This window comes from Gopherus evgoodei, chromosome 5 (assembly GCF_007399415.2).
Source record: "Gopherus evgoodei ecotype Sinaloan lineage chromosome 5, rGopEvg1_v1.p, whole genome shotgun sequence".
NCBI classification, from domain to species: domain Eukaryota; kingdom Metazoa; phylum Chordata; order Testudines; family Testudinidae; genus Gopherus; species Gopherus evgoodei.
Genome location: NC_044326.1, coordinates 14820753 through 15397468, shown reverse-complemented (window position 1 = coordinate 15397468; position 576716 = coordinate 14820753). Strand labels below are relative to the sequence as shown.

General features: G+C 43.6%; 2 protein-coding genes and 2 long non-coding RNA genes across 6 annotated transcripts; 1 reads left to right on the top strand and 3 right to left on the bottom strand.

Moving 5' to 3' along the window:
* Positions 1-47320: 47320 nt before the first annotated feature.
* On the bottom strand, positions 47321-77858 carry LOC115652345. 2 transcript variants are annotated; one of them, XR_004000606.1, is made up of 3 exons: positions 77757-77858; positions 50929-51164; positions 47321-47600 (listed from the first exon to the last, which is right to left on the bottom strand). It is a non-coding gene; the product is annotated as an uncharacterized LOC115652345 (long non-coding RNA). The 2 variants fall into 2 exon arrangements; XR_004000607.1 differs by lacking the exon at positions 77757-77858 and adding an exon at positions 67960-68082.
* A 69640-nt stretch (positions 77859-147498) lies between these two features.
* FGFRL1 (fibroblast growth factor receptor like 1) lies at positions 147499-394901 on the bottom strand. Its single transcript, XM_030564103.1, has 7 exons — positions 394212-394901; positions 392119-392228; positions 269482-269754; positions 166875-166955; positions 159983-160267; positions 153934-154287; positions 147499-149547 (listed from the first exon to the last, which is right to left on the bottom strand). The coding sequence occupies exons 2-7, from the start codon at positions 392177-392179 to the stop codon at positions 149138-149140; spliced, it is 1464 nt and encodes a 487-aa protein (XP_030419963.1). The 5' UTR covers positions 392180-392228; positions 394212-394901; the 3' UTR covers positions 147499-149137.
* On the bottom strand, positions 378876-384173 carry LOC115652274. Its single transcript, XR_004000594.1, has 2 exons — positions 384051-384173; positions 378876-379106 (listed from the first exon to the last, which is right to left on the bottom strand). It is a non-coding gene; the product is annotated as an uncharacterized LOC115652274 (long non-coding RNA).
* A 148054-nt stretch (positions 394902-542955) lies between the features above and the next one.
* Positions 542956-576023, top strand: ATOH8 (atonal bHLH transcription factor 8). 2 transcript variants are annotated; one of them, XM_030565568.1, is made up of 3 exons: positions 542956-543842; positions 559916-560107; positions 574681-576023. In XM_030565568.1, the coding sequence occupies exons 1-3, from the start codon at positions 543252-543254 to the stop codon at positions 574684-574686; spliced, it is 789 nt and encodes a 262-aa protein (XP_030421428.1). In that variant the 5' UTR covers positions 542956-543251; the 3' UTR covers positions 574687-576023. The 2 variants fall into 2 exon arrangements, with proteins under 2 accessions (XP_030421428.1, XP_030421427.1); XM_030565567.1 differs by lacking the exon at positions 574681-576023 and adding an exon at positions 565752-565888.
* Positions 576024-576716: the final 693 nt, after the last annotated feature.

The window sequence follows — 576716 nt, the reverse complement described above, 5'->3', positions numbered from 1 at the left end:
TCTGAAGAAAAGACATTGAGAGAAGTTTTCTTTCTTTGGTCTAGTTTTGGAGGATGAACAGTAAAAGGGCTAAGGACAATGCTGAGATTAGGCAACTGTTGTTTTAGCTCAGTGGCAGACTTTAAAGCTTTGGCTGGAAGCCCAGCTACAGGACCAGATGTTTTGGTCTTGTGTTTCCTTTGCAATGGTAAATAATGGGAAAGGAGCTTTGTAAATGAAATGGAGACTCTGTTGGTTTAATTTGTTTGTCATTTCATCATTACTCATATCATCAGAAAATATCACTGCCAGAAGTTCAGACCAGCAGAATAGAAGTTCATAAGGGAGCTGCTAATGGAATCTGTTTTTTCACAGGTGCACTCAAGTTTTGTTTTCACTTCTCAGATGTTATCTTCAGTAACTTGCACTCTGAGAAATCGGCATGAATTGTAACAATTCACCAATGCCAGATACTTTACTGGGAATGCTTTTGTTGTGGTGTAATGTTATTTAAAAATGCTTTCCCTTTGATGAGCCTGGATATCAGATTCCATTTAGATTTTTACTTATCAATAATGTGTGACACCCTGGGCTACACTGTGTGATTTGCACACAGCCTTGGGTTGAATGTGTTGCAGAGCTGTACTATCCCAGCAGAGGATTGTGCCATTTAGCACTTTTCCTCTGGAAGTCACCAGAAAATAACATTGTGTGGAAAAACCAACATTTTTCACTCTGTGTTCAAATAATTCTTTCCTGGTATTTAAACGGTTAACACAGTCTGCAACAGAAAGCTTATTAATGCACTGAACATCTTCCATAAAGTTCCTTAACAATAGATCTCTTGGTATAATGAAGTACGACATGCAGTACGTTCAAATTTATTATTCTTTAAATGCCTCCAAATACAGAAATAGTAAATATGGCTGAAAACTGAGTAAAAATCTGGTTGTACAAAAGCAGAATGACACTTTGCCTCTGAACACTGTCTAGATTATGTTTAGCATGACATATTGAACTTCATAGACTATAAGGCCAGAAGGCACCATTATGATCATCTAGTCCAGCATTTCTCAAATGTGGCCTCTGTGGCTGCATGAGGCCACCAGGGGTTTTTCCTGCGCCAACAACAGCCTCTTGGGCAGAGATGGGGAGGAGGCAAACCAGCGGCCCCTCCCTGCTGCAGCCAGGGACAGGCTTCAGTTCCCTCCTCCTCTCCTCCACCCCACCCCACCCCAGCTTCAGCTGCAGGGCTCCAATGGTGGGCTCCAGGCTTCATACACACACACACCCCTCCACACCACTCTTCAGCAGGGTGGACCTTATCAGGCGCTGTGATCAAGAGTCAAGGAGCGGGATGAGCCTGCGGTGCAAGGCCATGGAAGGAAGCACAGGGTAATTTGGGGGGAGAAGCAGCAGGGCCCAGGGGACGATGGGAAACCCGGGGGAGGCTGTGGGGGCCAGGGGCACCAAAATAAAACTGTACATTATTTTTATTATTGAGTCTGAAAAAAAAAACAAAAAAACAAAACCCCTACATAATTAAATTACAATGGTTTGGACTTGTATATGTGCATATTTATTTGTTTTTCCTAAAGTTAATTAAGTATTTTAGGAAAATTTGTCAGAGTGCCCACCAGCAAGAATTGGTGGCCACACTCTGAGGTCACCAAAATTTTTGTTGTGAGAAACCCTGATCCAGTCTGACCTCCTGCATAACACTGGGCATAGAATTTCACCCACTAGTTCCTGAATTTATCCATATCTGGTGGTTGAACTAGGCGCCAATTTTATGAGTAAAGACTAAGTGATGGAGAATTAATCTTATATGTAGCTACATTCCCAATTATTAATACCCTTAGTACTAAAAACTTGTGCCTGTATTTCTATGTAGCTTCATCTCCCAGCTATTGCTCCTTGCAGTGTCAGGGATTCATGGGAATCAATAACCCAAAATGAAACACACTATCCCTTCTAAATTTCAACGGAAATCTATAAAATAATTCACACACCCTGTGAAAAGGGATGGAACAGTCATTTCTAATGAGGGGGAAAAGGGAGGCAATCCTCCAGTGGGCAAAACTCACAGCATTTTCTCCCCTCCAAGATTCGTCCCATGGGTTTTTCTCTCTAAAGGGAGCAAGCGCTCCATCACCAACCTGCCTCCCTTACCAGAGCTGCCCAGAAGATGACAATTTTGTTTCATGACCATTTTTGAGATTTTGAAACTTGCTTTCCTTTTGCATTGGAACGAAACCAAACCCTTTCAAATGTCTGAATGAAAGAGAATTGTCAAAATGTCTGTTTTCTGATTGAAAAGCTCAGGTTCTCTCTCTCACACCCTGGTCAGAAGTTTCCTGAGAGCCCTAGACCTCAAAAACCTTCCCAACCAACACCTTGTCAAAACTGCTATATCTCTGTCAAATATTTTAACTTCAGCAAAATACCTTATTGTGATGAAATTTCACTCTGTCTAAAATATTCCAATCAGCTCTATCCCCTACTTTATCCTGCAGTGAAATCATGGTTCTCTGTTTATGATGCCATAGTCCAGTATGTCATAAATAATGACATGAGTATGGGATGTGATTGTCAGAAATTCATTGTTAATGAGTGTCATAGAGTGGACTGAGCCTTTTAAGAGGAAACTGGTCTAGTGCACCTGTGCTTCGTTAACAGCCTCTTGATGGGGGCTGATAGAGACAGCTGGTCTCTATTGATGCATCCATTTTGCAAAATGGGCAGGTACAAGGTTGAATCACTCATCCAGGAGCATATCTACATTGTCAGATGAGCTAGTAGCTTGGGATCTTGCATGTTTCCTAATATAATGTGGACAATAGGGAAGGCTGGGTATATCTGTGTGCCTGGAAACATGAAGAGACTGCAGTGTAGACACCCTACAAAAAGCCAGAGGAGGCTGTAGTGATCTGAGGCTCCTGTAGGAAACCCTTGACCAGCTGGAAGAGTTGGGGCCTGGAAGCCGGAGCCAGAGGAAGATGTAGTGAGACTGCGGACAATGAGCGAGGGCAGCTTGTGGAACAAAGGCCCTGAGACCCCAGGTGAGTTGCTCCAGGTAGGAAGGGCTGGGAGTTGTCTGCTAAAACAAATATCAGAGGGGTAGCCATGTTAGTCTGGATCTGTAAAAAGCAACAAAGGGTCATGCGTCTGATGAAGTGGGAAACGAAAGCTTATGCTCCAATACAGCTGTTAGTCTAGAAGGTGCCACAGGACTCTTCGTTGCTTTTTGCTAAAACAAAGCAGACACTGAGATGTCAGACAAGTTTCCATGCAGGTAGGCCTGGGAAGATCCTAAGACAGTACCTCAGGGAGGAGGGGTTTTGCCCAGCATAAGGTTGGGGGAAGAGTCTTTTCTGTTTATTTTGAACTTTATGCCCATAAAGCCAGACTCTAGGAAGGGATCTTATGGAGCGGAGAGAAAAGCTTTTTGTGAGTGATCAGAGTCCAAGCCCTCGTCCAGACTAACCCGTGGCATCGGCGGGTTAAAATCGATTGCTCGGGGATCGATATATCGCGTCTAGTCTGGACGCGGTGTATCGATCCCCGAGCGCGCTTACATCGATTCCGGAACTCCATCAATCCGAACGGAGTTCCGGAATCGACACGGAGAGCCGCGGACATCGATGCGGCGCCGTCCAGACTGGTGAGTACCTCGATTTTAGAAATTCGACTTCAGCTACGTTATTCTCGTAGCTGAAGTTGCGTATCTAAAATCGATTTTAATTCCTAGTCTGGACGTGGCCCAAGAGAGGAAAGTGAACCAGGGTGCTGCAGAGCCAACTTTCCCCACCAGGGGGAGCTCAGGCGGCATCTAACTCTTTTACAAACGGCCAGAGTCATCCCTGGTGTAACACTGAAATCAACAGAGTTGGAAACAAGGTGAATTTGGCCATATAATTTCACTGAAAGGTCAAGCAGGACTAGGAGAAAAGATGGAGTGTGATATGGGAGTGAGGAGAAGGAGGGAAACTACTGTAGTTTTAAACTATTTGTTTAAACTGCATCAATCCAGAAGACAAAGCTTCCCATGTTGTTTTTAAAAGTCCAGTTAAATTGTATTTTCTGCTTTGGTTAGTGTAATGGTATACACTTGCTTTCATATCTTTATCTATTTTGTACTTTCATTGAGAATGAACAGTAAGTCTTAAAATACAGCAGATTATATGGAAGGCCAAACCTTTGTGGAGTACTGTGTTGTAACAGAATCAATAATTAATTAAATAAGTATGTACTTCCAACGATAGTTAACACAGTTGATAATATCCTAAAAGTTTGACTCGGAATATACAAATACTACAATCTTAAAATCGCAGGAATAAAATACCGTATTACAGATCTGAAAGGAATAAAATGCTGTAAATGAAAACCAGAAAAGAAAGTTTAACATAAGGATATATGAACTTGCCCATAGCCATGTACTGGCAAATGTTAACCATTGCAATATGATAGTCTGTCATCTCTGATCCTGATACAGTGTAGCATCTTAGGTGTCTTACTTTAAGGTACATTTTGACTAGGGCCTATTGTATGGTTGATATGAAGCACGGGATTTTTCAAAAACACTCAGTATTGCCCTAGTGCTGCCTTTGTAAAACTTTCATTAACTCTTGTGGAAGCAGAGCCAAGCTGACACAGAACGCTTTTGAAAATCCCACTGGCTGTTTAGTTCCTGCACATATTTAGTGACAACTGGTATTTAGCAAGATGGAATATTGCAGATGAGTATAACCATTAGGGGTCTTGGAGCTTCCTAATTCATGTAAAATAGGAATGTACGTTCAGATCAAGTGCTGTAGATACCCTGTGTGTGAGAGGACGTTTGAACCTGCAGTCTATATCAGGGCCACCCAGAGGATTCAGGAGGCCTGGAGCAGGGCCGGGTCTTCAGCAGCACTTCAGCGGCGGGTCCTTCACTAGCTCCGAGTCTTCCACTGCACTGAAGGACCCACCGCCGAAGTGCCGCCGAAAATCTGGAGTGGTTTGTAGGGCCCCTGTGGGGCCCATGGCCTGGGGCAAATTACCCCACTTGCTGCCCCCTGCCCCCCTGCGCCCCCTCCCCCACCCCGGGTGGCCTTGGTCTATATAACATTTACAGAAGTGGTTTTTATTTACTGATTATATTCATCTCAGCCCTGCATATATTGCGTGTTTCCTTAAACCTGGATCCCACATTGGAATTTGCTAGCAAGGGTTCTTGTGCCCATTTATCAATTTCAGAGGTACACACAATTGATGCCGGGGCCTATGCTAGTGCATGATTAGGAGTTTTACTTGAAAGTTACAAAGATAATGTAAGCTATGCAGCTAATTTACCTTTGGCTTTTTTAAGGTTTTTTTCCCGTTTCTTTGTAACACTAACTCCCATTCTTGAAAGGGAGCTAGAGTTGCACCAAACTAGTAATACATCAGAACTGAATTGACCAACTCTTCTCTCTGTTTGGCCCTTTTGTACCCAGGGATGAGGCCTGCCATATCTTTATCTGATTCCTAGACTATTGACTCTAAATGATGGTATTTCTGAAATAAGAGCATGCAGTGTGGTCACTTAACATTGGCTGTCACCTGGATATTTTGAGAAGTACGCATTTAAGTATGCATTTAAGGTGCAACCAGTAAAGAGAGAGACATAATATGGCATTAAGTCACAACAGTACAAGCATGCTCTGTGTGCATGGTGAGACTTAGACACGAAGCTGAATGCATTCAAGTAAGAAGTGTAACCATGCACGTGCTGGAATAGCTACTGCTAGCAAAGTGTGGATTAGTAATTCTAATTTTCACTTAAAACCAAACATTTCTGAGTGAAAGATAAGGAATGTTATGCTGTGTATCCTTTCGTTAGAAAAAGGGTTTCCTAATAAAAGGGTATGAAAATTATTTCTTACTAAAACAATAAGAAAAAAGTTTGTGTGAAGATTGTTTCTCTGCAATTTTGAATGTAGTTATTCTTTTTTCATTATTCTCCCCCACCCAGTGATTTATTTAAACTAGTTTTGTTTGCTTTTGTTAACAATCATTTAACTCAAAAACATTTCAAATAGTTTGGAGAAGAGGCCTCCTTGTTAAATTTTTATATCCTGGTCTTTCAATTAAGGGCTGAGACCACTCTTTCCTATAGGTCTCTGGAACTCCAAGGAGCTCTTCAGCAAAACTTGGGAAAACAAGACTTCACATTCTTGATGAAGCAGGGAACAAACAACAAAAATATTCTTTAGGCATTTCCAACTAAGAAAAAAGGCCATAGATTCCCTCCTCCACTTGGTCTTTCAGCAGAGTCAATTAGTCTTTAGTAAGACAAATGCCCAGAAACTTCCCAGAGTTTCTATAACTGGGAAAATGTTTCTTATATTCAAAAATAGCTCAGAAGGCTAATTTACTACCTCTAAAGCTATTTGTGTCCTGGCTGGCAAATTAAATACTGAGTTTTTCTTCTTGATGTAATCTGAAACACCCAGAGACTCAGACTTTATAATGGAAACACTAGCAAGCCTTTAACTACAGTGGCCCTGAGACCTCTCCAGCGATTTAACTACAGCTACAAGCCACTAACTACTGCTTCACTGACACACCAGCAATTATACCTAATGTATGTATCATCACTATGGTATAACTACAGCATTGTACACTGGTACACGTTGCCATTCCTACAGTTTTATGGCCAGTTACTGTATCTGAGACTGCAGCTTCATATGAGGTCCCAGAAAGCCGCTGTGGCGAGAAGGGCTGATGCAATCCTTGGATGTGTAAACGGGAGTAGGCATAGGGAGGTGATTTTTACCTATGTTTACAGCTTTGATTCTGAGGCCAGTTGGTGTCCACATTTTAATCAGAATGTTTAATAATTGGTGAGGGAGCAGAAAAGAGAGACAGATCTGATTTGAGGGCTGGAGACAATACCTTACGATGAAAAAGCTCAGTCTGCTTAGTGTATCCAAACTAACATTGAAGATGACTGAATTAGTGTAAAGTATCTTCACTAAAGGGCTCCTCAGTTTAGCAGAGAAAGGCATAACAAGAAGCAATGGCTCTTGAAGTCTTCAAATGAAGACTAGATGCCTTTCTGGAAGATATATATTACCGAAAAACAAATTAGTGGGCTCAATAAAGGGGTGACTATGATTTGTGTTATACAGGAAGTCAGACTTGATAATTTAATCGTCCCTTCTGGCCTGAAAACCTGTGAATGAAAGGCAAATGGGAATTTGTCTTCCTTTTGAACTATTTACTTAGTTCATGTAATGCTGACTTCCATTCACAGGTGCTGGCCTAATGTAATGCAGATGCCAGGTACAGACTCTGTGTGTTTGCACATATTTGAACAGTTGCACAGGTATTCTACTGTATTTAGTTCAGGATTAATACAATAAATGGAAGAGGAGAGTTTTCTATCTGGGGATGAAGTTTAATTTTAAAAAAAAGTTCAGTGGATGATCAGATAAACTTCAAGGGCCAGGCCTCTTATTTTTAATTTATTTCTTTGTTGAAGTTGGCCGGGGGTGTCATAACTGTCCTACTCAGATCTGAACCTTAGAGTTCAGAACATAAGAAGCTAGCATAAAACCTCCAAACTTAATTACCAGCTTGGATCTGATATCGCTGCCACCAGCCAGAATTCCAGTGTCTGGCTCACTCTGGTCTCCCCAAAACCTTCCCTGGGGAACCCCCAAGACTCAGATGCCCTGAGTCTCACCACAAAGGGAAATAACCCACTTTCCTTCTCCCTCTTTCCCTCCAGGTGTTCCCTCCCTAGGTTCCTGGAGAGATATACAGATTCAAGCTCCTTGAATCTAAACAAAGGGATTCCACCTTCTTTACCTCCTCCCAGATTTCCCCACCCTGGGTACTCTAGGGGATTCCCTGCTTCAAGTCCTTGAAACACAAGTACCGAGAGATCAAATCTCTCTCCCCCCTCTCCCAGAGGGTATGCAAAGTCAGGCTTAGTAAATCTAACACAAAGAGATTTTCCCCCTCCCTTCGTTTCTTAGCCTTAACCAGTGAAAAACACTCAAACAGGTCTTAAAAAGAAAGCTTTATATAAAAAGAAAGAAAAAGGACATAAAATTGGTCTCTGTATCAAGGTGACAATATACAGGGTCAATTGCTTAAAGGAAAAAATGAATAAACAGCCTTATCCAAAAAGAATACAATTTAACACATTCCAGCAACTACACACATGTAAATACAAAAAAACAATATAAACCTATTGTCTTACTATCCTTGTACTTACAACTTGGAAACAGAAGATTAGAAAGCCTGGAGATTCCTGTGGTCACTCTCAGAGCCCAGAAAGAGAACAGACCAAGAACAAAGGACCCACACCCAAACTTCCCTCCACCCAGATTTGAAAAAGTCTTGTTTCCTGATTGGTCCTCTGGTCAGGTGTTTGGTTCCCTTTGTTAACCCTTTACAGGTAAAAGAACATTAATCCTTAGCTATTTGTTTATGACAGGGGGGAGAGAGGATTATATCTCATGATCATAGTTCCGGGTATAGAGACCCCTACGATGAGTGAAGCAAAATAGAAATCCCCATTGATTATTTCATAAAAAAGAGCATTTTCTTTCTCTTACTGTACAGAAACTGAAAATTTCTGTCTGTAGATATATTGAAGGGAGAGGATGAAAGTTTTCCTCTAGTGCACCTTAAGATCCAATACTCAAAAATGGGGCAGAGGGCAGCCTAGTCTGTCTATTAAAACACTGACAGAACTAAACAAAGCTGTATTTTGGACACGTGCTGCTAGAGAACTAACCAGAGAAATCGGCAGGGTAATGAAACAGACACTGATCTGACTGCTGTATATGAATAGTGATAAACTACGCCACTGTAAGAAATTAGCCAGGAGGTAGTTTGTGCTTTGGAAAAGTATGTTACAATTAAGAATTTGCACTCTCTTTGGAAACATGGTGCGTGTTTAATGCCATGCACAGGAGACTGAGAATTCACCGCATGCCGTGCGTCTGGGGAGACCTATTTTCAAATTGCAAGCAAGGAATGTTTGGAAAACTGGCACACTTCTCTGACTTTCTTTCAGCAAGAAAAAATAATTAAAGAGAACTTTCCTAAATGACAAAATAAGCAATATTCAGCAGACTTCTGTCTAGTATTTTCCATATACCAGTAGGTTATCAGAGGAAATTTACTGACTTTGGATTAATATCGTTATTTAGTGTTTGTGTTATGGTTGTACATATAGAAGTTCTAGACAAGGTTATGGTTCCATTGTGCTAGGCACTGTGCAGCCATACACTGAGACAGTCCCTACTCGGAAGAGTTTGCCATTTAAATAGACAAGACAAAGGATGGGAGCAAAGTATTATTCTCATTTTAAAGATAGGTGACTGAGGCATAGAGAGGTGAAGGGCCAGATCCTTAAAGATATTTGCTATAGCTGCCTAAATATCTTTGAGGAGCTGGGCTAAGTGACTTGCCCAAAGTCTGTAGCAGAATTAGGAATCTAACTCAATTTGCCCAGTCACAGTTCAGTGCTGTAACTGCAAGACAATCCTGTCTGTACTGAAGTACAGTATAGATCTAGCTGGCCCAATTTCCCCATGTCACTTGGCTGTATTGACATGACAGCAAAGATTGGAGGAGATCTAGAGAGAAACAACAAAGCGGAGTTAGGGTTTGGTGGACTGACCTACAATAAGATTGCAAAAAGGGTAAAATACCTAATTATTGTGGCCCACGAGGAGGCCAGTCCTGCAAACCAGTACTGACCTGACCAGTCATTAAAAGTTCTACTGAAGTCATTTGGACTATTTACCTGTATGTGAACTTGCAGGATCATGACCCACACTTTCAAAGTGGTCTCAACCCAGCTTCTAAATTTGCACTTACAATTTTATGCACATAATTTTTTCCAGGCAAACATAATGTGTGCAAATCAGGTGTGATTTACACAAGGAAATTCCGTGTGTGTGTGTGTGTGTGTGTGTGTGTGTGTAGATTGAGGGACTACTTTTTAAAATGTGGCGCCAGGGCCGGTGCAACCATTTAGGCGAACTAGGCGGTTGCCTAGGGCGCCAAGATTTGAGGGCGCCAAAAAGCGGGGCCCTCAAAAAAATTTTTAAATGGTTGCAGCCGCTGCTGCTGGAGAGGCAGTCTGAGCTGCCCGCGGCAGCAGCTACCTACAGCCGGCAGCCCAGGGCGCCCCTGGGGTCAGTGTGCAGACGCTGCAGCCTGGCAGCCCAGGGCGCCCCCGTCAGGGAGCCGCCGCGGCAGCCCGGCAGCCCAGGGCGCCCTCTGGGGTCAGGTCGCCGGCGCGGCAGCCCGGCAGCCCAGGGCGCCCCCAGGGTCAGGGAGCCACTGGCAGCTCAGCAGCCCAGGGCGCCCCCCGGGTCAGGGAGCCGCTGCAGCAGCCCGGCAGCCTGGGGTCCTTAGCTGGTCCCTGCTCCTGCTCCCCTTGTGCCTGGACAGCTGGAGAGAACAGCAGCCTGCAGAGCTGAGCTGCCCCAGTGCCCCCAGGCACCCCCCTGACCCCATCTCCCCCACAGACCTGACCCCCAGCTCCGAGACCAGTCCCTCTGAGCTGGAAACCCCCTGACCTCGTCCCCCTCAACAGCCCTGACCCCCAGCTCTGAGCCCAGCCCCTCTGAGCTAGACACCCCCCTGACCCTATCTCCCCACATCCCTGAGCCCAGCCCCTGTGAGCTGGGCACCCCTGAACCCAGAGCCCAGTTCCCACCCAGCCGTGAGCAACAAACAGCACCACCCCCAGGCAATGACAGCCCATTGGTACCAACTATCACAATCACCCAGCAATTGCCCATTATGTAATTGCAAATGGATACAGACCATTACAGCTTTTAATGTTTTTAAATAATGTATTTAGTTTATTTTCAAATTATTACAAATTAATTTTTGAGTGTATTTCACTAGTTATTTTTTACATTTCCTAATACATGTTACTATAGTATTGCAAATGTTTTATGGAAGGGGCCCCCGATTTTGCTTTGCCCAAGCCCCCCTGAGTCCTCTGAACGGCCCTGTCTGAGTTTTAAGCCCTGCTGCTGTGTTTTGCCTGCAACAGGCAGGCCTAAGCCTGTGAGTGACCCCCATAGTAGCTGCCTGAAGAAGTGCTTGGGGGAATCATGCAGAAGGAGCGTGATATTTGTTTGAGTTCTCTCCTCATGGAGGCTGTGCTCCACTTGGTGCAGGACAGCAGTCTAAGCAGGACTCTAGTCCAGCACCTTGCCTCAGTTTGTAGATTTGTAGTGCACCCATCACCGGCTCAGTCTGGCACCACTACCCCTCACCAGTGCCGAAGAAGCAGTCAAAAAAATTGGATGGACTGGTTAGGTTAGTTGTCATGCTGTTGCTTGGCCAGTGTAGAGACCACTGAATGCATAATATTCCTCTGTGATGTTCTGTCCTGAGCACAATTGGCATGTTATGAGGTAGTGCCTGTGAGGGACAGGTGTCTGTTTATGTATTCAGCCATCATGTCTTAGGTCTTCTGCGGGGGGAGCTTCTCCATCCTGCTTTCATTGGTGACATCTGTGATGCTCTGGTAGACATCTATGAAGACAATACTCTGACAGGATCATCTGGCAATACATCACGATTTGATGCAAAGGCTCTTACAAAAGCCATTTCTAGTTTCAAGTTTCTTGTTTCTCTTGTTTTGTGGTATGACATATTGTTTGAGATCAACATAACTAGCAAACAACTTCAGGCAAAAGAGTTTGATATATTATGATGCCATTAATCAACTTGGAGAAACCAAGAAGTTTCTTGTGGGCCGCAGAAGTGACGCAGCCTTTGAGAAAACATTGGTAGATGCAGGTGAACTTGCGGAGGAGTTGGATGTACCGGCACTTTTTGAACCAGATCCAATCCGTATTAGAAAGAAGAGGAAGCAGTTCACATATGAAGCAGATGACGAACCTATTTATGATCCGAAAGAAAAATTCAAAGTGAACTTTTACTTTGCAGTCATTGACACAGCAATACATTCGGTTGAAGAAAGATTCACATTGATGCAGCAAATTAGTTCAGTATTTGGCTTCATATATGATCTTTACAGTTTGCAAAATAAAACGCCAAAGCAAATTATGGAACATTGCTTGAATCTGGAGAAAGCTTTGCAACATGGTGAATCCAAGGATATTGATGCCTTTGACTTGTGCAGTGAATTGCAAGCTATTGCAAGACGAGTCCAAAGGAGTTCATCACCCCAAGATGTATTGAACTTCATATGGGAAAATAAGCTGATAGATAGTGTCCCTAACACAGTTATTGCTCTTCGCATCCTCTTGACTCTCCCAGTTTCTGTGGCCAGTGGTGAGCAAAGCTTCTCGAAGCTCAAGTTGATAAAAACATATATGCGAACATCAATGTTGCAACAAAGACTTGTTGGACTATCTACCTTGTCAATAGAACATGACATTGCTCACAACATTGACTTGGAGGAACTTGTTTCTAAATTTGCTAAACTTAAAGTGTGGAAACATAAATTCTAAATTATAACATGTTACTCTGTGACCGTGTATTGTGTATAATGTATGTGTTTTGGGGGGTGGGGGGGGCGCAAGATGGAATTTTCGCCTAGGGCGCAAAATATCCTTGCACCGGCCCTGTGTGGTGCTGTATGTATAGCTGGAGTGAAGGATCACTATAGCATTGATATGATAACCATCTGCAAATACAGGAAGGGTGTCAATGTTAAAGTCTAGATTCTACCCACAGATGCCTGCACAGTGCTCCCATTGACTTCTTGTACAGTAATATAAAACTGTATGTGTTAAATGTGTGGGGAATGATTTTCTGTGGATTGATACGACACAAGATGAGGAAGTGAACTATTGGCACATAGTTAGAACTGACTGAATCCCATGGAAATTCAGAGATGGTTTTTATTACAAATTTGAATCAGGGTTAAGCACAGACATAGATTCTGAGCAAAGAGAAAACTGAGGTCTTAGCAATAGCATCATTGTTTGGGTCCTGAAGATGTTCTGGCTTATGTTCTGTTTTCATTGATGCGTCCCTAGGGACAGTAATAACATTAAACTGGGGCAAGTTCTTGCTGTTCAGATTTAGGTAGCCTATACCTTAATATTATGACATCTTGCTACATACCTATGTAGATAGGTGTGCTCAGACCCCTAAATTGTATCACTCTTCAGTGAATATTAAATATTTTCATTATTTTTAACTATAGGCTTGTCTGTGGCTCTCGTCACTGTAGTATCTATGCACCTGAAAAGTGACACAGGAAGTCTGTCAGAGCCAGGAACAGAATCCGGCTCTCTGGAGTTGTAGTCCGATGTCTTAGGGTATGTCTACACAGCAAAATATCCTTGCAGCAGCGACTCTCAGAGCCCGGGTCAACAGACTGACTCAGGATTGTGCTTCAGGGCTGCAAATAGCGCTGCAGACATTTGGGCTCAAGCTGGATCACAGGCTCCAAGATCCTCCACTGAGTTTCAGAGCCCCCAGGCTCCAGCCCGAGTGCAAACATCTACACTGCTAGTTTTAGCCTGGCAGCATGAGTCCCATGAGCCTGAATCAGTTGACTCAGGCTCTTCAGACTTAGTGGAGTTGTTTGTTTGTTTCCCTTTGGCTGCATAGGCCTCCTCTGAAGCCCCAACTCAGTATGGTAATTAACACATTGCTAATTTTAAGCTCAAAAGTAGTCCCATTGACTTCGATGGGGCTTGAAGTTAGGCAGGTCTTTAAACACCTTACTGAACTGTGGCCTTATCCACATTGTTAATTAGTTTAAACACTGCATCACTCTAACACAGAGAAATTGCAACAGAACTGTTTTCTGCTGGAATTTGCAGTTCTGCTGAATTCTAAATACTTCACAAAATCAGGTCAATTTTGCCCAAATTTCATTTTGGAAGTAATTCAGAACTAAATAGTTCTGTCAATATCAAGACAGCTCACTCTGACATTTTTGGAACAAAATATTTTGATTTCTTTTTCATTTTTAAACATTGTCTTTCTAAATATTTTTTTATTTCATATTCTATTATAATATAAAAAGGGTCAAATAGAAGTGAAAGGATTTTGTCAAAACAAAATGTTTTGATTGACCCAAAATGATTTTTTTTCATAATTCTTCACCAACAATTTCAAAATTCTCAGTTTTTGTTACAATTCAGAATGAAGACAGATTTCGAAATCTCAAAATCCTTCATGAATGAGAACTTCCTTTTCCACACAGTTCTATTATAAAATAATGTAGTGAAAACACTAGTCAGTTTTCTGCTGCCACCCAACAGCTCACTGTATCTAGCAATATGCAAACTTTGTTCAGGTCACATCAAATCCATGTAGCCTGGCGGTTAATTGGTTCGACACTGGAAATTATTTATGAAAAATAAAATTGTGTAAGGGCTGGTAGGTTTGGGGATTTTTTTCTTTTGTTTTCTTTAGATATTTTTCTCCCAGTAGTTAATATTCTACAGAAACCCTGTTTCATGTGCACTGGAAAAAATCTATATAAATATTTTATTAGATTACAAATAGGGCAAGGTCACTAATATTTTTCCTCTAGAAATGGGGTTTCCTTTGTTCCCAAGACCTTGTTGTAAAATTTGTTTTGATCCCATTGACAATAATAAAAAATAGCAATTTTTAAATAATTATTGACAGTACTGGCGAAGGAACAAAATGCAGGTGCCCTCTTATTTTCCAGTCTCTAGCTGTCCAAGAACAAGGCTTCCTATGGGTGACTTGCTCTGGTTAGTATCAGAGCACTTCACAAAACACTGACAAACCTGCAGGCTTTAATCAATCGAAGTAGGTGAATGGAAAATGACTTGAGGTTTGCACATCTGTAGACTTCAAACCAGCTAGGAGCTTTTTAAACAGTAGTAGTCTTTAATTTAACCTGGTTTTTTCGAAGTGTGTTACATGTCCAAACCTGCTACTGGGCTCCTAGCCCAGCTGGTGCCCACATGACACCATTATAAAAATGGATGAATTTTGAGTTAAATTACAAATGGATTCCTAATTTGTTTCCCTTTTATTCTTTTAAAGTATTTTGACATAAGGGAGATAGAGCACCATGCCTACTTTTAATATATGTTATGAGTGCTCACAGGTTGTTACAATACACTAGCACTCGCCTTACTTTATAAAGAAAACCAGATCTAAGGGCAAGATAGGTTTGGGCTTTGCATGTGTGCAAGGGAGGGGACAGCACAGGGGCCACTCTCTGCACTCTCTGCACTTTGATGATCACAGTGACTGCTCCCCCAGATACTCCCAGGCGTACAAACTAGCTCGAAAGGGCAGGGAAGAGGCTGGCCCTCACCCTGGCCCCTTCCCTACTGAGGAAAGCAGATTGCACCATCCTAATAGATGGTACAGAGCATGCACTCCCCTGTGTGCCAGAGCAGAACTGCCCTTGAAGCTGTGTGAGGGTTTGCACGGTCCCAGGGGTGTAGGCCCCTGTTGTACAGTCTGTCCCAAATAATCATGGGGGGGAAGAAGGGGGTTGGAAAGCAGAGGGCGATGCAATTGCTGTACTAGAGATGTCCGCCATGCCAGTACAAATGTACTGTTTAAATAGTAACGGACCTTAGCCATTGTCTTCCATACCAACTGTGGGGTCATCCTTGATCCTCCGCTTCTCTTACTTCCATTTTCTATGGCTGTCTACTGCCAGCTCCATACTATGTATGTCACTGCCTCAAATCCCCTTCTGCTGGGCTAATGAGGCCCTAATACATAGCTGTCAAAATTACAGCACTCTCAATGGCCTCCACATATTTCCAGAACTCAGCATTTGCAAAATGGTGCTGCCTGCTTTCTCAAAGAAGCACAACAACATTATCGGTAGCTTCAAACAACTCAGCTGCCTCCTTGTTCATTGTGGGATCTAGTTAGAATACGATCTCTTTTTAAAACGTTCACCACTCGTGGAAAATAGGATTTAGCCTGTGTGCGTGAGAGCAGCGTTCTGCAAAAACTTAACCTTGTGGTGGCTGCTACAACGTCCCCATTTACCACAGTTACTGCAGTTTGGTGTCTAAAGTATTGCAGTTTCCACCATGCTCACATCAGGAAGTAAGTGCAATAACTGTTGGTAGATGTTGACCTGTCTCAGGGTGAGCTGGCCCTTTAAGGGAGTTGGGACTCTGTCTTACCTGTGCCAGAGTTAGCCCAACTTCCCAGGTGAAGGGACTGAGTATACAGGTCATGTGATAGGGTGAGCATGTGACTAAGAGCCAGGCCTGCTGGGAGTTTATAGGGGCAGCCTGTCTGGTTCAGAGAGGACTCTAGGAAGGTAGAGGGGGAACTGTGCGAAAGAGTGGAGGAGTAGCCAGGAAAGTGCCGTGAGGGGGCCTGGCCTGGGTGGAAAGGAAGGGGCCTTGGGAAGAAATGTCTGGGCAGTTACCTCTATGATGAGGACAGCTTAATTAGTTATGGCCCCAAGGCTAGAAACCTGTAGAAGTAGGTGGGTGTATTTCACTTAGATTAGATGTTTTCCTGCCTCATGTCACCCAAGGCAACTCAGTGCTCCCACCACTGTCTCGCTAGGGCCATGTTGTTTGCTCCACTATAACCATAAAGGCACAGCCCCTTGGTTAGTATATTTATAGCAACCTGTACCATGTATGGGGTTCCCTTATCTGCTGCCTGAGGGATGTGTCTGGTAGGCCGGGGGCACCAGGGTTCCTGCCTGTGCTGCCCCCTTGAAGGGTGGTACAGCCAGCTCTGTCATCAAAAGCAAGAAAGGATTGGTTAGTGCCCACGGGAAGGGCAGGGCTCTTGTGGAAGAGGGCAGACCTTGGAGGAAAAGCATTGCCTGACAAGAGTCTGGTGCGCTAAACTGTGTCAATGTTTCCTTTGGACTCTTCACTCCAGAAGAGCTGAGCTCTGTGGCTTGGCTGGAGGGGTAAGTCACTTCCTGGTGGTATAGCACTGAAGCTCCTGTATAAGAGCAGCACATCAGCTTATAAGCCTGTGAGTGACTGCTGAGAGGGAAAACAGGTGGTGATCGTCTGGGTGCCAGACCAGGTAAGTGCTGGATATGACTTTGTAGTGACTGCAGAGCAGTCTATAAACTGGGGATGAAAGAGGTGTGAACTGCAGTAAACTGAACAGCCCCTAGCTAGCTCTGCCTTACCCAAGAGGCACGCCTCAGAATTCCAGCCATCACTTTTATGTTGTCACTTTTCAGAGCAAAACCTGCAAAACTAGGAGCTGATTTTCTGAGTGTTTAGATGCCTGCAGCTCACACTAACTGCAACTGGCTTAACTCTCTGGAGAGCAGGTTTAACTAATGCACTTGACCCTTGAAATTCTTAGAGCAGGATTGGCTGTTGTTGTTTTTTTCTAAAGGATATGCTCTAGCAATTATTATGAGGAAGCTGGAACAGGAAGTCAGACTAGATAAGCACAATGGTCCCTTCGGGCCTTAGAATCTATGAATCCAAAATCTTAAAGAAATTCAGTACAGTAGTTTCAAACTTGAATGGCTTTGTAGATCTCATTGAGGTCTGAAATCAACCCATCTGAAGACTATTATTGTAGCCTGCTACATATATGAATATATAAGAAATTCCAGTTTGCATTTCAGTGCATGTCCTTAAAATCGTGCCAGTTACTGTTTTTGCCATTATTTGTGATATTACGGTATTCCCTTTACAATTGTGAGAACTCCCCAAGTAGAGTGTGATCCTTGCGTGAACTTGCCCAATACACACAAATCACATCTAAATGAAACATTTTCGAAGAGGCAGCAGAAGTATTTTTAAAAGGAGAACTAAATAGTGTATGCTATATTGACTTCACACTGGCGGAGAGTGTTTTGGGCTAAGCTGTGCAGCTGGGTGTGTTCACTTGTCTTTATAAAGACCCCGGGGACAGTCAAAGTTCACTTGGCACTTGCTTCAAGTACTGGCATAATCAACATCACCTAGGATCAGAAACTGAGACGTTCAGGGGGCTCCACAAGGGGAGGAGTGGCAGGGACATCTGAAGACAGAATCAAAGAAAACCTTCATCGAATCTGACTTCTAATGGCATAGTTCATAGTTGCATTGTTAGTTGAATTTCTTTGTGCTCTGCGCAGCACAGCTAGCGGGTTGGTAAAAGGAGCTCTTTGTGTTTTACGTGGGAGAGCATTGCAGGAGGGTTGTTTTTGGAGGCTGTCCAGCGAGGGGAGAAGGGAGTGGAAATTAAAGAAATCCTGAAAATGAACGATGCAGCCATCCTAAAAGGTCAAACATTTGGGGCAACATCAGTTTCATTCAGCCATGCAAATGCACCCAGGCAGTAGTGCTGCCAGGGCTGACGAGTCACTTTCATGGGCCACTGGACTGGCTTTTCCCCCAGAAACATCAGCACATCCTGGGCCATGGTTAGAAGCTGATTAGCGCTAAGATCATTCTGCCTGCCTGGTCCAGTCTCTGACTAAGGGAGTTAATCAGGACTTGGGTGTCATGCTTTGCTTGGCAAAGGAAGAGCTTCATGGAATGATCAGAGGTCATCCATACAGTATAGACATTTCAACAGCCCCTGTCCTGAGTGGAGAAGACCAACAAGAACACACAGAACCAGAACCAACGCTCTGCTTTGGCTGCTGATCAATCTTGGGTTCAGCTCAACGTTCCAGTCCTTATCTTCAGTGCCCATATTGGACTGATCCACTTAGCAGAATGGCTGTTAAAACTAATTCCCATGTATGGATCATTGAAGTGGTTGCTGTGTTAGCTTCAGTGTTATTTCAACTGTAACAATGTGTAAATGTTGTTTAATCTTCCCTTTTTGGGGTGAATTTGTTGTTGCCTATTCTAATTGCTATAGCTCCAAGAGTTCTTGTAGCTTCTCAAGTCCTTCAGGTCTAAAACAGCATAAGGAACTCCCTTCTCTGGAGTACTTTGCCATGAGAAGAGAAGATACTCTTTCCTTTTAATCAGCACTCTGTGAGGTGAGCCACTGCAGATAGGAGAAAATAAACCAAAGCCACCTGAGGGGACATAGACTAGGAGACGATTACCTCATGAGAAGCTGCCAAATCAGACTGGGAGCCCAGACTAAAGGTAGCAAAATCAGATTAGGGATTGGCCAGGAAGAAACCATGCTAGACTGGGATAATTATACGTCTCTTTTCCACCATCTCAGCAAGCAAGAGGGTGCCTGGATTACTTTGGCCAACAAAGACTTTGCTAGCTCTTGGCAAGCTGATAAAAAATGCCACCACTTTCCAGCAGCACTTGATTTTTCATCAGTGCCATAAGAAGATTAAGGTGGATTTTAAATACACATTGTTTGGGCACTGCAGGATATGCTGATATTTTTCTGGAACATTTAAAGGAGACAAAACTTGCCATGAAAAGAATTCCATCTCATGCAAGAGAAAGAGCCCATCCTGAAATTCCACATGAAGCTCAAAGCTTCAACTCGGAAGGTTAGAAACTCCTGTTATAAATGCAGGAGAAACATTACCCTGAGAAGAGCGTTTTTGATAGCCCTTTATTAAAGGATAAGAGTTGGAGGCTAGATCATGCAACATACTGAGCCCTCCTGTGAGAGGCTGAAGCTGGTGGAAGTTGAGGGCTGTAGGAACTGCAAGGGGGGGGGGGGAATTGGTGAAACTTTTTTCAGTTAAAATCATGTACCATCAAAACCAAAACTTAGATACATTTTTTGTGCAATTTTCACAAAAGTCTTGTTGAAGACATCTTGGGTCCAAGATGGGATTTCTAGTCAAAATGACATGTCATCCCGCACCACCCCAGAATAGTTGATAATCCAGTGATGAGGGGACTCACCTGCAGATGTGGGAGATTCAAGTCCCTGCTCTACCTGACTGGGAGCAGGGTTTTGAATGTGAGTCTCCCGCATCCCAGGTGAGTTGTTCCCTAATCCCCTGGCTACTGGCACTTCTGTAGTGGGTTGGTCTGTCACGCCTTTTTGTGACATTTCAAAAGGTCTCATTTTTGTTCTGCATCAGAACAAATTTTGAAATGTCAATTTTTTTTCCAAAACAGACTTGATTTCTGGCCAGACTTATTCAGAACCCATAAGCATCCTAATCACCTGGCCAGAACAAGCCCTACAGGAGCAAACAGATTCTAGTATTTAAACTACTTCCACGATCTAAAGAAAGCTATTTTGCTCAACATCTTCTCTTCTAGACTGGACTCCCTGCTGTTCCGTGATCTAAAGGAACACTTCACTCTAGATGAAAAATTACTGTTTCAAGCTCCAGCTGGATAAGGCAAATGGAATGCTGGCAGGAAAAGGGGACGCATCTGGAGAAACAGGCAAGAAATATCACCTTGGCCTCTGAGGCATCTTTGCCTTCAAATATCAAAGTAATATGGAACCTTGCAGTCATAAGGGACTCTTCACCTATTCAAGGAAGACCAGGTAGTAGTAGTGTCCAAAAGCTCTTGGAAGTTCGAGACTATGCCTCCTTATCTGAGATATGGGCCTAACGACACTTGCCACTTTAGTCTGAACCAGTCTCATCCACAGACTTTGGAAGTTTCACCAGCTCCTATGCTAAGTGGAGCGGAACAGCAAGAACACACAGAACCAATATTCTGTGCTTTATTTTGGCTGCTGATCAATCCTGAGTTCAGTTCAAAGTTCCAATCCTTATCTTCAAATTCCTTAATGGACTGATCCACTTAGCACAATGGTTGTTAAAACTAAAAGGGGGAAGGATTGGGACCTTTCCCCTCCCTGACTTAGGTAAGCAATATGCATAACTTTCCCCTCCTGGGCTGATGCAGTGAGAGCTACTTCTAAAACCACCTCTTCTCTTTTCCATGGCAGCTGCATCTAAAGGAAAACTAGTCCCATGGAAGGCAACTACCAGAGAACAGGCTTAGACCAATTCTTACAACCTTCTGATCATGACACAAGACTTCTGTCTTTTGTCAGGCAACTCCATTAGCTGAATGGTCAAATTATAAATCAGTCTTTATATAGTGGCTTTTGTTTCCTAATCTTAACATCTCCTGTTAATGTTCATGAACTGCTTAAGTATCAGTCAGTAAAATGGTCACTGTTTGAGTTAACAAATATAGTGCCATCCAGATGAGGACATTTTCTTATCTAGAGTAGAAAACAACAGTGGGTATTGTATTAATTTAGATGAAATAAAGGAGCCCAAAGTGTTCAAATAACCCAGTCACTGTCCAGCATTAAAGAGTGTTAAATAGTTTGTTTGGTATACAGAGACCTCAGCCTGCTTATTTTTACCATGGCAAACACACCATTAAATATCTTTCACCCTTTTTTTAACAATACAGAAAAGAACGAAAAACAACTAAAGCAGTTGAAATGTAAAGCATCAAAAAAGGCTTTCATTTTAACAACACCACTTCTTCCCTTTTCCTTTAGCTAGAAAGAGTTTTTGAAGGAAGCTCCCCACCTCTCTTAGATGGTAACAAAATTGGTGATAACTGACCTTTTGGGGTAAAAGAGAAGACGTTAGATGAGATGCTCTAGAGCTGCTGTTGTTTAAAGTTCAATCCCATTTCATCCCAGGCGGTGGTTGGGATTCAGAAAGAGCTGGTAGACGTGGCAATGTCATCTGGGTCCCTCTCTCTATCCCAGTCTGGTCAGGGCAACCCTTAGGACTAGGACAAAAAAGGTCCAGGTTCTCAGGAGATAGTGGCAGCCGTTATGGTAAAACTCTCTCCAGTAGCCTCTGTCTGTTCTTCTGTTTTTTCCTTCCTAAATTTGTTTCTTTAAGGACCGAAATAGGGAGTGATGGGAGAAATAGCCCATTCCCTCACTATTTTTTCCACCAATTATACCTAATATCCAACACACTTATTTTGGTACATGAATTGCCAGTTCTACTTTTTTTTTTTTTTTTTTTTTTTAACCAGTCATGTTTTCAGCATAGTCCTTGAATTATATCAACAAGGCCTGTTTTTTCCTTTGGACTAACTTTTAGTCTTTCTGTCTGGTTCTCTTGTGCCTGTTTATAACATTCATTACTGAAAGCAACTTGACCTACAACATTGTTTTAGGTTATTGTAACCTCTTATAATACATAAGATTGTATACTTTTTACAATTAAACTTTTAGGCTCAATTATCACAACAGTACATATTGACTGTGTAATGTCATTTATTGTCTTATCATTTTACAGATGGAGAAAGCACTCTTCAGTTTTGGAATAGGCATTTAATCTGGAATTTGTTAATTTGGGGGCACAATTCCATGTATAGAAACCAAATTCTACTCATTACATTTTGGAATATAAAACTACAGATTTCTACTTCCATGAAAAACAAATTTCCAGATCTAGCATTTTCTATTACTTTGAAGTCCTTTCTTTATTCCCACAAAGAGCTTTAATTTTCAGTCATGGTTATCCTTAAAAAAAATGTTGGTTTTTGAGACCTTGTGAAGGATATGGTACTGGTAACATTCCGGCTGGAATGCTAATGGCATTAGCTAGTGAAGGCAAAATATCTCCTATTCCACCCCCTCACTTCCTCTCAGCTTCAACTGTATTTAATACAGTGTCTGCCTTTTACTTCTAGGATTGAGTTTAATGGTGAATTTTAGGTAAACTTTTCCAGCATTATGTTCCATTGGAAACAAGTCTTGGAAAGCTCGCCGATTCCCAGCAGCAGTTTGATTTAGCAATATGTGTGACTGCCTGTGTTAAGTCTGGTCAGTAATAATCTTACATTTCAAGCATCTGTCTTCCAAAAGGATTCCCAAATATTTTTTAAAACCCCCCTCAAATCTTGAATCTCAATGAACAAGGGGCATAAATCCACCCCAAAAGAGCAGAAACGTGTGAAAATGAAAGCTGCATACAAATAGGATATGCTTGGTTTCTGGCTGATGATAGACTGGGCTGTCATAAGGTATTAGGGTCATGGGTGTGACATGAAGGAATCACCTCAGACCAGCCAACAGCAACATTGCTGTTCCTTCATTTCAAATTTAGGGCCATTTCACTTCTACTTCTCCCACCCCTGTGGAAAAACTGACAGGGAGAGAGAAGCCAGGAACATCTGAAATGACCATTGCAGTTTACAACTAATTGCCTCCTCATGGGGGGAGTGACTTAGTTACATGAGAGGCAGGAGGCATCGCCTCCAACTGTACAGGTGCTGGGTATTGGCTGGGAAAGGACTCCACAGCCACAGGAGTATAAGAAGACTGGTCTGTTTTATGCTGTTCTTCTGGGGCTTCCCTTTTGAAGGGCTCCTTTTAGGTGTTATGGTGCCATTGGCCAGCCACATCTCACTGAAGGGGACACAAGCTTTAGGGCAGAAGATAGTGCTGCTATCAGTGCCAATCCCGTCCATGATATCCATTGCCTCCAGAGGGGAGAATAATCCTACACTAACAGCTCTCCGCCTGGTTCTCTCCTCGCTGGCCACCTCGAGGGGCATCTGTGGATTGGACTTGGGGTGGGGGCCATCTGTGGAGGTGACCCTTTTCTAGGGGTGTTCTGCTAAGTCTGCCTCAAAACTGCTTGCTTTAGGGAAAGTGAAACTGACTTTCATTGAACTGACTAGTCACAGAGCAGTTGGCTTGTTTAAGCTTTGCAGGGCAGGGACTTTCTCCTATACATTTGGAAAGTCTCCAGCACCATCACTGCCATCATACTAATAATTAAAGCTACAGAAGGGAGAGCAACATTTCTGCAGCTTTGGAATACTTTGCAATGGTCCAGTTAAAGCAAAGTGAGCAACCCGGCATTGCTCTCCAAAGATCCTTGATAGTATTTTCTAATACCAGTACGTTTTCCACTTAATTTCTCTCAGGTGCGTTCAGATCTCTGGAGGAAGCAGGAAGCTTCCTTTATAATAGGCTGCTACACAAGAGCATATGGATTGCTTAAAAAAACTTTTCATATTTTTCTTAAATATTTGATATATTTTCTTTCTGAGGAAATTCTGTTTCTGGTTATGCCAACTCAGGGGAGGAAAAATGTACTCTGTGGAAATAATGTCTTTTCCTCTTTCAAGAAAAATTAAGGTCTAGAGGTATGTCATTTTGAATTATGCAGTTTAAATTCCCCCGGGCAACATTTTACAGGGGAAAAACATTGCCAGTTGCCAGTTCTCAGCCTTGCAATGTCTTTATTGACTCAATGTATTACCATATTTCTGTTCTTTTCAAAATAAAACTTTCCATAAGTGAAGCTAACCCCTCACTTTCACCAGTACAGTTTGTGCTGCTCAGATCTACCAAATCAAATTTCTTTTACAGATAGGAGTCAAAAGTCATGTGTAATCTTTCTCTGTATCTTATTAAAGGTTCTTTCTCCTGTTAACTGTCTCCTCAACAGAGCCATGAATTGCAGCCCCTTGAGTTTTAGATGTGTACATTTATTTCAGTGGAGTAGTTCTATTTTCTCTGGTGTCTAAAAGGTGGCAATTAATATTAAACTGAATGTTCATATTTGATTTTGGGTTAGCACAGAAATCTGTTTTAAACGCACCAGTGACCAGATTGTGTGAAGGGTGGTATTTGGCACAGATATAAATTAACTTCAAAGTCTTTCCTCCTGTGAATTCCACTTGGTATTTCCTCACTGTGACACCGCAGATACCATGGATTGCATGTGCAAATGAGACTTGGACTTGCAATATCATGGGATATTGTCTATGAATTTCCATGGCTTTGAGGGAATGGCCGCAATAGAAAGAACCAGTTAAGACTCACAAAGGAGGAAAGAATTTTTGAAAGTTTATTGCTCAAATTCCCTTTCCTGCTTAGCAGGTGCACACAGCATAGGACACTCTACTTTTTGTTCCTTTGGGCTTTTACTGAAGGTGGACAGGTATCTTTCTACAGGCTGGTAATAGGCAAAATATACAGAAGTCTGGTGGTCTATGGGAGTCCTAACAAGATCTCACACATACAATTTTAATTGTAAATTAACTGGAGAATTGTGCTTCTTGGCTAGCCTTAGGTTGAAGGTCCAGTTGTGCCTTGAAGCTGCAGCGGGCGTAGAGCTGTGCCACTGCAGAAGAAGCTCCTAGGGGCATTGACTCTCTAGCAAGCAAACTGAGAGCACTGGCAGGCTACTGCCCGTCTGAAGTGCACTGCCTTCTGAGCCTGACATGGATCTGCCTCCTTCCCAGCCCTCCAAGCCCCTTCCGGGCTGGCTAGCAGTGCTAGGCAGAAGCAGTTCCCACAGAATAGGAGAAAGAACTGCAGTTCAGCTTAGCAACTGTGGAAGGCACAAGCTCCATCTAACTTCCCCTCTCCTGCAGCAGCTGCTCAGGAGGTGGACAGACTCTGGCCTGAAATATTCTGTGGGGGAAGGGATGGGGAAACGGTCCTGGTTGAACGTAGATATTTAACACAAATCTTCTCCCCCTGGGGTGCTCACTCACTGCACACCCTTAATGAACCCCTGCTCTGAAATATCCGGGCCTCTCAGATAGGATAGGATAGTGCTACCTGCCCAATGGCTCCATGCTGTTCTAGAAGAAGTTTGATAATCATATGTGTGATGGCTATCTTTTAGATGACCCACACCCAAGATCTAGCTCAAAATGTGAGATAAAGAGGCATAGCTCCTTAGCTGGGGCTGTAACAGACTCTCATCATCTGATGATTAGGCACAGGATGGGACCAGGGCCACATACTAACCTAGTGGGTTACATAAGCCCTGTCTGTAATAATAATTTAAGACAAACAAAGACCCAAGACTGTGGCCCAGTGGTGGATTACAACTGAATCTAGAGGCATTGGTATGCACCACATCGATCAGGCCCATTTCCTGCCCCAAGTGCAAAACCTTTCATGGAAGTTGTCAGCAGTTCTGAGCTCTGAATCTTCCCTTGAAAATGTGCTGCAAAATCCTTCCTGGACTTCCACAGGGGAGGAAGCTGAAAACCCTCTGGGATGGGAATCTCGTCTCCTCCTGGTTCAGTTTTGCATACAGAAAGCCCCTTCCTTCAGAAGTCTAGCTACTCCCCCACTGTCTCCTGCTGGCAGCTGCTACCTAATGCCTGTGAATATCTACTTTGCATGATGATAGCTTTCAGAGTGGTGTCCGTGTTAGTCTGTATCAGCAAAAACAACGAGGAGTCCTTGTGGCACCTTAGATATTAAATTTATTTGGGCATAAGCTTTCATGGGCTAGAATCCACTTGATCAGATGCATGAAGTGGAAAATACAGGAGCAGGTATGAATACATGAAAGGATGGGAGTTGTCTTACCAGGTATGAGGCCAGTCTAACGAGACAATTCACTTAACAGCAGGATACCAAGGGACGAAAGATAACTTTTGTAGTGGTAAGAGAGTGGTCCATTTTAGACAGTTGACAAGAAGAAGTGAGTAACAGTAGGGGGAAATTAGTATTGGGGAAAATAGATTTAGGTTTTGTAATGACTGACTGATCTCACACTTGGTAAGGCAACTCCCATCCTTTCATGTATTTATACCTGTTCCTGTATTCTCCACTTCATGCATCTGATGAAGTGGGTTTTAGCCCACAAAAGCTTATGGCCAAATAAATGTGTTAGTCTCTAAGGTGCCACAAGGACTCCTGGCTGTTGAGGTGGAAGGTGGGGTTTGGGGTTGCTGGGTGGGTTTTTTTTGTTTGTTTTTTGAATAGCTACTGTCTCTCTCACACACCTGAGTGAGAGGATAGCAAGTATTGCTGGAGATGGATGGGGACAGAGATGGATAACATGGGCAGCCAGTACACACCCAAGCTTGAAGAGGGAAGGCTTGCCAGGATAAAGAGCCTAGGGAAGGGGCTGAGCTGAGGAGATGATGGGTAGTAAAAATCAGGGGACGCTCTGGTCAAACCCAGGGTGAGAGGTGACAGTCTGGGAAGGAGATGCTACGAAGGTAAGGGAGGTGGGAAAGAGAGAACACATGGGATATGAGGAGGAATCTTGTGAGACTAAAGCTGGGAAGGGAGAGAAAGAAGACTATTTCTGGGTTGAGAGGTGTGGGTGTGATATAGAGAGGCCAGAGGGCATGTGTAGGGGAAGGTTGAACCAGGAGGAAGTCTCTCTCTGGGGTTGGGAGGAAGAATCCTTAGGTGAGACCTCTAAAGTGGGGATACTGAGCCTTTAGAGAGTATGAAGGGTCCTACATCGAATAGAGCTGTATGGTGCTTTTTGGGGACAGCCCATAGTAAGAGGAAGCGTGGAGCCACCCAACCACTGGCAGAGCACTGGGAGGCATTCTCAGTCCCAGTGCGTGCTCATCTGATGGGGTTCCCAGGCAGGCTCATAGACTCTCATAGACTCTAGGACTGGAAGGGACCTCGAGAGGTCATCGAGTCCAGTCCCCTGCTCTCATGGCAGGACCAAATACTGTCTAGACTATCCCTGATAGACATTTATCTAACCTACTCTTAAATATCTCCAGAGATGGAAATTCCACAACTTCCCTAGGCAATCTATTCCAGTGTTTAACTACCCTGACAGTTAGAAACTTTTTCCTAATGTCCAACCTAAATCTCCCTTGCTGCAGTTTAAGCCCATTGCTTCTTGTTCTATCATTGGAGGCTAAAGTGAACAAGTTTTCTCCCTCCTCCTGATGACACCCTTTTAGATACCTGAAAACTGCTATCATGTCCCCTTTCAGTCTTCTCTTTTCCAAACTAAACAAACCCAATTCCTTCAGCCTTCCTTCATAGATCATGTTCTCAAGACCTTTAATCATTCTTGTTGCTCTTCTCTGGACCCTCTCCAATTTCTCCATCTTTCTTGAAATGCGGTGCCCAGAACTGGACACAATACTCCAGTTGAGGCCTAACCAGCGCAGAGTAAAGCGGAAGAATGACTTCTCGTGTCTTGTTTATAACACACCTGTTAATGCATCCCAGAATCATGTTTGCTTTTTTTGCAACAGTATCACACTGTTGACTCATACTAAGCTTGTGGTCTACTATGACCCCTAGATCTCTTTCTCCCATACTCCTTCCTAGACAGTCTCTTCCCATTCTGTATGTGTGAAACTGATTGTTCCTTCCTAAGTGGAGCACTTTGCATTTATCTTTATTGAACTTCATCCGGTTTACCTCAGACCATTTCTCCAATTTGTCCAGATCATTTTGAATTTTGATCCTGTCCTCCAAAGCAGTTGCAATCCCTCCCAGTTTGGTATCGTCCGCAAACTTAATAAGCGTACTTTCTATGCCAACATCTAAATCGTTGATGAAGATATTGAACAGAGCCGGTCCCAAAACAGACCCCTGCAGAACCCCACTTGTTATACCTTTCCACCAGGATTGGGAGCCATTAATAACTACTCTCTGAGTATGGTTATCCAGCCAGTTATGCACCCACCTTATAGTAGCCCCATCTAAATTGTACTCTCCTAGTTTATCTATAAGAATATCATGCGAGACAGTATCAAATGCCTTACTAAAGTCTATGTATATCACATCCACCGCTTCTCCCTTATCCACAAGGCTCGTTATCCTATCAAAGAATGCTATCAGATTAGTCTGACACGATTTTTTCTTTACAAATCCATGCTGGCTATTCCCTATCACCTTACCATCTTCCAAGTGTTTGCAGATGATTTCTTTAATTACCTGCTCCATTATCTTCCCAGGCACAGAAGTTAAACTAACTGGTCTGTAGTTTCCTGGGTTGTTTTTATTTCCCTTTTTATAGATGGGCACTATATTTGCCCCCTTCCAGTCTTCTGGAATCTCCCGTGTCTCCCATGATTTCCCAAAGATAATAGCTAGAGGCTCAGATACCTCCTCTATGAACTCCTTGAGTATTCTAGGGTGCATTTCATCAGGCCCTGGTGACTTGCAGGCATCTAACTTTTCTAAGTGATTTTTTACTTGCTCTTTCCTTATTTTCTCTTCTAAACCTACCCTCTTCCCGTAAGCATTCACTATATTAGACATTCCTTCAGACTTCTCAGTGAAGACCGAAACAAAGAAGTCATTAAGCATCTCTACCATTTCCAAGTCTCCCGTTACTGTTTCCCTCTCCTCACTGAGCAGTGGGCCTACCCTGTCCTTGGTCTTCCTCTTGCTTCTAATGTATTGATAAAAAGTCTTCTTGTTTCCCTTTATTCCCATAGCTAGTTTGAGCTCATTTTGTGCCTTTGCCGTTCTAATCTTGCCTCTGCATTCCTGTGTTATTTGCCTATATTCGTCCTTTTTAATCTGACCTAGTTTCCATTTTTTATATCGCTCCTTTTTATTTTGTAGGTCACGCAAGATCTCATGGTTAAGCCAAGGTGGTCTTTTGCCACATTTTCTATCTTTCCTAACCATTGGAATAGCTTGCTTTTGGGCCCTTAATAGTGTCCCTTTGAAAAACTGCCAACTCTCCTCAGTTGTTTTTCCTCTCAGTCTTGATTCCCATGGGACCTTACCTTTCAGCTCTCTGAGCTTACCAAAATCGGCCTTCCTGAAATCCATTGTCTCTATTTTGCTATACTCCCTTCTACCCTTCTTTAGAATTGCAAACTCTATGATTTCATGATCACTTTCACCCAAGCTTCCTTCTACTTTCAAATTCTCAACGAGTTCCTCCCTATTTGTTAATATCAAGTCTAGAACAGCTTCCCCTCTAGTAGCTTTTTCAACTTTCTGAGGCAGGATGTTTGTGCCTGTTACTGCACCACCTTTAATAGTGTGTAGCCAGTTCCCACTCTCGTCAACCAGTGCTGCCCCACAGGCCGGTGCAGAGGAGGACTGAGGCAGGACCAGAGCTTTGCTTCCCCCTGACCCTCTGGTAAAGGCACAGCACCCACAGGAGAGTAGGGACAGCTTTGTGTTAGGATGCATTCATTGCACCCTTGGAACCTTTCTTTCCATTCACTCTGCAGTGTGTGCAGATGCATAGCTGAGCGAAGATAATTTACTTCTGCAGGCTTTGGCAGGTAATAGCAGGGCTTTTTACAACAGCAAACTCTAAAATGTGTTTGCTGAATGCTAAGAACAAAGGCAACCCATTACTGTGAGATTTCCAGTGAAAAATGTAAGTCTGGGGCCTTTGAGAGTGTGCGCATGAGCAATTTCGTTGAATAAAATTGACTTTTGCAAGCTGCCAAAGGTAATAGGGTGGGTTTCCAGAAAACGTCAATTGAGTTTCCTTGACAGCAAGAATAAATGTAATTATTACTATGAAGTATTGCACTGGGATCCAGCTGTGACTGTTGCTTAGGGAAATGGCAGTGAGTCATTCCTGAGGAAATCAATTTGAATGAGGTTAGGATTTTATAAAGTGACACATTGGTACTTATCATTTAGTCAAGGAAATCCATAGTCACTTTTTAGATTCCTTTTTATAACAACATTTGGGTCAGTATTGTGCTGTGTGAACGCTTATCCAGAAAAGAAACAGCCATCCATGTTTTGTCCTGAGTCAATCAGTATACAAATGCTCTCATGCTAACTTAATAAATAAAGTTATAACAATAAATATGGCACTGGCATGGCTGGGCCTGTCTGTTCTGCACAGCACCTAAATCATGCTCCTGGGAGCTATCAAAACTACTATACTATGAGGCATACAATGCAAAAATTAGTAATCTTACAACCTTATCCTGTGTAATTCTCTCTCTTGTTTCCATCTCCTTGCCTATTATCTTCTCTCCCTTGGCTGTGTCATGTTCTAGCTAGCCTAGGGTGCTAGATTAGGTAACCGATTCTGCAAACCTTACTCAGTGTGAATAGTCCCATTGCAGTACTCTCTGTTTAGAATGAGATGAGCACCATTGCCAGAACTGCAGCATGTATAAATATCCCATTCTAAGGTTGTGCCCGACACTGTCTCTTACTAGTTCTGATCACTTGCAGGCCCTCTGGCATTAGCACAAGGCTGCAGTGTTTGGGTCACAAATATTGCTGGGGAATAGTTATTTAAAAAACCTCTTTCTTTCTATTGTTTATCTAAACTTCTAAGGGAACTTTTCGGAAAGATTCTGGGTTTGTAAATAATTATTTTCTGTGCAAACCCAAATTTCACCAGACAATATCCTCTTTTTTACTTTCCTGTAGGGGTAAAGCCTATGGGAAGGGAACAAAGTCATGCAGACTCAGTGAGGTGAACCTCACAGAACTTCCTTGACTGCTCACCTCAGAAGATGGGCTTGAGGAGCCATTAAGGAAGAAGAAGACAGTGTCTGAACACTTGAGATTCAGGGACTCTGTGTGTATGAGGGAGAGGGTGCAGATGTTACTGTTGGGTAGGAAGCTGGCTCTTCGGTGATGGCGAGCACCCCACTTCTTCATGGCAGCAAGGCCGCAGTGTGGGTCTCCCTCTCCAAATGCATTGCAAAGCAGGATTTAATAGTGTCTAGAGCTTTATTAACTAATGAATGAACTAATATTGCCTCTGCTCAGAGAGGACCATACCCCAGAATACACCTGTTCTTCTCACCCCTGGCCTTCTCTTCAGAGCTAAGGAGCCCCAAACACTTGGGCTTGACACAGAGGTGATTTCTGTGAACTCAAGAGGGAGCAGAGAGCATGCTGTAGAACCACTGCACCCCATTTCCACATCTCACAATGAAAACCATGTGACTTAGGTGCAAAATGTCTTTGTGAATCTGGGCCTAAGTGGCTGCTGGGAGTCCTGGTGTATCATGGTTCTGGGAACACCATATCCACAAAGCCCCTGCAGAATACCCCACAAGGGATGTAAAGGTGTTCAGGCTTGAGTGGGAGTTACAGGTTTTCTCCCAGCCATCCTAACTTGGGTTGGATGGCTGGGAGAAAACCTGAATGTGCTCAGGATCCTGCACTTTATTCTCTAGAAAAGACAACATGCTACTCATAGACCAATTTTGACCTTTGATCACAAGAAATATGTGTTCACGTGTGATTAGTAAGAGAGCAGATACTGATGCGCTATACAACTCAATTCCAGGCACAAATACTCCTGTAACATATTCTGACCCAGGATCACAGAAAAAGGAGCAGGGGCTTTGAATTTTTTTTTTTAAACCTTGCATATATGTAATGAAAAAGTTACAAAGCCAAATGAGTTGTCAGCCTGGCTCATTGAGAAAAAGAAACAGAAAAGATGACTCTGGTGGAAATGCAAAAAAAACTTGCCATAGCTCATAATCTCATTCAGATATCAACAAATGTCTAGCATTTCGCACCCCCACACGCTCCCCAAAGGTCATACAACGGTAAAGCTACTATGCATAACAGGGTGGCATTTGGGAGAGTCTCCTTTTATAGGGATGTGCCATCTCTTCAGTAATAAGAAAGAGGAAACTGAACAGGAACTACAGGATCACAGAAACATCATGGCATCGGAAGCAGTTAAAAGACCCTTTGAATGCTACCTGCTGCCTGGGATGGAACTTGGTGTTTAAGTGTAAGCAGAAACCTGAATTGTCCAATATTCTCTTCAGAGGGCGGTTGCACTGCTACTGAAGCATCCATGGCATTGGACAAGGAAAATTGTCCTCCGTTTCAGTGTCACAACTGTATGCAGTATGATTACCATGTCTGTAGCAACCTGAATGTATCTCATGATTTACAAGCTCTGGACAGAGTGATCTCCTCTGAACTGGACCCTGTTGACTTGAAGATAGAGTCAAATTCTGTTCTGTTTGAGTTGCAACTGCTTAACACCAGATTTCACCTTGGCCCAATGACTTACTAAGGAAGTCCATGGAGCTGCATCATCACAACTGAAGACAGACCTGACCTAAAGTTTCTGTGCAGTTTTTCCACTTTCTCTGAATTTTCACCTTCTCTGCAATGCAACATTCTGTTTCTGAATGGTACTATTAGACCTACCGAAGGAGCTAAAAAAGGAATGGTACAGATAAGCCCTTTTCTATGTGTTGGAGCTGAAGTGCAAAAGTTAATAAGGCCTGATCTTTCAGATGCTGTGTTCTTAACTCCCATTGTCTCCTGTTTCAAAATCTCAAAGGACAAGTGGAGTCATAGAAGCACAGAAATGTAGGGCTGGAAGGGACCTTGAGAAGTCAAGTCTGTTCACCTGCCCTGAGTTCGGACCAAGTAAACCTAGACCATCCCCGACAGGTATATGTCAAATCTCTTCTTAAAAATCTCCAGAGATGGGGATTCCACAGCCTCTCTTAGAAGCCTATTTTAGAGCTTAACTAACTTTTATAGTTGGAAAGTTTTCCCTACTATCTAACCAAATTCTCTCATGCTGGGGAATAAGCCCATTATTTCTTGATCTACCTCCAGTGGACATGCAGAACAATTGATCGCCCTCCTAACATATTTAAAGACCGTTATCAGGACACCTCTCAGGTGTCTTTTCTCAAGCCTGAACATACCCAGTTTTTCCTCATAGGTCAGGTTTTCTAAGCCTTTTATCATTTATGTTGTTCTCTTCTGAACTCTCTCCAATTTGTCCACATTTTTCCTAAAGTGTGGCACACAGACTTATACACAGTGCTCTAGTTGGGGCCTCAGCAGTGCCACATAGGGTGGAATAATTGCCTCCAGTGTCTTACATATAGCACTCCTGTTAAAATATCCCAGAATATTAGCCTTTTTAGCAACTGCCTCACATTGTTCAGTCATTAAATTTGTGATCCACTATACTTCTAGATCCTTTTCAGAAGTACTACCACATAGGCAATTATTCCCCATTTTGTGTTTGTGCATTTGACTTTACTTTCTAAATTTAATACTTTGCACTTACTTTAATTGAATTTCATCTTGTTGATTTCAGACCAATTCTCCAATGTGTCATGGTCATTTTGAATTCTAATCCTGTCTTCTAAAGTGCTTGCAACTCCTCCCAGCTTGGTGCCATCCTCAGATTTTATAAGCATATTATCCAGGCCATTAATGAAAATACTGAATCACACTCGACCCAGGACTCACTCCGGTGATGGGGTGTGCATCCCAAACAGGCCTTAAAGGGATCAATTAAAGTACCTGGCTGTGCCTGGAGGGAGAGCCAGGCCTCCTTGAACAAGAAGTCCAGCTGGAGAGGAGCCGGCTGGATTATAAAGCCAGGAAGTTTGCAGCAGAAAGGGGCTGTAGGGAGAGAGTGCATTCCCTCTCTGGGAGCAACGCGGAAGAGAAGTGAAAACCCAAGAAGGAGAATAAGCCCCAGGCTTCTAGTCCTGGAAGAAGGGTCCACCCCAGATGAGTTGTGGGGAAAGGAACCTGAGTAGGAAGAAGCCCAGGGAAAGGGCAGCAAGGGGTAGGACAGTGCAGATCTTAACTGCTTGATATAGGGTCCCTGGGATGGAACTCTGTGGTGGAGGGAAGGAGGGCTGGGCTCCCCTAGCACCCACTGGGACGTGGCACAGGAGCACCTACTGGACAGCTGGTCTGGAGATACCCTGGAAGGGGAGTAATACATAGTGACCTGGCCAGAAGGCTGAGTCCTGAAGAGGGGGAGAGAGAGGTTAGCTCCTTGGTAACCAACTGAAGAGGGTATTAGACCAGCCAAAAGCTGATTTCCCCAGAGCAGCCACAAGGAGGCGTCACCTGATGAAAGTGAACCCTTTCACAGACACCCACTAGATATGGCCTCCCAGTTTGACAGTGAACCATTAATAAGTACTCTTTGAGTATGATCAACCAATTGTGCATCCACCTTATATGACAACCCTCCCTTCGGTCTGGTGTAACCTGGCTAATCAGTAAAACTTGCATTTCAGGGGGCACCAAGAAGTATCTCCAATAAAATACAGCCCCTAGATACTCTGGGGCTGAGGACCTCAGGATAACCCTAAACTGCACGGATGATAGATGGCTGGGTAAGACAAGAAGATTGCTGATAAATTCAGATCATTTTTCCAATTTTTTCTCCTAAGACATTTTCGCATAGTTTGGAGAGGAAGCCAATACATCCCCACCCTTTTAGGCTCCATATGAGAATGAGACAAAGTAAAGAAGTAGACTTAACTTCCAAGTGCTAAGTGTGCATTAATTTCAGCCCCTCAGGACAGCCCCCTTTAAATTGCTCTTGACAGAAAGGAATTTGAGACATTGTACACTGATAAATAAGTACTTAACTCTCTCCTTAAATGCAGTGGTTTTCCTTAGTTAAGAAAACCCTGACTCTCTCACTTGATTTATATCTTAATATGTTAAGGAAGGTGGTAGTGATATGTGTTTTATTCCTGTACTTGGAAATCTAAAAGGTTTTAAATATATCCTGACAAGTATGCTCATAAATTGTGTCTAAAGCAGACATTTTGGAGAATAGGATATGGAATTAATGTTCTTCAGAATTCCAAAGCACATTGATCAAAAATGCTTTCTGAACTTGGCACAATTCTGAACAGATTTCTTTTGAACCTGCATGTATGGTAAATGGATCATGTGTCAAATTGTCTCCAGCATAAAGGCACATTTCAGGTTGAGTTTGCACTACAGTCCACTGCAAACTATTCCTGTTATTTCATCTGAATGAGTGCAGGGGCTTAAAGTTCAAAATGTGCTTGAGTATGAGCCTCTTAATTATTATCTTTCACAGTCAATATGGTGTGCTAAATGCAAAGAAATCTGCAGTTTTTAATGAACTTGCATAGATTTCCTAGAAGATAGGAAGCTAATCTTGAGGTGAGGGCTCAAGAGGCAGCATAGTCTAATGAATAAAATACTAGGTTGGGACTCAGAAGACCTGGGTCCTATTCATTGACTTGCAGGGTGGCCTTGGGCCAACCACCTCTTCTGTGTGCCTCTGTTTCTCTTCCTGCCATATGCCTGACTTCTCCACGTAGCCTCTTTGGGGAGGGACAATCTCTTACTGTGTGTTTGTACAATTCCTAGCACAATGGGACACCCATCTTGATTGAAGCCTGTAGAGGCTATTGTAATATAAATAGTTTACCCTTTCTAGCTTGAGAGATTAGCCAATATTCGGGGCTTTGTTGGTGGGTTCTATTAGAGTGAGAAATCGATGATGGAGTTAAATATTTATTTGATCCAATCCTGTTTAAGTACAAAGAATGTATATGGGTGCTGTTTTCCTGAACAGAGTAGGAATCAAACAGGAAACAGTTTTCAAGCTCACTTTTCGCAGCCTCTCTTCACCCAGCCCTCTGCCCATAAAGCTCTCTTGGCTTTCTCTCAGGGCGCTTCTCTTGCCTTCTAGCATTCTGCTGCTTTCTGCCTTTCTTTGGCTACTTCTGACTCACACCGACTTCCATCAAACAATCCCCAGCCCCTGAATTTGCATTCAGTTCCCAGGGAAACCTTTCAGCCCTTACTCCACCCTTGCCATGGTATTCTATTATTTGGACAGTGGTTTCAATTGTTTCAGCTATCACTAAATGAAGGGGCATTTAACCACTCCCTTAAGATAGTTATCATGCCCACTGGCTTAAATAAGGTTTGGCACTGCCAGTAGCTCAAAGATGCCCTTCCCAACCCCAGTATAACAACAAAAATGACTGGGACACAGGTGGTTGAGTTCTACTCCAGACTTTCCAACAGACGCTTGTATGACTTGATGATTTAACCTCGCTGTTCCTTGATTTCCCATTCTGTAGAACTCAGATAAGTTTACCAACCTTCATATATATGCTGAATCTAAATGCATCAGTGTTTGTTAAGCACTTTTAGATCCTTGCATTGAAATCCATATAGAATTGCAAAATGATATTATAAACTAAACATCAAAGAGAGCACCCAGGGGCAAAGGTTTATAATTAGGTGCACAATTGCCCTTTGTCCTAAGACTGGAGGAGACAAACCACAACCTTCGGAACTGTCAAACTCTCTCGCTGTAATGACATTTCTGGGCTCTGCTGTTGGGGAGCCTAAAGCTCTGTGTAGGGTCCCATTAGTGGTATGCTGCCAGTGGTTCCTAGGTTTCTGGGATTGAGGTGGTTGAACTCTGAATATCTCCCCTCCCTATTTAACCTATTGTGTTCTATTTTATATGCATGGGAGAGACCTGCAACTACCCAGAAAGGACACTACCAAAAAGATTGTTCATACCATTTTAGCAGGCAGCTGGCAAACAGTGAAATTTCAGACACACTGGGAAAAACTAGTAAATAATGTGAAAATTACTCCAGATTTATACTTACTGAAAACCCAAAATAGAGTATCCAATAGTGGGTGACATCTGAGAGCAACTCACCCAGAAGTGTCTTAACTCTGAAAATGGGTAGAAAATATTGCCTAGCCATGTGCCTAGCAGCAGTGATTAAAGTGGTGTGTGTGTGTTCGGGGAGGTGTGGAGAGGGTCTCATCTCTCTCATATCTGTCTATTACCTGCCCAGCAATTAATTCTTCCCCAACCCTCAAATTAGTCTCATCCCTACCCTGACCTGTTCTGCCTCCCCCCAACCTCACCTCTGCAGCTCCTGGGGTTCTTCATACCCCTCTCTCAAGTCTGGGGGGCAGCAACAGGGTCTCCTTGCCCCACTTCCCTGGCGGGGTGTTGCAGGGAGAAGGAAAGGGAAGGATCTGAGGAGTCATTCCTGTTGCTCATGGGAAGGAGAGGAGAGAGCAGGTCTAACCTGAGTTGCTGGTGTCTTTCTGCTCCTTTCTCCCCCCTACCTTGCTGTGAGAATAGCGTTGGGTGGCAGAGGAGTAGGAAGGGACCTCAGCCTGTTTCCTACAGCAGCTCTACTTAGGAGGTGGACAAGTGAGGGAAGTGGCCAGGAAGATGGGGTTTTCCCCAGGTGGGACTGAAATGTGTGCCGAGTGATCTAGCTTGTGTCTTGGAAATCTAACCTCCTGGATCTGTGACCCTTTAAACACCACCTAGCAGAGAGACAACCTGTGTCAAACTACCATTCCAACCCCCCACCCCGGCCTATGTCTTTGGATCTCTGTATATGGGTACCTTTCATCCCGAGCATTTGCAACCTAGGAGTGGGGCAAGGTGGTGGGAGGCCAGTCCTAGTGTTGGTCAAATTGCCAAGTATTAGCTGTTGATCCACAGTCTGTCTACACTGGTCTGTGCACTCTGTTCGGTGGGTCTGGTTAATATCTTAACTGAGCATGAATAGTGCAGCTATCTCCTCAAGGTATGCTCTGGGCCCCTGGTCATTAGAGCAGATATCTAACTTTAACAAAGTTAAAAACAGATGAGACCATTAGATCTGTATGTCACAAGCCATTAATTGTCACCCAGTTATCCCTGTATGGAGCCCAATATGCAATATATGTTCTCTTTCCCCCCTCCAATCCCATGTGTTACCAGGCCAGATCAACACTTTGTTAAGCCTCCTTTTCCCAGAACTCCTGTACTGAGCTCACCTGGTCTAGCTTAATGTTCACTTTGTTTCTTGGCCTTGTGTTGGGCTTCTATCTCCTGCTATTTCCCTGAAGATATGAAGGAGAGATCAGTCAAACGAGTCAGTCTCTCTCTCTCTCTCTCTCGACCTCAAAACTCTACCAAGTCTGGCTGCTTCTCCCCACGCTCAGAAGCGAGGGGAGAGTGAAGACAGGCTGTCCTCGATCTCTGAGGAGAAACTGATGTTTGCCTCCAAACTTCTGCACAACTCTGCTCTCACCTGTATCTCTCTGCTTTAATTTCTTAATTCCTACCCTGTGCCCCTTTCACTCTCCTAATTAAGCCCAACTTTTGACCTCTTTTTGTCTGCCTTTTCTGCTATCTTCTTGCCTTCTTCCATGTTGCTGTGTATGCCTGGGCCACTGTTGCAGTGAACTGGAAGCTCACCCTCTCTCTTCACCTTCCTCCTCAAAACTCAGTAATTTAAACCCTGCATGCACTAACCCACCCATCTGTTTTACTAAAGTGGGTGGGAAGGGAATGCTCTAAAATTGACACACACTCCCTCTGGGTTTCCTTGTGGATTTGGGGTTGTCTTTTTGCTTAGACCGTAACCTCCTTACACCAGAGACTGTCATCTTCTGTGTCTTGTGGTGCTTGCACACATGACTAACAATAATAGATACCTTAGACTGGATATTTCCTGATTGTTTACCGAAACTGTTGGGAGAGATAAGTTTTTACTCTCTCTCTTCCCATCCATTTTCTTGAGTCAGAAATTTGTTCCAAATTCACTTGCACGAGACCTTTCCCAAGTTGCCTGGACATGTGTAAACATCAGTATTTTTTCGTCTTTTAGTGACACTTGACATCCCCTGGAATATAGACAAGTTTTCCTAATTTCTCAGACCTGAATATTCTTGGGCATAAATTACACTGATTCTCAACGCTTACCAAATATTAGTAATTGAAAGAACGTTGGCATTTTAAAAATGGTGTTTAGATGCCGAGAGAAACCTGGCAGAACATTTCAGTGCTACCTTTCCAAAAGTTTTCAAGATATTCTTGGCTTGCTGCACATTACATAACAGAGCCATTAAACACGGAGTATCTTTAGAAAGAAAGGCAGGGATTATTGTCAAATCTCAGTAATGAATTAACTGAGGCTGATGAGATACATTTTGCAGAAAGAATGAACCAAGTCTTTTCTAGAAAAAGGACCACTATCAGGGCTGCTTTGGGAATGGCAACACTTTTTAAGATAAGTAAAAATAAATGTGGTCCTATATTTTTTCTCTTGTAACAATTTCTTGTTTCAGAACAAAGAAATGTTGTTTACATTTTGGCATATATGCTTTTCATGGGCACCCCGCAGACATTTTTCACATGGTAAGCACATCTGAACCTCTCTCACTTAAACTGAAAATGTGACGGAGGCACCGCCGGGCCAAGTTTCAATGAGTGGTGTTGTGATCACAGCGTCATTCATGTTTGGGAGCCCTCTCAATGGGGGGCGCTGGGGCAAATTTCCCCTTTTGCCCCTACCCATATGTAATGTGCGTACGGCTGCAGGCACCACTGCTGCTCTTGTTGACCAAACCCAGCCCCAGAACCAACTTCCGGGGCACTCCGCTTGATACCAGCTGCCAACTAGACATCAAGCCATTGATCACTATGTATAGGATGAATGGAGAACCACTGCAGAAGGTCCCTTATCAGATGGGGAGAGCAGCATGTCAGAAAAGAGCTTGTCGCTTTTCCACTCATAACTGCACTTAAATGACACCATGCATTTTAGGTCACAACCAAAGTAAGATGGTGCAACAATTTGGTTAGTTTGAGTACACATCTTGGTGAGTAAAAAATGTTGTGGTTTTTTTCATATTTATATTTAGACAGCTCACTACTGAAAGCTTTCCAAACAGAAGATCTCTGGGCACTAGAATAGTTTTACACTGTAACTTTGTGAAAGATTCCCATTGATATCTATGGCAGCTCTGCCCAAGAAACAATGGCAGAAGAACAGGGCCTTAACATCCTGCCTTGTACTCATATTTCAGACCAAATTCTGCAACTGTGCAGTGGGATTTTTGGTTGCACAAGGAATGCAGAATCAAGTGAGCCCATTTCCGGCCCTTTGCAGAGCGTTCACAATCTTCCTTAATGTCAGAGTTCAGTAAAAACTGGGGAATGTTTTCCCAAATCGCTTATATGACTTCCCATTACACTCTTGAAATTCCTGGAGATTTTTCATGTACTTATAATCCCAAAATATTGCGAGTGAAGTCCATAATGAACCATGGGTGAAATCCTGCCCAAATGGAAATTGGTGGCAAAACTCCCACTGACATCAGTGGGGCCAGGATTTCACACCAGGCTCATTGACTGTTGGAACAGATTGCCAAGGAATGTGGAGGACTCTCCATCACATGGAGTCTCTAAACCAAGACTGAGAGGTGTTTTAGTTCAGCAACAAGTTATTGGACTTAATTTAGGAATCATTGGGTAAAATTTTCTGTCCTGTGTTTTACAGAAAGCCAGACTAGATGATGATAATTCCATCTCACCTTAAAATCTATGAATACATGACTGAGCTCTTCCTCCATCCTGGAAAGCTGTGAATCTGGAAAAGATTTGGAGGACCTGGTGGATAATCATCTCCAAGTGTAGCTCTTAGTGCAATACTGTAGACAAAAGGGATTATGTGATCCTTGGAGGCATAAACAAGGTATCTCCAGTAGCAGTAGAAAGGTTATTTTACCTCTGTATTTGGTGCCGGTAAGACTGCTACTGGGATACTATGTCCAGTTCTGGTGTCCACAATTCAAGATGGATGTTGATAAATTGAAGAGGGTTCAGAGAAGAACCAGAAGAATGATTAAAGGATTAATAAACATGCCCTATAGTGATAGAATTACAGAGCTCAATCTATTTACCTTAAAAGAGAACCTTAAGGGAATGACTTGATTAGTCTGTACGTACTTACATGGACAACAAGTATTTGATAATTAGCTCTTCATAGGTATAACACTATCCAATGGCTGGAAGCTGAAGCTAGACAAATTCAGATGGAAAATAAGACATAAATGAGGATAATGAACCATTGGAACAGTTTACCAAGGGTCATGATTGATTCTCCATCACTGGCAATTTTTTAAATAAAGCTTGGATTTAAAAAACTGTATGCTCTAGTTCAGTGTTTCCCAAAATTGGGACGCTGCTTGTGTAGGGAAAGCCCCTGGTGGGCCGGGCCAGTTTGTTTACCTGCTGCGTCTGGAGGTCCAGCCAATCACGGCTCCCACTGGCTGTGGTTTGCTGCTCCAGCCAATGGCGGCCAGTATGTCCCTCGGCCCACGCCACTTCCAGCAGCTCCCATTGGCCTGAAGCAGCAAACCACGACCAGTGAGAGCCGCAATCGGCCAGACCTGCACACGCGGCTGGTAAACAAAGCGGCCCGACCCGCCAGGGGCTTTCCCTACACAAGCAGTGTCCCAAGTTTGAAAAACACTGAACTAGTTCAAAGTCCTTGGGGAAAGTCCTATGGCCCGTGTCAAAAATGATATCAAACTAGATGATTACGGTGGCCTCTTCTGGCCTTAGTATGCAGGAATCTAAATAGCTCATCCATTTTTTTAAAAGATTTCCTTTTTCTTCATCAGAAAGATTTTACACCTTTTTTGTTCCCATTCTCTTGTTGGAAGACAAATCCAAGACCAGGGACATTTCTGAATGCTGAATTAAAATTCGTTCTTCAACTCTGCTGCTCAACCTGAAATCATGTATGGGTGTCTCCCTTCCCTGCCCCACATTTGACTCCATGACACTTGTTGTGAGAGGGAGTAGAAGAAACTTCTCTGATAAACGGCTGGTATGTTTGGTGCTTGTGCATCGTTTCTAATGGCCATGTGTAGCAGGTTTCACTCCACTGGGACGCCTCCTTGTGGGTGAGTCTGGGGATCAGCTCTCTTTTGGTCTGGTGCCCCTTTCCATCACTTGCTCGCCCTGCAGCTCTTCTTGCTCATTAGGACTCGGGGTGCTCTCTCTTCGTGACTCAGCCCAATGGCCACGTAACTGTACAGTTTTCCCCTTCTGGGGTATCAAAATCCATTATTCATTTCAGTCCCTGGCTTTCCCACAGTTGTGGCCTATCAGGTTAATTGGCCCCTTCTGATCCACCCTCACCCCTTCAGGGCTCTGGTGTAAGGTGAACACCCCATCGTGCCTTGCAAAACGCCATGTTATAAACCAGACGTATTGAGATGCTTTCTTAACTTCAGAGATGCTATTCTGGGCCAGCACTGATATAACGTGTAACAACCTTGAAGGCTGGGGGAGGGGAGAATGTTGTACATTGGAGTGTGAATCACATCTGATGTGTGTTGAAAAGTCTAAAGATTTTTATAAACGCATTTAAAAAATTCATAGCTGGTCTGTAAACATGAGTATATAAAGGGAACAAAAGACAGAGTAGAGGCCTAGTTTTCCCTCAAGGTCAGATTTATTAAGTGTAAATAAATCCCAGAAAAACTCTGTCTGAAGACTCTAAAAGCAACAGTGCTAAATCTTAAATACTTTCTGCAAGGTTGACATAATATGTGTAAATATTATTTTAAAGGTTTCATGTCTTGTTTTGTACAGTAGTGAAAATATCCTTCCAGGATTTAGGTTTTCCACTAATTTCTTTCATATTAAATACGAGTGGGCTGGAAAACTGCTGATCAGATCTTTTTACAAGCATTATCATAAGGCAGTTTAAATGGATACAGAAAGGGGTCGGGTTTGGCGAGGAGGGGTGGGAAGTGCATGTGTTTTCCAAGACTGAAATGTTATGTGGGAGACTGATGTTCTTGTGACACAAGAGTTTTGCAATGAGGCCAAAACAATAATAAATACTACAAAAATATGTCATCCAAATTAAATACTGTGTGATCAAGGGAAACTGGAGAGGTTGCAACTTAAGTTCAAAGTCTCACACGCAAGGTATCTCAAAAGTTAAGGAAATGGCTTGAAAAACAATTTTTTGCTGCTACTTGTGTTGCGCAGACATGAAGTTCAGTGGAAATGTCTTAAGTATTTTCCTTCCATAAGCTCCCATGACTGGCTCAGGTAACAACCCCTGGAAGTCATGTACCTCTGCGGTAAAGTGGGAGCTGGACTCAGATCCACCCTTTCCCCTGTCCAAGGGCCCCTGGAGTCCAACAGGCAGCAGAACTGATACCGTATCATTGGGCAGGAGAGCAGGCTATTGAGAGCAGGGCCGGCTCCAGGCACCAGCAGGGAAGCACATGCCTGGGGAGGCAAATGCTAAGGGGCGGCATTCCATCCATTCTTGGGGCAGCACAGTCCAGGTGGCTTCTTTTTTTTTTTGGCTCGGGGTGGCAAAAATGGTAGAGCTGGCCCTGATTGAGAGCTAGCACAAGGCAGGGGGGGTGGTCTGCTAGTAATGGTAAGCTTTACCTGCAGCCACCACCCTGAGGGCCTCTGCAGGCTACCACATTATGTTTATGGTAATTAACTGTATAATTGTCTTAATTACTCTATGACAATGTGTAGTCCCTGGACAATTTTTTTTGTCAAATGCCCAAATTTATATGAATGCAATCTTAAGGTTACACAGCTGAAATCTGAAAAAGACAATAAATACCTAAGTTAAGACTCAACAGCAGTGCTAACTTGGCTGTGTTGCACATCATACCTATGATGGAACACAGTGTATGGTAGAAATAGTACTACATTTTATCCAGAAAAACAGGCACGGAAGATACCCATGTGCAATAGGGCCAAGTTAATGGTCCTGTTAGAACCTGAACTTCAGCATTTTCTGACCATTTATTTATTTTGTGAATATACCTGCAAAATCTCACCATTATAGTAACATATCTGATTTGCATTTAATTGCTCTCATCCAGAAAAAAGTTGAATTAACATAGTCATCATGCATTTAATTTGATTGCTTTTTAAAAAGAGAAAAAGGAACTTACCTGTGGTTATCTGCAGTGTTGTTATAGCTGTGCTTGTCTACCAACAGAAGTTGGTCCCATAAAAGATATTCTCTCACCTACCTTGTCTGTCTACTTAGCTGTGGTTAGACATTTGCTAGCATTGTGCCCCCATTCATTTTCAAAGTGCATTCCTCAATGGAAGTGAATTGGGTGGAAGAAGGCTGTGTTCCCATCTTTGCTATTTATTGTGTTTGGCTGGAGAAAGCTTTCTATCAGTTTACATTATTATGGCAGTATCATTGCTAATCAGAAAGAGGGAAACTAGGCACTTGATCCTGATGTTGTTACTCACTTAGGAACTTTATTCAAAGGAATTGTTCTACTGAAGAGTTTATTCATATGTATTCACCAAATAATTTGGACAAATCATTTTCAGCTATCCATTCTTTGTAGTAATTGATTGGTCAACTCACACAGTATTGCTTTTGTTCTATCTCTGGATGAACAAAACTTTTAAAACTAGAGGCTTAATGGATTCAAACATTTAAAAAAAACCCTTCTGGTACATAATTTTGGACAAATAATCATTAGTGCTATAATCTGAAAGAGTTTCACAAACATGGCATGTCTGACTAATCACAACACGACCCCACAAAATAATAGTGAACTGAATGCAGCAGTTGTATTTATAAAGGCCCTGACTCAGGACAGAACTCAAGTACATACTTATGTAGTCCTGGAAACAGGATGGAATTAAGTATTTAATTAGGTGATTTCCTAAATCAGGGACAAAAATATTTGTGAATCAGTTATTTGACCAGCTCCACTTTGGGATAATTTAACATTGTGAATGAACTAGACACCATATGTTGCTCTAACAGTGTCCACATGTAAACATTCTTTATGTGCTGCTTGAGCATCCTCTGCATCTGGCCAGAGTTTATTACTTGTCAATTTTTATAAAATTATATGGTTCTATGTTATACAGGGCTGGAAGGGACCTTGAGAAGTCACAGAGTCCAACCATGTCAACTTGGAGCCATCAGTTTGGCCAGTATACTGCCAACAAGCCATAGGTGGTCTCCACTTAGACAGGTGAAAAATGGTTATGAGTGTAATGACTGTTATGTCCATCATGTATTGGAGCATCTGTTACTTAGGGTGGTGATTTATTTTAGGAGTTAATAAAAGATGAGCTGTATCTGGAATGGTTAAAGTGGAAAAAGTATGTTCTCCAGCAGGGAAGGTGGAGAGCACAATGTAGAGGAGATTTTGATTGCCTTGCAACTTTGGTTAAACATCACAGAGATAAGCAAACTGACTCATATCTGTGTTGAACAAAGTGACACTTTACCCTTCTGTTTCCCTTTCATCCAAGCCTCTTTCCAATATAAATGAGTTTAACCTCACCCCTCACCCTATGAGATAGGTGAGAATAAGCTTTGCAAATAGGGAAATGAAGTGACTTGCTCGGTGTCACACAGCTGAAGGATTGGAACCCTGCCACTCAGTTCCTAAACTGTGGGCACAAGACCCTCTCTCAGCAAAGGACCACCCATGTATTCAACCAAAGCCCACATTGACGAGCCGGTCATACCTTGCCCATTCAGAGGCATTTAACCTTCCTCTGAAATGTTCAGCTCCCCTCTAAATTGTGTTTAACTTTTCAAGTGGAATTCATATTTCCAGAATAAACTGGATTGACAATGTTAGAGGATGAAGTCCACCACTTAGCCACATCACACACCTTAAAGGAGAACATAAAATCTGCCAGTTGCATTAGAAATCATACTCTAGGAAGTTTATGGTTTATTCCTGACTATACTTGATTCCAACTCTGCCTTCTTTGATAAATACAAAATTAAGAGATGGTCTGAGCTACAGTTTAACTCCAGGCTGCAAATATCCTGCAAAGTTCAGAGGTGTGCTGCTCCAGGCATTCAGTTCAATGCATTAAAAAGACGGGGCCAGCCATGGAGTTCACATCTAGATTAGGACTCTTGAAGCTGAGGTTTTGGTTTGGGCCCATCTCTATCTGTTTTATTTTCACCCCACACAAAAAAGGGAACTGAAACTTTGCAGTGAAATATACTCAATTTATGAGTGCATGTGTTACTCCTGGGGGAATTCTGCACCACTACACATGCACAGAATTCATGTCCACCACAGATTTTTTTTTCTCTGCAGAAAATACATTCTGCTGGTGTGATGCTGCAGTTACACCTTTTTCCCACCAGGGACTGCTGTGGTGCCAGAACCGGGGGCAGCTGGCTCACTGGCAGTAGCAGCCAGCAGCCACTAGGGAGGAAGAGAGGCTGCATTCCTCACAGCAACATGCTCGTGGGGCCCCGTGAGGAGGCATGGGATATGGGGGGACACAGAGCAGGGCACACAGGGCTTCTGGGGCGGGGTCACATAGGCTACGTCTACACTACAGGATAAATTCGAATTAGCTTATACCGATTTTATAAAACAGATATTATAAAATCAATTGTGTGCGTCCACAGTAGGCACATTAATTCGGTGGTGTGCGTCCATGGTCCGAGGCTAGCGTCGATTTCTGGAGCGGTGCACTGTGGGTAGCTACTGTAAAATAATGAGGCCAATAACATCGATTTGCGTCCACACTAACCCTAATCCGATATAGTAATATCGATTTTAGCGTTACTACTCTCGTTTTGTAGGAGTAAAGAGCCCTTTAAATCAATATAAAGAGCAGTGTAGTGTGGACGGGTGCAGCATTAAATCGATTTAACGATGTTAAAATCGGTTTAATAGCGTAGTGTAGACCAGGCCTTAGACTATGGTTCAGAAAGGCTAGTTGTGGGGGAGAGACTGGGGCAGGGGCTGAATTGGAGTAGGGGTGCAGGACCACATGGGCACAGGGGGTGGGTGCAGGGACACATGGGGATGGGGCAGATGTGCCCGACTGAATGAAGGAGGCTAGGAGTCAGCCAGGTCCGCATGTAGAGGGCTCCCCAACTCCCTAACAATCTCTCCCACCGAAAAAACTTGTTCCATACCTACCCCACCCACACCCACCAACACTTCAGGTTTGCTCTCATGCTCCTTCCCAGCAGTTACTTCCCTCTGTCTCAGCTCCTCCATTACCCCTGATTTCTCCCAAGCCTTTGGACTGCTGCTGACTGTGTAGGAAAAGCATTTCTGTATTGTAGTTTAAATGAATTATTACTTAAAGTTTTGTATTAATATGCCAAGTAAGGAATCTATTTGTCAAAAACATTTTCTGAATCTTTTCTGTGATTGTTACAGACATACTTGCTGAGAGGTATTTTGAAATAAATGACCCAAATAATTGAAACCGGCATGATTTTATTGTGTTGTTTTGACAAATAAAATATGCAGAAAGTTGCAAAATTTTAAAATTTGTGCGCAGAATTCCCCCAGAAGTTACAATCTGTATGTTAAGTGAGTTTGCTTAATTTAGGCAGAACGATTTAAAAAGAATAACAAATGCAGCCTTAAGTCTCTCTCATGTCCAGTACCTTCCACTCAAATGTCCTCTGCAGCCAGATTCTGCGCCCTGTCCATTTTGTGTATTCCAGCAATGTTTCTTCACTGAATTAACAGCAGCTCTGAAGGGAAAGACATTTATTATTAGAGCTCTGTGTGTCATTATTTTAAGCCTGTTTCTTTTATAAAATGGGCTTACAACAGTGGATTCCATGTAAAACTCAACATTGCTTACTTTGCTATTGTAGCCTTGTGTTATCTCCTGGTTTTTGCATAAGACAGTTCCATTATCTTATTTCTCAAATGCCCCTTATTTCAAGGGGGTGCATTCATTTTAGTCCCAACATTGCCTATATTCCACCTGAATTTAGTGTCCCCCCCCCCTCAGTTTTACTGTTGATAATAACTTCCATCAGAAATAAACAAGCATGAGAGTGCGGTTACTGGAATAGTAACTTATCCTAAAGGAATCAATCCATGCAGTATTGTGATTCCTGTAGTAATAAAATATCTTTGTCCCTCATCTGGGCCTTGGGAAATGAAGAGGTATGGACCAAGTGAGTTAAGATATCTTTGGCAGTGACTGCTAAACATTTAATGACGTGCTGTACTTTCACCTCAGTACAGACTGTGAGAGAGGAGATTTTCCTTTTGTTCTTTCCTGATTCGTTCTCATAATAGGAGTTATTTAAGCCAAAAGTATCTGTTTGTGCTGTGTTTGGACAAACATCTCTCAAGATTATGGGCCAGACTCTGCTCTCAATTGCACCAGTGCAAATCTGGAGTAATTTAACTGGTTTCACTGGAGTTACTCTGGATTTACACAGTGTAACTGAGATCAGAATCTGGCCCACTGTTCTTCACACCCATTATTTTCAATTCCAGAGCTTATTTGTATTTAATTAATAATAAAATTAGGAAATGAAACATCTGGGAAACAATGTGTCCACCCAGTAGATGTTGCTCATTGGCCCTTATTTCTTTCCCAAGATAGTTAAAACAAATATTTTGGTGCTGGTGACATCTTGACATGTTTGTGTTTAGCCTACCAGGTCAACCCAAATCTTTTGTGTTCTCAGTGATCCATGAGGAGAGATGTTTTGAGTCACAGATTATTTGGCCTATTCCCAGTACGGAGTACAACTTAAAGTTCCTTAGCAGCATGAATTTCATAACAATGATATAACCCAACAGCAGGTCCTGTGACCTGCCAACATAGTTGTCACTCACCGGGAATTTCTGCCATTAAAACAAAATATTTGTGAGCTTGTGGGGAAATAGGAGTTGCTCCATGGACCTGTGTTTTTTAAGTGGCAACAGCATTGCAATGCCTGTTCTGATTGGATTATGCATAGGTCCATAATACCTGATCCTGAGAGGTGCTAGGAGCCATTACTGCCTCTTTAACATCACTAGGAAGTAAGTAGTTTTACTGTTTCATGTGTATCGGCTCCTGTTTCAGCATAGCGCTTTAAAGCTAGGCAAGACATTCTCCCTTCCCTGATACTAACTGTGCAGTGACAGGTCAGACTGTAGGCTAGGCCCACAGCTAGTATCAATTGGCATAGCTTCATTTCAAGTCAGTTGTGTACGGCTATATAGCAACAAGGAGTAGAGTCGAGTAACCACTGTTGACAAGAGACTTTATCAGCGGCAGACTCATGCACACACCCATCTGTGCCCTCCCACTCAGGACAGACCGCATTTCATCTGTTCCCTCCTTCACTGCTTCTCTTCCACAGCAGAACTACTCCACCTGCTCTAATCTCACCAGCTACAAATACTCTGCTCCCTTTACCCTCCCACTGCCTCCCCACTCCAGAATCAGCTTCCCCATGCTGAATCTCCCTCCATCACCACCTCTGCTCCCTCCCACTGCCTTCTTCCTCATGCAGAAAACTCTTATGAACTATCTTTTTTCCCCTCCCTCCCTCCCTCCAGTGCAGAAATGCTCCTTCCTGCTGCCTTTTTGCTACTGCCCTCCTTGATCACGCTTTGGAGTAGCAACCCAAGAGAAATGGCAGGAGCTCCATCACTTAGGCATTTAGAACTAGCCTGAACAAAACATTACATGTATGCCTACAGCAGGGAGCCATTGGCATGGAGCTGGATTAGATAATAGAAAAGTCCCACTTACCTTCTGCATTATCAGCCTCTCCTCTGACACAGCATTATCTCAGGACACTTCAACCTTGCCTTAGTACTTTTCTTCCCATTATGCTTTGGAGACCCGCCCTCCGCCTGCCCCCTCCCCGCCCCCCGTCTGTCTCTCTCACACACACACATACACAACTGCATGCCTCTCTGCTTCTGGCTCCAAAAAAACATTGCCCAACGCAGCTCCTTTTCTCACATACATAGAGCAATAGAATCACAGAAATGTAGGGCAGGAAGGGATCACAAGAGGTCATCTAGTCCAGCCCCTTGCAATGAGGCAGGGCCAAGTAAACCTAGACCATCCCTGACACGTGTTTGTCTAACCTGTTCTTAAAAACCTCCAAAGACAAGGAATACCTTGGCAGCCTATTCCAGTGCTTCTGCTACTTCTAGTTAGGTTAGATATTAGGAAAAGCTTTCTAAATGTCACTGCTGCACATTATTAAGCTGATAACTTCATGTCCCACCTTCAGTGGACATGGAGAACACTTGATCACTATCCTCTTTATAACAGCCTGCAACGTATCTGAAGATTGTCAGGTCCCACTACCTGTAGTCTTCATTCTCAAGACTAAACATTCCTAGTGTTTTTAACCTTCCCTCATAGGTCGAGTTTTCTAAAGCTTTTATCATTTGAATAGTTCTCTTCTGGACTCTCCAATTTGTGGAGTGTGGCAGGCAAAGTGCCGCATCTGAAACTGGACACAATGCTCCAGCTGAGGCCTCACCAGGGCTAAGTAGAGTAGGACAATTATATCCTTTGTCTTACATACACTTGTGCCTTTTTTTTGCAACTGTATCACATTCACTCGTATTCGATTTGTGATCCACTATGACTCCCAGATCCTTTTCTGCAATACTATTGCCTAGCCAATTGTATTTATGCTTTTTTTGTTTTTCTTTCTAAGTGTAGTACTTGGCACATGTCTATACTGAATTTCATCTTGTTGATTTCAGACCAGTTCTCCTGTTTGTTAAGGTGATTTTGAATTATAATATTGTCCTCCAAATTGCTTGCAGTCCCTCCCAGTTTGATATCATTCACAAATTTTGTAACCATACTTTGCACTCTACTATTCAAGTCATTAATGAAACTATTGAATCGTACTGGAATCTGGACAGATCCCTGGGGGATCCCACTAGATATGTCCTTCCAGTATGACAATGAACCGTTCACAACTACTCTTTGAATATGATCTTTCAAGCAGTTTTAGCACGCACTTCATAGTAATTTCATCTAGACTACATTTCCCTAGGTTGTTTTTTTTAATTAGAATGTCAGGTCATATTTACCTGTGCTGGCTTTTTCCTTCCTGCCCTGTACTGGAAATGACAGCAATTCCCTTCTGACTTTGATGCAAAATTAACCCCATAGATGTTGGAAAGACCATCTCAGCACATGAACTGGCTTGATCACATCCACCACAGCACATGAGAAGTAGGTCCCAAAGCTACAGTCGGCTGAGGAAAATGTTGATGGAACCATATTCTGTAGGAATATTGCAGTTCTCTTTGGCTGAAATTTCATTCTGGAAGGGAAAAGGGAAGAAGCTCCAACAACATCAAAAAAGTCTCATTTTATTCCTGTTGAAATGAAACACTTTGATTTTTCTCTTTGGAAGTGACTTTTTGTTTAGAACTTTTTTTTAAATTTTGATTTATATTATAATATATAAAATAAAATGGTCAATATTAAAAAGAAACATTATGACTGATTCCAAATTATTTTATATTTTTTAATTTCTTTCACAGTGAATTTTGAAGTTTTTAAGTTTCACTCTGAACTGAAATGAAAGCTAATTTCACAATCCTCTGCCAAACAGAATTTCCATTCTGAGCACAACTCTAGACTCAGCTAAATAATGCTAAGAGCATCCATGGTAGCTCTGTGCACTGCCCCTGCCCCGAGGGCTGCCTCCACAGCTCCCATTGGCCAGGAACTGCAGCCAATGGGAGCTGCGAGGGCAGTGCCTGTGAGCAGAGGAGCAGCAAGGACATGTCACCACTTCTGGGGAGCTGCCCAAGGTGAGCGCTGTCCAGATCCAGCACCCCGGACTCCCTCCTGCACCCCAAACCCCTGCTCTGGTCCCTCTCCCACACCCAAACTCCCTCCTAGAGCCCATGCCCCAGCCCCCTCCCGCACCTAAACTGCCTCTTAATTAACCAGAATTTTTGACTTGCTGGCACCTGCCCCCCATTCCTCCAACATGATGGATAACAAAGCTTTTACTGTATATACATCTAGGAACAAAGAATGTAGGCCATGCTTACATGATGGGGGACTCTATCCTGGGAAGCAGTGTCTCTGAAAAAGATTTGGGGTGATAGTGGATAATCATCTGAACATGAATTCCCAGTGTGACACTGACCAAAATGGCTAATTCAGTCCTCGGATCCATAAACAGGGGAATCTTGAGTGGAAGTAGAGGGGTTATTTTACCATATTCAGCACTGATGTTACCACTGTTAAATACTGTGGCCGGTTCTGGTTCCCACAGTTCAGAAGGATGCTGATAAGAGGGTTTGGAGACGAGCAATGTGAATGATGAAAGGCTAGAAAACATGCCATATAGTGATAGATTGAGCTCCGTGAGTCTCTTTATCTAACAAAAGAGAAAGTAAAGGGGTGACTTAATTGTAATCTGTACTGACTTACATGGGCCACAAATACTTGATAATGGGCTCTTCAGCAGTAAAACATGAACCAGTGGCTGGAAGTTGAGGCTAGACAATTTTAGACTGGAAATAAGGCATACATTTTTAACAGTGAGAGTAATTAACCCTTGGAACAATTTACCAAGGGTCATGGTGGACTGTCAATCTTCAAATGAAGCTGGGATATCTTTCTAAAAACTATGCTCTGTTCAAACAGGAATTACTTTGGGAAAGTTCTAGGGCCTGTGTTATACAGGATGTCACACTAGATCAGGGGTTCTCAATTTGCATTGCATCATGACCCCCTTTTGACAACAACAATTACTACATGACCCCAGGAGGAGGTACCAAAGCCTGAGCCCCACTGTCCCAGCCTGGGGGAGCCAAAACCTGAGCCCCATTGCCCTGGTGGGTGGGGGGTCCCCAAAGCCCAAGGGTTTCAGCCCTAGGAGGAGGGGCCTATAACCTGAGCTCTGCCACCTAGAGCTGAAGCCACTGGGCTTTGGCCCCAGATGGTGGGGCTCGGGCTTTGGTCCTGGGCCCCAGCATGTCTAACCCCAGCCCTAGGGACCCAACCCACAGTTTGAGAACCCCTGCACTAGATGATCACAATGGTCCCTCCTGGCCTTGGAATCTATTAATTTTGTTTGTTTTTGTTTATGTTAATAAAAAATGTAAAGGAAACAAAAAGTCTTCATGAAAGCCATGTTTTGATTCTCAGATTTATTTCACCAGGTTATACTGTAGGGCTACATGGGATATATTTTCCAGACTGCAAATGAGGACAACCATAAACCATTTTCATTAACATTAAAGAGAAGTGTGTCTAGTTCCCCATGTGCTGTAGCAGTAAATTAATTCCTTAATACTAACATTACTGAAATATTGCCTTGTCATCCTTATCACCAAGGCCTTACGTTAAGCACAGAAAAAGTTGAGGAAATCCTCAGAATTTCCAATTTCCTTACAATTAAGAAGCAAGTATTGTTTGGCCATCCTGACAAGAAGAGGTAATTGTGCACCAGCTCTTACATTAGGCTGCATTACTGAGCAGTTTTAATTATAAGCACATGGATATAAATGAAGATAATTATAATTAAAACTTGCAGTACTCCTACTGGGGTTTATGTGATACAAATGAGTCAGAGGGGGTCAGTGTTTTAGTGTGAACGCTAACTGGCACATAGAGGATCTGAGTCAAAATCAGATTTGTTGTATATTTTATTTCATGAATCAAGCTCTTGTTAAGAACAAAAATAAATTGTGGTATGTGAGCAGAATTCGGCCCACTCCTGTAAGGAGCCAATTACCCTCTGAGACAGCCCTTTATTTTGCAAAAATGGAGAGTGCATGACACCTCCCTGGAGATGCTCAGCATCTTGCAGGATTGGGCCTAGCAGTAGTTCTAACTAGTGGTATTCCTTTGGGAATGACAGAATGGGATTAAGAGAGCAGCATTGCCTAGGTGTGTGTGGTCTCTCCACTTGGTTTTTGAAATTGCAACTCATTTTCTCCAGCCAATATAGGCATACAACCCTTAATATAGCAAAACAGGTTCGCTAATGTTGGGGAGGGTAAATGGCAAATAATTGGAACAAAACCCCTATTGGAAAGAGAGCAGCTAGAGTGGGGAGAACATGACAATGCACTTGGACAGATTCACAGATGCTTCTTGAAGCTGCATTTTTCTCTCAGAGCAGCCTCAGTATAATTCATGGCTGGCAAGAGGGGATGTCATTATGCTAAATGTGCTAGCCAGGTCTTTTTTAGCATTTACTCTAATATTTTTGGTTTAACCTACCAGATTTCATAGAGTCCAATAGAATGTATGAGCTATACAAACATTTAGCAGTTCTTAAACCAGCTCACTGAAAACGCAGGCAGGAGGGTGGAATCACAGAATATCACAGTTGGAAGGGACCTCAGGAGGTCATCTAGTCCAAACCAGCTGCTTAAAGCAGAACCACTCCCCAGACAGATTTTTACCACAGATCCCTAAATGGCCCCCTTAAGGATTGAACTCATAACCATGGGATTAGCAGGCCAATGCTAGTGTACACACAATTCCCCCACTTTCCCACTCTTCCTTCACATACAGGGACTCCACCTACATGATGGTGTTATCCAGTGGGAAATGAATTTATTATAACTCTTTGCTGGCTTCACTTGCATTTTGCCCATTAATCTATCTCCTCCAGGACTGATCATCTAACCTCTCAAGTGGCTTTGGATACCTGCCATTGAATAAACAAACTGCCACATGAATGTCTCCCTTGCAAGTCTACTCTGCCTCAAGGTCCAATAAAGGCAAAACTAAGTCCTGAGCCATTGACTGCTTTTGTTTATACATAAAAATGCCACGGCTTTACATTCAGATAGCCTATGCCCTTTACCATTACCAAAAGGAACAATCTCAGATTCCCTATGAGATTCAACACCAACTTCTAGCCATGCTAGTGGAAGCAGGGTCTGAATGAATGCTTTCCTGACAGCTAGCTGGGAAGGGGAGAGATGTTGGGTGTTTTTATGTAAATACAGTTTGCTCTTGCTCAGATATCCAGCAGATAGAGCAGTGTCAAAGTGATCAACTTTGGCTGGTGTTGGGTAAAAATCACTTTAGTGCTGAATGCAGGGGTAGTGAAATGCTGTTACCAAAATGTTGTAATTATTGTAGGACCAGAGGAAAGCAGGACTGTGCTTAACCTGTCCCAAATGAGCGAGGGGCTTGAATGCCAGAGCCCTGTGGAAAGGGGTGGGGGGAACAGATGATCTAACCAGGAGAAGTTTGGCCACTCCCTGGGAGTCCACAAACTGGTTTGACCTGTTTCTCCCAACTGTTCAAAGAAGAGCTAAATAGACTTCATTAGGAGCCTCTTTTATTATTTTAAAGCTTGATCACCAAGAGCTAAAATCACTTGAGATGGGGCAGTGTTTCTGCCCAGCCTGCAAAGAGCTGAAAATTACTAGGAGACTGACATGCAGAGGTCACAGCAGAGAGGTGGGTGACAGCGGAAGGTGACTGACAGTTGGCTAGTGAATGAGTGGCCAGTAGGGCAGCTGGTGGAGAGGCTCATCAGGTAACTAGCAGGGTGGCTTGCAGAGAGGGGCAGCGGACAAGTGCCCAAGCAGAGGAGCAAGTAAGGTGCTTCCTTACCTTGATCCAGGGTGGGCGGTGATCTCTGCACATGCATCTTTTGAACTCTGAGTATGCACTGATCAACGACAGCAACTATGATGAGGATGCCAAGAAGGGTCGGGCATGCTAAAGGGACTTTTGGGTTGCTGGACTTAAGAACCTGAGGGGAAAAGGACACTGTCCACCCTCAAGTAAGTTGGGTCTTTTGCTCATAGTTTATATTTATGAACCTTGTTTGTGGTGTTTTCCCAAATTAATGCCAAGTTACTTCTCTCCTTTTATTAAAAGTTTCTTTTCTCCACTCAGGCTCTGTGCTTGCGAGTAGGGAAGTATTGCCTCTCAGAGGTGCTCAGGAGTGGTGTGTAATTTTCCCAGGTTACTGGGTGGGGGCTCGAGCCATCTCTGTGTTGTATCAAATGGAAAGGAACCCCAAGATATTGAACCCAGTCCTAGTTGCTACTGGCGTCACCTGGCAGAAGGCTTACACTAGCTCTGATATTATCAGAATTTAACATTGTAATATTTTAATTTTCAGAAAAAGCAATTTCCCTGTCCCTCCTCTCTTGCCCCCAGGATCTGTGCTGTTAGACCTAGGGCTATTACGGCACTTTGATTTATAAGCAATGGGATATGAAAAATAGTCCTAATTTTAAAAAATATCCTAAAATATTTTTTTCTGTAGCATATCATGCATATAAAGAATGCATGATGAAGTGTTATGACATTTTATTGGCACACTTAATCTGCATTGCTTACTCATGACATTACCACTTGTGAGTCACGTGCCTACCCCAAACTTTCTGATAAAAACCTCTATGCCACCCCAGCACATATTCCATATACGTGCTTAATACGTGTATGTGTTTAACATTTGCTTTGTGCAGCATAAAAACATTTAGCACATAAAAACACTAATGCCTAGTGAATTGTAATAAAACATACAGATACTTTAATAGTATTTTTGAAAACAGAGATAAATGGATATTTGTTCTAAATTACGATATACAAACAAGGTACAGAGAGACAAAGAGTCCTGTGGCACCTTATAGACTAACAGAAGTTTTGGAGCATATACTCTTGTGGGTGAATACCCACTTCATCAGATGCAGATCCAGACTAACATGGCTACTCCTTTGATACTAGACAAAGTACAGAATCCCTGGATGTTGCCACCTTGGATCTCATTTTAAAAACTACAGCTCCTTTGAAAATTCTCATATAATGAAATATTTAAGCTGTAAAATCTTCAGGATAAGGACTTGTTTTGTTTTTAGCTTTCTACAAGGCTGAGCACAGTCTTAGATCTAAAAAAATACTTATCTTTAAAAAGCTAGGCTGAATGGGTATTTCTATGCTGAAAAGAGGAAGGCTCGTCCCATGGTTAGAGCCTGCACCTTAGAAGGCCCAGGTTCAATTCCCTGCTTTACCACAGATTTCCTTTGAGCAAATCATTTAGACTCTCTCTGCTTTAGTTCCCCCTCTGTCAAACTGGAATAATAACTAGTGGACAGGATATTGTGAGGTAAAGACTGTGAGACACTCAGATACTATGTTAAATGGGCCTCCTGTGTACCTCAGATAGGACTCTAGTTTTCATACTGGAGGTTATTTCTGAGGGGACATTTGTGTTTAAGAAATGAAGATTTATGCCATGCACAATATTCCTGATACAAAAAGAGAACCCATTTATGCTGGTGTCACTGGTGTTAGTGAAGTTCTAGAGTAGAATCACATGAAAGACACCCACGTTGTGTCGATGAAATGCAATGTGAAAATGGAAAATATGGTTATGCCAAGTTTCTCTCTCTTTTCGATCCTGCACCATTGATCTCAGTGGAAGTAAATGCCTAATTAAGTTGTTCCATGAAGAGAAAAACAAGAAGGATTTCCTTTTAGAAGACTGCAGTAGTGTATATTTGTAGAGTGGAATTTGCAATAGTCTGCAATGTTGGCCAACTGCCCAATGCGAAAACTCCCATTCTTTTCAATGGGAGTGAAACAAAGCCACTGCTAAACACTTTCGAGAATCCCATTTTTAAGACTAAAAGTTTCTGCCCAGTCTTCAGAATCCCATGGGACATCTTCCTGTGTCCGGGGCTACTGATGATCCATCATCTGCAGTCATGGAGAACTCCAGGTGTAACAGAAACCATGTGGTGTAGGACATGTGAGGGAGGCCCATCTGTGTCTGGGGCTGTACCTTCTGCATGCTAGGAACATGTCTTTCCCATATCCTTTTGTAGCATGGATAAGGAGAAAGAGCTGGGAGGCTTTTGATAGGAATTAGTAGGGGAAGTAGAAATGAGTGGCAACCTAGGCAGCAGTGACCATGAGATGGCTGAGTTCAGGATCCTGACAAAAGGAAGAAAGGAGAGCAGCAGAATACAGGCCCTGGACTTCAGAAAAACAGACTTAGACTCCCTTAAGGAACTGATGGGCAGGATCCCTTGGAAGCTAATATGAGGAGGCAAGGAGTCCAGGAGACTGGGCTGTATTTTAAAGAAGCCTTATTGAGGGTGCATCCTGAAGTGCAGAAAGAATAGCAAATATGGCAGGCGACCAGCTTGGATTAACAGTGAAATTTTCAGTGAGCTTAAACTCAAAAAGGAAGTTTACAAGAACTGCAAATTTGGACAAGTGACTAGGGAGAAGTGTAAAAATATTGCTAGAGCATGCAGGGATGTAATCAGGAAGGCCAAGGCACAATTGGAGTTGCAGCTAGCAAGGGATATGAAGGGTAACAAGAAGGGTTTCTACAGGTATGTTAGCAACAAGAAAAAGGTCAGGGAAAGTGTTACTGAATGGAGGAGGCGACATAGTGACAGCTGATGTGGAAAAAGCTGAAGTACTCAATGCTTTTTTTGCCTCAGTCTTCACAGACAAGGTCAGCTCCCAGACTGCTGCACTGGGAGAGAAGGTGAGCAGCCCTCAGTAGTGAAAGAACAGGTTAAGAACTGTTTAGAAAAGCTAGACGTGCACAAGTCCATGGGTTCAGATCTAATGCATCCAAGGGTGCTGAGGGAGTTGGCTGATGCGACTGCAGAGCCATTGGCCATTAGCTTTGAAAATTCATGGCGATCTGGGGAGGTCCTGGATGATTGGAAAAAATTCATGGCGATTTGGGGAGGTCCTGGATGATTGGAAAATTCATGGCGATCTGGGGAGGTCCTGGATGATTGGCTGATGCGATTGCAGAGCCATTAGCTTTGAAAATTCATGGCGATCTGGGGAGGTCCTGGATGCTCATATTTTGAAAAGAGAAGAAAGAGAACCTGGGGAACTATAGACTGGTGAGCCTCACTTCAATCCCTGGCAAAATCAAGGAGCAGATCATCAAGAAATCCATTTTGAAGCACTTGGAGGAGAGGAAGGTTATAAGGAACAGTCAACCTGGATTCACCAAGGGCAAGTCATGCCTGACCAACCTGATTGCCTTCTATGATGAGATAACTGGCTCTGTGGATATGGGGAAAGCGGTGGATGTGATATATCTTAACATTAGCAAAGCTTTTGATAACGTCTTCCACAGTATTCTTGCCAGCAAGTTAAAAAAGTACGGATTGGAGGAATGGACTATAAGGTGGATAGAAAGCTGGCTAGATTGTTGGGCTCAATGGATAGTGATCAGTGGCTCGATGTCTAATTGGCAGCTGGTATCAAGCGGAGTGCCCCAGGGGTCTTTCCTGGACCGATTTTGTTCAACATCTTTACCAATGATCTGGATGATGGGATTAATTGCACTCTCAGCAAGTTTGCAGATGACACTAAACTGTGGGGAGAGAGAGGTATGCTGGGAGGGTAGGGATAGGGTCCAGAGTGACCTAGACAAATTAGAGGATTGGGCCAAAAGAAATCTTATGAGGTTCAACAAGGACAAGTGCAGAGTCCTGCACTTAGGAAGGAAGAATCCCAGGCACTGCTACAGGCTGGGGACCAACTGGCTAAGCAGCAGTTCTGCAGAAAAGGACCTGGTGATTAGAGTGGACGAGAAGCTGGATATGAGTCAGCAATGTGTCCTTGTAGCCAAGAAGGCTAATGGTATATTGGGCTGTATTAGTAGGAGCATTGCCAGCATATCGAGGGAAGTGATTATTTACTTCTATTCGGCACTGGTGAGGCCACACCTGGAGTATTGCATCCAGTTTTGGTCCCCCTACTGCAGAAGGGATGTGGACAAATTGGAGAGAGTCCATGGGAGTGCAACAGAAATGATTAGGGAGCTGGGGCACAAGATTTACAAGAAGAGACTGAGGGAACTGGAGTTGTTTAGTCTGCAGAAGAGAAGAATGAGGGGGGAATTGATAGCAGCCTTCAACTACCTGAAGTGGGGGGTGGGTTCCAAAGAGGATGGAGCTAGGCTGTTCCTAGTGGTGGCAGATAACAGAACAAGAAGCAACAGTCTCAAGTTGCAGTGGGGGAAGTTTAGGTTGGATATTAGGAAACACTATTTCACTAAGAGGGTGATGAAGCACTGGAATGGGTTACCTAGGGAGGTGGTGGAATCTCCTTCCTTAGAGGTTTTTAAGGTCAGTCTTGACAGATCCCTAGCTGGGATGATTTAATTGGTGTTGGTCCTGCTTTCAGCAGGGGGTTGAACTAGATGACCTCCTGAGGTCTCTTCCAATCCTAATCTTCTATGATTAAGCTGGGCTGCTGGTCAGTACAGTGTGGGGCTGGTGATGTAGCCACAGGAATGCAGCAGCAGCAGCAACCACCCTGCTGCTCTGCTACTATTCCAGTGCCCCTGCCAAGAACTTCCTGTACCAACCCCAGCTACTAGACTTGGGGGTGGGACAGTGGGGTCTGAGGAAGAGCCCTCTGTGACTGTTCACCTTTTGAAATTCATATGATCATAGCAATTTTGGCATCAGCTATTTCTTTGTACCAGAGGATACTTACCTAGCCAGAGCCTTAAATGTTAGATGGCCTCTAGCATTGGGAAAAAACAGCTGTTTCTAATCGAGACATGATTTGCATGATTCAGACATGATTTGTGTGAATTATGTGCCTGATTCTATTCTCTCACCAGTGCAGCTCTGTTAATGGCAATGGAATGACTCCCAATTCACATTAGCACAGCAGGGCTGGAAACATACATACAGAGAGATTTCTTTGAATTTCTGGAATTTTTCATAGGATTCTTCACACACACAAATATTTTGCACATTAGCGATACTTGCATATACAGTTTCACTCTAGTTTTGCTGTGCCCTTAGTCCTTTTACATCTTCAAAGTGCTGTACAAACATTGGGCTTAATTTATGCCCACTGACGCCAGGGGATGCAAATTACAAGCTGTCTGTGCCAGCAGGGGCCTAGAAATCCTGTGCGCCAGCAACACGGATTCATACCAGGCAAGGACAGGTGCTGTTTGCACAACTGGTCTCCCCAGGGGTTTCCACTGGGGAGTGCAACTCAATAGGATTCCCCAGTGGCCAAGATTGCCTAGGGGATAAACAGGACAACCTGTTCCCTGGCTGTCTTGGTCTCATCCTTCCATGGCCAGTTCTATTTCTTCTTGGGGGCCCTTGAAACTGCCAGTTGTAATCTCTGGACAAATTTCCAGCCACTGAGTACGTGCTGAAAAAATCTAGGATATCTGCACTGGTGAATCAAGCCCTTTGACTAAATCCTCACACTCCTCTTAAAAGTAGCAAAGAAATTGCCATACTAGATCAGACTCAGAGTGTTTCCTAGTATCCAGGGCCAGCTCCAGGTTTTCTGCCGCCCCCAGCGGCAGGGGAAAACAAAAAAAAGCTGATCAGCGGCACTTCGGCGGCAGCTCAATCGCGCTGCTCCATTCTTCAGCGGGTCCTTCATTCCTGTCTTCCTGTTCAGCAGCAGCTCAAAGAGGAAGAGAGGGACTGAGGGACCCGCTGCCGAATTCCCGCCAAAGACCCGGACATGCCACTCCAATAGCAGACATAGTGCCGACCCTTTGTATTGGCCGCCCCAAGCACCTGCTTCCTTAGCTGGTGCCTGGAGCCAGCCCTGCCAGTACCCTCTCTGTCAGTGACAGTGGCAAGTACTAGCTGCTTCCAAAGAAGGCGTAAGACAGCCCCTGCAAGGCAATCAGTCTCCTCCTAGCCCCCAGGAGTTAGCAGTTGACTGAACTCCTGAAGCATGAGGATTTAATCCCTTCCAAAACTTTGTTATTTTTAGTATTTACTGTTATAACTGCATAGTCTTTATTATCCTTATTAATGTCCGTTCAAGTGCTGGTTGAAAGTTGGGATTTCCATTCCATGAGAAATTCTGACATCTCAAAATTGGTTTTCTTTCCAGGTCAGGACAAAGCCAATACATTTCCCATTAATCAAAAATGCAGTCGGTAAATAAATCATTGTTTTGGGTCAGTCAAAATGTTCCATTTCAATACAATCAAAATGTTTTTTTCTGATTTTTTCCCATTTTTTCCTTTTATAATTTATAACATAGAATAACATTTTCAGAATGAAAAATTGTTTTGACCCTTATCAAAAAATTTCTCCCTTCCCTCCCAAATTAACACGTTCCCCCAGAAAATTTTATTGTGAGGAAATGATGCTTCCTGACAAAAAAAATGTTAAGGTGGAAATTTTTTGACCAATTTTAGTCCATTCCTTCTTTGAATCCTCTCAATTCTTGCTCTCAATGGGTATGTCTATATTACAGTTGGACGTCCTCAACTGGCCCGTACCAGCTGACTTGAGCTCAGGCTAAGGGGCTGTTTAACTGCAGTGTAGATTTTCAGGCTTGGGTTGTAGCCCAGGCTCTGGAACTCTCTCACTTCACATGGTCCTAGACACTGGGCTGTAGCCTGAGCCCAACCATCTATACTGCATTTAAACAGACTCCTTACCCAAGCCCAAGTCAGCTGGCACAGGCCTGCTGCGGGTGTCTAATTGTAGTGAAGACATACTCAATGACATCCAGTGATCATGAATTCCGCAGTCTAAGTAGGGATTCTTAATAGGTTGCTTTGCCAGGGTAACCATGGTAGAGCCAGTATACTGCCATGGAGAGTTCACTTCTCTCCGACTTGATAGCTGCAGCACAGTAAATCTTTTATGCAGCCATAATGAGTGGTAAGTATTTTTACAGATCAGAAAACTGAGACACAACTGGTTACGGCCAATATGATCTCACTTGGGTGCCTAAATTTGTGCCCCTACATTGGAAAATTAGGCTTCAATTCCCATGCTTAGTTCACTGTCACACTGACCCTATGAGCCAGATGACCATGAAAGCCTCCAAAACAATATTTTTGCAATGCTCTTTCTACACAAAATGACGTAATTAATGGACATTTTTCAGAAATGGGTTTGACCTGTCTGCCCAAGACTACCACCATGATGATCACAGATAGGTGCTGCTGTTGGAGAAACTTTTGAGAAACTGAAGAACTGGCAGGAAAAATACAGGCATATTGCATCAGGTGTTTTGAGATTGTTGCAAAATATCATCGACTTTCAATATCCTCAATGATATAACATATTTAATGCAATGAAGAATACACTATTATATTTTAGTGGAAACATCTCTTTTTCCCTTATAATTCAAATTTCAAAAATTGTACATATTATACGTTTACAAGAGTATCTCCCTGTCATGCCAACTCGTCATGCTAATGCACTTCCCATTGACACAATTATTCATGTCCGCTGCCAGTACAGGTCAGATATGATGCCATTGGTATAAATACAGGTGAAAAACAGTCTATTAGATCTTTTGTCAGGACTGCATCTTCAAATGCTGAATAAAAGATGAAAAGGTAGAGCACGTGGGGATGAAAAAAATAGACCTATGAACCTTGTGCCCCAAAATGTTGTCAGGCTTATCTAGAGGCTGCTGGTGCTCTGAGACCACTGTCTATCATGCTTATCAATATGCCTTACTGTTTTCTTGTACTCCCCTATCGATTGTATCTTGTCTTATACTTGAATGGTTAGCTCATTGGGGCAGGGACCATCTTTTTGTTTGGTATTTTACACCACCTACTCCTGGGGGTATAACGAGTGCTTCTAGGTGCCACAATAAGACAAATGAATAATAATCTGGCTAGCACAGCTATGATGTGACTGAGGAAAACAGTTACTAAACTTTTCAGATGTAAAGCATCGGGTGAAAATATTGCATGAAGGGCTTAACTTGCCCAGAAGCGCCTATCGCATAGACACTATTTACGGTAAATAATGAAAGATCAGAAGGCTCGGGGTCATATTCTCTAGTATACGGTGCGATATTTGTGCTGTTCAGGCAGCTCAAAGGGAATGGAAACTTACTGCACGTCCCCTGATTTGCATTCCCCTGGCATGTGAGGCATCCCCAGTGGGTGTATAGCAGAGATAGCTGTCTCCTACGCCAGTGGTTCTCAACCAAGGGTACATGTACTCCTGGGGGTATTCAGAGGGCTTCCAGCGGATACATCAACCCATCTAGATATTTGCCTAGTTTTACAACAGGTTACATAAAAAGCACTAGCAAACTTAGCACAAACTAAAATTTCACACAATGACTTGTTTCTACTGCTCTATGTACTATACACTGAAATGTAAGTACAATATTTATATTCCAATTGATTTATTTTATAATTATATGGTAAAATGAGAAAGTAAGCAATTTTTCAGTAACAGTGTGCTGTGACACTTCTGTATTTTTATGTCTGATTTTGTAAGCAAGTAGTTTTTAGTGAGGTGAAACTTGGGGGTACGCAAGACAAATCAGACTCCTAGTCTGGAAAGGTTGAGAGCCCATCCCAGAGCCCATCACCCCAGGAGGAGCCCTCACCGCCTTCCACACCCCAACCTCTTGCCCCCACCCAGTGAAAATTAGCGAGTGAGCAAGAGTGGGAGAGGGGATGAAGTGAGCAGGGCCTTGGAGAAGGGGTAGGGCAGGGATGGAGTCTCAGGGCAGAAGCAAGGCAAGGTTCGGTTTTCTGCAATCAGAAAGCTTGAAACCCTAATTAACCACTCAGCATTTCACAATTTCTTGTTAAACAATAGAATGTCTTATACAGTTAGGGTTTGATTCTGCACCCACTGAAGTCAATGGCAAAGGTCCCAATGAATTTATGGTGCAGAATCAGGCCCCTCCTGTATGAAAAAAAATGCTTCTCTAGTTTTCCTCTCTCTATTAGAGACACAATTCCACTATAGGTACACATGGGAGATATAATATACTACTAGATCACATCAGAGGCTATAATCCACATTATATATTTCCCTGAAATGCCTTTCAGCTAGGGTTACATATGACTATCTATTATATACCCAACCCAACTGAACAAAGATGAAATATTTTATTTGGCACAGTGCAATGAGAATGCAATTCAGAAGCCGTCGCTCCATTCAGCTTTCTGGCCTGCACCAAGTGCATTCCCTCTCCTCGGCGCTGAAAGATGGACAATTGTCCACTCCATTCTAATGGGAGACTTGCTAAGTATAAAACAGCTGCCTCCACCAGGTTTTCTTAACTACTGTAAATTCAGTGGCATGTATCAGCATCAGGCAATGGGGTTATGTTCTATGTTTGTGAATAGATACTCAGGCACAGAACATAGGCACTATGTATGGTCCTTTCAAAGTCAAAAAGGAAGTTTTCCCCATACCATTATCAATTTAGTCATAATAATCTAACTGGTGTGACTCCTACCCTGGACTCAGTCTGCTGGTCCCGAGCACATGATTGTGCTAAACTTCAGTTTTGTCTCATTTCTAGCATGTGTGTGAAACTTTCCTTTGTGACAATCACCTAAGAGCTCAACTCCTTCAAATACTGAATGTTTGATGGGCCAGTTGAGTTGACTTAATGACTATTGTCACTTATTCTGGTGTATGTCCAAAGCTGAGGACATTTCAGTTTAAAACGTGTGGGTTTTGGGTTGTTTTTTTTGGGAGGGGGTTCTTATTTTTATTATAATACTTTAATGATTTGATGAATCATGTACATTTGTCCTGCACTGATTTTCTTAAAGTGAGCTATAAAGTACAGCAGGCAAATAACATTTTTATTACTAAAAGTTTAAAAAGAAAGTCTGTTTCTGGGAGCCTGTCCTGAGCTCTGCATATAAAAATAAAGAAAAAGATACCAGCTAGGAAATAGCAATTGAAATTGGTGGCTGACAAAGGTTCAATTGCCTCACTTAAAAGCCTTACTGCAGTAATTGAATATTTGTACTGAAATCTGAGGAGTTTTCAAATGAAAACAACAATACCAGATTATGCCAGCTGGAGGTATGTTAGACAACTGAAAAAACTGAAACAAGAGGTTTTAAAAATAAATAAAGGAAAAGGCAAAATCCGAGCTTGGTCAGTGAACTATTTTTGACATCATTTGATATAGGGAAATCAACATAGATCATTTTGAATGTGGTTCTAATTACTCTTTGGAAGGTGTAAGTTTCCTTTTCTTGATTCCATCATGAACAAATGTAACTTGCTGGTAGTCCAGCCTCTTTCGCACCTTAAAGGTCATAACAGTTGCTAGAGCTTCCGTAGCATAGGTCCACTTTGTCCATATTGCCTGGCTCTACTGCCCATCTGTTTTCAATTATCTTCTCCTCTGAAACTCTTCAGGCTACATTTTTTAAAAAAAAGATGCTCCTCATCTTTCATTCACAAATCTGCATCTGGGAAGATACTGAGACAGCAAACAATCGGGTATTGTTACTGTGGGTCAGACCTTTCTCTTGCTGACATCTGTGGAGCCTCAATGAAGTCAGCGGAGTCACATGGGCTTAGTAGAGTACATTTTGGCTCTTTGTGTGCCAACTCCTTTTCCTTGCACAGCTTAAGCTCACGTTTGCCAAACTCTAGGGGCCTGCTTCATCAAACCATTATTTCCATGTTCGTTGGAGAGCAAGGGTTTGCAGGACTGGGCCACAGACCTTCATTTTAAAATTGTTTCTTTTCCTCTCTCTTTTATGATTATTTCTTATGTCCCAGCTGTGTATTCAGCACAGAACAGGGCTAACACTAAGATGGTCCTTGCCCCAGGGAGCTTACAGTCTAACAAGATAGATGCAGAGAAGATAGGGAGGCTTTTCACTGACTTCGGTGAGCTGTGGCTCAGCCCTATGGTACACTTGAAAGCCCAGATAAGGGACTCCATTCTGTATGTTCTCTCCCTGTCCGTCTTTGCTCCATGCTTGCTAGATGGTCAGTCTGCTAAAGTCTCACTTCCTTGTTAGGAGGCATATAATATGCTTCTTTCTTGTTCTCTTGTGAAACTCAGTGTTCCCAACATAGTGGTGCCATTTGACATTACATATCCCTCCGAAACACCTGCTATCAAATGCATCAAATCTTTTCTTGTCAGCTTGCGTAATGCCCCAGGTCTTTGCGGCATCGAGCAAAACTGATACCACACAGCTGTTGCAGAGTCTTATTTTTTGTTTTGCGGACATGTTGCTACCCCATACTTTGCCCTTGAATTTGTTTACATTGATCTTCACCTTGTATCAATTGCACTTAAAATGATACCAAATAAAATCCCCAAAAATTGGTCCAAAGCCCCTGTAATGGAAATAATACATCCTACAAAACGTTAGCACTCCTAGGGGCCTGGTATTAGAGAGAGAGGAGACAGAAAACCAAATAAGCATTTTTCTTGATAAGCCAGAAAAGCGTTATTGTGCCAAAAACGTACTTGCCAATTCCTAATGAAGATTTCAATTTTAGTTGCTTTCAGAATAATCATGTACATTTAGAAATATTCATTGAGAAGCTGACAGCTTTTTTATCTTGTTCAGATTTGACTCATAGTCATCAAACTAGTTTTCTGTGGCCAATCAGAAAAGCCAAAAAAGCAGTCAGAGGACAATATTTTTTTTACATCCATCATGAAGGATCCATTTTGTTTAGAAGAGCAAGTTCAGTATTTTAGAAAAAAATGTAATGAGATCATGTGTCAAAATTTAAAAGGAAAAGAAGTCAGAAGCTAAAAGCATAAGAGATGTATATACCTGCATTCCTCTGTCAGGATGTTGCTGATGGTTGTATTCATTTATTCATGTCCATCGCAGTGTTTGTGTTTTTCATGACAAACGTAAACAATGTAAAAGAAAACTGACTGGCTGAGAATGATGCTTGCAATATTTAAATTAATCTTTCCTTGATTGATTATTGTTATTATTTATTATATTATTGTTTGTTTGCTTCTGTGTGTTGTGGAGTAGTGAGAACTCTTTTAATAAGGGTAACATTTAACATACAATGTAAAGAAAAAAGTTACTGGAATTAGTGTCTAATTTACAGTAAAATTTAAGTTTAAGAAAAGAGTGTGATGTACAACGTATATACATGTGGGTGTGCGTGTACTCGATAAAAGTGGTCTATTAAGCAATACAAACTTTACACATTAGCAATATGAGCATTTTATGTATATATTAATAATTTTATTTAAAATAAGGATAATCTATCTTGGACTCTTTTTAATTGATTACTTAGGAAGACAATTTTGTCAACTCTAAAGCTCTGATCCTCCAACGACTTATTTACGTACCTAACTTTCAGTACGTGAGTGGTCTTAACAAGTTCAATAGGAGTACTCACATATTTATGTTGAACATGGGTATCATATGTTAGCTCTGTTAGGGATGATCAGGATTTTCAGTTTGCAGTCTCACTATTTTGGCAATTAACCTGGGTTTTGATAAACATTTCTGGTGCGGTAGAATAAATTCTGTCTTCACAGATCCCTAGGGGGAATATACCAGTTAATTTTGTCCATTGATATTTTAATCTTTTTTTAATCAAAAGTTGTCCTTATGATAATTTTGAAAATTCAGAGATATTTTTATAAGTATGGTAAATAAAGAGAGCACTTGACAGAAAAGCATATCTATTATTTCTGCAACAGATAAGTCTTTAAAAATTGCCCAGTGAATGCTGTCTTTGCAATGCCTGTTACAGATGCTCCATTTATTATCATCCCATTAATATACATTTTAAAGTCAATGTTCTGTCCCTAAAAACACATTTAAAAAGTTATAGATCCAGCTGGGAGCCATTAAGAGCAAACTGGATCTTGAACTGGATTCTGATGCAATTAAATATTTAGTCATGCAAATAATTCATATTAACAGGAATAGAAACCCAGTATTTTAAAGTTCATTCTTCGATGTGCGCTTGAGGCCAGAGAAGAGAAGTCGAATCATAACTTTTGAAGTGAAATCGTGGCCCCACTGAAATCAATGGTAGTGTTGTCATTGACTTCAGCAGGGTCAGGATTTTACTCTTGAGTTCTGTTCCCAGTTTGTGATGTCAAGGATTACTCTTGTGAATACAGATGGTTGAGTTTTCCATCAGAAAAAGCCATTTCAACTAAACCAAAATTTTTCTCAACATTTCTGATGAAATTTCATTTTGGAACAAAAAATGGACAGAACAGTTTCCAAAATTAAGAATTGAAAGTTTGAGTATTTCATTCTGAAATTACTTTTATTTCAAAATCTACTTTATCTTATACAAAATGGTCAAAAATTAAATGGACCATTCTGAGTGACCCAAAATGAACTGTTCCTTCTCGCAGCCATGAAAATTTTGGATTTTCATACCTATGTAAGGTGAAACATTATTTTCAAAATCTCAAATTACCACAGAATGGGTCAGATGCAATAGCTTTAAAGCAAAAACAAAACAAACACATAATCCAAGAGTAATTTAAAAATATGTTATGTTAATGATAGAAATTTAGATTTTTATGGGTACATTTCTTTCCCATCATTTATTTTCCTTTCCTCTTCTTCCCCTCTCTCCCCAATTCTATCTGGTAATGAAAAGTGCAAAAGTATGCAGTTTTAAAATGGAGATCTAAGCAGTTAGAATGGCTGTTTTAGTGTATCATACTTTATAGTAGTCCTGACAGTCCAAAACTTTGAGAACAGAATCGATCCCCAGAATTGCAACTGCTTTAACACTAAAATATGAAAGATACAGTGGACCAGATCTTGATTTCAATGAACTACTCACCTGAGTAAGGACTGCAAGATCTAGCCCAGATCCTGTATTCACACACACACACACACACACAAAAACTATGCTTAATATTTTTAAAAAGCAATATTCATTTTTCAGCTGTATTATGTGATATAAATATTCTTTAGCAGCATGAAATCCTGTGTCGATTAGATAGTTGAAGTCTGCTTCAATAGGATTTATTCTGACCCCTACAGTAGCACAGTAATGAGACAGAACATTTTAAAAGCTTTAAAATGTGATCTGGATATTGTACGGAATGTGCAATTTTTATAGCAACAATGACCTCAGATGTAGGTGCTTATTAACTGTCTTTTCTGCCAAAACCGTGTCAAGTGAACCAAAAAGAGCCCAGCTGACAGTGAACATACATTTGTCTGAGATCATTATTTCTGGGCAGGGAGACAACAAAGTCTTGTCAGTGGAGTTGCCTGGGCTATATAGTACAAGCATCAAGCGCAGTAAAACATAAATGATTTAACTAGCACCATTAGTAAAGCGCAATGTGATCTTGCTTTGCTTTAAGTGAAACCTCATTTTCAAGTGCATTTAAATGTGGCCAGAAGTTTTGACTGCAACTGGCTTCGAATCAGAAAAGTTAGATGGGGCAGCACCAGATACTTTGTGCAGTGCAGATGAAGGAAATAGATTATACTGGCGTATAGAAAGCCCTAGAACATCCAAGCAAGATTTAGGGTCTCATTGTAACACATAGTGACAGGCAGTCCCTGCCCTCAAGAGCTCTCATTTAAACAAAGAGGGAGAGGAGACCGAGAGATTAAGTGTCTTGCCCCAGGTCACTGACAGGGTTGTGAATAGAACCCAGATCTCCTGACTTGACGCGCATGCTCTGCCCACTGGACCATGCTACCGTGTTTGGTGAAGAGAGATAACTAAATACCTGTGTATGTAGAAGTGACTTTAAGAACCATTTTATCAATGAGCAGAAGGGGCTGGGCAGGAAGAATTGTGGCTCAAGGAGCCCAATTCTGTGTCATGTTGATCACCCACCAAAGTTCAGGACTTTGCAGAAGGGATTCAGCACTGCTCAGGATCAAAACGTTGTGTCCATTGCAAATCCTTTGGCATGAGATAAGATGAAGTCTATGGATGTGTCTGCACAGCAAACAGATAGTGTGACTGCAGCATGTTTAGGCCTACCCACACTAGCTCTGATCTGTCTAGATCAACCACAGCTCAAGTAACAACAGCAGTCTAGTGAGGTGGCCTGGGCGAGGTGCTCAGATATGCACCCCGTCTCCTGGGCAGGGTTCTATCCAGGAGGCTAGCCTACGCGGCTTTCCCTGCTGCCGTGTTACTCGAGCTAGCTTGGATGTAGCTAGATCAAAGCAACCTCGGGTATGCACACATGTGCTGCACTCACACCTCCTGATTGCGCTATAGACGTACTCTGTGAAATATTTTTTGGCAAGAAATAAAACGCCATTTGCACGAGGGATATGACAGACATCTCCACGGGCAGCCCACAACAAGGGCAGTGTCTAGGGCCGGCAATGCAATCAGTGATGCTCCCTTGGGGTTGAGTTTGACCAGTAAAGCTGGCTAGTTGAATCACTGCCTGTCTCTCCATGTGAGCTCATGGGAATTATCTTCAGTGGAGGCCCTGCAGCCAACAGCGCCTGGTTCAACAGCTGCCAGCAGGGAATTTTCTGGGAGGGGTCCTTGGCTCTGAACTCATCCCCCCACCTTAGTTTCAAACAGTCCAGATTTGTTGTTCTTTAGGTTTTGCTGAAAGACCTATCTATTTCCTAGGCCCTTCTGGGAGGAGTAGGTTGAGGGAAATGGGGGTAGTCAGCAGTGGCTAATATGCCTATGAGGGGTTAGAACAGTGGTGGGCAACCTGCGGCCCACAGACTGCATGTGGCCCATCAGGGTAATCTGATTGTGGGCTGCAAGACATTTTGCTAATGTTGACTCTCTGCAGGCTCGGCCCCCTGCAGCTCCCACTGGCTGTGGTTTGCTATTCCTGACCAATGAGATCTGCGAGAAGCAACAGCTAGCATGTCCCTGAGGCCTGCCGCTTCCCACATCTCCCATTGGCTGAGATTGGTGAACTGCAGCCACTAGGAACTGCGAGTAGCTGACCTACGGATGGTCAACGTCAACAAAATGTCTCACGGCCCGCCAGCGGATTACCAGTAGGTTGCCCACCACTGGGTTAGAGGAGCAAAGAGTCCTGTGGCATCTTATAGACTAACAGACGTTTTGGAGCATGAGCTTTCATGGGTGAATACCCACTTCGTCAGATGCATGGGTTAGAGGGTTATTTTACGATATCAGTGCAGTCCCATGTGAAATGGCTTTGGGCAGTAATGTCCTTTGTATTAAGGATAGTTATCCTTAGGTGCTATCTTAGTGCTTGCATTAGGACTCTTAATAAGTCTAAATAAAATAAAATCTGTAAATATGCCACTGCTATAAAGATTCTGATCTTAACTTCATTTCTTCCTGTCTCAATAGGATCAGAGCCAGGATTCAGATAGGCTTTAGCAGCAAAAGGAAAAGAATCCTCCTCCGCTCCCAAACCCCTCCAACCCATGTTTTGCAATCTGTTATAACTAATATAGCACTAGGAGTGATATCCCTTTTGTGGAATTTGTACATGGGGTCCCAGAGAGAGTGCTGCCCTGAAACATCCATTCATGGGGGTGGGACGGGTGGGGGGGGGGAATGTTGTAAAGAAATGATAAAGCAATCAGTCTCCATTTTTAATTGTGGAAGGAGGAATAGTGGCGATTTAAGAACAGGAAAAATTACTGATTGATTTAAAGGCATGTCTATCACTGTAGCATCTCACAAGCATTAATGAATTTACCTTCACAAAACCTTGATATCATTAACTCCATTTTACAGGTGGTGAACTGAGGAAGAGTGAGGTTAAGTGAGTTGTGCAACATCACATACGGTTACGCTGTAAATCAAACTATGCAGGCATGAAGGGTCATAAAGGGTGTGTGTGTTTTATTCTCCTTTATGTTCCTTCACTGCTCCCACCACTGTCCTCTCCTCACTGTAAGAAGACAGGCAGGGAGAGAGGCAGGAGTAGCAGAGTTTTGGTAATACTCCATCCCAAAGACACCAGCCAGCAGAGTTAAACCAGCACGGTGGTAGAGGTGGGGGGGTGTCATAACATTTCTTCCCAGATCTGGACCTTAGCGTCCAAAATATGGGTGTTAGCATGAAAACCTCCAAGCTTAGTTACCAGCTTGGACCTGGTAATTGCTGCCACCAGCCAGGAATTATACAGTGCCTAGCTCACTGTGGTCTCCCCAAAACCTTCCCTGGGGGACCCCAAGACTCAGATGCCTTGAATCTTACAACAAAGGGAAATAACCCCCTTCCCTTGTTTCCTTGTTACTTCCTCCCAGGCTCCCCTCCCTGGATGACCCTAGGAGACTCCCTGCTTCCAGTCCTGGAAACACAAGTACCGAGAGATCTAATCTCTCTTCCCCCTCACCCAGAGGGTATGCAAAGTCAGGCTTAGTAAATCTAACACAAAGAGATTTTCCCCCTGACTTCTTCCTCCCACCAATTCCCTGGTGAGTTGCAGACTCAATTCCCTGGAGTTCCCGCTAAAGAAAAAACTCCAACAGGTCTTAAAAAGAAAGCTTTATATAAAAAGAAAAAAAAAGGACATTAAAAATAGTCTTTGTATAAAGGTGACAATATACAGGGTCAGTTGCTTAAGAAAAAAAGTGAATAAACAGCCTTATCCAAAAAGAATACAATTTAACACATTCCAGCAACTACACACATGTAAATACAAAAAACCAATATAAACCTATTGTCTTACTATCCTTGTACTTACAACTTGGAAACAGAAGATTAGAAAACCTGGAGATAGAAAAATCACTCTCAGAGCCGAGAGGGTACAGACCCAAGACAAAGGACTCACACCCAAAACTTCCCTCCACCCAGATTTGAAAAAGTCTTGTTTCCTGATTGGTCCTCTGGTCAGGTATTTGGTTCCCTGTGTTAACCCTTTAGAGGTAAAGAACATTAACCCTTAGCTATCTGTTTATGACAGGGGGTAGAGGGTAAAGAATGGCAAATGATTACTGGAAGGGACCAGGAACAGATCTAAAGGAAAGGAATTCAATGCAAGCACAGTTCTGAAAAGCAATGGGCAGGGAGGGGCTGGAGGGAAGATGGAGCAAATATGTTCTTGGAGTTTGACTCTACAAAGCTTACTCAGACCTATTAGCAACAGTTAATGTCCCATTTCGAGGCCCTGGCTTTAAAAGCAGAAGGGGAATCATTGACTCAAAGACCAAATAACTTTCAAAAGTCAGTTTTACTGCATGCCCCAGTCAAATATACCAGAGGTGTGTGTTAGCATAGTGTATGCTCAGCATCTGATCAACACCACTTTCTTTTATCCAAATGGTCAGGGGAAGTCCAAAAGTTTTGGTTAACCATGCATTTTGGCTAAAAAGGATGTGATTAACTAACATAGCCTTACATTGGGGGACACTGTGGTTTCAGATAAAGATTTTTGGGATAAAAGGAATTTGGATAACTGGAATTATAGTGTATACAAATTAATGAAGAGTACAGGGAAGTTAAATCAGGTGCTACTAGTTAACCTCTCAGTACAAGAATAGGGAACTTTCTAGGAAACCAAAAAGTAAAAAAAACCTTAAAAAAAAAAGATAGAAGGAAAGACTATTTTAAAAAACCAAAACATGTAATTAACCAATAGAACTCATTGCCGCAAGAAATTTCTCATGCTAGGAGTTTAGAAAAATTCATAAAAGGCTTGAACATTGATTTGGATAATGAGACAATAGATAAAATAGCAATAAAGGATATAGACACTCATGCTTCAGGCCACAAACCAACCATTACCTGACCCAAGTAAGAAGACATTTTGTCATGTGGGCAAGTTATTTCAAAATTGTCTGTTATGGGCTTTCTGGCCACATTCTCTGAAGCATTTGGTATAGGCCACTATGGAAGCCAGCATGCCAGACTAGATGGGCCCTGGCATGATCCATCAGAATGGACATTGCTACAGTATGTTCCTACTTTTACAGTGTGTTAATGCAAAGGGAGCAGCTGAGAGGAAAATAAAAAAGGTAATTAATCAAGCCTAATATTTAGTTGGTCCTGCTTTGAGCAGGGGGTTGGACTAGCTGACCTACTGAGGTCCCTTCCAACCCTGATATTCTATGATTCTAGGAATAATATAAATGAAGTGTGCTTATAAACCTAGATATGTGGTGACCTTCTGTAGACTTCATTGAGACAGATCTGAAGCATGTTGCAACAATACGAAAACTACGGCCTGAAGGTAGAAGTCACTCTTCTTAGCAACTGGAGGAGGCTACATGTATTGGGTTAGCAAGCAAAGCGTAGCAGTAATAAAGGGCCAGATCCTCAGATGGTGTAAACTGGAGAATGGCGCTAAGCTGATTTACATTGGGGTTCTGGGCCAATATATGCTACAGATAAAAAAAAATTAAACATTGCAAACACTGGTTGTAGGGCAAGAACATAACTGGGAATGGTGCATCCTTCTCCCCTGCTCCTTTTTGTCCATATGCTGTCTAATTAGGTTGTGAGCTCTTCGTGGCCAGGACCCATCTTACCAAATACCCTACAATACCACTTTGGGGCACTGTATAACCAACAAATAATACTAAGTTAACACTGGGTGGCTTAAAAAGGACCTGCTCCTGAAGTGAAAAGTATTGTTGAAGGTTGGTGTTCTCAATGGTGATGCAGCTCTTTTTCATGAACATTCAATGGCAGGGTTCAAATTCAGTTGCCCGAACTGGTGGCCAAGGAAAAAAAGCACTTTCATTAAGTCTGAGATCCCATCATGACAGGACTCAACACTGATCTGATTTGAGTAAATGTGACTCACTAATATTCTACAAAATACAGTGTCTCACTTATTGGGTGAGTACCCTTAACTCTGCTCTGTTACTCAGTCTCTCCACTCACCCCTTCTTATGGCACTTTAGCAGGTGAAAGCTGAATAAACTGGCTGGAAAAAAAGGATTCTTCAACCTTCCCCACATTCTAGAACTACCTAATTTAACATTTTAAACTGAAAACCACTATTTCCCCTCTCCTCCTTCTCTCCCTCCCCCCACCCATAAAAGTGACTATGGTAATAGCAGGCACCGCTGAGTTAATGAATAACATGTTTTTGGAAATACTATTTTGAGCCTTTGATGCGTCATGTCATGCTAATCAGCAGTCGTTGTTCCGGTACTTTTCCCTCTGTTCACTGCTTTGTATGAAAATCATGTATGTAGTTTACTGAAGAAAATGCTGCACTGTCACTGTTTGTAGCACAGTGTGTTAATAAATGCATTTGAATAGCTTGCTTTGCCTTTCCTTCTTTGAAACCAAAGACAGTTGAGCCCAGATTCTCAAAGGATTTAGATGCCTCACTTCCACCAATTTTAATTGGAGTTAGGCACCTAAGTATCTTTGAGGACCTAGGCCTAATTACCAATTTTTTTGATGACCAGCTAAAGCAGTGAACTTCTTGGATGCACCAACTCAGTGGGCAAGGTTTTAAAAAATGACTAGCAATTTGGGGTGCCACCATTTTGGGGGGGGATCTGAAACTTGAGAGGCCTGATTTTTCAGAAGGTGCTGAGTACTTGCCCTCTGAATAGCTGGATCCCTTAAAGTGTAACGTGTTGGTCATCCCGAATCACAGGTCACTTTTCCAAATCTCAGCTTTGGGGTCTACCAAACTGCATGCATCACTCAAGACACACAATTACAAACACACATTTAAACAGAGACCTAAATTAAAGTATCTTCTGATAAGTACCCAAAATCACTAGTTACCTTTGAAAAGCATGACCTTTATTCGGGAGCTCAAAACTGGCACTGATAGATGCAGTTACCAGTTTTATAAAAGAAAACATAGATGAGAATGGCAACAATACCGTCATCATCATCAGTGATGGACTAGCAACAAAAGAAAATGTCTGTTTCTGTGCTTTGTAGTTTCCACAGCTACATGGAGTTTTTGGTGAATCTCCCTTATGCCCTTCTTTCACCTCTGATCACATTTTCATTTTTTAATATTTTTATGCCCAAGTTTCATGTACAGAGACCATGCAGTCATTTAACTACTTGATCTCTTTGTGAAAATGCTTAGTTGTGAAAGCTGTGTGCACAAGAGCTGGGCTTGCGAAGATCCTCCCACATTTTTAGAAACTGGTTGAGACGCTTTTGGAAGCGTACTTCAAGGTGCTCAGTTCTTTATAACAACCGTAGCTGGAGGATGGTCTTATGATAATGTAAAACTAGAAATATTTGCCCACTTGACACTGAGACCATGATGCTAAATTCATGTGCTGATGAGCAGGACTACAGAAACAAATGTTCATTCACTGAGTCTGATAATCAAAGATATACAATGAATATAATATTGCTTCCAAATTAATGTGGAAAATAGACACCAAGGAAAATTACTAAAATAGAGTCATATCAAGCTTTCTTTAAGCAAGTCATTGTAAGAAGTATATTACATGTTAATAACAATCATTCAATTGCAAAGAGACTCATGTTTATGAAAGCACATTCCTTTATATCACTGCATCTCAGAAATGTCATTATGCTAATGTTAAGATTTGTGTACAATTCATTTCACATTTAATTAACTGTATGTTTATTTCATCTTGGAGGTTATTATTTTAAACTATAATATTGGCATTCTTCATAAACCTGTCACTAAACAATGTGAGCACTGACTATTGTTTATTTGCAGATACATACAATCACTCTCTAATACGTTTTAAACAAACTGTTTTCTTCCCAGTACCAAAAAAACATTTATTTATTCTGACACAATGAGCAGAGGATAGTGGGTCAGGAAGACTAAAGTTAACTGCCTGAAGTCACAAACATCTGCTATCTATTTCAATTGTGCTGTGGACTAACCACAAAATCCTCTCCTGTAAAGAATAGAAATATTTCCCCTGTGCAATGTCATATTTTAGAATTCTTCTCTTCTGAATCAGTGTCAGACCTGATTAAAGTACTATGAAGTCTATGTTTTCATGTCTGCATATCCTTAAAAATATTGAATACCTAATGTTACAATCAGCGTGTTACCTAAGGATTTGCATATGGTGAGAGGAGATGACTTCAGAGTATTGGTGTTACCACTAAATTCAAAATAATCTTAAATCTTTAATACCCTGTAATGTTCCTGGCAAATAAACATAACAGATTAGTGTGTCTCTAAATATTCAGGCAAATATGTATATTAGCATGCATACATATAACCACACACATATAGATACAGATAGATGTATTTAGTAAGCATTATATACAAACTATCTAAATGTGAATAGAAAATGTTGCTAATCAAATACTTGCATGAGTTGTATATGGATCTTCTAAATGTCTGTGCTTCTTGGGGAAACCAAATGATCTCTTTTTTACAGATAGTAAGATCAAAGCACTCCATTTAGATACTCCAGCTGTCTCTCTCACCGGCATTTGACATGCAACCAATCCATTTGAATTCTGGGGGCATGTAAACATTTTAACCCTTGGCAGTGGTATCTGAAAAACATGCTAGCCATAAATGGGCACTGACTGAGTGGGCCAAATTCACAACTGGGGTCTCTCTTCTGAAGGCTGTGGAGTCACACCAGCCAGTAAGTTTGGCTAAATGATTCCATTTGAAGCGATTTGCTAAAATGCCGCTAGCAGAGTGTTTTCAGATTTGATTCCAGAGGGCTCAACTGATTGGCAATGGAACAGAGAGCCGCTAACCTCTAGGCTGCAGCTGCAGCTCAAGCTAGTAGTGACTAAAAATGGTGATTGCCCAATTGCTGTGTGATGAGCGAAGTACAAGGAAGGCAGTGCTATACGTTCAGCTCCCAGTGGACAGAAAATCCAGCATTGCAATTGGCACCTGTTTTGGCAATTTCTTCAAAGTGGTCGGAGAGCTGATTACAAAGACGAGACAACCTTCTCACCTCTACACTAGATCAGGGTTGAGGCACCTTGGCAGGGAAGCTTGCACTGTTGCTGCTTTTGATAGGCCTAGTCTGTGGATGACTGATACAGCCTCCACAGCTAGAGCTCTGGTGCTGTTCATGAGCACTCAGTTCTCACAAATGTGAGACATTGCCATTGGGCTACATTCACAATGGTTCTAATGTGCCTAACTGCCTCTTAAGTCCAATATTTGGTGCCACTCATATTCTCAAAATCACATCTCAGCTGCCACCTACTCCTGGAAGCACCTAAATCACCATGAGTGCCTAAGTCTTGATACTCTTCCACAGTTGCTGTGAGCCCTCACTCATGCCTGAACCCAGGAAGGATTCTCAGACTCGGCATTCCCCAGTCTATTTCACCTCCAGCCCTGGAGCACCCATGAATTTGGTGCTTATGTCTGCAGAGGCCTATCCAGTAACTGTGCTCAAAGCACAACTGACCCAAATGAAAACCAGCCAGGGGTGAGCAGGTTGGGAATTCTTGGGGCTGTCCTGCATACCCCAGAATACCCAGTGACTAGGGCACTCGGATGGGTTGTGGGCGGCCCATGTTTCAATCCCTACTCTGCCTGATTTGGAGCAGGGACGTGAGCCAAGGTCTCCCACATTAGTGTGCTAACCACCAGGCTACTGGGTATTCTGGAGTAGATCTTTCTCAACTTCTGCTATAGAAGCTGTTCCTCTTTGTATAAATGGAGCAGTGACTTGAACCTGACTTTCCTACATGCCAGGGGAATGCCCCTAAGCAGTAGGCTAGAGCATCTAACTCTTGCTTTTTTTTTTCTTTTCTTTGGCCTAATTAATATTTAATTATTTATACAAAGTGGAACAACGCCAACAGGAGAGATTGAGAGAGACTTACTCACTGTTGTGGGACTACATACCCCCTGGTTTCCGAAAGGCACCAGAAGCTGAAGTGCCCAAATACCGCAGAGAAGGCGATTCTTGCAGTATTCCCAGGCCAGTGGATGCTTGTGAGAGAAGTCAGACTTGTAAGATTTCTAACCTAATTTCCTGTGACACTGGGCCAGATTCATATCTGCATTATTCTAGCTTTACTCTAGCATAACACAGCAGAATGTGGCTATGGAATTTGGCTGAATGGCCATATATGTATATATCTGAAATGAACCTGAAGTATTTGGCTATTTCTGGCATGCAAATTAATCATGCGACAGTTTTATGCTCATGCAAGAGATGTGAAAATTGCAATTAATAATGATACTTTGTAGGGAAATCTTTGTAGTCATAGATGTTCAGCACTTGCTGTATTGTCTCCCATAGGAAGACATAAAAGTGCATCACAAACTTTAATTGTCACAAACACTCCTGGGAGGTAGTTAAGTATTATCCCTACTTGATGGATGGGGAAACTGAGACACAGAGAGAGAGAGAGCGGTTAAGAGATTTATCCAAAGTCAAAATCAGAACTAGCTTTTTGGACTTCCAGAACGATGTTCAGACTGTTTAGATCATGCCACTTCCTCAACTATTAAACTCGTGTGTATTCAAAAACTACACTCAATGCTGAATCATTAACATGTATCCCAAAGAGAATCAACTTCAATCAACTTTTGGTATATTTGAATATTTTAAAGGCAACAACAGCTTCTGATAACTATAAATAAAGCTATTACTGCTATTGTAAGCAGCAGTGAATGTATTTGCATTCAAAATCTATCATCAGCATTAGCAAAAGTATTTTATACTGACAAATGGTCTTATGAAATGTGATCTAAGGAACATAGTGAATGGGTATACGTGTAAAATAATGCTAACATCTGAAGTTGTTCTAGCTACTATGTTTTAAAAATTACAGCTATAAATGTGACTTGCTAGATGTATGGATTTAAAACAAACTTACTATTCTTTTAAAAATTACATTTATATATAACTATCTGATTACAGCATTTGCGAGTCTGAAGAATTTTTTTTCCCACAATATTGACATAAGTTGGGTGTTATTTATTGACTATTTATCTCAACAATTATTTCTGCTACCATATGATGTTGTTGAAAATCATATTGAACTCAGCAAAGAAGAATTTCCTATTACTCTAGTAGATGAATGTATTAAAAAATCAAAAAAACAAAAAAACCCACCTTCGTTGAAATTCTCTGGTTACTATTTGGTTGACTATAGTGTTTGTAGTCAAGAAATCAGCATGTCGTCTCTGAAAATAGTACTATAAAATAATTGCTCTCTAGCCAGAAAGAATGAAATGTAAATCTCAAGTGTACCAGTCACGTAGTTCAAAATCAGTTGCTGATATGGATCTCTGGTCACAATTCTAATTGACTGAGTGCACAGAAGTACTCTGCAAAATAACATAAAAAGCTTCTGAAATGTATGAATTGTAATTAGTAGATACTAGCTGTAATATAGACTTAAATGTTTGTATGAACCATGCTATCTGAAACTGTGGAAATAATTGAATTTGCTGAATTAAGGCAAAACTCTTACATTTTCCCTCTACATTTACTGAGTCTCAAAGAATAATGACTATTCAAATGAAGCCATTAACAATCAGTATAGAAATTGGGCTGCAGAATTATTATTTTTTAAGTATTTATGACTTAAAGTAAAAAGGGAATTTAGATCTGAATTGGTGTTAAGGTTGGCTTTTGATTTGCTGGCAGCAAAAGGGAGATGAATTCTGGAGAGATGATTCCACAAATTAACATGCCTCTGAAATACAATTTCTCTGATGGGGCTGTGAGCTTGTTTTCCTGTTACCTATTTCAAAGGTAATTAAATTAAATGTTACTCTGCTTACCTACTTAGCCTGTAAGCTCAAATCTAATTCCCCAGATCGCCTTGAGACATTTTTTCATCTGTTGCCTTGAAAATCAGAATAACAGCAGAGAGGGAGCAAGGAAAGCATGTTAAAAATGCCTTGTAGTAACTAAGAGTACAATCATCTCACCAATTTGTTGTCACAATTACTTAGAAATGAGTCATTTCACCTTAAGTGTATGCTATTATTGCACATGGCAGAGGGTGGACTATCATCTTATGAGAGGAAAAATTCGTACCATAAATTAGTCACATTAAGCCTAATGAGATTCTGTGTTCTATTTAGGCAGTCCCATATTATCCACTTTCGGAGAATGAGGTGCTTTATAAAAAAATCCACACATTTCATCAACCCAAGAAAACAAGCCCCATCACTGATACAGCATTAAGAGCTCATAAATTCTCCAAAGTCACTGTTTTGTTCCTGTTTTTCTCTATTGTTTTGTTTTTGTTTTGAATACAGAAAGGAGATAAGTGAGGTAAGGCAAGGAGAAGCAATACCTCCTTATAAAACTTTGGCAACGTCTAGTTTATGGGAAAAGACAAGTGTAATTTGGGACAGCAGATTTGTATTAAAATGTGACCCTCTACAATTGGAATGCTCATAATGGGTGGCAGTTGAAAGATCTGTTTTATAACCCTGTCACTTCTTTAACAGCCTTGCATGCAATAATTTCTGCATTCAATTTCCTGTACATGTGTATGACATCTTGCCCAGGGGAACTGGGTTCCCCTACAACCTTGCTTCTATTCCTGAGCACTTGCAATTTCTAGCTATTGGACAAAAAAGAAAAAGGCCCATTAAAAATAACACTTACTGTATTTATTAAACAGTGAACAAGTTTGCATTCTTTGCTCCCACCTGAACAGAAAAGGTCAGAGCCTACTCACTACAAAGTTCAATGCTGTAGTTCCAAGGGCAAAAGAACAAGCCGTTGCTACCAGTGAAAGCTGGCCCCAGTGTTAGCCCTCTGATCTGGAGGAAGCAAAATAATTTATTCCTGTTTTCCACCTTGGAATGTATCCCCCTAAATTGGAAAGAGGCACTCCGAAATGGAAGGGTTAACACTGCTTGTTGTCATGGCAGAAAATGGGGAAAAGTCACAGCTTTGTCCAGTCATTGTTTTAGTTTTTTTAAAAGTGCCATGGAATTTAATTCATATTCAGTTGTCTGTCATTGGAAATTATGACAAAATCCTTTACTTCATAATGAAAAGTGTTTTAAATGCTTTTGATAATTGACACTCCCTGGTCTATTGTTTTGGGGCATGATGTAGGAGTCACTGGATGAAAGTCTATGGTCTGTGGTATGCAGGAGGTCAGAGTAGATGGTCATAATGGTCCTTTCTGGGCTTAAAATCCAACTAGAGGTGAGGGGGGATTAAATGCAAATGTATATCTGTATATAAAAGTTGTACATATTTAAGGGTATCCCTTGGTCTCCTAGGGCCCCAATCCTGTCAAGACTTACACTCATGCTTTGGCAGACACATATTCCCATTGACTTCAGTAGAACTATTCACATGTATAAAGTTAAGCATGTGAGTAAGTCTTTGCAGAATCAGGGCTTTAGAAGATAAATGTCATACAGAGACCATAGACTTGTGTAAGCCGCCTTTTATTCAGTGATCAGACTTCTGCCCAAATTTAAGGTGAGAGTCTTTCTTGTTTTGTTCTTCTACTACTCTAACCTGTCACGTAGACTTAAAGTATCTTTTCCCTCCCTGCTCTCTTTGTGCGTAGAGACCATAACAGCAACTGCATTAAACATGTTCTTGGGAAGACAGGGTGGTCTTGTGGTTGCATTATGGACCTGGGACTCAGCTCTGGGTTCAGTTTCCAGTTCTGTGGCAGATATCTGCTGTGACATAGGCCAAGACACAATCTCTCTGTGCTATAGTTCCCCATCTGTACAATGTGCATAATAGTAACAATAATGCCTTTCACCTGCCCTTTGTTTGGCTTCTCCACTTAGACTGTAAGTTGTTTGGGGGTAAGGATTGTCCCTTACTTGTCTATGTAGTACAGTACCTTGAAGAATGGGGCCTCTAGGTGCACTTGTAATACAAATGATAGTAATAGCTGAAAGAAATCTTTCATACCATGAAAATATTAGCACAATCCTTTTCTCCTGTCTATCTAGCATAGTCATCAACTTTTTTATAAATCATTTGTCCAACCACCCCTCCTTTCTATTTTGAAGAAGCAATAAGAAATCCACCAAGCTCATAAAGATTATATCATATTGCCATCAAGCATTCCAATTCCCAAGGGAGGGGTAGCTCAGTGGTTTAAGCATTGGCCTGCTAAACTCAGGGTTATGAGTTCAATCCTTGAGGGGACCATTTAGGGATCTAGGGCAAAAATCTATCTGGGGACTGGTCCTGCTTTGAGCAGGGGGTTGGACTAGATGACTTACAGACCCTGTGTTCTATGACTTTAAAAAAGTTATCAGAGAAGCACCCATGTGGATAATTTTCACTGAAGCAATGCAGTATACATTGCCTAGAGAACCTGCCTTTGATTTCTTTCATCCAACAATGAGCTCAGAAGGCCCCACCTTTCCAGAAAGATTGACAGATGGTTTTAATATGGCTGTGATTAAGTCTGTCTCCAGAGTTCCTTGATGTTTTCTTGGTCAAATTGTCACAGTAGCTATTTCTCTATGTAAACCACAATACAGGCTAAATACTTCAGCCCAGTATTGGTGTACTAGACAGGGAGAGGCTGTTGGGAGACAGCCATAGTTTCACATTCATCCCCTGGGAGTTCAAGAGGGTGTTGACAGCACACACTGCTTCATAGGGATGATGATCCCAACAGCCTCTCCCTGTCATGCTCCCCATCCTCCAATGCCCTCTGACCCCAGCACTAGATTATAGATGGAGAGCTGCTCTATTAGGGAGTTGCTTCTTACCCCTTTTAAAGGTGAAGTAAGTCCTGACTGCGAAGAGTTACAAAGGGATCTCACAAAACTGGGTGACAGGGCAACAAAATGGCAGATAAGATTCAATGTTGCTAAATGCAGAGTAATGCACACTGGAAAACATAATCCCAACTAAACACACAAAATAACGGGGGTCTAAGATTAGCTGTTACCACTCAAGATAGAGAGCTTGAAGTCATCATGGATAGTTCTCTGAAAACATTGCTCAGTGTGCCGCAGCAGTCAAAAAAGGTAACAATGTTAAGAACCGTTAGAAGAGAGAGAGATAATAAAACTGAAAATATCGCAACGCCACTATCTAAATCCATGATACACCCACATCTTGGTTACTGCATGCAGTTCTGGTCACCCCATCACAAAAAAGATATTTTATAATTGGAAAAAGTACAAAGGACAACAAAAATGATTACAGGCAGGAAAGAGCTTCCATATGAGGGAAGATTTAAAAAACTGGGAGTATTCGGCTTGATAAAGAGACAACTAAGGAGGGATATGATAGAGGTCTATCAAATCATGACTGGTGTGGAGAAAGTGAATAAGGAAATGTTATTTACGCCTTCACATAACACAAGAAGCAGGTGGGGGTCACCCAATGAAATCAAGAAGCAGCAGGTTTAAAAGAAACACAAGGAAGTACTTCTTCACACGATGCACAGCCAACCTGTGGAAATCATTGCCAGGGGATACAGTGAAGGCCAAAATTACAACTGGGTTCACAACCGAATTAGATAAGTTAATGGAGGATAGGTCCATAAATGGCTATTAGCCTAGATGATCAGGGACACAACCCCTTGCTCCAGATTTCCTTAAATTTCTGACTGCCAAAAACTGGGACAGGATGAGAGAGGATGGATCACTTGATAAAGTGCACTGTTCTGTTCCTTTCCTCTAAAGCATCTGGCACTGGCCAATGTCGGAAGATAGAATACTGGGCTAGATGGCCACTGGCCAAACTGGGTCTGATCATTCTTATTGGTCTTATGTTTTTATCCATAGCATAGCATGAAGTGGTTTCCATTACATACAGAGGTTTGCAGTTTGGTTCAATAGTTCTCAGTACCCCCACTGTAAAGATTGTTCCAGCACCTTATCCATAGAGATTCTATGGTACTGGTGGCATATAACTGTAAGAAGTTCATTATTGCTAACTGTATTTCGTCTTTCAACTTTTTTTTGTTTGCAGACCCTGAGGTGCAGATCCCTTGGAAATCTTAGCCAATCTGCTGACCCACCAGAGGTTCACAGACCACAGATTGCAAACCATTTTTTATGATAATTACAACCTTTTGTGGACCCTTTAGACATAGTTTGCGGACCCCTAAGTGTCTGCAAACCACAGATTGCAAACCACTGGTCTACTACAATCATTTAGTATTAATTTATTGTCCTTTTATTGTGGAGTTAGGGTGTAAACACAATGGAGCCACGTTTTGAACCTAGAAAATAATCTTGTGTGACTTGAAAGAACTAGGATGCTGTTGATACTGCATTACATACAAGGTCATTCTGAGAAGTGTGCCATTTTCAATAACTGAATAGGGATGTATATAGGGCCAAATTCTGCCCTTGGATAGACTTGTAAAAATCTGAAGTAACTGAGAGCGAGATCTGACTCTTAAAGCAATAACATAATGGAAATGAAACAGTGATGGAGATGTAAAAAGGGAGATGAAGAATGGACATGTAGGTAAGGCTCTGGCATGGAAGTTAGCAGATGTAGATTCAGTTCCAAGCTCTACTGCAGACTCCCCTCTGTGACTGTGGGCAAATCCCATCGGGATAGATCCTCAAAAGTATTTAGGTGCCTAACTCCCATGGAAATCAATATAGGAGTAGGCGACTAAAAATCTTTGAGGTTCTGGACCCTAATCTCTCTGAGCCTTGGTTTCCCACATTTAAAATGGGGATAGTAGTTCCTTTCTCTGCTCCTTTGTCTAGTTAGATTTTGGTGTATGTACAGCATCTACATCATGGGGCCTCAAACTCTGTTAGGGTCTCTAGGCACTACTGTAATACAAATAATAACTACTAAAATTAATACATGTTAACTGGTACTGCACTTAAAGAAAAACACCCAGCTCACTTTATCCCAGATGTAACACTGGTGGCTTCAGTGGACTTAGACTAGGGATGAATTTAGCCCAGAGATTCTTTAAAATGGATTTATAAATGAATATGCTTGTCATGCAAAGGACTAGATCAAAGAATTGATATTGCAAAGTTAATCTTTACTGAGGGATAACTGATTGTTTTCTCCCAGTGCCAAAATTCTTTGGTAAGTGACATGTTTTGGACAGTTCACCATTAGCAATTTTGGAAAGGAAGCACAGACACAAAATAGAGTTGGCTTCCTTGCAAAACTCACTCAAATTCTGATTTCCTTCTGCGTTTCTTTTCTCAGGAGGCCAGATACATTCCTTTCCATGTCCAACAGCTCTGCTTCTTGCAAAAGAAGAGAGGGGGGAAAAAGAGAGTGAGAGAGACAAACTAACTTCCCTGCCAAAAAATATACACTGGAAAATATATTGATGAAACAACATTTTGTTCTTACCACAAGGAAAAAAGGCTGACAATAGTGTGGCTAATAATCAAAGTTAATGTTAGTTAGCCTGAACATTATAAAAAGCCCTTTCACTTTTTTCTTCATCTGCTGAAAAGTCCACAGAACAGAAGATTTTCAAAATTAATCGTTGGGATCTAAAGGAGTTATGTTGACATTAAAAGAAAAATGTAAAGGTTTGTGCCAGCAAAAGCTATGAATTAGTATCAATCTCTGGCTGAGGCAGAAAGCAAGTATGAGGAGTGCCATTACTCTGTTTTCACTGCAAATCAAAGTTCTTGGATTTAGAAGGCCCCTGGAATTTGTAATGAAATCCACTGGACCTGGACCAATTTACAGTAGCCGGCCCCACAATGGAGTCTTCCACCTTGAAGTCATTGGGTCAAATTCAGTTAGGTAACTGGTCAATAAAAACTTTGCTCCCACGAGATTGCTGTTTGGAGGCATGCATGACATGATGGAAGCTTTGGTTCAATTTCTCCTGGCATACACACAAATAATGTGACAGCTTCACCAGAACATTCAAAGGTTGAATGGACAACGTGGAATTGGACATACCCTCATTGCTACAGTACTCTCTTCAAGTCAGAGTTCAAGCACAATTCATATGCCTCTGTCATGCCAGTTCAGATGGGGTTAAATTAACACCACCCCTCCCCCATGAAGACCTATGTAACAGTTTACAGAACATACTGATTACTGTCTTAACATCATTGCCTCACAAACACATGAAGTACGTTGAAATAAACAGTTTCAAAAGTGCTTAGCCTTGGCCAAGTTCTGCTCCATAGAAATCAAAGGGAGTGTTACAATTAACTTACATTGGGCAGAGTTAGTCCAATACTAACACATTGGAAAAGCCTCAAAGTGCAGTTTTAATGACAAACTTTCAATTCTGGGATAACATTTCTCAGCTGTGAGCCATGCGCCAGTTACGGATATATTCTGTTCTGTCAGATGCAAAAGGTCTGTTACTTTAAAAATCATTATTTAAGCTCTCCGTTCTCAAATAATTACTAAAGCAGGATATTTTGGGCTACTTATAATGTAACTGTAATTAGAAAAATGACTAAAAGAGACACTGTGGAGATACACATTTGTTTTCTCTTAATTGTTTTCAGAACATAGTTGCTCAGTTTACAAATCAAGACAGACCTTTTCTGTCTGCCAGTCCTGCAAATTCAGCCAGGGATCTGAAAGTTAAGCTGGGTGCTTTCTGGCTCACGCATCACTAGCAATTAAGATTCGGCATAATAAGGAGGCTTCCACATGGGCATGGGGTCTGGAGCAGGATTGGGGACTGAGAATTGTAAGCTCTTTTGAAGGAGGAATTGGCTATGTTTGTGTCTGCACACTACCTACCACAATCAGGCCTTACCACCACTACAATATAAATGATGATATATTATCAGTGTCATATTATTGTCTGAGATTTTTCAAGCCATGGCACGTCTACTCCTAAATCATGAGAACGCTTTTGGAAAATCCCAGATGTTATCATTAATAAATAATTAATTCGATTCTACTGGACATTTCCTTTTGGGCACTTTTACAGGAAGTAGTAAACTAGTGTCCTCTGAGACCAATGGAGACACTAAGAGAGAGCATTAAAACTATGGAACAGGAAGTACATTCAGCCAAAAAGAAGATTGTGCCACATAATTCTGGCTAGTGATCATTAGGGACTGAACAATGTCATTATTTTCATAGCTCTCTGAAATGGAAAAACTATTTTTTTAAAAATCCAGTTTTTAGCTGCCCCTTTTGAGTAGTCAGATCGAAGGATGCTCTGTTTAGGATATAATTAGACTAAGGCATCGTAATAAAAGAGACTGGCTTTTAATGCTTCTGAATGTGCTCCCTGAAAAACTAACCAGTGCAACTAAAATTGTTTTGGAACTTAGAAGCCTCTTTATCAATTAAAATTCCTTGTGGCAAATGTGGGTGGGTGGAGAGGGGTTTGGCCTTATTAAATGAGCTTTCTTTCTTATTTCTTGGTTGTTTTGCAATTTTTTTTTGGGCCTTTATTCAGTTTGGTTCAATAATTCTTTGCACCTTCCATTGAAGCAAAGTTTCATATAGTGATATACTATGTGATGGAGCAAGGCCAGATGGCTACAGTAAAGTACTGAAAAACAGGTATGTTAGCCCCAGGCTAAACAAATCCCTAGGACCCTGGTAACCAAATGGCAGTTGCTCCAGGTTAATCAAGGCATCTGGGGCCAATTAAGATCTTTCTAGAAGGCAGTGGAGATAGCTACTTTAATTAGAACACCTGCAGCCAATCAAGGCAGGCTAATCAGGGCACCTGGGTTTAAAAAGGAGCTCACTCCAGTCAGGCAGGGAGGAGCTAGAGGAGAAGGAGTGTGTGTGAGGAGCTGGGAGCAAGAAGGCAAGGAGCTGAGAGGGAGAGGGAGAGGGAGAGGGAGAGGGAGAGGCTGTGCTGCTGGAGGACTAAGGAGTACAAGTGTTATCAGACACCAGGAGGAAGGTCCTGTGGTGAGGATAAAGAAGGTGTTTGGAGGAGGCCATGGGGAAGTAGCCCAGGGAGTTGTAGCTGTCATGCAGCTGTTACAGGAGGCACTATAGACAGCTGCAATCCACAGGGCCTTGGGCTGGAATCCAGAGTAGAGGGTGGGCCTGGGTTCCCCCAAACCTCCCAACTCCTGATCAGACACAGGAGGAGCTGACCCAGACTGTGGGTTCCACAAGAGGGGAAGATCACTGAGGTGAGCAAATCTGCCAATAAGCACAGGACCCACCAAGGTAGAGGAGGAACTTTGTCACAACAGATTATCCTCACAATCTAATCCCCCTCGTCACATCAGCTGCAGCCATTATTTTCTATGTTCCTGTATAAGGGATATTGTTGTAAGCTCTTCCCCAGTGCATTGCATTACCTTTTCCATCTGGTTTTCCAGGTGAGAATTCATATGTGCTTTGTTAATGGTGCTGCTTTGCAAAGCATTCTCAGAGAGTTTTAGTTAGGGCACAGAACTGGGAGTCTGGGGACTGGATTGTCCTGCTGGCTGTCACACTGATTTACTGTGTGACACTGGGAACCTCATTCTCTCTGTGTCTCCCATTTCCCCTTAGAATTGAGACCTGGTCCTGGAGCCAAACTTTCCTGATTTTCAGTTTCAAGGTTTTGGTTCTTACTCAAAAAAAATGGGGAAAGCAGATTCAGCTCTGATGATTCCTATGCCCAGGGGTCATGGAGACATGAGTTTTAGGAAGGGCTAATCTGACTTTAAACACCTTAAATCCTGAGGTGCATAGAATTGAAGGACACCACAAAACTGTGTGTCATCTGGCGGGATTCCCACCCTGATCCTAACTTTACACACACAAGATGGATGTTCAAAATCAATCTCTTTGTGACTATGTAGTTAGATAAGGTAAAAAAGTATAGTGCAGAACTGCTCCTACAAAATAAACCTTAGCTCTCTCCTGAGTGCAACAGTTAGGCTTTCTCCCTACATGACCTCCTGTCTTTTTCCTATCTTGGTGCAAATCCTGAGCCAATTAAAATAAATGGCAAAATTCTTATTGACTTCAGTGGGGCCAGGATTTGGCCTTTAGTCTTTTACATTCCTAAATGGAACTAATGAGCCCCTTCTGATTTGGCCAGTAGGGTGAGTCAGCAGACCAGATCTGTCCCTCCCTGCAAGGTCAAGCAGACTGATGCTTATTTACACTGTTTAAAAGAGTAACCATAATGAAAGTTCATGAATGGGAGCAAAGAAGAGGATTTAGAAGAAATGTCTTTATGTAACAGACAACCAAAGGCAGAAATTCTGCAACTGTGAACATATTAAAGTATGAGTCAAACTAGTCCTTGGAGGGAAAACACATTTCATGGTAGACAGATACAGTAGGTGGATGGGCCACATGATCTCCTGTCATCCCTAGCTTTTGCTATTTTAGTTCCTTTATTTGAAGGACAGCCCTTTCACACTGACTTTCTCAATGTAATTGAGGTGTAACTTTCCTCTCAGTTCACCTTCAGCCCCTCTTCTCATTATTTCTCCAATACGTCTTTGTTTTCCCGCCTCCTTTTTCCCTGGCTCCATTCCTGTTTGTCTTTTTCTCTCCCCTTTGATACACTGCTCCCTCTCTTATGGTCTCCTCATATCAACTACTCTTAGGCCTGGGCTACACTAGCGGAGGGGGTTGAATTAAGATACGCAACTTTAGCTAGAAGTCAAAGTATCTTAGTTCAACTTACCTGGCTGTCCTCACTGCGGCAAGTTGACTCCCGTGGTTCCCCTATTGACTCTGCTTACTTCTCCTGCCGAGGTGGAGTACGGGCATCGATTAGCGGATCGATTTATCGCATCCAGATGAGACGCGATAAATCGATTCCCCGATACATCGAACACTACCCGCTGATCCGGTGGGTAGTATAGATGTACCCTTAGTTTCTCCCTTCCTTTTGTATCCCTCCATCTTTCCTTCCTGCCTCTGCGTTGCTCTGATGTCTAGCCATTTTTTTTCTTTTTTTTTTTATTTCTTTTTTTTAAGGGTTTCTCCCTCTCTGGTATGTAAGTACCACTTCCCCTTTTCACCTCATTTTTGCCCTTCTTCTATTCCTTGCTCTTAGTCTCCCCTCGCTGTCACTGACTCTTGGTCGCAATCTCTCCTTCATCCCCACTTCCTCCAATCCCTGCCCCATCCATTGAAACTGGCCTGATAGACTCTTTTCTCTTTTATACAAGTCCAGGGTCATGATTACCCTTAAGAGCTCTTCCCATACACCCTACATGGAGGCCCAGGGTTGCAAAAAGCCTGAATATTTAAAGTGTTCTCTCCTTCATGGAGTTCTAGGACCAAAGTTCATGGTTCTCTGAGAGCAGCTGGGAATGGGGAAGGCCTAGGCAGGTATTGCATTGCCTTGCCTGTCCTGTATAAGTGTGCATTGCAGAGCACCTTCCAGTAGGACTGAGGTAGGCACCCTACTTTCTGCCTAGCCAGCTTATGGAAATTTCACACAGCTTCAGTCATCCTCTGCACAGGGGTGGCTCCCGGCCCCAGCACGCCAAGTGCATGCTTGGGGCGGCATGCTGCGGGGGGCACTCTGCTGGTCGCTGGGAGGGCGGCAGGCAGGCAGCCTTCGGCGGCATGCCTGCGGAGGGTCTGCTGGTCCCGCGACTGGCAGAGCGCCCCCCGCGGCATGCTGCTGTGCTTGGGGCGGCGAAATGTCTAGAGCCACCCCTGCCTTTGCAACCAGGCTTAAGAAATACAGTTGCTGCTCTGAGTTCTTTTATGCATTGTTGTTGCATGCTGTTAAAATATGGCTGATTTTCATCCCAGAGACAGCTGCATTTCAGCGTGGGGAAGGAAATCCTGTATATATCAGAACACTCACCAATCAAACCTCACTACCCCAGTGGATTGTTGTGAGGTTTGATTGGTGATTGTTTTGATATATTCTGCTATCCCTACATGGGATACAAGGTGCTGCAGAAATACAATGAATTATCACTCATGTATATTGCCAACAATCCAGTTGCCTGCAAATGTTGCAGGCCCAACTTTGGCATTCTTTCTTGGAAAACGTGAGTCCTCTTCTATTAATAAGCTGATGTTGGTGCTTAAATACTCTGTTCTTACAAAACATGACTGAATGCACAGACACAAATCAGAGTCACTAACTGAATAAAAAGAATAACAATTCAGAAGTGCAAAACTGACTCATAAAACCCTTTCCTGAACAGCCTGCAGAGAACTCTTTTTTGTTAACTTTTTAAATACAAAACTCTTGCAATGCTGAACATACTTCAAAATTCCAGTTCCCAGCAGAAGTAATTCAGTAGTACATAAAAACACAACTACATTTACCAATGAAAGGTTAATGTTTTGTCTAGACGGTCCTATTGGAGGACTGGAGATTGATCTGCAAAGCTTTCTCAATGAACAGGCAAAGACAGATGCAAGGTCTGAGATTTTCAGAAGGGACTAGTAATTTTGGACATCTCCATTTATGGGTGCCTAACTTGACACTGTAAAAGGCCCCCAAATTTTCCAAAAGTGATGAAAATCCATCCTTCAAAACACCAGGCCTTTTTACAGTAGCTCAAATTGGGCCCTCAAAAACCACTCATCACGTGTGACAATATTGACCAAACCTTTCAAGCCACCTTGGTTTTCTTTCTGGTTTTAATAAGTGATTTTCATTTCCACTTGCATGTCTGGATCATGTCAATGTTTTGGATTATGTCAGTATTATCACACATGTGTGTTGGTAATTATCCTGGGTGAAATCCTGTTCCTATTGAAATTAATGGGGTTGTGCCATTGACTTCAATGGTGCCAAGATTTCATAAAATCATTATAAAATCTTTGATGTTAGCAGACTGTTCCAGGAAAATATGGCCAGGCACAGCCACACACCCTGATGGAGCAGAGAACTACAGTTCCAGTTCATAGGGCAGAACCCAAATTAGGACCAAACAGAGGGAGTCTGAGTTTCCTCTCATTACCATGCAAATCAAGAGTAACTACTGACGTCAGTGGAGTAACCATGTGTAAAGCGAGTGTGAGTGAGTGTAGAAACGCACTCAACAGATACACTCCTCAGCTATACTATGATTTTAATTAGACCAGTGCACATTTACACTGCTCTGAGTATCAGACTACAGCCTCTAGTAGTTTTCTCCCAAGCCTTTTGTCATTCTCTTAGATACAAGTCTGAGGTCAGAACTGTGAAAGCCTAGACTCAAATGATGTATTATCACTAATATTTTTCAAGCACAATGTTTACTTTGTTTCAGAAGCACTCAGTATGCAGATGTGTGGGATACAAAGTCATCTTGAATTTCATATGGTATATCTGGCACTGTACAAGCCAATTACACGTCTAACATTAAAATAACAGGCCTTCCAGCGGCTCATCAGGGGATAAAGAATGGTGTTCACTGATCAAAGTGAAAGCTTTGATTTTCTACTCTTTGTGTATAGATTGGGGACAACATCTGAATAAATGTAAGAACACATAGCACCAGGCCACAGCTAGCTGGCTACAGTCCTAGTTCATTCTCAACATACTCAACTTGTTTGGGTTTCTTTTCTGCACCCCCAGATGTTGGCAGCAGAGTAGTGGAAAACAGAACATTTAAACATGTAGGAGTATTTACTCTTGTCATGACACAATTTGGGATTTTCCATTTGAGCTTGAAAAACAAACCTTAAAATTAATTTATTAGGAAAATAGTAACTATGAGGTAAACTTTGTCAGTGAGTGCTAGAAGGTCAAATATACAAGATGTATTTTGGTTAATGTATTCCTAGAACAGGGTAAAATTTGACTTGTAAACTATTCATTGGAGCATTATGCTCTCCGTGCAATGGGACAACGCAAGAAAGTCCCTGAGACCCAAGGCTTACCTTGTGTTATCATGACACAAACCTTCCCTTCAGACACAAAGTTGGAAGTCCTATTGACTTTAAAGCTGAAGATTACCTAGAATGCCAAGCCTGGTGACTGCCTATGGATACCGAAACCCTGCTGTTACCTTGTCATTCCTAATATTGCCAATCTCAAACATTCATAATAATCAGTCAAGCCTCAAAAAATCATGAGGTTGGCTTAGAAATCATGAGATTTTTTTTCAAAAACCAATACGTGTTGGGTTATTTTTATTTGTTTTCTGGTTTCTGCAACTTTAGGCTACATTTAGGTCACATTTTCAAGCTTTTGTCCTTTATCAATAGTGTGGTTCTTGTGTAATCGCTTGATTCAAGGAGCTAGGGCATTAAGAAAAACACTGACTAGCCCGAGACTTGTAATAAAATCACAGGAGTTGGCAACACTGCTTCCACATCCTCTTCTCTTTTGTTTGTCTGCTTACTCACTTCTTGTGAATTGTCCTCATTCTACACGGCAAGCTCTACAGGGTAGGGAGAGTTTTTGTGTTACTTGTGTGTACAATGTCTAGCACAATGTAACCCTAATCCACGTTCAGGGTCCCTAAACACTAACACAATAGAAATAATTAGTACTAGTAAAGCCAGAGCTTTGCAAGCAATGACAGAATGTTTTGAAAAGCACCTTGTAGGATTCCAGTAAATCTGCAGGGATCAGTAATCTATTAGTCCATGTTATGTCCTCTTTTTTGTTGCTGATTACTATTTAATGTGCAGTAACAATGGCCCTGTCAGATGAGGTACTTCTAGAAATTATATTCCAGCATTTCTACATTGCTTTATGTACTCATTGCTATACAGGCAGGCGTGTGTAGTGGTTGGGAATGAATATTTACACTCATACACTGTGATGAGCTGGGCAGAAAAGCAGATTTGGCTGAGATTGGTAGGAGCTAAAATGACAAAATGAAATAAGCTGTGCGACTGAGTAACAATCAGCCATGCAAAGTGCTTCAAATATTTAAAGAGACTTTTTCTGTTATGGATCAATCATGCTGGGCACTAACAATGTATCTTGTATTGGCTTAATCCCCAACGCTTCCAAGTCAGGAATAAAACCCCAATTCGTCATGCTCTGCACCTGCTGGGTGGCTGATTGACTAATAGCCTTCTGGCCAGAAGATGCAGAGCTAGGCCTGATAAGTAGACTGGGGGAGCTCAGTTATGGAAGGAAGACCTGGGATGGAGGGAGTTCAATTTCTTGGAAGGTCCTGGGGTATGCAGATTAAGGAAAGTCATAGGGACAGGACTGGGCCCTCTGGTGGGGCCTGGAAAAAAGGGGGCAAGATCTAGGAAGAGACTGCAGAGAAGACAGGAGGGAAACTCACAGGGAGCAGAGTCGGTGACCTGTGGGAGGGTGACCTAAGATAAGGTTTGTGAGAAGAGAAGATTCAGTAACCTGAGAGAGCAAAAGAATTATTCAGTTTCATGTGGATTTCTCATTGGACTTATGATACCCTGGACTTAGGCAGTTTGGCTGACGGGCTGAGCCACAGAAGACCCAACTCCAGAGATGGGCAGGCAGGCAACCTGCAGGAAGTGCTGGAGCTAAACTAGCAGCAACACCCTGCCCTGAAACAAGGGGGCACCCCATTGGTGAGTGAGCACTACCACTGGTGCCTTCTGGAAAAATCTGGGCAATTGTCCTCCTGCCTCAGGAAGGCAAAGTATACAGAGGACATATAAAAAGAGCATCAGCAAGACGAGAAGCAATACGCTCTGGGATGTCCGACCCCACAGAAAGATGGGCGGAGCAGAACTAGCCATCCCAGTTATACAGACACATTTTGCTACATCGACTACCACTGTTAGAAACTTGTAAGAAAAAGAAAATCACATGACTAGGCCACTGAAACAATTAGCTGCCATTGTAACTAAATTGACCATGTTGTGTGTGGACACACTGTATTTAGAACCAAGCAGGTCAGTAACTGTCGAAAGTTGTAGTGTAGACATGCCTTTGGAATGAAGGCAGAACACAGTTTCATTTTTGTAGCACATCTTTCACACAAACTCCACCTTCTCTCTGAACAGAGGAGGGATAATAGTTGACATCTACAGTTCCTTTTAACTTTCATCCTGAAGTTTTCCAGAAGCAAACTGGTCTGTCGCATCTTAGGCGAGGGTTCTGGTCCGTGGTTATTGCGTAAGGCGAAAACCGCGTATAGTCAGAACCCCAAGCCCTTTAAATCCCACCTGCAGCTCTGGCTGGCGGGACGAGGGGGCATTTAAAGGGCTCCGCCAGGCTTTCTACCGTGGCGGGGAGCCTAGTGGAACCCTTTAAATGCCCCCCCGTCCTGCTGCTGGAGCTGTGGGTGGGATTTAAAGGGCTCTACCAGGCTTCCCTCCATGGCGGGGAGCCCAGTGGAGCCCTTTAAATGCCCCCCCGTCCCGCTGCCGGAGCTATGGGTGGGATTTAAAGGGCTCCGCCAGGCTTCCCACCCTGGTGGGGAGCCCGGAAGAGCCCTTTAAATCCCGCCCACAGCTCTGGCGGCGGGACAGGGGGGCATTTAAAGGGCCCAAAGCTCCATGGTGGTTGGAGCCTCGGGCCCTTTAACTCGCCCCAGGGGTTACCAGCCACCTCTGCAGCTGGGAGCCCCCTGAGTGATTTAAAGGCCCTGGGACTCCCAACCATAGCTGGTGCCCCAGGACCTTTAAATCTTGAGGCCACGCCCCCTCCGGGACTCCAGGCCTTTCAGCGCAAAGCTGAAATCGTGCATGTTAAATGCGCGTAAGTTGCGAGAGACCTGTACAAAACCACTGAGGTGCAACTACATCTATTTGAAGGATGAAGAGCTGAGCTAAGAGATATCAGTCTTTCATTCCTAGGAGGTCTAAGTATGTCAAACCCTATGCTTAGTTCACAAAAGTGTGGTAAAATGCTGTGGGAAGAGGCTCAACTGAGCAACAAGACAGTTTTAATTAAGAAAGTGGGGGGAGAGGGGCACCTTCAAATTCAAGCATTGTCATATGCATGGACTGGTACCTGAATCATGACTAGCCCCATTAATTTCAATGGGGGTGAATAGGAACTACTCAACATGCATAAGGGTGACAGAATCTGAACGGGAGCATCATACTCCTCCCTGACACACAATGGAACGGAAGTTGGTGTAAGGCCTCATGGTAGATCCCAAACCAGCCTAGTCCATCCTGCCCAGAGCTGGTTAGGATTCATAAGGTTCCCATATGCAATTCCACAGTGAAACACTGCAGAAAGACGGATGGAGGTTGATGCTTTTTCCTAACATCTCTCCTTTACCCTACCCCCCGCCCCTGGGTGCACCCAACCCCCTTGATTTAAATGGGCCAAGACTGAATGCTTGCATCCATGGCAGTGGAAGCTATTTTTAATTTTTGAAAGTTAAACCAGCTCTGAAGATGGATTAGCAATGGCAGATCCCCTAAACTATAGCCACGTGAACTCAGGATGGACAGCTGCTCCGACGTTCCTGGCTGGGAATCCAGCCCTTAAACACACTTGTTGCACATACATGGCTTCTTGGCTGCTCCATTTATGTCCATCTGTTATGATGGCATTGTGCCTGCTTAGATGTTGGTCAGACCTTTGCCCTTGGGTAATACACCAGGCAATAATGGATATATAAGGACAGCCTTCATAGAATGGCAAGAGGAATTGTTCCTTCGGGAAGTCCTCGCTTCTGCTCAGTGTCTGTAGTGTAGCTTTGGAGCAGCAAATGCCTCCTTATACTTAGGTCACACAGATTTGTAATTATGTCCCACTGAAAAAGAGTAAACAATATAGGGAAAAGGAGCCATGGACTTCATGGAAACTTCTGGCTGGCAACAATAAGATAGGTTGTATTACAGAGCATTCCCGAAATACATGTGATTACCAGTTGGGATATCAACATTAAAGTACCGCCCACAGCCACTCTGTCTAGCAGGCAACAGGACCAGGGGACACATCAAATTTCAAAGGAGTGAATACAGCTGAGTCCAAGATGCCACTTGCCTCAAGAAGAGGAGCCAAGGGACATAAACCAAACTAGCTTTTAACAGGGTACACGATGCCCTTTCACATGGGAGCAAAAGGACATCAACAGATTATGTAGGGTGGAAGAAGGGGGTATTTTCATCTGCTCTTTCAGGACGAGAAATGTATTTCCTTTTATGAGAGATGGACATGAACAAATGTGCACAAAGCAGATTTTTAAAACAGAAAGGGACAACTTGATGATAACCTCTCCCCCCAAATGTGTTTGCGAGAAGCAAAGACCTTGAGGCTATAGGCAAAGTAGTCCTCAGTTTAATGTAGGTTGGTGTACATAGTAGTATGTATTTATATTGCAGCAGCTAGGGGCCCCAGAAAGCTTACAATCTAAAACAGACAAAACAAAAGGATAGAAAAGGTATTATTAACTCACCCTCCCTAGTATATATTGGGAAACTGAGGGACCAAGGGACTTGCCCAAGGTCACACAGGAAGTCTTTGGCAGAGCCAGGAAGTGAACGTAGATCTCACAAGCACCAGGCCAGTGATTTACATACAAGACCATCCATCCTACCTTAATATAACAAAAGTATCTATCAGGGTGCAGTTTGGGGTAAGAACCTTTTGTGCTGCCTAAGCCAAGAAGTGCACTGGAAAGAAAAAATTCCTCCTACACTCTCAAACTTCCTTCTAGGAATGCTCCACCGTGCATCCACCTCCTTGTTCCATTTAAAACATTTATTTGAATCATCAGTATGGGTATAAGGGAAAACATGGCTTCTGGTGCTATGTTAGGAGCTGTTGCCAAATAACAATTAATAAATCTTAACACAAAACAAGCAAAAATAAGCTCTAGAGTTTTGAAGGGTCATATAAACCCTTATGCTTCCGGGCATAACCCAAACCCCAACCAATAGGTGTCAGGAAGAAACTTTGCCTGAGGGGCAGATGATCTCAGGTCTGCCATCTGCAGCTTTCTTGTACTTTCCTCAGAAGATGCTGAAACTGGCCACTTCACGAAAGGAAGACTGGCCTAATGCTTAGGGAGCTAACCTGGGGTTCAAGAAACCCAGGTTCCATCGCCTATGCTGCTAAATACTTCCTGTGTGATGCTAGGCAGGTCTTTTAGCCTCTCTGTGCCTCCGTTCTCCACCTAAAATGGAAATAACATTCTAGTTCTCTACCCCTAGAAGAATATTAGTAGGCACTTGGTTACTATGGTAATGGGAGCCATATAAGTACCTTAGATGGAACACAGGTCTTATCCAGTATGGCAGCTGTTGGGTTCCAAATCCCATTTCCCTAAACTATGAAGGTGTTTTGCTGTGGGATTTTGCCGCTTTGAGAACCTCTGGTGAAATAGGTGCAACATGTCATCCTTTGTTCTTCATTGACAGAGTTGCTTTTGGCTAAGGAAAGAATCAGCATTTTTTCAGCTACCACCAATAAGACACATTCCTTCTGGATCCTCTATCTCCAAAGGGAACCTCGCACAGGGGGACACCTCAGAGATCTTCAGTTTTGCAGCAGCCACAGACCCCAGAGGTGGACAGTGTATTATCATAGAATCATAGAATATCAGGGTTGGAAGGGACCTCAGGAGGTCATCTAGTCCACCCCCCTGCTCAAAGCAGGACCAATCCCCAGATTTTTACCCCAGTTTCCCAGTTTCTCTTTCTGTAATCGAGTCTGACATGCTCAGTTTCATGTTTCAGATCAAACTCATATATTCCTTTTACTCCAGGCTGCCCTCCCCTAATCAGAGGTATTACTGCTTTTGCTCTGTCCTGCTAGACAATGAATTTTCACTAACTAGAGCCATAAGAGTGCCCTTACTTCTGAGATAAGGCAGACCTTTACCAAGTCTTATGTTGGTGGAAAGGATCTCCTTTATTGGGGAGTTTTTAACAGAGGAACAGTGTGTTAATGTTACGTAATTTACATGTGTGAAATGAGTGGAAACTTCAAGATTTCCATTTAAGTAGCTTGATAACTCTTACTAGTAATCAGTATATTTTTCTTCCTAGTGGCAATATTTCTTCAACATAATTAAGTTCCTCTCTCATTATTAACATATGACTATGCTGCGCATCCTGGTTGCTGTTCAGTTCCAGATAACAATAGGACTCCAACTCAGATCCTCCTTCTTCAAAAGGAAGTGCCCCCAACCGCTTGAGTACGGGCAGAATCATAGGGCCTTTGTCATTTCTAACAAGTATATGCTACCCAGTAGAGGGCAGTGATACACATACACATTGGCTTATACAATAAATAATCACTTCTTGATTAAGAATATACAGTATTTGAAAATTGTGGCAAATGGACACACAAGGGCTGGAAATTGTCCCATGTTCAAAAGGACCAGCATGAACCTATGGACCACTTGAGCCAGCCTTTAAAGATTTAAATAGTGCGGAGGCCTCTGAACAGGGGTGAATGTCTCCCTTGCAACATCGTTGTGAGAACTGATGTAGAATTTGGTGGGCCTCTATGATTTAGTATACTTGGGGCCTTGCTATCCTCAAGTACATGAAAGCTGGATCTGAAAATGATACAGCTGACCTTGGATTACCAGACTGAAAGGAAGAAAAGCAGAGATGTATCCAAAATGTCTGCTTGGCATAAGGCCTTCCAGAAGAAAGGCCAGATTTTCTAACTGCTTGGATGCATTCACCCAGAAACTTGCCAAGGGTTTTCATCCTATGCACCACTAACTGAAATAAGGTAACGGTAATGGGAGGCGAAATGAAATTAGGTGGAAAAAAGGGAACATTTTATGGGTTTTCCAGCACAAAGCCTTCATTCAGGTTTTTTGGGAAGAACCACACTGTTCTAAGAAATAAGGCATAACATATAGATCAGTAACATTGATTAAGTAAACATCAATCAGCATTTAGTGTAAAGTCAATGTAAGCCCTAAGGCCTGAAGCCTTAGAAAAAATAAAGCTCACCTGTTGCTGAAGTGAGAAGAGCATCCTAGAGAAGCTAAAGAACTGCAGAAGGGTCAGAGCAGCACTGGTGAGGGAGCTCTCTGCTGGCATCTATTGCAAAGCAATGGGGGATTGACTGAAGAACTAGGATTTATTTGCATTTCAGTTTTATATGATGGTTTAGGACATTTTGATTAAAATTCAATTAATTGTTGAGTTTGGAGGCAAAAAAAAATGCAGTTGACCCTGTTGGGAAATACACCTCTACCCCGATATAACGTGGCCTGATATAACACGAATTCGGATATAACATGGTAAAGCAGCGCGAGGCAGGGCGGGGCTGCGCACTCCGGCGAATCAAAGCAAGTTCGATATAACGTAGTTTCACCTATAACACAGTAAGATTTTTTGGCTCCTGAGGACAGCGTTATATCGGGGTAGAGGTGCACAAAGACAAGCCATCAACAGCAAATGTGCCGAGGTCTCACCCTGACTGAGCCTGCTGTGAGGCGCAGTTGGGTAAGGGAGTCTCGACTGAGACGAAGGGAAAAGGTGGGCAGGGGCAGAGAGGCCTTTATTATCTGTGGGGAGTGCATTTCTTGCAATGAGGGGTCTGCCAAGGGTCTACATAGCACTGCTCCATCTGAAAAGTATGTCTAAACAGCATGCTCCTTTCAGCAGCATGTTGGGTATACTATATGCCCCAGCACGGGTATAAATAGCAGTGTAGATGGTGAGGAATGGCTTAGCCAAGTAGAGTAAAGACATTCCTTATTCCTCTAAGTACCCTACATGGCTCTTTACTTGCCTGGGAAGTGCTATTTTCAGCTGTGTAATGTCCTCCTGCCTCCTTGTTGCTCGAGTCTTTTCCCATCACAGGGAGAGTCCTGCAAGAAGAAGCCTCCAGAGCCTTTAGTCTGAAGGCAAGAGAAACTGCCAGTTTTCCCTGCCGCAATGAAAGAGTCCAGCAGAGGGGAAAGGCTCTGACAGCTCCCCGCTGTCTACCCTGCCACAGCCATTTACTGACACATGTAGCTACACACAGCAGTGTGGATGTAGCCTGCTTTTCACTGCAGTCAGTAGCTACACATACCCTGAATGGCACCGCAAGAAGCCTGCAGTCTAGACACAGCCTCAGAGCTGATCTGGGACTGCTGTAGAACAGTGGACAGCGCAGAGCAACAGCAGTTTTAAGGCAGTCAGAGGAACAAAAATGTCATTGTGACTAACCAACGTCAAAGAGGCAGTTAGAGACAAAAAGACATCTTTTTAAAAATTGGAAGCGAAATCCTACTGAGAAAAATAGAAAGGAGCATAAGTCTGGCAAGTCAAGTGTAAAACTATAATTAGGCAGGCCAAAAAAAGAATTCGAAGAGCAATTAGCAAAAGACAAAAACTAACAGCATTTTTTAAGTACATCAGAAGAAGGAAGCCTGCCAAAGAATCAGTGCGGGCCACTGGACAATCCAGGTACTAAAGGAGCACTCAGGGAAGACCAGGCCATTGCCAAGAAGCTAAATGAATTCTTTGCATTGGTCTTCGCTACAGAGCATGAGAGGGAGATTCCCATACCTGAGCCTGGGTTGTTCTTTTGTTTGTTTTTTGTGTGTGTGTGGGGGGGGGGGTTGGTGACAAATCTGAGGAATTGTCCCAGATTGAGATGTCATTACACTGGAGGTTTTGAAACAAATTGATAAATTTAACAGTAATAAGTCACCAGGACCGGATGATATCACCCAAGAGTTCTGAAGGAACTCAGATATGAAATTGGAAAACCACTAATTATGGTATGTCAGCCTCTGTACAAGATGACTGGCGGAATAATGTAACACTGATTTTTTTAATGAGTCTCCCGAGTCAGTCATGACAATTACACTCTGGTAAACCTAACTTCAATGCCAGGAAAGTTGGATGAAACTGTAGTAAAGAACAGAATTATCAGACACATAGATAAACACAGTTAGTGGAGAAGAATCAACATGGCTTTTGTGAATGGAAATCATGCCTCACTAATCTATTAGAATTCTTTGAGGGTATCAATAAGCATGTGAACAAGGGTGATTCAGTCAATGTAGTGTACTTGAACTTTCACAAAGCCTTTCACGAGGTTGCTCACCAAAGGATCTTAAGCAAAGTAAGCAGCCCTGGAAAAAGAGGCAAGGTCCTCTCATGGATCAGTAACTGGTTAAAAGATAGGAAACAAAGGGTAGGAATAAACAATCAGTTTTCCACAGGGGAGAGAGGTAAATAGCAGGGTCCCCCAAGGATCTTTACTGGGACCAATGCTCTTCAACGTATTCATAAATGATTGGAAAACAGTAAACAGTGAAGTGGCAAAGTTTGCAGATAATACAAAATGGTGGAAGATAGTTAAGTCTAAAGCTAACTGTGGATAGTCACAAAGGGATCTCAAAACTGAGCAAAAAAATTGCAGATGAAATCCAATGTTGATAAATGCAAAGTAATTCCCAGTGGAAAATAATCCAAAAAATAATGGGGTCTAAATTAGCTATTACCACACAAGAAAGATCTTGGAGTCATCCTGGACAGTTGTCTGATAACATCAGTCAAAAAAGCTAACAAAGTTAGAGTGATGGAGTGGACTAGGCCCAAAGGCCCTCTGCTGGAGGTCTCAGGGTTCTGCCACACTTATCCCAGGAAAGGAGCAGTGGAGAGGTCCTCCAAACAGCCCAGAGTGGTTGTGAGGAAGCAACCAATCACAGGGGCTGCTGGAATGGCTAATCAGGAGCCAGGAGGGCCCTATAAAAAGGAGCTGCATATCAGAACAGCAGTTAGTAGCTGTTTGGAGTTGGAGGAGGAAGTACTCTGTGCTTGTCTGGAAAAGCAACAGGATCACAAACAGCTAAGTGGGAGGAGAGGCTCCTAGCTGACCACTAGGACTGACCCAAAGACAGTTTTGCTAGTAGGGACTAGAGGAGCAATGAAGGAGCTCCTGGCTGGCTGTGGGGACTGAGTAGGGACTGAGCCTGGGGAAGGCCACAGGAAGATAGTGTTTCCAGGGAGGAAGTCCTGGGGTCACAGCCCCATACCAGGGCTGGACTGGTTTAAAGACAGTGGACACACCAAAGTGGAGCACTTGTGGAAGGTGGGTGCCAACTCTGTTACAGTTAGAAACTGTAAGGAATAAAACAGAAAATATCATAATGCCACTATATTAATGTATGATATCTCCACACATTGAATACAGCATGCAGTTTTTGTCACTCCATCTCAAAAAAAGATACATTAGAACTTAAATAAGTACAGAGAAGGATAACAAAAATGAACAGGGGTATGGAACAGTTTCCATCTGAGGAGAGATTAAAAAGACAGACTGTCCATCTTAAAAAAGAGATTATTAAGGGGGAATATGACAGATTTCTGTAAAATCATAGTTGGCGTGGAGAAAATGATTAAGGAAGTGTTGTTTACCCCGTACGTAACACAAGAATTAGGGGTCACCCAATGAAATTAAAGGCAGCAGATTTAAAACAAATATAAGGAAGTACTTCTTCACACAGTGCACAGCCAACCTGTGGAACTTGTTGCCAGGGCATGTTTTGAAAAATGAAATAAGCTCCTGGAGGATATGTCTAACAGTGGCTATTAGCCAGGATGTCAGAGACACAACTCCGTACATTGGTTGTCCCTAAACCACTGACTGCCAGAAGCTGGGACAGGATGACAGGAGATGGATCACCCTGTTTGGATTGCCCTGTTCTATTTATTCTTTCTGAAGCAGCTGGCACTGGCCACTGTCAGAAGACAGGATACTGGGCTAGATGGACCATTGACCTGACCCAGTATGGCCATTCTTATGTTCAATGGATAGCGCAGAGCAGCGGAGGAAGCAGCTTTGAGGCGGTGGATGGAGCAGAGAAGCACTGTCACCTTGGAAATGGAGGACAGCACAGAGCTGGCAGTTTAGGCTGAAGCCCCAGAAAAACAAGCGGCCTAATGGATTCTGGTTGGGCCTCCTTGCCCAGTAATTAAAGCTGACAGCTGGATCAGATTTTTCTGTAACTCAACAAAATAGCAGCCCAAATTGCTCCTTCCAAACTCAGTCCAAGGGTTGGGCTACCTCCTTCCTCCTGTCTGGTGGCCAGCACATGACTGCAGTACAAGATCATCGCATTGAGTCCTTGCCTTTACCATGTCACCAAGCACCCACTGTGGTTGGTTAGGATTTCTTCCCCCATGAAGCTGGACCTCACAGCTGCTTTTGCTGGAAGAGGTGTGGTGCAGCCACCCTCAGGCACAGCATCAGGCTAACGCCTTAAACCTGTGTTCTCCCAGGCCCTGGATTACCTCTCCAGTGCCATCAGCTGAGCTTCCCCTCTAGAATGGCATTCCCATTCTCAAATTGGTGGAAGGGCAGCCCAGTGAGAAGTCAGGAGTGGATTTCCCTCACAGCCTCTGAGGGCAGAAAGGCCAGATGGCCCCTGTGTGGAGGGAGTCCTTTGTGCTTGAGAAATGAGTCTTCCTAGATTTTAAATCTTGTCTGACCTCTGGCATAACACAGGTCAAACAATTTCAACCAGTGACTGCTGCATCAAGCTGATAAGCTAGAGCACAGCAATTTACGCCCAGCTAGCCTGATAGCCTGGGGATATGCACCCAGGACCTCTAGCACCAGAAGTGCCAGCCATACCCTTAGGCCACCACACTGCCCATGAGCTTTATTATTGTGTTATTTATCCATCTGTAAAATGGATACAACTGAGGCACAGAGAGGCTAAGTGACTTGACCATGTTCAGACCATCAGGCTGCAGCAGTGTCACAGAGAACCCAGAAGTCCTAACAGCCATTCTCCTGCTGTAACTACTATAAAGCACTACCTTGTGTGACAACTCAGGCAGAGCTGTTCATCCCTGATGTGACACCATTGGATCCCTCCTTGCTAAAAATCCAACTCCAGGAGGGAAAAACTACAGCAAATGAGACCCTGTCATGGTACAATTCCCCACTCTGAACCTTAGCGTCCAAAAGATGGGGTACCAGCATGAATTCCTCTAAGCTCAATTACCAGCTTAGAACCTCTAGCGCTACCACCAACCAGGAATTCCAGTGCCTGGTACACTCTGGTCCCCACAAAACCTTGCCCGGGGACCCCCAAGACCCAGATCCTCTTGATCTTAACACAAGGAAAGTAAACCCTTTCCCCCACCGTTGCCTCTCCCAGACTTCCCCTCCCTGGGTTACCCTGGAAGATCACTGTGTGATTCAAACTCCTTGAATCACAAAACAGAGAGGACAATTCATCTTCCTCCCTCCTTCTCTTTCCCGCTCCCAGACTCTTCCTGAGAGAAAGTAATCCTGGCACAGAGAGAAATCAGCCTCTCTCTCCCTCTTCCCTCCTTTCTCCCCACCAATTCCCTGGTGAATCCAGACCCAGTCCCCTGGGGTCTCACCAGAATAAAAAAACAATCAGGTTCTTAAACAAGAAAAGCTTTTAATTAAAGAAAGAAAAAACAGTAAAAATTATCTTTGTAAATTTTAAAAAATGGAATAGGTACAGGGTCTTTCAGCTATAGACACTGGGAACACCCTCCCAGTCTAAGTATACAAGTACAAATTAGAATCTTTTCAGCAAAATACCAGTTTGAACTCCTTCCAACCAAATACACATTTGCAAATAAAGAAAACAAACATAAGCCTAACTCACTTTATCTACCTAGTACTCATTATTTTGAATCTATAAGAACCTGTATCAGGGAGATTGGAGAGAAACCTGGTTGCACGTCTGGTCCCTCTGAGCCCCCGGAGTGAACAGCAACCAAATTCTAATAGCACACACAGAAACTTCCCTCCCTCAAGATTTGAAAGTATCCTGTCCTCTGATTGGTCCTCTGGTCAGGTGACAGCCAGGCTTACTGAACTTGTTAACCCTTTACAGTCAGAGAGATATAAAGTACTTCTGTGCTATTAACTTTTCTTATCTGTTTATGACAGACCCCTTTAGCTCTCCTCTGGTTGAAATGATTATTTGCATGTTAATCAAAAGAGGCGGGATTCTTGGCCCCAGCACTGCTGCTCATTTGCTGCAAGGCAGGCATAAGCCAACTTCACCAACCCTCTCTGAGGAACCTGGACATGTGTGGGGAATCCTCGAGTGTTGTTGAGCTGACAGAGTTCTATTTTATCTTGGCTCTCATCCCATTCTGATGCAGGGAACATGCTGGAGGAACCAGGAGCACATTTGGGGATCTTTATCTTACGGCAATCCCCAGCTGGCAATCCAGCCTCTTGGGGACTAGTGACAGACAGCACAGCTTAGAGCAGACATAAGGCTGCTTAGACTTGTGCCTGAGTATCAGCCCAGCCACTTCAGCATCAGACAGCCACTTTACACACCTCCCCCTGATCTGCACTGAACAAGTAAAAGGCAGTCCCAAGGATCTTAGGCTAATTCTCAATTCTAATTTTCTCTTTGATGGTAAAGAAAATATTATGGCAGGACCATTTTCCTTTTCATAGGGCCTTAGTCACTTACACAGGACAGATCTTGTACATTATAACTTCCTATGTACCTCGTTAAAATTAAAAAAAAAACCCTCCATGAAAGGAAAGTAATGATACGCTTCCATACCCTAGTATTCACCAACAATCCCCAACTTTGGCTCAAAAGGATGTGAGCAAATGGGTCATCAATCACCCTCCCATACACACACCACCACCACCACCACCACCTTTACAGAGCATTTACCGAGACTACCCACAGATCCAGACATTTTGGTCACATATACACCCTGACTTAAGAGAAAACCTTAGGGAGAATGTGCAATTTAAAACCCAGCCTCTCACATTCTTGGAGATATTTCCCCAAATCGAACCAGGAAATATATTTGTTCAGGATACCAACAATAGCAGCAAGGACCAACATCACGCTATTATGGATCTAAAGTGAAACCTCTATTACAATGTGGACAAAAAAAGTAGGGTATGTGAAAAAGACAGGATATGAAATCATGGCTGAAATCATCAGACCGAAGTCTGGTGTGAGAAGCATTGGGCTTGAGCTTTGAGCTACTTGCAACAGTCAAGGAAAAACGACCACAAGTTTGAGCTAAAACTCAAGAAAGTTACTCAGAAAGATGCCAGGCTGTTATTTAGATAGGACCTGGTCTTCCAGTGAAATCAAATACACGGTTCCCATTGACTCCAATGGCACAGGATCTGACTCATAGTGAACAATACCTACATCGAGTACAGCTCACACCAATGCACCTGTATGTCTAAAATGTTTCCTTTGTATACAGACCTCTTGTCGGCAGGGTATTCCCACTTTGTGACTCAGCCCTCTGGCCAGGTCACTATATAGTCCTCCCCCTACAAAGAAACAAGGTCTCTCTGAACCAGCTGTCCATCTGGCATCTCCAAGACTCCTGCACCACTTCCCAGTCCCCACTCTCTACACCGGGCTCCAGCCCAGAGACCCTATAACAAGGAGCCAAGAATCTGCACATTCCTAACCCTTGCTGCTATTTCCCTGGGCTTCTTTCTACCTAATCCTCTCAGGCTTCCTTTCCCCACAACTCTTCTAGGCTGGACCTTTCTTCCAGAACTAGAACCTCAGGGCTTATATGCCCTCTTGGGTTTTCACTTCTCCTCTGCTCTGCTCCCAGAGAGGGACTGCCAACTCTCTTCCTACAGCCTCTTTCTGCTGCAAACTTCCTGGCTTTATTATCCAGCCTGCTCAGCTCCAGCTGGGTTTCTTATTCAGCGAGGCTTTGCTCTCCCCTCCAGGTACAGCCAGGTACTCTAATTGGCCCTCAAGCCAATATAACTCCTTCAGGGCTTGGGTAGGGGTACACATCCCATCACACCTGCTTATAGCAATACTGCTATACAGCACATAGCTATTTGCTAATTCATATAAAAATGCCATTGCAGACATTTACATATATATTATTGACCTAGCCATTTGTAAATTAACTATTTTCTAATATAATGGAAATGAACGGGGTTATGTGTGCTTTTAAGAAGATGCGTTTACTGCAGAAACAATGATTTTGCCTTCCTTTGAAAAGTAAATAAAAGACTAGCAGGTTTAATTTTTTGGGGGGGGTTTGTTTTGTTTTGTTTTTTTACAGGGAGTCATTATTTGAAATTTAAAGCATAGAGACCTTCAGTAAAAGCAAAATCAACCTGTTCTTTAATCTGTTGTTTCTTTGAATCTCGCCCGTCTTTGTAGTCAGGTCCACAATTCCTCAACCTGATTTATGTGATTGGTCAATTGTGAGTTAATGAAGGGGATAAAATGTTTTCTGGAATGCTGGGATAATCAACAAATGGCAATGACCAGTAACTGGACCAATGCCAAGGAAGGAATTTAATCCTCTGAAGTCCAAGGGTATTGTAGAGTTGCAGTGAAGTGGGAACTGAAAGAAACAAATTACATCATCCCATTTGTTTCCTAAGCTTGGGACAAATGTGCTCACTCCAGCAAGCATATCCGAAGACTAATTATATATATATATATAAAAAGTTAGGAAGGAATTTCTCTATGTACTTTTAGGCGTATGTGATTTCAAGTGTGGCTTATGAGTTTTAATTCACTCCTTTTTTGTCAACTTTTTACTGTTTGATGCATTCAATGTAGGTTGTTTTTTTTCTGAAGATCACACATTTTCTCACCCTTATTTTTCTTAATGATGCAAGGCACCTCTCTTTCATTCAGTCAATTACTTTTTTCGGAATTCTCGGTTGCAATGCAAAAGCAGAACAGTTCAACTGCAAGGATTAAAGAGGTGTTTTTAAAATGCATGTATATCCTTCCATTTTAATATTTTTAGATGAGAAAATAGAAACATCTTTGCTTTGCATCACATGCACTGGGCCAAATTCAGTCATGCTGGATTTCCATTGAAGTCAAGGAGGTTACGAAATGGGTGAATTTTGGGCCATTCGTTGTGGTAGAGATTTTCAGACATGACCATTGACTGTGGGTGGCTCATTTTTGGAACAGACTGAAGATCAACTCCCAGCAGAGCTGGCCAGGTGTGAGATATCAAATTCCATGAGAGTGGGAAGGTGGGGAGAACAGAGAGAGAGAAAGTGAAATATGTCTCCTGTCTCTCTGTCACTGGTACTACCTTAACGCCACCCCCCTCTCCAGAATGGAATTCACCCTACCCAGTGGTATCTTGTGTTCTAAGCATTAGGCCTCAGCTCCAGAAGTCTCTGCATCATTGTATTCCTAAATTACAAATAATCCACTGAATATCTATCTTGTTATTAAAACAAAGCCAACAAACAAAACACTTTAAATGGCACAAACCCAACTTACGGTGCTCGTAGCTGGTCTGTGTAACTACCTTCCCGCTACTGTTAGCCTCATCCTCCCTTCAGTAGTTACACCTCTGTGTGTGTGTTGTCCAAAATTGGACCCCAGTCTTGCAATATGATGCATACAGGTGGATTCTAAATTCTTTCAGGCAAGGCCTGTCTTTTATTATGTATTTCATAGAGCCTCATGTAGTGGGGTCTGATCCAGCTGCTACTGTAATTCATGTAATGACAATAAAAGAGATTGGGTAGCTCAAAATGCATTGGAAGACCCCAGAGAAAATTCTAACACGGCAATTGTTTTTTTCTTTTGGTAACAGTTGAGTTGCTGTAATGCACAAAGAAGTGAGTTTTAAAGGAGGCAAGAGGCAGTGATGGTAAGAGATTTCTGGGCACAGGGGCCAGCCGGGAAGACATGACAGAGAGAATGATGAAGAGACAGGGAGAAACGAGAAGAGATTAGTTAATAAGCAACAAACATTCTCTCGATGTTGCTTAATAAACCTGATACAGTCAAATATGTCAGCTCTGTGTGATGAGACAGCTGTATGCTCCAGCAGCTCTCAGACTGGAGTCTGGGGGGTGAAATCCTGGCCCTATTGAAAGCAAAGGAGGTTTGCCACTGAGTTCAACTGAGCCAGGATTTCACCCCAAGTCAGAGATACTCCTACACCATACCAGTGACTCCAGACAACTCTAATGGAGTCAGAGTCTCCTCTGGCTTCCTTTTGTATTCTGGAAGCCTTTCTCTTTAAACCACCACTGTTGTTCCATTTATTGCTTTAGCTCCTTTGCCTCTTAGTTATTGTTTCCTGTGGTGTTTTGTGAGCTAACTGCTGTCCTCATGTGAGATGGCTGGGTTACCGTACCACCGAACAGTTGCACCTCTCCTGCTTTAAGGACTTGTTGATTAGAACAATTAGCTCATCCAGCTTGAAAATATCAGTTCCTGCTTCCTTTGCTGATGATTGGAAGCACATGTCATTAGGCCTGAAGCATTTCTCAACAACGTGGATCTCATCAACAAGACAACTGCCATTTCACTAACTGAGGGAGGGAGAGAGTAATGAACAGGTGGGGTCTGGCAGTGATCATTACAATTAGTAGTGCTGAATTAAGGTAGTGTCCATGGGACCCCACAATCCAGGGAGTCTAGATGGAGCAGGTAGGTAGAGCAGCACACATTGTACAGTGCAGATTGCTGCGAGTTGTGCATTTTATTTGAGACAAAGGTAAAGGATTCAGGAGTGGAAGGATTCAGAAGGGTCCATCTAAGTAGGGGACTTGGCAAAGCAGATGTGTTTGTGTGGAGGGGGGAGGTCTCAACAGAATATTGTATCAAGGGAGAAAAGGAGAAATTTAGCTGTAATCTACCCCCAATGACCAACATTTAAGGGCATACATCAAGAGTGTATGTGCAAATGTCCATGAAGAAAGTAGAAGTTGTCAAAGCTCGATCTCTGCTCCGCTCCAGGCCCTGCCCCAACTCCAGCCCTTCCCCCATGGCTCTTCCCCCACCCTAACTCTTCCCCCCATCCCGTCCCATTCCACTCCCACTCCAGAGCATGCCCTGCCCTCACTCCACCTCTTCCTGCCCCTGCTCCTCCCCCCCCCTCCTTGGTGAGGCACTGAGGGGGAAGGCAGTAGCTTATCGGCAGGGTCCATTGGTGGGCGGGAGGCACACTCGGGGGGGGGGAGAGCTGATCAGTGGGGCCCGCCAGTGAGTGCTAAGCACCCACTATTTTTTTTTCCGTGAGTGCTTCAGTCCTGGAGCATCCACAGAGTCAGTGCCTATTCAACTGTTAATCAAAGGAAAGCCTTGTAGGAGAAATCCACACAGACCAGCAGGGTTTTATTACGGATATGCCATGATATACCCCATGATATACCCCACCAAACCCACACACTTTTGAGGCCCAATTTTTCCTCTCACCTAGAATGTTTCAAATCAGGAATAAATTGGCCCACTGAAGACAAGGGGAATTACCCCTGTTTAGAAAATGAAGGACCAGAGAGGCAAATCGAGACGTTAGTGTACAACAGCGAGGCCCTGACCCAGTTAAATAGCTTTACTCATGCAAGTACCTGAGCAAAGGGAACTTCTGCAACATTCATATTGGAGCTGGTTTTAAAAAAAAGTTGATGAAACATTTTTTTGTCAGAAATTCAGTTTCACTTAAAGCAAAACATTTCTCAGGAAATGTCAGATTTAATGAGGCTTTTGATGGCAGAGTGTAGAAACAAATCATTTAACTTTATCCCTACGCAGGATTAAACTTTTTGAGGAACCAAAAGTTTGATTCAGAAATTTTGGAACCAAAAAATTGTGGTATTTTCTGTCAAAAATAAACATTCAGACATTCCTAATTCAAAATGTTTTATTTTGGTTTGTCAACCTTGCCTAGGCTGCTAGCATGGCCAAAATCATTCTGAATATTATCATCCTCCTCTTTTGCATTCAGGGGTTTTTAAATCTCATCACTACATTGGATCTTCCTTCTCCCAGGTAGAGATAGCCCTGAGCTAGGAAGTTTGGATCTAGCTTTGAATCCAAACTTCTTTATAGTTGGAAGAATCTGATGCAATACTCCAGCTTTTATCAAGAAAACCAGCCCTCGGTTTGCATGTGACTGTGCCCCTCAAGCTCTACACACGCTCTGCTGATGCATCTCACTTCTCCACATCAACCTCTTGGGTGGGGAGAAACAGGAGAATGTTCCATGGCGGTGGATATTGTCAGATTTGATTCTACATGAAGAATACAGACTGAAAATTCTTGATTCACTTCCCATTGTTAGCACTCTGATACTGTACATCAGCCCAGCCCTTACCTTCCTTAGGCTAAAGGAAAACCGAAGCACAGTGCAGGAGATGGTTCATTTGTGACAATTTTATTTAGTGAGCCACTATATTCGCACAAGTACACAACAACACTGACAGGGCAGCTCTAATGATGTAAACCCTCCAAGTGCTCGCAGGGACTACTTTGCAACAATGCCTGTGCTAATATACATAACATGCTACTGTCAATGGACTGATCGAAATATAATTTAATGAATTCTTTGCATCATTCTTCTCTGCAGAGTCTATGGGGGACATACCCACATCAGAGCTATTCTTCTGGGGCAACTGTCCCACACTGATATGTCAATAAAAGAAGTTTTAGAACAGATCGATCAATTAAACAGTAATAAATCACTAGGACCAGATGGGATTCACTCAAGAGTTCTGAAGGAACTCTCAAATAGGAAATTGAAGAACTACTAACGTAACCCATTGCTGAAATCAGCCTCTGTACCAGACAATGGGAGGATATCTGATGTAATGTTAATTTTTTTAAAAGGACTCCAATAGAGATCCTGGCAATTACAGGCAGTAAGCCTAATTTCAATATCAGGCAGACTGCTAGAAACTATAATACAGAACAGAATTATCAGATAAATAGTTAAATACAATTTGTTGGGAAAGAACACAGCTTTTTAAAAGTGAAATCACGCCTCACCAATCTACTAGAATCCTTTGGAGGTGTCAACAAGCTTGTGCATAGGGTGATCCAGTTAATATAGTCTACTTAGATTTTCAGAAAGCCTTTGACAAAGCTCTTAAGGAAACTAAGCTGTCATGGAATAAGAGGGAAGGTCCTCTCATGGATTAGTAACTGCTTAAAAGATAGAAAACAAAGGGTGGGAATAAATGGCCAGTTTTCACAATGATGACAGGTAAATAGTGGGGTCCCCCAAGGATCTGTACTGGGACCTGTGCTTTTCACCATCTTCATTAATATTCTGGAAAAGAGGATGAACGGTGAAGTGGCCAAGTTTTGCAGATGATACAAAATTTCTCAAGATAGTTAAATCCAAAACTGATTGCAAAGCATTAGAGGGGGAATCTCACAAAACAGGGTGAATGGGCAAAAAAAATGGCAGATGAAATTCATCATTGATAAGTGTAAAGGAATGTACATTGGAACAGATAATCCCAACTATGATAGATTGATATGATATGATAGATTCCAAATTAGCTGTTATCACTCAAGAACAAGATCTTACAGTTTTCCCTGAATGTTTCTGTATTCTCTGAACATTTCAGCTCAGTGCACAGCAGCGGTCAAAAAGGCTAACAGAATGTTAGGAACTATTCAGCAAGAGATAAAAAAAAGACCGAAAATATCATAATGCCACTCTATAAATCCATTGTCCACCCACAATGTGGATCTTGAACACTGTGTCCAGTTCTGGTCTCCCCATCTCAAAAAAAAGGATACAGTGGAACTGGAAAAGGTTCAGTGGAGGCAACAAAGATGATCGAGGGTATGGAATGGCTTCCATACAAGTAGCGACTGAAAATAGAGCTGTTCAGTTTTAAAAAGGTAACTAAAGGGAGGGGGGAGTTATATGATAGAGATCTATAAAATCATGAATGGTGTGAATAAAGTGTTACTCTCATAATATAAAAACCAGGTAAGCGGGGTGTCACCCGATGAAATTAGTAGGCAGAAGGTTCATTGCAAAAAAAAGTATTTTTACACACACCCTACAACCTGTGGAACTCTGCCAGAGGATGTTGTGATTGCCGAAAGTATAACTGGGTTCAAAAAAGAACACGATCAATTCATGGAGGATAGGTCCATCAATGGCTATTAGCCAAGATCATCAGGGATGCAACCCGAATGCTTGGGGCAACACTAACCCTCTGACTGCCAAAAACTGGGAGTGGAAGATAGGAGTGTCTTACTCCAAAACTGCCCTGTTCTGTACAATCTCCCTGAAGGTACAGTACTGGCCCTTACTGGGCTAAATGGACCATTGGTCCATCCCAGTATGGCAGCTATTATATTCTAGTCTTTTTGTGTTATGGGTCCTTAGTCCTTCATAAACTGAGGCAAAATACATTCAGTCTCTCTGGCCTCAATCATGTCTTCTGCCAGCAAGTTACCCTCATCCCCCTTAATAAGCCTAAATGTCCTCTGCAATGATTTCTTGTTCCTTGTATACAAGAAATATATCCTAACAATCTTATACCTTCTTGAGTAATGTTTCTTTCATACTTATTTTTCATGCTTTATTAAATCCGTGTTGGACACTATCCCAGTCTCCACTGCACCTGATGTTTTATTCTTCCAATAACTATACTGTCTATCTGTTACTCCAGCCTACATTAGACACTGACTTGTTCACCCACTTCGGCCATTAGATACAAAGTTGTTTATTATCATTTTTCCCCATCATAAAAAAATGTGTAAATTGTGCCCACCTTCCCTGTAAGTTGCCACTGCAAACACATGCCATTTACCCCCATCCATTAGATTGTGTTTTCTTCTTTGGTTCTCCCATTTTGTCATCTAGCATAAAAAGCTTGCTGTTCAGCTGTAGCTTGTCCCACCCACTCTTCTCAAGGAGCAGCCCCCAAGGAGAGATGTAAATGATGTAGGCTATTCCTTTTAGAAAACAAGAGTGTATGAGATGACAGAGGTGTGGTATTCCGGAACGGGGGGTGGTCATACACCATAGTTTAGGTTAAAGTGGAGATTGTTTCCATTGAGTTGAATAGAAAACAATATATTTCCCTCACATTCACACTGCTTACTAAAGCATCCAGAATGGATTTCTATGACAGTTTTAAATAAGTCTGTTGGATAGGCTCAGTCAGAAACACTTTAAAATGACCCCATTTTCTCTCCCCCACCCCTCCAAATTTTACGGTTTTGCAATGTTTCTTTCGGTCCGCTTTAGTTTAATATTTCTTCAACTTAGAAACTTCAGACCAGATCCCCACCAGTTTATGCCAGTTGAGGATGGGACAACCTTGTTTTGAGTGATCATGAGCTAATTCAGTTCAAACTAGATGGAAGGATAAATAAAAATAGATCTGGGACTAGGGTTTTTGATTTCAAAAGGGCTAACTTTAAAGAATTAAGGAAATTAGTTAGGGAAGTGGATTGGACTGAAGAACTTGTGGATCTAAATGCGGAGGAGGCCTGGAATTACTTTAAGTCGCAGCTGCAGAAACTATCACAAGCCTGCATCCCAAGAAAGGGGAAAAAAACCATAGGCAGGAGTTGTAGACCAAGCTGGATGAGCAAGCATCTCAGAGAGGTGATTAAGAAAAAGCAGAAAGCCTACAAGGAGTGGAAGAAGGGTGGGATTAGCAAGGAAATCTACCTTAATGAGGTCAGAACATGTAGGGAAAAAGTGAAAAAGGCTAAAAGCCAAGTAGAGTTGGACCTTGCAAAGGGAATTAAAACCAATAGTAAAAAGTTCTATAGTCATATAAATAAGAAGAAAACAAAGAAAGAAGAAGTGGACCACTAAACACTGAGGATGGAAAGGAGGTTAAGGATAACCTAGGCATGGCCCAATATCTAAATAAGTACTTTGCCTCAGTCTTTAATAAGGCTAATGAGGAGCTTAGGGGTAATGGAAGGATGACAAATGGGAATGAGGATATGGAGGTGGATATTACCACATCTGAGGTAGAAGCCAAACTTGAACAGCTTAATGGGACAAAATCGGAGGGCCCAGACAATCTTCATCTGAGAATATTAAAGGAACTGGCGCATGAAATTGCAAGCCCGTTAGTGAGAATTTTTAATGAATCGGTAAAGTCAGGAGTTGTACCGTACGACTGGAGAATTGCTAACATAGTTCCTATCTTTAAGAAAGGGAGAAAGAGTGATCCGAGTAGCTATAGGCCTGTTAGTTTGACATCTGTAGTATGTAAGGTCTTGGAAAAATTTTTGAAGGAGAAAGTAGTTAAGGACATTGAGGTCAATGGTAATTGGGACAAGTTACAACATGGTTTTACTAAAGGTAGATCGTGCCAAACCAACCTGATCTCCTTCTTTGAGAAGGTAACAGATTATTTAGACAAAGGAAATGCAGTAGACCTAATTTACCTCGATTTCAGTAAGGCATTTGACATGGTTCCACATGCGGAATTATTAGTCAAATTGGAAAAGATGGGGATCAATATGAAAATTGAAAGGTGGATAAGGAACTGGTTAAAGGGGAGACTACAAAGGGTCATACAGAAGGATGAACTGTCAGGCTGGAAGGAGGTTACTAGTGGAGTTCCTCAAGGATTGGTTTTGGGACCAATCTTATTTAACCTTTTTATTACTGACCTTGGCACAAAAAGTGGGAATGTGCTAATAAAGTTTGAGGATGACACAAAGCTGGGGGGTATTGCTAACACAGAGAAAGACTGGGGTATCATACAGGAAGATCTGGATGACCTTGTAAACTGGAGTAATAGTAATAGGATGAAATTTAATAGTGAAAAGTGCAAGGTCATGTACTTAGGGATTAATAATAAGAATTTTAGATATACTTTGGGGACACATCAGTTGGAAGCAACAGAGGAGGAGAAAGACCTTGGGGTATTGGTTGATCACAGGATGACTATGAGCCGCCAATGTGATATGGCCGTTAAAAAGAGCTAATGTGGTTTTAGGATGCGTTAGGCGAGGTATTTCCAGCAAAGATAAGGAGGTGTTAGTACCGTTATATAAGGCACTGGTGAGACCCCACCTGGAATACTGTGTGCAGTTCTGGTCTCCCATGTTTAAGAAGGATGAATTCAAACTGGAACAGGTTCAGAGACGGGCTACTAGGATGATCCGAGGAATGGAAAACCTGTCATATGAAAGGAGACTCAAAGAGCTTGGCTTCTTTAGTCTAGCCAAAAGAAGGCTGAGGGGGGATATGCTTGCTCTTTATAAATATATCAGAGGGATTAATATTAGGGAGGGAAGAGGAATTATTTAAGCTTAGTACCAATGTAGACACAAGAACAAATGGGTATAAACTGGACACTAGGAAATTTAGACTTGAAATTAGACGAAGGTTTCTAACCATTAGAGGAGTGAAGTTCTGGAACAGCCTTCCAAGGGGAGTAGTGGGGGCAAAAGACATATCTGGCTTTAAGACTAAGCTTGATAAGTTTATGGAAGGGATGGTATGATGGGATAGCTTAATTTTGGCAATTGATCTTTGATTATCAGCAGATAAATATGCCCAGTGGTCGGTGATGGGATGTTCTGGCTGGTGAGTCTTGCCCACATGCTCAGGGTTTAGCTGATCGCCATATTTGGGGTCGGGAAGGAATTTTCCTCCGGGGCAGATTGGTAGAGGCCCTGGAGGTTTTTCGCCTTCCTCTGCAGCGTGGGGCATGGGTCACTTGCTGGTGGATTCTCTGCAGCTTGAGGTCTTCAAACCACAATTTGAAGACTTCAATAACTCGGACATAGGTTAGGGATTTGTTATAGAAGTGGATGGGTAGGGTTCTGTGGCCTGCTTTGTGCAGGGGGTCGGACTGGATGATCACATTGGTCCCTTCTGAGTCCCTTCATATTTATCTTCCATGACTTCACCTCCTCTTTATACTCGCACAGCCGCTTCACTTGTCATATCTATCACACTAGTCAGCCTTCCATCACACTCATTCCTAGAATTTCATTCACAAACATCTCTCACTACCCTGGTGCCTGCACCAGCAGCGAGGCTCAGGCTCACTTTCAGCTTTTCCAGCAGGAGTGCCCCAGATTGCACCAAAAGGAGGGTTTGTTTGTTTGTTTTTCACAAAAATCTCCTGGGGGACGCTGCATGTGGTTTCTTCTCCCCCTTTCTCCTCACACATCCCACTTCAAAGGGTAAAAGTTGAACACAGTGCTATATCATCAATACACCCAATAAGTGATACAGGAATATAGTATAAACATTTCCAGCACCACACAGCTTAGTACTGGTTTCTTTGCCAAGCGGTGCTGCGTCCCTCCTTGGTGGCAGTGGTGAGAAAACACTGCTTTCAATGGGAAAAAGCCAACATGAGTAAATTCCTGAATCCCTCAGGGCTCCTCTCTGGAAGCCCAGGCTCCCTCACCCACAGGATTTACTGCAGGTTGCAGGGGGTTGGGATGAATGAGGTTGTGGGAGTCTCTTGTTAAAATACTGGCAGCACAGTCACTGCTGCTGATGGTTACAGGGACGTGTAAACCGCAAAAAGGTTTGAGATCAGTTCAGATACACCTCCGAAAATCTGGCTGCATTTACGATGATTTGTTTATAATATCATGTAGATCCTGGCCCCAAAAATTCTCTTGGCTGCATTAGAGAAATTCCCTCGGTATGTTGTCACAAAGCAGAAGTGGGGACGTTTGATAATTTGCCTAGAGGTATATTACTGAGTAAGTTTTACTCACTAATATATGATTGAGAAAGAATCTTCCCACTCACATGGAAACATATCTAATGTGCCCAGTGCCAAGGGACTATAAATATACTTCTCCCGGCTCCCATCAGAAACAGAGGAGAAAAAGTTCCTCATGATTGTCTCGGGTGGGAACTGTTCCCTGGGCATCATATTAAGTCATGTGATTGGATGAAACAAAATAAGTTAATTAGACTTAAATAATTAAATGTATGGGAGATTGGTAGATCTTTTCATCACAAGGTCACTTGTGTGACACAACCCTGCCTACATTCCCAGCTCCTAGAGTGCTGTTTTATAGTGAAGGGGCTCTGTAGCAGTGGCATGATGAGATTTTTCTTGTCCCTCAGTGACCCCTCTTCTCATCCACTTGGATTACAAGTATCGCGGTGGCTTTTCTAACTACCAGTCCTCTAGATTCAACCTGAAATATGGGTTCTTCTTGACTTATACCTCACCAGCTCTGGAGATACTGCAAACAAAAGTCCATTTACTGTTCTGGCAATGATGCATGAGCTGAAATAGACTCCAGCTGCCAGAGCTCTAACAGAAGTTGTTACGTTCACAGCATACACACAGAGAAGTTAGATTTAAAAAATCACACAGTATTCGTTCTGGAAGGCAGCGGCGTAACACTATTTTATTTTTTAGAATTAAGAAAGATATCACACAAAATCCAAAAAAACAGAGAGAGACAAAGCAGCTTGCTCCCTAAAGCAGTAAGGGACACCTCATCCCACCATTTTCTATGCAGGCTTTTTTCCAGACTGAGTCTGATCACGCACTTCCCTACAGAGCCCACAAACTGCAAGCAAGACCAAGAAAGTCACCCTGCCCTACCGCCCATACCCATGCAGCCACTTTTAAAGTAACAGCTTTCAATTTCAACACAATTCTCAATATACCACAGAGGTTTTCAGCGAATATGCCTGAATACACATAGGATGCCCCCAAGATATTGCACCCAGGGCCATAGGTGCTAGAACTAGGGGTGTGGTGTGTGCTGCAGCACCTCCCGTCCTGAAGTGGTTTCCATTATATATAGCATTTGCAGTCAATTCAATGGCTTACAGCACCCCCACTGTACAAATTGTTCCAGCACCCCTGCCCAGAGCAGCAGTGGTTGAAAGTCAGTATAATTTGATGAGCATTATTTTCTGCAAAGCGTATTATCTCAGTTTACAATGTCAACTGCAGAACTTCCACCTGGAATGACCTTTTACATCAACAATTCTTTCCAATTAAGACGCTAAACTATGCCCTTTTTGGGTAAAGCTAGATCCCAAGGAAACAAATTCTTGGCTTGTTTCAGCCAAAATTAACAAAGTTCCAAGGCTAGCTTGCTTCAACTAAGCCCTCAGTGACAGTGTCCACCAGACAGCTGGGAAATATTTCTAAAGACCCCTCTAAAGTCCAGCTGGCTGTTCCAACTCTGCACTCTTTCCTTTAGACCCCTGGGAAAAAAATCTTCACTCAGCCAAACCCCAGAACAGGACCTTTTACAAGGCCTTCTCCACTTAGAAGCAAGAAAAATAAAGAATATAGTATTGAGTTTAAAATACAGATCTGAAATTTAAATAAAGTTTCATTGCACTGTAATTACTAGAGAAAACAGAATTAGTCACTAGAAATGTTGTGCCATTTGTACACATTTTGTCCTCTTTTCTGTTCATGAATCAATCTTGATTTTTGCAAGTATTACTGTTATTTAAAAGTATTCATCAAATAATTTGGACACACACTTTTCAGCCTATGGGCCATTTATAAACTAATTTCTTCGTTTGTTCACTATCATTGTTAGTAACAGGTAGCCACTTGTGTTATTTGTGATGTCTGATTAGTCAGCTAAGTCATATGGTATTGGTTCTGTTCTGATTGGATGACTGAAACCTTTTAAACAAGTGATTTGTACTGCAAGTGTGGACTTCACTAATGTTTAGCTGAATAATTTATTCTTCTTAAAATGTATAAATAACTTGGGACCTGGAAACACTTTCACAAATACCCAGTGGTCATGTGAAGTCAACCCATATAGTCATGAATGTATTTGTGAACTTGTTTCATGATTTGACCAACTCCAGGATTTAGTTAGTTCAGTAATGGTAAGTTGCTATGGTAACTTAATTTGACGTACTCCAAGAGACATAACAAAATGAGGCTCTGACATTAGGAACCTTGATGTCTCCAGCTCCAATCATCTCTTGATGTAGGTTAATTATTTAAATGCTAGCAGAAGAGTGATATCATGCAAAGACATGACAGTTCACACTTTCCTCATATTAAAGGGCATGTTTGGAATATGTGTAAAGGAATCCCTTTGCAATGAAAATGCTGTTATGGAATCCATCTGGGCCTGTAACCTCATTTCATCAAGCTAACAGAATTCACGTTTTTTAAATGTTTGCTTAATATATTTACTTAAATAGCCGAGGCAGTCTACTTCCATTTACTACTGGGTGGTGGTTGTTTTTTAAAGTGGGTCAGACTGGCAATAGTACATAAGATGCCAATGTGTAGGGTGACCAAATAGCAAGTGTGAAAAATCGCAACAGGGGGTGGGGGCCAGGAGCCTATATAAGACAAAGCCCCAAATATCGGGACTATCCCTATAAAATCGGGTCGTCTAGTCACTCTACCAAGGTGCTACCTTGTCACTGCCTACTGGTGTGCTACCTTGTCACTGCCTAATGGTGCTGACTTCACATGCAGTGTGCTTTAACCTAAAAAACCCTAAACAAATAAAGGGGGAAATTGTTGAAACATGTTAAAATTAACAGGCAGGCTAGTGAATTACTCTGTGCACCAAACAAGAAAAGAGCCAAGAGGATCAGCTGCTGCTGGAGAGGAACACATAGCAGAAGCAGAATGTAATGGATGGATATTATAAGGTAGGTAATGTTAGAGTGACCAGATAGCAAGATTAGGACAAGGAGTGGGGGATAATAGGCGCCTGCATAAGAAAAATCCCTGAATATTGGAACTGTCCCTATAAAATCAGGAGATCTGGTCACATTAGCTAATGTGCTCACCCATCTTTCCTCACCTATCTTGAGGCTAGTCTATTGACCACCAGATCAAGAAAATGCAATTGAAGGCACAATGGCGAGTGAAATCAATGATGCAGCAAAATTCCATGGAATGATAATAATGGAGGATTCAACTAGCCACATACAAACTAGTCCAATTGTGCAAGGGGATATAGTTTATAGAAATAATTTCTCAGCACTTAAGTGGTTGGTTTTTGGAACAGCTCGTTTTAGAGCACATAAGAGGAAAGGCTATTCTTTAGTTACTTTTTAGTAACACACAGCAGTCAACTGAAGCAGTGATGCTAAATTTGAGAAAAAGAGACATCAATAAAATGAGGTTAGTAAAAAGAAAAAAAAAAAGGCCTGCAAGCTCAAAGTAAGTAAAATGCTTAGATATGTGCTGGATACTCCTAGGAAACACAATAGTAGCATCTCAGAAGACATGGGGGGAAAAGGGGGAAACCATTATGGCTAAATGCAAGGTTCAAGAGGCTATACGAGACAAAAAAAATTGCCAAAATTAGGAAATTTGACCCAAGTGAAACCAATAAACGGGAGTATAAATTACAGCGGGTGGAAAGAAACAGGGAAATTAGAAGGGACAAAATGGAGTTTGAAGCTCAAATGGCTAAAGGTGCAAAAAAAGCCAAGAGATTCTTCAGTCTATCAGAAGCAGGAAGCCTAAGAAAGAATAGGTGAGTTTGTTGGATAATCAAGAGTTATAAGGAGGAAACGGGGAAAATAAGGATGTTGCTGAGAAGTAAAATGATTTATTTGCATCAGTCATCACCAATGAAGAGGTTGACAAAATTCTCACTCCAGAACTGCCCTTTCTTGCTAACAAAGATGAGACACTCTAAGAAGCTAAGGTGACAGAAGAAGTTGGGCTGCAGCAAATTGATATTTCAAAATGCAATAAGTCACTAGGCCCAGATGGGATATATGGTACCTCAGTGTAGTCCAGCACTGAGCAGCCACAATAATTACACTATTTATTATCTTGAAAGGAGGGTGAGTAGTGAGGTAACAAAATCTGCAGATGACACAAAGTTACTGAGTTATTTAGTCAGGACCAGAGAGGACTGTGAGGAACCCCAGAGAGACCTAAACAGGTGAATGGGCCACATGATAGCAAATGAAATTTAATGTTGACTGATGCAAATAATACACATTAGAGGGAAAAATTTAAACTACTCATGCCTAGTAGAGTTCTTGTGATGTCATTCCTGAGCCAGAGCCAGGGAGTGTTCTGAGATAATTATCTGTGAGTCCTATGATAGGCCCATGCCAATTAACCAGGGGCCAGCCAATCCACAAGCAAGGGCCTAACCAGATGACCCCAAGGCAACTATATAGACCTCTAATGGAAGCAACCAGTCCAGTCTGCTCAATGTTGCTACCTAGTTGGGAGAATTCCCAGCTGCCTGACAGTTCTTGACAGACCACCCCAGCCTGTGTCTGTTCCTGTTCCTGCCCCTGCGCCAGGCTCCCTCGGCTATCTTGATGTTCTAAATTAAGTGTGCCAGTCCCAGAAAGGGATCGTTACAGACAGCTTGATGTAAACCTCTGCTCAATGCACAGCTGTGGTAAAAAAGCTAACAAGATGTTTGGATTCATAAGGAACGGTATAGAGAGTAATACCAAAAAATATTATAATGACGTTATATAAATCAGTCATGCAACCTCACCTGGAATACTGTATGCAGTATTGGTCATCTCATCTGGAAAAGTGCATTACAGACCTGGACGGGGTTCAGAGTAGAGTATTGAGAATCAATGGGCTGGAAACAGTCTCATATGGAGGGAGATTGAAAAGACTGGGATTGTTTGCCTTAAGAAGAGAAAAACATGGGGCAACAATATAAAGTAAACAAAATTATGTGTGTGTAAAGCTGACAGACCCTGGTCGTCCGTGGATGGGATTGAAGCTGGGAACCTCTGGAGCTAAATGCATAAGCCCAAAGCCACTTCATGTGGCTCTTAGCTCAGCCTGTAGCAGACTCATTAATCGCTAAGTCAGCTCAGTGCTATGAGAGGGGATAGTATACCACACTCAGGAAGTGTGCAGGTTATAAGTGGTCTAGAGAAAATCAGGAGCTTCTGTTCTACCTGTTTTATAACACAAAAACAGAGGACAGTCAATGAAATTAAAAGATGGGAAATTCAAAACTGATAAAAGGAAATAACGTTTTCACACAGTGTAGAATGTAACTGTAGAACTCCTTGCCACAGGAAATTGGTGCAGCTACGACCGTAATAAGATTTAAAAAGGGATTGGATAGTTGCATGGCTATCTAGAGTTATAATTATTGACACTACAATTTTTGGAAGGGATATTAAACCTTGTGCTTCAGGGATTCAACCAATCTTTAACTATTACAGACCAGGGTGAAACCTAGGTTAGGGGCAGATTATTCAACAACTGCCTATTTCAGGATTCCTCTGCCATCCTCTGAAGCATCTGGAGCAAGCCACTGTCAGAGACAGGATATTGTACTAGTTGGACTTCAGTCTGATCCAATATGGCAATTCCAATGTTCCTGTCCTACAGAGTGTTGAGTAAATTTCAGAGATGTGGCTTCAACTCCCAAAGAAGTTTGCACTCTGCAGCTGGAATCTCTCCATACAGAGGGAGTACCAGGGACACTATTGTCTTGGGAGGTGGTGGTAGCCTGGTTCCAGGGGACCCTGGCTTCCGAGCAAGGTTGGACTTAGACCTTATGCACCCCTAGGTGCAGCATCTTCAGGGCCCCCATACCTACAGCTGCCTTCATGTTTTCCATAAGAAATTAAACAAAAAGAAAAATAAATACAGCCTTCCTGGGAAGGAACAAGACCCTCCGCCACATACGACTATCCCAACCCAAGCTGGGGCACAGCCCACACGCCCCAGGCGAGGCCCACGGGGGGGGACTTTATCTCTCCCCACAGCGAGTGGTCCCTGAATGTCTTCCATCCTGCCCGCATCATGGTGCGGCAGCTGCACTCTGTCTCTGCCTGTGCAAATGAATGGGGCGCCGGCCATGCCCCTCCTTCTTCCTCTGTGGCACACGGTGGAGCCAGCACCTACAGTAGCCACTCAGCCATGGCTCACAGCGCTCCCCCCCCCAGGCAGGCTGACTTGGATGCTTACCCTGCTCCAGCCCCATGTGCTGGGCGGCCACCAACTTGTGCCAGGAGCCAACCCGTGCATAGGGGAGCTATATGTATTCACTTTGGGACTTTTCACTCACTTTTAGCTGCCCCTAGAATGCCGGGGCCCCGAGGCACATGCCTGCTGTGTCTAACTGGAATTATGGCCCTGCTTCCAAGGACCCAGAGCTGCCACAGTGCCTCCATTGAGATGACCTGGGCCTCCAAGGGATCTATGGGGCGTAGTGGTTGGACCCACAGTTGGTTCCCTCTCCACCCTCACTCCTCCAATGATGGAACAATCCCCAGGCCGTGCTAGCCCACTGGGGGCCCTAAGTAGGAAGATTTTCCCCACACACACACATGCAACACATAATAAAAAGTGAATAGGGGGCCCGCTGGAGCTGCATGTGGCCCTCAGCAATTGCTTAGTCTGCTTATGCCTAGTCCCAGCTCTGCCAATCCCCTCCCCCCACCACCTTGAAATATTTTGGGAGGAAACTCAATGAGGGAAACATCACAACGGTCTCCTCCTACTTATCCTCCTCCTTTGGGAAAGGGTGATTGGGCCCACAGTTAACAAGCAATGCTGAGTCCTCTCTCCTGTCAAATATGACTCTTGAGTGCTCCCATCAGGAGGGATGGGAGAAGGAATAAGCAGAGCTATCCATCATTATCTTCAAGGATGGTGGGGAGAGGAATTCCCTGACGATCATCTAATTCTGTTTGGGAGGTAGCCCTCCCAAATGCTCCAGATCTAGACAACATGCTCAGTTTTGCTCTGCCCCTTTTATGCCACTATGGCAGTGCAAAGGGGACTTAAAGGGGGCAGAAAATGGCCCCATGAAAATACAACCTTGGCAGACCTCTCCAGATGGTATAATGCTGGTGTAAGGACTCTACACTGACCCCGATGCCAGTTCCTGTCACAGCTGTGACCAGCGTGCCCTGCACTATGGTTATTCTCATTTCTTAGACCAATGGGGGGAATTGGAAATGGAATATAAGAGCAGCCCTGAGGCTGCTCTAATTTACACCAGGGGCTGGCCGTGCCCCTATACAACTCCAAACTTAAGGGGTAAAAAGGAGGTGAAAACCCTAAGCACAGACCTGGAATAATAGAGTCATGGCCCTAAATTCCAGAAACAGGGAGAAGATTTCATATTGCAGGCCATTTGTGTTTCTGTTAGCAGTACTGCGGGTCATGTCATTGGTGCTATATACTAGTCTTCTAGTATAGAGACCCAGATTCAAATAGAAATGGACGTAAAGATTTCTTCGAAAGGGACTCAGCTGCCTGTTCTGATCAGTGTCGGTCATGTTGCCAGCTCCCAGGGGTCAGCGGCCATGCATGTAAAATCATTCTTTTTTAATTTTCTGTCTCTGTAACATGACCTGTGAGCTGTGTACTACATCTTCATGTAGCAGAGCTGTCTGGAGAACATCTGTTGCAATCCCAGCTGTTGAAGCACTTCTCTGATCCGACTTTTTGTCGGTGGCATGTGCAAAAGTCATTGACGGGATTACATCTCAGTGCCTCCGACAGATTTTGTTTTCTCAGTTCTCACAGCCACAGACAGAAAGAGACAGTGGAAGGACAAATATGAGCCAAAATACTTTATTCTCATCAACTCTGTGCAAGTAATTTTACTGTGGATTGACTCAGATCAGACAGACACTAAAACCCATCTGAGTTTTTATTCCCTTTGGAGCCATATAATTAAAGCTGCCCATCTGCTCCAGAATCTGTCATTTTTTATGCTCGGGGCAACATGATACTTGGTTATTATCATGAACTATGTTAAGCTGTACCCACTGTGGAGTTTTGAACAACAGTCCATGAGAAAACTGTAATCCTCAACTCTCAACTATCACTCCTCGTTATAATGCTAATAATTCTTGGCTTGAGACAATGGTGAACATGGGGTATGGAACCTATTCCAAATATGTGTCCTTGCAACTTGTGCTGCACTTATTCTGCCTTCATTGACAAGATCAATTGACTTTCAATTAATCTGTATTCCATCCTTTCAGCATACTGGCATCATTTCCATATCGGTATAAGTGACTTTGGAGACTTGATAGCCCAGAGGATTGCTAATGAGGCATGGAGCTTTTCATCTCAGAATCATCACTATATATATTTGCTGCAAGCCATGAGTAATCCAGGAGGGCTTCCCTGTGGCAGGGGAGCTCTGGTGTCACCTGGGTGTACAGGTGCCCCTGTACCTAAGATCTCCCCAGTTTTTTCAAGCTGAGCCCTTAATTTCCTGAAGCTGGATTAAGACACCACACACTCCATGTTGTTCCAATTCTCAGTTTTGGGAGCTTCCTCAGTTCTCTTTAGAGTCTCATCCTATGAATTGTCCAGTTTCTGACTCCTGCAGCTCAGCTCCAGCCCCTAAGTTCTCTGCAAGTGAGACACTTGGCCGCTGATTTGGAATGGCTGTGGAATAGTCCTCTTTCCAGTTCATGTTGCATTTCTTTCAGCCTCAACATGCCCAGAAAATGCATTCTAGTTTACTCCTTCCCGAGTCACACAATCTTTTAAACAAAGAAGGAACCAAAACCCAACTCATTGTAGATTAACCAAGCCATATAAAAATGTAATATCACAAATGTAACAGCACATCCCCATATATATAATATAAAATTCAGACTAAAGTAAAAATGCTTTCTAATGCCATGCAACACTAGTGACACAGATTCTAAATAATCAGTGGTTGCAGAGCATTCACAGTAACTGTGATAAAAATAGAGTAACATTTTTATCTATATGCTATTCATAGGCTTCTGAGATCCTTAAAAGGTATCTAAAGACGATCTTAATAATAAACTAAACAATAATCATAATAATCCAGAGTTTACTAAAGGTGGTAAGGAATTTTTTTCCGCAAAAAAATTAACCAAAAATTTAAAAAAATCATTTGTCAATTTTTCTACAAAATTTTTCAGATTTTCCTTGGAAAACTGAAACCCCATACTCCCCCCACAAATTTTCACAACTGGAAACTGAAAATTTTCAGCCAGCTAGGCAAAAAAGTATTGGTTTTACTAAATTTTTTTGCCTGTCAAGACATTTTTTTTTCCTTCAGTTTTCAGTTTCCTGTCTAAATTTCTGTGTTGACATAAAAGCCAATTTTTGCCCAAAAAAGTTTTGAAAGAAAAAATGGCAGGCAGGCCTAATCATAACAACTCATAAGACTTCACATATTCAAAACAACATAAAATATGTATTAATTTTAATTTAAAGTAAAAAAGACCACACAGAGCAAATAAATGTTAAAATGGGAGTCTGATAAATCAGATAAACTGGCTGAGTGAATGAAAAATGACCTAATCGATCTGGATTCAAGAGGACAAGTTGCAATGGCCTTACTTTAACCCACATTCCATAAGTGAAGACAGGAACTTTTCACAGTCTGCCTTCTCCTCCTTTTCCCAGGGTGGGGTTGGTTCTGGAACCTCTGAAACTCAGAGAGGAAGAGTCTCAACAGCTCTGTCATCCTATATTCGTTCCTCATGGACAGTATGCTTCAGGGGAACTGAGTCCAATGTTATGGGTAAGCTAGAAGCTTGTAAAAGAAACAAAGGTGGAATTCTGTCTCCACTGAAGTCAATGGCAAAAGTGCTGGAATCCTTGCCAATCCCTGCAATAAAATTGGACACTTATGGCAAATTTTGGTTCAGGGATAGTCTTTATGTCAAAAGTAAATGTGCAAAACCTGTGCATAATACTGAGAGAAGAGAAAAGAAAAGAAAGATGCAGTGACAGCAGGGTGACCCCAGATCAGAGATCATTGTAAACGCACACCTGTGCAGCCTGTAGCCTAGGCAGACACCTAAACATTCTGTTTCCTTTTGCACTTAGCAGATGTATAGCTTGTCATAAGAAAATACTATTGAACTGAACGTAGTTATACTCTTCTCGTCAGATTTGAGCCTATGCACCTTGTTACATGGTGCAAAATAAATAAAAAATCCATCCTATCCCATTCCCAACACTTGTTTGCGTTTATTAATGAGACTTAATTTTCTTATGAATGTCCAAAATCTAACAAGAGATGCAGAAAATTTCAAACTTCATAAAAAATACTTCTATCTTCCAGATATAGTTTCCCTTCTATTACATCACTATTGGATCACTTGATGATTATCTGTTCTGTTCATTCCCTCTGAAACACCTGGCATTGGCCACTGTTGAACGACAGGATAATGGGCTAGATGGACTTTTGGTCTGACCCACTATGGCCATTCTTATGTTCTTATGCATGGCCTCAGCAGCTTCCAAATACAAATCTTAACTACAAAACAAAACAAAAGTACCTCCAACAAGAGTAACAATCCAAAAATGCATTTTGGAAATACTGGTCATCCATAGTTGTGGGAAGCAGCCAGTTTACTGCCTAAATCTGTCCAGTGTTATCCAAAATTGAGCTAGCTAGCAAGCTTACGAGGACTAATGACCTACGAGAGTTTGGCAGAAAGCAGCATGTTTATTATACTGATAGATACGCTCAAAAGAAGGGTGGGGGTGGGAAGGGTGTCACACTCACATTCGCATACTCACGCTCCCAAGACAGGCACAGCACTGCAGATGTTATTATCCTTGAAGGTAAGTGTCCCACAGCGCAGTGATGGATGGTGCGATGAAGGTAAGTCTTCCTGAGGCATGATGAAATGCAATGCAGCGAACCACTGGCCAGGGGGTCCGGGCAAAGGGCCTTCACCGAAGGTACAAGCTTGTGAGTGCACTCTTGATTACATGGCCCCTTCCCCTTTTAAGGACTTGCTCTTCATGGCCTGCGACTAGAGATGACTTGGCCAAATCTGGTTGGTCACACACCACCTCGGGCAGTGTCCATGCAGTGTCCATGCATTGGGTGTTTGAGTGCTGCCTAATTAGAGACCCAGACACCTTGTCTACCTGGAAGCTTTTCTGATCTTCCGGCTGTTCAACCAGCCCATTTATCCCACAAGAAATCCGGGGGGGGGGAGATGGAGGGGGAAAGCCACTTCACAGATATTCAGAGAGGGAAAGGAGACAAAAGGGGGGGGTGAATAACAGACCTTCTGAGTATACAAGTTATACACAGCATAGTCATACAGAGCATACAGATCACTGCTGCTCCTACAACAGCCACCATTTGTTGCCTGACATTCCTGAGGGGCTTTACCTTTGTTTATTTAAACAATTTTATACAACTTGAATCTGCTTCCAAATGTTTTGGGTTAATGATTCTCCAAATGTGTATTGTTAGTTGCCATGATTTTTTTCGAGTTTTATCAATCAATTTGTACACTCACTCACAAAACTATTCAAATGGTGGCAATATCTTATCTAGAATTCACATACAGTTTTATGTAGTTATTGCTGGGCAAGTGGTCCCATGAAATATCCTTGGCCTGCTAACAAGATGCTTACGGAACATGTTTTGCACTTGTCAGGATGGTGCAACTCACCATCCAGTGTTAATTCTCTCTCTCTCTCTCTCTCTCTCACACACACACACACACACACACACACACACACACACACACACACACACACACACACACACACTTTTATTCAGATAGGGGGAAAAGTTACTTACCTCTTCAGACTGTAGTTTTTTTAATGTGATAGTAGCTGGTCAAGGAAACAAATGTGGAATGCTGTTGGCAGTGATGTCATGAGCACAAAAGGCACACCAATGGTCCATGTAGCCCAGTATCCATGGGTTCTGGAACTAGGAGTGCTGCGGGTATGGTTGCACCCTCTGGCTTAAAGTGGTTTCCATCATACACAAGGCATACAGTTTTGTTCAATGGCTCTCAGCCCCACTATAAAAATTGTTCCAATGCCACTGTCAGTATCCCGTCTCTGTCATCCAGTCACAGCTTCTGCAGTTGGGGATTTAGGGACACCCAGAGCATGGGATTGTGTCCCTGACCATCTCAGCTAAAAACCATCAACAGACCAGTCCTCTATGAATTTATCTAAATCTTTTTTGAACCCAGCTAAACTTCTGGCCTTCACAACATCCCCAGCAACAAGTTCCACAGGCTGGGTATGCACAGTGTGATAATGTATTTCTTTTTGTTTGTTTTAAGCCTGCTGCCTATTTATTTCATTGGGTGATGCCATAGTTTTTCTATTATATGAAGGGGCAAATAACACTTCCCTATGCAATTTCTCCATACCATCATGATTTTATAGCCTTCTATCATATCTCCTCTTAGTTATATATTTTCTAAACTGAACAGTCCCAGTCTTTTAAATCTTTCCTCGTACGGAAGCCATATCATACTCCAAATAGTTTTCATTGCCCCTCTCTGCACCTTTTCCAATTCTAATATGTATTTTTTGAGATGAGGTGACCAGAACTGCACAGTATTCAAGATGTGAGTACCCAATGGATTGATATAGTGACAGGGCCAGCTTTAGGATGTGCAGGGCCCAACTCGAAAGAGCTGTCATCAAAATGCCGTGAAGACAGCGGCAGCGACTGAGCTGCTGCCGAAGATAGCGACGGCAACTCAATCGGTTGCCACTGTTTCCGGCGGCACTGCGGCGGAGGGTCCTTCCTCGGCAGCAGTTGTCTTCTGGGGCCTTATCTTGTGGGGCCCCTCCTCTGGATGCTGCAGGGCCCTCTTAGGCGCAGGGCCTGATTCACGGGAATTGGGGGAAATTGATATTTTCTGGTTTTTTTCTAGCCCTTTCCTAATGGTTCCTAACATTGTTCGCTTTTTTGACTGCTGCTGCACATTGAGTGGATGTTTTCAGGGAACTATCCACAATGACTCCAAGATCTCCTCATTGAATGGCTAAAGCTAATTTAGAACCCATCATTTTGTATGGATAGTTGGGATTTTTTTTTCCCCAATGTGCGTTACTTTGTGCTTATTAACATTAAATTTTATCTGCCATATTGTTGGCCACTCACTCATTTTAGTAAGATCCCCTTGTAACTCTTCACAGTCAGCTTTGGACTTAATTATCTTCAGTAATTTTGTATCATCTGCAAATTTTGTCACCTCACAGTTTACCCCCTTTTCCAGATCACTTATGAATATGATAAACACTGGTCCCAGGACAGATTCTTGGGGGAACCTCCTATTTACCTCTCTCCATTATGAAAATTGACGACTTATTCCTACCCTTTGTTTCCTATCTTTTTACGAGTTACTGATCCTGTTACCTGATTTTTTTCATAACCCAAAGCAGCAGTAACTTAACTTCTTTCCTTCCAGGTGGAGTCAGGAATAAATCAATGTGAACAGAGTGCTTCTGTCTGATAAATGATAGATACAAGAAAGTGTGCTCTTATCTAAAACTACTATGCTAGTGAACAGGGGACCGCAAACAGGGAGGGAGTCATAATATAATTGCTATGGTTAGGCAGGGCTGCACTGTCAGTGCCAGTGCTGGTCCTGTCTCTTCCACCTGTGCCTGTATCCAGCCAGACAACCTGACCATGGATGCCTCTACCCAGATCCTGGTGTGGATTTGCAGAGACTGTGGCCTGCATTTCCCACTTAAAGAAAGCCAGGCTGGGGGGACCATCCAGTGTGAAAGGTACACAGATTATCCAACAAGTTCTTGGAATGTATTGGACATAATATTTTGTTTCAGAAGGTGGAGAAAGTTACTAGGGGAAAGGCTATTCTAGATTTGATTTTGACAGATAGGGAGGAACCGGTTGAGGTTTTGAAAGTGGAAGGCAGCTTGGGTGAAAGTGAGACATTATTAAGGGCACAAGAGCAAACTATCCCACTGAGTAGGAAAGATAGAAAGTATGGCAGGAGACCATCCTGGATTAACCAGGAGATCTCCAATGATCTGATCTCACAAAAGAGTCCTACAAAAAGTGGAAACTCGGTCAAATTACAAAGGATTAATATAAACAAATAACATAAGTATGTAGGGAGAAAATTAGAAAGGCTAAGACACAAAACAAGGTCAAACTAGCTAGAGACAATAAAGGATATCAAGAAACTATTCAAAAAATACAGAAGCAAAAGGAAGACCAAGGACAACATAGGCCCGTTAATCAATGGGGTGTGAGGGGCGCAATAACAGAAAATGTGGAAATGGCAGAGGTGCTTAATGACTTCTTTGTTTTGGTTTTCACCAAGAAGGTTGGTGGTGATTGGACATTTAACATAGTGAATGTCAGTGAAAATGAGGTAGGATCTTTTAGAGGCTAAAATAGAGAAAGAACAAGTTACAAATTACATAGACAAGTTAGATGTCTTCAAGTCACTAGGGCCTGATTAAATACATCCTAGAATACTCAAGGAGCTGACTGAGGAGATATCTGAGCCATTAGTGATTATCTTTGAAAAGTCATGGAAGACGGGAGAGATTCCAGAAGACTGGAAAAGGGCAAATATAGTGCTAATCTATAAAATGGGAAATAAGGACAACCCAGGGAATTACAGACCAGTCATCTTCTGTACCTGGAAAGATAATGGAGCAAATAATTAATGAATCAATTTGCAAACATCTAGAAGATAATAAGGTGAAAAGTAACAGCACGAATTTATCAAGAACAAATTTTGTCAAACCAACCTGATAGCTCTCTTTGACAGGGTAACAAGCCTTGTGGACAGCGGGGGAAGTGGTAGACATGGTATATCTTGACTTTAGTAAAGCTTTGGATACTGTCTTGCATGATCTTCTCATAAACAAACTTTGGAAATGCAACCTAGATGTAACTATAAGGTGGGTGCAAAACTGGTTGGAAAACCATTCCCAGGGAATAGTTATCAGTAGTTCACAGTCATGCTGGAAGGACATAACAAGTGGGGTCCTACAGGAATCAGTTCTGGGTCTGGGTCTGTTCAATATTTTCATCAATGATTTACATAATGCCATACAGAGTACATTATAAAGTTTGTGGACAATACCAAGCTGGGAGGGGTTGCAAGTGCTTTGGAGGATAGAATTATAATTCAAAATAATCTGGAAAAACTGGAGAAATGGTCTGAAATAAATAGGATGAAATTCAATAAGGACAAATACAAAGTATTCCACTTAGAAAGGAACAATCAGTTGCATACATACAAAATGGGAAATGACTGCCTAGGAAGGAATACTGCGGAAAGGGATTTGAGAGGATCACAGTGGACCGCAAGCTAAATATGAGTCAACAGTGTAACGCTGTTGCAAAAAAAGCAAACAACATTCTGGGATGTATTAGCAGGAGTGTTGTAAGCAAGACACAAGAAGCTTTTGGAGTTGGTCCTGCTTTAAGCACTGGGTTGGACTAGTTGACCTCCTGAGGTATCTTCCAACCCTAATCTTCTATGATTCTATGATAATTCTTCCGCTCTACTCCACGCTGATTAGGCCTCAACTGGAGTATTGTGTCCAGTTCTGGGTGCCACATTTCAGAAAAGATGTGGACAAATTGGAGAAAGTTTAGAGAAGAGCAACAAAAATGATTAAAAGTCTAGAAAATATATCCTATGAGGGAAGATTGAAAAAATTGGGTTTGTTTAATCTGGAAAAGAGAAGACTGAGAGGGGACATGCTAATGGGGGAAGGGATAGCTCAGTGGTTTGAGCATTGACCTGCTAAACCCAGGGGTGTGAGTTTATTCCTTGAGGGGGCCATTTAGGGATCTGGGGCAAAAATCTGTCTGGGGATTAGTCCTGTTTTGAATAGGGGGTTGGACTAGATGACCTCCTGAGGCCCCTTCCAACCCTGATAGTCTATGACTAACAGTTTTCAAGTACATAAAAGATTGTTACAAAGAAGCAGGAGAAAAATTGTTTTTCCTAACCTTTGAGGATAGGACAAGAAGCAATGGGCTTAAATTGCAGCAAGAGAGGTTTAGGTTGGACAGTAGGAAAAACTTCCTAACTGTCCAGATGGTTAAGCCCTGGAATAAATTGCCTAGGGAGGTTGTGGAATCTCCATTATTGGAGATTTTTAAGAGCAGGTTAGACAAACACCTGTCAGGGATGGTCTAGATAATTCTTAGTCCTGCCATCAGTGTTGGAGACTGGACTAGATGACCTCTCAAGGTCCCTTCCAGTCCTATGATCCTATTTATTAGATATTAAGCACACACACACACGATTTAGGACATCCCAGTTATAGTTAGCCACAGTCTGAGATGATTTCAAGTAATCACCACCCAGCTTCTAGGAGCCCTTTCTCTGTCCAGGTGACGAAGTTTAAATGCCAGCTCCTTGCCCAAAGAAAAGCTCCCTCAGACTACTCAGTGGTATTTACTTTTACCTAACCTTGTATAGCTAACTCTAACAAAGCACATAACCTACTCCTACTGGGTCAGCATAACAACCTCCACTCGGTTACCAATTCTCCTAATTTCAACAAACTACACATTATCTCAAAACATTTCTAATATTTCTAGACATAACAATCTGTCAGAGGCACCTAAAACCAAGGTCGCTATTCACTCACTTTCCTCCATAACTTTCTATCCACCCTCCCATTCTGATTAGAAAACTACAAATATGCAGTTTTCTGACCTTGCCTCACAAAGATCTAAGATTATTCCTTGCTATTTGGTTTTCAGCTGGCAGCCGTTGAACATACAAAATGGCTGACTGCAATACTGTCAAATTTTGGTATACATGCAAGAATGTCAAATTCTATGATAGCAATCTATGAGAGGACCTTCTTTCTTATCCCATGGCTGTTTAGTCTGTTTAAGAGAATTTGGTGAAGGACCTTGTCAAAGGCTTTCTGAAAGTCCAAGTACACTATATCAATTGTACAACCCTTGTCCAGGTGCTTGCTGATTCCCTCAAAGGATTCTAATATATTGATGAGGCATGATTTCCCTTTAAAAAAACTGTGTTGATTCTTTCCCAATATATCGTATTGAATCTATATTGTCTGATAATGTTGTTCTTTACTTTAGTTTTATCTAATTTATTTGATATTGAAGATAAGCATACCAACCTGTAATTGCCAGGATTGCCTCAGGGGCCTTTTTAAAAAAATGTGTGTTATATTTAGCTACCCTCCAGTCATCTTGTCCAGATGCTGATTTAAGCAATAGTTTACATACCACAGTTAGCAGTGCTGCAATTTCATATTATAGTTCCTTCAGGACCCGTAAGCGAATACCATCTGGTCTTGGTGACATATTCCTGTTTAAGAGTTGGTTCCAAAACCTCTTGTATTGACACCTCAATACGGGACAGTTCCTCAGATTTGTTATGTAAAAAGAATGGCTGGAGTGTGGAGAATCTCCCCCATATCCACTGCACAATTCCCATTGACTTCAGTGAAGCCAGGATTTCAACCTAAACCTTGCTGAGAGCCTGACCAGGGTCCACTGAAGTCCCTATAGAGTCATGAGTGGTCTTTAGATCAGGCCTCGAGCGCTCAAGATAAATGATCAGGGCACAAAAACAGTATAACGTACTGGGCAATGGGTGTATGTATCATTGGCCCCCAGTGAGTGAGAATCAGATCTGCTCAGCTGTGGGTCATGAAACAGTGTTCCCTCTAATTTTTCCCATGCATGTGCGGAATGAATTTTGTTATGTGCACCAATATGGAGGTGAAGTGTGACATTACAAAATTCACGCGGTGGTGGCAGGGCCTAGGGGTTCGGAGTGTGGGAGGGGGCTCAGGGCTGGGGCAGAGAATGGTGGTGCAGGAGGGGGTGAGGACTCTGGCTGGGGGTGTGGGCTCTGGAGTAAGACTGGGGATGAAGGGCTCAGGGCTGGGTCAGAGGGTTGGGGGGGAGGTTAGGAGTAATCTAGTTGGGGGTGCAGGTTGTGGGGTGGGGCCAGGCATGAGGGGCTTGAGATGCAGGAGGGTACTCCGGTGGGGAGAGAGGACCCCCCAGCAGCACCTGGGCTTGGGGGAGGAGGGGAGAGGCACTTCTCCCTGCTGCAGCAGCTCCAGGGCTGGGGCCACAGGATAGGTGTCTCTCCCCTGGCCCTGAGTCTGGGCCAAACTGCCCTGGGAGTGGCTGGGTCTGCACCAGACCTGGCTGCCCGGGTTTGGGCCGGGCCAAGCCTCCTTGGCCACAGCTGGGTTCAGGCAAGGCCATGGCACCTCAGCCACAGGTGGGTTCGGGCCAGGGTAGGAGAGCCCTGGCTGCTGCAGGTCTGGGCCACTCCGCCTGGCCGTGGCAGGTTGGAGGCCAGGCTAGGTTGGAGCTGGGGGAGGGCCACCCCTCCTTGAGTTCCTTGGGTGCCTGCACAGTGCTAAATAGGTTGCTACGTGGCCGCATGGCCACACAGCTTACAGGGAACTTAGGTCATGATCCTACATACTGTTGGCATGATGCTCCTGTATCTCAGGTGGTAAGAGTCTGTGTCTTTTTGGACAGAAAGGATCTGGGTTCTATTTCTGCTACTGTCATAAAGGTCTGAGCAGTCACTGGTTGCAGCTCAGCAATAGAGGGCCTTAAAAGAGCTTAGACAGATAGTAGCATAATGAGAAGGGTGACGTTCCTAGATAGCCACATATTTATCATGTAATAGCAATTCTTGGGAGACCCACATTCAATTCTGTGCTCCACCATAGACTTCCTATATGACCTTGGGCAAGTCCCTTAGGCTCTCTTGCATCAGTTTCCCATCTGTAAAATGGGAGTAATAGCACTGTTCTACCTCACAGGGGTGCTGTGAGGATAAATATATTAACAATTATGAGGCACTCAGATACTTTGGTAATGGGGACCAGATAAGTACCTAATATAGACTCAATACTTATGGTTTGAGTGCCGTTATTTTCTGCTGCTTGTTTTCTAAGTCTATCATGGTTGCTGTTAAAGTGATATAATGAAAATAGCTTTGTAGTATTTCAGTTACCTTTTGACCTGTTTGGTCTTTACGTTTTTCTCTCATTGGCTTGCATGTTCTGTTCTGGTTTGGATTTGAACACAGGACGACAATACAAGGTTAGCACTGAAGCTACAAATAATGAAGAGTCTGCCACTTTAAATTCTAGGGGCCTGAGTACATGAGGGCCCCTTGATGATGCTCTAGCAGTGTCAAGGGGCCTGAAAGTGAAAACATAATTACGCTCACGTTAAGTTCTCTTTATACCCCCCTTACTGATGTAAAGGGATTGGGATCTTAGTATAAATAAGAATCAGGCCCCAGCTCACACAAACATTGCAAAGAAGTATTTATCATCTCACTCTAGCATCAAGTCAAACTTATCCTCATGCGTCCTTCTATTTTGCATCCGGATTTCGAAGAAGGTTTCAGATAAATGTCAGGGTTGATCTCTTCTAACCTCAAGAGGCAGATGCCTATGCTGCTACTGAACTACCATGGACAGTTACCTTATCAGAGAGCAACGTTGGCATTCTGCAAGCATCAGGTCCCAGCATTATTCTTCCCACAGGCCTCTCTACTGAGGATCTTATGTTCTACTGAGAATAGTGCAATGAGGCATGATGAACTGCAAATTGGAGAGCCATGCCAGATAGGATCACTTTTGAAAATGCAATTTAGGTTTCCATATCACTTAGGTGCTTTGGAAATGTTACTCATTGTGACAGCAGACCTTGTCCCAACGAGCTATGCAAAGTCCTGCCTTGTGATTCACCTGGGATTTGCCGTGCCCATGCAGAGCTCCATGGCAGTCGGTGGCTGAACATGGCTCACAATGCAGGACTGGGGCTGAAAAAACGAGGCATAAATGGATGAATGATACAAACAAGGAGTGGAGGAAGAAAATGAAAAGACAAGTTAAGAAAAATTGGGAGACCAGATCCTGAGCTGGTGTAACTGGCATAGTGCCAGGGGAGTTAATGGAGCTGTGCCAGGATGGTTTTTGCACAGACTAACTTTCTTAGTCTTAGCCAGTGAGTAGCAGTATGAACAATTCGCCACCTGCCTAGCCATTACTGGATGGCAACTTTCTATACACATTACAACAATGGGGATTAAGGAGGGACTTGAAGGAGTTCAGGTCAGTTCTTATTTTATCCAGTGAGTTTGCTCATTCTTATTGTGTCAGTGAGGAACCAGTCACACAGCAGATGCAGGGCAAGATGACAAGAGAAACATGGTTAAGTACAACACACCCCGTGGAGGAGGCTCTTTGCTGAGCTCATGGCTGTCCAGAAGGAACTGCTTGTACTCACACAAAACCAGAAGGATGTACAGAGTCTTTAACAGCTGCCTCGCTCCAGTCTTCATTTTACATTGCTTTGGGCGGACATGTATGGAGCCTTATCCCCCTCCTTAGCTGGACCCAATACTAAACTGGGGCTTACCCCATCTCCCTCAGATGTAATCTGCTGGGCTAATTAGGCCCTTGTTAACCTTTAATTACCAATGTGAGGCATAAGCCCCATCACAAGAGGACAGTGGGATTCAATTACAGGAGAACTTGATACTATTTTACAATTCATAACTTTTTTTTGTGTAGTTCTCAAAGCCTCAAACTTCAGCCCCCGTTCAACAAAACACTTAAACACATGCTTAATTTTAAGATTTACCTTTTAAGTCAATGTACTGAAGCACATATTTAGGATTAAGGACATGCTTACGTGCTTTACTCAAGAGGAAAGGGCTGCTGAATTGAGAACTGTCAGGTTTGTCCAAGCACTTTGGTAATGGGACCAATGTGAGTTGTTTGGCAACATAAATTCCCACTCACTCCAGAGGAAGTTGAAGGTGCTGAGCACCTGATAGTAATCAGACTCTATAAGGACAATTTAGGTATATGATTCATTTTTACATAAAAATAATACATGTGATATGTCATTTCTACCTATGTATTTATGTGACCTCATCACTCAAATACTGAGCACCTCTTTTCAAATGCATCCCATCCTAAGCAGCAGTAATACAAACATCAATATTAATTCAACCTAAACACTCAATTCTTATCTCTGTGATTAAGACACTGGCTTTAAAAACCTTCAGCATTTCAAACCAGAGAAAATGAAATACATGAAAACACCACTGCAAGTTGCAGGAATATTTATTTTTTCAACAACCAAGGAGCAAGTTTACGGAACAGCTTTGCTAACTGATTGTCTGCAGAACAAGGACGTTATGGCCATGTTAACTCAGCCAGCAGTAGCCTATTGTTTTAGTAGACACTTCTTTTTCCTTACTTTTCAATAAATACACGGCAGGCTCTGGGAGGACGTGGGCCAAAAGAATTACTGACCAAAGCAACAGATGAGCAAAACGTGGCAAAGCAGAATTTGACTCATAACCAAGCGAGCATTGTTATAAATGTTCTCTTTAGTATGGAAATGAGCCAGGCGTAATAAAAACACTATAAAAATGTCAAAATGACGGATCACCATGCAGCATTGGCTTTTTATTACTAAAACTTGCAATGAATTAAAAACATTGTAGGTTAAAAGAAATGCCATTTTTACTTAACTTTAATTGTTCACCTTATCCTCCCTCCACTGCACATTTAAATACTTGTTTAAAAGAATAATTTAAGATGGACATCAATCGAGATTAGATTCATATGAAATTGCCTTTGAGCATGTTGGGGGACTCTGCATTTATCCAAACTGCTAATCAGTATATTAATGTTAACGTTGCAGGCTCAAGAGACTATATGTATATTTAAGTTCTAATTATGTTGATTCCTGTTAGAAAGCATAATGTTTTATGGCACAAGAATGAGGAGTTGTGTAATTCACGTAATTCCATCAGCAAGTGACTTCTGTGTAATTTTGCTGTGTGTAATCTCAGGAACAGCAGTTCAATTTTTTAATTACCCAGATCAAGGAAAACAGATATTTTGAAGTCTTTTTCTAAAGTGTTATTTATTACCCCTTTTTCTAAGGCATAGAGTAGCTCAGAAATAAGCAGTGGTCAAATGCCCTTCAAATTGGATGTCTAGTTAAAATGGAAAAAAATATGGATGTGTAGCTTTTTTAATGCCCATGTATATTTCAGGACATGAAAAAGATTTGTTTAATTCTAATTAAAGCTGAGAATGGCAGTGATGCAAAAAAAAAATTGTAAAACCTAAAAGAACCACAGATAAAGGTCATACAACCACACATATAGTTTCCATCAAGGCTTAGTATGGTCATTTCTTCCTACACGTAGACCTTGCTACATAAACAAAAATTGCAATAGAAAGTTCTATAAAACAACCAAAGCAATATTTGCAGTTAAAGTGAAAGTTTTATTAGGCATTAGTCTCCATTCTCAATACCACATGTACTTTTTTCTCTTTCTTTAAAGAAGTTTTGAGGAAAAACAAACAAAACAAATTCTCAGGCCAAGAAATCGGTAGACTAATCCTTCCTGGCAAAACCATGTTAATGAAACAATCCAAAATATCTACTACCTTTTGGTTGCTAGCGTAATTGTATTTTCTGCCATCACTACAACATGATAATAATTCTGTATTACAAACAACATGAGCTATAGCATAAATTATGTATCCTAATCAGTACAACAGATAATTGGGTTCTGTTCCTGGTTTTGGCATTGGTCTGCTGGGTGACCTGAGGCTGGTTACTTCCCCTCTCTGTGCCTCAGTTTACCCATCTCTACAAAAGATAATGATGCTGACCTACTTTGTAAAGAGCTTTGAGATCCACAGATTAAAAAATGCTATATAACAGCCAAGTAGTAATATACACAGAAATATTCCAGTGCACATACTCTGTGTATGCAGCTTTCTGTCCATAAAATATACATCATCAGAGCTGATGTAAATTGGTGCAACTATACTAACTTCAGCTGGGCCAAAATACATAATACACACACAAGCCAACATTTTCAAATTTCAGTGCCACAAGCCTTATTTAAGTGCCTAAACAGGGGCCTTCAACAGCTATTTAAATCAATAGGAAATGTGGATGTTGGGCCCCTCTGAAAAGCAGTTTTATTTAAGGCCTTTATTCAGCAAGGCACTTAAACATGCACTTAATTTTAAGCACGTGAGCTGTCCCACCAAAGTCAGTGGGACTACTCCTGGTTAACTTTAAGCATGCATTTAAGTGCTTTATGGAACTCGGGCTTCAGGCCCAGATCCTGAGGTATTTAGATGTCTATCTCCCATTTAAAGTAATGAGAATTAGGCTCCTAAATAACCATGAGAATCCAGATCTGAGTCTCGAAATATGGATTCAGGTGCTGAGCTTGAATCTGTTGGTCATAAGGTACGTGTGTAGCTACGCGCAGGGTAGCTACAGTCAGAATGCATGTGTATTACACATAGATAGACAACACCAGTTGTTTAAATGATTTCCCCTGGAATAATACTATTACTTTAATAATACCCTTGAAAGTGCTGAAGTCACCCATTCCACCTTCACTTAAACATATACAGCTGAGGCCAATGGGCTTGTATGGGTGACTAGGTGTTCTAATAGCTGCTCATCTCAAAGTGCTCTGATGCTCCAAGGAAGAAGGTAACCAAAACCTCTCTTTCCTCTCCATCTTCTTGCTGTAAATACTTGTCCCATGTTCCCGTCCTCATTCTGCCAGTGGCTGTGACACTGATGCTGGTGTTTCCTGTTGTATTCTAGCACCTGGTCTTTCTTTGCACCGTTTCTCTTCATCACCTGCTGGCTAGACACTGCGGTCGCAGCTGAACAGTAATTTGTGTTTGACTAAAGCACAGTTCCCAGAAAGGCATCCAGTCTTGATGTGAAGACATCAAGAGATGGAGAACCCATCACTTCGTTTGGTAGTTTGTTTGAGAGGTTTATCACCCTCGTTGTTAATATGCATGCCTTATTTCTAATTTGAATTTGCCTGGCTTCGCTCTCTGGCCCCGGGTTGTTATGCCTTTCTCCGCTGATGGGCCAGCCAGAAGTTGGCACGAAGAGTTAAGGGCCCGCTCATTTCAACCACTCCACAAGTCTGATTCAGCTCCCAGGGAAGTCAATGGCATCCACGGGAGCTGGAACAGGCCCCAGGTACGGGACTTTCACTGACTTCAAAAGTATTTAGAAGCGGAAATGCTCCTCCAGACCCTACACCTACATGGAGGTGACATCCGTGTTATAAGTTACAAAGTCACAGGTTTAACATTCACCTTTGACCACCTCACCCGCCTTCTGCCCATTAATTCAACCCTCTCAGTGTTTTTTTCTAATATTCCAAACCTATGAACATCAAACAATCAAAATAATAAACCTATCAGAGACACTTTCCTTTCTCTCTTCCAAGTGTGCAATTTCTCCACACAATTACTTGGGCCAAGGTCTGGGCCTAACCAGTTCTGGGCCAGTGACAACTTTTCTATACCTAAAAATCTCACAATTTTAAAGTTCGATATTGCATGAGCCAGCTTCTCAGTGGGACCCAGCATTTACTCTTAGCCCTTGCAGGACTCGAGGTATCAAACTTCAGCATCAGGGGGTTAAATCCTGGCTCAGCTGAAGTCAGTCGGCGATTTGCCACTGACTTCAACAGGCCCAGGATTTCACCTGTTATTTTTCTGTATATGAAAGCTAATTAGCCCCCTTTTCAGAGGTTGAAGCAGTTCTTGTGTAACCCTGCACAGTTGGACTCATGGTACCTGGCTTTACAGGTGAATGGGTTAAAAAAAAAAATTTCCTATACATGTTTTAAAAACTCTGACACATTTGTAATACAATGTTTGTGTTAAATATGTTGCATATATAGAATACTGCATACTGTGGTGTGGTGTAAAGATTTTATTAGCACTTGTTTTGTGATAAAACTTTTATACCACATCACACGATCATATAGTCCCTGTATACGAGCGCATATGTACATACAAATGCATATAAATAAATGGTATATTTCTGTATGCCTATTAAGTTTATAAAACTTCATTTTATGCTAACACCCACATGTTAGTTACAAATACATGCTTTTACTCCTTCATCTCTTTCATTAAACACACACACAGGCCATTGCTTCTCCTTCCAATATCTTTAATTAGCTTATTTTCCCACTGCTTGAAAATGACATCACACTTTTTATTTGTAAATGTCTGATAAAGCTTTCACCTTAAAAGGGCTGACTGTACAAAGATTGTCAATACAAAGTTTAAAGACACCACACACAAAAAATGACATTTAAGGCCATGTTCAGTGTGCCACACAAACAAAATAACAAGGATGTTCAATATTAAGCCTGGTTTTTCTCTTTGATCCTCCAGTTTTGTGCCTTTAAAAGTGAGGCCCACTTTCTATGCCATAGATTGATGTGTTTGTATATATATCAAGCTTCTGAATTCAAAGTAGGGTCAATGGTAGGTAGCTTTAGCAAGTCCACCATTCTTTTAAAATGTTCTCTATTTATTTAAAAGAGGTCAGGCCACATTCTGTCTCACTGGGAAAAAAATGGATGCACATCTGGGTGACTAAGAGCAAACTCTCACTGAACTTATTTAGACATAGGAATGCTTTGTGTTTCCTTTAAGGCACAATTCAGCCCTGCATATGAATGGCCCATGTTAGGGTGAAACAGAGTGAGCCCCAACAAGAGCCCAAGGAGGCACAAGACTGTCTAAAGGGTGAAGTTCACCCATGTGTACAGAGCCAACCCAAGCCAAGGCAATGCTTAAGTCCCATTCAAGCCCTATTTTCATAGTTTATCCTGGGCTTAAGAGCTTTCGAGCTGGCCTTCTGCATGGGGTGACTTTCACCTACCTCTTTGGAAGAGAGGGATATGGGCGTTGGTGGTGACATGTATTTCACTTCCCAAGCTGAAGTGGGGATGGCCTAGGGCCATAGCGATGTCCTCCTCACCCTATCTGAGGGAGCTTACACTGCTAGCGGCACTAGTCTCACACAGACCTTATCCCTAGATAAGCACAATGTTGGTCAACATTTTCAAAAGTGACCAGTGGTTCGTGGTGCCTCAATTTTTGATTATCCAACCTGATGGCCTTTAAAGGAGGCTGATGTTCAGAGGGTAGGAGCTCAGCACTTTGTGAAAAACAGGACCCTTAAGATGTCTCAAGTTGGGCATGCAAAATCTCTAGTGACTTCTCAAAATCTTGGCCGGGAACCACAATTGTTCTTGGCTTCTGCACAACCAATATGTTGATGGCGGTGGTGAACTACCTGCGACCGCCTTAATTTTTTTCCTGTTACCACCCTCCTCACAACTACACACATGACTAGCATTTTAAAGACCGGAGCTTTGAAGGGCACTTGGTGAAGGTCTACTTCCAAGATGGAAAAGGTAATCCCTCCATTTGGACCAGCTGGCAACATTTTAAAGTTTTTCATTCCATTAAAGAAGATTATGAAGCTCCAGGATGAAAGGGGGTAGAGAGAGTCAATGGAGAATAAGAACGCGATTTGGGATGGAACACAATGACGTATGATAAATAGATTACTTTTAACTAAAAAATGACAATGTATCAGTACCTGTCAGAGATACTGCTGCCATCTTGGCAATGTCATGTGGCAGTCTCTCACGGTTCACTCAAAGTGAGGCCACACAGGAGTGCTGAGTCCACCATACTTTTAAAGCAATAGCAGTAAAGCTATTGCAGCATGTCTGGCATGTGACACTCTGTGGTCCCTGCCTACAGCACCCAGCCCAGAAAGCACTGGAAGAACTATCCCCCTTGTCTCTAAATTTGGATTTGTGTCGTGCCCTTAACATTGCTTTAATGTGCATTAGCTTTGTGCAGATTATGGTAACAAAAATACCAAACTTCTCATAGACTTATATGAGAGATAGACTTATATGAGAGATAGACTCAATAGATGGTGACATTTCTGCCACAGCCCTTACAGCCTCTCATGGAAATACACCTCTAACCCGTTATAACGCCACCTGATATAACAGGAATTCAGATATAACGCGGTAAAGCAGCGCTCCGGGATGTGGGGCTGTGCGCTCCAGCGGATCAAAGCAAGTTCTATATAATACGGTTTCATCCATAACGCGGTAAGATTTTTTGGCTCCCAAGAACAGCGTTATACCGAGGTAGAGGTGTACCAATTTCCTGACTTCTTATAACATCGTTGATGTACATAGAAACTGTGCATAGACTTTTCTATGTGTGGATGGCTCACCCAGTAAACTGCAGCCATTAGCAAATCTTGGGTTAGATCAGTACTTACAACACCCCAGTTATGCACATGGATGCTCATTCACGATGGTCACTGAAACCGATGCACCAGCATCCAAGATCTGAATTTAGTGACTAACTTTATGGCCTTATGGAATCAAAGCCGGCTTGGGGTCTCCTCCAACGGAGTAAAGGTTTGACTTGATAGCCATCTATAGTCTCTACACAATAAGTGGTATAATAAGCTGTACTTGTTCCACTCCCATTACAACCACTAGGAATGCAACACAGGGAACAAATGTACAATACACCCCTTGCTGTGTTATTCCAGAGCCTGTGGGTGAAATTCACACCAGTGCAGAAAGCCCTACCCACCACTTACAGGCTGCAGCCAGTCAGGCGCTGAGCTCTCTGGCCCTGACCAGCAAAGCATTTAAAACGGTGCTGATTTTTAAGTATCTGAGTATTCCCATTAACCTTGATGGGTCTGATCTGATTGATACTGAACCCAATGGAAAATAACCACAGCGCACCAGGCCCTATGTTTGCAAAGTTACGTGCTTTGGTGGATCAAGGCCAGAGTACTTGGCCTCATGCAGGATTGAGCCATAAGTCCTTAACAGGGGGCTTAAGTGGTACAGAGGGCCTTGTGCAGGCTCCTCTTGCTGTGGCGAATTTCATCTCTACTGAATGTTTTATGCTCAGAAGCTGCTTTTAGAGATCAAATAATTTGTCCAGACTTGTAATTTTTTTCTCCCCAAAACACTCAGAGGCAGAGTTCCACTGGATGGGCTCAAGTCTAGGAACATTTCACTTTTAAAAGGAATTATTGATTATATCACAGGTCTCCAGTTCACTTCTTATAATGTTAACCAAAAAAAAAATCAAACCAATTTTTTTAATAAATAGTGTAACAAGTTTTCTTGTGGTCTGAGCTCTTTGTTAATGAGGCCAGGATAACATGGGGTGCAGAGGCCACAGCAAAACTTTCCGAACAGGTTATAAACAGCACAAAATAGCAGTTTCTATTGGAAATTATGGCACCTGTAGTGCCAGAGATGCTGCCAGAACAATTACACATGGCTATTGTAAAAACGCATACAAACATATGACTTTCAATTTGGTTAAATAAAGTACTGTTATAGGTTACATTGCTTATATTTGGAGCATGGCACCTCTGAGAACCTGGGGAAAAAAAACCCCAATTCATCTTTATTTCCTTTGATCAAAAAAATGTATAGAAATGCCTGTTTTGAGGAAAATATCTTTTTTTTCTTGTTTAACAAAATAAATTAAATATACATGACTTCTGTTTAAACTCTATATAGAATACAAAGGTTTTATATTTGTGATTGAATTCATTTCTAGTCCATATAGGTATTAATACGGTCTCTCTTTCTTTTTCTTTTTCTTTCTTTCTTTCTTTCTTTGTTGTTTTAAATGAAACTGAAATGAGATTGTTTGAATCAACTGTAAAACATTATCTGGAAAGAAAAACCACACACAACCCTAGGTGCATATTGAGCAAATTCATTCTTCCATAAACAATAATTTTCACTCTCTCTCTCTCTTTTTATTTTTACTTGTTCATTTATTTTTCATTGACACAGTTAATCCAGTAGCTTGTCACTATAAGCCATGAAGATCTGATTGAAAATCACAGCTAGCGGCATCAAAAAAGGGCAGCACGTTTTCTTTTCTTGACCTTCAGCAATTCAGATATTAATTATTATTTCTTAAATATAAATATAAAGTTGCATTGTACAATGTCCTTCCTTCCTTCTTCCTGGCAGTAGCACTGAGTCATAGCATTGGGGTGAGTTGAACATTTTTAACGATTTCAAGCAGTGCCCCCTTGGGAAAACACAATACCCTTGATTTGCAGAAATGGAACCAGCCAGCTAAGTTATCACTGACTGTCAGGCAAAATTACTGCTGGCGAGATGCATGTGAGTTTCACATTGAAAATAGAAATGTGTTTTCCAGAAACTCTTCTGCTTATTTTTTCATTTGAAATTGGGCAAGTGAATGTTTCAGTTGATTACAGTCTCATGGTGCTTTGGCACTACATCTCAGCTACTTCCAAGCTTCAGCCACTCTGAGATAAAGGGCTCTTCTGTACATTCCCAAGGGTAAGACGTCTGATGGGCCCTGCACCAAAACAGGTGGCATGTGCTAGAGGCAGGAACTGCAATATCATCGCGTTCTCCTCTTCTTCTTCCTCTGCTTGGCAATGCAACAGGGTCGGTGGTGTTTCATGTCACAGCTTCCTGCCTTATCTGTTTCCATCTTGATTTAGATATACAAGAAGTTTCCATTGTTTTAGATGGCCGCCTTTGAGCTGAGATTGGGAATTCCTTCATTATTCCTCATCTACATCCTAATGGTAATAATAACAAAAAAAAAATCTCTTTCTCTCTCTCTCGCTCCCTCCTCTGTTCACTTTACCTTTTGCTGGCAGTGTTAGCTGACTCGAAGCAGTCTGTTCTGAGGTACCGTGAGAAAAAAGCACCTATAAGCTACGGTCTCTGGCTGCCCTTTAACATTGATAATGAATGTGCTGATGCTGGTGAACTTTGCCTTCCACATGTGAGTGCGTGTGAGTGTGGATGTCTGTGTAAATCTTTGGATACATTTTCGATGCCATGGCTGGGGGCAACGCAGGCCCTTGAGATAGCAAATGCTGCTGGTGGGCTACATATTCCTCATAGTTTATGGAGGAGACGCAGTCTTTTTCAGGACCCTGAGAGACACAGATCCTGTCTCTGGCCTGCGGTCTGTGCACGGGCGCTGCAGCTGGGGGAGAGCAGGGCTTCTTTTTGGCCTGGCAGAGCCACAGGAGGATCGTCCCGAAGATGAAGACCGCTCCAGCGGGGATCCCGATGATCACTGGCCACGGCAGGCTGGTAGCGGAGGATGGGGCCACAGGGGCGCTTGGTGGCTTGGGATCTGGACATCAGGTTTGCATGAGAGAGAGAGAGAGAAAGTGTGTTACAAGAGGGAAAGGGAGAAATCGAAAGAGTTAATTAAAACCAGGAGAGGAGGATTCAAAACAGATGTCAAGCTAAGGCTGGCTTTTGTATAGTCTGTCTGACAACCCTAGCCATGCCAAATGCAAGGGGGACACACTGTCAACATCATAATGTTTTGCTGCTGTTTCTCCTCTGAAAAGCACTGAAAGGACAAACAAATCAATTTCTTTTGTTTAAGATGGGGGGAGCTAAAAGTTTTTCCTCCCGGTAATTCATTATGCTTTAGTTCCCCAGTTCTAGTGTCCTTTTCGGAGCCAGTCCAATAGATGGTCTCTCAGCCCTAGCGCTCAGAGATGGAGCTGGCTTCCCTACCCGGACCGGAGGATGAAACACAGGCCATGTCAGCTGCCCAGCCAGGGCTGGCTTTAGGCTAATTCTCCCGATTCCCAGGAATCGGGCCCCGCGCCTAAGATGGCCCCACACCTTAGACACTTTTTTTTTTTAAACTTACCCCGGGTCCCTGGCTGCGATCTGCTCAGGGGTCTTCCGTGGTCCCGCTCCCTTGAGCGAAGCGCAGGCGGGAGTGTGGCAAGCCCTGCAGCCCCAGCCGGAGTCCCGGCCGGAGCGCTGCAAGCCCCCAGGCCCCGCTCTCCTGGCTGGAGTCCCGGCTGGAGTGCGGCAAGTCCCGCTCTCCCGGCTGGAGCCCCCGCTGGAGCATGGCAAGCCCCGCGGCCCCGCTCTCCCGGATGGAGCTCCGGCTGGAGCGCGGCAAGCCCCGCTCTCCCGGCTGGAGCCCCAGTTGGAGCACGGCAAGCCCTGCGGCCCCGCTCTCCTGGCTGGAGCCCCGGCCGGAGCGCGACAAGCCCCGCTCTCCTGGCTGGAGCTCCGGCCGGAGCGCTGCAAGCCCCGAGGCCCTGCTCTCCTGGCTGGAGCCCCGGCTGGAGCGTGGCAAGCCCCATGGCCCTGCTCTCCCGGTTGGAGCTCCTGGCCTTTAAATAGCCTCCAGAGCCCTGGGGTAGTGAGGGGCTCCGGGAGCTATTTAAAGGGTCAGGGCTCCAGCTGCCTGCCTCTGCCACCCCGGTCCTTTAAATAGCCGCCAGAGCCCGGCCACCACCATGCATTCCCCAGGGCTCCGGCGGCTATTTAAAAGGTCCAGGGCAGGGTAGAAGCTGGGGAGCCCTAGGCCCTTTAAATATTCCCAAAGCCCTGGGATAGCAGGGAACTTGGGGGCTATTTAAAGGGCTGGGGCTCCAGCTGCCTCTGCTGCACCCCTGCCCTGCCCACACCAGCCCCGTTCCCCCTGCCTGCAGCCAGCTCTGCACCCCATGCCCACAGCCAGTCCCTGTCAAACCCCCTGCTGTGTCTCCAGTCAACCCCTGCCACACACCCCTGTGGCCCTGCCCAAAGCCAGCCAGCCCCACACACACTGCTGCCTGCACCAGCCCTTCACACCCTGCCCTGTCTCCAGCCAACCCCTGCTGCACCCCCCTGCCTGAAGCCAGGCAGTCTCACACTCCTCTGTCTCCAGCCCTGCCAACCCCTGCTGCATCCCCCCGCGGCCCTGCCCGAAGCCAGCCCGCCCCACACACCCCCTATCTCCAACCAGCCCCACACCCCTTGCCCTGCCTGCAGCCAGACCCTACCTCCAGTCAGCCCCTGCCCTGCCTCCAGCCAGCCCCATGTCCACTTGTGCCCTGCAGTTCCCAGGGCAGTAAACCTGCACACCTGCTTCAATGAGGGGGGCAGGGAGCAGCTGGAACCCACACATGTGAAACGGCAGTCATTAATAACCAATCAACAGCATATATGATGCAATGTATATAATATATAATTTTATTATTTATGTAGTTATGGAAAGTAAATAATACATGAAAGTAATGAAAGGCTTTTTTTTCCACTTTTTTTTTTTAAGTCATCCCTGCCAGGGCCCCACCGAAAATGTTCGAATTGGGCCCTGCACTTCCTAAAGCCGGCCCTGTGCCCAGCAATTGGACCTGCATGATCTGGTTACGGAGAGCAGAGGCCTGTCCCATATTTGCCTCTGCCAGACACGTCTCCGTTCATTAAGTCTTAAATATCCCTCTCTAGTAGCAATCCATCTTCCTGTAGCTAATACACACTCAGCAATGCTCAGGCGAGGGACCAGGCAGGCATGGTGCCTTGCAGAGTGGTCTCTTTTGTGGGCAGGTTTGGGACAGGAAGAGGCAGGTTAACTAGCATCCCTCCTGCAGCACCCCTTGGTGCTCTGCTGGGACAAGAGAGGACTAGGACTTCGTGTGGGATTCCCAGGCACTGCAGAACTGAATGTGTGCACTTGTTCAGGATAAGCCAGGGTTGGGAGTCTCAGCTTCGGGTAAGTAAGAAGAATCTCGTATCAACCCTCCGCCATGTCTGCGGTTACTATTTGTTTAGACACTGACCCACGACTGATGGCTCAGACCCTGATTCACTGCTCCTGTACAGTGCCCCCTGAGCAGGATTGAGCCCTTAGGGACAGAGGCTTACATTTCTGTTCTCACCAGAGCAGCCCACTGAGCGCAGTGCTTTATATTCAATTTTACAGCACTGTCGCCACTGAGAATTTAATTGCAGATAGTCAAGAAATGCAGTTGATTATCCCTCTTACAAACCTCTAGCATCCTGCATCCATGGACATGTTGTTCCATTTAAGCCCTAGTGAGACAGGCCAAAATGGCACTATTCAGAATCAGAACCACACTCCCAAATTTCACGGTTTAGGTTCCGGCCCACTTTGCATAATAGTAGACTTTGTATAATATGCATCCAGGACTCAATTAATGGTGCTGCGGGAAACAACTTTGAATTACCTAATTTAGGCACATGCCAGTGTCCATTCCTAGTTACAAAAGCACCTAAGGATGTGCTGAACCGTAAACCTGTGCTTAATCCCATTGTCTTCAATAGGATTTACACATGTGTAAGTGCTGTGCTGAATAGGGATCCATGTAAGCACATGCTGAAAGCTGAGTCGCTTTGCTGAATCAGGGCTTTCAGAGCCAGATTTTTAAAGGTATCTAGGCACCTAAAGAGGCAGATAGATCCTTAGTGGGGTTTTCAAAAAGCACCCAGGTGCCTAACTCCCACAGGGACCTAGGTGCCGAGGGGCTTTTGAAAATTCTGCTAAGCGGTTATCTGCAGGTGTAGCTACCTACATAACTTTAAACATTTGGCCCTAAGGTACCAGAGCTCAGATAATGTGACGAGAGGGTGCCATATAAAAATCTGAGATGACACATACGAGATAGTTTGTAAATTTGCAATCAGAATCTTGTACTCTCCTGTACAATATTTTCAGATGTGTTTAACTTTCTTTCCAAGCCATACTTCTTTAACGAAGTCAATGACTTTTTTTTTTCCCATTGAGGCCTAAATCTAGTGTTAGTTTGAAATAATACACGTAGAGCTTCTTTTGTTTTAGTTATTTCAGTGCAAAAAAAATCCCACCAGAAAAACATCTTTTTTTTTTAAATGCTTAATGTATACAATAGGAGCACATTTACATTGCTTATTTTCCTCTCCTCTCTTCTCTGAGCTGCGGTGGCTCTGCAGGGCAGAGGGGAGGAAAAGCAAGGCCGATTTCTTTTTGTCACTAAAGCCAGCAGAGTCTGGATTATAAAATCAGGTTTTGGAGCAGAACTGCACTTTAAAGAGGGCAGAAAGGACAACGAAGAAGTTAGACAGGAAGCCCTACAATGCTTCTGTACTGCAGGTCTCAGCCGCAGAGCACAGGGCAGGAGCAAACGGGCAAGCAGTTCTGAGATTGGCACAACAGCTCCTAGGGGATCATCAAATAAGAAATTGACAAGCCTAATATATTCTCTTTTGCACCCATTCTTCTCCTGTGGCTGTGATCATTACGCTGTTTTCATTCTTCTCTGTTTATTGGCTTGTTTCATTGTTTCCTTTTACCAACAAACCAATTTAAAAAACGGGGAAGGGAGGGGCATTCAGCTCCTTTGAGCGCCTGGGCTCACTTTACAGGATGTTGCACAGACGGCATCACAATATGACTTCCCCGCCCTGTTCCAGCACAAAAGCAGATCAAGCATTTTCAACCCGGTTATTTACCCTTGCTGGAGCCGTTATTTATGCACAAGGAGGCTCAGGGTGGAGATCGACTCAGACACACCACAGGCAGTAGAAAAATCAGCATCATCTGGCCACTCACCAAAGCTCGCCAGATCCCAAGCTGTGTAGACCAGTGAAGCTCCACTAAGGTCAATGGAGCAAAGCTGATTTATACCAGCAGATGATCTAGATCAGCGATTGCAATGATGCCGCAATGCAGAACACGCTGGCCCAGGACGCTTTAGAAGGAAAGTTCCAGCCACCCCACACTCACCTGGCAACACCGTGAGGAAAGCACTGCGGAAGCTGTATCCCATTGTGTTTGCCCCTAGGCAGATGTACATCCCAGCATCCTCCTCTTTGGCTCGTGTTATCATCAGTTTGTTTAAGTAGGAGCCATCAGGACGGGACCAGACCTCCCCAGTGGGGAGCACGACAAACTTCTGCCCCCCAACATCAATGGTGGAGTTGTACTTGTTCTCTGTGCCATACTCCACCCTTTTCAGCCACTGGATGACGGGCTTGACGTCGCTGCGGACCTTGCACTGGAATGACGTGGTCCCACCATAGTCCACAGTAGTGTTCACAGGGTGCGTTCCCGTGAGAATGGGTTTGGACCGAGTCCTCTCTGCAAACAAATACAACATGTGATGAAAAATAAATTGTATTCCTCAATCTGATTTGTGATTGTTCAAATACAGATGCTCCAGACCTCTCTGTCTGTGCTAAGGAATCAGGCCCTAGAAATCTCATCTAAGAGGTATTTTCCATCTCTACTCTGATCCTATTATCCCAGCTACCTACTGAGCTAGGGGCATCAGTATTCAGCCACCCAAGCCCCATGAATGTTACAGGGAGTCACACAGTTCAAACCCAGAACTAATGAGCTTCCCTCCTGCTTTAAAGAGGACTCTAAACTGTCTCTCGACAGTAACACAAGCCCAGTTTATAAAGCTGCATCTCCCGGGTTGCATGCATAGGACTAGACATTGCAGGTGTTCAATAATGGACGGAGTGAGGAAAAGGGAAGACACCAAGCAGCCTTCCCCCCCACTTCGTATTGTGCATTCAAGGTTCTGGCCCATTTGAAGTCCCTGTGCTCACTTGAGTGCAAGAACTGTCTCCTGCTACTACCCCTCAGGGCGCCGGTTATCCCAAAAAGCAGGGGCAAGGAGGAGGACAGGCCACGGCCCTATGGCTGAGGCTGGCCAGTGTAGCTGAATGGCCACAGAGGTGAAGACAGGTTGCATGCTCGGAAGGGGTGCTGCAGCAGCTACTGTCCTGAGTGCATCCTGAGCCCGGCTTGCACCTCCTTCAAAATCCCACTTCAAAACAAGGCCAAAACAAGCCAATCCCTAAGAACCCAACACTCTATGTGACTAGATCCCCCTGGCGTGCAGTCTGGGACTGTGGTGGGCCCGCTGTGCACCCCTGATTCTCTCCCCCCCCCCTTGCCCCTGCTTGCTGGGAACTGTTCAAAAAAATAGAAGCAACAAGCTACAAGCCAAGCAATCAATAAACTACAAGCCAAAATCTAGCCAACAAACAATTCACAAGCCAATTAAGCCAAAAAACAAGCCCAACTCCTCCATTTTTTTCATGGGTTTGGCATGTCTGCTGCAGGGGCACAGTGCAGTTCTGCACCGCTCTGGCACAGGCCTGTGCTTCATGGTGCACTTTGACCCTCAGGGGTATAACACACACAGCGTTATTCTCTGAATCTGGAACAGGGCAAGTAAGTGTCCTGAGCCAGGATGAAAAAAGGCAAACGACAGGGACACTTTCCTGCCACTATTCCAGAAAGAAATTCAGGGAACCCTGCAGGATAGTGTAGCAAGGGTGGCAACCTAAACTGTTATGGCAAAAGTGCCCCTGGCATTAATCATGATGCTGGCCCATCGCATCACCAGGCTAGCTCCCTGCTAGGGTGGCAGCTATGTGTAATGTTAGGATGTGTCCATGGGGCAGTCCTGCATGTCCCTGCTAGATCGGTGGGATATTGTGTGCATTTGTCACAGGAACCTACTGTGAGTCAACGGGAGAGTCACAGGTGCAGAATGTTGATAGCCCACTGTGGGTATGACAAGAAGGAACATTCCCTCTCCTTGCACAGGGCAATCCCTGTCTCTCCAAAAGCCACCTAGACTTACCAAAGAAGATGGGACAAGGCCACTCCACTTTCCGCACTAGCCAGCTGATGGTGGGGAGTGCAGGCTGCATCCTGTTAATGGGTGCAGCAATTGCCACTCAGGGACATGCTTCCTGCAGTGCACTGGGAGGGGTGCTTCATCACTGGGGCTGACAAAATGCCTGTGGGAACCTGATGCTGATGGGGAGTCCTCCATCTTTTCTCCCAGTTTCCTGGCTCAGGGAGGCCTACACACCAAGTTTTAAGCCCACAGATGTTAGGGGTGGGAAAGACCTCCTAAGTCAAGTACTTCACTTCCACCTGCATTAACTCTTCCTTCATCTAGTCCGGGGTCGGCAACCTTTCAGATGTGCTGTGCCAAGTCTTCATTTATTCACTCTAATTTAAGATTTCATGTGCCAGGCATACATTTTAACATTTTTCTAAGGTCTCTTTCTATAAGTCTACAATATATAACAAAACTATTGTTGTATGTAAAGTAATTAAGGTTTTTAAAATGTTTAAGAAGCTTCATTTAAAATGAAATTAAAATGCAGAGCCCCCAGACAAGTGGCCAGGACCCAGGCAGCGTGAGTGCCACTGAAAATCAGCTTGTGTGCCGCCTTTGGCACGCATGCCATAAGTTGCCTACCTGCAGTCTAGTCTAATTGCAAATGTGCTAAGCATGGAGAAGGGCTTCCCGTACCATTTTCTGAGGAGAACTCCACAGCCGTCTTGCTTCCCTAGCCAGCAGGGAAGCCTTCTCTGCCCTCTGACCATCTCACCTCAGGAGCACTCCCAGATTCCCTTGCTGGCCGGGGAAACACGATACCATGATAGAGAATCAAACCTAGGGCTCTCAAAGAGCATTAAGACTAGCTCTCCAGACCAGCCTATTATTATTATTTATTATTACTAGAACTCAGCAGCCTCTGGCAGGGACCCCATTTTGTCAGGCACTGTAAAATATGCTGAATAGATTCCAATTTCACATCTGAAAGTCAGTATTTACCACCTGTTCCTGGAGAGCGGTATCTGAAGTACCACAGATTTCCCTCTTCTAGGTTCAAGGAAGCAGCAAAGAATCCTGTGGCACCTTATAGACTAACAGACGTTTTGGAGCATGAGCTTTCGTGGGTGAATACCCACTTCCTCAGATGCATGTAATGGAAATATCCAGGGGCAGGTATATATATGTGTGCTAGCAAGCAAGCTAGAGATAACGAGGTCAGTTCAATCAGGGAGGATGAGGCCCTGTTCTAGCAGTTGAGGTGTGAAAACCAAGAGAGGAGAAACTGGTTCTGTAATTGGCAAGCCATTCACCGTCTTTGTTCAGTCCTGAGCTGATGGTGTCAAATTTGCAGATGAACTGAAGCTCAGCAGTTTCTCTTTGAAGTCTGGTCCTGAAGTTTTTTTGCTGCAGGATGGCCACCTTAAGGTCTGCTATAGTGTGGCCAGGGAGGTTGAAGTGCTCTCCTACAGGTTTTTGTATATTGCCATTCCTAATGTCTGATTTGTGTCCATTTATCCTTTTCCGTAGAGACTGTCCAGCAATGCCCCTCTGCTATGTACATCGGCCAAACTGGACAGTCTCTACGGAAAAGGATAAATGGACACAAATCAGACATTAGGAATGGCAATATACAAAAACCTGTAGGAGAGCACTTCAACCTCCCTGGCCACACTATAGCAGACCTTAAGGTGGCCATCCTGCAGCAAAAAAACTTCAGGACCAGACTTCAAAGAGAAACTGCTGAGCTTCAGTTCATCTGCAAATTTGACACCATCAGCTCAGGACTGAACAAAGACGGTGAATGGCTTGCCAATTACAGAACCAGTTTCTCCTCTCTTGGTTTTCACACCTCAACTGCTAGAACAGGGCCTCATCCTCCCTGATTGAACTGACCTCGTTATCTCTAGCTTGCTTGCTAGCACACATATATATACCTGCCCCTGGATATTTCCATTACATGCATCTGAGGAAGTGGGTATTCACCCACGAAAGCTCATGCTCCAAAACGTCTGTTAGTCTATAAGGTGCCACAGGATTCTTTGCTGCTTTCACAGATCCAGACTAACACGGCTACCCTCTGATACTAGGTTCAAGGAGACACTGTGGTATTTCAGTTATTACCGTGTGGTAGCTGCTGGCAAATGCTGACTTTTTAATGGAAACCACTCTTGGGCTTGATGTGTAAAGAACCAGTTCCCAGTATCACTGGGCAGGCACTGAGGTCGGAGGAAGGAACAATGTTCCATACTTCGAAGAATCAGGATAGGATGTACAGGAGGCTATTGGCACCGTGACCCCAAAGACATGCTAAGGGAACGTGGGCCAGCGTGACAAAAATGTCACATATTCTCAAGAGATCATACATGGGGAACACACCAGCAGGGATCTAAGTTGGAAAGATCTAGACTCAGATAAGCAAGTGAGAGTGTAAAGTGGAGGCTTGAGGTGCGGGGAGAAGATTTAAGGGGGGAAATTTAATAAAACCTGAAATGCGCCATGGCATGTTATTAAAATAGGAGCCTGTGAAAAGGCTTTAATTCTCTTATCACTTCGGTTCTATTGCCCCTTTGGTCGCTGTTTTTGTTCCTAGCCAGAAAACGCTAATGAAAACAAAGGTTACATATGTCTGTAGGTTGATAAAAACCAAGATAAACGGGGACTACTCTCTGACACAGAAAAGGGTTTGTTCCTGGTGCCGTCTGGTTTTGATGAAGTGAAAATGCCACAACTGACATTAGGATGGGACTTGATTCATTTCCCTGTCTCTGCTCCTGGTTTTAGTGTAAACACATGTTTTTACTGTCTCCACACAGCTGCATTTTTATCGAGACCAGATGTCCAGCAGGTTTGTGCATTTGGAGCACAACAGAACTCCCCACATGTGCTTTTAATTCCTGCTATTCTAGAGGAAGGGAGTTATCAGGCAGCAGATTTCACACCAGGATAAACTTTATCATGCTAAAACACATGCACTAACACACAAACAACATGCTTTCCACGTGTCATGTGTTGCTTTATGGTCTTCCATGCCCTTGCTCCTGACTAATCAAAGATATTTGATCTTCCCTCTCACAGTCTTTCTCCTCCTTTTTCTTGAGCTTGCAGCATCAATCATTTCCATGGCAACATACTAGGCCTATCACAAACATAGCATAAACTTAGGAATCGAAGCCCTTCCTCACTTGGTTTGAGTAGCTTCTCCAATATAATTATCTTCAAATATAAGTAAGGAAATTAGAGCCATAGAATCCTCTATAGGGTTAAATACAGAGGACAGCAGTATAGTTCATCCCACTGCCACAGCAGGACAATCCCCTATGGCATGTGCCTTAAGGAGCAGATTTATAAAAGTATTTAGGTGCTAAAGATGCAATATAGATGCCTAATGGGATTTTCAAAGTGCCTAACTTCCAATGGGAGCCTGAATTCAGTGCCTCGGAGTTAGGCATCTAGGCGCTTTTGAAAACCGCAGTAGGCATCTATCTGAAACTGGCCCTAAATGCTTTGTCTAGTTAATTTTTAATGACTCTAGTGATGGGACTTTTATCACTTTCCTTGGGAGACTGCTCTATGACTCAACATAATGCTTTTCTCTGATATCTAGCGTAATTTTTCCAGTGATTAACTTCATCCCATTATCTCTGTAGTAGCCACCCTAAACTTTTTTTCTTCAGACACATTAAAGGCCTTATCCAACTCATGATGAAGTCAATAGAACAACTCCCAATGGCTCTTAGACCCTAAAAGTGGGACTCTCTGGTTCACAAAGTGCCTGTCTATAGTCCAAAATCACACTTTTTTTTGGCAGGCATATCACCTTGTAAGCACACACATCAGGGGTGATCACTGTCACTATTAGTTCTCTCTCTAGATAGTAGTTTTTCCCTGAGTACCTCCTTGCTACTCTGGGAGTTACTCTCACCAGACATACTAGCCTGCATTTATCAGGATGTATCACATTTTATTATTTCCTGCCCATGTTTCTGACCTCTCTGTTAGAGACTCTGAAGAATTGTTTCTCTGTCTGCGCTGAAGTTTGCAACACCTCCCCATTTAGTGTAATCTGGGAATTCAGTTTCTGGCATTGCACACAGCTTTTGGTACAATGTTCTATTTATTCAAGTCAGCCCGCTTGTAAAAGCCCTTCCCTAATAACACACTCAGCCCAGAGGCAGCACTTACGGATTACTTCAACTTTATATGTCGCATTGATTTCTCCAACTTTGTTAAACACTCGGCAAGTGTATTTCCCACTGTCCTCAGGCTTTAAGTTCTTCAAATTCAATGTCCACTTCTTCTTCTTGTTCTCCCCAATCTCCTGAGGTGTGAGGGGCTTATTGTCCTTCAGCCAGGTGATGTCAGGCCTAGGGTTCCCACTGGCAACACATTTCAGGCGAACTGAGCTTCCTACAGGCCGTGCAATCACCCTCCGTCGCATCTTGGCAGGTTGCGTGAATCTGGGCCGGGCTGCAAAGGACACAAAGTGGTGATTACACTAAGCAAGGTGCATGATGGACCACACAACCAGAGCACTACACTGCTGTCTATAGGGACTGCTGGCATTGTTTCTGAGACACCCTACTCCAAATGTGCAAGAAATGCCCATGCATCACTACTGCATACAGTGGTCCAGAGTGGTTCCTTCATAAAAATAAGTACTACATAGGTTCATAGATTTTAGGGTCAGAAGGGATCATTTCGATCACTGGTTTGAATTCATACATAAGACAGGCCATAGAATTTCACTCTATAATTATGGCAGTTGATTATAGCGATGTCACAAAATAATACCAGAGTCATCTGTATCTCAGGGCAGAATTTGGCCTCATATGTCCCTTAGCAGTATGGCCACCTTTCAGGACACATCTATAGAATTCTATGCTTCGCATTTCTTGGGTTCAGCCGTGATGAGAAGCAGAATCCAGAGTTCTATAAAGGTGATTGTTCTTCTGGTCTATTTCTGATCATCCAGAGAGGAGATAACCATCTTCCAAACTTGGTTTTAATGGGACTTGAGAGTGCTCAGTAACTCCCCAAATGTGGCCAAATGCCAGCAGAGAGTCAGAGAAATAGTACAAGGAACCTGCTCTCTCTGTAACTCGAAGCCAATTTTACAAGGTCTAGAGGTTCAGATTGTCCAGATGAGCATGCGGAATTCTGAGTGTTGATCTGAACTGAACTTTCTGAGATTCATCCAGCATTAATTTATGAAAAACTCATAGTAAAAAGCACTCTCATTCAAAAAAAACCCCTATGCATTACTGAGGTTAGGAAGAGCTACTCATCCAAATGAGACGTGAGCAGAAACATGGCGCAGGGCTGTTCCATTCCAATAGCATCTGGGAGACTTAGCAATGGGTAGTGGGTTCTGGTGCAACCATGTCTCCTCAGGGAAGCACAAGTTCTGAAGTGGAAGCTCACAATGGGCCAAATCCTGACCTCACAAAAGTCAACAGGAAGTGCAGGATTTACAAAAGCACCCAAGGGAATTAGGCGCTCAGTTCCTACTGACTTTCAATGACATAATTTCAAGTATTCATTAAATTCCACAACAGAATTTCAGAGGAAAAGGGAGTGGAGTAATATTATCCATGTGGCTTTAATAGCATTGCACTGTGTCCTTTCTGTAAAATAACTGGATGGCCTGATTTACCAATATGATTAGAAAAAAATCTATTGAAAAGCTCTTAAAAATTGCTACAGTGGAATACTGCAGTTTCAAGGCCAGAACCTTGTCTAAGAGTGGCCTGTAATGAACGAATCAGAAGAAGGTATAAATCTTCCACAGTTACTCTCATTATGCAATACTACATCGGGGGCATTTCTTAGCGCAATCTCCTGCCAAGCCTACTTCCACTTTCTCCTTTTCAGCCTACCTAACTCCGATGTGGCAATCCTCCAATCTATCCAAAACACTCCAGCCAAACTCACCTTCCTCTCACTACTGTGACCCTGCCAGTCCCATCTCAGATTCCAGTCAGTGGCTCCCTGTCAGACTCACTATTCCTCTACACAGCTCTGCCTCATTACATCTTGTGTCTTGCCTCCCCTAAATCTCTCACTCAAAGAGCAAAGCCCCTTTTGCACTTTCTCACTTGCTGTCTCCTGTGCTGGATGTATCCTCTGTGATGCTTTCCTCCTTCAAACACCCTTCTCTAACCCACCCACTTCCTTCCTCCATGTCTCCAATGACCCACCCTCCCCCATCAGCCTAACGAAATCTAAATTAATAGCTCTTCCTCCCACCCCCAAAGGGAGCTGACAAGCTGTGCGCCTTGCCTTAAGTGCAACCTTCTAACCTTCCTTCGTGAAACACCCCCTTCCCTTCCTTCCTGTCACCAGCTTGGCCACAGCCATCCCTCCTGGCACCCTGTCGTGATGTGTCTCACCTAGCGTGTAAGGGCCTTGAGGCAGGAGCTGCATCTTTAATTCTATCTGTAAAGAGCCATGCAAATATTGAATAGGTGGATATGACTGGCCTTCTCTATGACACACTGGGGCAGGTTGCACCGATTAGCCACTGGCCCGCATTGTTGGGGAGTGTGTCACAGCAGCAGAACAGCTGTGGGAATGCCAGGAAAGCTGTGCTGGAGGTGCTCTCCCTGAGTTTCCCAGTGCACAAGGAGAGTCTCACTACATTTCCTAAGGGAGCGCAGCAGGCTCCCTGACTGTGCATCCAGTCAGCTCTGTTCTCCAGTGCACAGGTGTGGTGCGGCCGTGGTCCATGAGGTGTCCGTGGGGGCACAAGCCTCAAGCAGTCCCTGTACTCATGAGAGCACAAGCACTGCAACTGCTCTTGGTACATGAAGGGAGAAACTCCCCCTGAACTCCCCACCTCCATGTACAATCTGGCTCATTATGAACGAGCTGCTCATTCTAGTGCTTTTTGTGGCTTCACAGCGGTGGCAAAAATTACAGCCCGAGCTCTGCTGGAGGCTGGTTTATGGCCACTGTGCCACTCCTGCTCCGTTCCCTCACCACTTGGGAGTGGGATAGGCTGGCGTGCAGCTCCCCGGGCGTGAGGATGTTGGCGCGCAGGCCTCACACACTTGAGGAAAAGAAGCCGGGCTCCTCACAGATCTGTGTGAGTGTCACAGACACTGGCCTCAGACACAGCCATGCTCTCTGGGAAGGAGGCTGCCCATAGCGCTTCTCTTCAAGGCCCTTTCTTGTGTGAGCAGCCGCCCTCCCCTCACAGCCCCCCTGGCTGTCATTTTGGATCTCCGCCATGTCATGTTATTTCAAACCCTGGTACAGAAATGCTTTACCCTCCACGCAGGGGCTTTCATGTGTAACCTAATGAACCAGAGCAACTCCAGCACTGAATGTACTATCAGTGACAGCTGGGGCAGTTAGTGTCACATGCTAGCCCATTCCATAGGTTTCTGTGTGTAAATTGCTGGGTATTCCCTTGATCATCTCCTGAAACCAAAGGCCTCCTATCTAGTAAAAACAATCACACTCTCAGAGAGATAATTAACCCACTCAGCACCACACACTGGGAGTGCTAGAAACCATGAGTCACTGTCCTGGAGACAAATGCCAGTAGGACCACAGGGTGCTTGCATTATGGAGGTGGAGTATCTGTCTATGAGACACAGAAGTGGTTAACATCCAGCAGTGAAATGGGTCTAAATGGTTATCTTTTAACAAGGCAATAATTTACTCCGTGCACGTGAACTGAAGCCCATGTAAGGGTAGATTTTTGCTGGATGGGATTTCTACACTAGCATTAGCACTTCACAGTGCAGGTCCAGAATAGGCAAATTCATTAATATTTTTTGTACTGACCGATGAGTCACATCACTGGCTTTAATCTTGGAACTTCATGTGTAACAGCCCATACCGGCCCTCTGCTTGCATCAAAATATGTCAACAGGGTTTGTTTCCCCACCTAGTCCCTGCACGGGGATAATATTGTAAAACAGGGTCGGCATTTTCCTCATTACAGTCAGGTCAACAACAGCTCAGTTTGCTTTCACTCCTCTCTCATCCCTCGAGAACTTTTGTTTGGAGTCCTGTGTTCAGCCCTCTGACAATCCCTCTCTGAAACATGGCAATCTACAGGTAAAATAATACTTTTTCAGCCCCCCTCCTTTTTTTTCTTTTAGATGTTTAAGTGATTACTGTGGCCTCAAAAGCTGCTCCATCCTGTGTGTGATACACTGAAACCAGATCCCATTTACACAGTCCTGAATGGCTTTCTTGACAAAAGCTTGAATTGGGCAAGTTCAGAGAGGCCAGTTGACAAAAGGAGAGAGAGAGACGCACACACAGAGAAGAAAGAGCGAGACAGAATGAGCGTGAGGGAGTGAGAGGCCAGGAGAGTGCATTTACTAAATGGCCATTCCAAAATCTGTATCATCTACTGAAGAATTGTTTGCTGAACTGCTAGAGGACCCTTTTGCAGTGTGAGGGAGACCCTGACACATGCCTATCTGGAATGCACCAGGTTGCAGCCCCTTTTCCGGCTCCTCCAGAACCTCTTCTTGAGGTTCTGGCTGCACTTTTCCCTAAGCTTTTCATATTCGTACATCCAATTTGTGGCCCCACAAACTTGCGAGACCACCTCATCAACCTCCTCCTGGCACTGGCCAAAGTGGCCATCTACAACACCAGGAGGAGGATGTTGCATGGGGAGGTGCTCTGCGACTGTGAGGCCTATTTCTGTTCCTCCCTTGTCTCATGTATCTGGACAGAGTTCCTCCGGGCGGCGTCCGCTGGCTCCCTAGACAGCTTTGAAGAGCAGCGGGTGCCATCTGGGGTTCTCTGCTTGGTGTCCCCTCCTGGATCCCTAGTTTTGAACCTATGATCCCTACTCCTGACCTTGTTATTCCTTAGTTGTCCCCCATCATCATCAGTTGAGTACCGGGTTCAGTAGCTCCTCCCCAAGGGTTGGGGGAGGGGCCTTTAGAGCCAGAGGACCCCATTACAGAGTGCCTCTATGTTATTTAGACTTTGCATGACTGTTCTCCCACACGCCTTTCAGAGTTTGCTTTGTAAACTCCAAGAGCCACACTTTGCTACAGTATAAATTATGCCACATGCAAGCGTGAGGGAAAAACAAACTGACTGAGTCAAAGCTACAGCGTGTGCAGGTCTCCTGCTCTAACGCTGTTTATTACGAAGATTTATTCGGTGTAATTAAAATTAAATAATTAATGGCAAAATGTCAAGCAAAAACTTGGTAGGAAGCAGTTTAACAGATTCCTTTCCTTGAGGAATACCTCACAGATGGATGGATAAATCTCAGAAGTGCCTGCAGCATCCCCTTAACAGATGAGAGCTAATGCAGTAGTTGCAGAAATGTCCAATTTATCGTGATTATCCACAATTACCTCTAGAGGGCACTTCTGCCACAGAGCTCAACTTCTGGCTCATGCCCCTTACGGGATTGAGGTCTGAAGACAGGCCTGCATTTGCTTTTTTTCATGGGATATGTGCAAAATCTGTCCTGTGAGATTTCTAGAAGTGTGGAATAGCTGAATCTTCCCTTCTTTCTTTAGAAAAATCTGCCATCTTCTCTCAAAATTACATCCCTCTTCATCAGCTTCCCAGGACAGAACAAACTCCTGGACCCCTGTCTGCAGTCCTGTGCAAAAGAGATGCTAGCACTGTCCACACAATAATGTAATTAACTTCCTAGTGTTTATGTGCATCACTGCCCTCTCCTGATAAGAATCAGAACTACAACACAATGGTATCTTATACACTCTACTGCCAACAGCTGGAGGGGATTATCCTGAGCTCAACGGTAGGAGACTGTCCTTTTGAAGCAGAATGAGCTCCCTCCTCACTGTTGCCGTGAGGTTACCAGCTGGCCATGTTGCACAACATGGTGGCTTCCCTGAAGTTGGTAGTCATGTATTTGTTACATTATTATATTTGGAATTTCCTATTTTGATGACAGCTCAGATCTGCCCTGTTTGGGCAAGGGTAAATTCTCAAACAGGGCTCTTTAGACTGGATGAAATCTCTCAGAAATAAGTTTAGGAACACGATGACAAATCACCAACCAAACTAAAAAGATATTTTAAAGGAATGAGCTGTAGCTGGGCCATAAAAGCAGAAATGAGATATGGCATCTGACACCTCTGGGTCATTAGTTCAAATTCCTGCCCATGCCAGGAGTGGCCAAAAGTTGTTCTGTTTCTCCACAAAAAGCGTGTGGAGAATGGCTTGAACCAAACCCTGGGTCAGGACACTAACAAACCCTGGAGCAGTTCAGAATCTTGTTTCGGAGCTGGTCTTAGCAGCTTCTGCTAAGCCTATGACAAGATGAACAAAACCCTTAGGTGAACCCTCCTCCCCCACAAACCAGCATAGCTATGCCGGAAAAATCACTGTGTAGACACAGCTTAGTATAGGCAAAAGAAGTCCTCTTGCCAGTACACCTTCCATCAGTCAGGGAGATGGTTCAACTGTATACTGGCTAAAGGATTTCTTTTTCCAATAAACTGCATTTCCACTTGAGGGCTTTGTACTCTAGCCTAACTTGGTGATTTTCAGAAGAACTCAGCATTGGCCTAACTTGGTGATTTTCAGAAGAACTCAGCATTGGCCTAACTTGGTGATTTTCAGAAGAACTCAGCATTGGCTTAACTTTGCTCCTGTTGAAGCCAGAGCTCCCATTTGACCTCAGTGGGAGAAGAGGTAAGCTCAGTGCTTTTGGAAATCCCATTATAAATTTCAATAGGTTTTTAATGGAGAATTTAAGCCCAGTCATGATAAGGCTTGGAAAGGAAAGGAAAGCCACTGCCCCTGGAAACAAGTACAAGAAAGCACGATGCTAGGATATAGCAGACACTCAAGTGTGGATCACCAGCTACATTTCCTGGGGCAGGAGGACACTTAATAAAGGCAGGGATCAGTTCAGATTGATGCATTCAACTGAGATTCTATTTGAACATCCACAGATACAAATCGATCTGATCACTGAATTCCTCTCAGGCTGCCTTTTCCATTCCTTCAGTGCAATGCGACATCGAGGTGGACTGTGATGGATATGAACACAGATGTGTGGGAAGACAACCCCCCCTACCCCCCGCCAAAAAAAAAACAATCTGTCCCTTACCCCACTGCTTCCCAGAATGATCTTCATATTCGCCATTGGAGCCTTCAGACACTGGGCTGTCCTTTCCTGAGCTGGCATCATCTGCAAAGGAAGAGAAAGAGAAGATCTCAGAAACGTCTTCTTCTACATAGCTGCCTTTCATAGGAGGTTGTATTGCCTTTGGGAGGCACTGTGCTGCCGCAGGGCACTTGAAGTGCATTTTGCATTCACTTCCTGGTGCTTGCAGCCTGGCCAGTTTAATGAACAATTTTGTGTGCTGCTTTATGAGCTTTTCAGTAGGCTACTAACATGATGGGAGATTAATCAATGTTTCCATTAATAGCTGACAAAAGCCCTTTTGTTTATATTTACTGGTCACCGTTCCCTAGGAGGAGCTGATCCATTCTACCCTCCATGCAAATAATCATATACATCAAAATTACAGCTAATTAAACCCGGGAGGTGGGAGAGACTTATGTGATCAGTCATGCGGCGTGCAAAGAGTGGAATTCTGGCAACAGTTTTACCTTGTAGTTTCCATAAAAGATCAGGAAAGCAAGCAGGCTTATTGGGATCAAACGAACCTGGCATAGCGCTGAATGTAAAGCTTTGGTCAGGAAGGCAACAATGTTGAGCTGACAGGCTTTTTTTTTTTTTTTTTTTTAAACAAACTAAGAGCACTGAAATGAACTGGACTAAATTTATGGTCCATCTAGTCCTGTCCCCCTATCATCATAATCTCTATTACAATAGCACCTAGAGTCCCCAGCTGAGATCTGTGTCTCCATTGTGCTAGGTGCTGCACAAATAAACAGTAGGAGAGTCCCTTCCCAGTCTAAATAGACAAGACAAAGGGTAGGAGGAAGTAAATATTCTTGTCCCTTTTTTACAAATGGGGAAACAGAAGTTCAGAGAATTACCCAAGGTCACATCACACGTCACTGTCAGAACCAGGATTAGAACCCTTTTTTCTGGACAAAGTGATGACATCTCATTAATTGTACCACAGCTTATCCCAGACAAATCACTTGGGCCAGAATTTTCAAACATGGGATGGACCAAGATCCCTATTTTGGCACCTACTTAAGTGGTCTTATTTTCAGAGGTGCTGGAAATTAAGTCAGTAGGACTTCTAACAGGGAGCTTGGAGGGCTGGGTAGCTTACTGGTTGGAATGCTTGACTGCCGGCCCCTTGCTTCGCTGGTCAAGGTGCCTCAGTCTTCAAGGCAGTTGGGTAGAGGGACCCAAGCCCTCCCTCTTCTCTGGATTCCAGCCCAGGGCCCTGTGTGAGTCAACTCCTGGGCCCTGTGTGAGTCAACACCTCCCAGCCAGGAGTCTAAATCCACTGCTCCTGGGTTACTCCTTACCACTATCCCTTCAGTGTGGGGTATGGCCTCTACAGTCCAAGTCACTGAGGTGGCTTGTCTCTAGCAGCACTCTCTTGTGGACCTTGGGTAGAGCCCTGTCACAGTCTCAGGCTCCTCTGGGTGGGGCAGCCCTAAATTTGGCAGTTCCAGAACCACACAAGATCTCCGTGCTTCAGTCACCCAGTTATTTCTTAGGGCGGCTGCTCTTAAGTCTCTTCCACAGTCTCCTCAGCCTTGGCTGGCAGGGTAGGTAGGTAGACAGCGAGCTCTTGCCTCTTGGCCAGTCAGCCCCAAACTGAGCCAGGTTCTCTCCTTTTCTTCCCCCTCCAGGCCTATCATTGGCTGCCTGTATAATGGGGCAGGGCTAGCTGGGCACAAAGGCTCTCTTTAACCCCTTCCATGCTGGTGGGCAGTTTCTCCTCTTCATCTCAGGCTACCCAATCAGAGAGTTGTCCTCAGTCATTGTGCACCAGCCTCAGCGATTCGAGTATAAATTCCACATGCAGCTCAAGAGAAATCTGTGACCCTAAGGTAAGAGTATGGGCAGACTAAAGTTTCGATTGTACAAATCCTGAAACCCACATGAAAATATCTGGAAGCTAGAAGTGAGGAAAGCCTCGTTCTAATCTCAACTGCAGACTACAGGGGAAATAACTCCACACATACACAAGCATGTCCAGAAATTCTTAGAAATAATGGATCTAGTCTGTGCAGCTGTTTAGCAAAATAGATAGTGCTTAAACAGTCCAGTGAGCTCTGGCAGAGATTTTAAGGAAGAACAACATATATTTAACCCTCACTCTCCCCGCTTGGTACGTCCCCAATTACTGCCACATTGGAAAATCAGATCAGATAGTGATTTATATGTTTTTTTTTGTATTTACATGTGTGTAGTTGCTGGAGTGTTTTGAATTGTATTCTTTTTGAATAAGGCTGTTTATTCATATTTCTTTTAAGCAATTGACCCTGTATTTGTCACCTTAATACAGAGAGACCATTTTTATGTACTTTTTCTTTCTTTTTACATAAAGCTTTCTTTTTAAGACCTGTTGGAGTTTTCTTTAGTGGGGAACTTCAGGGAACTGAGTCTGTGCTCACCAGGAAATTGGTGGGAGGAAGAAGTCAGAGGGAAATCTGTGTGTGTTAGATTTACTAGCCTGACTTTGCATACCCTCTGGGTGAAGAGGGAAGTACTTCTGTTTCCAGGACTGGAAATAGAGAGGGTGGAATCCCTCTGTTTAGATTCACGGAGCTTGCTTCTGTGTATCTCTCCAGGAATCCAGGGAGGAAACACCTGGAGGGGGGAAGGGAAATGGTTTATTTCCCTTTGTTGTGAGACTCAAGGAATTTGGGTCTTGGGGTCCCCAGGGAAGGTTTTTTGGGGTGACCAGAGTGCCCCAAAACACTCTAATTTTTTGGGTAGTGGCAGCTTTACCAGGTCCAAGCTGGTAACTAAGCTTGGAGGTTTTCATGGTAACCCCCATATTTTGGACGCTAAGGTCCAAATCTGGGACTAGGTTATGACATGAAAACATATAAATCACTATCTGATCTTTTGTACTTACAACTGGGAAACAGAAGATTAGAAAACAAGAGACAGAAATCCTCTCATAGCCGAGAGAGAGACAGGCAGAAGACCAGAACAAAGAACTCAGACACAAACTTCCCTCCACCCAGATTTGAAGAAGTCTTGTTTCCTGATTGGTCCTCTGGTCAGGTGTTTCAGGTTACTCTTTTCCAGGTGTAAGAGACATTAACCCTTAGCTATCTGTTTATGACAGGAGGGAAAAGAAAACTTGCAAGGCAGCAGTGCAGCGGGTTGTAACTCCAGCAGCTCACTGAAGCTGCCTCCCTCCCTAACCAAGAACACAGAAGGCTTTCACAAGGGCCATGGCCAGCTCACACCCAACCCTTCTGGAAGCAGCATGAAATGGGATTACCTAAGGCCCTTAAAGGCAACATTGACTAACCCCTATGCCCCTCAGTGAAAACATACAAACACGGAGTCCTCCTCAGCTTGAATATAATCAGCAGCCCCAAATGAATGGTAGGAAACAACCAATGCACTGCGTCTTGCAAATGTAACTTTGCAACCTTTGAAAATTTAATGCAGTGAGTGTAAAAGAAAAGAAGAAGAAAACATCAGACATCAAGAAGACAAACTTTCCTTTCTGAATAATAATCAAATAAATTAAGCAGCAGCATTTATTTTTTTCTGTAAATATCAATATACTTGGAAATGGAATCTTGCAATTTTTTTTTTAACCAAATAACCAGGAAATTCCTCTGCACAATCAAAAACCACTTCGAGAGTAAAAGGAAGCAAGGGGGAGAAAAGCCATGATCAAATATGAAAGAATTGCTGCCCATTGTTCATCTGCTGAACATCTTAAAAGTAGATAAAACGTTTAAGTGGCAATGTTCTGCCAGTTATATCTTAATCCTACTCAGCTTGATGTACAAAGAGTGGCATACCCACTCTTGTCTCCTGCCTCATGTTACAGTATGTCAGCTCATGTGCAACCCCCGCTCTGCTTACACACACTAACTGACTGGCATTCTCAACACCACTTGACATGCTGCCAAGCCTTTGATGTCAGCCAAATTGCTCCGAATCCGTTTGATCCTTTAAAGACGACTCTCTGCTTGTTATCCAGCCAAATCCCAAACCTGTGGAGTTACCTACAAGACTCAGGAAAAAAAAATTGGGGGCAAAGGGAGGGGGAGGAGAGAACAGAGTAAAAATGATTTATGGTAAAGGTACTCAGCCCATAGTATAAATATCTCTCTGGGTGGAAAAGAAAAACACTCTTGGTAAATAATTACTGTATTTCACCAGGGTTTTTCAGATCCATTAAGTCTTGCCCGGTTTGTGTTTGTTGGGATCATTGCACATCTAAAACCAAAACTCACAGCATATTCTAAAGAAAATAAATAAAACATTTTAGACTTGGAGCCTCAGATACAGTGAAGGGCTTTTTAGTTGGATGGCGGTTGTTTTTTTTTGTTTCTTTTTTTGACTCAACAGCTTCACATTAAGTGGAGGGTCATTACAATGGGATCTGCACTCTTCAATGGAACAACCTGGGGCTCCCATGCCACTTCTCTATAACTGAGCTAGATCTGAACTCACTATGAGTAGGTTCCTCTGTTTATGGACGGATAAGATTTTCCAGAAAACAAGCTCACTGTTCAGCCTGCTCAATTCTACAGAGAGAGCCGAGCCATAAACCTGGATCCAGCTCAGAATTTCCTCAAAGCTCAGAGGTGTTTGCTTCAGCTCAAGCCTCAAGTTTGAATCTGGAGTTGAATGTTCCCAAAAGAAAGGTGTAGTCAGATCTGTGGGATTCATTTCCTCCTTGTCTCTACTTGGTTCCTCTGGACCTGGGTATTTTAATGACACTTGTTTGTGTTCTGCCATCACTTTTATGAATGGTGCTGGTTTGTATACGGCATTGAGTTATTATCAAGGGGCATTATGTTCAATCCAACAATCATTTTCTCTGTTCTGTAGCACCAATGTTTCTTGTGCAGCCAAGGAAGTAAATCATTCAAGACATCTGACGAATGATGCTTATTGCATGGATAGTGGACCTGAAGGAGTTGCTCGTGTGCCACTATGACCTGAATATCAGTGATGAACGAGGTAACAAAAGCAACCTAAAGGTGATTTTTGGTTATATTCAAAGCTGTCAGAACAACGCAATAAATCAGATAGTTACTACCAATGAGGTGGAACGCTCTGTTCACCTCCTCTTTAAAAAACACATATCATTACAGCTGGAGCAGACAGCCTAGTGGTCTATGTGCCTTATTTCTGTAACAGTAAAATTCTCTACAATTCCATGGTCAAATCCCAGCCATGCCAGTGCTGTCTTTCAAGTAGAGACGTTTCCTGCCATGCACTTTTCCTGCATGCATGTTTTTGTCCAAGACCTTAAAAACTGAGATCTTGTCATCGTCCCCCTCCCTGGCCACACCCAGCAAGAATGTTAAAGCTCCACAATATCTGTAAGACTAATGGCAGGACTTGCGCATTCTGCGATTCTGTGGCTGTGGAACTTGCTTTGCAATTCACCCCTAGTGACAACATTGTGCTACAGAATCAAAGCTCTCAAATAAATAAATGAGAGAGAGAGAGAGAGATCAGATCCTTGGCCAGTGTACATTTTAGGCTTTGTTTTTCTAACCCTCATAGTTGTGAAGATAACACTGAAAATGTGAACTGAATGTAAAGCAATGCAGCGCTATCTTCACAAGCCTGCAGAGAGCCCAAAATAAGAGCTCTAAGAAGCGTAACTGCCACTGTGACCTCAGTCAGGAACCTTGGATTTTGTAATTCTATGGCCAGAGGATCTGTCATTTTTACAAAGTGCAAGAAAATTCATCATTTTTGCCACGAAATTCGCCGCTTCACTACAGCTGGGCTCCTGGCGTTTTTATTTTCTGCCTCTCTGCCCTGCTGGGTCCTGCCTTCTGCTGCCTCTTACCCTTCAGTTTTCCTACAGGGTGAGTTAATTGGATTGCCGTGTACGCTCCCTGCGCTATTCCCGAAGCTAGGCAGCAAGGGGTCAAGCAGCCAAAAATGGAGTCCAGCCTGCAGCCGGGGAACACAAAGAACATTGTAGGAGGCAATGCTCAGCTGAAGTTGGCTACAAGTTCCTCCTTCCTTTGGCACATATTGGGGGAAAGAGGTTCTGAACTGGAATGCCTGAACATCATCACGTAGCCAAAGGTCTAGGAAATGGGCCAGTTGGAGGGCACAGTGAAAATCCCATAAAAACAACCATTGACACATGTTATGTATTTTCAACAATGAGCGACTGTTGCTTGGTTTTACATGGAAGAGAATGGGAATGAAGAGAATTCAGGGGGAAAAGAACTGATGAATATTGCCACATCATTTAATAGTCCTTCATGCAGAATTTGCCCCTGTGTGTTGTGGACTATACAGGGCCCTGACTGAGGGTTTGTCTTGATGCAGTGGCTGAAATTTCCCTTCCACTCACCATTATGCATCATGTTCTGCGCATATTGTCAGCCTGCTTCCAGCCCTCCCCACTCCAGAGATGGCTACATTTCTGCAGTGAAGGGATTTCTGTACAGTAGTTTATGTAGCACTTTGGGAGTACACAAAGAGTGCCATATACAAGAAGGATATTTTATTGTTGTTATTATTACTGTTTATTATTATAGCAGAACTGCTCCAGATCTGCCTTCTTCTTAATGTAAAAACAAATCAAAAGTTCTGAATGACAGTTGGGCTTTGAGAGAAACAGACGGGAAATATTCACAGGCTGTTACCAAGCCAGGATCAGATTTTATTTACACATGACTTTCTGAGAATGTGTCATATTAGCTAAAAGGGAATGGATTGTTTTCAGGCCAACTGTAGGTTCCGATCAGTCCTTCAAAGGGTCAAAACAACGCCCCAATTTATGGAGCAAATATCTAACCGTGTTTGTCTAGGATCCACAAAGTTGCTTTAATTTGTTATAATGCAAGACCAGTCCCTGCTTTGACTTGATGGGGCCAGCTTTGGAGCTTTTGATGTTAGAGGCCTTGAAAGCCCCATTTCACAGATGATCCAGCTTTGCATAAATAAACAAAGTGACCTTTGAACTCGGGCCTGAGATCTGAGCAAACTTCAAAGCGATGGAGTGGGGGTGATGGGGAATGAAGTGATCAGCATGCATCATTAAGGCAGCTCCCACTCATGCTACAACAGTACAAGGGGGTGTAAATAAAGGGGCAGAGGCAGGCGGGGAAGGAGTGAAATGAGGGGGAAACTGAAAGTGATGTAATCCAGTCAGGCTTGAACAATTATAATGAGGCCTTCCCTCGTGGAAGAATGAAAGAGATCTCCCCCCAAGCTCAGTTTACAGATCCACTCCCTCATTCACCCAAATCCAAAGTGAACAGTAAACCACATTGGCATCCTGTTGCCCCCTGAAGCTGGAGAGGTCCACTGAGAGAGCTACACAAACAGAAATATATTTGCTTGTTTAGGGGAGGCGGTGTGGCTGTGGCAGACAGGACTGACCCTGCCTCCTGAATTAAGCCTTGTGAGTCACCTGATTGGAATTGACATGAACAAGCATTTGAAGAAGAAAAAATGGTTACTCACTGTTGTTTGAGATGTGTTGTTCATGTCCATTCCAATACCCACCCTTCTACCCCTCTGTTGGAGTTGCCGGTAAGAAGGAACTGAGGGGGTCGGTAGGGGCCTATATTGAGTGCCATGATGGTGCTACTCCAGAGGGAACCCGGACCAACTCAACGGATCGCGGCACTTGGGGATCCTGGGCTGAAGCCAACGTGGACGGTGCCGTGGCCCTCGGTCCCAGAGCTGTATGTCGTTTCCGAGGCCGCCAATGCCGAAGTTGTCGAAGCCGGAACCGGTGGTGTTGGGGCTGTCGGAGTCAAGGACGTTGGCGCTGATACCACAGTGACAGCCCCCAGCACAATGGAGCGAAGGGCCTCATTCCAGGGAGGCGGCGGCGACCTTGGCCACTTCCGTACCACCTCTGGCACTGTCATTGGCGCCAAAGCGGTTGGGGTGGAGTCAGGGAGCAGTGGAGCTACGCCTGATCCTGCCAATGACAGTTCCAGAGGTGGTACGGAAGTGGCCAAGGTCACCGCCGCCTCCCTGGAATGAGGCCCTTCGCTCCACCCTCGGCCTTGGTGAAAGGCTCAAGGAGTCCAAAAGGGTCATTGTGCTGGGGGCTGCCACTGTGTGGGCCACGGTGCCAGGTAAGGGTGCCGGTCTCATGATGACCTGGACCATCTACTTCTGTTCCTATGAGATTGATAGGTGTCCAACTCCGACTATGGGGTGTCTGAAAAGGAGGACCACAGAGGAGCGGTACTGCGAGGTGCCGAAGGTCTGTGTCGAGGGCTCAGATACTGACGAGGCTGCTGACCCTGTTCTGGTGTTGGGGAGCAATGCACCGGGGATGGAGATCGCCGAGCCATCATTGCAGGTTTTCCCCTTGACGGTGCCGAGGGAGCGACCAGTGTCAGCGACCCCTCCCATCTAGGCGGAGAGAACAGTTCCGTGAGCTGGAGCAGGTTCTGCACTGCCTCAGATGCCTTCGGGGTTGGCAGGAAGTGAAGTTGTTGGCTTTGCCTTGGCGTGTGAGAAGGGTCCAGACTCGACCGCCCTTCCACGAGGGCAGGAGTCGACGCGACCATCTCTGGCAGTGAGGCCAAAGTTTGTGTGGCCGGGCTTGGGTCTCACAATGGCTGGCTCCTGGGGGCTAGCCAGGGGAGAACGACCCCTCTCTGGCCTCCTCTTCTTTTGCGGCACCGGTGATTGAGACCGATGCCTGCCTGCAGCATTTGAGCTGCGAGTGGAGCCCTGATGGTGCTGAGAGTCCTTGTCTTTACTTGGCACTGATCCCCGAGGAGGAGGTACTCGGCGTCAGGTCTGCTGACCCAGGGTCGGACTGGGGCCAGAGTACAACTTCCATTAGTAGGATCTTCAGGTGCTGATCTCTATCTTTCAGTGTCCTGGGGCGAAACCCCCTGCAGATTCTACAGTGATCCTTTTGATGGCTCTCCCACAAACACTTCAAACACGAAGTGTGAGGATCACTTCTAGGCATATACTTGCTGCAGACCTCACAGGCTTTGAAGCCAGGAGCCCTAGCGTCCGGAGGAAACCCCTCCAAAGGAAATTTAAGAACTAAGTAAAGAACCTACTAATTACTTAACACTAACCACAGAATTAATGAGAACTATATACAGACTGCCAAATGCGCTTGTCACAACAAGAGCAAGGGGAAGGTCCAGCTAACCGTTACTGGTGCTAAGAAGGAACTAAATGGGTGGCGGGTCGGTAGGGCGCTAGGATGGTGCCACTCCAGGGGGCACCCAGATCGACCCAACGGATACTGCTAGGGGAAAAATCTTCCAGCTGCCTTGCACACGTACGCACACACCTGATTGGAACAAGCACTCGAAGAAGAATATATTTGCTTGTTTAGGGGAGGCAGACTGTGGGCCTTAACATGAATTAGGGGAATTTTTGCTCACATGGGTGTCACCAGCCTCTTGAGAAAAGAGTGAGGGCTGGGAATGCTACACAAAATTGCATCTGATACCGTAGACAGCCCCCAACTAAAACCTCTCCTGCACAACAAAGATCTACAACCTATCCCGGAAAACGATCCCTCACTCTCACAGACCTGTCCTCTCTTACAGACAGCCCCCCAACCTGAAGCAAATACTCACCAGCAACCACACACCAGAGAACAAAAACACTAACCAAGGAACCTATACTTGCAACAAAGCCTGATGCCAAATCTGTCCACATATCTGTCCAAATGACATCATCACAGGACCTAATCACATCAGCCACACCATCAGGGGCTCATTCACATGCACGTCTACCGATGTGATATATGCCATCATGTGCCAGCAACGCCCCTCTGCCATGTACATTGGCCAAACTGGACAGTCTCTATGCAAAAGAATAAATGGACACAAATCTGGCATCAGGAATCATAACATTCAAAAACAGTAGGAGAACACTTCAACCTCTCTGGCCGTTCAGTAACAGATTTAAAGGTGGTAATCTTGCAACAGAAAAGCGTCAAAAACAGACTCCAATGAGAAACTGCTGAACTTGAATTAATATGCAAACTAGATACCATCAATTTAGGCTTGAATAGAAACTGGGAATGGCTGAGCCATTACACACATTGAATCTATTTCCCCATGTTAAGTATCCTCACACCTTCTTGTCAAACTGTCTGAAATGGGCTATCTTGATTATCACTACAAAAGTTTGTTTTTCTCCTGCTGATAATTGCTCATCTTAATTAATTAGCCTCTTAGAGTTGGTAGGGCAACTCCCACCTTTTCATGTTCTCTGTATGTGTATATATATCTCCTTATTATGTTCCATTCTATACATCCGATGAAGTGAGCTGTAGCCCACAAAAGCTTATGCTCAAATAAATTTTTGTTAGTCTCTAAGGTGCCACAAGTACTCCTGTTCTTTTTGTGGATACAGACTAACATGGCTGCTACTCTGGAACCTGCTTCGATACAGTGTTCATGGGAATTTTATAGAGAAAATGTGGTTTTGCCTCACTCCAAGAAAAGAAAGAGGGAAAATAAATAAATATTAGGCCCTATCTAGTCTATTCCAAACTAGTTCAGCCTTCTTTACAAAGCAAGCCAGAGATAAATAAGAAAAATTGTGGACAAAATAGAAACAGACTTTCTGAAAATCTTTTTTGCCTAGTTAGCATGGTAATTGGTGCCTGGAGGACACACAGGCATACAGTCACAACTGTACAACACTTGGTAGCTTTTGGCTCACAGAGATTAAAATGATCCTTTCCCCCAGATCTCCTTAGTGTGGATTATCACTGGTTGAGTTTCGTTTGGAATTTCAGATTTCAATTAACCCCAAAAGGCTCAGTGACATTCATGCAAATCCACTGACACATGATTTCCATCTGAAAACCTACATCAGCTAGTAATCTTATTGCAAGTCTCATGATAGCTGCTGTTTTTCTTAAAGCCTTAGCTCCTGGAGGCATGGGATTACTTGAGAATCTCAGCTTTCATTTTCTTCACAAAAAATTCTAGCCCTCATGGTTATGGAGAAGAGTCTGAAAACTTTACCTGAGTAAAGTGTAAAGGCCAGCGAAGGCAGAAGCCAGATTCATGACTCCTGAGCCCTTGGGACTGACAACACTAACATCGGCCCAGTTTGGCTTGAAACTGAAGACTTAAGATGCAAAGTTTGGATCTGGATCCAGTTCTGAATTTCTTTCACCTCCAGGCATGCCTGGGTCTCAATTTGTGGTTGAGCTCATAGTAGAGATAGAGTCAGTAACTAAGTTCTTATCTGAACTTCTCTGTCTAAGGGGTGCTCGGACAGTTGGGGCCTGTCTCCGATTGGAACTCAGTCCAGTATTAAGAAACTCGTTCAAGTTTTCAGTGTCATGAAAGTTTTCCACAGCTCTTCCAACAACCCTTCAGCTTGCTCTTGCTATCCCCTAACCTGTCTACTCTGTCAGCAGTGGTAATGTGAAAGGAAAGCAGGAAGTGACTTTAGTATGGCCTCTCTGTGTTGGGAAAGGTGCAATGTAGCAAAAGGATTAGGAATAGTTAAAGAGAAAAATAAGGAAAACCCCCTTTTTCTGCCCCAGCCAAACAAAAGCCCTTAACGTGAAACAGACCAAACCTGTTCCAGGCAGCACATAAAAAAAGGAACACTACACTGTTTTTAAAGAAATAACTGAAAGGTTACTGGCAGAAAGTCTGGCAATATAATGGGCACTGAAGAGATGTCTGCTTTTGGCTCTGACTGTGCCAAAAATAACCATTGATACTCAAGCCCAGAATTTGCTAAAAATAAAACAATGGTTTGTGTTAATAGTTTGCTTGCATTTTAAGTGTTATCCATTTTTGTGATAATTTCTATTAAAAAAAAATGAATTTTCCTCTGCCACCGGCCTGGAAGGCTCCCTCAGGTCAAAATCTATTACAAAGGAAATGATTTCAACAAACCTGCCCTGTCATAGTGAGGGGAGACAGTGTGATCTAGTGATTAGAGCCCTGGATGGAGAGTCAGAAACCTGGGTTCTATTCCCGGCTAAACCAATGACTCTCTACAGTACCTTGAGCAAGTCACTTAAACTCTTATGGCTCCTGTAAAATGGAGATAATGCACAGATCCATTGTGTCATCTATGGATGTAAAACTCTATATTAGTACTGACTGTTATTACTCCACATCTCAGTATGTGGTGAATGCAGATGCTGCTGCAGGTCCAAATACAAATGCTTCCCAACGAAGACTCCAATTTACTTCCAAGTTTCCATATGGGGAGGGGAGGAGTTTTCTCTAGTTCTGATCTATTCACTCAGCAATCACTAAGGAATGCTGTGGTGTATTGTTTTGGGCCTGGTTAAGAAGCTTTGGTTTGGACAAGGATTATATATTTCCTTTAAAAAATTAAATGCATAAGGTAGGGAGATGGAACACTAAGAAGGGAGAGGAAAATTTTAGGGACATCAGTAGAATAACTACATGAATAATAGAATGCAATTAGCAATATTTAGGTTGAATATATGAAAACTTCCCAGTGGCAACATCTATTACTCTGTGGAAGTTTTCCAAGAGAAACATTTAAAACAGATAATGGCATAACTATAACAGTACTACAGACCCAGAAGAATTTACAAACCCAGATGCTAACAGTGGTTCGCGCAGTTAGCAGTATCTGTACTAAGAACTCTTAGCCGTGGTTAGAAATAGGGTGTAATTGTACCATCAGTAAGAATTATAAATCAGACAGAAAAAACATATACATGGAATATGAAATGGACTGATAAGCAGATCTTTTAGAGTCAAAAGCAAAAGTCAGTATATTATCATTACCCTCGAGCTTTCCTTCTTTGCTAATTCTAAGACTTGCATTCTCTAAGGCCTGTGCAGAGGTCTTATAGTCATCAATGGGGCCCTGCCTGCAGAACGAAGGAGGAGGTGGTGATGTAACCATTTCTTTCTGACATTCCACACTCACCCTCAATGCCATGTTGCATAGTTTAGTAATAAATCCTGGCCCAGAACCTTAGTTGGTGTAAATCAGCCATCTCCATTATATTCAATAGAGCTATGCTGATTTACATAAGTTTAGGATCTGAGCCCATCTTTAAAACATTCCTTCCTTTTCACTCACTCTCCACAAAGCCAGGGAAAGCACCTGAAAACCCCTTTGTGAATGTTCTGTGCTTTGCACTGTTCAGGTCCTATTTCTGTTCTCAAAAGCAGTGGCCTGTCACTAGCCACAAAGCTCCACAAAGCTCACAGAATAATCAGAGCTATGTTCCCAATAACGGCCCATCTGCTGTAACCACAACATGAAGGTGGGGCGGGGGGAGGGCAAACAGCTGGAGCTAATCACTGTACCATCACAGCTCCCTTACAGATCCATTAAAACAATTACTTTACAAAGGAAGTCACAGGCCTGCCTCCCTCCTTCCCAAGCCATCCTGATTCCTCCTCACAACAGGCCCTCCTGCCCGTCTTCAGGTGTCTATTCCAAAGGGGAAATCAAACAGAATCCTCCTTCCTGGTGAGGTTATTTCTCTTCCTAGCATGTCACAGCGCACACAGATCTCAGTGCTGAGAGCTGTACCACATCAGGAGTCAGACATTCCATTCTTGATCCACTCAGGGTTGCCACCTGTCCAGATTTTACCTGGACAGTTTTGACTTCTGTGTCCAGGTGCCATGTAGGATTGCCAGGTGCCCGTTTTTTGTGGACATTAGCAACCTTAAATGTCATCCTATTTTACAGACAGGGAAACTGAAGCATAAAAAAAGCTCAAGGGTAAAATTTTCAAAAGGACATAAGTGATTTAGGAGCCTAATTCTCATTTTCAAAAGCTCCTAAATTACTTAAGTTCCTCTGAAAAGTTTACCCTATGCGACTAACTCCAGATCAGTGACAACAAGACTGTGGCAGAGCCAGGGATAAACGCTTGAGTCCTGGCTCTCAGCCTTCTACCCTAACCACTAGTTTACACTCCGTGTGAGTCCTGGCAGCTGCCATTTCTCACACAAACTAAGTTATATCTCTATCATTACCCTATACAGTAGCACCAATAAATATGTATTATTTCCTGCATCAAAGCATGAATAGGAATATCATTCACATGGGTATATAAATCTCCCTAATCATTCACCCGGCTGGAATAAAGTCAGTATAAAGAAAATTCCAGCTGGGTCTCAAACATAGACATCCTATCAACAGTGCAGAAATGGTTCTTAGATGATTCTTATAATATGACGTTGAACGAAAATATCAAATCGCACTAATTCTGGGTGTTGACCTTTCCTAAAATGGCAAGTTAATACCTGAGTGTGGAAGGAACTGATACATCATGATGAGTTGGAAATTGAAATTCTGTTCTTTATGGACAGGAATATGGACTCAGCTGTTCCTTCAACAACACTACGAGAGTCTTTTACAGTGTTTTTCAGGGCTTATTCATTTCACAATCAGCTTGTGGTTAAGAAGTCAGATAGAGAAATTATAATTGCACTAGAGAAGATAATTAAATACCTTCAGGTTAATATGAAAAATCTCTAACTAAACTAACTCTCCAGGAACTTGTTAAGGTTCAGGACTACTTTATAGCATAGAAAAGCCGAAACCTGTGTGCATTGCTTAACTTGGGCAGAAAGGCCCCTGAAGTCACAGGAAATCTTTTCATTCACTTCAGTGAGTTTTTACAAATATGGTATAAAAAGTTGCTTAGCTGCAGGTAGCCTAATTATCTAAAAATAGTCAAGCACAGTGGATAAATTCCTTCAACTGGATTTCCCACACGGAAGCTCAAGAAGAAACCCTGAGGTATTTATTTTTTGCTTTGTTTTGAGAATTTTATGCAATAAGAATCTAGAGGAACAGCAGAAAATATACTAGAGAATCCTGAAGTAAGTTGAGAAAAAAGAGAAAGAACTGATCTTTTCTTCTCTCACCAAGAGATGACAGTAGCTCTAAAAAACTTTAAATGCAGGGAAGCCTACTGAAAAGGACAGGTTCTCAATTGTATTTTGGAAAACAGATCAAGCTCAGGTTGTCCAGATCTCATATTCAGCAAGCCACAGAAATATGCTAAATAATCTTTCCTCTCAGATTTAAATACCGCCCTTGTATTAACTCATCCCAAAGAAGAACAAAATTCCACATCTATATAAGAACAACAGGCCAATACCCTTAATAGATGTACATTTGAAAATGTATGTAATCTGAAGAGTCAACTGCTAGCCTACTGATGATCTGAGAACCTTGTGCTAAACAATTCAAACACTTGTTGCCAGGTGGGCTTTGTAAATAACATGTAATCCACTGGAAGTGAGGTGAAGAGAAAGCATTTGAAAGGGTGGAGAGGAAATACCTATGTGCAGTCTAGAAAGCTTTTAACTTGGATCAATCCTTTATAAATAAAGTGTTATGTAGTAATAAATTGCCTATGGTAATTAACAAAGGCAAATTAACATCAGCAATATCACTGGTTTGCAGAATATGGCAGGCATGTTAATGCAACTTCTGCTTTTCATACTGAACTCTTAGCCACTGCAGTAGAAGGGGATGTCAAAATTAAAAGAATCTATATAAGTGGCAAGGAGCATAAGGCATCCTGGGCCAAATCCTGCAAGATGCTGAGCACCCTCAACACCTCTTAACTTGAGGGCACTTAACTTGGGAGTTGAAGTCACACGGCACCTTCCAGGAATCATTCAGCATGCATCCTTATCTGAAGCAGATGACACAATGTTGTATCGTGGACATTCTATAAAATGTTCAATGAACATTGCAGATATCTTTTGAACACTGTCTGCTACAAAATAAATTGGCCTAAGGAGAGAAGCATTACCACTTTCACAATTCTGTCCAAGTACAACTCTGGACAAGTGGCAATTTTGTCGGTTCCCAAAACAAATGGAACACTTGGCATCATACTAAAAGGGAGGATTATAGTATATTATGCTGGATAATATTGGTCTACTTGTACCCAAAATTAAACCTAACCTAATTACATGGAGAAAATTACAGCTTTCCATGTGGGGTAAAACACAAACGGTAAAAATGGTTGCCCCACAATTATCTATATAGTCCCAAGCTGCCATTACAAATTTCTAAAACATACTTCAAAACAATGGCTCGTATAGTGAAATTATTTCTGTGGGATAGTGAAAAAAGGCAAAAGGGCATTTAACAACATTACAAGAGCCTCATGATGTGGGATGAAATGAGATTCCCTGATTTTGAAAAATACTATCCTAGCATATGGCCTTTAGCATATGAGAGCAATAATAGGGAATAAGGTAAGACCAATACATCAGAATGAAACAATAGCAGAACTATTTCACCTTCTTTACAATCCAAATTGACGAAGGCCAAGAATTTGAAAGTGACCTATGTCTAGAACCCAAGTGAGGCTTGTGCTGCCCCTGCTCATGTACACATACTCTTGCTAGCTCTCATCGAATTAGTGGGAGTATAAATAGCAATGTAGCCGCAATAGCCTCGACAGTGGCAGCAAAGCCATGGCTGAGACGTGCTAACTACAAACCTGCCTGAAATTAATGGGTATGTACTCGGCACAGCGCACCCATGCCTCTGCTGCTGCTACCTGTGCTACCCCCACTTACACTGCGATTGATACTCACGCTAGCTCAATGTGATTTAGCATGAATATGCGTACATGAGCAGGGGAATCACACCCTTAGCTCACAGTGTACACATAAACTTAGTGATGTTGAGTGCCTTCGGTTTTGAGAGCCCAACATGCAGGGGCCTGTTTTTAGAGAGTGCTTGCCTAGCACTTTCTGAAAATCAGGCCCCCTTTAAAGTATGTGACGTTGGGTATTCAAAAATGAATGCACTCCAAATCCTCAGCCACTTTTGAAGATCTTGGAGATGATAGAGAAAGGAAGTATCATTAACTCCATTTTGCAGATGGGGAACTCAGGCACAAGGAGATTAAGACTATGGCTATACTATAGCTTAGCCCAATATAAGTTATGTTGCTCAGGGGTGTAAATTAGCCACATCCTGAGCAATGCAAATTACACCTACCTAAGCACTGGTGTGGACAGCACTATGTTAGCAAGGGAGCTTCTCCCACCGACACAGCTACTGCCTCTCGTTGCAGGTGGATTTTTCAGAAGGTAAATAATCGAAAACACAAATTAAGCACAGGCACCTAAGTACAACTACTTTCTTTCATCAAACCTATGTATTTATTAACATTATACATTTTTAACAATTACTGTAATATACAAAAAAAATCTAGGTTTAAGGGGTGTGAGAACATATTTTTTAGGTTTAAGGGGTGCAAGAACATATTTTGATTTTTGATAAGGAGTGTGAGAACATATTTTGAGAACCAAAGGGGTGCAGGCTGTAGTAAAAGTTAAGAACCACTGGCTTAGAGCATCTGTACTAGCAGTGCTACAGCGGCATCAGTGTTGCTGCTGTAAACTCTCTAGTGTAGACGTAGCCTTAGGATATGTTTATACTGAACTAGAGTTTGTGGCCCTATTGTAATTCAAATTAAATGACTGCCAATTAACTAAAATTAGCTAACACCCAGGGCCTTATTGAGGTTATTCTAAAACAACACTCCATTTTCCCTATAGGTAGCTGCTGAGATAATTAAGCCCTCATAAACACCACTTATCACCTAGCTGAGATGCAGTTTAACACCTTTACATTTGGGTTAGCTGATAGAGGTTGACTTTAAGGATGAGTAATGGCACGAGCCAGGCATATCATTCACTGGTGGCAAAAAATGGATGATACCTTCATGTCTTCTGCTCAAGTTTATGAAAGAAATGATATATCTCAACAGCATCAATGGAGATATTTTCAATTAGGCTAGTGCATCATCATTATTGGAATGACTAATACTACAGACTACTACATGCGTCTGACAAAGTGGGTATTCACCCACGAAAGCTCATGTTCCGTCTGTTAGTCTACAAGGTACCACAGGACTTGTCGTTTCTTACAGAGCCAGACTAACACAGCTACCCCTCTGATACTACTATAGAATTTTTTTCCTAAGACATCACAATTCTAAGCAATTATCTAGTGCAGAAGTTTTCAACCTTTTTCTTTCTGAGCCCCCTTCCCCCAACATGCGATAAAAAGTCCACAGCCCATCTGTGCCACACCTCTTTTTCTGCATCTAAAAGCAGGGCCTGCATTAGTGGGTAGCAGCAGGCAGTGCAGTTGCCTGGGGCCCCATGCCCCGCAAAGCTAAGTTGCTCAGGTTTTGGCTTCAGCCCCAGGGGGCAGGGCTCAGGGCTGCGGCCCCAAGTAAGTCTAATGCTGGCCTTGCTCGTGGCTCCCCCAGGGAGCCTAAGACGCCTGGTTGAAAACTGCTCATCTAGTGAGTATTTCACTTGATTTTGAGCGTATAAAATAATCTTCCATTTAATATATATATATATCCTGCATGCAGTTAGCCAATGATAAAAGATAAGAGATACTTTAAATGTAAAACGTTAAAATACACAGGAAATTAAAATCCTTCAAACCACTCACAGTTTGATCAGATAATCTATCTACATTCAATTCAATGTAAAATTCTTCAGTGGACACTCTGGACTCCAGGTAGATTGTTCAGTACGAAGAGAGCAGATGTTGGAGGTGTCATGTAGACATTTGGACATATTGGTTATATCCGGTATAAAGTGCTTTGAGATCCTTGGGTGGAGGGAGTTATAGAAGTGCAAAGCTGAGTTGTGTTTCTCTCTCTAAAACCTGGATCTGTGGTAACAAGCAGCATTCCTTCATTGCAAAAAACCAAGCGTTTTTATTAATGCATTTCATTAAACCTACATGCTGTTATTTCAAAGGGTAATTATTACTTGTGGGTGACCCTGGATAGATTGTGAAGGATCAGTTTAAAACAGGGGTGGAGAACTTCAGGCCCGCGGCTGGATCCAGCCCCTTGCTGCAGTCCGGAAGCCCTGAGACTCAGCACCCCCACCCACCTGGCTGGAGCCATGAGCGCCGGCTTGCCCCGCTGCAGGAGAAAGCTAGGGTGCCAGGCCAGTCAGTCGGCTGTCCCTGCAGCCCTTAGGCACAGGGGCAATCAGGCAAGCTCCGAGTCCACGTGCACCTGCCCCTGCCCACAGGTGCCATCCCCGCAGCTCCCACTGGCCGGGAACTGTGGCCAATGGGAACTGAAGGGCAGCACCTGTGGGCGTGGGCAGCACACACCATGCAGAGCTGCCTGGTCACATTGTGGCCTTTTCCGGGAGCAGCATGGGGCCAGGCCAGGGCAGTGGGGGAGCCTGCCTTAGCCTCGCTGCACCACCTGAGGTTAGCGGTGCAAAGTCAGGGCCCACACTCCTCACCCCCTCTTGCACCACAACCCCTGGCCCCAGCCCTGAGCCCCCTCCCGCACCCCAGTCTCCTCCCAGAGCCTGCACCCCCACCCCAACCACATGCCCCAGCCCTGAGACCGTTCCCACACTCCAAACCCCTCTTCCCCAGCCCGAAGCCCCTTCTTGCATCCTGAACCCCTCATTTCTCTCCTACCCAGAGCCCAGGGGAAGCCCCAAGCCTCCCTCTCTCTCCCCTGCGGGGCTGTGTGTGGCCCGCAACTGAATTTTTCTGTGGGTCAGTGGCTCCTGATAGAAAAAAGGGTCTCTGCCCCTGGTTGAAAAGAAGCACTCTGATGCCCAAATGTATCCAAATCTCTTGGGTCTTCACACTCCAAGTGGAAATTTACACCAGTAAGAGAGTGTCTACCCTTCACGGCCTGTAACACTGGGCCACGAATCTGACTGACTTGAGTCTCTGCATCTGCAGCCCCATAAATCTCAGTGGCCTGGAACTCCCACATTCCATAGCATAGGCTCTGCGCCACAGATTGCATGCAAAAGTTACAAATTCATCATGCATGATAATAAAGGAATGTTCACTGTACTGTAGATACATCCAGAGGAAAAGGCACAAGACCCCTCAGAAAAGTCCACATTGTAATATGTTCTGAATGAAAGACTGTATCATGTGAAAACACTCCTAGTAATTGCTCCTGTTTTCATTAAATTTCCTGCTTCTGGGGTATCCTTCTGTTTTAACAAGCATAGCTTCTTGTCTCGTCTCTGAAAGACTGCACTACTATGGTTTATTATTACTATTTACTGCTGAAGTCGTTTAAATGGAGAAGGCATCCATATCCAAAACCAGCAAGTTGCTAGCCAGTCTCATACCAGCCAGATTAATGTGACACCTGAGATGTGTTTTCTTTTGAGATGTAGGAGTCTGAATGGCTGAAAGTTTCGGAAATATATGCAAAAGGAAAAAAAGCCATTGGATTTCAGAAACTATACATAGTTGATTCCATGGCCTTTTTAAGTGACCTTTGGTGATTTCATTTTGACATTCAGTTATAATTTAACTGTATCATAATAGTCAATGGCTTAAAAAAACCAACCTGTTCTCTGATCGTTTGAAATACTTCACTCTAGCTTATAAATAATTGGGAGCTGATACATTATCTGGTCTACTATTCTCACTGGCATATTATTTTACCCCATGGCTTTGTTCCTGCTCCGCAAGGGGGCTGCATGTGGTCTTATTGTTCTTTTATTTATGCCTCTTCAATGGTAACACACACCAGAGTGTTGTCACAGAGCGGGACCGCAAATTTATGGTGAGGTAACCAAGATGGAGAAAATGTCCCAGATCATGCCAAATCTTTACAAGAATGGTATTTAAACAGAAAGCTATACCCTTAAAAAACAAAACCCGGTAAACAACAGTTCTTAATTAGAATGTCATGATTAGTGTATCTATGAGCTTTAAATATAAGGCCTGGCTCCCTATTGAAGCCTAACTGGTCCTTTTGAAATTCCTTTATTAAACACGGCTCATATTATCCAGCTGACACATTCCCTTGTTTGTTTTGCTTGATGCTGACTTGTTTCCACTCTGAGTTGGTCGCTCCCAGGACTGCACTGGCTCAGTTTTCAGTTCAATTTTGCTTTCCAACAAGCTGACGGCAGTGAAGTAATTCCAAGGGCATTGAGAATCACCCACAACATACGGAATGTGTGCTGGCTGGCACCAGGGGCTGAGCCCAGCAAAACTACAGACACATACACAGTAGGAAGTCTGGTAAACCTTGTTCCCTGGGTAGACGTGTGCATAAGGAAAGGCCTTGATGATTAAACAATGAGTAAGTAAAGGGAAAGGGGGGTATGATGACTGCAGGCAAGGAATCAGATGCTGTAAACACCAAAGAGGGGGAGGAATTGTTTAGGCTGAATAATCAAAAGGACCATTATCATGAGTAATAGAAAGAAATTGAACAAAAGAACATCAGAAGTGAAAATTTCCTTACACTTGAAGAGTCTCCCAACGTGAAAAGCCCTATCACTGGAGCCATATGACACAGTCATGGTCAAAACACTAGATGGCATCATGAAGGGAACTGATGCATCATCATGCTACACTGATAGGGGTATAGACTAGCTTACTTAATGGGCCTATTCCAGCTCTTACAGCTGTAATTCTTTAAAAAAAAGACAAAAAGAAGATACACTCCTGTTCAGGTACGGAGGCAAGTTTCCTCACAACCTAACATGAAGCAAAGCTTTTTGGATCAACTTGGTCTGCCAATAACAACTAGGGGAATAATGAGTCACGATGTCACACTCACCTTATTCATGGAAGCATTCTGGTTAAGTCACTGGGTCTACATGAGTGTATAAGGCAACAGGATTCAACTTAATATTGGCACAGCCTGTTACAAACTGGTCTAGTAACCCACTGTGCAGTCATTATTCTGTTCTGAGTGGACCTAATTGCTGGGTTGCACATGCTTCCAAGCCAACTGGGATTTGGTAGAGTCTAGTCATTGTTTCTCATTCTGCGACCCTAGGGCACACTTCAGGGTTCAGACCTCTTGTCTGATACCCCTCCTTGGGACACAGGACTCCACCGTCATGCTGCCCTAGAACCTGAAGCCCATGTTTGAGAGCTCCTCAGCCACACATATTCCCTCAGAGTTCCTGCTAGGGTGTGGACTCTCTGGGCTTACTTGTCTAATGCCTTTGAGACAACATGGCAGGAAGGCAAGGCCCAGAGACTCAGCAAAGGAATTTCCTAACCACAGTGACGTTACTCTTAAAGCATTTGAGAGCTATAGCTCTTTGAAAAACACTAAAAATTCTGAGGCAGCTCTTCCCCTAGTCTTAGCTCACCCTCTAGTCAGTCCATGGTTTGTTAGTGATTCGAGCTGGGCAGAGCTTCTCCTCTCCGCTCTCTCCTGCAAGGTCTGCTTACGTGTGGTGATTGTTGAACCCCTTGCAGAGAGCAAATCCCGCTCTTGATTAGGGCCTCTGCCCTCTGTCTTTGTGCCTGGTTCTTATACTGTGAAGATCCATACCCACCAGTCATGCTTTGCCCCACTATCCTTTGCAGGCCATTGTTCCATGGGGATGGGCCACCACTTTAGAATCAAAGCTGATAGCCTCAGACTTTAACCTTGACAGTCCTTCAGTGAATCGTCAAACACCTTTCCCAGGGCTGGGCAGCTACCTAGAATGCAGCACAACAGGTTGTCCCTGAGCAAGTCAGAAGTAATGAGGCCACAGTGCCCATATTTCAACATAGGTACAAAACAGTTGTCACAATTTGATACAGTCACTTCTTTATCACCCAGTCCATTTAACCAGAATCCTTTGTGTTGGAATGAAAGGCCTTTAGAGGTAAAACCTTCTATTATATTGACTGGCTGTTTTGGCAGAATCTAGGAGTTTGTTTAAAAAGGTGCAGAAGGGTTTTCCTGTTTTTATTTCTAAAAGTACATTAAATATCACTCAAATAAATAGATGCTCCAGTTGAAGGCTGCATTGGCAACATCTCAGAAGTTGAAGAGATGCACCAATTTTGCATGAAGCAGAGCAGATGGCAGCCACCCTCCACCTTTAACATAGATGTTCAGTATACAGCAAGTACAATCATGGATGGGCATGTCAAGCTCCATCTTGATTTCCACAGCATTCTACTTCAACTACAGAAAATGAAGCTGGCTGCAGGTCAGATCATAGAACTCCTATATTGGACTCATGGGCTAAATTTTGTCTACACTTACTCTGCACAGAAACTGGTGCTGTGGGACTCAGGCATAGTCTATTTGTCACTTCTTTTTATTGTCTCTGGTTCCAAGAGATAAACGCCCTGTTTCTCGATTATAAATAATGGATTATAGTCATTGAAAGTAGAAAAGAAAAAACAATATCCTGGCTCTATATCATCAGTCAGTCTCTGTGTTTTTTGTTTTTTAAAGAGAAACAATTCTTCACATTTTTCATTTTAATTTAAAAAAAATAAAAATTGGAGAAAGTACGAATAGAGAAGGTATATATTGCCTCAGAACAAAGATATTTGTATGACTGCTGTGCAGGAGGTATTGAGATGTAAATGTGGTCAGTAGCTCAAAGATACTAAAGCTCCTTTTGCATGAATAGGTGTGTTAGTCCTGCTCTAATGGTCCTATAAAGGAAGGGGAGAAGGGTTAAGAGACCTGGGTTCAAGTCCTTGTTCTGCCACAGATTTCCTGTGTAAGCATCACCGAATCACTTAGCCTCTCAGTTCCCCATCTGTAACATGGGGATAATAGTATTTCTTTAACTTATGGGAATGTCATGAGGTTAAATATGGCAAAGAGTGTGAGGTGCTTAGATATTATGTTAATGGGGGCCATGAGTACCATAAATAGAGATTCCATTTGTGTGATTATATTGAGCTTACCTAAATTTCCCCATATAGTTTCACTTCCATGCAGTATTTTTTCTCATTTCCTGTCGTAAACTGTTGTAGCACGTACATTTTGTAATATTAAATGGCTGCCCATTTCTCTTTAGCTGCACTACAGTGATGGGCAAAATGATTCCTATATGTAAGGCCAAATTCTGCCTTCAGATACACATGCACAGAAACGCAAGTCGGAGCTGTACTGGAGAAGAATGGTGTTGAGGTTAAGGCACTAACTTAAGAGTCAGGAGATCTAGGTCTGTCCCTAGCTCTGCCACATGCCTCCCAAATGACTTGTGGGCAAATCACTTAATCTTAGCAGAGAAAGGTATAAAAGAATCCAAAGGTCAGATGTTAAAACTAGACAACTTCAGACTGCAAATAAGGTATAATTTTTTTAATGACGAGAATAATTAATCATTAAAACTAACCCAGGGTCATGGTGGATTCTCCATCTTTGACAACTGTTAATTCAAGATTGGATGTTTTTCTAAAAGAAGTAATCCGGGAATTATTTAGGGGAAGTTCTATGGCCTGTGTTATATAAGAGGTTAGATTAGATGATCACAATGGTCCCTCCTGGCCTTGGAATCTACGAATGTCTCTGTTCATCAATTTTTCCTGTGTAAAATGGGAATATTAGTTCTGCCTTGTCTATTTAGATCGTAAATTCTTCAAGGCAGTGACTGTTTTACTGTCTGTATATACAGCCATGAGCACAATGAGTCCCTGACATCAATTAGGAGCTGCTGTAATACAATTAATAGCTAAGGACAGTATTTGGCCATAGCTGTTTGGAATTCTTTTTTGGATGAAAGAATCAATATAAGGTATTGGTTATTAATTTTAACTGGAATTACATGACTGAAACCTTATATAACATATTATGGGAATGATCCAACACTCACTAAAGTCAATGGAAAGGTTCCCATTGGCTCAGTGGGATAGTGGATCATTCAAAGACTTGATAATCTATAACCATTTCCCTACCAGTATTTCCCTAAAAGGATCAAGTTCTTTCCCATTAATTAAGGTATTGCACAGCCATGAATGATAGAAACCAAAATTCAGAAGGAAGGGGAGGCAGCGGAAAGCACTAGTAGTAGAATCCTGCTGAAGTCCAGTAAAAGAAGTAAAAGAAGTCTCACTCTCCCAGTGCTTGCCAAGATGGCAATGATATAAGTTACTTCAAAAGTTATCGTTTTCACCATTTGAAGTTTCTGTCTGAAACCATGTCTAAGTTACACCCCAACTGCGTGTGTGCTGCTGGAGCTGGAGGTAACACACACCTCTTTACCAGCAGCAAAACAAGAGAGAGATAGAAAGACTACCTGATTAGTAATGTGTGTTACCTTGGGACATACACCATGCATGTATGGTTATTTGTGAGGGTCTTTTGATTTGTGATGCACCGTATAGCTTGTTGCCTTACAGCTCAAGGAAATAATAGCCTATGAGATGGATCTTGATAGAGTCAATGGGCCTATGACAATTTATGCCTGTTGAGGATTTTGTTCTTAAGAAATATTGTAAGGAACTGGTTAACGGGTCATCTTACCCACAGCTCTCGTTTTAAAAGAGTGTTGACAATCTATTTCAAAGTGTTGTTAATTTTTATTTTAATTGTCAACAGCATAGTCAGTTCTGCACAAAGCACAGACGCAGATAAGAGTTTGTGCCTGGTGTTGTACAAACTAAGGGCCAGATTCTGACCTCCTTACTCATATTGGGTGACACCCTCCTCCACAAGTGGTCCCACTGTGCTATTAGAGGAGTAAGGTACCACTGTGTGTAAGAGTATCACGATTTATCCCTAAATGATTGTATCCATTCTTGTGAACCTTTAATTTGGCTCTGGTCTTCACCATTACCACGAGACATACTACTTGGGGCCCAACAACAGTCTTGTACCTAGCAGGACCAAGGAATTCACAAGTGTTTGTACATGTGTGAGATTAGTAAAAGACATGAAGCAGCCATGACACAGGTTACCCTCCCATTAAAAAAAAAGGAAGCCCTACTGCAAAGGCAAATAAGACCGGGGTTTGGAGCAACCCTAATTGCAGTGCAGGTTAGATCACCTGTGACAGAATGGGAGCTGGGCAGATACTAGCTGGTATTGCTGATGTCTTGGTTTAGTAAAATGGAAGAGTTACCCAAAAAGGTTGGGAATCAGTGGTGTCGGTGAACTTGCTCAATGCAAGAAGGATTGGATGATCCAACAAATATTTCCAACTCAGACAACTTCTTAAGGAAGCAGAAAGAGAATAATTACAAGATTTTTTCCCCACCAACTTCCGCCACCACGCTTGGCTGTTTTGTTTTACCATAAGCTCCCAAGAAGTGAGGTCATTTATAAAACAAACCGGGCATTAAAACCACAACAGCTATAGATCAAAGTTGTTGACAAATGTAGCCAATGGAGAGGGGAGAAATGGCTTTTATGTCACACATTACTGCTTTTGAACAAGAAGAACATAACTGATCATGAATTACAAGGAAAATGGAACGAGCTAATCAAATACTCAATGCTCCGCAAAGATTGTCAAAAATGGATTGATTTAACCAGCTGCAACACAGTGGATAATAACAAATTTGAACTTTGCACTGTGAAAAGTAAGAGAGAAGCTCTTTGATTACAATCTAAAAGTCCAATAACTTACAGGACAAGAAAGTGGAAGAGCTCACTGCAGAAAATCATGGTTAAGAACAGATACGGTAACAGCGGCAGTACAGAAAACAGCTTTCTTTTATGTCTGCTAATTGCTGCACAGCAGACCTGCTCAGATAACAAAATTCCCAACACCCCTAACAATTCTGGCTCAGGACTGGTGAGATGCATGGGTCCTCTGCCTTCCTGCACATTACCCTAGCCAAGACTCAAATTGGGACCACTGTGGTCTGCAGACAGAAAACGTACTAGGTGTGCTAAAGGAAGCTTCATGCTGGTCCAGCAAGTATGAGCTCAGGTGCGGTGCTAAGCTGTTCTCAGCTGGGAGTTGCTCTGTGCATAGTCTACAATTACATCCTTAAAGTGGTCCTGAACAAGAGACATCACAGGGATACTAGCTACATATTTAGTACTGCTAAAATCTGGCTGGGACCATTATAGAGAGTCTGAAGATCACATTCTGATCTCCACTGTATCAGGGTAAGACCAGAGGAACTCCACTATAGACAACAGCATATACTTTTCTGTACCATATCACCATCATTGGAAGGATAGCAGAAGGAGCTAGTGACAGTATTGGGTTTCCAGAGGAAAGAACAATGGGAAAGACCCTGGCATGGCTGGCTAGAAAGCCATGAGGATCTCTGATGCCTTCCCCTGCTCACTTTTTTCCTACCCATATCCCTGCATTGCTGCTGGGCGGGATAGGTTCAAACTGCAGGTGCAAGAGATCCTCAAAAATCCTTTAATTTGTTACCATCTGTCATGGTATAATTCCCCACTCTGAACCTTAGTGTGCAAAAGATGGGGTACCAGCATGAATTCCTCTAAGCTCAATTACCAGCTTAGAACCTGTAGCGCTGCCGCCAACCAGGAATTTCAGTGCCTGGTACACTCTGGTCCCTCCAAAACCTTGCCCGGGGACCCCCAAGACCCAGACCCTCTGGATCTTAACACAAGGAAAGTAAACCCTTTCTCTCACCATTGCCTCTCCTAGGCTTCCCCTCCCTGGGTTACCCTGGAAGATCACTGTGATTCAAACTCCTTGAATCTTAAAACAGAGGGGAAAATGCACCTTCCCCTCTCCTTCTCTCTCCCCCTCCCAGACTCCCCCTGAGAGAGAAAGTAATCCTAACACAGAGAGAAAATAACCTCTCTCTCCCCTTTCCCTCCTTTCTCCCCACCAATTCCCTGGTGGATCCAGTCTCCTGGAGTCTCACCAGAATAAAAAAACAATCAGGTTCTTAAACAAGAAGAGCTTTTAATTAAAAAAAGAAAAAAACAGTAAAAATTATCTTTGTAAATTTAAAATGGAATAGGTACAGGGTCTTTCAGCTATAGACACTGGGAATACCCTCCCAGCCTAAGTATACAAGTACAAATTAAAATCCTTTCAGCCAAATACATATTTGAACTCCTCCCAGCCAAATACACATTTGCAAATAAAGAAAACAACCATAAGCCTAACTCGCCTTATTTACCTAGTACTCACTATTCTGAACTTATAAGAGCCTGTATCAGAGAGATTGGAGAGAAACCTGGTTGCACGTCTGGTCACTCAGAACCCAGAGAGAACAACAACCAAACACTAACAGCACACACAAAAACTTCCCTCCTTCAAGATTTGAAAGTATCCTGTCCCCTGATTGGTCCTCTGGTCAGGTGACAGCCAGGCTCACTGAACTTAACCCTTTACAGGCAAAAGAGACATGAAGTACTTCTGTTCTATTAACCCTTGACTATCTGTTTATGACATCATCCAATAATTTCAACCCTGATCCAGACACCTCTGCATTCTGGGAAACTTCAGACACATCTGTCTGTCTGTTCATCCATGTCATAGCATACAGAACAAATGGCAATTATACAGGGTTGACTATCATTGAATGCACTGAAGGATATCATCTGCTGCATTGATTTTTCTCTAGAAAGTTACATGCATCAAAGGATTCTTCTGCACAAGTGCCTCTTGGTACAACATACAGAAGTAGTACAAAGAACGCATAGGGATTATTCTACAAGAGGTTCTGAAACCTTCACTGCTGATAGTCTTGAAAGTGACAATTCAGAAAACTGGTGGCACCTGGGCCCATTGCTTTCAGCTCTTCTCCCATCCAAGCCTCTCACTGCTTCTCTCCCAGTTTCACAGACCAAGGTGAGGAGGGCTTCTGACTGCCTACTCAATGCTAAGATTTACTGGTCAGGCAAGGGGAGAAAGGACACAGGATTCTCCTTTGGTTTCTTGTGCACATTCTCCTCTACAGCTGCTGAACGTAACTTTAGCAAACATCAAGGAGAACAGGAGGCTTTACTGAATTAAAATATTTAACATACTGGCTAGTCATCGTTCCCTTTGAAACCAATACCCATCTGGGATTTGACTGCATGAAGACTGCTGCAGTCTTTCCATGCCATGTCCCAAAAAAGTTCAGGAGAGAAGCACATTGTTGTATATTGCATATGTACCCACAGAAAGAGAGGGTTGGAGTGCACATGAATACAAAAGCTCTTTATCACTACCCTTCGATAAGAGCCATTGCAAGCATTTTATTTTGTTCACTTATGTAGCACTATCAATAACCACTTACTGCTTTAAAGACAAGCATGGTCTGCTTTTCCAGGATTCTGATAACAATCACTCATGGCCTGTATTATTGCATTTCAATCCACTGCATGTGTCTTTTTTGAGAGATTCAGAGGTATAAGGGACACAGATTACAATCTGGCCCCAGAGCCAAGGCTTGATTTCTGACAAAACTGATACAACAAGCCAAATTCTGTTCTCAATTACAATAGAGTAACATTCCAACAAAGAACTGAGTGCATGTTTTGGCTTTAATTTAAAAAAATATTTCAATAATAAGTAATAATGTTTTTAAATAAACGATTAATAACAATTTGTAACAAATTGAGAACAGATACAATGGTAATCAGTGGGAATCGATCCCTGGAGCAGTAGCATCAAAAGCATAAGCCTCTACATCACTTGAGCTAAAGGAAAACTCTGTTAATTCTTATTAACTACTTGGTGTGGGCCAGCCACCATGGGAAGACTTGTTCACATGCTCCTAGCTGAAGTATACCACATAACAGTGGCTCTCAAGCTTTCCAGACTACAGTACCCCTTTCAGGAGTCTGGTTTGTGTTGTGTATCCCCAAGTTTCACCTCACTTAAAAACTAATTGCTTATAGAATCAGACATAAAAATACAAAAGTGTCACAAATTGCTTACTTTTTCATTTTTTACCACATAATTATACATCAATTAGAATATAAATATTGTTCTTACATTTCAGTGTAGTTTACAGAGCAGTGTAAACAAGCCACATGAATTTTTAGTTGGTACTGACTTTGCTAGTGCTTTTTATGTAGCCTGTTGTAAAATTAGGCAACTATCTAAATGAGTTGATGTACCTCCCAGAAGACCTCTGCATACTCCCAGGAGTACGTGTCAATGAATACGGTGAAGCAAGGAATGTTTGAAAAGATAACAATAAAAGTCTTCAGCAAGATCGGTGCTATACATCCCAGGGACAACTTGAAAAATTATAATGTGAAATCAATAGACGGCATCTCTGCTGAAACTGTTTACACATGAAATGAAAGCAGAATCTGAGTGCTGGAATATATGTGTGAGAGAAAAGAAAAAGTGGGTCAGTCTTGCTCTGATTTAATTGAAATTCTCAAAATTACACCTCTACCTTGATATAACGCTGTCCTCGGGAGCCAAAAAATCTTACCGCATTATAGGTGAAACTGCGTTATATCGAATTTGCTTTAATCCACCAGAGTGCACAGCCGCGCCCCACCGGAGCACTGCTTTACCGCATTATATCCCAATTCGTGTTATATAGGGTCACATTATATTGGGGTAAAGGTGTATATTTAGTGGCACCTGCCCCCTCTCCCACACCTGCTCACAGTGGAGTCAGACCAGGAACGAATAGGGCTCTATGTGTATTAGCACCTGTTCAACACAATAAAAAGGCAATCTGCAAATGTGCTCAGATTTTTTTTAAAGCTAACAACCACCCCCACCACACACACACTTTTCAGAAATATTAGCCATTTTCTTCTTCATTTCAGTTCTGGTAAGTCAGGTAACTGAAGCGTCAGAGCAGAACCATGGTTTAACAGAGCTAGCCCTGCCAAAGAAGAGAGGAGCCTTTTCTTAGATTTCTTCCAGTTTATTTCCATGACTTATCTTTTTATAAATGCAACTTCCTTCCAAGCTGATGAGGTGTCTCAAAGAAAATAAATAAATAAAATGGCTTATTTTATTTGAAGATAAGTGATTACTTTTGTGATAGAGTATGTCAGGTGTAAAGTTTAAAAACAGTGGAAGTAATAGTCTTTAGGCAAAACACACGATTGTTTCTGCCACTATGTCTATGAGGAAAAAAAAAGAGATTTTTAGAATTCTGCATAAAAGCATTTACAAATACCTTCCAGGAGCAGCTGTCATGGTTGATTTCTGAATTAAGCACTTAAAGCCAGGGATGACTTTTCAACCAGATGTTATGAATAACTTTTTGTATGTATTGTATTATTTTTGCCTGAGGAAAAAAATGGACATTTTTGAGACAGGAAAAGAACCATTAACATACGGTATTAAACAGTTTGCATGCATTTCAGCCTCTAACATCTTTATCTGGCCAAAAATGTCTCCAATTTGTCTCCTGTGAAAGCATTCACAAAACCAGAGCCATGCTGAAACCCTCCTCAGTCAGGCTCCAAACTGTGGCCTCAGGACTTGATGATTTCAAGATTTCGGTGCAGCAGACATAAGGCCATTGTAGACACCTGGGGCTATGTCACACAGTGATGCAAGTCACCAGTTAGGCGTTGTGGTTAGAAAATGAGTGTAAGTGATAATGCAGTGTAATTGACACTGATATGACATTCAGTGGGTGTGCCAAATGAGTGTGACTTACCCAAGGAGCAGAAGGTGTAAAATGTGTCAGCAATTGCAATTAACAGGATTGTGTAGCACAAAGCAGCCCTGGTGTATACAACAGGTCAGATTCTATGCTGACTTAAAGTCTTTCTTAAGCAGTAGGGTGTATGTACAACACAATAAGAAAAACAGGGAGACACGGTCAGACAACAAAAAAGAATCCCTTTTATGGAGCTCCTCAGCTCTTCCTGATATTAAAATAAGTCTTCATTATTAGTATTATTAATAACCTTATTGCAAAAGGTTCTCAATCTAAGGGTGAGAACTAAAAAGGAAACTAAAAAAGGACTTTCAGAGAGGTTTCCAGGCCTAAGAACATGGAAGTCTTGGAAGGGTGTGGCTTTTCGTGGTATTTCATCCTTGCTGCTTTTGATTCAGACCAGAACCTGGAAGTGAGAAAGGGCACAAGAAAGAAAAAATCATAGAAATGGAATTTTTTTGAATCACACAAAAGCTCAGTGTGAATTGTGTGCGAAAGCTAGAAGGGTTTTTGTTTTACTTAATTCGTTCATCCATCCGTAGTTAAAAAAAATCAGCTTTTCTCTTTGGAGTTTATGAATCAAAATGTTTGTACGAAGATTGTATCGGAGGGATTACATAAAGATGTCTTTAACAGTGGAGTCTCCCTTTGCTCATTCCATGAAGACCAGACTCCAGAAAGAAAACAACTTGCCAAAACATCAGTTTAATCAGTGAGTTCTAACTGACTGGAACAACACATGCTTGAAAATCTCCTGGAGCTGTTAGAAATAATAGTATAAAAAAGGGTGTCGGCTGTGCCTAAACTGGCAAACTCAGGATTGGAAAGGCAGATGTTGTCTGCAGCTCCACCCACCAGAATCTTATTGTCAATTTACCTAACAGCCTCTGCTCTATGGGTAAACTTACAATAAGAGTCTGGAAGCCAGCACTTATTACGCCAGGGTAAACCTTGCGCTGACACTTGCAGAATTGAGAGGGTGCAACTCTTGCTGGAAAAAAACAGAAAGTGGTTTGGAAATTGTCAAAGACAATTCTCCATTCACCCTAAAGGGGAACCTCTAGTAGCTTCTGAATCATTCTCAGAGAAATAATTGAAAAGGAAGATTTGGGGATTTCATCAGCACTGCTGATGCTGCATTTAAGGGCCAAAATTCAAGCCCTCAGATATAAACATGCCACACAGATATTGCACACGTATTTGAGCACAGATTCTGGCCTCATATTGCTAATCATGGACCACTGGGGACAGGCCTTGTCATTCTTGGTGTCCTCCATAGTTCTGAAAACATCGGTCCAAATGTATGCAGGATTCCTAGAGTCTCCAGAGTGCAAAAGAGATGAGTGAAATGCTGTAGGGACGGGGACAGCATGAAGTAGCAGCAAAACCTGTCAGTCACCATCATTTCGTAAGGCATCTGAATATTTCCTCACCTCATTCATAGTGGAGTAAAATCTACTTCTGTTCCATATCAGAGTCAGTGAAAAAATATGTACGTATAAAAGCTGTCCCATTGTCAGGGAAGACTATTTGCTCTACTAGGGCCAGAGAGGTTAACTTAAGCCCCAAAAATTTAGAAATGTTATGCCAGTGAAGCATGCTATGCATGCTTCTACCTAGACCAGGCACTGTTCTGAGCAGGTGCTTCCAGGATCCGGGATCTTGTCACTTTCACAAGGATGTTCTTGCACTCAAAATGGAGCAGATCTTAAAGTGAAAGAATTGGAGGATTGGAGGTGCCTCTCGACCACACCTCAAAGTACTGTATAGTTGGGTAGTGCAGCAGAGGATATGAGCCGTTTTAAAAGGTGTAGGACATATCCCTCTTTCCGAAGAAGTTGTAGGTAATTTCATTGCAAAAATGATTACAGGCTACCTTGCTAACAAATCTAAGTTGAAACACAAGGCTGTCAATTTATTCTTGGAATTTCTATAATCAGAGGTGATGCTAGCACTGGGGCCCCTAAACAGGAATATCTCCCTCTTTACCCCAACCACCCCCTTAAAATACTAACTGCACAAACCAAAAAAATACAGCAACACAACACGTGCTAACACACTTGATAATGAACACATGACTTGCAGTTTTTCAAGTACCAGAGAAGTTGTGTATTTATCCAGCTAAGTTGTATTCTCTTGTTGACAATCACTCACACTGTAGTTGGGCAGGCATATTTAGGACAAGTCACATCAATTATGACAGATGGAGAGGCTTCCAGAATGAGGAGACAATAACTTAAATGCACTGGTTTAGACATCTTGGGTAAAACAGGGAGCTGTTACTATATGGGATATGCAGCTCTGGCTCATCTCTAACAACAATATAGTAACCGCAGCGTATTTTGATAATACTGAGAGTGTAGTTAGCAAGGAATACATCCTCGGAGACACACAGAGCCAAACGCATAGGAGATGTGTAAGGTGGAGTCATGACCTCTTACTCTAAAGCAAACTCTTCTTATACTCTGCTATATTCTCACATACAGACTCCCTTATGACTAGATTACATAAACTGAAAATGATTGTCTAAGCCTGATACTTAAACTCACGTAAGTGTAAGGCAGCCAGTGATTTAATAACTGCGGTGACTGTACGCTGACGTACGTTAGGTCGCATATTTTTGTAATGTAAACATGGCCTCATTCCAGAATAAGAATGTCCACACAGGGGCTTCTACTGAAAAAACTCTGGAACAGCTGTTTCAATACATTTCCAAGTTTAATCAAGCCCTGAGAGAGAAGAAAAGGAAGCCCCATGTAAGGTATCTACAGAATTATACCAATCAAGCCTTTAGTAACACTGAATAGATTTCAGTCTCTTACAAGAACACTGGTTTGATAAAACAAAAACTATTTCAGTTGAAGAAAGAATGTTCCATTTTAATGCAGGAGACTAACCCCTAAGGCCCTTAACTCACTTTCTAACCAGTCAAGGAAGATCCCCACTGGCCACAACAGGAGTTTTGCCTGAGCAAGAACTTCAGGATTTGACGCAAAGGATAACTGAAAAAACACCTCCACTCCCCCCTTCAAAGCAACAAGCATTGGGTTTCAGTTCATGTGAAGTTCTAACGCTTGTAAAAATGTGAAATATTCCTAATGGAGAAACTCTTCAATCAAAGAAAATTAGAATTGTAAAAATCAAAGCTCTCAAGAGTTTTGTGCAACAGTAGCAGAAACCTGAAAGAAAACATTGTGAAAGGTTTGTATGTTTTTTTTTTCTATCAATGTTTCTTCTCAAGTGGCCTACATTCTTAGGCCTGAATACTTCTAAATTAATTGGTTCACGGACTCTTCCCTCCCCCAACCTCTTTCTTTTACTTTCTTTAGCTTAGTCCTAAACTGGTACGCCTTAGCTGAAGACCATAATGAACAGGCAGATGATAAAGAGAGACCAGGCTGAAGGGGGGTAGAGGAGAGAAAGCCTTCTAATAAGAAAAGAATCTTCTACTTACAACATGCCCCACCACAGGGAAGCCATTAAAGACGTACAGAATAGAAGAGAATAGGAAGAAAGTTCTTAGAGAGAAACCTCACCCCTCCCAGGGCTATCTCTAGTACCTTTTCAGAGCAGAGCCCTCAACATGGCTAATCCCTCCACCACTTAATGAACTACAAGCTTTCCTTTCACTGGGACAAAAGTTTCTTTCCTTTCTTGGGTCTAATCGCAGACAAATGGTCCCCACCATGATGTCTGTTAAAATCCCATTCCCTTTTTTGATGCTGAGAGCCAGGAGGAATGCTATTGGCAAGAATAGGTACCCTTGAAATGAGTTCCTTCTGCACTGCTGAGAGATAAATGGGAGATGACATTAGAGCTATAATGGAAAAAATGTTTTCACAAGGCAGCATCTGTTGTTTCAGTGGATGCAGCCCCATTTTCGTTCCAGAATGTTTCTGTGCATCTGTCTATATCTTTTCTGTCAGTGCAACAATTACACCTCTTTCTCTCTCACACACATTCATTGTTGGTGGGAACGTTGCAGGACTCAATAATGCTGCCATAGCCTGTTCCATTCTTTGAAAGGACAACCTAGGCTACCATATATTTATTATTCTGTCCCATAATTTAATAATAATAGTAATATTTAGCACGTACATATCACATTTTATCAGCAGATCTTTACAAAGGAAGAGGGTGTGCATCATTTATCCCTGTTTTACAGACAAGGAAAGTGGCACACATTTTCAAACTTTGGGTGCCTAAAATCAAACACCTACATCTATATGTAGGCACCTAAATAAGTGTCCTGATCTTCAGAGCTGCTGAGCACACACAACTCTCACGCTGCACTTCTGAAAAGTAGGCCACTTATTTTGGTATCTAACCTCAGAAACCCATGTTTGAGCATTTTCTCTTAGATGGCATTCCCATAGGTATGTAGCGAGTCAGTACAAGAGCTGCAAAGAGAACCCAGACCTCTTGTCCCTAAGGCCAATGCCCTGTCCTCTGGATCATACTATAATTTGCAATTTTGACAGATAGAGTCACAGGTTCATAGAGTTAAAAGCCAGAAGTGGCCATTAGATCATATAGCCTATATCACAGATCATTAAATTTCACACGGTTACCTCTGTCTTGAGCCCAATAACTTGTGTTTGACAAAATCATATTTTCCAGAAAGGCATCCAGTCTTGACTGAAGACATTAAGACATATAATCTTATTTATGGGAAGACAGTTATTTAATAAATGTGGTACCCTTCTGTTTTTTTATGAGGAAAATCCTGAAGTTTTCATTCAGTTTTTCACTCAGTCCTTGCTCAATCAAACTCCCATTGAATCAATGGGATAGTATAAAAACTGGGTGAGGCCTTTATGATTTGGCCCTATGTAAATTACTTATACGAGTGGTAGGAGAAAAGTGTATTGGGAAAGATCTGCCATCCAATAGATAATAACTAGCTATGGGCCCAAACTGAAATCTCAGATCCAAATTCTGGATCTGGACCCTGTATCTCAATGAATAGGTCAAACCAAAACTCCTGGATATATGCACTATAGAATTTGGGGGTTCAAACCCCAATTCCTTCCTAAATTTGGAAGGGTGGTTGAATTTCTCCCATTCTGAGTGGAAACTTGGATCTGAACCAGGATCCCAGGATTTGGTACAGACTATCTCTAGTAATAGCATTTAAAGGGGAAAAATCTGCATATGGATTATATGAGCAGATGTAAATCCTTTAAAAGTAAGCTCTCAGTGGGCAAAAGTTTACATCAATAAACGGATTAAGTGGACTCTTAAGCCCATGAGTGTGGTACATCAGACACTCAAACTCTGAGATGTATCCATCTCTTCCTCTTCCATCATAAACTACATTGCTACAATAGCTAAGGCAGTTTGGGCTTCACGATGGGCAAGGAGGTTTGGTCTGGATAAGCATTCAAGAGCAACCAAACCCCAACAGCCTCCAAAACTGGACTGGAAATCTCACAGAAAAGGCTTTCCTGAAAAATGCCCTGTAGTTTTTCCTTCCATTTGGGCTGGCAATGCCAGGAAAACAGCCCTTTACTGCAATATTTTGGCATTTCCACATTCGGCTCTGGGTGGAGCCAGCAAGTGCAGAGGCACCCATAGAAATGAAAAGTATTGATAATAATAAAGCGTGAAGTGTGAGAGTGAGGTGTGGTCTAGTGGGAATCAGAAACACTCCATTCTAGTACTGACTTTCTCTATGGCCTTGGACTCTTTCTCACACCTCTGTCACAAGGATGATATCACTTACTCATCTCATGGACAAGTGAAGTTCAGATACTTGGCTAAATACAGGGAACTCTACTTTTGACATTAGAGCCCTCTTTTCGCCATCATACTCTCCCCTATCAGAGACTTTCCCAGGTCCTCAGCTGGTGTAACTTGGCACAGCTCCACAGACATCAATACAGCTACAGGATTTACACCAAGTAGCCCACAGTCTGTCACCATGCCAGAGTTTATGCCACAGTCCAGGGTGAACCTCAGCCAATATTTATTAAGTGCTTCACATGCGAAAAGTGCTAAGTATTAATACTTCTAACCAAACATTTTTGACTCTCCGAAAGGATTGGGTTCAAAGGTTCGGACTGGATTCTTACTTTCCTCAAACTTGCTTGCCTATCATTACTAAAGGGCAAAAAGGACACAGCAAACCATTCAGCTACAAAACAGAAGGAATCCTGGTCGATTGTTTCCTGCAAATGGATTAAGCAACAGAAGTGACACATGAGACTTTGCGTGGTATTCTTGTAATTACGTACATTTTTCCTACATTAGTAATATGCTGCTAGAAACCAGATACCTATGCCCCCAAAATGCAAAAACAAGACAAAAGGAGAATGCTGTTCTTCCCAGGAAGCAAAAGAGGGAACAGAAACAAAATGGAAAATGCTCAGCACTGAACTATTCCACTTGCAAATGTTATGCACTAGGAAAGGTGTTTTAAGGCAATGTTTTTCAACTGGATCCCCGGAAAAAAAGTTTGAAAACCACTGCTTTAAAGCCAGACCCCACAGCCGGCAGTCGGAGAAGGCCCGGACTTAGCCGTAAATTGGAAGCAGGGCAGATTATAAGTGTTTTCTACCGGCTGGCTACCTGGAGACCATCATTTGAAAGGAAGATTAGGGATTCAGGAGTCGAAGGAAAATCCATTTGATGAGATGTGTCTTGAAATTTTAGGGATCCTTGAAATCTCAGTGGCTCCAGTTAGATTTGATCTACCCTTGTGTTCTTGCAGTGGCTTTGCCATCTTAAAGACATTCTTGGAGAAAGTGACAAAGAAGGCCTCTCAGGCAATCACTGTGCTATTAGAAAAAAAGAGGGCCAGATTGTCAGCTACTATAAATTGATGTCACTCTATTGACTTCAATGGACCTATGACAACTGACACCAGCTGAGAAACTGGCTCTGAGTATCCTGGCAACAACTCGTGGGCAAATGGAACCATTTCTCATGGGCTTTCTTCAAGTGTTGGAAAAGGCAAAGAAATGAAAAATGCGCCATAATTTGTGCAACTCCGAGAAGAAAACACTGAAAAGACATTGTAGGCTTTTTTTAAAAACAGAAGACATTAAACACAACTTGACAGTAAAAACTGGAGTAGGCCTGGACAGTCCCCTGTCTTCGTCTGATCTTTAGAAAGTACTGTAGAGTGGTAAGCACCAACAGCTCCCTGTTTTTTTCCTACAGGGTGCAAATTATTATCCTCTTCCTTTCCTATAAGAAGATTCGCCTACAGTAACATACTTGAGATGGAAGAGCCCTGAATGTTGCACATTGGTGCTGCCTGCTGAGATTACCTCTTCTTTAAATATCTGTCCCCTTTATCTTGAATGTCTATTTGCACAATGATGCTGTAGCACTTCTCCATTAAAGTGCCATTAAAGAGCAAAAGAGGCTGTGAAAGTGTTGATAAGGAGCAATTTACAGCATTTAAGGGATGATCAGCTTTATTCTTAAAATGATAAGAATTTACCTTTGCTCGGAATGATTACGGTTTCTATTTTTATATAATTAGGATCCTTTTGGAGAAAGGGATGAGCCTTATGTTTTGGAATCTCTGAAAATGAGAAATGTACTTTGCCATTGTGTTGAGATTTTGCTATCTACACACCACCTACTTTTTATTACTATTATCATTTATTATTTGTATTATTGTAGTGCCTCAGAGCCCTGGTAATAGACCAGGACCCTGTTGTACTGGGCCCTACACAAACACAGAACTCTTGTTAAGAGTTTGGAACAACCAACAAAACTATTACTGAAAGACCTTAGTTTAAGCAAAGATTTCCCCTTGCCTCACAAGGCTGTCTGTGTGTTAAATGGTGTCCAATTAAACTCCCATCACTACCAGCAGCTACTGGTATCTCAGTGCATCTCTGCTTATGAGATCAATAATAATGCACCTATGCATGAACAAGAGGGAATATACTTTAAACTGTTTGAAATATATATATATATATAACTCTCTGAATGTCATAAATGGATGCACAGGAAGAGATCTATGGTAGGTGAAAGGCATGCGTGTGAGTCTACATGCATGTGTAATTATTGCTGGTGTCCCCCAGTGGCTCAAAGGGTCTTTGGAAAAGAAGGAGCTTGATGTTTTTGCATTTTTATATGCATACCTTCCGCCTGATTTTGAAATGTGAACTAATGTGCATACATAGCATGCTGCAAATGACAATACACCAAGAAATAAATGGCATTCTGTGAGTATGAATGTGTGTCTGTGAGAGTGAGAGATAAAAATGGATAGCATAAAATAGGGCCCACTATGATGTCATTCACACTGGTTTAATTTTGGAGTAAATCCACTGATGTACTATAGTTATTCCAGAGATGGATAGATATACACATGCCAGCGTAACTGAGATCAAAATTGGGCCCACAATCCATATGGAAGCCCCTTTCCTAATCTTCATATTTTGAGAGTGTGTGGGAAGAGTTGCCATTGGGACTCATGGTGAATCTAATGAGTTCTAGATATTGTTCTATCCTTCTCTTGAGGGTCAGTATTAACATTGTCTAACTATGGGACCAAATCCTCAGCTAATGTGGATTGGTAATTTACACCAACTGAGGATCCAGCCATACTGGGCTTAGACGTCATATGTGGTTTATATATAAAAACACATGAGTATTGACATGACTCTTAATCAGCTTATGGGAAAGCTACATGTTAATAAAAAGAAAAGCTTTCTAGACCTCTCCAACATGCTGCTGCTAAGCTCCCTGTAAGGCTCCCCAATCCCTGCTGAGGAAGATAAAGGCAGAGGCTCTTAGAGAGTGATGGGACAATTAGCAGAACATAAATTAGGCCAGTTTACCAAGGGACAGGCATTAACTCTCTAAAGCCAAGTTTGATGTGTTTGACATTTTTTCTGCTTCCTCTTTTCCTCCCAGAAAACTGGGATTTTATGTGTCATGTTTATTTGCCAAACAACTTTTTCTTAGAAAACAAAGCCTGGGTTATTGCTTTTTCTGAGATAGAGCTAGGACTCAGTGCCAAAATTGGAAGGGCCAAGTTGTCAGATCCTGCCAGTGATTTTTTTTTTAATTTTTGCACAGAACTCTCTATTGATTTCAATTGGGGAGTTTTGGGAGGTCCTTGAACCTTCTACAGGACATGCTGAGATAGGCATGCGCAACTGCTGCTTGATGGACACAAGCTTTGCACAGTCATAGAATATCAGGGTTGGAAGGGACCTCAGAAGGTCATCTAATCCAACCCCTTACTCAAGGCAGGCCCAATCCTCAGACAGATTTTTGCCCCTGACCCCTAAACAGTCCCCTGAAGGATTGAACTCACAACCCTGGGTTTAGGAGGCCAAAGGTCAAGCCACTGAGCTATCCCTCCCCTAGGATTTGTATATCAGCATGCAGTAAGTGTGCACAGACCCCAACTGCCATAAGCATATCAAGGGTTGTGCACAGCTGAACTGGGAGGTTGCAACAACCCACACTCACTTTGGAAGATTTTAGGTCCTAAACAACTGTTTTAAGACTTCCCCATATGAAGTGGCACCTTGTCTACACTCGGACACTGCCATATTCAACAGTCTGTGGCCAGCCATCAGAGTAGCTGCACCAGTGCTGGTACCTAAGTGCTGGCAAAGACAGAGGATTTTGCTTCAGCCGAGCTAACCAGAATTTACTCCTGCTTTCAGGAGGGGCAAAACCCGATTAGAGCAATCAACACAACCCTGGCTTGCCCTTGTCTACACTTGCAGGTAAGCGCTGGGACAGATATGCCAATTGTTGGCCATCAATTGTCAAATTGGGGCTATTCTCATGTGTAGACAAGGCTTTTGCTTTTCATCCCCAATATCTGTCTGTGATCCATGCTCTGGCCAACAGGTTTTAGGTGGTGATGCCAAGACTACTCTCCTTTGGCTTGGTTTTGCAAACCTGATCTACACCTGGTGAGAGGGGTGGGGGGCGGTGTTGATGTAAGATACTCAACTTCAGCTACGGGAATAGTATAGCTGAAGTCGACATATCTTATTTTGACTTACTTCCCGTCCTCACAGCGCGGGATCAATGGCTGCAGCTCCCCCGTCGACTCTGCTACCACTGCTTGTCCTGGTGGAGTTCCAGAGTTGACAGGAATGCGTTCGGGGATTGCTATATCACGTCTAGATGAGACGCGATATAGCAATCCCCGATAGATCGATCACTACCCGCCAATCCAGCGGGTAGTCTGGATGTACCCTGGGAATCAGTTTTACAGGTTGACAACTCGACTCCTGAATGACTCCTACAGTAAAGGGGAGGCCTACTCAGAATCAGTGCCGAGAGAACCAATTCTTCTAGGCTGAGTTCAAGCATTACCCACTATCAGGCTCCTGAGTCAGAAAAGAACCACACCTAATCTCACTGCTTTGCTGTCCTGTGGGGCTAAATCAACACCTTCAGTACTAAATAGACAAGGGGTTCTCAAACTGGGGGTTGGGACCCCTCTGGAGTCATGAGGTTATTACAGGGGGGGATCACGAGCTGTCAGCCTCCACCCCAAACCCTGCTTTGCTTCCAGCATTTATAATGGTGTTAAATACATTAAAAAATTTTTAATTTATAAGGGGGGTCACACTCAGAGACTTGTTATGTGAAAGGGGTCACAAGTACAAAAGTTTGAGAACCACTGCAATAGACCAAGGCAGAAAGTGGTCATTCCATCAGCTGTAGAGCATGGAAAAGTCTATAAAAAGTGAGAGCAAGCCAGGTTTCCTTTCGTGCCAGGGTGCTCCTTGTAATTAAGGCAATGGAAAACTTGTAAACTAAAACCCCAATTATAGTGGCCTTTTTTTAACATCTAAAGAGAACGTCGCCGCTTTGTTTCTTTCACAATAAAAAACCCTAGATCACTTCTCAGGAAACACAAATTAAATATTTGTCCTCTTTGCTAACAGAAAGGGTGAGATTTCTTTCACCTGTTGCACTGACAATTCGTATTCTCCCTGCCTGTGTAATATTATCCTCCTCTGCCATCAAAGCATTGTGGGTAAATCTTAATTGCTGCCCCTACTTGCTTTGCTTACAAGCCTTGCTTTAGAAGACAGGTCCCCTTCCTGAGATGGATTTTATCTTCAAATCCCTCTTTTCACTGCCACACCCAACTAACAAGATCACAAAGAAAGGGGATTGTTTAAACACCAGACCACAACTGTTTGATCACAGCAGCGTTATCAGGTATAAATACTGTAGATTCTTTCAATCCTGCAGGTATTTATTTAAGAAATACTTAAACTCAACTCTGCTTTTTAAAGACATATTATCCTTTTACAAAGGATGGTTCATTGAAAGCTAGGAGGAGGAGAACTGCATGAAAAAAACCCACACAATAAGGCAATGTCTACACTACCACTTTTGTTGGTACAATTTATGTGGCTCAGTGGTGCGAAAAAACACCCCCTGGAGCAACGTAAGTTATAATGACAGACATGCTGATGTGGACAGTATTATGTCCACTGGAGCCTTCGCAGTTTCTAGCCTAACAATGAAATGCTAGTTTTTATTTATTTATTTTTGGTGGGGAGAGATAGCTCGTTGGTTTGAGCACTGGCCTGCTAAACCCAGGGTTGTGAGTTCAACCCTTGAGGGGGCCAAGGAGGTGGCTTTATTATGTCAATGGGAGAGTGCAGCTGCATCCTTTAATCATAGAATAAAATATCAGGGTTGGAAGGGACCTCAAGAGGTCATCTAGTTCAACCCCCTGCTCAAAGCAGAGCCAATCCCTAACTAAATCCCCAGATCCCTAAATAGCCTCCTCAAGGATAGAGCTCACAAGCCTGGGTTTAGCAGGCCAACGCTCAAACCACTGAGCTATCCCTCTTACAGTTATGCTGCTGTAAGCTTACTAGTATAGACATGGCCTAAGTCCTCCTAGAAAATAACAAGACATCTCATTTCTGAGCACAAGTGTTATATTTAAAGAGCAGCCCAGATCAAAAACCAATATCTGAGAACATGCAGATCCATTGTAGCTTGGCCAATTTCTAGAAATATTTAGGGATGGGTGATCTGTTATGCATATATTAAGGATCCCTGGCCCACACAAAACTTTTGCCCAAACCTTGAAGCTTGGTCCTTCAATCATTACTCCTATCCAAATTTTGCACATTGGACCCATCACTTACAGAAGTACAAAAGCTCATTCACATAAAATGTATTTCAAGATCTCACTTGTCTCTAATGTCCAAGCTGTTCCTCTCAGTCTACCAGTGCCCAAATGTGGGATGCAGTGTGTCACACAGAGCCAAAAGGAAGGCCACAATAAAATTATTAATGCAGGAGACTTAAAATGCTGTGGAATTCATTCCTTTAGGGTAAATGGCTTACTATAACCTCAGTTTCATTTATTTATTATTTGTGATGTAAACAATATTTAAAAAAATAAAAGAGACATCAAATTTATGTGGAAAACAGGAGCAAAATATGGGACCAAAATGAGTGACATTCTCTGAAATAAGAGAAGAGACATTTCAGATGTACAGTTTGAGCACCTGGTGGAAGTGATATGTGGTGGTAAAATTCAAGGCTTTCGTAGGTTAAAAATATATTTTCCTAAAGTTTTAAGCCACAAAAAGTCATCCTTCAGCATTGCGTCATTTCAACATTTGTCTTCTTATTAAACGGAGGTGAAAAACTGAAATATCATAATTTTTTGTGGAATGGAAATTCCCCAAAAAATATTTTGGAAATGTCCCTGTGTTTGGTTTTGAAATTTATGAAAACGAAACATTCTGACATCAAAATGATTCATTTTAGTTTGTTGAAAATTACCTTTGAGAAATCATAGAATATCCAGTTAGAAGGGACCTCTGGAGGTCATCTAGTCCAACCTGCAGCACAAAGCAGGCCTAATCCCCAGACAGATTTTTATCCCAGTTCACTAAATGGCCTCCTCCAGGATTGAACTCACAAGCTGTTTTTAGCAGGCTAATGCGCAAACCACTGAGCTATACCTGAAATGCTTCAAGCAATTTCAATATTAAAATATATTTGCCCGCTGAGGTGCATTGCATTATGGGAGTTGTAGTTCAGAGGCCCGATGCCTCCATTCTCTCCAATGGGCCAGGCTATCTCAGAGTCATGTCACTCCCATGATGCACCATACAGTGCTTAGCCAGAAAGAAATCTGTATTGCATTATGGGGAATGCAGACCTTCAGGGAGATTGACCTATGAGAGAGAATGGGGGGGCTGAACTACACGTGTTATAAAGCAACGTCTTGACAGGGAAATACAGTTTAATGTTTTATTTTCAAGATGTTTCAGGTCAGTTCAACAAAATGAAATATTCCATTTGAGTTGAACCCAACAGAAATTAAATTAGATTTTCCTGCCAGGAAATTTAAAAAGCCTGCAAACATTGAGAGGGGAAATGTTTTTATGATGTTGAAACTTCATTTTCCATCAGAAATTTGTTGAGATGAAAAACAGCCAACCAGCACTAGTATGGGGTATGGATCAATTTTTTGTTCTGTGTTTGTACATCACCTTTCACAATGAGGTCCTGGTCCATGACTAGGGCCCCTAAGCACTGCTGCAATACAAATAATGTATAATAGTAAATGCAGAGACAAAAACCAATGGGCAATCCCCTCTTGCTCCACACCATATTCTATTAGCTTCCTACCATTACCTCGTTTAAACTAGTTGTTAAAAACTGCTTTAATTTCTAAGCTGTCAGGCAATTTGGAGTTCACAGAATTTTCTTGCATTGCCAGATAAGAGCTACCATTGGTTCTTTGGGAACGAAAGAGGTTTGGAACATTTGCTAACCTTTGCATGAATCTTTTGATGAACCTGGCCTGAATGCCAGGTGTCATAACATTTTTTTCCAGATCTGGACCTTAGCGTTCAAAATATGGGTGTTAGCATGAAAACCTCCAAGCTTAGTTACCAGCTTGGACCTGGTATCGCTGCCACCAGCCAGGAATTATACAGTGCCTAGCTCACTGTGGTCTCCCCAAAACCTTCCCTGGGGGACCCCCAGACTCAGATGCCTTGAGTCTTACAACAAAGAGAAATAACCCCCTCCCCTTGTTTCCTTGTTACTTTCTCCCAGGCTCCCCTCCCTGGACGACTCTAGGAGATTCCCTGCTTCCAGTCCTGGAAACACAAGTACCGAGAGATCTAATCTCTCTTCCCCCTCACCCAGAGGGTATGCAAAGTCAGGCTTAGCAAACCTAACACAAAGAGATTTTCCCCCTGACTTTTTCTTCCCACCAATTCCCTGGTGAGCTGCAGACTCAATTCCCTGGAGTCCCCACTAAAGAAAAAACTCCAACAGGTCTTAAAAAGAAAGCTTTATATAAAAAAGAAAGAAAAAGACATTAAAAATAGTCTCTGTAATAAGGTGACAATATACAGGGTCAATTGCTTAAAGGAAAAAAATGAATAAACAGCCTTATCCAAAAAGAATACAATTTAACACATTCCAGCAACTACACACATGTAAATACAAAAAAACAATATAAACCTATTGTCTTACTATCCTTGTACTTACAACTTGGAAACAGAAGATTAAAAAGCCTGGAGATAGAAAAATCACTCTCATAGCCAAGAGGGTTACCAAACCAAGACAAAGAACAAAGAACTCACACTCAAAACTTCCCTCCACCTAGATTTGAAAAAGTCTTGTTTCCTGATTGGTCCTCTGGTCAGGTGTTGTTTTGTTACCCCTTTCCAGGTGAAAGAGACATTAACCCTTAGCTATCTGTTTATGACACCAGGTACCAGGAAAACCCCTCAGAACAAAAGCTTTCACATTGGTTTTGTGGCACATCTCTACTGACATACCATAGAGTAGGCCTTTCACTGTGGCTAGCTAGAGCAGAGTAGCTGTTATGTTATATGCTTGACTTCATTCTCATGGCATACAGATAGTCCCCAGGCATGAAAAGTTATTTTTTGGCCCTGGGGAAAAGAATTTCACAGTAACTGAGCAGGACTATTGGCAGCTGTGTGCCTCTCCAAGTCAGTGAACCATGGGAATACATCATCCGAACTTCGTGATATTGCAACTTAAAGTACATTAGGAAAATAGCGTGATCAATAAATCCACAATGAATGTCCTATCACACTGCTGCATTATCACGAGTGCAAACTACAAATGTGTCACTTTCATGGTTGTTTGATCTGAAATCAGGCGGAACACCTAATTTGGGGATCTGCCCAGTCGGTCTCTCTGAAACTGATCTGCCACCGCCCTCTGCACCAAGTTAACGAACACCAGAACGTGAAATCCAATCTTGCATCTGCGCTATTGCAACCTCCTTTTGTGCCCGCTACGTGTCAGGCTCTGTTTTTGTTTTCTGGCACTTTGAGCAAGTATTAGTGACTCCAAATAATAAGTGACAAACAGATGCTTCGCTGGGAACATGCACCTGGACCAGAGCATGGCACTCATTAAACCCAATGCCCATTTTCTTTTGCACTCTTTTAAGCTATTTTTTATTCTCTCTGTTAATACGCTGGTTTTGTTAACTGCCTATTGGCAATTTGAAGGATAGAAAATGCAGCCTGTTCTGATGCCTTCCAACTGGACTGTGACTCCCTAGCAAAACACATTTTAATTGATGCCCTCCTTATCCCTTTCACATGGCACACTGAGTAAAAGCAAAGGCATAACTGGTCTGCTTCCTTATTAGAGAAGATTAAGACCTTATTTGTCTGGTTGTGCTGAAACCGCCTTCCAAAACACGTTGTGCCAGAGGCTGGAGTATGCATGCCGACATGGAGCATATTGTTTATGTTTCAAGTCTTTGCTATACTAACATTTTCCTATCTGATGTACTATGATCGCTTGCCGGCATAGTTGGTTGGGAATTAATCAAACATCGCATGTGGCTAGGCAAGGAAAAGAAAAATGCAATGTTTAAAGCAGTGTCCTGGGACAGATCTTGGTTACACCCTAATGCAGAATTTTAGGGGACTCTCATATTCCTCCCAGAATTCAGTGCCAGCCACAGGCATCTTTAAGTCACACAATCCATCTACTCTCTCTCAACTAGAAAGAAAGAAAGATGCCATGAATGACTTGCTGTTGATGTAGGTGCTGGTGAGCATGAGGTCCCCACTGTTTTTCCCAAGCATTTTGTAAGTAAAACAGCTGGCATCTTTAAAAGAGAACAGCGTGGGGGGGGGGGGTCAATCTGAAATGTAACATGTTGCTGTGACAATAAAACTCATTCAGCTCCCATGTTAGACTTTGAAAAAAAGTCTTCCTTCATGTGCACACACATAATGAAAAATCATTCAGCTCCAAGATCAGACTTTAATTCCTGTTTGTGCTAGAGAATATCTTTTAGAAAAACATCCACTCTTGATTTTAAAATTGCCAGAGATGGGGAATCCATCTATACACCCAGTTTATAATCCATCCATACGTCCAGTTTTTACACTGTATCCATCTTCGTGCTACCTAAGCTTCATTAGTCCGTTGACTTAGTCAGGAAGGGATATTTTAGATAGTAAATATAACAGATGGCTGCTACACTTGATCCAAGTTTTAACCATATACTCCACAACGACTGGCTTTGGAAGTCTAAAAATGCTGGGCCACATCTTGAGCTAGTGTAAATAACTGTAGCTCCTCTGAACTGAAAGGAGGTGCAGTACACGGATGTGGTCCTTATGAGCATGCACAAGGAGGGTGTCAAGCAAGGGCACTCCCTTCTCCCCAGTAATCGGTAGGAGCACAGAACTCCTCAAGCTCTGGGGCCAAGTCGGGGAGAGCAAGCTCCTCTGGTCCCAGGGCTGCAGTGAGGACACAGAACTCCTCTGGCCCCAGGGCTGTGACAGGAGCACAGAGCTCCTCCAGTCCCAGGGCCAGAGAAGCTCTCTCTCTCTCAGCTGTGACCCCGGGGCTGGCACCCTTCTAATGCCTGGTAATCAGACCCCTGTGACCTTGCCCCCTGCTCTGCCTCTTCCCTAGAGGCCCTGCCCCATCTCCACCTCTTCCCTAGGCCCCACCTCTTCTCTGCCTCTTCCCCCAATCAAAAAAATGGACATCGGGGCTTGTCAAATGGCATTGGGACACACAAGCAGAAACCTGGACTGGCCAGGTGAAAATTAGATGGGCGGCAACCCTACTCCCTGCAGCAGCCCCGAAGTTGGAATAGCTTGCTTGTTCTCCCCACTGCAGCCTGAGGCCGGAGGAGCTCGCTCTCCCCGCCATGGCCCCGGGGCTGGAGGATCTCTCTGCCCCCGCTGTGGCCTCTCCCCTCCACACACACACACACATATTTTGGCTGGGAACCATGGCCAATGGGAGCTGTGGGGGTAGTGCCTGCGAATGGAGGCAGCAGATGGAGCTAGGAGCTGAGGGAGGGGAATTGCTGTTGCCCTTCCGGGGAGCCCCCCCAAGGTAACCACTGCCCCGCACCCCAACCCCCAGTGCCCCCTACATCCAAACTTCTGCTGCTGGGGGGTGGGAGGGCCGAGATTGCCCCAGCAGCAGCCAGTGCAACTGTCCCAGGGGCTGCTGAAGAAGTCACGGAATCTGTGACTTCCATGACAAACAGGGAGCCTTACTCATAACATCATGTGTTTTACGCGCCCCTCCAAAAGTGGTCAAATTTAAATTCCTGCACACACCCCTGGGTGGCCTATTATTTGCAAGTCTCCCATGTTAAATCTTACTCTCTGTTCCAGTGTACTTTGGGAGTATATACAGCTCTGGCTGGTGAGAGAACCAGGGCCGGCACATATAATGCTGCTGGTATACTGTGTAAAGGGCTAACGTCTCGTTAGGTATCTATATATATTATGGGCAAATTCTACCCTCAGTTACACCCATGCAATTAATCCCATCTGTTCTGTTCATGACAACTACTTCAATACCCAATTCTTGGAGTGTTACACAGAGAGCACTCAGGCAAAGTATAGTTTTTCTGGACCAAATTGTCCCCATATCAACAGGTACACCCTGCTGAAGTCATCAGCTTACCACTGCAGCTGGTTACAGCAGAGATGGATTCGGCCCTATTATCATTAAGATGGGGTTGGTTATCTGTCATGAGTGTCAGCGGTGCTGCAAAACAGAGAATCTTTGCAGTTTATTACACAGACTGCTCCATGTGAGTCTAACCTTTGCGCAGACACTGCTAAGTCAATAGTAGTAGGAAGAAAGGCTGGGGTTTTTGGTTTTTTTCCTCCTGCAGAGCCATTGCATTTTTTCCTTGTAAGCTGTGGTTGATGTACTCTCCAGAGACAGGCAGAAAGAAAAACAACATCGCAATAAACAAGATGTAGGCATCTAAGGAATTGTTATTACATGTTGAGCATGCCAGTATAATGCAATTCACAGCCTCCCTTCTAGGTCACCAGAGATGCCAAGGTCCTTTCTCCAAAACTGGTTGCTTTTGCCAGGGTGTATTCAGGTCTGTGCAATTCCTTGGGTTTTCTCAGTATTGGTAAACCCCAATGATGATTTTAATTTAGGTTGGGTGAACAATGTAACCCCTCCACTAGTTTCCCTATCATCTTGTGCATCCAATTCCAGCTCCTCCCCTCTTCACACCACATGCCTGCATGCCTACCTCCATTCACTCCTCCTTTGTATCTTTATCCCACTCTTGTTTTCATCCCTTATTCCCAATCAGCCACACCTCCAACCTCCCTCCTGGAAGTCCCTCTTTAAAAAAACACTCATTCTGTGAAGTTTACCAACCTGACAGTGCTCTCAGCAAAGAAGTATCTCTGCACTGCCCTATGTGACACTTCCACACTCTGATCCTCTTGTGTATTTCCATTTGTCGTGTTTTGCCTTTGCTGTGGTTGGCTTACGTTGCTGTCAGCTCCTTGGGGGCAGAGTCGGCAAGCCTGGTTATGCTCCCACTTAGACTGCTCTAAATCAGGAATAACTTCATTGAAGTCCCACTGCTGTGAAACCAGTGTAATCAAGCTCGAAATCCAGCCCTTTGCCTGCTCTTTGATCTGTACAGCACCCAGCACATTGTCAACAAAACAATCAGCCTGAATCTTTACCCATCACCTGGACCAAATTCAAAAGGTTTCCAAAATGCAGAAAGTTCACAACTCTTTTAAATGACATTTTCGTGTGTCTCTGCACTTCTTGGCTTCATCCCAGACAGAAAATGCCAAAATCCCATGAGAAAGGCTGTTCTTTCTTAGTATTTAACATTTATATTGTGGTACTGCCTGAACGCTACAGCCAGATCACGGTTCCCCTGGGCTAGACAGAGTACCGACATATACATTACAGCCCCCTTCTGAAAGAGTTTACAAGCTAAAAAACAAATTGGACCAGATAGATGAGTGAAGTAAGTGGGCCAGGGTAGGGGTAACACATGCAGTAGGATGTGTGCAATTCTGAGCAGTGATCACAACACACCACCTCACTGGCCAGTGTGTTCGAAGGAGCCAGATCCTCACCTGGTGTAAATCGGGGTATCTCCCGCTTACTTTAATGCAGCTAAACCCAGTTGTGTCAGATGACTCTCTCACCCAAAGTATTTTCAACCTGGGTGAAGTTGGAGAGTACTAGAAATTAGGGCTGCACGTTTGAGTTCCAGAGAAACCCAGATAAACCTGCTTATCTTTGTAGTGTCCAGCCAAATTTTGCACTCAGAGAGACACATGAAAACCCCACTAAAGTCAATAGGAGGTGTGAGTCAGGGACGAGATTGGACCTGTATTTGCATTTTCTAGAGGCATTTTTTTGCCAGAGATCGTTTTATAGAGATGAAATAACATGATATTGGTCTTCTCACAGCAATGCCACTATCCAGGATCTTCACTTCAGGAAGGCCAGATCTCACATATTACTGGCCCCTGAAATGGCTCCTCTCAGAGATAACTCAGAGGAAAGGTGAACAAATACAAACATTTCACATGCAAATGTGCACACAACCCTACTGAAAAATCTCCTGGGAAAACATGCTTCACATGAGATTCCCAGGCAGAAAAGTTATCTGGATGTGCTGCAGAGAGCACCCAAAGCAACATTACTTTACCTCTTCCCACACCAAACATTAGCAGAGTCCTCTGTCCATGCTGCCAGATTTAACTTCTGCTCTAAACTTAAAGTGGTTTAAAGGACTGCAGCACTGTCTGCATCTTCACAAAGCAGTTCTGAAGTCAGATTGCAACCGTGCGATTGAGTCCCGACCACCACATAGTTCTAACTAATGTGGATCCCTGCCCTTCTGGGAGCAATGTAGGATGCACTCCCAGCAGAGTAGCGTGGACATGCTCAACTGGTTCTGAGACAGGTTTCACATTCTGCTAGCATGGGCAGGACTTTAGAGGTGAAAGCTGGCACCTGAAAGAAACAAAATGCAAAGGCTTGTTCTCTAGCGGAGGATGCTTTGAATCATGCCTACGTGTCTGCATTCAGCTTTTCCTGCTCTCTGACACTTTCCCACCTACTTCTCACAATGCCACCCTCTTTTTTGTTAAGCGGCCCATCTGAAGCAAGTAACAACGTATCTGCTTTCAACCACAAAGCACTGAGGTATCTGTGTGTCTGGGAAGAAAACCGTCCCACTCACCCTGTTCACTCTCAATGCGTTTTTTTTTTTTTTGTTATTTTTCAGTCTGAACAACAAACCTATGACCTAATCCAAATCCCACTCACTTCAGTGCATTTTGGATCAGGACCCCCATGGAGAGTCTAAAACTATATTCTTCATAACAAGCCCTGCTGCCTAAAATAGGTTTAAACACATGATACAACTCACGCCCCAAACCTGTTCTGATCTTCCACCTGCTTCTACAGGTCACGGCTCTCTAATGCCCCACTCCTTTGCTTTGCAGTCACAGGAAGGTGTTTACATCATAGTTCTCTTGACACAGGTCAGAGGTCAAGGAAACCCAGTAAATCACGAGCCTAAATAGAGTAGGGCAAGAGTGGAACAGAAGGAGGGGAGGAATCCTGGTAATGAGGGCAGCATTGTCACTTTGATGATGAACAAATGTGAATGTTTACTGCCCCCAAATGCATTCCCCTCCTTACGAAAACTTACTCAGCCTAATCTGCTTTCTGAGAGCTCTTTTCGGATGATAGGAACCCCTGCTCTCTCTGCGACAGCTTAAAATAAGCTTCAACTTACACTTTTAAAAACTCTGATAACACAAAAGGGAGCGAGTGCATTAGTCCCGCATTTTGATATGCACGCAGCACTGAAGAAACTAGACTATTTGCTGCCTAGTGGTCAGCCTATTATTGTAGAACATTGGAGGTTGTTTTTTTCCTCCCTTTTTTGCTTTTCTTTTTTCCTTTTCAGTCCCATTACCCAGTGGGATTCTCCCCAGATGGGGGAAAGAAAAGAGGCACAGATAACAAATAGACAGGATACGTTTCCTCACCATGGCACTGTAAATAGTTTAACAGCCTTTCACAAATCTTGCTTTATCGTCTGTACAAATCTGCGGAGTCCACCCAATCATGCTCCTTCACACTCACAGCACGGCTGGGCTTCCCGTGCCTGTGTAACTCAGGGAAACTAGAAGCCATTCCTGTTGCAGATAGTTAGGGCAAAGAGGGTCAGCACTTCAGTCTATCACTCACTGATCACCACATGATTTCAGTCCCTCAGTAAGGCTCCAGGAGCAGCGCGCATGTTTGATGAGAGGGTTTAATTAAAAGTGAGTGCGAACCTGCAAGAGCTCACGGATGCTTTGATTGGCGGGGTCTGCTTGCTTCCACCTGTTGATCAGCAGAACAGCAGGCTCCAGGAGGACAGAGGAGGTCCCACCATCCAGAGATGGTAAAGTAATGAGAGACGTGAGGCACTTAGCCAAAGCCCAGCTGCAAGACATTAACTTGACAAACCAATCCATCCTAATTTTACTGAGATCTGTGCAGTGGGGACTACTCTTGTCTTAGAAATGTCTGACCTTGCCTCCTTTGGGCAATAAGCCCTGTGAAATATTTAAAAGATGGCTGAAAGAACATCAGAGAAAGGGAACAATCCAGAACCCAGCGACTGTTTCCTAAAGAAAAGAAAAGTCTTTTCTTTGCAAACACCCACCAAACAAGTGTATTCCAGCATTCTTCAAACACGGCCTTTTCATGGAAGTTAGTCTACACTAGAAATGGTTTGCTGGTATAGTTATGCCAGCAAACCCTCCTAGTATAGATGCAGCTTACAGAGGCACGCACGTACACACACACACAGAAATCACATCCCTAACCAACATTACTATACTGGCAAAATTGTCTAGTATAGACCTGGCCTCAGTTACTCAGCCTTGTGAAATTGTGCTATTCATTCATAACTATCATCCTCAAAGAAATTTACAAACATTTGAAAATTAATCTTCACAAACCCATCAATAAGCATAGTTACTGCCCTGGTTTATAGGAAATAACCACTGAGGCAGAGAGATGTTAGATTCTACAATGATGGGGATAGAGAGAGAGAGAGGTGTGTATGGGGATAGAGAGAGAGAGAGAGAGATGGGAGGTGTGTATGGGGATAGATAGATAGAGAGAGAGAGAGAGATGAGAGGTGTGTATGGAGATAGATAGAGAGAGACAAAGGATTTTCAAAAGAAGCCTAAGGGAGTTAGGCTTCCCAGACCCAATTTTCAAAGGTATTTAGGAGTCTATAGGTTCAGACCTAGTAGCATTTTCAAAAGCAGGCTTTGCTTTCTTTGTAGTGCAATAATTGTGTTACAACAGGACACAAGGAGGAGGGATTGCATGGAGGTTGGTGGCAGAACGCTAGCTAGAAGTGGGTTCTGAGGAGGGGTTTGAAGGTGCGAATGAGGTGAACTGGAGGAGGGAGGCTATTTCAGACATAGGGGCAGTATGAAAAAAGGAGAACAGTACAGTAGGCAAAGGGGGTATGAAGATGACATATGGGGGAGTGGTAAGAGACAAAAGCAGACATGAGGGATTGGGCAGAGCCTTCAAGAGACTTGGAGGCCAGATCAACGAGTTTGAAGGTGACGCAGAGGGAGCTGGGAAACCAGTGGATTTAAAAATGTTCAGGAACTAAAAAATTATCGGTGCATGTCATTGGGAACAGTCATGCTGAAATTCTAGTTCTCAATTATATATTTGCCATCTGAAGAAATATAATGCATTTGTAAAACCTTCTAATTATGGTCACACTCAATAGTCTATAAAGGCTCTAATGAAGCTGGTAGGCAATCTTAGCACCAGACTTTTCTTCCCAGACCTGTTATGTGCTAACAAGTTTATACATAACCACGGAATCTTCTGAACTCCAAAGGCCATGTCCTCAGCTTGTGTAAATCAGAGTGGCTCTGCTGAAGTGAATGAATGATGCTGATTTATACCAGCTGAGCATCTGGCCCTTGGTTTCATTTTCTCTCTTTTCACACTATCAAAACAAAAACCATGCAAACACCCACCAAACAGCATCCCAAAAATCTTAAGCATGAAGTTCAGGGTCTAATTAAAACTTGCAAAGGGGATGGAATTCCCAGGTAAAAGAGAACATTCATACTGCTCCTGGACTGCACAGCCCTGATTGATATCACTGTTCCTTTTATTGGATAACTGTTTATGCTAAGGCCAGAGTGCTGGCCCACATATGCAGGCAGCCTTTGGTTTTTATAGGTTTCAATAACACCCTGACTTAATACATTTAAACATTTTAAACTATAAATATTGTTCCTGATGATGATGGGTTTCTTCATAAAACAGGAAGACTCCTACTGCTTTCTGTAAATGTACAACATGGATCCAATCCTGCTAACTCTCAATCACATGAATGGTCTTTGCTCGCACAAAGGTTCTCATTGCTTTCCTGCAGGCAAACACTGAAGACTATGTATTTGCAGGATCGGATCCTGTACTCTTTTGCCTTTTCTACAGACTGTGCTTGTTGTGCACTGAATGCTCTTAATTGTGCTAAGACACAAACAATAAAACACTGATAATACGTAAGCCCCATGACACTAGATTGTGACATCTATTTGGCAAAGGCCCAGAAATGGGGCGTGATTTACCTAAACCCACACACTAAACCAGCAGCTGAGTTAAGTACAGAGCCCAGGAATCGCATGTGATTCCCAATTAGTTTTAGAACACACACAACTTCAGGGCCCTTTGTTCTGCACTTCCCTAATGAACAACAGAGCATATATCGAATGGGCTAATAATTTATAAGCTGGTTTTTTAAAAAAAATAGTATTTTAGAACCAATCCCTACGGGACAGAATATGACTGGTCCCTGTGGAGGCATGTAAGAATGGCCATGATCAGATTTCTCATAGCCGTCCCTTGCTGGTCAGCCACAGCCACTCTCCTAGCTCTCTGGTGCAGGGATTCCTCCATCTTTATATCCCCGGGTGGAAGTCACCCCAAGTGGGAAAAGAGGGCAAGTGGAGGGGGAGGCAGGGTATGATCCAGAGAGGAGGCACACATTGATGCTACACCAACCCAAGAGCTGTTGCAGCAGGTGTATTTCCCTGCAAGCTCTGGGAGGAATTACCTACAGTGCTGCCCCTAGAGTAGTGAGGTTCTCCACACTCTGCAACACGGTTAGTGCCCAAAAGCCACACCCAAGCCCTTTGTAAGTTTTCCCTCTTTGGCTGCAATGTCTATTTGTTTCCCCCAAGATCAAAAGTTTGCTCCCCAACAGAACACTCTCTGAAACCTGACTTTTGAATAGCAAAAAGAATAAAGGAAGGAGCCTGGAAGAGGTATTCCCAGTGGAGAACCAGCAGAGTTAAGATTTCTTGATCTCACAGCCAGTGTCAAAAGACTTTCCACTAGGAACCAGTGTAAAGATTAGGAGTAAGACAAATGATGTACAGACATTTTGCTGAATGCCTGGAGAAGGGCAACACCTAGACAATACCTCTGAGATCCTTATATCTCCTTTGTCTCAGATATTCAAACAATGTGGAAAGAAACAATGTATGTCAAAGGTACTAACATGGAAAATGACACTTGAAACTGTTTGACTTTTCCCTGCCAAGTTTCTCTGGTAAAACACTGGCAATTTATTTCACCCTAAGGTTATGGAGAAAATAAAGAGATGCTGATTGACTCCCATCAAAAGATGGTAGCCTCCCAGCTCTCTGCATTATAGTAGTAAATTAAGATGCTAAAGCGCTCCCAGAAAATACCTTCCCATTTACTTTTGGAAACTAAATGTCCATTTCTACTTCAGTGCCTGATAGTTAGAATCAGTTCTCACATACGGAAAATCCTACCAGACCTTGGCTGGTGCAAATGTTCTTGAAATTTAAAAGCCAAGATATTGCCCTTTTTGAAGGAAAAAAAAATTACATAAGAGAAAAATGTCACCAGATCCACATGAAAGAGATGTGCCCTAATTCTGTTCTTCAGTTATCACTCCTTTTTGGGATAGATCCTCAACTGATAGAAATTTAGACCATCTGAGGATCTGGCCCTTTTAGTGCTGCTCTGGATTTGGGGGGAATTGCCGTTTTCATAATTCTGGCAAAGAAGACTACCATTTACACCTCAAGCCAAGTACACTCAGCTTTCACTGGAGTTCAGCAAGAGCTGGCAGTGCCCAGCACCTCACAAGAGACAGGTGACACTTTGTCAGGTCTGTTCCTTCTGGCCTTTCAACATCATACTGAGATTTATCTACTAGGCATAACATGCAGTATCACCACAATCATGATTAATACTGTTTTCATTATTTGCTGTTGGTACTCAAATAGCACCCAGAAAACCTAATCAGGATCAGGTCCCTTCGTGGTAGCTGCCATGCAAACACAGAGTAAGAGACAGTTCCTGCTCTGAAGAGCGCAACATATAAATTAAGACAAGATACAACAAATGGGTGTAACAAAAAAATAGAGAGAAAGTGTATGGGAGAGGCTGTGGGTAATAGTGACAGCCATGTGGTTATATAGACTAGTGATGGCCGTGTGGTTATGTAGACTAGCTGTGTGCACAGTTTGCAGGTTTCAAGTAATTATTATTAATTTCTTTTTATGTAATAAAACACAAGACATCAAGCTATAGTGATTCCTGCTGGACACTTGCCTAGCAATGTAACCATTAGTGTATTTTTACAAGGGAAATGATCACAGACCCAGTGTCAAATTAGCTGGAACAACACACTTGGGCCTCTATTTCGTGCTTGTGGACAAGGATAGTCATGTTTAAAACAACATGAGCTGATCTTAGTTGAATCTAGGGGGACCCTACAAGTCGTCATGACCTGGTAACATATTTTCATCATGACCTGGCGTTATCTACACAGGACATTAAGACCCTCTGGGAAGGGCAAGGTGAAGTCAAGGTCAAAATTATACCTCTTCCCTGAGCTAATCAATTATTGACACCAGGTGAAAAAATGCTCCAATAAACTATTAATGAGAACATCTTGCATCTCTAACATTTGTAGAATGTGTTTTGTCCACCACAAATTGTCAATGCAGTCCCCAGTCAGGCACAATTTAAGTGCCCTTGCTATAAATAAGATCGGGGGAAAAAGGATCATTTGAAATAGCTAAATATCATCCTGGAAGGCTGAAAATAGAAGTGATGCTGAATTGCTGTTCTTTCTAAATATTTAAAACAATCTTGGGAGGACCCTCTGTAGACGTTTTCTTCCAGACTAAACTATAAAAAGAATAGGCTGACATTATTTTCCAAAGAGGTTAGCCTAATAGCTAAATTTAGAATGTCTTGGTGGAGAAATCGTCAAAAAAAGCTTCCTTCAAATCTAGGTTCTACCTAGAAAAAGGATGTCATTTCAAATGTGTTTACTTAACTTTCAACTATTTCCCTATATAGAAGGTATATAAGGAAAACCACTTTTTTTCTTTTTTTTTTTAAAGAGCGAAATGACTGGACCACCTCCTGAACTTAAATGAAAACCATCATAAAACTCTTGCTGAGAAAATGCTAGCTTTGTCAATAGGGCTCAGGGTTTATTTTTCAGTGTGCATAGTAAAAACCAATGCAGTATTTTCCTGGCACCTTGTGCAAATGGCTGACCCAGTGGTTGTTATCTTTGCAAAATACCCAAACCAATAAATTCTTCTTCACTGGCTGGCAATCATCTTAAACATTTGGGCAGAATCTGGCAATCGGTGCAGATGTGAATTGGGTACTATTTAATCTCTCTCCGGAGAAGGGGGTTTGGAAGAGTTTTCTTTTTTTAAATTTGAAGGAATGCAGTGAACATGAAGAAAAATCTGAACCTACGAGGAATGAAGCAAGAGAACTGAAAGGATATGTTCTTACTGGTTAAGTGTTCTTCATGCATCTTTAACCATCAAATGTTAATGTGATCTAGCCTTCTTGGGGCTGGATTAGATAATCTATTTCTGCATGACTTTTCCACCTGCTATAACTATGATTCATCTGTCATTTGAGCAAAACATTAAACCAATGCCCTAATCATTCATCACCATTAAAAATCCCACTGCATTTTTTCACAAAACTAGGGATGTTAGGGCCTGCCAAAATACCAATTTGTGCAATTACTGTACATGCTGCCTATCTGAAATTCCCTCTGCAGTTTCTATCAGAGAAGCTATTTCTACACTAGATTATAATGTCCTTGGGGGCAGAGCCCACAGGCCTGAACTTCCACTGTCTTGTATCTGGTGTTCTTATTTACACTTGTACAAAGTGGATGTAATGTGTTACTGTTCTGATCTGGTTGCATTTTACACCCACTTTGCGCTCAACTTCCACTGACGTAATTCATTGCACAAGGTGCAAAGCAGTGGAGAATCAGGTCCTGTGTTAAGTGATGCCTGGGGAATATACAATATAATATAGCTAGAAGGACATAAAAGCACTTTACATGCTGTGAGCCTTTGCCTTTTCGTCTCTACTCCCCTTCTGCCACTGCAAAACTAAAATCCTGGCACCTAAATGCACCTAGTGCACTCTGAAGCCCTAGCCACTCCAAAAGGAGAGGGGAGGATGCACAAGTTGGATGCACAGCAGGAGCATGCTGCGCCCCCTTAAAGAGTGGAGCAGTGGCCATGCTCCCCTTCTGCACCCAGGAAGCGCCATGCTCAAGGCCAGCACTCCCATAGTATAGTTCTTATGCTTATTAGATCCTGGCTATGTGGACCACTGCCGATCAGCCACAATCTGGTCCTGCACACAGTAGGTGAGATTTTCAGCAGCACTCAGCACTGGCCCAACTCAGTTACCAACGAAGTCAGTGGCAGTGTTACTGTGGACTTCAATGGAGGCAGAGTTAAGACAACTGCGAGTGCTTCTGCAGTCCCATTCCATATGTATGGCGCTTTGGGATCCTGCTAGTGGGAAATTATTCTGGACAAACTCAAGGATTTCAAACTTACTTGGATTACAAAGCCCTCTTTTCTTAGATTAAAGATGTAAACACACAGAAGGGAGGTGAACTATGAGTTATACAAGAGGATAGACCTAGGACCAAAAAGATGAACGTAATCAAATAAAATGTTGACTAAGTATCATGACAAACTGACTAACCATAAGAACATTTGGACCATAGCACAGTTCAAGGGAAGTGGTTGAAGCCCCTTAGTTTGGTTAATTTAACAGTGAACTATAGAGATAACTAGGAAGCACACTCTAGAGCAGTGGTTCTCAAACTAGGGCCGCCACTTGTTCAGGGAAAGCCCTTGGCAGGCCGGGCCCGTTTGTTTACCTGCCATGTCCGCAGGTTTGGCCGATCGCGGCTCCCACTGGCCGCGGTTTGCCGCTCCAGGCTAATGGGGGCTGCAGGAAGCAGCACGGGCCGAGGGACATGCTGGCTGCTCTTGGTGGTTTTGCAAGTAGGTCTTCCCATGAACTAGAGGGCCCAGAAGAATGCGCTTGAAGGAAAACTAGACTAGTAGCAGGTGAAGGGCTGGTACTGTTAGCAGAGCAGACAACTTGGTAGCTGTGTACCCACTGGGAGCTGCGGGGGGGGGGGGGGATGGTCAATGTAAACAAAGTGTCTCATGGCCTGCCAGCAGATAACCTGACGGGTTGCATGCCGAAGGTTGCCTACGTGTTACAGCAAAACCTTGAGAAGTGCAACCCAGACTTCATTATTGCAATGAAACAAAAAGGTATATGAAAGGGGGAACATTAGACCTATCAAACTCTAGAACCAAACTGCTACTACTAGACAGCAGACAAGGCAGATAGATGGCATTGTAAGTACTGTAAAGACAGTCTTTATACATCCTTCTGGATGGGTAGGAGACAGGATGATCCATGTTTAGGGCCAGATAGGTGAACACGGAAGCAACCGAGACACTCGTATTGTCTGCCTTTCATACCGGGAATTTGTGTCTTGATTTGGTTTCTTTCATGTCCAGTAAGTTTTGACATATGTAATACCTACTTTATGCATTAGGAAAGTTTCTTTATGGGGTAATAAATTTTAAATTCCATAGAGAGGATCCAGCCTAACAGTTGCTGCTCTTTTTTTGTTAACAGTGGAAAACCAAATCAAAAGGCAACATCAACTGCTTTAGAACTAAGGCTCAGGTACTGATCTACCCAGGACTATTGGGATGAAATTAGGAATGAAAACATTTAAGGCGAGTATCAGGACAAACGTCCTGACAGTAAAATAACATCTATTAATAACCAACTTCTGATGGTGAAAGAGACACGCTTTCGAGCTCCACGCACTTGCAGAAGAGTGCTGTGCAAGCTTGAAAGCTCGTCTCTCTCACCAACAGAAGTTGGTCCAATAAAAGATATTATCTCACCCACCTTGTCTCCTGGGACCAACATGTCTGCTAACACTGCAAACATCTATTAATAACCTCCAGAAAGGAAGGGCAGGCTTGTACTTATGGCATTAGACTGCAATTTGGGAGCAATGAGTTCAATTTCTAGATCCAATACACATCTGCCTCTGTGACCTTGGGCAAGTTCCTTAACCTGTATTTGCCTCAGTTCCTTATCTGTAAAATGGGAATAACATTCCTTCTTTCTCCCACCCATTTTCTGTTTAGTCTACTTAGTCTGCAAGCTCTTTGGGACAGACCATGTTTCCTCCTATGTGTTTGTTCAGTGCCGAGCACCATGGGGCCCTGATCTCACTTTGGGCCTCTAGGCTCTATCATAATATAAATAATATCTATTAAGACAATCTCAATGTTTGAGACATTTAAAATTAGCCTGGACAAAGCACTAGAAAATACACCACAGAGAATTCCTGCCTTGAAAGGGTTTACGTTAGATGACTTAAGAGCTATTTTTTCTCTCTCTACTATAGCTTAACAGCATGGAGATGAAACAGATTTTAAAAGTAGTGTTACTGATATGTGCCTGTTTAACTCAAAAACGTTCTGGTCTGTATACAACCTTAATACCACTATGCGAGGTCAATGCCCTAAGCCTGAGCTTACAGAAGAAGGCGGCTGTGCTTTCCTGAGAAAGTCAGATTTTTACCTTTTGACTCTGCAGTTTGTTTCCCAAGCACAGCTGCCTTTCTTCCCCTTCCTACTCTTCAGCTCCCAGTGGTAAGAATAACCCCTCCCAAACAAATGCAGACCCACTCTTTCTCTTGGCCACATTGTCTGCAGCTTGACAAAGTGGGCTTTTTTCCCCGCCTCAAGCCAATCAATGCATGACGGCCCTGCCCACATCACTCTGCCTATGGATATGTGCCTATTGAGGGTCAGTGAAGTACAAGTAAAGACAAATTTACCAAGCTGGGGGGAACAATGCCTTCGTTAGCACATGAAAGGGATTCTGGGGTCCAAATGATCCAATTTTGGCACATGTCCAACCCTCAGACAGGTGGTGTCCAGACCAAGGCCTAGCAGAACGCTGGCTGAGTTATATCAGCCATTTCGCATTCGGGGGCGAGGGGGGGATGATCATGGCATCTGCTACTTTGAAGCAAGATCTGCTTCTGCAAACACTCGCTCTTTCTCTGAAACAGGGTGGAGACCGGTGGGGAGGAGAAGCAGCTCCAGCAAGAATGTTACAGAAGAAAAATGAGTTGCAGGTGACCTTGATCCAGAGATCAATCAAGAGAACATTAGGGTGGATGTCATGCTCTGAACTATGAGGACAGTTGAAAATAAACAAAATGTTTGTGACATGGCAGCTGCAGAATACTAACTCCATCTAATCCCTATGAAATCAAAACAAACATTTTTCCTCCATGGAACTGGCATAAATCAGGAAAGGTGAATGACACTGTCAGATGAAAAGCATGTTGTAGCACTGGAACAGAAGTGGGCTCCACAGGTGTAAGTGAGCAGCTGACTTCCCAGGGTCCAGCAGGTGAGAGCGTGCTGTGGCCCTGAGTCTTGGTTTCTTCCTTGAAACTCAGCCCTGGATGAGATAGCAGAATGTAAACAGGAATGGGAATATTTGGCATCTTCTTGCTATGTTGTCCACCCATGTTTCTGACCCCTTGTAGCTAATACAGATCCCTTAACACTTCTTGAAAGTGCAGAGGTGTTAAACTTGGTGTCTTATCAGATTTTAATTTGGGTAATGGCAACCTGCCTCCCTAGATACCGCTATGGCTAAAACTCGACATGGTGTTTGTCTTCATGCTCTGTCCTAAACTGTCCTGTAATTCTACTGTGCACTGTTACATAGCTTCTGCGCTGCTTCCCAGAGCAGGCATCTCAAGTCACACTGATGCACTAAACCCATTCCCATATCCCTCCGGTGCAAGACCAGTCACAGCTGCAGTCTTTCCATGGAGTGCACAAGGACTGTTCTCTGCTGGTGCTCCCACAGCTGCTACCCACTCCAAAAGGGGTAGAGAGGCCCTGGTTCCCACCCCTCACCACCATACAAATCAGCATTACTCGTCAACCCTGGAGGGGAGTCTACTTTACATTGCTTCAGAGGGGTACCTAGGGCATCTGTTTCCAATGTGCACGAGGGAGTTGAAGATAATTGTGCCTCCCTGAGGACTAAAGCCCCCTCGTGTTCCCACTAAAGTGGTGAAGCTCTGGACCAGCCCCCACCTCCAAAGCCAAAACTGAGAAGGCACGAGTCAAGCAAAATCCTTGTAAACCTGCAAGGCCAAATTCAGCACCAAGAAATGCCCAATGACTTCAAAGTGCAAATCAGCACAGGATCCAGGCAAAAGGGTCATAAGCCTGACCCCCTGCTCTCCTCAAGGGTGTAGCGCATTTTTATAATCATGTCATCCCACTGCAAAATAAAAGTCTGTAAAAGCCTTACCAATACGTCATAGAGAACGAGATGAGTGAGATGGGAGAACTAGCCCATTACGGACATTAAATGATGTGTATGCAACCAGAACAGGCACTGAATATTTACCTTCCAGTTAAGCTCCTGGGCTATTTTTCTTTGCAGTCCTATCAAAGCACCTTCCTAATCATATGCACTTGTTATTTTCCCCAAGGGCATTAACATAAGAAGTGTAACAATTACTTGTTGAAGGGCAGCAAGCTCCAGAGAATTATGTGAATTGCTGAAGAAGAGCTACTGCAGGTGTAACAAGGGCCAAAACTGGACTCCTTGTATGTGAATGCTATAGAAGGCAGGATCCTGACGATTTTCTCTCTCTTTCTCCTCTCCTCCTTACCCACCCACTCCATCTGTACACTGTAGCATGACAAGAGCCCACTGTTTATTTTTATTTTTAAATGGGGTTCTGTTTACAATATACAACAGGACTCAATCAATTTGCTTGCAGTTTTCTGAAATCAGCCACATGAAATGTAATGAGTAATGCCTGTGATCATTACAAGTGATTTCGCAAAGGGAAATCTGCCATTCGGGCTCAGTACAGAGCCTGAATCTCTAGGCTGGATGCTGGGAAGATCCACGGCAGGCCTGGGATAAGTAATCCTCTCCACAGCCATGGAACAGCAGCTCTGGTAGCTGTGCATGCCTCTATGCAAGGGTGGGGGGATGGACAGTGGATCCACATAATTGTGGAGCTAACAGCCTCAGCCTGGATTCTCTACTGACCTTCCCCCAAGCAGTCTCAGATGCTGGGGCACAGGAACCACCACTGGAAACCACCACGGCAGTACACAGAAGAGTACAGGCATCTTTTGCAATGCCCGAACACCCTGCCATTTCCAGCATGATGTAATGCAGAAACTAGAACATGCAAAAACTGGGTTAAAAAACCCTGTGGCTGTGGGGCTGTGTTTCAAAGGAGAAAACTAGATTTCCTCCCACCCCAGAAACCTCTGGCCCACCAGAAAACCAGCCGGCTTTGCACCAGCATTGTCCAAAAATATTTTTTATATTTCTTTCACACCCCAAATTGACATGAACTGACATTTAAATGGCTGACTGTTCCAAATTAGTGAGCAATTATCCATAGTTACTGAAGAAAATATATACTTTAAATGAAGCTCTCTAAACTCACCTGACTTCATCAAGGAGTGTGTTTCTTAATTAATGATGCTTTGAGAGACTTAGATGAAAGGTGCTTAAAGGAGTTAGAAATTATTATTATATTAACAGAAGGTGACAGAAAAAATACCTGCATTTAATTGGGTATATTAAAGAATTCTCCACGGCTGAGAGGAAACTATTCCACTTTCAGGTGGACCAGTTAAAGTTTGGTTGCATAAAAGCACCAGAAACTAATGGTGGAGGCGAGTTTGTAAATTCAAGTGGTTTTCCGAAATAGAGTGACTCCATCACCACCAGATTCCAGATGTAATGAGGACAGTGTGGGTCAAAGCTCCTAGAACCTCTTCACAATTAGATCTTAAATGGATTCTTTTTCTTTCACAGCCACTTCCCGCTCAATGGATGAGGTTTGCAGTGCCTTTACACATTGGAACTTCTAAGCTGAAGCTCATGAGAAATAATGGTGCTTTTGTTTCACACAATCTCCATTTCCCAGGGCTTCTTTTGAGAACTCTCTACTCCTTGACAGATTCTATATTTTGCTGACTTTTTCTCATATCTCAGTGTCAGCCAGTAAAGATCTGGCAATGATTGTGGGACAATTGCCGTTCTCTCCCTCTTAAAGAAAGATTTTAAAAAAAGAAAGGTCTTGCAAAGCAGAGGTAATGAGAGTGTAGGCTACAGATTCCTGAAGAGCATGATCCTGTGAGGCGCAGAATAGCTCCTGAATGGCACAAGGAATTGGAGACATTCAGCACATCTATTGATCCATCTAGGTTCTTATACCACATGCACCACCATGGCACCTGAGCACCTAGGAGTTTAGGATGATTGGCACTTCTTACAAAGCACTCAGCAGTTTGCAGGATCAGGCCTCAAGTGTGGACTTTTCAGGTCTCTTAGCTATAATGAACAAGGGCTGGCAGAGGAAAGCTGGTCCAGGGGTTACGGCCCTAGCTTAGAGACCCAAGTTCAAGTCCCTGCTCCACTACAGACTTCCTGGGTGACCTGTGGTCATTTCCACCCCTCTATGTCTCAGTTCAATGGGAATAATAGAACTTCCCCACCCCGCAGGGGTACTATGAGGATAGATTGAGAAGTCCTCGGATACTGCAGTACTGGGGGCCATATAAGTACTTTAACTAGAGAGAGAGAAGCCAGGAGACCTACTGTGTGTGACTCTTTACAAGTTACTTCTCTCCGTGACTTAATTTCCCTATGTGTAAAATAGGGATCATGTGATTTACCAAATTCTTTAAATGGCTTTGAAATCCTCTGATGCAAATCACTAAGTAAGCACTGCGTATTTTTATTAAATACTAGGACGTCAGTCTCCTGCTGCTCTCTGTGAATGCCTTAAGTTTCTGGTTTTCACTGCTGGAGAACTCCACCAACAAGCAATTTCTATTAATTTATCATGGAAGATAGAAATACAAGTAAATATTTTCCCTTACTTTCCCCCCTACATGGTAGGTTATTTGCGTAATTTAGATTAAGCTCCTCAAGGCAGGAATCTTGACTTTTTATTTGCATGTCCAACAACAGGCACCAAAATGACATTATGAAAATACGAAAATTTTGGGTGGGCATGTTTATTTGGGATAACCCAGGATACTGTCTTCCGACAGTGGCTGGTACTGGATGCTTCAGAGGGAATGAATAGAACAGAACAATTATCAAGTGGTCCATTTCCTGCTGTCCAATCCCAGCTTCAGTCAGAGGCTGAAACTGCAGCATATCCTAAAATGTGACTTTGCTGTTGCAACAGAGTACATACATGGCTGTACAGAGGGACAATAATTTAGCTCTTAGACATAAACTCAAATATTCAGTCATATATGATACAACGGAGACTAACTCAATACAGAGCGCTGCTTTCTCGGGCAGGATTTGTTTTTCCAAATGAGATGTATTTAAAAGAAAAGGGAACTGTTATAAACAGTTCACTCTAACATAACACAGAAAATGAATCCAGCTCTCCCGGTCTGTTTTACTGCACAGTGGAATCCAAGTAGGGTAGTTAAATCCTGATTATAGTGGCATGGGAGAGCACACCTTGTCCAATAGAGTGACCCTCTGCTGAAGTGAAGTTATTTTATGAAAAAAGTGACTCCATAGATGGATGAAATTCACCCAGGAGTATAGTGTGGCCATATGTTCAAGGTTCCATTTCTATTTTCATGGCTAGTCTTACTGCTCACATCAGTCATACAACAAACAGTGTTCTGGACCAGTGTTACAGACGCTCAGATATAACGGTGATGAGCACCAGAGAAATACTCACAAATAAAAATTAACTCAACGCTGACTGATTGGGCACCTGAAGGCGCCGTCGGCCAACGAAGATGACGGAAGTGATGTCAGGCTCGCAGAGTGTACGTGCACAAGGGCCATCCCCACCAAGTCTGTCATACACTGACAGCATGCACTACCCCCACGCATCCTCCAAGGCTATGTCTACACAGGGATAAAAAACCCACAGCTGTCTCAGGCTCACAGGGCTCCAGCTCCAGGCAGGGCTGACAAATTGCTGTGCAGATGCTCAAGATCAGGCTGCAGCCTGAGGCCAAATGTCAACACCGAGCCACACCAGGGCCACTTACAGCCATATCCTGGGTCTTTTATCACACTGTAGCTGTACCTAGGTCTTTTATCCCACGGTAGCCATACTCCACGTGACCCCTCCTCACACACGAGCCCAGGTATCAGTTTGCTGCTGCACAGGAATCAAATCCACAGCTGAAGGAGAAGGGTTTCTCGGACAAGAGAGGGAGGCATGGGCCTCATTTTCTCTCCCCTCATCCAGCTGCTAAACTCTCCTGCGCACAACTCCATGATCCCCACCAAAACTATCTGCTACATAATCTCCCTGCCTGTGGCAGGGCTGGACTCTGCCAATACGTAAGGGAGATTTAGGGAGGGAAGGAGACAGTGATGCTCACCCAGCAGCCACAAACTCCACAGGAGATGGGCAGTTGACACAGCCACTCTTCCACACCAAGGGCTGGAGCAGTGACTGTGGAGTGGGGAAAGCTGCCAGGCTGTGAAGTGTCCTGCCGCCCATGCAGTTCCCCGAACAAAGCCCAATGTCACCCTATACATATGTTCCACTCGATTTACTTTTTCTAATGGCATACAATTAGCTGCTGTGTTTTGTTCTGTTTATTTCCGTTAGCATGTTTCCTGACAGACCCCTCCCCAAAAAAACCACCCCACAATCCCAGTGCAGTTTATTTCCCTATGTATTTGAAAAACAATAGAAAGGAAATTAATTAGCCGCTGTCATTAGCATTTCTGATACAATTTACCTCAGATCCACAGAACATACTTGGGCTGATTAATTTGAGAGGCCGTTAGATTTCTTTAATCTGTAGCCCACACATATCAAAGATTTTTCTTCTCCAATTAGGCAAGAGGCTTTAGTTCTTCCCAGGAGAGTGAATCATGCACTCATGCACAGAACGTTTTAAAGTTAGAAACTTGGGCAGGGTGGGGGAAAGGAACCTACACACTGCAGTTACTGGAAGACCTATTAAGGTCATTATTTCTGAAAGAGCAAAGTATGACCTTCCCTTTTAAACTTCGAAGGATACAAACTGCAGTCTTCTTAAATGCCTAAAATATTGTTTATAATGAAAGCTGGCTCGCATTCACTAGCGAGGATAGCAAATCAAGTGACTGGCTGATCCACTGCCCCTTACATACCCACTCGCTGCATAATCTAGCTATAATATCCCAAAGCAGACAATCCGTTACACACAAAGGGACAGATTCTGTAAATGCAGTGTGACTCCATCCAGTTCAGTTACCCTGGATTTATACTAGCATAACTGAGATCAGAATCCGGCCTTCTCTACACACAAATGTGCATGGTGGAAAGCAAACTCTGATGTGGACACAATTATTACGCATAGCTTATTTTGGTGTAGCGCTAACTTGTTACTAAGGCCTGATCTAAACTTAAAATTAAGTTTGATCTAGCTACATCACTCAGGGGTATGAAAAATTCACATCCTACAACACCATAGTTAAGCTGATCTAACCCTCAATGTAGACATAGCTAGGTCACGGTAGCTACCACTGCCCAGGGAGGTGGCTTATCTAGATTGATGGAAAAACCACTTCTGTGAGTATAGGAAGCCTCTAGACATGCCCAAACTGACTTAAGATAAACCAAATTAAACCAGGTTTAAACTGAAATAAAAATTTTACACAGCCTTCTGCATCAACTTAAAAATCACACCTTCAATTAACCTGGTATAATTGTGTGTGTAGACAAGTCCTTGCACTCTAGGGGAAATTCACTCCAGTCCCACACAGGGCCCTATGCCACACTTAAACCCCACCTAAGCCCTCGTTAAGGGTGAAATGTACACCTACGTATAGGGCTAGCAGAAGGCCTGAAGTCCTACTTCAGGATATTTCATGCTCAGGGCTGCCAAGAGTCCTGCATCTCCTATGACACTCGTATTCGACACACACATCCAGCTGAACTGAGGGCAGGAGCTGCAGGAGCCCTGATGGCCACTAGATGCTGCTGTGGAGCATGGCTTCAAGCAGCCTGCCCGTATGTCTGCCCCAAGCAGGAAAACAGCAGGGGAGCAGCAGCCGGTGGCCTGGCTGGTGTGGACAGAAGTTGAGGGGATCCACTGTTAGCCTCAGGCAGGGACCAGAGAGACTCCCTAACTTCCAGCCAGCCCCAACCCCCTGCCTTCCAGACAGCCCCCAAAGATCCCCAGCCCCCACCAGACTCCCAGAGTGACCCCACTCACCAGATCTCTAGCTACCTGCCCCCCCAGACAGACTCTGGCTCCCTCCCAGACAGCTACCTACCCCAGCTTTCAAAAACATCCCAGCACCGTCACCTCAACCGCCAACCACCTACCCTAAACACCGTGGACAGCACCCAGCTACCCTCGGGCAATGTACCCAGGCACCTCAGCAGCTCCACACATCCCCTCCAGCACCCACCAACTTAAGCCCCCCAGTAATCCCACAAACCCATCTATGGGGTCTGGAAAGGAATTCCTCCCCCGCCCCAGGTCAGATTAGCAGTGACTTTGGGCTTCTTATTGTTATTTTTTGGCCTTCCTCTGCAGCCTGGGGTGTAAGTCACTTGCCAGGATTACCTGGCTCTCTCTCATATAATCAATTCCCTGCCATTGCAAGGGCTTCGAGCACAGGTGGGCCTCTGCCCCTGCTATCCTCTGCCTGTGGCACATAATAGCTTAGTTTCTGAGGGGCTATAATACTTGGTCTTGCTTTTGTTGCTGAGTTTAGTGTGTGGATGCTGGGTGGTGTTGGTCACCTGTAGTATACAGGACATCAGTCTAGATCAGAGGTGGGCAAACTACAGCCTGTGGGCCCGCAAGACGGTCCTGCCCGGCCCCTGAGCTCCTGGCCCGGGAGGCTAGCCCTGGGCCCCTCCCCCACTGTTCTCTTGCCCCTGCAGCCATGGGGTCAGGGGGTTTGGTAAGAGGCAAGGGGTCTCGTGGGGCAGTCAGGGGATAGGGAGCAGGGGATGGTTGGACAGGGCAGAGGTCTTTGGCAGGACTGTCAGGGGATGGGGAACAGGGGGTGGTTGGATAGGGCAGAGGTTCTGGGGAGGAACGGGGGGGTTAGATAGCAGGTGGGATCCCAGGGGGTGGTTAGGGGCAGGGTTCCAGGAGGGGGCAGTCAGGGGATACGGAGCAGGTTGGATGGGTGTGGGGTTCTGAGGGGAGCAGTCGGGGGGCAGGAAGTGGGAGGGGTCGGATGGGGGCAGGGGCCAGGCTCTTTGGAGAGGCACAGCCTTCCCTACCCAGCCCTCCATACAGTTTCGCACCCCAATGTGTCCCTTGGGCCAAAAAGTTTGCCCACCCTAGTCTAGATGATTGGGTAGCCTTAAGCTCTATGGTTCTATGAAACCCACCACCCTTCTACCTGCCCTCTCCTCTGTATCATATCCCTGCCACCTTTTAAGGAAGGGTTTATTGACCATAAGCAGAACCTTATGACCACATGCAAATTACTTTCAAATATGCAAATTGGCTTATTAAACAGTTTGCATAAAACATCACATGAGGAGCTGCACAAAAACCTGGCAACTGGTGTGCTGGCATTTGGATTTTGCCCTTATGACTCAATCTGGCATTGCATTTGCACCCAAGATTTCCTAATAAAGCCAGTGGGCGTTTGGGGGGTATGTGTGTGAAAGAAATACAGAACTGAGCACAACACAGTCTCTAACATAATGGGTGCAGTTAGATAGAGATATCCAGCAGCTTATTAATGAAAGGCTTGATGAAAAACAAAAATACCCCAAACTTATCAACCACTGTTCAGCAAGAAAGTTATCACTAAGAAATTAAAATGTCTATCCCAATGGCACACACCTACACCCATCTGCTGCAGGAAACGTATGTCTAGCCTTTAGCTGCAATGATATTCCAAGCTCCATCTTGCCATTAAAAATGTTCTTACTTGCCTACCTCCTGCCTTCTTTGAGGATTAATCAGTTGTTTGTTTAGTGCTCTGAAGTTGTAAAGTGCTTATGTAAGTGCTAAGTATTAGTAATATATTTAAAGAAGTTGTATGAATTATGACATATAATTGTATCCCTCTAGAGCCTTTGTAGAGGACTTGCATGTAAATGTTTTGTTTCCAATGAGACTGGTGCATTTACTTAGACACTCAGTGTTATCCAGTGTGATGGGGAAAACCTGTTTAAAAAAAAAAAAAGCTAAAAAAGGAACTTCCTTTATTTGACCTTTTGAGGAACAAAAGATTAACAGAAAAGGTAAATTGTAAATCTTTACAATTCAGAAAGTGGGACCTTTTCAACAGCATTTCCTAGGAAACCTACTTCCAGAGTATTCCCAGAATTAAAATGGAAAACCTGACACCTTTTACAATTTCCTGCCACTCTATAACTGTCAGCATCACATGGACTTTATCAACCCTAATGTTATGTTTCAGAGTTAGCAAAACTTTGACTTAGCATGTTTTTTGTTGGTTTTTAATTTCCCTTCTTCCACAACCCCAAGATGACTGCAGAACAATCCTGAGAAAGGCACTGAGGCGTTTCACAGATTCTTCCTCCTCCCTCTCCCTCCCCGCAACTAAAAACTGTTCAGCACAGTCCCAATCCAGTAAGTCAATTGATGTCGATGTAATGGCTCACATGTTTGAATTTACACACGTACTTAAAGTACATTGCTGAAACGGGGCTTAACTCTCTAGCTAAGCTCAGGAAACTTTATGGCCTCCTTCCTTTCATGAATGAAAATCTCAGAATGCCTCTCCATTGACTCAAGCAGAAATCTCTCTCTCTGCCATACAACTCCCAGCTGAGATCAGCAGAGCTGCTGGTGCTCGATCCCCCACAGCGTAAAGAGGAGACTGGCAGCAGAGCATTCTCTTTGAGAGCCTCTTCCCACCCCACAGTCCAAAATAGCTCAAAGCTGTTGACCTTCACAGCCGGTCACAAGACTCATCTTTTCAGGAGGGCTGCTGAAGAACCAATTGTCATCGGGATGGTTATTGTTTTCATTACAGAGGATCCAATCAAGTTCACCGCCCCACGTGCTAAGCAATGTCGAACATACAGGAAGAGATGATCTCTGCCCCAGAGAGAGAACAATCTACATAGACAAAACACAAGGTGTGTTTGGAAACAGACAGGAAACACCCATTGGGTCAGTGCTAGACTTGGGATTAGAACCCAGATTTTCTAGCTCCTAGAGGGGAGGGATAGCTCTGTGGTTTGAGCATCAGCCTGCTAAACCCAGGGTTGTGAGTTTAATCCTTGAGGGGGCCATTTAGAGACCAGGGGCAAAAATCTGTCAGGGGATTGGTCCTGCTTTGAGCAGGGGGTTGGACTAGATGATCTCCTGAGCTCCCTTCCAACCCTGATATTCTATTACTCTAACCACTGGGCAACATTGCCTCTACAGGACGAAGTAGAGGAATTTACTTTATCTTTTTGTGCTTCTTTTAGTATTTTTATACATTACAGAGTTGCTGGGGATTTCTTCATTTGCTTGTTTTTTAATATATTTTCTCTTTAAAATGTTTGCAAGAGGTGCCCAGGGTACTGAGATGGGCACCTGTTTGTATTATATCAAAGTAAATAATTAAATAACAAATCACATGTAATATGCACCCCTTGACATCAGCCTTTACAAAACAATAATAGCTTGGAGAGAAGCACAAGATTTTACAGCAGGTAGAAAACTCAAGGGGGAGGACGAGAAGGGAGGGTTTTTGGAGAGGGTTTCTACAGTGCTATTTGCTATTGTTTCTAAAGCAGTCACTGCTGGCCTTCAAGATGCCATAGTTTTTGTTTTTCTATTAGAAAAAGCATTTAAGACAAGGCAAGTCATCTGGCTCCGCTGTCCACTCTCGCCCCTGAAAAATCACAGAACATTCTTTGTCTTTCCATTTCCACCTCCACCGTGAGGGAAAATGACATCACCAGTCTTCAAGGGGACCAATAAGCCAATAAAAATAACAGTTCCTGACCAAGTGCACTATTGCAGGGAATATTTTTGGAACTGTACCCTGCATTCCTGCAAGTCCCTTGCTTCCTAGTCCAAACATATCATGGCCTAAAAATTCCTCACATTTTCTATCCAGTGTTTCCTTTGGATTCACACAATGGTACAGTTCTTCTGCTCGGCAATACTAGTGTTGTGGGAGGGGAAAGGGAAAAGAGACCACACTACAAATAACCCTTAAGGCAACCACAGGGGCCACAATGTTATTTTTAGGTGAGATAAATGATGCAAAAGACAACAGAGTTAGGTCAGATTTACCTTTCACCAGCAATCAGTGCACACCAGAAGACCAAGGGCTCAATCATTCCTCTCCACGTGGACGTGGCAGGGGCTCGGCTGCCTGTGTGGCATGGACCCAGCTTATTTACTGGACCCGAGGAGGGCTGTTCATATGGGAGGGAGAGGGCCAGCAGGATGCACATTTCCCCTCAGATAACACCTACGGGGAATCAGAACAAAGATGACACAACCCCAGGCTTCTTAGCCTTTGCACAGGGACCAATGACTGCACAAGGTGCAAGGCAGTGGAGCACCAGGCGCTCTGGGGTCAGTTCAGCTCAGCCCTTGACATGCTAGTTACTACTGCACAAATAAACCTCGCTCTCTCCAAGCAGACAGACCTAGAATCCAGGCTGTGGCGAGTCTGTCCTGGAGCCCCACTTGTATTACATTATTCTGACCCTTGTAACTCCATCTGTTTTTTTAAACACCAAGCCATTTTGGATCGATTTCTCCCTAGCAAGCAGATCTTCTCAGTAAGAATAATAGGTGACAAACTATCTTAGACTAAGCTGAGCACAGCAAGAACGCTGTTATCTCTGACCTTGCATTCCTCCTTCACCCAGCATTTCTTCCATCCTCGCTCCTCCTTTTTCTCTTCCATAAAAACTAAAGAATAAATTTGAAAGCAGCTTCCCTTATCCCTAGTTTAAAAAAAAAAAAGCAGCAGCTTAGCCTTAAAAGGAGAATTTAATGTATTTGACATCCAACTTGTTCATTAACCCTTATTCTGTCACCAACCTACAGAATTTTCCCCCAAATGGGTATATTTTCACACATTTTTGCTATGATTCTCATTTGAGTTTCCTGCGCAACAGATTTTATAAAACAATACACATCATACTAGTCAAGTCTTTGTTTTCTTGTTCAACTGTCTTTTAAACAAAAACAAAGAAAAAGAAGAAAATCTTAGGCACTATAAACTAGATGACTTGAGGGGGGTCTGTTTCTGGCTCTGCAACTAATTTGCTGTGTGACCTTGGTCAAATCACTTTGCTTCCCTGTCCCTCTGTTTCCCAAACCCTTTGTTATTTTGTCTGTTTAAACCGTAGGCTCTTTGGGATCATGATTGTCTCTTATGACACGTTGATATAGTGGGGCCTAGCACAAAGAGGCAGGAACCTCTAGGCACCCTCTTCATAAAATTAATTATTTTTTAACATAGGTAAGTACTGTAGACTCGCTGAGTACTCACAGGCTTAGTGATGGCCTAAGCACCACTTTTAAACATAGAAACAACCCATTAAATTCATGCTTTCAGGCATACACTAAGGGACGAGGAACAGACTGGAGAAAACCTGCTTTCAGGTAGTGCTAATCAGCTACAGGAAGGAAAACTTGAATGACAACATAACCAGTGGCCCCCTTTGGCGCTGTGTGTCTGCAGCATTTCAAGAGCTTTTACGATATATTGGGACTACGGCTTTCATGGCTCTGATAAATCAAAATTTTCAGCAACAGCATTCAGTGCATTGTCCTGTGGAATATTTCCCCAATCCATGATATCTAGAGATACAGAGGCACAGGAGATACAGAGGCACAGAAAATACGATATCTTTTACTGGGTCAATAAAAATCTGAAAGGATACTGTATAGACTTTATAGACCGCAAGAGAATCTCTTCCTCAGAAGGAAATTGGTACTTCAGCCTACTGTTGGCACCAATACTCAGAGAAAGATATTTACAGGCTGCTTTGGACAACCCACTAGTTAGAAATCACCAGTGAAGCAAAAACACGCATGTAAACTTACCTGCATCTTTCCTTTCTGTGAGTTCTTTCATGCCACAGTTCAGATTTCTAGGTTAAAGCTCATGCAAAGCCCAGGGAAAGAAGGGCCAACACAAAAATATTTCTTTGCTTCTTCAATTCTATCCTGGCAGACAATTCTGTTTTATCAGAATATAAAATGCAATGGCCAAATGACAAGTTTCAGAGTAGCAGCCGTGTTAGTCTGTATCAGCAAAAAGAACAGGAGTATTTGTGTCATGCTTAAATAAATTTGTTAATCTCTAAGGTGCCCCAAATGGCCACATGAGTTTCATCTGCAGCCATTCTGCCTTGGGCTGTGGGTTTATCAGATCTCTTCTCAAGCTAAGATGGGCAGTACTTCGACTGGAGACTTCCAAAGAGTATTTTGGGTCCTTTTTTGCAGGAAGAGGCCCTGTTATTTCAATCGGTGCATTCTTCCATTAAATCAACATTGACTCAATGACCCAGCATGGTGTTAGATGGTTCTAGTTTTCTGGAACCAATGGTCATATTTTGCAACAATGGATAGCTAAAATTAAGATAAGACCCTATTTAGACATAAAAATAATCTGGTTTTGAAATGCACGATCGTCAGCTCCATAGCATTCAGAGCTTCATATGCTTGGGAACCCTTTTGGTGAAGTCATATAGGAATCATTTTCAGTTATTGGAATATCTGACTGTCACACCTCTTTTTGCGCTCCAGCTGCATGGTCTGATACTCAGCTTCTTCAATTGTAGGACACAGAAACAGAATACATCACTGCTCATAAACATCTGGGTGAAACAAAAATGAATACCTTCCCTTGAGGGCTGAAATGGCTGTGATCTAAGCTTTGAGATGAGACTCTTCTCAAAGTCAAAGCTTGCATAGCCATGTGCCAGAAATCTTACTTCTAACACCTGGAAAGAAAACTCTGGAAAAGACGGCCTGGTGAACCTCTAGATAGGCTGCTACCTAGTACCATCCCTACTGCCCTGGAAATGACCACTGAGTTTGGAGACCATGGCTGCAACCTCAGTGTGGGTGAAAGATGTAAGATTAATTCTTATCAATTCAGCTGTGATGAGAGCTGCATTCTATCGCACAGGAACTGGCTTACTGGCTGGGAAAACAAGCCCTCCCAGTTACTGCGAACAAACATTCACTGGCTCACAAATGTCATCTGACCCAGCATGGAGAATGGACACAAAGCAGAGAAAACTCTGGGAGGAAAAGTGTTGCAATGGCTGGTAGACTGGTATTTGTTGTCATATGGACCACCATTACGTCACTGTGGGCTCAGCCCTTATTTAGACTGCTGGCTCTAACAAAAATTAAAAGAAAAAAAAAATCCTCGATGAATTTGGTGAAGAGAACAGGGTGGAGATATCTGGTGAGACCTTAAGGGAAAGGGAGAAAGAGATGTTAAGACAAGTGCCCCAGAAGGCTTCAAAAAAGTCTTATCATTTAAAGGCTGTATTTAGCCACCCGATTACCTGGGGATCAAAAGACTCAAGCCCCAAAGACAGGGGATGTAGATGTGATGCCAACTCAAAGGCTTTCCTGACCTAGTTAGTCTGAAAAAGAATTCCTACTCATGCGGCCACACCCGACAGGGGGGTTAATGCTCAGATGCACTGAGCAGCCTCAACTCCTACTGAAGGCACAGGGTGCTGTGGGTGCTCAGCACCTCTGCAAATCAGGTTCTAAATATCTTACTGCTCCTAATGCTCTCAGAGGTAGCCTGAAGTAGGTCATTTTCAAAAGAAGCCTTTCTCAGGGGCTTCCTATAACTAACTTCAGTGTTTCTGCCTCCCGGGTCAACTTCTCCAGTAAAGAAAGGATAGACAGGCAATCTATCAATCACTATCGAAGCATCGAATGACAGGAGGCAGAAAGAGTGGGATTTCTGAAAGGGCTCTGTCATAAACAGATAGCTAAGGGTTAATGTCTCTTTCACCTGGAAAGGAGTAACCTGAAACACCTGACCAGATGACCAATCAGGAAACAAGACTTTTTCAAATCTGGGTGGAGGGAAGTTTTGGGGTGTGAGTTCTTTGTTCTTTGTCTTGTGTCTGACCCTCTCGGCTCTGAAAGTGATTTTCCTACCTCTAGGCTTTCTAATCTTCTGTTTCCAAGTTGTAAGTACAAAGATAATAAGACAATAGGTTTATATATTTTTTTGTATTTACATGTGTGTAGTTGCTGGAATGTGTTAAATTGTATTCTTTTTGGATAAGGCTGTTTATTCATTTTTCTTTTAAGCAATTGACCCTGTATATTTTTACCGTTATACAGAGACTATTTTTAATGTCTTTTTCTTTCTTTTTTATATAAAGCTTTCTTTTTAAGACCTGTTGGAGTTTTTCTTTAGTGGGGACTCCAGGGAATTGAGTCTGCAGCTCACCAGGGAATTGGTGGGAGGAAAAAGTCAGGGGGAAAATCTCTTTGTGTTAGATTTACTAAGCCTGACTTTGCATACCCTCGGGGTAAGGGGGAAGAGATATTAGCTCTCTCGGTACTTGTGCTTCCAGGACTGGAAGCAGGGAATCTCCTCCGTTCGTCCAGTGAGGGGAGCCTGAGAGGAAGTAACCAGGAAACAAGGGGAGGGGGTTATTTCCCTTTGTTGTGAGACTCAAGGAATCTGAGTCTGGGGGTCCCCCAGGGAAGGTTTTGGGGAAACCACAGTGAGCTAGGCACTGTATAATTCCTGGCTGGTGGCAGCTTTACCAGGTCCAAGCTGGTAACTAAGTTTGGAGGTTTTCATGCTAACACCCATATTTTGGGTCCAGATCTGGGAAAAAATGTTATGACAGGCTCAGCACTGGCTTGAGTCATTTCCCCCTGAAGTCAATGGGAGTTATACTATTGAGAAAAATTATGCCAATTCCTTTTTTTTGGAGGGGGGGAGGGAGTGGGGGGCAAGTTTAAACCACAGGTGGAGACTTTCAGATGCACAAGGGGCAGTTAGGCACTTAACCACTGTTTGTGCCTTTGAAAATCTCCCCTGTACAGACTTGAGTGAGTCGCACTGACATTACACATCCAGAACTTTGACTCATGTGTGCATTTCAAGCTTGTGCCAAATTCAAATCCCAATGTGACGCTAGTAAAATGGCAGGATCTGGTTCATGACACAATCAAGTCCCGCTGAAGACCAGAAATTTTGAAAGCACTGAGCAATGAGAGGCCCACAAAGGGAGACAGAGGTGAAAACTGGTGGGCTAATGAGTTTTAAGTACAACATTACTTCTTTTTAATGCCTTCTCTGAGGGTAGAAGTTTGAGAGCTACCGCTCAGTTCCACAAGACGGGAGAGGAAAGAATGGGGGAGGAACAGCATGAAAAAGTAAATATTCTGACAAACCAGAAATGCCAAAACATTCTCACAAAGTCAGAATGAGATTTTAATTCACTGACACCTCTGTTTTGTATGTTTCATTTGTTTTGACTTCTCCAGTGCGGTGCAAGTCACAGTAGTGTCTCTAGCCCTGCATTATTTTGGTTTTGCTGCTAAAGGATGGAACAAACAGGTCTGGCTCATTACTTTCACATTTTGCTCTGCTATTATCATCAGCTCTATCTGACAGGATGACACCAGTTAAGCTGTGGTAGCCAGAGGAAATCCAATGCTAAGGAAATGGACATTCATTGAATGTTTACTTAGGATCTGCTCCACCAATGAATTCCAGATGTTGGCTTTAATTGTCACATTCTGGTATGTTTAAGCAGCATGAGTTCGTAAGGCGAGTTTGTAAATCAATCTGCCAGGCTCATACTGAATCCCATCCTTTGCCAGCTTTTGTAAGGAAGAAGATGCTCCTAAAACATTAAGCTTTTAATGTCTCTACAGTAAAAAAAAAAAAAAGGAAAGATACAAAAGATTCACTCCCATTTTGTTCCTACCATCTGTCTCTCCTCCTCTCCCTCTCCTTCCAAACACTTTCCCTCCCCCTTACTTTCTCCCAACCCCCTATACAATTACAGTGCTTTTCCTTAGATAAGCATGGCACATTTTTTTAGTGCAAGCACTAGATACAATGAGGCACGGTGTGGGCAGGTACTGCGAAAGTTTCACCATACAGCTCTGCCAGTGTAATTCACTCCTGACTTCCAGTAGGGCCAGATCCATTCCATATGAGTAACTCTACGATTTCCCATTGAAATCTATAGCAGTTATGGGCATGGATTATACCCAGTAGTATAGTGCTCCTGCTCTTTGAGCCCTGTAATTTTTTAACAGGTGACAATACTCTTTGGGGAGAATTCTGGCCCCTACTGCATTCCCTATATGCTGCTGCCATTGTACAGGGGCTGTAAAGGAACTACAACTGGCTGGGGGAGATGAGGGGTGCAGCCCTACTCTGCTTTCCTGATTGGCCAAAGTGTATGCTTTCAATGTTCAGTGCTCCAGGTATTCTGGTTCCCAGCACAGCCCATAGACAGTCCTAGGGGCAGCTCTAACTTACACCAGGCATTCTTTCAGGCCTACACGCAGCCCAGAATCTGGAGGCACAAATATGCCTTAAATCCTTCTGGGTGGCATCTCTCAGGAGACACAACACACAGCACAGCTCTCCACCTTCTATGTTATTAATTAGTACTGATTAACTGATATAGTCCATGCCTATAGTGTTATGGAGAATAGAATTGACACATGAAAAGACATAAGCTGCCTTTGGTGTACATGTGAAAATCACAGGTACTGAGAACACCTTGCACCAAATTCCCTGCTGGTGTATTACTCCATTGAGTTACACCAGTTTGGTCCCTTGTGAACGTCTCTTGACATGTTTTTTACGCGCCAACACTGAATTCTCTAAAATTACTCTAGGGCAGTACAGAGGACAGTAGTTATTTCTCCAAAGGTATATCTACACTGCAATTAGACATCCCAGCTGATTTCAGTTTGCAGGGCTTGGGCTAAGAGGCTGTTTAATTGTAGACATTCGAGCCTGGGCTGAAGCCTGAGCTCTGGGATCCTCCCACCTTGCAGGGTCCGAATGTCTCCACTGCAATTAAACAGCTCCTTACTCCTAGCCCCACGAGCCCAAGTCAGCTGGCACGGGCTAGTGGCGGGTTTTTACTTGCACAGTAGACATACCTGAGGCAGCATTTGTAAGAGTGGCCCCTCTACATGCACTAGAATAGTTTCTTTGGCATCTCCCCATTTATTCTAAAAATGTACGTGGCCGGTCCAGGCTGCTGGATCCCCAGTAGATGAATCCAACTAATAAGCCACAACAAATATAAGGCTACTTGCGTCTCAGAAATACACTTGTCAGAACAGAACACATGCCTAGGCCATTGTTTACATCCAAGACAGGGAGGCACAGCCTGACTTCTCAAAAAATGATAAATAGCCCATCCTTGGCGTCATTTACTTTTCACAACAGCCACAGCTGACAAGTGCTTCATCTCCCAAGCTTCTGGGGAGGAAAAGGGCTAATGAAATTGTCTTCAAACGAAAGCATCACCCTGAAACAGGGCAGATTCCTAGCTAGAATTCCCATAAATTGCTCCTCAGTGAGGTGTTTCCTCTGCCAAAGTGCACAGTGGCTACCAGGAGAAGCTGAAGTGGGCTTGCAGTTGTCAGGAGACGCTGCAAACACAGCACAAACAGTGGGCTGTGCGGGGGATTGAGGAGGCGCCATTCCTCTCCTTTGCTGGATTCCTGGGATTTCTCTGGAGAGAGCAACAGGCAGGTCTGGGAATTCCAGGCTGCATGTGAAGTAGAACCAACCCCTTTGCCATTCCCCAGCCAACGAATGGGCGGGGATTGTCACAGGCTCTTCTCTCTCCTGGCTGCTTGGGTCAGACAGAATGAGATGTGGATCTCTGTTTATTTTAAAGGCCTTTCAGAAGAAATAACATTACAAATTATTCCATCTAAAACAAAAGCACATGGCCTCCCTTTACAATGAGGGTCATTTACTAGTGCGCAGAAGGAAACCCAATCATGGGGTGAGGGGGTCCCCCGCTGTTACCCCCCCCCCAGTCAGAATATTATTGTGATGTAGGACTCACTCCTGTACAGTGCAAAACACTCTGGTCCCCATCCAACAAAGCACTTAAGCACTTGCTTAACTTTAAGCAAGAGAACAGCCCCACTGACTTTAAAAGGTTGCGAAGAAACAATGAATTAGTAGTAAAAGCCATTTACGTCACAAAGAATTGCTTTGATTATTTGTGTGACATAAAACTCAAACCTTGGGGTTTGGCTGACATTAAAAGATAATTTTTTTTCCTTGCAAGCCTGGAAACAGTGATTTCCCTGAAATAAGGGAGCACAACACATGCACAGTCATGTATTAGTTACAAGATGGATGGAAGGAGAGATTACTAATGCCTTTGCTGCGCTGGACCTTCTGCTATGAAAAAAAACACTCACTTCCCTTTAATCTCAACAAAAACATTTTCTGTGCATGGATTGTTAATAATTTAAGTTGTGTTTAAACAGGAGCATTGTTCTTCGCTGTTTGTCTCCTTATTGTACTGTCATTCATATAAGATGGCAACTCAAATATCTAAAGAGAGATCACAGGCTCCTGCATTGTGTAGAGGAGAAAGGTGTTGACCCGTATAGTGTTTTAACAGTTAGGTTTTCAAAAGGGTATACTTATGTTCTTCACTTTTCCTGTGGTTTCTAAGGAGGCCCTCTTTAAAACGTTAATTTGATAGCTGCAAAATACATCATGGAGGTAAGGAGGGAAGGGGTAATTTCTATGTTATCTGACTCCTTTTACTGCTCTTCTGGGCTTTCTCTCTCTCTCTCTCTTTTGCTTGGCTTCAGTGAGAGCAGTAGGTTCTAACCTGTCAGCGCAACCAGAGTGAAAGTGACGTTTTACAAGTGGAAGCAGTTTGAGGATGGTGCCTTGTGCTCTTAACATCTTGACATCTCAACCTTCGAGTTCAGCAGCAGCGCGGCTTACAGTGGCTGCGGCAGCAGGACACCTTAAAAATCAGTGAAACTGACAATGAAAATAAACTATGGTTGCAGCACCGCTGGAGTCTGGAAGCCGTTAACAAATATAGCAGTATCTGGGTGTTAAAATACATAAATCTGTCATCATTGCCAGGCTAAGGGGTTGTCATCCGATTCACAAAATAAAGGAACTGTGCATAATCAGTAGGGCAGGGAGTTCAGAACAACGTGCGCCTTTTATAAATTCTCGACTGCTGATAGATGGATGTTTGCAAGGGACTTAATGTCTTTAACAGGGTACGTTTAAGAAGGCATGTGAGTTTCAGAGCTCTTGGGATTAATGTTGGTCTCTCCCCCCACCCCGCTTCTTTTCCAGATTTATTGCCAAAAAGTGTATAATGTAAACACTCCAGACTTCTGTGAAATCTGTATTATTACAAAGCAAGCAGCATTCTAGCATAATGATATTATTCATTGAGTACAACACAGAATATGTTCTCTCTGTCCTTGAACACACACAAAAAAATATTTAAAAATAGGTTTATGCTAATTGCCAGACTTTTTCTCCTCCTTTATTTCCCATCTTTTTCTTAAACTGAATGCCAGAGACAGCATGGAAAAAGTACAAAACCAGACCAACAGAAATGAAATAATACACTTCCTCAGCATCACACTTTTTCATGGTAACATGCTTACATGTACGGATCACAAGGGTGTAAGTCAAAGAGACAGTCTCTCCTAAATCAGCAAAGGCAATTCACACTCTATAAATTAACCAGGCTGAGTGCTTCTAATTATATAATCAGTAAGCATTACATACTGTACCTTGATCTACAAACCTTCCTGCTGGGCACTTCTCAGTTACTTGATGGAGCCAACAGTGAAATGTGATTAAATGGTATTACTCACTGTATTCAGGATATATTGGGTACGTATGACTACAGGAGATATAATCTGAGGGTTCAGTCACTGTATCTGGGTAGGCAGCAACATGTCAGCATGTGCCCCGCTGAAAGCTCTGGCAAGTATTGTGCTCAGGAAATATTCAGCCCAGCAGCCTCAGCTGTACTTGGGTATCTGTCACCAGAAGGGACTGCAAGAGCTAGTGATGGCACAGGATAGAAAATTCAAGTGACAAGAGCTGCTCCCCATTCGGTCACTGTGAAGAGAAGGAAGGACAGTGCAGAAGCATTAGGGATGCTGGAGAGAAAAACAGAGGCCAGCGGGGGTGAGGAAAAGTTGCCAAATCTTCTGCTGCTCCTTTAATGCTGCTTGCCCACACAACTGTCTGCCTATTGCACCCTTTCAGCAGTACATAGACACCTCTCCCATGGCAGCCTATTTAGCAGCCAGTCACAGGATCAGCACATGAGGGATGGGCAGCCAGCCACCCAGAGGTGTGGCAGATGGCCGATGCAGCTTGCTTTTATCAAGGAGTAGTTTAAGAAAACAGGGAACAGGTGAGGAGAGGGATAGACACTTCAAGGAGTTTGAGGACAGGAAGAAGAGGGGCAAAGGCATCAAAGACTTGTGGGAGGAGGCAGAATGGGAGGGTGGAGCAGAGAGGAAGCAGAGGGGAACACAGATTAGGATGGACATCTTGGGCAGATGGGAGGCATCCTAAAGCTGCGGGGAAAGAACCATCTTGAATTTGTGCATTGGGGTCCATCATAGTGTTTGACTCCTGTTAGCACAATGTCCGCAGAACCTCCCCAGGGAGAAGAACTGCTGGGCCACCATGGAAGAGGATGCAGGCTGCACTCCCGCTCATTCTGGGAAAGCAAAGCTGTTAAGAGGCTGTCATCCCATTCACAAAATAAAGGAACTGTGCATAATCAGGAGGGCAGGGAGTTCAGAATAGGGTGAGGCTGTGGCTGCCCTCCTTGTCCCTTTTGAAGAGGTTAGCACTGCTTTGGGCATTAGGCAATAGCGGTCCTTTAGCTCAGGACAGCAGCTGGGCCAGAACTTTGGTCAGCAACTTCAAGTCCCTTCCTCTGCCCCTCCCGTCTTATCCACACACACAACCTGCAAGGACCAGGAACGATCTAGGCCATTACTAAGCATCGGTAAACAGATGTGGTCAGATTGGTGCAAATTAGTGCAACTTCACAGACACGAACTGAGGTTCTTATCCATCATCTGCATGGAGGGTTGTGCTTGGTGGGTGTTTGGCCTGTTGGTTGGTTGTTTTTTTCCAAAAGAAGTTTGAGATTAATAAAGTCTTTCAATAAAATAAGAGGCAAAATGATTTTTACACTGAAATACACCAAGCAAAAGAAGTGAAATGTCCACCACAAACTAGTATGCACCAGGGGCTAATTCTATTTATATCAGCTAACAGAAGGAAGCCATAAACTGCCCAGGTGAAACACACTTTTAATGTCAGCCCTCTTGACACTGCGTAATGCTTTCATTCCAAACAAATAATCACACAGCAGAGCTGCAGCTTGATATTTGTATGGAAACAGCAGCAGCCACACGCTCCAAAGCATCTGCAAAGGACTGTGGGCTAAATGCACTCATATGGTCTGCATGCCTTAAATGTACACTGACTGCAGCTCTGGCTTGCAATCCTCTACCGCAGGATGGAGTATGCAGGGGGAAGTTATATATACATACATATATGCATGATTTTCATGCTTATATCCATGGAAAAAAATCTTTTAATTTCCTTTAAATTGTGAACAGGTGTTGTCACCTTCCAAACTTGGCTTCTGTGTTACAGCTTGATGGGGAAAGAAAAAGACGTCTATTTGAAACAGTGGGGCCTTTGTTGGCTAGCACATGATGTACTGATGAGAATACTGTAAAGTATGTCAGAAAATCAAATGAAACTAATAAAAAAAAGATCTTGTAAAAAATGTGGACATTATAGTGTGTTAGCACCGAGACACATTATGGATCTGGAGCTGCAAGACACGTTACTGTAACCCAGGCATGGTGTTTTCCAGCATCACACACCCATTCACATGGAGTCGTCAATGGAAAGATTTGTTGATACATTTTTAGTCAGTGCCATTTTTGGAAAGGCTACAGTTAATATTGACACTATGGAATAATAACCTCTTTCAGAGCCATTACGCAGAAAGAGCTTTTCAGCAACAAAATAATACGAGCCATATATGGATTGCAGATCCATGTGTGCGACATTCATTGAAACCACTGAAGCTGGTGAGACATTTTTTCCAGCAATATTTACCTTTTGGTTTCAGATGATTTCTCTCCTGTTCTTTTCTTTCCCAGGAAATTCAACAAAGAGGGTACCTCCACTTGGAAAAATTCAAATTCAAGACTTAGCACGCTGTGGCAGGGAATGTGTCTGGCTTTTTTTCCAGAGGAGCCTAAGGGAATGAGGTACTACTGAAATTCAACTGAAGGTGGACACCTAACTCTTTCAGGCACTTACAAATATCCCAGCCTATGTTTCTGCTGTGCCTAGACAATGGGACCAGTTCGGGGCCTCTAGGCACTACTGCCATGCAAATAATAGACCATGATGAGTCATTTTGACAGGAGGAGGAACTCCATTTCCTAGTGAACGCTTTGGAAAGCATGGGGAGTTTTTTAGCAATACAAGTCAGTTAAGTTCATAATAAAATGTGAAAACATTCAAACATCCATACTGAGTATTTTTCACTCCCCTGATCAACAGGATGAGTTCCAGCAGAACTCAGGCCAGAATTTGGTTTACTTTTTGTACCTGATGCATAACATACTTTCTCTTAGCAATACATCTGATGTCACATTCTCAGCAAAAGATGAGCTCCTTCTCCTAGCTCTGCAATTGGATCTGTGCAGATGGATTGCTGTGACAAAGCGGAGCCTACAGGGCACTAGCCTGTATCACTCCTTCTGCAATTACTTCAACTGCCAGGATCTTGTATGGCGATTTAAGGCACCCTCTTCTGCTCAGCTCCCAAAAGCCTAAACAATCTGGGCTTTAATTAGCAACACAACCATTACTGTCAGTGAATTAATGGGGCCAGATCCTCACCAGGTGTTAATTGGTGGGTATTGGCACCAGCACAGATTAGGGTCACAGCAAATTAAAGATGAAAATGTTGTTACTATTTACTATAGGAAGAAGTTTCTCATTTTCACATAACAAAAATCATTATTAGTTGTGATTACATGGTGTGTAATTGTGCCTATGCTGCACAGACTGCCTTTCACATTTTATGCTGGAGTCGATGTCTGAAAAAATTAAGTACTAACTCTGTGAAAGCTAAACCACTCTTGTTTTTGAAATACAAATCCTGCATCTTTGTCAAGTGTTGACTCATGTCAGTTTTCTGCTTAGCATTAAAAGTGTCCTCGGTGTGTGCTTTGCTGACTCAACACTGATTCACAAGTTATTGCTGAGTACATCTCTCTTTGGTCCCCAGAGTTTGCTAAGAGGCCAAAACCCAACTATAAATGCATTTGTCATGCTATTCAAAGATGGCTGACGGCACCTGACTCTGGGCTACAAATGTTTTCACAGTTTTTGTACTATAAATGATTTCTACACAGATTGATGACTTCATCAGAGAACTGTAATGCAAACCATATTTTACTGTACTCTGTTTTTCATACAGGATTGTCTAGTATTATAAGCAGTGAGAACTATGCTAGAATAAGCGTCAATTCATACACTGCCATGGTTTTTTTCCCCTGGTTACCTATATTGACTGGTTTTTATTTTTGCTTTTTTAAAGGCTCTTTAATGCAAATTTTTCACAGAGGCCTGTTTATCAAAGAGACTGGTCTTGGAAAAGTTGTAAAAAACATAAAATAGCAGCTGGCCAGTCAGGATAAAGCTACTTTAAAGATAAATCTTCTAAGGCCGCTAAAGATTCTCAACACAATCACTTTCAGCAGACAGATTTTAGACATTCAATAGCAAAACTGATGGTTCCAAGGGCTCAGAGAGGTCTATGACAACTGGCTGTTTTTAACCTCCCACCTTCCGTAACGTGATTTTACAGGTCATTAGACAGACAGTGGATGAGTGGTATGGGACACACTATAAGGGAGTCAAGCTGCCAAGAGGAGGAGGATGTGAACAGAAAGGTGATGGATTCTTCACCGCAATCTTCCTCCACATAAAACCGAAGAAGTGAGACTACAAAAACACCAGGCTGAGATGAAAAGAAAAACACAAGAGCAGCTGCTTCTTGGGGTTAAATGTTGATCTTGTTTTGAAGTTGTGCTGGGATGCCTCATAGCAAGATTAAGTTGGTCATGCTGCAGACCCTAAGGGAAACTAGCAACTTACACAGCTCTGTGTGTACTGAGAATGGCAAGGCCCAGACAATTCTGCCATCCCTACCTGGTAGATCTCTAAACAGGGTAATAAAAGGGTAATAAATGTACATATTCAAAGATAAATAAAGGACTATATTGAGCTTCAAGTATTTGATCAAACAACTCAAGTCTGCTAACATTTTTATTGGGCTATCACCTGTAGCAATAGCAGCCTATGCTGCAATGTCGGTAGAGATCACAGGATTTGGCCCATAGTATTTTCTTATTGAAAAGCTCCCTGTGTTTAACTTCAGTGAAAGAGATGGCTGTGCCGCAGTGTAAATATTTAATATCATCACTTCCTATGGCACCCAGCTGTTCATTGGAGATCTCCCCTTCAAAGAATGATCCGACTTGTGGGCAAAGTGATATTATTTGTTATTATAGGCCGAGTGTGAAGGTTGTCCAACACTTCCCAGTATAAAATCTTGCGTTCAGTTATTTATAATTTTGCCAAACTTTAACTGTTTGGGTTAAGAGGTCCTGGCAGCTAGATTTTCTGAAGATTCTGTCTGTACTGAGCATGCTCCATCCTGGGGCTACATAGCGGAGCAGAATTTTCTGTGAAATTGCTGGCCCCAGCTGCTGTGGCACAAGGAACCACAAGTGAAAGCAGAGAGACTGGCTTTCTTTTGCTCTCAATGTTCTCCCTACAGGAAAAATCAGTTTGACATGAATACAGACTGGACAAGAGCCAGACACGTGTGCAGGAGGGAATAGGTTGGGATAAGGAGTGCAGGGAGGGAGAGACTGAGGCCAGGTCCACACTACAGCGTTAAATCGATTTAAACAGCGTTAAATCAATTTAACGCTGTACCCGTCCACACTACAAGGCACTTAAAATCGATTTTAAGACCCCTTAAAATCGATTTTAAGTACTCCAACTAAACGAAAGGACTAACCCTAAAATCGATATTACTAAATCGATTTAGGGTTAGTGTGGACGGAAATCAAAGTTATTGGTCCCATTCTTTTACTGAGCTACCCAGAGTGCACCGCTCTGGAAATCGATGGTAGCCTGGGACCATGGACGCACACCACCGAAGTAATGTGCCCTAGTGTGGACGCGTAAAATCAATTTTATAAAATCTGTTTTATAAAATCGATTTTATTAATTTCGATTTTACTCTGTAGTGTGGACGTGGCCTGGGACTGGCTGGACAAGGAGACTGGGATGAGCTGTGTGAGAGGGGAAGGGTGAGGCTGGGATAAGCAGCCAAGAGTGGTGAGGAGACAGCACGGGGGCAGTTTAGAGGGAATGGAGCAGAAGTTACAGAATCCTTCCCTCCAGAACCTAATACACATCCCAACATTTCTGAGTCTCACCATTCCTCTGCTGTCAGCAACTAAGTGCATTTCACATCCCCTTCAAGTGACTGGTCCACATCAGGATGACTACCTGCTACTGCTATCAGTTACTCCCTTAGCTCAAGAGCCAGGATCTTGTGCACTGGCAAGGTCCCACCCTTGCTGATGAACCATGTGTGCATCAATAGGATTCCATATGACAGGATTTGTTTTTTTCAGTATGCCTTTCAAAAATCCTAGGAAAATTACCCACAAACTGTATTAATGTTGCACAGTCAAGCACTCACTCAAAAGTTAGGCAATGCCAGAATTAAGGTCATCTGTGCAACCTTAATTCACTTCCCCTTGTCTGTATGTATTATGATATAGTCTTTAATTACATTTGCATCTGAGGAAGTGGGTATTCACCCACGAAAGCTCATGCTCCAAAACGTCTGTTAGTCTATAAGGTGCCACAGGATTCTTTGCTGCTTTTACAGATCCAGACTAACACGGCTACCCTCTGATACTTGACACCATGCAAGGCACTGCATTTAGCCGTATGGAATGGAAATCCATCAACCTCATGAAGAAACTTGCACAAATACAGACAGATATCATCTTCCTTTCCAAATGCAAACGGATGGACATCATACCAAATGGACTAAAGGTAAAAAATCCACTGCTATCTACATACTACACGGACCACAGTGAGAGATTATGTCATACTCTATCAAAAAAACTGAGGAACCACCTGATCAGCATCCTATACAGCAAACAGGAAAACATCAAAAAAGAGCTCTCCAACCTGGAGACTCTCATTAATAACCAAACTTCTATACAAACGGACTTCACTAGAATAAGACAGGAGATCTACATTACTCACTTCACCTCTCTTCAAAGGAAAAAGGACTGTAAGCTGTCTAAACTCCTACCTGCCACATGGGGCCACAACAGTGGTACCCCTAACCCACCCAGCAATATCGTCAATCTATCCAACTACACACTCAGCCCAGAAGAAAAGTCTGTCCTATCTCGGGGACTCTCTTTCTGCCCTGCCACCCCCACCAACATGATACAGTTCTGTGGCGATCTGGAAGCCTACTTTCGCCGTCTCCGACTCAAAGAATACTTCCAGGACAACACTGAACAGTGCACTGATACACGGGTGCCCTCCCACCAACAGCACAAGAAAAAGAACTCCACATGGACTCCTCCTGAGGGTCGAAATGACAGCCTGGACCTATACATTGAATGCTTCCGCCGGCGTGCACAGGCAGAAATCGTGGAACAACAACATCGCTTGCCTCACAACCTAAGCCGTGCAGAACGCAATGCCATCCACAGCCTCAGAAACCACCCTGACATTATCATCAAAGAGGCTGATAAAGGAGGTGCCGTTGTCATCATGAACAGGTCTGACTATCAAAAGGAGGCAGCCAGACAACTCTCCAATACCAAGTTCTACAGGCCACTTCCCTCAGATCCCACTGAGGAATACACTAAGAAACTACAGCAACTACTCAGGACACTCCCTACACTAACACCAGAAGAAATCAACATACCCCTAGAGCCCCGACCAGGGTTATTCTATCTACTACCCAAGATCCACAAACCCGGAAATCCTGGACGCCCCATCATCTCGGGCATTGGCACTCTCACTGAAGGACTGTCTGGATATATGGACTCTCTACTCAGACCCTATGCCACCAGCACTCCCAGCTATCTCCGTGACACCACTGATTTCCTGAGGAAACTACAATGCATTGGTGACCTCCCAGAAAACACCATCCTAGCCACCATGGATGTAGAGGCTCTCTACACAAACATCCCACACACAGATGGAATACAAGCTGTCAGGAACACCATCCCTGATGATGCCACAGCACAACTGGCTGCTGAGCTCTGTGCCTTTATACTTACACACAACTATTTCAAATTTGATGACAATATATATCTCCAGATCAGTGGCACTGCTATGGGCACCCGCATGGCCCCACAATATGCCAATATCTTCATGGCCGACCTGGAACAACGCTTCCTCAGCTCTCGTCCACTCACACCCCTTCTCTATCTACGCTACATTGATGACATCTTCATCATCTGGACCCATGGGAAGGAGACTCTGGAAAAATTCCACCATGATTTCAACAGCTTCCACCCCACCATCAACCTCAGCCTGGACCAATCTACACGGGAGGTCCACTTTCTTGACACCACGGTGCAAATAAGTGATGGTCACATTAACACCACCCTATATCGAAAACCCACCGACCGCTATGCCTACCTTCATGCCTCCAGCTTCCATCCCGGGCACATCACACGATCCATTGTCTACAGCCAAGCACTGAGGTACAACCGCATCTGCTCTAACCCCTCAGACAGAGATCAACACCTACAAAATCTCCACCAAGCATTCTCAAAACTACAATACCCGCATGAGGAAATAAGGAAACAGATCAACAGAGCCAGACGTGTACCCAGAAGCCTCCTACTGCAAGACAAACCCAAGAGAGAAACCAACAGGACTCCACTGGCCATCACATACAGCCCCCAGCTAAAACCCCTCCAACGCATCATCAAGGATCTACAACCCATCCTGGACAATGATCCCACACTTTCACAGGCCTTGGGTGGCAGGCCAATCCTTGCCCACAGACAACCTGCCAACCTGAAACATATTCTCACCAGTAACTGCACACCACACCATAATAACTCTAGCTCAGGAACCAATCCATGCAACAAACCTCGATGCCAACTCTGCCCACATATCTACACCAGCGACACCATCACAGGACCTAACCAGATCAGCCACACCATCACTGGTTCATTCACCTGCATATCCACCAATGTAATATACGCCATCATATGCCAGCAATGCCCCTCTGCTATGTACATCGGCCAAACTGGACAGTCTCTAAGGAAAAGGATAAATGGACACAAATCAGACATTAGGAATGGCAATATACAAAAACCTGTGGGAGAGCACTTCAACCTCCCTGGCCACACTATAGCAGACCTTAAGGTGGCCATCCTGCAGCAAAAAAACTTCAGGACCAGACTTCAAAGAGAAACTGCTGAGCTTCAGTTCATCTGCAAATTTGACACCATCAGCTCAGGATTGAACAAAGACTGTGAATGGCTTGCCAATTACAGAACCAGTTTCTCCTCTCTTGGTTTTCACACCTCAACTGCTAGAACAGGGCCTCATCCTCCCTGATTGAACTGACCTCGTTATCTCTAGCTTGCTTGCTAGCACACATATATATACCTGCCCCTGGATATTTCCATTACATGCATCTGAGGAAGTGGGTATTCACCCACGAAAGCTCATGCTCCAAAACGTCTGTTAGTCTATAAGGTGCCACAGGATTCTTTGCTGCTTTTACAGATCCAGACTAACACGGCTACCCTCTGATCTTTAATTACATGATCCCAAGCTATATTTTCCCCAGGGCCCCTGTGGGGTTGGCAGCTTCCCATAGGCACTATGAAAGCAGTAGGTCTTGAGTAGAGTTGGCTGAATTTTATTTTATTTTTTTTAAACAGAGCAGCCCCTGCTCTCGCATTTACGGTCAGAGCCGCTATCTGAGCAGTGGAGTATCAGAGGCATTACCCCATCTACCTGCCTCTGTGAAGGAAATTTGAGTGTGCAGCAGTTTTCACAGCCAGAAATCTGCATGATTGCACAGTTTAAAGACAAAAACAAAGATCCTTTTGATAGCTACAGATCATGAGCTGGCAAATGGCCCATCTGGATCGATTCAGTAAGAAAAAAACTTCAGTGGACAGCCAGAGAACAATTTCATGGGGATATTTATATAAATAACCCTTGTAGGGTGTACAGCTCATTTGTTTTTGATGGTCAACAGATAATTCTTTGGGATAAGGAACTATGTACTTAATCACTAGAATGCTAATACTGATTAAAAAGAGCTCTTCTTCCACCGTTTATAAATCTGTCTGCACTGTAATAGCCCTCCCAGATCTTGTGGTAAGCCACAAAATCTATTAAGCTTGGCTATGAGAGTAAACTGTAGCTTCTACTTCTATTGGTTACCTGCTTCTATTTCCTTACATTTCCTGCGGAGGTGGATTAGAATGGGATTCTTGGATGTTTGGAATCCAGAGTCCACGCTCAAAGGGGACCTGGATATGAGCAGTGCAGCAACTTACTGGGCGTAGCAAGGCCTGTTCACTGGGAAAAATGATTATAGACTCTAGGACTGGAAGGGACCTCGAGAGGTCATCGAGTCCAGACCTCTGCCCTCATGGTAGGGAAAAAAAACTGTCTAGACCATCCCTAATAGACATTTATCTAACCTACTCTTAAATATCTCCAGAGATGGAGATTCCACAACCTCCCTAGGCAATTTATTCCAGTGTTTAACTACCCTGACAGTTAGGAACTTTTTCCTAATGTCCAACCTAAATCTCCCTTGCTGCAATTTAAGCCCATCGCTTCTTGTTCTATCATTAGAGGCTAAGGTGAACAAGTTTTCTCCCTCCTCCTGATGACACCCTTTTAGATACCTGAAAACTGCTATCATGTCCCCTCTCAGTCTTCTCTTTTTCAAACTACATAAACCCAATTCTTTCAGCCTTCCTTCATAGGTCATGTTCTCAAGACCTTTAATCATTCTTGTTGCTCTTCTCTGGACCCTCTCCAATTTCTCCACATCTTTCTTGAAATGCGGTGCCCAGAACTGGACACAATACTCCAGTTGAGGCCAGCCAGCACAGAGCAGAGCGGAAGAATGACTTCTCGTGTCTTGTTTACAACACACCTATTAATGCATCCCAGAATCACGTTTGCTTTTTTTGCAACAGTATCACATTGTTGACTCATATTTAGCTTGTGGTTCACTATGACACCTAGATCTCTTTCTGCCATACTCCTTCCTAGACAGTCTCTTCCCATTCTGCATGTGTGAGATTGTTCCTTCCTAAGTGGAGCACTTTGCATTTGTCTTTATTGAACTTCATCCGGTTTACCTCAGACCATTTCTCCCATTTGTCCCGATGATTTTGAATTTTGACCCTGTCCTCCAAAGCAGTTGCAATCCCTCCCAGTTTGGTATCAGCTGCAAACTTAATAAGCGTACTTTCTATGCCAACATCTAAGTCGTTGATGAAGATATTGAACAGAGCCGGTCCCAAAACAGACCCCTGCGGAACTCCACTTGTTATACCTTTCCAGCAGGATTGGGAGCCATTGGACTGTGTAAAGGCAGAAGAGGAAAGAAGAGGCTCTGGAGCAAGTGGTGGAGGAGAGATTGTCTTCTGGTTAAGGATACAAGAGATGTGGACTCAATTCCCAGCTTGAGCATGTGACCCTAGGCCTAGATTTTTAGAGGTATTTAGGCATTGCTGCACTCAGCATTGCAACACCTAACTGATTTAGGAGCCTAAATCCTGTTTTCAAAAGTGATTTAGGCACTTAGGAACTTAACTACCATTGACTGTCCACGCCTCTTGTGTTTGTACTCTCTTACTATGTCTTTGTACAGTGCCTGGTAGAAAGGGGCCCCAAAAGTTTGGCTGGATTCTCTAGACTCTACTGGAATATAAATATTAATTAATAACAATGATGAAGGGTAAGAGATCTTTTCTTTCAAAGGATACAAAGAGGAGAAAAAAAGGTTCTAAGTACTGGAGATCCCTGAAGTTTTGATGAATCAACTCCTTGTTTAGCCTTCGTCAACCATCACTTCCCTGCTGCTTTTAATCAGTTTTTTAAAATAGTCTGTCCTAAGAAATAATAAGTAAATAATAAAGCAGCAATCACAGGATTTTACTTGTACTATACATTCCCGATGCAAGGTATTATTTCAGTATGAACTGTACAAGTGCCTTTTGTTAGAAGTCAGCAGTTGCTTATTGGAAACAGAGTTGAAAGCAACTCTTCCACCTACAGCTTCTAAGCTATGCATGTGAGACAGACAGACATGCACAGTTCACTAAATAATGGGGTTTATGTGCTTCAAAAAGTTACTCTCTTTAGCCATCTCTGCAAAAGGCAGATCTTCCCATAACCTACCATCATTCTTTTGAAAGGAGGGAGGGAGTGCGATACAGTGGAAAGAAAAGGTATGAGATTCCACGTTGCTGGGTTTAACTCCCAGTTCTTGTAGGACCTTGAGCAAGTCACTGAACTTTACCGTGCTACAGCGTCCCCAGATATAACATGGGCGTGACATTTAGCTCCCTCAAAGGGGTGTTGCAAGGCTAAATTAAAAGGAATTATTATAAGGAACAGAGGTGAAATCTGGCCCCACTGATGTCAACACCCAGCATGTTTTCATGGTGAAAATGGATTTTAATTTTTTCAAGCTCTCCCACAGTAATCATTCATGTGACAGGATGCTTTCTTGTTCTGTTTTCTGTTCTTTTTGGGATCTTACACTCCACCTGTCACGATGGTATCCGAGCACCTGCCGTAGTGTATAAATATGTGGCATTATGAGTAATGCTGAAATAAGATTCTTAAAGTGCTATTTAAAAAATTAATTTAAAAAAAGGACCATATGGTTCAAAAGGCCATTCTGCTTAATGATGTTTGCACTTTCCAGAGCACAAACAAAACGGCACCATCAATTTGTTCTCCATCCTCCAGCTGACAAGCTGTTGGGTTTTAAAACACTGCCATGATCTCTAAAATAAACAAAGGCTCCTCTTCACACAGAAAGCATTTTCACAAGAAGAAACCCCAGCATCTGCCAGATGCATTAAGGTTCAGAGCCAACTTGAATTCTTTGAAAGAATCACACAGTCGTACCTTGTGTTCACTTTCAGACCTCTGCAGGAAAGATACTCGGGTGATGTCTGATTTCAGGGGAAATAGCATTTACAGACGAGCAATCAGTTTGAAACATAAAACGAAGAAGTCTAGGGACAGCCATTTGAGAACAGGCTACATAATAATCAACAATCAAGAATGGACTGAGCAAATACAACCTATAACCTAAGACGTTAGGAGATGCTATACTTAGCCAGCATTAGTATCAAGACATAGGTCGGCAAATGAGCACTTGGCACAAACTTTTCCCATTTCATAGACTCATAGACTTTAAGGTCAGAAGGGACCATTATGATCATCTAGTTTCAGTTAACTCTACCACAAGCTTCGGCACCACACTCTTCAATACATGTTTTGTCTTTTTCATATCTAGCACTTTTAAATTCCACGTGGGCTCAATCCTGCACTCACTGAGGTCAATGGGAGTATTGCCATATGGTTCAGTGGGTGAAAGATCAGAGCCTAATTAGCTAGTGTTTGTGCTAAGTATTGTTATTAATACAATTTGTGCAATGATACAACTTACCAAAGCAGCCTGTTCTCTTCAGAGGCTTTGCTTCACCTTCAATTCAACGTTAGTCCCAAATTCTCATTTCCTGGCCTATGATTTTTCATTCCTCCTCTGTGTTTATTTGTTTTATTTTCAAACAAGTGCAGTTCGGGCCTGATTCAACTCCCAGTAAAATCCAGGAGAACCTTTCCGTAGATTGTAATGGGAGTTGGGGTGGGCCCTTAGAGCCCATGTAAGTTGCTAGAACAGTATCCAAAGGTTCACAGAATGGGTAAAGCACAGGCAGTGGCAATGCAAGCTCCATAGCACTCCCCCATCAATATGCCAAAATACCATCTCCAAGGGTGAAAGATTAGTTAACTCTCCACAGCCTATTCACTCTTTGCCCTTTCTGCTGAGGCTGCTAAAGTAAAAAAACAAACAAACCAACAAACAAAAAAGAACCAATGCTAGTGTGGAAGGGGGATGCGATGTGGACATAGGCCATCAGACAGCCATTGGATAATAACATCTTTCAGTCACTACTAGTGTTATTTGGTGTATAACTACATAGTGGTAGAAGCAGTGAGCTCATTAGCAAGACATTGGGAACGATGCCTAATTACGGAGCCATGGTGACTAGGGTATTGTCATAAACAGATAGCTAAGGGTTAATGTCTCTTTCACCTGAAAAAAAGTAACCTGAAGCACCTGACCAGAGGACCAATCAGGAAACCAGACTTTTTCAGGCCTGGGTGGAGGGAAGGTTGTGTCTAAGTTCTTTGTCTTCTGCATGTACTCTCTCAGCTATGAGGAGTGAGTTTTTCTATTTCCTGCTTTCTAATCTTTTGTTTCCAAGTTGTGAGTACAAATATAGTAAGACAGTGAGGTTTCTATTGTTTTCTTTGTATTTACATGGATATAGTTGCTGGAGTGCTTTGAATTGTATTCTTTTTGAATAAGGCTGTTTATTCATATTTCTTTTAAGCAATTGACCCTGTATGTGTCACCTTAATACAGAGAGACCATTTTTATGTACTTTTTCTTTCTTTTTATATAAAGCTTTCTTTTTAAGACCTGTGGGAGTTTTTTTTTAGTGGGGAACTCCAGGGAATTGAGTCTGTACTCACCAGGGAATTGGTGGGAGGAAGAAGTCAGGGGGAAATCTGTGTGTGTTAGATTTACTAGCCTGACTTTGCATTCCCTCTGGGTGAGGGGGAAAGAGAGACTAACTCTCGGTACTTCTGTTTTCCAAGGCTGGGAACGGGGAGGGTGGAATCCCTCTGTTTAGATTCACAGAGTTTGCTTCTGTCTCTCTCTCCAGGCACACCTGGAGGGGGAAGGGAAAAGGTTTATTTCCCTCTGTTGTGAGACTCAAGGGAGTTGGGTCTTGGGGTCCCCAGGGAAGGTTTGGGGGGACCAGAGTGCCCCAAAACACTCTAATTTTTTGGGTGGTGGCAGCTTTACCAGGTCCAAGCTGGTAACTAAGCTTGGAGGTTTTCATGCTAACCCCCATATTTTGGACGCTAAGGTCCAAATCTGGGACTAAGTTTATGACATGGTGTCAGCGGTGGGATAGAATCCAGAAGCCAGTAGGAATATTATATTTTTCTTTTCTCTGCTAGGGGCTTTTAAGCAGAGGGGAACAGTTTGGTTTTAAAAGGAACCAGAGAGTATTTTTTTCTGCTCTCTCTGGCAGCTGTGGCTTGCATATTAAGCAAGCAACCATTAAGAGACTATTAAGGGTCTTTTGTCACACAATAGCACCCCCATTAGGAGGCAAATACCAGCACTATATAAATGTAGTTAAGTGAACTGATGAGTGTCAAAAGGCCTTTACCCAGCTTAAGGCAACGCTCATGTCTGACTCAGGGCCCCGGATTTTGACAAGCCATTCCTAGTAACCACGGATGCATCTGAGCGTGGTATAGGAGCAGTTCTCATGCAGGAAGCAACAGATCACAACTTCCATCCTGTCGTGCTTCTCAGCAAGAAACTGTCTGAGAGGGAAAGTCACTGGTCAGTCAGTGAAAAGGAATGCTATGCCATTGTGTACGCTCTGAAAAAGCTACGCCCATATGTTTGGGGGCGGCGGTTCCAGCTACAAACTGACCATGCTGCACTAAAGTGGCTTCATACTGCCAAGGGGAACAAGAAGAAACTTCTTTGTTGGAGTTTAGCTCTCCAAGATTTTGATTTTGAAATTCAGCACATCTCAGGAGCTTCTAACAAAGTAGCGGATGCACTCTCCCGTGAGAGTTTCACAGAATCCAGTAGTTAAAAAGTGTTCTTAAACTGTAAAAGTCTGTTAGTTATATACTTAGTGGTATATGTAACAGTGCATGTGTTGTATTAATCTGTTTAGTTTAAAGTTCTAGGAGGAAATCGCCGCCAGTGAGCTTCCCCCTGTCTGCAATTTGGGGGGCGTGTCATAAGCAGATAGCTAAGGGTTAATGTCTCTTTCACCTGAAAAAAAGTAACCTGAAGCACCTGACCAGAGGACCAATCAGGAAACCAGACTTTTTCAGGCCTGGGTGGAGGGAAGGTTGTGTCTAAGTTCTTTGTCTTCTGCATGTACTCTCTCAGCTATGAGGAATGAGTTTTTCTATTTCCTGCTTTCTAATCTTCTGTTTCCAAGTTGTGAGTACAAATATAGTAAGACAGTGAGGTTTCTATTGTTTTCTTTGTATTTACATGGATATAGTTGCTGGAGTGCTTTGAATTGTATTCTTTTTGAATAAGGCTGTTTATTCATATTTCTTTTAAGCAATTGACCCTGTATGTGTCACCTTAATACAGAGAGACCATTTTTATGTATTTTTTCTTTCTTTTTATATAAAGCTTTCTTTTTAAGACCTGTGGGAGTTTTTTTTTTAGTGGGGAACTCCAGGGAATTGAGTCTGTACTCACCAGGGAATTGGTGGGAGAAAGAAGTCAGGGGGAAATCTGTGTGTGTTAGATTTACTAGCCTGACTTTGCATTCCCTCTGGGTGAGGGGGAAAGAGAGATTAGCTCTTGGTAATTTTGTTCTCCAGGACTGGGAACGGGGAGGGTGGAATCCCTCTGTTTAGATTCACGGAGTTTGCTTCTGTGTCTCTCTCCAGGCACACCTGGAGGGGGGAAGGGAAAAGGTTTATTTCCCTTTGTTGTGAGACTCAAGTGAGTTGGGTCTTGGGGTCCCCAGGGAAGGTTTGGGGGGACCAGAGTGCCCCAAAACACTCTAATTTTTTGGGTGGTGGCAGCTTTACCAGGTCCAAGCTGGTAACTAAGCTTGGAGGTTTTCATGCTAACCCCCATATTTTGGATGCTAAGGTCCAAATCTGGGACTAAGTTTATGACAGGTATGATGGTCAGACAAGCTGATGTCAGCCTGAAAAGATACAGACAACTTTTGGCCAGATAACATTTCGGTGGTCGGGGGTATAGAAGAGCAGTGAAGATGAACTGCATCTGAGTGAAAAGGAGAAGGCTCTTGGTCCTCTAATTTTCCATAATAGCAACAAAAATTGTTTTACTAAGGATGAAGGAGACAAGGTGTTTCAATGAACAGAGGAGCTGGTGTGGATGTTCAAAAGCAAAGCTGGCTCTTAGTGTATGAGCAGTTGTTGTCCCAGTCAAGAGCTGACATTACTGAAATCCTATTACCTGAGGATTTCCCTTCTCACAAGCCCTTCTACCTTGCTAAAGCATTTCCTGGTCTCTCTTCTCTAAGGGGCCTGGAGGTCTCCACCAAAGTGTGAATTCCAAAAATCATATAATTACTATTACAATCCCCCCATCAAGGTGCCCACCACAGTGCCTGCTTATATCATTCAGCATCCACAGTAAAGCTGTAACTATTTCTCCTATCCGGCAAACATAAAATCAGACAACTGTCATACAGCAGTCATTGTGCTGACCTGGGCAGCAATGACAGAGAAGAGTTTAGTGATGCTTGGCCAATATCTAACCTCATTTACACCTATGCCACCCCACTGCCAGGCAAAATGGCTTAGGAGACCATTAGCTTAGGAGACCCCAGACTCAGCAGCACTCCCTACAAGCCCCAGTTTATATAGGTGGAGATGTGACTGTGCCTGCAAACAACCTAGCCGTCCTCCTTTGGTGCTAGAAGAAGCTATGTCTGGGCCCATTATCCAGGCCCTACATAGCACCCAACGGGGCCCATTCTCTCTGGCAGGTTTCCTGGGGATGAGAAAATCGTCTCTGCCCCCGGGACACACACACAAGATGAGGCAAATTTAGTCCTTTGCCATTATCTATTTACCATCTTCATGTCATCCTGCTCCCCCTGTTGTGCCTTCAGTGTCTCATCCTACAATTCCCACAGCTGGGAATCCCCTCTTCCTGCTCTGCTCTTCTGTCAGCCATATGTCACTAATCATCTGCTCCTAGTCACTGAATTCCCTCAGCCTGTCTCTAAAGCTGCTCTTGGATCAGTTAGCAGCACAGAGCTCCTGAAAGCATGTGCTCATTTCCTCAGCCCTGGCACTGCACACGCATTTCACACTGGACAGACCCCAGGCCTCAAGCTCAACTCCTCTTTCTAAAGGAAATTTAAAAGTCATTATGGGCCCTGCCATGCTATAGGTGTGTGCGGTGCTTTACAGGCATTAAAGAAGAGGCAGTCTTGGCTCCCAGGAGCTGATAGTTTTCTTCAGTCATGCAGCCTGTTAGCTTTTCATAACTAAGAATGTAACAATGGCCAAACTGAGTCAGACCAATGGTCCATCTAAGCCAGTATCCTATCTGCCGACAGTGGCCAGTGTCAGATGCTTCAGAGGGAATGAACAGAACAGGCAATCATCAAGTGATCCATCCTCTGTTGCCCGTTGCCAGCTTCTGGCAGTCAGAGGTTTTGGGATACATAGAGCATGGGGTTGCGTCCCTGACCATTTGGGACAGAACAGCCGCCTGTGTGCAATCCTGTCTGACTCCCCAAGTGCATACTCTGGAGGCTAGCCCAAGCTGCCATCCATGCTGCACTTCTATTTTTAGGCACTAGCTTGAGCAGAGCTAACACGGGTATGTCTACCTATGCCAGGAATTACACCTGCCAGCTGCTGTGTAGACACTCTAAGAGACTCCATCCTAGGGGAAGGTTATCCCTGTAGTTAAAGCACAGGGCTGGGGTTCAACTCCTAACTGTGCCACAGACTTCTTGGGTAACCTTAGGCAAGTCCCATAGGAGCACATTTCAAAAGAGCTCAGGGCCAGATTTTCAAGAGACTTCAGCTTCCATTTGGCCACCTAAGTAAGGGCCAGGTTTGCAAACGTGCTCAGCACCACACAGCTCTCATTGTGACTCCCGTGCCGTGTTTCAACGGAGCTGATGTGGAAACGTGCCCCACCTGCTGGTGTTTTTAAAGAATTCTGTTCTCAGTCGCTCTTGTGCCTTCCCCACTCCCAGCACTTTGGCTACCGTACTGTGCACATCTCTGCAAACAGCTCTGCAAGGCACAGGTTATTTCTAAACTTTTTCTGGACAGGGATGCCAGGCGCACTCTCCCCTTCTATGCTCTCCTGCAGGGCTTCCTCAGGAGGGCCGGATAAGCAGCTTAGTTTGTGTCAGGCCAGCAGCTCCTTCCTCTGGGCAGGAAAAGTGGTCTTTTGTCTTCCCCTCCCCTAAGTGCTTTGCAGAGTGGCAGGATCAGCCCCTTTCCTCTCCCTAGAGATTTTTTGGGAAAAGAGCCATGAATCTGGTGTCTGGCATGAGTTTGGGGAAGACAAGGCAGGAGAGAGTTGGAGTTCAAACAGGGTTCTTCTGTCTTCACAGGCAAGGCTGCTCTGATCAGCAAGAAGCTCTCAGTAGTTTAAAATGAGCAGAGAAAGAGGTAGGATGTGGGCTCAATATTCATGCTGGCGAGGGAGGCTTTTGGCTGAGGGAGCAGGTGGGTGAGTGAAGGCCTCTAGCATTTTCCCACATTCTAGTTCTTACCTTTCCTCCCTCTGCACCCTAAAACATGCCACGTTTTAGCCAGCCCTCTCTCTCCAGTTCAGGAGAGCTGGTTGCATTTCCTGTCAGCAACTCATGGGGACGCTCTGAGCACTGAGAATGAAGGAAAAGGCATTCAGGCCTCTTCTGAGCCCTCAGAATTATCGACTCAAACCCAGCATGTGATCTTGGATTCCCGTCATCTGGGCCAAGGTCTTGAGAATTTTGGGGGAATACACAGGCAAGACTATCCCCTGTGGTCTCTCCTTCAAAGACAGAGGCCCTCTACACACATATTCTAAATCCTGACCCCAGTGATGGGAATTCTTTGGAAACTTGGGATCCTTAGTGCCCAGTGTTAGCACTGTGCCTAGTTTCACCATAGCTAGATTTATTCCTAGCATAGTCTGCATCTGCTCACTGCACAAAAATCCCTTTGTTGGGCCCTTTAATATGGGCTTGTTAAAATTCGTTTTAAAAACTACCCTGTTCCAGCAGCAAACACAAAGATCAGCATGACCTCTCCTTATCACTCAGCCTTTCCTGTGTGGAATTCGTTGTGATCTGTGCCCTAGTGATTATTGCATCACTTCTGTTTATTTGTAACCTTTGGCACTCCATAATCTTATCTTGTGGCTGCTGACTGCAATGCAAGAGATGTGCAGCAGTGTAGCTAGCCTTAGCCATCCTCAAACACTGGAATGGGCCAGTTAGGTGGAGGTCAGCAAATGATTAGCAAAGAGGGCCTGCAATTGCTGCCAGGTGAAAAGAAATCAAACTTCTCCGCTACCATTGAAAAAGGCAAGCTTTACATTTCCTCCTGCAGCACTTACCAATCACAATAAGGGTGTAGTTTACACTCATACTGCCAAAGCCGTTGGTGGCCTTGCAGATGTATGTCCCCGCGTCTTCGCTTTCCACCTCCTTGATTTTCAGTCCTTGCTGCAGGATCCGGAACCTTGTCCAGCCACTGTGGATAGTCCGTCCATCTTTCATCCACATAGTCAGAGGTGGCGGGTCACCTTCTACCGGACACAGTAGCTTGATGGTTCTTCCTAACCTCACAGACTGCCGGTGGATCACTTTATCAGCAATTCTGGGTGGGCCTAACAAAGAATGGAAAGAAAAAAAACACCATAATTGGAACCAGTTCTGTCACCGTAGCATCTACAAGCCACCGGTCATGAATAGGGACCCTGTACAAATAGAACAAAAGTTACTTATTGAAAAGAGATTACAATCAAAGTGAAAAAAACAGACAACAGATATCACAAAGAAGATACCAGGCCATGGAAGGTTTGAATCCAGAACTTAGACATTCTTATCACCTTGTTCTAACCAACTGCATTAATCTGCCAATGGCAATCAGCTGTATTTCTCTCTTCCTTCCCTCCCCTGCCCCAGACCTCCCCCACCTCTTTTTTATGTCATGGGGAACTAGATCCCAGATACCTAGACTACTGGTTGTTTTAGCATAACAAATCCTGAAGCCAAAATTAGTAACAGCATTGGTACTTAAAACAAGGAGTTATAATCCTTTTATGTTTATATGTATAGCAATTCCCTTTAATAATCACCAGATGGGTTTTGTCAGCAGCAGGAATTATAAGAATACACTAGTATGGTTCTAGAACACAATGAATTTGCTGGGTAGCATTTACTTAATGACAAGGTGCAGGATATCCTGACATGTTAACATCGCATACATGCAAAATGATGAATTTTGGGGAGATTTTTATCCATTGCGTCAATCTTCCCTTGACAAGTTCATTGGACTAGCCTGACTGCTGAATGTTTGCTGCTGGTACATGGCGATATTTTCATGCATAACAAGGTGTCCTGGAATGTGGCAACATGAACACACTGTGCTGCACGATAATGATAAATACAAGGGCAGGCCAACCCGTTTTGGGGCAGGGGGTGGGGACTGATAAGGTCTCCCACACCGTGAGCTGTCCCCCTGTGAGAGAACCAAATTCAAAGCTGAAATGTTCAAGTATATTTCTTCATTTAATTAAATAATTGTCTTTATTGGATTCATTGATTTATTAACTTCTATAGCCCCTACCAGTATAACAGCCAGCCTCTTTCTCAGAACATTTCAAAAACAGCCATGACCAATAAGTGCTCTGTTCCTGCATAAGGACACACTTGTTTTAACAGGGTCTGATGACTTGAGGTGCTGAGTGACCTCAATCCTCACGGTGCTTCAATGGGTTTGAGGCTGGTCACCATTTCTCAACAGCGGTCCAGCGCCTTAGAGGACTCAACCCCTATGGGATCTGTGCTGGAGTCCTTTCTCATGCTGGAACGCACTTCTTTATAAGAGCAAATGCAGTGAGACTCTCTGCATGAGTGTTTATCAGCAGGAGTAAGGTAGGCTCCATAATCCAGACCATAGTTGACTACGGGCCATATTCTCTCATGCTTATTCATGCTGGTGGGAAGTGAACAAAGTTGTCAGGACCTAGCCCTAAAACAATGAATTGGTTTAATCAAAAGCCAGATGAAGTCAATTAAAGGCTTCATGTCAGGCCCTGGAGTTCAATAGATTTGGGTTCTGGTGAACTGCTAAGAGTGAACAAGTCCCAAAGGCTGGGATCCTCACCTGAGAGCATCTGTCCTGGAAAGCCAAATTCCAGGCGATGGCAGTCAGAACACACCTCAACTGTCACCTGCTGTAAGCAGGCCAATAGGAGAGGTGGTCTCTCAAGTAATATTGCCCCCCTGATTCCGGAAGGGATGTCAAAATACCATAAGAAAAGCTGCCATTGTGTGTTTCCAGCAAGGACCTTAAGGACTGGAAGTCTTGCAAGCAAAGCTTTTCTTGTGAGAAACTCAAAAGTCCAGTCGATTTTTACAAACTACAAAGGCGTGGATACTTTGGAGAAGCTTCAGAGAGTCATCAGAATTTTTGAAGGCTGATCTGAGTCTAACCCCATTTCCAGACATTTGGGGGATTCACCCGTTGTTAGTGATCAGTTACGGGCACAGGCTTTAATGGAGCTACACCAGCTGAGGATCTGGCCCCAAGTTCTGCCACCCTTCCTCACATGGCATAGTACCTTATTTCACGAGTAAGGGGGGGCAAAATCCACACAAGTTTACATGCTAGCTGACATCTTACATCAAATCTTAGAGTCCTCTTTTAAAGGCAGACTCTGCCACCTTACTCAAACTGAGTCAAACCTCAACTCCATGAGTTACCACACTGAAATCAACTGCAGAGCAAGGTACTTCTTAAAGTGAGCACGAGTGTCAGAAACTGACCTATAAGTAGTGTTGGGGAAGAATGTGTGGTACAGGGCAACTGGGGACAGTGGAGGGGGAATCGGGCCCTCCCAGCAGTGTCTTCTTCAAAAACTTTTTCCTGCCAACATTCAACTTGACTCCTGACAAATTTTTAGGCTGGGAGGAAAAAAATAGTTTCCCAGTGGTGTCATGAGGCTTGTTGCAGGCACACTGCACATGCGGTTCTCCTGATGGCAAACGGTGTTGCCTCTGGATCTGTCACATGATTCGGTCAGTGATAAGCTTGGTCCTCCCCGAATGCCATTTTCCTCTGACTGACCTTTCATTCTGAGGAATTTTTGGATCGCTCCCCTGTCATAAGAGCTATACGCAGACCTTTTTGGTGGTCTAAAAAACAGGGAACCTTTCCCAGAGCCTTTCTTCCTTTAAAAAAAAATGCCTGTGCTGTACTCTAAACCTGCCCCACTTTTAAATTTACCCCTCAAGTGCTTCCCCCCACAACCTTCCATATTAGGAAGAGGAATAAAAATGTCCAATTTCTTTTGCAGCTATGCATTTCCCTGTGTGCAGCTGCATGCTGTTCTCAGAAGGATGCAATTCCAGGGCATGGAGGCGTCCAATGCAAGCTAAAAGCATGTCCCTATGTGTTTGACATAGTAAACAGTCCCATTTGATTACCTATCCTCATTAACAACTCTCTGTGTAAGCAGCCCTCTCTCTCTGGAATCATCATATACCACAAGCTTCAGAGGCCCTCACACGCTCATGGCTGTCACTGTGCTGCAGAGAGCTGGACCTCCTAGAGATGTTTATGGTAGAATCACATGTTGGTGTTCTGTCATGGGTCTCTGTATCTCTTTTTAATGTGCAGGAATCTACTGGGTCTTATTTCACCACATATTTGCCTTGGGACTGCAATGGTGACGGATGAATGCTTTTCAAATTGAGATGCGCTTTGGCACACCTCACGGCAATGTTTGTCCTGTGGTATTTTTGGGGAGGAGATAGGGAGAGGTAAAACATATTTTGCAAAGGGACCACCCAGAACTTCTCATATGCACCGAGTGCCAGTTACACAGACTCTACTGAGCCAGGCAGTTTGTACCATTTTACGGTTGAGATCTCAAATCTTTCCAATAGAAATGAAATCTCTTCTCTGAAAAGGTATATTTAAAAAGCCCTTAGCTGTTCATGTGCTGCTTGGGAGTAGCTAAGTCCTGCTTCTATCTCATAGCTCAAGTCCAGTGTAGTTCCATCTTCTGTTAACTGAGCACTGAATCGAGATCTGGTGAATAATGGATTTTTCAGTGTATGGCCAATTTTGAAATTGGGGGGGAGAGGGAGGGGAAGAGCATGCATAATTTTGGGTTGAACCTAAAACAAAATGTCTTCAAAATATTTGGCACATTGAAAAGTAATAAATAAATAAATATTTTTGGGGTCAAACTAAAGATTTTGTTTGAACCAAAATGTAGCCTTTTATTTTGATTTGAGTATTTCAATGTAGTTGAACTGAGAGTTGTTTAGAATTATAAATCCTCAAAATGACTTGTTTCAATTCCTTCAGGAATTTGGTAAAAAATGACACCAATTCACGAAATGGCTTGGTGTTGTTGAATCTTTGTTTTTCATCAGAAAATAATTTTGGTCGAAAAGTTTTGCCCAGTCTAACTGAATCCCTTCAGTAAGCCTTGTATTGCTGAGCTCCCTGCCCCAATCACTAATGGGAGGGGACACTAAGGAGCTGCCTTACCCTGCACCCCACAAACAATTCAGCAACTGGCCTCCTTAGGGATTTGAGAGGATCAGCAGCAAGAGACAAACTGAGACAGCACTACAGATGATTATCTTATCTTCCTTAAAGGCAGACAAGGAGTTTGATCCTGCAAGGTGCTGCTGGGTGCTTCCAAGAGGTGCTGAAACCTCTGAATCCCCATTACAGTCAATGGGAGCTGACGGTACTCAGCACTTTTCAGAACTGGTCCCTACAAGAACCGGACGCAATGTATGCCAAATGCTGTTGGTGTGAGAGCCTTCTCCTCTGCAGCTCCTGCAGTGTGGAAAAGACTAGATTAGGCTTTGTCTACACTGGCAAGTGAAAGACAAAACTTTTGTTGTTCAGAAGTGTTAAAAACCACACACACCCCCCAAAAGACAAAAGTTTTGTTGACAAGTGCTGAGGTGAGCAGCTCGACAACGCTAATGCCACTTATTGGGGGTGGAAGTGTTTTGTCAGCAGGAGAGCTTAATAGGTTTAAACCTGAATTAGTAATTTTGTAATTACATGTAAAAATCAGGAAGATTATGGAAAATTAGGGTTAGCATCTCTGTGGGTATGAAAATGATGAGACCTCTAGGCAAGGTAATTATTCCACTACAGTTTCAGTGATGTAAGCCATCTGCCCCAGCCATATATACGGTGCCACAGCTTCGGTCATAATGGGTCTTTTTTGCCCCCATTCATGCTCCACTTAGATATTTACATTTTCCATTTTAAAAGGTTGATCCCAATGGCTATTGCTATTAACACACCATGTTAGGGATGGTGCAGATGAGTCCATAGAGTCATTCATAAATTTTAAGGCCAGATGAGATTAGTATGATCATCCAGTCTGAGCTCCTGCAAAAGACAGGCCACAGAATTTTATTCAGTTACTCCTATATTGAGCCTAGTAACTGGCAAGAGTTGTTTCCTTAATTTCCCCCCCTTCCCTGCCCCCAGTTTCACAAGGCATCTCTGGATCTGTGAGGAAGGCGTGAAAAGAATGTGGCCTCCTCCATCTGTGCCTCAATGTTACTCCTTCTCCAAATAGAAACTAAATATAAATTTTCTCTATAACATTCAAACCAGTTTAGTTACTAGAAGAGATGGTTCCAGAGTTCCAAGGCCCAGCATGCAACCAAGTTTAAAATATAATTTAAATAATCCCTTCTAGATCCTTCACTTTGCACCAAGTTTTTTTTGTTGTTGTTGTTTCTAGTTTACACGCACACACACACCAGACCATCCCAGAGAGACACAAACGTTTGTTGTTTAAATTAATGCAAGCACAGAGGAAAATTAACATTGCTGCTTTTGTTTAAAGATTTCAACTCGTATATATGCAGACATATGTGCTGATTTATTTGACTCGTCTAGAAATACAAGCAGCTGGAATCTCCATTCTGTTCCATTTTGTAAAGGGACAGATCTTACACCTGTCTTACTGAACAGCTGGGCAATTTTCAATTTATATCCCACTATAGTATGCTCTACTATCCTATACCATAGAAACAGTTTTACTTGCTGCTCTGCTGATGACATTGCTTCACAAGCATTCCATTTCCCCCTCCTCCCCCACCGTTGCAACAGACTCTGAGCTGCTGGCGGTTGTTACTTCTTGATAATAGAAATTACGTGTTGCTTTAGTGAGTAGCCATTTCTGGGAAACAGTGAAAACAACTTGTAGAAAAGTATTTAAGACACGATGGTGTAGTGTCCCGGGATGTACTGTCTGCATTTCTCACAGGCAAAAAAGCTCACACATGTAATTTCGTTTCCTTGGACTGAGCTGCAAAGTTCATGCACTCCTTTGACTCATACATGTACTAAACATGATTTATGACTCTGTGAAAACCCTCTCAATATATGGTGTTTTGATAATGACTTGAACCTAGCGCAATAATTTAGTAACACCTAGAAGTAAAGGCTAAATGATTTCCCACTCCACATTCCTTACTTCCCATGAACCCCTTTTACAGCTAACCTGGGGTGGAGGTGCCACTCCTACAATATTTGGACTCGGCCCTGTTATTCCCTGAAATACTCTTACTCACATATGGCGAACACACGAGTGCTGAGCCATGTCCTAGGAGACCATTTGCCATGATACAGTTCAAAGTGAACTTTATTAACACATTAAACATAATTACAAAGAGGAAATTCCAAAGAAGGTCAACCAGCTTGGACAGTTTCTTGGAATAGAAAGTAATTTACAATATCCATGTGATGTATTGTAAAGTTTATAAAGAAGTTAAATAAGTTTTAAGGGCCCCATGGGTTACGTATCTTTTATTATTTAATACTAAACATTCACTTTCCAATAAGATAAGATTTCTTTTGAAGTCCTATGCTAGCAAACTAGCAACCCTTTCTTATATGGGGCACTCAAATAATCCGAACCTTAGAAAAACAAACAAACAAAAGGAGCGTAGGATGTAGGGAAGGAACATCATATACGCAATCAGTATGTGATCAGCCAGTGAAATCCACCAATAAGGACAAAATGGTAGTGACAGACAATTGCCAGTAGCCAAAATACATCTTTTCCCATAAATACCGTCTTCTAAATCAGCATGTTTGCATAGGTATGTACACCTTACCCACCACTATAGTATCTGAGCTCCTTATCAAATTATTTCAAGTGCAAACGGCCTATACGAAATCTGAGTTCTCAACTTACTCACACCCCAGTAGTTGTTTCTAGGTGCCACTTTCCTGTTCTTGCTGACTGGCTTTGGGAAAGCTGGGGAATTCCTCACTTACAAAGCCTGATTGTACAACACTGACTCATGTTTAGGTGAAACTCATCCCTGTGCAGAAAGCCAACACAGGTCCTATGCACCACTTAAAGCCTCTGCAAAATGCCTACAGGTCCCTGCCCCAAGGACTGTATGATCTAAGGACAGGGTAAATTTTGTGCTGACCCTCTGCACAGAGGTGAATTTCACCCAGTAGTGAGCACTGTCTCATGTGAACAGTAGAAATGGTCAACAACAACAAAAGGTGGAGAGGGTTGTTAAAAGTAAAACTTTTCCATAATGTTTGTTGTTGTTGACAGTGATTAACCATTGGAGCAAACCACCAAGGGAAGTGATGGATTCACTAGCTCTTGATGTCTTCAGTCAAGACCGGATGCCTGTCTGGAAGATATACGTTAGCAAAAACCTATTGAGCTCAATACAAGGGGAACTGGGGGAAATTCTTTGGCCCTTGAAATGCAGGAGGACTTCCATTTATTTTCACAATATACAGGGACTTGTGCTTAGCTAATTCCTGGGGGGAGGGATAGTTCAGTGGTTTGAGCATTGGACTGCTAAACCCAGGGTTGTGAGTTCAATTCTTGAGGGGGCCACTTAGGGACCTGGGGGGAAAAAAATCAGTATTTGGTCCTGCTAATGAAGGCAGGGGGCTGGACTCTATGACCCTTCAGGGTCCCTTCCAGCTCTAGAAGATAGGTATATCTCCATTATTATTTTTTTTAATAGATGAGCTAATGGTCTCTTCTGGCCTTAAAATCCATGAATCCAGCAATCATTTTGGACAAACATGTTTGTGTGTTTTTTCCAAAGACAAAAACCAAAAGTTTTTGGAAACCAAAATGAAAAAGCAACATGTTTTGCAGGGGAAAAAAAAAAAAACTTATTTCCACACCAGCTCTAGTGAGTAATCTCATTGACTCTGCTGGAACTAATAAACTATTGACTAATACTTCTTCATCTAAGCCTACACAGTTTATGGCTATTCAGAGGAAATATTTGCTGATTATTTTTTTCATGCATAAGATGACAAGTTTCTCTTCTCTACGACATCCCTGCAGCAGGAACTGCTTCTCTGAGGAAATGTATATTTACTGACAGCACAAGAAGTACCTGCCATATTTTTACATGAATAATAACAGGCCTTCCGAGTTGCTTCTGCTCATCAATTTTCTAGACTGGTAGCTCCAAAAATAAGAGGGGGCGGAGAATATTTGGGGAAATGTCCCATTCAATTAAGTCCCTTACATATACATTGCCCTGAGATTTTGTAAAATAGTTATTGTATATTGAACAACTGGCACTTAATTATTGCATCGATTTATTGCAGTTCAGCAACAGTTGGGGAGAGATATATATCTTACATGCTTTTTAAATCCTCTGAGCACACATTTTAATAATGGGTTGGTATTTATTTAACATGCAATTACTATCTTATTAAATTAAATGTGCATTGACAACACTCAATTTCAAGTGTTGCTGGAAATTTTTGCAGCCGTGAAAACGGTAACTTTATGCATAGGCTTTGAGGCAGCGAACACAGAGGAGAGTTAGGGTTACTTTCAATTACTTTGGAGGAGACAGATATCTTACACTAGAATGCTTCCTCTTTTAGTGTAGGGGCAAAGATGCCATTTATTGTTTCTTGACCGCCATCAGTGGGCGCAGCATTGTGCCAAACAGAGGACTAGAATCTTTGCCTGAAAGGGCTAAAATTCAACTTCAGATACATAACACAATGGATGGCCAGCAGGTGCTGTTCTGAGATTAGATACCACAGTGATCTAACTGTCTAGGCAGGTCGATCTATACCAGTGGTATTCAAACTGTGGGTTGGGACCCCAAAGTGGGTCACAACCTCATTTTAATGGGATTGCCAGGCTGGCATTAGACTTGCTGGGGCCAACGCCCGAGCCCCACTGCCTGGGGCCGAAGCCAAAGCTTCAGCCTTGGCTGGTGGGATCAGGTTACAGGCCCTCACACAAGGCTGAAGAGCTTGGGGTTTTGCTTCCCTGCCCAGGGCAGTGGGGTTTTGTCTTTGGTCCCCCGCTAGGGGCAGTAGGGCTCGAGTGAGCTCAGGCTTCAGTCCCCCATCCTGTGGTTGTGTAGTAATTTTTGTTGTCAGAAGGGGGTCGTGCTGCAATAAAGTTTGAGAACAGCTGATCTATACTATCCAGCCTTCTTATTAATATTCACAAGGACAAACTATTCTGAATACAATAACTGGGTTTTGTTGGGGAGGGGGGGCAGTTAGAAATGTTATTGAAACAAATCTGTAAGGTTTGGAAATGTTTTGGATAAGTGTTTATTTAACCACCTGTTTCCAGCCAGGATAGAAAATAGTCTAAATATCGCTAGTAAAGATGTTCTTCTGGCTTCAGAAAGACAGAAAGAGAGAAGTCTCACTAAAAATCCTGTTCTCCCAAGACTGTCAGCCCAAGAGCCCAAACCTGTTACTACTGAAATCAACATCCAAACTCCCATAGATTTTAGTGGAAGCAGTACCAGGCACCATTTCTGCAAACTCAAGAGACCCGCATACTTCCCATCAGCTTTGGTTCAGACCTAAATTGAAGCTTTCAAGGTTAATCTAGCTTAAATTTAGCATGTGCGCTACTGTGGTCCACTTCGCTAATTGCTCCCCAGCTAGGCAAATGCTTGTTTGTGCATCCAATGAACTTCCCAGCCAAACCTCCCCTAACTCCAAGACTTTCAGTAAGACAAACCAGACACATTGCAGAGCAGTTTCATTCACTTACTCTGTAACAAAACAAAACAACCATCATATTCACCAGTCACAGCCATCTCCAAAACCTATGGCTTTAAACAAAGGCATTTATTTCCATGCCTTTACAATGCAAACCAATTTCTTGTTTGCTCCCATGCATTTATGCAGTATCCCATCGCCTAATCAAGTGATGCCAGGATTCATGTGTGTAGTAACATGGATTCCCCTTGAACTTATGGCAGTCAATGTTTAACCCAGTTTGAGAACAGTACAAGGTTTAATAAGTAATTAGCCATTTCCCCTATAGAGAGACACTGCAGTGTGAGCCGTACAAGCAGGAAATTGTAAGTGTCATTGTTTATGTCTGCAGGGCAACAGAAACCACTATGGTTGACTCGGTGCCATATTCTTGAATGATGTGAGTTATATTTGTAAATAACTGGTTTGCCTTCATTTATCCCACAATGGAGAGTATCCATCCATTTTCCTCAATGTCTTTCATTCAAAATATGTATTAGATTGGACTGACACTGTCCTGTCTGATTGTGAAGCCCACTCACCTGTCCCAATAATTATGGTGGTAATGGACCAGACAGCCTGTGCCAGAATGCTCATTATCTCAAACACAAGACACTGGTACTAGGAAATTCACTGCAGCGTCTGACACAGAGTGGCTGTTCTGAGAACAGAGGCCTCTGTACGCAATGCACAGTCAATCAGCACATGTCAGACCAGTCGCCAGTAGAAGACAGCACAATTGCTTGTTGGTGACCACAAAGAGACAGCAGCACCACCATACTTAAGAACTAGAGATAAGCCAGTAAGCAAGTTACCTAAAACAGATTCAACAGAGAGTAGAGCTGATCAGGAATTTTTCAATTAAACTTTTTTTTTTCCGGGGGGGGGGGAGGGCGCAGAAAATGCTGATTTGTCAGAACTAAGCCTGTTTGCAAGAAAAAATGTTCACAAATTTCTCATTTCAAGAACATTATACGGGAAAATAGTTACAAAATTGTCAAAATGGGATTTCAAAACTAAAATTTGGGAGGGATTAGGTTCCAAATGTCCATTTGTTTTAAATTTAAGTCAAGAATACGAATTACTTTTTAAATGAAAAAGTCAAAATTTTAACAAAATGTTTCAACGGACCAGACCTAAAATTTGTATTGAACAGTGAGATTGTGAAAATTCTCACGACTTTGGGTTTTTGTCCCGAATTAGAACAGGAAAACAATGTGGAAATCTTGAAAGTTTTCCCAGGATGAGAAAATGTTTCCTGCCCAATTCTAGTAGAGAGAAGCGGCTCCAAACATCCCTCCAATTTCACACTAAAAGACTGTAGTATTATAAAGCTCTGGAAAAGATGCCACCAGCCACTGTGCAGAGTTCATCCAACCAAAACAACTGGTTTCCTGAGTCCAGACTATGCTTGGTGTGATGGGAGGAAAGCAGAACTTCAAATGGGCTCTGGCTCACCAGAACTAAATGCTCAGACACTGTCATGAAGAGGGTAGCTTAAGGGCCTACATACAATAGAATAAGCTCCTGCACATATTTTCCAGAAGTGGAAAATGCCTAAATCTAACTTTAAAAAAAAATGTGCACGTGCCAATTTTTCTATGAGAATATTTTAAATTGCTAAAGCAAATTGAAAAAGAGGCATCAACTACGTTCTTAGCCGCTCGGTACATTCTAACAGCATCAACACCTGATTTTTTACTAACCAGATGCTGAAGCAACATTACCTGTGGTGTAAAAACGTTGGTGGCAGGACTCAAGATTTCCCAAAAAAGCAGCAAAGAATCCTGTGGCACCTTATAGACTAACAGACGTTTTGGAGCATGAGCTTTCGTGGGTGAATACCCACTTCTTCAGATGCATGTGGTGGAAATATCCAGGGGCAGGTATATATATGCTAGCAAGCAAGCTAGAGATAACGAGGTCAGTTCAATCAGGGAGGATGAGGCCCTGTTCTAGCAGTTGAGGTGTGAAAACCAAGAGAGGAGAAACTGGTTCTGTAGTTGGCAAGCCATTCACAGTCTTTGTTCAATCCTGAGGTGATGGTGTCAAATTTGCAGATGAACTGAAGCTCAGCAGTTTCTCTTTGAAGTCTGGTCCTGAAGTTTTTTTGCTGCAGGATGGCCACCTTAAGGTCTGCTATAGTGTGGCCAGGGAGGTTGAAGTGCTCTCCTACAGGTTTTTGTATATTGCCATTCCTAATGTCTGATTTGTGTCCATTTATCCTTTTCTCTACGGAAAAGGTGGCCATCCTGCAGCAAAAAAACTGTTAGTCTATAAGGTGCCACAGGATTCTTTGCTGCTTTTACAGATCCAGATTAACACGGCTACCCCTCTGATACTTGACAAGATTTCCCAATGCACTCTCCTGATCCTTGAAGCCTTAGCACATCAGACTGTTATCTTGTCAGATCTCACAGGTTAAGCAGGCTCAGGCCTGGTCAATATTTTGAGGAAAGCAAGTGACATTTTTTTCTTCTCAGTCAGTACTGGCCCTATGCCACGGCATAGTGTTAAGGGCCACTGCATTGCTACAGGTGCTGCCTTTCAAATGAGACATAGAACAGAGTTTCTGAGTACTCCTGCCTATTAAAAATCCAGAGACACTCTGTGGCTTAAGTTAGAGTGATAGACGTGGTGCGTTGGGCAATTCCAGTTTGGATAATTACATTCTGCCTGCCCAAGTCCTCTTGCAGTTTCAACTGTGTGCAGTACCATTTCACCTACTGCTGTTAACCAGCTGCCACATTTCATCCAGAGGAGAATTGCTTTGCTTTGCTTTCTTGTCTGTGTGTGTGAGGAGTGGTGAAAGGCACTACAGAAACAGAACCAAGCAATGGGTTTGTTTTGGAAAAAATCAAAATATAAAAAATCAAATGTAAAATATTATGAGTGAGATTTTCAAAAACATCTGAGAGACTCTGGCACCTAACTCCCTTAGGTGCTTTTGAAACCCCCCCCTTCTGCCGCACTAGTACAGTGGCTGTAAATTATGAACACCCAAGATTAAGGAGTTAGTAATCCTTTGCAAAGGTGTGGCACTCTATTAGGCTATAGGATGACCAGATGTCCTGATTTTATAGGGACAGTCCTGATTTTTGGGTCTTTTTTCTTATATAGGCTCCTATTATCCCCCATGCCTGTCCCAATTTTTCACACTTGCTGTCTGGTCACCCTATTAGGCTACCAACTTCATGTTTGTTGCAGCCCCCAGAGCACCAGTTTGTGACTATTACGTGTAGTTGCTTTATTCCAGATGCACAAATTTAAGCAGGAACTGAGTCTGCTGGAGCTCTGCTGACATCAGCTTCTGTGTAATTCAATGAAATCATTCCACTGGCTGACAATATGGTCGTATGTATCTTTGCATTCATCAGATAGATAGAGCTAAAGTGGAATACCAATTAGCATGCAACTCAATTGTCTTACAGTCTAGCCTTGACGGGGAAAGGATTGGCATAGTACAGGAATTATATAGCAAAAACAGCATATCTGGAAATAAATTTCCACCTAAATGATTACATAGTTAGCTTATCCTACTATACTGTGTACACACAGACACACACATATTTATATCAAAAGGTCGTTTAGTATATGAACTGCTGCCCTGGTTTCACCTTCCACCCTTGTCATAAACAGATAGTTAAGGGTTAATATCTCTTTTACCTGTAAAGGGTTAACAAGCTCAGCGAATCTGGCTGACACCTGACCAAAGGACCAATCGGGGAACAAGATACTTTCAAATTTTGGTGGAGGGAAGTCTTTGTTTGTGCTGTTTGTTCTCTCTTGGGACTAAGAGGGACCAGACGTGCAACCAGCTTTCTCCAATCTTTCTAACACAGTCTCTCATGTTCATAATAGTAAGTGCTAGCTACAAAAGGCGGATTAGTTTTATGTTTGTTTTCTTAATTTGCAAATGTGTATTTTGCTGGATGGATATTTTACCTCTGTTTGCTGTAACTTGTATCTTAGGCTAGGGGGGAGAGAGTCCTTCTAGTCTATATAAGCTGAAGACCCTGTAAACATTTTCCATCTTGATTTTACAGAGATAATTTTTATTTTTTCTTTCTTTAATTAAAAGCTTTCCTTTTTAAGAACCTGACTGATTTTTTTCCTTGTGTAAGACCCAAGGGGATTGGGCCTGAATTTGCCAGGGAGTGGTGGGGGAAAAGTGTGTGGGGGGGGGAAGGTTATTTCCTCTCTGTTTTAAGATTCAAGGAGTTTGGATCACAGTGATCTCTCAGGATACCCCAGGGAGGGGAAAGTCTGGGAGGGGGAAAAGGAGGGGGAATAGTTTATTTCTCTTTGTTTTAAGACCCAAGGGGTTTGGGTCTTGGGTCCCCCAGGGAAGGTTTTGGGGGACAGGAAGTGTACCAAAACACTATATTTTTGGCTGGTGGCAGCGCTATCAAATCTAAGCTAGGAATTAAGCTTAGAAGGGTACATGCAGGTCCCCACTTTTTGGACGCTAATGTTCAAAGTGGGAAAGATACCTTGACAACCCTGAATCCTTTCAGAATCCCTCTGGTTTCACTAAAGCTAGTATCACTTTATCATCTGTAATTTCCCAGCATGTACTGTTCCATCCACACAGGTGTACAATGGCCACAATCAGGAAGTGCATTTGCCCTGTGTGGGGGGGAGATGGGAGTTATTATTCAGATAACTCAAATCTTCAGAAGATCAGAGAATTCACACCAGAAAACCCGCTCACATGCTACAGCTTGGCATATCTGTCTCAACTGATGAGTCACCAGGTCAAAGCCCAAGGTCAATGGAAAGCAGAGAGTCAGCAGATCCCTGCAAGTCACTGCACCTGTACCTGGATAAATAAGCAGATTTTAAACAGCTGCTAATCCCCTAATCTTTATTGAAAATAAATACCAATCTCTTCCAAAAGGCTGTGTCCCATTAACCACTAATCTGATTATGGCAAAGCCCACTTGGGAGCATCACTGAAAAGAATAAAACATGGATACAATCAAGACTCTATAAATCCCCAACCATGCTGTGTACCTGTTCAGTGATAAAAGATTTGTATGAAAGAGTATAAACAACTTGTATCCAATTATGGATTTTACTATTTGTCACAAAGTCCCTTGCCACAGGAGTAACTCTGTCATAAACAGATAGTTAAGGGTTAATGTCTCTTTTACCTGTAAAGGGCTAAGAAGCTCAGTAAATCTGTCTGACAGCTGACCAGAGGACCAATCAGAAAACAAGATACTTTCACATTTTGGTGGAGGGAAGTCTTTGTTTGTGCTCTTTGTTTTTGGGTGTTGTTTGCTCTGGGGACTAAGAGGGACCAGACATCCATCCAGGCTCTCCAAATCTTTCTGAATCAGTCTCTCATGTTTCAAAATTGTAAGTAATAGCCAGGCAAGGCAGATTAGTCTTATTTTTGTTTTCTCAACCTGTAAATGTCCTTTTTTGTTTGCTGAGAGGATTTTACCTCTGCTTGCTGTAACTTTGAACCTAAGGCTAGAGGGGGTTCATCTGGGCTATATGAATTTGATTACCCTATAAAGTATTTTCCATCCTGATTTTACAGAGATGATTTTTACCTTTCTTCTTTAATTAAAAGCTTTCTTTTTAAGAACCTGATTGCTTTTTCCTTGTTTTAAGATCCAAGGGGGGTTGGATCTGGACTCACCAGGGACTGGTAGGGGAAAAGAGGGGGGATGGTTAATTTCTCCTTGTTTTAAGATCCAAGGGGTTTGGATCTGTGTTCACTAGGGAATTGGTGAAGCCTCTCAAGGCTGCCCAGGGAGAGGAGGGTGGGGGCGGGGACAAGAAGTGCTCCAGACACTGAAATTTCTGGATGGTGGCAGAGTTACCAGATTTAAGCTAATAATTAAGCTTAGAAGTGTCCAGGCAGGTCCCCACATTTGTACCCTAAAGTTCAGAGTGGGGAAGGAACCTTGACAAACTCAATTAACAAAAACGTATCTGCATGTCTCTGGGGAGAAGGGGCAGTGTTGAGACAGGGGCAGGAAGAGGTGAGACTCGTGGCAGGGTTGCAGTGAAGTGAGGGAAATAAGAGGAAATGTAGGCACAGTACAGATAGTTCGGTCCAAGTCACCAAAAGTGGCTTTAAACCACATTCACACCCTCAGAATTCTGGCCTGATACAGGGGCCAAACTGGCCCTCCCAATGTAAATGAGAGCAACCCTCAGGGCACTCTACTTTAGGGCAGCCACCCAAGAGCTATACCCTATGAGCTGTTCCACAGCCTGGAATCTTCATAGTAACATACACTATGGAGATTCTCCGTCTGCTCCCAGCACCTCTCCACCCCAACTCCCAGCACACCTTGCATATAGGGCTTGTGAAATGGGCAGCGGCTGTACACCGTGCCTGAGCTGGGGGAATTCTCCAACCCCTTGTGGCATAGATCCAGCTGCATACATTGCAGTGGCAACTTATAGGGGCCAGGGCAGGAACCGAAACTGTCCCCTGAACTTCTGATTCATGCCTGTCTGTAACAGTGACTTCCTCCCATTCTCAGGCCTTGCTCCAAATCTTCTCCCCCCGCCAGGGTCATCTGTCTCCCGCCTCTTCCTGGGCTGAGCGCTTTCCTAGCCCACAGCTGCTCTCCCACCACTCTGCCTTTGATATCTCCCAACACTTGCTCAGTCAAGTGATCAAAAATAAGAAAACCAGATGAAGGCCAGAGAACTCCTCAAAGGTACAGCCCTGAGACCTCAGCTCTCTTCGTGGCAGGAGAGTGCAGCCAGTGACCAGCGGTGTGTGGCAGAAGGAGACAGAGGAACTGACACAGTAGCTTGCATTTCCTCCTTGGAATGCAGTGAAGACGACAGTGTTGACCCACTGGTAAAAGCCCAGGCTCCAGGATGACACAGTGCTGCACTTGCAGCAAAGAATCCTGTGGCACCTTATAGACTAACAGACCATTTTGGAGCATTAGCTTTCGTGGGTGAATACCCACTTTGTTGGATGCATCCGACAAAGTGGGTATTCACCCACGAAAGCTCATGCTCCAAAACGTTTGTTAGTCTATAAGGTATCACAGGATTCTTTGTTGCTTTTGCAGATCCAAACTAACACGGCTACCCCTCTGATACAGTGCCGCACTTGTTAGTTATGAAAACACTGGAACATTGATAACACTTATAAAAATAAAATATCTTGGCAAGCCTTCCTTCTCCTATCAGCTTTCCACTGCGACAGAAAGGAAGCCAGGCCTCCTTTGTTCAACCCACCAGAAGAAAAGGGAAGAAAATGTAGCAAAGCAGGGCTTCTGTGTTACAACCAGAAGAGGATGTTGCCAACTCTCATGATTTTATGATGAGTCTTGACATATTAGGTGTTTCTCTTCAATCCCAGTTTCTGCAATCCTGAGTTTAAGGGGAAATCCCAGCTTTCATTTTAACCCAAAGGAGGTTTCTAGCCCTCCTGGTTGTGGACAAAAGCTTGACAATACTATCTCTAAGGGCTAGCAAAACAGAAGACAAATCAAAAGAGCCCCCAATTTATTATTTAACAACACTCATGATTTTCTGGGGCTGAACTGTGATTTTGGAGCACCTGAGGTAGGCAGTACTGAATGTCTCCTCTGGATTCTGTAATACAGGGTCCATTCTAGCTTCTGTGCTACATTTAATAACAAGGCCCAACCTGGCTTTGGTGCTACTGGATCCACTATAACATTGTGTGTTCCATTCACCATAGCGGAGGTTATATGAATACAGTCTAAGCAGGTGCCTCTCCTGTGCAAACTGGTGTGCCACAGTAAATAGAAAGCTGACTCGTATCCCCCAGCTGCTAGCCATTATGGGAAGGTGAGCAGAGAAAGACACAGGGTCAGTAAAACCATGCTGTTGCTATTGAGGCACCCGCTGTCGAGGAGGGACCTCGGTAGTTCTGCCATTGATAAAAGATTTACTAGACCTCTGCACTAAAGCAGCCCTGGAACCAGAGGTCTGTTTACTTAGCCTTTTCTCTTGCTGGGCTCTAGGATAGTGCTGGTAAGATCAAAGCAGAGGCCTCATTTAACATGTCCAAGTACACAACCAGCAAATCTGTTTATGTTGGATTCCTCTGTGCTGCATACCGCTGCTGTCTGTCAGCACTCAAAGCTCATTTTTCGGCAAGACTAGGGGAGGAGAGAACTATTTAATAGGGCGCTATGTATTTTTGTCTTCCTAAAACAAAAGTGAAATTCAGAACCGGGCTTTGCTTTTTAGTACCATTGCCCAGGTCAAAGTCAAGTTTCAGCTACATTCAGTGCCTCCTTTTAGGAAAAGCATTAACCGACTTAAACAATACAACTTTCCCCCATCCTTTCCTTCTACCTATTCATTGTGTAGCTGTAATTCACTCAAGAGGCTCTGTTGAGAGCAGCCTGAGTGGGGTGTGAAGAGCAGAAAAACAGGAATTCAATTATGTATTTACTTGGGATCCATCTGTTTTTATTCATAATGCATAATATGCAAAGAGAATTTCGTTCTGGTTAAAGATGCTGGATTGACAGCTGAAATGTCTGAAGTTCTGTATGTCAGTCACAAGCTTCCCACTGTCTGACCAACATTCTCCCAATCTGGAACTGGTTGCAACCTTGCAATGACAGGGTATTTCCTTCACTATGGGCTGGTCTACACTACAGGGGAAAATCGATCTCAGATACGCAACTTCAGCTACGTGAATAACATAGCTGAAGTCGAAGTATCTAAGATCGAATTACTCACCGTCCTCACGGCGCAGGATCGATGTCTACGGCTCCCCATGTCGATTCCGCAACTCCGTTCGGGTTGGTGGAGTTCCAGAATCGATATAAGCGTGTTCGGGGATCAATATATCGCGTTTAGATGAGATGCGATATATCGATCCCCGAGCAATCGATTGCTACCAGCCGATACGGCGGGTAGTGAAGACGTAGCCTATGTCTAACCAATCCTTACCCATCGCTCCTGAGACTGCCAGACATGGAAAAAGTGTCAGGATCAGGGTGTGGGAGATCAGGCCTAATGATCAGAGCTGGAGTCAGGAACAAAGAATCAGAGCCAAGGGTCAGAGCCAGAATCAGGAATCAGAGCCAGGAACAAGGCTGTGAAACAGGCAGACCTGGGAGCAGCTGCAGGTAAGCATTGAGCAGCCGATGGCCTGCTGGTGCTGCTAGGTTTAGGAGCATGCGGGCTGGCTCCCTTCACCCAATCTGGCAGGTCGGCCAATCAGGTGGTTCTGCTGTAGTCCATCTGGGCTCATTACTTTCCCTGGAGCTAATCTCAGGCTCTGCGGCAAGCCCTTATTCCTGGCAAGAAGGATGATTTTTGCAAACCTGTAGCCCTGTGAGTGATTTTATGTTTGTGATAGGTGGAATGACACTATAAGATTGACAGGCGTGTATTGCTTATTAGCTTGGAACATGCATGGGGCAAGAAGGTGAACATAAGTGACTAGGTTATTAAGCTTGCCATGCTTAAGAGCCTGTTCTATTAGTGTGAGGCCTGGCAGAAAGAGTTATGTTAAAGGCTGGGTTTTAGCTGAAATCTGATAGGCCTACAAAGATAACCCCAGGTCATAAATTCTGCACTCTTATTCTAAAAAGACAAAAACGGGACCACAAAGGGGACTTGACACCACAGGATTCTGCAAGTAGGATGTTTCGGGGGGAGGTTTAGGAATCTGGTTAGACTGCATTTATATATAGGAATGATTAAAAAATTAAGAAATTTGTGTAGTTTATTAATATTAATGATTAAGTCACAATTATGAAAACCCAGAAAGCCACATATGGATTGTGGGCAGGTATAAATCTTGTTATGGTCATGGAAGGTGTCAAATATGGCTATGTATCTGACAGGTTACATAAAGGTGGAATATAAAACATCCTGTCTAGTTCTCTATTTTGGGGTTCTCACGAGCTCCTGAACTGGTGTCAACTAGATCCGTGGCTTTCTGAGGCCCTCCACTAACTGATTCTTCATCCCTAATCTTTTCATTTTTTAGTTTGCAAATACAAAATGCAGTTATTGGATTTACTGTTTTGGGTACACAGGTAGTATATTTGGATAGGTTTACACTGTTTATTAATTTTATGTAGTCCCATTATTTGATTTCTTTGTAATTGAACCTATACAACTATCACAAATCATGTCAATCTCTTTCTTATGTTGATTATTTGATAAGGCTACAGCAAAATTGGAAAAAGGATTGGACATTTATATGGATAACAAGCGCATCCAGAGTTACCAGATTAAAAATAAAAAAAAACCAAGAGTTTTGGGCTGCTGTAACACTAACTACGTTAATGTTTGCAAAGTGCTTTGAGATCCTCAGCTGAAAGATTGTACAGAAGCATAGTATACAAGTTACAAGAGTGCCTAGGATTGTTTTTCATTCTGGATACCTATTTGCTGTGAAATGCCCATCATTCTCTTTAACAAAAGAATCCAAGCAGGGCCAGATTTGAACCAGCAATCTAAAGGCAAACAGCTCTATCCACCTCCCATTATCAATCTACTACCCTATGCAGCACCCACATAGCTTAGCTTGCAATATAGAGTCTCCCGGAAGTGTAAACCCTGTTAATGTTAATAGGCATTACACCTGTGTATCTGGGGCAGAACCTTACATCTTCTAACTTTTTCAAGTGAATATGCTGAGTTCTTAATGGTTCCCCCGTGTAATTTGCTCTGTAAATGGCATCCATTGAAGATATTCAACCCATAGAGGAACCAGTAGGAAAGTATTACTTGTTTTCTTTCTGCTTAGGTTTATAGAGAAATAAAAGAGGGAATATACTTAAGAATATCCGCAAAGGATCACTGAAATTATAAGGTGGAAAAGACCTTATCTGTTCCTCTACCAAAGCAGTACTGATCCCTACAGTATAATCAACTGTTTTATGTGAGAGGAAGGATGGTCCAGAGGTAAAGGCACTAGGATAGGCTCTGGGTTCAAGTCCCTGCTCCACCACAGACGTCCTGTGTTACTTTGGGCAAGACACTTAGGGCCAGATTTTTAAAGGTATTTAAGCACCTAAAGATGCAGATAGACATCTAATGCAGGGGTTCTCAAAATGGGGGTCGGGACCCCTAGTGGGATCGCAAGGTTAATACAGAAGGCTTGTGAGCTGTCAACCTCTACCCCAACCCTGCTTTGTCTTCAGCATTTATAATCGTGTTAAATATATTTAAAAAAGTGTTTTTAATTTATGGGGGCGGGGGTCGCACTCAGAGGCTTGCTTTGTGAGAAGGGTCACCAGTAAAAAAAGTTTGAGAGCCAGTGATAGTGAGATGCATCTTTAAATACCTAAACAGCTTTAAAAACCTGTCCCTTCACCTCTCTGTGCTTCAGCTTATCAGCTGTAAAATGGGGATTATAGCATTCACTGCCCCACCTCACCGGGTTATCATGAGGATGAATACATTGAAGACTGAGGCACTCAGATATTACAGTGAGCAGGCCAGATAAGTACCCAATATAGAAATGCCGATTTGTTTTCAATGACTCAGAGATGGCACATCCACACTGTTTCACCAGAGAGTCTTCCACAGTCTTAACAGAACTTGCAGTAAGGAAGTTTTCCCATTGTATAGGGACTACATTTTACTTTGCTCGTTTTCATCCCATTACCTTTAGCATTAACCCACTTGCGTGCTCACAAACAGGTGCTTGGGGCGGCCAACGGAGAGGGGCAGCACATCTAGGTCTTTGGAGGCAATTCAGCAGCGGGTCCCTCACGCCCTCTCGGAGCGAAGGACCAGCCGCCAAATTGCCGCCAAAGACTGAAGCGGCGGCGGTAGTGCCACAGATCGCAATCATGGCTTTTTTTTTTTTTTTTTTTTTTTTTTTTGCTGCTTGGAGCGGCAAAAACCCTGGAGCCAGCCCTGCTCACAAACAATGGTCTTCTCTCTCTGCTGTTCAACCCTTCACATACTTGTAAGACACTTATATCCCCCCAGGCATCACTTAGTCAAGCTAGACATATATTTACAGGCAGCTCTTTTAATCTCCCCACATAAATCAATCCCTCCAGTGCTCTAGTCAGTTGCATTGCTTTTCTCTGAACACCCTCCAGTTTCTGTATGCAGACACCATAATGTAATAAGGCTTGGAAGGATTAGATTTTTATAGGTGAATGTCAGTAGGTGTCGTCCTCACTGAATACACACAAACTAACAAAAAAAAATACTTTCATTGATCATAATCAAAATTTACAGATAGGCAAAGTGAGAAAAATGATGCCTGAGAGCACAGGCATTGACTGACTTTTGTTTTTTCTAGTGGGTGCTCCTCTCCTCCCCCCCCCCCGCTCTGCAAGAGGCGTGAGGGGCCTTGGGAAGAAAAGGCCGAGTGGGGGTGGGCCCTCGGAGTCGAGTGCGGGCGGGACCTGAGGGGGGGGGGGAGAAGTAAAGCAGGGGCAGCGCCTCAGAACCTGAGCAGAGCCACGGTCCAGGCACCGGGGCCCACTAAAGATTATCTAGCCTTGCAAGTGTTGAGCATCCCCTATTTTTTTTCGGGGGTGCTTGAGCCCCAGAGAGTACTTATTAGAATCAAAATCCAGAGCTTTAGGCTTGTTATCAATGGACTAATGAAAGCACAGTACAACCAGGTATGATTTGTTGAATTAAGGATATTTACTTTGCATATTTTAATGTACGATGTTGACAATTTGCATTTTAACGCTTTAGCTTATTGAATCTCAGTATCGACTGTCAAGGAATAATTGTCTGACTCACCCATAATTTCCCGCAGCTGTGAAAATTTAAATAGATAAAAATCAAAAACAATGCTTAAAATCCAGAATTTCCTGCAACTGGGTAAACTTAAATTGATCACAATCTTTAAAAATGCTTAAAAATAAATATAGATATTAGCTGTCTAAATTATATGTTAGAAATCTGAAATTCCTCCAAGCCTAAATAGAATGCTGCAGCCACAGCTCCGTTTTATAAGCATGTTTCAGTACACTGCTACAGTTAGTGAAGCTAAACACTCTGAACACACAAAGAATGCACCTCAAAGCTGCTCCTTTTCTGCGTAATATAATCTTCAAGGCTTCTCCAGCCCAATTTGTTATGAATAACCGAAGGGAGCCAAAGCTTTTATTCTGCCATCCAACAATTAAGTAACAATTTGTCATAGAGCAATCATGCTGCAGGGCAGGCAAGTTTGTGTGATTGCAGTGAAGCTGTGTAAATCAGGGGCCTCTGTAAAAGCGTAGGCTCAGGACCTGTACGCTTCTTCTAAGTACCCAAGGAACCTATGGCACAAGATTCATGCAGACACAGACTGGTTCCTTTCTGCTGTCCCGTGTCTGTGGCGCACACGCACACACACACACAGAGCTAGATCCTCAGCTGGTGCAAAGTGGCGTGGCTCCATTGCCTTCACTGCAGTAATGCTGACTGGGAGCCTGGACCTAACAACGTACAACCGGCAGGTCAGGTGGCACTAAATGGAGAGATGAACACGAAAAAAGCCCAACGTAACACTGGCATGAGCTATGTAATGGGCAGGGCCGGCTCCAGGATTTTTGCCGCCCCAAGCAGCAAAAAGAAAAAAAAAAAAGACGTCATCGCAATCTGCATCTCTATCGCTGCCGCTTCAGTCTTCGGCGGCGATTCGTCGGCTGATCCTTCGCTCCAAGAGGGAGTGAGGACCCGCCGCCAAAGATCCGGACTTGCTGCCCCTCTCCTCTGGCTGCCCTAAGCAGCTTCTTGCTGGGCTGGTTGGAGCCAGCCCTGGTAATGGCGCATAATTAATAACAGGCAGGATAGCAAGAGAAACTTTCTCTCACAGAGACTTACTAAGCTCTGGGATAGTCTCCCAAGGGAAGTGGTGCAATCGACATAATTTAGCACCTTTAAACCTAAACCAGGTAAGTAAAATCACACACACACACACAGAGTCCCATGCCAACATGCAGAAAGACTAGATAGCAGAACAGGTCTTTTCCAGCCCCAATTTCCATGGTTCTATGAATATTTCAGTTTTAACTAGACCCTGTTAGTTATAAAGGCTTTTAAAGTTTTCTCCAGTTATGTTAGTGACATCATAAAATTCAAATTCTTTCCAGAGGAGAGAAAGGGACTTCCTGGGTTTTTCGTTTTTTAAAAGTTTTAAACAAGAACCAATCTGAGAATGCTAATGTATATCAAACGCACAGTCACAAAACCAGATGCAGTTTTACAGTTGGCTGTTGTTACCTGGATTTTTTTTTTTTTTGTTCTGCGTCTATAGTAGCCAGATTAAAGAACTGTTAGCAAAATTCTGTCATTGCTTTGCAAACCATATGTAGAACTGATGTAGCAGAAATAGAAGCCACAGAATGTGCACTGCTGCACAGCAAAGCAGCTGTTTGTGAAAGCAGAAAACATGGAGCGTGATTGTTCCTTTATATTTGCAGCCTAGCGGCTGTGTCAATCAAGCACAGAGATCTGATACGAGGAATCAAGGTGAGAAATTATCCCTTGTCTACATAAAGCCTAAGCCTTTAACTTGACTCCCACTAATTTCTTTAAGAGCTGATGACACTCAGCATCTTGCAAAAGGCTGTAAAGCACCCGGCTGAATGAGACCCATGCTGTACAACAATCAGAGTTTCTCCTCCAGCAAACATGTCCACCCCACCGCCTTCTGATTTTTTGGGCTGGTGCACATAGAGAGAGACACCAAAGAACACACTAACCCCAGCGATGGTATAATAGTACATTCTTCAGGAATATGGAGTTTTCACATCTGAGTGCCATTATTTTAAGATCCAGAGGTGGAGGAAAAACTTCACCCATCCACCTTCCCCTCCCTTCACCAGACAAATAAGGCATTCAGTTCGTCTGAATTTAAATTTTTATTGGAGCTGATCCAGCAACCAGAGAGTTGCTGGAAGCCAAGGCTCTGCTTCTCTCAATGCACCTCCTTCATTTTGACTCCACTGCTTTTGTACTTCTTTGGTAATCTTAATCTGTGGTCAGAGACAGTATAAAATGTGAGCTCTTTCCCCCCTTTAACTGCATAGAACGGGCCTCACTCTTAAATCAAAAGTCCTTGCACCCTAAACCTCTGTTTAAGTACTTAGCTATAGCCAAGGACTTTCATGCATCATGGGCTTTTTTTTTTTTTAAGCTATTGCTCCAAAAACCACAGAGGTAAAGCAAGTTCTCAGGAATATCAAAGGTATTCGAGGAAGGCTGGGAAGGGAGAGGGTGACCACACAATGATTTCTGGCCTGCTCCTCTGAAATAGATGGCATTACCAGGCCTCATTAAGAATCTGAGATTTCCTTCCTTCACCTCTCAATCAGGAAAAATATTTAAGATTTCTGGAAGCATTAGGAGCAGAAAGCAATCGCAATCCAAGCAGCGGTCACATTACTACCACAGCCTCAGTAAATGACCTATGCCTTCATGTACTGAATGGCGTTAGCCTTGACATGACATTCTAAGAATGTCTATGTTTTCTCTCTCCTTGCCCCCTCCTTTCTGTACAAATAGTAATCCAAGAAACACGATCAATCCAGGGCTTGGCTTTGGGTCTCCCGCATGAGCTAAAGTTACCTCCAATCCTCCATCATGGTTTGAGGAATTTATTTATATTCACTTTTCGGGAGAGGGACCTTGCGTCTTGCCAAAGGGCCTTACAAGAGGAACACGGACAAATATTTATGGAACCTAAAATGAAACTTAAGACACTGTTAACATAAAGTTTGTCTTAGTCTTTTTTTTTTATTTTCTTGAAGAATTGACCTGGCTTTTTTGGCAGTGAGACTAATCCCAATGCTATTGGTGTCTTAGCAGTTCATAAGAACCACATGCTTCATATAAAGCCATTAATATCAGCTCTGATGAGGAGTTCAATTAAACAAATATGGAAATAGGTAAAACAGGATGAAGTATACGTGGGATCGTTTCCATTCCCATGACAATAATTAAAGTGATACAGTATTCATCGAGCAGTTTTTATCCTGAAGGATCCCAAAGAACCACTTTCTACATACAGACGTTGCTCTGCCCACTACTGAAATGCTGCCACTTCCACGTAGGAATGTGAGAGTTGTACACAACAGTTTAGACCAGAAAGTGGAAAAGAATATCATATTCATCTGAAACTGGGGGTGGGGTGAGGCGGGGGGTGGAATTTAGGCAAGCAGAATGGAGTTTAATTAAGTTGGAATTAATCCAGAACACAGGAGATACTACTGCCATGTTTTAGATACAAAAATTAGGGTGAAAGTTTCTAGCTGTCCAAAGCAAAGAAATTCAGACCCAAGAATGCAATACCATCTTGGAGATAAAGATTCTCTTCTCTGCCCAGCTAAGATTGTCAGACCATTTCATATTCATGTATTCCCTTTAGCAGGGTACCAAAATATGCTCCAATACAGTGGTTCTCAAACTTTAGCAACCCGAGGTCCCCCATTTTGATTTAAAATTTTGCTGTGGGCTCTGGACTAGCGCAGGGGGTTGGGGTGCAGAAGGCGGGGAGGGGTGTGGACTCCGGCTGGGTGGTGCTTACCTGGGGCAGCTCCTCGCAGACATTCCCCCCCACCGCAACTCCCATTGGCCACAGTTCCCAGAATCTGCACTCGGGGCAGGGGCAGCGTGAGGAGACCCCCCCTGCTCTCCCCCTCCAGGGGCTGCAGGGATGTGCTGGTCGCTTTCAGGAGTGGTGCAGAGACAGGGCAGGCAGGGAGCCTGCCTTAGACCCACTGCACTACCGGACTTTTAGCTCCTCAAATCTCCCGGTTTAGCTTCAGTAGTCTCCGGGAAATAGAGCCTGATTCCAGGAGGAGGCGCTGGGACAGAGAAGGAGGAGTTGAGGAAGGAAGGAGGAGGAATTGATCAGCAGGGCCCACGGACTCCCTGGAGTACTCTCGGGGACCCCCAGAGGTTCAAGGACCCCGTTTTGAGAAATGCTGCTGTAATAGACTGTACCCTTAAATATTATAATAAATAAAAAGACTTCACATTGTTGTCTTTTAATGAATGAATTTCAAAGCACTTCACAAACAATTATTTAAGCCTCAAAATACCCCTGAAAAATAGTCAACATACTCATCTATAGATAGGGAAAGTGAAGCCCTTCTGACCTTAAAGTCTATGAAGCATGCAGAGATTAAGTGACTTGCCCAAGGCTGCACAGCAAGTCTGTAGCAATGCCAGGAATACAGTCTGGAAGTCCTGACTCCTAAATGCCCTACAGTAACCCCAGACAACACATCTTCCATCTAAACCACACTCCCTTCCTTCTATGAGATCCCCAGCACATCCATAAGAGCGGCCAGATTGGGTCAGACCAAAGGTCCATCTAGCCCAGTATTCTGTCTTCTGACAGTGTCCAATGCCAGGTGCCCCAGAGGGAATGAACAGAACAGGTAATCATCAAGTGATCCATCCTGTTACCCACTCCAACAGACCCAGCATTCCCCAACGTTCTGTACCGTCATGTTAATATGCGACAGAAAAAAAAGTGCCTGTTGCAGACCAGTGAGACGTTTCAGAGGAGGAGGAGGAGAATATGGAGAACACTACTCACCTGTGGGACACAATTGTACTGGACTGAAGTGGAGGAAGGATTCCATCACCTTCTCAGCAAGTTAGAGAGACAGTGGCACAAAAGATACTTGAGCAGATGCACAGAAGGTCAGCGAGAGCATTAGGGATCAGGGCAGGGGAAAATAAGCCCAGGTTTACCTATGGAGACATGATGCAGGCAGGCGGGTAGGGATGGAGGACAACTTCTTGTGAGGTGACTCGCTATTATAGCCTCCTCCTGCAATATAGACAGGAGGCTGGCTGAGCAGTTGCCAGAGTACTTGAAGCAGTGGGGATGGTGCAGCAGGCGTCCCCATGGGACCTAGTGCGGGGAAGTGATCGGCAGTTGCTAAGACAGCTGCTGTGTTTCTGTTTCACTCCAGACATGGCTGCCTTTCAGTAGTGGGTACAAGCTTTGGGATACGTCAGTGTGAAAACCCTTAAATGCCACAATTGGCATCCGGTGCCTAGCACAATGGAGCTTGGAGCACAGCGAGGGTCTCTAGGCACTATTGTAATACACAAAGTAAAGGTAAGATACTGTCCTGGACCTGCTTCTGCTGCTATACGTGTTTTATATCTCCAGTGATTTCAGCAGCATTCCTCCTGATTTACAACCAAGTAGCTGAGAGGAGAATCAGGCCTGGCATTATTGCAAGAACATCCATTCAATACATAACCACTGAAGAAATGTTCCTGCACAAGCTGGGTATTTTACCTGGCATGAAGGCTCGAAGTGCTGGCAAAACTATTTCCCTAGAGCAATTAGCAGGGGGACAAAGGATCTAATAAAACCTCTTTCTTTTCTTTGATTCATTTATTCCAAGCAGAACAATCAAGGCTCTGCTGGCAGGAGAATGCATCCTCAATGGGTAGCTACTTGGAGGAGGAGGATGGCTGGTAAGGGGAGATACCCAGAAGGAAGAGTCATTGAGAAGGGATTTGTTGGGCATGACACTTTTTTTTTTTTTTAACCATTGGACACGATTTTCCTATTTAAGGGACAGATTATGAACCCTTTATTCTTACTGGTGGTCAGTTATCCACATATTTAGTCCCCACTGATTTAGATGAGACGACTCACACGTAATGACTCACCAGTTAGAGTCGAGGGTTGACAATCTGGCCCTTCTTGACCCCAATGTATGGTGCTACTTTAGTCTGTAGTGGGAAAGGCAGGGGCCAGAAGAGAAATGATAAAACTTAGCATTACAGATCACTGACTAGGGAGGACGAGATTGGCTCAGCATTCATCTGAGAGGACTATATGCTGAGTAAAGAAGGCAACCCCATGCTGTTCTTTTTGTAAAGTGCGTTCTGAGTGCTCACAGATGTCACAGTGACATCAGTGAAAACAACAAGTCCAGAGGGTGACAGTGGTAACTTCCCCACACTTCATGAGCGACCACCTCAGAGGGTCAGTTCGATTCTGTTCAGTTCCTTAGACCAGGCCAATCGCCATGGAATCGGCGCATGGTATTAGAGCAAGAGAGCGGGTCAGCGGGCTGAGCATAGACTGGACTGCGGCCACTGACTCATCCCAGCTAAGCTGCTGTATGGCAATAAGAAAATACCAATTGTCATCCATTATTAGCATGAGCAGGAATAAAACAGCGGGACAGTTTGGTGTTCTAGGCAGCGACCTTAAGATAAAAAGCTCCACATGTCATCATCAAACCCTTAAACCATCTGTCCTTCTGACACAGGGTGACACTGGCCTTTTAAGAGGAAGCAGGGCCAGTACACCTGTCATATCAGTTCACAACAATCAGGCTTAAAAGAGAGCCCCTGGGCCTCTAGAGAAGAGAGAGACCTGGTAGGTCAGGGCCTGGGTCAGTCAGGAGAAGGGCAGGAGGTGAGAGCTGCCCAAGCCAGGAGACTGACTGCAGCACCTGGGAGAAGGCTGAAGGCAGAAGAGCAGCAGGAAGGGTGTGCTGGCTGGCATCCCCAAGCCAGAGCGTAGCAAAGGGAGCTGCTTTCTGTCTCCAAGCCAGATAATTGGAGCCAAGGTCTGGAGAGGGCTGAAGACAGGGCAGCAGCGGAGAGGTTTACTGGTTGACATCTCCAGGGCTGGAGAGTTGGACCCTGGGGAACCAGTGAGAGGACCAGGGGGAGTGATGGAGGCTGCCCTGGGAAGGACACTCGCAGTAGAGAGGCTGCGGGGGTCCCCGCTGGTGAAAGCAGGGTACACTCCAGTTGGAAGGGCTGGCGTGGCTGTCCTAGCAGAGGGATAGAAGAGCAAAGAGTCCAGGCATAGCAAAAGGTGCCGGTGTGACAAGGGACGAGATGTCTTGAGATTGTAATGACGATTTACACTGGAGTGAGAAATGGACTAATATGTTTGGGACTTGTGTTATCGGCTATTTCACACTATGTTTTCATAACAAACTAGCTCCAAGGAGGGACATTATTGAGGCAAGAGAGCTGGTGTGCAGGCCTTGGAGTACCTGAAAGGAGGGACCACAGGGCCACCGAGACTGTGAGTGCACACTCAGGAGGTGGCCGCCCTGCTACACCTTCAGACAGAGAAGTACACCTCAATTGCAGGTTTGTGGAAGTGCCTGGTAACCAGCTACTGCTATAGAAATATGTTTATTATCGATACTGTGACTAGGAGGTGGGGAAAGGAATTATTTAAATAATGATACAAATTATATACAATTTTTTAAAGTTTGTAAAGACAGTATTTATACATAACAAAATGTTACTGCAACTTCTTACATGGTATACACAAACATATATATGCTTCTTTTATATCACATGGTTCTGCAAATTATCACGTGGACATGACTACCATGTGTGTAATGTCTATTTATGCATGCACAGTATATTTGTTCTCATTCTATGAAAGCGGTACTGATATACTTTATTATACAAAATGCCAAATACATTGACATATTGTAGCATATTAATGAAACATACTATTACACAATCTACAGGACTATTCCATATCTTGTAATACATGCCTATTTTCCCCACATGCAGAGCCTACATTCTGCAACAGCATGTCGTCATCTGACCCACACTAACAGAATAATTATGGCCTTGTACACACTAGGAAAATAGGACCTGCCATTCAAAAGAGTTGCTGCTTAAACAGTGGTAGTAACAGCGGTGGCTGTAATGTAAGACAGAACTCAGCTGTTTTAACCATTGGATCATCCATCTTCACTTAGAGCAGGGATAGATGACACACTGGTAAAAACACCTGCATCCTGAGTCCAGTCCATTGTTACCAGTGGTGGAGCTGCAGTGGTAGTGAGGGCAGCTGGGTGGGAAATGGTTTTCCTGTCCCATGAGAATTTTCAAGATTTTAAAATTTGTTCCCATCCTGAATCAGAACAAAAAAGTTGAAATCTCAATTTTTGCAAACCAGTCATCAGAAAAAAACATTCCAATTGCATCAACTGAAATGTTTCATGTAGATAATGTTGAAATGTTTCATTTCCATTTCAAACTTCTTTAATTTTTCAGTTTTTTTAATATAAATTAATTAAACACTTCTAAACAAAAAGTCATTCTGAACCAGAAAATGAAACTCTTTATTTCAAAAACATCAAACCAGGATGTTTCAATAATTTCACAACTTTTCTTTTTAAAAAAAAGTTTCCAATTGAAAGTTTCATCAGTTTTGGTTTCAATGAATTGGCATTTTCTGACAAAAAAAAATTTAGTTGGAAAATTCCTGACCAGCTGTCGTGACAAGTTACAACATTTATATCTGCAAGGTAGATTCATCCTATGGGAGTTGTTATATGCTACTGCATACTGACACAGCCCCTAACTACTGTGATTTTCAGCACAGAGTGCATACGATTTCACACACACTGGACTTTAAAAGGCGAATGTACATTTCTCCCTACATGGCAAAGCCAATGAAAGATTAAATGAATTTAATTCTTTCATCTGTAAAGCCAATTAACTGTATTGGAGGAGTGCTAGCTAGTTTGCCATGACAGTGAGCTTTGGAGAAATGCACTGGGCCTTTGTGCCAGATGCACCTTATTTTACTCACATCTGGTAACAGACAAACACAGTATGAATAGTGCCCTTCCTCTCTGGTTTGTACCTATCTATTGATGCCATTGCCAGAGAAAGTTAAAAGTTTGCTAATTTACCTACTGTGAGTGAGCATCTGGAGCCCTGTGCAATGAGCAATCTAGCATGGCCTTTTCGATCTTCCATTCCCCTGCACAAATTACTTCAGTCATTCAGATAAAAGCAGAGACAGATGAAGAAGCACTTGTGCCTGGAATTCCCTGAATTTCATTACCAACCACAGAGGGTCCAGACTACTACAGTCCAGCTCTGTGGCTGCTAAAACAGCTACACAGTTTGATTTCAGAGTGATAAAGGCCTATTCTCCTCTACAATCGAGCCTTCAATGGCTCAAAATGAGCATGGCCCTAATAAAAAGCATCGAAAATGGTATTGCAATTACACTTGATTACACTGCCACCCTTAAAAACGAAGCCTGTTGTAATATAAATGTTGCTACATGCAGCTTCATAGTACTTCTAGTGCTTTTACATGGCTTAACCTATGTTATCTGCATTCTGAGCCCACTGTTTCAAGACCCAATTGCTGCAAACGTGCAATTCTTGTGTAATAGCATCTCGCAAAGTCCTTGAGAAGGGCATTCCCTGCGCATTAATCTCCTGTCCTTGAAGCTCAGCTCTGCTCTAAAATGCAACAATAAAAATAGCTTGTGATTGTCTTTTGTATTTGAGGAGTCCACGAAGGGGAAGGTGAGGCAGGATGCCACAGAGCTACCTCAACCCACAAAGAGGGTGTTCAGAAGGTGACTGATCCTAGTACCATTCTTAAGCCAATATCCTGAGTTTTGGGGCCTAACTCATGATTTTTGGTTGCTTGAAGTTGGTGACACCATGTCTTTGTGCTCAGCTATGGGCCATCAGTAGGAACAAAACCCAAGGTCTTCAGCAACGAGTCACAGGCCTCTGCCTCTTGAGTTAAAGGAGTGACTCCATTAGCGAGTAGCAGTAGTAGTCTCTTACCCTCTCTGAGGAAGAGCCATTGAAGTTTATGGTACTTACACAAAATCAGCACCTCTGAAAATCAAGCCACTTATTTAGGTATCTAAACACCCAAGTTTGACAGTTTGGGCCTTAACCCCTTTGTTTCCCTGTCTATAAAATAGGAATACCTCCCTACCTCACAGTGGCATTGTGACATTAAATGGATCAATGTCTGTAAAGCAATCTGAGCTCCTCTGAGGAAAGGCACTATCTAAGTGTGATTTTTATGTTCAGTCAGTACGGGGAAGGCGTGGGAAGAGAATTTCACCCTAAGAGAATGCCAGTGTAACGTAACCAGAGCTGGGTGACTTGATAAGTGTCTGGGGTATATTTTCCAGCCATGCCTACAAACAGCACTCTGACAGTCAGAGGCTGGCTAAACTGCCTGAAGTGACAAAATAACTACACTGAGAATTCGAGATCAACAAATACACACTTAGGCAGGTCAAGACTTTAAACTGCCAAAGCTGTCACAGGTCAATTGCAGACAACTACGAGTTAGCTTCGTTTTTACTGTTCCCCCCTCAGGCACACTACGCTTTTTTTCTTCTCCAAAACATTACGCAACTCTCATCCCTGGTCAGACATCCACGAAAAAAAAAATTCTGATGATTGAAATAAAAACATGTCCTACTCCAGAAAAATGGATTTGCCCTGCTCTCATCAGCCCTTTATACACTGGGTATGCACAGAACAAAGCCTCTCACGACTCTGAGGAGCGTGGTATACTGTCAACACCACGTGCAGGAGTCAAGCACAAAATCCCCATTAGTTATTAACCGAGAGCCATACATGTCATGGCTATATATGTACAACTCAGATCCCTACATTGCTCTGCCAGACCCACCATTTCTATACACACAAAGAGCTCCCATTATTTATTCACAGATGGTCTTATGCTCCACTGCTGTATACATACAGCTGAGGCCCAGATCTAGTCATGCCATATATGCCACTCCTATATGGTAAACACACACACACCACGTTATTTATTAAAAGAGGGAAATATACTGTTCGCCCCCCCGCCTCCCCCCCCAATATATCGGGTGAGTTCTATGGCCTGTGTTGTACAGGAGATTAGACAAGATGATCACCATGTTCCCTTCTGGCCTTGGAACCTATGAGCCTTGGAGCCACATGGTACTTTGCCATACACACTGCTCATACGCAGATTGGATCTGGCCCTCACATGGGAACCTGTAGATGTGAAGTGTCATATGCACGAATGTTTTGCCTGAGCACACAGAGGACAGAATGCCATGATCCTCTTTGCCCCGTGCACCCCATGCTAGGTACAACGGCAGTTCTTATTCTGAGGGGGCCCAAGGACTTTGCGGTGGTAGTGCTCCCACCAGTCTCTGCAAAAGAAGTGCGGATGGGGCTCTGCTGGGCTCCATGGGCTGAAAGGGGCAGACAACGCTGCATCCTCCCCACTGGACACAGATGTGAATGATTACACAGCGGAGCAAAGCAGTGGAGAAATAGGCCCAGTGCCTCCAGGAACTTCTCTGTGGAGGTGTGTCCCCATGGTCCCCAGCGCAGGACTGCGAGCAGACAGCTGCACACTGCTCTCCATTCCTGCGCAGAACTCCTATAAGCAGAATCAAGGGCAGCAGCTCCAGCATTTGATTAGGCTTCTGGGTAATACCCTGAAGGAGTCTGACCAACCAACCAGCCAAGGGGGTTTGATTATCTCATGCACATTATCATTCACATAGGCCCTCACTGCAGCAATACAATTCCCTGAGGAATTAATTATTTTTGTAATATATTTATAACAAATATGAAACAACACAAGCATCATACACAGATATGAAGGTCAGTGGGACCAGCCTATCTAGTTTAACTATCTGAGCTGGGCAGAATGCAAATGTTATGATGATTACCAGTCATTTTACTGCCTAAGAAATGTGAGATTTTCAAAAGCACCTGAGTGACTTATGACCACAAGTCCCATTGAAAATCATCAGGTCTGGTGCTCCTATGTCACTCAGGCACTTCCCGCCCTGCATCTTTCATAGAATCCCTGTCATTCTATTTTCTCTACCGTATTACACACACACACACACACACACACACACACACACACACACACACACACACACACACGTCAGGGCTCCACTGCACTAGGTACTATACAGATATGCTGGAAAGTCTAAGTCTGGAGACCTATTTAAAAAAAAAATTACAATGGCCTGGTTATGCAGGAGGTGAGAGCGGATGATCATAGTGGTCCCTTATGGCCTTAAAAATCTATGAATCAAGGTCAGTTTTTGCCCCAAAATGCTTAGAGTCTTAAGCTTGGGTCACAAAATAATCGTCATGTGGGTCAATCCCTGCACCTGTGTGGAGCTCACTGCAATATCAAGGTCTTAGCTAAAGGTCAGATACAAGATGCAGGTATGAACAGGGGAGGGATAACACTATCTTCAGCACAAATGATAGAAAGCAAATTAAAGTTCTTTTTGTTTATTAATCTAAGGTGCTAAGAGAAAGAGAAGTGAGGGTGTCTGAATGAAGTTTAAGTGCACAGAGTCCCTTTAACCAGATGTAAGCATTCACCTGTCCCTTTGTTTCACTTTAAAAGGTTTGATCCATGTATGTACTTAATTATTAAGTCTCAAGCACGGTTTCCAGAGCCATGAATCAAATTTGCTAATTGTTAAACATCTTCATATTCCCTTTTCTTTGAATGAAAAACTGGAAACAGCTAAAGGAGCCTTGGGGCTGAAACAGATGTCATGAGCCACTTCCTACAAATTAGGAAAGGAAAGTAACTGCTCAGGTTAATTACAGGGAGCGGCCACACATGGAGTTGTGTAACACAGAAGAACCAACTGCTTCGTATTGGATTTCAAGAGATGGGGCATGACATTTCCCCTTACAATTACATGATTTTTCAGCGAAAAATAGATGAGTATCCTCTTCGGATGTTACTCTGTGTGCTGACTAGTGGCACACAAGAGAATTCATGCAGTCCACACCTACGATGATGCCACAATACTTGCTTCCAAGTCACAAAATAAGTATAGAATTCTACCCGGCAGATCTCTACCCCAACAGCCTGGTCCCCAGTGGTTGATTCGTCAGTGCCTTGCACGCCTACAGCTAGTTAGAAGTGTGCAAGGTGGATATAAACTTTGGTCTAATGGCTCACCCACTACAACAGGACTCCGGAGAGCCAGGTTCTATCCCCAGTTCTACTCTTGCCTGCTGGATGGGCTTGGGCATGTAATTTCACCTCTCTATGCCTCAGTTTCTCTATCTGTAAAATGAGGACAATGGAATTTGCCTACTCTGTAAAGTGCTTTGAGATCTACTGAGGAAAAGTGCAACAAAGGAGCTAGGTGGTATTATCATCACACAAGGCTGTGAAGAATCAGATGCCCTATATGTAGTGGACCTCTAGGTTCTCCACTTATAGGGACTGCAGATCCTCACAACCAAATTACATCTTATACAAGCCCGATGAAACGAGTGGGGTTATGCAGAGGGCAGAACTTAGCACTCACAGGGCAGATCCAGTAAGGAAAACAAAATAAATCCACTAAGCAAAGCAGGGTTTTGCTGTAAAATTGTTAGCTCTGTTTGTGCCCGAAAGTAAAAACTACCTATGCCTTTTGAAACTGCCTCCTAAGTCCTAGGTGACTTCTAAACAGAATGGGCCAGATCCTCAGCTAGGGTGACCTGGCATAGCTCTATTGATCTCAGTGACACTATGCCGACTAACAGTAGCTGAGGAATCAGCCCGAAGTATACTGAAGCAAAAATATATGTATATGTAAAGTCAGGTTAGCATGACCTGATAACAAAATCAGCAAGGGCAGCTTTAAAAAAAAAAAACAAAAAACCAGCAATCCAGAACCAAAAAGCCAGCTGCCCAGCCTAGCAATTCTATTTGATGGGGAGAAATGGCTAGCAGTTCACTTAAAGCTTGATTTGTAACATGAGGTTCTGATCCAGGAGGCTTTGCGAAATGTTAGCAAGGAGGACTGTGTTAACCTGCAAAATGCTGCCTCCTTAGGGTTTGCCAGCCCAGGACAAATCCAGCCAAAAGCAGGAATAGAGGTTTACCTTGGAGGTACTTGCTGTAATCAGATTACATTTGTGTTGCAACTCCATTGTTTCAGAAGGCTTTGTTCATGGTGTAAATGTTTGCTTATAGGAAGAACATTTTCTGGGATTTCTTCTTCTTGGGAGACTTCCTTTACTATCCACACTGTATTACGCATATACAGCCAAACTCTTTGTGCCAGTCTGGTCACGCTTTATAGACTCATAGACTTTAGAGTCAGAAGGGACCAATATAATCATCTAGTTTGACCTCCTGCACAAAGCAGGCCACAGAACCCTACCCATCCACTTCTATAACAAACCCCTAACCTATGTCCGAGTTATTGAAGTCTTCAAATTGTGGTTTGAAGACCTCAAGCTGCAGAGAATCCACCAGCAAGTGACCCATACCCCACGCTGCAGAGAAAGGCAAAAAACCTCCAGGGCTTCTGCCAATCTGCCCCGGAGGAAAATTCCTTCCCGACCCCAAATATGGCAATCAGCTAAACCCTGAGCATGTGGGCAAGATTCACCAGCCAGCACTCAGGAAAGAATTCTCTGCAGTAACTCAGATCCCATCCCATTCAACATCCCATCACAGACCACTGGGCATATTTATCTGCTGATAATCAAAGATCAATTGCCAAAATTAAGCTATCCCATCATACCATCCCTTCCATAAACTTATCAAGCTTAGTCTTAAAGCCAGATATGTCTTTTGCCCCCACTATTCCGCTTGGAAGGCTGTTCCAGAACTTCACTCCTCCAATGGTTAGAAACCTTCATCTAATTTCAAGTCTAAACTTCCTAGTGTCCAGTTTATACCCATTTGTTCTTTTATCTACATTGGTACTAAGCTTAAATAATTCCTCTCCCTCCCTAATATTAATCCCTCTGATATATTTATAAAGAGCAAGCATATCCCCCCTCAGCCTTCTTTTGGTTAGGCTAAACAAGCCAAGCTCTTTGAGTCTCCTTTCTTAAGGCAGGTTTTCCATTCCTCGGATCATCCTAGCAGCCCGTCTCTGAACTTGTTCCAGTTTGAATTCATCCTTCTTAAACACAGGAGACCAGAACTGCACGCAGTATTCCAGATGAGGTCTCACCAGTGCCTTATATAACGGTACTAACACCTCCTTATCTTTGCTGGAAATACCTCGCCTGATGCATCCTAAAACCGCATTAGCTTTTTTAACGGCCATATCACATTGGCGGCTCATAGTAATCCTGTGATCAACCAATACTCCAAGGTCCTTCTCCTCCTCTGTTGCTTCCAACTGATGTGTCCCCAATGTATATCTAAAATTCTTATTGTTAATCCCTACGTGCATGACCTTGCACTTTTCACTATTAAATTTCATCCTATTACTATTACTCCAGTTTACAAGGTCATCCAGATCTTCCTGTATGATATCCTGGCCCTTCTCTGTGTTAGCAATACCTCCTAGCTTTGTGTCATCCACAAACTTTATTAGCACATTCCCGCTTTTTGTGCCAAGGTCAGTACTAAAAAGGTTAAATAAGATTGGTCCCAAAACTGATCCTTGAGGAACTCCACTAGTAACCTCCTTCCAGCCTGACAGTTCACCCTTCAGTACGACCCGTTGGAGTCTCCCCTTTAACCAGTTCCTTATCCACCTTTCAATTTTCATATTGATCCCCATCTTTTCCAATTTGACTAATAATTCCCCATGTGGAACCGGGTCAAATGCCTTACTGAAATTGAGGTAAATTAGATCTACTGCATTTCCTTTGTCTAAATAATCTGTCACCTTCTCAAAGAAGGAGATCAGATTGGTTTGGAATGATCTACCTTTAGTAAAACCAGGTTGTAACTTGTCCCAATTACCATTGACCTCAATGTCCTTAACTACTTTCTCCTTCAAAATTTTTTTCCAAGACCTTACATAATACAGATGTCAAACTAACAGGCCTATAGTTACTCAGATCACCTTTTTTCCCTTTCTTAAAGATAGGAACTATGTTAGCAATTCTCCAGTCGTACGGTACAATCCCTGAGTTTACTGATTCATTAAAAATTCTTGCTAATGGGCTTGCAATTTCGTGTTCCAGTTCCTTTAATATTCTTAGATGAAGATTATCTGGGCCCTCTGATTTTGTCCCATTAAGCTGTTCAAGTTTGGCTTCTACCTCAGATGTGGTAATATCCACCTCCATATCCTCATTCCTGTTTGTCATCCTTCCATTATCCCTAAGCTCCTCATTAGCCTTATTAAAGACTGAGGCAAAGTACTTATTTAGATATTGGGCCATGCCTAAATTATCCTTAACCTCCATTCCATCCTCAGTGTTTAGCGGTCCCAATTCTTCTCTCTTTGTTTTCTTCTTATTTATATGGCCATAGAACCTTTTACTATTGGTTTTAATTCCCTTTGCAAGGTCCAACTCTACATGGCTTTTAGCCTTTCTCATTTTATCCCTACATGTTCTGACCTCACTAAGGTAGCTTTCCTTGCTAATCCCACCCTTCTTCCACTCCTTGTAGGCTTTCTGCTTTTTCTTAATCACCTCTCTGAGATGCTTGCTCATCCAGCTTGGTCTACAACTCCTGCCTATGGTTTTTTTCCCCTTTCTTGGGATGCAGGCTTCTGATAGTTTCTGCAGCTGTGACTTTACATTAAGGTTCCATTTATAAATAGCTTTAAAGGTTTAATACATTATTAGCAGATGTTTTATTAAATGGCTAATCCACTATAGAGATTTTTCTGCAGTCCAACAGGTTGCTCATCATTAAAACCAGTTTAACAAAACGGTAATTCATCGAGATATGCATTTTTGTCTAAGTTGCAACATTTTTTGGCAAGATGATTTTGACGATGTTTTCTTCAGGAAGCCTTTTGAGTCCTTGGTCTCTTTGGTCATTTTGACTCATTTCTCTCTCTCTCTTGTAAAGCTCAGGTTTTGAACCAAAAGCAGACGTTTTGAAAAAATTACATTTCACAAAACCGTGTGAAAAAGTTTTGTTTCCATTCCACTGCAAAATGAATAATTTTGAAACCTCAAAAAGATGCTACAAAACAGGGTTATTAATCCTCTGGCAAGTTCTCCTTATAGCCCTCTATAACACAAACCTCTCATCTATAATATGGCTATAATAGCTATTAAACTATTAATAACCTTTTTAAAATAATGCTAAATCATATAATCATAGGACTGGAAGAGACCTTGAGAGGTCTTCTAGTCTAGTCCCTTGCACTCAAGGCAGGACTAAGTATTATCTAAACCATCCCTGATAAGCGTTCCTCTAACCTGCTCTTAAAAATCTCCAATGATGCAGATTCCACAACCTCCCTGGGCAATTTATGTCACTGTTTAACTACCCTGACAGTTAGGAAGTTTTTCCTAATGTCCAACCTAAATTGTCCTTGCTGCAATTTAAGCCCATTGCTTCTTTTCCTATCCTTAGTGGTTAGGGAGAACAATTTTTCTTCCTCCTCCCTGTAACAATCTTTTATGTTCTTGAAAACTGTTACCATGTATGCCCTCAGTCTTCTCTTCTCCAGACTAAACAAACTGCGTTTTTTCAGTCTTCCTTCACAGATCATATCTTCTAGGTCATTTTTGTTGCTCTTTTCTGGACTTTCTCCAATTTGTGCACATCTTTCCTGAAATGTGGTGCATAGAACTGGACAAATACTCCAGTTGAGGCCTAATCAGTGTGGAGCAGAGTGGAAGAATTACTTCTCATGTCTTGCTTACAACACTCCTGCTAATAAATCCCAGAATTTTTTTTTGCAACAGTGTTACACTGTTGGCTCATATTTAGCTTGTGATCCACTATGACCCCAAGATCCCTTTCTGCAATACTCCTTCCAAGGCCTCATTTCCCATTTTGTATGTGTGCAACTGATTGTTCCTTCCTAAGTGGAGTATTTTGCATTTGTCCTTATTGAACTTCATCCTATTTTCTTCAGATCATTTCTCCAGTTTGTCCAGATCATTTTGAGTTTTAATCCTACTCTCCAAAGCACTTGCAATTCCTCCCAGCTTGGTATAATCTGCAAACTTTATAAGTGTATTCTCTGTGCCATTATCTTAATCACTGATGAAGATATTGAACAGAATTGGACCCAGCACTATCCCGGAGGGACCTCACTCGATATGCCCCTTCCAGCATGACTGTGAACCACTGATAACTACTATCTGGGAACGGTTTTCCTTTCAGTTATGCACACACCTTACTGTAGTTCCATCTAGGTTGTATTTCCCTAGTTTGTTTATGAAAAGGTCATGCGAGACAGTATCAAAAGCCTTAGTAAAAAGTCAAGAGATACCATGTCTACTGCTTCCCCCCGTCCACAAGGCTTGTGACTCTGTCAGAGAAAGCTATTAGGTTGGTTTGACATGACTTGATCTTGACAAATGCATGCTGTTACTTATCACTTTATTATCTTATATGTGTCTGCAAATTGATTGATTATTTGCTCCATTATCTTTCCCGGTACAGAAGTTAAGCTGACTGGTCTGTAATTCCCTGGGGTTGTTCTCATTCTCCTTTTTATAGATTGGCACTATTTTTGCCCTTTTTCAGTCCTCTGGAATCTCTCCCATCTCCCATAACTTTTTGAAGATAATCGCTCAGATATCTTCTCAGTCAGGAACTTGAATATTCAAGGATGTATTTCACCAGGCCCCAGTGACCTGAAGACATCTAACTTGGCTAAGTAATTTTTAACTTGTTCTTTCCCTATTTTAGCCTCTGATGCTACCTCAGTTTCACTGGACTTCATTAAGTGAGATGTCCAATCGCTACTACAGTTTTTGGTGAAAAGTGATAATGGAACCTTATTATTAAGTGTGATCACCAACATTGTAATAATCTAGAACCCTCACTTTTGAGAGCTCTAAACTGCTCAGTGACCAAACATCAGTGAGTTTTCACCAATGCCTATTGCTTCCTGCTGCAAGAAAGGAGTCTTGTGACCACACTTAATGACTAGCATTCACTAGATTCCCAGCAAATATAAAATTCATTGGCTCTTATTCAATTCTGCTACTCTTGAAAGCTAATTAGCAAAAGCTCTGGAAAAATAAACTTCTTCTCAATTACCTTCTGCCTCAATCAGTCCACCCCAAATTACCGCAGTTAAATTAGAGGCTGGATAAAAATGATTATCTTGAATAGGATCAGTATAGTTAGCCTCCAAGACAATCTATGTGCCTCCCGAGTGCCCTCTAAATTTAACACTTAGAGGTACCAATTGTTGTTCTTTATACATCAGATCCGCTCTTCTGAGATGCATCATCCTTGCCCAGCTGGGTTGCTTGACATGTCACAAGGGTGTATGTGTGTATATATCAAAATGAATCAGTGGCTTTGGAAGGTGGTGGAATCTCCTTCCTTAGTGGTTTTTATAGTCAGGCTTGACAAAGCCCTGGCTGGGATGATTTAGTTGGGGATTGGCCCTGCTTTGAGCAGAGGGTTGTAGACAAGAAAGATGACCTCCTGAGGTCCCTTCCAACCCTGATATTCTATGATTCTACGAAAGACTTCATACTGCACACCACAACTGCTCAGAAATTCACTGTGACACCAGATATTGAACTCAGATCCTCCTGCACCAATGGCACAAGGTACCTCCATTTGAGCTACAGGAATATTGCATGCAGCTGCTAACAGAAAAGGACCTCAGACACACAGCTGAGCAGTTCTGATTCCATCCAGCAGGCATCAGCGGTCTGCACATGCACGCACAAGCCCACGGGAATATAACGCAATCAGCGTCCCTTTAATGTGATAGCTATATGCTCGGGTAAACTGAAAGAATAAAGTAAGTCCTATCCATAGCCACAGTCCCGAAACTGCACAGTCTCAAAGGGTTTCTCTGGGATTTTAACAAATGACAAAACTAGAAAGCTGTAAGAAGCTCCCATGATCTCATACTGGGCCCAATTCTGCTTCAATCCAGTCAACAGCAAGTATCTCAGACTTCACTGGAGCAACAGTGATTTATACCAGCTGAAGGTCTGTCTCATTGACTTTAATAGGAGCATGATTGGGCTCAACACCAGCATGTTATGCTTTGCTGTAGCAGGGGTGATATTCAGGTATGCACGACATTCACTATCAGATTTCTCTATAGTGGCAGGCTTTGAAGTTAGCTTTGGTCTCCTTACATAAACTGTTTCCACTCTGAAAAATAAGCCTTCAAATCTGGCCCTTACAGAGGCTGAGATTTTTCACTCTTGCATCAGTGATAAAAAGCAGATTCTAGCCAAAAGACAGGCATTTAGACATATCTACCCTACAGTGCATCAGGATTTAACAGAGCCAAACTGGACATCCCAACGCCAAACTAGCTTTGATATTTCTCAGTGCCACGACTCAAAGCACCAGCGGTCTCATCCAATATCCTACCTCTAAGAGCTTTAAGGAAAAATATCTAGTAAATTACTCTTATAGCAGAAAGTCTTGTTAAACCATTCACTAGGAGAGCTACTAAAAGTTGCCTTTTGGTAGCCAGCAGGATTACTAATGGCTATACTGTGATTTGTGCATCTCTTCCTATTCATTCACAGCATAACACAACACCTGCTAGGAGCAGGGAAAAGATTAAAATTTGGTACCTCTGTGTTATTCAGTGTGTAGAAGCTGGCATCAGAACAGAGGCTTCAAACAATGGCAAGAGCTTAACGGGTGTTTTCTTTTTCTTTACAATAACATTTTTGCTGCTATGTCATCTTTCTGCTCAGCCAAGCAGACACTGTGGCTCAGATCAGCAGTGTGAGCCATCAGCAGATTTTTCTGGCCTTTCAAAGGATCTTCTAGCTTCATACTCAGAGGGGGCCACAGTGCAGCCAAACTGGTGAAAAAACAAACATCGACAGGCAGCCCACACATTTACCAGTCAGGCGCTCGCATGACTGTGAAATTATCAGCATTTTTTCAGTGAGATGTTGCAGCTTTAAACCAGCAAGTTGGCTTCATCCTCCCTGGAAAATCATGTGGTTTCTCAAAAGGGGGAAAGTCAGGGTATTACAGGATGACAGCGTCGAAATTTTTAAGATCTCTGGTAGGAATATTTCACAAAAGAGCAGACTCTTCCTGGGGGTCCAATATCAGCAAAACAGAGTCTATGGAGGGGAAACCTAAGCAGGGCCGGCTCCAGCGCACCAAGCACCTGCTTGGGGCGGCATGCCATGGGGGGCATTCTGCCGGTTGCCAGAGGGCAGCAGGCAAAGTGCTCCCTGCAGCATGCCGCCCCAAGCACACGCTTGGCGCGCTGGTGCCTGGAGCCGGCCCTGCTTAGGTTTCCCCTCCAGACACTCTGTTTTGCTGATATTGGGCCCCCAGGAAGAGGGAAGCCTGCGGGAGGTCCACCGGAGCCGCGGGACCGGTGAGCAGCAGAGCGCCCCCCCGTGGCGTGCCGCCGTGCTTGGGGCGCCGAAATTGCTAGAGCCAGCCCTGACCCTAAGGGAAAGTATACCTCTGTTACAAAACAAATTCTTTTGGCTAAAAGAATTGCTGAATTCAGATACAAGCACCTTTATCCTTTTGCAGCGCTTCTTAGAAAATACAGTCTGCCTTCTTCTCCCGAGCAGTATCAGATATTGGGGTTTTCAGGTCACTTTCCCACTGGAAGAGAAAGCAGTACCATGAAGTCTGGATATTTTCTTGGTGTGATTTGTTTATTAACACTATATATACCAGTCCTCAGGCAAAGAAGAACACAAATGGCATGTAGATTTCAGAGTAGCAGCCGTGTTAGTCTGTATCCGCAAAAAGAACAGGAGTACTTGTGGCACCTTAGAGACGAACAAATTTATTTCAGCATGAGCTTTCGTGAGCTACATCTCACTTCTTCAGATGCATAGAATGGAACACATAGACAGGAGATGTTTATACATACAGAGAACATGAAAAGGTGGAAGTATGCATACCAATAGGAAGAGTCTAATCAATTGAGATGAGCTATCATCAGCAGGAGAAAAAAAATGTTTGCAGTGATAATTAAGATGATCCATAGAAGGTGTGAGGAGAACTTAACATAGGGAAATAGATTCAATTAGTGTAATGACCCAACCCAGTCTCTGTTTAGGCCTGAGTTAATTGTATCTAATTTACATATTAATTCAAGTTCAGCAGTAGAACATCCGCGCTTTCAGAAATCTCAGCCGAAATCCCCCACCCAGTTCCTCGGAAGCACCATGCACCAACACGCTGCACCAAGAATTGGCTCTAGTTAGATAGACTAAGGCTATGTCTACACTCTGAGCTACGAGTGTCACTACCAGCGTATGTGCACATATTCACACTTGCTCTCATCAAGCTAGCATCAATATAAATAGTAGCTTAGCCTCAGTAGCACAGGCAGTGGCAAGCAATGACACAAGCTAGCACCGCTGAGTACGTACCCACCGGTTTCAAAACAGCATGTCTAAGCCAAGACTCCACTGCCCATGCTACCACAGCTACATTACTATTTATACTCGCACTCTCTCAATGAGAGCTAGCACAAGTATGTGTACGTGCGCTGGGAATCACACCCTAGCTCATAGTGTAGACGTAGCATAAGGCAGAAAGCCAACTCGCATCAAAAACCAGCAATACAGAATTTCTTCAAAGACTGTACACTCACTCATACTTAAGAAAAAGAACCTGTCAGGACTTGGTGTGAGGAGGAGACTGGGACTCCCGACAGTGGGCTTGGAAGGGGAGACTAGGACTGTGAGTAAGGAGATTAGAAATCGGATGAGAAGCATGAGGAGTGAAGACTGGAACTGCGTAGGCAAGGAGAATGGAACTGAGATGAGAAGCTAGAGTTCGGGAAGAGACAGGGAATAGGGCAGAAAGGGGTCCAGATTGGGGAAAACAGGCAGAAAAGTCTGTGCCCACACTCCTCTCCACAGCTTGGAAAGGAATCCATAATTCCTGAGTCTCACCATTCCTCCGCTGTCAGCAAATATCTGTGAAACCCAATGGCAAAGTGTGCATCTCATCCTCCTCTAGTGTTGGGCCACACAGAGGATGACAGCCTACTACTGCTATCAGTTACTCCATTAGCTCAAGTGGAAGAGGTCTGTGCAGCTGATCTAAAGGTTCCAACTTTGCTGATGACCTATGTAGGTGTCAATATGATACAATGTGGACTTTGTTTTTTCATCTTTTTTTTTTTTTTTAAAAACCCTAGGAAACTACATTTACATACACACAAATTATCTTAAAAAGAGCATTGTTAAGTTTGTAAAGTCAAGCACTCTAAAGTTAAGAACTGTCAGAATTAAGGTTCTCTGTGCAACTTAATTTAGCCTCTTTGAGTGTATGTTATATTACATGTATTATGGGTGGGTATTCACAGAGATGTGGAGTAATGTTACACAATTCCAAGAGAAAGAAGTATGACGGTCCTACATTAATTTAACACTTAGGACCTAATTCAGAACTCACTTACAGTACTGGCTTATATAATTTTAACTCCATTGACTTCACTGAGTAAATCCTCATTCATGCTACTGTGAAACCTCCTGTCTCGCACATGATTGCTGGAGATTCTGGAAAAGATCTCATTTGGTGGTGTCTGCAGACTAAAACGATATAAAAGCAGATTCTGCCTTCCATTATACCGGAGATGTTACTCTGCGTAAATGCTGGTATAACTGAGGACAGAATCTCCTTCTTCATCTATGTGACTGCTAAATTGATAGGAAGATCTATAGGGATTAATTTTGTCCTCAGAAAGAGGCAGAGAGTTTCAGGCCAGAAGAGGCCACTATATCATGTAGTGTGAATTCCTGTACATCACAGGCCATTAAATCCGACTCACTTACCCCTATATTGAGTCCAATAACCCCAAGTAATACAGTATATATAGACTCAAGCAATACAGCCCTCAAGAGACAAACTATTGGGTGCCATGGGCAGAGACTAGGAGGGACTGAGGTGCTAAAAGCCTCTACAGCAGAAGGCATTGATTAGGTGAGATACGTCCAGATGACCAGAGCTAAACCACTTGCACCCCATACTGCCAATCTGACCTGGGGGATAATTCCTTCCTGACTCCCAAAATAACCACCAGTTGGACTCTGAGCATGTGAGCTAGATAAACCAGCCAAACATCTGAGAAAGAAAATTCCCTGTCCTGCCTCAGATCATCTACCCATCCTATCTGATGTCTAGCCATGGCCATCTCTGATGGTTCAGCAGAAGGAGCAAACAAATATAAAAACCACAGAATACGTACGGAGGGAGGGATTTCTTTCTTGACCCCTTCAGGCAACTGGCTGCAGCATGTGATATGCATTTGGCGTTCACATTCAGCTAAATTCTGGCTCTAATAGTAGACACATCATTTCACACAGAACCTACGATTTCCTTGGAGGTCTACTATCCAAGAACTGACCAGAGCAAATTCTGCTTAGCTTGCTAGATCTAGCAAAATTACATGCAATGGTGTTATAGCCGTAGACCCAACAACCTCTAAACAAATGAGAGTTTGCAAGGGTTCTAAATGAATATCCAACCTGCTTCCAAAAGTTGAATTACGTAAAACAAAAGAGAATTTTTGCAAAACAAAAGAAGAGAAACCTGCCTGGTTTAAAACAACGCTACTACTACAGGTACTGCTGAAATTCATCAATATCTCTGCTACATGCTGATTAATCTGTAGCAAAACTACTGAATGGATCATTACAAAACACAGTGGCAATGTCTACATTACACCTTATGTCGGCATAACCTATGTTGCTCAGGAGTGGTTTTATTATGCCGACAGAACATCTGCTGCAGAAGTGATTTTGTTGAGCTAATGGGAGAGCTCTCTCCTGTTGCCACAGAACGTCTTCAGCAGATGGCCTGCAGTGGGGTAGCTGCAGCGCTGTATGTGTAGACATGCCCTAAGTGATAGAAGTTGATACTACTTTCCTTTATTGTTTGTGGGATGTTAAGACGTAAGTATTTCAAGGGTATGCATTCGCTGCTATCTGCTGCTGTGTTAACTTTCTGAGAGCTGGCAATGCCACGAAGGGAAGATAAGATCATTTTAAAAGCGAGACTGACACCAGAAATGCAAACTGGAGAAGGAAAAAAGTTAGAAAGGAGTCTTCATACAAATTCTCTAGGTTATCAGTTTTTTACCTACCTTGTAATCAATCCTGGTGCCTGATCAATTTCAGGGGATGGACCCAATGTTAGGACAAAGGCTCTTTATTCCCTTCGCTCATGCTGTGACTTTATAATAAAGCCGAATTCGCTGGGAAGGGCAAGGTGGAGCTGGACGTAGGGCCTATCAGGTAACGTTAATGTTCAGCCAAGATATGGACCTTGTGTTTGAACGAGACAGACAGTCTTTGAAGAACATAATGTGTGCTGCCACAATGGCTGGAGTGAAAGGAGCTGCTCTAGTTACTTTATAGGATGGACTGATAAAGTATAGCTGGATTCTTATCAAGATGTTGGGGTTTTTCACTGATTCATATGGTAATGGCTGAGAATACAAAAAGCCAGGTCTTCAAAGGGGAAGAAACAAGAGAAAGGGTTACATTTCCCTGGTTCATGGTAAGGTTGCACATTTTTTTGTTCTTAGTTTTTGTTGTTTTTTTTTTCAAAAAACGAACCCACTGTCCTTGTACTAGCAAGTCCTAGACAGCTATTTTAAGATTCCCTAGAAATCTAGTCAGATCTAGGCTAACTGTGGAGGGGGAGGAGTAGAATTTCTCCCAAGACGTTACATTTTTCCCAGCTTCACCCAGACAAATGGGAACTCCTTAGCTCTCTCTCGAGTTTGGTTTCATCTGCCGCCATTACACTATGCATTGCTCATTCTCATAACACCGGCACTGTACTGGCTGTGGGGTCTTAAGATACAAGCACTGGAAAAATGACCATAAGAACAGATCCTACGCTCTTAGGTACAAGTATTAAATGTGGGATTTTTAAAAACCATGGGCCAGATGCTTGGATCCAGTCACGCTACATTTGGCACAGAACCCAAAGGTTGGGGCTTATCATGACCTTTTCCCTCACCGATAGGATTGGTTGCCAATTTTGGCTGCAAGTATTCCTGGAGGTTTCATCACATGACAAAATCTTTAATTAAAGATTAATCTTTAAATCCTGGCAACTCCAGGACAGTTCTGGGTGGTTGGCAACCTTACTCCCTAGTCCTGGGAGTAGCCAGGGGCCACTTCAGCTCCTAGCACCAGTCCTAATAGCCCCCTAGGGGCCACTCTGCCAGCCCATTATTGTCAGAGCTCAAGGTATTCTGCCCATGGTGTCTCCCAGTCTCAACACCATGGGGTTCATGCAACTAACTGCACTGCATGCAGCCCAATGAGTTTCCCCATAGCCTTCACATGCCAGGAGCAGGAAATCCAACAAGCATGGGTAAAATGCTGACCCTGTTTCTCTCAGCCTCAGTACCTAGTTCACAATTTAGTAATTAATGCTGCTTTATGGACAGGTCTGGGCAGAACATGAAGAGCTAAAAAAGTGGGGGCTGCGGCACTGGATTTAAAAAAACAGCCCGACAGAGGCTACCGCTGGCTCAAGAGAAAGCAAACCCCAGGCCTTTGGCTTGGCGCAGCAGTGTGCCTGTTCCAAAGGGGAGCAGGCCTGCTCAGCTCAAAGACCCTCACAACTGCCACTGAAAATGAGAACTGGCGTTCCTGACTTCCTTGGTAGGCAGCTGCCTCATGGCAAAGCAGCAGGTTGTGATGCAGGTGGCAAGGCAACCCCAGCCAAAAGGCTAACCCGATTTCAACCCTGGTTTAACCCCCACAAAGTGAGAGTAACATTGAACACGGTATGCAGAGATGATGGGAGGAAAAATGGGGAAGATACAGGAAGATGGCTCCAGATGGAAGGAGCTGCAGAGAAGAAGGCTCTCGCACCAAGAGTGGCCAGAATGTGTGAAGGAACAGAGGAAAGGTTAATGCAGGATGACTGGGGAAGGAAGAGAAACAGACCAGGTCCATGTGAGTAGAAGGAGAAAGCAAGATGGGCCACAAGCCAGATCCTCAGCTAGCATAAACTGGTGTCGTTCCATTTACTTCAATAGTGCTAGGCCTATTTACACTAGCTGCAAACTGTGGCCGAATTAGATTGGACAGTGGAGCTGGGGAGTTAAAAACAAAGCAGGCCACTTTGAACTGAATCCTGATATGAATTGGGAGCCAGTGCAGTTGTAGGATGGGGGTTCACTTCTTTAAGCCCATTGAATTCAGTAGAAAGATTTGGATCCAGCCCTGAGCGTACAGAACAAGCACCTGCCAAATGAGTGTAATTTGAGCTCCACATTTCTCCCTTTATCAAGGTGAGTTTCAGGTTCAAAGTGATGTCCGCCCATGCATTTGTTCAACATACTTAGCCAGGCCTCCTTATTGCGATTGTCTGTCAGCTTTCCTTCGCCAGGTGCTGGGTGAGTGACAGATAGACCTGACTACACATGGCAGCAAGAGGGCTCGGGGTCAATTTGTCAGCAGTCCAGCCTGGACAACAAGTTTAGGATATCAGAGTAGAGCAGTGTCCCCACATTAGGGCAGCATCAGTCTGCCCTGCTAGGTGAATTCAAGTTAATTAAAACTGCGGCAAACTAGGTAGGCAGAGAGGCGAGACAGGTCAGCAGCTCTGACTCTAGTTCCTAAAGACTAGTACATTATTTCCAACGAAGCAGCAATACTCCTCGAATGATCTCTGCCATGCATGCATGATAACACACCCCGTCGGGCCATATGGTGCCTGCTAGACCAGTGGTCTCCAAAAGTTTTTGATTGTGCACTCCTATCAGTAAAAAAAATTTTGAGCATGCACCCCCTGCCGCGCTGGCTCTACCATTTTTGCCAAAGCAAAAAAAAAAAGAAAAAAAAGCCACTCAGACTCCCGCCCAAACTGACGAAGCAAAAAATAAAAAGAGCTCCTCCTGCCGCGCACCCTTAAGGATCCTCTTGTGAACCCCACTTTGGAGACCATTGTGCTAGACCACTGGCCTGCTTTGGCAAAAGTGAGGAGCCGCATCACTCTAAGGGGATCGGGCCAATCTCTGTCTGCTCTCTTTGGGACCAATCTTTAGAGATGCTGAGCAACTTCAACCCTCATAAAAGTTAACCAGAGCTCAGCGTGCCCAACGGCCTACAACAGGAGCTAAGTATCTCATAGGGTCAGATCCGTGGAGGGCGCATCTCTGTGTGATGAATACTCATTTTCAGGTGGCTATCTGCTGTGATAGGATGAGCTCGCTGTGCACACACATGCACCAGTTACAGAAGGATAGCAGGCCTCATAACAGAGCACATACTATGGTGATGGGAGTGGTTAAGGAACCTAAACAGAGGAGAATTCTCTGTCACAACAGCGTATCGCTTTAGTAATAATAGTAGCCAAACCTGCAGATCCCAGGACACTTGTGAAAATAAAAGATCATCAAGCCCTTTGATCCTCATTTTAAGACATATTGAAACAAACCAACATCTAGCTAGGCAGCGTACTGTATTTATGCCTCCGAACTGCCACAGAAATATAACAAGAAACTAACCAGGAGTAAATAAGCAGCCCTAGAAGGTGCAGGGTGACTCAAGGGATTCGCAATGAGATATGCAGCTGTTCACTTCTGCATGACTGACTCGACCCCAGACCCCAGTCAACAGCTGCCAAAAGGTGACCACGCGACCTAAGATGGTGGGTTTCAATCGCATTGCTCTTGGTGAACCAGTGTCTACATCACAGAAATCACCATTTTAACTGGCACTAATGGGCAGCCCCATTGACAATCATAGCACACACACCAAGGACTGAAAGGGTCATGGAAACAGAACTTCTCACACCACAGCTTATTCTACCAGAACAGGGATTAAGCACGTTGCTAGGGCATGTGCTGCTCCCCACCTGGTAAATGTTCCATGGACAGATTAAGTCAGTGTCTAGGGCTGTCAACACACTCCCTTTCCCCCGCACTAAACATTAATTCCATGACAATACTTTATTTAATGGGAGTCACTAGTAAATAACTGTAAACCCAATATAAAATCCCTGTAACTAGGGGTGCACCTTAACTTTAGGGCACAGAGTCCAAACATGCTTCCACCACTGCCAAACAGTTCCCCCGGTGTTACAATTGAGGATATCCTGAGGAGTGTGGCTTTAGGAAGTTGTAAAATAGCACATTGAACCACAGCACACAATGAAGCGCCTGCAGAAGCTACAGTAGCTCTGGACAAGCTCTAAATGCATTTCTCACAGCACTTGTGCTTCCCATTTCAACAGAAGTAGAATAATAACACTGCTCTACAGCCAAAATGCTTCTGAAATAAATGTAGTCCAACTTTACTAATTCTGGGTCACTGAGAACGAAAATGATGCTTAAACTTGTTGATTGCCTCTAGTTTTCAAGATATGCTATTGGGTCAGTATATACGACCCTTGACTTGGGAATGGCAGAGGATAAGTGAGTTATAAAGGGAAAGGATCTCAATTTAAACCAGAAATGACCAAAATACATTTTTGACTGGATCTATGAATAAATCTATGACTGGGTTTGGACAGTACTTGCTTTTGAAGCAAAACAATGAATGATGCAATCTGAAGCTGGTATTGCGTCATACATGATATGAATTGCATCATGTTATTCCTAGATGTCATGGATGATGCAATCATAACGAAGCTTACATCACTCTGCTGAACAAATTGCCCTATATCAGCTCTAGAAATCATACAGCGTCGTGCTCTCTTATTTGTCAGTGTTTGATTTTGCAAAGGGACACATTTCTGTTTAGCCAAAGTGAGCAGAGATGCCTCGTACTTGTGTGAACAGTGCAGATAACTTCTGCTATGTTTGTGGTGAAGTGACTTTTGCATCACAAAAGCGCAGTATAACCACTATGGTTAAGAATGCCTATCACCTTTATTTTGGCTGCAAAATTGGAGATCAGGACAAGAGGTGGACCCCACACAGATGCTGCAACACTTGTGCAACAAATCTTCGCCACTGGTTGAACAGGAAAAGGAAATCTATGCCAATGATTTGGAGAGAGCCAACAGATCATACCAGCAATTGTTCCTTCTGCATGGTGCCTCCAGTTGGGAAAGGTGTGTCAAAGAAGAAAAAGTGGACTGTGCATTATCCAAACATTCCATCAGCTATACGCCCAGTACCCCACGGAGAAGGACTGCCGGTTCCTGATGCACCAGAATCATTCTCACTTGAGTCAGACGAGGAAGAGGAAGAGGATGAAACTTCTGGTCCTGAACCATCAATGTCACAGGACCCACATTTTCTCCCATCCTCCTGCTCCTCTGAACCACACCTCATAACACAAGGTGAACTGAATGACCTTGTCAGGGATTTGGAACTACCCAAGAGCAAGGCAGAGCTGTTGGGCTCCAGACTACAGCAGTGGAATCTCCTGGCAGGCTATCAGGGCAAATGGATCCCATCGATGCTTGCAGACTATTGCTGGACAGTGACAAGAGATGCTCCCTTTAATGAATACAAGAGACAAGCCAAGAAGTGCCGAGTAGACACTGAATAGGACTAAACTATGTACATAATAGTTTTTTGCCTTTTGTTTCATAATAAATTCTATTTATATAACCCTTTTGCTGATTTTTAAAGTGTTACATAAACAGGACAGGTGAAATATTATCATGTAAAGCAACCATAAACACATGAAAAGACCTAGGTTTACAATTTATGATTAAAACTCTACTATCTACACAATATACATAGACATAAAATGTAAAAACTTAAATATCTTAGAAACAGTAGCCAATCAGTTGTTTTAATTGTCATATTTGAATTCAGCACATCAAAATACATAATAAATATCACATTTTATCTCTGAAGCAGACGACTTCTCAAAAATTGTAGACCAGTGTAATAAATATGGAAGAAAGCAAGGGAATCAGTAACCTCTGCATTTCATTCAAGGTGATGATGTTATTTCCAAAACATCATATTAAGTCCTTTCACATGAATGGCCAGAAGAGTTTCACAAGCAGGAAATTTTTTTATTATTATTTAATTTGTTGGGTTAGGTTTTGTTTATTTTAGGTCACGGAGAAACACAGGAATTGCCACACTGGATCATACCAGCAGTTCATCTAGTCCAGTGTCCTGTTTCTGAAGCGGCCAGTATCAACTGCTTCAGAGAACACTGGAAGAAACTGCCATTCAAGGAAGTTTCTTCCCAACCCTGGCAGGTAGCATTTGGCTTATGCCTTGAAGCATGAGACTGTAGATCCTTTCCACACAATAGATATAATTTATCTAATCTGACAATGGATATTCCCATTATCCATATAAATAGCTAAATCTTTTTTGTATCCTACTAAACCCTTGGCCTGAGTGATAGCTTGTGGAATAAGTTTCACAGGTTAATGTGTGGCATTGGCGAAAACAGTATTGTTTTTCATTGCTTTTAAATTTGGAGCCTTAGAATTTCACTGAATGTTCCCTTCTTCTTCTATTGTGAAGAACTTGCTGCCTTTGGCTTGCTAGACTGCCCCACTCACACTCAGACATCCTGAAAGGTAACTGATTATTAACGAAGCAAAGTGTCTGTCTAGGAAAAAGGCAAATGAGACTCTGCAATACTGAGTAAACCTCTTTTCCATACATAACCGAATCCTGAGAACTGTACAGTTCCACTTAGCATTGGAGAAAAGTTGTTAGACCTTTTATCTGTTACCTTGACGACGCGATGGCCAGTAACCTAAAGGCATTAGCTTATGGACGATGAATGAGTCGTTATTTTGATTATTATTATTATTATTAGAAGCACGGTGATGGTCTAGAGCTCCAGTCTAGGCCCTGCTGTGCTAGGCACTGAACAAACAGCACACAAAGATGGCCCTTGCCCTAAGGAGCTGACAAGCAAAGTCATGTGGCTTAAGTGAAGAATCTAAGGTTTGCGGCCTTTAGCAGGGGACTGATAGGCCGGATTCTCAGAGCCTGATTCTCACAGACGCTAGAGCCCCTTTATGCGGCTCTGGGGAGCAGACTGGGGCCATAGCTAGAGAGCATAGCACTGTAGCTACACTCTGCTTCCCAGGGCCCACAGTTATCCATGGGGGGGAAGCACAGGTTTAAGTCAGCCTCATCGGGGGTGTGGAAGAATATGGAGAATGCAAAAGTGGCTGAAAGACGCACTTGCACCACCCCCATCAGAAGCACAAGAATGGAGGAAGTGAGAATCTATCTATCTATCTATGGGATTCTTCTGACTGCCACTACCATCATGCTGAGAACCTCACAATCTTTAATATATTTATCCTCACAAGGACCCTGTGAACTCACGTCACCTCTATTTTACAGATCGGGAATATGGCACAGAGAAGCTAAGTGACTTGCCCAAGGTCATCCAGGAACGCCATAGCAGAGCATCAGGGCTGGCTTTAGGAAGTGCGGGGCCCGATTCGAATATCCGGGTCTTCAGCAGCACATCGGCGGCGGGTCCTTCACTTACTCCGGGTCTTCCGCGGCACTGAAGGACCCACTGCCAAAGACCCAGGGCTAGTGAAGGACCTGCCGCCGATGTGCTGCTGAAGAAGACCCGGACCGCCGCCAGGTGAGTAAAAAAATTAAAAAGGCGCGTAAGGCGCTATTCTTTAGGGCTGAGGGCTCTCCCTTTTAGGTGTGGGCATGGGGCCCTCTTGGGCATGTGGCCCGATTCGGGGGAATCGGCCTAAAGCCGGCCCTGCAGAGCATAGACTTTAACCCAGGTCTCCCAAATCTGAGAGTGGTGATCTAACCACTGAACCAGTTTGCCTTCTTGCTGATGTTCAGGCCTTGGGTTCTATTCTTGGCTTTGTAACTTCAGACAATTAACCGTCTCCCTGAGTATCAGTTTACCCACTCAATATGACTATACTGCTGCTCACAGGGATGTTCTGAAGCTTAATTAGCATTTACAAAGTGCTTTGAGATCCTCCTTCAATGAAAGTTGTGAGAAAAATGTAAGGTAATTAAAAAACAACTAATTATGTACAGCAATGGAAGATGCTTGAGCTATGTTTAGGAACAGAAAACAAGAAAATATACAGTTAAACTTGTTCTGTTTGCCTTTAAGAAGAAAGTTAACAGGGGGATCAAGCTGAAATCAGTGCCAGTTTCTGGCTTCTTGCAAACTCTTCTTGAATTTATGGTTATACTTCATTTAGCAGCAAAGATTCTCCTATTTTTAGAGTGCAACTAAAGGCCTCTCTGACTTTTTTTTTTTTTTTTTTTTGGTGCTTTTTTTTTTTTTTTTTAACAGACCACAGCCACTAAATTTAGCAGTAAAGAAACAGGACCATGCTTTGAAAAAACATGCATTTGTGGTAACTATAAGTATGGAGCAGATGAAAAAGCCAAGGACAACCCACCCTTCATGTTGAACTTCTGTCCGCACAAAAAGTCTGATGGACAGATTATAAATTAACAGTATGGTTGTGTTTGAAATCCAGGTGAGGGAGGTGCATTCCCACTTACTCTCCATCTGCCGGAGAAGCTGTGGAGGGGATTTGTGCCCGCCCTACTAGTATGCTGGCCTACAGATTGTTTTGAAACAACAAGAAAAAAGCTTATCATAATCCTCCTAGCAATTAGAGCCCTGGCTGGCTGTAAAGTTTAATACATTTATCAAAAACTCCTTTGAAGGCACTGGGGAAGTGAATTTGAAACTGTTTGGGACTACAGGAGTAAGAGAGTCCAGCTGCTCCAGGGGAGCCTGGAGATGGGGGTGATTTTCTTGTCTGGAAAACGCACACATTTCCCATCATCCTGTTTCTCTGAGGATAAATAAAATGTTATCTTTATGAGCGTCTCTCTCTCAAGCTCCAAGGGTTACTGCTGGCATGCTCTGGGGGCTCTTCCTGCTATGTCAGCCAAGAAGCAAGTAACCATGACATTATAAATCTCACCAAATGACTCTTCCCCTCCCCCTACTAATGTGAGAAAAGTACTATTTATAAAAGAAAAACTGCCAGGTTTTGACCTCCTTTTATGTTACCGACTGCATCCCAGCCAGTGAACAGTTTCACCGAGGCCACGTCTGGTGGCTGCACGTTAAAAGCACAATGTGACCATAACTCCAAAAAGCACTAGGAGGAATTGTAGTCTAGTGATAATGGGCTAGATTAATAGTAATAGGGCTAAATTATTTGTAAAAATCATAGCAGATGAGGGAGGAAGGCTGGGTGATCTTGTGGTTATGGAGTCGGACTAGCCTCACAGCAGACCTGGGATCCAGGCCTGGTTCTCTCTCAATCTTTCTGTGACACTTTGGACAACTCACTTGACCTTTCAGTGACTCAGAGATGTTCTTCCGGGCAAGGACAGTCTCTCACTATGCATTTATACAGTATTGCAATGGGGCCCCCACTGTCAATTTCGATGGGCCTTTTCATGGAGTCAGACACTGTTCTACATGGGAAAAGGGGACAGAATCCGAACCATGTTGTTTTTCATCCAAGGACATCAACGTGGATAAACAGTATGCAGGTGGAAAAAACAAGGGACACAAAGGGTAGCATTGGACTTGCCCCAAGTCACACAACAAATCAATGGCAGCATCAGGAATAGATCCCCAGGGGTGTCGATTCTTAATCTCCTGCTCTGATCATCGCCCCACACTCCCCTCTTGTAGTGCAGACTTACACTGTGGCTCGCACAAAGAGCACCCAAACTCTCTCCACACTTCTCCTCCTGTGCAGCGATAGATCACCATTCCACATGGAGGAGACTGATCAAAAACATGGGGATTACCAACCTGTCCTGAAGGTGGGATGCCTCCTGCTGGAAAAACACCCTGGCCAACCGGGAAGAAGATGTGGGGAGAAAGGGATAACACAGATGGAAAAACGTTATTTGGAGGAAGCAGAGCTCAATTCAGCCAATACATTTGAACAAACCTTAAGCCATGACGATGCATCTTATATTGTTAAAAGAATAGCCCCCTAAATGTTACAGCTGCTTTATAGCAGATTTTCCTCTGACAGGACAGGGCTTCCATTGTCCACCCACTCACCTGGGTTCCCTTCCATGAAAACTTCTGCCCCCCTGCACACCTTTAGGTTAATCCAAAGTGATCATACCATCAATCTTTCAAATTACATTTATTAACTGTCTCCAAATTTCCCTCCTTCTTGGGATTCACATTGAATCTGGTGCAAAGGAGCACAAGTGTGCTGATTCCCACTCGCTGAAGATCTGGTCCCAGGAGCAAGCTTTGCTCCCTTCCTGGTCAATCTTTGCCCATAAGGCTTATGGAAAAAGCTTACAGAGCATCCTCCCCAGCGCACGGCTATTCCTGGGATTTAAGGAATGCGTTCATTATATTGTTATGAAAGGGGCACTGTGCTGTATTTATATAAGCCGCTGTTGTGGAGATGAGAGCCAGCATGTAGTAGCCTCACATCTGTGACAATGTTACAGGGGCGACAACAGCGAAAAACTTTGATCAATCCCAGGGTACAAATGCAGGTTTATATTCTTGCCATCTGGCAGGGTATCACGTTAAGAACTGTGCAGACAGCAGTGGCTGCTACTACGTAGTGTACTATATACCAATAAAAGCTGAATGGATCTGTTATAAAGCAGACCTAGAAATAGGTGTAAAAGGAAAATCTATGCCACTGAGTATTGTGATGAGGAATGTCCTTAGATTTCTCCTCCCGCCACCCCCATCCCCAATGTTCTCCTTTGCTCCACTACAGCTTTTGGGATGGTTTTCCGCCCTTTTCCAGGCCTGACAGTTCAGCATAGCACTGTTAGGTGAAGTGCTGCACCTAAACTGAAGATTGCATTCATTTAAGAAGCATATATCACCAGTAAGGAAGGGCAGGCGAGCAGCTGCCTCCAAAGCTCATGCTGATCCCACTCCATTAATGGTGGAGAGTTGTCTCCATGAATGGAGGAGGTGGCTACAATCCTTTCCTCCCTGCCAAATCCTCCCCCTAGTTGGAGTATGGGCAAATCACTTCCACACCATGGGCATCTTTTTTCTGAATTAGGGACCCAGGATGAAAGCTTGGATTAGTGCCATTATGGCCCATATTATTATTATTTCCTATTCGTATGACCATCGTCCTTAGGGTTTCAGTCCTGAACCAGGCCCCCATGGTGCAAAGCGCTGTGCAAGCACAAAACCAAAAGACAGTCCCTGTCTCACAGAGCTCACAGTCTGAGTCTAAGACAAGAGATGACAGATGGATACAGAGGAGTTCAAGGAAACAATGAGACAATATCAGCAGGATGGGCATCTAGTTAGAACCCTTCATCCAAGAAGCTCTAAGTACTTTATAAACATTGATACCCGCAACAGCCTGTATGGAAGATAGGGGAGGGGAATACATCTTTTGAGATTCATTTTACAAATGGGGAAACTGAGGCCCAAATATGTTAAGAAACATGCCCATGACCACATTGCAAATGAGTGACCAAGTCAGGAACGGAACCTAGAAGTCCTCAGCTCCCACACCCCTGCTCTAACTACAGACCCCTGATTGAGAACCACTGGTCTAGGAGCCCCCTGGGGGGCCATGAACAGATCTGAGGGGGTTCACCAAGCAGGGCCAGCATTAGACTTGCTGGGGCCCAGGGCAGAAAGCCCAAGCCCCACTGCATGGGGCTGAAGCCTGGGGCCGAAGCCTGGGGCCAAAGCTTGGGGCCCTGAGCCCTGTTACCTGGGGTGGAAGTCGAAGCCTGACCACTGTAACTTTGCAGGGCGCCCTGTGGCTTGGGACAATGGCAGTTGCCCTGCTTGATACCCCCCTAATGCTGGCCATGGCTTTTATAGGAGAAAAACAGTTGTGACGCAAGTGAGTGGTGGAGTTTTTAATCGCATGTGGAGGGGGGGGCCTCAGAAAGAGAAAGGTTGAGAACCCCTGTACTAGACAACTGTGTCTCTCCTTTTAAACTCACAGTCCTTAGGCTCTCAGCTCTGGCCCAACAAGGCATCATTCTTCGTAACAAGCATTAGAAATCAAGCTATCTGTTTAAGCCATGAAGGCATCATACCTACTGCACGTGAACAGACATCTCTACGTTAATGGCCGTGATGGAAAAACCTACTCCAGGGTGGCATTTTACTGTTCAATAGCTGGGCACAGGCACTGGACAAAGCCACCTCATCCCACTTTTTGCCTCACAGACTCTGAGGGATCCAATCTCTCCACTTGGGCATGAAGGTATCTCCTACCAACTTTAATGTGGAAATTAATTATTTGCAGTCTAATAATTAAGGGAAAGGAAAACATACACGGAATATCAAGAAAGCTTTATAACAACAAGATCTATCTGAAAGTGCAATGGTCTCCTAAGTGGTGGAAGCTCCATGACTTGACACACTTAAACTGGACTAGACAAAAGTAAGTGAGAATACACTGCAGGGAACAGTCCTGCACTGGCAGGGACATAGGCATGGCCTAAGAATCCTTTTTCCATCTTTGATTTCTGTGATTCTGTAATTGCTTGATCACATCAACAGATCCTTTAACCTGGGTGTCACATTTCACTTATTATGGGCCAGATCTTCTAAAGAGCTCAGAACCAGATTTTGAAAAATGCTCAGCTCCCACTAGCACTCCCATAAACAGGTTTTCTTCTGAAGATCGGGCCCTGTGTGACATTTATTTACCAAGCTTGCATTTCGCTGTGATGCTAGGAGAACCTTTTCCCAGACCTGAAGAAAAGCTCTGTGTGACTCGAAAGCTTCTCTCTCTCATCAAGTTGGTCCAATAAAAAGATAATACTTCACCCACTTTGTCTCTCTAATATCCAACACAGCTACAACTACACTGCTACATTTATTTACCAAGACCTTTTAAAGCGCTAATCGTATGTCTAGAAGTGCGGGATATGACTTCCTGCCATTTAAGAACAATTTGAAATATATCCCTTGCTGCAAGAGGCTATTTGTGGTCCTGAAGGAAGGTTTGCATTATATAGCTATGGACAGCATGCTATCAAAAAAGCCAACTCTTATCTTTTCAAAACTGACTCAGATCCATTTAAAATACTTACTCGAGAAAATGTGTTGTGTATCCCTGACATCTAAATTACCACAGATATTCACTCTAAACCATTCCATTTATCTTGTTATATTTTAGTTGATAGCTGAACTATGCAATGCAGCGCTGCTGGCATCCCAGCAATGGCTAGTTATCAGGAGCAAGAAAGCACGAGGCCTGGGAACTCATTGAAAACATTCAGAGGCGATATGTGAGGGACCGGGAGAGATTAGACAGGGTTTGCTGAGGCTACAGGAATTCCAGCAATTCGGGATTTACCCAGAGAGATCTCTGTGTTGCATGTGACAGTCTTGAGCATAAAGATGGAGGCTTTCTGTCTCTCTCTTTGAAGTTGGTTCTCAACTTTCACCAAGTAACAAAGGCTCTTCCTTATTTTCACACAGTTATGTCCAACTGGAACACCCAGGGCCAGCTCTAAGATTGGCTAAACTGGCAAAAAATGGAGTGATTCCAATAAAGTATTGGAAACATTCCAGATTACACCAACGTAAATTATCTCAGAATCTGGCCAGGTACATGTACAGCAGTGGCTTCCCCATATAAATTACCACATAAGAGGGACAGGTGTACGATCTAATTAAGTTAGCTTTAGAAAACAAGGGCTGGTCCCATCCCTTGTAGTTCCTGACCAACAATCACGTCTTGTTCAACATACTATTTTTTCTTCATTTAAAATGGATCCCAGACAGAAGACTTGATAGAAATACCCACCTAGTCAGATGTTGGAGCCACGTAAGGTGCAATTTTTAAAATTATTTAGGTGCTAAAGAGGCAGATAAGTTCCTAGTGGGATTTTAAAAATCACCTAGAGGAGCCATGATGATATGTTTGTACGGAAGGCAGAGATTTCACTAAAATGCATTTTCCCCCCATTAAATCAGATCATTCATGTCTTTTAGACATACGCCCACCCGGTCCCTAGTTGACTATGGAAAGAAAAGAAGAAAAACAGAGGTCCAGCAGAATGCAGATGTGCCATCAGTGAGGTTTTGCAAGAGTTGCGGCTAAATGCATTCACCCTTCTGGTTCTTCCTGGGAATGGCCAGGTGACAAGGGTGAAAACAAAGATGATAAAAAAGAACAAAGCGAGGCCCAAATGGAAATACCACTAGAGCCCCAGAATGCAAACGCAGGCAAGGCTGGCCACAGATTTTACACTGAGATCGCTCGGGCATTGTAGCTGTTGGGTTTTTGTTTGTTTGTTTTGGGGCTTGTCTTCTAAAAGTCGTATTTTAGATTAGGAGAAACGATGATAAGAGCCACCTCCTGTGACCGCATTTTCTCATGATCTACTCCTGACACCTAATTTCTAATTGTATTAAACCCACCAGGACAGCATGCTCTGAGACGAACTTCATAGATTGACCATGGAAAGAAAAAAAGGCAGCTGGCACATTCATAAAATGGAAAGCCCCTCACTCCAGTGGCACGAGGATTTGGTGCAGAGATTTTAGTGGAAGGACTACAGAGAAAGTTTGGGAAGTTGTCTAAGGCAGTGTTTTTCAAACTGTGGGTCGCAACCCAGTACTGGGTCGCAGCATGTCATGTACTCGGTCGCCTTCCTCTGGTCACCACTGCTGACCGGAAAGTTAAATGTCCCATCCATGGTGCTGCCCAGCTAAGGCAGGCTAGTGCCTACCTTTTCTGACACCCCGCTGTGCCCCGGAAGTGGCCAGCAGTAGGTCTGGCTTCTAGGTGGGGGGGCCACAGGGCTCTGCGCACTGCCCCTGCCCTGAGCACCGGCGCCGCACTCCCATTTGCCAGAAACCAGCCAATGGGAGCAGACCTCACCCCCACACCCTAACCCTCTGCCCCAGCCCTGAGTGCCTCCCACACCCCAAACCCTTCATCCCCAGCTCTGTTGGGTTGCAGGCATCAATAATTTTTTTCTGGGGATCTAGTTGAAGAAAAGTTTGAAAACCACTGATGTAAGGCATCTCCAATTCCAAACTATTTGAAAGTTGTAAGGATCACTCCCTGTGACAACTAAATTAGTCTCTGCCTTCAACAGCTTGAAGTCTAAATAGACATGAAAGACACAGGGAGGGAGAAAAGAAGCACTATTATCCCCATTATACAGAGGGGGAGTTGAGGCACAAGCAGATTGTGTCTCATCCAGGATCATACAGGCAGTGTGCAGCAGAACCCCACTCTCCTGAGCTTCCATTCAGCACCTTAAGCACAACATCCACCATGCTTCCTATCATCAGGTCCCCAGGATGTCAACTTTTGTGAGGCAAAAGCCACAAACAGGAGGTTTGCAAAGTGGATGGCATTAGCCAACCAAACACCCCACACCTCAAACATTTAGGGACAGACTCAGGCCAAGCTCTGACTAAGCGCAGGATTAGTGGTGAGTTCTATGCCACATCATGCTGTTTGGAGCAGTTGGATCTGCTACTAACCTTATGGGCCAGATTCTGCACCCACTGATGTCAATGACAAAAATTCTCACAGACTTCAACGGGAGTAGGATTGAACCCTTTGAGCGAGTTACTTCTTTGCTATAACCCCTGTGGTTACAAACGGCTTGGGAATTTCATGCACTCCACAGCAAAGAGGTGAAAATCGTTAAGTCTAAGAGGAAGTGGTGGAAGGAAGGCTCTCCGGAGCTTAGCCCTGGGGTCAGACTAAGGGGCCTTTATCCATAAGGCAATGTTTCCTTTTGGGCCTAGATAGCCTCAGATCCATATAAAATGCCTATTGACCAAGGACGAGGACCAAGTTTAAAGGACATATGTTGACAGGGGCTACAGCATTCTGTGGTATGCATGTCAGTGAAATGACATGTCATACACATGCATTGTAGCAGTGTCGTGACACAGCTTAAGAGACACACCATGCCAAAAAGACTGTGTGACATACCTTTCAGTTCACTAACATGCCACAAAAAGCTTCAACACTCAATGCAAAATGTTGCCGTGCACAGCAGCCAGGGACGCTGCACTGCTTGGCTCTGAAATCAGTTTTGGAAGCATCTCAATTATCCAATGCTGAAAATGCTCATGATGCACTAGATTGCTGTTGTGCCAAAAGTTTGTGAGAATTTCTTATAGCCCCAGGCCCATGGTTTTGTCATCTAAGCAGAAGGGTAGAGTTTGCTTCTGGTTCCAGATCGGTTTTGGTTAGGATCTGAGATCAAAGCAAGGCTAGGACTCAGAACTGAGTATGATGTTACTGGAATCTTATGAGCTATTCTCACTAGGTTTACACCATCCCGAACGGTGGAAATCTCACATGATCAGTTGGTTTCATTAAATTCCTACTCTCCTGACTACTGTCCAAACTGAATCCAGAAAACAGGCCGCTCCAGAATAGGATCTAATCCAGAATCAAAACCATAGGTGTGGGTTTGGATCCAGCAACATAAATCCTAACCCTCCTCTCCCCCCAAAATGAGGAGGATTTAGATTTGATGTTTTAATACATACCCATTTCTACTAAAATATTATGCCACCAGAGGCAGCCTTACTAGTGTATGTTGTTGGCCCATATTTGTGATCAGGGATATTTTAGCCAGAGTCAGTGATAATTGACCAAGGAGCATACTTTCAGATGATAAACAGTTTTATGGCATGCACATAAACGCAGGATCTGTCTTGTAAAGAAGATAGCGCGCACTCTTCCAGGAAGCAGTGCGTGAACTCTGTGGTTCTAATGTAGTAACAAGAGGTGACTGGAGCCTGACACTCTGTTTCATGGCAACTTTCAAAGTTTCGAAATCTGTTTTCATTCCGCACTGGAACGAAGCCAAACTGTTTTCACAAAAATGGAGTTGTGTTAAAGTGTCTGCTTTTGGATCAAAGCCTGAGCTTTTTTTATTCGGGAACAGGGGATGTGCATTGGCGAGGGCGGCATCTTGGGCTGTGGGAGACCCAGGTTCAAGTCCCTGTTCTGTCTGATTCAAAGCAGTTGTTTTTGCCCTGGATCATTCTGTATCAGGCAGAAGCAGAGACTTCAGTCGGAGGGTATGTTTACACAGCAAAAGAAGGCCCACAGCAGTGAGTCTCAGAGCCTGTGTCAACAGGCTCGTGCTGCAGGGCTACACATAGTAGTGCAGACATTTGAGCTTTGGCTGGAGCCGAGGATCTGAAACCCAGTGAGGGGGGAGAGGGTCTCAGAGCCCAGGCTCTAACCTGACCTCAAACGTCTAGCATCCTTAAATCTCGAGAGAACACGCGTATGCACCCCTGAGAGGTAAAGAATTTACTCAGTTGGTTTTATGGCAGCTGCGAAAATGGCAGAAGAGACCCACTCAAGAGAGACAATCTCTACCGCACATTTAAAGTTAATGTTTCAACCTTTGGGCTCTTTTCTCCTCTGCTAAGCTGGACAGCTTCCTCTCATAACTCCAGACACCTTTGTTAAGCTCTTGCTTCCAAAGGCTGAGGTCCAGAGTGTGATCTTGCCAGTCATCCACATCCATGTCTATATCTTTGCGGTCTCGACCTTGAAACACAATTTGAGGCATCCTTTAGGTCTTTTTCCAGATGCCAATTTGCCATAGAGGACATCCTTTGGGTTGCGCCCGTCATTCATTCGGCACACGTGCCCAAGCCAGCGGAGGCGTCTCTTTGAGGTGTGTTTGCATGCTGGGTATGCTCGCCCGCTTGAGTGCCTCAGGGTTGGTGACTCTGTCCCTCCACGAGATTCCAACGGTTCGATGAGGGCAACACATATGAAAGATGTTGAGCCTCTTTTCCTGATGAGAGTATAAGGTCCGTGTCTCGCTCCCATATAAAAATATGCTGATAAAGATCTGTGTGTATAGGTCATGTGTTGTGTGTTCTGCCTTACGCCCTCCGGGGCTACCCACAAGGCAGTGGGTTTGATGAGCCACAGGTAATACTGTCTACTCGAATGACAATGGCAGGCATAGCCTGACCTGACATATACTCAAATGTCTACACTGCTATTTTTAGCCCTGCAACACAAGCCCGAGTCAGGCCTGTGACTCCTTGGCCTGTGCCTTAACCACAAGGCTATAGAGTATCAGCGTGTCCATCTCCTCTCCCTTCCCAATATTTTCATCACAATGTTTCAACTCTGGCAACACAGCATATGCCAATGAAATTTCATTTCCTCCAAAATGTTCTGGCCACCTTGTAGTAACCTAGACTGCACCCTGGGTACATCTGGAGAGGCTCTGCTGAAATCAGTCCAGATTTACACTACTTTAGTGGAGCGAAGCATTTCATCTTCTACTTATAATGCACTTCCCAGCTAAAGGTGGATACACTAACTGGGTTTCTTTTAGTATTAACTCCTTAAAAAAATCAAAACAAAACAAAACAAAAAAAACCACTTGTAATCAGCAAAGAACTTTACTTTGAAACAACAAAAACAAGGGGCCAAATTCTGCTCTGTTACACTGGTATAAATCTGGAGCGACTGCTGAAGTCACTTCACATTCATATGGATGTAATGGAGAATAGAGTTTGGTCCACATATAACCAGTGCCTGTATGTGCCCAGGATGTATTTGCCTGTATTTACCAGAGATGAATGCTAGTGGTAGCTTGGCCCTGCTGCTGTGAGTAGTATCAGACAAATCACCGATGATAAATAATGATAATGAATGGGATAGACTGTGTTCAACAACTTAGTAATTAATAACTTGAGAGAGACATGATATCTGTCAACACAGGGAAAGGATCCACTAATTGCCTCACATGTCAATTGCTTTGGCGTAAGGAGATTTATATGTTCTTTGGGAAGCCCAGCTATTAAGGAAACCTAAAGTGATGCTATGTTTCCGCAGCTGCAGTTCCCCACCCTGGGAGCAGCACCCCTAAAATTCCTCGCCCCGCCCCCACCAGAATGGTTGCATTGTAACAGATTTTGCCCTGTATGTTTCCAGGACTCATTTCTACCCCTCCTATTCACTCTGCTGCAATGTTATGATGGTAGTAGCAGCAGCAGCAGCCACAGCCCACACGCCTAGATTCTTTTCTTGTTAGTCACGTGACCTTTTTGTTGACAGAACTTTTTTTTTTAAGTGGTCTCCAAGGTTGATCTTTCCAACATAGGCCCCATTCATATTTAATCTCAGCCCCTATTTAACTTGTCAAAGCCACTAGTACATGAGGATAACCTGGATGGCGTCTTTGCAGGGCAGCGCCCTTGGCCCAAGGTTTCCTCTGATCTATCTGGGTCATACAGATATGTGGGATGTGGATTTTTTTCAAATGACACTGGCATGTGTGCATGTATCAGAGGATGCAACTGAGACTGCAGAAGCAGCAGCACTTGCTAGAACGACAGACATAGCCAGCACATCCTACCAGCGCCCCTCTTCTCTATGGAAGACAACAGGCCTGCGCTAAAAGCTGAGGCCTTGTGTGCATGCTGGGGGAGTGGAGTATTCACCAACAGAGTGAGGGGACTGTGACCCAGGATTCCTGGGCTCTCTTCCCAGGTCTGCCATGGACCCACCGTAAGACTTTGACAGAATCCCTTCACCTTTCTCTCTGAACCAGATACTGATCTTGGTTACACAGGTGTAAATCCAGAATAACTCCCTTTGACTCCAGTGAAGTTACTCTATATTTATACTGTGTAACTGAGAGCAGAACTGGAGCCAAGGTCCCATTGTGCCGTGTGCAGACAGGAATACTGTGACTTACCTACCTCGCAGGGATACTCTGGAGCCTAAATAATCAACCAATCAAATTTCCTTTGGCAACAAGGGGTGGAAGATCTGGCAAAATACTTTGAGATCCATAAGTAAAAGATGCTAGACAAGTACAAACGCAGGATGGGCCTGGTGTACAGAAGTGCTGAGCCCTCACAACTCCGAAGAGAGTCAGTGGGAGCCTGGAGGGGCTCAATACAGCTGAGAAATCAATCCCTGTTTTAAATTGGTGGCAACTCTTTCTTCTTTTTACCACGGTTTCATGTTTTCTGCTCCCATAAATCTATTTCCTTGTAATACTGGAGACTGAGCAAAGCACAGCAGACCCATGAATTGACTCACTCACTGTAGGGAGACTTCCCTCATTCCTTGCCCCCTTATTAATCTAACCTGAACTACCCTCATTACATCACTCGTTGCTACCATACTGGCTGAAGACCTATTTACTCCCCCTTTAGCCAGAGGTCCTGCCAAATGCTCGATGACAGCCTAAGGGCCACGGGCAACCTCAGAATATTGTCTGAATGAATCTGTCATCACCGTCCTGTTGTACCTGTCATTACAGTCTGATCCCCGCCTCCCAGAGGAACAAGCCATGAGTGTCAACCAGTTCAGTCTTTTCAAGCAGCTCCTTTTACAGACAATCACGGTGGGTCAGGATCACTGGCTTGGCAGTTAAGGTGAAACAAGGGGCCTTCTCTGTCTGAGCTGCCACTTTTTTCCCCCCTTACATCCATTAAAGTAAGCATTTATCTGCCTGACTGAAAAAGTCACCTTTAAAGCCAAAATCCAGAGACCGGGCTGTTCAGAAAACTTTTATGTTGTGAGGAAAAGTTACATTTCTTGAAAGCTTCTCTGTCATTGCTGGGCAGACACTCCAGCAAACGGTATTATCTCAAACTTGGCGCAGCCTCCCATTTCTCTAGACAAACAGAGCTTCTCTCTCGACTTTCTATTTAAAAACTGGCTGAAGACTGGAATACAGCATTTTCAGATTAACAGGTTGAAACAATTAACATGAAAGTGGGTGATCTCCCTAAACTCTGTCAACATCTGCTCCGGGGCTCCTATTTACAAGGAAGCGATTTGTGTATCCGCATGGGACTGATTTATTTATTTGCTTGGGGGGTTGTTTTGTTTTTTAATTTAAGGAAGTTCTCTTCTTAAAACAAACAGATTTTAAAATTCCTATTCCAGTAGAGAGGAGACTAAATCTAATACCTATATAGAGATTTTTCATTTATTAACATATGCTATCAGTACTCTGATGCTTACCTGCCACGAGCACAGATTTTCAGCTACAGAAATTGAAGGTTAAAAAACTCAAGTGACTTGAACTGGATTCATCACTAGTCCAGTAGCAGAGCTGAGAACAGACCCAACGTGCCCTATCCACTGGACTATGTTGCCTTTAGAGCAACTATAGTGCATAGCACATGGTGTATTGATACAAGTACATACAGTCTCACATACTGGGTAACTACACACTAGGGCTGTGAGGAGGATGGAAATTCTGTTTTGTGAAGGACTGAGATTTCCAAATTTGGCTTTGTTTCAATTTGGAACAAATTCTCTGAGAACAAAAATTTGGAAAGGAGGGGGGAATTGTTTTAAATTTCATTTTGATTTTGTCTTTATATAAACTGTATATTATAACATATAATGTAACAGAAAACTTTAAGAATTAGAAATATAAGACTGACCAACCGCACCGGCCGCTACCGAAGTTCATGGAGGTCCCAGAAAGTCACGGAATCCATGACTTCTGTGATCTCCATCCATGACAAACTCGCAGCCTTACTTATGACTGTTTTAAACATACTGCCTATTAATTTCATTGGGTGACCCCTAATTTTTGTGTTATGTGAAAAGGTAAATAATACTTCCCTATTCACTTTCGACACATCATTCATCATTTTATAGACCTCTAGCAGACCTCCACCCCCCCCCAGCTCTCTCTTTTCTAAGATGAAAAGTCCCAATCTTTTTAATCTCTCCTCATATGGAAGCTGTTTCATACCCTTAATCATTTTTGTTGCCCTTCTCTGCACCTTTTCCCATTCTAATATATCTTTTTTTGAGCAGAGGCAACCAGAATTTTATGCCATATCCAAGTACTTATATAGTGGCATTATATTTTCTGTCTTATTATCTATCCCTTTTCTAATGGTTCTAAACATTCAGCTAACATTTTTGACCACCACTGCATCAACGACTTCAAGACCCCATCATTTTGTATGGATAGTTGAGACTGTGTTTCACATTGTGCATTACTTTGCATTTACCAACACTGAATTTCATCTACCATTTTGTTGCCCAGTCACCCAGTTTTTTGAGACCCCTTGGTAACTCTTCGCAGTCTGCTTTGGACTTAACTATCTTGAGTAATTTCGTACCATCTGCAAACTTTGCCACCTCACTGTTTACACTTTTTTCCAGCTCATTTATGAGCAGGGGGGACAGCACTGGTCCCAATACAGATCTTTAGAGAACCCCACTATTTACCTCTTCCCATTGTGAAAACTGACCAGGTGTTGCTACTCTTTGCTTCCTTTTTAACCAGCTGTTGATCCATGAGAGGACCTTCCCTCTTATTCCATGACTACCTACTTTGCTTAAGAGCCTTTGATGAGAGACTTTGTCAAAGGCTTTTTGAAAGTCCAACTACACTATATTCACTGAATCACCCTTGTCCACCTATATGTTGACCTCCTCAAAGAATTCTAATAGATTGGTGAGGCATGATTTCCCTTTACAAAAGCCATATTGACTCTTCATAGAAAAGAGTAGTTTCAAAATGTAAAATCAAAACTTTTCATTCTGAGAATGTTGGGCCTTTTCTTCTCTTAAATGAAATTTTGGTGAAATCAACACTATTTCAATTTCAGTGAAACTGAGTTTTGCAATGGAAAATGGTTCCATGGAAGTTTTTTTCAACTAGCTTATACAAATATACACACACAGAAAGAGTGTGCGATTCTGATTTTCCACTGTTAGAGCTGGTATAGTCATTTACACCTGTGCAATGTGAGTATAAAACTAGGGCTGCACAAATAATGCATGTTTCAGTTGGGGGAGGGTGCAGCAGCAAGTGGAAAGAAAAAAAATCCAGCTCAAGTTACAAGTTTTTGTCGCAATGAAAATCAAATACATACATACATAGTTTTCAGTCAATTCAATATTATTTTCTTCTATGTTTTTGTTTCAGATCAACCATTTCGGATGTTTTTCACCCTCTCTTTGGTGTTTTGAGGGGCTTGGGGGGGAGGTTTGTTGGCCAAACATCTGTTCAAAACCCAGATTCACCTTTTTTTTTTAATCATCCAAACCTTTCCCCAAATTCAACAAACAGTTTTTTGAGACCCCAAAATGCTTTTTTCAATGAGAAAACTATTGGTTCCCTGCCACTCCCCACCCCCCAAAAGTGAGTCATGTCTCTATAAAACCTTGCCATACTGATTCGGTAATTAGCATTTTACATGATTATTTTTATTATTATCTTTATTACAGTAGCCTTGCGGCCCCAGTCAAGATCAGGGCCCCATTGTGTTAAGGGAACATTCCTTACAGTCCAAACAGAGAAGTCAAATGAAAGTCATAGGGGAAACAGAGAGGTGAAATGATTTGACCAAGGTTACACAGTAAATCAGGGCAGTGCCAGGAACAGAATCCAAATCTCCAAAGCCTCAGTCCAGTTCACTCCAGTCTGCCATTCACACAGGTATAAATGACCATACAAGATACAGAAAATCAGGCTTCCTCCTATATATTGTATCTGCATCTACGCCTTGTGGCATATTAGTTCTCAGTTATGTGTTGAGGGCCCCCAATTTATAGGTCACAGCTGCACTGCATCCTGTTGTGAACTGGGACTTAGGCAGCACTGTTAACTGGTTATGAAATCATTCCATCACCTTTGCTTGTTTATTCAATAATTCTAAAAAAGGACCATGCATTGGAACTGAGGGTACAACAGAATGGGAAGGGTATGGAAGTTTGTTTTTGGCGGGAGGAATGAGGGATGCACAATGATAGAACAGGAAGAAGCAACTGCAGAAAGCCTGATGGGGAAGGCACCTGCCATGCTGCCAAACTCTAGGACACCAAATACAAATAGACTTCAGCAAACTCTGAAACACCCATCAAACAACAGAGAGAACAGGTACATAGACAACCACTACGCTCTTAAATGAACTCAGGGACATGATTAAAGACCAAAACATCCTATCACCTGTGGGTGAGCACTTTTCACAAAGCGATCACTCCATAATCGACCTCTCAGTCCTCATCCTCAAAGGAACCTGCACAACACTTTCAAAAGATGAGCCTGGGAACTGAGATCCAGTCTACACTACAGTCCAACATCAGTATAACTACATCACTCAGGGGTGTGAAAAATCCATACACCTGACCAACGTAGTTATATCAACCTAAGGCCCATGTAGACAGTGTTTCCACTGGTATAGCTACCACCTCTTGGGGAGGTGGGTTAACCACACCGACTGGAGAGCTCTCTTCTATTGGCTTACAGCTTCTTCATTAAAGCGCTACAGCAATGCAGCTGTGCGGATGCAGCGTTTTCAGTGTAGACGTGCCCTTAAATTCGTAATTCTGCTGGACACTAAAACCATGGACTTAACAGAGACACTGATTTTATGTCCCATTAAAACAAATTGGAACATACCCTGCAGCCTTCTAACCCTCCATTGTTCTACAACTGCAGAGGTGTTAACTGCCCTCTTCATGTTGTTTCCTACAACACTCGTGAACTTCTTATGCGGAAAAAGATCATCCTCGTCGACGTGACGATCCCGTTTGAGAACAGGACCCCAGCCTTCCGTGAAGCCCGAGCCCGTAAACTCGAAAAATATGCCCCCTTGGCGGACACCCTGCGGGCAAAGGGCTACGAGGTTTACACCAATGCCCTGATTGTCGGGGCTCTGGGTGCCTGGGCTCCCTGTAATGAACATGTACTTAGGGCCTGTGGGGTAGGCCGTCACTATGCACGGCTCATGAGACTTTTGATGGTCTCGGACGTTATCCGGTGGTCTAGGGACATTTACATAGAGCACATCACCGGCCACCGCCAATACCAAGAGTGAGCCGGCGTGGCTCTGTGCACCCACAGGGGGAGGAGGCCTATAAACCCCCCCTACTGAACCATATCCCCTAAGCCCTAAAGCCACCAAACTAGATTCCACCATGCGTCCCCCTATACTCTGTATGTTGCCCCCAATGACCAACAACTGACGCTTTGAACTCTTTGTATCATTTTTATTTAAACATTCTCTAATAAACTTTTAAATCTGTCCCACTTTGTATTTAGCTTGGACACTCCTTCTCCAGGACTCAGGAAGAGCTTTGTGAAGCTCAAAAGCTTGTCCCTTCCACCAACAGAAGTTGCTCCAACAAAATATATGACCTCACCCACCCTCTCTCTCTCAGGTACACAGACATTTGTGTAATTCATGAATGAACTAGCTAGTTCATTTCACAAGAGGTAACTGCTCAGATTACAACAATCAGAAAGGATTTAGGATCCAAAGTCATCAGGCCCAGCTTTAGGCACCTATAACCCTTGCCGTCACATGATGGGAGGAGCCACACAGAGTGGAGTCACCACTCCTGAATGTTCATGGGACCGCCCTGATTTTCACACAGCTCCCCTGTATCCTACCTGCTAAATAGGTTGGTTATCCTTTTGAGCATTCACTATGGCAACACAGCCTTGTGAACAAATAACATTCCATCACTGTGTAATGATGCAAGGTCAAAACCTGAAGCTATGTGTATCACAAACAGGAGGAGTCAGGTCTGGGACCCTCCCCCACCACACACACACACACACACCCCACAAATAACCTAGTAGGGATTGCCTTCACACCTACAGCTGGTCTTAAATGCAAAGCTAAAATATCTTAATACAATGGTACTGATAATAGTACAGTACTAATAGTACTGTAAATTTGGAGCCACATTATGCCTTAGCCCTGGGCATTGAGATCCTCAGCAAGCATAAATCAGCATAGTTCTATTGAAGCCTGCTCAGGATCTAGCCCAGAATCCGCACAATGTGAGTGGATCAAGGGCAGTGTATCTACGGCTCTGCTGAACATGGCTTGGGCAACTGTCTGTACCCCAAGTGCCAAATGAAGTATTGTCTCCGCTGAAATATACCAGCACTGGCTACTGGAACTGGGACTAGGCACCAAGGAATCCCTGCAGTAAACACTATAATAGGTCAAAGAGCTAATGTTTCTGCACTGCATGCTCTGTAATTACAGAGAGCAGTTTGCTGTGTCCTACATTAGAATGGGACCACAAGATTACAGAGTGACTGTGGGAAGCCATAGATGAGCCCACCAGAGCTGAAACTGTGGGCACGCAAAACAGTACATGGAAATTCTCAGGGAATCTCAAGATCCGTAGGCGGCATCGACTCCTTCGCATTGTTTAAGACAACTACAGCAGGCACCAAATGCCGCAGATCTGTGGGTGAGGACTCCAGTTATCCAAAGTTTTCCTTGCTTATTTTTAAATCCTAGTTATACATAAACAAAGAGGATAATCTGCTTTTGAGGATTTAAAGTATGAGAATGTTATTGCCAGCATTAAGTTGGTTAAGGCCAGTCCCACTAACCTTGGTTCATCGGACCTATGTGTTAAATTGATTTGTGTGCATGTGTGTCTGTGCTGGAGGAGGGGGGCTGTTCAGGTTGTTTGTGAAGAAGTTTGTTACTGGCTTTGCTGGGAGGAGAAAAAAAATTTCAGGGAATCTCATGAGGTCACCAGGTGTGTGCACAGTCACTAGAATTTCCAAAAGGCGATTTCTCAGCCACTTTGATCGAGATCATTTACACAGTTGGTCACAGTGAGACGAGACCTGTTGCCACAATCTGCCTTCTTGTCAGTACATGAATTGTTCTCTGGAGCTTTGTCTGGTCAAGTTTTAAATGTCCCAAACAATGGCATCCCCATCACCATTACCCTTGGAAGGCTGTTCTAGAGCCTAAAACATCTGCAATTTTTTCCCTCATATTTAGTCTACATTTTACTTTTCAGTGCAACCCATGACTCTTGTTTCTACCTTTTCACCACCCTAAGCAATTCCCCTCCCTCCTCTGTACTTATAACATTCAAATGCATCTAGAAACACACTGAGCGAAGAATTCTCATTCACATTAAAACTCCACTACACCGCTTCAGCCCTTCTAACACTGTCAGACCGGTGCAAAGGGGTATTAGAGTAAATGAGAACCAGCTCCTCTGGGATTAAGATTATATTTCCTGGTAGAAAAAAATTTTTTTTTCCAGCGAGTTAAAGTCCGACTGATTGCAGAATGTCACACCAGATAAAAGAAAAGGAGGGGGAGATCAGTTGAACTCATTGACTCTGTTGCGCTTTCGTGCCCCTTAAAAACAAATGAAAAGTGAAATGTAAGACTAGCCGTCCTCCCTCAGACACCTGTCTAGAGAGGCTGTGCTTGCATCCAGAGGTTTAATAGTATTGAGAAGGGGAGGGAGAATTTAAAAACTCCTCTATGAACATGAAGACCACCTGTCTGAGTGGTCAGCTTGTCTCCGAAGGTCTCGCTTTGATCCATTACACATTGGATTTGGGACATCATGAAAAAGTAGGCTGTGATACATTTGTAAAAGCAGCAGCATCCATAAAAACAGGACTTTGAAGGTGTTTTGGGTTTCCTGCAGAATGGAACTGTAGAAATTAAAAAAATTAAAACAACCCAACTGCGGCCCTTCACAGAAGCTTTAAACCCATGGAATTGTTTTGCCAGGTGTTATTCCGAAGTGCACACTGTTAAATGCGCCTCACCAGACTCCAGTTCCAAATACTCCCTTGCCTGTGGGGCAGACGGCAAAGCACAGGGAAACGGGGGAAGTTATTAGCAGGCGGGAACCAGTGATGGGCCTCATGTAGTTGAATGAAGTGTTGTCTTTTCCCAATTGGGAGCAGAAAAGTGCACAGTGCTATTTCCTGAGACTGTTATTTTATTTTTCAGTCACTTCCACTTCCCGCTGTCTTAATGTCACAGATTATTCCACTGCTGTGCTAGACCTGGAGGGAAGGAAAAGAATTCGGAGAGTGTTTTCCAGTGTGCAGGCTCCCACAACCCCACAGCTGTTCACACAAGTCAGAGGGGGACTGGCTGTCTGCTTGGAGAATTCACCTCTGAAGGATTAGCAAGTCAAACCTCTCCAAGAGGCAAGCGCAGGTTGTTTTCTTATGCTATCCCTCCAGCAAAAGGTCTGCAGATCCTCAAGGATCCTTCCCCTTCACCCCACTTTCCCCTGCTTTAACCCCACCAGGCTGAGGTTCAGAGTGTGAAACAAGCTAGAGGAGAAAGAGGATGCAGTTCCCTTTGGGACTTGTCAGCACGGCTCCTTTTTCAATGAGAGGCTTCACTGTTGAGTGATACAAAGTACTCCACCCACAACCTTTTCCTCCCAGAGATGAGCACGCTTCCTCCATAGCACTTCCACTCTAGGTTGGCCCAGGGGAGCAAGGAAATGGTCAGAGAGCCTATATCACTGGCATGCCAGCACACAAAGCAGAGACCTCTGCATCCTCTGTGTGGCTCCGAGCCCATGCCTCTGGTGTGGCAAGCCACCAGGCAGAGGGCTCATGTTTCCTGCGTGGAAGTGCAAAGAGCTCACACCCACAAGGTCATAATGCAGCTACCTCAAGCCCAACCCAGATTCATATTATACCAGCTACATATGCAGGTTCTTGTTGCCCAACACCAAAGCACCTAAGCACCACTGCATATTAAGATAACCCCTCACACCTTCCCTTTGACACCTCTGCACAGTGCTCAGATACAACTGTGATAGGCTCAGCATAGGAACAGATACTCAGAAATCAGCAGGATGTTGTTCTACAGGCTAATCAATGGGGTCTCCAGTGGCAGACAAATGACCGGATTCTGCCCTCAATTAAACCAGTGTTAATGCAGCGTCAACTCCACTGAAACCCTCTGAGTCGTTCTGGGTTTACGCTGGTGTAACTGACAGCAGAATCTGGCCCCATAATATGACTGATCTACTCAACAGCTATTGTCAAATGATCTGTTCGTCAAAAGCATAAAGCACCAGCACTAAAAGTGTAGGCAATTTGCTGGCTTTTGACCCTTTTTCAGTCTACCAAGTTTTGAACAACATACTGAAAGGAGACTGCCATAAAAGGAGAGAGATATTTTATCTGCTCTCCCCTGCACAATTAGAACCAGTGTCACAGCCAGGTTACTCCACATTCACTTGCTGTCTAAACAACAGACATTATCTAGCTGGAAGACTAAACACATGGATTTTTGTTGACTAAATAATTCTCAGAGTAAGTAACAATTATTACTAAGGAGTCAAAAGGACTAGACTCACTTGGTGCATCCGAGAGCAGTGAGAACTTGAGAACTATTTCATTTCCAGTGGCTAGGAAGACGCACATTCTCCAACCAGGCTCACTCTCAGGAATGCTGACGGCTACTGATTCCATGCAATAAAGAGAATTCCAAATTCTTCAATGCACAGAATTAACTCCTGTTAGCCAGTACATCCATGCTTTTAGTTTTCACTGGGACTTCATTCTTCTGTGGCCACATTTTCAGAAACAGCCTCCAGTTTTGCATATACCGCTACCCTAATAAAACGCGGTCATGGGGAGCCAAAAATCCCTACCACGTAATATCGCGGTAGAGGTGGCAGGACTGCAGCGGTGATTTAAAGGGCCCTAGACTCCCTGCAGCAGCCGGAGCCCTGGATCCCTTAAAGCGTTGCCGGAGCCCTGCTGCTACCGCGCTATCTGCGAACCCGTGTTATATAGCATCGCGTTATAGCGGGGTAGCGGTGTACCTCTATGCTATTCTATTTTAGGGTATAAGATTTTGCATGCACAAAACGTCTGGGAATACAAATATTAGTGCAGATTCTGCCACCCTTACTCATATACAGCTGTATCTTAACCCAGGAGTAAAGCCATTGATTTCAACAGGACTATTTATGTAACCGGCCATCTAACTGCATATGCAAAACTGAGAAGCTGGGTGCCTTATTAGCTTATCTGAACATACAAAACAATCGATGCAGTTACATTTGAGGTTTTACATATCAAAACATTACAGTGAGAAACATGAGAATGCAATTTTAGGTGTACACATTTGGGTGCCAGCTTGAAGCTATTTTGAAAAACCAAGCCTTGTAAACCTCTGTTCAAAATGTATATACAAATGAATGTCAATGTTACACAGATCTTTTCATTTTGAAAGACAAACATTTTCATTAGTATACGAGCTCAGAAACATAGTTAGACACCACAGATTAGTGCTGCATTGTATTAAATAGCTAAATCAATATACATTGCAGAGTTCCACATTCTTACAAAATTAGTAACTTCTAATGAAGTTGCAATGTTTTATCAGTGAGATGCGAAGTGCTACATCTGTGATTTTAAACCCAAAAGAGGGCGTTACAATAATCAGCTAGACAGTACAGTGTCATAAAATACCAAAGTCGATCTGAGACAAGAGGTTTCTCTTTTTGGGTGGGGATCTTAATTCAATCTTATATAAGCATTTTGCCTTTCACTTCCACAATCTCAAAGGCAACTCATTTTAATAGATGAAACCTTTAGGAGATCCTATGATTCAGCCATACCATAACATCAACACAGACCTCAGCTGTCACTTACAAATAAAACCGAGACTTCTAGAGCCAGCTGTGATCTACAATCCAGGAATCTGGGCTTCCATTCCCAGATCTGCAACAGCCCCGATGCGCGACATTACGCAAATCGCTTCATCTCTCGCAGACTCATCTCTAAAGTGATTTTCCTATGTCTAAACCACTTCGACAATGTTCGCCAAAACCCTGCTTGTGGCTTCCTTACCCAAACTGCATGCACCAGCTCGTCAGAACTGCCCACCTTGTTCCCTGTCCACCCACCCTGTGCACCAGCTCATCAGAACTGCCCGCCTTGCTCCCCGTTCACCCACCGCGTGCACCAGCTCGACAGAACTGCCCACCTTGTTCCCTGTCCACCCACCGCGTGCACCAGCTCATCAGAACTGCCCGCCTTGCTCCCCGTTCACCCACCGCGTGCACCAGCTCGACAGAACTGCCCACCTTGCTCCCTGTCCACCCACCGCGTGCACCAGCTCGACAGAACTGCCCACCTTGCTCCCTGTCCACCCACCGCGTGCACCAGTTCATCAGAACTGCCCACCTTGTTCCCCATCCGCCCACCGGGTGCACCAGCTCGTCAGAACTGCCCACCTTGCTCCCCATCCACCCACCGCGTGCACCAGCTCATCAGAACTACCCGCCTTGCTCCCCGTCCACTCACCGCGTGCACCAACTCGTCAGAACTGCCCACCTTGTTCCCCATCCACCCACCGGGTGCACCAGCTCGTCAGAACTGCCCACCTTGCTCCCTGCCCACCCACCGTGTGCACCAGCTCGTCAGAACTGCCCACCTTGCTCCCCGCCCACCCACCGTGTGCACCAGCTCGTCAGAACTGCCCACCTTGTTCCCTGTCCACCCACCGCGTGCACCAGCTCGTCAGAACTGCCCACCTTGCTCCCCACCCACCCACCGCGTGCACCAGCTCATCAGAACTACCCGCCTTGCTCCCCGTCCACTCACCGCATGCACCAACTCGTCAGAACTACCCACCTTGCTCCCCATCCATCCACCGCGCGCACCAGCTCATCAAACTACCCGCCTTGCTCCCCGTTCACCCACTGCGTGCATCAGCTCGTCAGAACTACCCGCCTTACCCCATCTACTCACCGCATGCACCAGTTAATTCAAATTGCTTTAAAGAGACAAACTTTTGTTTTTTGAACAGCAAAGGCAGTAATTAAGAATATATATATATCAGTGATAAGTTCCTTGGAAATCCCTGCAATCGATTTGCAGAGAGAATCTGCCCCCACACATACAAACTTCACACAAGAAGCAGAAAGGCCAGGAAACTCCCTCACCTGGGACTCACTGGGGGCTTGCTCCAGAACCTTTCCTCTCCATGACAGACCAGGACCTTCCATGCAGGGGCCCTGTGTCTCCACACACACCCTCCTTGTTGCTAGGCAGTGCTGCTTGCTGAGGCACCTTTTCTACAGCTGCTCTTCTGTAAGGGGTAGGGGTCCACTCTCTGAGAGGCTCCACAGGAGACTCCCTGCAGACTCAGTCTGCATTAAACTTTCCTGGGGATTCTCCCTGAGCAGTGTGAGAAGAAGATAATACAACAACATTACAGCTCTTTGGCCTTCTGTAGCAGAGGATCTCAAAGCCCTTTGCAAACATTTACTAATCAAGCCTCATTATGCCCCGAGATAAGAGATGATAAGATACACTCCCTGCTGATATGCAGCCAGCTCTGGGATGGAGCACAGCAGCTGTTCATTAGTGCACAGCAATATTACAGAGCCGTTCAGGATGCGAGGTGAAAACACGACACGGTCCCTGCAGTTACAGTTAGAATTGAGGCAGGCAGAATGTATTTACCGCCATGTTGGACTGCAGCCTCAGATGTTGTGGTCAATACTGAATGTGCATAATTCCCATTGATTTTCAGGGCTAAGGGCAGAAAAGCCCACCCTAGTCTCGGTAAGCACCCAGATAAAGCCCCAGTTCTCACATTATTTCATCTAAAAACGATGACATTCCAAGCAAGGCTTGGAATCCTCCCAAGTACCCTTTAATAGGGTCACAGCAAACCCTGCAGCGTGACTCACTCTGGGTTACACACAAGAACTGAGACACAGCAACCCCGGTCTGCCAGGCTCCAAGAGGCTTTCCGCAAGGACACTGATTCAATCCCCCTTCGTGTGGGCTTTCGGCTACACTTACACTCCTAAGAGACAAGGAGCATTTCTCCCAGTCACGCCCACCTCCACCTCCTCTTGATTTCATGCCTGGGCTGTGACTGCACTAACAGGGCATATCTAGTTTCTCCCGCGTATGCTGATTAAACAGACATGGTGCTTTGCACAGTCTTTCACAGACTCCTTATCTCTGTAACTAGAGGGAGGAAAAACACAAGGACAACTCTAAACTGAGCAATGCCTCCTACTTTTCTGGCGCTAGCAGATCTCTCCCCAAGAAACGGTGTTCACACATGCTGTTGGGAAGCTGGAAGACAGAGGTTACTATGACACAAGGCTTGTTGGGGCAGGCTGGTCTGGGCGACTGGGGAATTCTGGAGGTTTGTTTCTTTAACAACAACAATACCTTTCAGCCGTTTCCCTCTAAACCCATAGCTGCGTGCGTACAGAGTTCTGTACTTTGCCATGCGCCTCCAACTTTAACCTACAACTACATCAATATGAACATGCTGCAGTCCCATCTCAGGAGTGAGACGGGGGAAGGAATGGTGTTCTAAATACTTTTTACTACAGACACATTCAATGACATGGGGTGGTTTGACCCTCCTAGTGTCTGACAAAGGCATGAATAATAAGAATAATACTTGGCACTTACACAGCACGTCCGTTGTGGGCTCTCAAAGCCCTTTAAAAGTTTGTGAATATCATTCTCCCCCATTGTACAGAAAGGGAAACTAACGCACAGAGGTGCTCAGGCTAAAAATTTTCAAAAGTGGCCTCTGCATTTGAGTGACCAACTCAAAACACCTTGGGCCTGATTTTCAGAGGTTCTGAGCACTTGCAGCTGCCCGACTTCAACTGCAGTTACCGAGTGCTCAGCACTCTCTGAAAATCTGGCCCAGGGTGGCTTAAGTTAGGCTGCCAAAAACTGAGGGATCCAAAACCCAAGTCTGCTTTTGAAAATGTGTACTTAACGCAGTATTGCCGATCCTGTGCTTTCAAAAAGCATAAGTCAGGTTCCAACAATCGTGAGATTGGCTTAGCAATCATGAGATTTTTTTAAAATAATGAATTTTGAGTTCTCTAATTTGCATTCTGCTTTCTGAGCCTTTAAAGTGCACTCGAATCATATTTTCAAGCTCTTCTGGACTAGAATCTCACTTTAATTTAAAAAAAAATGAAAACTAAGATTCACATATAATTCCATTTCTCCAGGAGCTGGGGCTATATGAAAAGCAAATATCACAAGACACTGGAAAGATGGCAACACTGAGTTGACAAAGGCAACAGAGCAATTCAGTGGCAGAGCCAGGATGACAATGCAGGTCTCCTAACATTGGTGCCCTCCCCCTGGGCCTTGTACAGTAACTATGGATGTGTGAATCTGAGTAAAATAAGAACTGACCCAAGCCTACAGCCAAAATTTTAATCACTCCCACAATCTGAAGCTTTTATGGACTTCGGTTGATTGTTTGCTTGTTTGTGTTTGTGCCTCCCCAAACAGCCTGGTGTGGCCCCGCTCACGCTCCGACCCCAGACTCCCTCCTGCAGTTCCCAGCGCTCTGCCCTACACAAGGCTCGCTGGGGCTGGAGCTGGGGCTGGCCGACCTGACTCCCACAGGGACTCGGGGCAGATGGCACTGGGGCCAGAGACCATGGTGGGGGTGCTATAGGCTACTGCTAGGGATGGGGGGTAGAAGGGAAGGAGGAGGGGCCTTGGGCACAAGGGGAGAGGCCGGGGGCTAGCCTCCCCCAACGGGCAGGTCATTGGCCACTCATGTCTCTCTCCTTCATACTTTCTTGACTACAGCCAGAGTCAGAAGCTTTTCCGTTACAGTGGGCCTTGTGAGGTGCTGAGTGCCCTCAATTCCCAACAACTGGTATTGAAACCAATCAACACTTTGCAAGAGTTTGTTGGTAACACAGATGATTGGGTTCAGAACTTCCAGCTGGCACCAGAGCACAGTGGGTAAGTACAAGAGAGTTGGCTTCTTTTCTAGTCCACAGATCTTCAGATAAGCCCTGAAGTTTCTGCTTAGACCTTCTCAACGGCATCTCCAAACTCATGACTAAGAGTAATTGTCATCACAGGTACATTCATTTTCCCCAAATCCCCTCATCATATCTCTGCAAAGTAAGCCATTGGGAGGGGATTACAGAACCAGAGTCCAGTAGGCAGGCTTTACGACACATCTCACTTATCAAGAGATTCATATGTAGACGCTCCCAAATGAAAGTTATTTCTTCCTCACTGGATTCAGCCACTCTCCTTGCTGTTCTAGCATATTCTCCTTATTTGGGGTGCAGAAGTTAGACTTTGTCCCTGCATATTTTAATCCTTGGTTACCAATGTGAAGTTTTGTGCATCCTATACTGGGCTATTTCAGGAGGAACTGTTTTTGCAAAGGAACCACAGAACTACTCTTGGTATCATCAGAGAAGGGAGTTAGGCCAGACAGCTTATCTAAAGAGATATCCGTTCTACTAGAAAGTGCTTTCACACCAACTGCTCTGCTGGGTTAGCTAACTCGTTGCAGCGCCTACTGCTCTTCAAGGCCTATGAGTTCATTTCTAGGCGCCAGGCCAGGTGAGAAATCACATAAACCATACGAGAAGCGAGGTTGTAAGGGGACATTCGTCAAGAAAAGAGATAGCTCTTGAGCACTGCTCCTCACAGAGCATATCTCAGCACCTTGAAGCCAAGTTGCTGACTAATCAACACTTTAGGGATCAACACTGAGAAATTCAGCAAATGTGTTATTGCCTACCACCACCAGTGAATGAGCCAGCACACCAAAGAGAGATGGAACGGGAGATTAGCCTGAGCGTCTATGCTGCAATTAAACAGCCCTGTAGCCTGAGTCAGCTGCCACAGGCAAGCCACAGGTGTTTAACTGCAGCTTAGGGCTTGTCTACATCACAAAGTTGCAGCGCTGGTGAGGGGGTTACAGTGCTGCAACTAAGGAGGTGTACACATCTGCAGGGCATCACCAGTGCTGCAACTCCCTGTTTGCAGTGCTGGCCGTACTCCCGTTTTGTCTTGGGTGTAGAGGATCCAGCGCTGGTGATCCAGCACTGGTAATCAAGTGTAGACACTTACCAGCGCTTTTCTTGACCTTCGTGGAATAAGCAGGTATCCCAGCATACCTGAGGATGCCTCTCTGGTAATCAAGCAGGTCTCCTTCCCCGCGGTTTGCTCCGGTGTTCTCCGAATCCCCCCCCAAGTGGGTCTCCTTCCCCGCGGTTTGCAGGGGGGTTCGCGGAACGCGAGAGCAAACCGCGGGGAAGCAGGTCTCCTTCCCCGGGTTGCTCCAGTGTTCCCCGAATCCCCGTGCAAGCAGGTCTCCTTCCCCGCGGTGTGCTCTCGCGTTCCCCGAACCCCCGTGCAAGCAGGTCTCCTTCCCCGCGGTTTGCAGGGGGGTTCGGGGAACGCGAGAGCAAACCGCGGGGAAGGAGATCTGCTTGCAGGGGAGTTCGGGGAACACTGGAGCAACCCGGGGAAGGAGACCTGCTTCCCCGCGGTTTGCTCTCGCGTTCCCCGAACCCCCCTTGAAGCCACCCAACAGCGCTGCAGTGTGGTCACATCTAACACCACTTGCAGCACTGGTTGCTGTAAGTGTGGCCACTCTGCAGCGCTGGCCCTATACAGCTGTACTAATACAGCTGTAACAACCAGCGCTGCAAAATTGTAGATGTAGACATACCCTTAGACATACCCCTAGATTAGATGCACAGCGCAGAATCTCATCCAAAGAGTGGGAGGCTGTTTGCACTTTTCTCCCACCCTGACCTGTACACCTGGAAGCGCTAGCAGCCAGTCTGGCCCTATACACAGGCACGCTTGCTACCATCAGCCGTTATCGATGCCCCGATTTGCTTTCGTAGTGCCACCCGGAACGCTGAGGTACATTAGCTTACACTGAAACACAGCCTATATCATGGCATAAGAAGAACAGTGTTACAGGGATCAGAGGGGGAAAATGGCTATGCAAATCTTTAAGGGATAAATTCTGTCTTAGGCATATATTGCCACCATGAAAGCCACTGGGAGGAGGGTGGGGATGGGGGGTTGACACAGGTACATAGGTTGGAATTTTGCTCTCAGGTAAAATGTGGGGGGTCTGCCCCCTTCAATGTATCTCTGTTAAATGGCACAGGTGAAAACCTAGCCACGTAGGTTATCAGTTTTTCCCTCACCTCTTCATGATCTTTGATTTTTTTTTTGGAACAACATTTTTTTTTTTTACCTGTTTCTGTTTCTTACCCATTTTTTTTTCCAACCATAAAACTGAGTCAAGATATTCAAAACTAGGAGCCTTAAAAGTTAGACTCCTAAATCCATATTTAGGCACCACATGAAGTAAGCTGATTTTCCAAACTGCTGAGCCCCAGCAGCTCTCACTAATTTTGGTAGGAGCCAGAGGGTGCTCAGCACTTGGGAACATCAGGTTACTTATTTAGGAGCCTAAGGATTTAAGATTCTCACTTTAGGCTTCTATTTTCTAAAATTTTGACCCTGCTGTGTAGAGAAGTGCACGTCTTTTTCCCTCCCTCAGCATCCTGGTGCAGAAAGGCTTTGGGGCTGATCTCACATCCTCTTAGAATTCAAAGAAAAAGTCAAGGCCATCAGCACAGCCAAAACCCTGACATGCTCTTTAGAGAACAAAAAAGAACAAAGGTTACGGGACTGAAGGCTTCACTCCCCCTTTCACTGAGGCAGCATGAAGCGTCCCCTCTTCAAAACCTCAAAGCAGTTGAATCTTTATCAGGTGATGATGGCTTTTTGGAGAATAAAGGAGTCTGAACTCCGTGCCTTCCCTCCTCCCACTCCACTGGCTGCATAAGAAACCTTCAAGTTGCCTAATTAGTATAAATCATTTTCAAGTAAGTGCTTTTGCCCCCCTGACAGAGGCCTCATCTGACAGCAGGTTCTGATGATGTCTGCGACAGAAGCGGGGCCAAAGCTGGGTTCAGTGGCTACAGTGAGCCAGGAAGCTGAGTAACGGCGAAGAAGGCTTCTCCACAGCAGGGCCGGCTCCATGGTTTTTGCTGCCCCCAAGCAGCAAAAAAAAAATAAAAAATAAAAACCCGCGCTTGTGATCTGCAACACTGCCACTGCCACTTCATTATTCAGCAGCAGGTCCTTCTCTCGGAGAGGGAGTGAGGGACCTGCCACCGAATTGCCGCCCAAGAGCCGGATGTGCCACCCCTCTCCACTGGCCACCCCAAGCACTTGCTTGCTGAGCTGGTGCCTGGAGCCGGCCCTGCTCCATGGCTCCCACAAGAGATGGCTCTTGGTGAGCTGCAGGCCTGACCTCTCCACTGCGGTAGGCCTCCCTGTTGGCTGGCCAAGGGAGAGCGTTGACGAGGACAACAGCTGGGCAGGAAATGAGCCAAAGAAGCACTGCTTTATAAACGTGGCCCTCTGCATGCTTTTGAATAAGTAGCATTTTTTGAAGATTAAATACAATAAAAAGTCATTACATGGTCAAATGGTTAATTTCACGGCCAGACTCATAAAACTGACAGGAATTTGGAATCCAGTCATGAGGTGGCGGCATTTAGGCCCGGCAGCACCAATTCCATCCCACAGAAATGAGGCTTCACTAAATAATTCAGTCTTGGATAATTTAAAATTAATCCTAGGAGTGCACTGCTTGGTCAGACTGGGGCCTGGTCTACACTACGGGTTTATACCGAATTTAGCAGCGTTAAACCGAACTAACTCTGCACCCGTCCACACAACGAAGCCCTTTATATCGATATAAAGGGCTCTTAATATCGATATCTGTACTCCTCCCCGACAAGGGGAGTAATGCTCAAATTGGTATTGCCACTTCGGAATAGGGTGAGTGTGGCTGCAATTTGATGGTATTGGCCTCCGGGAGCTATCCCACAGTGCACCATTGCGACTGCTCTGGACAGCAATCTGGAGTCAGGTGCACTGGTCAGGTAGACAGGAAAAGCCACGCGAACTTTTGAATTTCATTTCCTGTTTGCCCAGCGTGGAGTGCTGATCAGCATGGATTGTACGGGAGATACTGGATCTGATCGCTTTATGGGGAGACAAACCTGTTCTATTAGAACTCTGTTCCAGACGACAAAATGCCAAAGCATTTGAAAAAATCTCCAGACAGAGGCCACAGCATGGACTCAACATGGTGCTGTGTGACAAGCATAACAGAAAGCCAAAGAACCAAATGGACGCTCATGGAGGGAGGGAAGGGGGGACTGAGGACTCCAGCTATCCCACAGTCCCCGCAGTCTCCAAAAAGCATTTGCATTCCTGGCTGAGCTCCCAATGCCTGAAGGGTCAAAAACATTGTCCCGGGTGGTTCAGGGTATAGCTCATCAATTTACTCCCCTCCCCCGAAAGAAAAGGGGAAAAAATCGTTTCTCGCCTTTTTTCAATGTCACCGTATGTCTACTGCATGCTGCTGGTAGATGCGGTGCTGCGGCGCTGAACAGCAGCATCCCCTCCCCCTCCTTTCCTGATGGCAGACGGCACAAAAAGTTGGAAAACTGCTCTCATCATCCTGTGAGTGCTCCTGGCTGGCCTCGGTGAGGTCGGCCAGGGGCGCCTGGGCAAAAATGGGAATGACTCCTAGTCATTCCCGGCAGACAGTGCAAAAGGATTGAAAACCGTCCTCATCATAGCAACTGGGGGCTGAGCTTCATCAGCCCCCGCCTTTCATGTCTAATGAAGATTCTGTACTGCCTGGACTATCCTAGCAGCGGAAGGCTGCCTCCCCCTCATTTTATCTCACTAAAAAGTCAGTGTTTCTTATTCCTGCATTCTTTATTACTTCACCACACAAATGGGTGAAAACTACCACAGTAGCCCAGGAAGGTTGTGGGAGAAGGGAAGCAGTGGGTGGGGTTGTTGCAGGGGCACCCCCTAGAATGGCATGCAGCTCATCATTTCTGCGGGATCTGACATGGAGCGGCTGTGCTCTCTGGTTCTCTAGTACACTTGCCCCATATTCTAGGCAGGACTGACTCTATTTTTAGACAAAACATAAAGAAGGGAATGACCCGGGGAGTCATTCCCATTTTTTTCCATGCGCCCCCAGCCAACCTCAGCGAGGCCAGCCAGGAGCACCCAGCAGCAGACGATACAACAGCAGACGGTACAAAAGGATTGATAACCGTCATCGCCAATTTCCAAATGCAAATGGTGCAAAATGACTGATAACCATCATCTCATCACCAATTTACAATGGCAGACGGTGCATTAGGGATCGTAACCTTTTCTGCTACCTTGCAAAGGCAAATGAGTGCCGCTGTGTACCACTGGAGTACCGCATCTGTCAGCAGCATCCAGTACACATACGGTGATAGTGACAAAAGGCAAAACAGGCTCCATGGTTGCCATGCTATGGTGTCTGCGATGGCAATCCAGGGAAAAAGGGAGCAAAATGATTGTCTGCCATTGCTTTCACAGAGGAAGGATTGAGTGACGACATTTACCCAGAATCACCAGCGACATTGTTTTTGCATTGGGATCTCAACCCAGAATTCCAACGGGTGGGGGAGACTGAGGGAACTATGGGATAGCTATGGGATAGCTACCCACAGTGCAACGCTCCAAAAATCGATGCTAGCCTCAGTACATGGACGCACACCGCCGAAATAATGTGCTTAGTGTGGCCACATGCACTCGACTTTATACAATCTGTTTTAAAAAAACGGTTTATGTAAAATCGGAATAATCCCGTAGTGCAGACATACCCTGGGAGTCTTGTTTTGAAAGCATCCCAAAAGTCAGAATATTAGGACTAAAGGGAGCTTTGTTCCATCCCTGCCAATCAGATTCTCCTCCCAAAGCTGGGTCCAAGTTAGGACCTGGTGCATGCTCCCCCAACACACTGCAATCCTGACCTGGAGAGTCCCCCTCTGGCGATAAGGGTTTACGTTCAAAAGTAGCCTCTAACGCCATTTATAAATGCCCAACTTGAGAAATCAGGGTCGCGATTCCTCCATTCCTCTGCTTATGGCAAGGATTGGCAGTAGCGGGCTAGATGATAGCAAAGTTTGCTGCAAGCCACTTTTATGCTCTCTGTATTCTGAGGGCATGAAGTGGCCTTTTCATGGCTGCTCTAACTTATTCTCTACTTGCCATAGCCTCCTAAAGGCCCTGGAAGCAGAGACTAGCCTGAGTGCACTGCACTTCCTCCCTGCCCCATGTCCATTCCAAAAATACCTCGTACAAGGGCTGAGAGCAGGGCCAGGATAGAGCCTTTATGCCAGTTCTACATCAGCCACACACAGGAGGTATTTTCAGGGGGCTGCTTCCTCTCACCGGCATGAAGAATAAGTCAGTGGAGTCTTCTTTGCATAGGTGTAGATGAGCATGCAAAGAGCTACGCAGTGGAGAAACAGACCTCATATCTCCATAATGGACCTACTGAAAAAAAAATCGCCAGATCTGAGCATTCCAAAACTTAGATTTGAAATGTGGATCCAACTCCAGACTTGCCCGAAGTTCACACATTGGGAGTATCTTACTAAAGAGTTTGAGCTGTGAACCTAGATCTGAAACCCGATGCACAGCTGTTTGCACGCAGGCATTGGCTCAAACACATTGCTAATTAGCACCACTGCAGGTAGGCCAGGAGCTCTGGAGATGTCAGCAGCAATGCAGGGGACCAGGTGGCAGACAACAGGCAGCCACAGTCAGAATAACAATCCTTTTACTCATATAGATTAACATGGCTACCCCTCTGAATCCTTGGCTGAGCCCTGCAGAGGCCTAGGAGGTTAAGCTGAGAGTTGTGAGCGAACCTAAGCCTCCCCTACTGCTCCCCCACCCCATAATGCGTGTGGACAAAAGCTCCCAGTTCTTGTTAGGATATTGCGGACTTGCTCTTACTGCAACAATAACAAGGCTAACGCAAGAACAAACTGACCTTGCCCTTTAAACATAGTGTGATTACTCCCCACGTGCAAATGCGTCGATAAGGATTCCAGGTATGGGCTGGCCAGCAGGGTCGCAGAGAAATTTCCTAGGAGGTTTCAGGACATCCAGTCCAAAACTCCTCCCACAATGGTCGGTTCCGCACAAATCCATCGGTTTATGGAGCCATGGCCTGGCTGGCAGAGGCAAGAGCACAGCCCAGTGCAGATCCACAAATGTGCCGAAAGAAGAGTAGGACTGGGAGGCCTAAGAGGCTGAACCCAGCAACTCCTGCTGCCTTTTCTCAGACTCTTCCTTAATGACACTCTAAACACAAAAATGGCAAATGGCAGGATAATGTGGTACTTCCAGACTTTATCTGAGGAGGGAGCAAACCATCCCTCGCCTACAGGGGCTTAGCAGTCCGCAGGAACTCAGACCACCTTCAGGAGCCCCTCTTCCCTCCATGGATGCCTTGTATCCCCAGTTTTAGTGAGAGCTCCCCAAAACTCCACTACAAAGCTCACAAATTCAGACAGTTTCCTCCGTATTTGCTATCGGGGCTGTGAAAAAAACTCTTCTACAATCATCTTAAAGGTTTTAAAATGAAATTCTCCCTATTTGACCAGTAAATCTATTGTTCATTGGCAAGTTATTCCCTATAACAGCTGGGAAGCAGAAAGCAGCCGTCACTCCAAACCCACTCTCAATCTGCTCCCTAGACCAGGGACTGGGAACTGAGCCACTATAAAGACTTTAGCCAGCTCTGCACAGGCTGGAGTGGATCTCTATGCAGAGAATATTTTCAGGGGACTGTTTCAATCGCCTTCAAGGTCCGTTTACGCTACCAGAGCAGAATAAAGGGGCCCTAGAGTAAATAAGAGTCTGGCCCCCTGAATCCATGATTTAGTCTACTTTCTAGTGGGCGTTCACAACCCCAACACCAAAACTGGCAGAACTTCCACCAAAATGTGATCCCTTAGAACAGGTGTGAGGCCCACTGCTGAAGCAGCTAGCGGTGCCACTGCCCATGCTATTCCCATTCGGTGGCTCAGATAATTCCAGTCTCCATAACTGTTTTGGTTTTTTGGTTATTTTTAAAAAGAAGTAAAGAAATTCCCCAGTTTACATGTGGACCCTTCATATTTTTACTGGGCCAAACCCAAAGTCTTCATGTATCACTGAAAGCAAATGGGTTCATGGCCTTAGTCCAAAAAATCACTTTTTTAATTAACTTAACTATATACTAGAAATCGAGTAAGCACTTCAGCATATTTAATGAAACACACGGCTAACTTGGATCCGGTTACGTTTGCTACCTCAAGCACTAGCTCATGATTTTATTTTTAAGAGAGTAGATTTCTGCAGAAGAGGTAAGAGGGGAAGACATCTATTGTGTTACTTTCAAGTTTTCTTCTCTGAATTTTCTTTTCATAGGACACTGAAAGAATTCTAAAGAAAGAGAGACAGAGGAAGGGGAAAGACGTTGAAGCAGCAATTTAGCTTTGGAACAGATTCATCTACTGCCTGGAACATTCCCTATAATGCCATGTCCCTAGAAAGCTGTGTTTTAGTTAATCAGGCATTAACTGCATACGTAAGGAAAAGTTAGTCTTCTTCCAAAAATTTGTGATTAAAAGTAAAAACGAAACAGAAATCACAAAGCATGTATGTGCAGGCACAGACACACTTACACACACAGCTACTTTCTAAGGACAGCTCCTAACAGGAGATAATGGAGGCTTCTTTCAAATGAAATGTCTAAACGGGCCTAGGGCTTGTTTTCTCCAAACTCAGCCAGGCATTACTGCTGCCACAGCCACTTTCAATCAAGCTTTTACTACAAAACAAAACAAAGGAAGAAGTTAAATCCAGGGGAGATTTCCAATGAATACTTACAAATCCTTTCTGGGGAGACAGTGAGGGAATTCTGCAGCAAGAATAACGTCAAAAATCTGGTTACTTCAATATATTGAGGACGGTTCCCCCATGCCACTAGATTTTAATTAGCTTATTCTGTGTACTGTATGGAGGAAGAAAGAATATTACTCGAGCGGTATAAAGTTCAGTTATAGCTGCTGTGCACTAGGAATTTAATACATGAACACCAAAGAGCCTTCTAGAGTTGATTATTTTATTCCTTTAAAGGTAGACATAGAGCCACTCCGGGATGTGTTACGGAATGCATCCACAGAGTGTGCGAGTGCATCCATGTCCACACCTGTGTGCGCGAATGAGGTTTGTGTGTATATAGCCATTATTCCTTTATGAGATGAGATGTTATGTCATGCATAGGTCTCTCTGAACATGTCTGCGTGTCTGTAGATGTATAGCAGATATGCAGATACCTCTGTGTGTGCGCGTGTTCACAATGTGAACTGAAGGCACTTGCTTAGCCTGCATATTTTGCCTCCTTTAAATCCTTTTCACTTGTCTAAAGAAACAAGGACAGTGGCTGAAACATTCAGCAAAAATGCCTTGTTGCCCAGGAGAAAGAAACACTTTAACTCTGCTATCAATAAGTGTTACCCATTTACACATATGCAGAACACTTTGAATTAATTACGTTTCCAGGCTTTCGTTCTATGACATTGACATAACAAAAGAGGACTTATATTGAGTTGGGGGAGGAAGGAAAAAGCATTTTGTACAAAATAAAACACCAGAGAAAAACAAGAACTCACTGTATTTTTCTAGTTTTTTTTTAACCTAGTCTGAAAAAGCACACCCAAAAAAAAAAAAATCTTTGAAAATTTTGGTTTTAATTACATTTTCCATTTATTTTCTGTCATTTTCAGGAACAGCTTTTCAAATGCAATTCCGTATCAATTAAAGCCAGAAAATTCCATACATGGTTTTCTGTTTGTTTTTTTAATTAGCATATCTGACAGAAAAAAATCTTAAGGGGTGACATCTTGGTCCTATTAAAGTCATAGACTTTGCCATAGACTTTGACTTTAGTCATAGACTTTGCCATAGACTTTAATGGGATGAAGATTTCTCGTTGGATGGCATTATTATTTTTAATAGGACAGTTTGGCATCCAATACATATAAACTGAACTCAACCAATATTAGAAAAATGGTATCTGTTGGTCAAGCATTCACACTCTAGACAGAATGTAAATTTCATGTCTCATCTTAAACACCTACTGGTTGCCACCCTAATGTGTGAGCAGAATGCAGGAAACATACCTGTGAACCACAAGGGACACAAAGCATGATCTATTGTACCAGAGCAGCTCTATGAAAAAACACTTTTCCCATGGGGCATTCATATATCAAAGTAATCTCCTCAGCGTGCGCTAATGTTCTGGTAATTAAGTGAACCTAGCAAGGCAAGTTCTACTCTCAGGCCTTGTCTTCGCTGCTAAGAAAGGGGTAATTTTTACCTGGTGGTAACCAACATGCATGAGCTATCCTGAGGTATAAACACAGTCAAGACTAGACCTTTCAGGTTATATCTACACTGCACTTTTGTAGGGAAAACTTTTGCCCGTCAGGGGTGTGAAAAAACACACCCCTGACTGACAAAAGTTTTACAGACAAAAAGTGACAGAGTGGATGGCGCTTTGTCGAAGGAGGACGCTCTCCCACCGACTAAGCTACCGCCACTCGTTGGGGGCGGTTTTATTTTGCTACTAAGAGAGCTCTCTCCCACCTGCATAGAGCGGCTACATGGGAGACCTTACAGCTACGCAGTGTAGACACAGCCTTAGTTTTACCGTGACGTAGACAGCCCTATTTCCTGCCTAGCATTGACCTTAATAAGTTTACCTCAACTAAAAATCACTGAAGTGCCAGGTTTTCACTATGTTTGTACCTCAGGATTGTTAGTTACCGTTAGTACACCTTTTTTAGCAGTGCAGATAAGGCCCCAAGCATGCTGGGGTGAAGTCATTGGAGTTAATAGAGATTTCCACTCATGTAACTGACAGCAGAGTTGGCCCAACATAGTGAGAGGTCTGGGAAATCAAATTCTCTATCCAGAGTATATCTCCTCAGGTGGCTGCAAAGCAAGCTTTCTCCCATGCTGCCCCACCGGGATCCGACATGTTCTCAAAACCTAGCACAAAACCCTCAACCCCCCTATATGATCTATGGAGACTACTAGATATGCTTTAATCAAACACACGTTATTGGTCTCAATATAAGAGCAACTGGATGAAATTCTATGGCCCTACGTTATACAGGGGACCAGATTAAAAGGTCTCTTCCAGCCTTAAAATCTATGAAACTACGATGATGTGAAATGAGTTCTGGTCACCTCTGTTTGCATACTGGTGAGCGGTTTTACACCAGAGTAAAAATAAAGACTACTGGTAAAAATAGCACCACAACAATTGACAGCTTATACATGGTGTCCCCATGTCAAATGGTAACCCAGAACAACTCCAGTGTGGTGGCTATATTCTGCTTCTTAAACAGCAGTTTTGATGGCAAGGCAAAAGGAGCTATAAAATACAATATTCCCTTTCTCTTTTACCTTAAGGTGATAAATGATGCAAATTTATAGCAACAGCATAATCTTCCTGATATGAAAAGAAAGTAACCAAAAACTGAGTTCAACAGGAAATTGTTAACATCACAGCTTCATGTTTGAGATCAGCGAAAACCTGTAGAACCTTTCTTCAGCGCTTCAAACAAACCCGTGACTCATTCCCTTCACAACAGCCATTCTTATATCCACTGCCAGCAAAGGAAACAAAGTGAAAAATCCACCTCCAATAGGTGAGTTCTCTATCCCAACACCCACCAAAGAAAGAGGGTTGACAAATGAACTGAAAAACTCTTCAAAACATCATCATCCAAAACAAAACAAAAAATAAAATAAAAATTACAAAAAAAACCTTTCTGCAATTTCTGTCCTCAGCCACTCAAAAACCATTGGCAAGATGTATTAATTCTATGCTCTTAATCTTATCAATGCAGGAAGATCCCAGGGCATCAACTGCACTGATGTTGCAGGAGGAGAAACTCTAATCAAGCATTTCTACCCATGAATAACAGACAAGGAATGTCTAAGCTTGGCAGTAAGTAGCCTGTGCAAAAATTAACAAAACATTGTAAAATCCCTTTTGGAAGCAGCAGCAGAGGTAGCAGAGGATGCCATTGTTATGCTGTCTCCAACAGATCAAATCATGCTAGGACAAAGTTGGCCAGTGGGTCAAAAGGGACCCACAAGAATTTGGAAGGTCAGCTGCAGCTGCCCTCAAAGAGGACAGGACTATACTTAGATGAAGCTCACTCAAGATGGACTTCTGCATGCTAGGTGGTATGTTGCCATCTCTTGGGATTTCATCATGATTCTTGCGATAACTGGCATTTTTCTTAAAGCCCCAGCTCCTGGAGGCATGTAGTTATATGATAACCTCAGCTTTCATTTAAAAAAGAAGACAGTTTTTAGCTCACCTCCTTACAGAGAAAAGCTTGAAAACATGAAACCTAAAAGGCTAAAACACTGGAAGTCAAATAAAAAGAACCCAAATGTTTTTGTTTAGTTTATAAATCTCATAATTGTTAAGCCAAACTCATGATCTGGGGGCCTGACCTAGGATTTTTGAATGCCTGGAGTGAGCCATATTGAGTTTTTGTTGGCTGTCACCTCCGAAAGATAAGGGCGAATACAATCATCTCATTTCATACAAATTTGATAGAGTCCTTCAGAATTTGTCAAGCTGCCAGCATGGCCATCCATTAGGCAAAGTTTGGGGCTCCAGCTTTGCAATATACTGCTGGTAAAAATATTCCTGCCCAAGTCACAGCACTTCCCAGCATGTGTTGATTTGCAGTGCCACTTCTCAGAGATCTCATAACAGAGTAAAAGAGTCAACAGTTCTCTCCAGACAGGCTGTATTTATATATCTGCTGCAGATAAGTTTCCCTATGGTAAGAAACTTATTTCCTAGGTCCTTTATCAGTTGTTATTGTACATAAGGCAGCAGTATGTCAAATGCCCCTTCACTTTGACCTTACTGTGGGTAGAATTTCCTAAGACCTCACGGAATGTGAAATAATCATTAATAAATCCACTGTGGCAGTTTTAATAAATCGTATGGCTCAACATCTGTTAACAAAACCATAAAACTCCACCAGCAAGACACCAACGAGCTACACACACGAGAGCTGTTCCAGCCCTCGGCCATTTCCCTCATGCACCCAAAATACAAACCAACAAGATTGGCTCCGGCTGCCATTGTCTTGGTCTCATAACATGTTAGTTCTGAAATCCCCCGAATTACCCAAAGGCAGTTGGAAAGAAAAGAGATTTAGAGATCAGGCTTCTTTCATAGGTGAAAGAAGGGTGCAAGATTAGCAGCCCAGGAGAATGAAGTTTTCTGTTAATTTGCTATGAGGTGAAATTCCCCCATGCTCAGAGAGCACCTATATAAAGCCTATGCACCACTGATGTCCCATTAAGGTTAAGTGGTTAATGGGCCTTACATACAGAAGTGAATTTCATCCCATCAGGCACCACCTTGCACTGGCAAGGAAATGGACCGGCTGACATATTAAGAAGAGCTGGTTGGAAAAACTTTGACAGAACCACCTTCCATTGGAGAATGCAGTTTCATCAAAGTTGAAATGCTTGGCGAAATAGTGTCCATTTCCCCAAAGTTTCATTTCGGAAAAAAATGAGGAAAAAATTTTCTGACATCCCATTTCAACATTTTCAGGACAAAATGGTCTGATTTTTCATTTTGAAACAATTTTCCATTTTGAATGTTTTAAATTATATTTTATAACTTAAAATAAAAAAGGGGGGAAATCAAAACAAAATGATTATCTAAATTAATTTTCGTCACAAAGAATTCAGGTTTTGTTCGTAATCAGAACCAAGACAAATCTCGAAATCCTTCATGTAATGGAAGTGCGGTCGCTCAACCTTTGCCCAGCTCTACTGTTAAGTCTTTTACATCTCAAACCTGACAATGTGGGCCCCAGTGTTATCCCACGCATGTTGACTTCACGCTGGTGTAACCTCTCCCTTCAATGGAGCTACTCCCGATTTACACCAGTGTAAGCGAGGTCAAAAGCAGACTATGGAGATGTCTATAGTACAGCTGCCACAGCAGCAGAGCTGTGGTGCTACAGCTCTGCTGCTGCAGTGCCATAGTGTAGACACTTCTTAGTAGCAATGTAGACAAAAGGGTTTTTTCCGCCGACATACCTCTCTGAGGGTTGGTAGCATGGGCAGCGGGTATAATAGGCAAGGGGAGGCGTTGCCTCGCCTAGCACAGCCATCCCTGCTGCCCAACACCTGGGCCGTGGTGCTGCCCCCCCCACCACCTCTTCCCCTCCCTGCTCTGACCCTTCCCCAAGGCTCCCACAGTCTGCTGCTGCTGCCTGGAGTCTTCTTCCTCCTCTCCTCTCCTTCACTCCACCGGAGGTTCCCCCAGCTGCCAGCCGCATGTCTCCTCAAACCCCGCTCCCCCTGCCCCCTGGAGAGGTGGGGAATGGAGTCCATGGCAGACTGGGAGTGTGAGGGGGAACTGAGGAGGCGAGTGGAGGGGATCCCTGAGTAACTTTACACAGTGAAAAAGCTTTCCAGAGACCTAATAGCAGAGATGACTGACATTGTTAATGAACATTAAAGTGGTAATGAAGCCATTTCACAGGCATTTGCCAATGCCCAGGAAGTCTTTGGCCACATTCAGCTGGCTTTTATATTGTAGGAAAATGTTATTGGGGTTAAAAACAGTTTCCAAATGACGAACATTCAGTCAGTCACTGTACCCAGAAGAAGTAACTGCTAACCAGGCTCAAAGAGGAGCTGACATAGCCAGTGAGTTTATTTCTTGAACTAGTTATTTTATTAAAACCCAGCTTAAGTAAATGAATCTGGCAGGGAATTCTGGGTAAGAAAAATGATTGAACTACTGCGTTAATGCAGGCTGTCAATGACAAGCACTTTTTCTAAAGGAGAGATTAGGCTTCAGGTTGGCACAGGTAGCCCGGGCTTTTCACCTCTCTCTGTACAGCATACAAAAAACTCCCTGCCATGCAAAGGAGAATCTATCTGGCAATGAGCTACACTTGTTGCCTGTTCAGTTCCCTTGGGGAATGTTATCAGTGCTTTAAGCTGAAAAGGGGAGAGGGTGTCACAGGGGAAGAGGGAGCAGGGTGAGGAGGCGAGCGGCAAGACAGCTGCAAAGCATGCGGTGGGGGGGGTCTCGTGGCGGGCAGGGAAAAGATCTGGCGGAGGGGAGTTCGGGGGGACGTGAAGAGGTGAGTGGTGAGTCAGCGGTGGGTGGGGGCAGGGCCTGGGGCAGAGCAGGGGTGGAGTGTGGGTGGGGCTGTGGGCAGAAGCAGGACAAGGAGCTCATCTCCCCCAGGGGAAGTTTCACCCACTGTCCATGGGTGGTAGCTAGACTGATGGGAGAATTCTTCCGCCAACCTAGCCACATCTACACTGAGGGTTGGGTCAGCCTAACTGCTGTGCTCAGGGTGCAAAATTTTTCACAGCCCTGAGTGACATAGCTAGGTCGACCCAATTTATAAGTGTAGACCGCTCTAACAATGTAGCAGCTGTACAAACTCAAGGCCAAAGCCACTGGTGGGCCTGCAGAGCAATGGTCCACCCAATCAGCACCAAGGCACAAACCTGATCCTATGTAAATGCTCTCAAATGGGAGCAGTTCTGCCACCGGCCTGGGTCACATGACCCAGTGACTCGCCCTCCCTCCACTCCCTAGCCCCAGCTCCACCAGCACAGAGCCCTCTTCCTCTACTGGAGGGAGCTGTGCAGATAGCCTGGGCAGTGACATCGAGAAGCATGGCAGGGACCTGAAAACTCCCTGGCCCCCACACTGGCTCTGCAGCAGCATGAAGCGTTCCCCCTTTCCCAGGCTTTACTTCCGCAGGACACTCACAGCAGGGAAATGACTATGCCAGTTGCTGCCTCCCTGCTGTGCTGGGTGTCTTGGAAGGGTGCAGTGCCCATACACCATTTGGGGGCCACAAAAATTTCTATTGCTAGCTACGCTACTGGTACATGCACTGCCTTGCTAATCTGCTTCAAACCTGGCTTGGTGGAAGCACTTCTACGGAGAATGAGATTCAGCGTCTAGCCTGTCTGCAAAGATTGCAAACTGAGGATATGTTTTCATGGGAACTGGGCTGAGACCACCAATTTATTCATACAGGCCACCAGACTCTAATCAACAAGAGTTAGATTTGAATCAGCACCGCAGGAGGTGAAAGTTGCTGCCTCCAATTATCCGCCACCCCTGTGAGTCATCCAGTTCCCCTGTCAAAACTCTTTCAAAAGAAGTCATGTTTTGAGGGTCGCAGTGGAATGATGTTGTTTCCAACAAGCATCTCTGACCAAACCTTATTTTCTGTACATCCTGTCTGTGCTCCACAAAGAAAACAACAAGCAATATTTCAGTCAGACCCTCAGCTCTCCTGCTCCAGGTTTGTTTTGGATGTTAATTCACAAGAGTTATTAATCCTTATACTTTCGAACACAAACTGATCGCTGGCTGGGGCCAGGAGGAAATTCATCGCCATCCCCAAATGTATACAGTATTTCACATTTTAGGTGCATTATGAGGCAGAGAGGAGAAAGGCCTTCTTTGTCTGAAGCATCCAGCATTGGCCATTTGACTGTCAGAGACACAATACCAGACTAAATGGTACCTAGACCCCTGGGTCTGTTCCAGCACTGTAATCTCTATATTCCTTCATAGTAAATGCTACACATCTTCAAATATCAATGTTAAGGCAGACAGTCCATCAGCCAGACACCAGCAAACTGTGAGGTAGTATTTATTTACAACACAAGTTCTGTCTTCTGCACTCGTTGGGAATATGAAGCACCTACATACTAGTGACTGGCACTACATAGAGGTAGACAGGTAGCAACAGCCATTCCTCGCCCCCAGAAACCTACAAAACCCTTTTGAAAGAGGAAAGCAGAGATGCTCCCATTTCCACCTTCATATGTCCTGTAACCTGGACAGCCATTTCTATGGCTCATGGACCAGATATGGCCTGTGGAGCCCACAGATGTCATTCTGGGTGTCAGCTCTAAAAGGACGAGGATTGCTGGAGAATGATCCAACTTATACACACCCCATTCGGCACTTCACCCCAGGGGCTGAGAGGGCTGTACAAGAGTTCCTTGTGAATTGTTGCTCAGCTGTCTTGCTGCCAGGCACCAGGTACGTGGACTGCATGAGTCAATGACGGGCATGCTGTACACGGGGAGTGACTTAACAGTAAAGCTTTTTCTTGCCCACTTCTGAATGGATCCTCAGTCATAATCTTTCTCTTTGCTCAAAGTCTTTGCAAACACCAGCAAGACCTTTCCTGCTAATCTTTCTTCATCTCACTAAAACAACACAGACTGTCTGTCTCCAGGGAAGGCTGTCACAGGATATGGGGGAGGAATCCATCATTTGCAACGCAAGGAAATATAACTTACGTATGGCAAAGGCATTTTTTGTACAAACAAATACACAGCAAAGATTGGAGGCTAAAATGCCATTGCTATCAAGCTACTGTGCTTAGCAATTATATAACGAACAGCCTGAGAAAACCCAATCAACTTCATTTGTCGTTCTCTCAGATCAGCAATTGCGTTTCAATAGAAAATCCAAGGAAGACCTCCTTTTACATACGTTTTTGTATAGGCTGGTCATCTGTTACAGTAATACCCCGGTACACCTATCTAAATCCCTTAACTCTCCATATTGCAATACACGTAACCCTGCCCTTTGAGAGCACCTTTCTTCCAAGAATCTCAGACAGCTTTAGAAATGTTAAGCCATACAATATCCTTGTGAGATAGTTGACTAACATCATTATTTTATATATAGTTAAACTGAGATGCAGAGAGATTTAATAAGTGATTTGGCAAAAGTCACACAGTAAATCAGTGGTAGAATTCTGGATAGTGTCCTTCCCTTGCTTTAAGCACAAGATATCACTGCCTCTCATGTCTCAACCATGTTTCCCTTGGCCAGATCATACCTCTCAACCTGCCAAGGTCCAAATGTGGGAAGCAGGTGTGAAGAAGACCCAAAACAAGGGATCCAAAAAAATTATTCATGTAAAAAAATTTACATGCTGAGAGATTCATTCCATTTAGTCTAACTCACTTTGCTGAACCTGAGTTTCACAATTCTTTATTTCTGATGTAAAGTGACAGGAAACAAAAGTTGTGTGGAACATCAGTAACTCTGGGACCAAAACAAGCAATGTCCCTTTGAAATGAGCGACATTTGAGAGGTACAGGCCATGAGCTGTCAAAGCTATACCAGTGACTAGAAGGGGGAAAATCTATTTTTTAGGTTTTGAACCAGCAAGAGAAAATGTATCTTGATGATTAAAATAAAAAAGCAGGACATATAATGAATAGTTTTAGTGACAATGACTGGATTTCTATATTTCTGAGTATACCAGCACTTCATAAATATATTAAAATGTGCTGTCATCACCATATAGTATGTGGCAGTTTTCTATAAATATAGACATCTGGTGTTGGTTTTTCTATTTTTTTCCCATTACTCAATTCTGGTGTCAAGAATGTTACTTCAAGGAAATATATCTTCGAAATTAACTTCATATGTTACAGGTTATATTGGAGAACAAATGTGATTCAGTGGCCAAAACAGCAGAACAAAAGGTCTATGTTCTAATCCTGCCATTGATTTGTGCAACTTTGAGGAAGTCACTTAACCTCTCTTTGCCTCAGTTTCCCCATCTGAAACAATAGGTGTTATGAGGCTTAATTAAGGATTGGCTACAAAGTGCTCTGAGATCTGTAAACGAAAGGTGTTATTTGATTGTGACAAAATATTTGACTGTGTGCAAAACTTTGCATAATTGCATCCATAATGAAATATCACTGAGAAAACAAACTACTTATCACTTATATTATATATCCAAGGATTATAAAGTGATTTGCACACGCCAGCTAACCCATCCACCTAACAGAAGTGTGTCAGGCTAAGTACAAGATTATTATCCCTATTTTACCAATGGGCAAAAAGAGGCACAGAAAAGCTACAGTCCATACTTCAAAAGTGGCATCTAGTTTTGGTTGCCTGAATTTCTGGATGACCAACTTTAGATACTGTGGGCCAGATTTTCACAGGGGCTGTGAAACCCACCACCTCAAATGAAGTCAATTGAAGCTGCAGGTCCTCAGTTCCTCTGAACACCTACCCTGTGTCACCCAGAAATTAAGGCATTCAAAATTAGAAGTTGTTTTTGAAAATAGAGGCCTTAATGACTTGTCCATGGGGACAAAGGATACTATGGCAGAGGCAATGAAACCATCAGAACTCCTGACTCCTACTTCTGTGCCTTAATCACAAAACTATCCTTCCTCCTCAAAACAAGAAAATACTTCAGTATAAGGAGACTGGTTCATTTTAAAAAAACATGAATCTGTCCTTCTTACCAGAGTCTTTAAAAGGCAGCAGTTAGTACCATCAGAGAAATCAGGTGTTCAACTTTAGGTTGTCCTATTTGGCTAACATAAACTAAGCATAAACAGTCCATCTCAGGTTAATGACAGCCAGCAGCATAAACAGAGACATCATGTTGTTTGGGAGAATGAATGCCCAGGCAAAAAATATGAAAATCCTATTAAATGAGAGAAATTTCACATGACACATTTATGCCAGCAACCAAATGTTTAGAGATGTTCTGTGGTACTCCTCTTCCCCTCTAAATTCAGAGTGCATGAACTTTTTGCAACTATAGAAATCAAGAGTGATGCAACCATTAGCCTCACTGACCTATTCTGCTCACCTTCCATGGTGCCCTGTGTAAATACAGCTAATACAGGAACTCCATTAATACTCTTTTCTTCCCAGCTCAGCTAAAAGCATTTCAGGAAGGGGAGACAAAAAAAAAAAAAAAAAAAAAAAAAGTCTCCAGACAGCTCTCGGCTTGTGTCAAATTCTTGCTAAAATATCCAAATAGAGACAAAACAAGAAACCCAAACACCCTGCAATATCTTTAAAAGGCTGACTGCTGCTTTATCAGCTCTGACAGAAAGTGGTGTTAAAAAAAAATGCCAGTAGCCTTTGTGTCGAAGCTAGTTAGTCAGAAAACATTCAACCAAGCTGCCAGATGCCGGTTAAAGAGGTAAAGTGTGGGGCAGTTGGAAGTCTCCCCCTGACTTTTAGAAAAAAATGTGTCGTACATAATTTTTTCTTTAAGGCTTGGCATAATTCACTATTCAGACCCAACACCTATCGTGCAGGCCAAGAGTTACAGGTGTGAACAATTACTTGAAATACTGATTAGTCTCATTTTGCTTGGCTGCCTCAGAGCATGGGGTGGAGAGACAGATTCCATATAAACGGGCATAGCTTTTAGCACCAGATTTTATAGTTCTGTTAAGCAAATCAAAAATGAATTAAAGCAGAAGGCCAGATCCTTCACTGGTATAAAGCAACATCACACCATCAAAATCACCAGCTTCTTTTGCATTTTCACCAGCTGAAGAGGAGGCTCGGGGTTTGGTAAACTGAAAAAGGAAAAATATGTTTTTGGCAGCCACAAAAAAGGGAAAAGTTCCGTTTTCCCTGTCCCACAGCCCCTAGCATGCAGACCTCAGCTGCTGCAGCACACAGGAGTCAGACTTTCCCTTCAATGGGGTCCGAGGGTCCCTCTATTTAAAAAGTTATAAAACAGTTATAAAACACCTTTGTTTGACATTAATTGATGAGTAGAATGAAATAGAATGAGAAGAGCCGTCTCAAGTCCAAGGGTTGCTTTTCAACATCTCATTTGTAACTTGACTGCGGGAACAGCTGGGGGCAGGCAGTCTGCTTTTTGTCAATAAGAAAGTTAAGGGAGGACAGAAGGACACCTCCCCAGGGAGCTGCCCTGTTATTACAAAAGCCTCTGGTAAAGGGTGACTGGGCTTCTACCTCTGACCTGACCCTTTCCCCCCCAAGAAACCTCACAAATCTTCCTCAACAACTGCCAAACATTACCACACTGCAGCTGGGCCCCAAGAAGGCCTACGTCCATTCTCTCACATTTACCGTTTAGTGCAAGCACGGAGGAAAAAAATGAAAGCAAGGACATGGCAAACTTACTCGCCAGATTCTTCAGAATTATGCCCTGAGTGACAGGTGTCACTCCACATTTGACTGGCAGTGCCCCAATTCAGGAAAGCAAATTTGTGCAGGAATCCCACTGATTTCAAAATGAGCGAGCATATTGCATTTACTTCAACAGGACTGCAGCATATGCTGAAATGCTTTTTTGAACAGAGATTACTCAGATGCTTAAAGTTAAGCCTGTGCTTAAGTGTGTTGCTGAACTGGAAGCTGAAATAAGAAATTTTCCTTATTTACAAACATCAAGTGCTAACTCCATCCCTGGTGTAACTCCACATTGGTTTCAAATGACATAGAGCAGGGATGAATTTGGCCTCGCATGCATTCTTCATTTGTTACCTGTTGTTATCTAACAACTTAGATGATTAATAATTGAAAAACCTTGTAAGTGCAATTCCAGGAGTTAATTATGACAACAGCTGCTCAAAAATTTTCTATTCAAACATTTTTTTTCAACAAAATAATGGTTTCTTGAACCCCAAACAATTTTTTTCCAGAAAATTTTTTTTGGTCAAAATTTTACAGTTTCTCAACAAAAATAACCCAAAACTGAAACTTTGTTTTGGTTTGCTTTTTGGTGGTTTTCACCCTCTCTCCCTCTCTCTCTCCCAGTTGACATCAGTTGAGACACAAACTAACACCCTCCCACAGCTTACATATCTTGGGAAGAGGGGTGGGACGGGTAGAAGACAAGGAGGGAAGGTCAGCTGGAGGTAGGGTGACCAGATGTCCCAATTTTATAGGGACAGTCTCGATTTTTGGGTCTTTTTCTTATATAGGCTCCTATAACCCCCCCCCCCCATCCCGATTTTTCACGCTTGCTGTCTGGTCACCCTAGCTGGAGGTGAGATAATCTCACTGAAAGGCCCTCAGCTCTGCTTGTATTCTACCCTCTGCTTGTATGATAGACCCAATATTCAGGGGATGCTGCAAAGATCCATGGAATGCATAAGGGGGCTAAGGGATGTCTCAGAGGGGTTAGGGTTCAGTGGTAGCCGTGTTAGTCTGTATCAGCAAAAAAAACAAAACAAAAACGAGCAGTTCTTGTGGCACCTAAGAGACTAACAAATTTTTTGGGACATAAGCTTTTGTGGGCTAAACCTCTGATGAAGTGGGTTCTAGCCCACAAAAGCTTATGCCCAAATAAGTGTTAGTCTCTAAGGTGCCACAAGGACTTCTCTTTTTTTTTCCAGGGGGGTTACAATCACTTTCTGGAGTGGTGGAATCTTTCCTGGGCTTGTGGCTAAATCAGCTAGCTGGCAATGGGTCAGCTGGTGGTCATTCAATTAATGTGTATTAGTTTTGTCTTTAATGAAGTTTGACAACCCAGCATCAGAAATTTAACACACACACACACACACACACACACACTTAGGTCCAACAGTCGCTAAAGTCATTCAAGTTTTACCTTGGAAAGGGCAGCAGGATTGAACTTATACATGGTTCCTGCACAATATTGTGGGTACAGGGGCTCAGACAACTGCATTCACAGAGTATTCACTGCACGCATACCACAAGTGTATCACCTGTTTCTCCACATGTATCTGTGCATTTTATGCACGCAGTTATTAGCAATATGATTTGTACTGCAGTAGGGCCCGGGGCCCCCCAATCAGGGATCAAGTCTTCTCTGCGGTAGGAACTGCACGTACATATAATATAAAAAGACAGTCCCTGCCTGAAAGAGCTTTTAACCTAACCCCTTGGTGCCCACAAATACACATGCTATGGGTACAACCTGGGAGGCCTTGTTTTGTTTTTTTTAAATGAAAAGTTTAGCCATGAGTCTAATTTTTGCTAGGTGTAACTGTCACAATAAAGCACAGTATCTGTGTAAGGAATACAGGTTCTATGACCGATAACAGATTGTAAGATCTTTGGGGCAATCGTTTGGTTCAGTCTAAACAGCACCTAGCACAATAAATGCTCACCAAAAGCTCCAGTGGTGTGATAAGATCCCCAATGATGGACATAAACTGAATATCCAGCCAGACCACCTTATGAACCTAGCTAGAGATCGCTGTGGGTGGCGCTTGACCGGCAAGGAAGCCATGTCCCTTTGGGATTTGCCATGATAATTATGATAGCACAGTATGGTCCCAATCTATGACTGGGGTTCCCAGGCATTACCACAGTAAAACATTAATAACAATGGTGCCATAATCTGTCTCCCACTATATGAACTGAGGCTTTGCTTACTTGCTGACCATTGACCCAAGAGCTGCATAAAGTCTCTACATCCTGATGTGAGGACTCCAGTAACTCAGCCAGAGGTTATTGGTCTATTACAGGAGCGGGTGGGTGAGGTTCTGTGACCCGCAGCATTCAGGAGGTCAGACAGATGACCATCATGGTCCTTTCTGGTGTTAAAGTCTATGAGTTGTATCAAATATTTCAAAAGTTCCTTCGTTTTGGCCTTCGTGTCTCTCTGTCAGAGCTGGTGGGAACATTTTAAGTGAAATAAAATGTTATCAAAATATGCTGCTTCATAAGCTGAAACATTTCGTGGAGAAGTATTGATATCAGTTGGGACAAGCTTTCATGGTGGGGTGGGGGAGATCTCTGCTCTGCCTCATTCAGAGTGATTTGGGATGAAAAAACTCTGCTCTGAACCGGGCAGAGGTGGGACTTGAGTCTAGGGACTGGTCTACACTGAAAAGTTAGATCAACCCAGCTATCTCGCTCAGGGGTATGAAAAATTCACACCCTTGAGTGACGTCACTGAGCCAGCGAACCTCTGGGTGCAGACAACATCAGGTCGATGGAAGAATTCTTCCATTGATCGGCTACTGCCTTTCAGGGAGGCAGATTAACTACAGGGATGGTAGAACCCCTCCTGTTGCTGCGGTGAGTGTCTACTGAAGCGCTGTATCTGTGCTGCTGTAGCGTTTTAGGTGTAGACATAGCCTAGGTTTCTCACATATCGAGCCGGTGCCCTAACCACCGAGCCATACACACACACACACACACACACACACACACACACACACACACACACACACACCCTCAATTCCACTTCCATGAAAATGTTCAAGTGCGTAATGAAAACAGATTTTGAAACCTCAAAAGTTGCTGCAAAATGGAACTGTAATGGTCCAGTCAGCTCTCGTCTCTATCCCATAGCAAAACAACATTCAGGTTTGAATGGTATCAGAAGGTGGCTCTGTTACAAGTTGTTAAGGCTGGCAGACTTACACAGCACAAAGCTCCTTCGTTTACTGCGTTGCATTTTTCACTGTCCTCGTGCAGATTATTGTATTTTTAGCTTTTCAGATTGTATCTGTGTATTTATTAAACCTTTATGAAGACAAAATAGTCCTACACCTCTGAAACTATATGAACAAAAAGGTACACATCAAAATACCAATAAAATTTCATTCAGATTGTTCTCCCCAGCTGATACTTTAATCAGTTTCTGCTAATCAAAATGTTCTCTCCTTATTCTGCATTGCAGGTTATTTAACTCAACATTTTTCTCATTAGAAGATCTAAACTGTTTTAATTCCATACAAACAAACCCTAAACAATGTTTTTTTTAATCTACTAAAATATTTTAATGGGCTGTATCTGAAAGGATCTAATGAATTTTGACAGATTATAAAAAATGTTTTATTGCACTGCTGACACTGGGGTAATCAAAACAATTTGGGCCAGATTCTGATCTCACTTACACTCATGTAAACCCAGAGTAACTCACATGACATTCACATTTATTACTCTGGATTTACACCAAAGGGAGATAAGAATCTACCCTTCTGTTTTTAAACCACCAGACAACAGGGGTAACACAGAGAGTGAGGGCTCTTGGGTGTATGAACACAGTTCTTGTTTAAATCAATGGAAGCCATACATGAACAAGGTCAGAATTTGCTCACACAACTGTCTTACAGTCCAATACAAATATGCATTCTTCACAAATCCCTTAAAAATATTGTTAATACTGGCCTGTGCCTTTAGTTTTTTTCCACCTACTGGCTCTGTTCCCCTGGAAAAATATCTTCACCCACAAAAGATATATTGTACAGGTTGTTTTCTATACTATGAAGCAGCATCACTAGTCAAAGGTCCTCACAGAAATGAACGTGGAAGAGAACAGTCCCTCTTTATCTTGCTCTGGCAAGTATATTGCGTTCTCTTATGGCCACCTTGATACCGGAGAGCTGTCAACAAACCAGAGGCAATGCCATGGAGAATAATAGAGATCTCCATCTTCACTGGCTGCTGAACAACATTTAAACTGAGACTAAATCACCCCCCATCCACAGGGGAAATAATCCATAAAAAGGGCTAGGAAAAGCCATGAGTTTTAACTTGCTACTCCCCAGCCCTCATGACAGCACGGCTCCCTCAGAAGCTATGTTCCCAATGGTTCACCCCAAAGCCCCTTCTGCCAATCCAAGAGTGCTTCAATATTCAAAGAAGGGAAAACATACCTTAGCCTGCAGAAGTTCAACAGGTTTCCAGGCAGAGGACACGAACAGCAGCAATCATCCCTTAGCTCCACCCCAGCCTCATCCCACAACCACAAAGCTCTTAGAATCATAGACTTTAAGGTCAGAAGAGACCATTATGACCTTGTAGTCTGACCTCCTGCACAACGCAAGTAACATAATCTCACCCACCCACTTCTGTATCAAACCTATGTCAGAGCCACTGAAGTCCTCAAATCATGGTTTAAAGACATCAAGGTGCAGAGAATCTTCCAGCAAGGGTCTGAAGATGCCAGGCAAAAGAGGAACATTGCTGCTTAGACTTGCCTCTCTTTTTAACAAAACATGGCCTGTTCCCATGGGCAGACTTTCCACTTTGCCCTTTTCCAGGGGTCCCTGGTGTAGAACGGTGTTCGTGTATGGGGCCAGACAGCACTATGCCTGTGACTGGAAACCAGGTGCAAGACGAGAGAAAGGCAACAACTCAGAGAGGAGAGGATGCTCTTTGTTCTACAAGTTTTAGAAGGTTGGGAAGAGCCAGGAGGGAGAGGAATTGCTTAGACTGGCTCATGGTGCAGAAAAAAGGAGCAACAGTATGGAGCTGTTTAGGGCAACATTTAGACAAGCAAGAAAAAATGTCCTAACAGTGGGGTTGGAAGCTGGATGGTTTGAGTCTCCCAGTGGAAATAGGTGGAAGATCCACTACTTGGGTCATTTAAAACTAGATTTGGACAAAGAGCCTAATACAACAGGGCACGAGGCAGCATTGGCAGAGGATGGACCAAATTACCTCAGAAACAAATCTTCTCCACCTCCAATTTCTGTGAGCCAATTTCTGCCTCTGGATCCCTGTGTAACTCCTACTGATTTCAATGGGAGCCCCATGAAGACCTAACAGCCCAAATCTGGCCTTTAGAGTCTATGGGTTATTTCTTCTCTGCAGCGTCATGGTCACATTCAACAGAGCGCAAGTCTAGCCCCACCAACAGAAGAGCCTGATCCTGTAAGGCGCTTAAATTGATTGGAGTCAAGCCGGTTCAGCATCTTGCTGGCCCGGGGCAGACTGCAAATCCCATACTCCCACTGGTGAGCAGTTACTCCTTGGAGTAGAGTCAGTGCAACTACACATGAGTAACTGCTTGCCACAGTCTGCCCCATATTAGGAAAGAGAGGAGCATCCAGTCTATGAAGCACAGTGCTTTGCATTTCCCAGCTAATAGGGATAAATCAGAGAGACATTGTTCCGGCATTGTCTATGGCCACGTCCAGACTAGGTATTAAAATCGATTTTAGATACGCAACTTCAGCTACGGGAATAACGTAGCTGAAGTCGAATTTCTAAAATCGAGGTACTCACCCGTCTGGACGGCGCGGCATCGATGTCCGCGGCTCTCCGTGTCAATTCCGGAACTCTGTTCAGGTTGATGGAGTTCCGGAATCGATGTAAGCGCGCTCGGGGATCGATACATCGCGTCCAGACTAGACGCGATATATCGATCCCCGAGCAATCGATTTTAACCCGCCGATGCCGCAGGTTAGTCTGGATGTGGGCTATGAGGCAGGTGTACTACAGCAATTAAGAGCAGCAGCCGACCACATATAACTGCACCTTTTAATCCTGACTCATCCTCAACAGGAAATATTTCTGGGTTCAGTTACCAGTATTTTTCCCCCTACACTGCCAGCACCAAGCACTTTGCCAGACCAGGAAGCATCAGGTCACTTCTCCCATGAGATCTCACAACTATTATTTACGCTTGGAAATTAGATTAGAAATCACAACAAAAGCTTTGAATGGCAGTAGATCTCAAACTTGGCACTGAATTTATACCAGGACCATTCCCCACCACAACCCCTAAATCAACTTCCGCTGAGAACAATGCTTGCAGTTTGTGTCTACAAAAGATTGATTTTTTTTTTTTAAACAGCTCACGCTGCATGTACCTTCAAGGGGCAGCAGCTACTTTAAACTGATGATTTCTTCGGGTTTCTGTGAATAGAAGGCTGCATTCCATAATCAGGGTATTGTTCTCTCTAAATGGACCCAGACTCTGTAAACATGCTCCTTAGCACAGCCCTGGGAGGGTGAAGGGGTGAGTGTGTGTGTGTGCATGCACAGAATGTGTCTTGTTTTAAAAACAGTAAATTATGTTAATTCATTTCCTCTGGCCAAACACTGGTAATAAACTTGGGGAAAGGAGGAAGAAAAAGTAAACAAGAGTCAATTACAAGAAGGTGAGGAGGGGGTAAATGAACAACTCAACCAAATGTCTTTTAGAAAAGGACATTTATTTTACGGCTCAGATGTGTTGCACACAGCTTTCCTTAATCCCGATGGAGGTATAAATGCAACCGTAACAATGTTGGTTGTGCGACTTCATAGCCAGCCTGTTTTTTCACATTAGATCTTGGAAGCTAAGGAATCAGACTCCATTGTGCCAGGGTTTGCTGTTACTCCATTCTGGGGCTTTTCTCCACATGCGATTTGAGCATTCCCATTACTGAAACCAATATGGACAGTCAGAGCCGATTTGTAATTTTCTAACAGGAAAATAATTTCACTAAGCAAACTACCGTGCTTTGACTCAAAACTCTGATTAGCACAGTTTGAAAACAGGGCCGCACACTGTTCTGGGAATTAACTTGCTTGACCCCTAGTTTATAATGGCATTCAAATAATCTGCAAGTCAGACTACGTTGAAAAACTCTTAGAAGACCACACTGAAAGAATTTACTGGATTTACTAGGATAAAAGAAAATAAGCCTCAAACTCCACTTAGCTAGTGTTTAGAGCTGAGTTTTCTCTCCTGACTTCAGGGGTGCTGGGACAGTTTTTATGTGGGCTGCTGAAGGTAGAAACCATGTATTTGGGTTGTTATTACTACTTGAAGCCAGGAGGTACGGCAGCACCCTTAGTTCCAGCACCTATGCCTGACTTTATCTAGAAGGAGAGCACTATATATGGTGGGTTCTCCCAGAAATTTTCACTAAATGAGAATACGCATCATATATCTATAGGCCAAATCTTGTGGGCTGATTACATCCCCCTTGCTCATGTTGACTTTTTTCTTCATTGGGACAATTTAGGAACAGCAGTATGGACGGGACACCTTCATTTCCTTCCTCTGAAGCATCAGAGATTACTAGGACTGGAGATGGGACACTGAAGGGGATGAGTCAGTGTTCTGTGGTGGCACCAAGCATTCTCTCTCTCAGCTTGGCTGGCTGGATCTTGCTTAAAGGCTCAGGTCTGACTCATCACCATATGTGATGCTGGAAAGGAATTCTCCCTCAGGTCACACTGGTAGTGACTACAGGGGGGTTTCACCTTCCTCTGATGTGGGGCGTGGGTCGCTTGCCAGGTTCTCTCACTTAATCAATTCCCTGCCATCACAGGGGCCTCGGCCACTCACGCACCTTGGTCACTCCTGCTCTCTCTGCCTGTGGCACACAATCGTTTAGTCTCCTGGGGGCAATAATACTTTGGTCTAATATAGGTTGTTGGGTTTAGCGTGTGGGTGCTGGGTGGAGTTGATGGACTGTGATATGCAAGAGATCAGACAGGATGATCCGGTGGTCCCTTCTGGCCATAAACTCTATGACTAATTCTGATCCATATGAGCAGAGCAGATGATCTGAATAGCACTACCCATAGGAATAAGGGTGGCAGATCAAACTCTTAAAGTCAGCATCCCTATTGCTACTTCACTGTTTGCCAGAAAGTGATACAGCTGACACAGGGACTCAGACACAACCAGAATTTTCCTAAGGAGGGGTCCCAGAACTCTCCCTTCCCAGCCCTGCCTCCAGCCCCACACTCCCCCGAGCACTCCCATGTGCCCAGTCCTGAGCTCTCTCAGGCTGCCCCTGCATCCAACTCCACACACACTCCCCTCCTCAGCCAGCTCCAAGCTCTCCCCACTGCCCCAGCCTGCGATATCTACCCTCCTCCCAGTCCCACGCTCTGCCTCTGCCACTTCCCCATACCCAGGCCTGCGGTCTCTCATGCTGTCTCTGCACCCAGCCCAATGCTCTGCTCCTCACACTCTCCATACCCGGCTCCAAACTCTCCCCACCCTACCCCCAGCCCTGAACTCTTACCCAGAGTCAGTCAGACAGAAAAGCACCATCCCCACCAGTGACCAAGCAGTTCTGTGAGCCACAGGCCTCATCCTACTTCTGTATCTTTGCTTCCCCAGGAAGCATCAACAGCCTGGATCCAATTATCCCACCCTTCTGGGTACTGGGAGTTCATGGTGCCCCCTGCTCTGCCTCCCCCTCGGGGCTGGGCTACCTAGTGCCAATGGGAAAGTGGTGTTGTGACCTTGTGTATGGGGTGACACTGCTGCTCAAATCTGCTCCAGTTGGACCTTCATCATGACAGAGGGGCAGCCAGGCCAAATTTCTAGCTCAGGTCCAGGGGGGAATGGGGGGTCTGGGCCCTCTGCCCCACCCCCACATTGCACCCAATCATAGGGGGATTTGTATGATTTCAGCACCAGGCACAGTTCTGCATGCAGTGCTAAAGCAACAGAAGACATGAGAAGTGGGACCCTGATCTCAATTCTGGTTTATGTTGAATTAGGGCCTAGGAGTTTTGCCTGAATGAAGCAGGCAGGATCAGGCCCTCATGTGGTCATTCGTCATGAAGGTAAGATATCTAAGAATTCCCATATTGTCCTTTCCCCTGCAGCTAAGACAACATGTCCCATGTTGACTCTATGATTCATTTGTCTCTATCTGTAGCAAGAAAAGGATAGATGATGAACATGTGACCCAAACATGCAGTAGGTGCCAGATTAAAAAAAAAACCAAAAACACTAATTACAATTCACCCATCCTAAACCCATTTCCACGCATATGCAGATGAACTCATAATGGGTTTATTACTCCCAGTCAAATCAAAATACATCAGGAAACAAACCGAGCAGACAACCCCACTCTAATCCTTGATGAAATTTGCATGGACTACATTGTGTTTCTGATTGACTGTGAATATAAATAGTAATAATGGAGTCAATCAGCCAGGACCTATTACAATAGTTTTACATTGACTCCTGTATATCACACTGCTCTTTCCCACTGCTTGACACCAAACAGCGGAAATTTGAAATGCAGCCTGCGCTTTTAGGGCCCAGTTCTGTTCTCCAGTAGCAACATAAGGCCAAAGTCTACTCACAGCTCCACAGGTACAACTCTCATGGAATCCAAAGAGAACTGAGAGCAGAATTTAGCCCACAAATATTAAAGATGGAAAAGACCTATTAGAGCAGAAGGCTCCCACACCACGTTCCACAGACCACGGTAGTTTTCAAAAGATTTGGTGGTGGTTTATGGCTGTCTGTTCACATGGCACTGGCTCACCTCCTAGCTTCCAATTGCTAAACTACATTCAAATGCATTGGACGCTTCCTAATACTTTTCCGAGTAAGCAGTTGCTGCAGTAGCCACTGGGATCTTGTGTGATCATGGACAGGAGGTCCGATCATTGCAGAATGGGAGGGCACAGGGCCCACAAGCCAACCTATTGAGAGCTGATGTCACCTGAGAAAAAGTCTGTGAACTCCTATGTTACATCAGCCAGTCCATGCCAAGCCAGGAATCAGAGCTTTGCCATTTATCAGAGCTTTGCCAAGTCCAGTTTTAAGTCTCAAGCAACGGAGGGTCTACCACTCCCTCCATGCACTGTTCCACAGGATGGTACCCCTCATTGTTAGGAAGTTACTTCTGTTATTAAATATTTTAATATTACTAATTCCACTCCCCCTTTGTTGTTCTCACAGTTCAAATGCTTGTAGACTTACGTCCCCTCTTAGTCACTGCTTAACCAAATCATTCATATTTAGATCTCTTAATCTTTCCTCTTAAATCAATTCCTCCAGCCCCTGATATTTGTGTACACAGTCCAAAATTGCACCGACTTTTAATTTTCCAGCCTGACTGCATTATCAACTCATGTCTAATGTGCTATCCACTCTCACTACTGGAACTCTTTCAGCATTATGCCTCACCAGGTTTTTCCACCCACTGCAAATGTGCATTTTTAATTATTTTCCCCCACATGAATGAGACTGCTCTTACTCAGTTTGAATCTCAGTTATTTTTCACCAAATGTCTTATCTCTTTAAGTCCCTTCAGACTATTTCTCTGTCAAATAGGAATTGTGAATGTGAATCTGAAGGCAGAATTGGGCATTTCTGCTCAAAGAAAACTGGGCCACAGGCATGGACTGATTTACCATGATGAATGTCTTCTTTAGCTATTGTGAACACATCAGCCTTAGCTTCAATTTCACTGAAATGTCAGACTAATTAGCAAACCGTCCAGAAATACTGATCACTTTGGAAAAGCTACACCAAAAGAAAAAAGTCAATGCAAATACAAAGAGAGCAGTGATTGTCTAAGAACTGGCTAGGTAGGAACTACTGTTAAAAACAATTTTTGCCCCCAAAACACAAAGTGGCGGATTGTGTAATTTACAATCTAGCCCATACTGAGAAGGTATGGACCACTCCAGGAAATAGTACATTTGTGTAGATTAGGAAAACAGGTCAAGATTATCTAAAATGTGTTATATAATCCCATTCTAACAATGACTTTCTCCCTCATGTAGATGCAGGGTACCTTGATTTATCTAATCAAGGTCAACCCTAGGTCTCCCCCTTTTTCCTAATCTAGGTAAACCCATTAAGTGTGCCCCAAAAAGGCACAACTTCACTTCCAGTTCTCTAACGTGCAGGGGAACAGTGCAGCCTACTTCCTGTAGTGTGGCTGGCCAGCTCTGTGGACCAGTGTGGCTTGGTCATGGCCCCGCCTCCTCCTCCCTCTGATTTGCACCTTTCTTCTCCATTCACCCAGCACACCCACCTGGCCTTTACCTGTGTCTAGGCATGAGAAAGCTTCGAAGTCATTCAGGGCAGTAGTAACACATTTGCCATTGTGACCAACAAGCTACCATGACAAGAATTTTGTACAGGGTCGTTCCTACAGGGTATTTAGGAGCTATTCACAGGCAACTGACATCTATCCACGTAGATAATAATACACCATGTGGGTAGTACCTAGTGGAACATGGGTGAAAAAGAGACACCACCAATAGCTGTGAATAGGTTACATCCATACCTTAGCTTCAACAGAGTTCACACACACTGTGTTAGTCTGAAGGCTAATCCCTCTCCTGGGATTTGGTTTTACTGGGACTCAAGAACAATAATACATCGTAACCCGGCATCAGCTTTCTCTCTGAATTTGATTGTCCCTTGGATTTCCCTCCAGGTCTTCCTGTCCCCACCTCCCTTATATCCTGGGTGGAGTTAAACTCACACCTGGCACCATGAGTCAACAGAATTTCAGAATCTCTATGCATGGCTCCAACACTTGCTGGCAGGGCAAGCCAATGGAAGAACCCTATTCTGGTTCATATATCAACAGAATTGTTAACCAACCTTGGACTCAGTCTCTTTTGCAATTCTTTCCACTGACTTCAATGGGTGTTGCACCAGGCTTTTGTAACAGTTAAGTCATGATTACTAGAGATGTTGCACAAGTCTGAAAGAATCCAGCTTGAATTTCCGCTCCCAAACTGAGCCTGCAGGATTGATGTTCAGTTAAAACCATTTTCTTACTTGTCTACCGAGCAATACTCAATTTGAAATTCACTGATGCCATGTAAACAGAGGCACTTTTCAGAGCAGTTGAAAGCTGAGTCTACCTGAATGGATAAGTAATGGAAAGAATGTGAACCAAGGATCACAAACCAACTACTATTTCACCAGAATTCTCACAGCAGTCAATTCACTGGGCACATACGAGCAACCTGGTCAAGGAAAATATGAATCAACTTGAACAACAGTCAAATATAACAGAGAACTTTTTAAAAAAAAAAAAACCTGTGGCGGGCAGACAAATGCAGAAATACAGACTTTTTTTTTAATTTAATTTAACATGCATAAATACTGACAGCTCCAACAATACTCACCAAAGTCAACAGAACCCAAGAGGCATCTAGTTTATGACACTTCTTTCTTTACTCACTTCTCAATCACTTGACAGGATACCCAAGATTGTGTAACTCTTTTATGAAATAAATTTACCAGGCACAAAGAGAAATTATTTTGTTTCCTGCCAAGATAGAAACCGCTCTTACTTCAAGAACTATTCAGGAGGAGCTGAGGGTGCAGAAATCAAGAGAAACATTAGTCCTCTCCAAGACATCTCTGGTCCCAATTTACATTTTTCTACCCTTAGTGTAGCTGAAAATTAAGTTTGAACACTTAATGGCAGAAGTAGCCTGGAGTTATTGGCTGGATTTCTTCCTGAAAATTGGAGTGGTTTTGATGAAATAAAAATGTTAGGTTATTCACAGCACTGCTGGATACTGCAATACAATGCAGAGACTGTGTAATCAGGGCAACTAACCAAACTCCAGGCACCTGATGTTTATTTGACTCGAAAGGGGAAAATCAGAGAGCTGCGAATGGATTCCATGGCAAACGGCATACGTTAACTTGTTAAATAATCCTGCACAACGGTATCCAGCCCCCTTTGCACCCAGCAACACTCCCCTCAGAGTGACACTCATTCCTCTTTGCAGTCTTCTTATAGCCGCATTGCTTCCCCTGCGCAGACAAGAAGAGGAGCTCTGCGTAAGCTCAAAAGCTTGTCTCTTTCTCCAGCAGAAGCTGGTCCAATAAAAGATATCACCTCACTCACCTCATCACTTACTCTTCTGGAATAAAACCGCCACAGGCTGACCTGAAGTTAAAGCAATGAATGTCCAAGTTGCTTTCAGTCCCATGGCACCTACTACATCATTCTCTTAGCCTTCCAGCCCACCAAAGCTAGCAACAGGCAGCAAACGGTGCATCTTCTGGGAAAAGAAATGCAGCGCTAGCTGGAGTTTCTCTCCCCACGTACAAATATACTACAGCACACATCAGCAATCCCAAACCCTGTACTCATACTGCTGTAAAATGGAGCTATATGCTGTAATAAAGCAGTGGATTTGTGTAAGTGTCAGCATCACAATTAACTTGCATAGGACAGTTCTTTAAGGGCCAGATCCAAAGCCCATGAAGTCATTGGGAGTCTTTCCATTGACTTCCATAGGCTCTGGATCTGGCCTTTATAAGTTAAAACAGACATGTTGTATCTATTTAACTTAGGCATTTCTAACATTCCCATTACAATAGCATCCTGGCCTAAAGACCTGATCCTGCAAGTATCTCTTTAACTTCAATGGGGCTACTCATGTGAGTAAGGGCTACAGAAGCAGATTCAATAGGTGCTTGTAATGGACTCTCCTTCTTTCCACTCTTACAATCAGCTTCTTTATGATTATATTCTTTTTAATTCCCTTATACGAACAAAAACTTTCAACCTCTGTACAACAAAACAGGACAGATCCTGGGTTACATGGCCAGCTTCACAAAAGAAAAGAAATATATATACAAATGAAAATATTTAAAACAAGATCAAATACATTTCAGCACAACTGCCCCACTAGAAAGCACAGAAGGAGGTCATACGAAAGACAAACTCTGAAGAGTGAAATAAAATGAACAGGTTAATTAAAGCCGGGGGAGGAGGAGTGTTTCCACTGACTACTGTAATATTGGGATTAATTTGAAAGCAGACCTTTTGAACAGGGTGATTTTACAAGCCACTGCAGACCCAAGTAGGAGTTTCACATCTTTGGAAAAAAAGAAAGCTGCATTGATACTACTCAAACCGAATAAATATAGCAATGACTTCAGAATTTTTGTTTTTTTCAAAGCGGGCAAAAGACGACCTTTGTGTCATTTATTTTTTCCTTAGGTGGAAATGATTTACCTCTTCCAGGAGTTAACACAAAATATGTAACAAAAAGGTGAATATCTCTACTTGCCATACTCCATAGCAACTACTCTATATACACATCTGCTTTAGTATATTCAGGATTTATTACTCTGTGCAAGCTGATTACTTGGGAAAGACCAAATTCTCAGCTGATGTAAATCAACTCCCCAGGGCCAATTTACACCCCCCCAAAAAAGCTAGATCCCTACTTGCTAAACTCATTACAGTGCTCTCACACCTTTAAAAGTAGGCACTCGTTAATTAGCACATGCTACCTACTCAACATTTGTCTTTCTGGAAGAAAGAATTATATTGGAAATGTTGGAAAATAATCCCAAGGCATACTGAAATTACTTTTACGCATAAACAGCAAACTTTTAAATTTACTTTCTGCATCACAAGAATGACAGATTTTTTTTTTTTCCTCTAAAGGAAGGTCCAAGCAGCTAAACAGCACGCACAGTGTGGAACCAAACTTAAAAAAACGTTAACATGTTGGAGTGATTTTCTGAGTTCCATAATAAATAAATAAAATAATAATGAAAGATAATAATAATAAATCAATGCTTATCTTCCAGTCTGACACACTTTGTATTCTATGTTTACACTGAGCGACAATTTTAACCACCACCAGAAGGACTAGGAACTTAGGTTTGAAAAATAATCAGGGTTCCCTCCGATCATCAAGGATATATAATAGGTAGGTATAGGCTATGCTGTCAGACTATTCTTATGCCGAGAGACCTGATCCAAAGCCAACTGAAGTCAATCGAAAAACTCCCTTTGATGTCAATGGGATCTGAAGCAGGTCCTATATGCTTTTCTTTCCCATTAGAAAGAAAAAGAAAGATGTCCAAATAATAATCAAGTCTAAGACGAACCATGGTATAGTGGTATCTTTACAACAGAAGGCAACTGTTGTCCTGTTTATTATTTATATCATCAGCATTAACTACAATTCACTCTTATAAATCATTACATTTATAGAACTTAATGGTAAAGATATTGCCTGGCATTAAGAACCATCTCAGTGAAAAGAAAAAACCGTCAAACATTCAAGACCCATATTTCCAGCATTTAAAAGAACAAGTGTCAAATACGGACACGTGATAAATATCTGTGCCAGCCTAGTGAATTCTGAGGTTGCCCGTAGTTAAATTGCACAAGTAGTGAACTTATTGTAAGTCAAGCATCAGTCAGAGTCCAGTTATGTTTTAAAATCATGTATCACAGGAAAAAAACAAAAAAGTTATAGCTATATGCCCCCATGCACAGAAAATAAAATTGATGTCCAAACTTGTCAGTTTTGATAAGAATATCAGTTTACTGGCCAAAGGAAGGGCTGTTACTGCTCTTACCAAAAACTTCTAAACATACCATATGAAATCGTGCTTAAACTACTGTAGCTAGCCAAGTGCACCCTTGTGTTACCATATACGGTAACCCAGGCGAATACGATGGCAACTTGACAGATTTGGAACAAATATTGCGCTGTGTCTCACTCGGATACCATAAGCAGGAAAATATCAGATTGTATTACCTGTATCCAACTAGTGGTGTGCAGAAGCAGGAGCAAACTGCGACAGTTCATTTCGTTAAAGGTTAGTAACACAGGGCAGCATTCGCTCCTGGGGAAGAGGGCCCACGTAAGACTCTCAGGCACCAGTTATCCCCATCACAGGGGTTGCATGGGGCACATAGGATGGAGCAGCTGCAAAGAGGTGCCAGTATACCACGTTGCACCCTCATAAGTAGGCACAGAAGGTCACAGACGGGACAGGATGAGGGGTGGCTGAAAGTAGGAGCAAGGGGGGGCTGTATTAGTGCAGGTCCAGGAGGATAACACGAGCACAACTGGTGCAAATGGTTGAGGCTGCTATTCTATACCTTGCCCTTAGCCTGGGGGTTAGATTTTGTCTCTCCAGCCCCTCCACATTCTGCCTGCACAGAACCTGAATGCTCAAGCTACATGTACAGAAGAGTGGGTTTCACACACAAGGAGCACTCCTGTACTACCATTAGCCCAAAAGAGGAGGGACAGATGAAGGCCTTGTCTGCACTTGGAAATACACTGAAATAGCTATTCCAAAATCATGATTCCCGTGACAATTTTAAAGTGAATAATGACACCAGAATGGGAAAGAATTTAGGTTTAAAAAATAACCATGGGTCTCTCATTTAAGCAAGGCTATAGTAGGTAGGTATTCTCTATACATGCCCTTAGCTAAAACCTTTAAGTTTAGATCCCTGAAAGCATTGGTTCAAACTCTACCTAAGGAGGGCTGGCCTTTCATACTGCCAAGCAGACAACTTAAGTTTCATGCGTTCACTCTGCAAGGACTCTTTTGTATGAGCCCTTAAAAACTGAGATGGTCCCTACTCTTTACGGAAATTAAAAATCCCATAGCACCTTCCCTAAGAGTTCAGGTTTACCCTGGTTTCTTTAGCCAAACCTTCCCCTCTCCTGGCGTGTACTGCATGTCAGCTAGCTGCCATCCTCCACCACAGAAATGCCTGTATTTCAATAGTTCAGGAAGGATGCACAGCCGGCTCCTGCAGCTGTGATGCTAGCAAAACCCCCAGATTAGTTAGAATAAAGACTGCAGGATAAGGCCACAGGCACAAAGTCCTTTGGGATCCTTCACCAGGAAAAGTGCCATTTGAACACAGAGTAAAAGAATATAATGTAAAGTTTAATGGAACATTAAGATCACAGCTAAGAGCTCAAAAGCCAGGAAATACCCGTTAGAGTTGCACGAGCAGCCTTAACTCTGCCCTCTTGTGCAAACACATTATGATCCCAGGATTTAATTCCATGATTACACAGCATGCAACGTGAAATCATGGAATTAGCACTGTAGCACCATTACATGTCATGAGACGTTTAAAGTAAGTTAACCTAAATCTTCGAGCTTGGATGCTAAAATGTAGGCACTTCATTCCACATCCAGAGGTGATGAGTGTTCGCCATTCCCACCAGCAGGCACCCATTTAACATACAGCAACTCATGTTGCAAAGTGTTGGCCATGATATGGGCTACATGCATGCAATCTACAATCAGGACACACATTAACTGCGCAGAGTCCCCTCCTATTTCAAAGAAATACCTGAAAACCCTCAATTTGAGATTCATCCACTGGATTGTCTGTAAAACCACCATGACTGAAACAGGTAATATTTATATATCTGCAGTGGTTTAACCCAGTGTAAAATAAAAAAAATCCACAGGCATGTTACAAATAGGGCACATTTCAAAAAGTCTAAACATTAGACTGGTGTGTTTTAAATAAGGGAAATTTTACAGCATCAAATAAGGTTTCAGAGCTCTAGATATTTCTGTTTCTCACTTCTGTGTGTTTAAGGTCTCGATGCTGCTCCCATTTCCATCACTAGCAAAAATCCAATTGATTTTAGTGGGAGGAGAATCAGGCCTTAAATGTGTTACCTTTTTGCCTATGCTTTTCCTGTAATGACACCTTTCCTTTTCATTTGCTCCATTTATCTCTCCCCACATCAGAAAGCAAGAGGATTATATTCTTTTTCTTTGGCCACAATACAGTAATTTACCACATTTTTATGCCATTTAAACAATCAGACTCCCTCTCTCACCATGTGCAGGGTGTATTTGTCTGGAGCAGTAAAGAGGTCTGTTCACCAGACAATGTAACCTTATAAAGTTTACACTATGTCTAAGTAACCTCTGCAAATGCAAAAATATGATCTGTTCTGAAATTATGGCTGTGAAGTTTTTGTTTTTTCTGTTCAAAACAATCATTCACAGCACTATGGGTCATTAAAGCTGCATACTATATTTTAAGTGCAATAAAATAATACGAGCAGGATAGACAAGGAAAAATTAAACAAGATTTAGCAATAAAGCAGTAACTCTCTACTCAAAACACTGCAGAAAACAGAACAAAAGCTTTTTGCGGTAAACAGCCCACTCAAGATTTCTCATTGAACTCCACTGGGTACTCAAGTCTATTAGAATAATATACATTCACGAGGTCCTTAATTCATACCACTCCTGTCCATTGCCTACAACTTAAAACTGGGTCTCCACTGTAAACCATGCCTGGAATTCAGACTTTCAGGTCTTAAAGGCTATACACTGTTTTCCTTTTCATTCAGCTTCCAGCAGAATCATTTTAAAGTGCTTCTGCCTCCATAAAATATTTGCTTGGGAGTCAATGCCAAGAAAAAAAAAACAAAAAAAAACAGTGCACTAACCAAGCTCCAAGTTTCTATAGCAATGCTTTTTATCCCCTCTCACACACACACACACATATATATTTTTGGCAAGTTATGGCTTCCATAACTAATAGCAAGTTTAAATATTTAAATTGTAAACTAAGCCACACATAATCTTGTGCTGTGCATTTTTAATGGTCGCTCAACAATTTATGCTTCTTCAACAGTGTTTGGGATTGCAGCTGGGGCAAATCTACATCCTGAAAACACAGAACCATTCTCATGGAACAATGCAGTCCTCTCCTTTGTGACCAGCAGAGAATCAGTTAGACTGAGAGAGTGGTTTATCATTCAGACTTTCCAATGCTAACGTGACAGCACTGGCAAAGGTATGTTAGACCAGTGGTTCTTAACCAGGGGTACATGTACCATTAGGGGCACGCAGTCTTCCAGGGGGTACATCAACTCATCTAGACATGTACGTAGCACAACAGGCTACCTAAAAAGCACTAGCAAAGTCAGTACAAACTAAAATTTCATATGACGACTTGTTTATACCACTGTATATATTATGCACTGAAATGTAAGTACAATATTTATATTCCAGTTGAGTTATTTTATAATTATGTGGTAAAAATGAGAAAGTAAGCAATCTGTCACTAATAGCGCACTGTGACACTTTTCTATTTTTAGGTCTGATTTTGTAAGCAAGTAGTTTTTAAGTGAGGTGAAACTTGGGGTATGCAAAACAAATCAGACCCCTAAAGGAGGTACAGTAGTCTGAAAAAGTTGAGAGTCGTGGTGTTAGACTAATGCTAAGGACAAGTAATGGTTCTTTCTATTCTGAGCCTGTAACTTTTGTTAAATTATCTTCTCATATGAAACCTCTCCTCCCTTACCTCAACTCCTAGGTCATTGTTTTTCAATCCACCACTGGTAGAGTAACCTGTTTGTTGAAATCCGATCGTCTACTGGAGTCCCAGTGTTAAAATATGTGCTAGCTGTTGAGAACTGTCATTTGTCTGTCACTTGGGAAGTTAATGGATTTGTTTGTTTAGTTTGCAATTGGGAATACACAGGGCAGAGTTTGGAGGGATTACAGGAGGGGAGAGACACTCCTGATCCACAAAGGAATGCAATTGTTTTCCTTTAACCCTACACTGAAAGTTGAAAGCCAACTGTGTATTTTTACACATAAATGACAAAAGCAAAGAGCTCACCTGCAATTAACAAACTCGCCCAAAAGTGACCATCCTGCATCCGAGCTGCGATATCACGGTCAACACTGAAAAAAATCTGCCATGGGAGGAATGCATGTGTGGGAGTACAAGGGGGAAGGGAGATTCTATGCAGAATGAAATATCATGATTTGATCTCTGAAAGGGACTATAGGGTGTTGGAAGAACATGAGCACAACTGGAGCAAAATGTAAAGGCACAAGCCACAAACCATTTCCAAGGCTGCAGAAAGCTCATTCTCCTTACCTCGGGCTGAATCAGAAAACGCAATTATCCCTACAAAAAAGAGCGCAAACTGGAATTCCATTTTGAAAACTGGTTCCGTCTGTATTGTACAGATTTCTGATCTTTCAAACCTGGAGGAAGGAAAAAGAAGAGAAATGAGAATTTATTAAAAAAAAAAACACACACAAAACCCTCAGTGTGTCAGTAGAGCAGACAAAATTTGTACCAGCATACAAATACCAAAATATTTATAATTCATTCCTTGGCATTCAGCATGTCAAACTTTGCTCTGTCCTAATCTTTTGCTCTTGCCTGATATAAATCAAATACTTTTTGGGTATCTTGTACAGAACCAGTCTTGAAGGCAAACAAACATTAGTGAGTGGCCATAAAACAAGATTTCAGGTTGAAAACGTTTGGAGGTGCTGAAAAAGGAATCTATCCTTTCCACCCACAGAATTTAGCTTTTCTGCTTCATTGCTTCTAACGTGGGTGCTAGAGCTTTGTATATTTCCTGCAGTGCTGAATTTTTCTTTGCAGCAATTCATTTCCCCAACCCTCCTTTCCTTTCAAGCAGGGCTTGTTTTGGTTTACTCCAAAGGTGTGCCCTGCTGCAAGCCTGTCATTCGTACCCTTGACTATTCCTTGGCTGCTCTAATATGTGTTTTTTAAAAAAAAAATCTAGGTAGATCAGGTTTACATTAATTACACTCTGTTCTCCTCCCAAAACTCTCACTCTCTAAACACTATCTGAATTCCTCCCTCTTGTAAACTCCCTGATTTAAACGCTCTGTGCCCTCAGGACATACAACAATCCATGTATAGCATCCAACAAACCAAATAATTACACATTGCCATTAGCTTACAAATTTGCACCACAAATTCTTAAGGTGGTAAAATGAAGTGTGGGGGCGGTGGTTAATACAGAATCTCTGCCCAAGGCATGAATGCACATCAACCCACCTGGGGAGTGCAGAGGGACACATGATGTACCATCATTTCCATCTTACAGAACTGCACTGCCAGGAAGGGGAAGGAAGCAATCCAGAAACGTTTATGTCTTGTAAAGGCAAAGTGAGGCATCTCAGAGAAAGGCTATTTTGGTTGCTGCTATTATGTTAATATATTATTTACAGCGGGGAGCCTGAGGCAGGTCATGCCAGGAGAGGTTACCAGCTCTCAGCAGAAACTGTGCTTCCCAAACCAATCCAGCAGAGCAGTCACCATCCCTTACCCTCCCAGCCCCACCATCTGGAGTCAGCCTTGGTCCAGGGCCTATGCGACCAAGCCACCCCGCACCCGAACCCATTCCCCACTAGACAGTGAGTCCTGTAAAAGAGAGGTGCAGTTCCCAGCACTTCCCCATTCTGGTCTAGATAATAGTCCTGCCTTGAGTGCAGGGGAGTGGACGAGATGACCTCTCGAGGTCCCTTCCAGTTCTGTGATTCTCTATAGCCAGCCAGAAGAAACCAGGCTTCAAACATCCAGCGTGAAACTGACCAGGGGTTTTCCTGTCCCTTTTTCAAGTAAATCCCTCCTCTCGCCAAAGGCACCAGAGCCAGTGAGGGAGATGGAACCTGCGGCTCCTCCGGGCAGGCACACACGTGTATGGATGACTCGCGGGGTAATTATCACTCGTGTGCCTCTTCCTTCCCGGGCAGGCCAGCGAGCAGCCCCAGCGCTCGGGAGGGGAACAGAAAAGTTTCTGCATGCTGCCCACCCGTGGGAGGAGTGGAACAACACATGGGTCACTCAGCCACCCCTTGCCTACTGAGCTCTGTCACTCGTGGCTCCAACGCCGAAGACTGCCTGAAAGGCCGAGAGGTCTGATTAATCATTAACATTAATCATGACACCAGCACACCGCTGGAGCAGCCTGCCGGAGTCCAGACTTCTGGCTGGGGCGGCTGGTCCCAGGGGGCAGGGGCACAGCGCACCGGTGCGCCCTGGCCGGCTTTAAAAGCAGATGTTAACTCACTTCTTAATTCATTAACGCCTGCCGGGCTCCCGGGCCCTTCACGGGCGTTGTTTTTAGCCAAACACAGGGACTTCGATCAAGTGTCCAGGTTAAGTTTCCTTATTTAAATTTATTGGACGCTAAATAAGCCACTTACCTTCAGTTGCAGTCCGGTTACTTAATAGCGCGCTGTTTGCCCCATCACAACATATCCCTTTGAATGGCAATCCTCTAGCCAGTCCCATGTGCTGCTTCTTTTCATTTCAGCTTCATTCCTTCCGCAGGCGGGCAGGGGAGTAAATCAAACTTTGCACTTTGACAGCCCCCAGCTTTGCAAGGCAGGGAGGGCAGGCACGGAAAAGCAGGTTCCTTGGCTGAGGATTTGGTAAGTTCGTGGCTCTTCTGTTTGGGTTTTTGCTTTTTTTTTTTTTAAAGGAAACTCTGAGGGTCCCTTTACCTACAAAACCTTCAGTGCGTTCATTAAAGCATCAAAGTTTCAAGCCACCATCTTTCCACCAGAAAACACTTTGCCACAAAAGGCGCTGGCAGCGCGCAGGGCTGCGGCGATTAGCTAAGTCAGGGGAGAGAAAACTTGTATTTTCCCTGCTTTGCATGAGCTGCAGCTCCGGGTCAGGGCGCGTGTGTGAGTGAGCGCCTGGGAATCCGCCGCCCAGGCTATGACAGATCCCCGGGGATCGCAGGAGAGCTGCGCTGCAGGATGCCTGGGTGATGCCGCTCTGGGGCTAGCTCAGCCGGAATCACGTTTAAGGGGTGGCGGGCGGAATTGAAGCAAAGGAACAAACGCTAAAGCGACTTTCCCTGCAGGGCTTTGTGATTCTGGGGGAGCGCAGAGCCGTAAGGGCGGCCCGGCACCGCCCAGCTACAAACTTCTCACCAATCAGGTTAATCCCTCCGCCCCTCCCTCCAGCCCACTTCAAGGCTGAGACTCCCTTTAACCCTTTGCAGAGGAGCTGGCTGGGGCCGGTGCTTGGGTGGCTGCTGGTTCCCCGGGCACTGCAGTCCAGCCCAAGTAAGGGAGCTGGCTTGCTGTCTCAATCCCCACGCAGAGCTCCACCCAGCTGCCCTCTCCATTTGCACTCACTTGAGCCTTCCTTTGGTGGAAATCGCTCTGCTTCTCGCCATGCCGAAGGGATCAGGGATGTGTGCCAGCGAGCCATTGACTCTCTCACCAACAGAAGTTGGCCAATAAAAGAGATGACCTCGCCCACCATGTCTCTCTCGCTAATGGGACATTCACATTTTCACTCCTCCTTCGGCCTGATTGTTTCCTGTTAGGTTTGAAAGAGACTAATTAAAAAAACAAACAATCTATAAAATAATTAGCCAGCCAGAGAGAGGAGTGTGCATTTAGATAGACCTGCATTGTGGTACACAAAGGGAGACAGATCTCGAGAGAGACAGATAGTCTGTCACCATAGCTATACCTCTCTCTTTCTCTACCACAATCCATACCTCTATCTAATTGCACACCACTCGGTCTGTCAGACAGACCATCTTGGCAACTCTTGAAAGCACATAAACCTCTAAGCACCCATTGGATCATTCCAGAATGAGACTAAACAAAAAAAAGGGGGGGAGAGAGGATAAGCTCTTGTCATGTCTGTGTCATATATTAACTGTTATGCTTATTTTACTTTTAAATGCTGGTGAGTTCTAACCTCCAGTCTTACACCAAATAATTCTCTTATTCAGTATAAAATCAATCCAACAGCACTCACAAAGTAAACTAAACAATAGCCAAGGGGAAAAACAGTATTAACCGCTATGCTTTTACATACAGAGAAAGCTATTGTCATTGTTGTTGTTATTTGTTACAAAATCTAATTTGAAATGGCCCAGCATAGCTGTTCCTCTTGGAAGCAAATAGAAGTTTTAATACCACTGCAGTGTGAACACATACAGTGAAGATCCTAAACAAAAACCAAGGAGCTGTTAAAATGTCCATTTAATCTGTTTTCTGTTATTACGATTATGAAATCGCACTCATTTTTTATTAAATGCCTTAGCTTGGCAGTTCTTGACAGAATCAAATTTCCATATACAAAATCAATGGATTCAAGAAACAGACTAAACAAAAAAAACACCAAACCAGAAACAAAAAGAAGCTGTCGTACAGTCGCCTTTGTATACTTTATATATTACTGTTATTATTTTATTATTAAATCTCACTCATTTGAAATATCCCAGATGGGCAGTTCCTTGTGTCAGCCAATAACAGCACGATCCTTACCGACTTCAAAGGGATCAGTATTGGACATAAATGGACTTGATTCTCCTCTCATTTCTTTTATACAGTACCACATTTACACACTGGACTTTGATTAAGTTACTCCAGATTTACACCAGCAAGAGAGAACATTTGGGCTCTAAATAGCTAGGAAACTTCTTTGTATTGTCTTATTTATTTATATAATAAGCATAATGTCGTAGGTTCTTTACCAAAAAGAATGCAAAGCCCCTTCTACAAAGATTTTACAATCTACGGCCCGATTCACCAATCAGCTCTGCTCTGTGCCCGTGCCAAGTTCCACTCAAACCAAGGGCAGAATCCTGCAGAGTGCATAATGCCCTCAACTCCCATTCATGTAAGATGATAGGAAGTAGAACATTTTAGTCGGTATTCCTATTATCTAACAATGGTTTTGTGGGTCAGGCAATAGACTAGAATTCAGGAGTTCTGGGTTCATTTCTTAGCACCACCCCAGCCTTTCTAAGGACTTGTCTACATGGTGGCATAACACGCTTTGTGGGGGTATGGTTTCTGAAACGCATGTCCTGCGCACTAACTGGTCCATGTAGACACTGCTGGTACACACTAAAGGTTCCCTAGAGCAGTGGTTCTCAAACTAGGGCCTCCGCTTGTTCAGGAAAAGCCCCTGGCAGGCCTGGCTGGTTTGTCTATCTGCTGCATCCACAGGTTCGGCCGATTGCAGCTCCCAGTGGCCGCGGCTCACCGCTCGAGGCCAATGGGAGCTGCAGAAAGCGGCGTTGGCTGAGGGACGTACTGGCCGCTGCTTCCCCCATCCCCCATTGGCCTGGGGTGGCGAACCGCAGCAACTGGGAGCTGTGATCAGCCGAGCCTGTGGACGCAGCAGGTAAATAAACTGGGACGTTTGCCCTACAGTGTCAAACAGCACTATGTTAAAGCACACCAGCAGGGTCTACACGAACCATTTAATCCACTTCAGAAATCATATCCTCATAGAGAACATTGCCCCATGGTATAAACAAGTCCTTAGTCTCTCTATGCCTCAGGCCCAGCTCCTCACCTGTAAAATGAGGATAGTAATAGTTCCTTTCTCACAACCTTTGTCTGTGTAGGCTGGGGCAGGGATTGTCTATTAGTGCATATTAGCACAATCAGCAAAGAGTCCTGTGGCACCTTATAGACTAACAGACATTTTGGAGCATGAGTTTTCGTGGGTGAATACCCACTTCGAAAGCTCATGCTCCAAAACGTCTGTTAGTCTATAAAGTGCCACAGGACTCTCTGCTGCTTTTACAGATCCAGACTAACATGGCTACCCCTCTGATACTATTAGCAAACTGATGCCTTACATACTGCAGTCATACAAATAACAACAACATAGCTTGAGTCCTCAATGATCAATACTAGCCGAAGGGATTTAATAATGAATCTAAACAAACATAGCAGCAAAATAGAAGCCATTATGTCTATTTTATATTATGATCATTTTAAAAACTTAACCCAGTGAAGGATCCAATCCTACACTGCTGACACACAAACCTAAGGTGCTCACATGGCCCTCCATACTGTCTGGGAGGATCTCACAATTCATAATGTATTTATCCTCACAACATGCTAAATGATCTTATCCCCGCTTTGCAGATGGGGAACTAAGGGACAGAGGCACAGATCTTCAATAGGGTGACCAGATGTCCCGATTTTATAGGAACAGTACCGATATTTGGAGTTTTTTCTTATATAGGCTCTTATTACTCCCCACCCTCTGTCCCGATTTTTCACACTTGCTGTCTGGTCACCCTAATCCTCAAGGGCTCCTTGTAGACCAGTAGTGCCCAGACATTTTGGTTTTGCTATAATGGCCTGGTCAATCTGTATCCCCTGCTCCAGAACAGATGACATGGACTCTCTTTTAATCTGCTCATCTCCTCTTTCCCACCTGCATCTTTTTATATCTCCATTCTTCTTTTTATTCCCCCATCTTGACTTTTGTATATTCTCTCTCCCTCTTCCACTCACTGCAATGCTACTCAGCATTTGGGATGCACAAGGCTTTATCTATGCAATTCCTTACAGCTTCAGCTAAGTGGATAGAAGGCACTCTTAAACTGAAGTAAGATCATGCACATGTAATGCTGACAGATCCCGGTCATCAGCGGGCAGGATTGGACCTGGGACCTCTTGGTGTTAAATGCATGAGCCTCTACTGCATGAGTTAAAAGCCACATGGACCTTTGCTCAGGCTGTAACAGACTCATTAACCTTCAAGTGGTCTTGGTGCCACTAGAGGGGACCGAGCCCCACACCCAGGAGATGTGTGGGTTGGACATGCACCGACAAGGTGTATGTGCAGGTTGGTCCATTGTCTCACAGTTGAGCTGAGTGCTCTGGGCTCAGAGAACACAAAAGAAGGGTTGGACTGGCAGCAGTTGCTTCAAGAGCCCCTCTATTCAGCTGCATGAGGGTGTTCTGCAAGAGCACAGAGGGGGATGGGAACCGTTAGCTTCTGTAACCACAGCTGCAGGACCATGTGTGCAGGTGAAGGTGAGGCACATCCAAGGTTATGCAATATACCCCAAATCCATTGCCCTATTTCCTCTGCCCTAGACTAGCATGCTTTCTCCATCCCAGATTGACTCTTAAGGAGGGCGCTGAATGAGGGGGAAGGTAAGTAACTTGACTACTCAGTTCAGAGAAAGCACTCCAGGAGGAAGGGGCAGCACAGAAAAAGTCACAGACAGCTGGACAAATGGGGCATCATACATGGGGCATTTTTTATTGCCATTCTTAGCAGGCTAAGGACAAGGCAATCAAGCCATATTGCATATTGTCTACCGTGGAGCTACTTACACCAAGTCTAAAACAGGCCCCAAAATGCTGAGCCTTGTATTTCCCAGCTCTCATTGAAGCTGACAAGAACATAGTGGTTTCTACTCATATCTGAACTCGCTGGAAAGAGGGTTTTTCCAAATCAGTTTGGTATTACATTAGGATCTGTAGTTTGAGTATGAAGCACCATTTCTCAGAGAACAGTATCTTAAGAGAACTGGAATGTTCTCTGTCAAATCTGTCTTCAGGCAGATAATGTTACAGTTAAAATACTGTAAACATGAGTTATCTGTACACAGGTAAAAAAAAGTCTTTCTTCATGAGAAAATACATCCCTCTTACATACACTCAACACTCTTCCAAAGACATGAGTTGGCACTTTTTCTGCTCTGTTTGTTGACTGAGGATATAAGACAAATTCTGAATAGTCTATCTCATGGCTACTGGTGTCATTCAAGCCCTGCTCTCACTGAAATCAAGAACTGCAGGTACTTAGTACCTCTGAAAATCAGATATTCAGCTTGGAATTCAGATGGCTAATTATAAGCATGCATCCATGTCTGAAAATGATGGCCTGAATAATTAGACTAACGTTGCCAACACTTGTCATGCTAACAAAGGCTCTGATCTTGCACATAATCTGGATCTTGCATGCAGTTTTCTGTTCTGTTCCCCAAGAGGTCTGCACCAATTCCCTTGCATCAGGACCTTCCATAGCTGCCCGAAGGCTAGTAAGCAGGTTTTGCCCCTTTTAATTCAACACAAGATTTGTTCCAGTAAGGAGTGCAAGGTCTGGTCCAAAATTACTGAACTTTGATCAGAACGGAGTCAAATTCTGTAGGGAAAACATTAGAATTGTAGGGCTCTTTGACATCAAGGGGAGTCATTGAGGGATGATTTACTGAGGCATGTTTACAGTGTTTCCTTCTTTTGTAGTGATCAGTTTAGATTTCTTTCCCCCTATGCCCAAGTCAGTCACATTTCACCCCTTCTGTGTAGTTTTAAATTGTATGAATATGCACAATCAGTTGGAGTCATAAGAATTAGAGATGGGAAAGACCTAGGTTATGTAGGGCTGGTCCACACTACCGGGATAAGTCAACCTAAGTTACGCTACTTCAGTTCCGGGAATAACGTAAGTGAAGTCGAGATAGCTTAGATCAATTTACAGCAGTGTCTACACCGCGCTGTGTTGAAAGGAGACACTCTCCTGTTGACTTCCCTTACACTGCTCAGGGAGGTGGAGTACAGAAATCGATGGGAGAGCACTCTCCCATTGATTTAGCATGTCTTCACCAGACCTGCTAAATTGACACCCACAGCATCGATTACAGCAGTGCCAGTCTACAGGTAAGTGTAGTCATGTTCCTAGTCTATGCCCTACTCCAGTGTACAATTATCCTCTTCATTTCCTAGTGGGTTGTCCACTATATTTTAAAAGTCACAAGTGAGAGAGATCTTCTAGCACTTCTCTTTGGAGACTATTGTACACTGTAACCAATCTCACTGTATTCCAGGAGTGCTGCTGGATTCCAAGCTGATGCTAAACTCTCCACACAATAGCACTCAGAAATAATGCCTGCTACCATCTCCAGCTGGCTAGGAGACCCATCTGTCCTAGCAGATGGTGACCTGGCCTTGGTTAGACACACCTTTGTCACCTTCCATCTGGATTATGGCAGTGTGATATACCTGGGCACGAAGCCATCAGAACACTGCTGCACATCTCCTCAACAACATAGGCTACCATCCACTCTCTACACTGGCTTCCCACAGAATACTGAGTCAACTTCACTGTCTCAGTCCTTATCTTCAGAGTGCCCAATGGCCTGGGCACAGAATATCTGAAAGATTGTCTAAAGCTCTTGGCTGGGGACAGCTGTCCACAATTCCATTCCCTGGCACAATTAGGGTGGCCACTCACACATTTCCAAAATACCAGACATACCAGTACTTCCGGGAATGGCCCGCCCCCACTGGTGTGACCCCGCCCCTGCTGGCATGACCTCCCAGGCACAGTGTGTGTGAGGTCATGCCTATGGTGGCAGAGTGGTGCCTATCAAAACAAAGTACAAAGTGAATGCACAATGCTCTCCCTGGGGCCAGATGTTAGTCACATTTGCAAGGACCTCAGATGCGATGAGGGCAGTATAAAAACATATATAGAATTGGTCACAATGTTTTTCAAAATAGTTAATTTTCCTTTCATTTAATTAATCTCATTATTCTTAATGAAATCCTTTTGTAGCACCCTAGATAATCTTTGCCATTGTTGGTGTTTACACCTTTTAAATATTTGCATATAGATTCCAGTTCCCTCTGCTTAGTTATTACTTAGCCAAATTAAACATGGTTAGCTTTTTCAATTTATCCTCTATCGATACATCCTTATGTAGATCCCGGTCATTTTTGTTCCTCACTTCCATTTTCTTGGAATCTTTCTGATATTGAAGTCTCCAGAAGCGAACACAAGGGGCCCAATTCTCCTTTCACTAACACCTGAGTAAATCAGGAGTAATTCCATTGAAGCAACTGGAGCTGGTATGAGACGAGAATTAGATTCAATATTTCTATGTGTGGTCTCAACCAGAGCCACATAGAGAAAGAGACTATTAAATCAAGGTAGCATCAGTTGATGCCTCTGAATATGCAACCCAAAAATCATATTATCGCACTCTTTAAAGAGATTGCAATATTTAGTGCCCAATCCGCCATGCAGACAAAATGCCCATTGAAATTAGGAGATTTGTTGGCATAAAGTGAGGTCAAGATCAGGCACTTTTTGTCCCCCTGAGGTAACAGAGAGGAAAGAAAAGACAGTGAAAACTGATCCAAAAAACCCCGAAAGCTGAACAGACGGAGTGAAATAGAGAAATGTTGAGTTAATTGCTACACTGACCTGAGGAATGTTAAGGAGAAGCTGTCTGGGAATTGATGTTAGAAGAAATAAGACAACTTTCCAAACTATTTCATTTCAAGTCTCTCAGCATTTTTGACCAATGTATGTTATTTCGTTTGTGTGGGACTCTCCAAGACAGCACATCCATTTGAATGCATAAACTATTTTGAAATGTTTGTATAATTTAATCCAAAACCATGACTATATGTTTGTGTTTTAATTGTGAGCAGCAGGATCCTAGGCCTCACCCACATGCATCGTGTCAGATGCACTGTATATATTTATGTTGTACTAGCACAACTTCACCCTGGCTGGCCATATCCTTCTAATCATCATCATTTAATGAGAAACTTCAGATTGGCCAAAGTAACAATCTGTAACAATGCCGTTGATAAACAATGAGTCTGATTGTGATCTCATTTACACTTGCACAAATCCAGAGGAAACCCACAGAAAGCAATGGAGCAGCTTCAGATTCTGAATCAATATTGATTGCTAGGATGGGCAGTGATTTTTCTGAAACTCTTTGTTAAAAAAAACAAAAGCCCTTTGGGGAAAACTTTTGCTCTAATCAGTGTTGTTTGAAACGTCTTTCAGTTATTAATGTTCTTGCTGAAGTTGAGCATTAGTTCCACTTTACTGAGAATATATTGCAGCTGCATTTTTTGGATGGAAATACCACCAAAAATATGTTAAACATATAGTCAGCAGCTCTGCCTTGTTTACTCTTATGCATAAGGCCATACAGAGACAATTCTGCTAGGGAACATTTTTCTGTTTCTATGCACAGATAAAAGTAATTGGAAAATATGGAGTGGGCCAAATGCTGACCTTTGCCGTGCTGGGGAGACCAGGACCAGCTCTACCATTTTTGACGCCCTAAGTGTAAAAAAAAAAAAAAAAAGGCCGCCAGGACTGTGCCTCCCCAAGAATGGATGGAATGCCGCCCCTGAGCATGTGCTGCCCCAGGCATGTGCCTGGAGCTGGCCCTGAGGGAGATAAGCGCATGCAGGGAGCCTCTCCTCCACCTCAGCAACCAGTAGGAAAGGACGTCTGCAGCATGTTCAAGAAGAATACACTTATACACACCATAGACCTGATCCTGCAAGGGGCTGAGCACGTTCCATCCCATGCACAGATAGAATCTGTGTGTTTCAGACTGGGGAGCACACTTTGCTTCTCTTTAGAGGAGGAGCACAGCGCTCCCCTGCTGCTGAGTATATACATGGCTTGGCTATGAGCAGCAAGCAGGAGCACTGTGCATGCTTGGCTATGAGCAGCAAGCAGGAGCACTGTGCTGCTCCTAGTGCACTGCATTGCACCTGGACTCACCTCACCATGAAGTGCCCTGGCATTGGCTGGCTGGAGTCCTTTTGCAGAGGTCTCACCAGAGAACATCTCCCATAGTCCTCCCCCTGAAAGACAGGGCAGGCTTTCATCCTCCTGACAAAGTATTGTTGGCACTGAAGATTACTGAATTCTTATTTTAGTCCCCTCAACATTTATTTTGCACAAGTTAATTTTATTCAGTCACCTTTGTAGACGCCCTTTTTATGACTCATGCTCTAGTTACAGTAAAGACCGAATTTCAATCTCCAAACAGCCAAGACAGTCGCACTTCTCTGGGACAATGCAGATCACATAGCCCAGGACAAAACATGTGAGAGCTCGGATCAGAGCTTTCTCTTTTGAGGGGATCCAGGTATGGAAGAAACTTCCAGAAGACATCAGGGGAAACCAGAGTCTGACTGTCTTGAGGAAACGCTGCAAAGCCTTCCTCTCTGAAAAGGCCTTCCCCCCATAGCAAAAATGACACACGCGATCTATTGTACTTCTAGAGCCCCCAAGACATAATGTCACAATCCTCTTTGTCATACAAAGAATCAGAGCTTGGAACAGAACCAATACGTCCTTGCTGCTAGTCTCAGGTTCTAAAGAGATGACTAGGAAACAAAGTCTGTACTAGGCAGACAGAAAAAGGTGCAAAGTAGAAGCAAAACTGCATGCGGAGGGAATCACACGGCATATAGGCAAAAGCCTGGGTTAAATACTAACCATAAATATTAACCATAAAAGGATACAATCCCTTTAATCAGATGACCACACCATAAAAGATATGGATAAAAGAGGAAGAATATGCTATGTGTTAAACAGTCTTTGGCACATGCAAAAACCTGTCAACATTTTCTGCTAAGCACTTTCCTGTTCAAAGAGACTGAATCTGCCCCTTACTTAACTCAAACGTCACAAACCCTACAGCTTTGTATTGTACAACAGCATCAGCAGAGATTATTTGGCTTCTGCCATGGTGAATAACAATCTAGAAGAAGACAATGTATCAGATAGGAACACTTAGATGATAAATAATAAAGTACACTCCTTGGGGCAGGGACCTTGTGTTCAGGAATGTCACTAAAGTGCTGTGGCGTTTGTTTAATTAAGCTATAATAGTAGGTATTAATAACAAAAAGAAAGCAGCCAGTTACAGTATGTGACACAGGGGAAACAAAATAATACAACAGTTAATAAACATGAAATCAGTGAGGAGTGGATAAATAACAAGGTGTCCTCTGCTGCTATCCCATCCATACCAAAGCACTGGCAAAAACAGTTACAATAAAACTGTCCCAGTTAAGACATTTTGGAAATACAATATATAAACTTCATTATGGGACTAGGTTTCCAATGGAGGCCCTTATTAGGTATCCAAACCCTGTGTTCAGACACACATATTGGGCTTTATTCAATACCCACTGAAGTCAGTTGTGTAGGATCAGGCCTACTGACCCTCAGACATGGACAATATGCATTTATGTATCTCTGTGCCGATTTTAATATCCAAATGTGCGGCTTAGATGTCCATTTAAGGTGCTCGTGTCTGAGAACTGGGCTAACCCTAAATAACCAAGCCCTATGGATAAACGATTGCACAAGAGCATTGCATATATTTTTGTCAAATCTCAAACTATATGGATAAAAGACTTAGAAATGGGCTTCATTTTTCAACTGGTTTTCCTTGATTTTTCTAAAAGAACTTTGCTGATCAAGATCATGAGCAGTAGCTCCCATTCAGGACTCCTTTTTTAGATTTAGATACAAAAATTGCTGGTCAGGATGGATCTTCAGACTGATTTATTTATTTTTAAATGGCAGAGATATTATTTGACATGAATACATGCTCCCTCCACCGCCACCCCTACCCAAGCTGAACCTGTTTGGCCTTGCAATTGCATTATTGTGCAAGTGTAATTCAGTGGAAAAGAGACTGGATTAAAGAACCCAGCTCTGGAGGAGTAAATAAAAGGAACATGCTTTAAAGAGTAAATAGACATGTTTGGGTATAATACAATAACTCCTGGCAGTGCTTAAACAGAGCGATAAAATAATGCCCTTTCTTAAATCTGAATGTACATTTTTGTCTCACTTTAAAAAAAACAAAACAAAAAAAAACCCATAACCTTGCCAATGGAGTAATGGAACTCTGCTTCGCTAAGGGTGTCTCCAAATGCAAATGTTATGGCTGAAAACAAAAAGAGGAAAGGATGAAAAGACAAGGCACTGAAAAGATGACAGTAACTGAGACATGTGCTATGGGGACAGAGGCTGTTTGTTGTACAATCTGCTCCATGTGTGAATCGACTCTGAAAAATGACTGTAAAAGTCTGGCTGGGAGGGTTTCACCCAGGGGCGGCTCTAGACATTTCGCCGCCCCAAGCATGGAGGGTCCGCTGGTCCCGCGGCAAGCCTGCAGGAGGTCCACCGGAGCCGCCTGCCACCCTCCCGGCGACCGGCAGAGCGCCCCCCGCAGCATGCCACCCCAAGCAGGTACTTGGCATGCTGGGGCCTGGAGCCACCCCTGGTTCCATCATTATTGACTCATGGATTCTAGATCAAAGCCCTAAGGTTGCTCTAACTCGCTCCGGGGGCTGATTTGGCCGCTGGCAACCCCCAGAATTGGGGGTGGACAGATGACACATCACCTAACCACCTCATCTTCACCCCTTTTGCCTGGTGTGCTGAGTACAGATGGGGATCTGGCCCTGAGAGTCAGGTTATGTTCTTTCTCATGCACCATTATCAGAACTAAATACAATTTTTGTAAATTTAGGGTCTGGTTCTGATCTTATTCACACTTGCATATATCAGAAGTAATTCCACAGAGTCAACAGTTACACCAGTGTAAAACTGGTGTGAAATCAGAAGTAAGCACTAGAGTCTATCCTCCTTTACTCCTATGCAGCCCTATTGTCTCCCGAGGCATAATTGGTTGGCTCTGTACATTGAACATAGTTAACAATTCTGTTGATGGATGGAGTACAAGCTGGAACAGAATCCAGCTCACTCTCTTAGCTGTGTTGGCCTGGAGCGCTAACAAGACTAAAAGACCTTAAAATTACTCTTTAATTACTCTTGTCAATTACTTTTGTCTAATTACTCTCATCAATTAAGACAGCAAATATGATTCTGATTACACCCAGAGAGCAGATCTCTGCTAAATCAGAAGGTGGCATTTTTACAGTCCCTTTTCAAAGCCGCAATAAACTGCAGCAATAGTCAGAAAAGGCACTGTAAAAATGACATGGAGATGTTCATTTTTCATTGGCTTCCGGAGCAGATTTGCTCAGTTTACAAGGTGAGAAAGGATTTTTCTGATGACCACGACAGGAAACCTGGGATCTGAAAACCAAGCTATCTTCATTCTTCCTCCTCTATCCAGGGCAGGGGTGGCTCCAGGCACCAACAAGCCAAGCGCGTGCTTGGGGCGGTAAGCCACAGGGGGGCGCTCTGCTGGTCGCCGCAAGGGCGGCAGGCAGGTTGCCTTCGGCGGCATGCCTGCGGAGGGTCAGCTGGTCCTGCGGCTTCAGCGGACCTCCCGCAGGCAGGCCGCCAAATCCACGGGACCAGGGACATCCTGCAGGCAAGCCGCCAAAGGCAGCCTGCCTGCCGTGCTTGGGGCAGCAAAATACCTAGAGCTGCCCCTGATCCACGGTAATTAAAATTCTAGTGTCAGAATTTAGCTGAAGGTTTTGATGATGCATAAAAGACTCCAGTTGCACTCCCATAGCTGTATTGGCTTTGTTGTGCTGAAAAGAGTAAAAACGATTATTTGCAGTGGTAAAGAGACACATGAGGATCACACTATGTGGATTAAGTATGGGTGCTTTTTACACTGTAACTTTCCTGACCAAACCCAGGTATTTTAGACATCTTTTCCATAAGATGTTTTGCAAATATGAAAAGGATGAGAACAGATTAAATAACTTTGGCCCATGATCTGACTCATTAACAGGATGGTCCCTACCCATACGCAAAATATGCAGCTGCGTAGAAAACCAGGAAAATTGGGGCACCAAATTTCCTGGTGCCTTGTGCAGCTGCTTCAGCCCTGCCCCGCCTGTTCCCGATGGCCCCCACCCCTGCTCCACTCCAGTCCCGCCTCTTCCACACCCTGCTCTGCTCCACCCCCACTCCCCTGAGGACTGCAGCAGGGTCGGGCCTGCACTCACCAGTGGTGGGAAATGAAGCAACCCAGCCCCAGCCGTGCCACCAGTGAATGCTGGGGTGCAGTTTCCCCAGACCCCCAAGCCAGCCTCAACCCTCCCCCACAGAGGCCTGGGGCCCCACACACATTCCCTGCAGGGGGGGCTGCCTAGGTCCCCAGAATAGCTAGGTATGGCCCTCCTCATTAACTTAGAGAAACAGATGACGACTATGAAATATGGTACTCAAATACAAATGTTGGCAACTGATGCACCAAAGCTCAAAGTAGCACCCTGTGACTCCCATATTCATCACTGGTAGATGGTTGTGATATTTCATAGAAGGCATGCCTTGCAAGTATGAAAGGTCATGATCTGCTAGAACTCATTGTTCTGTCAAAAGATGTGTATCATCATTGTATATAGATTCATGGCTGGCGGGTATAATAGGCCAGGGGAGGCTCAACCTCCCCTAGCACAGCCGCTGCTGCCAGACCCCAGTTGTGGGTTTGACAGGGGAAATTTTGCTTTTTATTATGTCCCATGCAGGTTCCAGGGTGGCTGAAGAGGCCCTATGTGCTACTTCAACTCTCTGGAGTCCAGGGAGACTACTGGTGAACCCAGGAAGCGGAGTAACACATATTGCCTCCTTGGCCACCCCAGAACCTGCATGGGGCATAGCAAAAGCTCAGGTTCTTCTTCTGTAAGAAAGAAGAAGAGAAGAGTGTTTGAATTCTCCCACAAGGCGGTCTGCAGAGGGCAGGTGCGACTGCAGCACCTCTGGCCAGCCTGAGGCTCCTCCGAGAAGGTTGGGTGGGGGTCTCAAGGCTCCGGTTGGCCCAGAGCTCCTCTGGCCATGGGGGAGCACAGGGGGGTCTCATGGTCCAGCTGCAGAGGAGGGCTCATGGCTCTGGGCATGAGAGGGGGCTGGCCATGAAGAGAGAGCAGGGGGTCTCAGGCTCCAATGGCAGATGGGGTCAGGGGTCTCATGCCACGGGGGAGCAGGGGGTCTCGAGGTTCATGCCACAGGGGGTGGGTGGGCAGAAGGGGCGGAGCCAGGGAGCAACAAGGAAGATGACTCACACCCACACAGGCATTATACGACCATCACGAGCCATTGACCATCAGGGGAATTGTAAACAGGAGATTTACAATTCTGTAAGAGACAGTTGCTCAGGCACCACACATTGGGAACTGCTAAACTCTGTGACTCAGCAAGGCCCCCCAGGACATGTCTGGGCCAGTATCTTCCTTGGGATGTAAATTGAGAGTATAACATAAGGGACAGTGGCATCATGAGACCACCTCTCTCCTCCCCTACCTATGTTTAAGGCAACAAGAACACTAGGAAGACAAAGACTTTGAACTGAGGAGACTGGTCCTAGGCTGAGAAGGAAATTAAGCTTGTGTATTAAGAACTGTAAATTACCCAACATCCAGTGGGGTGAGAAAAACTGTTTGATGTAAATCTTGCTTAGTCTGAAAGTTTAGGATTTAGAATGTGTTTACTTTTTATTTTCTTAGCTAACTATTTCTGACCTTTATGCCTACCACTTATAATCACTTAAAATCTCTTACTGTAGTTAATAAACATATTTCAAAGTTTTATCCTTACCAGTGAGTTTGTCTAAAGTGCTTGGGGAATCTGCTCAGATTATAGGATGTCCACTTTCCTTTGACAAAGTGGCAAACTAATTAATGAGCTTGCATTGTTCAAGAGAACTGTAAGACAGTACATTTCTGGGGTGCAAGTGTGGGGGGATTTGCTGGTGTTTCCCTCTTTAGTTCATGAGTAGCTTAGAGAGCATTCATGCAATTTAGCTGGGGGTATCGCTGTATGCTGGTGGCTGAGTGATAAGAGCACCTGGAGGGGTTTGCTGCTTGTCACTAGCAAAGCAGTGAGAGACACAGCCCAGGCTGGAGAGTTAAGGGGGGGGACAGCGGTCCCACAATTCCAGGTTTTCCTCTGGGAGTCTCATCACAGGCAGTTAATAACCTGAAAGTGCAAAGGAATTATTTACAATGTAAAATAATAATGTTGCATCATAATTATTCAAGGACTATATCCTGACAGAAATATCTAGATCAGACATTGAGGGAAACAAATTCATAGATTTAAAGACCAGAAGTGACTATTCTGAGGATCACCTAGACTGACTTCCTGCATAACACCACGGGGCACAGACTATGCAATAAGTTCCTGGACTGCATAGCAGACAACTTTTTATTTCAGAAAGTTGAAAAAGCTACTAGGGGGGAAGCTGTTCTAGACTTGATTTTAACAAATAGGGAGGAACTTGTTGAGAATTTGAAAGTAGAAGGAAGCTTGGGTGAAAGTGATCATGAAATCATAGAATTTGCAATTCTAAGGAAGGGTAGAAGGGAGTACAGCAGAATAGAGACAATGGATTTCAGGAAGGCGGATTTTGGTAAGCTCAGAGAGCTGATAGGTAAGGTCCCATGGGAATTAAGACTGAGGGGAAAAACAACTGAGGAAAGTTGGCAGTTTTTCAAAGGGACACTATTAAGGGCCCAAAAGCAAGTTATTCCGATGGTTAGGAAAGATAGAAAATGTGGCAAAAGACCACCTTGGCTTACCCTTGAGATCTTGTGTGACCTACAAAATAAAAAGGTGTCATATAAAAAATGGAAACTAGGTCAGATCACGAAGGATGAATATAGGCAAATAACACAGGAATGCAGAGGCAAGATTAGAAAAGCAAAGGCACAAAATGAACTCAAACTAGCTATGGGAATAAAGGGAAACAAGAAGACTTTTTATCAATACATTAGAAGCAAGAGGAAGACTAAGGACAGGGTAGGCCCATTGCTCAATGAGGAGGGGGAAACAGTAACGGGAGACTTGGAAATGGCAGAGATTCTTAATGACTTCTTTGTTTCGGTCTTCACTGAGAAGTCTGAAGGAATGTCTAGTATAGTGAATGCTTACGGGAAGAGGGTAGGTTTAGAAGATAAAATAAAAAAAGAGCAAGTGAAAAATCACTTAGAAAAGTTAGATGCCTGCAAGTCACCAGGGCCTGATGAAATGCATCCTAGAATACTCAAGGAGTTAATAGAAGAGGTATCTGAGCCTCTAGCTATTATCTTTGGGAAATCATGGGAGACGGGGGAGATTCCAGAAGACTGGAAGGGAGCAAATATAGTGCCCATCTATAAAAAGGGAAATAAAAACAACCCAGGAAACTACAGACCAGTTAGTTTAACTTCTGTGCCAGGGAAGATAATGGAGCAGGTAATCAAAGAAATCATCTGCAAACACTTGGAAGGTGGTAAGGTGATAGGGAATAGCCAGCATGGATTTGTAAAGAACAAATCGTGTCAAACTAATCTGATAGCATTCTTTGATAGGATAACGAGCCTTGTGGATAAGGGAGAAGTGGTGGATGTGATATACCTAGACTTTAGTAAGGCATTTGATAAGGTCTCGCATGATATTCTTATAGATAAACTAGGAAAGTACAATTTAGATGGGGCTACTATAAGGTGGGTGCATAACTGGCTGGATAACCGTACTCAGAGAGTAGTTGTTAATGGCTCCCTATCCTGCTGGAAAGGTATAACAAGTGGGGTTCCACAGGGGTCTGTTTTGGGACCGGTTCTGTTCAATACCTTCATCAACGATTTAGATGTTGGCATAGAAAGTACGCTTATTAAGTTTGCAGACGATACCAAACTGGGAGGGATTGCAACTGCTTTGGAGGACAGGGTCAAAATTCAAAATGATCTGGACAAATTGGAGAAATGGTCTGAGGTAAACAGGATGAAGTTCAATAAAGATAAATGCAAAGTGCTCCACCTAGGAAGGAACAATCAGTTTCACACATACAGAATGGGAAGAGACTGCTAGGAAGGAGTATGGCAGAAAGAGATCTAGGGATCATAGTGGACCACAAGCTTAATATGAGTCAACAGTGTGATACTGTTGCAAAAAAAGCAAACGTGATTCTGGGATGCATTAACAGGTGTGTTGTAAACAAGACACGAGAAGTCATTCTTCCGCTTTACTCTGCGCTGGTTAGGCCTCAATTGAAGTATTGTGTCCAGTTCTGGGCACCGCATTTCAAGAAAGATGTGGAGAAATTGGAGAGGGTCCAGAGAAGAGCAACAAGAATGATTAAAGGTCTTGAGAACATGGCCTATGAAGGAAGGCTGAAGGAATTGGGTTTGTTTAGTTTGGAAAAGAGAAGACTGAGAGGGGACATGATAACAGTTTTCAGGTATCTAAAAGGGTGTCATCAGGAGGAGGGAGAAAACTTATTCACCTTAGCCTCCAATGATAGAACAAGAAGCAATGGGCTTAAACTGCAGCAAGGGAGATTTAAGTTGGACATTAGGAAAAAGTTCCTAACTGTCAGGGTAGTTAAACACTGGAATAGATTGCCTAGGGAAGTTGTGGAATCTCCATCTCTGGAGATATTTAAGAGTAGGTTAGATAAATGTCTATTAGGGATGGTCTAGACAGTATTTGGTCCTGCCATGAGGGCAAGGGACTGGACTCGATGACCTCTTGAGGTCCCTTCCAGCCCTAGAGTCTATGAGTCTATAACCCATGCCATAGAAACCCATCCAGGAATTCCAGCATCGGGCCCAACAAATGGTGGTTGAATTAGAATATATCTGTCTAATTCACCTCCAAGGTATGTAACAGTCAGGCTTATTAGATAATGAAATCATTTGTCATAAAGGGTCATTGAGACACTATTGCTAAAGATGTGCAAAAGCCAGTGAGATAAAACAATTAGGATTTTCTCCTCTTTTCAGATCTATGTACGCAGCTCCCATTGACTTCAGTGTAGCTAGACATGTGAATCCAAAGGCAGAAGGTATAGCCCTTGTGTCATGAATGTAAAGGGAAGGGTGACCACCTTTCTGTATACAATGCTATGGGGTCCCTCCTGGCCAGAGGCACAAAATCCTCTTACCTGTAAAGGGTTAAGAAGCTCAAGTAACCTGGCTGGCACCTGACCAAAAGGACCAATAAGGGGACAAAATACTTTCAAATCTGGGGGTGGGAGAGAAGGCTTTGGCTGTCTGTTCTGTGTGCTTGCCGGAGACAGATCAAGGAAGCTTATGTTTTCCTTTGTGTAAGAGAGAGGTTTATGCCTGGTTTTGTAACTTTAAGGTTTTGCCTAGAGGGGAGATCCTCTGTGTTGTTGAGTCTTTTGTTATTCTGTAAAGTACTTACCATCCCGATTTTATAGAGGTAATTCTTTTACCTTTTCTTTAATTAAAATTCTTCCTTTAAGAACCTGATTGATTTTTCATTGTTTTAAGATCCAAGGGTTTGGGTCTGTGTTCACCTGTACCAATTGGTGAGGATATTATTCTCAAGCCTCCCCAGGAAAGGGGGTGTAGGGGCTTGGGGGGATATTTGGGGAAGGTAGGGCTCCAAGTGGCCCTCCCTAAATGTTTGTTTAAATCACTTGGTGGTGGCAGCGTTACTTAATCCAAGGTATAAGAGAGAAATTTTGCCTTGGGGAGTTTTAACCTAAGCTGGTAGAAATAAGCTTAGGGGGTCTTCATGCGGATCCCCACCTCTGTACCCTAAAGTTCAGAGTGGGGGAGGCAACCCTGACACCTTGGAACACTACTGCGCAAGACAAACCATCTGTACGATAAGGCAGTGATCCAGGTAATTTCTAATTCTAATCTAGCCCCAACCCTTTGATCATGCTTGGCACAGAATTCCTATGGAACTCAAAAAGAACTGACTCCATAGGAATCACTCCAGATTTACATCAGTATAATTTAGAGCAAGATTGGCCCCCAAAACACAGAACACATCCAGATTGGGAAATCCCAAAATAATGTTTTCTTAAAAAGCCAAACCAAAACAAACAAACAAACAAACCAAAAAACCCTTAGCAGCAGAGAGTTCTACATAAATCTGTGAAAGTTCACATGCCATAAATAGCTCCATGTTGTTTTAAAAGTGTAATGCCAAAAGGCAGCATCATTCTTCAGAATAAAAAATAGCAACTGCAATGAAAAGTGATTTGCCAAGAAAAAAAGGAATAAGGGTGGATTCAGGCTGGTGTCTATCAGAGGCCCATGGTATGTACATTGAGTGTGTTAAAAATGGGATCTATAATGTTGCATTATTACTTTCACTAAATATTGGGAGCACTGTTACAGTATTTAAGACACATGGAAAGCCACTGAACAGCAGGACATGTTAATTATCATTAGTTACTATTTGTATAGACCACAAAAATGTGCTAGCTGCTTAATTGGATGCAATATGTTTATGATATCAAAGCAGGCTTGCTGATTATTCTGAAGTGACACACGACTAAAGGAGATTGACTGTAGGTTAATATAATGCCACTTAAACACCTCCTGATGAATTCATTCCTTTGGCAGATTTGCACTTCATATTATAATAATGAACTCTGACAGGATGTTTGTCAGACAGCCCTGAAAATGTGTATTTGATTCCTTGGATATGTACTTTACAACCTACTTGGGATTTTTCTTTTATTACTTTGAGTGTTTCTATTGATCTTCTCCACCTGGAGATGAGTCTGGGTGAATTAACCTTGAGTCTGTTAATCTGAAGCTGGCATTCAAAGAAGCTAGCACCTTCCTAAATTCAGTTATGGGAAGGCGCTTTTCAGTTTTTTGTCTATGTGTTTCCCTGGGGGGTAGAAGGGGTTGATTTTTCAATCTATCTCATCCAAAGTCCCATTCAAAAGAGAGCACACTTGTTATTGGGATGGGTTAGTTCAGGAGTTGGCAACCTTTCAGAAGTAGTGTGCCGAGTCTTCATTTATTCACCCTAATTTAAGGTTTTGCGTGCCAGTAACACCTTTTAACCTTTTTAGAAGGTCTCTTTCTATAAATCTATAATATATAACTAAACTATTGTTGTATGTAAAGTAAATAAGGTTTTTAAAATGTTTAAGAAGCTTCATTTAAAAATTAAATTAAAATGCAGATCTCCCCAGACCGGTGGCCAGGACCCGGGCAGCGTGAGTGCCACTGAAAATCAGCTCACGTGCCACCTTCGGCACACGTGCCATAGGTTGCCTACCCCGGTTTAGTTAATAGTTACACTGTTTCCACTGCTCAGGAAAGCTAATTTTGAGCTAAAATTTACCCTCTCCAAATCTGTACTCTGTGTTTAATTTGAAGCGACGGCCCTGTCCAACCTTAGCTACAGTTGCTCTGGGAAACAATTCTCCAGAATGAGTCTGTAAGAGAGACTCCTTTCTGAACAGAGCTGAAACTAATGCATTTCAAACATGATGGACACCACCATGTAGCACATTTTTTTCTAATGGGGGCCCTGATCCTCAAATGGGATCTACACGGAGAGTCAGTGGGGCTCCACCCCCACAGACTTTATTGCAGATTCAGGGCCATGGTTTTGTAATTGTAATGAATGTGGAGGACAAATACTTTTAGACATATCTGCAAACCAAAGGCCCAAGAGTTTCACATATCCTAGATTTAAAATAAGGAGTCTTCTTGTCCAATTAACTGTTTTTTAATCAATTTCCTCAGGCACAGTGGGCCAAATTTTGCATCTCCTTAATCTAGGAAAGTGAAGTCAGGGTGAAATCAGGGTGCATGGAACTCAAGTAGAAATAAATACCTGTTGTTTAATGGACATTTGCAGGACAGAGTCTCTCCATGTCGGCAAACTGATATAGGGGAATATCTTGCACATATATGCAACACTGACCTCACTTCCCCTTCATTTCTTCCTCACACTCCCATCTTCATGCCACACACTAACCCTTATATATATAAAAAATCTCCTTTCATCCAAGCATCTCAAAGAATTTTACAAACAATCATGAATTAAGCCTCACATCCTTCCTCCGGAATGACTTCTTATCCCCATTTTACAGATAGGATAACTGAGGCATAGAGCGATTTAGTGACTTGACAAACATCAGTGGCAGCTATCAAACTTGGGACTCCTGACTCCCAGACTCTTGCACTAATCAGTAGGCCATGCTCCTTCAATATGATCAGTTTTTAATAAAAACATTTAAAGAGAACATTTCAGTAAGATCAAACACAGAGGTTGCACCTGCGGCTTGTACTTTGCCTTTGGGAAGCACATAAGTGTTGTGGGAGAGACAGAACAATCCCACATCGATATATCTGGATGGCATTCAGTAGAATAGGGTTCTCCACCAAGGACATATCAAAGCCTTGGCACAAAGAACACTTAGGCCAGATGTCAGGTTCTCTCTCTCTCCCTGCCAGTTCAAATGTCAATCACATGCAAGCTCCTGATTTATCGTGAGTTATGCCACTGCTCTTCAGAGATGAAAGTGAAAATGCATGTGTGAAGCCTTGGATGCCAGCAGCAGAATGCAGGACACATGGCGTTAAGTCTTTCTTAACAATGCTACGCGTGCAGTACAAATGAATGACGACACCATCTGTAACAAGGGTAGAATTTGCACTGGGGATGGGCAAACTTCAACAGGTTCAGCTAAGCCCCTCAAACATCTGATCAGAGATGAGCCTGAGCTGCAAAAATTTGGCTCTGGATCCAAACTCTTCCAAAGCTCAGGAGTGTTCGGGCCTGGGGTTGTGGTTTGGCTTTATACAGAGAAAGGGACTGGTAATGAAGTTCAGAGGCACATCCTGATGCAATGCTTGTGGAATCTTAGATCCCTAGTTTGGGCTCAGGCTCATCTGTTGCCAAGATACTTATAGGAACCTTTTGAAGTTCATCCCAGTGCATGAACCTCTTGAAGTCACATAGTCCTCCCTTCCTGTGAACCCAATTGTCATCACCAAGCTTCTTATGTGTTTGGGTCCAGGTTTTGGTTTAAGGTTCTCTTTAGCTAGTGCCGTAGTAGGAAAGTCATGCAGCATGTCAACTTTTGGAGAAAATCCAGATGTTCTTTCCTTGCACTGCCCTCAAAGATTCTACAGGATACAAACACTGCTGCACTCTTTATATGCCTCAGTCTTCTGCTGTTGCTTTTTACCCCTTTGCTCTGTCAACAACGCTGACCTCTCTTCCCCTTCATTTCTCCTTACACTCCCATCTTCATGCCACACACTAACCCTTGCCAGCCAAATATCTTCTCCACCTCAATATTAGATGAGAGCGAGGGAGAGACAAAGATATCCCTAGGATAACAACTTCCTTCACGTTTCCTGGTATAAACTGGTTGGAAGTTTTCAGTTAAAATGTTTTTTCCATGAAAAATGACATTTTCATCTCAATCGACATGTTTAGAAAAACATGCTGACTTTGAAGAAATTTCATTTTGAGAAAATGAAATGAAGTTTTTCAAAAACGTTAAAACATCCTATTTTGGAACAGACTGTTTCAACTTTTTCTTTTGAAATTACTTTTTGAAACAACATTTATTGTTTTTCTATTTAAAAATCATTTAAAAAAAGTTTTTAAAAGTCACAGTTGGAACAAAGGGTTTTATTCTTAGCTAAATGAAATGGTTCAATCGACATGACACAAAAATTTATCACAACTTGATTTCACAGGTAATGTTGAATTTTTTTGGTTGTGTGCTCTTTTGGAAGAGGGAAAAAAAAAATCAGAATCGCAGATTTTCCCATGAAACAGAAAATCTGGTTCCCACCCAGCTCTATCCAGTATGTATTGTCTTATGTGTTTTTCCCCTTTCAGCTGTAAGCACTCTGGAATTTGATTTGTCCAGTAGCACTTAACAAATAAAAATAATGATCCTAACTACCCAGAGTTTACTTGGAAAATAAGCACCATAAAACCACATGTGTCTGCATGTCTCTATACATTTTTTTTAGTCTAAAAATTTATGCTAACACTGATTTGGGAGACAGAAATAACCATGTTTCCCTGTCATTGCTTAAGGTAGCATGTAATTATGGTTCCACTATATGGTTACTTAGCACGTAATTAAATGGCAAATAGCTACCACGTTATTATGCTTGCAAGCAAATGGTATTTATGCTCTGAAATCTAAAGCAATACCAATAATTTCTGTTCAAGGATAGATAATTTAATACAGACATCATTAAAGCCACTGAAGAGTAATATAGGGGGAAATTGCTTTAATGATACTGGAACAGGAGACAACCTGAGCAATCAATTCTCTCTAGCTTTCTTTACCATCTTCATTTGCTTGTACTCATAACTTCCTAGACAGATGGAGAGAAACTGCTTGATGTGTGTATAACAGAAAAGAGGAACATAAGAAATCTGTGCTATTCAGTAACCTGAGAAACTATAGGAGCCAGTTCTGCCCTTGGAACCACAAAATCTCTTGAGGCACCTCTGCAAAGTTTGGATCAAGTTGAAGGATGGAAGGGCTTACTCACCAAATTTCTGTTTCTGCTGCTGGCCAGTGCAGACATGTGGATGCCTGCAGGCACCGTTGCTCAGGCTCTTTCTCCACACTATCAACACCTTTAAAGGTGCTAATTTGGCCCTATGTGTAAAATAAATCAATCACTATCTCATCAGCATGATCTTTGTATCCTTCCTGTCCCTTTTACCCAATATTTTTGCATCACTTCAGAAGTGCCAACTACTTATGCTGCACAACGTGCCTGAGAAGTAGACAAGAAGCATAACAGGGAGAACCTCATGCACCACAAAAACTACACATCAGTCTATGACAGGAGTGGCCAAATTTATTGACCCTCCAAGCTGCATACGATAATCTTCAAAAGTTACAGAGATAGACCCACCTGCTAGGTCTCAGGGCTTCAAGATTCCCCTCCTCTCAGGGCAGAAGCCTCTAGCCCCACCATTCTGCCACAGAAGTCCTTAGCTTCACCCTTCCTCCAGTCTGGTAGGCAGAGAATGGGATGGGGGGGGGGGGGCTCTTCGAGCTGCACTTTAACTGTAACATGAGGCACAGTTTGGCTACCCTTGATCTATGGCCTTAGCCATAGGCGTGGAGCACCCATGGGGAAAAAATAGTGGGTGCTCCACACCCACCAGCAGCCAAGCTCCCACCTCCTTCTCCCCACCCCATGCACCGCATACCCACTCCTCCCCCTTCCTCCCTCCTAGCGCTTTCTGCCCCCCTCCACCTAACAGCTGTTGGTGGCGCTTAGGACTTTCTAGGACGGATGGGGAAGAATGGGAATGTGGCGTGCTCAGGGGCGGAGGCAGAGAAGAGGCAGGGCAGAGGCGGGGACTTGGGGTCAGGGGTGGAATGGGGGCGGTAAGGGGGCAGGGTTGGGGTAGGAAAAGGCAGGGTGGGCGGGGACTTTTGGGAAGGGGTGGAATGGGGCTGGGGTGAGGACGGGGAGGGGTGGGAAGAGGAGGAGCGGGGGTCAAGCACCCACCGGGCAGATGGGAAGTTGGCGCCTATGGCCTTAGCCTAGGCTTACATAAAGATAGGAAGACTAATCTACTGCAGAGGTTCCCATACTTCATTTGCTGTCCCTCCCTTTTGGCGATTCATGTCCCCTCTAAGAAACAATATTTCCACAGGTGGCTGGGGACCAGGAGCCCACCCTGGCCCATGTGTCCTGCTGTGCCCCAGCCCATTCTCTACCCAGGACACACTCTCCAGCAGAATACAGCCATCCAGGCTGCACCCCTCTCCTTGGGCCCCCATCCCTGGGTCTCTCCCAGAATCACTCACTGGCTACAGGCTCCTCTGGTGCAATCCCCAGCAGGGATGTGCAAAAGCCTGTGTGGGCAGATAGGAACTTCCTCCCAAGGGGATACATCCGTCTCTGGAGAGAGGAGTGAGCTGGAATGGGGCCCCCCACTTCTGTGCAGAAAGAGATCATGCCTCTTCCCTTCTCATATCTCCCTCCTCCTTGTTCTTCCAGTCTCCCTGATGTCCTATCCATGCCCACCAGCAGGCAGGGCACAGCCCAGTTTGAAAACCGATGGTCTAGTAGATGGAGCATTGGTCTGGCATTCAGAAGACCTGGATTCTATTCCTTTGTGAAGTTGGGAAGTTCTTTATTCTGTCCTTCTCCTCAGTTTCCCATCTGTAAAATGGGGATAGCAGCACAGTCCTATCTTCAAGAGGCATTGATTAAACACACATTAATGATTGTGAGGTGCTAAGATACCACAGCGATTAGAGTGGTACATGTTGATAGATGGTATAATGCATTCACGCACAGTGGTACAATTAAGGATGCTTGGGCCTGATTCACTCACTTCAGTGGAGTTACACTCCTGGACTGACTCTGACTTCTGACAGCTGAGGCTTTAGGACTGCTCTTTAATATTAAAGCAATGAGGATAGAATCACACTCAGTAACAAACACTAAGAGTCCACAGAAGTCACGCAAATACCGGCAGAAATTCTCAAAAGCTCACAGGATGAGCCAAGAATGTAAACTAGCTGTGCACCTGGGATGCCCCCATGCTAAGAAGAAATGCACTGCCAGCAAACCACAGGTGTGTGCACCTCAAGAACGGGGGGAAACGTGATTGTAAGTGAGTGATGACAGCTCCAGGTCCCTAATACATTAGTTCCAGGGGTCTATTATGCATTTGTTCTAGGGTTAGGTATTTTCTTTTTAGCTTGGGAAATAATTAAGCAGGTGTGCAGCTAAATCTTAAAATGCTGCCAAAATCATCCTGGTGTAAGCGGGTGCAATGCTACAGAAATCATATAGACACATGCATGGTCACATGTTGCCCGGCTCACACATACAACCACACTGATGTACACACAGACGGACAGACACAGAAAGAAACCTATGTTCACACACAAGCACACATGGGGGGGGAAAAGACACCCATTGAGAAAGAGATTTGCACACACACATCACACCGATACACACCACTAAAGCTGCTGTGAGTTTACTATCACTCTGGCTTTCACTTGAGAATCAGAATACATCCTTTGGGGGGAGGGGTTATGAAAATACTTGTAATTTAACACTGTTCTTAGCAAGCATTAACACATACACTCTTATTTGTTGAGATTTACTTAATGTGCCGCCTTTACAACATTTGCAAATAATAGCAGTGTTCATGGAGTGGTTATATTGTGCCATCTCCTGGTTATAGGCTGTGGACTCCTTATCTAGCTACAGTACTTCACCGGATTGCTTGTATAAATTCTTATATCAGCTTGCAGTACATAATGAGTGTCATCTCCTGAGCTTTTGAGGGGTAAGAGCTGGGAATCAGAAACTGAACAGTCCTGGCAGCTATGAGATGACATTACCTAAAAAATGCACCACAGCTAGAGGTAAATCATTTGTTAGGAGTCACTGGAATATAGGATCATATTGGATCAGACCATTAGTCCATCAAGTCTGCTATCTTAGCAGAAACCAATACCTGATGCTTCAGAGAGACACCCAAGAGATCCTCCATAATACTGCTAGACAGTCATGGAGCTATGTACAAAATGAGAATGACAAGACAACTCACAGGACAGTGAAAACTACTAAGGAATTGTAATAGATAAGGAATTATCTACTCATCTGAATAGAGATCATAACCATCTCACCATGAATACAGCTGGGCACATGTTCAAAACTGTATCCTAATTCCTGAGTCCAAATATGCATGTGGACTATGTACACAAGAAAGCACATGTTCAAAACCCACATTTTCCTGCACAAAACAGATAATACAAGTGCAAATAGGTACCTGCCTGCCTGTGTAAACAACTCTAGCTAAAGTGGTAACTGGATTGAACATAAAGGCACAAGTTTGACCCATGCCATTAACTGCACCTGCTCACACTTTTTCACTAGCACAACTTAAGACCTATGGCTTTAAACATTGTCCCTGAAAGGGGAATGGTTTGCATCACCGTGACACAGGGCCCAGTTCTGGTTTCCCTTATACCGGTGTCATTCTGTCAGTGAGTATTACAAGGGTAACTTTATTAATGTAGGTGTTCTTATAGTCTGGTGGTGGGTGAAGAACCTAGCCAGATATACATGGGTGGGTGGGTGAGACTAAATAAACACATATTCAATGGAGACAGTTATGAATGACACTGGTGTCAGTCACATTAGAATCAAGCCCACAGTGATGACCATTAAGAAGTCAACCTTTTCCCCACAGTTGCTATAGGAAAGTACTGGAACTGCTGCAACCATCTCCTTTTCCAAGAGGAAAACAAGAGCAGTATCTCAGACACCACTGAATGGTGGCTATTTAAAGGTAACAGCTGGAATGTTTTTTAATTTGCTCTCTGCAATAGACTTTGCAAATTTGTTGCTAATATTTGGTTCTGGAATTTTTTTTATAGTGCTCTGAAATTTTGAGCAAACATAAAATAGTCAAATATTACCCACAGTTACCACCCAATGCTGCAATGTTATTTTACTCCTAGCCTAAGTAAAGGGTTATACATATAGAGTATTGTACAAGACAGAAGACACAATCCTATTCAAAGCAATTAACAATCTAAATAAATTTTCTAACATATTAAGTACTTCCTTGTGTGTGTCTTTCACTGGCAAGTAGGTAGGATGTGGGTGGATGTGCCTCCAATTCTAAAGGAATTCCCTGGATCTAACTACTCCCTGGTACAGCAAATGAGATTTTATGATCCTCTTATTCCACCAAGCCCACTACATGTTTTATCTTCACTGTGTGAAATCTCTATATGGTATATGGAAAGCAGGAGTAACATTATTCTGAGATTACAAGAGAATCATAGACAGTGTAAAAAGGGCATTTTGGACATTAAATTGGACACTTTGGCCAAGACGTGCCAACCTGGGTGCCTAAAGTTAGATTCCTAAACTCTTACTTAGGCACCCAAATAAATGGGTGTGTGTTCATGAGTGCTGAGTGCTTGGTTTGGATTTTGCAAGATTACGTGGTACATAATTCCATCTAGCATTATATCCAACGTGTGTATGAATATCTGAAGTAACAGTGTCCTCACTGTCAGGCCATTCCACCCCTCCATAGCTTGACAGCTACCAGCGCGGCAGTGTGGCCACATTTGCAGCATTTGCAGCGCTGTTGGGAGTGGCTGAACAGGCATTCTGGGATACCTCCGAATATCTATGGAGGCCAATTACAGTGCTTTTGGTGGCCACACTGGTGGAGCAGCGCTGCATCACCAGCACTGCAATCGTTATACCCCAGGCAGAGCAGGAGTACAGCCAGCGCTGCAGCCAGGGAGATGCAGCGCTGTATGTGCCTTGCAAGTGTGGACGGTGAGTAAGTTGCAGCGCTGTAAACCCACCAGCAGCGCTGCAACTGTGCAGTGTAGCCAAGCCCTTTGTCTTCCTTAGCTTATGGCCATTGTTCCTAGTTCTGCCATCTTCTGAGACTGACTAATTCCCTTTCTTATTTGCATTATTGCTTGATTATATTTATGTGTGTGACATGTCCCTCCCAAACCTTCCCTCTTCTAGATGTAAATATAGCAGTCTTCACTCCTCCTCATGTATCAGCCTCCAACCCTTCACCATTTTCCTTATCATCTTTGTATTCCATCTAGATTTACAATACATTTCCTAAACCGTATGAACCAAACCTGGCCAAAATATTCCAAGTGGGGTCTCTCCAGGGCTATGTGAAGTTATGGTGCTATTCATGCCCTAATTTCACATAGGAACCTCTCCGGAGGCAGCCCAGAATAGCACAGGTTTTTATTTTTGACAGTGTCACACTGTTGACCTGTATTCGGCGTGCTATTTACTCTGGCTCTTGGGGCTTTCTTGAACTCCTTTCAGAGAGCTGTCCCCTGGGTAGTGTACATCTCTCTTCCTGATTTCCTCTCTACTGACGCTCTAAGATATCCCATTTGGTTCTATCATCTTCCAATTGTGGTGTCATGAGCCAATGGCTAAATGAATATCTTCCTCAAGATCAGTTAGCTCACAGGATCCCGAGGATGATCTTACTTGCCCTCAATAAAATGCACCAAGGATGAGTCTACTGCTCTGGGCACTTTGGACAATCCTGCCCTGTTAGAGCTCATCCTCCTTTCCCCCAGAGTTCTGCCCCTCATTCACCCCTCTCAAAATGAGCCCTTCCGCAGCTCCCACTGACGTTGGCAAATGAAATACCCTTAACTGAGTGCACAGCTCCTTTGCCATGCCTACTGCTCTCACCTGCTGTTCTTCAGCCCTAAGTCACTCTGGACTCCTTGCTAGAAGGCTCTGGTCCCCAGTCCCTGCTGCTGCTACTCTGAGCTGCCAACCTCCTTCTGCTCCTTGGGGTGATGTGAGCAGTGGGGCCCAGCAGCAAGGGGAGGCCACTCACAACAGATGGGCCAGCAGGAGGTGGAGTCGATCAGGACTCTCTGCAGGCAAGAGTCCCAGTCTGGCTCCTCCATGTAGTGCTGCTTTCCCTTTCTTCCCCCCGGCATAATGCCCTCAAGTAACCCATGGAATGAGCTGGTCCCCAGCTGACTGGGAACTGGCCTGTTTTCTATGAATGAAATATCACTACTCTCCACAACGGATCACTGTGGTGCCCTGCTGTGCCCTAGAGTTCTTACCCATAATAATTAGTCTCTGTTCTCAGTTTATAGTCTGTGCTATGGTATTTTTATCTAGTTTCTCCTGTGGCCCAATATCAAATGCCTTACAGAAACCCAGATATACCATAGCTCTGCTGGGTTTTCTGTAGCTCCTAAATTAGAAAGGTAATTTTAACTTTGTTTGCCATTGCGTATTTTTAATGTTTGTTGGTTATTAGACTCCTTTCTGCCACATGTTAACATACTGACTTGCTTAACAGACTGTCTTGCTCTGATACTTTTCCAGAATATACCCTAAACTAATAAGACAGGAGTTGCCAGGAATTTGCTTCATAGCCTTCTTAAAGACAGGTAGCACATGTCTTTTTCCAGTCGTCAGGTACCTTAACCCTGATGGTTAATAAAAGGTTACTTTCAGAGGTCTGGACAGGGCCGCCTGAGGGGGAGGTGGGGGCAAATGTGGCAATTTGCCCTGGGCCCTGCAGGGACCCCACGAGCTCTGGCCGAGAATCCCTTTCCTCCCCCGACGACGGACAGGGTCTTTGGCGGCATTTCGGTGGCGAGGGGCACAACAGTCGCTCTGGTTCTTCGGCGGCAGATCCTTCAATGCTACCGAAGACACGGAGCGAGTGAAGGACCCGCCGTCACCACTGCAGACTCAGAGTGCCGCCTGGTGAGTACAAGTCTGCTCCCTCGCTTTGCCTCAGATCCCTTGAATCCTCTGGGCAGCCCTGGGTCTGGAGGTTTTTTTCTCTCCAGTAGGTGTCTGATCCTGCAGATTTTATGTAGTCTGAATTCCCATTGATTGCACTGAGAATTTGGCCTGAACCCAGGCTACTGGACAAGGCCTCAGTTCTTTCAAATCTCTTGGATGCATTTTATCTGGTCTTGTTGAGTTATATGAGCAAGAGTTAGTTTGCTTTGGCGTAGAAACAAAAATGCACAAGTAAAAATGAAAGAGACTGAAGACACAATTGTTATCCATTATTGAAATGTACTTCACACTTCAGAAACAACAATGCCTGTTCAAATCAAATGACAGCGGGTATACAGAATCAGCCAAAATAAATCCCTTTCTCTTAAAAATGTCAGCTTTTTATTGCCACCCTGGATCAGACCTGTGAGAACAACAGGAGAAAAATGTAAGAAAATTGATATGTCTGTTACAATAATACTATCCAACAAAAATGTAAATATTATCCTTTGGATTAATATTATTTTCAGGCAACAGTAATGTTATCCCCAAAAGAGGTCAGACTGAGAAAGGAACATCAGGCTTTCTGTGTCTTGTAATTTTAAATTTACAAATATAGGCCGTGATCCTGGAGAGGCTTATGCACACGCTTAACATCCTACATTGTAAAGTTCATATTGACTGTTGACTTCCCTGTGCAGTTAATGGCGACTATGCTCAGTGTGCAAAGTTAGGCACGTGCCTATGTCTGTGCGGGATCAGGACCAGAGTTAAAACATAAGTCCCTAGCACATTATGGATGCTACCATAAACTTTATAAAGAAAGAAAGGATGATCCAGTGGTTAGGGCATTAATCTTGGATTTAGGAAACCTGGGATCAAGTCCCTGCTCTGCTCTAGATTTCCTGACACTTAGTCAGGCTATGCCTCAGCTTCTTCTCTGTAAAATGGGAATAATAGTACTTCCTTACCTCACAGGTAATATAACCGTGTTAAAGTTTGTGAGATAATGGGAGCCATAGAAGTTCCTTAGATAAACAAATATTAATGATAAGAGTCTTTTTAAAATGAAAGAACAAAAATTACAGTTCAAATATTGTGAGGTAATACAGAAAATTGTTCAATTCATTACAAAAATGTCATGAAAAACATTCTTACTAGAAAGTAAGACCCTTCTGAGTTTGAAAATACATTCATTTCTACAGAAAACAAAACCCCTCCTCCTTTATAGAATTTGAAATTCCTAAATGTTCATTTGAATGCCAACTGTTTTCAGATTGATGGGCGGGACACTTCTGAGCTTCAGGTTTCAGCACAACCCCCCTATTTCACAAATGTGTGCTGAAAAACACAATAAAACTTGAAGCTGCAAAATGTCCCCAAACAAAATTGTGCATATTAATTTTCCATCTATCCTTTGAGAGAAAGGGTGGTTCTCTGGTTAGGGCCAAAAAGCCCAGGAGATCAATTCGCTGCTCCACAACAACCCCTCAAAGCTACTTAGGCATCTAAGCCCACAGTTTAGGTGCCACTGATATTTTGAAATCCCATGGCGCTTAAATTTCTGCCAGTCAGCATTCTTAAAGCCACCTAAGCCTTGTTGCAGGGCTGGATTGTGACATACTGAGGCCCTAAGCGACGACAACTGTAAGAGGTCCCATATCATACAAAAAATTAATTTGTTATTTTCACAGAAAGGACATTGAATATATAAACACAAAAGCTTTATATTTGCATATATGCAAAGGCGAAGTTGTAAAAATAGAATAATAATCTAACTAAACCATGTCTTTCAATATACCTGTTTGCATTATAAAATAGTTTCAGACTAACATACTTTCATCTATGATTTCTTAATTAGTAGATATGAAAACTTTATATCTACAGCAACACAAAAGCAGTCAGTTTCACAGACCAGCGTACCTAATGGAAGCAGTACAACCTGCAGTATGTCTGCACATCACATTAATTTTAAAATTTACATTTAAAACATTTTCATCTGTGATTTTTGGAGCGCAAAGTCATTGATGATGTCCTCAAATGATAAGCTATGGAGTTTGGTACTTTTGTTGCACAAAATACTTAGGGCAGATTGCCTAGAAAATGCTGCAAGAAAAGCTGACATCTTTCTTCGTGTTTACTTCTCTATCTTCTGTCTTCCCTAGGACCACTAATTAATCTTGAGTAAACATCTCGGACACACAGAGTGACAACAAGCTATATGCACGAAACAGAAAGAGAGAATTTGCCAGTAAAAAGACGCGTAATCTCTAGACAGGCATTGAGAAAGTGAGAAAAACTAGCCTATATTCAAGCAAATATAATGAATATTATAGGCTTTAATAGCCTATAAATAATATATGCACATTGTTTGAAATAACTTGCTCACCAAGTACTCAAAATATTTTGATATATATGTATAGCTTCCTTCACTTCTCTCAAAACCCCCTATTTATCCTGTTGTCAGCACTCTCTGATATTTACCGTTAAGGTTCCCGAAACTGATGGAGGGAAGCCAACACAAATTTATCCTCCTCAAAATCCACTTGACCCAAGTCCATAAGACAATCACCTGCAAACGCAGTCATGTGATGCATGGATAGCACATGAAGCAGAAAGCGGCATGAGCATTAAAATACACAATTGTACGTATGTACAGATCAAAAAAGAAAGAACACACTAACACTTACGAAAACAAAGAAAAACAGGAGTGAAGGCACTATATGACTGAGCATGCTGGACCATAAACAAAAGATGGTGGCATTCCAGCTATTACCAGCCAATGGGGATGCTATAAATAACATCACTCCTAGGACAAGTCCCATACAAGCATGAGCTTGGCAGGATTGCTTCACCACCTCACATTTTTCCCTGATTTTATCAGCAGTGAGAATATATATTTATTTAAATAAGGTATGAAGGCACGGTCACAATTTTACCAATAGCAGCTGGCCAACAAAATGCTGTCTTAGGAGACCGATAGACTTACTCATAGAAATAGTAATTTGTTTACCTGCTGTGTCTGCAGGTCTGGCCGATCGCAGCTCCCACTGGTCGTGGTTTGCTGCTCCAGGCCAATGAGAGCTGCTGGAAGTGGCGTGGGCTGAGGGATGTACTGGACGCCGCTTCCAGCAGCTCTCATTGGCCTGGAGCTGCGAACCGCGGCCAGTGGGAGCTGCGATCAGCCGGACCTGCGGACGCGGCACGTAAACAAACCAGCCCGGCCCGCCGGTGGATTTCCCTAAACAAGAGGCATCCCAAATTTGGGAAACACTGCCTTAAGATTAAGTGCTGCAGTACAAAGTACCTTTGAGGATCTGGGCCTCTGTGTTTCTGTGCCTCAGTTCCTCATCTGTACAATGGGGATAACAACACTGCCCTGCCTCACATAGGTGCTGAGAGGATAAATACATTAAAGATTGTGAAGTGCTCAGATACCACAGTGCAGGGGGCCAGAGAAGTACCTTAGATAGATCCCTCCCCCAATAAAATTTGCCATTTTCTTTCAGCTCTATCGTGTAGAGTCAGACAAACAAAAGACAGGCTGTATTCTGTGTTAAATCTCACAGTCCATACTGAGCCAGATACTCAACTGGTGTAATCTGGAATAACTACAGTGAAGTAAATGGAGCTGTGTCGATATACACCCTTTATAGCCCCATACTGTCCTTAACGATACTACAGAACAAAAGAGTATGTTTCTCTCTGTCATGGCCTAAATTCATCCCTGGCCTACTTCCTTTGATTTCACTGGAGTTACGTCAAGGGTGAATTTGGCTAGAGACTTGTTGCAAAACATAGGCAATGCACGGCGAGTTCGTCCAAATGATACTTTGCACGTATAGAACGCTGTAACCTGGGGAAATGAGTTAGCTAGGGGAAAACCCCCACAGGTGACGTCAACAAGTATTTGTCCTCAAAGGTTAATGTTTATAAATCAGAAATTAAAACAAGTTACATAAGAAAAAAACAAAACAAAAACAAAAAACAGTAGCAACTCCTAATCCTCTCCTGGTTTAGGATTCCACCCCTAGGGCCCTAAATGAGAGCCCTTCCTCCTCATAGGCATTTTCCTCTACACGTCCTCCAAGCATTTAATTTATACTCCTTTCCTTTTCATTTCCCCGAGTGCTTGTGCCAGGAGGAAGCTAAATTTAGTCTCTTGTTCACTGGGGACCAGCGCCCTGGCACAAACGCCTTTCATCCAGGGATCGCAGAGTACTTCTGAGATATTAATTATGCCACACACCACTATCACCAGAATTATTCTGCCAACGTATAGATGGGTGATACAGAGGCAGAGGTGTTATGTGACTTGTCCAGTGAATGAATCACTGGCAGAAGCAACAGAACTGCTTGTTCCCTGTTCTAACCATGAGATTACACCCCCTTCATAGTTCATAATGCTGACTCAGAACCTTCCTTGCTTGTGTTTTACTCTAGATGTTTGCATTTAAGTCTCATCTCTTTCTTTTAGTTGATATGACCAATAAAAAAAAGAAGAAAGGAAAAGAAAAGGACCTTTGCACCCCCTGCATGAATGAAATCACCTGTGTTTTACCATTAGTAGTTCAACCAGGATTTTTCAGCCTGCTTAGTGCACATGGACAAACTCTTCCATTCACAGGGGTTTTGCATAGTAAACAGAATATAAAACAAATACCCAGCAAATGGCAGACATACGTCAGCTGTAGACTACTATGCACACTCCCACTGAAATGAATGGCATCTAGAAAGATGCTGGATGTGAGCTACCTCATCAATTAACCTGCCCCCAGTTATTCCCCCAAGTGCTTGATTTACCTGCATGAATGTTCAGAAACCAAGTCCAGCATTTCTATGATGCACTCCCAGAACTGAGTAACTCATGCACCGGTCAGCAGAATTGAGCCATTCGGGTTTATACACATAAAGGAAACGGTTATCTGAGTTGCAGCCTTCTGTGCAGCTGAAGCTGCTTGTTATGATTCGGAAGTTCAGTTCAGATAGAGAGACCATAGTCCAGTTGTCCCCAAACTTTTCAGGGTCGTGCCCCTCCCCCATTTACTCTGGGCCATGCTGGGAGTGGGGCTGTGGTTCCAGGTCCAAAGGCACAGATGGGCAAGGGGACCGAGACTGGGGCCACAGCTGGGGCAGGAGAGGCCAGGACCAGAGCCCCTGTTGGGGGCTGAGGCTGGGAGCCGGGGCCCTGGGCATGGGACCAGTAGTCAGGACCCCAAGGTGCGGGGCTGGCAGCTGGGGCCAGGAGTGCAGCAATGCTGCTTCCCTGTCCCCATGAGGATTGTCCGGGATCCCAGCCATCCCCACCTCCAATGGTCCTCTGGGCACACAGCACAGTTTGGGGACCTGTGCCATAGTCTGACTTTGTTGACTCCAGAGTCACATCAGTGTAACTCTAGTGAATGGAGTTTCTTCAGATGTACAGTGGTGTAACTGTACCAGCAGTATTTTAATGCACTGAAATGGATTGTATTATTATTACTACAATATCTATCTGGTGTTATTTATTATTCTTCAAGCACTGTAAATGTACATAGGAATGCACAGAAACCATAAAGGCTAAAGTTAGTAGATGCAGTTCCCCTGAAGTCCATGGAGATGTGCCCATTTACAGTATATGTACCTGGCCTGAATTTGGCCCAAACAGTCTATCTCAGACACACACAATACTCAAGAGTGTGCGGAAAGTTCAAATCAAACCAGAGGAAGCCTTGGGTTTTCTAGAGTGACTTGAAGGGGGAAAGAGAAGGTGCTTGGGGGGCAGCAGGAGGTTCTTCCACACACAAGGGGCCAGGGAAGCAGCTGTAAAGCAGAGACAGAGGGCTCAGATGGAGTGGTGAGCTGAGGCTACAGAGAAAAGGGTAAGGAGCAAGAAGTGATGCTGAATGAAGGACATCCAATCAGAGTGAGTGGGCCCCAGCTGTGCAGAATACTAAGGTAAGTGAACACTTACAGTGTGGCCACAGTCGGAGAAGTGACTGAACAAGGCATCTGGGCCCGGGCCATCTCTCTCCCTTTATTTCCTAGAGTACAGCCTGACCAATTTTTAATTCTTGTCAGCTGCCAAGGGCCACTATAGCCACATGCATCCGACAAAGTGGGTATTCACCCACGAAAGCTCATGCTTCAATACGTCTGTTAGTCTATAAGGTGCCGCAGGATTCTTCGCTGCTTTTACAGATCCAGACTAACACAGCTACCCCTCTGGTACTACAGCCACAGAAGACAGGCCAGCTGCAAGAGGGGGTAGAGCCTCTCCCCAAGAGGACAACCCAATCTCATTAGCTGAGAGGAGTGCCACTCCAAAACAAGGACACAAAATTGGCTACAGGCCTCCTGGGAGGGTTTGAGTCAATGAACAGAGAGGGAGCAGGACAGGGACAAGCCTGTGAAGTTTGGAGGCAGAAGCAGCCACTCCAGCTGGAGTAGGACCAGCTGCGCAGAGACACACCAAAGCTCGGGGGTGTGGAGTCTGAACTAGGAACTGCTTGAAGGGTAAGCCAGCTGCTGCACTGGAGATCCCTGCAGACACAACCTGGAGCTCTCAAGGCAGTGTAGACCACACAGCCAGACAGACCCTCATTCTGAGCTCACAGTGCACATCAGCATCAAAGAGCATGGACTGCTTGCACTGACTCCTGGGGGTGTGCATTGATGCCGCGTAGAGAGTCTGTGTCTAGCTATGCATGGGAGGATCTGTGCTGTAAGTTGTGCCAAGGACAAGGAGTTTGTGTAAGCCCTGCTAGAGAGCCTGACCAGGGGTCCAGTAAAAGATATTACCTCACCCATACTGTCTGTCTACCAGGACAAGGCAGTCTGTGTAACCTCCTAACAGAAATACTGACCAGGGCTTACTCCTGACTGTGCCTGGGCTAGATAAACAGGGTGGTTCTAGTGTTAAGCATGGTACTTGTGATGGTGGTTAAATCTGACTCCAGACACATGGCTGGGTCCTGGGACTCCAATCCTGGGATTCCCTCAGATGACATAGCCGCCTTCTATTCTCCCTCTCACATCTTCAGAGGAACAGCCAGTTCAAGTCTGGATTCTCCCACCCTTAGGCTATGTCTACTACCCGTTGGATCAATGGGCATCTAGTCTAATCTAGACGTGATAAATCGACCCCCGAGTGCTCTCCCATCGACTCCTGCACTCCAGCGCCATGAGAGGCACAGGCAGAGTGGACGGGGTAGCGGTAGCAGTTGACTCACCATGGTAAAGACATCACGGTAAGTAGATCTAAGTACGTCAACTTCAGCTACATTATTCAGGTAGCTGAAGTTGTGTAATTTAGATCGATCCCCTCCTCCCCCCTCCAGTGTAGACCAGGGCTTACTCATACTGAGTGGTATTTATGGGAGCAGTTCCTGAAAAGAAGTGGACATTTATATGGATCACAAGACTATCCAGAGTTGTTATAAAAAAGACTAAAGCCAGAGTTTTGGGAAAGGATATTAAACCTCCTGCTTCAGGGTTTAAACCCATCTCCGCTATACTAGACGTTAGGCGGAGACCATCACGGGGGCAAATTATCCTACATCTGCTACAGGCAGAGGCTTCTTGCACCTTTGTCTATGGACTCTGCATCTCATCCCATCTGAATAAACACCCCTCGACTGACAAAAGTTTTGCAGACAGCGCTATTGCTGCTCATTAGGTGTTATTGCTGTGTAGATAATCTAATCATCCTCATCATTGAACCTGGGCTGTAAAGAAAATGCCTTTAATAGCAGCAGAGGAACACAAGGAAAATCTGGACAAGCTTGTTTTGTAGAAATGTTCCTTTTCCAGCATTCTAAGACATTCTCTGTGACGTTTCACTCACATAATACACTGAGCACTAAAACACATGATACATCCTGAATTGTTACTTATGGAGCATCTGCCAAGAAAATGGGGGATGACTCATATTACGGTGTTTGGAAGGATTGGGGAGAAATAAGTGCCTAATGGTTTGAAATCACAAAGATTTACTTCCAACAGAGGACAGGCAAATCCCAGGTATGGTGCAGCAAAATGGATCATCTGCATGTCAGGAAGACAGTTCTCAGAATCAAAATGATAGTTACCTGAAAGACAGACACAGCCAGTGGAGAAATCGGCTGGACTGGCAATTCCTTCTGGCAAGGAGAAGGTCAGGATATCAGTTGATCTCTATGGAGTGTCAAGTGATGCATCCCTGATCTAGAATAGGCTGTAGCTTTAAAGGATGCTGACAACTCAAAGCCAGACCAATGCCTTAGAGGCTAGATGCTGTTATCCCCGGTGGCTATTCACTATGAGAAATGGGTTTGAAGATCTTGGTTCAATTCCCACTAAACAGGGCTCCACAGGATAATCCATTACTTGGCACCACGAGATGGCAGCTTTGGCAGAAGAACTAAGGACTGAACTATCTTCTCAGGCAGAAGGATGACGCACATTGGGCCCATTCTGTATCCAGAACAGGTTGGAGGCACCTCAGGCCTACAGTACCTGTTCTGTAAATAAACAGGCTTTCAGATCCATCACCTGGCTTTGACAGAGAAGCACCATTGTAGATAAGATGACAAGTGGTGCATAGCTTTTGTGGTTCCCTTTAAAAAACTCTTACAATCAGACACGTGTTCTCTGGATTCATAATCTGCCGTCTATGCAACTTTCTATTGACGCTTGTGGGAGTTTTGCACAGGAGTCAGCAGCAGTGGATTCCAGTGGATAGAGCACTATGCTGGGATGCAGACCTTGGTTCTCTTCGTGGCTCTGCCACATACCAGCCATGAGACCTTGGGCAGGTCACTTCACCTCAGTTTCCCTTCCCACCCATTCCCTTGTAGATTTAGATTTAAGCTTCTCAGAGCAGGGTCTGTCCCTTACTCTGTTTATACTGTGCCTAGGATAGTAGGCTCCAGTCTCGTCTGAGTCTTTAAGGTGTGACTGTAACACAACATATACATAAATAATAAGTAGCCCATGTCCCCTAGACATCATTTTTTGGAGCCAATCCCCATTGGCATTGTACAAGGTATACAGCAGGGTAGAATACGTCCTTTTTAGCTCCCCAGGTACTGACTTTCCCACAATGATTTTAAACATAACCACCCCTCATTTATGAGGCTGAAAAAGTGCCAATGTGTTGTGCTTATTGCTGTTGAACAAATCACGTGAAAAAAGCAGTGTCGATTCCAGCTCCATTCCATTAACAGGTCCAAAAGAAGAGCACTGAAGTGGCAGGAAATCTGCCTTAAACTCCCCGGGGTGGGGGTGAGAGAGGAATGTGCCAAACAACAGGCAATTGAGGAAAATGGAAAACTTTGTTACAAACACAATGGGTACCTGTTAAGGAAGAGTCTGGAGATATTAGAAGCACCACTCTTCCTTCTGTCAGCCCTCTGTTCTCTCAGAGCTGGGGGTGAGAAGGACTGAGCCCTGTTAGCACTCTCCATCCCACAGGAGGCACTCAGCACCTCGCTGGATTGGGTGCCCTGTGAACTGCCAAAGAGATATCAAAAAGCTGGATGAGTGCTGAAGGGAACGGCAGAATTGGATGACGGCATTACAGTTACAGATTAGAGCTGAATGACATTTTTTTGACAAATGTTTTTGATTTTTTGTAGAGAAATGCATTTTTTGAGGCCCAAAACTACTTGTTGAATCCAGGTCAAATTCGACAAATAGTTTCAAGTGAGAAAAAATTGGACAGTCAAAACCTTCTGTTTTGGCTTTTTTGTTTTGAAATGTTTTATTTTGGAAAAAGTCAAAAAGTTTCATTTCAAGTTTTCAATTCAAAACAGCATATTGGTGGGCCAAATTTTCAATTAAAAAAAGAAAGATGGAGAAAACCCCCAAAACGGCTGAATCAAAATGAAAACCTCGAAAAAAAATGTTTTGAGTCAACTCAAAATGTTTCTATCAATTCTATCATTATTCTTTTAATACAAAAACAACAACAACAAAAATTTAAAATTGTGTTGGTTCAAATCAAACTAGAAAGTTTTTTTTTCCTGATTTTTCAGTTCTAAACAGCAAAATCCATTATTCAATCAGTTCTATTACTGGTACAGCCAAAATGCAAAGCTTGGATCTGGTTCCCAGTTTAGCCAAAAGTCAGTGGAACTTGGACCAGGGTTTTGTTTTGACCCATTGCAGGGTCAGCTGTGAAGATCAGGACTGAAATCAGATGTTTGGAACTTACAGAAATTCAGGGATGTTTGTTAAAGGCCCATTTCTAGTTATAGTTCCAGATCAAAGAAAAGTAAGGACTTCTTTCTTCTCTGACTTGTGCAGCAATGATCATGGCTATCTAATGGGCCAGGAAGCATTGCTTGGATAGGACAACTGATACTTATGTACCTTAATGGTCACTCTTTGGCTCTGCACACAGCTAGCCTATGAAATCACATTCTTATGACTCTTACCCTCATCCTCACTCTGCTGTTCTGCCCTGTTGTCACTCGCTGAGCCATGTCACAAGCCAGATTGCTATTCATTGCATGTGCAGAGCTGGTCAGCTCATTGATTTTTTTGGCTCAGTGGTCAAAATGAAAAACCAAAACAAAACATTGCCCCAGGTCAAACCCCAAACCAAGTGTTGTATTTCATTTTTGGGTGTATTTTTACAATTTTTTAAAAGTTTAATGTAACCAAATTTCTATGTACAAAATGTCATTTCAAAACAAAATGGTGAAATGTGCTTTAGAAAATGTCAAGGGAAGCGTTCCTTAGAAATTCCTCCCCCAGTCCCTTTTTTCAGCTGAAAACAGTTCACTGCATTTGACCCAAATTCATGATTGGTTTTGGTTGACCTGAAACTGCTTTTTTTGCCCGGCTCTAATCATGTGCCTCATCATCAATTAAATTATAATCTCTTTGGGCCAGGGGTCGTGTCTTCCTAAGTGTTTGTACAGCACAATAGGTCCCTCATCCTAATGGGCATTGACACAACTCATCATTCACAGAGCCTGGAGTGAGGAGTCAACATGATGCATCTTATTTATTAACATCTCTAACACCGACTAATGAAACATGGCAGTGTTCTTTCATGCCTTGTCCTTGCATTGCACAGGCACTCAGGCCATGTCTACATCTAAAATTTTGCAGCGCTGGTTGTTACAGCTGTATTAGTACAGCTGTATAGGGCCAGCGCTGCAGAGTGGCCACACTTACAGCAACCAGCGCTGCAAGTGGTGTTAGATGTGGCCACACTGCAGCGCTGTTGGGCGGCTTCAAGGGGGGTTCCGGGAAAGGAAACCAGCTTCGCCGCGGTTTGCTCTCTCGGTCCCGGAGCCACCCAGCAAACCGCAGGGAAGGAGACCTGCTTGCTCGGGGTTCCGGGACCGAGAGAGCAAACCGGGAACGCCGCGGTTTGCTCTCTCGGTCCCGGAGCCAGCCAGCAAACCGCAGGGAAGGAGACCTGCTTGCTCGGGGTTCCGGGACCGAGAGAGCAAACCGGGAACGCCGCGGTTTGCTCTCTCGGTCCCGGAGCCACCCAGCAAACCGCAGGGAAGGAGACCTGCTTGCTCGGGGTTCCGGGACCGAGAGAGCAAACCGCGGCGAAGCTGGTTTCCTTTCCCGGTTTGCTCTCTCGGTCCCGGAACCCCGAGCAAGCAGGTCTCCTTCCCTGCGGTTTGCTGGGTGGCTCCGGGACCGAGAGAGCAAACCGCGGCGAAGCTGGTCTCCTTTCCCGGTTTGCTCTCTCGGTCCCGGAACCCCGAGCAAGCAGGTCTCCTTCCCTGCGGTTTGCTGGGTGGCTCCGGGACCAAGAGAGCAAACCGCGGCGTTCCCGGTTTGCTCTCTCGGTCCCGGAACCCCGAGCAAGCAGGTCTCCTTCCCTGCGGTTTGCTGGGTGGCTCCGGGAACGCGAGAGCAAACCGCGGCGAAGCTGGTCTCCTTTCCCGGTTTGCTCTCTCGGTCCCGGAACCCCGAGCAAGCAGGTCTCCTTCCCTGCGGTTTGCTGGGTGGCTCCGGGACCGAGAGAGCAAACCGGGAAAGGAAACCAGCTTGATTACCAGAGGCTTCCTCCTTCCACGGAGGTCAAGAAAAGTGCTGGTAACTGTCTACATTGGATTACCAGCGCTGGATCACCAGCGCTGGATCCTCTACACCCGAGACAAAACGGGAGTACGGCCAGCGCTGCAAACAGGGAGTTGCAGCGCTGGTGGTGCCCTGCAGATGTGTACACCTTCAAAGTTGCAGCGCTGTAACTCCCTCACCAGCGCTGCAACTTTCTGATGTAGACAAGCCCTCAGACACCTTCATTTCATTCCAGCTGGAGGATGCATTCATGACATGCTGAGTTGCACTGAAGCTGAGCATACTTCGGTGCTCCCCAAGCAGCCTCAGATCACCCAGACATGGGAGCCAAGTGGAATATGTGGTAATGAAACAGCAGGTCTTTGACTGGGCCAGTGGACTGCTCTTTTTAAGGAAGGGGTATGTCCTCACAATCGTTTTTAAAAGAGAAAAGGACTGCCGTGCAAAGAGCTAAAATCAGCTCTTGGCTATACCCCCGGAGCTCCGCTGACTTCAGTAGCTTGTGAAGGGGAACATGGTTTGGTCCAAAGACTTGGTTGCAATATCATTAGTGACTGGATTTAGCAAAAGCACAAACATTCCGCTTTTGCTCACCTGCTTCCTTTATCCTTACTGGAGCTTATAGTGCGTAGTGGGACCACACGTATAGCACACGTCTGAAACACCTATATTCCTGAAGCCTTAACATTCCCACTATGCTGCACAAAAGGAGTCTCTTTTTCCCTCCAGGAATTTAATGCAACTCTCCCAGAAGAGGAAGAAATCTGCTGTGGGACAGGTGAACATTAAATGTTCCTTATCCTCAAATGTCCTTGTTAATTTCATGACCAAGTCAGAACCTTGCTCACAGCAGTGAATGCTACAGTGAAGGGCTTCCACAATTACAGAACTTTGCACAGATAGAGCAACTTTCATCCAAGGATCTCAGAACCCTTTACAAGCATTCGCTAATCAAGCCAATGAAATATTTCTTACATCTGTCGTATAGAGGAGAAAGCAAAGGGGAAAAGTGAACTGACCTGCTGAAATAACATGAGTCCAGTAGCTAAGCTGGGAAAATAACCCAAGAGTACTGACTCCTAGTGCACTGCTTTAAGGTACATCCCTCTGCAAAGAAGGTTAGTTCTTTTACTGAAGTTGCCTTATTCTTATTAAAATGTTGACTGTGCGAGGGCTTTCTTGATTAGAGCAAGAAAAATATTGGTTCTTAATCTTACCATTGACCGTGATACAGAGAAATTGATTAAATGGAAGTAGGAGGTGGATTCTCCATCACTTGAAATCTTTGCTCTGTATTATACAGGAGATCAGATCAGATGATCATAATGGCCAGCTTTGGCCATAAAAAATAAAAGTAAAAAAAAAAAATCCATGAATCTATTACCCTGAACTAATGTCCATAAAATACTCAGAACAAGAAAGGCTTGTCCTTCTCCAGTCTAACCCTGCTGTCTGAGAATGGAATTACTCCAAGTCAGAAAATAAATAAAGTGAAACCGGGGCCATTTCCACAAGGAGGCAAAGGAATTTGAAAGAGGAAGGAGTAACTGGGACCCCAATGAGCAATTTGCATGTATCCTGCTCTCCACAAGTTTTATAAATTATGGAAAAATTGTGTGCATAACTGAAAGCCGCCCCCAGGCACCTATCATTTGCATTTACACAACCGGTTGCCTCAGACCTAACTAGCACTGGCAGCCTAGCGTGGGTCATATTTTTACATGGATGAACTATTCTTCAACAACTCCCCCCCGAGCATTAGCAGCACAAGCAGGCATGTGTGCTGTTTCCAGCTATTTCTCTTCAGACACGCACAGTTTATGTGGCCATTTACAAAGAACATCTCACACTCCCCTAATACCAGAGTCTCTAAAGAGCCTTGTTACCATTTCACAAGGCCGGCATGAGCACAGGTTTTTGCTCCATCCTGTGCTCTCCTCTTTTATTTTAGGAGCTATCCCCTTCAAGACAACCCTTTCTGCTCCCTCTCCCCCGATCTACTCCATTTTTGTCTTTTCTCTTTCCTTGTTTGCCTGTGATGTCCTGTTCTATTAGTCATGAAGATTACTTACATGCCATAGCAGAATCATAGGACTGCAACTAGCCACAAATGTGCACAATTTCTATTGGTTGCATGAGAGTTCTGTACACAGAATGACAGATCGGCTCAGGGACATTAGAGATGAGAAAAGCCTATTGGCTTATTGAATGCTTCCCCCTATCAGAGCAGGAGGGGTCAAAACAATCAGGTTTTCCACCTCACAGACTTTAACACCAGAAGAGACCATCATGATCATCTAGTCTGACCTCCTGCACATTGCAGGTCACAGAACCTTTCCCACCCACTCCTGTAATAGACCCCCCCAACCTCTCGCTGAGTCACTGAAGTCCCCAAATCATGATTTAAAGACTAGATTAGAAAGGGGGCGCAGGCTGGAAATGGCTCATGAGAGAGATAGTGAGGCACAATGAAATCTTCCCCTCACAGCAGTACCCTGTATCATTTCCCAGTACCCCACTAATCTCTTGTCCCTAGCATGCCCACAATATCTAGCCATACATTCCCACAGTCCCTTCAGGCTGCAAAGGATTGTGGGACTGGGATTATGGCAAAAACACACAAGTGGATTTTGGGTGCCAGGGAGGAAAGGGCTGGGAAATGCTTCCCTAGAATATATATGACAGTGACTATAAGAGAGGGGTGAGTTTGGGTTTAAAGTGACAACAGCACCATTTGGAATAACTTTTCTGCTTTGTGCAATTCTAGTGAGAAAGGGGTTTAATTGTACAACATGGTGTGCTGCATGGACCAAAATCTGCACTGATTTACACCATCAGACTCCACTGATTTCAGACAGGTTGCATCAGATGTAAGGCAGTGTGGCATTTAGTCCAGGAGCTTTCTTTATTGCTCCATATTATTGTGCCTTCAAAAACTGAACAAAGCCACCGGTCTACCTAACACATTCTGAGGGTGTGTTTGTTGGCACCCCTTGTGCTTCTGTGAAGGTGATTCATTTACTGAAAACCATTACCCAGCTGATAAGTTTAGTGTGTTCAGCTGTCCATGGCTAAACAGCAGCTAGAGTCTAATAAATATCAGATGCAATTAGGCTGATTGATCATTTCAGATCAGTAAATTGTGGCTGTGTTTTAAGATAAGGGCCCAATAAGCGCTTTTACTGAACCTAGCAAGTTTTGTGGCAATGGTGACACTCCATTCATTCTCAGGGTCATATAACTAAAGGTCCTTTCACATTAATTTTATGACAAAGTGATTCTTAATCTTCAGGATCTCAGAGGAGTTCAACAGGTGTTCAGCGTGGATTGCACTGTGATACGTAACCAGTTTCCATCTGTTACGTAGCGAAGCTCTAAGAAATTGGTTCCAAACGTGCTTCATTTTAGAAATTTGCTTATTCCTTAGTCTCCCATTTTACTTTCCAGTGCTTCTGACCTTTGTTTTAACTACAACCCATACTCAATAGGGACCCTATCTTGAAATAAATCTTTCCTGAACCCCCTCTTCAGGCCTTCAAACAACTCCCCAAACTCTTCAAGCTCATCATCAGAAGCAAGTTCCCCACAGACCAGGACACACCAACTCAAAGCACTATACATGCTTATAACTACATGTGGTGTACCTCACCTAGTATACTAAATATCTCAACAACTATGTGGGTGAAACCAATCACTATGCTCCCAAACGAACTCACACAGGAAAACAATAAAAGACAAAAACACCCTATCACCTGTGGGTGAACGCTTTTCACAAAGTGATCACTCTATATCTGACCTATCAGTTCTCATCCTCAAAGGAAACCTTCACAACACATTCAAAAGACGAGCCTGGAAGCTTAAATTTATAACTTTTCTAGACACTAAAAATCATGGACTTATTACAATTAACCCACCAACAACCCATCTCCCCCCAGCTGCTTCCCTGCTTGGGGTGTTAATGGCCCACTTCACCCTGAAATATATGTTAACTGCTTATAATAAAATCTGTTCCACCTTGTATTTAGCTTTGACAGTCTGAGGCTCTCTCTTCACCAGAGAGCTTACAGTGGCAGCTGTGCTGTTGTAAGATCTCTCGTGAAGCCACGCTGTGCCAACGGGAGAGAGCTCTCCTGTCAACATAATTAAACACCCCCAACAAGGAGCAGGAGAAGCTTGCCCACTGACATACCACTGTGCACCCTGCCACTTATGGCAGCATAACTTATATTGCTATGAGGAGTGGAATATTCACACCCACATGAGTGACATAAGTTTTGCTGACATAAATGGTAGTGTAGACACGGCCTGAGTGCATTTTCCAGAACTGTGTAAGCTCAAAAGCTGGTCTCTCTCGCCAATTCTCTAGCTCCAGTGCAGTCATAAAATGCAAAATGACAACCTAACAATCACTGGTATTTCAATGCATAAAGCAGAAAGACAAAAGACACAGATGCAAACAAGAACATGAACATTATGATCAGGCTTTTAACTAATTAAGATAAAGTTTTGTATGTACATGGTTTGATTTAACATTAGGAGTGCCGGACGTCCAGTTTTTTTACCAGAATCCCCGGTCGAAAAGGGACCCTGGCGACTCCAGTCAGCACCGCTGACCAGGCCACTAAAAGTTCAGTCATTAGTGCAGTGGGGCTAAGGTAGGCTCCCTGCCTGCCCTGGCTCCGCGTGGCTCCTGGAAGTGGCTCACATGTCCGGCTCCTAGGCACAGGGGCAGCCACCAGGGTTCTGTGTGCTGCCCCCACCCTGAGTGCTGGCTCCCATAGGCTGGGAACTGTGGCCAATGGGAGCCGCGGGGGTGATGCCTGCGGGTGCGGACAGTGCACAGAGCCCCCTGGCCCCTCCACCTAGGAGCCGGACATGCTAGCTCCTTCCAGCAGCTTCCTGAGATAAGCACTGTCTGTCTGGAGTCTGCACCCCAACCCCGTTCCAGCCCTGAGCCTCTTCCTGCACCCAAACTCCCTCCCAGAGCACTCACCCTGCACCCCGATCACCTACTCAGCCCTGAGTCCCCTCCCGCACTCCCAACCCCTCAGCCTCAGCCTGGAGCTCCCTCCTGCACTGCAACCCCTCATACCTGGCCCCAACCCCGATTCCCGAACCCCCAGCCAGAGCCCTCCCCCCCCATCCCAGCCTGAGGCAAGTGAGCAAGGGTGGGGAGAGTGAGTGAAAGAGGGAGGGGAGATGGAGTGAGCAGGAGAAAGGGCCTCAGAGAAGGGGCAGGGCAGAGGGCGGGGCAAGAGTGTTCAGTTTTGTGCGATTAGAAAGTTCACAGAATCATAGAAGATTAGGGTTGGAAGAGACCTCAGAAGGTCATCTAGTCCAACCCCCTGCTCAAAACAGGACCAACCCCAGCTAAATCATCCCGCAACCCCATTAAACATGTCACTAAATAGTAGCATATTGCTACAGTTGAAACTTCTTACATGGCACAGAATTAAGAGGGCACTAAAAAGTGCCAATTATGCGACTCTCAAATAACAGCTGCTCATACCAATTGCTTCAAAACTAGCCATGTATAATAAATTATATTTCACTCATTTTATATTGCAGTTGTAACGAACTAGCAAGTGGTAACGTCCACGACTTCCTTCTGCTGGATAGAATCAGAAATTAGCACTTCAACGCTGTGCCAGAGGCTCAGCCTTTCCATTAGCCCAAGTGGTTCCAGTTCCAAAACCCAAGCAGGAGGTTCCAAATTCCAACTCTATTGACACCACCAACCTGTGAGCTCTGGTAACTGAAATGACCACAGATTAGTTACGCTGTCTTAGGTTTATATAGCCCCCTGTCCCCTTTAACCTTTCATCCAAAAGGGTAACAAAGTTCACTGCCGCTTGTGTGTGTATGCTGGAATCCTAGAAGCGTAAGCCCCTCCCTTTTTAACTAAAGGCGGTCATCCATATGCACTTACTACATTATAAAGCCTGCGGCACACAACTGAGCAGATCCAGTTCCACCCAGGAGAAGGTAGTGTAGCATTTGGTCTTATCTGGCTCTTGTGCTGTGGTGGAATAGGTGTTGTGCTTTTCCTGTTCCTCCCCAGGCACCTAAGCCAACTCCCATGGAAGTCAGTAGCAGTCTAGACCTGAAACCACAGGGAAGTGACTAGTTTACTCTAATATAGATGCGTTTTGATACCCCAGTGAGTAGTTTTACTGCCCCTCTCATTACTCTAGGTCCTTGTTTCCACTATACTGACAATTCCACTGACAATCTATGTAGATATTTGAAATCAACACATTTTCCTAGGAGATTTCATCTTGAATGACAGCTGTGATTAAGTTTTATTAGCTTTCCTTCTCCTGTCTAATTTGACTTTCTCATGCCAGAAATAGAGCAATCCATTTGTCAGCCATAGCATTGTTTATCCAGATATCTCCATGGCCTGGAAAAAAAGACCACATATACAGGCTGCGTACTGAAGGGTCTGAATACGTTACATTTGAAGCCAGGCTACCACAAGGAACAGCTGTACCACGCCTGCTGGGAAGCCCTTCAGATTGAATGCTAAGAGATCATTGGTTATATGCTAATTTAAAAGCCAGAGAGGGAAAAAGGGAAAGAAGGCATTATTGATACGAGGAGCTGATACACAACTGTCCAATAATATCGGTACTATTGCCAAATAAAAAGATCAGATCAGAAATAGATTCCGCAATCATTTGATCTCTAGTTTGGGAAGTGGAGAAACTTTGGTTCCATTCATGTAATCCGTCCTGTTATACTACTTAATAAATGCAACATTTTATTGTAAATAGAGATGAGCCACCCAGAGCCTCAGATACGAACTTCATGGGTGATTCTGATGAAATTTCAGGATGGTTCAGATACAAACTGATGGATGTGCATTCAGCATGCAGGTCTGGCTTCCAGGTGAGATCCAAAACTAGAAATTGCCTATTTTCCACTGCTAGGCGGTTCCCGCATAGCTAAGGATGGCAGAATTTTCCTGATACCATCCAATCTTTGTCAGTAGCTGATATCTGAAAACTAGCAATAGAAAAACTCCAAAAGGTTCAGAGGCTCAGATAAGCATAATTCAGTCTTTCATCTAAAGTTTCTCTGAAAATCTTGGGGTTGTACATCTGATCATGAGCTTTCATGCAAGATTTCATAGCCTTTCACTGGACCAGAGAAGCCATGAGAACAGCCTTCTTGAGGTATGCACTTCGAGACCCAGACAGAACCCAGAAATATATACATATGAATGAATAACAGAAGTGGAAAGGAGGGCACTTCAGCCCTTTTAGACCTCAAAATAAAGTTTGTTTTGAGTTCTAGGTGAAGCTTCGAGTGGCAAGTCCTAAAATGAACTTTTTCCAAACTGTTTCACCCCTGTCTAGTAAAAAAAATCACCAGGTACAACTGGCGTGTATCAGATTTTAAAGGGAAATGCCCGCAGAAATCTGACAAAGAATACATAGCTTTGGACCCATGTAGCTAAGATAGAGCTGTCAGTGATATTTCCATCAAGTCCTAGCAAAGTAAACACACACACACAAAGATTATGAGGTTTCCACAGCAACACAGGGAGAAGTGCTGAAAGAACCTAACAGTTACATCAGAGCAAGCTAAAAAGTTTGTGAGGACCAAAGGGCAGTTTAAGCAGCAACTCAACCACAAGAACTAGCAGAAAAAGGTGGACAGAAAAGGCCTCATTTTGACCTCACAAAAGTGTAACTCCGTTGACTTCAGTAGAGTGATTCTTGATTTAAACTGGGGTAAACGAGTTCAGAACCAGGCCCAAAGACAGGCAAAACAGAATCAAGGTGTGAATGTTTCGAGCCAAATTCTGGCCTCAGTTACACTGGTGTTAAGTCCAGAGTAACTCTGCTGATGTCAGTGAAGTTACTATGGATTTACACTGGTGAAAATAAAGGCAGACTCTGGTCCAAAGTTTGCAAAGTAAAAGTGGTATTGCCACACAGCTCATCAGGCTGCAGTGTGGCCCCAGGCCACAGGAAATAGTGAAGGTGACAGGATTAGGTCCTAAACAACATAGGCCTGGTCTACACTGGGGAGGGGGGGGAGGCAGAAATCGATCTAAGTTACACAACTTCAGCTACGAGAATAATGTAGCTGAAGTTGACGTACCTAGATCAACTTACCGTGGTGTCTTCACCACGGTGAGTCAACTGCTGCCACTCCCCCATCAATTGTGCCTGCGCCTCTTGTGGCGCTGGAGTACAAGGAGTCGATGGGAGAGCGTTTGGGGGTCGATATATCACGTCTAGACTAGATATGATAAATCGATCCCCCCGGATCAATCATTGCCTGCCGATCTGGTGGTAGTATAGATATACCCTTAGGCTGGTCAGTCTGAACTCAAGGGAGAGAGACTTCTTACGGAAGTCAGATGGGGAGCAGTGCGATCACAGCCACAAATCCTGCTCCCAGTTACACCAATGCAATGCCACAGGTCCCGGCATAAACATGAGCGCACGTTGGCTCAGTGGGTCCTGCAGGGCCATATAGTGAAGGGAGGATGTGGTGATGTGGACAAAAGCAAGAAGAATACAGCAGTCTGCTCCAGATCCTTTCTCCAAGCTAATGGGGAGGGGGGGGGAATTCCAATAGGACAAGTTGGGAGGGAAAAATCCCAACAATTTGAATAGCTTTTTAAGATTTAAGAAAAAGCTAGTGACAGGGACTACATGGCTCTGGAGACTGCTAATGGGACGAAGAACCTCTGATGACTGGCCTATGGCTTGTGTTATCTGAAATGAGTTTGGTGGTTTCAATCTAGTTCCTAGCTGACCAGAAACACCATCACAACTGGCAACTAGGGCTGAGCAGAAATTAGATTCTTTCCTCTCCCCATGGAAAATGTATACAAAAATGATTTTAATTTTTGTCAAAAGCCCAAACTCCAAAAACCAAAATCTTACAGATTTAAAAAAAAATAAAATAAAAATAAGCTACCGGCCAAGCCCTGTGGAAAGCAGACACTCTTTCAGTGAACATTTTCATTGAGTCAAAAACCCAATTTTTCCCTCGGAAAAATTTTCAACAGAAAATTTTCAATCAGTGCTACTGGCAACCGTGCAGGCCAAGAACCAAACAGACAAATGAGACTTTATTATCCTCACACTCCTATGTGGGCTGGGGTTGTTGAGAAGCATGGAGAAACTCACAGTTGCCTGCGCCATAGCTGGTCAAATGATACCACTCTCTGAGCTACCAGTCTTGCAACTTTCACGGAAACTGAATGCACACAGGTTTAACAAACAATAATAAGAATAGAGGCCCTGTAATTATTTCTGCTGTGACTACCTGTAGGATCCCCTGGGTCAGAGAGAATGTTGGAAGGCAGTATTGAAAGCTGCTTCCTGTTTCTTGTGCAACAATCTCAGAAGAATTTCAGGATTTCTGCACCAAGATGAATGCACCAGGAGGGAATGATTGCAATGAACAGAATAAAGAACCTGGACTGTGGAGAAAACTGCTCCTTGTCATGTTGTAGCTGGCAGTAGGAGTGTAAGCACCGCTGAATTATTCAGTCAGCCAAGTGAACTGGGAATACAGATGTTACTAATTAGAACTAATGATAGGCAAATACAAAACAGTGGGGATGGCAAATGTTTGAAAATATTTCTACTGAGAGTGCGAGAGGGAGAGGGGCACCTCACAGACCTTTCCTGGACAGCACTCTGCAGTGGATGTTTATTTAATCTACACATTCCCCCTCTCACAGCCTCCCTCAACCCCGTATCATTTCCTCCTTCAACAGCTGCAACAGTGGGGGATAGAGGAACAGTGGAGACTCACACCTGTCACTTGCTGATCATCTTGTAACGGGTGTGGGAGCCAGGAAGATGACTGGTATAGCCCCAGGAGAATCATCATGTCATTTCAGGATCATGCACCATCTTCACAGGTCAGGGGACTGAGGGCAGGGGTGCCATTTGGGGGGGATGTGAGGGCTTTAGACATTTTGTGCCCAAGAGTTTTGTACCTGAGGTCTATTCACAGCGCATGCTAGGGTAACCAGACAGCAAATGTGAGAAATTGGGATGGGGAAAGGGGGTAACAGGAGCCTATATAAGAAAAAGACCCCAAAATTGGGACTGTCCCTATAAAATCGGGACATCTGGTCACCCTAGTGCATGCACTAGCCCCAGATGGCACTCTTAACTGCAACACAGCTTGAATGTGAGATGTGCTGAGTTCTGTGCTGCTCACAGTTTCTGCCTTTGGGGCTGGGAATTTGTAATAAAGAGAGGCAGGGTGATTAAGATAACAAAAGGCTTGTTAAGAATCGTTAAATGATCCTGAAAACATTGCCAGACACTGCAGTTAAAAGACAGGAAACAAAGCTTAGGAATAAATAGTGAGAAGGGAGAGAAGTACTAGTGGTGTCCCCCAGGGGTCTGTACTGGTACCAGTGCTGTTCAACATTGTCATAAACAGATAAGTAAGAGTTAATAGAACAGAAGTACTTCATCTCTCTTTTGCCTGTAAAGGGTTAACAAGATCAGTGAGCCTGGCTGTCACCTGACCAGAGGACCAATCAGGGGACAGGATACTTTCAAATCTTGAGGGAGGGAAGTTTGTGTGTGTGCTGTTAGTTTTTGGTTGTTGTTTACTCTGGGGGCTCAGAGGGACCAGACGTGCAACCAGGTTTCTCTCCAATCTCTCCAATACAGGCTCTTATAAGTTCAGAATAGTGAGTACTAGGTAGATAAAGCGAGTTAGGCTTATGGTTGTTTTCTTTATTTGCAAATGTGTATTTGGTTGGAAGGAGTTCAAATGTGTATTTGGCTGGAATGATTTTAATTTGTACTGAAAGACCCCGTGACATATTCCATCTTAAATTTATAAAGAATTTTTACTGTTATTTTTTCTTTAATTAAAAGCTTTTCTTGTTTAAGAACCTGATTGTTTTTTTTATTCTGGTGAGACTCCAGGGGACTGGGTCTGGATTCACCAGGGAATTGGTGGGGAGAAAGGAGGGAAGGGGGAGAGAAAGTCTAATTTCTCTCTGTGTTAGGATTACTGTCTCTCTCAGGGAGAATCTGGGAGGGGAAGAGAGAAGGAGGGGGGGAGGTGCATTTTCCTCTCTGTTTCAGGATTCAAGGAGTTTGAATCACAGTGATCTTCCAGGGTAACCCAGGGAGGGAAAGTCTAGGAGAGGCAACAGTGAGGGAAAGGGTTTACTTTCCTTGTGTTGAGGTCCAGAGGGACTGGGTCTTGGGGGTCCCTGGGCAAGGTTTTGGGGGGACCAGAGTGTACCAGGCACTGGAATTCCTGGTTGGTGGCAGCGCTACGAGTACTAAGCTGGTAATTGAGCTTAGAGGAATTCATGCTGGTACCCCATCTTTTGGACACTTAGGTTCAGAGTGGGGAATTATACCATGACAAACATATTCATAAATCATCTGGAAAAAGGGTGGCAAGTGAAGTGGCAAAATTTGTAGCTCATACAAAATTACTCAAGATAGTTAAGTCCAAAGCTGACTGCAAACAGTTACAAAGGGATCTCACAGAACTGGGTGACTGGGCAACACAATGGCAGATGAAATTCAATGTTGATAAATGTGAAGTAATGCACATGGCAAAATATAATTCCAAATATACATACAAAATGATGGGGTCCAAATTAGCTGTTTCCCATCAAGAAAGAGATCTTGGAGTCATTGTGGATAGTTCTCTGAAAACATCTGCTCTATGTGAACCAGCAGTCAAAAAAGTTAACAGAACGTTGGGAATCATTAGGAAAGGGATAGATAATATGACAGAAAATATCATGTTGCCTCTATATAAATCCATGATACGCCCACATATTGAATACTGCATGCAGATTTGGTCAACCCATCTCAAAAAAGATACATTGGATTTGGAAAAGGTACAGAGAAAGGGAGCAGAAACGATTAGAGGTATGGAACAGTTTCTATATGAGGAGAAATTAAAAAGACTTGGACTTTTCAGCTTGGAAAAGAGATAACTAAGAGGGATATGATAGAGGTCTATAAAGTCATGAATGGTGTGGAAAAATGTAATAAAGAAATGTTATTTTCTCCTTCACGTAAGACTAGAACGAGGGGTCACCCAATGACATTAATAGGCAGCACCTTTAAAACAAACAAAAGAAAGTATTTCTTCACAGTCAACCTGTGGAACTCTTTGCCAGGGGACATTGTGAAGGCCAACACCATGTTCTGTGTGTCCCAAGCCTCTGTTTGTCAGAAGTTGGGAGTGGGCGACAGGGGATGAATCACTTGATTATTGCCCTGTTCTGTTCATTCCCTCTGAAGCACCTGGCATTGGCCACTGTCAGAAGACAGGATACTGGGCTAGATGGACCATTGGTCTTACCCAGTATGGCCATTCTTATGTTCTTATATAGAACCCAGATGTATCTGCCCCCCAACTGTAACCCACTAGACCCCACTACCCTCCCAGAGCTGTGATAGAACCCAGGAGTCCTGAAGGGTATCTGTCGATCCGCAGAGTTAGTAACAAGTAAGAATATACATTCAAATTTTAAAACTAACCAATATCCCTTAAGTGACTTGTCACAAGATGTCAGAACATGTTAGTATTAGAGCTGAGTGGGTGTAACATTTATTTAATTTCCTTTATTTTATGTACAAAGTAGATACAGTGCTCCTGTCAGCTGACTGCTAAGTTATCTGCCAAAAAACTAGAGTTTTCAAGTGCCTAAGGAGCCCCTGGAATCACAGTTGAAGTTGTCTCCCCTACCAAAATCTGAAATGGTGCCCTTGCCAGAGGGTGGGGCTTTGCTACAGCTGTGGGTGAAGTTCCACAATGGATCAGGCCTTAGGCCATTGGGATCTTAGCAATGAGGAGACCTCATATCCCCAAAGCATCACTCCCTCAGCATCCTAGGATGAATCATGTAGGACTCAGTTGTGCCACATACGCACTATCCTGCACTGCGGGTAGTGCAGGAGCACCCTGGGAATCGCACTGCTTCTTCACTGCAGTGGGTAGCTGCATAGTCTCCCCTGGCTGCAGCCTGACCTCCTCCCTCACTCCATTTGCAGTGACCTGCAAACCCAGGCCATCCCAAGATGTGAGTAGTCTCTGGGCTTGGGAGAACACACAGACTGCAACAGTCCCTGGCTACTTCACCCAGGTATGAAGTGGGATTGAGGATTCCAGGACCAATCCCTCCTCTTACACACCTCTGGAGAAGCCAGGCATGATATCCCCAGTTTACAGTTGGAGAGGCCGAGGTGTAACACTTAACACATCCCAGAGAGGTGGGGACAAGAAATTAAATTAGATTGTAAACTGCTTGGGGATAGGACTTTCTCTTCCTGTGTGTTTGTGCTGTCAGCCAAGGATTGCTAAGACCACGGTCAGTCAGATCAGCAGAGGCAGCACTTCCCATGGCGTGCAACCTCTGCCGATTGTGGGTCACAGGGAGCAGGCTGGTTACAGCTATTGCCAGGTAGCAGTGTGAAGATGTTGGTTACATCGTAGCACTGTGGGCCTGCGTTCAAGTTCTGCTGATTCTTACATTGTGCCAGAAAATGCTGAATGTGATGGCAAGGCCAGTCATGTGGACATTTGTCTATTAAGAACTGGAATTAAGACTATCAACACATTTCAGTAGGTCTCAGAACAGCTGTGACACGGTAATAAATTTCAGGCACAAAAGATTTTCTACTGGTGATTCAAAGCGTGAAAAGCAGAACCCCAACCATTTGCAGTAATGGCGTTTCCCCATCGGCTAGCAGTGGGTTGGGAGTATTTGCGGCATTTATCCTTGCCAGTCCTTCAGCCACTCTGGGCAAGATCATGACCAAAGCAGTAGTGATGTACAATGAGGGAGTAGGAGCAGTAAGGCCAGGTTTAAAACAGAAAAGCCCAAAGCATCTATACTTCTGTGCAACTCACACTCCCAAATCTTTATTTTCCCCATGTTCTAATCCGGACACATTTCTTACTACTAAAATAAGCCACCAGTGGATAGAACACTACCCACACTATCATATGCTCCGAGTGTGCGTGGTATTTTTTTTTATTTATTATTATTATTAGGTTGGTAACATATTAATGCCAGACCTGATATTTTAGTCAGCCATTTCCCAGTCTTCAAATGGATGTTAAGTATTGCTATGGTGGCAATGAAGGTAAGATTTCAGGGTTGTCACTCTAAAGCCAAGAATGTCTGTACAGTCAATGTGCCATGATGGAAACAGCTACAAGCATGGCTGAGAGCCATTTTTGTTCAGAATATCGCCAGATTGAATCATCACTGGGATTTGCAGTCTGTTGCCATCCAATTTCTAAGTTCTCAGACATTTTGACTATGAATTACACCCGTATGATAGCAAGTCATGCAGCTATGCCACACGAAGAGTCCTAGACTATTGTGCTATCAGAGGTGACTCAACCAATCACCACCCTTACTCTACAGATAATTTGCATGCAACAATTCCATTGATTGTATGAGAGTGGCTGCACTGATGGTGGATTACTTGGCCCAGCTGCCAGAGTTTTTCAAAAATACCCACACAACACCACAACCAACACAACACACAATAACCCCAAACACAGATAGCCCCTCACTGTAGCACACACCTCTCATACGCTACACACACAAACTTCCCAGATACAGACCAACACAACCACCCACCCAAACAAAACCAGCATATACAATAACCTCAAACACACACCATCCACAAACCAGTAACTTGAGTGGCAAAGCCACGGGTCCTCACTATTTGAGTATGAATTACTGAGCAGCTGGGCTAACATAACTGAACAAAACATCTGGGAAACTAGAGAACAAGAAGAGATCTAAGGTAACTTATGTGACCCACATTATGGGAGTATCTGAGAACCTCACAATCTTTATCCTCACAACACCTCTCTGAGGTAAGGAACCACTATTATCCCAATGATTTAGCCAATGACACTCAGGATAGAGGTATCAGAGAAGGGATTTGAAGTCAGGTCTCCTAACTCCCAGGTACATGCCCTAACCACTGAACCATTTTTCTTCTCGATTGAGATGGCTCTCATAACATCCCTGTGAAGCAGGCAAATGTAATTCCCATTTTACAGCTGGAGAACTAAGGCACAGAGAGATTAATTGACTTACCCAGTGCCCACAGGGAATCTGGCAGAGCTTGGAATTTAACCCTTTGTCTTCTAAGTCCCAGTCCACTATCCAACCTGCAATGAGAAGACAATGCTTTCTGAAGGGGGCTGTGCAGAAGCTCTTTCTAAAATTAGCCCCCTCACCACTTTCACATCTCATTTGAGAAGCGAGGGTAACAACAGCAGGACACAAGGTGGAATCAAAGTGCAGAGGCATCCTGCTGAAAGTTAACAGTGTGCTGCTGTCAGGGCTGTGCTCAGGGTATGTTTTCCACAGTCCTGGCCCGTTGGCTAATACAGTGTAAAGCAAAACTTTCATCTGGAATCTCCATCTAAATATTGTTTCAGCTTGTGCAGTGGGAAAAATATTTAGAGAAGTTGACTAAGGCCACTTCTAATCTTCATTGGTAACCTCAGTAAGGGGAACACAGAGGAAGCCGTCTTTCTTTGGCTCGCCGGTCGGGCTGCTGTGCAAAAATGCTTACTGCTGCTGAGCCACACGTGCACAGGGAAGCTGAAATCACTCCTGAAAATCATGAGGCTCTGGTATAGCTCAGCTGTTGCAACGAGAAAAAGAAAGAGTATACAGACCTCAGCAGTCTTTTATGTTTCCCCCATCCGTTTGTTGTAGCCAGTTGTCATCTCACCGCTGTCTTCATTGTGTGTGTGCACAGTGCCTGGCACAATGGGACCCTGATCCTTAAATGGGGGACCTTCAGGCACAACCTCAATACAAATAAACAACTTGGCAAGACAGCAGGGCTGCTTTTCTCCCACGCTGGGTAAGAAAGCAAGCAGTCTTTGCATTCAGGTTGGAAAGGAAAGTATGTCCTGATATAACAAACATAAGCATTAATTCAGTGATCCCATCATCACTAAGCAGCGTGACACCACTCAGGCAACTGAAAATGGTATTAATTGCACCCAAAAGGAGCACAGACTTCAGTGATTTCCCTACACCCCCCCGAATTTCCCAACACCCCCACACCAGTTTTGTGAGCTAGTTACATACTAATTTAGTGACTGTTTGGAAATCTGAATTTAAACTGAAACATTAATACAAACTTTAAAAGCTTATACAGTGTATGATAAAATATGTGTATCTGAAAGAGTATAATAGATTTGAAAAGTATGAACATAGACTAGTTTCCTTGCTTCCTTATACAGCTGTTGTTTTTTATGATGTCAGTGCATTCATTTCAGTGAGGTTGGCCAACCTAATAATTTCAAATGATGATTTGAAAGCAAAGTCTAAATGAGCTCTCCCTGACAGCTAGCGATGAGCTGAGGCTGCGGGGAAAGGCTTCAGGGCCAGACTATAAATTTTATTAAAGTAAATGTTTGAAATGAAATATACACAAGTTGAGAGGGAAGGTACTGTACATCTGGGGACAGGCTTGGGTTATGGGGGGTTACAGATACCGTTTGCAAGGATGAAAAGATACATACATATCGCATAACCGGCATAGACCCAGATTGGGGTGCAAGAGTTTTTAAAGTGTCAGTGAATAAGTGGGCTCAGGTTAGCCACCCCTGAAATGAATAAGGAGTCCAAGTCAGTATCGGTGGAGCGGAGAGGTACATGGGTGGGGTGCGTCCCTTGGTCCCTCAGGGAAGGAAGTGGGTTATTTCCCTGGTCGGCTGTCTCAATTACTCAGTGTGGTATTGGCAGTGTCCGGTGATGTGTTCGGTATAAATGTCTCTGGACCACCTGATGGTGTCGGACACTATGAGCTGTCTCATGAGCCGGGCGTAGCGTCGACCGACCCCACATGCTTTCAGAACCAGCTCATTGCAGAGGTCCCATGAGCCCAGGGCTCCCACAATCAGGGTGTGTACCTGGACTTCGTAGCCCTGGGCTCTCAGGGTCTCAGCCAGCGAGGCATACTTCAACTCCTTCCATCTAATCTACCTAGGTATCCAGCAAACAGATCCGTGTTGTCCAAGTGATAGGTTTTGGCTGGAGTTGGATTACAAACCACTTGAATGTGGGGGGAATGGGGGATGAAATGTTGTTCTTATTGTATGAGTAAAGGGCAGTAGAACTGTACTTAGCCTGTGATGATCTGAAGGCATCAAGAGAGAGGGTGGGGACCTGTCCCTCTTCACTATTTAAAGACAGAGCTGATTAGGCTCCATAGAGAGTCTTTTGTTCTATTAAGTGACCATTGCAGCTGAAACCACTGACAATCGGGTCTAAGTGCATAGTCCTGTTGTGGGGACAGTGTTTTTGTGTAAGAGACAGCCCAGACTGCACTAGCAGTGAGTGAGGTTCCCACACTGAGAGCTCAACTGAAATCACTGAGAGCTGGTGGAACCTCAAGAGACCAACTCGCAGAGGTCACAGTGGCAGGTGGCAGCAGAAGGTGACTGTGCAGGGACTGGCAACAGAGCGGTGGAGTGAACGGTGGCACAACGAACAGATGTGGCCAGAGCAAACAGTGAGCAGCTGGAGGAACAAGCAAGGTGCCTTCTTGTCCCTCACCTGGAAGGTGTACTAACGTGAAAGTACCTCTGAACTCTGAGTCTCCACTGACCAAGGACAACACCGGTGAGTGGAATGCAGTGGAGAGAAAAGTGAGGGGCATGTTAAATAAACGTTTGTTGGACTATATTTTAGTCACTTTGCTCCAGAATGCTAGATTTGTGACTGGGAATGGAAACTTATATAAATATGTTTCCTAGTAGGCCAAGATTTTTAAAATGCATTATTTGCCAAGGTTGTTATCGCACATTATTGCTATCTTGGGAGGTCATTAGGTTGGGGAGTTTCTGTACTAAACATTTTTATTATTATAATTAATTTTTACATAAGAATGCTCATACTAGGTCAGACCAATGGTCCGTACAGCCCAGTACCCTGTCTTACAACAGTGGTCAAGGCCAGGTGCTTCAGAGGGAATGAACAGAACAGGTAATCATCAAGTGTCCATCCCCTGTTGCCCATTCCCAGCTTCTGGCAAACAGGCTAGGGACACTCAGAGCATGGTATTGCATCCCTCCCCATCCTGGCTAATAGCCACAGATGGACGTGTTCTCCAGGAATTTATCTAATTCTTTTTATAATCCTGTTACAGTTTTGGTCTTCACAGCATCCCCTGGCAAAGAGTTCCCTGGGTTGACTTTATATTGTGTGAAGAAGTACTTCCTTTTGTTTTTTTAAAACCTGCTGCCTATTAATTTCATTGGGTGACTGCTAGTTCTTGTGTTATGTGAAGGATTAAATAAAATGTCCTTATTCACTTTCTTGGCACCGGTCAAGATTTTGTAGACCTCTATCATATCCCCCTCTTTTCTAAGCTGAAAATTCCCAGTCATTTTAATCTCTCATCCTGTTTCATACCCCTGATTATTTTAGTTGCCCATCTCTGTACCTTTTCCAATTCCAATATATATATTTTTAGGATGGGTGACCAGATCTGCACACACTATTCAAGGTGTGCATGTACCATGGATTTATATAGAGGCAATATGATATTTTCTGTCTTATTATCTATCCCTTTCTTAATGATTCCAAACATTGTTTGCTTTTGTGACTGCTACTGCACATTGAGTGGATGTTTTCAGAGAACTATCCACATTGACTCCAAGATCTCTTTCATGAGTGTTAACAGCTAATTCAGACTCCTTCATTTTGTATGTATAGTTGAGATTGCTTTCCCATGTGCATTACTTTGCATTTATCAACATTGAATTTCATTTGCCATTTTGTTGCCCAGTCACCCAGTTTTGTGAGATCCCTTTGTAGTTCTTCGCAGTCTGCCTGAGACTTAACTATCTTGAATAGTTTTATATTGTCTGCAAATTTTGCCACCTCACTGTTAACCCATTTGTCCAGATGAATATGTTGAACAGTACTGGTCCCAGTACTGACCTCTCAAGGATACAACTATTTATCTCTCTCCATTCTGAAAACTGATAATTTATTCCTACCCTTTGTTTCCTATCTTTTAACCAGTTACTGATCCATGAGAGGACTGCCCTCTTATCCCATGTTGGCTTACTTTTCAAAAGTCAATTTAAATTAAATAATTTTTTTAAATGTATATTATTTTAGAAATCTAGACCTGTTATGTGCTTTGGTGTAACTTGCATTATTCTTATGTTAAATTTGCACAATCCTAACAAAACATTTACTTTATTCATATCTCTTTTATATATCTCAATGGTCCTGACACCCCTCCTGTGAATTCAAACACCCCCCCAGTTTCAATTCCTGGGGAAACCACTGATAGACTCCACCCCTGAGTAATTCATGCTCTTTGTTTTTAATGTTTGCCCACAATTCACATAGCTGATGCACCTGGATTCTGGCTTCCCAGCCCAACCAAACCACCCTTGGGTTGTGCCCCACTGCCAGGCAGCCCCACAGCAGAGTGCCTGCCACTGCTGGAGAAGCATTGCTGACCTTAGAATGGGAAAGTGAAGGTCTTGCCTGCGCCACCCTTTTTAAAAAACAGATTAACCCTGATTGTCTTGGCTAACTCTCTGGAATTTCCTTCCTTGCCCTGGAGACCGAGTGTTCTGTGGAGATGAAAATGAATGCTGACATAGCTTGAGTTTGTGTGTGTTTTCAATTATTATTTTCCTCTCTTTTAGAATGAAGAAAGTGAAAATTCAGTGGCTGCTATAAATGATCCTGTTTTGATTGTAAACCTATTCACAGGATATAGGATCAGTCACCAACAGAGTCTCTCACACCCGCCTCCCTTTACTTTTCTGAGTTATGTGTAAAATGAAATGAGTAAAAAACATGCATTTAGTGTGAGACCTCATTTCATTTTTGCTAAATAAACGATGGCTTGGAAAGTCATCAAATCCCAAGTGGTTCTTTTTTATCTTTGTTTTTTCCATTCTGGTCCTTAGCAGGAATGCGGAGAACAAATGGAAATGTTGGAAGGGGTAAAAGACATCCGGCAATAATCCAACATGCAGAATCATGTGCATTCATTAGTGAAGGAAGGTGCAAATGCATCAGGAAACCCCGAATAGTCTCCACATATATTGAACACCTCTCCAGGAATTTGCATCAGTTACCCTTCAAAAACAGAACCTGGTCAATTAAACCTTCCTGCACCCTCGATCTCATTCAGATGTGCCTATGTAGTGCACAGGAGAACAGAACAGAACATAAGCTACTGTGTCAAAGCAATCTCAACCTGATTAAAAAGGACGATCCATTGTACCCACCACTTGGTAGCTCAACAGACTGGATCGGATGTAGGCGGTATGGGAAGGAAGCAGACTCTCTCTTAAGCATGCTTCCCTGATCCTGCAGACATTTTTCTGCAGATACACCACTCAGAGCATGGATTAGCAGGACCACCAATGGTCTCGGTCACAGCCTCATCCCCTCCAAACCCAGCAGCTAATCAGCATGATGCTGCTTCCCTACTCTGCACCTCTTCTTCCCACACTGGCTCAAAGGGGCTTTGAGGGAAACCACTGTCCCACACCAGATGCTCCTGTCAGACCTCATTCCCAGGTAGCTTAAGTCTCCCTGGAGAGTCACCGTGATACCCAAGTCATTTCTAGGGTTGCCAACCCTCCAGGATTGTCCTGGAGTATCCTGGAATTAAAGATTAATCTTTAACTGAAGGATACGTCATGTTCAGAAGCCTTCAGAAATACATCCAACGGAAAATTGGCAAACCCTGTCTGATATGGTGGTGGCTAGAAGAGCCCTCTCAAGAAGCATTCTGGATTAAGAAATTACTGTGGGACACCCATTGGGATGGGTGGACCCGTTTTGTGAAATTTAGAACAAAAGCTGGACAACCAATGTGAAAACTTTTTCCATTAACATTTGTTCGAATTAGTAAATGAGCTCATTTTAAATCACATTCAACTTCACTTTGTGATCCTTTGCTACTAATATTGGAATAATCAGATTTTACTCCCATAAATACCCATGGAAAATAATGGGTGCTAAGCACCCAATGGCAGTTCCACCAATCAGCTCCTCCTCTTCCCTCCCAGCACCTCCCACCTGCCAGTGTCAGCAGTTCAGTGGTGTGCAGGAGGCACTGGGGATGAGTGGGAGGAGAGGGGGCAGAAGAGGTGGGTAGAGGGTGGAATGGGCCAGGAAGAAGCATGGCGGGGGTAGAGCAGGGGTGGGAAAAGGTGTGTTGGGGGCTTGTGGGAAGGGGTGAGATGGGGGCAGGGTCTAGGTCAGAGCAGGGGGTCGAGCACCCTCTGAGAAATCAGGAAGTCGGTGCCTCTGCTGTTAATTAAGGTGCGATTGTAGTATGGGTAGGCAAACCCATACTAGCTTCAAGCTAGCTAGTGCAAGTCACAAAGAGTAGTGAAGACTTAGTGGCATGGACTTCAGAGCAAGCTAGCAACTTGAGTACTTACCCTGGGACCACGGCAGGCTTGTGCTGGGGAAGCTAGTCTGCACTGAAATCCATGCCACCATACGTTCACTACTGTTACCTGAACTAGTTAGTTTAAAGGTAGCATTGAGTCACATCTGTCCTGTCCCCTCGAGTGTAGACGTACCTAAGATCCCCCCTCAGTTGACAGTTGTAGCAGACTCATATCTTTAATCTGACTCCTGGGAAAAATTCTACAGCCTGTGTATAGTGTAGATTGGACTAAATAATCATATTGATCCCTTCTGGCAATAGAGTCTATGAATCCTCTGTAAATAAAACGTACACGTGTGTGTCTCACATAATACAAGAACTGGTCAAGAAATGGAAGAAAGAGGGTTTTTTTCTGCATTGAAAAATTTGAAAATTTTCAGCCACCTCTATAACATAGGCTGAACAGTGAGTTACATGAATATTTGTAGAAATCAAACTTTCAAATCTGCATATTTAAGAATTCACACTGTCTGTGCTTGTGTGTTTATCCAATCAGGGAACAGAAACACTATGCAATTTATCGGACTAATCACAGCTCAAATGTAGAATATTTGAGATCAGTCCATTCGGCTTTGGCAAAGCACTTGGTTCTCAATGCCATAGTTTATTTTATTGCAAAATATTGCTTGCAGAGCACAGATCCCTGTTAGTTTCCAAAACTGCCTTTTAAAAATAGCTTAAAGGAAAAGGTTTAATGAACCTGAAATGTTTCTCAAAACTTCAAAAAATTCTAGAGGCTTTGTGAAGTCCAGACCTTTCCAGAATTCTCCCATTTCTAGTTATATACTTAAGATACATATATGGCTCTCATTACAGAGCATCTGAGCACCTTAATGTATTTGTCCTCACAACACCTCTCTGAGGTAAGGAACTACTATTATCCCAGTTTTACAGATGGGGAACCAGTAAGGCAGCTAAGCCCCAGCTCCTCAAAGATTTCAATGAGTTAGGTGCCAAGGAGAATCTGGACTTAAGTTACTTGTCCAAAGTTACACAGCAAACCTGAAGCAGAGCTTGTATTTGAACCCTACTCGCCAAAGTTTTAGTCTAGTGGCTTAATCATTAGACCATCCTTCTCCTCAGTCACAGGAAGTGGAAGGGCAGGGTGCAGCAGAGGCAGCTATGAAGAGTTCTAGTGGGAGACCAGAAGGACAGAGAAAAAGTGATTCCATAGGTGAGGGTCTTGAGCCTTTCTAAGAAAGATCAATGCCCATGTAACCCACACACCTTCTGGGTGTGGTGTCCTGTCCCCTCGAGTGGCACCAAGACTACTTAGAGAGCGAGAGAGTAGTGAATCTTCTCTATCACATTAGCTAACAGACATATGGCTTTTTAGCTCATGCATTAAAATCCAAAAATCCCAGGTTCAATCCCGCCTGCTGACAACCGGGGTCAGTCGGTGTTACATCCATTCAGAGAAAGTTACTAAAGGATATTTTACAGGGTCTGTGACGAGATGGCATCTGGGAGCCAGCCTTGCGCAGGTTTCCCTTTTCCCGCAAACCTGGGTTGCAGGTGTTTGTATAGATTTGAGTGAGGCAGGGGGGACGGAAAGTGAAAGAGAAAGTGGTTTTGGTGATGATGCTGCCTGGAGCCAGCTCTGTAAGGAGACAACAGGCACGGCTAAACAAGGGCTCTGGCTGCATTAAGGAATCATTGGATTTTTACAGTATTGTCAACTCTTGCAATTTTATGGTGAATATGAGGGTAGCTGATGGTTTTTCTGAATGCCCCAGCTCTTGGACTCAGGTGATTACAAAAGCATCTCAGCTTTCATATTTTTAAAATTGCAAGTTTCCAGCCCTTGTGGTTGCAGACAACACTTGACAACGTGAACCCTAAAGGGTGAAAGAAACAGAAGGCAAATAAAAGTAACTGTTGGCTTCTTTTTTTTTAAAAAAAAATCTCATGAATTTTAAGCCAATCTCAATTTTTTGATACCTGATTTGTGATTTTTGAAGGCTTGGGGTTAGGAGTTCTATTTTTAAACCCAATGGAGGCCTCACCTCCTTCTTTTGGGTATCCCGGAGGCTACCTGTTGGCAAATGTGATTTCTTCACCATCATCCAGAGGAAGGTGTGTGGCTCATTCTGTAGAGTGAAACTAGAGTGAAGCTAACCAGGGCTGGGATCCATAACAAATTTTGGAGCTTCTTCCAAAGAGCATCAAGAGCAGCTCCAGAATCTTCCTTCAAGTGCCCTCTTTCACCACAACTGCTTATTTCTGCATGATCTAACTGTTCCTAACTGATCTACTCACATATATACACAATGGATTTGTCATCCACCATCCAGCCCTGCATGTCTATCTGCCTTTCTGTCCGATGTCTTTATCTTTTTCTCCTATATATCACCAACTCTGGCTCGACATAGCCCAAGCCAACCTTCTTGTCTAAGCATAAAATCAGCTCTTAATTAGCAAATACGAATATATCTTCCATTACAACCAAACCAGATACATGTTTGATTTTTCCTTGATTTGCTGTATAATAGGCTACCTATCCAAACATGGATGTCTTTGATCAGGATTCCTCTATCCTTAGTTGTTTCCTCTTTGCAATTCTTTGTGCATACTGGGGACATGAGATTCATGGCAGATAGAGAATGCATGCGAATCCTCTTTACTAACTTTGTATTATGCTAATCAAACATAACACTTCAAAATTCTAGGTTGAGATTATACCACCAAGTTCTGGTGGAGAAGAATTTTTTACAAAATTCATTCCCAAGTTTTTTTTTTTAAATAATTTGCAAACAAAAGCACCAAAATTCTCTCTCCAGCCAAAAAGATGGTGCATGTCTGCTCCAAACCCAACTGATCAAACCTTAAGGCACAGGCAGACATCATGTAGAGACCATTATGCTTTTTACACAGTGTTCTGAGTACTGGAAGCCAACAGACAATCTGATGATGAGTTTTCTTTGATGAGGAAGCACACAGGAAAAAAAAAGCTTAATGTATTTTTCATTTACAAGAGATAAAAGGGTGGGAAGGGCATTGCTACAGATCACCTGTCAGCTACAGGAAAATGCAATAAAAGGGTGACATGATAAACTTTTTGAATGAAGTAGAACAAGATGTTTTAGTTGCAAGGAATTCCTTGACCTAATCTTATTCATTTCTAAGACCCTAACAAGAACTCAGGCCTAGATCAACATCTTGATTATTCCTCTGAGTAGCACTGCAGGAAGGTATTTTTAAATGGGATAAAAGTCAAGAGGAGGACATAGGAGTCAGTCCAAAGATGTCCTGAAAAAGAACCTCACAGCTGGTGACAGGGATATCAAAAGGTGGGACACAAATCAGTTTGGCAAGTCAAAGTTACATGTTCAGAAAGCTTTGTGCTACAAGTCAACAACAACAGAAAAGGCTTCACACTGGGGACAAAACTCACAGGAAAAAGAACAGGGGAGAAGTGCGGATAGGAAAGGTGCCACCAGCTGACCAAGCCAGGAAGAATTAAATCAACAGGGAAGGTGGAGCTGGAGGTGCTGGAGAAATCAGCAATGAAAAAGTAAACATCACTTTTTGGTCCTGCTTAAAGCTCTTCCCCTTTGATAAAGCCATAACCACAATGGCATTCACAACAACATTTTCCCACTCCACTCCTCTGCCCCACCCTGACATTAAAAACTTCCCCAAACGGAGCTTCCCTTAATGAGAGAGAAGAGCCAAAGAAAGTCCAGCAGGGCTCTTGTTATGCCAGTGCAATTAACCTTGGAATTGTTGAGATCTTACAGTGTTGGCTGCTATTACAAATCCCTAGGAAAGATACAATTACCCTTCCTCCAGCAGCTCAATGACTAGCACTGCTGTAACATGAATCCAGTACTGACTTGGTTAGGAAGAGCACCACGTCTTGAATCACTAGTGTGCCCTTCTGAGCACCCCGGGCTTTCCCTTGGACCTCACCCATGCAACTACTGATAAGCAGCCCTGTTTATTCTATGGAACCCAAGGTCATACAGCTGCAGGTGCCAATAGCTGAGATGCATAAACTTAGCATTCAGATCCGAGGGGCGATAAATGTGCGGTTTGCAAACTAGCTCTCTTTTCCCAGGTTCCATTTCATTACATCAAAAGAGCTTTCTTCCCACTCTTTATTAATTTGCCAACCTAAATCCTGTGGCAATTGTTAAGGGGAAAATAAGCCCATTCACCTTTTCCATCATTTTAAGGACAAGCATCATCCTTGATGCTTTGCAGACAAAGTCCAGCAGGGTTTGTAGGCGGCCATTACATTTGTCTGGCAAATAACTGTGGAGAAAGGATGACTTCATCATTCTGGGCACCTAATATATATTTCAAGTACTTAATTTAAATGACCTTAGAGCAGATAGAGATTTCCTATGATTGTTCAACTCTTCAGTTCAATCAGGAGGGCAGGGGTTTCCATATGTTTAGCAGGAATGTTTGATGGCTATCAAGGATTGAAGCCCCTCATTCCTCTTTGTAATCATGCCAGCTGGGTGAACCTTCTCTTACTGACAAGGTGGCACAGCCACCGCACAGTGATTTATGGAGAGAGAGAAAGAAATGTCTTCACAGTGCCGAAGCTCATTGCCAAAAGCAGCTGTACTCAGTAGCACTGAATTGATGGGCTCTGCCATTCTGCTCACTTAGCTTTGGAAAGCACGCAGGTTTCCTGTTCTTTAAGCATTGTTCCACTCAATGATCTTTGGGTTCCAAGGCTCTAATGTCTATAAACAGTGCCATTCACAAAGTGAAACCCCGGGACCGGTGTGCGACAATGAACGTTACTTAGCATTAAGGATAAATACTATAAAAGCCCTCCAAGGGCTTTACAGAATCTGTGGTGTGCTGGTGTTAAGGATAGATAAGGACTGTGTTTGCTCATATGTATGAAACCTAAAATCATAGCCAACTCAGCAATAGAAAAAAAAATTGTGCTTACACTGCCAAACCTATAAATGACTCTGACATGCAGAGTATGTTGCTGTGCATTTAGGTATGTCCTGGGTAAAATGAGAGATGTTTAAATAGTCTCTCTTGCTTAAATTCCAATGCCTATAAATTAAGTGGAGATTTTTGCTCACTAGTCCCTGGATGTTTTAATATACAATTGGATTCTTACAGTTCTCCACAGCCATATTTCAGGGAAGAAACAAACTAGGGATCCTGACTGTTCTGTCCGAGGTCACTGGGAGCTCAGTAAATCAATTTATTGAGACTCAACCATTAGGGGCAGTACAGAATTGTGAGCTGTATTGCCTTATGGAAATCGATAGGATCTCTCCAGATGTTCATACAAGTTCATGGAATACAGTAGAATGGCTAATCAGTTTGATATGTTGTTGAAAGTGATTTCTCTAGCGCTCCGAATGGTTTCTCCCCTACAAGATAGCTATGCCAGTGCTGGCATTGTTATCCACCCAGTTCTGTCCCAGGATGCACTGGTCTCCGACTAACACCTGGGATGGAGAGTTCATAGAAGATTCTGCCCCACCCTTCTCATCCTATGCTGCTCCCTGGGGGAGGAGGATCTCCAGACATTTAGTGTTCTGTGTTAGTGCAGGAGGAATTCATACTGTGTTTTCATGTAAATGGAATAAAGGACACAGATATTCTGGCTACTGCTGGCCAGAAAATGATTTCCCCCTTCCCGCCCCCCCGGTGGACATTTTGACTTTTTGCTGGAAAAAACCCAAAACCAAAACATTTTCAGCTAAAAAAACATCAGAAGCCCAAACATTTTCTGGTTGGCCAAACATTTTCAGTTTCAGGTTTTCAATTTTTCTAATGAAGTCAACATTTTTTGGAGGGGAGCAAACACTTTCCACAAAAAATTAGTTGGGTTGAAAACTCAATTTTCTATAGAAGAGAAAGTTTTGATGGAAAATTTCCCACCAGCCCTAATTCCAAAGTCAAGAAAACTATATAAAATTCACTTTGTGAGTGTTTTCAGGTAGAGCAGCAGGAACATAATCCATTTGCCACTGAACTGGGGAAGAAGAAAAGAGGAGATAAAGTGTAGGCAACAGCTGAGCTGTGAGTAGGTGTGATAAATAAAGCAGTGAGAAAAGGCTGTGTGGGGTTGTGGCTAGGCACTGGCCTGTGTATGTCTGTCTACACAACAACTAGACACCCACGGCTGGCCCCTGCCAGCCAACTCGGGTTTGCAGGACTTGAGCTGTGGGGCTGTTTCACTGCTGTGTAGCCATTTGGGCTCAGGCTGGAGCCTGGGTTCTAGAACCCTGTGGAGTGGGAGGGTAGCTGGGAAGTCTATACAGGAATTAAATAGCCCCGCAGCCTGAGTCAGTTGGCACGGGCCAGCCACATGCTTTTCTTTGCAGCGTAGACATACCCACAGACAGGAAACCAGGGGGCTAGCCTTAGGTGTTGTATTAACTTACAACATGACTTTGGGTGAGTCACTCAACATCTGTGCCTCAGTTTTCCCTCCTTTGAAATAGGGGTCATAAGAGATTACTCAGCTTTGAAATCTGAGGTTAAACAATCTATTATGAAAGAGCAAAGCAGCTCAGCTAGGAGAGTACAATAAGAATGAATGCATTCGGAGAGAACTGTTACATGTGACATTGCATGTATGATAACATCCTCCATACTGCCAATGTCCCTAGTTTGCATTAGGAGAAGAGACAAATACATGCCACATTTTTGGCCTTGAGGTTCACAGCTTGAATCCTGAGCAGCAGCTGGGATGCCTTAGCAAACTGCAATTCAATCTTTCTGCACCACGAGATATTAAAACAAACAGCTGAATACATTTCTATTCCATAATTGACCAAAGGCTCACAGGTGTTCTACAGTAAAATACATTTGAAATCATTTAATGAAACTAGGCTGGTTGAAAGCAGCTGAGGACTCAACATTTTTCTTGCTTTCTATGGCATCACCAATAACAACAATTCTTTACTTGGAATTCAAGTGGCAATTTGACTGAGGCAGAATACAATCCAGCTCACTCTCCCATTACTGGATTGGCTGCACAGCATTAACAGAAAAGTCAGCAGAAACAACGCTGACCAGCAAAAAAAAAAAAAAAAAAAAAAAAAGAGACTTTTGAGTAGGAAAGGACCATTGCACTTAAAGCCACCTTTTAAATGCTGGAATAAATGGAGACTTTGAGAGTAAGTTTCACAGTCAGGGATCATAATTATTAAACTTGCTGAGAGGCTATGAAATGTACTTATTTTTTCCCCAGGATTTGCACATGAGAACTAAATACAGGCCTTGAAATATCTGCCATTATGACATAGACTTGAACACATCAGACTCAACCCAGTTTTCACTAATATCCTGGCATTACACTGACCTTTTAAAAATATCTAATTAATAAAGGGCTGATCAAAGATGCACTTTGTCAGTTTGATCACACTGGGAGCATACAGTCCTCTGCTTTTGTATTTGTCTTGAGCAAATATCAGATTCAAACTAACAGAACGTTTGGATGGGCAACGCATTCACATTTTCCTTATCTGGTACCCTAACAACTCTGATTAACTAGCAGGGAACGCGTTTTAAATTTAGCACACTGGATCGTAGTAGGAAGACATTTCAGAATAATAAACCCTGGGGATAACTGAACTGGTTTTCCAAATTTCCAACCGTTCAAGCAAACCACTAGAGCCAGAACAGTGAAAGAGCACCACCTGGTGAAACATTGTATGTACACTCTTATTTTGTTCTGAACACATCACCACGGGAATAGGAACAGCAGCACAGCAGAAAAACTCCATAAAAAAGATAAAAGCCACACAACACTGGGAAGAACTGCGGGTTCATGGCTCTTTTCTTGTGGACAATTGTCCATATTACCAAAACCGACATCCCCTTTGGCACCCAGCAGAGAAGCCAAGGATTACATATGCTCAGAGACTGAACGCTCACCCTGAAGGCAGCCCTCCCTGGTTTTAGTAGGGTGACCAGATGTCCCATTTTTAAAGGGACAGCCCTGTTTTAGTGGACTTTTTCTTATACAGCGCTTATAATCCCCCACCCCCGTCCTGTTTTTTCACAGTTGCTATCTGGTCACCCTAACTGATAGGGCCTAGCAAGGGAAGCCTGAACTGTTGCTGCTGCCTCTGTCGTAGCTAAATAGAGGCTTTCATCCTCTAGGGCTCTCAATCCAGCCCCTTTCATCAGCATTAAATCTGAGGTAATGGCATTCACATGCAGCAAGACTTGTCAGGGAGGCAAATTGGCAGCTGATGTAAACCAATGTGGTACAGTAACATGTATCTGATAAAGATACCTTTGCTAAAATAATGCCACAGGCTAGAGTGATCAGATAACAAGTGTGAAAAATTGGGACAGGGAGTGGAGGGTGATAGGTTATGTAGGCACCTCCATAAGGTAAAGCCCCGAATATTAGGACCGTCTCTATAAAATCAGGACATCTGGTCACCCTACCACAGGCAGAAGTGCGTTCACCTGATATCCAAGGTCGCAGGAAGACCATGTTTCATGAGCAGTAAAAGAGACTCAAAGGACTGACAGTGATAATCCGCCCCAATTAAAACAATTTCATAGCTGAGTGTTAAAAAAATTAAGTGCCCCAGAACTGGTATTAACAAAGGAATTGTTGGCAGAAACCCGGCACAAGAATTAAAGAAATATTAGATGTTCTTCCCACTAATTCTGCTGCTTTGTAGCTTTCTAAGTCCTCCTGCATCTCCATTTCCAGCATGTTTAAAGTGCTTAATTAAAGGTCTTTCCAGAATTTGCAGACAAAACATTAGTTTTAAACAATGTGTGGATTTCATTGCACTTAAGCAAGCTTAATTACCCAGCTCCATCCTGGTGTTGAATCAATTAAGCATGCTTGGTGGGGCGGAAAGTGGAACGAAAACTAATGTTCTAGTGGGAACTAAATCATTGGGATTATTTGGAATGAAAGTCTATTTAAAGATACCAAGGCTAAATGTATTTATGCTCATGAACAGCTCTCTTCTACAGCCTTGTAACCTGTTCAAGGAGCCTGAGACCTCCTGATAACCTGCTCCTACAAGAAATAAATTAAACTTTTAAATCACTAGCGGTGGCTACATTCTTTTTGATAATTCTGTCCCAAAATTACAGGAGATTTATACATATAAGAAAGCAGTAAATTCTATGGTAATTAGAGCTTTAGAAGAAAGATTTGCTAAGTATCAGTAGCTACTTTATAAGGACAAAGTAAATAATGTTCACTATTTTTAAAGGAAAATCGTCCAATTAAAGATCACGGATCAGAGATGGTGTAAATCATTTGCACCACTGGCTTCAATGGAGCTACGCTAATTTACATGAGCTAAGAATCTATCACTTTCAAAAAAAATAAACGAATCTCATTGGCTGTTATTATAATTAACGCCTAAGGGTAGGGGAGCTAAAAGAATTAACATCTAATTTACTTTCACTACTTATAAAATTTTTTTACTCTTTCGCCTTTCAATCAGTTTTGACAGTGAACATAGACTAGATTGCTTCTAGTTAGCTTCAATTTCTGGCTCTAGTATACTAGCACAATGCTGCAATGTTTGGGATGCACAGTCTATGAGAATTTTATTTTTTTGTTTGGGTGGAAACAATGTTTCATCCAAATTTAAAGAAAGAATTAGCAGAGACATTGCTATTGGTCTAGATTTGGGCCCTAGATCAAAGTGACAGTGCTGCCTTGAATAACTGCATATTATTTCTAGATATGGTAAAAAAAATATGGGGTGGGGTTCATATGGAAAAATTCAAACTTCAGGAGAAATTCAAATTTGGAAGTGTTGCTGCAGTGCTGCATGGGAGTTGTAGTTCACGTGCCTCATGCTCATGAATCTCCTATTTAGACTAGTCTCCCTGGATAGACTACAGCTTCCACAACACACCAGAGTCTTGGAAAGGGAAGGTAGTGCATCATGGGAGATGTAGTCCAGCCAAGGAACCCAGCTCAGAGAGAAAAGGGCTGTAAGGCAACCAAACTACAATTCCCATGAGACACCCCAGCAATATTTCCAAATCAAAACATTTTAGTTTTCAGTCATGTGTTTCTTTGATGAAAAATCTAAATTTTGTGCAGAGAGCAGACCCTTTTCATTAAACATTTAGTCTAATCAAAACCCCACTTTTCCACTGAAAACAGTTTTGATTGAAAATTTTCAATCAGCCCCAATTATTTCAACAATAACATCCCTCTGGATACTTTATCTACAGTTTTCAGGGAGACTTACTGCGTCTTAAGAGGGAATAAGGAGAACATTGAACATTGAATTAAGTTTCTACTTGCAGGAGCTATGTGTTCAGTTAGAAGGTGTGTTTGCACCTGGGGGCCAAGCTCTTCAAATGTGGGTGCCTAAAGTTAAACTCTACTGAAGTCAAGGGGAGTTTTGCCCTTGGCTTCAGTAGGGCCAGGATTTCAGCCCTAATTCCTTGTTTAGGTTCCTAAACAAGTTACCGGACTGTCAAGAGTGCTGCGTCCTCTGCAGCTCCTAGTGAGGTCAACAGGAGCTTAGCACTGTTGGAAATCAGGCCACTTACTTAGGTGCCAGAAAAGTCCAGCTTTAGGCTCTCATTTTTGTAAATCTTGGCCTTGGTCATCATTCCCCAGTGCGTGCTGTAATATCTAGTAATTCCCCTCTGTGGAAGCATTTTGCAGGGCCATATGTATGGAAAGGCTAAGCATGAGGTAGGGATAGTGGCTGCATAGTGCACATTAGCTGCTATTCAGGGTTTACACAGCCCAGATGGGAAGCAGGCTGGTTTCAATAACCTCAGAACCTCCCTGGTCTTCTACATGTTTTTCAAACTCAACCCGCTTTGTGGCTTGGGTAAAGTCCAAGTCTCCCTCGAGCCCTCTCTCATCTTTCCCCTTCCCTCGGAGGGAGATGAGTGGAGGTACCAGACTCCTCATTCTTCAAGAGACCCCAGCCCCAGACAGCACTCTTCTTTCCTTCCTGCTCCCCACCAACAGGACCAGCTCCCTCTCTTACTTTATGTTGTCTTCTCTGTGTCCAGGGCCAGTCCTCCACTTCACTTCAGGTTTTTGCAGGCACAAGTGGTCTCCCCTTCTCTTATGTGGATGGGCAGCCAGTTAGACTCACTCATTCCAAGACTGGAACATCTTAAAGAATATGGGAGGCCCATCCATCCCTCCTGCAGCTGCAAGAACTGGAAATATCGCATTACAGACACCACTCCTGGCTCTATAACTTTGCAGAACATTCTGGGAATGAGGTACACCAGAGAGCAGTGACAGAAGAGTGAGATATCACTATATCCCACTGCACTCTAGCTGGGAGGCATCTGAACGCTCCCTGCCAGCGGTGACAGATTCTGCCTAAAAGTGAGGGGGGGCCCTGAGGCCCCACCACCTTCCGGGCCCCACCCTTGAGTCTCCTCTTCCCTCTGAGGCTTCACCCTCAGCCAAGCTGGAAGCCAGAGCCAGGGTGAGGGGGCCTGAGAACAGCCCCTGGCCTATGTCCCAGCCCCCCACCCAGGGCAGGTAGAGGCTCCATGACTCCTCACAGCTGCTCAGACTCCCTAGGCTGGGCTCCAATTTCCAGCCTGGCCGGGGAGGTGGGGCCTCCTAGGGAAGAGGAGAAGTAAGGGCCCAAGCCCTTGACAAAAAGTAGGAGGGCCATGGCCCCATGCCCCCACATTCCAGTGCCCCTGCACCCCATTTGTCCCATACTCCAACCTAGCAATGTGAGTGGAGATAGGAGAGAGGCCCAGTGAGGAGGGGAATGGAGTTGTAGCCTAGCAGCAGCTTTACACTGGGGTACCCTGGGTCAGAATGACAAGCTCTTTGCACGTTGTTCCATGAGGTCCCTGAGATGCCCACAGACATCACTCAGTACTCATAGCCCCAGCAGCTAGCCAGTCAGTTCATCTCTTCTCCGCTCAGATGGGACCCTCATTGTCCTCTCCACCCACTTCTCAGGGGAGGAGGGACAAGAAGGGAAAATACTTAGCAGAGGGCATGGGAGGCTGCGTATCATCTGTTTGTTCTTCTGAGCCACACAGCTGCTGATTTCTTCCCCATCTCACTCCCTTCACTAGGCTCCCACCTAACATCCCCCTTTGTACTCTACTCTCACTCCCCTCACCATGCATTCCTCCATGCTGCTCCTTAGGTCTGGGCCAGTCTTACATTTCCAGGGTAGAAGCAGATATACCTCTCCCTGCCCCATGCCATTCCCAAAGACTGACAACACTAGAGGCACCAGAGAAAGACAGTGAAGAGATTAGAAAGAAACGTTAAACAGTAACCATACAAAGTGAAATACTGCATGAGAATTGATGTACACAGCCTCCCTCAAGAGTAATGCATTTCCTTCTTTGGGCCCAACTCCCCAGTGTTCTGCACCTCATACAGTCATTTATACCAGCACAAGGTGGGTGTGAAACAGCACCCATCACCATGGCAGCACTTTACACACATTTTGCATTAGGGCAATTGATTGCCTATGGGGAACAGAAAGAGCCCATCGGACCTTAATTATTTACCTGTGTATCCATTTAGCTAACTACATCCTCATTACAGTCTCACTTTTCTTGTTGATGGCTATTTAGGGTCCAGTCCCATGAAAGGCACAGGACTGACCCTGATTGGGGCACCTGGAAGCATTTATGTCAGGTCAGAGGAGCAAAACCCTTGATTTCATGTTGCATTTCCTCATAAGGCACCTTACATACCTGTGACCCTATTTAATGATTCAAGGTCCGGAAAATCTGCCTCCTAGGAGAGACCAAAGAAGCTTGATGCATTCAGTTTACACAAGAGAAGGTGAAGAGGTGATTTGACCACTGCCTCTAAGTACTTACTCAGGGAGGAGATTTCTAACAGTAGTTCGCTCTGTATTTTTGGCATATTGGGCACAGTAGCAGGGCATACCAAGGGTCTAGTGTCAGGTGCTGCTGCTGCTTCCATCTCCCCTTCTTCCACAGGGAAGAAAACTTGACAATGCAGGGGGTTTCTCAGTAACTCCCCTGTTTTGAGAGTCTGGTTTATTAACAAAATCCAAAACACCACAAGAACCTCCCCCTCCCCCCACTCAGAATCCTTGGGGCAGGGTTCTTGGTCCAGATCCTGCCTCTGCAGAGGCTTTCTGCCTGCTGGTGTAACCCCGACAGACCCCAGTCATCAGCAGGAAAATCAAACCTGGGGTCTCTGGAGTTTAACGCACAAGCCTCTCCTGCATGAGCTAAAAGCCATCTGGCTGCTAGCTAAGGCTGTAGACCAGACTGTCATAAACAGATAGTTAAGGGTTAATGTCTTTTTTACCTGTAAAGGGTTAACAAACAGGGAACCAAACACCTGACCAGAGGACCAATCAGGAAACAAGATATTTTCAAATCTCGGTGGAGGGAAGCCTTTGTTTGTGTTTTTTGAGTTTGGCTTTGTTCTCTCTGGGTCCTGGAAGGGACTAGACGTGCAACCAGGTTTCTTGCCAATCTCCCTACTACAGTCTCTTATATATTCAGAATAGTGAGTATTTTAGTAAGAAAAGCAGTTATAGTCTTTTGATTGTTTTCTGTATTTGCAAATGTGTATTTGGCTGGAAGTATTTTAAATTGTATTTCTGCTGGAGGAGGTTTGTTCTTCAGTTTCTATAAGCTGACAGACCCTGTAACTTTTACCATCTAAATTACAGAGATAACTTTTACCTTTTTTCTTTCTTTTTATTAAAAGTTTTGCTTTTAAGACCTGTCTGATTTTTTTCCCCTTGTTGAGGCTCAAGGGAATTGAGTCTGTATTTAACAGGGAAGAGGAAGGGAGGGGAGAAGGGGGAATCCCTTTGTTTTAGATTTAAGGAGCATGAATCTGTCTCTCTCTCTCCAGGAGTCCAGGGAGGGAACACCTGGAGGGGAAGTCTGGGAGAGGCAAAGGTGAGGAAAGGGGTTTACTTTCCTTGTGTTAAGATCCAGGGGGTCTGGGTCTTGGGGGTCCCCAGGGAAGGTTTTGGGGGGACCAGAGTGTATCAGGCACTAGAATTCCTGATTGGTGGCAGCTTATCAGATCTAAGAGGGTAATTAAGCTGAGAGGAATTCATGCTGGTACCCCAACTTTTGGACTCTAAGGTTCAGATTGGGGAAAGATACTATGACACAGACTCACTAATCTCTCTAAGTGGTTTCGTGCTACTAGATGAGCCAGAATACCGCACCCAGGAGGTGCATGGGTTACACTTGCCACACTGTAGGCACCTACAGGTTACGCTCTCAGCCAAGACTCACTATTTTGGGATTAAGGAATTCAGCCTTTCCCCCTTATGTTCCTTCAGCAGGCCTGATTCTGGGTCACATGACCCCCCAGTCTCATTTCCTTCACCTGGGGAGGCAGGCCACACCTGGCATAAGTGAAGCTAAGAGTCAGCCCTCTTAAAAATCCAGCTCACCCTGTAATTCGTAACAAAGACTCTGGGATTGAAGCTGGGAACCTCTGGATCCAATGGTATGAGTCTCTGTGGGTGGAGCTAAAGACTCAGCTCTATTAGCTGGGCAGCAGTAGCACATTCATAAGCCTCTACTTAGTCTAGCCACTAGAGGAGGTCAAAGATGCACTTGGCCAGTGTTTTCCCACTTTACAGATGATGAGGTTATAATCATCCTTCCTATGTTAACTGAATGTAAAGTAAAGCAACTGCTGAACCCCAAGCAAGCTTTGGTAAAAGCATCAAATTGCAGGATTGCAAACTAGTCACTGAGTTATATACATGCAATTCAGAAATGCTGGGCCTATATATCTGATGTAGTGCTCTGCATTCTCTCTGCCTGTAACTTAATCCAGCTTTCCCTTTCACTTGTCTGCTGGGTCTCACCTAGGCCACTTCCCTACCTGCACTGCAGGGATGATGGTCATTTTGTTGTGCTTTAAGACTGTAAACTTTTTAGGGATCTTTGACCCCATTAGTACTATGGGAGCAAACAGCATCCATACTGAACACAGGTGTCAGTGCAAAAATATATTCCTAAACTGGCAATATTCTGGAATTAAACAACAAAAACAAAAAAATCTTTCCGCTCTCATGACTGTTCCATCCACTAATTCTCTGCACAAAACTTGGATCGGATGTCTACTATTCCTATTTACCCCTTGATTTCTACATTAGCCAAAGAGCATTACTGGCAGGAGTTCCAGCTGCATGTAGGAAATGAGATGGAAATTGTTAACAAGAGGGAAAACAGTTCAAGGAGGTTGATCCTTCTAAGAACGGTGACATTTTACAGCCTAGAATTCTGTGACCACTGCCTGTTGAGAACAAAACTACATTCACGGAGAGTAAACCCAAAGCATTTGCCACTTTTGAAAGAAACTGTTCAGCTATATTATTACTACTACTAAGTAGTAAACGTATTATTTTATTTATTGTGGTAGCATCCAGTCATGGACCCAGCCCCCACTGTGCTAGGTACTGTACAAACAGAACAAAAAGATGGTCTCAGCCCTATGTATAAAAAAGAGACAGCAGGTAGCTACGTGCAAATGGGGAAGCTCAGGGAAACAATGAGACTAGACAGGTGAGCATGATAGGTAGTGGTCTGAGCCCTGTCTTTTTAGGCTATATGTTTTGTCTCATTACTATATATGGGAGTATTGTATATTCCCTCTATAAGTAGGTGTAATATGTGTGCAGGAATCACAAGGTTTAAGGACAGATCAAACAGATATCTGGGATAGAGACACAAAACTAACCCTAGAGTCATAGAGATGGAAGGGATCCTTGCGAAGTCATCAAGTCCAGCCTCCTGCACTGTGGAAGGACCAAGTAAACCTAGACCATCCCTGACAGGTATTTGTCCTACTTGTTTTTAAGAGCTTCCACTTATGGGGACTCTACAACCTCCCTTGAAAGAAAGAACAAGGAGTAACGGCCTCAAGTTGCAGAGGGGGATGTCTAGGTTGGATATTAGGAAAAACTTTTTCACTAGGAGAGTGGTAAAGCACTGGAATGGTTTACCTAGGGAGGTGGTGGAATCTCCTTCCTTAGAGGTTTTTAAGGTCAGCCTTGACAAAGTCCTGACTGGAGTGATTTAGTCCTGCTTTTAGCAGGGGGTTGGACTAGATGACCTCCTGCGGTGCCTTCCAACCCTGATACTCTATGAAAGAAGAGGGGCTGCAGACTGAACCCAGGACCCAATACATGTGACACATGCACACTACCATTAAGCTATAGCCTCAGTGGACAGACTAACCCCTATCCTCCTAGGCAATGCTTGCTTCCTGGCAGGTACTGAGCACCAGTGAGAATTGGGAGCGCTCAGCACTCTGAATCGTCAGGCCCTCTGAGATGACCAGCTGAAATATTCTGGTGAATTAAGCGAATGGATGTATATAATGCACTAGCCAAGTGCATTTGTGCCCCTCTCAGTGACTGCTCTTGCAAAGGATAGTTACCTGTTACTATTCCCAGCTAACATACATACAATATTGCCCTTTAGCTCAAGTGGTAGTGATCTGTGCTGAAAAACCAAAAGACCGGGCTTTGATTTTCTCATGTAACCCAGCCAGCTGGTTGCTATGGATTCATAGGATGCTCTAGTCAACTTTGAACATTACCCTTGCTTCAACTTTGACAACCCGTGCATAGCCATCCTGCAATTCAAAAGTGATACATCAAAAGATGTCACCAAAAGAACCCCTCTCTACGCAGTAGTATCAATATTTATTGCCTTGTTATTTGTGTGAGTAACTTTACATTGTTATTGATGTGAGGTGATACAAAGGCAGGTACTGTACAATTCTCATTGCACTCCAGGGTTATGCCTTGGCAGCTTTATGTTCTATAATGGAAATTATAAAAACAACAGAAAACATCAAGGGAAAAGAGCCTAGCAATAGTTTAGTTAGAGTTAAGCTACAGAAGCCAATGTCACTAATAAAGTAGGCTCTGCAAGTCAGGGGCTACTGACAAAATAGATCAATATAGTATGTGACTTGATGTAATTGCAGCCCTGCTCCTGGTCACCCTGTTCTAGGCAGGGGTAAGTCTGCCTTGTAGCTTTTTACTCAATGTTGGGAAACTTGACCTGAGGTTTTTCATGCATTGTGTGTCAGTGTGTATTTATTTTAGACCAGCCCCACTCAGACAAACCACCAGGAACAAAGTTTTATTATGTAAGGAAACACAGAATAGGATTACAGTCCAGCAGCCTCATCCATGCAATGAAATCTGTCCCACTGCTATATCATTTCAACATGCATTTCTAACATGATACTTATTTTGCTGGTGTCTCTATTTCAGGATCAATCAAAACCCTCGCTGGTATCTCTAGGATATGTGTGGACATTTTTTAGATACCTTTCTCAGAGGCCAAGGTGAGTCTGATAAACAAACAACATAAATTTGCATATTAGGAGCATAAGATGATTATTAGGTCACAAAGTCTGTGACAAACCAACACAGGCTTTCACTATGGATTCAGGCAAAATGTTGAATGCAATCATAGGAGCCAAATATTTAACTGGCACTGGGAGCAAGAGCTCTTGTACTCCTCAGCCTGGGCTGGGACTCGGTAGCTTTGGTTCATAGAGAATTAGTCAGTTCTTTTCTTGTTATTGGTTTGGATGAGTCCACAATCCCTGAGTTTTGTTTTGTAATTCAGGCTCAAAACGTAATTCAGCAAAATCGCTGAGCTTTGGTCTCAGGTAAAAACACACTAAACCACTTGAACTTGGCAGGCTTTCCATCTGGAACAATAAACCTCTTCCCTACCCGCATGGAGGGGGCATTTACTTGAAATATGGTCCAGTTTTGCCCTGAATACCTTCTTCTGCTATGCTGCCTGCAGCAAATCTTCTGACCAAATGAAGAGCCAGTTATGGGAGAGCAATGGGCATATGCTTTTCTGTCTCATGCATCAACAACAAACTTGCCAGCTGAACCCTGACTGCAGAATCTTTATTACTGGTGAGAGGCAAAGGGAACCTGGCACAGTTTGTCCAGGTGGAGGACATTCATCAATGGGCTTGCATGGGGTGTGAGGCAGGGCAGAATTTAATCTTGACGATGCAAAGCTGGTCGTTAGAAAGATCCTTTTTACAGAGTAACTCCTCTGACTAGAATAACTGTAATGAACAGACAACTCTGTGTATGAATTAGTTCAGTTAGAACCCCAGGAAAGGTGATGAGATAGTGCTCTATAGCTATATATATGTAAACGGTTAATAGCTAAGGTGTCAGCAGAGGGCACTAAAGCATACATAGGGTATGGCTACATTTGGAATTTCAAAGCGCTGCTTGAAGTGTGAGTGTAGTCAGAGCGGCAGCGCTGGGAGAGAGCTCTCCCTGCGCTGCATGTAAACCACATCCCTTATGGGTGTAGCGTGCAGCGCTGGGAGCCACGCTCCCAGCGCTGCTGCCCTGATTACGCTGACGCTTTACAGCGCTGTATCTTGCAGCGCTCAGGAGGGTGTTTTTTCACACCCCAGTTGCAGCGCTGTAAAGTGTGAGTGTAGCCAAGCCCATACAGTAGAATCTCAGTGTTCCGAACACCTCGGGAATGGAGGTTGTTCCTAACTCAGAAAAGTTGGTAACTCTGAACAAAACATTATGGTTGTTCTTTCAAAAGTTTACAACTGAACATTGACTTAATACAGCTTTGAAACTTTACTATGCAGAAGAAAAATGCTGCTTTTAACCATCTTAAAGTAAAGCACAGAAACACTTTCCTTACCTTGTCAAATCTATTTTTTAAACTTTCCTGTTTTTTTTTATCAGTTTTATGTTTAACTGTTATATACTGTTTGTTTTTGTTGTTGGGTTTTTTTGGTCTCTGCTGCTGCCTGATTACGTACTTCCAGTTCCAAATGAGGAGTGTGGTTGAGTGGTCAGTTTGTAACTCTGGTGTTTGTAACGCTGACGTTCTACTGTAGTAAGGTTCATGGGGTTTTGCAGGACCAATAAGATTTGTTGTACACGGCAAATGGCTTCCTCTGTGCAGCGCTTTACATGGGGCTTTTAACAGCATCTTCCTACAGTGTACTTATACAAACCCACATCATCTCTGCTGTCCACAACTGCAGCAGATGTCTCATGGAAGAGGCAGGGTTAAAATCTTGTTTCCTTTTCAATCCCATGACATGTAATCATTTGTCACCTTTCTGTACAGGGTGGCCACAGCAGCCCTACTACAAGCTTTTTTTATTAGTCCAGCTTTCCCACACTATTGTTGCTGCCTTTTCCTATCTAATTAGAAACTCATTTCCTGAGGGATACCGATCTCCCAGAGGTCAGAGGGGAAACATTAAGGAACATTTGGTAAGCGCTAGCCTGAGCTATACATTTATTTTAAGGCTATAGTCTGTGGATGTTCATAAGATTTTTGGATTATTTATTGTTGTGGTAGAAGGAGTCAGAACATCTTTCACCTCTAGGTCACCAGTTTAAATCCAGCATAGGTCAGTAATGACTATAAGTTGTTTATAATTGATGACTCTTCAGTGGCCTCAGTCCAGTTCCTAGTGGGAAGATGTCCATCTCACCCCCCTATCCCCGCCTGCACCATATAATCAGAACTAATTGGTGACCTTGTCTGCACTCTCAGCAGAAGCCAGTGACTGCATATACAAGGAAGCCAATAGTGCCTTATATATTTACAATGCTGCATAAATTATTGCTAATAATCCCAACCACACTCAGAGACCTGGAGTCCCTTGGATTAAGATCTTCATGGGGAAACTGGTATTGCTATTATCCGTATTCTACTTGCCCTACAGGTAAAGGGGACTTTCATCTCCAGCGGTAACTTGGTTCTTTTCGTTGGCCGTAAAGATGTCATGAAAAAAAATTCAGAGATGAAAGTGAGAGACTTTCAAAAGTACCATAGGGATTTAGGAGTCCAAGTCCTATTGATAACCACTAGGAGTTGTGGCCCTAAATACCTTAGGTGAATTTGAAAATCTTCCCCATAATAATTTAAGTAAATTTGCAGAGCTTCAATTTTCAAACATGATACTTGATTTTTGGCTTTTGGATGCCCAACATAAGACACCTAGGGCCTGATTTTCAGGGATTCTTAACACCCACAATTCTGGATAAAGTCAATCGGACCTGTGGTTTCTTGGCAACTTTGAAAATCAGACCCAAGATGTCTGAAGTTGAGCAGCCAAAATCAGTAGCCATTTTTGAAAAATTTACCTGTAAATTAGTATTCAAACTGCACAAGTAGTCAGATTTGGATAATTATGCTCAGATATCCAAAGTGGTGACAAATACAGCAGGAAAATGTTGATCAGTAGAGATTTGCTTGAGAAAGAAGAATTTATTTTGTGGTTCAGGGAGGGGCTGGGGGGAGGTGAAACAGAAATGCTGTGCAGTTCATATGTACTGTGTGGAGCAGGAGCAGCAGAGGCTTTCTAAATGTGGAGCAGTCACCAGTGCCCGAACTGTAATCCCCTGCACTGTCCCTACTCCTCGACAACACTTTGCACTGCCCATTTCCCCCCAGGCCTCCACCCTGCCCTTCTCCCCCTCCCCCCGCAAGATCCCTCCCCCACTTGCTCTTCTTCTCCACCTTTCCCCACATTGCTCACTCTTAGAGCTGGTAAATAGTATGTGTGTGTGTGGGGGGGGGCCATAGCCTGCATCATCCCTCCTCCGAAACTCACCATGTGCCATCCTCCCATCCCCTGCTGTATCTGGGATTCTTCTGCAGTGTTTTCCCAACATAGTAAATCACTCAAGATGTGCTTGCAAGAGATACTGACCCAGGATCCTGGACGAGCCCCTGGATATGCAACCCTTCTGCCAGATGAAGCCAGCAGCAACCAGGGCTGGGTTCAATATCTTGGGGTTCCTTTTCAACAATACAACACAGAACCAGCTCAAGCCTGCCTACCAGTAACCTGGGAAAATTACATACCTCTCCTGGGCACCTCTGAGAGACGATACTTCCCACTCGCAAGCACAGAGTCTGAGTGTAGAAAATAAACTTTTAAAGGAGGGAAGTAACTCTGCATTAGTTTGGAAAAACACCACAAAGAGGGTTCATAAACATAAACAATGAGCAAAAGACCCACCCCCAAGTAGATTGGAGAGTGTCCTTTTCCCCTCAGGTTCTTAAGTCCAGCAACCCAAAAGTTCCTTTGATGTGTCCAATCCTTCTCTGCACCCCACTCACAGTTGATGTCCTTGGTCAGTGCAGACCCAGAGTTCAGAGGTGCATCTGTAGAGTTCACCTCCCCCCCACACCTCCTCGGCTGTGGTACAGAGGTACCTTATTCACTCCACTGCTCGGACTCTCATGCGCCACCCATCTCTGCCAGCCACCCTGCTGTCTGCTCACTGGCCACTCCTTCCAGCCGCCTGCTTGCTGCTCCCATCGGCCGCCTGCTCACCACTCTCACCACGTCTCTCCACCAGGTGCCTTGCTGGGCATTCATCGTGTCTCTCCACCATACCAGCCACATGTTCACCAGCCAACTGTCAGTCACCTTCTGCTGCCACCTGCCTCTCTGCTGGGACCTCTGCACATCAGTTTCTCAGTGATTTTCAGCTCTTTGCAGGCCAGGCAGAAACACTGCCCCATCTCAAGTGATTTCAGCTCTCAGTGATTTTTAGCTCTTAGCAGGTAGGGCAGAGAAACAGTCCCACCACAACTGATTTCTGCTTTGATTGAGTAGTTAACATAACAAAGAGGCTCCTATTGAAGTGTATTTAGCTCTTTCTTTGTACAGTGGGAGGAAACAGGTTAAACCAGTCCAGGGAGGCCCCTTGGGAAGAAGTTACAGACTCCTGGCTGAAATGCCTGTCCCCACTCTTCTTACTTTCACAGAACTCTGACATTCGAGCCCCTGGCTTAACGAGGTTCTTTCAACTGAAGGTGGCCCCCTCATTTGGGACAGATTAAGCACAGTCCTGCTTTCCTGTATTCTTACGATAATTACAACATTGGTAACCATATTTCAGTACCCCTGCATTCAGTACTAAGGTGATTTGTAACCAATACCAGCCAAAGTTGATCACTTTGACACCACTGTATCTGCTGAATATGTAAGCGGAGCAAGAGCAAACTGTATTTATATAAACACACTCAAAGTCTCTCCTCCTCCCAGCTTGCTGTCAGGAAAGCATTCGTTCAGACCCTACTTACATCAGTATTGTATGTAAGACACAGGAGATAATTGTCCTGCTCTATTCAGCACTGGTGAGGCCTCAGTTGGAGTACTGTGACCAGTTTTGGGTGCTACGCTTTAAGAAAGATGTGGACAAATTGGAGAGAGTCCAGAGGAAACTAACAAAAATTATAAAAGGTTTAGAAAACCTTGCCTATGAGGAAAGGTTAAAAAAAGCTGAGTTTCAAGAAAAGACTGAGGGGGGACCTGAGAACAGTCTTCAAATATGTTAAGAGCTTTTATAAGGTGGATGGTGTGCAAATGTTCTCCCCATCCACTGAAATTAGGACAAGAAGAAATGGGCTTAATCTGCGGCAAGGGAGATTTAGGTTAGATATTAAAAAAACCTTATGAACTAGAAAGATACTTAAGTGTTGGAATAGGTTAGAAAGGGAGGTTGTAGAATTCCTGTTATTGGAGGTTTTAAAGAACTGGTTAGACATCACTGTCAGGGATGGTCTGTGAACATTTGGTCCTGTCTTAGTGCGGGGAGGGGTGGAATGGACTAGATTATCTCAAGGTTCCTTCCAGACATATATTTCTATGACTGTAGACCATGTTAAGATTCAGTTTTATACCTTCACATGTATCCAGCTTTTATCATCTGAAAAATGAATAAAAATAAAATAGGATTTTTATCTGGGGAAATGATGATTGAAAAGAAACAAACAGTGACATGTGTTAGGATATAGATATTCAGGCCTGTCTGCAAAGGCCTATACTTTAAATATTTAGGTGTATTCTTATCACTCAGCTAGTTACAGAGGTAGAAAAGAAAGAATCAATATCACAGTCTGTTTATAGGCCTTCTCTCACTGTGACAGCCTGAAGCCCGGTTCTTAGGCTGAGGCCTTTGGCTAAGCAGCAGAGGCAACCAGAAGCTGGGAAGTGTGTGGTCACATCCTTACATTCCAGACTAATCACATTGAAATAAGGTGTTATTGAGCTGTTAGGAATACAATCCTGTCCTGATAAAGGGAAAGCCTAGAAGATATAAAAGGAAGCTTAGTTTGGTAGCGTCCTATCTGGCAAAAACTCACTTATCAATAGCTGGGATGTGAAATCATTTTTTTGTTTTTCTGTCACTGTAGTCCATTTCCCTATTGTTTGTCTGTATAATCTTTGTCTGGTTCTGTGATTGTTTCTGTTTGCTGTATAATTAATTTTGCTGGGTATAAAGTAATTAAGATGATGGGATATAATTGGTTAAATAATCATGTTACAATATGTTAGGATTGGTTAGTTAAATTTCAGTAAAATAATTGGTTAAGGTATAGCTAAGCAGAACTCGAGTTTTACTATATAGTTTGCAGTCAATCAGGAAGTAAGAGGGGGAATGAGAACAGGGAATGGGAGTGGGGGAATTGGAATTATGTTTTGCTAAGGTGGGGGGAGACAGGAACAGGGACACAGGCAAGGCTCTGTGGTGTCAATGCTGGGAAGGGGGACACTAAGGAAGGAAATTGGAATAATTACTTGCTGGAAGTTCACCCCAATAAACATTGAATTATTTGCACCTTTGGACTTCGGGTAGTGTTGCTCTCTGTTCATGCAAGAAGGACCAGGGAAGTGAGCGAGTGAAGGAATAAGCCCCCTAACAATATGTCACTGTAAACTGGAAGCATCCACTGTAAGTTCAAGTCCCGTTCCTCAGGTCTCAGTTCATTAACACAGAAGGGTCCAAAAAGAGAGCAAAGCAGCCCAAACAAATTTGGTAACATAACTGGAGGCTTTTCTAGCCTTCAGCAAGATGGAAGGGTGAGAACATATCTTTTCTTTAGGTAACCTCTCTTAACACCACTTCCCCCATTCCTTTTAGAGTCCTGCCCCAGATCAGCCATCTGACAGGCAAGGGAACCTCATAATCCCAATGCAACATTTTGTCACTAGCACAAATCCTCACGATTTGATATTGTTTGCATAGCAGAGTGCAGTTTTATTAACCCCTTGAGGTCTCAAATGCTTTATGAAAGGGGCCCATTTCAGCTAGTTCAGGCTCAGGATTAGATCGAATTGTACAAATGTGGTACAATGTGGAAGGCAGAGAGCAGCAGCCAGATTTTCCATATATTTAAAACCAGTATTCTGGAGCCTATAATAAGCAAAAAGAAAAAACTATTGCAGCCTCTGTTGATCCTTGACCCTGTTGTGGTTTTACTTTAATATTGCTGAGGCAGGCAGCCAGCAGAGGGGGCCAAAGTTAACGGACCCAAATCCTGACAGCAAAATTGATTTTACAGATGATGCTTACAATTATGGCACAAGGAAATAAACAAGAAACAAAGTCGTGTTGGCTGGAGTGCCATAGGAAACAGAGGGACAAAAAAAGCCATGTTTGCCAAATGAATAAGGAAAAACTCAGTAAGAACAATTTTTTTGGCTAGGTTTCCGAGGATTTGTTACAACAATGGAATCTAGAAGTAAAAGTAAAATAAAACTAGTTTTAAAAATCGTGCAGTCCTGGACAGTGTATCTGTAATGAAAATGGAGTTTGAATCATTCCTAGTAATCTCTTCCATTGCTAGAAGTTTCTTATTAAAAATTAAATTGCCGGGTCCATTTCTAGACAAAGTAGCTTTCAGGTTTCTCATTACATGGAACTGGCCAAACTATCTTTACACCCACCCTTGCTAGTTTCAATAAGTGAAGCTAAAAGAACAGTGTTGTGTTTTGAGTTCCCTACCAAGCTGTATCTTCCAAACAAACTCTTGCTTTTCTTAGTTCAGGCCCCAGTTCAGCAAAACACTCCAGCACAAGTGTGTGTAACTTTAAATTTGTGCTTAAATCCCATTGTCTTCAGCAGAACTTAAGTGCCTGCTCGATTGCTGTGCTTAATTGGCGCCTTAAATAACAAGAAACATTAGGTAAATGTTCAAATGTTGCCAAACAAAGACCTACATCAGAGAAGGTCTTATACTGTACAAGGCCCAGGCCGGGAGGGGTGGCATGTAGGCTTAGACTCATAGACTTTAAGGTCAGAAGGGACCATTTTGATCATTTAGTCTGACCTCCTACACAATGCAGGCCACAGAATCTCACCCACCCATTCCTGTAACAACCCCCTAACCTATATCTGAGTTACTGAAGTCCTCAAATTGTGGTGTAAAGACCTCAAGGTGCAGAGAATCCTCCAGCAAGTGACCTGTGCCCCACGCTGCAGAGGAAGGCAAAAATCCTCCAGGGCCTCTGCCAATCTTCCCTGGAGGAATATTCCTTCCCGACCCCAAATATGGCGATCAGTTAAACCCTCAGCATGTGGGCAAGACTCACCAGCCAGCACCCAGGAAACATAGCAGCTGCGAGGTGTGATTCCAAGCATGGGCAGAGAGTCAAGTCCAAATAAAACAAAAGAGGAGCCCAACTCCTGAGGCCTCAAACTGTCCCTTAGTCCATCGGCAGCCTTTGACTGCTTGCTAAGTTACTGGGGGTCCTGCTACATTCTGTTGTCTCTATCAGTCTGCCCAGGATGGATTTAAAAAGGGAGAGAGGAAGGATTGTCCACTGGTTAGGGCACTAGCCTAGGATGGGTTAAAGTCTCTGCTCTGCCACAGACTTCCAGTGTGACCTTGGACAAGTCACTTGGCCTTTCTCTGCCTCAGTTCTCCAACTGCAAAATGGGGATAATAGCACCCGCCTACTTCATAGGGGCGTTGTGAGGGTAAACGCATTAAAGATTATGAGGTGGTTCAGACAGTATGGAAATTGGGCCCACATAAGTACCTAAATTAGATAACCTTGACTTCATGTTCATATAAACTCTTTGAAGTTGAAGGTAGTCCCTTTGCAGCTGGGAGCTGGAGTCAACACCAACCAGCAACAAATCACCAAAACCCTCTGTTGTAAACCTGATCCCATTTTTTTTTTCATCCAAGCATTTTAAAAGCTTTTCACTTCTGGGAGCTTTTTCTGATGAAAAAAATGGAAACCAAAATTTGGATTTTTTAATTTTTTTTTAGGGAAACATTTTCAGTTTTCAATAAAATTTTGGGGGTTTTGAAAACATTTTTAATGAAAAACCATAACAATTTCTTTTTAAACAAAAATAATTTGATTTTCATGTTTTCATCAAGAGACAAAAAAAAATTCACAGGCAATTTTGAATAAAACAATTTTTTTTAAAATGTCCTGTAAAAATTGGCATTTTTTGAATGGCTCTACTCAATAGTCTAAAGATTTACATGCCTTTCTCAGGACATGATAGGGAGGCTTAATCACCTATATACAGTGGAATATTGATTTAATATTTTTTCTGTAAGGGCTGAGCTATTTACTTCTGATATATGATTAAATTTGCTTCTGCTTTGGTGTTTTTTTTATTATGATGTGTTTTAAAGACATGTCAGGGGGCCGTAGGGTCTTGGTATCTGTAGTGAAGCAGAGAGGCCCCACACCAGCAGAGGAGAGATAAAAGAAAGCCTATGGGCCTAGCTATTCCTGCCCTGCTATACCTGCAGCCAAGGCCACCCAGGGGGAGGAGAACAAGTGGGGCAATTTGCCCCAGGCCCTGGGCCCTGCAAAGGCCCCCATGAGAATATAGTATTCTATAGTATTGTAACTTTTTTTTATGGAAGAGGCCTCCAAAATTGCTTTGCCCCAGGTCCCCTGAATCCTCTGGGTGGCCCTGCCTGCAGCCAATACCAAGCCTGGAGGGGAAATAAAAGGAGAGAACATGGCTCTGTTGAGGGCTGACTGGTGAGGAAGCAGGATGGAGCGCTGTCTCTCTGTGTGAAGGGAGCTTTATAGGGGAAAAACCAGGCCTGATAACCAGGGAAGCCATTGGGGAAGAAGCACTTAGATTCCAGCAGAAGGTGAAGCTCAACTAAGAAATTGTTTGGGAGATTGGGGATAACCCATTAGTGAATTAATTGCTTGGAAACATTTTGGGGCTAAGCCCCTCCAGCCGCCTGATGGGATTAAACTGTAAGCCTGCCAGTGGACATAGTGGACAGACAGATTTCCTTCCTCCCCACTGCCCTTTCCCAGGAGATCTGTGGTTGCATCAGGACACAAGTAAGGTCCATAAGGTGGCACTACTCCAGCCATGTTACTACAGTACCCTTTCTCATTTCTTATAAATCACGATAATGCAACAGAATTAAAATTAAGGCTTTGGGGGACATTTTCTTAAGGCTTCCACCAGAAAGGGCTACCAGTCATACTAAGCCAGTTTCTTCTTACATATATCCGCACAGAAGCTGGTAGTGTTATTCCCAGCTCGGACAGACATACCTGTGCTAGCTGTGACTGAACTAGTGTGGTTAAAAATAGAAAAGTAGCCACCACAGCATGAGAGTGGGATGGGCTAGCTGACCTAAGGATGGTACCATCTAAGACACTGAGTATGTACTTGGGGCAGCTAGCTTGTCCCACTGTTTGCACCACCATGCTATTTTTAGCATGCTAGCTCAATCAGAGCTAGCACAGGTATGTCTCCCTGAGCTGGAAATTACACCTTCCAGCTCCAGCGCAGACATATCCATCATTATTTTTAAATATAGTGAGTGCTCGTGAGTCAAATTGCATCTTAAGCCCCCCCCTTCCTGAAAATGGGGATCTTTGTATGGAAATAGTGTGTCTTTCTATTAGACAAATTGGTAAATTCTTATGAAAAAAATTATTGCATATGAGCTCAAACTGGGAAATTCAAATCCTGATGTGGATCAGAACTCTGCCAATGTTTTCTGGGACGTTCTGAGTTGAGGCTATGATTTGACCCATTACAGACATGAAATAGGAAGTTCTGATCTGAATTGGAACTTCCCCAAAGTTTTGGGAAGCGTCTGGCTTTGAAGATGCCATTTGGGCCCAACTGTAACAATATTACACTAAAAGATCCCAAAACCCTTATACAAGAACCACTTCACCCATCAGTATAATGCAGCCCTCTCTTGTTTGGAAGGTGGCAGCTGTTTAACAACACACATTACTACACAAAACTTTACGATAGGAAATTAAGAAAAATACAGAGTCCAACTGATATACCGATTGTGCTTTGCAAATGCTCATGGGAGGCAAAAACTGCTACTTTGCTTGGTTGTTTAGTTTCCAGGTCTGTGGAAAGTCATTTTATAGAGCAAAATCCTCATTCATAGCACAGTCCAGCCCAGCCTATATCAAACGTCTAAAGTTTATAAGCAACTGTCTCTTAGCCAGAGGTTGTTTGCCTTCGTGGATGAGTCAAACACAGTGGGTAAAATCACTATTCATCACCAATGGAAACATAATTCTAACATCATCATTATCATCAACTCACATTTACGAATTGGGCCCTTGTCTAGGTCTTTAGGGAAGAAACGGAGGAATGGGGTTTGGGGTGGGGCACATGCTTGTGAAATGTCTCTAATAATAAAGGTAATTTTTCCCCAAATTATAAAATATTTATTTACAAACCAGCCTTTGATTTCCCATTACATATAAATTAAGACACTTACATTGATGATGTTGCTCAATAACCAGTTATAAAATGTATAAATCTGTTGCAATCATTACAAATGAGCAATGAAATTTATTGTCAGTTCCTCTGACTTATACACCCAACATAAAATTTTGTAGGCCATTGGCCACATGTTTTATTTTACTTTTGTATTTGGCATATAAATCAGGTAGTGAAAAGGCCTCTTCCCTTCCCCTTTAAACAGAGGAAGCAAATATTTTACAAGCAACATTGTAGCACAGATCCTATATGAGATGGAAAATACTATGCTTAGGGTTTTTAATTACACTTTAACGGGAACTGGGTGCGAAGAACTAACAGGCAAAGCAGAGATGAAAATAGGTAGTTGAAGAAGGGAACAACTATCTGGGTCACTACCAAAAAAACCTTTTAGGAAAACAAGTTGGTTGACTACACTAAGAGCCCTTAGATTTTGCAGACATGCTACAATAGTCCCAACTGTCTCCTACTGAAGCAAATTTTCCATTACCTCCATCAAGATCTAGATGAGCAGCACAGTCAAATCAATGGTGTGTAATAGCCACAAACAGAGTGTAACAGAAAAAGAAACTAAGCAACAATCGGTCTATCTCCTTAGGGTTACCTCTTACACATGGTAATGTAAGCCACTCTTCAGTGTATGTGACCACCATCTCCGTAGAGGGTATTTTTGATAGTTGCTCTCTAGGAGTCTTCATTGGATTCTAAAACTAGCTCAGATGATCCTAGGTTCAACCCAAGATGATAGCCCTTTTATTAACACTACCCAACATTATGGCAAGGATAGCTTTACCCTTACTGTTGCCTTGGGCAGGGATCAAAAGCATTGTCCCACCTCAGCAGGCTACTGTTGAGGCTATCTAAGAACTTTTCTACACACAGGAACTTCTCCACACACAGTGCTTTCATGCCCCATGGTTTCTTCAATCCAAGCCCTCAGCTTGATTCTAGACAATTTCCTGTGGTTAAAAAAAAATGTGTTGGTGCCAGTCTGTTCTGCTGCCAAGGGAGAGGCTGTGAAGTTTTTCAAGGCTCCCCTGCTTTTGGCTGTAACTGCTCCATCACACACTCCATAAAGCCCATCAAAGTCAATGGAAAGACTCCCTGTGACTGGAATGGGCTTTGGATTGGGCCCTGTTCACCCAGGTAGCTTTAAAAATGAGGCCTTTTATTTTATTAACATCATTGTGATTGAAGTATTTCAGAAAATACAAAAACAAGCCAATTGCTTACACACAGCCTGATTTTCAAACATGAGTGGCTAAAGAAAGATGTCTAAGCACTTGTTTTAGGCACCTCGATATCCAGTTTAAGCAACAAAATGTTGCTTTAGTTACCTAAAACATTAATTTAGTTGATTGGCTTTAGGCACCCAAGTTTGAAAATTGGGCCCATAGAGACTAGAAGGTATAGAAAGGTTATAGAGAGACACGACCATAATGCAAGTATTATAGAATATCCTAAAGGAAGGATTCATTTAAATTGAGCAGTATAAATCTACAACACACTCATCAGTTTATCATTACTATATAAAATCTAGTTAGGAGTTTTCTTATGCCAGTGAATGTGAGCTTGTCCATAACAGAGGTGTTGGCCATTTCTGGAAGCTCTCTCACCATGAGTTGGGCAGGCACTGCTTTTCCATTTTCTCAGAAGAACCCTTTACATAATCTTGAGGCAATGGAAAGCCATCTGGAGGCAGATGCTGAAAGACAGGTCATGATGAGCACTCAGTCCAAGGATGCAGACCTTTGAAGGTAGGACAACTGAGAGACTAGAGCAAGGTCTTTGCCTGTATCAATCTAATATTATTTTACTTTTGCTCTTCAGATATTTTGTGTTACGTCTATGAATGCCCATGGCCCCATTACACCTTTGTAAGGGGACCAGTTACAACACCATTTCATTTCTTAAGGCTTGCCCACAAGGGAGTAGCCTCGAAAATTAATCTGAATTAACAAAAGATGTGAATTTGAAATGAATAATTAAACCACATTAAATCTTTGTGTGAGATTTTGTTATTCAGAATTAAAGTGGCCTTAATTTGGTTTGGCTTAATTCACATAATGAAGCTAAACTGAACTAAGGCCACTTTAATTTTGAATAAGGGTGTTCACACAAGGGTAAAAAACCTATCTAATTAACCACTTCAAATGCACACCTTTCATTAATTCAGATTAACCTTCATGACTGTCCCTGTGTAGACGAGCCCTTAGCGTAGATGAGACTTGATACATCACCAGACTTTGTCAAAATTCTTGGACAGTGCAAGCTTTAGCATGGTTGCGGACATCATTAATGTTCTCTATACACTAAATAACAGAGCCACGTTGTAACCAAAACAGGCAACAAGTATATTGTAACTAGGTTCTAGTAGCATAGATTGGGGCTATAAGATTGATGGTCTATTTACTGCAAGATTAGCTGCATGGACCCTCTTCAGGTTCTTATCTTTATTGATAGTATTATTTTGAAAGCCCCTGAAATGAGAGAATTAGTGGGTAGATCCTCAACTGTTATAAATTGTTATAGCTCCATCATAGTCAATGGAGCTATGATAGTTATACCATCTTAGACTCTGCTGCTAGATATTTCACCCACTCAGGACCTGATGTTTCTCCTCAATGACAAATATTTGGAGTTCATTCTTCCCATCTGCATTTAACTTGAGCTGTTAAAGGATACACCAGAGAACTTAGCCAGCTGAAAATTTTCACCGCTAAGTGCTTATCTCATGTAAGTTTGTCTCATAGGTCCTGCAGGGGTGATAGCACAGATGTGTTCATCTGCACCCAGATTGTTATTTAGTATAAAGTGTAACTGCATAAAAAAGTGAATATTGGACAGAAACTATACAAGGCCAGACATGGGATTGAACTGCAAACTCAAGAGCTGGATTTTTAACAGTGTCAAGGTTTGGTAGTGGGTGAATCTTTAATTTTGCTTTGGCTCATTATAGAGATGGGGGCCATCTGCAAAGTTCAGAACAGGTTTAGATTTCAAACACTCCTGAATCAAAAGTCATTCTATCATTGTTCCTGCCTCTTACCTCTTGTCAAGGTTTTTTCCCCACTTTGAACTTTAGAGTACAAAAAGTGGGGACCTGCATGAACACTTCCAAGCTTAATTACTAGCTTAGATCTGGTACACTGCCACCAGCCAGAATTTAGTGTCTGGCACACTTTCTGTTCCCCCAAAACCTTCCCTGATCCAAACCCCTTAGATCTTAAAACAAGGAGAAATTAACCATCTCCCCTCCCTTCTCCCCAGCCTTTCCCCTCCCTGGGTTGCCTTGAGAGGCTTCACACCGATCCAAACTCCTTGGATCTTAAAACAAGGAAAAAATCAATCAGGTTCTTAAAAAGAAAGTTTTTAATTAAAGAAAGAAAAAGTAAAAATTATCTCTGTAAAATCAGGATGGAAAAGGCTTTACAGGGTACTTAGATTTATATAGCCCAGAGGAACCCCCTCTAGCCTCAGGTTCAGAGTTACAGCAAACAGAGGTAAAAATCCTTCCAGCAAAAGAAATATTTACAAGTTGAGAAAACAAAAATGAGACTAATCCACCTTGCCTGGCTAGTACTTACAATTTTGAAACATGAAAGACTGTTTCAGAAAGATTGGGAGAGCCTGGGTGTACGTGTGGTTCCTCTTAGTCCCAAGAGCGAACAATGAACAAAACAAAAAGCACAAACAAAGACTTCCCTCCACCAAGATCTGAAAGTATCTCGTCTCCCTTTGGTCCTCTGGTCAGGTGTCAGCCAGGTTTACTGAGCTTCTTAACCCTTTACAGGTAAAAGAGACATTAACCCTTAACCATCTGTTTATGACACCTCTGGAGTAACTTTTCTACAAATGAAGCCCTGAACAAAGGACTGAATGACCCATCCATACTGTGGATGTGTTCCAGAGGGACTTTCAAGCCAGCAAACTCACCGATACTTCTAGGAACCTCATGGACTTTGAATCTTAGTATGTATATGACTGCTTTACCATTTAACATCTCTCTTGTTCTTTTTTCTTTATAATAAACCTTTAGTTTTAGACACTAAAGGATTGGCTGGCAGCATGGTAAGATTCAAACCTATACTGACCTGGTAACATGGCTAACCCTCTGGGGTCAGAAGCACATTTTGTATATGTGAGCAGAGTTTTTTAAATAAGTTCTCACATTTCAGGAGCTTTCAGAATAATACCATCAATAAAGAGGGTAGATCCAGAGGCACAGAGAAGGGAAGTGATTTGCTCCAGGTCACACAGAAGATCATTAGCAGAGCTAGGACTTGAACATAGGTCTTCTGGGCCAGTGCCCTATCTACTAGACCATGTTACCACTCAAATATAAATATTACATTACTGTGCTAATTGTGGGCTGAATCCCATTGCCCCTCTGTCAATGAGCATCTTACTTCTTGAACAGGTCTATCTGGACTTCTTGAGAAGCAAGGGAGCATAAGGGAGAAAGAATCTGGCCTTGTATTACTTAGTTTAGCATTACATTCCATTTGTTTTTTACAAAATCCAAATTTGGGACTAGTCTGACTTGAGAGTGTTCTTTTAAGGGACTTTTCCAGCAATCATGGATTCCATTATGTGTACATGTGTGGTATAACAAATAATACACCCTCATGGGACGTAAACTCAGCCTGTAATTTTGTTTCCTCCCTTGGAGAAGTTCTGGTGAGATGAACAATGTTCCTGGACTTGAGTTTCTGTCACCAGAAGCTCTCTGCAATTATTACTGTTAGTACTGATTGAATGGGTAGATCAGATTCTAACAAGAGCCACCACAGAAGGAGGGAGAATAGTGGAGGGCATTACATTTCATTCAGTCTTTTATCTGCTTAAATCAGCATTCCATTCTTATTAGCTAAAAGCGAGGCAAGAAGCAGCATCTCTTACAACTTTCGAGTTGTTAGGGTTAGGGCTACCTTTCATTCTGTCCTTAAATTGAGTAAAACATTTGCCCTGCTTTTAATTCTGTTTCCACAGCTGCCTGCAAATATATTCAGCCTACATTGCTTTTGTGGGTAGATTTCTAAGTTGTACCCCTTTGGCATGCTTGGAGCATACGTACATCATTTAATATCCAAATCCAGCACTATTGATCGATGACAGCCTCAGATGAACTCCTCCCAAAATACAGCATGTACGTTTCCTAAAACTGCCCCCAATCTGTCCCTAGCACTAAAGGCCTCAGTGACAACAACTAGACAGACTGACAAATCAGCTCAGATAACAAAGCTCAGTTCTCCACTTGGGAGTTTTTTCTCCTTTTGTGTAAAGCAAATGGCACTGACTGCTGCCAGACACAGAACACTGAACTAGATAGACCACTGGGCTGAACTGCTATGGAAGATTATGTATTCTGATTTGGTGGTCTGTCCACTAGACTACAGTGATTGTATGCGATGTGAACACAGAATGGCATCAGTCAGAGAGATGCTGCCAGTTATCAGCTCACTACTATAAACATACTTTTGCCAGTATGCAAATTCTGCCAAGCTGATGTGTTACTGCCCTCAAACTTGCCATCAATTTGCCCACTATAAGCATGATCACCACATATTTCATCCAACCAGAAATCAGTGGGCCACTTCAGCTTGGATTGTAAAACACTGGAGTCAACTGAGCCACACCAGAGATTGGCCCACCATTTTTAACACAATTATGTCTCAAGAGGATTTACGGGAAATCTCCTTTCAGATGCACACAACATATTTTGAGCCCAAATATTCTTCTCCAGCTACACGTATAAAACTTCTCTCATGGACATCAGTTGGTCAGATTAAAATACCAACATCAAAAACCACCCGGTAGATCGGAGTGGAGAACTTTACCCTTAATCCTTTCAGTATAACAACAATATAAGGGTAATGTCTATTAGCTCAGTAACCATATCCTCCTACCTGGAGTCTATGTAGCCTGGAATAAAATTAATTCTTTGTAAACAGGAAGCACCTTTAAGTTATCATCTAAGAGCACAATGTTCAAACATGAGTGTAAAGCTAGGCTTCTAAATTAGTTTTGTTGGCACCTGTTTGTTTGAATGACTAAAATGGTTACACAGATATAGGCATCTACATTTAAAAACTGGGGTCTCATTAAGCGTCAACTGATTATAAAACATATTAATTTAGGTTTAAAAGCTATGTATTAAATCTACATCTTTGTCACATGATATTAAAGAGTCTGATGAAAAAGACCTATTAGATCATTCAGTTCATCTGCTATTCAGTGCAGGATTGCTCCCATCATAATATTTTCAAGTGGTTTGTCCAGTCTAGTTTTAAATGTACCAAACAATGGGGCTTCTACCATTTCTCCTGTGAGACTGAGTGTCAGAGATCTCACTTGAAAGATTTCTTTTCCTTTATATGAAGCCTAACTTTATTAAACATACCCTCTTACACCACTCCTTCATATAAAATATAGCTTTTCCTTCCTCCCCGCACTGTTTTTTTAAAGAAATGGCCATTAAAGTAGGGGTTTGAGGATGACACAGTAATTAAGCAGAGCTGTGCACATCTCAGTAGTCCTAGTGCACAGGGTCTACACGAATCTTTTGTTCGCATCGGTTTGGTTTGCATGGGTTTGTGCTGTGAGTTTTGCTTTGAGTGCTGGGTTTGAATGACCCCAAACTCTGAAAGAAAAGCTTAGGCTTTCCAACTGATGCTTTCTTTTGGGATGAAACCACATAAAACCTCAATGAGGTTCATATGATTTCCCCCCGAAGCCATAAATTCCATTCTGGCAACTGAAACTTTGCCCCGGAATCACAGATGGTCTCATCTGTCGACCAGTCTGACCTGAGTACTGGGCTTCTAGCAAAATAGCTTGTCTCCTATATATATCTTTTATTGGGCCAGCTTCTGTTTGTGAGAGAGACAAGTTTTTGAGTTTACACAGAGCTCGTCTTCAGGTCTCTTATGCAGTTACCTGTCCACAATCACCGCAATCCAATAATCAGTTAACATACTACTGCCTGGTCTTCCATCAATTGTTGGAGAATTTAGTTATGTAGCAGCTACTCTTCTACTGACACATAGCTAACAACAAATTCTGCAGTCCTTCCTAATGTATAACTCTCATTAACATCAAGGGAGCCTTGCCAAGAAAGGACCGTTTAAGAACCGAGAAAGGGCAAGTGAAATTAGAAGGACTCGAGTGAGTGAGTGAGTGTATGTATGTAGAACATCAAATTCTAACTGCTCTGGGAAATTCAGATCCGAATTCTAGATCTGAACTTTATGACTCAGGTTCAGGTCTGCCTAAAACAGTGGTGGGCAACCTGCGACCCAGCAGGGTAATGAGCTGGCGAGCCATAAGACAGTTTATTTACATTGACCATCCACAGGCTTGGCCGCCCACAGCTCCTGGTGGCTGTGGTTTGCCATTCCCAACCAATGGGAGCTGCGGGAAGCAGCGTGGACAAAATTTAATGCCTACTATTTTGCATAATCTTTTCCAAAAGAATGGATTTATCATATCGCAATTCAGCACAACAGGGCTTGACGTAGGGTGACCAGACAGCAAGTATGAAAAATCAGGACAGGGGGTGGAGGGGTAATAGGAGCCTATATAAGAAAAAGACCCAAAAATTGGGACTGTTCCTATAAAATTGGGACATCTGGTCACCCTAGCTTGACATTGCCTAGTGAGTTACACTCAGGGCTGGTTTACACTAGGGGGGGAAATCGATCTAAGATACGCAACTTCAGCTACGTGAATAGCGTAGCTGAAGTCAAAGTATCTTAGATTCAGTTACCTACTGTCCTCACGGCGCAGGATCGACGTCCGTGGCTCGCATTGGTGGAGTTCCGGAGTCGACACTAGTTCATTCGGGGATTGATATATTGCATCTAGATGAGACACAATATATCGATCCCCGAGAAATCAATTGCTACCTGCTGATACAGCTGGTAGTGAAGATGTACCCTAAGTGATGATAAAATCTCAAACTATGAGCTCTTCTTTTTAAAAAAGAAGTTGGCTCTTTAAACACTAGATGGGGCTACAGAATGATTTTAGCACCAGTTCATTGAGCAAAAAATCTATCCAAACATTGTCTAATTACCATTTATTTTTGTAGGATATAACAATTTCTGAAGCTTCCAGTATGATCTGGATCCAACATCTACTCTCTAAGCAGCATTTTAAATCAACTGCACATATTATTGATTATTTCTTCAATTAATTTGATGAGATGTATTTAGCATTGTCAACCCCAAGCATTCAACAATCATGAGTCAGGCCCCCATACACATAAAGTTATTTTTGTTTGTTTTCTGGTTTCTGAGCCTTTAGGGTGCATTCAGGTCACATTCTCAAGCCTTGTACCTCTGCAGTTATGAGGGCTAGAAACTTCTTGCCTTTAAAATACAAAAGCTGAGATTCTCAAATAATCACATGACTCTCAGAGCTGCGGCTTTAAGAAAAATGCCAAATATCACAAGTTTCAAGACAAAATTATCAGAGTTGACACCTCTGAGTATTTTATTGGAAGGGGAATTATAAAGGTCTGTTATTTATTTGGAATACATTTTGTATAAAGTCAGTATATTATGTAATTTTTGTCCTGAAGTAACCCCTACAGGTCTCAATCAGGGATCAGAGAGCCATTGTGCTAAGCCCTACAAAAAAGATGGTCCCTACCCGCAAAGAGTTAGTCTAATAAGGCCAATTCTAATCTGTGTGTTGATCTGAGAATGAATTTTTATAACAGAGGCAGCTGGTAGCCTTTTGTCTCTTGCTGGGGTGAAAGAGATTCTGCAGAAGAGGAGAATTTGGTATCCTTGGAAAGAACAAGAGGCAGAAAATCAGAGTCTTGTTTGTAAACATCTTGGTAAAAGTTCCTGTTAATTTAAAAACAGACAGGACAGCAATGTTCTAATCTTGTGAGGTAAAGGGCAATGGGATTTGTCACCATTTGACAGAACACAGCTGACCGTGTTTATTGGGTGATATAGGCAGGGCTATTCTTCAAATTGCCCAACACTTCCCATTATGAGACCCTGTTTTCTGTTGCTTATAACTTTGCCAGACTTTAGCCATTTGGTCTGAAATTTTTGAGGCCACATGGTTTTGTTTTGTTTTGTTTTAAATTTCAAGCCAAAATGTTTCACCCATTTCTGAGAATAAGGCCTACCTATGTTTAAAAAAATGGGGTAACCTTTTCTGTGGGATGCTGGAGTGCCCCCATCCTTTGCGAAGGGCCTTGAAATGCGGAGGAATTTGTGGTCTTTGTGTCAGGGATGTGCTTTTTTACAAGCCCTGTGAAAATCCAAATTTGGCCAAGTTATAAGCCTTTGAAAAATCACTGTTCTCGCATGCTCAGACTTGCTAGAGTTGCACAGCTAAATTCCCCAAAGATTCCTTCTGCACTGAGCATAGTGTAGTCCGGGCCTATAAGAGACTGAGCAGTTCCCTGCAACTGTAGCTCTGGGCTGCTAAGGACTGAGGCTGGGCCCCGGAACAGAGAGCAGGGATCCTGTGTCTCCTGTCCTATCCAAGGCCGGCTCCAGGTTTTTTGCAGCCCCAAGCAAAATAAAATAAAAAATAAATTTAAAAGGGGGGCAGGAGTGCCACTGCCAAAGCAAGCAAACAAACAAACGAACAAACAAAAAAGCCGGAGTGCCACCCCTGGGAAAGTGCCGCCCCAAGCACATGCTTGGAACGCTGGTGCCCAGAGCCGGCCCTGGTCCTGTCAATGCTTCCCCACCCACACTGGCACCCAGGCAGCATGGAGGAGGTAGCTATCTGATTCAAATGCAGAGGGAACAAGAGCCAGACCTGGGGTGGGGGAACTGACTGGGACATGAAGCCAGGGAAGAGAGATAAGAGAAGCTGAGACTCAGCATTGGAACAGGTGACTATTGGGACTAGATCCTCAAGGAGACTGAGAATGTGTCATGTGGGGAGGAAGAGATTGAGAGTGGCTGGGCCAGGAGACTGAAAATGGGAGCCGAGGGGCAGAGGAGACTGGGACCAGTAGCCAAATTGTGAGATATTGGGACTGGCTTGGCAAGTAGCCCAGACTTGGAACTGGGTGGCGGGAACTATTAGGTTGTGAGGAGACTAAGATTAGATGAGAGCCTGAGGGAGACTGGGACTGGCAACCACTAGGGTGAAGGGAAGGAGGTGGGGAGAGAAACCTGTCAAGGATGGAGGTGAAAAGAACTGAGACTGGCTGGGTACAGAGACTGGGAGAAGAAGCTGAGGGGCAGAGTGGGGAGGGCATACTGGATGAGGATCCTGGAGAGGGAACCTGGGACTGGGAGAAGTGGGGGAGAAGCCTGGGATGGGGACTCCAGAGGGAGAGACTAGGACTGGCTGGGTAAAGAGATTGAGATGCACAGCATGAGGAGTGGACACTGGGACTGGGTAGACAAGGAGAATGGGAGTGGGATGAGGAGCCAGTGGCGGGAAAGAGACAGGACAGAAAGGATCGATCTTGGGGAAAACAGGCAGAAGGGCCTGGGATTACCAGTGCACACTCCATTCCAGAGTCTGCAATCAAACAAGATTCCTGCATCTCACTGGTCCTCTGCTGACAGCAAATATCTGTGAAACCTGCTGACAAAGTGTGTGTCTCATTGCCTTCTAGTACTGGGCCGCATAGAGAATGACAACCCACTACTGCTATCAGTAACTCCGTTTGCTCAAGTGGCAGAGGTCAGTGAGGTGCATCTAAAGGTTTCAACCCTGCTGATGAACCATTTGGATGTCAATATGACGCCACATAATGGGTTTTCTGTTTTTTTCAGTTTGCCTTTTTTTAAAAAGCCGAGGAAACTATATACAAAGAATATTACTAAGGGGGTGAAGGAAGTTGGAGGACAGTGGTAAGGGGGAAAGTGGGGAATAGGGTGGACACAGCTCCTGGTATAGGCGGGAGAGGAGAAATGGGCACACAGAGGCCATGCTCTGGAGGGGAATGTAAGGCATCGGTAGAAGTGAGAACGGGGATGCACACAGAGACCCTGGGAGGGAAGAGATGAGTGGGGGGACTATAGGGAGACTCTGAAAGAGGGTGTCACTCAGGGAACTTGTCAGGGAAATGGAGGCATACAAGGAACCCCTGCTAAATGAAACAAGGTCAGTCTACACAAGCTGTGAAGTATGTTTATAAAACCATAGATGAATATTGCAAATAACGGGGTCCCTGGCTTGTAGAGTGAACTGTCTAAAGGCCAGACATTAAAACACAGTTACTCAGCCTTAAAGAATCCAAGGGGAAATATTTTTATGACAGGTGTGTTCTGTCATCATGATCAGGGCGAGTGATTAACTGTTGTGTCTCTCCTGGCAAAATGTTCATGACCAGCTCGCAAGGCTGTAATATCCATAATATTATTCAGAAACAGAGCTTGGAATTTGTTTGGCAAGAAATTTTGACATTTTGAAATTTGTTTTTGTTCTGAATGGGAATAAAAACAAATATATTTTGAAATCCCCTGTGAAAAGAAATTCCAAAACATTTCCACTTCAGAAAAATTTTCCTTTCAGAAACAGCAAAGAATTTCCTTTCAAAATCTTTCAAAATGAAATTTTTTCCAAAATGAAATACTTTTTCCAAATTTTGTTGTAATAGATTCAATTTCACAAAACAAAACAAAACAAAAATTGTTGGTTTTGTTGAAACTGTTTTCCAGCAAAAAAAAAACCAACAGTTTTCACGCAAATTTTCCAGCAAACTGTAAAACATCTCAGCAAGGTGCTGTACACTAAAATCATAAAACACAACTAGATATGGGCCACAATGTTCAGCTCAGGATCCCAATCTGAACTTTCCCCATAACCTGGGGGAGTTTGGAGATGGGTTTTGGACCATCCAAACTAAAAGCTACACTTGGAAAACTCCAGATGAGAAGGATAATTAGAGAAAAGAGCAGGGCCTTGTCTTGGGCACTTAGCATATTTTTGAATCCTCTAATATTAACAGTAAGTCTTTAGCTGAACTGCTTCCTGGGACAGATGGCTTTTACAATGCTGTTTGAGGGGAAGCACTTAGCCTACATTAATTGAGAGTCTTCTTCCAAAGGTAAGGGGCAGAGCAAAATAAGACACATATCTCAACCTCAGTTAGTACAAAGCAGAGTAATCCCATCAAAGTCAACAAAAGCTATGCTGATTTACATCAGCTGAGGACCTGACCCACAATGTTGGAAGTGTGCAAGGAAGGCTGAGGTGTATTTACTTAGGTAACTTTTATGCTTTTATTTTCTATGGGCTTCACCTTTAAATCTCACACTGCTCGCTGCAGAGACAAGCAGACATTTTGTCTTCAGTTGGATGCAGGCTGTGCACTCTCCGAGACTTTATTTTTGGCTAAGGACAGCTGAACAAGAAGGAACAAAAGTAAAGAGAATAGCAAAACATAACAGATGGTAAAAGAAGGAGACGGAGGAAGGATGATCCAGTGGTTAGGACAGTAGCCTGGGACTTGGGAATGTGGGTTAAATTCCTTGCTGTGCAACAGACTCTCTTAAGAAAGTCACCTTGTCTTTCTGGGCCTCAGCTTCCCACCTGTAAAACTGAGATGATAGCATTGTCACACCTCATAGTGCTGTAATGAGGCTAAATACGTCAAGGATTGTGAGGCATGCAGATATTTTGGGGGTGGTGGCCAGATAAACACCACGAATCAGATTGAATAGATACTGTCTTTATGGTGCTTTCCAAATGTTAGACACCACACAATTCTTGTTTACTTGAGGAGGCAAGCAAAGGGAAAACTAAGGGGAATGGGAGGAGATGTAGAGAACCCTGACCCTATACTGACAATCTAACTGAGGCTGGAAAATGACTAGCAGTGTGGGGCTGGATTTTGGTTCGCTGTGCATGGGAGAGTATGTAAGAAGTGTTGGCATGTGAGGAATGGGAATACTTAGCACCAACATTGGTACTAGGCACCGCAAAAGAGAGAGGGCAAGGCCTTGACCTTATCCCACTTTTCACCAGCTTGCAAAGGTGGGGACCACACGCTGCACCCCTGAGTGTGTCTCAGGTCCAGCTTGTGCTCCCTGCTCCATGCATGCATGGAGGCATACAGTCTGAGTCAGCCAGCCTGCCTGTGGGGGAGGCTGCTGCAAAGGAGCGCCTCAGCACATGTGCATGCAAAAAGCACCCACCCCTAGAGCAAAGTCTGGCACTAAAAGCAGGATAGACTCTGCAGAAGGAAAAGAGAAGTCGTAACAATACGAGTTGCAGTGAAAAAGAGTCTTGTCAAGGAACTGGGGGGAACCACCACTCTTCTCAAAGCCCAGTTAGGTGAGCTGAGACGGTGGTCAGAAGCATTGCACTCACTGTGCAAAACACATTTGAAAGATTTTAAAATTTAAACTAAGTGCCTCAGACATTTCTCTCAACAACAGACCAGAACAATCACTATTCATGGCTTTTTAAATCTAGTTTCTTTGGTGATACATGATCTCACTCTCCCTCGGAAACTGTTTGAAGAATTCAGACGTGACATCATGGAATCATGACATCACTGCTAAAAGAACCAATCAGATAACAGCTAATTAATTATTTTTTCCAGGGAGCTGTCATTTATCTCTGTTAAATGTTTGGTGCAATCAAGAATGTGGTCAATTTAGGCCCATAATTTAGGATTTTTAAAAACAAGATCTCTGGATATGCTGCCACGATTTTTCTTTTTCATTTAAATGAAATCCATTGTTTGTTTGAATGTAAATGTAGCCTTCAGAGAGAGCCAGGAGGTGAAACTGATTGTAAACCAAAAAGAAACTGACTAGTTTGTGCTCATTGTCCAAGTTAATTGAAGTGCCTAATGCCAGCAATCAGCACTATGAGAAAAACAAAGTACAGCCTTGAAACTATATAATATTCAATCATCTACATTCTTCTGACAAGAACACAGGTAGGGAGATTTGTGTATAAGTCTGACTGTTAACCTGACATTGTCCCTCCAAGTGTCTGCATGAGCCTTTTGTTTACATTAATAAATGATTCTTTAAAATCAACACCTTCAAACTTAGTTACCCTAGAGAAATGTTCTAGACATATATCACAAGTACTCTCGTTCGCTATGATCATTCTTCATCGTTCCTAGCCCATCTGCCTTCTGCTGCTTGCCAGAATCACTTGATTGTTGTCCCTTCTGGGTTCAGCTGTTGCTTCAGAATTAGAACAGAGTCATTTTGATCCTGAGTAAAAACCATCAAAAGCTCCAGGGAACAACCATCGGTCTTTGAATTTCTAACCTTTGGAAAGTTCCCTACACTGGTGTCCCTGGCTGTTATCCTACCCCACAAGAACTCACAGTGGAAAATACCCTCCTGTATTATCCCATAAATCAGCAAGACAGTAAGAGATCATTCATACATCTCGAAACACTCAGCTGGCGCTCCCCCATGACAAGGAGAAAACCCTTCTCTTTAGAAACAATTCTTCCTCCTCCTAAGTTTTTTAACTTCCCCTCATAGGATTTTATCACAACAAAGGTTGGTTATGGTTGTTGGTTGGGGATGTTAGTTTTAGCGGGTGGGAGGAATAGCTCAGTGGTTTGAGCATTGGCCTGTTAACCCCAGAGTTGTGAGTTCAATCCTTGAGGGGGCCAGTTAGGGAACTGGGGCAAAAATCTGACTGGGGATTGGTCCTGAGCAGCAGGTTGGACTAGATGACCTCCTGAGGTCCCTTCCAACCCTAATATTCTATGATTCTTCTCCTGTGCAGCACAAAGATGGGAGGGGGTGCAACTTGTGGAGATGTTAGCTATGGTGTAGCTGTCTCAAGCCCTTCTTGCAGCCTCAATGCAGGAGCTCAGCTCTGTGTGACTAAGAGGAGAAGGAGACAGGGAACAGCCCCTCAACATATGTTCCCAACTCAAAGCAGGGGAACAGTGCAAAATGCACAGCAAGCTGCTACATCTCTGAGCAGTATCTCCAACAGCACATGGGTACAACTGAGAAAAGGATATGCAGAGCTGCACAGGACCCTAAAGCATAACCTGGGAATGCCAAAGCCTTCACTTGCATTTCTCATAGATATCTAGGGAACTAAAGGAATTGCAACCCCACCACTGGTCTGCTAGTCCCCAAGGAGACTATATGACAGCCTGGGTGCTCTACCAAAGCATCAGAACCTGGGAGAACCATGCTGTCCTCTACTCATTGAAAATGTGGCCACAATACCTGCCTTCACCAGGACTGAGTCCCTGACACTTGAGCTATGAAGGTAGCACAGCACTCCAAGTGGCAGCGGTAGCAGACGCTTAGTGGGTAGATATTTAAACACACAGGTAACAATGACTTACACAAAGTTTTGCTGTAGGATTTGCTTCTTAACATTGCCCATGCTTAAAATAAATAAATAAAATACAATGAATCAAACAGGTCCTGCAACAAGCACAGTGTAAATATTTAAATTATTCAAGGCCATCATTATCGTAATCTTCAAGGCTAGATTAGAGCTTGGTTGCATCAGAGACTGTCTCTCTGTCTGTGACCCTCCAAGACAGTTCATTCCACCTGAACTCACAAAGCCTCTGACGAAACTAGCGAGACTTAAACGGAGAGTGTTTTTTTTTGTTGTGGGTGCTCAGTTATAGAATGATCCACTGGAAGAGATAAGGTAGAACTAAAACCTGACTGTCCCCTGGGACTGCTGCAAGAACCACTTGTTCTCCAAAGCCTTCCCTCAACAAGCCATTCCACTTCTCTGTGGCTCAGTTTCCTCGTCGGTAAAACTAAGATAATGATACTCACTGGTTTTGCAAAATGCTTTGAGAGCTAAGTAAGTAAACTAGATCTACAGAGCATTTGTTATTCCTTCCATAACAGGAGAGAGAGACATATGAATATAGAACTAAAAACCTCACAAGCAGAAACCTCAAACATCACTTGGGAGAAACAAACAACCAGATCACTATATAGTCTCCTTGGACCATCCCATACAAAACTACACTGTCATATTCAGGTCCCCTATGCTACGGTGAGGGTCACTTTGATCGATAATCAAAAAATGTTTAATGCTATCTCTGAAAGGGGTCTTGCACAGAGGAGAGGCTGCTGTGTTTTAGTGTCATTGCAATTTTCAATTTCCCTCCACCCTTTCGGCTTTACATAGACTTGGAGCAGAGAGGTCAGGTCTGAAATGGTTTTTAAAATTTAAAATAAATGTGTCAAATATAACAGGAAAATCAGTGCAAATTTCAGGAGAAAATAAGAAGTTGGTCAAGCCAAAGGAATAAAAACACTCAATGAATCTTTTTGCAAATATTGGTTGTTTTTATTTATCTAGGGAGAGGGCTGAACCATATCCCCAGATCCAAGCACCCCTGAACACCAAGTGGTTTGTAATCCAGAGTTGCTGCTCATGCCCATTTCTAACAAGCTATATTTCAGTCCTACCCTTCAGCACCCTGTGCATTGTGACAGGATGCAGCTCTTGAAACTCTGCATATCTGTGCTAGATCTATGGCCCCAGTGCTGTAGCAGCCAAGTACCTCACAGTCTCTAACACCTGTACCCTCCCAGCACCCCAACGAAGAAGGAATCAGTATCCCCCATTTTACAGATGGGGAACTGAGATGCACAGAGGCCCAAGGTCACATGAATGTCTATGGGGGACCTGGAATTGAACCTAAGTCTCTGACAGCCCAGACTTGTACGCTAACCACTATACCATCCTTCCTCCCTCCCTACATGCACCAACTGAAAAACACCTTTTCCCTTCTTGGGGCACCCCTTTGCTGGTCTATATCACCTCAGCTTGCCTGGGGCGCCACACTAGTCTCATTCCTCAACCTGGGTCACTCTGTCATACCCGGCAGCACGGACCCAATGCTGTCACCTCCCTTCCTCCAGCCAGCAAGGACTTTGTGTTCTAAAAGCTCATTCTTTCCATGGTGTAAAAAATAAACCAAAGCGTGCTTCTCACAAACACAACCAGTCTCTGCAGCGTTTAGATCAGGCTGGGTTCGGGCTGGTTTGTTTGATACTTGAAGTCTCTTTTAAGCAGGAAAAGGATATAATGGGCCCAATTCTCCAAGGTGCTGAGCATCTCCAAGTCCCATTGAATTCACTGGGTGCTCAGCACTGATATTTGTATCCATGTCCTCTCAAATTATCTCTCTCTCTCTCTCTCTCTCTCTCTCTGGTTCTCACCCCCAAAGGAGTAATTATCTGTGAATGAGAGGAGAGTAACTCTTTTAGCAGAAGGCTTCCAAACTCACACACAACAAGCATTCTGAATGGATTTTTCATGCTCACTAAAAAGATCAGGGGTGAGGGGAGGAGGGGGAAGACAGACTTCAACAGCAGCTCCTCCTTTCAGTGGCTCCATGCACCAGGGGAAAAAAAGTTGATATAGTAAAACTTTAAGGGAAGCATGAATCGGTTCTTCAGAAAAACAAGGCAGTGGTGCCAACTGGAAATGTTTGCTTTGGGGGGCGAGCTTGAAGGTTGGCGTCAGTCAGGGCAAAAGACATGCCAGCGGAATGTAATACTGGGAGGAAGCAGCAGGTCACTCAATCATTGGCAACATGCCCGGGAGCAACTGGATGCCTTTAGATTTTTGTTTTTCTTTTAAGGCAAAGCGAGCCCTGGCTGTTTGGGGCTGGTGAGGACGAGACTGGTGTTTTGGAAGGCGTGTTCTCCTGCAGGGAATACCCCATGATCTATTCTGCTGCACAGTCACAGCATCTGCCAGAGGGCAAGGCCAGATTCTGATCTCAGCCACCTTGTTGCAAATCCAGAAGCCAAGGGGGTACAAGTCCCCTGGGCCAGTTTGCCAGGAAGCAGGCAGCCAGTAGGAAAAGGCAGAGCTGAGGGCAGGGAGAAATTGGAATGGGCTGTAAGGCTGCCCATGAAAACACTTCCTGGGGATTAGATACTTTTTTTCCATCCCATGTGCTAATTACCATCAACAAGATGTAGGCACCAAAGAGGTGACTCTGGTTTTTATTTTTAGGAGAAAGAAGAGGAGGATGTTGTTGTTGCAAAACAGTGAGAAGGGGGCAGCAGAAAAACCATGGGTTTTCCCCTGGTTAGCACAGCCCGCTAATTATCCACAACAAATAGGGAAGCCCAAGACTGGGTGGACATATTTGTTTCCTCATCCGCATTGTTTAATGGATGAACTCTTTGTGAAATGTAATAGCTGCCGGACAGGTACAGTATGGAGAGGTACAGCTCTCACCCATGCTCTAGTCCTACTTGGAGGGACAACCCTGGGGTGGGGAGTGGAGTGCTGCCCATTCAATCCATTGACTCTGCTAGCTAATGAAAACTATGCTTTCTCAGGAGCTGAAAACTGCTGAAAACAAAACGTGATCTCTCAACTTATTTACAGCCCTCTTCACCTTAGGATGTGAGCACTTCCCAACAATTATAAAGAAATAATAAAATAATCTCCCTCTTTCTCTCTCTCTGCCTTCTCCACCTGTGGGAGTAAAAGCTTGAATAGCAAGTAGAATCGGAGTGGGATGGGCAGGCGCAAGCTAGGTCAAAGTAAGGAGTTGTGTTTTTAACTCTGAACACCATGATGTCTGTGATCAGTCAGAAGCAGTTACGTAGTTAGGTGCAGCTCCTCTGAAGCCTGTTTCCCGAGCCCACAAGTCTAGGCCCTATTGGCCTAGAGTTTCGTTGTTTCAGTGGCACAAAGCTCTTGAGGGAGTTCATGATTGTAGAAGGAGATGCAATTTCTGAGAGCCAATCCCATGAAGAGCTTGGACTGTCAGGACAGAAACCTCAAATTGGACTGCGTACTCAATAGCAAATCTGATATTGAGAAATACTGAGTACCATGGGTGCTGGGTGAACCCCCCTTCAGGGAGGCTAGCCCACTGGCCCCACTCCTTCCCCATGGCCCAAGGAGCCCTGTCTCGCTTGCCCCAGCTGCACCAGCCAGCCCTGCCAGCCCCAGGCTGCCCACCCTAGCTGCGCCAGCCAGCCAGCCACCCCCAGCACTGGGCCACCCCAGTGCCATCCCAGGTCACCCCTGTCCACCAGCAGGCCCAAGCTCCAGGCTGCTGGCTGGAGCAGAGTGACTCCCACTGGCTTCAGGGTACGGAGGAGGGAGGGTGGGGCCTCAGGGCGGAACATGGGCGGGACCATGGCTTGGGTCAGGGGAGGCTTAGCCTACCCTGGCTTTTGATACCCGCTGCCCATAGTGAGTACCCCAACTTCCATTAGGTTCATATAGAGAATCATAGACGTATGGCTGGACGGAACCTTGAGAGGTCATCTAGTTCATCCCACTGCACAGAGGCAGCACTCAATATACCTAGACCACTGAGCTGACAGGGATTCCACAACCTCCCTCCTTACAGTTAGAATTGTTTTCCCCAATATCTAACCTAAATCTCCCTTGCTGCAGATTAAGCCCATTACTTCCTGTCCTATCTTCAGCGGCAATGGAGAACAATTGATCACTGTCCTCTTTCTAAAAGCCCTTAACAAAGAGATCCCCCCTCAGTCGTCTTTTCTCAAGCCTAAACATGCCCAGTTTTTTTTAACCTTTCCTCATAGAAATCGTTTCCTAAACTTTGTCTCATTTTTGTAGCTCTTCTCTGGTCTCTCTCCAATTTATCTACATCTTTCCAAAAGTGACACCCGGAACCAAACACAGTACTCCAACTGAGGCCTCACCAGTGACAAGCAGAGCCAGACAATTACCTCCTGCGTCTTACATGCAACACTCCTCTTAATACACACCAGAATATTAGCCTTTTTCACAACTGCATCACATTGCTGGCTCATATTCAATTTGTGATCCACTATAACCCCCAGATCCTTTTCAGCAGTACTACTGCCTAGTCCAGGGGACCAGAATGGGGGGACAAAGGCCATCCCACTTTTTACCAGCAGTACAGATGAACGATGCTGGAAGGGGATGGAGAGGAGTGAGCAGGGGGCAGGGTTTGGGGAGAAAAAGGTGGCATGGGAGCAGGGCCTTGGAGAAAGAGGCAATGTTGAGGTGGGGTCTTGGGGGAAGGGATGGTGTGGGGGTGCAAAGCCATGGTTCAGGCACCTGTGCCTCCCCGACACACACACACTTTTTGGGTGCTTTCGCTGCTCCTAGCTTAGCCACTTACTCCCCATTTTATAGCTGTGCAGTTGATTTTTCCTTCCTAAGTATGGTACTTTGCATTTGTCTTTATTGAATTTCATCTTGTTGATTTCAGACCAATTCTCCAATTTGTCAAGGTTCTTTTGAATTTTAATCCTATCCTCCAAAGTGCTTTTAACTCCTCCCAGCTTGAGGCCATCCTCAAATTTTATAAATATACTCTCCACCCCATTATCCAACTCGTTAATGAAAATGTTGAGCAGCGCAAGACCAAAGACAGACCCTGCGGGATCCCACTAGATATGTACTCCCAGTTTAACAGTGAACCATTGAGAACTACATTGAATATGTTTTTTCGATCATATATGGCTCCACTAAAAAAAGGCTTTGATTTTTAATCTCACACACACACAGACAGAAGGGAAAAGACTGAGGTCCTCCAATACAAATGCAGAGAAAAGAACACATGGGATGTTATCCCCATTTTACAGGAAACATTTTCTTTCTACCAACTGTTGACAGTCTTTTCTATTCAGACCATATGCTCTCCTACGCAAGGGCTCTCTGTTACTGTGTATATAGAGAGAGCAACCAGCACAAGAATCCTGAGTGGGGCCTCTCTGTACCACTGTAACACAAATCAGTTATTGTAATGTATTTGTTTTTATTGAAAAGCATCATGAGCAATATGCCAGGAGTAGGGTAATCTAAACATAAGTTTATATATTTATATAATAAAGTAGCCAAGGTTTCTGATAACATGCCCCAAGGAAAAATGCTTTCTCAGTCTTCCCAATCTCTCTCGCTTTTTTTTTAAACTTTATGCTTGTGAACAAGAATCAACCCCATCAAAGTCCCAAGATGCTAGAAATTGTCCAGTTGTTAATGACTCCTTATTGCATGTTTAAAATCCGCACTTTTCTTCCTTCCCAAAAGCAGCTTCAGTGTGAATGCTTATGAGATGGTGAAGTATGGCAGAAAATGACTGTCTGATTCCAAGCCATCAAGATATGGTTATGACTCTGGGAGCCAGTTTGCTCCTTTTTGGTAAAGAAAAGAGTGGACACAGAGCCAGTACATTCCTTCCTTTTATTATTAATTAGCAACAACTGGACAATGCACCTTCCAGGCTAACACAGATGAATTCTCTGCCCAGAACTGACAGTCCAAAGCCCCAATCTTGCAAGCTGTTCTATGCAGATGGATGCCTGCACCTGCACAGAGACCTATTAACCACAACGGGGCCCCATAAGGGCTCAGAGAGTTGCCTGCAGGATCAGGGCCTAGGTTAAGACAGAAGACAACAAGAAATGACAAGCACTGAATAGTGGAAGCAGAAGCAAGGGGAAGACAGGAATGGAAAACCTGTCTTATGAAAGGAGACTCAAAGAGCTTGGCTTGTTTAGCCTAACCAAAAGAAGGCTGAGGGGTGATATGATTGCTCTTTATAAATATATCAGAGGGATAAATATCAGGGAGGGAGAGAAATTATTTAAGCTTAGTACCAATGTGGACACAAGAACAAATGGGTATAAACTGGACACTAGGAAGTTCAGACTTGAAATTAGATGAAGGTTTCTAACCATTAGAGGAGTGAAGTTCTGGAACATTCTTCCAGGGGGAGTAATGGGGGCAAAAGACATATCTGGCTTCAAGACTAAGCTTGATAAGTTTATGAAGGGGATGGTATGATTGGATAGCCTAATTCTGGCATTTAATTGATCTTTGATTATTACCAGGTAAATATGCCCAGTGGTCTGTGGTGGGCTGTTAGATGGGGTGGGATCTGAGTTACTGCAGAGAATTCTTCTTGGGTGCTGGCTGGTGTGTCTTGCCCACATGCTCAGGGTTTAACTGATTGCTATATTTGGGGTTGGGAAGGAATTTTCCTCCAGGGAAGACTGGCAGAGACTCTGGAGGTTTTTCACCTTCCTCTGCAGCATGGGGCACGGGTCTCTTGCTGGAGGATTCTCTGCACCTTGAGGTCTTTAAACCACAATTTGAGGACTTCAATAACTCAGACATTGGTTAGGGGTTTGTTACAGGAGTGGGTGAGTGAGATTGTGCAGCCTGCATTGTGCAGGAGGTCAGACTAGATGATCATAATGATCCCTTGTGACCTTAAGTCTATGAATCTACGAAAAGACAGGTAGATGAGCATGACAACAGTGAAATTAGGTGCAAGTCTATCGTACACTTCTTAGAAATGGCACTATTTATTTTGTAATGTAAAGGGAAGGTCTACAGTTTAATAGTGAGGGTAACGAGCCATTGGACCAACTTACTGACAGGTGGGGGGGATGCTCTTTCCCTTGAAGTCTTTAAATCAAAACGGAACGTCTTTCTAAAAGACACATTTTAGCTCGAGCGCAGGAATTACTGGGGGAGGTTCTGTGGCCTACATTATGCAGGAGGTCAGACTAGATGATCAGAATGGGCCCTACAAATCTAGGAACCGACAGGCTTCGTTGGAGAAAAAAAAGAGGAGAGGCTTGAAGGAGGAGAGGGAGGAGGCATAGTGACCAAAATCAAGGAGAGGGCTCCAGGCATATGAAGAGGACTGCGTGGCATAAGGATGGAGATCAGCTGAAAAGGAGGGTGACGTGCAGCTTTTCCTGAAAGCAAGAGGTGAGAAGTGAATGGAAAAAGCTGGGAGCTGAAAAGTAGCCTGTGGAGCGCCGTAAAGGCAAGGATGGGAGGAGCTGTATAAAGCTGCAAAGTATTACAGGGCCAAATTAATTCCTGGCCTCATTCCATTCCAATCACCTTTGGATATTTTTTTGAAAATACTAACAGCCTTGGTTATAACTGAAGGTGCTGGCTGAGCAGAGCCAATGCACCAGGCTCCAGGCAGGGGACAGGCAGGGAGAGCACCAGATACCAGTCCTATTTTCTCAGCTGCATCTGCTGCTCGGAGTCACATGGTGTGTAATGTGCACCTGTGCGACCCTGAGCCTCATGGCTATTAACAGCCAGCAGCAGAACTCTGATGTCATATCACTGACCTCTCAGTTACTGGCCAAAGTAATAAATTAGAAAAATCTGCTGACAGCCCTCGGCTCTTCTGCAGTGACTTCAGTGCAAATGCTAATATGCCTGATATTCCTCAAGGCTTATTCTGGGGCTGGAGTCAGCCATGCTTGCACAGGGAGATGTAAGTTACACCCACACATGCCAGCTGATTCCCCTTGTGTCCCAGGGGTGAGTCACCCCAAATGAGGGCAGACAGTGATGCATCCCCCGCCATGCCCTCAGCATTCCTGCTCCACAGGAGCCCTGGTGGGGGAGCCTGCTCAAGGGATGCACTGAATCAATACATCTCCTGGCCAAGTCTCCTCCTCCCCAGCCAGTATCATTACCCCTTGAGGGCCTGCTGATGGAGGAGAGGCCACAACCAATTCCTTCTGCCTCAGCATCCCTGCTGGCTATTTGCCACCCAGAGACCACACTACCTGTCAACATTTGAAACCGGAACCAGTCTGCGAATGCTCATTCCCAAGCTGAACTGAGCCACTCACTACAGAGGGTTCAAATGGGATGTTAAGCCATGGCCCTAGATATGGGGCAGTGCAGCACCACCCACCACAGTGGCAGCTCCAGCAGGCATTGAGCATCATGAGATCAAATGCTTCTTTGTACTTCTGGGAGAATAGCCCACTGTACCAATCCTAAGATGGTCTGATGGGAAGGGCAGTAGCCTGTTCCCTCCTAGATTACCCCTTCTTTGTGCAGGCCAGTGGCAACAGTGGCATTAGCCCTTTAGAGACCGTGCATTCCCTGAGCACCAGGACTGCAGTCATGCCAAGCCCCTCTGTGAAGGACACAAGTGGGTGGGGGGAGAGGCTTTATACACCCTCTCTCCCTCCCTTGCATGCTAACACAGGGGATGGGCACAATCTAGCTAGTTAAAAGGGTTAGTTAACATCAGGACAGTACCCACTAACTTCCCTAAACTCCGTGCAGATGTTTCACCTAGGATTTTGATATCTTGGGATTCACACGGGTGACTACATCTACAATAGCAGAGGCCAGCCTCTGTGACTGTTCCTCTTTCTTCGTCACGTCTTGGTTCATGCACAAAAGAGGATCTTCAATGCCAAACCATTGTGCTTCTTGCCTCTTTATTTTAGGCCACAGGCTCACCACATTCTGGACCAGCTGCAATCCATCTGGTTTCACTAGTACTTCTAATACTCTATTTATAACTAGTGGAGGGCCAATCATATGATGGGGTGTAATCAATAAATCATGTGCTAGTTGCAGTTATTGTACAAATCAAGCCATCCTTCTACGTTCCAGAGTCCAGAATTCTTCATGGGAGTTGTTGTGCCTTTCCACCTCCTGAGCACTACTGTAAAAAACAAGTTATTCTTGGATCACAACAATTGTGAGAAAAATCAAAGTACATCTGTTTCCAAAGAAGGAAACAGGTTGAAGGAATCAACCAAAGCTTCCATTTGCCAACACTACTCACCACCATCTCTGGCTTTGCTAAGGGAACTCATGCTCAGGCAAGCTACTCAGTATAAGCTAGATGGACTTTCCAAGAAATTCACATGACCTCTCATTAGTCGTGCCAGAAGGTCCTCGGTTCACCCAACCAAAAACCAAAGCCATGTTTGACAGCTACAGCTCAGGATCTTCATGACTCTTCCAGATCCAACCAGCATGGAACATTTTTGGATGGACACCCAGTTGGCTATAGATAAGGATTTCCTATACTAATTTTGCTCACAGACATTCGTCTTTTCTCTCTCCATTCTTGTCTGCTTGCTAGTTCATGATGAAGAGAGACATACTCAGAGAGACAGAGGAGATATACCAATGAACTTCTGTACTCTCAAGGCACAATCAAATATTAAGCTCACCACCATCAGACAAAGATACATTCTTGGACTGTTCCTGTACACATAGCTTCAAGAGATGTTGGTTAAACCCTTCTTCTACAGGAGCAATTTATAACACACTTGAAGAGAGAACAGTCTACATTCATCCCTGATGTAAATTCACTGGGGCTTGAATGGAGTTGTGCCAGGGATGGATTTGGCCCAGCACAGCTAAAGGGAAGCAGAAGAGTAACTTATTAATAGTCTCCTTTCACAAATGTGTATAGCTGGCCCGCTTTTACATAAATGAAAGATATTATGATTCATTCTGGCAGTTAGGAAAGATGATTTCAGGTTTAATCTTCCTGCATCATTTCTACCAACCCCCCCCAGAGGCCCAACAATTCCATGGGCAACACAATTCCAGCCCCAAGAGCCAAAAGCAGCTGATTTTCATACCCTGTAGCAGAAGCACGAAAGAGGGGTCCCATTGTGACATTCTGCCACGCGAGAATTCAGCAACGCAGAGGATTTCTGCCTGCAGACAAACCAGATGCTTCCTGCAACAGTGGGAGCCCTGAAAGCAGTTTTTAGGGCTCGACAAAGTGAACGTCTCACTTTGATGCTTTCACTTTAAACAAAGGCATCAGTTACCTTGTGAATCAGTTTATTCAGACTGTCTCTGCAGTGAGGGGATTAACAAACTCTTGACTGTTTGGATCACTTTGCTTTGAAAAGATCCAAGATCAACGGACGGAAAAAGGCTAGTCCTCCCCTTGTGGGGAGAGTGAGAGAGAGAGAGAAATTGTTTGTGGAACCAGATGATCAGACACTAAATAAGACTATCCTGGGTCATCGCCTCCACTTACACTAGCAGAGAGTATCCTACACACATAAATCCTGCTGGGCACTGGGGGTGGTTGTGCAGACTCTGTGGCACTGTCTCTTGTTCCCGGGGACCTCATGGCTGTGCCTCTGCTGGAGCTCTGTGGTGTCTTCTTCAGGGTTTCTGGGATAGGGTTGGAGATGGTACCATTCATTCTTTTAGGCACTATCCCTGGTTCAGCCCCCAGCTCCATACGCCAATCCTTGGGAGAGGTAATCTTACCTGAAGCAACATTTATCCCTAAAACATCCCTACCCTGCTGCTACTGAGCAGCCACAGAGGGACTCAGATGAAAGCGGCACATCCCGCCAGGAGCGGAGGTGCAGTTAGCTGTGTCATACCTCTTTCCTCTGGGGAACTGGAATTTTCCCTTCCCCCCAGGCTTCCAGCAGCTGTACCACCAAGAGGCCTCACCTCTTGCACCAACTCCCTCCACCAATGAGACCGATGCCGTAGAATCTCCCTGAATTTTTAGTCCTCTATGGCCAACTCCCACAGGCTTCTCCACGGCAACTATGAAGTGGGCCACTGTCAGCAGCTGACTAGCATCTTTATTATGGACCTGACCTAGACACATGTGTGCAAATGAATGTGTGTGTGCACCTCTAATCTGTGTGTGCAACTGCCATCCTCCGAAGCATTACAGGCTCTCGCAAGCAAATATATTTAGAAGTTTCCCATTAACAGGCTGCCTGCCCTGCTTTCCATTATTCTGTCCCCGGGCTGGGAACTAACCTGTGTGATGAGCATGAACCACATCCAGCCAGCAGGGACCTTATTACGGGCTTTCATTGTTCACTTAACACTTCACATGGAGGTTCTTTTAGCTGCTCACCATCTGGAAGAGTGAACAGACTAGAGCCTGGATGGAAAATGGATTTTTTTCCCCCTGAAGAAAATGTCAACTTTTTGTCAAAAACAAAACAAAAATTTTCAGCCAAAACTCTGAAATTTTCAGTTTTTAGCTGAAAATTTCAACAAAAACTTGAAATTTCCCATGGAAAGCAGACACCTGTCATGAAAAGCTTTGTTTAATCCAAAATGCAGTTTTCTGTCAAAAAACAGGTGTAGGCAGAAACATTTTGACCAGCCCAAAAGCTCACATTTCAACCAGTTCAGTTCCATGCATGTTAACTCCACCATCCTCTATTTATAACTACTACTTGGTTAATTAATTAAAGACCTTGCTGGGTCTTTAAAAAAAACTTTTTTTTTCTTTTAAGATCGGGGAGGTCTCCTTGCCAGGTGAGTTCCGTTGTAGGTCCTCCATAAAATAATTTCTGTGCCTCTCCTCTGATCCTATTCACAATTTTCTCCTGACCAGCTGTTATATCTACTGAGATGTATACATACAGTTATATAAAAAAGAGAATGAACCTCATAGAAATTTGCCAGGAGCTCTGAACATCTTTAGGAGTGCATTGGTAGCCAGGAAATGGTGGTAAGTATAAGGCAAATGCTACATTTATAGGGCCTGATTCTGTTACGTCAATGCCAATCAAGAATAGGGTGACCAGACAGCAAGTGTGAAAAATTGGGATGGGGTGGGAGGGTAATAGGAGCCTAAATAAGAAAAAGACCCAAAAATCAGGACTGTCCCTATAAAATCGACATTTGGTCACCCTAATCAAGAATAGCTCCATTGAAAGCATCTGTGTAAAACTGACCTACCTGAGAGCCAGAATCATGCCCACTGTGGTTTGGTATCAGCTGTTGTGAGTTACTCATTTTTAGAAGCTGTGGCTTGCAGGGAGAGAAGAACAATTGGTGGCTGGAAGAAGAGAACCAGAGGTGGGGTGTTCACAGAGGACAGCCAGGCCTGGGAGTCTGACTCAGGCCCTATGGTTTTGCACCTGTGAAGGGATCACCCTTTTCAATATAGTCTCTTGTTCCAGGGTAGCTGAGACTTCCTCTTTGATCAGCTCCACTCACTAACATGGAGAGAAACAACATCGCTTGTGCAAATCTGCCATTTAATATTTAGCAGTGCCATTTCCTGGCATGCCACCTTTGTGAAAGGCACTCAAGAGAATGGACACCAAACTGTAAAAGACATGCTACTAGTGGTGACACCTGCTGGCCTATTCAAGTTGTTCTTATATAGCCCACTCAACCAAGCCTAAAATATTTTATAATCCATTGGGAGAGTACAACACAGTAATGTGTGTCACTGACCTGTATCACAACCACCTTGATTCTGTGTACAGTCACATTGAAGCAGTCAAAATTCCCAGAGACACCCAGGTTACAGCCTGTGTGTTATCTCCAGACTTGGCTGGAGCACCAGGCAAATTTTCACTATCTGCCATCTGGGTCTGCATTTTAAATCCTTTCCTCGGTTGTTCAGTTTAGGGAACTGCCCAATCCAAAGTTCACTGAAATCAGTGGAAAAACTCCTGTTGGCTTAAAAAGGCTTTGGATCAGGGGGCAAGACTTTGCATGGAAACATGCCTTTTACTGACATGCCGAGAGGGTACCCCACCTTTAAACAACACGCATTCAAACAATAATGGAGCCATACCAGTAGAACTTGTACCTAGGATCCCTTGATTAAAAGCTTGATCTAATTACGTATAAGAAAGCCAAGAAATAATTATAGAATCATAGGGTTAGAAGGTGTAACAGGAAGAGAGCCTGAGACATAAGTTCTTGTATTGGAGGCCTGGCATGAGACAGGACCTGCTTACAGAATCTGGCAAGAACAGGGCTAATATTGCAGAAATATACATTCCTAAGAAGTGCTAGTCACCGAGTACTCACGCAAACACATCCCGATATCAGGTGGTACCAGAACACCCCAACATTAAGGATGGTACCAAAACATTCCCCAAGGATAACAGGAACACACTGACTCCTCCTAAAAGATAAGGTCAGGATAACAGTACATACTAGAGAGTTGTTTTGACTGAACCAACATGTACAAGGTGATGGGTAATAATAACGAGCCACATCAGGGGGGGCAGTAACTATGTCTGAGGGGCAGTACTAACTTGTTTGCATTGGGGTATAAAGATGTATCTCAGAGGGAGTATCTTTGTCTGGCCTAGGAAGGAATGGAAAGTCCCTCTGTTCACTGAGCTGGTTTATTGTTATGGGCATACATATATTAGTGGTCCGGTAGAGTCTGTGGGATACTAGTACATGCTTCAACGACAATAAACCAGGCTGGGTGCCTTTTTCCTTTAACGGATCTTGTGGTCATTGGGCAGTTTGCTGGAGGTCTGCTGTGCCAGTTGTCTGCGCAGGGCTGGGGCAGCACACAGAGGGAACACATACACACAGCCAAACATTTATCAACATCTAACCACACTGGTGACCCACGACCACTGATCTGGTAAGTAAGTGATCTGTCCTCTGTAGGAATTGTGATCTAACACAACAGAAAACCACAAGCTAGTTTTGGACTCATTATTTCTTGTCCTGCCCTCTGTGGCAAGAAAGAACAACTTTTCTTCATTTTTTTACGGTAGCCTTTCAAATATTTGAAGGCTGTTATCATATCCCTGCTTAATCTCCTCTTTCCCAAACCAAACATACCCAGTTCCTTCAGCCTTTGTTCATATGGCTTGCATTCCATCCCTTTGATCTTGTTGCTCACCTCTGGATCCTTTCCAGTTTCTATCTTTTAAATATATTGGTGACCAAAATTGGATGCAGTACTCCAGCTGAGGACTAACCAGCACCAAATAGAGTGGTACTGTCACCTCCGTGACATGCATGCTATGCCTCTGTTAATGCAACCAAAATTTCATTTGCTTTTTCTTGCACCTGCATTGTATTGCTGACTCATGTTGAGGTTGTGATCCACCACAACTCACAGATTCTTCTCAGCAGTGCTTCTGCTAACCCTTTTATCCCCCATTCTGTATTTGTGCATCTGGTTTTTCTTTCCTAAGTGTACATTTGTCTTTGCTGAATTTCATTTTCAGTCCTATAGCCCAGTTCTCCAATTTAGCAAGATCCCTCTGAATATTAGCTCTATCTTCCAACTCCAGGCCCCTCCCCCAGCTTTGTGTCATCTGCAGATTTGATCAGTATGCTTTCTTCTCCTGTATCCAGGTCATTATTATTAGATGTTAAATAACACTGGACCCAGAACAGATCCCTGTGGAACCTCACTTGAGACCTCCCTCCAACCTGACCTCATTCCATTAATAGTTACTCTTTGTTTTCAGTTGTTTAACCAATTATATATGCACTTAATGGCAGTGCTACTGAGCCCACATTTCTCCAGCTGACTTATCAGACTGTCACGTGGGACTGTGTCAAAAGCCCTGCTGAAGTCCAGGTATATTATGTCTACCACATTCTCCCTAGCCACCAAATCAGTTACCCTGTCAAAGAAGGAAATCCAGCTGGTTTGACTAGTTAATAAGTTTCATTCCCAAAGGCTCATATATTACCATCTAGGGACTACAAATTGCACTTAATGACACCTGTAAAACTGCATTGCAATTGATGGGTTGCACAAGTGTAGCCTTTTCTGGCCAGCTCCCAGAATTGCCCTTTGCACCTCGAGGCTGTGTCTTTCCTATACTCTTATGTTAGGCCCCTTCACTACCATTTTTTTACCATGCCAGTAAACTGGTTATGGACACAAATGGATAAAAACAGGGTTATGGCGTGCGATTACTAAGTGGTTAATAATTTTAGTTAATTGTAATTGAGTGCAGCATTTGCCAGCTACATAACAAGACACGTAGTTCAGTTCCTGAAAATGTTTACAGGCAGTTATTTGGCTGTGTTGACAGGCATCCCTAACTATACCACCCAGCACAGTGAGTCCTCTTTCACATAACTGCACATTAGCCATCCTCCAGCATCCCTTTCCCCTGCTCTGGGTGGCACACTATGCGCTTAACTCTGAAGACTTTTACTCTCCAGACTTCCCTGCCTATGTCATCAGAGAAATGGAGTATGCTTAAAATGCCCATAACTTAATTTTTAGTGCACGTAGTATATTGGCTACTCCTACTTAACCTCTCTCAAAATACAACGGGACGTTCATTGAAACTGATTCAGCAATTGCTTCAGGATGGGGTTGTCTGTTTGTTCTGTGTTTGTACAACACTTACTACAATGGGGCTCTGGTCCTACCATAAATAATACATTTAACATTGATAAAAGGAGACTTTTTTTTAACCACAAGGCAGAACTAGCCCATGGAACTCATTGCTACAGGACATCACTAAAGCAAAAAGCTTAGTAGGATTCAAAAAAGATTAGACATGGATATAGTAAGAACATCCAAAGTTAGACCAGGTAGGACATATACAATATACGCTATAAACCCTCACAGTTCAGGGCATAGTCAACCACTGACATGGGTTAAGGAGAAATGGTTGCTGTGGACAGGTTATTCCAAATGCTCACTAGGGAGTTTCTTGCACCTTCCTATGAATCATCTGGTGCTGGCCACCATCAGAGACAGGATACTGGGCAAGATGGACCACTGGTCAGACTGGGTCTGGCAACTCCTGTGATCCAGGTCTAGACTCCAGAGCCAACTGATTAACGTCTTAGATGAACACTGGGCCCTGGCTGAACCTACGAAAATGGTGTTTGTAACCAGCTCATACTGATTTCTCCTGAGCTTACTAATAGAAGGATCTTTCAGGGAAACCATCCCCACTGGAAGAGAGCTAATTCCATTACCAAAGGTGACCACTATCTCTACATGTGGGATGGACCCTCACAGCTTCTTATAGGCAGGTGGTAACAACTCTGTGTTGCCCTGGTCTGCATGAGCATCTGATGTGACACAGGATTCCCTGACAGAAAGAGGGCTTTTTCCTGGACTTGAACAGCAGCTTCCTGTAGGGAATTTCAGTTCTTGGGAGCCTTCCCTGGCTAAACCCAGATTTGCAGACATAGCTTCTCTGAGGGTGTGAAAGTCCTTCATTGCCAAAACCCAGGCTGGGTTTGGAGGCAGGGGAGTGGCCTCTCTCTTTCAGGAGTACCAGCACTCCTCAGAATTTGCTAGAATCCAGGGGCACCAAACAGCAATAGCCTCTTCCTCGCACCTCCTACACACGCATATGCACACATGGCCAGACACACACACTGGCCTGGCAGTTACTCGTAAGCAAAGTAGGCAGTCATGGGATAAGAGGGAAGGTTCTCTTATGGATAGGTAACTGGTTCAAAGATAGGAAACAAAGAATAGAAATAAATGGTCAGTTTTCAGAATGGAGAGGGGTAAATAGTGGTGTCCCCCAGGGGTCTGTACTGGGCCAATTCCTATTTAACATATTCATAAACAATCTGAAAAAAGGGGTAAATAGTGACGTGGCAAAATCTGCAGATGATACAAAACTCCTCAAGATAGTTAAGTCCCAGGCAGACTGCAAAGAGCTACAAAAGGATCTCTCAAAACTGGGTGATGGGGCAACAAAATGGCAGATTCCAAGGGGAATAGTGGGGGCAAAAGACATATCTGGCTTTAAGACTAAGCTTGATAAGTTTATGGAGGGGATGGTATGATGGGATAGCCTAATTTTGGCAATTAATTTGGCAATTGATCTTTGATTATCAGCAGGCAAGTATGCCCAGGGGTCTGTGATGAGATGTTAAATGGGGTGGGATCTGAGTTACTACAGAGAATTCTTTCCTGGGTGCTGTCTGGTGAGTCTTGCCCACATGCTCAGGGTTTAACTGATCGCCATATTTGGGGTCGGGAAGGAATTTTCCTCCAGGGAAGATTGGCAGAGGCCCTAGGGGTTTTTCGTCTTCCTCTGCAGCATGGGGCATGGGTCACTTGCTGGAGGACTCTCTGCAGCTTGAGGTCTTCAAACCACAATTTGAGGAGTTCAGTAACTCAGACATAGGTTAGGGGTTTGTTATAGAAGTGGATGAATGAGATTCTGTGGCCTGCATTGTGCAGGAGGTCAGACTAGATGATCATAGTGGTCCCTTCTGACCTTAAAGTCTATGAGTCGATAAATGCAAAGTAATGCACATTGGAAAACATAATCCCAACTATACATATAAAATGATGGGGTCTAAATTAGCTGTTGCCACTCAAGAAACAGATCTTGGAGTCATTCTGGATAGTTCTCTAAAAACATCCACTCAATGTGCAGCCATATTTTTAAAAAAGCAAACATAATGTTGGGAATCATTAAGAAAGGGGAAGATAAGACAAAAAAAATCATGTTGCCTCTATATAAATCCATGGTTTGCCCACATCTTGAATACTGCATGCAGATCTGGTTTCCCATCTCAAAAAAGATGTATTGAATTTGGAAAAGGATCAGAAAAGGGCAACAAAAATGATCAGGGGTATGGAATGGCTGCTGAATGAGAGATTAATAAAACTGGGACTTTTCATCTTGGAAAAGAGACGAATAAGGGGTGATATGATAGAAGTCTTTAAAATCGTGACTGGTGTGGAGAAAATTAATAAGGAAGTGTTATTTACTCCTCATAACACAAGAACATGGGGCTACCAAATGAAATTAATAGGCAGCAGGTTTAAAAGAAACAAAAGGAAATATTTTTTCACAAAATGCACAGTCAACCTGTGGAACTCCTTGCCAGAGGATGTTGTGATGGCCAAGACTATAACAGGGTTCAAAAAAGAAGTCAATAAATTAATTGAGGATAGGTCTATCAAGGGCTATTAGCCAGGATGGGCAGGTATGGTGTCCCTAGCCTCTGTTTGCCAGAAGCTAGGAATGGACAACAGCTAGGGAAGGATCACTTGATGATTACCTGTCCTGTTCATTCCCTCTGGGTCATCTGGAACTAGCCACTGTTGGAAGACAGGATACTGGGCGAGATGGACCTTTGGTCTGACCCAGTATGACTGTTCTTATGTTATGTTGCAGGGGGGAGAGAAGTGGGGGACGGGCAGAGGGGAGAAGATGAAGTAGCTTGGTCACTCTCCCCCCCAAAACTACTCAAATGCAGAGCTGAGTTTAGCTAGGGGGAAAAGAGGGACTCTCATTGTCCCCCCTCTTTCTGGGATGTGCTCTGTGTAGGGTCTGTTTCTTGGCCCTGGTGTTTGCCTGAAAAGGGAGCCATGTCTTGTGGGGTCTCTTCTCCCTCCTAAGGGAAGATTATGGTCCCACCAGTGCCCCAGTCTCACCGTGAGGGAGAGGAAGATGGACTGGGGGCAGGGGTGGCTGCTGTCAGATGGATCTCTGCTCAACCCTAACAAACAGACCTACCAACCAGAGAGGGGTGAGCTGGCTGCAACAAGGTAATGAGGAGCATCAGACTGGTGGGCTCCTTGCAGAAGTCGTAGCTGCCTGTCAGACTAGCAAGGCAGAAAGCTCTTGATTACAATGGGCATCCCCACGGACAGCAAGAAGCCTAAACCTCTTAACATTATGTCAATGATAACCAGATCTATCCAAGTTCTTATATGGGTTTGCACTGATATTAGCAATGTGCCAGAACCAAAACCTCAGATCCAAACTCCTTAAACTTTGAGAGGCTGGAATCTGAATCCAGATCCAAAAGCGTTGACTGCCTCTCCCCCTTCTCTAATGGCCCAAGCCAAAACCCCCAGCAGTCCAAACACTTGTGAAATCCAGACTGCTGTTTGGTATTTCAGGCACATTGCTGATTTTCTATTGGCCTGTGTTACTTTGTGATGTACTGCACCTCAAGGCCCTGGATCAGTATAAGAGGAGTCAAAAGTACACGGGGATATCCAGGACCATATTGTCAGAAAGCTTTTAATGTCCAGAAAGCATTAATTTATGTAGTGTGAAATTTAGTAGGAAGCCAAAATGGAGACCGTAATATCAGAGAAACAGCTTGAATAAGTACAAGTAAGAATCTTGGTAGCAGACGCATTTTACATCAGCTAAAGTCTATGGAGCCCTTTACTAATACAGAAACAAAGTACACAACAATCCAGCCTAGAAGTTACAAATCATGGCATCATTCCGAGACAGTGTAGGTAGAAATACTTCTTAAAGCTTCTTGTAGAGATATTTACAAGTGAGCACACAGTAGGCAGGGTATACAGTTTACAGACATAGAGGGTAAGAACAGGGTAAGAACACAAATACAGGCACACAAGGTAAGAACACAAATACACGGGTAGCCGATGCAGTTCTGAGCTTCAATTACTTCCCTCTCCTGGTGTAGTTTCTACCTTGCTGGCTGCTTCAACAGCATTACCGTCACTGGATCCTCTTTCCTCCTATTCCCCTCTTTCTTGTTGCTTACCAGGGATATGGCTGCAGTCCGTTCCTTTTTCCCCTTGCACCATTTCATCTACTCTCCTAGTCTCTCATCATCCCTTTGCTGATGACTCTCAGATCCATTCTTTCCTGACCTCTCCCCTTTTGTCCAGGAAGAGACAGTCATATTTCTTCCTGTCTTTCTGGATCTTTTTGTGGCTATTTGGCTAAAATTTGAATTCATCTTCTCTCCCAACAGAAGTGAAGTGACTGGTTCAGCATCATAACAACAGGCCATTAACAGGGCTGGGAATAGAGTACAGGTCTCCTGGTTCCCTCACTCTGCATCTCCTGATGTAGATGATAAACTCATCAGGACAGGAATTGTGTGCTGTAATGTTCTTTTTAAATTACCATGCCAACTTGTAAATACTGAATAATGAATATAATCCTTCTGCCTGGTTTTGGCAGCAAAAAGGCCTGGGTTCAATATAATCAGAATCCCTCTCACCAAAAACTAACCCTGTGGGAGTCTCCACCCAAAAACCTGGGAAAATGGAACACCCTCCCTATGTGCTCTTAACAGGCAGAACTTCCCCACTCCCAAGGACTCTGGGACTGCATAGTGAAAAGGAAACACAGTTGTAACCTGAAAACAGAGCAACAGACTATGTAAGCAAACAAAGAGCAAAATACCCCTCTCCCAGTAACTTTGGTAGTTGTCCATCTAACATCCTTTCTATCTGCCAGGAGAATGTCCCACGGGTAACAGTCCTGTAACAACACTCTCACCAAACTCACTCACAGTTGGGATCAGCAAGTAGCAGCAGTCCAAGTGTCTTTCTGCCAGTCTGTCTCTTACTCCCATGGGCACTGCTTGCCTAGTTCTGCCCAGAGACAGCACCACCTAAATGAGCTTAATAATACAGCTTTATCAACAGAGTCCACTTAGCTCTCCTGCTGTTCTCTGCAGCATCATCATCATCAGAAATCATCAGTCTGCATTGTCTCTTGCTACACCACCACCCCCAAGACAGAGTTCAGGCTTTTAGGAGCTCACTACCCCACTAAATCCAAGTTTCTGGGTAGTTACAGTGACTTCCTGAGTGTCACTGGTGGAACTGTGGGTAGATAGCCTATGCAAATGAAGTGCTCTATGGTAACACCTCCCCTTTTTCACCAAAAAAGGAAGCAGAGAGCTCTTTCCCCTCTGGAACTTCAGGCCATAGGGCTTATACATCAATAATAATATTCTAATTCATGATGCATCACCTGCACTCTGCCCATTAATCCAGCTCCCTCCAAAGTGTTTGTGACATTCTAAGCTTTTCTGTAGTGTTAAAGAGACACAATGAAAAAAAAAACCCTTGCAAACAAATGTTTCTTTTTCCCTCACCCGCAAATGGGGAATTTCTCTCCCAAAGACACTAGCCTGAACTAAAAAAAAAAAAAAAGGTAGCAATATTCACCAGTGTCACATTTAAGGATCAATATTTTTTATCTAGAGCTAGGCAAAATTTATTTGAGAAATTTAGCCCATTCTTTCTTCTGTTTGTAAATTAGCCACAAATAGTTATTGATTTTTGTGAATGTCTGTGTTATTCAGAATTGCCTTACCAACATTTTATGTGACCTTTATTTCAGCCTCTTGACTATCTATGAATTATCCTCTTTTACTATTGACTCAACATTACTGTTGGTGTTGGTCACTAGGAGAATGTGCCCTCTCCTCCACTTTAAGAAAGGAAAAAACAAGGACCAATGTGACAGGTACTTGCCATCTGGAAAAGAAGGTGATGCAGCCAGCAGCAAAATGATTCAAAAATTGGAAAATGGGTTACTTTAGGAGTGCAACTACTCACCTTTGCCATATTGAAAGGGCCAGCCACATAAAGGCACATTGGGAAAAAGTTCCCCTCAAAAGGGCAACCTTGCACTGCGAAGAACTAATAGAGAAGAGGAATCAAGAGGAAAGGGGCTGTGGTAATTGCAGTAGCTAATGTAAAAACATAAACAGACAGATACAATTATAGAGAGACAAGGCGGGGGCTGGGGTTTGGCCTTCCCTGACTTGGGTGCGGATTGGAGCTTAGCAGGAGAACCTGACACAAAGTGTGCTGGTCTTCCACAATATAGGCATTGCCCCGATGCCAAGCGCTGCCTTTTCTCTGTGTTAGCGAGGTGGGACCAGATAGGGTGAAGCTACATGGATTCAGGCTATGGGGAAAGTGCACCAGGTTGGTGGGCTGGAGATGGCAAGGGAATTGGGAAGCTGACCTTCTCGCTTCGTGGCGTTCCATCAGATGGTTGTCAGTCTTGATGCTGAGGTCAGTCAAGGCATCCAGAGTGGGTGGGGAGTCCACTCTTACCAGCTCGCCTTTGATGTCATCATTTAGGCCGACCTGGGGGATAGCTCAGTGGTTTGAGCATCGGCCTGCTAAACCCAGGGTTGTGAGTTCAATCCCTGAGGGGTCCATTTAGGGACCTGGGGCGAAATAAATAAATAATGCTGTATGACCTCATTCTATTCAGTATCTGCTACCAAGCAGTGGAACTCTGCTGCATACTTAGCAACAGGCCGACATCCCTGCTGCAATGCCCAAAGGGCAGAGTCTTGGCTTGCACACTCATGCCGAAGGCCATGGCTTCAAGCTTGCCTAGGAGGTGGCTTGCTTTCCTCTAGGAGTGATGATGCCCAGGCTTAACCCTCCTGAGTCAGCAGGCTGATAATCAGCCCACTCCGCATTGGTGCGGGGGGAATGACTGTGAGCAGAGCAGGAATAGGAGCTGGCATTAAGAAACACCCCAAATGTGCCCCAATCATCACTAAACTTACCAGGCTAGGGAGTGTTTGGCTCACGTGGAGTGGGTGAAGGAATTGGGGGTGGTGCTGCCTGCCTGAGCACTACTAAATTCTGTACCTGTAGAGCAACAACCTCTGCCTGCAGCATAGTGGCCTAGGACTGCCAAGTCTGCAAGCCCCCCATATCTCTGGTAGGGGAATATTGTCCAGGGAGGGATCCATACTAGCTACAGGTCTGGATCCCTTGTTAGCCTAGTTCTCCTCTGTTTACTTTGGGCTGCTCAAACTGTCAAGAGGACCAGGCTGTAGGTGGTCAGAGTCTGATGCCAGAGCCAAGAGTCAAGACAGAGTTGGAGTCAGGAATCAGAACTGAGAGTCAGGACCAAAGTCAGAGTCTGAATTCCAGAGCCCAGGATTGAGACAGAGTCAGAGCAGCATATCAGAAACGGATTACCAGGAGTCAGGGAAGGCAGAAGCAGGGCTGGTTCTGTGCCTGGAACAAAGCTGAGTGCAAGGCAGGATCTGGGCTGGAGCAGTGGAGGAGTAAAGCAGGAGCAGGGCTTGGAGAGACAAGCACAAGGAAGTAGAAAGGGCACATGTGTTGAGCACCCTGCAGCCTACTGCTGAGTTTTAAGAACTGGCCTGCTGGCTTCCTCGGCCAATCAGGCAGAATGGTCCATCAGGCAGCCTAGCTAGCTTGTTAGGCCATCAGGAGCAGGAGCAGCTGAGGGCCTGACATCTGGCCCCCATTGTGCTAGCTGCTGTACAAACTAGTCTATATAGGTTTCTATATCACCTTCATCACTATAAGCAATCCTACGTCGCTGTCTGTCTGTTTTTACGAACTTCCTGTAGGTTTAGGTCTTATGGATGTCTTTTGCTGTAGTATTGCATCATACTTCTTGTGTTAGGAAGTGGGGAAGTGGTGCCTACTTCTCTGCTTCTGAATGAGACAGTTATTGAGTGCAATCAACAACTGAAAAGGCCCTCCCTGGATGAACAATGGTTATGCTAAAGAGCGTGACCAAAGCGGCAACAAACCAATTTTTAAAGTCCAGAATCTAAGTAGGTGGCAACCAAGCAACAGATCACCTGATGGGGTCCCTGATCACATGAGGAGGAGGACTTGAGGCTGACCAGGTGTTGCCAAGCCCGTTCACAGTAAGTGGATTTTGGCTTCTTTTTTTGTTGTACTGCTGTATTGTGTCTATGGCAGAGGGGACTGGAAGTTTTAGAAGTGCTACATTTTCTCAGAGCAGCTCTCACACCTACCAGAAAAAAAGAGGAACCTGGACTGGAGGAGTGAAGTCCAGGAGAGGGGATGTGGAACCCTGAAAGATACCTGGCCAAATCCTGAAGAACACTTCAGAGTGATGAGGAAACAGAAGCAGGGAATGGTGTAAGATGTTTCTTATTTTGCTTGGATCTGTATATCTCGTGTGCGGTCTAAAAGTAAAGAGTGATTGGTGTAGAGATCCCTCCGCCAAGTCTGTGTCTTATTGACTTCAATTATTATATGTCACAAAAGGGTTAAACTGAAAACCAGAGTGCCCACAAGGATGGAGTTCTGAGGAGGGCATGTTTAAGCTATGGAGGTCTTGGGGGGTTCAGCACCAATCCCAGGGCTACGGCAGCTGGACAATGGGATCTCACTTTGAGAAGGGGTGTCAGACAGAGAGTCTGTGCCCAAGGAATGAGCTTACAGGCCAAAAAAAGAGACACGGGCTGAGACATAAGGGAGCTCAGAAGCAGGTGGATCCAGTGTGTGGGTCCAACATAGCAGCCTGGTGAATGTTCAGCAGAAGGGGTTCCCGCAGGGCTGTGACACCATGGCATTCGTTTCTATTTTTAAGAGTTGACAAACAATCCCTGCCCTGAGAATGCGAACACTTTCAGGGCCCCATCCGACGCCCATTGAAGTCCATGGAAAGACTTCCATTGATGTGAAAGCAAGTCGGATCAGGACTTAAATCCAGTCACGACACTGTACAAGCATTCACTGATTAATCCTCTCACGTGAGGCAGATAAGTAGCGGAATGGGAGACATACGAGATGGAGAGTTTGATCCAATATAGACTAAAATAACATTTAGCCTTATATAATGATTTCTACTGGGCCAAATTCAGATTGTCAGCAAGCAGGGTGCAATTCTGTGTAAGTCAATTAATTGACTCCATTGAAGGAACAGTCAAAATTTTGTGAAGTCCTAAAGCTAATTCCCCTTGCCAATCAGCATCACTTACATCTTGTGCAGCTACAGTGTAGGAGCCCAAACTGGCTTATAATGAAGTCAGTGGAAGGTTTGTACTTCACGTTAGTGGAAGCAGGATTTCAAGGGCTTGTCCACACTACAAAATTAAGTCGACTGTATGTAATTCGACCTTGAGCCTCCAAATAAATTAAGTCGATTGTGCGTAGCCACACCATGCTCATTGTCTCGATGAAACGAGTCCTCACTAGCAGCGCCTGCATCAATGCACAAAGCAGTGCATCGTGGGTAGCTATCTCAACATGTAACTTGCCACAGTGTGTTTTGGGAAGTTTGTGCAATGCCTCATGGGACCAAAACGTTGTCACCGAGGGGAATGAGAACATTGTGTTGGCACCCCATGATGCACTGTGGTCAACTGCAAACAAGCCAGTGGTTTTCACACCTTAAAACCACTGCAGGTACGCCATCACCCCAGAAGCATGGAGTCTTCTCAGCTGTGCACCCTTGCTGTGAGCATCTCAAACACCTCAGGCCTTCTCCTGCAGTATTTCCAGAGCTGAAGTAGGGTCCACCATGCGGAACATCGCGATGTCCTGCAAGCAGCCCTGCTGCAAGCCATTGAAAAAAACAATTCACAGTTGCTGCTGGCAGTCACAGAGCAGCTGCACTGTGTTGAGCGCCATTTCTGGTCCAGTGAAACAAGCACTGATTGGCAGGACCGCATCATTTTGCAAGTATGGGATGTTGAGCAGCAGCTCAGAACTTCCAAGTGCAGAAGGCCACCTTCCAGGAACATTGTGCAGAGCTTTCCCCTGCCCTTCAGTTCAGCAACACAAAGATAAGAGCTGCTCTGACAGTGGAGAAGCAAATGGTGATCGCTATTTGGAAGCTTGTACCGCCAGGCAGTTACCGGTCAGTGAGGAATCAATTTGGAGTAGGTAAATCAACTGTGGGAGCTGCTGTGCAGGGCCATTAATCTATGCTACAAAGGGTCTGGGAAATGTGCAGGACGTAGTGGATGGTTTTGCCATGATGAGATTCCCTAATTGTGGTGGAGCGATAGATGGTACCCATATCCCCATCTTGGCATCAGACCACCTTGCCAAAGAGTACATAAATGGAAAGGGATACTTTTCAACAGGGCCAATGAGAGAGGAGGGGAAGCCGGTACAAATTACCGGGGTCAGGCAGTCCAGAAGGGGGTCCGGGGCCCGGCTTCCCTGGCTTCATCGGTCCTGTTTAGCTGGTTTGCCCCTGCCGGGGGGCCCAAAAATTTTTTTTCACCAGGGCCCAAACCCACTCTCACTGGCCTTGCTTTTCAATGGTGTTGCAAGCGCTGGTGGATCACAGAGGGCATTTCACCAACATCAACGTAGGATGGTCAAGAAAGGTTCATGACGTGTACATCTTTAGGAACCTGGATCTGTTCAAAAAGCTGCAATCCAGGACTTTCTTTCTAGACCACAAAATGAACATTGACGACATTGAGATGCCCATAGTTATCCTGGAGGACCCAGCCTACCCCTTGCTCTCATGGCTTATGAAGCCATACACCGACCATCTGGACAGCAATAAGGAACAGTTCAATTATAGGCTCAGCAAGTGCAGAATGGTAGTTGAATGTGCCTTTGACCATTTGAAAGGGCGCTGGAAAAGTTTACTAACGAGGTTGTACCTTAGTGTAGAGAACACCCCCATGGTTATAGCTGCCTTCTGTGTGCTCCATGATATCTATGAAAAAAAGGGGGGAAATTTTCCGCAGGGGTGGGCAGTTGAGACAGATCACGTCAGTCATTTCTGAGCAGCCAGACACCAGGGCAATAAGAAGAGCACAGCAAGAGGCGCTGTGTATCCGCGAGGCTTTGAAAAGCCATTTCAATAATGAGTCACAGTAATGTGAGCTGCTTGTCTACATTGTGCTTTCCGAAACCTTCACCTGCCTTGTATCACTGTCCCTGTAAAGCCAACCCCCTGCCCAAGCCCCTGCTTCTACTCAATAAAGAACATTTATTTCTTGAATCCATTTACTTTATTTAACAAACATAAGTAAAAAGGGAGAACAGAAAAAAAAAGGTAACCTTGGGGAAAAGGGGTTGTAAAGTTGGAAAGGGAGAAACATTTTCAGCTGTGTAACATAACACCGCATTCCAGACCATCAAAGGTCTATGAATGAGCACCTTCTGTTCCTCATATCCTCCCCTTAGTTAAGTGAAAGGGATAATGGACTTTTCGCCCATGTCTCATGGAACGCATGGAGGAGGGTGATTCTGCACCAGGCGATGCTGGCTGGCTGTCCACCAGGGTCTGCAGAGGACTCTACCCTACTGCTTCTGTTCCTGCAGTTCAACCAGATGTCTCAACATGTCTGCTTGGTCCCTCATAATCCTGCGCTGCACGCTCTCACTCATTGGAAGTTTTCCTGCTCTCAATGTCCATGTCTAACTTCTCGGACAGTGAAATCCTCCACACTCTCAGCTCTGTGTCAGCTGTCCCGGAGGCATTCATTCTCTCGGTGAAAATGTCCTCTCGCGTTCTTTCTCCTCTTCCTTATCAGGGAAAGGATGCTTTCAGGTGTTGATGACATGCTGAAGGTCACATTTCCAGCTGTCAGTTACGGGAAAAAATAAAGGAGCCATTGTATATCAATAAAATGTTTCCATAGCAAGGCTATTTTCATTTTAAAACCCCCACTCTTATTACACTAGGTGCAAGCCAAAACATAATCAGAATCCATAACTGTTCATTGCGCAGTTTTGCTGCTCCAGCCGTAGTGAGTCGCTCCCCCACTCCCAGGTCATGGGTGACCACACTTTTAATGAAGTTTATAGCATGCTCATGTCGGGAGCAGAGGTAGTAGTCGAACAATGACCCTCCCCCATAGCACCACGGGAAGCTGTTTACGAATGGGGCAGAGGGAAGGGGAACTTTTTCACTCCCAAATTGCTGAATCCCTCATGTGAGGTCCCAGTCCCCTATCTGCCACTTTAAACCATTTGCCGACCCATGTCGAGCACAATAAAGGCACATTAGCAGTCCTATGGTTGGCGATCCAGAATGTGATGGAGTGGGGTGGGTCTGCAAGCCCCTTTTTTTCTTGTAAGAGCACTTTTAATGAGAACTTCCCCCGTTTCCCCTAGGCAACTCTATGTGATACCAGTCTCCTGAGGGTAACAGAGGTGGAAAGGAAGGTGATGCTGCAAGCATCTGGGTACAGACCCGGTCCTTATGCTGCTATGCTGTATACCGCAATGATGCCAGCAGAATTAATTCAGGAGTTGCGTGGGAAAGTGTCCTACTATGGTGAAAGAAATAAGACTGCCCTGCCCAGAAACCTTCTGCACAGGATTGCAGAGTACCTCCATGAAAGTTTCCTAGTGATATCCATGGAGGATTCCCAGGCTATCCCAGCCCCCATAAACAATCTTTTCAGGGGCCACTCTCTGCGTAGCTGGAGCAGCTTCTTGTAAGTAGAAAGCCACAGCACCTCACTTTTTCTTCACAGTAAACATGCAATACCACTGAATGTGTGTGCCTGCTAAAGTTTAACTGGACTTTGATTGTAACTGTATCCTCACCAGAGGTGCCGTCCCCATCATCACGGTTGGCCACTGTGATGTCCTGCAACCCTGGCTCTTGGGGAGAATGGATCCAGCACTTACCTGTCACCCATTCTCCTTCTTCTCTTCCTCATCCACCATATCGTTCTCCTTGTTGTCCCAAGACTCACACACCTGTGACGTGTCCACGTTGCTTGTGGGGGTACTGGTAGAGTCACCCCTGAGAACTGCATGCAGTTCATTGTAGAACTGGCATGCGTGGGGTTCAGCACCAGAATGACTGTTCACCTCCCTTTCCTTCTGGTATGCTTGGCAAAGTTTTTATTTTCTCACAGTACTGCTGTGTGTCCCTCAAGTAGCCCTTCTCCCTCGTTCCACGAGCAATCTTTGCATAGGTGTCAGCACTTCTTCTGCTGGATCGACGCTTTGCCTGCACAGACTCTTCTCCTCACACAGCGATGAGATCCACCACCTCCTGTGCAGACCAGGCTGGAGTGTGTTTGGGATGTTAAGTCTCCAGGATCAGCTGTGCGCAAGCTGGCACGCTCCCAATGTTGATCAAATAGGAAATGGGAAATCAAAAATTCCTGGCGCTTTAGCAGGGAAGGGGCTGTTTCCTGTGTACCTGGCTGCGGTGCAGCAGCGTTGAGAATGACCTCCAGAGCAAACATGGATGAGCACTGTGGGACACCACCTGAAGGCCAATTAAGTACAAGTACACAACGCTGCGTCTGCACTACCTCGCAGCCGACCCATGAAAATCGAATTAAGTGCTACGCCTCTTGCAGAGGTGGATTACAGAAGTCTACATTAGAGGCGACTTAGGTCGGCGTAAATGACCCAGTAGTGTGGACACACATATTAACAGGTTGACTTAAGGCAGCTTCCTTTGACCTTACTTTTTATTGTAGACCAGGCCTAAGTCAGTACTGGTTGTCTAAACCTTCTAGGAGGTAGCAGCTACTAATTTATGGGTGTCCTGTGTTCCAACTCAGTAGCCCTCATTTTAGTAGGAGTATTGGTGCCAATGTGGACTTGATAATTTCAGTTTACCCAGGTTAAACTTGTATTATAAAGCTTCAGGCTCAGATTTCAAAAACTGATGCCTAAAATTAGACTTCTACAGCCATATTTAGGCACCTAGGAAATAAGCTGCCTGACTTTTAAAAGTATCAAGCACCCATCTGCTCTCACTGAAGTAAATGTGGATGCTTAGCACTTTTGAAATACAGGCCACTTACTTAGTTTTTTAGGATTTAGGGGGTTTAGGAGCTTATGTTATTAAGCCCAGAAGAGACCATTATGATCATCGAGTCTGATTTTCTGAATAACACAGACCACTGGACCTCACCCAGTAATTTTTGCATCAAGCCCATAACTTCTGTTTGAGCTATAGCATGTGCCAAGATACGTTAATTACTCTCAATATTAAAAATGTATGCCTTAGTTCTAAACTGAACTTGTCTAGCTTCAGCTTCCAGCCACTGGATCGTGCTATGTCTTTTTTCTCCTACTGTCAGAAAATTCTTCCCCATGTAGGTACATGTTGACCACAATCAAGCCACCTCGTAACCTTCTCTTGTAAGAAGCTGAATATAGTTAGCTTATCCGAGTGTCACTGTAAAACATACATTCCAGACAGCAAATCATTCCAGTAAGCTCTTTGCTGAACCTTTCCCAACTTTTTAAACATCCTTTCTGAAGTGTGGACACCAGAACTGGACACAGTATTCTAGTAATTGTTTCACTAATGCTATGTACAGAGATAATACCTCATTCCTACTCTTATTTGATATTGCACCATTTATACACCGGACAACGTTTGCCCTCTTATAGCAACTTAATTGTACTGGGAGCTTTTATTCACCTGGCTATCTACCATGACACCTGAGTACCTTTCAGCATCACTGCAGGATTTAGCACCTCATCTTTGCAAGACTGGGTATCCATTTTCTAAAATCTTGGTCTCTGCCTCTTTTTCAGCATTAAAAGTCATCTTTTCCAATATGTATGTTTTGCAGACGCTCCTATTTGCCTTCTTCAAATCCCAATGCAGAAAAAATGGGCCAAATTTCATTCTTGGAAGCAAAGCCAAAAAGAAAAATAACCCAGATGAGCAGGACAAAATCTCATAATTTAGTATAAGAGAATAAAGAGATAAAGAGACCAGGCTACAAACAGTCATAAGCCTTTTCTTCTTCAATGGATATTGAATGTATCACGTAAAAAGCAAGCATTTCAGAAGAAACATGATGTTAGATCCATGGCAAATATGACTACAATATACATTGGGTGTGAATAGTGCTCAGTGTCACTTCACTGTCCATGCGGTTTCATATTATCCAAGTGGCTTATTCTATAATCCTGCCCATGTATGCTTGCCATGTCTCCAGAGAGCTTAAAAATGTAAAAAAACAAAACAAAAAAAAAACCCACTGATGAGAGACCTTTGACTTTACACTTTCTAGCAACTCCCACTCTACTTTTTATGGGTATTTAGCAATACTACAAGGGCTCTCCTAATATGGGAGATATTTCTTTTCTTTTCATTAATAATAATTGTGTGATTCATCAGCTTTCTCTCTCTCTCTCTCTCTCTCTTTATAGTCTCAAATTGCTGATTTTACTAATGTATTTTTCATAGAACTATAAAAATAGTTGTTTTAGATCAGGGACTGGACAACTAGAAGGCTGCCAAGAACTTTTTTTCAAAAAAATACTTCATAATAAAAGAATGTGCTCCTGAAGGCATTTATATTAAAAGAAGTTATCCCACTCTCATTTTATATATAGATATATTAACGTTATAACCTCGGGAAAAGGATTTTAAAATTCAGATGCTGTCAGACTACTAACAACAGTGTCACAGTGCATAGCACCCCAATTAAAAGTTAAAGAAGAAAAATTAAGACAGAGTATTAGTCTCACTTTGATAATTCTACTTCCCATTGACATACCCACTGTGAAAGTTCAGATCAGACTGTTTTTGCTCTCCAGCAGTGTTTTAAAAATATCGCTGTCTAAGGAGAACAGTTGAAAATATATATATATATACACACAAGTGTACAGCATTTCTTTTAACAAAAGCAGAGTTCTAATTTTTCCTAGGATTTGGAAGTGTGCGCTGGTTTTAAGAAAGAATAAAAATGTTACAACTGAATCACCTTTGAAACATTTGCATAGCTTTGTTGTGATGTGTATTCCATCAGTTAGTTTGCACTTGCTTTTTATTTTTTAAATCAGTTCCATTGTACCTGTTTACAGCCGATATGAATCTGGCCCATATATTCTGCAATGGGATTGGAAGAAGATCCTTTAGGACATCCTGAAGATCCCCTGCTACTGCCAGGCTGGCAATAGATTATTTGTTTCTTTCTTTTGAGAAGAATTCATTTTCTAGCATCGGCTTCTAGAATTGCATGTGCTCTGTGTAGCTCCCCCCCTCCTTTTTTTTCCACAGATCTTTTTATGAAAGGAGGATAGCTGATGAGGTGATTGGCTAACAAGCAGGAAAGACAGGATGATTTTTTGGTTAAAGCCCAGAGCTAGCAGTCAGGAGATCTAGGTTTCATTCCTGGCTCTGTTACAGACTTATTCTGTGACTTCAGGTATCTCTTTTACTATCTTTATGATTCAGCATCTCTGCTGCTGGATGAATAGAACAGTACTTCTCCAAAGATACCATCTGTTCAGATTTTCACTCTGGAGTCTTAGCTCCTTAGCATGAGATTGGCAGGACTCCCATGTCTCCAGGACAGTGGTAGCAGAATAACAGTACAAGCCAGACTCTCTCAAATATAAAGATTGTCCTCCAAACGTTTCAGTCCGTTCCTTCTTGATGGCAGCTGACCAGAGAACTCCCAGCAGGAGACGGCTTCTCATCAATCGTCACTCCTTTTCTTCAGCATCCCAGCAATAAAGGTCAGCTATGCTTTACCTTCTAGTCAGCTCCAGTTCATGTGTTCCAGATCTTTGAGGCAGTTCCCTGGTGTGTGTGTTAGCAAACTTTTGCAGTGTGTTAGTTTTCCTCAGTGAGCTGATACCTGCTTTGGTGCTGATAGTTTTGCTGCCCGGTACTGCTATGCCTCAGTGCTGTCTTGGCCCCACAGCCACTACAGAGGTGTTCCCATTTGGTGGGCGTTCCCAACATTCCAGCACCAGTAGTAGGTTATGGTGCTCTTGTGTCACAAGTTTTATCAGGCAGCCTTGAGGCTACTTGGTACATCAGCATCTGCTCTGCTGTTTCAGGGACAAATGTCTTTGTTTGTGGCTCAGCAGCTGCCTTGGTCTGGTGTTTAACTGGTACTTCCTTAACCCCTGGTCTGGCACTTCCCACAGTACACCAGTATTTCCTTCTCTATTTTGCAGGTATGGCATCTAAGGAGGAAGGATGACCACCCCCTGGCTTCAAACCCAGTTATTGCAGCGGTGCTAAGTCACTCAGCCATCCAGCACTATACATTTCAGACCAACTTTGATCAAAATATTTGGCAAGGTATAGAAATATAATTTGATAAAATTACACAGATATCAGTAACCAACTTTGAGTTTTCAAGAAAGATTGCTGATACCTAGAATAGCAATTGAGTGTCTCAAAACAAAACACAACCAGTATGAGTTAGAATAAAAGGGTATTTATTGTAGCTGATTCACATTTATTTTACAAATTTTGATTTCTGGATGAAAATTTCTCTCAACATTTTGAATTTCAATGAAAAAATGTGTGTGGGGGGGAAATTAGTGAAATTTAGCAAATTGTTTCCTCCTCATTTTTCACCAGCTCTAGTATTTATATGTTCAACATTCAGGGACTCCTGAGAAAGGACATGATTCTTTATAAATATCAAGGATATTCATTTCTAATAAGACTTCCATAAATCAACTTTACTAATATGTTTAGATATTTTAAACCATACTTATTAGAAGTATGGAGTCTTTTGAAAAGTGAAGGACAATAGTGTAATACTGGGGATAGTTATTTTGATGATCTCACACCTCCTTCTTAGCATGTTAATTAGAAGTAAGCCAGTCAACAACTTCAAAAATATCAAGAGTAGATGTCATTCTAAAAAATATGCTCTAGTTCACCAGCAGTTATGGGCTTGATGTAGGAACTGCTGGGTGACATTCTATCAACTATGTTATGCAGAAGATCAGACTAGACTATCATAGTGGTTCCTTCTGGCCATAAAATTGATGAATCCATGAAAGTTGGATGGTCTGATTAGACCCCAAGAGAAAAACATAAAAGTTAGTAGAGCAGAGAGGGGCAAGAGGGAGTGAAATGTGAGGCAATAAGTATTAACAGACCTGTATGAGTAAATGAGGAGTTTCCCCAGATATTCTGGGGGTGGAAGCACATATTATAGTGAGTGTGTACCACTTACTAAAAGGAGATAACAGTCTTTTTAACCAGCTTAAAGTGTTCGTTTTAATCATTCTAAATAATAATTACACACTGAAAAGAACTAAGTTAACAGAACGTCAAGGTTGCAAAGTCAAACATTCAAAAGATAGGAAATTAGACTTGTCTGTACAACTTTAATTTGGCTCTCTGGTGCATTTGCATTTATGGTACAGTCTTCCATTACATGTTTACATACTAAAGGCCAGATTTTTCAAGAGCCAGACCAGCAGATTTTAAAAGATGCAATACACACCTACTAGGATTTTCAAAAGCACCTAGGAGAGTTGGGCACTTTTGAAAACCCCATTACGCACCTGTCTGCATCTTTAGATACCTTTAAAGACCTGACCATAGATATTCTGTCCCTGTCCTCCAGAATGTCCACCTCCAGTGTGTACATTTTGCTACCTTTTCCCTCTGTTACTACCTCCCTGACTCCTATCAGCACCAGCCCCTGCCACCATCTATTTCTATCTCCACCAGCCAAGCTTCTCTGCTCCTATTCCACCAGCTGGTCTTCCTCTCCCACGTCATTCACAGCCTGTCCTCACTCTGCATTCAAGTGAGGCTGTTCCTCCTCCTCCTCACTGTCTGGGTGCCAGCAGGTGGAGCGCTGCTAGCACAGGCCTTAACCTCCCTGCTTTCAGTGCCTGGCCCAGAACTGAGGCAACACTTAGCCATCAGGAGGAGGAATTACAGGAACAGTCCTGCTTGGCTCCTGCAGCCCTGAGCTGAAGCATGCTCAGTACAGATGGAATCTTCAGAGAGTTTAGCTGCCAAATTCTAATAAACTTCTACTAAGAATGTGCACAAAACAATTAACAGAGGCTTCTAACTCAACCAAAATTAGGTGGATATTAGGAGTGGCTTATTTCCGTTTAGCTAAATTGATTCCTAATTACTTTAACTAAATTGACATAAACCAGGCTAAAACTGAAATAAAAGTTTCTACAGTCTTTTGCACCAGCTAAACAATATCCATTTAGAATCACACTTTAAATTAAAATAGTGCAACTCTATATGTAGACAAGCCTGACGTTAAATGACCAACAAAGGGTTATATTATCTGTTATACTCCCCTCCTCTTCTATAGGCACTGTGATTTCTCCATCTATTTTTTGTTACATGCAAAGATAAAAATCATCATCGTGTTTATCACCAATATCTCAGGGTTTGGAGTTTTAACAGCTACTGCTCGAGCTAAAGGACAGGCAGAGTTGCATCAGTTTAATTTAAGGTGTAATTTTAAACTAATTTAGTCAAGCCAGTGCAGAAGGCTTTGTGGACACTCTTATTTTGGTTTAAACTAGGCTTATTTCATGTTTAAGCTAACGAGAAATAAGCCACTCAAACTAAAATAAGAGTGTCCACACAGGGGCTTGCACTGGTTTAACCATACCAATTGAGCTAATCTGATTTAAGTAAACCACTGCAAATTTCTGCATATAGACTCATAGATTCATAGACTTTAAGGTCAGAAGGGACCATTATGATCATCTAGTCTGACCTCCTGCTGATAATCAAAGATCAATTGCCAAAATTAATTGCCAAAATTAGGCTATCCCATCATACCATCCCTTCCATAAACTTATCAAGCTTAGTCTTAAAGCCAGATATGTCTTTTGCCCCCATTACTCCCCGTGGAAGGCTGTTCCAGAACTTCACTCCTCTAATGGTTAGAAACCTTCATCTAATTTCGAGTCTAAACTTCCTAGTGTCCAGTTTATACCCATTTGTTCTTGTTTCCACATTGGTACTAAGCTTAAATAATTCCTCTCCCTCCCTAATATTAACCCCTCTGATATATTTATAAAGAGCAAGCATATTCCCCCTCAACCTTCTTTTTGTTAGGCTAAACAAGCCAAGCTCTTTGAGTCTCCTTTCATAGGACAGGTTTTCCATTCCTCGGATCATCCTAGTAGCCCGTCTCTGAACCTGTTCCAGTTTGAATTCATCCTTCTTAAACATGGGAGACCAGAACTGCACACAGTATTCCAGATGAGGTCTCACCAGTGCCTTATATAATGGTACTAACACCTCCTTATCTTTGCTGGAAATACCTCGCCTGATGCATCCTAAAACTGCATTAGCTTTTTTAACGGCCATATCACATTGGCTGCTCATAGTCATCCTGTGATCAACCAATACTCCAAGGTCCTTCTCCTCCTTCATTACTTCCAACTGATACCTCCCCAATTTATAACTAAAATTCTTATTATTAATCCCTAAATGCATGACCTTGCACTTTTCACTATTAAATTTCATCCTATTACTATTACTCCAATTTACAAGGTCATCCATATCTTCCTGTATGATATCCTGGTCCTTCTCTGTGTTAGCAATACCTCCTAGCTTTGTGTCATCCGCAAACTTTATTAGCACATTCCCGCTTTTTGTGCCAAGGTCAGTACTAAAAAGGTTAAATAAGATTGGTTCCAAAACTGATCCTTGAAGAACTCCACTAGTAACCTCCTTCCAGCCTGACAGTTCACCCTTCAGTACGACCCGTTGGAGTCTCCCCTTTAACCAGTTCCTTATCCACCTTTCAATTTTCATATTGATCTCCATCTTTTCCAATTTAACTAATAATTCCCCATGTGGAACTGGGTCAAATGCCTTACTGAAATCGAGGTAAATTAGATCTACTGCATTTCCTTTGTCTAAATAATCTGTTACCTTCTCAAAGAAGGAGATCAGGTTGGTTTGGCATGATCTACCTTTTGTAAAACAATGTTGTAATTTGTCCCAACTACCATTGACCTCAATGTCCTTTACTACTTTCTCCTTCAAAATTTTTTCCAAGACCTTACATACTACAGACGTCAGACTAACAGGCCTATAGTTACTCGGATCACTTTTTTTTCCCTTTCTTAAAAATAGGAACTAAATTAGCAATTCTCCAGTCGTACGGTACAACCCATGAGTTTACCGATTCATTAAAAATTCTTGCTAATGGGCTTGCAATTTCATGTGCCAGTTCCTTTAATATTCTTGGGTGAAGATTATCTGGGCCCTCTGATTTTGTCCCATTAAGCTGTTCAAGTTTGGCTTCTACCTCAGATGTGTTAATATCTACCTCCATATCCTCATTCCCGTTTGTCATCCTTCCATTATCCCTAAGCTCCTCATTAGCCTCATTAAAGACTGAGGCAAAGTACTTATTTAGATATTGGGCCATGCCTAGGTTATCCTTAACCTCCATTCCATCCTCAGTGTTTAGCGGTCCCACTTCTTCTTTCTTTGTTTTCTTCTTATTTATATGGCCATAGAACCTTTTACTATTGGTTTTAATTCCCTTTGCAAGGTCCAACTCTACATGGCTTTTAGCCTTTCTCACTTTATCCCTACATGTTCTGACCTCACTAAGGTAGCTTTCCTTGCTAATCCCACCCATCTTCCAATCCCTGTAGGCTTTCTGCTTTTTCTTAATCACCTCTCTGAGATGCTTGCTCATCCAGCTTGGTCTGCAACTCCTGCCTATGGTTTTTTTCTCCTTTCTTGGGATGCAGGCTTCTGATAGTTTCTGCAGCTTCGACCTAAAGTAATTCCAGGCCTCCTCCACCTTTAGATCCACAAGTTCTTCAGTCCAATCCACTTCCCTAACTAATTTCCTTAATTCTTTAAAGTTAGCCCTTCTGAAGTAAAAAACCCTAGTCTCAGATCTATTTTTTTTATCCTTCCATCTAGTTTGAACTGAATTAGCTCATGATCACTCGAACCAAGGTTGTCCCCTACAACCATTTCTTCTATGAGGTCCTCACTACTCACCAAAACCAAATCTAAAATGGCATCCCCTCTTGTTGGTTCTTCAACTACTTGGTGAAGAAATCCATCAGCTATCACATCCAGAAAAATCTGAGCCCTATTATTGTTACTAGCACTTGTCCTCCAGTCTATATCTGGGAAGTTAAAGTCTCCCATGATCACACAATTCCCATTAATGTTTACTTCATTAAAAACATTAAAAAGGTCTCTATCCATATCCAAATCAGATCCTGGCGGTCTGTAGCACACCCCAAGCACTATCTCAGGCCTAAGTCCCTTAGCTGGCAGCCGTCACAGTTGTATCCTCTGGGGATCAGGCTCAGATGGGGACGTGCAGCACACATTGAACAGTGAGTTACATATAGGACAAAGATGTTCTTGTTATTACAGGTATGTACAGCCCCTTGCACAATGGAAGCCTGATTCTGCCCCCACAGCACACCTGTGATACAAATAATAATACTAGAGCACAGAGGGAAACAGTTTGACACAAAATTATATAATTTGGAATGTTTAGGTTTATGGTTCTTCTTAGAAGCTGTCTGCAATCTAGCCACCTCTCAAATGGGAGGAAAGCTATTTAACAGCACACAGAACCAATACACTTCAGTTAGGGCAATGAGCAAAGAAGAATACAAGGCCAAGCTCTCTGCTGGTGTAAACTGGAACAGCACCACTGATTTTAATGGAGCTGTGCTAATTTATACCCACAGAGAAAATGGTCCACTGAGTCCAGTTGTAACAGCAGTGGGAATTAGGTAGGCAGATTTACTCCTCTACTTATGTGAAAAGAGTATGGAATCTGACCACAAAAAACTTGGTGTTACACAGCCACTGAAAGATAGACTTCTTGGGAGAATCAATAGGTTAACTTTTAAGGTAGAGCATATGGAGAATTGCTGGTGAGATCGCCCCTTCCCCCCCGTGATGTTGCACTCCATATGTTTTATGGAAATATGCTTATGAGTGTGAGTATGATGTAACTGGAATATGCTTTATGCAAAAAGTCTCTTGTAAGGTATCATAACAAAAGTTATAACCTACTGAATATATTCCTCCTATTTGTATGCATGTATCATTCTTGTATCTGAAGCTAGAAATATGAAGTATAACTCTTGAGGTCCTATTGTAATTATGCAAAGTGTGGGCCATTAATGGTGGTTTACCATCTTGATGGCTCCCATTGACTAGGACAATTGGTTGTAAATGATTTATTTACCAGCAAGCCTTCCTGTGTATGTGTGGGCCAACCCAGAAAGAAAGGAGACTAGGGGTCTTACAGTGACATGTGACCATGTCAACTAATAATGAAATCCACCTTAAATCTGGTACTTTTCCATTTAGAAGGAGGGGCAGGGACCCAGAGAGACAAAAGACTCTCACCTTGTTCCAAAGCTATAAAAGAGGATGGAGCAGGACAAAAGGGGCTGCCAGTCATGAGAAAAACTCCTGCTTACCACCTGAGATGTCTGCTGGGTCTAACAAAGATTGTACTGGGGAAAAGATTGGGCCCAGTTTAGGAAGGAGTCTAGTCTGTGAAAGAAGCTTATTGGAACATCTCTGAGGGTGAACTATTATGTGCAATCAGTTTCTTAATGTATTAGGCTTAGACTTGCATTTTTTGCCTTATTTTCCTCGGTGACTTATGTTGTTCTGTCTGTTATTACTTGAAACCACTTAAATCCTATTTTTTATACTTAATAAAATCACTTTTATTAATAAACCCAGAGTAAGTAATTAATACCTGGAGGAGCAAATAGCTGTGCATATCTCTCTATCAGTATTATAGAATTTACCCTGTATAAGCTTTATACAGAGTAAAGTGGATTTACTTGGGGTTTGGATCCCATTGAGAACTGGGTGTCTGGGTGCTGGAGACAGGTAACCCGCTGAGCTGTTTTCAGTTAAGTCTGCAGCTTTGGGGGTGAGGACCAGACCCTGGGTCTGTGCTGCAGCAGGCTAGCATGTCTGGCTCAACAGGATGGGGTTCTGGAAGTCCCAAGCTGGCAGGGAAAATGTGCTCAGAAGTAATTTCAGCACATCAGGTGACAGTCCCAGGGGATCTCTGTGACCGAACCCGTTAGAACCCCTCCACACACACACGTGGGGAATTTGGGGGAAGCCATGCCTACAGAAAATTCCTACATCAGCCTTCATCTTTAAAAGAAATAGGAACCAAAAGTCAAAAATAGGGAGAAAATTACAAGTATTATGTTCCATTACCTGTTATTAATTAGTAATAATACTTTGCATGTTCCATTTGAGGCTCTCAAAGCACTTTAAAGGCATCACTTAATTTTCAGAACTGTGCATGGGATAGAGAAGTTCCCTATCTACATAGGGAATTTGAGGCACTGAGAATTAAAGCAATTTTCCCAGAAAGACAGTGGCCAAGGTGGGAACAGAACCTAGTTCTTTTGACTCCTGGGTCTTGTGTTTTAATAGAGGAGACAGACAGTATGGTTTAGTAGGCAGGACATTGGACTAGGAGTCAAGACATGAGGGGTAATTTTCAGAAACACCTAAGTGGCATAAGAGCCATTGACTTCCAATAGGTATGTCTACACTGTCATTAGATGCCTGTGGCTGGCCCATGCCAGTTGCCTTGGACTCGCAGGGCTTGGGCTAAGGGGCTGTTTGCGATGCAGACATTCGGGCTGGAACCCTCCCCCCATGCAGGGTCCTAGAGCCTGAGTGCCAGCCAGAGCCCAAATGGTCACACCACAATTAAACAGTCCCTTAGCCCGAGTTCCAGTCTGCTGGCCTGGCTCAGCTGCATGTTTTTAATTGCAGTGTAGCCTTAAGCTCCCAAGTGTCTAAGTCAACTTGGGAAAATGGTAATTATGCTGAGTATTTAAATGTTTCTGAAGAGGTTACCCTTGGTTTTTATTCCCAGCCTTGTCACTGATGTGACGTTGGGCAAGTCTCTTCACCACACACTTCTGTTTGAGGGAAACACCCTTTCTTTAGCTTGTCTGGGCTGTATGGTCTTCAGGGACTGTCTCTTACCATGTGTTTGTACCGTGCCTACCACCAGAGTGCTAATAAATAATCATCATCAATAAGTAACTCACTCGCCAAGGCTTCCTCGGTTTTGTCTGTAAAAATCAAAAATGGTCTTTGCAGAAGAAGCTTAAAAGCAGAGTTAAACTCAGTACCAAAGCAGTAGCAGCAGGAGAGATCTGAGAAGTAAGAAGCCAGAAATGCCTAGCCTGTCTCAGAGAGATCTTTGCTAAATCATAGGGCTGCCTTGGCTCTCACTCCCCCAGGTCGAATAACTCCTGCTGGCATAATTAAGAAGAATGTGTCAAGTTAAGCACCTCCCCAGCCAGAGTTCTTCTCGTACCCTATAGATCAGTTTCTTCTCCTTGTATGCGAATGATCAATGAGGCTGCTAGAAGCCTCAGGAGGGACCCAGGACCAAGACAACCCTCTTCAGCTAGCAAATAAAAACAAATAAATAGCCCCCTGACCAGTAGGGAAGGGAAGCAGAAAAGGACTGCATGAAACCAGACATCTCACCATTAATTGAGGATGATATGGGGGGACTGTTCAATGTAAAAAGCAGCCCATCGTGAATTGCTCTTAGCAAGTATGTGTCTCTATTAGGGGTGGGAGTTTGCCTCTGCCTGTGTATCGGGAAGAGACAGACTATTATAAAACAGCAAGTCGGGGGGGGGGGGGGCGGTGAACAAAGGAGATTGGCAGCACAGCTGTTGGAGGGGGGCGGGGAATGCTTCCTGTTTCTTTAAAGCTCATCTGTGGGCTTGCAAGGCTGGAAAGTCTCCTGGCTGTGCGAGGCAGTCGGCTTGTCACAGGCGGCGCGCTGACTGATCTCGCTCACAGGGGCTTCTGTGTAAACTGAGGCTAAACAAACACAGATGGAGCGCAGCGTGCACTCCCCAGCAATGCGGCCGGGACTTCAGCTGACACTCTGACTGCTGCAGGGGAGAGCCCACCGCCGCCCTGCCTGTGCCGCGCCGCGTGCTCACCCAGCTGCAGGCGGGGAGGGGGGAGGCAGAGACCTGAGAGAGGCAGGCAGGCAGGCAGGCAGGCACTCACTGACAGGCTCCCAACATGAGAAACATGCAGCTCCTGGACGAGGAGCCGTGGCAAAGCCTGTGCGTGAAGGAGCTCGGCGGCCTGAAGAAGCTGAAGCGGAAGCACAAAGAGCCGCCAGCGAACGGCTACAAAAGTTTCAAAGTGGCGCTGAAAGTCGGCGGCGGGCGGCAGCCGGAGAGCCCCGAGAGCGGGGCGGGCAGCTCCCAGGGGGGCCCGCAGCTCCTGCAAGGCAGGGAGGCGGGCAGCGCCGCCGGGGCGCTGGACATGCGGAAAGGCGCCTTCCCGGCGGCAGGACTCGCCGCCCAGCCCCCCGCCGCTGTGAACGGGCTCCCGCCGTGCCCGGGGGAGCAGCGCCTGCTGTCCAGGCTCGTCCTGTGTCCGCCGCCGCCGCAGCGCCCGTTGGGAAGCGCCTACGCCTCGGCGGCGCATGGAGCTTACAGCAGCGCGCCCGGTCCCGCCGCATCGCCTAGGAAACGGCTGGGGGAAGCGGCCGGCGTCGCCTCGGAGATCAAAGCCATCCAGCAGACCCGGCGGCTGCTGGCGAACGCCCGGGAGAGAACCCGCGTGCACACCATCAGCGCCGCCTTCGAGGCGCTGAGAAAACAGGTACCCGCAGGCCCCCTCCCCTCCGCTCTGCCCAGCGATCACACCGGGCAGGCATCCTCCTGCCCGGCCCATCTCCGCGGCAGGGCTCCCCCTCCTATCAAAGAAGTTTGACTTCAAAGGAGAAGAGAGTGAGCCTCCCCCCCTCCCTCCGTGCAGTTTCGTCCTCTTCCCTGAAGCTTTGCTGGGTGTAGTGGGGGCTGTCGGGGTGCGCCTCTCCGCTTGTCTTTTTAAAGATGTTTGCTTGGCAGCGAAATGCTAATACATCAGCATCGGATTGCGGGAGATGCCCTGCTGCTGGGGCATTCCACGCGGGGGTGGGGGTGGCGCTTTCAGTGACCTTTGTCACACTTAACTTCGCCCAAAAGGTCGCTAAACTTTTTGTGCGCAAGAGTTTTTGTTTTAATTCCTAATGAGATTAGGAGGGGAGGGGAGAGAAGTTTGAGAGAATATAGGGTATTAACTCTGCACAGGATGGGGGTTATAAAGCAAATTACTGGACAGTTTAAAACTTTGGATCTAACACTGCGTTTTTTCAGCACCAAAAACTGCTCATGGATGCAGCATTCCTCTCATCAAAAGAGTTTCATGCTGGGGATAAACGATATCTTCCTAAATCAAGCCCATTGTCCTATTGATTATACCTCATCTTACTCATATTTTCCCAGCAATATTTTACTTTTTCTGTGTGTTGAACAAGCTCTGAAACTCAACTTTATTTGGGGTTGCCTGCATTTGCTTCATGGGTTATTATTACAATACAAATACAGCCTGATTTAGTGGAGCAAGGGATAAGGGCAGAGTGCAAGAGCCATTAATAGTGCTCACCAGGCTGGTCAGTGGTTATCAAAACTTTTTTTTTTTTAAACGTTAGAGCAGCTAAGGAGAGAGAGACAGAGAGAGAGAGAGAGATTGAAAATTGACTCTTAAAAACCTTTCCCCAAAATCATACTGGCTTTTTATATGGGCAGCTTATTCATGCTAGGCAGGGGGTGGGAGAGAAAGCTGGAGCAAACTGTTTTCCAAAGTCATGAACCACGATGAAGCCTAAATCCCATTTTATGACACAATAGCTCACCTCACTCTTGCTGTTTACCTGGAAGAGTTGAACTGGGAATTTTTAAAGAGACACAAGGGAGTAAAGGAAATCAACTCCCATTGACTTTTGAGGCCTCTTTGACATCCTTAGCCTAGTTCATCATTCTACATGACCCATCTTCAAGGTACCCTTTAAGCCAATGTGAAGAACAAGCTTTCTTTTAAAAAAACATATAAAATCCTCCTCATCCTGCCTGAATGGGAAATAACTTTTTCTAAGCACAGAAGAGAATGTCTGAAATGTTAAATAATACTCAGGACAGTGTTGCTGCGACATGGTCACCTTCTGAACATGGTGTTGGGTGAAGCAGCTTAGTGTGAAGAAAGCACATCTAGCCACCCGTCTGGTGACAGTGGACCCATTCAGCAAGGTTCATGGGTGCCTAACTCTAAGCCCTTGAATAGGTCCACATGCTTATGTACCTTGCAAAAGTGAAGCCTTTCATATTAGTTAGTTAGTTGTAGGGTTTTCATCACCACAGTATCTGAGTAGCTCCCAGTACATTCTGGGTCAGACCCAAGATCCATCTAGCCCAATATCCTGTCTTCCAACAGTGACTAAAGCCAGGTGTCCCAGAGTGAATGAACAGAACAGGGACTCATCATGTGATTCATCTCCTGTCTCCCATTCCCAGCTTCTGACAAACAGGCTAGGGACAGCATCCCTTCCCATCCTGGCTAATAGCCACTGATGGACCTATCCTCCATGAACTTACCTTGTTCTTTTTTGAAACCTGCTATAGTCTTGGCCTTCACAACATCCTCTTGCAAAGAGTTCCACAGCCATTAATGAATTTATTCTCACAGCACCCTTGATAGGCTGGGATGTGTCTACAGAGACGCTAAAGTAGTTTAGTGCCTGGAGAGATCAGTGCTATCACAGTTAGAACATCATTTGGTCCTGTCTGCACCAGCAAGAAAGACCCAAGAGGGTTATAACATGACCTCCAGACCTGGCAAAATGAGCTGAAGAGACAGGTCCTGTGAAAGAAAGAGGAGAGAGAGCTGAGCTGTTCTCAAACCCAATCCCAGGAGTGCAATGAAGCAGGAAGTTCTGACCTATCACATTTTGTGAGCCCCAAAATAGCACTTTTCAGTGCGTAGTCTTCCCCTTAGTTGACTAATTAAATTGTTTTCCATTGTAGTGGCCTACCTGGCGAAAGCAGAGAGCCATTAAAAAACAGTTCCCCATGCTTGGCCAGCTTTTGTTCCTTTGCCAGTAAGAGCATTCCAAGGATATGAAGGATACAGCAGGCAGGGTCACATAAGGTTCCCATGTCACAGCAAGGTCCTGAACATTCATATTTCCCAGAAGGTCCTTTCAGCTTGGTCCTGCAGCCCATGCTTACATGAACAGGCCCACTGTGTCAGTGAGACTTGCAGGGTTTCCTGAATCAGACCCTTTGGGCTCCATCTTGCAGCCTTTACTCATGTGAGCTGTGCTACTGCGTCACCTGAGAGAGCGCTTCAGGATCAGGCCCCGTTTTTCTGTACATGATTACTTTGTGCTCTCCCTTTAAGGAATATCTCGTGAAGTTTCTAGCTTTGCTGCCTGAAAAGCTTCTGAAGGATGATCTTGATTTTAAGGGTGGGTGGCTGCCTATCCCAGAGTGATTAGTTAATTTCCCCCTGCCGCCTTATCCACTTTGTGAACACACAGGGACCTTTGCTAATCCCATTGAAGCAAACAGAAGTTGTGCCATTGACCTCAATGGAACATGATTAGGCTCATCATGGGGCAGTTTTTCAGTGTAAATTCACTGATTTGTCCCTATGTTAAGATGATATTATTAATGATAGTGTGGAGGCAGCAGAAAGCTTCAATTAAGATTGTGGCCTCACTGTGCTAGGCCCTGTGTATACACATTGTAAGAGGGAATCTTGCAAAACTAAGCCTTTTGTAAGTTTAAACTAGACACTTGATATATTTTTGTTTTCAAAAACTGCTGCCTCATTATGTCTGTCCAGTGACTGGTGTGCCATGCATGTGGCTTTCTCAGTCCAGTTCTCAGTGGACAGACATCCAGGTAACAAACAAAAAAAAAACCACAATGGAAAGTGGCATTAAATTCCCAACTCATGGGCAGTCTGCATCGTTGCCGACCTCAAGCACAAGCACAAGCCAAGCAAGCAGCACACTGAGGCATGACTCCTCTGGGAACTGGGCATTTCATGCAAAGTCCTTAAGCTCCTGGATTTGGCCCTATCTCCATAAATTATTTCAGCCCTGGGTTCAGCTGAGAGTACAAGGAACAAGTGAGCATGGAGGGCAGCCTGAGCTCTCCGCTCACCCCCAAAGCCACTACCCTCAGGTGAGTGCTGAAGCACTCTGAACAGGCTGCTGCCTGGGCAGTGCAGAGACAACTTCATTCCCCAGACGAGGGTTGTTTTCCCTTGAGAAAAGCACTGGCAGGTTTTCTTGGCAATTCGATGCGGGGAAGGAGAGTAGGTCGATGGATCATCATTTAGTGATGTTTTGATTTGTTTTTTGTTAACCGCCAACAATGTGCTTGGCACTACATGTGACAAGGGGGAAGATCCAACAGATGAGCAACCGTCCTGCCCATGTGCAGAGCACTGCCTTCCAATTTGCATCACCTGTATCAAATCTGATGTTGAAATGGCAAGGCCTTCCGGGAGTCATTCAGATAGACCTGGAAAATTATAGCAGATACTTCTTCTGTAGCATGCTGAATTCAGTGGAACTGACAGCAGCTGAGGATAGGCCCACACTGTATATCTGAAAAAATCTGACAGAGTTTAGTAACCCCCTTCCCACTCCTACGCCCTGAACTCAGCTTTCAAACTGTGGTGATCGGTTTTGTACTGAACAGCTGTATATAGGACAGAGCAAGTTTAATGTGCTTCCATTGTGGCATGATATAGGCATCCATAGGTAAGGAACTGCCTGACATTTCTTGCATTCCTGGGCAAAGAGCTCAGATAGGGATTGTACAGAGATTCATTTGTAAAGATTAAACTGGCAGATCTCAACTAAGTGAAGCCTTAATGCCCGCCCCCAGCATGCTGGACAGGAGGGCCATACTCTGCCCACTAAGAGAAGGTTACACACGGACCTCAGTTTATTTGTTAAGTTATTCCTCCATCCCTTCCTTGTCATCACGCAGCGATCTCTTAAGCAGCTGGGATTCTTTCCCTGAAGCACTGAAACCGATACCTCGCCATAGGCTGGGCGGCAAGTGGCGCAGAAGAGAGTCACCATTGCTGATTCTGTTTCCTATGCTCCTTCTTTGGGAAGGGAACAGGAGCTCTGAAATCAAAGCAGAGGTGTCACATTGTACACCAGCAACTGGGAGGTGAGGGCTGGAAAGCAAGTGCAACAGAGCCATAGTTTCAGACTGTGCTTGTGATGAAATGGATTTAAATAGACTTTGCCCACCAGAGTTTGTCCATTCGACTATGAGGTAATGGTTTGGGGCTACAGGGCCTGATCCCGCAGCCTTATCTCATATAAAACACTGCACCCGCCTCAGCTAGAGTGCTCACGTAAGCAGAGGCTGCAGGATTGGGCCCATAGCTACCAAGCTGCATGGGGCTCAGTCCTGTGAAGTGAGAAGAAAAATTGCTTCTCTGCAATATGTTCTCTCTTTCCATCTTGTTCCTGAATCCTCCTTCCCAGCCCACCCTAAGTCAAGCAACTGGCATGCGGCATGCTGGGCAGATGGATCACAGCGGCATATGTACACTATACAGCTGTGCACATATGGCACACACGTTTCAGCTGTATTTGCTAGCTATCCAGATGGCAGTAAGGCTGGTTTTTTGCTTGGCGGGGTGAAGAATCAACCACAGTTGTTTTGCAGAAGGAGAGAGTAATCCAGGCATGTTGTTAAGTATGTAGCTATCCCCATTCTGCTCCCCTGTTCAGACTTCTCCTCCGAGATGGGAGTTAGAAGGGCAGTTGTATATTCTGGAAAGCAACTCCGCTTTTTAAAACTAGAGCAGCAGTTGGTTATTGCTGCACTGCACTGGGTCCCTTCTGTTTGTATCTATGCCACCAGTAGCATGAATTTCTCTCTTTCTCTCTCTCTGCATTTCTAATGCATCCATCACTATAGTGCCTTGGCACCAGACTGCCTAGCCACTCCGTAGTATCTAGCTGCTGAGATGACAATGCTGTCAGAGCATTACTGGAGTGGTACACAAGCAAATAGCAGTTTCTTTCCCTAGAGATTTCCACAAGTGACTTCTCAGTACTGGCTCCTGGAAAAGTTATTCCCTGATATCTGTGGCTCTTTCCTCAGAGCAACATCTTCCCACTCACACAAAAAACTATTGGGATCAATAGGGTAGTTCCTGCTCCATGGTGGGATAATGAGAAAAGGGCTTCCCTATCTGCATGCGCTGAAACACTTTAAAAGAGTGCAAATGCTTTTGCTCATTTTTCTCGCTGCTGCTGCCTCGTCTCACAGGCAGCAGAGAGGGGCTACAGCCTGTAGACCAGGTGTGGCCAAACTGTGGCTCATGAACTGCATGTGGCTCTTTTACAGTTAAAATGTGGTTTACGGAGCCTCCCCAACCCCCTCCCCATTCTTTGCCTACCAGATGGGGAGTGGGGGAGGGGGGAGGGGAGCTTGAGGCTTCTGCCCTGTGGTGGGACTAGGGGCTTCTGCTCTGCAGAGAGGGAGCCTAAGGGCTTTAGATTCACATGGGGGTATCAGGGCAGAAGCCCCATCCCCCAGCAGGTGCTGCTCCATGGGGCAGATTGTGCATGTCTTGCAGCTCTCAAACTCTGAAGATTATTGTATGCGGCTTGGAGAGTCAGTAAGTTTGGCCACTCCTGCTACAGACCCTCAAATATAAGTCCATGGTGTTTCCCTCATTATCACACAGCTCACCATCCTGAAAAACACTCGGCTTCCATTGCCCGTCCTAGTGATGTCAGTGTGGCCATTTTGTATTCTAGTCTATTCCGGTTCTTATACTGTGCCCATCACCATGGTATCTGAGCATGTGACATGACAAGGCTCTGTTTCCATAGACTCTTTTCCGCCCCCGCCATTCCTGGTGGCCACTGTCTTTCAGAAACCCAGAGTCTATGGAGGGAGAAGACATGCCTCCCATGCTCTGTTAATGAGAACAAAGTTCCATCTCACCTCATTCTGAGTTCACTTATGCAGGCGAAATGCCATTGGCTTCAGTGAAGATACTCGAGGTTTACAATGTAAGAGTGAGATCAGAACAGGCCAAACCATGTTCAAATGAGGCAGAATGATGGTATCAAATTGAATGAAACACTCATGCCAGCATGTTTTCAAACACTCTACTATTTGGGCTAGGATCCGGAAACACTGTGAAAGCTAGCTCAGTAACCAGCAACAGTGCAGCAGTGTCTCCATTTCAGTTTACAAATTCAGTTTTGCAGCAAGAGGTGTCTATGCCAGAATAAGTGGCAGAGTCTTCCACCATATCTGCATCCCACTGGCTGAATTCTGGAACAGCCAGTTTAAGAGCTGAGAATACTCAAATGGCAGCAAGATTTCCACTGATAGGAGGGGAGGCCTGCATCTCTCTGTCTGATCTGGAGAGCGGCTCACATTGGCACATATGCAGCTTTTTGATGTTCAGCTCTCACAAACTCCTCCTCAGAAATATGGTCCATGGAGCCCCAGTGAGTTCGACTCGCTGTCCTGGGAGCAGATGTTTCCACAAATTCATTCTTCCCCTTCAACTAGGTCAGCATTTTTCTATACCTTTCCACCACCACATTTGTACTCCCTTCTTTCTCTTCAGCATGCACAAGTCTGACAAAGTGGGTATTCACCCACGAAAGCTCATGCTCCAAAACGTCTGTTAGTCTATAAGGTGCCACAGGATTCTTTGCTGCTTTTACAGATCCAGACTAACACGGCTACCCCTCTGATACCAGTCTGATGTGTGTCCCAGGGATGTTTTACTCACTGTTTTCACAGCTTTTTATGCTACTGGGAGCTGAATTTGTTGCCCTTTTGCATTCCTTCACTGCTGTCTGCTGGTGTCCATGTCCCTCCCTTGGCTGCTACTCACTGGTAGTTGAATGAGTGTAAAAGATATCCCACTTCCACAGGACTAACTCTTCAACCCACTGATGGTCACTTACAGTGTGTCACCAGGAGCAGACTGAGGCCCTGATCCATCTGTCATTGAAAAGCCTCCCATTGATTTTACTGTGGGTTGGAGCGGCCTGACAGGGTTTGTTCTGGCTCCAATGCTGTCAGCAGAGAGACTCCCACTGACTTCGGTAAGAGCTGAATGTGCCCCCAAGGGAGGATCCCTGCCTTCAAGGTGCATCCCCCAACAGAGCTCTCCAGGTGTAGCATTTCCATTGTGTGTGGCAATGGAAGGTTGCAACGTTAATCTGGCCCGCTAGCGGTTTAAACCGTTTCCAAGTTACACTGTTATGATTTCCAGTGCCATGGGGTACATGGTGCTTTACAGCTAAGGGAGATGACAAGGCCCCTGCCATGAACAACACACAATCTAAATTAGACAGATAACACAAGGCTGGGCAACAGAACAAGGGAGAAGAAAGTAAAGAAAACAGAGAAAACTCCAACATACCTCCCCAAATTAAGGGAAAATTTACACAAAGAACATAGCCTTGTGCCTGTTATTGCTTGATGTCTATTTGGCTTTGTCACCTGATACAAAATCCTGTGACTAACAATATGTATTGTCTCTTTCTGTTGTAGACACAGTCAGTTATCCTTTCCCCTCCCCTAGGGCTTGATCCACTAAAATCAGAGGAAAGACTCCTATTGACATCAGTGGGTATTGGATCCAACCCCCAGTCCCTGCTTGACCCTAGTGTGCTCTCAAATTATTCTCTTCAGCAGCTACGGTGGCAGTGAGGTGGGACAGTGCGTAACCACCGAATCACCAATACTGTTATTGTCAGCACCTTCATTCATGTCCTCCATGTGCTTTGTGCCTTGCCCAATTTGTGTGTTGGCCACAGCTTAATTCATCAATAATGTTAGTGTTATCACCCCAGTCCTATCTAATTCTGCCCCCAGCATAACTTGGAAAGTAGCGTTCATATGCAGAGAGAGGCACAGGGAAGCAGGTCCCTGCTCCTCAGTGAGATGGTAGAGTTTTCTCACGTGGCAGCCAGCACTGCCTGAGAAGCTGTTTTCCAGGAGGCACTCTGTTGACAGACACCTGGGGACATTGGCCAGAGCCACAGGAGAGATGCTCACAGAGAAGCAGAACAATAATCCAGATTTGGCAGATGAGTCAGAAGGATCCGGGGACCAAATTTGGCCCTGGCGTAAACAGATGCCACTTCAGTGATGCTTAATCACTTAGTCCTGCGCTGAATTTGGCCCCCTGGGTCCAAGCTCAGGTGGCTCACTGGAGCTGCTTCTGGTGCCACAACATCCACACCACTATTTTTAGCTTGAGCTGAGATAGAGTGAGTCTGTCTGCCCAGGCTGGGTGGCACGCCTTGCAGCTGCAGTGTGGACACACCGGTAGGGCCCAGTCCCATACTTGAAATAAACATCAGGGTTTTCTGCTATGTAGGAATAATCCTATGCACTATATAGCATTGCCTGCCATCTTGTACCTGTAAATCACCTGGACATGCATAAGGCATATCTAGCTATGGGAAAGCTCTTACAGGGCAGTGGGAAGGCTGCAGCACTGGAGATAAACTGTGATTCTGTGAGCAAGGATAAGTCCAGAAGGTACCACCAGATTATCTAGAATATGTGAACCCTGTGCACATGCATTCTTCACCAGCCCTACACAGTACCTAGCACAATGGGACACAGCTCCTTTCCAGGGGCTCCAAGGTACTGCCTTAATACAAACAAATCATGGTCTGGGATCCCAGGCACACTTGGGGCAAACAGGGCAGGTAATGTAACAGTAAAAAAAAATCCATATCCAGAGAATTAAAACAAAACAACAAAATCAGTGGCTTGTGCTAGTTCTTGTTTATTTACACATCCATTTCATGACACGCACACACTCACCCACCTGCACGTGCTATCGGACAAAACCAAACATGCTCATCCTCAGCCCTTTTCAAATAACCCATTCCTTTAAATAACAATTTGGGAACATGTGATGATGTTTTGGACATGTTCTTAAACTTGTCACGATGGTGAGCTGTCACTTTTGCTGTCCCAGGCATGCTGCTGCCTTTCTCCAAGTCCTAGGGACATTATGCAACAGAGAGAGACAGTAGGGAAGCTTCTTCTAGGAGTAAATCCAGCAAACAGTTCTCCCCACCAGACCCAGGAATGGGCTTGAGTGGGTTTTTAAAAACAGTCCTCCTCACTCCCCTATTCTGCCAGTACCCCAGTGAGGTTGCAGAACCCTTGTGGAAACACTAACTCATCTCAGGTTGGAAGGAGTGATATAATAAAGCCCGTGCTATTAAGCATTAGACATTCATGTGAACCTTCTGGAAATTTTTTTGGCATGTTGCTCAACACAAACAATGAGACAGTTAAGTTACACTACGTGTTCTAAAAGGACTCATCGAGAAGCCAGCCAACTACCTTCCCAGTGGGGCTCTAAAATATTTTAACTCCCAGCACAAAAATAAACCAGAGGAATTAAAAGATAGGCAAATTCAACAGTTTATTATGGCACATTGTAGAGGCAGTTTGCTGTCGGGAGGTCTTGCTTTATAGTGTATTGCAAGCATGTACATTTTGCTGCCTAATGTTGCCTTATCAACTGTACAGATGGGGCAAAATTCTGCTTTCATTTATGCTTATGTAAATCCAGAGCAAGTCCATGCAAGGCAGTGAAGTTAGTCCAGACTTACAGCAGTGCAACAGAGCAGGATCGGCTCTATCCAGGCCTGATTCTTCTGTCACTTATGCAGCATTACAGTGGTGGAACTCCACGGATTTTGCTAGAGTTGCCCCTGATTTACACTAGTGAAAAGAGAGAGTGGAATGGGAGACATAGTGCTTATTTGTATGAGCTCATAATGTATTTGTACAAAAATGAACATGTTCTTTTGATAATAGAAGGGAAATATTGGGCCAGATCCTCAGCTGATATAAATTGGCATAACTCCATCCAAGTCAATGGAGTGCCTCTAATTTACTCCAGCTGAGGATCTGGCCAGTTACTGTGACTATATCTATTGTCCTACTAATTGAGGGAACTGTTAATTGATCCTGTACCCACCGCTTTCCCCACTTAGGGTAAGTCGATAGCGAAAGCTGTGTACAAGCTAGCCAACCCAGTTAACTTGAGTCCAGTTAGGGTGGGTAACAATGCCAGTGAATACAGTGCTGCGCAAGTAGAACAAGCCCATCCCAGACCCGGGGTACAGACTCTACTCGTTAGCCTGTTCTGTGTTTTCTTCACAGCTCTTGTTATCCATGCTAGCTGGATTCAAGCTAGCTCAGGTAGGTTAGCCCGTGTGCAGCTTTAGCTGTGTAGACTTCCCCTTACTTTGCTCCACACCACTCTCAGTGGCCTCATGTCACAGCATTTTTCCCTCCAGTGATGGGGATGGGATGCATCTTACATACTTTATTTCTTTAGTGGGATAGGACAGGATCGGACACAAGAGAGCACAGAGCTGGCTGAAGGCCTGGTCCTAATCCCCTGAAGCCAATGGCAAACTTCCCATTGGCTTTAAATGGAGCATCTTTGGGTTCTAAAAGCATTGCCTCTGAATCATAGCTATCAGAGATGGGACAGACCTGTTACATCAGATCCCATCTATCCTCCTGCCAATGCAGAGTTATTCCCTACAGTACATTTTCTACAGTGTGCTCTCTGCATTGCTTCCAGCCTGTGCCTGTCTGGGGAACAAGGAAACAATAATAGTACTTAGCCCTTGTAGACTCCAACAAACTTTACAAACATTAACTAATTAATCCCGGGCCCAAACTTCAGCTGCCATTGGGATATCAGCTCAGTGTCTTCTCAACATAAATAAATACAGAGTAGTGCCAATTTCCTTGCCTTTCTGGCAGATGACAGCATATTTCATATTAGAGAAATCTTCCTTCCTAACTCCTCTATACCTAAAATTGGAGGCTTGCTACTAGCTGGGAAGCAACGGGGGGAAGAGAGATGAAGGGAACATTCTAATTAAGTGTCTGTCATAGTCTGAAATTTAGAAATCCCCCTGCCCATGCATTTATGAGTAAACTTACCCATAGTGAGTGGATAGTTCTCTGAAAACATCTGCTCAATGGGCAGCAGCAGTCAAAAAGCCTAACAGAATGTTAGGACCATTAAGAAAAGGATAGACAGAAAATATCATAATGCCACTATATAAATCCATGATACACCCACACCTTGAATACTGCGTGCAGTTGTGGTCACCCCATCTCAAAAAGATATATTAGAATTGGAAAAGGTGCAGAGAAGGACAACAAAAATGATTAGGGGTATGGAACAGCTTCAGTATGAGGAGAGATTAGGGAGACGGGGACTGTTCATCTTAGAAAAGAGACGACTAAGGAGGGACATGCTAGACGTCTATAAAATCATGAATAGTGTGGAGAAAGTGAATAGGGAAGTCTTATTTACCTCTTCACATAACACAAGAACCAGGGGTCACCCAATGAAATGAATAGGCAGCAGGTTTACAACAAACATAAGGAAGTTCTTCTTCACACATTGCACAGTCAACTGTGGAACTCCTTGTCATTGAATGCTGTGAAGGCTGAAAGTATAACTGGGTTAAAAAAATTATATAAGTTCATGAAGGATAGTTCCATCAATAAAAGCAGCAAAGAGTCCTGTGGCACTTTATAGACTAACAGAAGTTTTGGAGCATGAGCTTTCATGGGTGAATACCCACTTCGTCAGATGCATCTGTGAAAGCTCATGCTCCAAAACTTCTGTTAGTCTATAAGGTGCCACAGGACTCTTCGTCTGAACCTGTAAAAGCAGCAAACATGGCTACCCCTCTGACACTTGAGTTCCATCAGTGGCTTTTAGCCAACGTGATCAGAGACAGAACCCCATGATCTGGGTGTTCCTAAGTCTCTGACTGCCAGAAGCTGGGACTGGACAATAGGGGACAATAAATTGCCCTGTTCTGTTCATTCCCTCTGAAGCATTTGGTACTGGCCACTGTCAGAAGACAGGATAATGGGCTAGATGGACCAGTGATCTGATCCAGTATGGCTGTTCTTATGTTCATCCTAAATCTTCGTACGTCCCCCATTCAAGCACTAGCTAAACTGATCCTGCTTAGCCTCTGAGATCCGATGAGCCAGGGGTGGTGTGGTTGCAAGAAAAGGTTTGCTTTCTTTAAAAGAGTAAATTAGAAGCTTGCTTCTGCTCTCACTCATGCCTGTGTAAATCAGTGTATCACTGACACCAATACTGGTGTTACACCAGTATGAGAACAGAATCAGGCAGTAAATCTCTTAAATACTCTAATATAGAACCGGTTCTTGACACTTAAACCTCTCTTGAAAGAGTCCTTCCCCACCACATGTACATAGCCAGGGCTTGCAACACCTATTTGCCTGTCAGCCCACTTCTGGCTTTTTCTTACAAATGGGCGAATACCAAAACCCCAATCTGAACTTCCCCTCTTTGAGGAATGTTTGGATCCAGGTCTGAACTTTGTGTCTCAGATCTATTCATAATTAACACACAAGCCTCTTTATAATTCCCCTATTAAAAATCTGAGTCAAGATGGGAAGTGCTTCTCGGAAACAGCTATTCTAACACTGTTACTAGAGAGAAAACCCATATCTGACTGTGTTCCTGTAGTGCACCTGCCATCCTGCTTTCTGATCCTCTCTGAAAAGCTGAAATTCTCTGGGTGTGCACACTCTTGAATAAACCCTTCTCTCGGGGCTGCTCCAATTTATACCTTGTCACAGTGTACGGAAAAAAAGTGTCTTCTAATCCCAGTTGATGATTTTCTCTAGGATTTTAACACGGGATTTTTCTTGAACTTTGTAACAAACATGGTTCACAAAATAATTTGTTCTTTAAAAAAAAAAACTTAAGAGAGAGGGAGGGGAAGCAGGAGGGAAAAGGTATTTTCCTCCAGTTTTTGTTTTGTAACTGATGGACATGTGTGTATTTCATGGTCCATTTTATTTCCACTTGATTTAACTTTCTTGCTTTAACTTTGAAATCGTTCCCACTTTTCATTGAAACCTTCCATTTTGCCCTCCATATTACTTTGATCATCAGCTGTGACTTCTGTTTGATCTGAGATTTTCATTGGCCCTGTCATACTCTTCCAATGATAACAGATATTTTGTTTTTGTCACTACGATGGATTCTCCTTTAACAAGAAAAAGGCCCAGCTTAAGTCCATTGTGGAGTTGTAGGCCAGGTGCTACTGGAAGTGAAGCACAGTGAGTAGCTGCAAGTGTCAACAAAGGATTGAGAGTAGGCAGGGAGCTCTTGAAAGCCAAGTAAACAGGCTGTTGGGAGAAATTGTGGACTAATGGAGAGAACACAACACTAAGGGTATGTCTATACTACCCGCCGGATCGGCAGGTAGTGTTCGATGTATCGGGGATCGATTTATCATGTCTCATCTAGGCACGATAAATCAATCCCCGAATCGACACCTGTTCTCCACCTCAGCATGCCGCCGTGAGGATGGTCAGTTAAGTTGAACTAAGATACGTCGACTTCAGCTATGCGAATAGCGTAGCCGAAGTTGCATATCTTAGTTTGAACCCCCCCCCACCCACTAGTGTAGCCCAGGCCTAAGTACCAATGGAAGTCTTGTGTTCCATTTGTAGCCAGGCCACTGATTTACTGTGGAGCATTATGGACGATGCTTAACGTGACTCTTACATGAGAATGTTTTGAGTGCTCCTATAGAGTGATCCTGGCTAGCTTTTGGCATAAAGGAAAGCATCTTCTCCCCAGCACACCAATACAACAGAACACAGGAGGTGGTTCTATTACTTAGTAAACATTAGAGTGGGTCCCTGATTCATGTGCTGTGAGAATGCCACCAAGTGGAAGATGGTTTTCCAAAGAGAGAGAGAAGAGCAGGTTCCCTACATCCCCAGTATTACAAATACTGTGCTATACATTTTAAAAATTTGAGGAAAATCCTGTGAAGATTGTTGGCTTGTTTCTGCAGAAGTGCAAGATACTCCTTGATGTCTCATCATACAAACCCACATCCTACAAGCTGAGAGACTGTGTGTTTGGCAAACACGTTGGACATGGAGGGCCTATGTAATCCCTTCATTAAAATCAATAGCATTACACCAGGGATGAATTTGGTTCAGAGTATTGGTTGTGTGCTCTGCATTATCTGCTCACGGACCTGGAGACAACCTAGGGGGAGAGACATGGATGAGAAGGGCAAAAGCACAAAGGAAGCTTCCCCAATTTTCAAACACCACCAGGATCAGGGTGAAAGGGACTCTGCTGGGCAGTCAGACACTACAGAAGAGTTCAGGTATTCCAGTGATGGGTATAGTATAAAATCTTAGATTGACAGAAAGACAGACTGGGGAACTAGCGTACAGGGATGGGTTTCAGGTAAATAACTCAGGGCATGTCTACACTACAAACTTAAGTCAACCTATGTTAGGTCAACTTGCAGCCACCGTAGTAATTACTGTGGTGGTTCATGTCGATACTGCACTTCTTCTGTCGGTGGTGTACATCCTCACCAGGAGTGCTTCCACCGACTTGAGAGGCAGTGTGGAGGCTCTGTTTGCAGTTCCCCACCAGGAGCCCAGCTGCCCCCTGCCTTGGCTCCCTGGTCCCTTAGAGCCATCCCACCTGCCCTGGGTGACAGCCAATAGCTGATCTAAGTAATGCAGTACCTACACAGATGCTGCATTGCCGTAGCCACACCGACATTAGCGCTACACCTCTCGTGGAGGTGGAGTTATGATGTTGTAGGGTACTTACATCGGCGGGAGCAAAGCTGTAGAATGTGCACTGACATAATTAGGTTGACATAAGCTTTCTTACATCAACTTAACTCTGTAGTGTATACCAGGCCTCAGAGTCCAATTTTCTGTATGCAGGAGAATCTCACTGATTTGTCACTGAGTGCAGGGCCCACTGGCAGTTCTGTAAATTGGTGAGTAAGGCTCCAGTCCAGCAAAGCACAAGAATACCATTGACTTCAACTGGGAGAGTTCTCTTTAAAATTGGACCTGAATACAGTGGGGCTACTCATGTCTTAAAGATAAGCATGTACTTAAGAGTTTTGCAAGACCATGATTTTAAATAAATCAAGGCTATTGTAATTTATTTATTTATATAAGTGCCAGTTATTTTTATTAATTTATTATTATTAGTTTTTATTATTCAAATACTTTATATTATACTAGAAAACATTCAGGAGTATGTCCTGTGAAAGTCTTAAGTTATTCGTAATATAAGACCTCACCGCAGCCCTCTGCTGTTAAATCTTGGCTGAGAAATGGGGTGAGACTGCTGGGTCTTTCATCGGATTTATGGCGTGTGGATTACCTGAGCAAGAATTACTGTCTCAAGGTTCTACTCAACAACGATGCTGTATTTTTGCATCTACGTCTGCTGTAAGTGCTGATTGTTGTTGTCAAAGCTCAAGGGGCCAGATTCGGATACCTTCACTCGCTCGCACTATAGTACGGTACTCTACGAGGAGTCCCACTTAGGTCAGCGTGGCTGCTTGTGGAGTAAGGTGCTATTCAGTGTGAGTGAGGGGATCAGAATCTGGCACAAAGGTTGCAGTATCCAAATGAAACCAGCCAGGCAACTGAGCACAAAACCGAATTAGAGTAAACATCCCAGGCCATATCCTGCCATCAGATTTTAAGCAGAACTGCCCCTGCTGAAATCAAGACATCTCACACTGGTTTCATTCCCGTGGAGATCAGCAGGGGAGTTCTCTTTAAAAAAAACTGATGGCACCATATGGCCTGTTATCAGTCAAACTCCTATTTATGTTAAACAACTGCTAAATAAATAACCTACAATTGTTTTATCATGCCTTCAAGCACAGATATTTTATTTTTCTGGCCTAATTTTTTTTTTCCTGTTACCCTTTCTAGGTTCCCTGCTATTCTTATGGTCAAAAGTTGTCCAAACTGGCCATTTTGAGAATAGCCTGTAACTATATCCTTTCCCTGGCCAGACTAGCTGACATGGATTACAGCGCTGACCACAGTAACATGAGCTTCTCAGAATGCGTGGAGCAGTGCACTAGGACCTTGCAGGCAGAAGGGAGATCTAAAAAAAGGAAGGTATGTTTCAAGAGAACAAAATAACACAAATAATCCAAGGTGGTTTCCTTCTCTCTCCATCCTTTGAACATTTCCTTATTTTTATTCCTTATTCTTTCCCCATTTTTTTGGTTTTCTTTGCCCCCCGCTCCTCCCCTCCAGGATCTATGTGATCTTGTAACAACCACATTCCTCTCTAATCAAAAACTTTTCCATCCTTCCTATTTTCTGGGCCAAGCTCTTCCTCTTGCTACTTGCCCAACACACTTTAACATGACCACGATCCTATTAGCATTGTCTTGTGGCTGTTATTTGTTAAAACAAACCAGCCTTGGGTCGCCTTTTGTAGATCATAAAACACAATCATTCAGCTGTGTTTTCTGTTTTGTTTAATCTAACGCTTATCTCCAAAAAAAATCGTCTGACAACAGAATAAAAAAGAAGTAGCTAATGGAGACACTGTACATATAAACACATTAGCGAGATGTCTGACCTGAAGAACATATGGGTATCTTGGGGAAACAACACTAAATCTAATTACACATTGCATTCCTTCAGGTTACTTAACATTGAACCAATTAGGGGAAATCATCATCAAGCCGTGTTAAAGAGGAAACTGAGCATTCTGCCAGTTTTCCTCTTGGAAAGTGACATGGGTAAATTAAAAGAGTGATTGATGTCTTTGTTCAGAGTTTTACGACAAAAAGGGTTTTGTAAACTTGAATTGAACTTCCCTCCGCATTCTGTACCCAGTTGTCATGCAGGATAATAAATCAGCAGGACTTTAATGGATGAATGGACAGCTAAGCTGAGCAGTATTCACCACCTTTAGTTGTAGTAAGATCTACCTCTGATTCAGAAAGGTTTCCTCATTTTTTCTCAACAAATATTTTTTTCAGAAACCCAATTTATAAATAAAACAGAATTATACTCTCCTGGCCTCTTCCTTTAGCAGACATGATTAATATTTATGACTTAGCACACCTTTGTACTCTGTTCCATACAAGACGTACACCAAAAGACAAATCCCATGCTCCAAGACGGTTACTGTTTAAAATACCGACAGAAATCAGGCTGAGACACACTGAAAGATCCAGAGGACAGAGTCAACTGAGACATTCCTTACATATATTGCTAACACTTTATGTCATTGTTTCTTAACCAATGGGGTGGGTTGCAATGGTCACCTGGATGGTCTTATCCCACAGATTAAGAAAAAAAAATGGTGTAATGTCACGGTGAGAAGAACCTATGGCAGGGGCAGAAAGAGACCAATTCTCTACCTCTCTTTGCCTCCTGTTGTCACTTGTCCCTGCTCCATCCCCTTCAGCCCCACAGGGCAGCAGTCCCATCCCTTACTCCCTCCTGTCCTGCATAGCTCAGAGTCGTGGCAGAGGACAGGACAGTCAGCTTCACAGCCTTTTCAAATAGTGCTGATGGCTGGTGTGGGTGGTGGGGCAAGAGAAGAGAAGCACAGCCCAGAACCAGTGCCTCACTTGCCCCAAACTCAGCACCCCACCAAGCTGCAAAGGATCAGGAGATGGTGGATGGCAGACCAGTTTTTTGATGATGGATCTCCAATAGTTTGAGAACCATTGTCCAAGATTATGGAAACTAAAAGAAGGGTTAAAGACATAAAAGTTCCAGATTTCAAACTGCTCCAGATTCATGGGTGTTCGGAGCTGTGGTTTAGGTTTTAACTGGTCTTTAATAAACAGCTAAACACTGACGTTTATGCTATTTATTCTCTCAGTTTCACTCAAACATAAAAGAAGATCTCTCCCATTTGCAGAAACTCTCACCGGACAGCAGTACATTTCTCCCCTCACATACAACCACTAGGCAGCAACAATAATCACGTCCCAAAACAAAATCTTCCTGACCCTCAACTTCCCAAAGAAATGCAAGCCCAGCCCTCCCCAAATGCCTGCTCAGAAATAGAAGGGGGGGGCTTTGTCTTCTACACATTGATACCAGACTGATCAGTTTCTATTTCTGAGTCTCACAAACACAACATTTTTGTTTAGGGGTCCCAGCTGGGAAGGAGAACATTTCAGGAAACATCCTCAGGTTTATCCAAGGCCTGAACTAGGCCCGTAGTCTCTATTCAGCAAGGCAGACTCTTCCAGCTGAATCAACAAGTGTCATGTTATCCTGGTCAGTATTTCCTAATATGCTGGCAAGAAGGCGCTCAGTCGAGGCTAAGGCCAAAACTAAGGCATTGATTGGACACACTAACCAGTCAATAATTCCAGCAACCAGTCAGAGTGCTGAGGGCAAACCAGCACTTCTATTGGTTAGCGGAATTTGGAAGCTTCCCCTGGCACCAATGAAAGTACACCCAAGGGCAGTTTTGTCACCGCCAGGGCCAAATCTGACACCTTTTGAAGCTAATGGGAAGATTCCTTTTGACATAAAAGGGTTCTGGATTGGGACCTTTAAATTACACGAATGTGATCTTTAGCCTTTAAAAATGGGATGAAGTGAATCTATTTAAATGTAGGAAAAACCCACTTCTTTATACCTAAAATGAGAATCCGCTTAATTTCCTCTGCCTTCCCTCTAGCCCCATAATCCATAGCGGTGTAAATATCAGATATGAAAACACTGAAATCATTAGTAAATTAAAAGGCTGAGGTATTTGTTCATAAAAGATCTGAGCTCTGGACTTCATGTGGCGTAAAAAGATCTCTCTTCTGCGGGGGGGGTCTTCCTTAGACTATTGGACGAGGATACAGTGTCTTGGATCAAAACCACTGCTCTCTTGTTAATTTTGAAGTCAGCTCGTTTTCCAAGATCTCAGTGTGTTTTTAATCAGTTTTCAAAAGCTGCGATTCACTAGGTAGTTCTGCTGAATTATCGACTTTGGGTTGTTTGTTCTTTGCTCTTTAAAGTTATAACAAGCCAAGTAAAGACAGTCAAGTCCTCAAGCAATGTCTTTCACTTCACTCCATCCACCAGTACCTTTATCTACTGTCATCTTTATTTTATTGTGGTTTGTCTCCTCTCATGCCATTCTCAATTCTCAAGCAGGTTACAGAATGTGCTATGGCACCATGAGCTTTTCACGCAAAAGTAGCTGATTGGGGTTTGTTTTGACAGGCAACGGCTCCAGATGTTGAATTTGCTGATGATGTGTAGCCTTTTGCTTTGTTTTTGATGTTGAATTATCTGCTATTCCGGACATTAGACTATTGCTCAGACTTGGGTTTTTTTCTTTTCACTCCATTGTCCTAATTAGAAGAGTTGGATTTATCCTTTGAAACCTTTTATGCTAGAAAATGCTCCTCTTAACAAGTCTAAAACACAGAGTGATCTGGCAATTTATGCTGCTATTCTAGCTGAGACTTGACTAAGGGGTGTTTGGCGATCCTATTTAAAAGAAACCAAGGGTAAAATGAAAGACTTCAAATGCCTCTTTGTAAAATAAATGGCCATGGGCTATGGGGAGCACAGGGGGAGAGAGGATTCTTATGAACATCTTCATTTTTTAAAATTGCCTTTCAATCTGTTATATAAATCATTTGAGCCACCTCCTGCTCTTGAAGACACATGCACCAATCCCAGTGAATGGGAGACCTGGATGCTCGTCCAAGGGGAGAATTCAGCACAGGGAGTCCCACTCGTATCTTACAGAGATGGGGTAATAAGCTCCTTTGAAGCAGACACAGTGGGATAGGGAATATCCTGTAGTCTCGGGCACAACTCTCCGTTGGCATTCTTGTGAGCGTTGTGGACGTAAAAGCTGCAGAGGGTGGGTCAGAGAAGAGAATACGTATTATATTTTTCTATATTGTGTGGCATTCGACACACCTACAGAACACAATCCAAAGCCCGCTGAAGTCAATGGAGAGATTCCCCTGATTGCAGTGGGCTTTGGATCAGGCCCTGGTAGAGTGCTAACCACACACTATTGCTGTATAGAAGAGTGGCATGCAATACAAACAAGCTTCATTCATTACACAGTTATGGCCGCACACATTGGATCATGGATCCTTCTTCTACCACTACCACAAATGATCCTTTTTATTGTTCTGTTCCCTCCTCCCCCACTCATCCCTACAAACAGGCAGTGCCTAGGACATAGTCTGAGTAAATGGCCGTATCCTCATCTCAGGCCACCGAGCACTAACCTAGCTGCTGTTATAACTCACGATCTGTACTATGGTTGCTGACTCTGCAAGAGGATTTCACCAGTGGATCTACAAAGTTGTGGATACACCAGCCATGCTGCTGCCTTCTTTCCAGACTTCACTCCAAACCCCCTTTCATCCCCACCCCGAGCACGGCTCCATGGCGCACATAGCGGCTGTGGCATTCCCCTTGGCCAGCCTCTCCATGGCCTCTTGTGGGGCACGGGAGCAGGGTACCTCACTAAGTATCCCACACAAGTAATTCACCACACAATGCTTGGTGGGCTACCCCTTGCATACAGGAGAGTGGCAGCTCCACCGCCACCACCCGCTCAAACTTTTGAACAATAGCAGAGCTTGTTTCATTATCTTTCTAAATATAATGTTAACTGTTAACCCCATGCAGTGAGTAAGTTTGCTTCTCTGTGTGGCTGCAGCTGTTTAGCTTGCAAGGTTCTTTCTTCTTTCCTTCCCCCTCTTCTTTGTTTTTGATTAGTTGTTCTGTTAGTCAGTAACATTGTTGAGTACATGGAAGCTAAGCTGGAGCAGGGAGGGTCCCCCCCCCCCCCCTCCTGGCAGTCGCAGACTCCAGATGTTCAGAGTGCTAGTTGGGAAGTCCTGCTGGCGCCACTTAGGGCAGAGGGCAGGGGAAAGGCACGCGAGCTGGAACCCAAAGCACTCAGTCACTGCAGGATTTGGCACATTCCCCAGCTTTCTGCTGGCACATTCCCCAGCTCTCTCCTGGCCATCTGTTCCAAAAAAACACTTTCAGAACCTCATCATCACTCAGGATACAACACTGAGAGCAGCTGTTATAGAGGCAGAAGGAAAAACCATGCAAAAGGTCTCTTTGTGAGAGAGGAAACTGGGTTATGAATAACAGAAGAACAGTTGGAGCTCAATAAAAAAGTTTTCTGCTGGAATTTAGCTTCTTATTTTTAATTCCCTATATATGTTTATATGTGTGTACACACACCATTAAAAATTAGAAACTAAATATATATATAATTACAATTGTATCTATGTATATGTGGAATTAAAAATAAAATCTCTATTATACTATCATGTTAAAAATTATATAAGGCAAGAAATTAATTAATTAATTACACACACACACACACACACACACACACACACACACACACAGATTTTCTTGCCGTGCTCTAATGCAGGGGTCGGCAGCCTTTCAGGAGTGGGGTGCTGAGTCTTCATTTATTCACTCCAATTTAAGGTTTCATGTGCCAGTCATACATATGAACATTTTTAGAAGGTCTCTTTCTATAAGTCTATAACATATAACTAAACTATTGCTGTATGTCAAGTAAATAAGGCTTTTAAAATGTTTAAAAAGCTTCATTTAATATTAAATTAAAATGCAGAGCCCCGTGAACCGGTGGCCTGGGCCCGGGCAGCGTTAGTGCCACTGAAAATCAGCTCGCGTGCCATAGGTTGCCTACCCCTGCTCTAATGCCACTTAATTTTTCCTTTGCAGAATCCAGCTCTAATACAGGCAATTCTGTTCCAATTTTTAGGCAACGTTTTCTGCAGCTTCCCTACCCACACTCCTGGGACGAACGAGCAGTGATTTTCTAACATAAAAGGAATAGGTAGCGGAAGGCAGCAGTCGTATGGCGCTGAAACATTTTCCTTAGAGATGAATTGTTCTCAGATACTGTGATGTGATGCACTAGGACTATTATGGAGACACAGCCCCAACGTAAAGCCATGGCTCCTTCCCTTGAAGATCTATCACACTAATTTTAGAGATTTATGAAGATGATTGCTGTTCTGATAGTAAACACAGGTACTGATGATTGTAACGCGTATCAGTGGTCACATTGCTAAATACCAGGTGCAGTAAAGTCTTGATCATCTTAACTCCATTTCTTCAGTGGAGGTTCATGATGCCTGGGTGTTTCTGGTAAGTAAGGTTCAGGCTCCCATTTCCCCTTGTTCTAGTAAAGCGGAAGTTGCTCTTTAATAATAGCCACTCTGCTTCCCTGAGGTGGGCAGCTTAGCATGACTAAAGGAGGAATTGTCCACTTCGGCATGGGGAACCTCTCCTAGCTGTCTACAGCTGGGAAAGTAGCACAAGCTGCCTTTGAAGGCTGTAGAGAAACCCTGAGCTGGCTCTCCTCACCATCCCAGTCCCACACGATACAAAATTTTCAGCCATTCCTAGACACCCCAGGACAGCATGGGCTCCGCTGTCTAAAATGTTACACTGCCATCTGCTGTGCAGCACACCCAAGAACAAAACCACATGAACTCTGGGACAAAATGACCATCTGAATTAGGGAGATATACCAGGCAGCTACACACACACTGATGTGCCCCCCACGCAACTAGCCACTAGCAGCCCTTTCATGGCAATCATGCATTTTTGATAAACCTACGATTTGGAGCAGTCTAGGTGCCAAAGGGGATAACGCTAAAGAGCAGCCACTCCAAGAGGATGCAGCACAACCCATGCTATTGCTGCAAGCCAGCGTTAACTTAAGATGCTCCAGCGGTTCTTCTGTCTTGAACTGGTCTAGCACCTGGATGCTGTAAGTGATCCTAGTTGCCATCATTGATCTTGCTCTCTGTAGAAGGGGGGCAGTAAGGGCGTGGAGTCCAAGTAAGTTCCCTTGCCCTTTGCAGGCAGTGGATTCTCAGGGCTCCAGCATCTCTCTATGGATTCCATTGCTGCACTCCTCACATTTGCACTGGCCCAGCTGGGTTTCAAGATCACATCCCTTCTGCTCCATCAATAACTCAAGATGCAATGATGTTGAGCAAAAGGCTAGCACTGGAGTCTTTCCGCTGCATAAAAGATAGCATGTGGAGAGCCCGCACACATACCCCAAGTGCCAATAAGCACAGCAATTCAGGCTGTCCCTATGCCCAGCAGAGGATAGACAAGAGCAAGGCTGGTGATCTATGTAGATCTATTAAAGAGCCACAATAGCCCTGCTTAAGAGGGAATACAGCAGCTGCATGGTCTTCTGTAACTGTAGGTTCCACAGCCTGGTGTTGAGGATTCTCCCCTGACTTCTCCACGTATCTCCTGCACACCCGTCTCTTTTACATAGACTGTGCACTGGGTCTAGGGTTTGGCCCTCATTTATGTGGAAGTTAATGAACACAAACCAACCAGATTCCACTGGCATCTTGGTCTATTGAAACCACTTCATTTTAAATGCTTCCCAACAATGCCCGTTTGCTAAGGTCATTAGTCAAATTGTCAAGTTCAAGAATTAGGGGACTTCCATGTGAGTTATTAATTAAATCAGCCTTAGAACTTTCTGACTACTGTGAGAAGAGAGGAAGGGCTGGGAAACAAGTGAGCCTGATTCTGATCTGACTTAGACCACTGAAAACGAGGAGTAGCTACCAGGACCGGTGCTAGAGTTTTTCGCGCCCTAGGCGCACGGCCATTTCGCCACCCTGCGCGCTGCTCCTGCGGCTCTGGTGGAGCTCCTGCAGCCATTTCTGCGGAGGGTCTGTTGGTCCATGGTTCCGGTGGGGCTGCCGCAGCCGTGTCTGCGGCAGCTCCACTGGAGCCGCGGACCAACGGACCCTCCGCAGGCAAGACTGTGGCAGGTCCACCGGAGCCGCCTGCCGCCGCCCCCCCCCAGCAAAATTCCGCCCCCCGAAAATCCTGGCGCCCTAGGCGATTGCCTAGTTCGCCTCAATGGAAGCGCCGGCCCTGGTAGCTACACTGAATCAGTGGAATGCCAGTGTAACTTACAAAGCTCCTACAACATCAAATCACATAGAATGCCTTCCTTTTGCATTCACAACGTCATTTATCTGCACTTGGCCAATCCATTCATTTGCACATAAATATCACTGGCCTTCCCTGCCTCTCAGCAAAGATTTCATAGCAAAGACCTGCGAGGAGATCTCCTATTACTAAAGCAGCATTGCACAACATCTATTAATCATGCATTACATGGTAATATATAAAGGACCTTGGGTCAAAACAAATGAATGCAGAACCTGTTATGATCCAATTTGTTTACTAATTGACAAAACTCAGCAATCCAAAGCCCTCTGAAGGCATGAGGAGTCTTGCCATTGACTTCAGTAGGCTTTGGACTAGAATCTGAGGCTGCCAGTCCTGCAAGCCTGTTTCCAAGCAGAACCCCTCTGATGTCCAGGCAGCAAGGCTCCCTACTTTGTTCCCTTTTGTTTTCTCCAAAGACTATTGCTAATAATTCATTTCTGCAATGGAAAAGGTCTAGCTTACTAATATTGCTGTTACATGTTACAGCATGGGATTCAAAGAGAATCCATTTTTCTACTGTCCATTACTGAGGTAGTTCATTTCTCCAGGGTTTCCCTGCCCCCTTTCCTGTTTTATGTTTTGATTCCATAAGGAATGAAGTAGTCTTTAAGCAACCAAATGTTGTTGTGGTAATTATTAATAATTATATTTACTTAGTGTCATAAAATGTCTTGATTGTTTGACAGACACAGAATAAGAGATGATTTTCCTACCAAATCGTTTAAGGTAAATACAATTGTCTGCCTGCCTGCTAGCAAAATCTAATTTATTAAAAAACTCAGATCACAACTTTCAGATTTCCAAAACTAAATTAGGGCACTTGTTCTACATTGTGTTACTCAAATCACCATTTCTGTGCCATGAGAGCCGATGTGAGCATCTCCATGTTGAGGAGAGTGCTCAGATCCCAAACTGGAGACCCAAGTTTGAAAACTGAGCCCATCATTGTTAAAATAAGAGATTCTGCCTCTCCCTAGTCAAATCCTTACATTTTCATTCTCATCAAGAACCAAAAAACATTTTGAGTGGCACCAAAAACGTTTTCACTTTGAGCTCTTGATGTTACCATTTAATCTGTTAAAAGAATGTTTAACTGAGTAATTTCTCCTATTTCTTTGTGTTTTCATTGCCATAAAGAACTTTAGGGAGGCATCTGTTTCTTTTTCAGTGTAGAAAACAAACAAATGCGTATTGTGAAGAATTTAATTGTATTTATGTGATGGCTTTGTTAAATATTTTGAACAGAGATGCAACTGACCAGAACCCCGGAATATGAGAGTTTTCACAATCTGAACCAAGACTGAATCTAATTTTAACAATTAGCCAGTAGCTCTATAATGGGCCGTATTAAAACCCTGGATCCAGATTGCCCCAAACTTTGGGGTGTTAAAAATCCAGATGCATGATACAAATTTGCAGCTTGAAGCCAAGCTTTAGTTTTAAAGATGGGCTCCAGATCTGTTAATAGGAAATGCTCCACTTCTAAGATAACCTTAGCCCTGGCCCTGCAATGAGTTCTGTGTGGTCAGATTACTGCATACATGTAGTGCCCTAGTGACTTCAAACCATCTCTGTGCTAGCACCTGGGTTTGCCTGCATGGACCTTATTGCAAGAATGAGCCCTGATGTGCATTGTATACCCACATATACAGGACAAAAGGGGAAATTTAAAGGGGCGTGCACAGTATGCAGTAGCAAATGGCAACACACGCAGCTTCCAATACTGCTAATATAAAAGAAAATATTGATACCCTTATAACATCCCTGATATAGCATGCAATCCTGAAAAAATGGATAGGATGCAGAAAAGAGCCACAAAAAATGATTTCAGGGCAGGAGAAAATACCTTACAACTTAGTCTGTTTAGCTTATCAGAAAGAAGATTGTGAAGTGACTTGATTACAGTGCACCAGTACTTCACAGGGAGAAAATATCATGTTCTAAAGGGCTCTTTGATCCAGTAGAGAAAAACATAACAAGAACCATTGACTGAATGGTCAAACCAGACAAATTCAGATTTCCAGCAGCGAGGTGATTAAATGTTGAAACAAACTATCCAGGGAAATGGTGGATTCTCCATTTCTTGATATCTTCAAATCAGACTGGAGGCCCTTCTGGAAGTTATGCTTTGAGCGCAATCAGCTGTTTGGCTAATCCAGGGTGATTTTCCCTTCCATGCAGAACACTGCACAATGGGCTGGGTGCACTGTGGACCTGTTGTTCTGGAGTTGTTTGTTGCCAGACAGTGAGGCAAGATGCAAGAGTTGGTATATTTCGGGTCTGATCCAGCATCACTAGTTTTATCTTTTGTGTCTTTTGCCTATTTCAAAGCAGACATGTCACTGGTTTGGGATTTGTCTAGGTCAGGAATAGAGAAAGCCCCCACTCTTCAGTGATAAGCTCTATGAAGCCCTATAAGGGCTATCTTTAAGGCTCAAGACAGACATGGGCATCATTATTGACAGCTCAGTAAAAACCTCTGCTCAATGTGCAGTTGAGGTCACTGCCGTGGAGAGAGTATTGGAGGCAGAGAACTTGACATAATTCAAAAAAGGACTGGACTCTTATATGGGTATCAAGACTATCCAGAGTTATCATAGTTAATGACAACAAAATTTATAGAAAGATATTAAACTTCATGCTTCGGGGTTTAAGCCAATCTCTAAGTACATGAGATCAGGATGAGACCTAATGCAAGGGGCAGATCATCCCACATCTACTACTGCAGGGTTTCCACACCTTCCATTGAAGCATCCGGTACTGGCCGCTGTCAGAGATGAGATACTGGACTAAACAGATCTCAGGTCTGGTCCAGTCTGGCAATGCCTCTGTTCTTACCAATGCACCTACATTTATATGTCACATCTCAGTTTAAAGTCTAAGCACTTTTAGAGAGTACTGGAACTCCAGTTCCGGCACCTTCTGAGTAAGACCTCAGTCCTGCATCTCTTTCTGTGAGGTGCAGAGCACCTTTAATTCCCAGTGCAGTCAGTGGAAGCTGAGAGCTCCTTTAGCATGTTCAAGGTGCTAAAAGAGCACTCCAGGAAGACAAGGCCCTTGCTGAGAAGCTAAATTAATTCTTTGCATTGTTCTTCACTGCAGAGGATGTGAGGGAGATTCCCACACCTGAGCCATTCTTTTTAAGTGACATATCTGAAGAACTGTCCCAGACTGAGGTGTCAATAGAGGTGGTTTTGGAACAAATTGATAAATTAAACAATAAGAAGTCACCAGGACTGGACAGTATTCACCCAAGAGTTCTGAAGGAACTCAGATAATGACATTGCAGAACTGTAGTATCTAACCTATCGCTTAAATCATCCTTTGTACCAGATGTCTGGTGGATAGCTAATGTGACAACAGTTGTTTTTAAAAAGGGCTCCAGAGATAATCCTGGCAATTATAGGCTAGTAAGCCTAACTGGTGGATTGGTTGAAACTATAGTAAAGAACAGAATCATCAGACACAGATGAAAACGCTATGTTAGGAAAGAATGATCAGCATGACTTTTATAAAGGGAAATCGTTCCTCACTTATCAGCTAGAATTAGAAACACAGAAATTTGTGGACAAGGATGATCCAGTCAATGCAGTGTACTTGGACTTTCAGGAAGCCTTTGATAAGGTCCTTCACCAACGGCTCTTACACAGAGCAGGCAGTTATGGGCTAAGAGGGAAGGTCGTCTCATGGATCAATAACTGGTTAAAAGATAGGAAACAAAGGGTAGGGATAAGCTGCCAGTTTTCACAGTGCAGAGAAGTAAATAGCGGGGTCCCCCAAGGATTGGTACTGGGACTAGTGCTGTTCAACATATTCATAAATTATCTGGAAAAAGGGGTAAACAGTGAGGCGGCAAAGTTTGCAGATGGTACAAAACTACTCAAGATAGTTAAGTCCAAAGCTGAGTGCAAAGAGTTACAAAGGGATCTCACAAAACTGGGCAAGAAAATGGCAGATGAAATTCAATTTTGATAAATGTAAAGTTATACACACTGGAAAACATAATCCCAACTATATATATATAAATATAAAATGATGGGTTCAAACCTCTCAAGAAAGAGATCTTGGAGTCATTGTGGATAATTCTCTGAAAACATCTGCTCAATGTGCAGCAGCACTGAAAAAAACCTAACAATGCTAGCCATTATTAGAAAAGAGGGAGATGGTAAAACAAAAAATATAATGCCACTATATAAATCCATGATTTACCCACACCTTGAATATTGCGTTCAGTTCTGGTCACCCCATCTCAAACAAGCTATATTAGAATTGGAAAAATTACAGAGAAAGGCAGCAAAAGTGATTAGGGGTATGGAACAGCTTCCATATGAGGAGAGATTAAAAAGGCTGGGACTCTTCATGTTAGACAAGAGACGACTAAGAGGAGGAGATGATAGAGTTCTGTAAAATCATGAATGGTGTCGAGAAAGTGAATAAGGAAGTATTATTTACCCCATAACAAATGAACCAAAGGTCACCAAATTAAATTAATAGGCAGTATGTTCATAACAAACATAAGGAAGTACTTCCTCACACAATGCACGGTCAACTTGGGGAACTCAGTGGCCCAGGATGTTGTGAAGGCTGAAAGTATAATGGCATTCAAAAACTATTTGGATAAGTTCATGAAGGGTAGTTTCATCAATGGCTGTTAGCCAAGATGGTCAGGGATGCAACGCCATGCAGTGGGTAACCCTAAACCTCTGACTGCCAGATGCTGGGACTGGATAACAGGGGCTGGATGATTCAATAATTGCCCTGTTCTGTTCATTCTCTTTAAAGCATCTGGCACTGGCAGGGCCAGCTTTAGGAAATGCGGGGCCCAATTTGAATACCCGGCGGCAGTCCGGGTCTTCGGTGGCGGGTCCTTCACTCGCTCTGGGTCTTCTGTGGCACTGAAGAACCCACTGCCGAAATGCCGCGAAGACCCAGAGCGAGTGAAGGACCTGCTGCTGAAGTGCTGTCAAAGACCCGGACTCGCCACAGGGTGAGTAAAAATTAAAAAGTTAGGTGCTCTTCTTTAGGGCACAGGGCCCTATTAGGCACGGGCGTGGGGCCCTCTTAGGCGGGGGAGGGGAGCCTGATTCGGGACAATCGGCCTAAAGCCAGCCCTGGACACTGGCCACTGTCAGAAGACCAGATTCTGGGTTAGGTGGAGCATTAGTCTGACCCACCGCAGCTGTTCTTACGGGTTTTTTATTTTGTGTCACTAACTATCAAGGTAAAACTTTCAAAAGTGCTTCAGTGACTTGGGATCCAAAGTCTCATTTTTAAAAGTGACTTAGAGCTGGAATGAATTTGTAAATCTGAAGATGGGCACTTAATGGATTTTCAAAGGCATCTCAATGAGAGATTGACTCTACACCCAGTGATTAGGGCACTCACATAGGATGTGGGGGACTCAAATTTAAGTCCCTGCTCCATATCTGGCAGAGTAGGGATTCAAACATGGGTTTTCCACATCCCAAGCTGCTTTATTCCCTCTTAGGCAAGGATATTGTGGCTCCCAAGCTCCATTCTGTTCTGTTCTGTTCTACCCAAGCTCGGAGGCCTTGCCCATCACTGTGGTATCTGAGCATCTACAATTTCATGCTTTGCAAATAAATTCTCATTTTCAGCATAAATTTGCTTTTGGGGACCCATCTGGCACATGGCCAAGGGGAACCCCTAGTTTGTGCATGTGAAAGTGGGAAACACAACTGGCAAGACAGCCCTGAATTTTACCATAGGACTTTGGGGCTTGCCGCTGTGAGTCCAGTGGTCAGGAAGGAGAAAGAAGAGATGGAGAGGATTTGTGGGGGAGGAGAGAATGAAATTTATAGGAGGAAAGAAAGGTGATGGGGAAGAAGAGAAAGTGTGGGGTCAGAAGCATTGACAAGTCGGGGGGAATGAAGAGAGCTGCGTGAAAAAATAAGTATATTTTTCAAAAAAATCTAAAACCATTTTTCCCAACATTTTTCAGTTTGCTGGCAGAAGGGGACTCCTCTTTTCACTTCCCTTTTTCCTCATTCCCCCCATTTTTTTTCCATTTTGTCACTAGAAAGGGCAGGGGGAAAGGTGGGAAAAAACAAAATATGAAAAAAAATAGTTTTACTCTTTTGGATGAAAAATCAAACATTAAAAAAAATACTTTTCATGGAATAGTATTTTTTTAAAAGGTCATTTTTCATTAAAAAAAAAAAGACTCATGAAAAACTTGAACCAGCTCAACAAGGATCTGATCCAGGCATGATTCTGCCACTCTCTGAGTAGTATGTCGCTCTCTGAAATGGCCTGTGAACTCCTTACTCACAATGAAGCTTTAAAGTCAGCCAGAGCCTGGGCGCCCCCGAGAGCGACTGCTTAGTAGTGTGAGCTTGGGATTCACCATCTGCCCCACAGATTTCAAGGGGACACCCTGCTCAGTAAAAGGCTACTCATTGGGAATAGCGATAGCAGAATCTGGCCCTTAACGTTCTGTGCTTCTATCCTTGAGACACCATATCATTCAGGTTTTGCTGAGTTCACCTAACCTTTCCTTCTCACAGCAAGTAAGCCTGATCCTGCCCCACTGAAGAAAATGGGAAGAGCACTGCGATGGACTTTTATAGACACAGGACTGGGCCTTCAAAGAACAAGCACCTGGTGTCATTGAAAGAATCTCCCATTCACCAATATGTTTACCACTGTGATGTGTCATTTCTTTCCAGGAGTAATAACCAGGAGGGAGGATTCAGAAGACTTTCCAATCAGAGTTCCATCCATTCTTGGCAAAGGTTGCATGATCCAGATGAAGACTGCAGCTTTTTGCAAAGACCCCTTTTCAAGACGACAGTTGGCAGTGGGACTTTCTCAATCTCTGAAAAAGAAAATGGAGATGCCTTTTTTTTTTTAAGCCAGCCACCTTTTAGTATGTGCAATTTATTTAGCACTTTTCCCTTTGCTTAACTGGGAAATGTTATGCTCTCGGCTCATATTGTACAGTCATTTTATTGTTGTTGTAGCTGTTGTGCCAAAGACTCGATGGAGCTTCTACACTGTGTCTAGTTTTGCCTTAAATGTTAAATCCTTGAGCCAAAGAAAACTCAGAAATTCCATTTAGGTAATGTTGAGTGGGCCAGTTCAATCAGTGACAAATCTGAATTTCTGAATCCTTCTCTAAAAGTTTCCTCTTTTCTTTCTCCTGTTCATATCTATCTACTTGCAGCCCTGGAACCAGCATTCACAGCCGGAAAAAGCCAGGACACACCAACACTTGCTCCAGAGTTGATCTCTCTTTCTTTCAGCGATTTCATTGTTCTACTTCTTTGGCAATTACCTGGTTTTCTTCCTGCTGGGAAACGTGCATAGGGTAGAAATAGTGACACAAAGTGAGAGCTGAAACCAGATCTATGCTTTTTAAATATAAATATATCAATAAATAAAAAGTGCCACGTAAAGCAATAAAAAAAAATCAATAAGACAGTTCAGATAGGCAGCATGGTGTTTAGCAAAACAATTCAGTAGTTGTTTCCTTCAGTTTTGAGAAGTCATTTTTGGCTGGTTTTTTTTTAAGTAGTTAAAAACCCATGTAATGCAAAGGCATTTGAATCCTATACTGTATTTTTCGCTTCAAATTGAAGTAAAAAAGTTAAGAACCATTTGCTTGGAGTAAGCAAACTTTATAGGTAATGCAGTTCATATGCAAGACATCTGCTAGTGGTGGAGGACAGAATTCAGTGTCAGAGTAAAAGAATATGGGTTTGTAAAGAAAGGAGATTAACCTGTTTCATTTTCACTTAAGGATAAAGGTTATACCTCAGGGGACAGATTCAGATCTCAGTTACACTAGTGTAAATCAGGTTTACTTACGCTTGATTTACTCCAGTGTAAAAGATCTTAATCTGGCCCTGTGTGTATATGTCTGGAGTTGCATGGGGGAGGGGAGTCTCTTCATTATATGAACATGTAACTCTTAGCAACCTCAGCAGGAATTAAGCATGTGTGCAGAGGGGAGATCAGACTGTGTGCTACTAAACCATTGACCTGATATCAATACAAAATCCTGAACTCATCAGTTGCCATCTGTTTATTTTTCTGTATGAGCTCACCAACTTAAAGAGATCACTCCTGGCTTTTGTGGCGGTATATGAAGGCTGAGTGGCTGCATGGTATCCACCCTGAAGAGCATCTGACCCTACGTGACTGAGCACTGGACTCTGGGTTGAGGGCTTGTTCACTGGAATGCAGGTTTCCAGTGAGGGCATGAGAGAGTTCCCAGTTGAAATGCCTGAGGCGCCCTTGCATGATACACCCTTGAACGGGAAGTAAATACATCTCCCAAAGCCCACACAGTGCTTCGGAGTCACAGCATACTTGAGCAATGCTACCAGAAGTGAAGCAACCACCCAGAAATCTCCAGTGGGGTGTTATCAGCAATCACTATAGGGCTACTGGAGGGAATTGCTGCAGCTTTGAAGACCCACTGCTGAGAGATACCAGGAAGATGGGAGGGGGAGGTATGAACTGATGGATTTGGTACAATAGAGGAGAATTAACTAACCTGAGGGAGAAACTGGGAAGGAATTGAAGATTGAGGGGCAGGGAGGAGGAAACACCACAACATAAGCGAATGTGGGTATCTGAGGGTGCTGACGGAAGTTTTGCTCTTGGGCCTAGCGACAAACTCTGCTTCAGTTAGCAGTAAACCTGCCTTCCCATTGGGTACATGCACAGAATTTAGCTTGGAACCACTGGTGGGAGATAA

What these genes read in the sequence shown, in the direction of transcription:
- ATOH8 (XM_030565567.1), top strand. Translation starts at nt 543,252, where the DNA reads ATGAGAAACATGCAGCTCCTGGACGAGGAGCCGTGGCAAAGCCTGTGC. An exon ending in TCGAGGCGCTGAGAAAACAG is followed by an intron (nt 543,843 to 559,915) that starts GTACCCGCAGGC and finishes TACCCTTTCTAG; the next exon opens with GTTCCCTGCTATTCTTATGG. An exon ending in GGAGATCTAAAAAAAGGAAG is followed by an intron (nt 560,108 to 565,751) that starts GTATGTTTCAAG and finishes TCCAATTTTTAG; the next exon opens with GCAACGTTTTCTGCAGCTTC.
- FGFRL1 (XM_030564103.1), bottom strand. Translation starts at nt 392,179, where the DNA reads ATGGAATTCCAGTTTGCGCTCTTTTTTGTAGGGATAATTGCGTTTTCT. An exon ending in GTTTTCTGATTCAGCCCGAG is followed by an intron (nt 269,755 to 392,118) that starts GTAAGGAGAATG and finishes ATTCTTTGTTAG; the next exon opens with GCCCACCCAGAATTGCTGAT. An exon ending in TTTCCTCACGGTGTTGCCAG is followed by an intron (nt 149,548 to 153,933) that starts GTGAGTGTGGGG and finishes CCTGATGTCCAG; the next exon opens with ATCCCAAGCCACCAAGCGCC.